At 35.9% G+C, this 544021-nt stretch overlaps 1 protein-coding gene across 2 annotated transcripts; it reads right to left on the reverse strand.

The window, feature by feature from the left end:
- Nucleotides 1–100526: 100526 nt before the first annotated feature.
- Pdzrn4 (PDZ domain containing ring finger 4) lies at nt 100527–461909 on the reverse strand. Of its 2 annotated transcripts, XM_027934208.2 has the most exons (10): nt 461250–461909; nt 458902–458988; nt 456972–457079; nt 169423–169679; nt 166016–166118; nt 122238–122336; nt 119723–119785; nt 112227–112328; nt 107913–108029; nt 100527–102053 (listed from the first exon to the last, which is right to left on the reverse strand). In XM_027934208.2, the coding sequence occupies exons 1-10, from the start codon at nt 461907–461909 to the stop codon at nt 100527–100529; spliced, it is 3123 nt and encodes a 1040-aa protein (XP_027790009.2). The 2 variants fall into 2 exon arrangements, with proteins under 2 accessions (XP_027790009.2, XP_027790010.1); XM_027934209.2 differs by lacking the exons at nt 456972–457079; nt 458902–458988; nt 461250–461909 and adding an exon at nt 238621–238689.
- Between the last annotated feature and the right edge of the window lie 82112 nt (nt 461910–544021).

Here is a 544021-nt window from a genome sequence, read left to right on the forward strand (position 1 = left end):
GCATTCTCTGTCCTACTTCAGACACTTTATTTGTGGTGTCACCATGTTCATTATAATCTCAAAGGAGAGAGAAAAAAAAACACTTGTAAAAAAAAAAGCAAAACAACAAAAAATCTTTTTCTGAGCATTCCAGTAATTTTTTGTGTATATGTAGTTTAGCTGTTCTATAAGTGGTTGGTTTGTATGAGATGGTTAAAAAGTCCAAAGATTTCTTTTTTTTTTCCTCCTGCATTTTTTTTTTTTTTTTTTGTCGGTGAAGTTGCTGTTTATTTATTTATTTATTTTTGGCCTGGTTGATGTATGTGTGAAACAATGTTGCTCAACAATAAACTGGAATTTTATTTTGCTGGTTGTTCTAAAAAAAAATTAAAAGATTATATGATGCAACTAGAACTCAAATTTAAATCTTCCCTTTCCTATTCAACTGTACCTTAAAATTTAAACATCATTTTACTTAAGTTCAGGTAGGCCGTTTTTCCATTTCAAGATGTTTTTTAATTCACATCTCCCCTCATCTCTTAGTAGAAATCCATCTTTAATTGCCATTGGTGTAAGTCCCAAGTGAAAAAAACAATCTGAAGAGCTCTAAATTTGGAGACATTTATTTTTCCCACAAGTATGGTTTTAAGCCAGATGTTTCCAGTCTTGGCTGTAGCTATATGATGTCCTGCAGCACACATTCAAATGGTCAAGTCCTACCAGGGGTTTCTCATTTTCAGTATTTGCTGAATATGTCAAGGGAAGAATACATTTTAGCTGACTAGGGTGTTTAGAAGTGGAAAAAGAGTAGCTCCAATCATAATTCTTCCTTCTATTTTAATTTCCACGTGCCAAGGAAGGCTCTCTATTTATCACCTACCTCAGACAAACAACCTTACTACTTAAAGGATTTCTAACTTCTGGGAGCCTGATGTCTAATAAATCATGATAGGGTTATTCCAACATGGAAAATGCACCTTCATTTTAACACTGCAGTACCTGTAGCTTAGGGCTGAGGTTTATCCCTAATAAAATAACATTTCTTTTAAAGGAATAAGAGTAGTAAGTAAACTTTGAGTGAAAATCAAAATGAAAAGTTTAAATGCTCCATTTTTGTACAATGAATCAAAGAGTTTTCTTACTGTTATGTATAACTGATTAGAACTAATACAAAAAGTTTACATATTTTTATGCTGACTATGGAAATAAGAACTGCAAACACACACGTATTCACTTTCTTTGTGTGAAGTAAACACATGTTTTTTAAAGGAAAACTCTGACTATTATGGCCTCCATGGGGGAAAAAAAACATAGTTTTGCCCTAATAATGTAAGTAAAGAGTTTCTGAAAAAAATAACAGAATAAAATGTATTAAAAAACAAAAAAAGCTTTTACTCCAGGCTATTATAATGAAGAAAAAGAGTTCCAAATGTGAACTAATGAAGTACAAAGTAATGAATATTTAATTTGTATAATTTACCAAAGTGCTTTTAGAAATCAGAGCTACATTCTTCATAAACATAATGTTCATTAGGCCTCAACTGTAGCTCACACGCAATTACCATATCACTCCTGTACCACTTCAGCTTCCTAGGGCATTGAGTAAAACCCCTCTGAGAATATCTTGAGGGCGAAGAGAGAAAAGGACAAGTAAAACTGCTATAGCTGAGAAATTCGAATAGCCTTCCTTTGGCAGTGGAAAGGAAGACTGAATTACTGGGGGTGGGGTGCAGCCAGCACCTGCCTAGTAGCAGAATTTCACCTGGGCTCCCTTCTCCCTTGGCAGCAGCATTTTGAGAGATTAAACAAAAAACAAAATTAGTTTGATGGCTCAATAGGACACCTTATCATATTCTTAAAGGTAAGAGGAGTGCTACTTAAAATCTGACTGATAACAGATCAGATCAAGCAGAGCAGTTTTCAGTAGAAACAAACTTGAGATGTGATATGAATTTTAATAGGAGCGCTAATGTAGCTCACATAGACTTCAGAGCCCAAGAACCTGCACTCCATGTCTGTTTTACTCTAATGGGAGATGATTTTATTTTCTCTTGAAGTATAACCTTTTTAATTTATTTTCTATTATTTTATAAATTTGGCAGTCAAATTATTCTTGCCATTAAAGGATTAGGTGAAATTTTAAATTTTTATTTGAAGATTGTTATATTTTGAATATGAAGTGTCCCCCCCCCCCAAAAAAAAAAACAAAAAACAAAAAACTCATGTGCTAGTGCCATATTGTTCAGAAGTGGAATGATTAGATTATTAGAGCTGCAACCCCAACAGTGGATTAATCCATTTGATGGATTAATAATTCAAATGGTCTACTGGGTGGTAGCTGTGGGTAGGTAGGATGACTGGAGGAAGTAGGTCACCAGGGCATACCCTTGGGGATTGTATCTTGTCCCTTGCTCCTATCTTTCTTTCTCTTTTTCCTAGCTGCCATGAACTGAGAAGCTTTCTTTTACCGTGCCTTTCCCCCATGATGTTCTGTCTCACTACAGACCCAGAGCAATGAAGTTGGCTACTATGGACTGACCTTCTGAAACCATGAGCCCCAAATAACTTTTTCCTACTCTAAATTGTTCTTATCAGATATTTTGGTTACAGAAATGAAACGTTAACACAAGAATTGTTTTTTAAAATATGTAAAGAAAATCAAATTTGGCATTAAACTAATGATATCCAAATGCTTTTAAATTGGGAAGTAACCCTGAATGAGTTTCATTTGACAAAAGAGATTTCTCAACTTTGAAAACTCTTTCCCCTTTCTTTTTTGCCTTGTAATATTTTCTATTTAATTATTTTGGAACTACATAATCCAACTTTACAATAAGTTATTAAATATTGTTCCATTATCAATTTAGCCTGCTATTACTAATTTCAGCACAGGACATTCAGGGAGAGGCACAGAGCACTTTTGAATATAGCAGAGGCAGCCTCTTCCTTGCAAAATGAGCTGGTCATGAGATCCATACTCAAGATTAAGCATAATAGCACTACCTGAGAGGTACAAAGAGTTTGGGGATAAAATGAACAATGGAATACTGAATTAATATGGAAATCATTAATGTATGTTCCTGCCAAGGATTTCTATTAAAGCATTTAAAGAAGAGTGATTTTGACAAGTTATATATTTTATGAGTGAAAGTATACAACCTGCTGCATTTGGCATTTTGTCCTTCTATTCCTAAAGGAAGGTTAATTGCCTTTGCTATGAGTCACTGAAGTTAGATTCCAATTCCTCCAACAGCATTGTCAATTAGCTGAAATGTCCACCTGGAGTCAACTCAGTGACAGCTGGCAGGTATAGCCGTCAGGGAGCCCTGCCTATTGGACATAGATCCTGCCAGAGTGAAGGGAGACTCTCTCAGGAGACTATTTTTGGCAACTTTAGGTTATCATTTGGGAAATCTATTGGCAGGGATCTTTCATTTGGGTTGACATTTGGAGAAGCAGGAAAATGTGAGTTCACTTTAGAACAAGAATAAACTCATAAGATCGCCAAAAGGAATGTATTATGGGACTAAATCCTGGAGGAAGAATTTGATAGAGTTTTAAACTCTACTTGAAAATATTATGGATGTTTGGCACTAGGAATAGAAAGAAAAAGATAATTTATTTTGATCTGAAAAATTAATTAGAAGATAAAGACAAATATTCAGGTAATTTTATAGATCCACATAATTTTATAGAATTGGAAGAATTCTTAAAGAATTTAAAGCGTTAGCAGCAAATCTAGTAGTTGTATTTATCCAGAGGATACCCAGTAGTTGAATGACACAATACAAGAATTGCAGAAGTGAGACCTTTGTGTTGTTAATATTGTGTGAATGAATGACTGTGAAGGAGGAGAATGAAGAAAATCCTGAGATGTATTAGTCACATTTTTGTTACTGTGACCAAAATTCCTGACACAAACAATTTGAAGGAGAAAAATTCATTTTGGCCCATCATTTCAGATATTTTAGCACATGGTCACTGGATCCAAAGCAGAAGCATTCTGACAGAAGAGCATGGCAGAGAAAATCCTGCTTAAGAAGAAAGGAGAGAGAGAGAAAAAAAAGTGAGGGAGGGGGGAGAGAGAGAGAGAGAGAGAGAGAGAGAGAGAAAGAAAGAGAATAGAGAATAAGGGAGAGAGTGAAACAAAGAAAGAGAATGAAGGAGAAAATAAAGTTTTGGGGTAAGATAAACCCTTTTCCAGGACATGTCCCAAGTGACCTATTTCCTCCAGCTAGGTCTCACCTGCCAATATTCCACTCAATTTTGAGTTTACATAATCCAATCACTTCCTCAAAGTCTCACCTCTGGACATTGCTGCATTGGGGACCAAGTCTTCTATACATGTGATTTTGGGGAAATATTCCAGATCCAAACCATAAAATAGGAGAAGAAAAGAGAATAAGAAAGAAAGAGAAGAGGGATAAAGTGCAGACAAGTTGTGGTTGAATGCAAGGAAGTGAAGGCAATTCATACCATATAATCATTAGAGGCAAGTCTTCCATTTGTTAATAGTGAAGGAGATGCACATGGATTTGGGGACTTTCTAAGAGAGTGTGAAAAGCAGAAAAGGTTTTTAATAAAGATTTCATGAAGGAGGAGTCAACTAGAGATAAATGATTGCCTACCAGCCTTGATAAACCAGCTGATGCTGGATAGCATGGACTGTTGTGATACCAGCTGGCTTCACTATACAACTTGTTCCAACAGTGTCAGCAGTTAATGGCAAGACATCACCCAAGGCTGGAATGGTCATGATGGATATTTTCAGGTTATAAGTGACCTTTAAAACACCAAGTAGCAAGAACTTACTCATACATAGGATGTACAGGGGGGAAAAGGATGCCTTTAGGCAAAATTAATTTGTCTGCATGTGTCATTAGACATTTACAAGTCTTGTTTCCTTGAATCTACTTGTCAATTTTATGGTTTTATATGGCAGAATCACTCTTAACCAATGTTATCTGAGATGGCCATTTGCTGGATTAATTGAAAAATATTTATTAAAATATGAAACTATCAAAAAATGAAAGTCTGAAAACATTTTTCACTTTAATCATGCTAATTTATTCTCTATGATTTTTAATGTAGAATATATACTTCATACTTTTTGGATGGTTATCTAGCCATATTCAAAAGACTCTTTTCCTTTCTTTCATATAATGCACACGTGTAATCCATCTGTCATTTCCATATATAGTATTTAAGTTTAGAATTTTTAATATTTAAATAAGTACCTAAGTGATTCTAAGTAGGTTTAATTTTATGTGTTAATTTGACTGGCCCATAGGGTGTCCAGACAGTGGGCTAAAGATATTTCTGGGGTGTGTCTGTAAGGATGTTTCTAGATGACTTTAACATTTGAATCACAGATTGATTAACAAGCAGATTAACCTCTCTAATGTACGTGGGCCATATCCAATTAATAAAGAGCTGAATGGAATAAATCAAGTGATTTCATATGGTAAAATAGGTTGGTTTTGCTTCTTGAATCAATAATTCTTCCACTATGCTAAATACTGTTTTCCTTCCCAGGCTTGAAAAATGGCCGAATTCCTTTTTGGGAGATACTCAACCTCTAATGCTCAAGTATGACTTTAGGTTTTACATAACTCTGGTTCTAATTACCTATGGAAATGCAACAGCAAACTCTGAAAATCATTGGCTAACCCTGATGTCTACTTACTTGTTTTTAACTTTGACACTGCAACTCTCTTTTACCTGTTTCTCCTGGTCTTACATTTCATTTATATCCTAGGTATGTTGAAAATAAGGATAAATTTGAGATGCTACTATGGCTCCAAAATCAAAGCTACAATAAAAACAGTGCTACAATTTGCAGCCAAAACTTCTTCCTTTAAATGATACTTTTGGAGTCAGGATCTTAGGGCTGTATTTATTCCAGTTACATAAATAAGGAGCAATAATGTGTGTGTGTGTGTGTGTGTGTGTGTGTGTGTGTGTGTGTGTGAATTTATGGTTTGAGTTTGAAGTGTTTCCCAAAAACTCATGTGTGAGTCAATGCAAAGACATTCAGAGGTGAAATGGTTGGTTTACGAGAGCCTTAACCCAATTAGTGCCTTAATCCTCTGATGGGATTCACAAGCGTGGTAACTGAAGATAGTTAGGTGTGGCTGGAAGAGGTGGGTCATTGCAGGGCATGCTTTTGGGGTATGTATTTTATATCTGGCAGGTGGAGTGTCTCTCTCTCTCTCTCTCTCTCTCTCTCTCTCTCTCTCTCTCTCTCTCCTCTCTCCTTTCTGATCATCATATGAGCCATTTCCAATTGCCACAATCTTCTGCTGTCATCTTCTGCTTTACTTTGAGCGCTGAGGAATGGTCCATGGACTGTGACCTCTGAAACCATAAGCACCCAAATAAACTTTTCCTAACTTAAAATTGTTTTTATTGGGTCCTTTAGTCACAGAAGTGAAAAAAAACTTACTAAAACTGTGTATGTTTCTTTAACTCATTTGTATAATTGCTTTATACTTCTACTTTATTACTTTATTGCGTCAATATAAATGACAGAACTGTTTTACATTTTCTAACATAAAATAGTCGGGATGAAGTATTTATTTCTCTGACTGCTTTAAATCGTAGCTAATGATAAGTAATTACAAGTAATCTCTCAAGATGAAAGCCATCATTAAAGAATATCATTTTTTTATGACTTACTTTATCATCACTCTAAAAAGGGTGCAAAAATATACCTTATATTATTGTGGGCATGCATTTTCCTCCAATTTCTGGAGGAAATGACTTTTGTCTCAGACTAGTTAACAGAAGTACAGGTAGGAATGGTAGCCTTGGCTGTAGAGCCTCCTGTCACTCAGGAAACTGTAGCAATGAAAGCACAATCATGTTTGCTCTGTGTCTGGGAACTTGGGTCACTGGCCCAAAATCAAAATGAGTCTAAGCCAGAGTTTGAACAGCAGTAGTACATTATGTTGGTTAAGAATACAGTCTGCGAGTTAGACAGGGTCTGCTACTATAAAATGCTGCATTATTAAAAACAAACCAAAACCAACTTTGCTCCATGTCCCTGTGGTTCTTCCAAAGATTTGCATATCAAATCCCGTCACTCATATACCTTCAGCATCACTGGCATGTGAGCAAAGGTAACAGCTTTAAAATCTGTTTTATGGACAGCAACACATGCTCTTTCTCTCCTCTGCTTTTAGACCAACAATGCCCAGGGTAAAGAACTTCACCTTGACTTTAACAAAGACTGTGTGAAGAAGAGTTGCAGTCCCTTTTAGCCAATATTAACAAAAGGGACAACATTTTGTTATTGCAATCTGCTGAGATTTTGGAATATATCCAACATCAAACTTGCATATTCAGAATGATAACATACAATTGTACTGGAAGTAGAATTCTCTGTTGTTAAAAAAATGCATAATGTACATGAACTGCTTTGGAGCTGAGCAGAGGGTGGGAAGAAGCTTGCTGGAGGCTGGAAGCCATTGAATGCAGTCATGAAACACTTAGTATAACCCTTGCTCTTAATAGTTTGGAAAGCAGATGATGTACTTAATTAGCTTGTGGCTTTAGGTGAAGAAGTGGGAGAGGAGAAGGTCTCATAAATTGGCTGTATTTGACAAGGGACTTAGAAACGCATGAGCTCAGGAATGAATTGACTGGTTTGTGAGATGAAGTAGAAAGAAAAGGAGAAAGTCCAGAAATTCTAAGACTCACGGTGTGAAAAACCAAAAATGATAAAACTGGGAAAATCTTGGAGCTACAAAGACTGATTGAAAGCCAGACTCTTGGAAAACGTTAATTCAAGGACATAGACCAGGCCCTTTTGCTGAGATCCAAATCAATTCAGCTGATGTCTAGGAAAATCTTTTCAAATGGAAAAGTTAGCTCAGGGTCAAGAGACATCCAAGACTTGTCCACAGACACCTGTTAGACTGAAATTATTAGCAATTAAAGAGAATTATGTCTGGAAAAGAACTGGGGCATAGCTACAGGCACCTAGAACTGACAACAATTAAATAAAGAGTCACTTTCTTGTCAGTGGACAAGAAAGAGGCTGAAATAGCAGTGTAGCCTCCAAGTGGGGCAGATTGCCGATGTGTCCTTTAGTTATGGCCAAGGAGGGAAAAGAAAAGGAAGGGTCTCCCAGAAGGCAGGGCCACGGTCTTGATTACAGGGCAGTGGGAGCTACTTCCAGGGAATAGAAAAAGACCTATTTCCTATATCCGGGGCTCTTGCAACAACTTCTCAATGTCACTTCAGAATCCTGTGGACCAATAAGTCCTGTGTGCCTGCCATTGTCTTCTTTCCCAGATAGAGAATTTATTGCCATTATCCTTTTCCAATGCACTAAGCTAGGCTGAGCCTGCCGTGGTAGTAAATGTGTAATTTACCACATGTAATGTCAGGGGAAAGCCCTGATTGTAGTATTTGGCCATTTCTATGGTGTGAATACAGTTGTTCTCCCTAATCTCTAGGGAATGTGTTCTAAGACCCTTGGGGGATAGGTGATTTCACCAAAGTACTGGACCCTGTATGCTGTTTCATTCTTTCTGTTGACCTTTGCAACCTTCGCATATGCTTTCTTCTTTTTCTTGCTCCTCCTTTTTCATTAATATATTTTACCTTTTAACTTAAAGGAAGTACTTTATGGCTTCCTTGGCACTTTGGGGGCCATTATTAAGTAAAATAAGAGTTACCCAAATATAAGTACTGCAGGATTATGGCAGTTGATCTGATAATAGAGATGTTTGCTAAATGACTAAAAAATTGGCAGTGTGTACAACATGGATAACTGGACAAAGGGACAATTCACCTACTGGACAGGTTGGAGCAGGATGGTGTGAGATTTCATCATGCTTCTCAGAACGGTATACAGCTGAAAACTGATAGAGTTTTTACTTCTGGAATTTCTCTATTTAAAATTTTTTGGGGCACAGTTGACTTTAGGTAACTGAAACAGAGTAAAGCAAAATATACTCCAGCAGAGACCAATTGTAAGTAACAATATGATGTTTGCAGAATTCCTGAAAATTCAGCAATTGACTCCCTCAAGCAGGTACAAGTCAGCTCCCACACATCACTGATGTGGAACACACAATTTATTTGAGATGATTAACTAATTGTCCATAGGTCTCTACAACCCTAAGGGTCACATCCAGATTTGAGGAGAAGCTATCACAAAATGTAAGACTTTCAGTCTGAGCTTATATTTAGATAAAACTTTTGGTGTAACTCCTGCAAAGGAAGAACCAAATGTTTGTCATCCAGATAATAGACTTTGTAAAGTGTGATATTGTCTAAAAATACATACTGCTTCCGTAAGTTTCCTCATTATGTGGCATTAACCATCCCCAACTTGTTGATGTTGACTTTGGGGCTGGAACACTCTGAGGTCTTTGTGTGTGCGTGTGTGTTTTGTTTTTAAAGCAGTTTTTAAATTTTATTTTTTAGTTGTAGTTGGATACAATACCTTTATTTTATTTATGTATTTATTTATATATGATGCTCAGGTCGAACCCAGGGCCTTGCATGTGCTAGGCAAGCACTCTACTGCTGAGCCACAACCCCCAGCCCCTCTTTGTGTGATTTTGTTTTTTGTTATTAACCACAACATACTCTGACTGATCCAGCGACATGACAGCTTTTTAAGAAGAGTCACTTCCTGTCCCAGCTTCTATAGAAAAGGGGCCGATAATATAGACCTCATTAGAGTTTTTGTGATGGCTGAAAAAATTAATGTGTCTGTTGTAGGGACAAATGAGGCAAGGCACCAAAGATAGCAGGAAACAGTTTTATTTGGCTGCAGCCAGGTTCAGAGGGCACAGCTTTTGCTGTAATCTATTAATCCCCTGAACCCTGAGTTCAAGTAGTTTCAGAGTTTCATACCCTTATATATGTAAGGGAAGGGGCTCAGAAGTTCACAGTCTGCAGAAGTTCACATAAAAGCAGCTTTTTTCTTTCACTGTTTTGGGCAAGTTAACCCTTCAAGGACAACACCTGAGAAGGGGAGAGCTTCTTCTCCCCTTTCTTTCCTCCCCCTGCCAGCTGTTACCATGGAGCCCAATTGTAACTTATCTTAAAAATGTAGACATCTCTGTGAAGCCCAGCTCGAGGCCAGAGGCCTTGTTTGCACATTTCTACAAACTACTATACTGGATATGTTTGTGAAAAACTAGTAAGGGGTGTCCAGCACCTGGAGTGCTGGTATCTTCCCAGCCAGTGGCCAAGTAAGATAGGGCAACACGAAAATAGGAAGTTTATCTACATTGAACTCTTTTGCAGAGACTCTTTTGCTGACAGTCCAAAAATCAGCCATGGTGAAGTGTTGGGGATGCAAATCAAGTCAAGATGGCGCCTGGCAGTTTGCCAGGAGGAGTGGTTTGTGAAGCAACGCCAGTGAGGCATTAAGATGATGAGGATTCCTTATTGGCTGACTGCTGTATCTAGATGATGTTAATTGAGTCAAGCTGTGTGTAATTAGTTAGGTATATATACCTCTGCTGTCCGGCAGAGAAGAGGCTCCCGCTACCTTGGGTGCCCGCTATTTTGAGTTCTTGCTCAGTTCCCACTGAGTTCACTTGCAATAAAGTAGTTCCCGTTTCAACCTTCAAGTTGCTTGTCACCTCTCGGTTATTTTGCCCAGCCAGACTGCGGCACTGAAGATTTCTGGAGAAGCTCAGTTAAGACTTTTCTGTGGAGAAAGGGGTGCCACTTCATGTCTGGTAAGAAATGTTTGCTACAGAGGAGCACTTCACAGGCACGGATTGGTACCTGTGGTCCTGGGGAAGATGGTGATGGTAATGATGTTATACAACTGGAATTAGGTACTGAGAGAGGTTGTGGCTTTTGTGGTCATGCAGCAAGGAGCATCATGTTCAGAAAGAGCCTCTAGGACTTTCTGTTTGATGAAATAATATTGCCCACAAGCCTTCAGATAATACATATTTTATCAATACTAAATCTTGACAGAGTCAAAAGGCCTGTGCTGGAGCCCATTATTATTATTTAAAATCCATGTAGCTTTGGACAAGCAGCATGACCTTCTTGACCTTCCATCATGCTTGTGTTAAATGAGCATGATAATATCTGCCCTGCCCAGTAAATGAAACTTTATTTAAAAACATTGTATATATTGTCAAAAGCTTATGAATACTTTATAACTTATTAATTATCTACTTTGTTTTCCCTCATTTATTTAAAAATACTTATATACCTTATTTTCCTGAGGAAAACACTATCAGTAAACAGAGGAGAATTCCTTTGGTTTATCATGTTATAGTTCAAAATTTATAGGGAAAATAAGCATTATTTTAGCACATATTGTGAGAGAAAAAATATTTTTACATCAAATGCTAATTCATACCTAATTTTTAGTGGGTATGAACTCTCATCAGAGTTTATGCTATTGTAAACATGTTAAGAAGATTATATATTTAAGATATTCTATACATTTTAAGAAGTTTTTATGAGTAAAAAATAAATTTTAAGGGCTGGGGATTTGGCTCAAGCGGTAGCACGCTCACCTGGCATGTGTGTGGCCCAGATTTGATCCTCAGCACCACATACAAACAAAGATGTTGTGTCCACCAAAAACTAAAAAATAAATATTAAAAAATTCTCTCTCTCTCTCTTAAAAAATAAATAAATTTTAAGAAATTATCTGTGTATTAAATAAGGTTGGAGTTGGAATGACTTGTACTTAAATCCTGCCAATGCTAGTTATGGGCTATGTGATGTTGTAAAAGTTACTATACCTTTCTGAACTGCAGTCTCTTCATCTGTTAAAAAAAAGGAATAATACACAATTTCTCATAGTATTTTGTGAGGATAAATGAAACAATACAGGTAAAGTATTTAGTACATTCTTGTCTCATCATCAGTCTGCAATAAAAATTCTGTGTTCCACTTTCACAAGTTACTCATTTTTGCTTATGCAAACATAAGGAAGGTAGTCTTTTTATATTTTAATTGCTTATTTTCTGTACTTGTTCTGTCTTCAAAACAACCATACTTTCTTACTATTTTTTTTTACCAGTATTCACAAGCACTAACTAGCCTAAAATGTTACTTAGATAGGCAACATTCTAAGCTGGGTCTTTTCTATATTTAATTCATTGAACACATACTATTCTCCCACTCCAGTGAGAATCTGTTGAGAATGCATTAGAAAAATTTTCTTTCATTTTTGTAAATTGCTATTCCCTGTTTATGTATTCATTTTATAGGTTGATTCATCTTTATTGTTAATTAAACCCTTAAATTACCATTCAAATTGGAATTAAAGTAAAATGTCAAAGGCATTTACATTTTAAAACTAGATATTCTACATGTACTATAAGTTCAGTGCATTAAAAATAAAGGAAAATCACGTAAGTGTTAAAATCCTAGAACCAGCAAGGAAAGTAGTTTCTGAAATAAGCTATTTGTGTAGTAGCAAGCATTAGCCAGGGCATGAGACAAAAAGTTCCACCTATGGCGAGACCGTTGGGGGTCCCCTGTTGAATGAATGGGGTGTGAGAAAATAAATTAGGTTGAAGCAAATAATGAAAATGAAGCATTTCTCCCCGCCTCATTTTCAGACCGATTATAAATTGTCTTTAATCATAATCTCCAGTATTAGAAATTTCATCAGTTTATTTTTATCATGTGCTAGCATATTCTTGCTTCTTCCTGGGAATAAATGAGCTGTTTTGGCCCAAGCCTTTTCATTTTGCAAAATTACCATTCCTTTTGCATCTCTCCCGCTGCTCCATATCACTACAGAATATTTGTTAAGTACAGAAAAAATTCATGTTTTCCCCCTGCTTGTCAGGTATAATATGGAAGAAGGACTAATGAAAAACATTTTTCATGCTTATTCAACAGAGACCATTAAAATGAAATGAATGAAATGCTTTTTGCTTAAACTGAAACCTGCCCAAATGTTTCTGTAGAGACTCCCCCACCTCCAACATAAGCTGACCTCCCATTTGTTTAGATAACAATTTCTCAAATTTCCCCAGGAGCAAGTTATTTGCCGTGGTAAGCTCAACATGTTAACTAGGTCTTTGCAGCAGCATTAACCATCTGGACTGTGAAAGAATTGGTCCAATTTGAGGTAAGAAGCACAGGCTCTGCAATGCAATCTGTCACCCCATGTCACTCACCATTCCAACTGTCTTTCATTGGCTCTTGGATAGATGAAGCAGAAAGGCAGATGGGGCTCAGAGTGGAAAGACAGGGTCCCAAAACCTCTTGCTTCTTTCCTTAGTGATGCTCAGTTTATTCTTCTTTTATTGAAGAACAGTTCTTTGTGGTAGGACTCTGTTCACATCTATGTTCTGAACTCTCTTAGTCAGGATGCTGATACAGGCTTGGAGCTGCTGATAGGTTTTCACACAAGGGGACTGAGAGAGTGGAGAGGTGGGACACCAGACCAGAGGCTGCCGAGATTGCCCTTGAGGAAAATTAGAACCATATCCTTCAGGGTCATGTGGTAGTAAGATAAAAAGTCCTGGTGAGAGGGTTGGTACTAAGGGAAATTTATGGGTAGATTCAGGCTATGGAACCCAAAGAGTAAGAGGAAGTGGGTTTAGAAGGGTGCATTGAAGGCAGATCTATGGAGATATATAGTGATTTACAATCTCAGGAGCATTAGTGGGGAAGAGACAGTTAAAATATTTAAGAATACTAGTGACAAGATCATAATCAATGAAAATAAGACTTCTTAAAACTAGCTTTCTTCCTATTTCATACCTGTCCTTGTATGCACTCAGTTGAACATGCCGATTAGACTAGCTCTAAGTTCACACCACTAGCAATCCATGCCCCTCAGAGCAATTGTAAATCACGTTCTATACCCTAGTTAGTCAAGGTCCTACAATTGAGATAATAAGTTCACCTCTGGTCCTCAAGTCTCCTTCATCCCAATTCTAGCTGATGACTGATTTCTATTTCACAGAAAAACAAAAAGCTAGCAGAAAGTTTTCCCGTGGGTTCCCACCATCACACCTTACACCTACCTGCATTTTTCCTATAACTTTGACTTCTCTCCATATTAGTGGTTGAATCTACTCCTCTTCTCAGAGAGAAACACCCTCTCCAGGGCATTGGCTCCCATTTCTTCTCAATTACATGTATGAACCCCTGGAATTTCCTCTTCCTCTCCTGTGTATTCCTCTATTCTTACTCAATTGGATCAGTCTTACCAGTATGCAGACATGCCGAATTTTGTCTATACTCCTCTCTGTCTATAACCCCATGTTTCTGTTCTATACTCCAATTGGCTTTCCTTTCTACCACTCCACAAAATGTCTCCTGTCAAGATTAGCTATGGCTTCCATGTTGCTAAATCCAATGACCTGTTATCAGTCTTCACCTAACTTGGTCTGTTAGCTGGATGTGGCAGTGTTGATTTTTCTCTCCTTTAACCACCATTTATAGTTATTTTTTTGCAACACTATACACTGATGGTTTTTCTCCTAATTCATAGTTCTTCTTTTTTTTTCTTTTGCAGTGCTGGGCATTTAATCCACGGGTGCTCTACCACTAGCTACATCCACAGCCCTTTTTATTTTTTATTTTGAGACAGGGTGCCACTAAGTTGCCCAGGCTGACCTTGAACTCATAATCCTCCTGCCTCAGCTACCTGAGTCACTGAGATTACAGGCATGAGCTGATGTGCCAGTTTATAGCTGCTCTTTCTTGAGATCCTTTGCATATCCTACTCATTTATCACAAATATAAACGTTGGAGTGCCTCAGAGCTCAGTCCTTGGACATTTTCTTTTTACATATGCTCTTTAGAGGCATTTTCCTTAGGTCACATAGTTGTTGATGCCTAAATTTATCTCTCCTTTTAAAACCCAGACTCAATTTTCTGTCTACTCAACATCTCAGTTTGAGTGTTCCATAAAAAATTTTAGATGTGGTGTTTCCAAACCAAGCTCTTGGTATTCCCTTGAAGGCATTTCTTTTGAAGTCTTTTCTAATCAGTAAATATCAAACTCTATCTTTCCAATTCAATCTTCTCTTTAAAGTTCTACAGTCAATTCATCAGTCCTATCACTCTTACCATCAAAGATAGGCAGACCATATTCTGACTTCTGCTACCAACATAGCTCAATCAATTGTCATCTTTACTCCTAGCTAATTGCAACATTCTCTTACCTTGCCTGGTTGTTTCTACATTCATCAATGGTAGATGTGATTAGTGCACATTGAAGTCTGTCTGATTTTCCTTTCTTCTCAGTGGCAATGTATTTCTGAGGCTTCTAACTAGTGCTTGTCCATGGAGTGTGAGCAGGAGCAAAAGTCCTATGTGGAGCTCCAGTTGACTTTGTCCTTGTGAGTGTCCACTGAGTGTTAGAATAGTAGAGCCACAGATAAAGGCAGCCTGGAATACAGAATCACCCACCATGCAGAAGACAACTGCCTAGAACATCACCAGACACATTTAGAAAGAATTTAAGATGTATTCATATGTATTTAGAGCTATTCATCAGATTCAGAAAGAATTTAAGTCTTATCATATCTTTCTGCCCACCTCAGAGTAAAAACCAGAGTCCTAGTACAATTTTTACCATCTCCTTCTGGTCCATCTCCTATTCCTCTCCCCTTGGCTCATTCTATTCCTGGCAGACCTCCCTTTGGGCTAATCTTAGAACATCACACACATTTCTGCATCAGGGCTTTTGCACTTACTGTTTTCTTTATGCTCACAAGCTATCTTTTTGGGTTGTTTCCTCATCTTTCTCAGACCTTTTCAGAATGGTCACTAACTTATGTAAAATTGAAAAGTTTATCCACCCTTGGAACTCCCCAGTCCTTTCTGTGCCTTAAATTCCTCCTCATATTACTCACTGACATATTAAATATATTTACTTGTTTATTGTTTGTCACTAATAATTAGGATGCATGTTTCATTCTGTCGGAATATGTGTCTCCCCCCTGCACAGATCTGTTATCATTGCCTAAAACAATGTCCAGTACATAGAAGACAATCAGTAGATGTTTATAGAATGAATGATTAAAATGACCTTTCTCTAACTGTAGACTTTGAAGATGGGAAATGCTTATAAATATACGAAGAATGGAATGTGTAAAACAAACTTCAGAAATTCACATCCTGGCCTACCTGGAATGCAAAGGTTATACAGAAAGAGTGAGCAATGGGAAAATGGGAATCAGATTCCACATATAGGTTGGATCTAAACCTACAAGTGCAAAATATGAATTCTTAACTACTTACAGTTTACATAATTAGCAGTGGGCAAAGACTTAAATTTTTTTCTGTAATTGAATCTGTTTTTTTTAAATAAGATACCTACAATGAAATCTGGAAAGGATATTACATAGCCCATTAGTATATAATAATTGATGCATAAAATGTATTGCACAATAAATAGAGTAGGGAATGAGGCAGAGATTATGTCTGGTGTGTGTGTATGTAAATGAGTGCTTTCACCCACCGCCAGGTACTTGCTTTTTACATAGTAACTCACAGAATTATTTAAAATTTCATTCCTGGCAGCAACAAAAATGGATTAAATTATCTTTAGCTATTTCTACCGTTTGTTCTTTAGCCTCCCCAACTTTTATATCCTTCCTTCAGTTTCTGTGCATTTGGACCTATTATTTTTTTCACTGCCTTTTCTAAGGTACACATATCTGGTTTTTACAGACTGATTTCTCTTCTGCTCAGATTAATAGGACAACAGGTTTGAGAGCAAAGAGTGAGGCTTACATAGAAACTTCAGGATAGCAGAAGAGTCCTTCCATTCCTTGGAAAATAGCCACTCTTCAAATGGAAGTTCATAAACAAATGAGCATTAATTTCTTTAAATATTTACTTACATTTCTATTTCCTCTCACATTGATTCAGGAGTACTAACTTATTTGTCACTAAGACAATAGTTTTGCTTTTCATATTTTATGCAATAACATCTAAAAATTTCTTACACACCAAACACCTGACCTGTTGCAAAAGGAGATAGTAGTAGACTGTACTTCTAATCATTATTAACTATCTTCTTGAAGCCAGGCAAATTTGTTTGACTTGTTTTGAGTTATGAAAACTGGCAGAAAGTCTCACATGTCCCTTTCATGTAGGACTTGTAGGACTCAGTGTGTTTCCTTTCTCTTTTCCTTTTGCAACAGTTATTGACAGTGCTGCATGTTCCTGAGGATAGTCAATAATGAGGGGTATAGACCAGCTGACTACCATGGACAGGTATTGTGAGTGGGTGTGTAAGTTAGCTTTTGCAACTATAATAAAATACCTGACACTGGAAACTTATAAAGAAATTATGTCTACTTAATTCATAATTTTGAAAGCTCGAAGTCCATGATTGAAGGGGAAGAAGGACATTGGTTTTCTTCCTAGTGAGAGTAGTAAATCAGGGTGGGAGTATATGTATGTTGAGGAGCTTACATTGCTAAACATCAAGTCAGAGAAAGAGCCGAGTGTCTCACAATTCTTTCTGAGGGCATGCCCATAATGACTGAAGGACCTCTTACTTAGCTCCACCTCTTAAATGTCCATACCACCTCCCAACAGTTGCCACCCAGGGGACCAAACATTTAAATACAATGGTCCCTTGGAGGACACAACCCCACAACCCATACTCAAAGCTTAGCAGTGAGAAACACAATAAAAACGATAGTGTTTCAGTCCCTGTGCAAAATCCACTGTGGATCCCACTGTGGCTCCCACTGTCAACAGATTAAATACCCTACCCTAACCCCTCCACCAGGTTGCTATCTTTTTCTGTTCCAATTTAATCATCCTCTGCACTGTATCATTTCCCCTACACTTCAGCCAAGCACATCTCCCCATCAATAAACTGTGTTACACACCTTTAATATTCAGCTCTGTCTTTTAAATATTATATATTATCTTGTTGTTTTTAATACTAACAATTGAATATCACCTAGCACCAGCAATATTTTAAAATGCATTTGAAATATTAGGTAAAGGTTTTCTAGTTAATGTGTTTTTGCCTGGGTAAAAAAGGAAAGGGAACCAGTCTGCAGATCAAATCCTTTCTGTACTAGGAGCAATTTATCAGCCTTATGTTTAGATAGCCCTCTCATTTCACGTAATCACAGTGCATATAGACGTGATTTATCAGAGCTGCCACAAATTATCACTATGCTTAATTTATTCTGAATCTAATTCTCTATTTATGTATCCAAATGACAAACACTAAACACTGGGAAGAAAAAAAAATCTATGTTCAATAAATTGAAATATGATCTGTTATATACCTTGTGAAGTTTAGTGGGCTTTAGCAAAAGAGTCTACTTTTGATACAACAAAGGGCTTAATTATTACAACCAACACCATTTTAGCATTATCTTCCCTTTGAAATATTGTAGTTAAATCTTTCAGTCCAAGCAATTACTTATTTAAAAAATGATTACCTTTGAGGCTTTTATTAAAGATGATAAAAATTAGCCATCTAAAACCATTACAATTTTATGAAAAATAAAGCTGAGTGCAATGTTTCAGCTTGAAAGCTCAGATGATCTTTAGGGGAAATTAGTGATGTTGCTAATAGTGGTTCCAATTTCTAAGGCACTAGAAGGAAGCAATCAAAGAGGAGAAAACAAGATAAATAAGCCTTAAAATGGAACAATTAAATAAAGATCAGTTGTGACAAAATCACAAGATAATACACCAAGACTTAGAAAGGCAATGTCTTTCTTTTTTTGTTAATTAGAGATAATCTACTTTTTATGAGATGCAACTATTTCCCAGGCAATAGTGTGCTTTCTGTAGATATGAAATGGTGCATTTCCAGATGGGCTTCCATTCAAAAGGGAAGGTGGCTAAGGTGATAATTTCTCATTTCTCCAGGTATAACTTTGATAATCTCTAGGCTCTCCATCATTTTCTTTTTCGAAATTAAACCACATATATACACCATGTGCATAAAAAACTCAAACTAGTGCAATATATTTTTTCTCATTTGGTACAGATATTAAACTTCCTGTTTATTTACACATATAGCTGAGTGTAAATATGAAATGAAAAAAATGTCACATAGAGTTCTCTCAGTGCAGTTATATTCCCCTTCATAATATTCATGCCTGTATTTCAAACCTTATGAAGCAAATGTGATATATATTGTGAATTTAACAGATGTTGAATGTGTTGCTGTTACCTCATTTACATATACAGATTAGAATGTTTCGCTTTGTTATACACTAGCTTGATCTCTTAATTTTGATGATCTCAAACTGTTTTTATTAGGTTTATAGGGAAAAAGTCAATTATTTCCCCAAGAAACTCATCCACATAATGTGCATCTATTCATAACACAGAATATGTTTTAAATGTATATACTACTATATTCTCTGTCCCATTATAGAAAGTCAGAATGATAATGTTAGAGCTTTCTTGATTCATATTGCTTTAAAATTCATGCAAATGGGCATAAATAATGTTTTAGCACTTTTGTTTAGCATTTTCATGCATATTTATTCCCACATAAGTAAATATTTCTCACTTTGAAATTTCTTCTTCCTGAGAAATTAACAGGCCAGAAAATCAATCTGTAAGCAAAATAGATTTCTGGACTCTGCTGCACTTACTATATTGGGGAGTAAAGAGCAGTATGCTACTATAAGCCTTCCTTCTCAAGATAGAGTGGCCATGAGGGGAGCAGTGAGGCTTCACATGCAATGCTGACTCTAGCTTTTCAGTTTGTTCTTAGGGTACCAGCTGTCCTGGAGCCCTCTCCCATCCCTGACCCTGACCCATGCTTCTTCCCTAGTTATTCCCTTATATGGGGTCTTAATGACATACCCATTTGCCTCTTCTATTCTTATTCCTCAGTCAAAACCTCTAGGTGTTTGTGTTCTGCAGAGACCCCAGAATCTTATAGTAGAGGGAAAGAGCAAGAAAGACTGAAAGACCTCCAAGAAAGTTGATGGTACTACTGCAAGAGGTAATTGTGTGACTCTATCCTGTGTTATGATCTTTGCCTCCTCAGTAATACCAAGGCAGCAAATATGATGTTTGGATATACATTTCCCCCCGCCCCCAAAAGTGTGCTTCCTGCTTCTAGGGAGGGTATTTTCTTTTTTCCTTCTAAGAGTTTCTTCTGCTATCTTTGATATTTGAAGGTTCAGGCCTCAATTGTTTCTATTGGAGAGACCAAAAGCTCTCTCTCGTACACATAGTGGCTGGAAAGATTATGCAGTGTGTGTGAATGACCCTCTGTTTCACAAATCACAGTGCATATAGACTTCCGTTGCCCCAGCAGTCCCTCCCTATCCTCTACTTCTGCAAATCTTTAGTCAAATGCTTTTTAGGTTGCCAAGTTATTTTACTCTATTTATTTAATTATGAGAACCACAGACTGAGTTTCCTCTGTGAAGACGGGACTAAGTAAAATGTGCTTTTAAGAAGATAATTATCTAAAGAGGTGGAGCAGAAGTAGGCTAATAAAGATAAAATTTTTTTTATAAAGTTAGCGTGGATTATCTTTTCTATCAAAGGCCTGTGTAGCTGCTTCTCAGAGGAAAGAGAGAGAAACAAGGACTGGAGTGGTTTCTGTTGAGTTTTAGGTAAGTTTGTATTTAACTGGGCTTTGAAGTGTAGACAGCTCTTACCTAGATTTAACGAAGCTTGAATGATGTTTTAGGCCATCAGAATTCTGAGAGAAGATGTGCTGCAGTAGGAATTGCATGTTTGGGAAACAGATAAGAACGTGAGTTCTAGAATGGGAAATTCATTTAGTAGGATTCACTAGGAAAATATAGGAGAGACAGATGGTAGCAAACTTCACATTCCAAGCATGTAAACTCTTAGGTCAATCCGTGTTTAGCTTCAACTGTTCCAGTGCCATGAAGTCACCAAAATGATCCTTACAAAATAATTATGGGGCAAAGATGTTTGAACGGTCAGCTCTGAGAGTGCTGCAATGAGGAGACTGCAAAACATTGCTCAGTCCAAAAGTTCTCAAACTTATTTGACCCTGGAAGGTTTTTTTTTCCCTTTTGTCCCCCATAGAATGTTTTTGCCTTGAGCAAAAGCACTGTTCCAGGGAACAAAGCTACTTTTGGTACCCTGTGGATTTTGTAGGACTTTGGAAAAAGCAACCATAGCCCTATACAAATCAAAATCTACAGAGTGGGAGACCTGCATCATCCTAGGACCATTTGACATACCAGTTGTTTTGAAAGCATTTTCTTTACAAACATGCAGAGTCTAAATGTTAATTAATCAAGTGGAAAAAAAATGTCATGTGCAAAGCAAAGGATCTAGATTCTATATGGAATACATTTACGAGTAAGAACCAGTCACTATCCACAATAAACTTAAAAGCATGTGAAACTGATAAGACAACTTTGTAAGTAACTATTATACAAAGAAAAATAAAATGTATGAGAATGCTGTTATCAGCCAAATGTTTGGGGAGTGAAAGGTGGCATGGAGATGCTCTTTCTCAGGAAGAGCATTGGAGTAAGAATATAATTCAAGGAGGAACCAGAAGATACACTGGAAAGAAAGGAGTCAGTGAAAATATGATCTGATTCTGAAAACAAAGGTACTAAGTTAGTGACCTAAATCCTACATCAGGGGTGCTGAGATGGACAGGCACTGTGTTGGCCAACATTTAACAAGTCAGAGATTTATTTAAAATCTGAATGTCTAACATTCATTGGCAAATAAGACATGGGAGCTAGATAGAAGCTTCTTTAAACAGGGTGTGTGGGCTCTAGTTTACCACAGTCTCTATCATAACCCATTGTCCTGGTACCAAGATTCTGGAGCTATTTATCACGTAGGTGTGCTGCTGTGTCTCTTATAGTACATGCAAGTGGAAAGGGAGATATTTCTTGTGCCATGTTTCCATCAAATGTGGGAAAATAAAAAAGAGGATATATAGTACACTAGTTTCAAGAGTAGTGTCTGAGTCCATAGGATATAAGAATACTCTTACATGCTTGCTACTGTACAAAATGTATCTGTGAAAAAAATATAATGTAGCAGTGTTTTATTTAGCTTTTTTTGTTGCAGTGACTAAAAGACCGAGAACAATTTTCGAGGAGGAAAAGTTATTTGGGGTCTCACCATTTCAGAGTTCTCAGTTCACAGAAGCCCAGCTCCCTTCCTGGGGCTCATGGTGGAAGAGTAAGGCTGAGGAAAGTGGCTCACATGTTGATCAAGAAGCAGAGAGACACTCCACTCTCCAGGCACAAAATAATACCCCAAAGGCTTGCCCTCAATGATGCACCTCCTCCAGCCACACCCTACCTGCCTTCAGTTAACACTCAGTTAATTATGTCAGGGGATTAATTCACTGATTGGGTTAAGACTCTCATAACCCGATCATTTCTCCTCTAAACCTTCTTGCATTGTCGCATACATGGGGGACACTTTACAACCAAACCATAACAAAGAGCAAACCTCATTCGTATATGTTATCTGCCTCACCTCACCATAGTAGGCATTTAAGTTTTGAATTGTGATATAAAAGGATACAGAAAGAGCTTACAAGAATTCAAAGGGAGGAGAGAGTTTCTATAAAGAAGGATGATCCTAAAAAATCAAGTGGGTTGAGAACCGCAAAGTGGTCACGGGACTCAAATATTTGGAGTCCATTGGTGAAAATAATGAAAAAAAGTTTCAGTGCAGCATGAGGTGGAAATGGTGATCAAGAAAAATAAAGAGAACATGAAGGGACCAGAATCCATAAAAGTTGCTTAATGTGGGTTTGAGGTGGAGAGGTTTGTATAAAAAAATATTTTTACTAATGCATTATAGTTATACATAATATTGAGGTTCATTTTAACATATTCATAAATGCATGTCACATAGTTTGCTCCATTTCAATCCCTAGTATTTCCTTTTTCTCTTCCCTCCTCCGATCCACTTCCTCTATTCTATTGGTCTTTCTTTTATGTTTGCATGTATGTATTTTAATTGGTTCATTATACCTATGCATAAAATTGAAATGTATTACATTATATTAATACATGTGCATAGATAGCATAATTTGGTCAGCTTCATTACCCAGTTCTCTCCCTTTGCCACCACCTATCTTGGCCCTCTGCTTCTACTCTGCTGATACACCTTCTATTTTCATGGGATACCTTTTTTATTCCTTTTTTCTTTCTAGTTTCCACATATGAGAGAAAACATTAGACCCTTGACTTTCTATGCCTGGATTATTTTTCTTATCATGATGCTCTCTCTAGTTCTATCAATTTTCCAGCAAATGCTATAATTGTATTTTTATTTATGGCTGAGTAAAACTCCATTGTATATCATGCCCATTGTGTACTATTATCTATTTCTTCATCCATTCACCTGCGGGCAGGCACCTAGGCTGGTTCCCTAACTTGGCTATTGTGAATTGCACTGCTATAAACATTGGTACACATGTATCACTATAGTATATTGACTTTAGTTCTTTTGGATCAACACCAAAGAGTGGGATAGCTGGTGGTTCCATTTATAGTCTTTTGAGTAATCTCTATACTGCTTCCAAAGTGGGTGTACTAACTTGAAAATCCCACCAACAATGTATAAGTGCACCTCTTCCCTCACATCTTGCCAGAAATTATTTGTATTCTTGACAATTGCCATTCTAACTGGGGTGAGATGAAATCTCAGTGTAGTTTTTAGTTGCATCTCCTTAATTGCTAAGGGATACTGAACATTTTTTCACATATTTATTGGTCATTTGTACTTCTTTTGATAAATCTCTATTTAGATCTTTTGCCCATTTGTTGGAGGATTATTAGTTTTTTTTTGGTGTTAAGATTTTCTGACTTCTTTATATATTCTGGTTATTAATTCCCAGTTTGAAGAGTAGTTCATAAAGATTTTTTTCCCATTCTGTGGGGTCTCTCTTCATTCTCTTGTTTCCTTTAGTGTGCATATTTTTTTTAATTTAATGCCATTCCACTTTTTGATTCTTGGCTTAGGAGTATTATTAAGAAAGTCAGTACCTGTACCAATATGTTGAAATGTTGCCCTTATGTTTTCTTCTAGCAGTTTTACCATTTCTGGTCTAATTTCTAGGTCTCTGATCTATTTTGAGTTGATTTTTGTGCAGGGTAAGAGTAAGGAGCTCATTTCATTCTTGCAGATATGAATATTTAGTTTTCCCCAAACCATTTTCTAAAATGGCAATCTTTTATAACATAGTCTTCTGGTACCTTTGTTAAGGATGAGGTAGAAAGTTTTTAGTTTTGATTATTTTCCTGTTTTATACACAGAAGGCCTCTATGAGTATTTAGGCTGCTCTTTACTTCCTCTCTGGCATTCCCTGCCAAGGGATATAAGGTGCAAGAACTGTGTCAAATGTGAGGAAGTAGTATTTTATTAACTTCCCAGTGTCTTAATGCAAAGCTTTGATCAAAACCATAACAACACCCATTGTATCTGGAGGCTAAGGCAGGAGGATGGTGAGTTCAAAGCCAGCCACAGCAACAGCGAGTCACTGAGCAACTCAGTGAGACCCTGTCTCTAAATAAAATATAAAATCAGGCTGGGGATGTGGCTCAGTGGTTGAGTGGCCCTGATTTCAATCCCTGGTACCAAAAGAAAAAACAAAAAAATAAAACCTCATAACAACACATCACCTGTTATAATGAGTTTGTGTGTGTGTGTGTGTGTGTGTGTGTGTGTGTGTGTGTTTTGTGTTGCTGGGGATAAAACCCAGGGACTCATACATGTCAGGCAAGTGCTCTACCCCTGAGTTACACTTCTAGCCCTAGAATGTCTTCTATAAAATTGATTAAAAGCAAGTAAAGGAGAAGATGCAGAGAAAGGGAAACACATATTGTTGGGAGAAACATAAGTTAGTATAGTAATTATGGAAAAAGATATGGAGATTCCTCAGAAAACTGAAAATAGAGCTGCCATATGATTCACTAATATCTGGAGCTGAAATCCATATGTCAGAGGGATATCTGTACTCTCAAGTTAACTGTAGCCTTTTTTGCCCCCACAATAGCCAAGATATAAAATCAATCTAAATATTCATCAATGGTTGAATAAATAAAGTGTGCTGTGGATCTATTGCACAGAGAGGGACTATAGTCAATAGTAGAGTGTATTTCAAAACAACTAAGAGTAAATTTCAAATATCTCTCTATAAAAAATGATCAGTAAGATGATACATGCGAATGAGCTTGATTTAATCATAACTCATTGTATACATATATCAGAACATCACATTGTATTCCAAATATGTGTACACTTATGATTTTTTGATCAAAAATAATATTACTAATAAGATAAAAATATAGGATGCAATTTAGGCATAATACCAAATTCAAGCTTTCTATTTCCTTCTCCACATGTCTAGGTCCATTATACATCTACAACTTGAGGATGGAATCTTATCACTGCATTGCAAGACAAAGTGAATCTTAAGTTTGTCCTCTATGCCAGAGTAAAAGGAACAAAATAGCAAGAGAACAAAATTTTGCCCCCATGCCTGGAGCTGAGTTGCCCTACGTTTGGGGAGCATCTCAAATATTTGAGAGATCCATGGATGACCTGTACTATTTCCATAAAGGACAAAAAGACCATAGTCCCCTTACTGGATGTTGGAGTCAAAAGAAAGCAAGGAAATGAAACTAGAATGGGAAAGTACATTAGCCATGAACACTAAACTTGAATACTGATGCTTCACCCACAAGTCAGATGTATCCTATTGGATATATGGACATAGGCAGAAGTTTATTTTCTGCAAAAAATGATTTGTATCCAACATACACACACACTCTGTCCTCTGCCCTGTGACTCTTCAAGGCTCTTACATGCATAGTGTAAGCCTGAGTGAAATTTCTCTGAGCAAGTGATCGCATTCCTGCCACTATGTGCTATGCAGCTCTGGAATGCTTCTGAATGTCTCTGAAATATCTACCATCTTAGTGAAGACAGCTCTAAGGATCAAATCTGACAGTATATGTGAAGGGTTTACTCTCGTGTCTAACACATCATAGCTGTCCAATAAATTATATATACTTAAGATCATACACATATACAGATATTTACATACGATTTTACAAGTCTGAAGAGTTATTTTCTCCAAATTATATTCTATAGAAAACAATTTTCAATAAATTTATCTGAGAAAAAACTGTTTCCACTATCATTCGGGGAAGAAACTGAGGTTGAGAGAGAAAAAAAATGACTAAATCAAAGCCTATAATTAATGAATGCCTGAGCTAGAATGTGTAGTCTAGGACTAAGGTTGGCAAATTCCCATCTGCTGACCAAATCCAGCTAGCCCTCTGTCTTTCAAATAAAACTTTTATTGGAGTGTACGCCCATTCATCCTTATTGTCTGTGGCTGCCACCATATGGCTGCTACAGTGACTGTGTTTAGTAGCTGTTAAAGAGGCAGAGTGACCCACAAAGAATAAAACATTTACTATCTGGCCTTTTAGCAAAAAGTTTGCTGATCAACAGTCTAGAGTAGCCTGCAGTAGGAATGGGGTACAGTGGACAATGGAACAAGCCCTATTGATATGGTTCTTGGAAATCAGGATCAGGTCCTTGTTTCCCTGATGGTGAAGATTAAACACCCTGAGAAATGTGAGGCAAGTATACAGAGCAAGTTGTATTTAAGAGACAGAACAGAGAGAGGAAAGACGGAGATAGTCTTCTCTGGAAAGAAGCTGGGACCCAGAGTGGTGGATCCCTGAGTGAGTGGTGGTGTCTTGTTTTTTTTTTTTTTTTTTAATAGAATCCCAACTTCATTTCTTTCCTGTGGACATGCCCAAAGGCAGGAAAGTAGCTGCAAGGTTAATTGCTTATGTTGGAACCTTGGATCCACTCCCACTCCCTACCCCCAGAGTGTTAGCAACTGGTTGAGTGGGGAAGTGCTATCCAGAGGTTAGCGTTCCATTTCCTTTTCTTTGCACTAGCCCCCATCTTTTTGACCCCATCATTCATTATCTATGCTGACTACCTGTCCTTTGTCCCTGTCTCACTATCACCACCAATTTTCAGTGAGATCTCAAGTAATTCAGCCACTCTGGACTTTAGTATCTCATGGATAAAACCACTGATTTTAACTCTATTAACCACTGTGGTGCACATTTAGCTGAATATTTATGTGCTCAGCAGGCATCTTAGTATTATATCCTTAGGAGTAAAACTGCTCTGAAGTGGAGTGGCTAACAGAATTCATTTTCAGTTTCTGTTTTGCCATTCACTTCTGGCTTATGTCTTGAACATTCTCTTGGGCACCACTATTGTGTTGAAGATGTTCCCAAAGATTGCCATTCCTCATCCAAGACCCTGTTAAGATTAAGCCACTATCCTTCTTTCTCTGGAGCTTTCTTTGGAAACATCATACCAAGGATGGCACAGGATGATCGGAGGGATACATTATCACAAAGTCAGATCAATCCATGGCAGAAGAAGAGCAGAAGAGATTGATGGACTCACTACTTATATCAAATAATAATTCAGTGAATTGCAGTTTCTATTCAAAGGGGAAAAGTGCTTGAGATCAGAAGATACCACACACCCTCGTGATAATTTTGCTGTGGAAAAAGATTTACTGTTCTGCCTTTTGCCTCTGTTCTAGACAAACAGGATTGCATGTTACAGGCTTGATTTAAGACTATTTAAAATTTGCTGGATTTAGGACTATCACTCCTTCCTTCACAATTCAATATAAATAAACATGCACAAAATCAAGGGTAGGCATAAATTGCTTTTGGTCATTTGTTTTTCTGAAATCAAATAAACTGTTCCCTTTCCACAGAACTTCAGATAAATAAAAGACACTTGTTTCTGATGGTTTTTGCCTGCCTGCAAATTTGGAAAAGAAAAATGGAGGCTAAGCCCCATCATTGACCAACAATGTGACCTTAGCCAATTACTGTGTTATTCTCAGTTTCCTTACAGATAAGATGGTGATAGAAATAGCAGCTTTCTCATAAGTTCATTGTGAGAATTAAATGCTATAATGCGTGAAAGATGCTTAGTACACTGTCCAGTGCAAAACAAGCACTGAATATATTTTAGACCAGGATATATTTTCTCAATTCTCTAAGACTTGACATTGCTGCAATGACTAAAGTAATTTCCTTTTTTCATGTAAAATTCACCTGGGAGAAGGGACCAGAAAATGTATCCTTGGTTGATATAGGAAGATTAAGGGGATGGAGGGTTATTTATTTTTTAACAAAGTCCAGACTGAAATGACCTTCACTTTCTCTGCCATTACAATGATGGACAGTTGCTTCTGCTTTGTTACTGCATCAATACCTGAAAAAGTCAAGTGTAGAGTATCAGGAAGTTCATTGTTTTATGTAATGTATCAAGATTTTCAAAATCCTTTAACTCAATTTCTTATCCAGGGTTCCGTAGGATAGCTTTCTGGGGATCCATGAAACCACTGAAGCTTTATATAACATTCTCTGTTTACATTCATTTTCTGGGGGGAAGTTTTATATCTTTAATGAGATTCTCACTGTGGTCTTTGATCTGAAGATCAAAGGTAAAACTCTAAGCAGTATCAGGGAGCCCAGAAACTATTTAGAACTTTGGAATTTTGTGGAAATACAGTCAGAGCCAAGAATTCCACATTTTACAATAGTTTTAATCTTTTTTTAAAAAGGTAAAACTAATGAAAAAGCACTTTGTAATATGTAAAAGGCAACGAAACTGCTTAATAAAATAAATAATTATATATTCATGGTACTGATGAGCCAGCTAAGTACATTTAGGTGATACTTCTGAGGAAGGAAGGCTAATTTATTATAATTTAACAGCACTTTACAATAGGGGCCTAACAAACTAGGTAATAAAACATAATCAGTAGAAGCCTTTTAGAAGCTAATGCTGAATTTTACAAAAAAATTACTCATATTATTTAATGATTGCACATTCTATTTAATTAACTGTTGCCACGCTCCCTGAGAGACACCTGGATCTGTATAAGTCCTCGGTGTTTTGCTCATATGGCTGCTGCTTAAATTTAGTTATGCTTACCAGATGCATGTGTAGCCTGGTGTGAAAGGGGGACTTCTTTTCTATCCTGTAGGAAGCTCCATGCTTATCATGGCTGGTGGTAGAAGGGCAGGGATGAGGGAGATCTGGTGGGGATGCATCTGAGAGTTGGTCTCCTGCCTCCTCCTGCCCACTCCTTGACTCTGTAGTTCAGTTGAAGTAAGACAGAAGACGCTGGGCACCAAGGAATTTTCAGGAAGCAGGTTTATTGGCTGCAGGGTCCAGAAGGGCTATCACCTAAAATTTCTCTGGACCATGATTCTGGAAAATCTTTGAACTTTACACCCAGTGAGAGGAAAAGTTTGAAGGTTTATATGACAAGTGCTTTTTATCCCATATTTTCAGATTAGTCAGAGGTTTTACAAGTTTTATCAAAAAAGCAGAAGTAACATCATCAAGTCTGTGGCCAAACTTGGCTGTTACAACACAGAGAGATTTAGTTCTCACAAGAAATGGGAAGTCCTATCCCACATTGAGTTTTTTTTGTAGAAATTTTTGCTGATGTTCTGTTATAAAGCTTTCTGACAAGAAGAGGAATATATATAATACAAATATGGGGGGAGTTTCTGGTTTCCTTCACAGTGAGATGTTGTGAGAGCAGATACCATCTTTTCTTTGAGTAACTATTGTCCTGACAGCCTTCCCCAGACCAAATCCTCTGTAATGCGAATGTACAATATTAATTTCTTAAGCTCTGGTAGCTCTAAAAAAGCAATGCAGTGTGTATCAGTCATACTGTATTACTCACTTATTAGTCATATTCTTGAACAGCTTAAGGGAAGGGTTTATTTATGGCTTGGGACTCTCAAAGCCAGAGCTTTCTAACTGTCCCTCTCTCTGGGCCTCTTTCATGTCTCCCAGTTGGAAGATCTCACACCTTTTTGGTTGAAACTCTGTTATCCTTCACAGGAAGAAATTCCTCTTTTGGTGTCTTTGTGTCCTGCAAAATTGAGAGTCAGACATGCAGGCTTCAATCCTGAAAGTAAAGGTGAAGTGGAATGCTCCCATTCCAGTCCAGTCTCCCCAGCAGAAATCCATGTAGCTGGTTGCTTCATTAGTTTTCCAAAAACAGAGCAAGTCTTGTCCTATTTCTCTGAATTTGCTCATTGTATGAAGAAATTTGACCTCGCTCCTAGCAGAACAATAATATCACCATTATTGTGCTAATAGTATGGAGGCACAGTATTTTCCCCTGTTCCATTCTGTCACAAAAAGGTCCATTCTCTAAGCTCTAGAACTATTTGAGAAACACTAAGTATCACATTCATAATTTATGTGGGAACAAATGGAAGAATTACAAGTCCAGAGACAGAACTTATTCTACAACCATCTCACAATATTTTCTACTAAACTTACATTTGGAAGCAAAACAGAAATTATTTATTTCAATTAGAATTATTTTTACAAATTAGGAATTCTTGAAAGTAAATCTTGTTTGTTTAAAATTTTTAATTTTTAAGTTAATTGAAAATCCTAAAAATTAGCAGGAAGAGCTTAGTTTGGGAATTAGACTTGGATTTAGATTTGGCTGTATAAAAAAAGATGCTATGAATTTGGTCAGGTAATTTAACCTCTCTGGAATCTTGGTGACCCCCCCAGATCATGATGCTGATTATAAAATCTAGTAAGAGAATATTAAGTGGAATACTTTCTGAAAGTCCCAGCTACACATGTGTGTCCAATTTTTTTTTTAAATGAGAATTATAGAATTCAGCCCCATTGCTGCTGATGTGGTCCTAAGACTAAGGCCAGTGATAACATGGCAGAAGTGAAGTGTGTCACTCTCTGGGGTCTTACCCTTAGGAGGACGGTGAGGGCACTCCCCTGGTGCTTTTTCCACTTCTTGCCCACTGGGAGATAATGAGAGCTAAGGCAACCAGCTGCGGTATACCAGCAGAGACAAGGTTGAGGAAGGCAGAGCACCTGCCAGTCTCAAGCCCTTAGCTGCCTAGGGACTGTGGTGATAGAGAAATAAACTTCCGCAGTATAAGCTGCTCTCTTCTCCTTTCTCTTCTTTGTCTTCCCTGCTCTCCTTCTTTTTTTCTTTCCAGCAGTTTAAGCTCTACACTAATTAGTACAAAGTCTAAACACCAGAACAAAGAAAATAGTAGTCAGGGAAGGCTCCGCTTTACTTTTCATAATGAACCCACCTATTATGGATCCATTAAAACACTTATTTAGAATATGTAATGAGATGAAATAATGCTTATGATGCTGTGTTAAATTAAAAAATCAAAAATCATAATTATAATTACAGCCATTTAAAAACATGTACCTATATCAGTTAGGGCTCCCCAGAGAAGCAGAATAGAACGAACAGGAGATACACACACACACACACACACATACATACACACATTTAAAGACATATATGAAGAGATATGTAAAGATATTCTATACAAAAGATATTTATATGTTTAAGTAGATGAAGATACAGCTTTAGAGATGGAAAGAGTCACTTGAACCACCTTCTCCCTAAGAGCTATGATAAACACTCACCCATAGGAATAAAATCACCACAAAAAGCTTTGAAAATTTTTTTGCCTAAACTTGACATAATCAAATCTAATCAAAATAAATAAGAAGCAAATTGGCACTGAATGCTGAACCTGGTATTCAGGACAGAAAGCGCTTCATAGGAATTGCTAATGAAATACCCACGATTGAATTTCCTGAGGCCAGACTTTAAGCATGTGTTAACTCTCTGTGAGTGAGAAGTGACCACCTGGAAAACAGGTAATCCTAACAGGGCCATTTCTGTCTTGCCTCCCACAAATATGAATGTGTGTATTAACAACAAAAATCCTGCACCAAATACCTGATGATTTCTACTCATCATTAGATTACCATTGTACACCACAGTAAACTCCTTCATGAGATAAAATCTCATTTAATCCTTACAGTGTTAATATACTGGTTTATAGATAGTGGATTGAAGCTCAAAGGTCAAACTTGTCCAGGATCTCACACAAACACGTGGCTACAAGGTAGAGCTGTTGCAATTCATCCTTACTTCTGAGCACCCAGAACAGCATGTGGCATACAATAGACATGAGAAATCCAAGAGTGAGAAATGAATTAATGAAAAAAGAAGTTGCCTTCCAATGTGCATGCATTTTACCACATGATGTTATGTCTTAAAAGACTAATATTTTTAGTCAGAGTGTTAACTTTGGACATCTTTTATTGCTTAAGGAAAAAAAAAGAATTCTTTTCATTGGTAGACGCCTTCACATTATCCTACCAAGGTCACATTTTCCCTTTCCACATCACTCAGTGCTTTTTGGTTTTATATTAGCTTTGTGCTGGAAATTGAAATTGGAATATTAGAACTCAGTCGGGGAGCTCACTAATTTAATTAAATATTAAAAGCCAGCTGGTTTTATGTTATGTGGGCAAATTAGAGAATTAATGATTTGGTACACTTTCTTGTTCCTGTCAAGCTACAAGAACATGAAGAATAGCTCATTCATACCCAGTTACAAAAGGTGAGGTTGAAAAATTAGGTCTGCTTTATTAAAGTGTTTCCATCTAGAGTCTTCTGAGAATAGGGTAACTTACTTATTTATAAAATGCCTCAGAAGGCACTAGCTCCTGGGCTAACATGAAAGAACCTGAGAGTCCATTATTAAGCATCTGGAGAAAAGCCTCCCTTAGGAACAAGAATGCCCTCTGGAATCTGGAAGTGTTGTCTTTTTGTTCAGGCAGATGGGGGAGTCAACTGGGTGCCCGTTGCTGTCAATTGACTCCATAAGCTCCTCAAAGACTTGAAAAATAGCTTAGTTACTTATAGCGTGAAATGAGGTGATGAGAGTGACATGCAGACGTGTCTGTAGGAGTGACTTTTAGTCGTTAATACCTATGCACAGTTCTCAAGATTTCCTAGATTTCTTGGCCCCGAGAGTACACACACAAGACACAATGCTGCAGAAGGTGAGAGTACTCTGTTTACCCTATGCCCAACTTTCTGACCAGGGTCCTTAGATTTGTTAGATTTGCAATGGTCTTGCTTAATCCAGATCTTTTCCATTTTACTCTTTCATTCCTTTCCCCTTATCCCCATTTTACACAGGAAAATTGACGTTGGGGCTTTGAGAGGTTACATGTCGAAGGGGAAGATGCTATGGAGATCTGAACAAGTCACTTAACTTTTATGTTTCCCAGTTTCTTCTCTGACACGAAGCAGTTAGACATTATTTCTGCCTTGAAAGGGTGATGGAGCTTTGGTTACATATGGCTGCCTAAGGGGCCACCTCAGAACTTTGGGTTTTGGACAACAACCATTTTTTTGTGACATGTTTGCAGTCTCTCTGGGCCTTGCTAAATTGTTCTGAGCTAATCCTTCCGGTGATCACCTGTGACTACATTCAGTTGTGAGTCATCTGGAGTCAGGATTAGTGAGAACCCCCAGAGTTCTGGAATCCTGTTGAAGAAGTAACATCATTTGCCTCTCCTATGGACCACCCATGTGATCTCCTAAGTAGAGTAATCAGACTTCTTATAGGGTGGCCCAGGGCCATCAAGACTGCAATAGCAGAGTCTGTGAGCATCAGCCTCTTAAGGTCCAGGTCCAGAACTTTCCAGCACAGGTGGAACATGGAGAGTGTGGCCTATTGGGGCCACTGAGGCAACTGACTACCTTTGTAAACTTATGAAACCTTGTCCCGTTTTAGTACCTACATCTTCTACATGTAGTGCTCTCTGTTCCTAAGATCATTTTTCAAATAGTTGTATTTTAAAAAAATGATTGTCCTTGATAAGGTTTTATTATATTCCCCAGAGGTCCTGTCACCATGTTCTCATTCACGAAGGAAGCTCCTTTTCAATACTTTCCCACATTACTATGGCTACTTTGGCTAGCCTTGAACACCTGGCAGCCTGACTATTTTAGGTGGGTGAAGCTTTAGATAATTTAGAGCCATATTTCTTAATTACATCTTATGGTATTTTTTTATGCTTCTTCATTTTCTTCAGGATCAAGACTATAATCCTTAAGATGGTTTTTGCCCCTGGCCATGACCTCTCTTATTCTTCATTGATACTTATTTTGTCCTGAATATTTTTCATTTGTGAAGTCTGAGCTTGGATAAAGCTTATTCTAGGAAATTGCCCTGATTCACATTAACCAGGTTATGTGTTCTTACATGTTCCCATAAATCCTAAAGTTCCTTTATCCTAGCTTTTGTCACACTGTTTTTTTTTTTTCCCTGTTTATTTTCTGCATCCTTCTCTGCACTGAACTCTAAACTCTGGGAGGACAGACACTATCATTTTTGTTTATTCTTGCATTCTTAGCATTTAATATAGCTGGATGAATGCCATAGCAGGTGTTGAATGTGTGATTGAATGAATCTCAGGACCACAGACAACATCAAGAGCTTGGTGTTTTTGATTGCTCTTGAGTCTATGATACAGAAATAATATTTTGTTTTTGGACTTCCACTCCTTCCCACTCCCAAACCTCAAATCTCTCTATTTCCACGTTAACCGTATGATCAGCAATGCACAGAAATCCTTCTTTACTTATTAAAAAATAAATGCTTTTAAAATACACATGAATGTCTGATTAGTGGATTTAGTGCAGATAAAGATAGTGACAAATACAGGCCAAGCCCAAAAGCTAAGGACAAAGCAAATGGAGGGACCTCCTGGGCAGGGAGTCTTCTCAGAATAGTTAACTTTATTCTGAAGGTACGTTCTTTACCTGCCTCTGTGTGGCTTTATCCTCAGCTGCATTCCTCCTGAGCAGCAACCTTTGCTATCATAGTAGCTGTTAGTTTTTTAGACCACTTTCCAGAGAGGGAAATTTATAGCATGGTGGTAGACATTAAACTGTCCTCCCATCTATGTTGGCTGGCTAAGGCTGCTATGATAAATCACCCCAAACCGAGTGGCTTAAACAATAGTTACTGTCTCATACATAGTTCTGGGGTTAGCAGGTGTTAGTAAGGTAGTTTCCTTGGGAGACTTGGGCAGAGACTCTTCTGCATCCTTCTCTGCTGGCTTCTGGAGGCTTGCTAGAGGTCTGTGGTCTTCCTTGTCTGACAGAGGCGTCACCCAGTCTTTTCCTTCATTTTTTTTTTTTTTTTTTTTTTGGAGAGAGAGAGAGAGAGTGGGAGAGAGAGAGAGAGAGAGAGAGAGAGAGAGAATTTTTTTTTAATATTTATTTTTTAGTTCTCAGCGGACACAACATCTTTGTTTGTATGTGGTGCTGAGGATCGAACCCGGGCCGCACGCATGCCAGGCGAGCGTGCTACCGCTTGAGCCACATCCCCAGCCCCTTTTCCTTCATCTTTAGACAACATTCTCCCTGGGTGCCATGTCTGCCTCTAATTTTCCCTTCTTAATAAGGACACCAGTTGTACTTAATTAGAGCTTAGCCCAGTGACCTCATTTTAACTTATTGTGTCTGTAAGGATCTTATGTCCAGACACAGTCATGATCTGAGGTCCTGAGGGTTAGGATTTCAAGGTGGGTTTGGGAGGGGACACAAGTTGATTTATAACCCATTGTTTAAGCTGCTTTGGGATGGATTTCTTATATAGACAGCCAACAGGACTTTGATATAGGAGTTCAGCAAGTAAAATAATAAGAAAATCCAGGACAAACATGTAAGCACATGATTATCCCCTGGGACTGACTCACTCTTCCTAAAATGAGTTTTTAGGTTGAACTCGAGACAACTACATATGAATACAATCAGAACAGATTGTTACTTGAAAAAAAAATATGGTAACATCTGAATCACTGGCATAATTATTGGACCTAACTTATTTTAAAAAGAGGAAAATATTCATGATAAGAGTTGGGGTCCCAGTTCTTGCACGTCCTTACACACCTCAGAGTGCAGATCACTGCCTCAAATAAATTTTCAGTGTAAATTTGTTAACAATTGATTTCTACACTTCAGTATTGTTTTTTTTTTTAAGAGGGTTGAAATAATTTTTGCTGGTAAAAAGACATATTTGTTTTTATGTTACTAGATGTAAATAAAGTAGAACAGATATGCTCATCCAAGATAAAATAATGGGTCAGATAGAAAATTTTGTTTTTTGAGATTACTGCCAGCATATAGCTTCATTTTGGGGATATGAAAGAAAAGTGAGCAGAGTAAGAGGCAGTGTTTGATATTTGACAGACAAAAGAAAATAGGAGAAAATATAAAAATGATGGGGGAATTTTTAAACCTAATCTCAAGGCCCTGTATGGTCTTATTAGGTAACAAAAGCTCCAGTGAAGATAATGAGGTGTAATCGTTCTTGAAATCAAAAGGTAATTCAGTTGTATAAAATCAAGTCTCCTGGACAGGTGTATTCTCAGTACTCAGAATGAAGAAAAGCCTTTTTGTTGGAAGTTGCTCAAAACACACACGTCATAAACAGAGATACTGTCTCTGATGGCCCTGCCAGAACCACAGCAAAGAAAGAGGTCCACACATGAAGGAAGTAAAATTGTACCAGTTTTGTCTTTAGCCTTGGGGTACATCTTGAAGGGTTTAAATAAAATCAGTGCAGAAGGGCTTTGAAAAGTTGAAAGGATGTCAGCCATCCTGAAACGAGCCACTGACTTTAGGGAGTGACTAGAATGCAAAGAGCAAACAGAAGTTCCCTCAGGTTTTCAGGAAGAAATAGTTCATCAGTTATTGGTGACTCTTCCTGGGAGCTTAGGATGGTTAATCTTGGTTGTCAGCTTGACTAGATTGAGAGATGCCTAGAAGACTGGTAAAACACACTGTGGGCTGTGTCTTTGTGAGTGTTTCCAGAGAAGATTGGCATGTGTGTCAGCAAATTGATGCCCTGAATATGAGGGTTGGGGACTCAGATGGAAGAAAAGGGCAGGCCACATTCTTGTCCAGCTTGACTTTTCTTAAATGGTATGTTTTTTTGCTGCGACTTTTGCCTGAGGATGTCACACTCTGGAGACTTCAGTGACTCTCTAGGAGGCTTCCAGGCCTTCAGCCCTGGAGTGGGGCTGCCTCGTTGGTCCCTCTTATCTTGAGGCTCCAGCTTCTTGGAGAGAGCTACTACTGATTCCCTCAGGTCTCCAGGCTGCAGACAGCCACTGAGGACATTCAGCTTCAGATCATTTAAGACAATCTGCTGATTTGGGCTGCTGTGACAAATTACCATAGAGTGGGTGGCTTAACCAACAAACATTTATTCCTCACATTTCTGGAAGCTAGAAGTGAGATGTCAAAGTGTTGTCAGAGCTCTCTCCTCATCTTAAGGGTTCTAATTCCCTTCACCTGGGCTCCACCATCATGACCTAATCACCTCCGAAAGCTCCCCCCCCCACCTAGGATCATCCTGAAGCAGGCCAGAGACCTCCACCCAGAAGACCCTTACCATAATTAAGCAGAAACTCCCACTATATTTGTAACATATAAATTCCTCTTCTTTATTGGTTGTTCAAAACATTACAAAGCTCTTGACATCATATTTCATACATTAGATTCAAGTGGGTTATGAACTCCCATTTTTACCCCAAATACAGATTGCAGAATCACATGGGTTACACATCCACATTTTTACATAATGCCATATTAGTAACCAATAAAAAAATTCCTCTTCTTCAGGAAGCTTTCTATCAGCAAAAGCTTCTGCAGAGGATATTGGGGTTGATAGTTTCCTCTTTTTGTAAATACCAGGTTTGCAGGGGAAAAAAAAAAACCTGTAAAAGCTGTCTAGACTAAAAAATTGGAACAAAAAGCACTTGACATGTAAACCTTAAGCCCTCCTCCTATTGGGTATAAAGTTCAAAGAATTTCCAAAATATTTGTCCAGGGGAGAATATTTTAGGTGAGAGACCCTCTGGACCCTGTAGTTCATAAATCTGCTTCCTGAAAATTCCTCATGTGTCCAGCGTCTTCTGTCCCACTTCAAACCCACTGGGGGTGAGGATCCAAACTATGAGTGTGGAGGCCACAAATTCTGCCTATAACACACTGTCTGGCCACCTTGTCCTCAACACTCCCTTCATGTTGTGATTTTTATATGGTTTAAGCCAAGATGCTGCCTAGTGTAAGTGTTGGAGAAATTATTCACATAAGTATCATAGGACATGGTTTTGTAACTGCGGTTTTTAAGACTTAGCAGAATTATTAACTGAAAACATTAAACATGCTGTAAAAGAAAGTGTAATTGTGCCAGGCGGATTCCAGTTTTAGCTGTAGTGCTTGTTGGAATAAAGCCACTGATGAAAATGTTTGAGCATTGCACCTGTTGGGCACTATTTCTATTTCACCCTTTCTTGCCAAAGAAAAACACCTGAATGCTGCTAACTCTCTTTTGGGAAATAAAGGGAAAGTGTCCATGTGGTTAATCAATTTGTATTTTGCACATGTGTCAATTGCTGGGCTTCCAAGCATGACTGCTATATCAGAAAGCAAGGGTGTAGCTTACCTAGACACTGTGAATTTTGCCAGACCTGGAAATTCTGTAACTAGTTCTATATACAGGGTGCCCATGGTGCACTCTGAAATAATGATTTCTCTCATTATTCTTCTCAGTTCCCCTCCCCTCCCTACTTTCCATTGTTTCTCCTTCCTCCCTCCCGCCTTCTCTCATTTTCTTCAAAAGACAGCAGTGTTGCTGAATACTAATGAGGCAATTCTTGGCCCTACCCTGTTCATTTATTTTCAGGCAATTAATTCAACTTTCTAACATCTAGCCAGAATGTTATGCAGGTAATTTGTGGATCTGCCTAATTTCTCGGGACCCTGTGGTTATCAGCTAGCAAAGCTCATTGTGAAGATGGGATCATCCAGCTGGTAGGCAAGTTTGATTTCCACTGGTAATACCATCCCTTCATTAAAACCACTGAGGCCTTGAGTTGGCAAGCTTCCCTTGTTGCATTCTTCACTTTCTGATTACAAATGGTTTGCGGCTGCTACATGTTTGCCTTAAGCATTTGTTTGGCCCCTGAAGGACATAGGGCTTGATGGCATCATTAGTAGCTTTTCAACATAAAACCTGTGCTTGCCCTTCCTGACTCTCAGATGCAGAGTCTGTGACTATGGCAAACCAGCATGTGAACTCACTCATCCTGGTTGCAGGGGCTGTGCATACTGACAGGTGCTTGGGGAGAGCAGGGGACCTGGTGAAAACAAAAGGGAAAAGGACAACAGTTCTGTTCTCAGGCAATTTTCTGTGAGTTCCTCAAAGCAGTGACCTATTTTGCTTATTTTTGCCAGGTACATAATAGGTGTTCATTAAATCTGAATTTCTTTTGTGAATGAATGAATAAGATTGTGTTGATGGGGGAGAGATAAAGTGTATTCGTATAAAACACCTTAGAAAAATTATGGAGCACCTGTGATTAGTGGCAAAAAAAATTCTTAAAACATCTACTTAGGACGAATAAGTAGTGGTGTGCTTGATAGAGGGACGGCTCCTTGAAAAACTTGGCAAAGATTAGCTGGAAAGATAATCTTTAAGAAAAAACAGTTTCACAAAGAATCTTGTAAAAAGTCAAATGAAGTGAATTTAAAGGCTTAAAAGATTTTGAAAGTTAAAAGCATAGGATCTGGAGTCAGAATTGGTTTGAGTTCTAATTTAGCTGTTTATGTTATGACTTCTGAAATTACTTTTTTGGGTCTAAATTTGCCTCATAGGATTGCTTGTCAGGTTTAGATAGGAATAATACAAGATAACTTAGCACAGGGCCTAAAATAAGATAAACTCTTGATAAGTAGTATATATATTATTTTTTGGTAGCATTATTAGTTTACCTGGGATGAAGGGAGACTTTTAAGGCATGAAGATGGAAAAGATTATGTAGGATAATCAATAGTTTGAAGCACTGGGGACACATGCATTAGAGAATGAAAAATCACTGCAGATTTCTGATCAGAGGAAAGAAAATATTTAAACAAACTGTTTTAAAACACTTTCTCTTAACAAGCAAAGTTGCCAGTGAAATATAGTGATAGATTGGTAAAAGAAGGAAGCATGGTAACTAAGGAAACAAGAAAGAGGTGCATATAAAAGATACTATGTAGGAAGAATTGGCAGAAAGTGGTGATGTGTGGAGAAAATGGGTTATAATGGAGAATGTAAGACAATAAACCAAGGGCAGCAACATAATGGTAATGAAGGACTGGAAGCATGGTAGTGCCACTGATAGGGACTGACTAGTCAGGGTTTTTTAAATTTAGGTGCCAAAATAGGCAAATGGAAGTGTAAGGTGAAGGTGAATGTAGCCAATCTGTGGCTTTCTATTTTTTTCATTTGCATCCAGCAAAATTCACTTTTTTTGGTGTGCTAGTCTATGAATTTTGACAAATGCAAAGAGTCATGTATCCACTATCATATTCCCACGTTCTGAAATTTCCTCATGCTGCCCCTGTGCAGTCAACATGAGGGAGATGTAGAAGGGCTTAGGGAGCCAGGACAAGATGGCAAATGAGGAGGTTAGGGCAGGGCCAGAATAAAAGAGCATGGAGAGGGTCCTCTGATGAGGTAAACTTCCTAGATGATGAAAACGCTAGTGGACACAAGCAGGGCACCCAATCAGGCAGACATTTCCATAGTGCTCCTAAGTGGGGGATCTAATAGAAAAAATAAAACAGACACCTGGACAGAGGGGGCACCTATCAATAGTAGTGAGAAACTGTGGACAGGGGAGGAGATATAGAAAGGAGGAACTTTCAGAGACCGTTAAAAGAACAAACCAATACCCGCGCACTGGACTCCCAACTCCAGGGCCCCTTCTCTTCAGAGAACTCTATCTCTGTCACTTTTGCATTAAATCTTCTGCTGGCTTGCTATCTCTGTGTTCTGTTCTTCAATTCTTTGCTGAATGGAGACAACGAACCCAGCATCCCTAGATGGTAACAAATATCTTCCACAACTCCTACCCCACCCTGGCAACATGGATGGGGTTTCTGTTCATGAAGTTTTGCCTTCTCAAAATGGAAACCTGCCTTCGGTGGCATTGGAGGCTCACTTTGCTCATTGTGCATAAGGCATTCGAGACTCATCCATGCTGTGTGTATCATTAAATTCTTTAGTATTGTTGGATAATTTGTTTAACCATTCACCAGTTGAAGGATTTCTGGGTTGCTTTCAGCTTTAAATGTTTGTAAATAAAGTTGTTAAAAATATTTTTATACAGGTTTTAGTGTGAATATAGTTTACCCCAGAATATAGTCTGTGATAAATATCTAAGAGTGGAATATGTGGGTCATATGGTAGTGAATGTTTAAGTTTATAAGATGCTGGCAAATTTCAAAGTGTCTATACCATTTTACATTTCCACCAGCAATGTATGAGAGTTCCAGTTGCTTTATATCCTATCTGGTGGCATTTGGAATTGTGTGTTTGGTTCCCATTAATCCTTCAAATATATGTGTAGCAGTATTTCCTACATTGTGGTTTCAATTTGCATTTCTCGATTGACGGATTATGTTGATCATCTTTTCACATGCTTAATTATCATTCCCATGTCATTTTTGGTAAAATGCCTGTTTGAATAGTTTACATTTTAAAATTGTTTAGCTTTTATTGTTGAGTTTTGAGAGTTCTTTATATATTCTACTAACACATCTTTTGTCAGATATATGAATTTCAGCTATTTTCTTTCAGTCTGTGGCTTGTCTTTTCATTCCTGTAAGTGCCCAGGTGCCTGCTAGGTTCTGTATGTTTGCTCCAATTTGACATGTGGAAGCCCAGTCATCAATGCCACCAATGCTGTGGTGTTAGGTGGGGCCTTTGGGAGGTGTTTTAGTCAGTGTTTTCCCTGCTGTGACTTAAAGACCAGACCAGAAAAAATTGTGGAGGAGGAACAGTTTATTTGAGGGCTCACAATTCCAGAAGTCTCAATCCATAGTCCACATGCTTCTAATCCTTGAGGCTGGAGGTGAGGCAGGACATCATGGCAAATGTGTGTGGCACAGGGAACCAGCTCACATGATGATCAGAAAGCAGAGAGAGAGGTGTGCACTTGCCAGATACATATATATGAATATATACCACAAAGCCACACACCCCAATTCCCACCTTCTTCAGCCACACTCTACCACTTCATATACCACTCAGTTAATCCCCATCAGGGGATCAGTCACTGATTGATTCTCCTCTGAACCTTCTTGAATTGTCTCACATGTGAGCTTTTTAGGAGACATTTCACATCCAAACCATAACTGATCCTGAAGGAAGAGCCCACAGGAATGGGAATAGTGACCTTACAAGAGTCCCCAGAGACCGACCTTGACCCTTCTAGCATGTGAGAACACAGCCTCCAGAACTCTAAGAAATGTGTTTCTGTTGTTTAAAAGCTAACCAACTTAGAGTATTTTGTTATAGCAGTCTCAATGGACTAAGAACCCACATTTTACATTTATTAAAAAATTTCAATTTTTTTAGTTGGACACAATATCTTTATTTTATTTATTTGTTTTTTTTTTATGTGGTGCTGAGGATCGAATCCAGGGCCTTGCACGTGCTAGGCAAGCGCTCTACTGCTGAACCATAACTCCAGCCCCCCAACATTTTACATTTTTATGATCAAGTTAATTTTTTTATGGTTCGTGACTTTGGAGCCATGTCTGAAAGTTCTTTGCCTACTGCATGATAATAAAGATTTCCATCCACATGTTCTTTTAAACGTCTTGAAGTTTTACATTTCACACTTAGGTTTGTGATCCACTTGAAATTAACTTTTGTATGCTGTGTGAAGTGGAAGTGGAAGTTACTTTTCTGCCTATGTTGCCTCATTAATTCTCATATTACTTGTTTAAACTCTATTCTTTTATCCAGTGAGTTGCCTTTTGCATGTTTGTCAAAAATCAATTATCAATCATATCAATATGGATCTATTTCTGAACTCTCTTCTTTTGCTATGATCTATGTGTATGTCTTTTCATCAGTAACACACTATTTTGACTAGTGTGGCTTTATAATAAGTCTTTAAATTTGGTAAGGTGAGTCTTCCCACTTTCAAAAACATTTTTGTCTAGTTTCTTGCATTTTTATTTAAAAACATTAGAAATAGCTTGTCGGTAACTACAAAAAATTCTGGGAGTTTGAATGGGATTGCACTGAATTCATAGAACAATTTGGGGAGAGATGACATCTTAAAAATATTGCGTCCTCTGATCCATAGACACAGTATGTGTCTCCATTTGTTTCATCAACATTTTGTAGTTTTTAGTAGACATATCCTTAGTATATGTTCTTAGAGTCATACCTCTGAATTTCATTTTGGGGGGCTATTTTAATGAGCACTTTTAAAGTTTCTTCTTTCAATGGTTTTACTGTGACTTGTAGTATATAGAAATGCACTTGGATTTTTAATATACGCCTTTTGTCCTGTAACTTTGCTCAACTCAATTATTCAAAAAGACTTCTTGTGGATTATTTGGGATTTTCTACAGACATAGTCATATCATCTGCATCCGACAGTTTTATTTTTTCTTTCAGGAACAGACGCTTTTAATTTCTTCACATCTTTGTGATTGTGCTAGCCAGCACTTCCATTAAGGAGATGGACAGAAGTCATAAAAAGGGACATTCTTGTTTTGTTCCAATCTTAGAATGCATTTAGACTTTCACCATTAAGTATAATGTGTTAGATATAAGTTTTATGTAGGTGTATTTTATTAGGCTATGGAAGATTCCTGCTAATCCAAGTTTAATGAATGTTATTATTTTGAAATCACGAACAAATATTGCATTTTGTCAACTTTTTTTTTTTTTGTAGTGGGATTGAATCCACTTGTGCTTTACCACTGATCTACATCTCCAGCTCTTTTTATTTTTATTATTTTTTTTAATTTTCAGACAGGGTCTCACCAAGTTGGTGAGGCTGGCCTCAAACTTGTGATCCTCATGTTTCAGCGTTTCAAATTGCTGGGATTACATGCGTGCACCACTGCCCCTAGCTTATTTTGCCAGATTTTTATTAAATATATTGAGAAAATAATTTGCCTTTTTCTTTATTAATATTCTAAATTATGTTGTTTTAAAAATATTGAATCAGACTTATATTCTGAGAATAAACACAATTTTTCATAATGTATTCTCTCTCTTATATAGTGGTGTATTGGTGTATTCAGTTTTTCTAATATTTTGTCAGGCATCTTTGCACCTATTTTTATAAAAAAATATTGGGGTACAGTTTTTAGTTTTTCTTTCTTCTTAATGTCTTTATTTTTGGTATCAAGGTAATCCTGCCCTCATAAGATGGGTTGGGAAATATTGCTTTCTATTCTATTTTCTGGGCAAATTGTGAAATTTATATTCCTCTACAGTTTCATTGTGGTAGTTGGAAGGTTTCCAACTACTAGTAAATTTCTTCAATAGATTTAGGACTATTCAAGTTATCTATTTCTTCTTGAATGAGTTTTGATAGTTTGTGTTGTTGAAAGGACTCATCCATGTTACCTAAGTTGTTGAACTTATGGACATAAAGTTATTCATAATATTTACTTATTCTTTTAAAACTATAGTATCTATAAAGTTCTGATATTAGTAATTTGCATATTGTCTTTTTGTTCATGAGCACTCCAGATAGAAATTCATAAATTTTGTTGACCTTTTCAAAGAATCAATTTTTGGTTTTATTTATCTCTTTATTCTTCTGTTTTTAGTGTTTTTTTTTAAAATTTGTATTCATTATTTCTTTTCTTCTGCTGGCCTTGGGTATAATTTGCTCCTGTTTTTCTATTTCTTAATGTGTGTAAGTCTAGACTACTAATTTGGGGCCTCTCTCTCTCTCTGTGTGTGCGTATGTGTGTGTGTGTCTGTGTGTGTGGGGGTGTGTGTGTATGAACCTTTCATGTTATATGAGAATGCTCTGAGTTGTCAGCACCACCTAATGAAACCAAAACATATAGCTATGAATTTCATTTCACTGAATGAAGTTTCCTTCAGTCAAGTGATTTCCATAGTTTCCATTTCACACGAACCAGCGGAGAATCATTTGAATCCCACTAAATTTATTCAAGTGCTCCTTGAACATGAAAATATTATCATTATGGAGAGAAACAAGTGACCCTCAGCCACCCAAGTTCTATCTACCAGACACAAAGGGAGGTTCCTAAGGATGTTTTCCAGATCGATTGAATCATGAGGCTGAAAAATTCAAAACTGCAACATATGAAACTTATAAAAAATGACATGCTTCATCCAGACTGTGGAATCAACAAGAATTTAATAAAGTTAATCAAATAATTGTAGTTCAAGTGCACATAAATTTAAATTGTTTTCTCATTAAAGAGTGCTTGTCTGTAAATTATTGCAGGGAAAGCCATTTTCTAGTTAATGTTTCAACCATTAGAAAATACAAAGGGCATTTTCATTAATCAGACACAGCTCTCTTTCTTCCTAGTTCATCATTACCTTTGCTAGGTGGAATCAGTTTAGTACTCAAATTTATTGACATGTGTGATTCAATGACACTATTTGTTTAGAGTTCCTCATATACCTGGTGGAATAAACTCATTAAGTCTAAATGAATAGCTATGCAGTCATCATCTAAAATGAGTCAGTGCTGTTCTCCAGTCATTATAATGAATGTGAACACAGCTGGAATAGAAGTCCTTGTGAAGGTTGCAGGCTTCATTCTGAAATATGTAAGCCTGCATCTTTCTTCCTAATTTTGGAGGCCACTTTTTCAAGAAAAAGGACTTGATATTCCTTTGAAGAAGGTCGTTATGTGTATTTATTGCCATCTTATCAAAGCTACATGCATTCTGCTGTGGCTTCTGGGATAATATGTCAATATGGAAAAGCCAGAATGACCCTGGCTTTTTCTTTTTCTTTTTTTTCTAAGTTTTCTGTTTTCAAGAAGAATTATGTTGGTAGGTGCTGAGAGTTGCTAAATAATTGCTATTGTCATGATAGAAGATTTCCTTGCTCTTCGTTCTTTCCCCAATTCTCTACTGTTCCCTTAAGAGCAAGGAACAGTGTGCCTAATGAATGAGTCTCAACCTTTTATTTATTTTTTCAGATATGCAGTCCTGATTGAACCTTGGTGCTACAATTTAATTTTAGTATCTAAGGGTAGAAATGTAGTACCTGTATGTGTGACCAAGTATGGATGGTTCACTAAAGCAGTATTCCAAAACCCTGTTTTAGAATTTGCAAATACACATAGAGATCCAGAACCTTGTTTCTCACCAGTGGTCACTAATGGTTTTATGGCATGCATGCTATGTACCAATCAAATCAATGTTTTAGTTCAGCAAGTAAAATTAATAATAGGAATTATGTCTTATGAGTGCACAATTTTCTTTCATTTTTCCAGGATGTGATAACAGATTAGCCCATTTCACAGTTAACACCACTGAGGAAGTATCAGGTGAGAAAAAAAAGTGAGACATCTGGATTTCTATCACTTATAATGTTTTGTGTGACTCTACCATGCAGAGAAAACCCCTGGGTGAGAGATCCATGAAACTGTGTGGCTTGAAGGAATTCCTGGGATGCAAGATCATCTCTTACCTCCCTATATATGTATATAACTTTTATATACATATAAAAGACAGGTGCAGATGGATGTGAGTGCTCCTTGGGGCCTTCCCACAGTCCTATTGCCTTCCTCACAGGGATGAAAACTGTATCGATCATCACTTTAAATTGTATTTGATGAAACATGGTCTTAGGAATTTAAGTGCTGAGTCTATTGCCTACAATTTCAAAGCAAATAAGAGACGCTTTCACACTAACAGCCAAGTGGTAATGCACACAGTAGAGAAAAATTAATTGGTCCTTCTTCATTCGTTCACTCTTATTCAAAATAAATGCATATTAGGTGACATTGCACACTTGGCAGTTATGAGGTACTGAGTATATAAAGAAGAATAAAGTTCTATGGGAAGTTATGATTTGTTTTATGTTTCATTTGTTCTTTTCCTTTGGGAAATTGGGAGAAAACAAACACATCCAAAGGTATGAATGGACAACCTGAATTTAGGTAAGTGTGGTTTTTCAAAATGGTCTGTCCACATTGTTCATTCCATCAGTAGTGGGGAGCACTGTGGGTTAAGGATGGCGCCCCCAAGCTCTGGAGTCACACTGCTGACTCCAAATCCAAGCTTCATCATTTACTATGTGCATGATGTTAAGACTCCTGAGCGCAGGGGGTTTTGTTGGTTTTGTTCACTGATATAGTCTAAGTGCCCAAAGTTGGGTGCCTTCAAAGAGAAGCAGGGAGGGGCCAGTGTAGCAGAAGCATAATGAAGGTGGGAAAGAGATGGAGACCAGGCATTTGTAGAATCATAGCCCAAGTGACAGTGTTAGTTGTTATCTTCCATGCAAGGGGCCACAGAAAGACTGCAAGCATGCAGTGGATTAATGTACTTTTTGCGTATATAAAAAAGGATTAAAGGAGGGAATCAGAACCTATTATAGTGGAAAAGAAGTGAATGGATTTGAGAAATCTTTTAGAGGTTGAATTTATAATATACTTCTTAAGTATTCTATAAATGTTGTGAATTTTATGCAGGTGCTGAAAAATTTAGGTATATCACTTAATTCAGTACTCACTAACCTATATTTTATTAATGTCATTTTACTAACGAATCTGAATCACAAAGCAATATTCAAATGCAGACCTATCAGGCTTTGAAACAGACAGGAGAGCCAGCCAGCTTGGGGGATTGCTCATTCTTGGCTTCTTAGCAGAAAAGTAACAACAAAGATTTGGGACTACAATGTCAAGATAAAGTGAGTAGGTCGCTGAAGATGCAAAAGATCCCCGGAATGTTGATATTCCATGCCAGGCTCCTTTGATAGGGCACCTGCTACTTTGTCCCTGTGAGGGAGGGTGTTGTGAATGATGCTTAGCTGGTTTTGACTCTTCTTATCTATATTCTGAGCACCTAGCTCACAGAAGACATTTAATACATGCTTAATGAATGAGTGAATGAAGAAATTAATAAGCAAAGCAAATGGATAAGGAAGGCAATGCACAATATTATGTTTTTGATTAACAGAAGATCATCAGCTGATGCACTCGTGGAAGACCAGTGAATCCTGGGGCATCCTCTAGCTGCTGGGTTTTAGCTATGGATCACTCACTCTGCCCTCTTCAGAGAAGAACTTTGGTGCTCAGTGTCAGGCCTCAGACACTACCCACCAATTCCTTACCCAGTCACTAACCCAAAGAGGATACAAAAGCCTGCCTCTTGCCTCAAGATGAGGCCAACTCTTTTGTGGCATCTGCTTTCTAGTGCTGTGGGAGGACACTGTTGCCAGCCTCCCGTGGATCCATGTCTTTGCTTAGCTTTTTTTTTTCTTCTTCTCCTTTCCATTCTCTATCCTGCTTTTTGCACTTCCCTCTGACAGTAGTCCATCCATCTGTCTGTCAGTCTGTTTGTCTCTCAATAAATCCCTTCAACAAAAATTCCTCAGTTTCTGCTTCTAGGGAATACAAACTAAGGTATCTATTGCCTTCAAAAATGATTTCCATAGAGATCATATCCAAACCTATAGCTGCAAAATAAAAAAATAACATGCACCCTCAGTGTTTTTAGTGATTTATAAAGCTGGATGCACGCATTGCTATACTAGTGTATCATATACCGTGGAAAGGCTTTTGTTTGTCTTCTGATATTCTCCATGTCACATTAAGAGCTAGTATCAATGGGGTCACAACAACTAGAGAAATACTACATTCCTCTGCTTCTCTTGTGTTTATAACTGACAGATGCCCAAAATTCTGGCCATTGGGATAAAAGTGAACATATGTAGGAAATTCTAACCCTTCCTTAAAGGAGGATTACAATTTACCTTTCACTCTTCTCATTTCACAGAATTTGATTCTGGATCATGCTCTAGGGACAGCAGAGAGATGGAAGGACTTGGTTCACTGATTTATTTGCAAAGCAGGGTCCACTACCAGGGCTAGACTGTTATCTCCACACTTTTATATGAAAGAGAAAGGACTCCTATATTGTTAAGACCACTGTTGGTTTTTCTTTTTGTTGTTGTTGTTATTAGCCATCAAACTTAATCATAATTACTCCAGATGTGCTTACCCACCCCCAACAGGCTTTAATATCCTTGAAATTCGGATGCTTCTTAACAATTAATGGTGTCTTACAGAATTAAAATTATAATGCTCTTATCTTTCTTAGTGGAACATATAATTATGTTACTTCTTTTAATTGGTGGCAACTTATATTTAATGAACTACAGTGACACTTTGTGAGTTATAATACCAAACATTACCAAATATGCACACCCCCCCAAAATGAAGACATTTTGATGTAGAGAATGTAAATATTTAAATACATTAATTTAAAATATATTAATTATATAAAACTTGTTAGCTCTTATAACACATTTGAAAAGAACAATGTATTTAAATATGTTTCAGTATTTTTTATTTATTTATGAGGCATCATTTCTATATACAGTTTTTTAAATACTTGGTACAGATACATGTAATATTTTAGAAAGATGCCTCTAAGATGTATATATATAAACTGACCAAGTTCAAGAGCAGCTACACTTGCTAGTTACAATACTCATATTTGGTCCTAATCAGCAGTGAGCCAAGGATTTTGCTTAAAGCCGGATCACATTCCTTTATGTCAATATGTTGTTTCTGTAAACAGAAGATGTTGACTTTTTTACATTTGTTTAAACTCCATGTAATTTTCTTTAGAAGTTTAAGTTAAAAAACTGTCTTCAACAGTTTTAAACATGCAGATATAGAAATTTTTAAAAATATAATATGAACTCACATTGTTATTGTTAATAAAACACAATCCATGGAAATATTTCTGAGCATCCTTTGTGAACATGCTGATTTCCTAAATCTCTTCTGAAAAGCAGTTACATTTTTACTCCTTGGCTGCACCTTGTCAACTTTGGTGAGATTGCTATTGTTTCTCCCTTGTAATGTGGTTAACAGCTTTTATCAGATATAAGGGAAGGATTGGCTCTGCCATATTCTTGTTCACCTGTGCTTTCGTGCAGTATCCAGTGTGTGTGTGAGTCATTTCAAGCCACTTATCCATTTGTCAAAGTTTATTTTAATGGAAACAATATAATTAGTACATGAATTCTCTTAAGTAAGTTTACCTATATTTCCACAGTGGGTGGTACAACCAAGACAGGGGGAAGAGGGGCTCTACTGTCAGCCACTAGAATACTGGTTTCCAGAGCTATGTATCTGAATTGTACCTGACAAGCAAAGCAGGTGTGGGTGTGGCATTCTATCTGAATATTAAACATTAGTAAAATCAATCCCCTTCCTTGTTTTTGTGTAAAAGTTAAATATTAATGAGCTTTAAAATTTTCTTTGTACATCCTAATGGATTGCTTGATTGTCACCCCACTTAGGGGCATGGCACAATCCTTCAGAAACCCGGTTTATAAGACTAATTCTTTAGCCTGGCATTCATGACCTTCTCTGAAGTGCTTTCTAACCATGTCTCCACATTTATTCTTCGTTTCTCTTTTTCATAAACCTGCAGAATGCTTCAATGTACCTCATTTTCCCAGGATGCATTGTGCCATAGTGCAAGCTTCCTGTGTATGAAATTACCTGGGGATCTGGTTAAAAGCAGATTCTGAATGAGCAGATGTAGGGTGGAGCCTGAAATTCTGCATCTCTAATAAACTCCAAGAGATGCTAGTTTTCTGCTGTGTGAATAGCTTTGAGTAAAGAGTAAAGAGAAAATATGGTCACGTATATATTTTTCTAATTCCTTGATCTTGGGAAGGTCATACCCAAAGTGTTAGGTTTTCAATACCTATTGTACTATGTCCATTCATTAATTTGTTTAACACATATTTATTGAGTACCTAATATGTATCAGGCATCATGTTGGTTGCTGACAAGTATGGGATTTCAAGTATTAAAGAACTGAGTCTATTGGACTATTGGGTGAATTAAATGACTCAGTATAAAAGGAGGCACATATCAATGTATTTATGCACATGTATGCATTTAAACAGCATGGATATGCATGTGCATGTATGTATTTAAGTAACCAGTGCAGACACACATATACTTGTGCATGTACACACATTCCTACCAGAAGACCTTTGGTTCACATTGTCCCTACAGCCGGCAGTACCACTACTCTTATCTGTTGCTAGTCTAATCCTACTCCATTTTTTGTGTACTCAAAATTTTTATTTTCCCTTCAAACGGAGCAAAAGCTCTTTCTTCTTAAATTTTAAACTTGTTATTTTGTACACAATCTGGCACATACAAAGGCCTTTGTTTTTCAGTATCAATATTCTAATTTCTTGAAGGGGAAAGATCACGTCACATACTTTTGAAATATAACTCATTACAGTTAGAGGGTACTTAATCAAAATTTATCAACAGTGGTCAGATTACTTTTAAAGCATTATACAAGGTGATATCTAACACTCTTAGATAGTATATAATTTTTAAAAATTATCTATAAGTTTTCAGTTAAATAGCATTTTGCTCACATGATACAGCTTATGTAAGAATGTATTAAAAGTACTTACAACTATACATTATGACAGCCAATAACCTGTAATAAAAAGACTCAAAGATATTATTTTAATGGTTATCTATTCCATTAACTATGGTTGTTTCTTGACAATAAAGACCTCATTTTATACTATAATGAATTCAGAGTACTTTGCAATAGAGCAATCACTAAGTAGTTGAAAAATAATCAAGATTAGATTTGTTAACACTTTAAATAAGAGGTTTTGGGAAATTTGAAAAATTATATCAGACTAGTAAATTAAAACTCATCAGTTTTCCTTTATTTTTTTGTTGCACTTGAGTCACATCCAAGGAGTTATAGACATTCTTAATCTATGCCTTTTCATGGTACCTTTATCCTTTATATGGATGTGGTGGAAACAGAAAACCAGAAGATGACTCTTCTCCCAAGAAACACACTTTGATCACTGCAGGATTATCTGAAAATTCCACATGAAACTTGGTCTACATTGCCTTTACTAGTTCATAACTATGATGGATATCTGGTTTAACTCTGATAAAGAATTAGCGAGTGCATTAGTCATTCATTTTCTTTAAAATATTGATTCTTTAAAAATCAGTGATACCTGAACAGCAGGAAAGAAATGTAAGCTAGGGGGCTTTATGGTGAAATGTATTTCTCAGTGCATCTTGACTTCCAGCAACCAAAACTGATATCCCAAGACAATCTTTGCTGTCAATTAGCAAGTATTATTGTTTATCAGTTAACTATTGGTATACCAAGATTTCCCAAACTCGGCCACTTAAAAGAGGAAGTATTTACAGCTTTATGAACCCAGCTCGGTTTGGGGCAGTTTTCCAGTTTCATATGGGTTCCGTGGTGTGTATGTGATTAAGGGGGTTCGCTGGATCATGGCTGGTCAATGATGACCTAGGCTGTGACATTTAAGATGACCGGGACCTCCAATCCTTTACCAATAAGCTAAACCAGGCCTGCTCTCATTGTGGCAGGGGTTGGGGTCTGTGAAAGAGAGAGCAGAAGCACAAGAAGCCTCATGGGTCATGGATTCTAAACTGGCCAATGACCACTTCTGGTACCTTCTGATAGCTAAGATCAGTCCAGATTCAAGACAGAGGAAATGATTCTACCTCTCAGGGGAAGGAGCTACAAAATCACCTTGCAAAGGGCACACATAAGGAGTGCTACGGGGTCAGGGATACTCTTACCATGAATCCACTCTACCTTCAAAACTTTAGAATAGAACCCAGTTAATTATCTTGAGGGTGATGATGTATTGTTTTTTAGTTTCAATTTGCATCCCCTTAAATGGGACTCTGCATGAGGGCAGGGGAGTTTGTCTGTGTTTTTCATGCTTTATCAGTGTGGTACTTAGAGGAGTCTTTAGCAGATAGCAGGCATCAAATAAATATCTGTTGATAGAATGAATCAATAAATTTCCAGTGTTCGCCAAGCATAATTTGCTTAGTCTGCCTTAAAGTAACTCAGTGGTAAACTGTTTTCATTATTGCAACAGTGAACAAGATTTTATTTCTGCTATTGTTATTAAAAGACTGGTTTAAAAGGATTTGATAAGTACATATTTATCTTTTATATGTGTCATACCTTTAGTTCTTCTGGCAGTTTTTCTCATTTGGTGTCAAAAAGAAAATATGTCTTGGGGAAATTTTTCTATCAATATTTTGTAGTAATAAAGGAGGCTGAATGAAATACACTGGGGACTGACAGGAGAAAAAATACAGCCTACCGTCTGGGTAGTATGATTAATTTTTTTTAAACACAAATTTGTTCATTTAGTGTGTGCCCACATTCATCTTCCATCATTCAAGCTAATAATGAGTTTCCAAGATGAAAATAATTATTTCACCAAGAATATGATTTAGTGCAAGGTCTATGTTAGTTAAAAAAGAAAACAAACATGCACCATCATTTGCTTAAAATTGTCATCAAATTCCTTCAATTTAATGGTCATATAAAATTTACCCTCCTCCACCCTCCACTCATTCAGATGAACATAAATGTGCACATCCAGCAGGAGCGCCAATCAACTGATCAGCTGATGCTCATTGTTTCCATTTCAGAGTGTTTATGTTTTCCTCCAGCCTCTGCTAATGCGGTGGTGTACGATTTACAGAAAAAAAGTTGCCACTCTCTCAGCATTGCGGCATATGCGAGCACTTCTTTGCTTATTCTTCATGAAGGAATTTAGTTAGAACTTAACAGAACAACAACAACAACTGGAAGTATCTTTCCCCACCCCAGTGAACACAAAAAATTAATCATCTCAGAGAGGCGGTATTAAACCTGACACTCTGCACAATGCAAATATGGCACAAAGCCTATCTTTACATTTATTTGCAAATGTGTACAGATATGCTTCATATAAATTAATCCTCCATTTCATTATAAGGAAGGAATTACGTCTGTGGTCAAAGGGTGGTGGTGGTGGGAGCGTTAATCTGATTTAGCACAGCATGTGAAAAATTAATTGAAAGTCAGAACTCCATAGTGTTTATTATAAAGTAATTTCACACCAGCTCAGGATTAGCATGGTAACGGGTGACAATAGGTCATCACTATGTTAATTGAAAGACAGCATGCTTTGTATAGAAGGAAGAAAAGAGGGAGGTGGGGAGGGAGGGAGACACTATGTCTTATATGAGTTGCTGGTGGTTTGGGACAAAGGGTGTGGACAGGACCCCACTGAAGAAGATAGCCTCTTGCAAAATCAAGTGGCTCTCCTTGTGTGACCTAAGCAAATACTCTGGTTACACGAAGCTATGAATGCTCTGAGATTCCCATAGTTTGAAGTGTTTTCTGGTTGCCACAACCTTCAGAGTTATCTGTTTTCATCTTCCAATGGAAGATGCCGACGTTCTGTCTGATGCTCAGTCTGCAGAGGAAAGGAAATGTACACACGGAGGAACTTGGTCATGTGCTTGAGGTTCTCCTCATCTTTTGTTCTCTGAGGATATAGATTGACTCTCAGAGTCCGAACTATCACCCGGAAGGATTAGTACAATCATCATCATCATAGAGTGTGGGCATTTTTCATTCACCAACTTGAGACCTTATAAAGCCAAAAGCAGAAGACAACTGGGAATAATCTGTCATTTTGATGTTGTGCTGGATGAGTGATCAAGCCAGGCTTATTCTTCCAGTTGGTGTACAATCCACTGAGCATCTATCTCTGTAGCAGTCAGTGCCCACTACACTCTGCATCCCGACCCTGGGCGGGATGTGCAATGTGGGACCAGAGTCTGCACTGCTGAGGCTGAAGTTGGGAAGCACTTTTTCTGTTTTACTTGCATAATGGAGCGAGGTGTTAGAGAGGTTTCATGATAGGAGATCATGCCACAGGCACAGATCACACAAAATGCGTTGCAAAGAACTCTTATGTTATTTAGTGCAGTAATTATTGATGTCTGAGCTTGTGGCTTTGTCAATGACCTACACATTTCCATAGGAGCAACTAAACAAAAGAATGAAAAGATTCAACACACATGTGATCAGACTAGGGACTGAGTCGAGGAAAGCAAGGTCACAGAGGTGGACGGGAGAGAAGTTAGCTATGGAGTATGGGTGAGTGACATGTGTGGAAGTCCTTTGTATGGGCGGGGAGGTGGGTGGGCTGGCTAAGAGCAATAGGAAATCAGTGACTTTATTTATAAAGAGAAGAAATTATGCTTTAGGATTCTGCAGCTCTCTGCGCTATAAGCTGATGAGTGTGACCTTTCGGCCTATCCTTTCTTGTAGAAAGTTTTCAACCCAGGCTGACACAAGCTGTTGCAATATGTTAATTTTGACCCAACTCTGCCACAAATACTCACCATGATCTCTAGACATTTCCACTAAGAAATATAATCATTTCAGACATAGCTTTCAGCACTAGGTAACCTGATGACCTTTCTAACGAAGCTCAAAATTAAAAAAGCAAAAAAACTCCCCCAAAGAAAGAAAAAGTGGTGTGGGGAAATGGGAATGCCACAGAGGCCCTTAGATGGGAAGCTAGTGTTCCATGCCCCCTTTCTCCTTCGTTCTTTCAGGAGGCTTAGAAGAGTGTGGTGGGAGGTCAACTGGAAATCATCTGAAAAAAAATTGAGTGTGATGAATTCAGAGAGAATGGGATGAGTCTGGAATCTCCCGTCAAGGAGCTAGGCAATTGGCAAGGAGAGAAGGAAACAGGAATGCAGGCCTTCCCCGCCAAGTGCTCGGTGACATTGGGTCGGCCTTCATTGACTCCAGGGCTAACCACAGTGGATTGCAAACTCCAACGCCACTAAGGTCAGCTGTGCACTGGGAGTGAGTGAAGCAGAGAAGTAGGTGCTTCTAACTGCTGAGCTAGGACCACAGGTTGGGGCAGCTCAGCCTTCTCCATTGCCACCACATGGAGGCGTGACTTTCAAAGAGGACACAGCAAAAAAACATTTTAATGTGAAATCTCTGAATTTCCAAGTGTGTACAACTAATGTAAATGTTTGAATTACTGCATGGACCCAATAAAACTTGTCTATGTGCAAGACATGGCCTTCTGTTTAGCATTTGTTACTGATTTGCAAGGCCTGCCATTTCTTCCCTGAAATCTGCTCGTGGAAAGATAGGCATCCTCTGTTAGTGTGTCTGCGAATTGGTGTTTATGAATATTATATTTTTTGTGAATAGTTTTAAAATTTGTTTTAGCATATTTATGAGAAATTTGAAACTTTAAAATGAGATTTTAGTAAGATCTATTGTCATTTACTTTTTCTTTTTTATCATTAAATACATTCCTGGTTCAATCTTTTCAAAACTAAAATATAAAAATTGTCTGTATCAATGGGGTACTATGTTATGTTTCTATACATGTATCCATTGCATATTTAAAAATTTATAGTAACATATTAATTGAGCATATTAATGGGATTCAGTGTGGTATTTCATACATGTCTGTCATGGACATTGATCATATCATCAATCATCCTTCTTTCACCCTCATCCATTCCCTCTGTCCCACAGCCCCTGTTCTACTTTCGGGTCAAGATTTTTCTTTTTTTAGTCACACATATGAGAGAGAACATGTGCATTTAACATGATGTCTTTCAATTCCATCCATTTTTCTGCTAATGACAGAATTTCATTTTTTATGGTTGAATAATATTCCATTGGGTACATATGCCATATTTTCTTTATCCATTCATCTGTTGATGGGCAACTAAATGGATTGCACATCTTAACTATTGTGGATAATGCCACACTAGGTATGGGTATGCAGGTGTCCCTTTTGTATACTGAGTTTATTTTCTTTGGATATATACCCAGGAATGGATATCTGGATCTTGCGATAATTCTATTTTTTGTTTTTAAAGGACTATCCAAAGTTCTCTACATAGTGGCTGTACTAATTTACATTCCCACCAATAGTGGGTAAGAGTTTCTTATTCTCCACATCCTCACAAGCATTATTATTATTATTATTATTATTATTATTATTATTATTATTTTGATAATAGCCATTCTTGCTAGGGTGAGATGGTTTCCCTCTTTGGTTTTGATTGCATTTTGCTAATAACTTATTCTATTAAACATTTTTTATATATATTTTTTGGTTATTTGTATTTCTTTTGAAAAGTTTCTATTCAGATCATTTGCCTATTTTTTAATTTGATTACTCACTTTTTTGGTCAGGTTTTTGGCTTCATTCTATATTCTGGAAGTCAACTCTGTCAGACAAATAGCTGGCAATTTTTTTCCCATTCTGTATGTTGTGTCTTCACTCTTTTGATGGTTTTCTTTGTTGTGCAGATTTTTAGTTTGATGAAATCCCACTGGTCAATTTTTACATCTGTTTTCTGTGCTCTTGGGGTTCTATGCAGAACCTCATGCCTGTCCTGATATCCAGAAGTGTGTGTCCCATATTTTCTTCTAGTATTTTCAAGTCTTGCATTAAATTTTTGGTTAGTTTTGAGTTGACTTTTCTGGGGTGAGAGGTAGAGATGAGAGGTAAGTGAGAGAAGATTGACGTTTTCATCTTCCAGCATGTTATAACCAGTTTTCCCAGCACCATTTGTTGAAGAGGCCATCCTTTCTCCAAGGTACACTTTCAACATCTTTGTTGAGAATCAGTTGGCAGAATGTGTGTGGGTATATTTCTGTGTTCTCTATACTGTCCCATTCATATATGTGACTTTATATGCCAATACTATGCTGCTTATGTTTACTATGTACTAAGTCTTAAAATCAGGTATTTCAAGTTCTCCAGCTTTGCTCTTAATGTTCATGATGACTTTGGTTATCTGGGTCTTTTGTACTTCCACATATATTTTTTAGGATTGTATTTTGTAGTTCTGTGATGAAAGTCACTAGTATTTTAATGGAAATTGCATTGAGTCTGTAGATACCATTGGACAGTATGGATTTTTTTTAAGTTTCCAAATATGAGATCATGTTTCTGATGAACATAAATAATATATATGTGCAAGGGTACATATACCAATGTCCAGATGACATTTTAAGAGAGAGAGAGAGAGAGAGAGAGAGAGAGAGAGAGAATTTTTTAATATTTATTTTTTAGTTTTCCGTGGACACAACATCTTTATTTTATTTTTATGTGGTTGCTGAGGATCAAACCCAGCGTCCTGCGGCGCATGCTATGCAAGTGCGCTACTGCTTAAGCCACATCCGCAGCCCAACTTTTAATAATATTAATTTTTCTAATCCATGTGTATGGGAGGTCTTCCCATATTTTAGTGTCTTAATTTTTTTTTCATCAATATTTTGTAGTTTTCATTTCATTTTCCTTTGTAAAGTTTATTCCTACATTTTTTTGGTGGCTATTGCAAATAGGATTATTTTTATGATTTATTTCTCAGAAAATACATAACTGTTATATAGAAAAGGTACTGCTTTTTCTATGTTGACTTTGTATACTGCTACTTTACTGAATTAACTTATCAGTTCTAACAGTCTTTTGATGAGAGTCTTTAGATTTTGCTATGTATGGATTATAAAATTGGGTGGTCTTCTAGCCTGAGTATGGAAGAGTTTCCTCTCTTTCAATTCTATGGAATGGTTTAAGAAGCATTGCTGTTGGTTGTTTACAAGTTTGGTAAAATTCAGCAGTGAAGTCATTGGTCCTGGGCTTTTCTTTCTTGGGAGACTTTATTACTGATTCAATCTCATTACTTGGTATTGGTCTTTCAAGATTTTCATATACTCTGGGTTGAATTTTGGTATATATGTCCATATATGAAAAGAAATTTTTGTCCATATTGTCTAGATTTTCCAATTTAACATGCAGTTTTTCAAAACTACCCCTAATAGTCCTTTGCATTTCTGTTGTGTCAGTTGTAATATCTCCTTATCATCCTAATTTTACTTATTTGAATCATCTGTGTTTTGTTGTATGTATATAGTATAGCCAAAGGTTTATCGATTTTATTTGTATTTTTAAAAAGCCAGCTCTTTATTACCTTTATTTTCTGTATTTTTAAGACTCTATTTAATTTAGACTACTTAGTTTCAAAGGACACATTTTCATTTCTGCTCTGATCTTTATTATTTCTTTCCTATAATAATTTTGCATTTGGTTTTTCTTAGCTTTTTGTCTTTAAGATGTGTCATTAAGTAGTTTACTTGAATCATTTCTTCATTTTTTTAAAATGTAGGTAGTCATTACTTCAAACCTTTCTCTTGGTGCTTACATTGCTGTACCTTATGTATTTGGTATGTTATTTTTTCATTTTCATTTATTTCAAGAAATTTTTAAATTTCCCTTTCAACTTCCTCAATGGCCAACTATTTGTTCAAAAGCGTGTTGTTCAGTCTCCATGTATCTGTATAATTTTTGAAGTTTTCCTTGTTGTCTTGTAGTTTTAAACTATTGTAATAAAACATGATGTAGGATATAATTTCAACTTTGATGAGCTTATTAAGTCTTGTTCTGTGGTTTAATATATGGTTTATTATAAAGAAAGTTACATGCACTGTTGAAAAGAATGGGTATTCTGCTGCTATTGAGTGAAAGGTCCTATAAATGTCTGTTAAGTCTATTTGATCTATACTATAGTTTAACTTTGTTTCTTTGTTAATTTTATAAAATTGATGATCTGAATATTAGTGAGAATTTTTCCTAGTAAAAAGCCTATATGATAGGAGGAAATGGTATGACTTATTTCCTCTATTATTGAAATCTCCCACTATTATTGTATTGGAGTCTCGCTTTCTTTTTAGGTCCAATGGAATTTGTTTTATAAAATTGGGTGGTCCAACATTCAGTGTATACAGGAATTACTTTTATTGTGTATTCTTGATAAATTGATCAATTGATCATTATCTAGTCAACTTTTTTGTGTCTTCTTAACATTTTTTTTCTCTTAAAATGTTTTTGCCAGGCATAGCTACTTTTTCTTGTTTTAAGATTCCATTTACTGAAAATATAATTTTTCACTTTTTCCATCCTTTTAATTTTAATCCATGGGTATCTTTACTGGCAATGAATTTCTTTTAGGAAAAAAAAACACACATTTATTTGTAAGTCCATTCAGCCAGTCAGTTTCTTTTAATTGGAGACCTTAGTCCATATACTTTCAAGGTTACTATTAAAATGTATGAAATTATGCCTGTCATTTAATTGGTTTTCTCTAGTTGTTTTGTATATTCTTTTTTCTTCCTCCCTTGTTCATCATATAATCTAATGGTTTACTGTATCAATAATGTTTGACTCTTGAATTGGACATTATTGCCCTATGTGCATATATGACTACATGACCAGTGTGATTCTACATCATGTAGAACCAGAAGAATGAGAAGTTATACTCCATTTATATATGATGTGTCAAACTGCATTCTACTGTCATGTATAACTAAATAGAGCAAGTAGAAAAGAAAATCCATATACTTGTCACCCAGCTTCAACAGGTATCAATTAGCCAATTTTTCTCTATACCTTATATTACTTACAGTCCTGAGTCGCATATTTTATCTGTAAATATTTAGTACATATGTCAAGAAAAGGGCTCCACTATTTAAACAAAATTGCAATATCATTATTGAATGTCTAAAATACAACAGTACCTTTTTAGTGTCATTGAATATCTAGTCAATATTATTATTTTCTGAATCTATAAATAATATTTTATGCAGCATTTTTCTTACTTGAAGAAACAATTTAGTATTGTGAATTATTATAAAAGAAGCTATTCAGATAAAAATAAAATTCTTTAAAAAGACTCATTGAACTACTTCCCATACAACACTAAGTATTTGAAAAAGGGGTTTTTTCTGCCTTGATTATATATCTGTAATCTGATGTATAAATATATGTGTGTATCAGGGAACTTCACCTTTATGCATAGGTAGAAAAATCCAATCAAGTATAACTAAACAGACCAGTGAAAGGAAGTCTCCTTCTGGAGGAAGGAGAATGGGAGAGGGAAGGGAGGCTGGAAGGGAAAAGGGGGAGGAGAAGGAAGAGGAATCATTTAAAGTGAACTCCATCCATGTATGTGTTTTTCAGACTGAACCCAGTGGCTATGTATAATTATAAAGCTCTAATAAAAACAATGTGTATGCAAAAACAATTTGATTATTTTCTAATTCTCTTTTATGTATCTACGTTTCTAGTGGGTTGTATACTTTTAAATACTATCATGATGGTAGTTATCTTTCTTTTCTTTGGATATTGAACTCCCTTTAGCCTTTTTCATAAGGCCTTATGAGAACTGAGGGAACTAGATTCCCTCAATTTTTGCTTATCTTGAAAGATATTCCTTTCTCCTTGGTTTCTAAAGGATATTTTTTGCTGTGTATAAAAATCATGGTTGGCAATTATTTTTTTTCAGGATTTAGAATATATCATTCCATTTCCTTTTGGCATGGAAAGTTTCTTCTGAGAAATATGTTGTTAGTGTAATGGGATTATGCTCGTATTGATGTGGAATTTTTCCCTTGCAGATTTAAATTTTTTTTCTCTTTGTTCTGTACTTTGACAGACTAAAATATGTCATGATGAAGATCTTTTCTTGTTGTGCCTTTCTGGAGTTCTTCCTCCTGTGTATGGACATCAATGGCTCTCCCAAGATTAGGGGAATTTTCTGGTATTATTTCATTGAATAAGTTTCTATACACTTAACCTTTATTTCCTCACTTTCAGATGTTCCAGTGATGCAGATGATTGATACATTTATGGCATTCTGAAGACCATGAATGCTTTCTTCATTCTTTCTTTTTTTTTCCTGTCATAATTGCAAATTTAAAAGATCTATATTCAAGTTCAGATTTCTTTCTTCTACTTTGATCAAGGCTGTTGGTGAGGTTTTCAACTGAATTTTTATTTGTGTTATTGATGTTACATAACAGTGGCTTTATTTCTAGATGTGCACATAGCGTAGTTTGCCTATAGCTTCTTTGGCTGTGATTAGCAATTCTGGGCACAGTGCTAACATACGCTGTTGGAGTGGAGGAGACTCACTGACTGTACTGGTCAGACAAGAGTGGGTACATTCTTGTAGTTTGGGCAGGTGTTATAGACATCAAAGCATGTGTGGGTGCATGCTGTGTGACTGCTTCTATGATGGCAGTGACTGCCCTTACCATGTGGTGCGGGTGTATTCATGCTCTACTGTTATTGGTTCTGTTACTTGTAAGGGTATTTGGCTGTAATACCAATACTTGTGGAGGGTCTGAGTACTTGCCCTCTAACTAAGCAGTGGTGTAGGCCCAGGTATTTCACAGGGAGAAGTGGCAAGACCCATAGCACCACCCTCCTGTGAAACTCATGCCCATTCCTGACAAAACGCCAACATTAGAGGTGGTGCAGAGGCCAGAAATGGTGGGAACTGCACAGACATGGTGGTAGATGGAGTTGTGGTGTTCCTCTCTGCTGCTAATATACGCATGCATATCCAGAAGTGTGACCTCAGGTCCCCCAGCTATGTGCCCCTGGGTATACGGCAAAATTCAGGGCTATTCTCACCCTGTTTCAACTGTACTGTTTCCAGGGAGTGAACAGGAGTGGGCAGCAGCTGGATCTGGCCAAAATTCCTCTTGGGACCTCCCTTGGCTGTGTGTGCCCAGAGATGGAGTAATGCCTGGAGCGTCGCTCCTCTGACTTCCTTAGCTCAACTGTCTGTGGAAGCAAGTGAGGGTGGAATATAGTGATCACCTGGCAAAGATTCTCTCTGGACCCCTTTAGGATTGTGCCCCAGAGCAAGGTGGCAGTATGAGCCCTGGCTTTGCTGAAGACTTGACCCAGCATGCTGCTGTGGGCAGGGCAGCAGTGGAGCCATGGAGTCCTTTCCCTGTTCTATTAGTGACAGGTGACCATTCGTAGCAGAATAGGGAGGTGGCAGGAACCATGTGGATGACTGCCTTTATTCTGGAACCAGTGTGAGTCCACATATGGCTGGCAACTTCCCTGGTTTTAGAGGGCAAGCTCTCAATCTCCCAGTTTGGGGAGAATTTCCTTCTGTTTCCCTTCAGGTTACAACACCTGTACCCTACAGTGCAGGGCACCCAGTGAATTGGAATGAGAGTCATTCTACTGAGCCATGTTTACTCTCCACTGAGCCAGTGGAAGTCATGGGGTGCCAGAAATGGGAATATTCAAGAGCTTCTAACCCCTCCAGAGCAGTCCAAATTCAAACAATACGTCTCTTCTCAAGATGGCTCCTGGCTAGAGCACCCTCCCAGTGAGTTCTCTGGGAGATGATGTGATATTATTTTCCAAAGCAAGGATACTGTGTGAATTTAAAGTTACTTATACAATTTTATGAAGATTGTAAAACTTTCCAAGGATTGCTAGTAGGATTGCCAATATCTGTGGTGATAGAGTTGACTGGGTTTCTGTCTTTCACCCTTGTCTCTACGGAGCAGAGACTCTCTGTTTCCTGCTGTGGAGCTGGGGTGGCAGGTGCCAGAATAGAAAAAGATACACTCATATATTGTTGGTGAAACTTCAAATTAGTATTACCACTTTGGAAAGCAGAGTGAAGATCTCTGAAATGAAACATAAAACCACCATATAACTCAGCTATCCCAGTCCTTGGTATTTAACCAAAAGAACTAAAATTTATACATCCAATGCAATGTTTATAGCAGCATAATTCACAGTAGCCAAATTATGGAATCAGCCCATCAATAGATGAATGGATCTAGAAAATGTCTAGACACAGTGGAGTTTTACTTGCCATTAAGAAGAATGAAATAATGGCATTTGCCAGTAAATGGATGGAAGTGGAGAAAACCAAGCTAAGTGAAATAAACAAGACTCAGAAAATCAAGAGTCAAATATTTTCTCTTATGTGTGGAAACTACAGCAGAATAAGGGAAGTAGAGGAAAGAATTGGATATTACAAATATATAGGAAAGATCAGTGGAGTAGAAGTAGGAGAATGAGGGAGAAAGAACAGGAAAGAGAAAGAAACATGGAATGAATCTAACAGAATCATGTTATAAACATATATAAATATACCAAAGGGAATAATTCCTTCTACTATTATGTAGAAAGTACCAATTGAATAAATAAAGGAGTGAAAGGAAGATTTGTAGAGTAGAAGAGTGATAAAAGGGGGAGGGAGAAGAGGAGAAAAGAGAAAGGGAATGGGGATTGAAATCAAATTTCTTGCATGTAAAATTTTGTCACAATTAACACAAATAGTATGTATAATTATGTAATAAAAAATTAAAAAATGGAATGTTTGTTTTCTTTACCTTAACTCACTTTCAGATCATCATTTGTTCAAATAGATTCAAGTCAATCTTACGCTAGAGTAGTTATTACCATAAATGTAAAGAATGTGTCCACCAAGTACAGTTTAATGCTTTATTTTGCATAAATGCCTGTATATTTGCTGTAGTGAAATTAACCACTTTTTCTCAGTTGATTTTGCCAATTTACACCTGGTTTTTGAAGGTCTAAGCTTATTCTGTACATGTAAGGTTTTTTTTTTTTTAATAAAGTTTTGCAACTTTTCATTGGTTGGGTTTTCCCCTTAAGAATAAGTGAAGCATCATTTGTCCTCAATTTTGATTTGTATACAGGTGTCTCCCAATGTACTGGGTCTTATTAACTGTATGACTATTGCACTAGTGTATCTGAAATAGTTCAGAATCATTTTAACACAGACCTATTAGTATACCTTTTATTATTACTGCAATTAAAACATCCTCCTAGCTTTAAAAAAAAATGTTGAATGAGAAAATAGTTCATGAAACGCTGATGTTGTATATTTTTGTTCCCAAAGAGCAAGTATTCTTTGTTCTGAAGTAGGAACTCTTAAATGTGGATTTGCTCATGAATTTCAGTTGACTTTCAGCAGTCTACAGTTGTAGACAAAATTGTTTATGCAAATATGCACTGTACACTTAGTTTTAGAAGGGAGAGAGGGCTCATGGTTTTCATTTCCAAAAAGAGTCCATGTCTCTTCCACATGATTAAAACTACCTACTCCTTTAGATCCACCTGGTAATCTTTAACTATTTATGCTCCAGAACAAAAGTGTGCATCTTCCTTGTTTCATCTGTATCTCTTGAGGTTCAGTTAGGGAAATAAAATGATAGGGGGATCATTTATCATACCTATAGTATAAAATCTAGAATTATACATTTGATAAATGTGCCAGGTCATCAGGACAATCATTATTAAGTTACTTCTAAACAGATCAAATTAATTTCCTAGACATTTGAGTGGACATATATATATGAGTTGGTAAAATTGATACTTTCCTAGAGTTGTGTTTTAAGTGATAAAGTGGGTGGACATTTGTCATTCTTTTAGCAGTTCAACATTAAAACTACCTTGTTAGATTTTGGGAGTCCACTTAATGTATTTCTGGTGGTAGTGTATGGGATGGGAGGAAAAAATGGAAAGAAATTCAGGTTCAAATCAGTTCAAGCCATGATTATATGAAAGGGATATTTTCCCAAATTAATTATCTTCAAGAAAATAAGTGAGTCTCTAGAGAGCCTTATAAAGTTATCCAGGGCCTCAAGATTTTTAAAGTCTTTCTTGAAAAGGGTATTACCCAGAATAAAAAAATAACTAGGTAAGGAAATGGCAAAAAGTGGTTGAGAATCAAGAGAAAACCAGCATAAAACAAAGAAACAGGTTCATAGTAAACACAGATACATGATGAGTTAGACTTAAAGTAATTCCAGAAATTACATAACAAGATGATAAATTTCCAGCAGATCGGAAACACAGAATTGAATAGAAATTCTAGAACTGGCAAATACCAAAAAAATAATAGATAATTTGTGTTTAATTGCAGATAATATTCAACTAAAGTAAGAATTATGCAATGGAAATACAGGTCAGCAGAAAATATCTTGTCTAAAGCACAGAAAAACAATAGATTAGAAATTTCGATGAAGAACATTAGATGTGGATGGGATGCCAAGAAAAAGTCTAAAGTATAATTGCAATTATGGGAGATGAGAATGAGTTTAAATGAGGATGAGATGAAATAAATATTTTATTCTTAAAAGAATAATGTCACAAAAAGTTTCCAAATGAATGCAGGATTCAAGCAATAGTTTCAAAAGGTACTGTATTCCCAAAGAGAACTACACAGAAGCACATAATAATGCCGCCAAATATGAAAGACAGAAAAATGTTAAAATAAGCCAGAGGAAAATGCTATCATACCTTCAAGGGAACAATAAGGCCTCATAAACAAACATACTGCAAGACAGAAAACAATGATATTACCTTCAAAATGCTGATGTTTTCTACAATTAGAAAAAAAATAGTATTAAAAAGAGCAAAACAGATAGGAACTAATGATTCCAGACAATATGAAGACACAGACATCAGATTTACCCTCCTGCCAAACAGAAACTAGACAAATAAAAACTAGACAAAATAAAAGTTTTGAAAACACTAAACATTAAAACTATGAAAAAGTCCCTGAGAGATGCAGAACAAAGAGGTAAGTACACAGTTACCCCAGCTTAGTGGCTCGAGAAACTTTCCAGCCCAAGTGCAGGGCAGGAAATCTTCAATGTTTAATGATAAGAAATCAAACTACCCAATAAAGGATGGAAAAATATTTGAACAGACTCTTCACCAAGGAATAAATGAACTTCAAATAAGAACATAAAAAGATGCTCTATGTTATTAATCATGAAAGAAGTAGCCATTAAAACCACAATTATACCTTACTACATACTAATTAGAATGGCTAAAATCAAACCTACTGATCATACCAAGTGTTGGCAAACCACTTTGGAAAAGTGAATTTTTTTTTTCATATACCTACTATGTGGACCATTCCATTCCCATAAAGGTAAGAAGATGTGCTAATATGGAGATCTGAGCACAAATACTTGGAGGAATTTTATTTGCATTAACCTCAAATTGGAAACATTTCAAATGTCCCTCAAAAGTTAACTGGATACTTTGTTGTATATCCAGACAATAGAATACTACTCATTAATTCAAATGGATAAGTTTAAAATAAGTAAGCAGAGTGAGAGACCAATCTGCAAAAAAAGAGTACATATCCGTCTGAATCCATGTGTATAATGTTCAGAAAATGCAAATGAATGTGAAAAGAGATTAGTGGTTATTAAGGATAGGAGGATAGTTAGAGGCAAGAGGGAATGAATTCAAAGAAGCACAAGGAACTTTGGGATTGGATATGTTCACTTTCTTGATTATATTGTGGTTTCATGAATGTATTATGTAAGTAAGAACTTGTCAATGGGGTTTGGGGCGCTGCTCAATGAATGGTTCAGCATATAGTTAACATGTACAAGGCTCTGGGTTCTATTCCCAGTAACCCAAAACAGCCACCACCAACAACAAAAATCACAAAGTTTATCAATTGCACATAAACAGAATATCTTGGCATTTTTGACAAAATAATGATGAAATAATGTGTTTTACTAATTTTGACATGCAGCTAAAACCATGTTTAGAAGGAAATTCATAAAAGAATTCACATATCATAAAAGAATAAGGTTTAAAATAAATACCACAACACCTGCATTTTTATTCAGGGCAATGTGATCCACAATGTGGCAAAAAATAGTGAAAAATACATGCCCATGAAGCATGGGCAGATGTTTGCAGTACATAAATGTACACTATATCTGTGCTATTTATATTTCACAAGGGAGTCAATTAAGAAAAATATATCTCAAGACATCCTTAGGGGGAAATAATGAAAATTACTTGAGAAACACTTTTCTAAGTGTGCATATTAAGAAATTTCAAAAGGAAAAGCAAATTAAACACAAAGATAGGACATAAATAATAGTAGAAAATAGCCAAAATTAATGAAATAGACATCCAATATTAACAGGGAAGTAGAAGACTTGAACAGCACTATAAATCATCCAGTTCTATAGACACATATACAACACTACACCAACAATAGAAGAATACATATTCTTACAAAGCAATCCTCATTAAGTTTAAAGAAATTGAAATTAAACAATGCATTGTAAGATCATAATTAGAAATCATTAACTTAAAGAAATTTGTGTAATCCACAAATGTGTAGAAATTAAGCAATATACTAAGAACTAAGTCAAATGATTCACATATTCTAACTTTCAAACTTACACAAAGCTATAATAATCAAGACAGTGTGGTACTGACATGAAGACTAACACAGATCAATGGAATAGAATTGAAAGTTTAGAAGTAAAGACTCATTTTCATGGTTAATTGATTTTTCAGCAAGGGTGTCAAGATAACACAATGGTGAAATAGTAGTCTTTTCTTTTTTTAAAAAAAATTTAATTGATTTAAAAAAATAAACGACAGCGGAATGCATTACAATTATTATTACACATATACAGCACAACTTTTCATATCTCTGGTTGTATATAAAGTATGTTCACACCAATTTGTGTCTTCATGCATATACTTTGGATAATGATGTTCAATAGTCTTTTCAGCAAAGGTACAAGGACAACTGTACATTTACATGTACATGAATAATATTGGACCCCCATGTCACATCATATACAAAAATTAACTCACAATGGATCAAAGACCTAAATGTAAGAGTTAAAACTCTTAAATTCCATGACCAGTAAGTACAGGAAACATTGCTTATGCTCCCTAGCTATCAGGGAAATGGAAATCTAAACTATAATGAGATAACAGTTCATGCCTTTAAGGATGGATATAATTAATAAAACAGACAAAAACACATGTTACCAGAAATGTAGAGAAATTGTGACATTTGTACCTTGCAAGTGTGAGTATAAAAAGGTATAACCACTTTAGAAAAATAGTTTGCAATTTCTCATTTCCACTCCTATATATGTACTGAAGAGAAATAAAAATAGTCTATATTAAAAACTTGCATGTGGTGGCTAATAGTAGCATTATTTATAATAGCAAAAAAATGAAAAATAACTCAAAATGCTTATCAACTGATGAATGGATAAATAAATGTGGTATAGCCATATAATATTATCATTTGGCTATTAATGGAAATTAAATATTGTTACATGCTACATTGTGGATGTTAATGAAATTTCTAAGTTAAAGAAGTCTGACCTAAAAGATCACATATCATGTGATTCAACTTAACATGAAATGTCCAAAACAGGCAAATCCATGAAAACAGAAAGGAGATTAGTTGTTGCCTAGAGCTGAGAGGATTAAGGGGAAATAAGGAATGTTGTAAGTTTTTGCCCAGATGGCAATGTTCCAAGATTGATTGTGGTGATAGTTGCACACCTCTATGACTACACCCAAAACCACTGAATTGTATCTTTAAGTGAATCAGTTATGTGGTACGTGAATTATGTTTCCATTAGGATGTGGCGTGTTGCCAAGATATTGTCAAACAGGGTAAAAGAAAACATTTTTTCACAGATAGTGGGAGTACATTTGGTTAAACAACTTTGAAAATTGACTATAGTTACTACATTTGAGAATACTCTATAACCCAGTAATTTTATCATTTTTTGTCATAGAATTGCTTTTATTTGTGCACCAAAAGATGTGTGCTAGTATGTTCTTAGGAGCATTGTTAAAAACTAGAAACAACCCAAATGTTTATCAGTTGAGTGGATAACTCCATATTCATATAACAATTATAATATTTTCTGAATATCTGAAAACCTTCTGAATTTTAGGGTCTCCTACTCCCTACACTTGCTTCAAAGTTGTATGTGTATTTCATATATACATATGGTGTTTATTTTGGGGAGAGGATTAAGGTGTTCTCACAGGCATTCATGGCTTTAAATGAGCCAAACATTTTTTCCATGGGTTGTTCAATGAATGCTGGCCAGTGTTTTTCAAAAAGCACTGAAGAGTTTTTAAAGATGCTCCATAGAACACTGTTAAATATAACCTCTCATTTGGAAATTAGTAATACTTATGGCTTTTGTGTAATCTTGACTGTGATGAATCTTATATTATTTGGGTTATCTTAGCCTCCACAAACTAATTTGACAAAGGAATTAAAATCTCCTTTCTCCAACTCTATGTGTGTGTGTATGTGTGTTTTAAAGAATATCTGATATCTTTTTTAATACTTATTTTTAGGTGTAGTTGGATACAATGCCTTTATTTTCTTTATTTATATGTGGTGCTGATGATCAAACCCAGGGCCTTGCACGTGCTAGGCGAGCGCTCTACCGCTGAGCCACAACCCCAGCCCAATATCTGATATCTTAAAGAACTGTTATTTTTTGTAAAATATTTTGAAAAACATTCATGTATAACAATTCTGAATGCAGGGCTATTATAACAATTTCTGGATGTAAAAGACTATATAAAAAATATATAATTGCACAGTGACCCAATTCATTAAACTATTGAGAGCAAAACTCAGGTATTAGGTGAAATCATCCAGTCCTTGTTTATACACAATTGACTCAATACTCTTCTATATCCTTAAGAAATCCAACTAGTGTCATAGAATTTAAATTCCCAGGGGTTTACATTCTCATGTGTATTTCTGGATCTGGGTTCCTGTTTCCACTGAACATTTTTTTTTAAATTGTTCTTTTTAGTTATTTATGACATTATAATTTATTTTGATATATTATACAAACATGGAATATATCTTATTCTAATTAGGATCCTAGTCTTGTTGATGTACATGATACCCATTGATTGACCATTTAACAAACCAAACATATGCTGAGTATAATATAGTCTATGTCCCATTAGGGACCATGCTAGGTAATACATGATCACATTAATTAGTGGTGGTCAGAATTTGAACTTCTCCCCCTTTACAATGGTACCTTTACTAGTTTTTCATAGTCTTTTGTCACTGAAACAAAAGACAATCTAACAAAGAATATAGAAATTTGATAAGTTTTGGAAAATTTTCTGTGGAAAATTTCCTTTAAGAGTTTGATGCTCTTGTAACTAAAATATTTCTTCCCATGTGACTGCTATTTTCTGTTTGTTTATTTCAAAATCCCCTGGAAGACCTACCAGAAGAAAGGCTACTGAGCTAGGTTGAGCTTTACTTCATGGGAAGGGAGCATCTCTGAGCTGAATTCTTTTCCAGGATAATGAAATTTCATGTGAGGCATTTGGTGTTCTGGGATTCAAAAAGGTTATCAGCTAAGCATTTATAATAAAAGCCCTCCCTGCTTTCCCCTAGCATTCACTGGGAAGATGGGAGTGCTATCAGTTTGACATTTCTGTCAGAACTGGTATTTGAACCACTGGATGATTCTGACAAATGCCACTGCTGTCATTGGCTCAGTTTTAATTATACCTGACTGAAGCTTTCAATGGCAGCAAGCAGAAAACTTAATTAGTTGGAGTCCAGAGCATGAGCTGGCTGGAGGATTCCCAAACAGTGTATGAGCTTTCAGCAGGGAAGTGACCATGTTTAAATCCACCAGCCTTGGCAGGGAGGCTGGTTTGGGAGATTTTCAAAGCCTTCAAAGATTATTAATCACTTCAAATTGCTTTTGAGAGCACATTACACTTATATGTTCATTTGTCAAGTAACTCAGCAGTGTGTGACAGTAGGTGAAATAAACAAATAGAAATAGAAACATAAAGGCCTGTCTCTCTACTTCCCCGAGGATTGGCAGAAGGAACACACACACACACACACACACACACACGCTGATAAGTATATAAATGTGTGGATGCTCTCTGTTTAAGAAATCAACAAAATGGAATGGCATTAATGTCTCTACCACATCTTGCATTCTCAATTTTGTTTTCCATGGGTGAATGTGGTTAGACAATTTTATAGGCATTATTAAGGTATGATACTAAACTGCTAATGCCCTGCAATTAAAAATTATCATAACTGTTGCCTGCTGGTTGGAGAAAAGTCTCCTGGCCTTAACAGACAATGTCTCCACGTCACTGCTCTTTCATTCAGTGTTACTGGCCCCGCCTACAGCTCACTTTGTGACTTAGGCCCAGTTTACTCTAGTTTTCAAATTGCGTGTGGGTTTGGGACTCATTTGTCTTCACTCACACAGGTGAAGCAGTGCAGAAAGAGTTGTGCTGAATATTGAGTTTTGTCAAACATAAAGGATGAAATTTTTCATTTTATAAATAAAATATGACAATGCTTCCCAAGGCTGACTGAACTTTTGTCTTGATGACTCAGCCAAGACTCAGGACCGTCCATTCTTGTCAGCTGTCTGGTTTGATTCTGCTGCCACTGTCATTGCTGCCTGTAAATCCAGTGACACCCCTGGAACAGAACATTATTGGATACTGATTGACTACTTGGGTAAAATAATAGCCCAAGGGGGATCTGCTTCTAAGGGAAGGTATGGCAGTGCTGGATTTTGAAATTTTCTCAAGATGGGTTCCTATGAGGATAGCTGTACATTTCTTACTTTCAGGAGTACGAAAATGCCACTACTTGGCTTAAGTTAACCCAGTACACCTGGAGTTATCTTGTGACCTTAGAACACTAACCAGGCAAACCCTGCTTCAGGATTCTTAGCAACTTTGGAGAAGAACAAATCTTGGAATCAGTTGTTAGGCCAAGAAATATTAGTTGCCAAGGTAAAATTGCTATTGAGTTATGTCTCAATACTTAACAACATAGTCGCTGATTTTAAGCATTTTGTACTTTTCATGGGTACTTTGTTTTGCAAATGCAGCAGTCTCTTTGAAGTCTGATGTGACTAGGAAGTACTTAGTTTTCATAATTGAAAGTTTCTACAACTCTGCTTTCTGGACTCTGATGAACGAAAGTACAGAATGAAGTTGATAATCTTCTGTTTCCATCCCTCTGGAAATGGAATGGAATTAAAATTGGTACTTAAAATTAAATGAGGTGAGGTTCCATGTATCAAGTAAATATAAAGTATTTAAAAGAAAATGCTACTGATGACATAAAAGTACAAAAATTGTTCCTGGCATGAATAATTCACCAGCTCTCGGATGGTATAAGTCACCTACTAATGTGCATTACTTGCCATTTAATAGTGGCTGTATCTGAAGAAATATGGAAATTGGAATATTTTAATAACTTTCTATATGAAAGATGATGAGACTGCCTAAATGATTAAGAGGAAGATATGTTATAATGAACTAAAGCCACTCGAGTGTAAGGTAATTTTAATTCAAATCTCCATCTGCTTATGTATAATTAAGACTCATTTAACAAGTTAATGCCTAACAGAGAGAACTGATAAGTTTAGTATTAAAGATCTTAAGAGAAGTAAATTAAACTGTCGGGGTTGAACTGGTCTTCAGTTTTAATTTCTTACACCTGAACCTTGATATAATTTTCGGAGCCCACTTCTTTATCCTCACCATTTATTTAAGCATGAAGCCAAAGACAAAAGGGGAGGGGAATTGGAATATCCTTTTATATTTTAATTTGGGGGAGCCCATCCTGTCTGAGGTGTGACAGCATGTTGACTGATATGAATATTTATACATTTCATGTTTCTCAGTGTATAGCTTCTATATGCCATTTACATGGTGATTTCAAAGCCACAAAAATATTTATTCACGGTTAAGATTGGCAGCAGGGTTAAATAATCACAGAAACTAAGAAGAAAGCCTTTAAAGTGCCAAAAGGGACTGTTTTGATCTCCAGTGAATTTCATGAGCTTGTTGACTGCTCCACTTCCTACTTCAGTTTTTTTTCTCCCATAGTTTCTGCCAAAGAAGGTCCAAGCATCATAATTACAGTGTCAACCTTTTTGTCTTCTAGCATAAAAATTTAATTCCCAGTGTAAGACTCCTCATTTAGGAAGAAGATGAATGAGTCTTCTCCTTATACACTTCTTAGCCTTTTCAGGATTTAATTCAAACATGATATTCAAGAACTCACATAGTCTTCCCAGAAGGATTCCCACCAAGTCCAGCATATTCAGCCACGCCTGTATAAAGCCAGTATTATGGGACCACAGACTAGAACCTAGTGTTCTTGTTATTGTCAGCCATCACACATGGCCTGTGTCAGGTCATCGAGGAGTGACAACATCTTAAGGCATAATTTTCACAGATCACAGATCAATAGTTGAAACTTTCTTGAGTGCTGTCAAATTCATATCTAATCACCATCTAAGATGCACTGTCTGATTCATTTCTTATTTAAGAGCAAGGAAGTGTCCTATTCCTTGGATGCTTTATTAAACTGGCTCACAAAGGTGAAGCAATTTGCACAAGTTCACCAAATGAGTAGAGAGCTGGGTCTAGTACATCAATTACCATTTCAGCATTCTTTCCACATCTCACTGCTTCTGATGCCCACTGATTATATACTCTTTCTCTTATATGCTATTTATATGAATTCGTAAGCCTTGTCCATATATGTAGTGTATACATACACTATTAAAATATCCTTATATTAACATTTTCTCATTTTGTCTCACACTGTTTAGAAATATATCTTGAAAGGAAGGTAAACAATTGCTAGAACTTTCAAATGATTTAGTGAAGCAAAACCCATTTCTACTATAAAACCCTTCTAGGAAATGTATACTATTTTTCCTGGAAATGGTATACAAAGCAGTATCTCCAGAAAGTTTTTATCTGCCAAACTACTGAAAAATTTTCTAGCTACTTAACATGTTCATATTCAATAAACTCATTTCAAAATTTTTCTCCCAATAGTAGGTCTCCCTTGGGGCATATAGTTGCTTCAACTGGGGAATTTCCCAGATGAGACCTTATGTTTAAAAAAAAAAAATAAAACAGCAAAAAAATTTTTTTCAGTAGAAATCCCATTCTCATACATTGTTGAGAATGCAATTGTTAATAACTTTCTGGAGGGTATTTTAGCAATATAATTAAAAAGTCTTATAAATGATTATATTCTTTGATCTAGCAGGCTTCTTTATCCAAAGGGAACACTCAAATTAGTACAGATGGATATATCAACCAGTGTATTTATTGCATTGTTATTTATTGCACCAACAGCAGAGAAGAGAAAGGGGGAAAAGAAATTGTTAGATAAGCCATGTACCTATTTAAACACTTAAGTTATGCTTAATAAGCACATTTGTTTTTACAGAAAAATATTTTAAATGTATTGCTACATCAATCAATCAATCAAGATATGGTTTATGTCATATAATTGAATTGGTAATAATAAGTATGTGCAGAAAGAGGTTTAAAATGGTTTTTTTATGAGGGTTCTTCTGGTTGCAGCTAATGGAGATTTCCTCCAGTTATTCTAAAAATTGTGTCTCATCATAAGAGTCCACATGAAGATAAAGAATATAGGAATCTTAATACAAATGAAAACTTTATTGATCTTTGTATGGTGTGAGGGAAGGGTGTAACTTCATTCTTCTGCATGGGTATCAAATTTTCCCAACATTGTTGAAAAGATTATTTTTTCTCCTATGTGGGTTCTCAGCACCTCTGTTGGAAATCTTTTGGCTGTTCATGTGTGGTTTAATTTCTAGGCTCTTTATTCTGTCCTTTTGGTCTCTTTGTTTGATTTTATGCCAATACCATGCTGCTTTGATTACTACAGCTTTAGAGTATGTTTTGATGTCAGGTAATGTACCACATTCTTTGCTCTTTTTGCTTAAGATGACTTTGGCTATTCTGGTTTTTATTTTTATTTTTGGAGTTTCACATAAATTTTAGAATTTTTTTTTAATTCTATGAAGAATGCCATTGGCATTTTAATAAGGATTGCATTGAATGTGTACAATGCTCTAGATATTATGAGCATTTTAACAATATTGATTCTTCCAATTCATAAACACAAAATGTCCTTCCACTTTTTTGTGTTCTCTTAAATTTCTTTTATCAATGTTTATAATTTTAATTTTAGAGTTTTCAGCTCTTGGTTAAGTTGATTGACAGGTTTATTTTTTTGAAACTATTGTAATTGGGACTGCTTCCATTTCAGAATAATTTGCTATGTGCATATAGCAAGGCTACTGATTTTTGTATGTTGATTTTGCATTCTGCAAGTTTGCTGAATTCATTTATTAGTTTTAATGGGTTTTGGTGGAGTTTTCTATATATAAGATCATATCATCTGCCAACAATGACAATTTCATAACGTTTTTCCAATTTTGATGTACTTTATTTTTTTTTCTGTTGCCTAATTGCTCCAGCATTCTTGTTTGGGATCAGATATTAGATAAAGCTTTCACCTTTTCCCATTCATTGTAATGTTAGCTGTTGTCTTCTTATAAATAGCTTTTCTTATGTTGAGATATAATCCTTGTATGTTTAATTTCTTCAACATTTGTATCATGAAGGATGTTCAGTTTTGCTGAGTGCCTTTTCTGCATCAATGGAGGCAATCATATGGTTTTTGTCCTTTATTTTGTTGATGTGGTATATAGCATTTATTGATATGCATAAACTGAACCATCCTTGCATCACTGGAATGAATCTCACTTGATTATGGTGAATAATCATTATAATGTGCTGTTGAATTTGGTTAGTTAGTAGTTTGTTGAAGACTTGCATCTGTACTTATTAAGGAGATTGGCCTGTAGGTTTTTTTTTTTTTTTTTATGTGTGTGTCCTTATGTGGTTTTGGTGTCAGGATAATGCAGGCCTCATGGAAGCATTATGAAGAATTTCTTCCTCATCTGTTTTCCGGATCAACTTAAGGAAAATTGTTATTAGTCTTTTAAATATTTGGTACAATTCAGCATTGAAGTCATCTGGTTCTGGGATTTTCTTTAATAATGGATATTTTTTGGTCTGGTTTTTTGTTGTCATTATTTGTTTCATTTTTCATACTGAGGATTTAACCCAGGGGTACTTTACCACTGAGGTATATTCACAGACCATTTTTAAAAAGTTGATGTTGAGATAGAATCTCACAAAGTTGCTGAGGTTGGCCTTAAACATACAATCCTCCTGCATCATTCTCCTGAGTTGTGGGATTACAGGTGTGCACCACCACATCCAGTTGTTTTTCTCATTCTTGAAATGCAGTGCTAGGTTATTTATTAAAGATTTTTCTGCTTTTGATGTGGGCGTTGATTGCTATAAAATTTCCTCTTGGTGCTGTGTTTGCTGAATCCCATAATTTTTGGTATCTTGTATTTCCGTTTTCATTTGTTTAAAGACATTTTAAAACTTTCTTCTTTGCATCAATTGTTTAAAAGTAATTTGTTTTTATTCCCATATATTTTTAGTTTCCAAAGTTATTTTTATTATCAATGTCTTGCTTAATTATACTGTGGTCAGGACAAATATATGATATGATTTCAAATTTTAAAATTTCTTGAGACTTATTTTTTTGCCAATCATGTTATCTCTCCAGGAGAATGTTCCATGTGCTGATGAGAACAATGTGCATTCAGTAGCCATTGGGTGCATTGCTCTATAGATGTCTATTAGATCCATTAGGTCTAGGGTGCACTTTAACTTTGCTGTTTCTTTGTTGATTTACTGTCTGTTATGATGTGTCCATTGCTCAAAGTGGAGCATTAAAATTTCAAAATATTATATTAGAGTCTATCTCTCCCTTTATGTCTATTAATATTATATATATATATATTCATTCTCCAATATTGGGATATATGTATTTAGAATTGTTATTTCCTCTTGCTGAATTGACCCCTTTGTCATTATAGGATGACCTTCCTTATCTTTTTTTATTGCTTTTGACTTAGTCAATTTTATCTTATATTAGTATGAATACATTTTTTTTCTTTCTTTTGTCTTCCTTTTACATGGATTTTATCCCCTCACTTTCTGTCTCTGTGTGTCCTTAGAGGTGAACTAAGTTTTTTGCAACATATCATCGGATCTCATTTTTATCCATTCAGTCACTCTATATATTATAATTAAAAAATGTAATCCATTTACTTTCTAGGTAATTATGGACAGGTGAAGTCTTAGTACAGCTGTTATATAACTTCCTAGTTTTCTTTTAATCCTTTCTTTCTTTCTCAAGACTTCCTTGCTGGTTAAATGAATTACTCTAGTAACATGTTTTATTACTTGCTTATTAGTTTTGATTTGTCTATAATATATTTTTGCTTTGTGGTTATCATGACACAAAAACTTCTTTGGACTACAACAAAATATTTTGAATTGATAGCAACATAATAGTCAAGGTAAGAAGATAAATAAAAGAACAAGAGAAAAATGCACAAACCAGAAAACCTTCCTGTTGTATTCCATTTTTCAAATCTTTAGAATTCTTGAGATCCCATTTTATATATTTTATATTGCCTATCACTTAAAATTTGGATGTAGTTACTATTATTTTGAACTAGTTTTTTAGTTTTTATACTAAATATGTGAATGGTTTATGTATCACATTTACATTATTAGGTCATTCTGAGATTTTTGTATGATTACTCTCAGGGAGTTTTATACCTTTCCATGTTTTTTTTTTTCCTTTTCTTTTTTTTCCTCTTAGTTTGAAGGACTCCCTTATGCATTTCTTATAGAACAGTTTTGGTGGAGATATATTCTCTCAACTGTTCTTTGTCTGGGATGTTTACATCTTTACCTTTCTTTCTTTCTTTCTTTCTTTCTTTCTTTCTTTCTTTCTTTCTTTCTTTCTTTCTTTTTAAAGAGAGGGAGAGAGAGGGAAGAGAGAGAGAGAGAGAGAGAGAGAGAGAGAGAGAGAGAGAGAGAGAATTTTTTAATATTTATTTTTTAGTTTTCGGTGGATACAACATCTTTATTTTATTTTTATGTGGTGCTGAGGATCGAACCCAGTGACTCACACGTAAGAGGCAAGTGCTTTACCGCTGAGCCATAGCCCCAACCCCTTTACCTTTATTTCTAAAAGGTATTTTTACTGGGTATGTTGTTCTTGTTTGAAGGCTGTTTGTTCTTCAGTACTGTGAAAATCTCCTGCCACTGTCTCCTGGACTATAAGGCTTCTGAAGAAAAGTCTGCAGTCAGGTGCCTTGGGCACCCCTAATTGTTATTTTTTTCTTTTCTCTTACAGCCTTAAGAATCATTTGTTTATCTTTGACAGGTGAGAGCTTGATTTTAAGATATCTAAGAGTGGACATGGTTGAGTTAAATTTGAATGGTGACCTTTGACTTTCTTGTACCTGGATTCTGTAGGTTTGAGAAGTTTTCTGCTAATATTTCTTTGAATAAACTTTCTATTGCTTTGACATTCTCAAGTCTATCTCAAACCTCAATAACCTAAATATTTGCTCTTTTAATATGTCTCAAATTTTCCATAGCTTTCTTCATTTCCTTTACTCTCTTTTCTCTTCCAATTGTGCATTTTCAAATAGCCTATCCTTGAGCTTACTAAGTTTTTCTTCTGTTTGATCCATACTGCTATTAATACCTTCTATAGTGTTTTAATTTCACTGAGTGTATTTTTTTCAGCTTAAGAATTTTATTTTTAGTTGCTTTTTTTCTTCTTTACATTTCTCAGAGTATTGAAACATTTCTGTTTTTTTCAAGCTCATTCAATTTCTTTAAAACAATTGTTTTAAATTTTCTGAGAACTTTCCCATATTGATCAGTTCCCGATCAGTTTCTAGCACCTTATTTTAACTACTAGGTAAGGTCATGGTTTCCTGAAAGCTCCTAATGTGTTGTTGGTGTGCAATGTTGTCTGAGCATTAAAGAATTAGGCATTTATTTCTGTCTTCCTAATCTAGAATTTTGTTGCTTGACTTTCCAGAACTCCTATGAAGCCTGCTTATTTTCTCTGACACTGTATTCACTTCCACTATTTCAGCAGGAGATGGTGCCTACATCCATGTTTGCCAGGAGTCTGCTGTTAGTGTGTTGTCACTGTTTCAGTACTAGAGGACAATCCAAGCACAGATTTGTCTCTAAATACACTCTTGGTATATTGGTCAGAAAGAAACAGGATAGTACCTAGAAAGAGTAGTCTGTCCCCATGATCTACTCCTAGGGGTTAGGGGAGGCCAGATGCCTCATTCATAGCTACAGGTCTGTTGGGGTTATGAGTACCCCAGAAGAGCAGATTCCTGCTTGGAGATGTGAATGGGCTGGGAAAATAAAAAGTCTGAAAATAATCAATAAGGAACAAAAACAACAAAAAAGAGGCAGAAAATGGTTTTAAAAGCTGGGGCCTGATGGGTTTCCAGCCCTGATAGGAACTGGAACTAAACAGAGGTAAAGGCCCAAATTCTTTATTTAAGGGGAAATACATCAAAAAGTTTCAGTGTGGTAGGTTTCTTGAGGAAAACAGAACACAGACAGGGAAAAAAGCTGTTGGGGACTAAAGAGTTTACACCTACCTCTGGGAGCCTAAGGCTCTGAGCTAAGGTAGGTTGTCAGCTTTAATCTGAGCGATCTGCAACCAGTGGATTCATACCAGGAGTTCTCAGAAAAGCAACCCTCCTGCCTTGTGATGGCTTAAACAAACCCATAATTCATACACGACTTCCAATACTTTCCATAGTCAGATACTATAGGATTCTTCCCAGCTGTGGGCAAAGTCACTGTGGATGAGCCAGCCCCAGATTTTCTGTCATACCTTGACCACCAATGCCTCTAAGTTCTATCACACCCTGAGCTCACAGCCCAGCAAGACCAGCACAACACTGGTTTAGGACCAAGGCCCACACTACCATGGACTGCCTGTTGGTGAGCTGCACTAGTGGCCCAGCACTGCTGCAGCCAGCCACGGCTGATGCCAGCTGAAATAGAAGTCCACCATATTGGGCCCACAAGTTTTCCCCTGGCTGTTGAGCTGTTACAGTGGCTCTGTCCACAGGTAGGTCTGTGAGTGCTTCCCAGTGTTTCATCAGCCCAGCACTTACTTAGTTCAGGAGAGATTGCTAGAGGATCTCACTCAGCCACTGTCTTGCTCTACCTCCCTATTTTTTAAAAAATTAATTGGCAAAATTATATACATTTATAATACACTATAGGTTGTTTTCAAATATGCATATGTTATAGAATTGGTAAATTGAACTGATTAACAAAGGTATTGCTACACTTACTTATTTTTGTGGCAAGAACACAAATCTAATTTCAGCAATTTTCAGAAATACAGTGCATTGTAATTAACTATAGTTACCATGTTGTACAATATGTAGCAAGTTTGGTTCTGTAAATCATTATTTCTTGTCGGGGTTTTTAGTCCTCGTTCCCTCCTGACCTGCAGGAGTGACAGGGAGAACATGCCCCGACCAGGGCGAGCCAAGAAAGGAGAGGGCTGGCTGACCACACGCACCCAGCCCTCTTGTTGGAGGACAATCAGATGCGTCAGGGAGACCAGTCAAGGCTGGAGCTCATTTATTGAGGAAGCACACATAGCTAATACAAGGCACAGGAGCCAATCAGGATAAAGTTCAACAGGGTGAAGGGAGTTCACGTGTACACCCATTCTACAGGCAGTAAGGGGAGACACGAGCTGTCCATGAGGGTGGAAGGGTTCTGAGCCTATCCTAGAGGTGGTCCGATTTTTCTTCACAACCCACAGTAACGCCTTCTGGCTGATCGCCAGGCGCCATCTTAGCCATGTGCGACCCCAAGACCAGGAAGTGAGCATCAGTCTGCAAGTTAGGTTTCCTTTTCTCCATCATAGGTTTCTATCTCTCTGATGTGACGTGCTCTACATCTCCCCCTTTTTTGTTTTATTGGCGGGTGCCTGTCTTAGGTTGTCCCCCTCTGGGGATCTTACCCGTCATTGACTACCACTGTGGCTCTTCAGGCAGTTCACCTGCAGGGTCAGCAGACCCAATGGGAAACCTCAAGGAAGGGAGGTGACCTATTAGGCCTATGAAGAAAAACCCTCTTGCCTCTGACTTACACCTGCACATCTTGGTAGGGGCCATTGCCAACCTCATAGGGTTCCCAGTCAGTATCTTGTAAGACAGTGTATTGCTGCTGGACCACCATCAATTGAACAGCTTTGGCTCAATCCTTGAGAAACTGGAGGAGCCTGTTGATTACACAAGGTCCAAATGTATATACAAGAATTATAGTAACCAAGGGGCCTACAAAGGGGAGAAGGTAAGAGAGCCACCCATTTAGCCCAGTCCATAGAAAGCTTGATTGCAGCTCATTCCGACGGTTTTCAAGGTCCTCCTATAACCTTTTATCTTGAACAAAACCAGAGCCATTGGCATAGAAGCGCACTCCTCCTGTAGGAACAGGCATAATCCTCCCTCTCTGGCGGTAAGCAGGTCCGGGCCACGATGGTTTTGGAGGACAACTGCAGCTAATAAATCGAGTTGAGATTGCAGGTCCAAGATAGTGCTGGCAATATGGTGCATATCATCTATCATCTGCTGAGAAAGCTTATTGTACATCTGTAAAGAAGTACTGAGGCCAGCAAGTCCAGTTCCCATCCTCGTGGCTACCCCCAGACAGCAAAGGAACAGCATGAGTGGCTCTTCGAGGCCCAGAAAGGGAATAATCAACAGCAGGTATGGGTAGGGACTGGTTATTAGGGAGGACCCCAATGTTAGGGAGGAGGAGGACCACAATGCAGATCCCACTCCAATTACTCGGTAGGACACTGTACACTATATCCCCACAGAAGAAGGCAGTACCATTAGGAGGACAGAGCATACCACCTACTGATGTGTCAAAAAACCTATTGCCTCCACACCAGAAGGGATTTAACGTCCCCACATCTTGAGTGCCATTTCTAGTGAGACAGGTGATGTTAGACATGGTCACCAAAGGCAAAAAGAATTCTGAGTGGGATGGGAGTATAAGGCATCTACTAGGAAGAGGTGAGGTTATATTCCACCAAACGGGAATGGCAGTAGCCTTTAATGGTCCATTCTTTAAGCACAGCCAGCAGTCTTGAGCAAGCTTAGGGTTGGTCACATTTAAAAGATCAAATGCACTTTGTAGAATATTTTGAGTCTCAGGGTCTAAACGGAGGGGCCCCCGTTGTTTGGGTAGCATTATAGGATGGTATATGGGGGGGCCCAAGTCGAGCTCAGTAAGTTTTTTTACAACCTTGTTAATAGCAGCCTGCCTGGCCAGATCTTGAGCTCCCCCCTCAACCAGAGACCCCAGGGGGCACATATAAGGACCACCACTTCCAGGGCACTGATACCCAGAATGGGACCCCTCAGAGTGGCCCATCCAGTAAGTTACACCCTTGTGAGTACATTTAGATGCTGATTTATAACAAGCAGTGTGGACCACGCCTGACTCGAATGTTGTGCATTGGCATGTGGGGCAGGGGGCTTAGAAGGAAGAACCACTGGTTTGGGCCAGCAGATGCTGTGGCCAAGAGTAGCCAGGCAACCTGAGCCAGCTTCACAGACTTCAAGATCACGGATTACATATGTCCCCCATAAGCCATTACCAATACAATCATATTTGGTCCCATAGCATCGACTATGAGAAGAGCCTTAGTGACACACTGCCTGAAGGGGGAGCCAAGGATATGAAGTACAACATCAAAGCATGCCTCCCAAAGTGCGTCTCCCCCAACAAACATAGTAGGAGGGGAATCACTCTAAGGGCCGCCATACAGGCTGGAATCATCCGAATGAGTGGAATTAGAACGTTCCGAAGGAAAGTCCGAAATGGCTGTGCCCATGATGAATGCCACGAGGGAGACAATGAGGAGTCCGGTCACAACCAGGCAAAGTGTCCAGAATGGTCTTTTCATTACAAATTAGAAAATAAAGAATCGTACCTCAAGAGGGGGTGCTCTTAGGTAATCATTTTTGTTCTGGTGAACAGTATTTTAGATCTCTAACGGGTACCCAAATTGGACTTAGCTCCCTAATCAGTAATATACACCCAAATCCCCTCCCTACACTAATGAGGGGATCAGGACCACACCATGATCCAGTAATGGGGTCCCTCCATCGGACCTCTATCTTCAAATAAGATGTCTGATTAGACCAATGTCTCTGGAAAGCAGTTAGAGGTTGGTCTTTGGAAAAATTTAAAATATTTAATGTAAGCATGGCTTAACATGCTTATGTTAACACCACCCACTCCTTAATTGGTCATGGGGTTTGTTTCCCCCTTTTTGTTTCATTAGTTGGTCCTTTAAGGTCTTATTATGCCTCTCAATTATAGCTTGACTTTTTGGATTGTATGGTATTCCAGTGGTGTGTTTAATATTCCAAGTTTGGAAGAATTCTTGTAATGATTTGCTCACAAAGCAGGGCCCATTGTCTGTCTTAACCTGTGGGTAATCCCAAAATGGCAAAACACTGTAGGAAATGGCTTTCAGCATGTCGAGCTTTTTCACCCAAATGAGCAGTTTCCCAACAAGCATGTGAATAGTTATCTGTAGACATAAATATATATATATATATTTTAATTTTCCAAAAGGTGCATAGTGGGTCACATCAGTTTGCCAGAAGACATTAGGTCTGAGGCCCCTGGGGTTGACCCTGGGGGATTGAAGAGGTGGGACCTGTAAAAATGGCATACATGATTTACATGTCCTTATGATTTTTTTAAAAAAATCTTTTATGGGAATCAGGGGGAATCTCTGATGTAGCTCTCTCCAGTTTAAGTGAGTAAGTTCATGAAGTCCTTGAGCCATAAAAAGGTTCTGTTGAGACTTAGCAGTAGCTATGATAGTCCCATTGGTAGCCAATCAATCAGCCATTTGGTTCCCCCATGTCAAGAGTCCGGGTAACTCCTGGTGTCCCCTGAGATGCTGCAGCAAAATGGGCTCAGCCCACTCTTTCAACAAGGATCAGACTTGAATCATTAGAGGAGTAATTGGGTTTTTGTCTAACTTAATATACACTGACACTAGAATTGGTAACAAGTTGACTACATATAGGCTGTCAGAAAACAAGTTCATTGGTCCATGAACATGGGTTAAGGCCAGGGCAAGGCATATAGTTCCTTAAATTATGCAGATCCCATAACTGGCTCAAAATAGTGAGTACTTTCCCTTTCATTGGCAGGGGAAGAGGCGGAGTACACCACTTCGGCAGATCCTGCTTTTCCCCCATCAGTAAAGACAATTACCATTTTAGTAATTGGGGAGGGATTCGTTGTAACCTTGAGAATGATGTCACCCATCTCAATGTACCATAATGACAATCCACCTTTCCCATGAAACCCTCCAAGGCATTGGATACCTGACTATGGTTTCTTCTGACCCACTCAAAGTCTGACAACCGGTAGGGGATTACTAGCACATCAGGATCCCGCCCATAATGTCTCAGGGAAATATCCCTACCCTTAACTATCAGGTCAGACAACTGGTCAAGTTGGGATTAGACCCTAGGGGCCCCTCCCACAGACACATGTATCCATTGAAGAGGCTCACCTAACTGGGTAATGGTGGCCAAAGAAAGCTCTGAGCTGAGGAGGATCCAAAGACAGAGGGGGCATTGGGCCTATAGCGAGCCAATTGTGCTGCATTTAAGGCTGACTGAATCTTTTGGAATATCAATTGATGCGATGGAGTCATTGTGATGACATCTGTGGGTACTTTATCTCTGAAAAGCGGAAGCAGGTCTTCTGTAGGCAGGTGAAGCCAAGGCCTTAACCAGTTGAGTTCACCCAACAGTTTTTGTAATTCCACCAAGGTATAGGACGACTGGAAAACTAAAATTGAGGCTTAAGGGGACAGACAGAGTCCAACCTAAGTTTGGCCCCTAGAATTTTAAAAGGGGGTAAGGTCTGGACCTTGTCATTAGATATATGTAATCCTCCCTTCTGTAAGAGAGTCTGGAGTTCCTTATAGGCAGAGCCTAATGCTTTGGCATCCGCAGCCCCAATAATGATGTCATCCATGTAAACATATAGAATTATGTCCGATCGCCTCCGAAGGGGTTGCAGGACTTGTGAAACATAATGTTGACAAAAAGCTGGACTGTTAGCCATGCCCTGGGGTAACACCACCCACTCATATTTTTGGTCTGGCCCCAGGAAGTTAACAGGGGGAATGGAGAAGGCAAACTTCTCGAAGTCCTGGGGATCAAGGGGAATAGAAAAGAAGCAATCCTTGATAGCAATCACAATGAGAGTCAAATCCCGAGGGATGGAGGGGATCCAGGGTAACCCTCACAAGGGGGTACCAAGGGAATATCCAAGGGAATATCCGTTCTTTCTTAGGTCCTGTAACATTCTCCATTTTCCTGTGGCCTTTTGCATGACAAATACAGAACTATTCCAAGGGCTCAGGGAGGGCCTAATATGCCCTAGGGTCAGTTGTTCTGATATTATCTCTTTTAACTTTTGTAGTTTATCTAGGGGAAGCGCCACTGTCCCACCCACACTGGAGGGCCCAGAAGCCATTGAATGGCAGGGACAGTAGGAACAGTGGCTTCTAGGATTTGGGGTGAGGCCTCACACGGGGTGCAAGAGTGTTCCACCTCGATGTCTCAAAAAGTGGATCCCCCAGTAATTGCTAAGGGGACCTGATAGGCCAAACTGTTGCTGGTACTCCTCTTCCTCTAGGATATCTCATATATCTCTTTGTGATCTGTGGTGATGAACATCTCAGCTTCTCCCAAAATATCCTGTCCCAGCAGATGAGCTGTCAGGCCAGACGCCACCAGAGGGCATACCTCTCCCTGGCTACCATCTACATCCTTCCAAGTAAGCCAGTCCTTGGTTTCTTCAGACATTGTGTCGCCCCCCACCCCTAATAACTGAGGTCCGGGAATCACCTTCTATTGTGGGGGAATCTCCTCTTTCCTTAATACTGTCTGAACCGCTCCAGTGTCAATCAAGCAGCAGAACTTTTTCCCCTGCTATGAAGATATCCATTTTTGGCCTAATTCCTGGGATCATTGGGACTGTCCAGTGGGCCCTAGGCGGGTCACTAGGTCGTGCGCCTCCTTTGGGTGACAGGGCTGGAGGGCGCCCTGTTATTAGTTTAAAGGCTTCCCCTCAATATCAAATTTGGACTTACCATCCCTCCGCCAATGGAATCCCTTTCTACACCCGGGGCAAGGCGTCTTAGGTGGAGTTTGCTCCTTAGCCGCGCCTGGGGGACATCCCTTCGGGGCACCAGGTCTTATTCGGCCTGTAGGGCCCTCTCTCTTGAAGTGACCCTGTTGACCACACCCATAACAAACCCCTTTTCCAGCGCCACTGGAAGAGGTGTGAGTGGTAGTAAGGGCCTCAGCAAGCGAAGCTGTTTGGGCCTGCAAGGCCGCGACCAATGACTGTGATTGGTGGGCCTGAGTACCGACATCCTTAGTGGCTACTATCCACCTCCCCATAGATATGTCCTTCATCCCCGCACAGGCTAGTTTGTGGTCTATGGTCATCCCCTCCCAGACCAGCATTTGACAAACTGGTCCCGAAGGGGCTCTGGGGGGGCAATTTCCTTTGAAGGCTCTTTTCCACCCTCTCAATGAAGGTGGCAAGATCCTCAGTAGCCCTCTGAGTAATTCCTGCTACCGGGGTATCTGAGGGGCCTTCCTCCAACTTTTTCTATGCAGCCAGTCCTAAAGCCCCTACCTGCTCCTGGTAGGGGGCAGGGATAGCAGCTTGCTGAAGGCCTGTGGAAAATTGATCACTGGACCCTGACAGCACCCCATAAGTTACAGGAATGGGGGGATTAACAGCCTGATTCCTCTCAGCCTGAGCATGGAACTTCTCATTAAAAAAAGCACACCATTTCAGATACAGGGGACCAGGAAGCATAGCCTTGGTTAAGATTTTCCAATATTGGATGGTACACTGTTGGTGGGCCAGACCCTGGAGGATGGTTTCAGCCCAAGGTGAATTAGGTCCATCCTCAGAGACGGCCTTTTTGAGTTCTTTCAAATCTTGGGCCTCCCAGGGATACCATAAGGCTGGTCTATTGCCCCCAGGGTTAACATTTACCGGGAAAGCCATACATGATGGGAATAAGTCATCGATGGTCTTACAAGATGGTGGCTTAACCGGCTTTTCCGGGTTTGCACAAGATGGCAGAGAATTTCTGCAGGGGGAGGGGTGACAATATGGTGGAGGCCGCTCCCTATCCCGACTGTCTACCATGTGTTCCGGGAAGGAGCCAAGGATCAAAAGGGTCTAGGAGGCCATTGTCAGAGTGAGGCTTTAAGCCTTTCTCCTCCTGGTCTGACTCGCCGTGACCCAAGTTGCTCCTCAACAAGGGTTTTCCAAACCGGGTCACCCTTTGAGGTAGGAGGAGTAGGGGTCTTAAAAAGGTCTTTGCTGCCCCTAGATGTTCCTTCTGAGGGGTCAGGGAGAAACAGGCTTTGAGAGCGGATAGGGTCGGGTAGACCCCCAGAGGGGGGTCCTCTCCCAGGTTAATCTCCCTCTTCCTCACCAATTGTTCTGCGTGGTCCCATGTGGCCCAATCAAAATATTGGCAGCCACCAACCAGGGTGCAGCGCGTGTCAAGGTTTCCCAGACCTTTTCAGCCTGGGCATCCGAGATCTCTAAACCTCGGCTTTTGAGCATGAATCTCAGCGCTTTAAGAGCCAGAGCATCATGATTAGTGTGAGATTGCCCCATCTCTTCAGGTAGACCCTTACCTTGGAACTCCCTTGGCTTGGTTCGCAGATACTTTCACTTTTGGTGAACTGACTTCTTCGTGTCCCTGTTCGGGCACCAGATGTCAGGGTTTTTAGTCCTCCTTCCCTCACGACCTGCAGGAGAGATAAGGAGAACATGCCTCAGCCAGGATGAGCCAAGAATGGAGAGGGCTGACTGACCGCCCGCACCCAGCCTTCCTTCACCAGAGGACAATCAGACACATCAGGGAGACCAGTCAAGGCAGGAGCTTGTTTATTGAGGAAGCACACACAGCTAATATAAGGCACAGGAGCCAATCAGGATAAAGGTCAGCAGGGTGAGGAGAGTTCACGTGTACACCCATTCTACAGGCAATAAGGGGAGACACGAACTGTCCACGAGGGCGGAAGGGTTCTGAGCCTATCCTAGAGGTGGTCCGATTTTTCGTCACAACCCACGGTAATGCCTTCTGGCTAATCGCCAGGCTCCATCTTAGCCATGTGCAGCCCCAAGACTAGGAAGTGAGCATTAGTCTGCAAGTTAGGTTTCCTTTTCTCCATCATAGGTTTCTATTTCTCTGATGTGACATGCCCTACAATTTCTCTTTGGACAATGCCCATATTCCAGGCCACTTCTCAAGAACATGACTGGCTTCAAGTTTAGACACCCATCAGTTAGATGCCCACCATTTTGTCTAATCAATTATATAGATATGTATTTTCATGAAAAAGTATAATTAGAAGAGAAATATGTGTGCTTTAGGCATTCTGAAACTTAGCTTGTCCTTTATAGATTTGCTATATGATTATCAGTGTTTATTTATTATTCCTATAGATGGTCCCTATTTTTTAAGAGGCCTTTAAAAATAACCATTCCCTCTCTAAATATAAGCTCTTTGTTGCTATCAGAAATCATAATCACACTCCATATCCTTTGCAATCATTATTATTTCCTTATTGAGCAAATCTATCAACTCAGAAGCTTAGTTGATTGCTTAAAAATATTATTTCAACAAGTACTTAATCCAGGCAACTACAGGCAATGCATTGCTTGCTCATACAGCTAAGGCTTCATTTTCTGTCTTCAAGCAGGAGAAAAGAAATTGCTTTAATTAAAACAGAGACTAACACAGAACATCGATCAGTGTGATAAAAAAAGTCCTAAGAATGAGACAATTAACAAAATTAGAACTCATGGGAAGCCTGTCATCATTATCAGGCCATGTTTTAGGTTTTAAGGGGATGAGGTAATGTATGGAATCTGGGACCAAGGTCTGCCTGTCTGGTGGGTACTGTAGCTAAGAAGAACCAGTTTCTGCTGGACATTATGCCCCAGAGAGCAGGGAGCAAGAGGCACATCGACAAGTACTTAATCCAAGAGTAATTCCAAAAGTGAATAGTTCATTTTTCCTTCTATAACATCCTTCTCATGTTTCACTAAAGTCAATGCCTGTTTCACTAAAGTCAAACCATCATTCACCCAGTTTCCAGAAATAGTGAAAGCCCATACCTAGTCCTCACTCCTCTCATCCTCCTGTGCTCCTCATGGGCTCTATCACCCTGAACTCTGTAGTTTAAAAAATTAGATTTATTTTCATGTGCTCTTAGTTCACCTACCCCAAACAACAAGTTTATTAATGACCCATGTAAAGCATCTAACACAGAAAACACTTCAGGCTCTTGAATATATATTTTTTTTCTCATGACTTTTGTACCATTTCTATTTCTTTGCTCATTTTTCATTGTATATTTCAAATACCTATCCATGTTATGATTAATGTTATATTTCAAAGATGAATTCAGACTGATTTGAATGGATACAAATAGACATCTACTCCCTTACCCAGCCATAATGGGAACACCAAGCAAAGGCTGATTTCTTGACACATATGAGGAGGCTCTGTGTCCCAGAGTACCTCACAAATATTTCAAGACATGTTGGGAAAGTTGCATCCTATTCCATCTATTCCCATCACCATCAGGTGAAGTTGAGTGTCTTTTTTTTTTTTTTAAATTAAATTCCTTATTCAAAAACACTTGAGGATTGAGTGGTCAGCAGTAGGCTTTGCATAAAAGCAAGCGAGCTTCAAAAATCCCTGAAAATGCTGCAAATGGATATCCAGGAGATTCTTTACCACAATGTTACATGTCTGATCATGGATGTTGCAGACAGCACAACAGAGAGGGACAATAATAAATTAGAAGTAGAATGATATTATGTACTGGCTAGCTCTAGAGAAATATCATAGACTTGATGACTGATTAAAAACAAAATCTCCCACTGTAATTCCCCACCACAGGCAGCATGCTATTTGGAAAACATACTGACTGATAAGGCAGAACCAGGTGAAGAAAGTCAGTACATGTTTGATAACACAGAGAAAACAGTGTCAGAGCCTGAACCTTTGTTGGAAGTAAAGCTGATGGGGATAGAGTGAAAAGTCACTGATGTTCATCTGTAATTAATGTGGAGGCAGTGAGCAGCAGAAAGAAAAGAATCTTTGTGGCCAGACTATCATGAATCTGAATCTATAATGCATTGCTTAGTAGCTGTGTTATCTTTGACAGATTATTGGAATTATATTAGGCATTGTTTTCTCATCTGCAAATAAATATAAAAACTGATGTCTATTGAATATCCACTTGTCTCAACATTTATCGAGCTTCTTCATATGTTTTAACTTATTTAAAAAGGGCTATAGTTATATCTTCTGTACTGAGCAGCAGCAAGCTTAAGTAACTTGTTTAAGATTACAAGCTTATTAAATGATAGAACTGGAAGGCAATAAGTGGTACATATTAATAAGTTAAAAGCATATAGTAGGATATTGAATAACAAGTAGGATTCTAGTTTATTGATGACCCATAAACCTAGGAGCAATGTTCACTGGGAGCAAGCACTGTCAGCTGGGTCATGTGAAAAAAGCACAGTACCCAAAATCCTAAGCAGCTGTTGTTCAGTTTATAAGAAATGCCAGAAGAACACATTTGGCAGTGGTTTCTAATTTTGCAGCATACTATACTCATGATAGACACACGGTGGAAAAAATACACTAGGCACTATTGAGTAGAAAGCCAAATGAATGATAAGAAAATACCAACTGTGAGTGTTCAGAAATAAGAGTGGTTGTTAGTAAGAGTTAGAAAAAATCCTCTGTAAATATAGGAAGACATGACATGAACATTGAAGGAAGGATGGGCACAGAGAAGGGGGAAGATTTTATCTAGAATACAAAATAGCTGCTGCAAATGAGAATGGTAAGTTTGAAAAAAACTGTAGGGTGTCCTGTTCAACTAGAGCAGAAACATTGTACAATATTAGATTAGTGCAAAAGTCCCCAAATATTCATCAATATGGTGCCTGTTTACTCAAGTTAACATGAAAAGTTCTTACAAAGTGGTCACAGTGTAAATTAGTCTTTCTTTGGCTGAAAGGAGTAGCAAAATTGAATGGCTCTCAAAAGATCCTTGAAGCTCTCCTTAAGAGGTTACCCATCTTGGTCATCTATTTTGTTAGTAGCTTCCTGTAGTTTGCTCAAACTCTGAAGCTATAGCATACATATTTATAGGAACAAATAGTTTACCTAAGCTTTAAGTCTTTTAAGAGAGGCTGAAAGGATTTTGGGTTTTGAAATAGATCTGAGTACATATATTTTGGAAAATAATGGAAGAACATTAAAGAGAGGATACAGACTTCGGAGAAATAGAAAATGATTTGCTGGATTTAAAAACACTTTTATTAATATATATTAATTGTACCTATTAGTGGGATTCAGTGTGATATTTCCACACTTGTGTAGAGTGTGCACTGATTATACCCCCAACCATCCTTCTTCAATCACCCCACCCTTATACCCTTCCCAGTCCTGCCTGGAGATCACAATTCTGATTTCAGATTGATTTTCTTTTTTCTTTTTCTTTTTTTTTTTTTTTTTTTTTTTTTTAGTTTTCACATATGAGATAGAACAACATGTATTTTTTTGTCTTTCTGTGTCTGGCTTGTTTCACTTAACATGATGTCCTCCAGTTCCATCTTGCTGAAAATGACAGGATTTCTGTTCAGATTTTTGTAAGGTAAGCCTGGATGATATTTCTGCTTATGTTTAAAGATTGTTCTTTTTTTTTTTTGTTTCTGAAAGATATGCTTACAGAGTATATTAATCTTGGGTGGTAGTTATTTTCTTTCAGATTTGAATATGTCATTCAATTTTATCCTGACATATAAGGTTTCTGCTGAGAAATCTGCTGTTTGTCTAATGTGGTTGCCCTTAAATGTGACTTGTTGATTTTTTCTTGCAGAAAAAATTCTCTCCTTATCCTGTACACTTGACAATTTGACTGTAATATGTGATGGTGAAGATTTTTCTTGTCATATCTTTGGGGTTCTTGTAAACTTTCTGTGTATGAATGTGCATGGATTCCCTAAGATGTTGGAAAGTTTTTTTTGGGAAGTTTATTTTATTTAATAGTTTCCTATGTACTTAATCTTCATCTCTTTGAATTGGAAATTCCAATGATGCAGATATTTGATTACTGAATGATGTCCTAAAGATCTTGAACTATCTGTCTTCTTTCTTTTCTTTTTTTTCTGCCTGAATGGCAAATTGCAAAACACTTGTCTTCACATGATCATATCTGTTGTTGAGGGTCCCAGCTGAATTTTTTGACTTATTGAACTCTTTATTTCTAAGATTTCCATTTGGTTCTTTTTCAAAATCTCTCTTTGATGAATTTCTAACTTACAAAATGCAGTCTTTTCCTAATTTTATTTAACCATGTATTTGCATTCCTTGGGTATCACTGAATTTCTTTGAAATATTTGTATAGAGTTCTTTATCAAGAATTTCATCTACTTCTCTTTGGAATCTGTTACTAGAGAATCATGACCATTTGGAAGTATCATGTATCTCCTTCTCATATTACTTGTGTTCAGAGATAGAGATTCATATCTGGTGGGTCAGAATTTCTACCATTTTAATAATATGGTCTTCTTAGTGACTTGCTTCTTATGGTTATTTCTTTGGGTATCATTTTGTTTTGCAAAGTTAGCTTTATTTCTATCTGGTCACTATATATTTATATCTATATATTTCTATTATAGTTTCCCTGCAACCTCTTTTGTTGTGTTTAGTGAATTAAAGCACAGTGCATACACATTGGAGTTGGAGATACCTACTGTCTCTTAGGCTCATGTAAGAGTGGAGACACTCTAGCAGTTCTGCTAGGTGGTATAGATTTATGTGCGAGGTACACATTTTGTGGCTACTCCTACAATGGGAGTAATAGTCCCTATTAGGAAATGGGGGTTCCCTCAAAAATCATTGATGTTGGCTCTGTTACTTATGAGGACCTCTTGCACTGGCAGCATCTGTACTGGGAGGAGGCCTAAAGCACTTGTCCCCTGATCAAATCATAGCATGGTACCAGATAGTTAATGGGTCAATGTCGTAATCTGGCTGGGCACAAATAACCGGGAGGTCGAGCCACTTGTAGATTCAAGCAGGAACGAACTTTATTTTTGAACTCACGCGAATGCCACCCAGGCGACCCTCCAGGAACTCCGGGCAAGTTCAACCGGAACTCAACCAACCCATGCGAACTCTCTAGTAACTCAGTGAGAGCTCAGCAATAGCGGACACCCGAGGCAGCAGGAACCGCCCCTTCTGGCAAAATGCCAGGCACCATCTTGACCTAGCCGTGGCTCTCAACAGGTCAAAGTAGTGTCAGGAACCATAGTACCTCCTCTGTGGTGCTCATATCCAGTCCTGACAGCCATGCATGGTCAGACAAGATGTGGGGGTGGCTGGTGGTGGGAACTGCATAGGTGTAGTGGTAGCAGGGATTGTGTGTTCCTTTCTGCTGCTACTGTGGGAGTACTTTCCATGGGCAGTACTTTGTGCACTCTGTGGGATAAGGAAATGGGTGAGGTTGTTCTTTCTCTTTTTATTTCAGTTATAGTTCCTCCAAGGCAACGAGTAGAAATGAGATGTGGCTGCAGCCAGACAAAGTTTTGTATGGGCTTCATTGTTCCATGTGTGCTTGAGGATGTGCTGTTGGCTGGGGCTTTTCTTCTCCTTATTCTTTCAGCTGTAGACTCTAGGGAGTGAATAGGTCAGGTTGTGGCTGAAGTCAGAAAAAAAATTCCTCTCAGGACCTTTCTTTGCCAGGGGTGGGGAGGTGGCCTTGGGCTTTTTTCCTCTGACTCTTTCAAGTAAAGTACCCACCGAAAATGGAATAAGAGTGGGGCATGGTCAGCAGTGGGAAAAGTTTCTCTATAAACCTTTATAGGTCATGTGCTCTGAAGGCAGCTAGCACCACAATTTTGCTCAAAGCAACCCTAGCAGGTCCATGTGGATTGGAAAGCACTGGAACCATGAAGTTCTTTACTTGCATTGTTATGACAGGTGCCTGTGGGGGTGGGTAGAGAGATGGTAAGAACTGCATGGGGGACTGCCATTAGTCCTGGAACCAATGGAAAACCACATGTGACTGGCCACTCCCTGGTCTCCTAGGGTGAGCTCCTAATCTCCCAGTTCTTGAGGGCATCACCTTCTGTTTCCCTCCACATTGAAACAACTGTCCCTCCAGTTCAGGGCACTCAGCTAGTTGAATTGAGAGTCACTCCAGTGAGCCGTATTTCATTCAAGACCCATAAGGAAGAGTCCTTCCCCAATATGATTAATCTATGGTTAATCTTCCAGGGCAGCTTAAAAGAATGATGTAGGCTAATATGGAAAGGTGCCCAAGATATATACAAAACTGAAAAGAAATCAGCAGGAGTTCGGCTTATTCTCTATGTATCACTGCCCAGATCCATCCTCTGTGTTCTTATCCTGCTGGGTCCTGGGAGGTGCCAGCTGGTTGAGTTTGGCCAGGGAGAGCAAAAGAGGAGCTGGAGGGAGGAGAGACTCTGAGTGTGTCCTGCTGTCTCCTTGCTTGGAAACAACACCATGGTAGTAGCTGGATATCTTCAGAATTACTATTTATTCCAGTGGCCTTTTCTTCTGCCTCTTTTTCACTCGGCTCCTTCACTGAAGCTAAGTTCTTCACCTTGTTCCTTCTGTTCTGGGGCAGTGATGGCTCCCTGCCTTTGCTGGCCTCTGGGAGTCTCACTATGACTTGTGCACATTTTACACCAACAGTCACTAGAGGTGGTTTTGATTTTTGAGTATTTTAAGAAAAGTTTAAATGATATCTTTTGACTTTTACTCTTTCTTAGAGGTCTTCCAGAATCCAAAGTGTAAAGTATGCACTAAAAATACAATAAAACTTATTTAATCTTTTATCATATAGTCTTGTTGAAATCTTTTATAAATTTGCAAAACATTATGGAATCTTAGCAATCATATTGCCTCTATCTTGAAATATTTTGCTATTTCATAATCCCACTGATTATATCATCATGGCAATCACTGAAGTTATTTTTAAAACATTATTAAAAGAAATATTAAAATAATGAGAAATGGAATAATGATTAAAGGCCCTAGAAGTTTGTTATGGTTTAGATATGTAGTGGCCCCAAAAGCTTATCTGTGAGACAATGCAAGAATATTCAGAGCTGAAATGATTGTGTTATGAGAGTTTTAAACTAATTTTCTACTGAAAGGGATTAACTGGGTGAAGACTGTAGGAGATAGGGTGCGCTGGAGGAGGTGGGTCATTGGGGGCATGCCTTGGGGTTTTATATTTGCTCCCTGGTGAGCAGAGCTCCCTGTGCTTCCTGTTGGCCATGTTCTGAACTGCTTTCCTCTACCATGCTCTTCCACCATGAGGTTCTGCCTCACCTTGGGTCCAGAGCTATTCAGTCAGCCAGCTATAGACTGAATCTCTGAAACCATGAGCCAAAATAAATTTTTTCTTTCTCTACATTGTTCTTGTCAGGTCTTTTGGTCACAGAAATAAAAAATCTGACTAGAACAAAAGTGATGTGAGAGTGAAAACACATCATTTTCTGTTTTCTTATTGCATTGCCCAAAGGATTGTACAGTATTTAACTAGCAGGTTAGTACACTATGGGGTCCCAGACATGGGAACATATAGGGGTTTCTGACCCCTATGGGAGTCCAAATTCAGACAATAGGTCTCATCTCAATGTGGCTCCTGGCTATAGCACCCCAGAGGTTCTCTGAGAGATGATGTGAAACCCTTTTTCCAAAGCAAGGCTGTGATATGAATTTCAGGTCACTTAGGCTCTAATCCTGTGAGGATTGCAAAACATTCTAAGAGCTAGGTTTGTAAGTATCTGTGCTGATGGTTTGCTGGGTTTCTCTATTTCATACTTAACCCTGCAGAGGGGAGACTCCTTGCCTCTAGCTTTAGAACTATGGGAGGAAGTGCCAGGATATTTTATTTCTCTTACTATGCTGTTGTCTCAGGTCTCTGAATCTTGCCAGATTCCCGTTTCTCTCCTGCTGATTTTCAGTGTTCTCCCACCATCACTTATCTCAAAATGCAGCTAGACATTTGTTGTTTTGGTTCTTCCTTGTGGAGGAATAGGTGAGGGCTGTGTACCTCTGCTCAGCCATCTTGAAATGTGTGAGATAGTCCCAGAGCCTAAGTATCAGCATCTGGAGAGCAGAGGGCCAGATATTTCTGGGAGAAGATCTACTGTCTGCATTTTTTTTAAAGTAGGAGTGAAATAATGAATATGTTGCAGCATTAAACTTCATTAATTGAAAACTAATAGATGTTATTTAATAACCACATAATATATTGATATTTGCTAATGAAAATAATGAATAAAATTTGATTGAGAATAGAAATAATGAATTGATAAAATAATACAAAATAAAAATAAAATGTTCTCAGCAATTTGGGAGGCTGATACAGGAGGATCACGAATTCAAAGCCAGCCTCAGCAATGGCAAGGCGCTAAGCAACTCAATGAGACCCTGTCTCTAAACAAAATACAAAATAGGTCTGGGTGTGTGGCTCAGTGGTTGAATGCCCCTGAGTTCAATCCCCAGTACTGCACCCCCCCACACACACACACAAAAGTGTTATTTAAATTTAAGGAATATTATCTTAAATCATCTAACCAAACCATAGGTTTCTCAAGGTCTGAGTTGAAAAGTCCCTCATGTAGACATGTGTGACATCAGGTGGAAAATAGGTCGAGGTTAAAAGATGGAAATCTTTGAATAATGATCTTGGGACATCAGATTTTATCCCATAACCAGGAAAAGATCCCTCAAGGTATTGAACTTACATTGGAAAGTCGTGTGTAGGAGAGCAAAAGTGATGGGCATGCAGGATAGATTGGAAAAGAGGCACCAGGAGCCAGAAGAGACCTGCTGAAGCAATTAGGTATGAGACCTCGACATTCGGCCCTTGGGCTATACCTATGGTCATTACAAACAATCTGAAACTTTTTGAAGAAAAAGTGCTTGTGACTGACCAGATAAAGGAGAAACTCTGAAAGGATCAAGTGATTAGCTTGGGAGGCCGGTGGAAAGTGGTGTCCTCACAGAACAAGGAATTTGTGGCTGGGGAAGAGAGCAGCAGCTCCTGAGAGAGATGGAGATGGAGTTTAGGTGGATGATGTAGATGGGCCTGAAGGACATCACCCTACTGTATGTTTTTTTTTTTTTAAAGGGAAAGTCTGCACAATATATGATGGCCGCAGAATCCTTCTTCATGGCAAGTAATGAAGAAATACCATTGCATATACAGTTTCTCCTGTCCCCTTGGGTCTTTGGCATATGGCTATCATAAACTGATGTCACATTTTGAATTTAAAAGGCAATAAAAATTGGAATTTCAAAGGAAAGCCCAAGTAAAATATTTTTTTTACTCTTTTCACTGAGATATTTTTTTCTGAACTGAAATAAAATATCCAACATATAGCCAATTAATTTTTTTTTTGCTCAGCAACAGATTTATTTTTCATTTACCAAAAAGACATGTTTAGCACAAAGGTAGATTATATGGAAAGATAAAGCATAACACATTTTAGATTTTCACTGATTTTTAAAAGAGAAACATTTCTCAACCTGTAGAACTGCATAAACACAAACATGAAAAACATTGTCACTTTTTTTTTAAATTGGCAAGCATACTTGTCCTTCCTAAAATTAAAACTAAGCTGGTAACTTTGGAAACACTGCATTCTGTGAGATGTATAAATGCTTCTTTAGGAAAATCCACATGTTGGTTCAAGTTGCAGTAATCACACGTTTAGGTATTGAAAGAACTGAACTCTTAAGACAGGCAGGTATTCTTTTTTAAAACATAATGTCAAATGTTAACTCTGGGTGTATGCAGAGTATTCTTGGCTAGGCTACTGTACTAACAGTGGCTAAAATTAGAAGTTAGGACTTTTTTTCAGTTTACTTACTTTGCTGTTACTACTATTATTTCAAAATTTTTGGTTCCAGGTTTTCATTATTTATAAGTTAGTTTTCCTCTGTGATATCCCTTCAAAAGGCAAGAATTGGGAAGGTTAGAAGAGTAAGGAAAGCAGCAGCATAAGGACTAATATGTGGATGAGAGAAATGAATAAAGTAATCTAGCTCAATTAGTAGACATCATTATTCAAATGGCATTCTACCAGAGGCTTACAAAGACAGAGGAGGACACAGTGACCTCCCTTCATGAACTTGAAATCTATGTTGGGACACAATAAGTTTTATGCACGTGATTTAATAATCAAAGAATAAAATTTCCAAGGTAAAACAATATGCACACTCATGTATACCACAGACCTGAGAAAGTCCCATGTAATCAAACAGGCTCCAACAAGAAAGTGTGTCACCATCTAAGCGAGGAATAGGATTTGCTAGAAATCTCAGACAGAAAATAACATAACTTCAGCAGGAAGAAGAGGAGCTAGGAATAATTCAGAAAAGATCTGTATTGGAGGAACAGTAGGCAAAGCTGCAAGTTCATGGAGGGCCTTGAATATAATGCAAGGCATCAGAGTCTAATTCAAGAGGTGATAGGACGCCACTGTGGGTTTTGTACAGGAAAGAAGCTTCGGAAATAATCCAGATGTTGTGTATCCATTATATTAAAATGACACGTTGGGTTGAATGAAAACAAGATCAAACTCATGTTTGCATGCACAAATTTGATCTGGCCTTTCACTCTGGGAGCTTGTGATTGATTAACCTATGATATGATTTATCAGTTCAGATGAAGAAAAACTAGATTTAAAAAAAATCTGTCTAATCATCTAACAATCTTACCTTTTAATAAACTGACATATAAGGCATTTGATTCTGCTGAAAATTAGTGCCGAGATGGCTTTCCAAAATTTATTCCTAAATTATCAACTCAATAAATGAACTAAGTGCTAAGGACTAAATTTTGTCCTCCAAAAATTCATATGCTGAAAACTCTAACCCCGGCACATTTGATCTTCACTTTCTGTCTCGAGAACTGTGAGAAATTCCTGTTGTTTAAGCCACCCAGTAGATGCTATTTTGTTATAGCTGCCTGAGCAGACTAAAATACATCCTATCATTATAAATAATCTCAAGCACTTTACTGATCCTCTTTCCATCTTCCCTGATTTTTTTCTTGGCTTTGTATGACATGAGTGGCAGGCAAGAGGAGCATGAATATATACTGAATGTTTAGTTAGCATCTGTTAGGCACTGTACATATCTAATTTGATCCTGGAAGGAATATGTGACACAATGATCTATATAAGAAGTGGTTCAAGACAACTTTATTGAAAAAAAAAGTGATAGAAATGTACACAGTTTATAATCCACAATTAGGAGTCTTCTAAATAGTATACATGTATAACTAATTTATATCTGTTAACCACAGTGGACAATGAAAATAAAACACTCCTTGATAACTTTTCTTAAGGATAATCAATAATTTATTTCTTTTATATTGTCACAGTTATCACAATTACCTAGCTACATGACCAATGTCACTACAAATCACAGGAAGATTGTCCACCTACACTTTACTGAGACAAAGACAACGGCCATTATGTGTTAAAAGTACAAGGTGTTAAAAAGAGGTGTTTATATGTGTAAACAGGATGTGGCATGTGATTTATTAACAGGTTCAAATTAGTACATATTATGCAAAGAAGCAAGCATAGAAATTGTTTTGGCATTGAATTATTAAAGTAGAAAATAAGTAAACTAGAGAAATAAATCCAGATTTTTAACTTACAATAGATACATTAAGGTAGGAAATTAATTGGCTTCTCAGTATTTTTGTTCAAGTTTTTGTTTGTTTCCTTTCGTTTTTTTGTTTTGTTTTGTTTTTTATAAATGAGTAATATGAATATATCACAAGTTAAGGAAAAGATCTCAGCCAAAAAAAGAAGGTACTGGCATATGAAAAACAAATGAAAAATTACCAGGTTATTTTGCTTACAAAAAATTTAAACTATAAAGAGTCACAAAATATATATAAAAACGCCACATTGAACGAGGCAATCATACTCTACCGAAACTGGTAGCACCCTCTGAAAATCAGTTGCATTCCATTCATTTGGTCATACGGTGGTGACTGACAAAAAGGCATTATGAACTCTTGTGCCATCGGGAGACTTGGCGCCATGGGTCATCAGTTCTTGGATTGTCATCCAGTTATCTAAAATTTTCTTGTTTCTCTTTTTCATCATCTTTTTGTGACTCAGTTCAATGATGTTGATCTCCTTCTTGCCCTCGCTGCCACTCTGAGGACTCTCCTTAAGGCATTCCAGCCGGCTCCGCATCATGAACTCCCGGCGCCTTCGCTGCTCTTTGGCCCGAACCAGGTGTTGTTTCCTCTCCTCTTTGCTCCAGTAGCGCCCCATTTTCATCTCACTCATGGTGTCATCGTCTGTGGTCATGCCACTCCGCTCCTCCTTGATCTTTAAGGCACGTTCCTTCAGAATTCGGTCTCGCACTGGTCTCTTGGTGATGTACCGGGTCCCGTCACTCCTAATTTTTACCTTCCACTCCATCTTGGGCTCGGAACCCTTCTGAGATTCCTTGCACATGCTCACCAAACTGAGCTGGCTCTGGGCATACTCCACCGCAGACTTCTGTTGGATTAACTGCATGTAGCTTTGATAATGGCGAGCATGGGCTGGGATGTTTGCATACCTATAGGAGGAGCTGTGGTAAGGAGAGAGGTAAGGGACGTGTTCACTGACTGTCTTCTCATGATCTGGAAGCGTGCTGCTTTCCAAACTCTTCTCCTGGCTTTCAATGCTACAAACTTGTTCAGTGGTTTTGGCTTTGGTGGATGTTGACTCTTTGCTACTCTGTCCAGAAGGTGCTTGGTGGGTTGCAATTGTGCTTCTCAGGTTTTTCTTATTGGTGAGGTTGATCAATCTGGGAAGGGAACTGTCAGGGGAACGGTCTACGGTTAGTGGTGTACTTCTGCAACTTTCAGCTGTGTTATAAGCACTAGAACTGTCCTTGTCTGACTTCTCTGGATGTTCGATGATGTCATCTAATTTCCCCCTTTGCATATCGAGGCTGGTGTTGTAATTTCGGAAGCCTCCATCATGTAAAGCCCAGATGTCTCCATATTGGTCTGTCACTTTCTGGAGCCTGTGAGCCTGCATAATATTCTGGCACTCAAGTTCAATGTTTCTTAGCTCTTCATTAAGTAACTGTAGCTCATGCTCCACTCCCTCTTGCTCCCCCTGATTGCACTCAATTGTGCTGCTTGAGTAATACAGGTCATACTCTCCATGGTTTTGAATCTTGCATTTGAGCTCCAAGAGCTGCCGGAATCTTTCACACTCCTCATCGTGGTTGCCAACACAGTCTGAGTCAATGTATTCACCACACACAAAGCTCTCGTTGCACTGAAGTTCCACGCTTCCTAGGGTGTCTTGGCTTTGCCCCAGCTCTCTCTTGCTCTTCAAAGATGTACCGCTGGGGTCCTCTGCTGCGTTCTCCTGCTCTGAACTCTCCTCATTTCTCAGGCTCTCATCTGTGCGCCCCACCCCACTGTCCTTCTCATGGTTGTTGGAGGAGGATGTTGCTGTGTCTGTTGTGCCTTCTTCTTCTTCTTGCTTTTTTGGCTGAGAAAATAAAGTTGAGAGAACAAAGGAAAATGATTTGAAAAACATTGATTGTTGAAAATTGCTTGTAAAACAATGCTTCTTGGCAAAATGCAATTCCTAGAAAGCTGCTCTAATTTTAGTGTCTATATAAAGATATAGATTAGTATCAGGAATGAGGACAATTAGCTCATGGAAACCTTTTAGGCAATGAAATAGAGAAAATGAAAGTTGCTTGGTTGTGCCTGTGATATTCACTTGGGTATAAATAAGAGGACACATGTAAATGAGTGACTCTTTTTTTTTTAATTTAAGCAAACAAAGTGATATGGGAATTGCTTTTATAGATTTTTCTCCTATTTAATAATCTCTGAGATGAAGATGTATAAATGAAACACCTTTATGAATCTCTGAGATGGAAATACATAGAAAGATAAGACAGAATATGTTGATGGTCTTCAGCAATATGAGACCTGGAGTTCAGAGGCCGTAGTCACCTATTTTTTTTTTTCTTTTGAGTTTTCTTCAAGTTTAGAGCCAACTTTATTGACTTAGTAATATGCTGACAATAGTAAGCCCAACACTACAAAATTGCAGGATGAGTTTTACGTTGTGTATGAGAGCCCAAAATCTTTCCATCTATAGATGTGGAAGGTTAATCCCAGATGAATTCAGGTTATTACTAACAGAGGGATAAGAGGCAAAGCTATATCTCCTGGAACTTCTTATGTTGCCAGCATGGCATATTCTTGAGTACATGTGTTGACCTCAGTGCAATCTTGAAATCACATCTCTCAAAAGCAACAACAATTTCTTAGGACTCATTTCAGTTACATAAAAATATTTTTCTACTTTCAACCAGTAATTTCTTTCAGATATAAGAATTGGTGCATTGCAAGTAAAATCAGCTAAGGCCTGGACCCATTTGGACATAAATTCCTTCAATAACAAAGTTCTTTAGTTATACCAGGAAAAGCCTCCAGGCCTGGCAGTAACCATTCTTAGGCTTTGGAACCAGCTTTTTAAGAATGGAAATGAGCAGAAGAAGCCAGGTTGTCTGGTTGATGGTGTAAAAAACTCAAATGATCCTTCACAGAACCTAACACACCCAATTTATGAAGAGGCATGTGAAGAGGTATGCCATCCAAACAGTAAGCAACTTTACTTCCTCCCTGTAAGTTCTCCTGCTCCCACTAACTGGGGAAGCAGATTTCAGTTCCTTTTTAGCTCTTGGACCCTTTTTTGATTGACAACACAATAAATATTTTTTATTTGTGCAAAAGCCTGGTGCATTATATTGGCTTCCATGTGTTCTGGGCAGTGGTTGCTTGTTTAATAACATTTCTAGTGATCCAGATAGACCTTGAGTCCTGGGACAGCCTCTCTGGGGTTCTTTTGCTTCTCAGCAGGGTGCAGTTGTGGTTGCTGAACTTTGGTGGCCACTTGGACTGATGTTAGTCTGGAAGGTGCAACTGCCTGAGCTTACTTCCTATCAGCATTCCTAACCATCTGAGCCTGCTTTATTATAAAACTGAACTGCTCCCAAGAACAAGAAGTCACTGGGAGAGTAAGACTATTAAGAACAACTCTGCCTCAAACTGAACTCTCTCTCTCTGGTTTAGGGGTATGAATTGCCCCTCTAGTTTTGACTTTTGAGGATGAAATAATCTTTGTGGGAGTCCTGGTATTTTCCAATTTCTGGAGTCTGTATTTAGAGTCCAAATAATAAGGATTCACTGATGGGCTACTTAGTAGTTTTCTGGTCTGCTCTGGAGGACACTATGACTTAATGTAATTGTTTTATTTTTATTTTTTGCCTATTACTGGTAGTCTGTAATGATTGTAAAAAAATGTGTTTGTAATAATTATTTTGATAGAGGAAGGTAAGATATTATTTGGTGGCTGTAGACATAGTCCTATTAGAATATTTATCTACTCGAAGGTCCCTGGACACAAAAGGAAAGAGATCAATGCCCCCTGCAGCCTACTCTGTCCCCACAGGTGACTAGATTTTTATGGAGGTAACTCACCTCTAATGTGCAATGGCCTAATAGGGAACCTCTTCTGAAGAACACACCCTACTCCTGGTGTGGAGGGCACTTTCACAACTCAACTGACGGATTCCCATGAGAGTGGTCATAATACCTTGAGCCATCTCACACCCCTTGGTGTTTGGGGTTTTCTGAGACACACAAAAGGGGATATCTGGCCCATTGGTGACTCTGAGAAAGAATCCCCATAAGGAGCATATTATTAGACTGAAAGGTTTTCTAAACACTCACTCTTGTTGTAGTTATAAGATAAACTTCTCAAATAATGGTCCTGGAGACATCACTGGACAGAAATTAATTCAAACCCATCAAAGTAAGCTGCCTCTAGAATTCCTAGGAATAGTTTGGGTGGGGTACCTGCGGCTACTTCCCTCTTTTTGGCCGGGTTTCCCCGATACCTTTATAACATAATTGAGCTCATGTTAATGTCTTATGGTTTCCCCCTCCCACCCCTCAGTAAATTCGCTTTTGTTTCTTTGCACCTGTTCTACTATTTTTGGATTGGCATACCTGATTTAAAAATCTCTCATAATCACCTTTAAGATAATTCTTAGAACTACAATTATAGAGTTAACATGCAAAGGCTTTTAGCTCTCTTTCTAATCTGTTGATTATTCAAGGTTGTTCAGAAGTTTGTTATTTCAGTTAGTCTTAACTAAAAGGGCAATATCTAAGAATTAACTCTGAGATTCATTGAGATAAAGAAATCTCAAAGAAGGTATTTTTCTTTTTTCTTTTTTTTTTAATTTAAGCAAACAAAGTGACAAGGGAATTGCTTTACCTGAAACATTTGGTCCAAAGCATAAATGAATATTAGCAGGTGACCTTAACTTGTTTGATTTGGTCATGAATATACTTTGTTTACACACACACACACACACACACACGCATATATATCCTACATATATGTATATATACACACACATATGCATAACTACTCCCTGTTAGATTTTGCCTTTTATAGAGAATAATTTGTCTCTGCCCTAATGAGGTGCATATGTAGTTCTTTCTCTGTGAATGGGGTAAAGTAATTTTCTCCTCTGGCACATCATATAAAAATTATACAATAATAACAGGGCAGTTCTAGATTATATTTGCCTTACATCTAAGTTTACTTACTACTGTATATATTTCTTTTCTCTAACAGGTATAATTACATAATTAAATATAGTAAAAACTGTTAGTGCTAAAGAGGGATGGAATGTGTAATAAAAGGTATTAAAAACAAGTCTAAAAAGATTTCTCTAGGTAATTGCTATTTTGTTCCACATAACAAATGTAACGTAATTTGGAGGGAGAAGATGATCATATATCATGTCATATTCTAGGATTCTTAATCTTTTCCTAGAAAATTTTCCCTCATTTGTTAAAAACATACTGATTTTCCTCAACAATGGTGAGGTGCTAAGTAACTCAGTGAGACCCTATCTCTAAATAAAATACAAAAAAGGGCTGGGGATGTGGCTCAGTGGTTGAGTGTCCCTGGGTTCAATGCCTGGTACCCACCCCATCACTACCACCACCAAAAAAAAAAAAAAAAAAAAATTACTGATTTTGGTTCTTCTTTTTGTGGTGCTGGAGACTGAACCCAGGGTCTTGCATGTGCTAGGCAAGTACTCTACCGCTGAGCTATATCCTCAGCCTTAGGACATATTAATTTTAAATGTTTTATTGATAACAAAGTTATAAGTGATCATAACTGACAGTGGAAACTTCTTGCAACCTCTGGCATCTCTGACTATAAGGTCACAATAGTATCAAATGTGTTGAGGTCTGCCTACTGTGCCACAAAACCCTCAGACATTATTGATATCATGTATTTGAGTTTATCACACTAATTACAATGATATTTTTCACATATTTTGTGATGAACTGAAAAAACTACAGGAAGACTAGTTTTTTTTTTTCTTTACATGCAGTTGAAGTACTGCAGTCAAATTATGCTAAGGGAGATGTTGCACAATATTTCAGTAGTAGCCATATGGGCCAGGAGAGTATGGAAAATGAAACTTTTTCATGTCAGTAGGCATATGTATGGTTAGATATTGAATTTTAATTGAATTCCTTTTTCTTTTGTTACTGGTCTATGAATAATGGGCAAAATAGTTTTCCATTCTCAGATCTAGAATTCCTGGCTTCTAATGTAATGCTGCTCTATCATTTATCATTTCCCTATGGAATTATTACAGTGACAGGCAATGTTTCTACCAAGACATTTCTAATGTAGTATTATTGTTTATAGGGGCAAAAGACTTTTAAAGGTTTCTGTACTTCTCATCATTTTTCAGTTTCATGGTGAAGAAAAATTTCCACACAATAAGAATCTAACCTCAGGGACATCTAATGTTACCTCAAAAGACCTAACATTTGTATTACGTCTGATGAGTAGGCAGCATTTGACACCATATCACTTCACCTGGGCAGGATTTCTCCCTTCCCTTTTTCAACATCCTCCTGTCAATTCTGTATCAGGTCACATTTTGTATCCAAGAGAGAAAAAGCCTGGAGCGAGGACTTTCTTGCTTACAACTAGCAACTGCCACCAAAAATATCTTTATTTGTGGCCAGTATTGAAGTCATACATAAAAATTTCAGTCTGTCTCACCTATATTGAAAAGCAATGAACACAGTAGCAGAGTCACTTCTGAGCATAAACTGCAGGCTGTGTGGTAGCCAAGGAGCAATGGTCAGCGCATGAGTACATCACACATGGCTAGGCAAATGTGTAGTTTGAGATCTGATGATTTATTTAATATATGAACATGCGCACCCACACGTTTGTCCTGAGATGTTAGCATGTAAACACATTTCATTTTTCAGCTGGGTTAAGTTACAGAATGTTTGTTTCATGTGGTTAAGCCTATCAGGATTTTTTAAAAATTATTTTTTAGGAGTATTAAGAAGAATTAATATTTAAAATAGGATGATAATTAAACAAAGCAGAAAACTGAGATTGAAGTGGTAACAAAATTACATCAAGCAGATGAATATCATGAATTTAAAAATCTAAATTATTTGATATTGGTTTTATATAGTGAGAATGTAAAAATAATGAAAAAGATGCCAAGCCTCACTTTGCCATAGCCACTCTGTGATCTTTACTATTGATTAGTCATTTAAGAACAGAAATTCTGTCAGTTTTTACAAAAAATGTTTTATTTTTTGCATTCTGAGTATTCAAGTGTGGTACTTGGAACGTAATAGAAACTAAAAATTTTTGTTAAATGAGTGGGTGACTTTAAGACCAAATGGTATCAAAATCTCAAATGATGTCATAGAAGATGTTGCACAATGTGTCAACAGTAGCCATTGGACCAAAGATAATCTGATTATTCAGGGGTATACAGATGTAATCATGTCACCAAATATGCAGATAAGATTGATGGCTTATATCATGTCTCATTATCCAATAGTCATAACCTAAATATTCAAACAGATACATTAACATTGTGAAGTTTAAATATTACTTTTTGAAGGTTTGCCTCATGGGATATAGTTCGTCTCCAGCTAGCCTATTAGCAAGCAGCTCACGGTTTTACTATAAATTTCTGTAATTAGATTGAAACAGTACCTGGGTCAACATTTGAATACTATTGTACTCTATTAACAATAGTCTCTGAGCTTCCCAAGCTAGAAATATTCTTAACAGAAAAAAAAAATGTATTCCTTCGGCTTCATTTGAGATGATCATTTGCTCTAAAAAATTACCATTACAGAGATGTTTGATCAAACCCTTAGATTGTGTTTTTTTTTCCTCCATTTATGGTTCTACATTTAAATAAAGAACTAGCAACATATCAAATGCTGTCATTCAAATTGTTGGCCCTACCTGCTCCACCTCATTGGCAGTGTGCTGCATTGCTTCATTATGCTGTTCTTCCAACATTTCTAAGTTTAACTCCTCTAAGAATTCATTTCTTTCATCTTCCAGCCAGCCTTCATCCAGCTGCAAAAGAATATATTAGTACATTATATTACGTTAGTGAGAACTCATGCTAAAATAGGGTAAACTTAAGTGGCGATGCCTGACCAGTTCCTTTTATCATAATGATTCTCTTCAGAATACCAGCCTCCTATAGTTCACCTCTCAGAAAGAAGAAAAGGTAATACAAAAAAATAAAATTGGATTCTTTTATCCTTTCCTGCAACAGTGCTACAGATTTTCTCCCATAAGTGAGTAAATCTCACAGCATAGAACATTACCTTCTTTCAAAATGTATGAAAAGCATACTGCATAATCCATAGCTGTCATGCTCATTACTTCCAACAGTCCCTGAGTTGAAAGAACTGCAATGATACTAATAGGACTATGGGGCAATTAGGTGCTTTTTTTCCTTACAACAACCCCCAATAAGATCATCTGCAAAGTCACCCCACAGGCTGATGTAACCCTCATCCTGTTTTTGTTGTTTCTTTGTTTTTGTTTTTCACTTTTAGACGGGTAGCTCCCAAAGTAACAAGATAGTTGACAAGATGGAACTGACATCTATTTCATTTGTAAATAATGGACACAAAAAATACATCAATGCTGTATCATGTCTGTTTGTTTATTTTCTCAGGCACTGGGTATCAAACCTAGGGCCTCATGCATACAAAGCCTGTGCTGTCTCACTGAGCTACAACCCCAGATTCCATCCTATATTAACTCACTTTTGAGGCTCAATTACTAGAAAAAAGACTTGTTGATGGCAGATGAAACTGTGTATAGCATATAGAGCTTTATTTGTGGGTGCAAGATGCATACATTCTTGTGGGAATCTTACACAAATGAAACTGAATAAATGCTTTTGTCTCCTCCACAAAATGAAGTGAAGAATTGGTGATTACCTTTGCTAATATGATTGGTGTTGACAGTCAATACAGCTAATTTGCCTCAAAGTGGATTTTGGAGCTGGATTACATAAATTAGCTGTCTATAGTTATTAAATGAATTAGGTTATTGTCAAAACTCTGCTTTACTCTGTGTTACAAAGAAATGACTTTCTAGTGAGCAAACATGGACAATAGAGTGCTTTCACCAACAAACTGGTAAAATAAGCTTTTAAATTGAATTGAACTTTTAAAACTTTAAAACATACACAAACCTGAAAGAGGCTAGAGTTGTGGATCAGTGATAGTGCTCTTGCCTAGCACACATGTAAGGCACTGGGTTCGATCCCAGCACCACAAGAAAATTAATAAATAAAATAAAGGTATTTTTTCCATCCACAACTAAAAAAAATTTTAAAATACAAAATAAACCTGTAAGGTCAATAAAACCTCATCAAAAAGGAATTAGCATGTATGTATCACTTTCATTAACAAGAAGGCAAATCATAGATTTTGTGTTATCTATTAAAGACCATGTAGAACAAACTTTAATCCAACTGGAGCCAAAAGTATGGACACAATTTTGACCCTCATTTATCTTAATATGGCCTGAATAAATTGACCTAACTGCACTCCACTGACTTTGATATGCAGATGAGCTATGATAATCATGCTGACTAAAATTTTAAATTCAGTCCAATTTATAATTGTCCAAATTTACATTCTGTAATCCCTTTTAAGTGTCATGAAGCTACAAATGCCAGACTCTAAAAGAAATTACTTAAAGCTAAAAATGTTTGCTTTTCATGAACACAGCAAGGATTTTTTTCTTTAATTAGTTCAAAACAAAATATTTCCTAATACTGATATAGTGAGTGATGGAACAGAGTCTTTTGAGGTTTAAATGAAGTGGTAAAAAAGGTAAAGAGAACTAAGTAGAAATTAATGATTCCCTATTACTCTTTTCATATGGGCTAACCCTATACAACCCTGAGATGTCATATATAGTCAGCACGCCTATTTTAATAAACTTCCCCACAGGCTGGGAAGTAGAGGGAGATTCTTCTTGCTGGCTTCCTTTCCCTATTGTATTTCCCTTTCTACTTAGACATTCATTCACTGCTGTCTGAGTCTAATGCTGCAACAGAGATTGGCATCCCTCTTGAGCTGAGCTGCAGGAAAGGAAGAATTGTCTGCATAATACAGTGGGGATCTGTCTGCACCAGAGTGGACAATATGTAACATTGCAGAAAAAGGAACAATATACACTGTCTCAAAAGTAGTGGCTACAGGTTCCTATGAGAACCCTCTCTGCCCCTATGTCCTGAGGGGAATAGGACAGAAAAGCAATATCTTTAATGGTCTGAGGAAGAAAATGGGCAGGAAATGAAAGAGAGGTGACAGGGAATGAAGGAAATGAGTTATTTAAAAAATATTGCACAGATGCACAATACTGCCGCTAGCAACTTTGTAGATCATTTCCAAGAATCTAGCGAGTATTCGAAGCATTTTTAAAAAACATTCTAAAAGCACACAAAATGCTTCCACATTCTCCCTGAATAAAATACACATGCAAAAAAATGCAGTGAGATATATTAACTTTGAAGGGAAAAATGGGTAATATAAAGACAACTTTTTTTGTTTCCTTCTTTTTTTGGGGGGGTAGTGACTTTATATCATGTCTGCTTAAATTGCATTTTTAAGGTGTATATTTTCTTTGCTGATTTCTCTGGAAATCTGATTTTCTTTAGGCAATTAGCTTCCTTTCAGTGCAATGAAGCCTTCTTTAGGATCAATGAGCTAATGCGCATCCTGATTTTGACAGGCAGGGTAGCATCCTATGGAGTCAGAGGACCATCTTTGATCAATTGGGGAAAGTAAGTCTCATTTGAAAATTCATTCTCCAATATTGATTCTTTTGAGGGAAAGACCAGGAGTGTAGCCAAATATTCAAAGATGCCACTAGTTCTGCCAAGCATATGTATTCCATCAAAGATTCAGAGGATCTGGTCCTGTGTCATTAATTTCTATTCTTTTCATAGCCCATTATGGCCGTTATGTGGCATAGTTTAAGGAAATGCCTTTAGTTCTAAATTAATGAGTTTCTCTAGCAGTTACACAAAAAGGGCAGGAAACCACCTTATAATATAAAGATTTCTTTTGCACGACTGAGTTCATTTCAATTTACCATGAATTTCACTAATATTTAGCCCTTTTATTCTGTTCTTTTTCAAGAAAACGTGATCAGTGAGATAACAGATTTGAGAAATTTCCAGGTAATTGTTACAGTCTCATTCATATTTCAAAAATTCATTACCACCTAGGCAACCCAGCCAGTTGTGTGGGGTCACTTCCCTACTCCTAAGACCTCAGGTGTGTGACTCTATTCTGCTCCAGGCTATGGCCGACTTTTATGAGAACCATTTAGAATGGTCAAGGGCATAAAGGAAATATATGCGGAAAGGGTGATCTTTTATAACCACTATATTCAAGTCAGGACTCAGTCTGACACTGAAATACACTTACTCAATGTAATTTATAGATAGTATGTAGTTACTGAGTCTGAAAAATATCAGATCAATAACCTAAGAGACAAATGGCGATATAACTAACTTCACTCAAACTACTGACAGATGGATAGAACGGTGACAATGTATTGTCCTTTCTGCATTGTGGTGGGATATAAAAAGGATATAAAAGGAAGTACCAATAGTACATTTCTTCCACCATTACCTCTCCTTTATTTTCATGACATCTTCCTCGGTAAAGATATAACAGAATTCCTTTAGAAACATCAGATTTTTGGTTGGACAAATGTTTCTGTCATATCGAACTTGGAAAAAAATTCAACTACTATATATATGGAACACACCAAACTACATAAAATACCTTACATGACAGTTATTAGATATGCTAATGTTCTCATTAGAGATTCTTTCACCATACCTTCATATGCCAATTAAGTATTTTTAGATGGGAAGCTAATGTGAGGATTCACACAAAATTAAAAATCATATAAAGTCAACCATTTGTGTGACTTCATTTAAAAACTGGCAAATGGAAAGAGAGAATAATGATTCAATTTTGTGTGCTTTAAATATCCTCAAGTGGGATATTTAGCTGGTATTCTGTATAAGGCAGTCTTCAATGTATACTTTTTTTTGGTAAAGTTGGTAAATTAGAAAAGATCAGTCTTGGTTGTATTTTGTATGCTTGGTTTTACAGGTATCTATGAGGTTGATTTGATGTAGAATAGCAGATAATGATTGTAGTTTCATCCACAAAGTCAGTGAATATCGAGTACAGTCTGAGGACTTTTGATCTCCGTTCTGACCTGAATCTCTGGCCTTGCAACAAGCAGCACGATTCTCTTACACTCATCACTAGACAGCAATGCCACTGCTTCTTCTCGATTCTGGACATCTTCCCCATTTATCTAGAAAACAAATGAAAGTGGCACATTAGTTTCCATTTCCACAATGCTGCGCACAATAAATGGCAAATATCAGCTCATTTATGGTAAATGTATGGACAATGAAGCTCACACAATGGGCTCATCTTCAGCCCCTCCGTGGAAAGTGCCTTCACTCAATTATGCGCTTACTGTAAGAGCCATATCGATCCCTGAAGGATGGCGGACATCAGAGGAAGCAGTTATGTTCATAAATGTCCAACCTGCGCCCTGGCAACATACATCTAGCAACACAATTAACCAGCCCCTGACAGGTGACGTTCATCTTTCTCCGCTCAGAGTAATGGAAGTGTCACTCTGAGATAATAGTGCTGGGGGAAGCAGGACCGGCAATACCACAACTGAAATCCGTCATCCTGCATGCTTGCTGTGAGCCAATTAGAGGGCTGCAGTATTATCTCTCACCAGGCGATGCTCCCAAGCCACTGCTGATTGCATTTTCACTTAATCATTTCATATTTGTGTGTGGGTCTGACTCAGATGCCCAAACATCACTCAGGGTGTATCTCAGTGCTTAGCTAATCAAAAGGAGAAACTCATCAGTAACCTCCTCATCAAAACTCCAGCTCCTTTCTAAGATTTCCTAACCCTAAACTCATGCAATATCTTAACTATACTTCAATGTTTTTAAAAATTAACATAGAATAAATTTGACTTGTTAATAAAAATGGGGGAAAGAAACTGATCTTCAGTAAACTTTAAGCTACACAGAAAAGATGCCTATGGCATTTGAAATCTGCATTTTTACTTTTTCTAAGTTCTAAAGATAGAGTAAATTAAACATCTAAAGTTTGTATTTTAAACTAGACTTTCATGGTCAAATGTATTTAGCTTTTAGTTTTTGTCTTACTATTTAAAAATTAAAATCTTATATTAAATGTTGAATTTCAAGACAATAAAAATTTTCATATCTAATATATAATCAAAATATATGAAAAGAAAATTTCATATATTTTACCTAAGACAATTATTAAATTATTTAAATAAGAGACATATGGCAAATATGGCTGCACTAACCATTTTTTCCATAATTAATATCCTTTAACTAAGGATTGCTGTGTAAAACATTAAGTAGACTACTGTGGTTTTCCCCTGTGAGACTCAGGGATGCTGGCTGAGGAAAGGAGGATAAACACAATGATTAGGAAGCAAGGAATCTCAACTTTAGACCACAATTATGGTCTTTTTTAAAAATAAATTTATTTATTTTTATGTGTTGCTGAGGATCAAACCCACTGCCTCAGAAGTGCCAGTCAAGCATTCTCCCACGGTGCCACAATCCCAGCCCCCATAATTATGATCTTTATTCTTAACCTCTTATCATATGTTTAAAAAGCACACAATCCTACCCACATGTTACATCTTCTCTGACAAATGCAAATACCACCTTTGTTTCTTGCTTACAATGTAGACAAGAAAGCCAACTTTTACAAGTTTCATGTGCATTGTTTTTTTTTTTTTCAACCATAAATAAAATCTGTCAACCTAGAAAACAGGATCCATGATCCCCAAATGGGGAATAATGACAGAAAAGGGTCTGTTGTGTTTTTTTTTTTTCTGATAAATGTATCAGAAAAGTTATGTATGTATTGAATCCAAGGTCTTTTTTTTTTTCTCAAAGATAAATTGGCAAACAACAACAAGTGCTGGAGAGGATGTGGGGAAAAGGGTACTCTTGTACATTGCTGGTGGGACTGCAAACTGGTGTGGCCAATTTGGAAAGCAGTATGGAGATTCCTGGGAAAGCTGGGAATGGAACTACCATTTGACCCAGCTATTGCCCTTCTCGGACTATTCCCTGAAGACTTTAAAAGAGCGTACTACAGGGATACTGCTACATCGATGTTCATAGCAGCAAAATTCACAATCGCTAGACTGTGGAACCAACCCAGATGCCCTTCAATAGATGAATGGATTAAAAAAAAATGTGGCATTTATACACAATGGAGTATTATACAGCACTAAAAAATGACAAAATCATGGAATTTGCAGGGAAATGGATGGCACTAGAGCAGATTATGCTTAGTGAAGCTAGCCAATCCCTAAAAAACAAATACCAAATGTCTTCTTTGATATAATGAGAGCAACTAAGAACAAAGCAGGGAGGAAGAGCAGGAAGAAAAGATTAACATTAAACAGATACATGAGGTGGGAGGGAAAGGGAGAGAAAAGGGAAATTGCATGGTAATGGAGGGAGATCCTCATTGTTATACAAAATTACATATAAGAGGTTGTGAGGGGAATGGGAAAATAAACAAGGAGAGAAATGAATTACAGTAGATGGGGTAGAGAGAGAAGATGGGAGGGGAGGGGAGGGGAGATAGTAGAGGATAGGAAAGGTAGCAGAATACAACAGTTACTAATAGGGCATTATGTAAAAATGTAGATGTGTAACTGACTTGATTCTGCAATCTGTATTTGGGGTAAAATTGGGAGTTCAAAACCCACCTGAATCAAATGTATGAAATATGATATGTCAAGAGCTTTGTAATGTTTTGAACAACCAATAAAAAAAAAAAAAGATAAATTTGGGTCTTCATGGATTCTACTGTACCTCCTTCATTCTATACTAAGTCTTATTTTAAAATAATGACTATGATTTTTATTCTCTTTTACCTTGGAGGGCTTATGTTCACTTTATAATAATCTTTTAGTAGTATAGCTGTAATACAATTATATGTTTGTCAAACATGAACCTAATCATTTCATCTCCTCCCCACTATGGGCACATTTTGATTTTAACTGAGCTGAATGATTTCACACAAGTTATCTTCACCTTTTCTGTTTGAAATATAATTCTTACTACATTTCCCCCTGGTCTCCACTCAAAAATGAACATATGTCCCCATTCTTCATCTAAATTTCACTTGCCATCAATCTAAATATTCCTCATTCATATCAGTCTAAAGTTGTTATTATGTTTGCTATCTTAAAATGCATATAATAATGGTACAGAAGGTTGTTACAGAAGGTTTAAATAAGTGATTGGTACAAAAATCGTATTCAATGTTGGTACACATTAGTATTGATGCAATTATTATAGTTATCACCATTTATACTTTAATTCTCAGTAAAGGCAAGACTCTTTCCTTTTATTTCTTGTTAAACGAAGCAAATATATTCATAAACAATAATTAAATCCATAGCACTAAACATGGTTCTATTTAGAAAGATATTTACCTTCTATTTATTAACTCTTAGCCATCAGGAAAAATATGGTTTTCTCTTTTCAGTCCCTTTCCTGTTGGTATTCATCTTTCTCCTCTGAAAACTCCTCTGGAGAGCTTGGTCTCCAGTTCTGCCAATTAGTCCTAGTTTTCATTTGGGGAGGGCTTGGTGCAGATCAGTTGTTGCAGAAACACTTATAGGCAGAATCATACCAAGGATGAAATGAATTTGCCTCAGAAATATGGCATTAAAATGTAATTTACTGTTTTCTTTTTCAAAATAAGGAACACTTTAGCCAACTGGTTGGTAGATCCCATTGTACTCAGGATTTGGTTTCATGCCCAAACTGATATTAAGGCAAGAAATGCAGACATGTGTTTCAGAAGATTCCTCTCAAGAAATGAAAAGCTTTTAGGAATGGTACCACATAGAGCCTCCAAACTTCAATTTCCTGTGCTCCTGAAAAAAATGGCTTAGGGATTCAGGACTGCTTGTGGGGAAGTTGCCTAGAAGACCCCACACTGACATAAAGGTGGAGAACCTCACAGCAAGGGAAGGAGACATATGGCTAGTCAAGTCTCTTCTCTTACAATTTTAAGCAGAGAGAGAGAGAGGAAGAGAACCAAGAAGGAGATAATATGTAACTTGTTTTAATAAATGAGGGAAATATTTGTGGATAATATATATCTCAGTTTACATAATCATATGTAAAGATTAGTTTCAAGATGGGTATTACTGTTGTCTTAGGAGAGATCTGGGAGTCAAAAATATCACTTTAGGCCCAATCTCCTGCATGGACATGAGAGAGAATGAGCCTAAATACTTAGAATTGGTCTGATATAGTTTCTCTGCTTATATGTATCAATTTTTGTTTACTATATTATTGTACCAGAGGTTGATTGGTGACTGAAATTCTTGGCACTCAACTACCTACAGAATTTCTTAGGAAAAATCAATAATCTTAAGTAGAAAAGGAAAGATTTATTTCAAGTCTGTTTTTATTTTAATATGGAGAGAAAAGGGTGAGTACAAAGTATAGAGATATAGATATTTAAAGAACACCAACAGGAAATAGCTATTCATAGGGAAGAAAATTCAAAAGTAGGAAGAAATTCTGAGGATAAGTTTATGTGTAGCACACAGAAAGGGCTCATCAGAAGTCTCCATATTCCACTGTTGAGTTCTGGCAGAGATCTGTCTGGAAGTAATCCTTCGGTACATGTCCCACTTCCTGGCCAGCATGAGACGGGGCTGCTTACATGGAGTGTTACACACTTACCATGCCAAGGAGAAAACAGAACACAGTGGTTTCTTCTTGGGAAAGCTGATAATTTATTTCAGCATTTAACTCTTGCTTTCTAGCTCAGAAATACTTTCTTTGGATGTGCAATTTTGTAAGAGGACTTCCCTAGGATAATTACTGTGGATGAATTTGACACAAGTTCTAGGCAGTGGCACAGAAACAGAACCATCAAGAGCTTGCAAAGGGAAAATACATGAGAACCAACAAGTTTCTCATGAAGCTATCCTAAGTGTGAGTACATGTGATGTTGTTGGGTGAGGTCATCTCACAAGCACCTGGTGTGCCAAATGGAAAAAAAATCTTAGCTACACACTAAGGGCAGGACCATAAACTGTGCTCTACTTAGGTCATTGTGAACAGAAAATTAGAATCCCAATTGCTCTAAAGAGATTCATTTAAATAAAAGCCAGCCAGGAAACCTCAAGGATAAGAAGTAAATCCTCTGTTTCCCTCACTCTCATTTCCCTGGGAAAGAAGTCATTAATTGTTCATTACATGGTATCCCATAATCTCTCATCAGCCATATGGGAGCTATTTGTCTATGGGTACAATTTTGTCACAGTTTTACTTAATATAATTCCACAAGCACCCTTAAGACATTGCTGCCTATGTGCGCAGATAGAATTGAGTTCTAGGCTTTTTAATGTGACATGTATTTATTCATTAAGTGTGACATATTTGTCACAGAATATAAAGTAATCAGGCAGCAAACAACACTTTATCAATCCTGCTGTTGTTTCTTCAATGAACCAACTCCATTAAGGAATGTTTTATTATCTTGCAGATTTTTCTTCAGAAATTTATCCACCCACAATATAGCTGAGACTCTAGAAATGTCAAAACATTGTATGTATGTATGGAAAGGTGAATTTTATTTCTAAAATGACACCCACAGGACTAATTTTAATCACTGTGTTTGTGTATCTGGTTAGCTGGAAATTAGCGAAGAAGTCAGGTGAGAAAATAATAGGAGGTGGTGGTGGAGAGTAGATGGTGAGAAGAAGTGGCAGCTGGTGACAGCCAAGAGATCAGTAAGAAAAATGACAATATGTAGACTCAGTATATCCAAATAGGGTCATTTAATATCAGGGCACAAAATGTCCTACATGTTTCAGTCATTGAGCATTTTATTTCATTATTGCATTGTGTAATGATTGCTGGGTATAGCATGACCCTGAGCATCAAAAGGTAACATCATTTTTAGTATATTTAATTGGAGATGGTAACACAATGAACAGTACATTTTAAATTATTTTCAAATTTAAAAAGTGAGCATTTTAAAAGCTTTTGTGCCTGGATGATACACTAAAATGGTACTCTTAATTTCTCAATGAGGCTGTTCAGGTCTTATTTATCCTATCATCCTTTCAACTGAATAGCTCATTTCATTCATTGAATTATTCCTGTGGATTGTGAAAGATGATGCAAATATGATGGCAAATAAGACTATGTCTTGGTTTCCTGGTTCACTTTTTCTTCCTGTGATGAATCCAAAGACAGACACAATTCCCTTTTGTTTAACTACAGGTCACCACTTACCATTCTCACAGAACTAAAAATGATATACTTCAGAGATTCTCTGCAAACTAGTGGGACCCCAAACGATCATTAACTCTTTATCCTTAACTAATGGGAATCTTAGTAGAAGATTTTTTTGATGAAAAAGAGTTCTGCTACAAAGAGGAAAAGAGAAAAAGAAGTGGTGGGATTCAGTGAGTGTCCCCTTGAAGAAGGAAGAGAAGAAAAGGCTGCAGATGCACAGCCACATTATGACAGTGTCATCCTGTATTGTGACCCTCTATGTAAACTGATGTCTTCCTGGGAGAGGTTGCCCAGAAAGCTTGGAAGCAACTATCATAATTTTGAAACTGAGATTCTCCAAAGAAACATCCTCTGGAGGTCCACATACAGCAAGGAGAAACGGAAACTGTGTTACCCGAACTAGAAGTTCTGTTGGGTATTTTAACAGTGTGTATTCCTTCAACTTGCTATTATAGTTGTCCTCTCTCATTTACAGTTGTGATTGACAGTGAAGCTCAACCTAGAAGGACCTCTGTTTTCATTTGGGAGTTGATGGGGACACAGGAGCTGGGGAGCCTGTGTCTTTCCTGCATCCACTCTTTATGGGAGAGGACTCTGAAGAGATGGAATATGTACAGGCAGGTTTGGAGCAGAAAATCAAACTTTTGTTATTCCTGATTTGCCTGGAATTTTCTTGACAGTCCTGCAATCTCTATGTGTTCTGCTTATTGTCTCCTCATTAAACTGATATTTAATCACTTTCTATATTTTCACATTTCTATATGAAGAAGAAATTGTATTTTCTGGCCCCAGAAACTCATTAGTGAGTGGTTGAACTTTCTTTAGATGTGAAAACTTTCATTTAGTAAAGGAACATCTGGATCCAAGTTCACCTAATTTATTCTAGACAAGGCATCAATTGTTACTGCTGATGCTGCTAGAAATAATAGCCACTAATGGTTATTAAACACTTTCACACACTGGGTTCAGCATTTTTCATACATAATATGTGATCTTCACAACAATAATAGGTTATATAATTGTTACCACTTTCTAAGATGTGAAAATGGACTTGAAATGAAAGGAGGTTAAGTGATGTGCCCAGCCAAGCCAATGGTGGACCTGGGAGTTGAAGTCCAGGAATCCCACTCCAGAGATTGATATTAACCCATTAATTATTATCTGATAACTCTTAATAAATGCTACCATCTTTACTTTAAAAATGTTCAAATGGTAGCTTTTCTATTTCATAGATGTTAATATACAAAAGCAAAGACAAAATCTGTTCTCTAATGTTTTATAAGAAACATAATAAAAACTTTTGGGTAGACAGTAGGAGATTTAAGGAAATAACCACACCACATACTTGCAAAATTCGATCCCCTTCTCGAATCCGTCCATCCTTGGCAGCGATGCTATTTGGATCTACCTGAAATGGAAAGGATATACATCTTTAAAGGGGCAGTCAGTATCCACCCAAGAACTTACAGATTCAGTTTTAAGTTCCTGGTTCAAAATTCTCTATTGATTTTTGACAGAGTGCATGTTGTATTTTTATCCATCAAAAATTACTACTCCTAGCCAGGCATGGTGGTGCTTACCTGTAATCCCAGGGGCTCCAGAGGCTGAGGCAGGAGAATCGATTATTCAAAGACAGCTTCAGCAATGGTGAGGTGCTAAGCAATTCAAGGTCTAAATATTATATAAAATAGGGCTGGGGATGAATTCCTGAGTTCAATCCTAGGTACCAAAAAAAATTACTAATCCTAAAAATGTAAATAGACTATTTTAGAGTTAACAATAATAAAATGAAGTGGATTAGAATAGAACTTGATTTGAAGACTTTTTTTTTCTCCCTCCTTCCATCCATCCCTTCCTTCTTTCTCTTCCTTTTCCCCCCACATTCATTCATTTATTTCTGAATCTCAGTTGTCAGATGGTCTTCAGCTGACATGAAATGTTAATGTTAGGATTCTCTGGACTCAGGAAATTTTCTTTCTACTAAGTCAGTCTTTAAATCCTGCCCTGGCTGTCTTAGAAAAGATGATAGTTATACTATAAGTCTACATTTATTAAAGGGATTTCTGTCTCATAAGTATATTAATTTATGAAGGGATTTATAACCTATCTTGCTTAAGAAATGAAAAAAGAAATCCTAGCTATACATTTTATTACTCAGTACCACTTTACATATAGGATCAAGTATTTTAACTGTAAACTATTTTAGAATAAATAGTTATTTAAAGGTCTAGCAAGAGTGTATCAACATTTTAATGTGCTGAACTTGAGTGATGACTTACAGTTCACTGGGGGAATTCCACCTAGCAGATTTCTGATGGTTTCAAACTATTTACTTGGCTTGTTGCTTCAAAGCTTTTTTCCAAGCAAAGTATTTCAAATGTAGCCTGAAGTTGATCCAGCCTATCCAGATCTTTAATATTACTTTCTTATTAGGGGTGCCACCTAACAACTGAGTCTTAAGTGATAAATCAAATACATGCAACTATAATTATATAGAGGAGGGGTAAGAACAACATTCCTTCCAAGTCCATATGCTCAGTTCCTGTGGTTTCTTAATCATCCCTGGAAAGTGAAGCTTCAAATCTGACATTTAAATAATAGAGACTTATCGAAAGGAAGTGAGGGATCATCAATCAACTGTATCCCATTTAAAAGCTATTCACAATCTAAAACTTTGTCTTCAAAACTATAATCAAACTAATTTCAAACTCTTAACTTTCTACCTCTGTGCTTATTACAAAAGATAGTTCAGTAGGTATTTCTTTTACTTGCTCAATTTAATCAGAGGGATTGTCATAGCTTTACATTTGAAAGAAGTATGTAGATCAAATATTCTCTGGAGCATTTTCCATCGGAATAGCCAGTCAGCAAATTCTTTGGAAAAATGATAAATAATACATTCTACATTTATCAAGCTGTGTAGTTTTTCTGAGTTTGTTAATTATGTGATCACTTTCATATTCTAAACAGCTCTACAAAAACAATAATATAAAGATTGTTGCATTGAATTTCAAGTTGAGAAAGCTGAAGCTTGTCATGTTAGGTAATATTTTCAGCACCATGGCCATGAGAACTTGGAACAACATGGAAGAGCAATTGTATCTAGTTTGTCTAACTCTTGAGTATTTTTCTACAGGAATATAGAATCTACACATACACACATACACACACACACACACTTTTATATGTGTGTGTTTGCATGCTGTGTGTAATTTTCAATCATATGTAAATATATATTTTTTTTTTTTTTAAAAAACTCCATACTTTGCTATTTCTCATAAAATGATCTTTGGAAGTTTTAAAAATATCATCGATGGTAATAAATTTTACTGGACACTTTTTCAAAATAATTAATTGCAAAGGTTTTTCACCTTTAGTTCCTCACTTCTTAAAAGTGATTATGGGATTGAATAAAACTGATAGATGTGCTCCTTGGGTATTCAAATTTATCCATCTCATCACTAGAGTAAAAGACGTGATTATTGTGAACATTAACTTAAAATAATTAGCTAATGCTATTGTTAACAGAACAATAAAAGAAGCAATGGAATGGAAGGACAAACGTTTGCAGATCAAAAACTTTGCTCCACTCTCTGCATTCTTATATGAGAATTTATTTAAATTTACACAATGTTACTACTTTCACACTTTTCCTTGCTGGGATTCTGTGGTAAAAGCATCCACATTAAACAAGCTGATAATAATTACATTACTTGGGCAGCATAATTTACTTTCCTAATTGAAAGTGACAGCATTGGAATGTGGCCAATGTTTCACATTCAAGCCTTGCAAGGATTTTCTCATTGTGAGTCCTTTCATTTCATCCCTCCCTTTCCTCGCCCCCTCCACAGCATTCTTACCTCGCTGACATAAATGCCCATGTCTTCTTCATCATCTGTTCTGTAGCAGACTGTCAGACCGAGCTTCTCCTGACTGCTAACACGACACAACTCGACCTCCTGAGAGAACAGCACACAGAGCGACATTTATCTCAGAGAAATCTCACAGCAGAATGGAGAAGGCACAAATATTCTTTGGGTCACCCTGGGAAGTTTGAATATTACTGCCCAACATCCGAAATTAACTCATGTGACCCAAATTATCAAAATTTACCTTCAATGTGTATTTCTGAATATTCATCCCAATGTTACATATCTCCATTGTGAAGTTGTTAAATACGAACATTATGTGATTTTTACATATTCATGTTATTGTGAAGTTGGAAATATGTAAAGTCTCAAAATGTTAAATATATATGTATATACAAATTATCAATCTATAAAATATTTGAGAATATCAAAGTAGATAGCAAAATCTCCTAAAATGTGTTTTCCTTTAAAAAAAACATTTAAGTAAAATAAATTTAATAAAATAAATTTAAATTAAAAAAAAAAAAACTCCATTGGACACATTCCATCAGTTCTTTTGAGTTCTCTACAATGTGACAATAAGCAAGTGTTTCATGAGGTCAGGTCAAGGTTTTCTATTGTTTTATAAAAACTCTCACCCTTGGAAAGAAATGGGTTCATCCAGGCTGAAGGAAGAGACATCAACAGTCATATGGGGCAGAGGCAATGATTCAAAATGCAGCAGTAAATGAACATGAAAATACATTTACTGAAATACATGGCTAAGGGGCTTGAAATGTCAGACCTTAGATAATGTATACTGAATCTATTTCCTGATTTATGTTCAGTAAAATAATAAAAAGTTCAGTGTATTTCACTTTTATATAATGAAACAGACTTGTACTACTTTCAGAAGCAGAAGACTTCAGGATAAATCACCTTAATTCCCAGCATTAAAACACAAATTGATGCTCTAATCATGGAGCACTTGTTCCTATTGGATGAAGAATATATAGTAAATAATCAGAAGAGGAAGGACAAAATATATTTAAATTGGAAGTGAAGTCTGGATCTTGTTCCTGGGACTCAGCTCTGAGGGAATTATGCCTTTGTCTGTGTTGCTTCATGCCCCTTCTCCATTGCCTGCAAGAGGCATGGTCTTGATGCTCAGTAAACGCCAGGAAGGTTGCTTGATTTTACTTCAAAATATTTTCTACTGCACATTGCATTTTACAAAACAACTTTTATGGAGTTTTTCTTTGAAGGGAAATAGATTTGTGTGTGTGTGTGTGTGTGTGTATAAAGAAGATTACTAAGTTTAACAGTAAAGTGCTACGGTCTAAATGTTTGTGTTCACAAAATTTATATATTGAAACTCAAATCCCAAAGTGAATTTTTTAGGTGGTTGGGGCCTTTGGGAGGTGATTAAAACATAAGGATTGAGACTCCATGAATACATTTAGTCTCCTTATGAAAGAAGTCCCAGTGAGCTAGCTTGCAACAAGCTGGGAGAATGTGGATTCTAAAAGGAAGTGAGCCTTCACCAGACACCAATATGCTGTCATGTTGACTTCCCAGCCTCTATTTCTGTGAGAAATAAGTTTCTGCTATTTATGGGCCACACTGTTTATGCTATTTTGTTATAGTAGCCAGAATGGACTAAGACATAAAATATACATTAACTGTCGAGGATCTGAAATAGTTATTTAGCAAACTATTTGGTAAATAAAGAAGATTCACTTCACTTCAAACAAGAGGATATTTTCTTTTTTTTTTATTAAGTAATTTTTATTGCAAACATACATATCTCTAAGAGTTTTAAAATAATATTCACATTCCTAAAATTGAAGATAATAATGCTTTTAATTGACTAGTTATGGGAATTTTATCTTACTCAATTGTGTATTTTTTATTTTATTTTATTTTTTTTAAATTTTTTATTGTTGGCTGTTCAAAACATTACATAGTTCTTGATATATCATATTTCACACTTTGATTCAAGTGGGTTATGAGCTCCCATTTTTATCCCATATACAGATTGCAGAATCACATCAGTTACACATCCATTGATTTACATATTGCCATACCAGTGTCTGTTGTGTTTTGCTGCCTTTCCTATCCTCTACTATCCTCCCTCCCCTCCCCTCCCCTCCCCTCTTCTCTCTCTGCCCCCTCTACTGACATTCATTTGTCCCCCTTGTATTATTTTTCCCTTTCCCCTCACTTCCTCTTGTATGTACTTTTGTATAACTCTGAGGGTCTCCTTCCATTTCCATGCAAAGAGGATATTTTCTAGAACATTTTGCTAAATTAGAAGAAATAGTATCCCTTTCAATTTTTGTGTTTCAGTGAAGTCCTTGTCATTGGATAGTGACCATTTATTTTAAAGATATGCTATAAACTATGTGTAAATCCTTAGGGTATTTACTATCATAGACTCCAGTGATCCATAATTTTCACAGCTAACAGCAAATAAAACTAAATTTAAGTCCTCTATCCTGAGACAAGTGCTGCAAATTAGTGAAATACATGAAACTCTGAAGAACTCACTTTTTGCTGGTGGGCAAAGGTATTACAAATTATATTAGTGGTTAAAAAGGTTATGGTGTATTCTGAACAGTCACCAAAAAAGGTGAAAAAATCCCCTGATATAGATGAAGAACAGTAAATAGTAACATAATTTGGCACCAGAAACAAATATGTACACACCAAGCAAGGGTCTTTTAAAAACTGGCAACAATTAATGCCTCCAGAGGGAAGGAATACTTGAGTAAACCTGTACTATTAGGAAGGAAATACAGTGACAGAAGAGCTTCCATTACAGCAACCAGGTATGCAGTTAGTAAAGGAGCCTATGATTCCTCAGAGACCGATAGGGAACCTAAATACTCCATAAACAACTGACACTGGGCTTTTAAATCAAGGCAAATAAGAAGCTGTAGTCAAAGTCGAAATCCATTGACTTTCAATGTCCTGCTGTAAACTCACAATATTGTGGGAAGACATTTTTGGAAGGGAACGCTCTTTTGGAGTGTTTTTTTTTATATTCTCAACGTATGCCTTGATATTGGGGTTTGTTTAGTAGATGATTATCGGTTTTTTTGGCAATGCAATAAAATGTATCTATTAAAAAGAAAAAAAGCAGAATCTACCCATAAGGCTTTAATATTCCAAATCAAAACTTCTATCTAAGAATCAGAGGAGAAAGGAGACTAAGATCCCAAGGTCAAAATAATTTTTCAATATTCTCATCTTACCTAAGTAAAACTCTAAAACAGGTCTCAATGTTATCTACCTAATGTTTGTTTTCAATACCCCTCTTTTAAGACACTCAAAACCCCTCTTATGTGTAGCATCTTGGAGTTTCCGAGGTCTGCTTTTCTGGGTAGAAATGGTAAAATGGTAGGTTTTCCATTTTACCTATCACCTAGCAAAATCTGGCATTTGGCATGGGCTTTCATTCTCTCACAAGTAGCTTTTGAGAAATGATTGATAAATAAATCTCTTTTAATAGGATCATCATTAAAGATCTCTTAAAATGTGACCAAGCAGGTTTCAGGTCATACTAATATAGGTTGAAAATACAAAGCTTAGCTCAAAGGACTGAACTTAAAGTGACAGAATTTCAGGAAGTGAGGGACCCCCAAAGTGAGATCGTCCTGACCTCACAAAATCCACGAAACACCAGTCCTCAGTACAAACTGGCATTTCTTTCTTCGGCTGAAAAGGTCTCAACTGCTGCACATTACATATTGGTACATCGACACACAGATTTTAGAATCAAAGTTCCTTTAGTTCTATGACAAAACAACTTATAAGAAGATACCTGAAGCCCATTTGTTTGTCTGAGGCAAAGGTGGCTTTCCAGACTCTTATTATTTGAAAGGAATTTTACAGCACAGGTTCAATTAAGTATTCCCTTCACAGTGCACACAAGCCCTGACTTCTGAAGAAACAACCTCCTGGTAATAGAGAATGTTTTCCCTAACAACTTTCATACTTTTTCCTCTGTCACTAGGAGGCTGTTTGATGAAAAACATAAAAGTGAAATGCTACCTCTGTACATTTTCTCCATGGAGACAATTCATAGGCATATACAAATCAAAGCCAAGCCTGTGTGGATGGCAGTGCTAACCACCCATAAGTCATCAGTGACTGCAGTGGAAAAAAAATCACTGCACACACCTGGAGAGACCACGTGCATTTGGACTTAAATGGGCTTCAAGATGCTCTGTTCTGAGAAAGTACATAAAGACACACACACACACACACACACACACATCAAATTATGGTATCTAATCCTGCAAGAAACTGATTATATGTAGGTTGAGGGTAGAGTAGAGGAATAAAGTAAGAATAACTTGCTGATAAACAGCCTTCTAATCATAGACAAGAATGGGATTTTAACTATGAGATAACATCTCACCCCAGTTAGAATGGCTATTATAAAAAAGAAAGTGATAAATGCTAGCAAGGGTGGGGAGAAAGAAAAACTCTCATACACTGTTGGGAATGTGAATTAGTATACCTGTAGTGGAAAACAGTATGGAGTTTTCTCAAAAAGCTAGAAAGAGAATTGCCATGTGATCCAGTGGCTTATACAAAGAAAAGGAAATCAGTATGTCAAAGAGACATCTTTACTCCCATGTTTATTGCAACAGTATTCACAGTATCCAAGACATGGAATCAACATGGGTGTCCATTGATGAATTAATGTATAGAGAAAAGGTGGTATATATACATGAAGAATGGAATGCTGTCGTTTGCAACAACAAAGATAGACCTGGAGGTGATAGCATTAGGTTAAGTAAACAAGGCAGACAAAGGAAAGCACCATGTTTTCCTTTATATGTGGAAACTAAAAGGTTGATCTCATAGAGAGAATAGAATGGTGGTTGTCAGAGCCTGGGAAGGGAATGGGGTGAGGGCATGGAGAAAGGATGGTTAACACACACTGGGGTGCAACTAGGTAGGAGGAATAACTTCAAGTGTTCTAGAGCATAGTCAGACTGTAGGATAACTATGATTGAATAATATAACAATAATTGATTGAATTCTTCAAAACAGCTAGTAGAGAGAATTTTGAATATTCCTAGGACAAAGAAATGACAAATATCTGAGATGACAGATACATTAATTACCCTGACTGGGTCATTACACATTATATATATATCTTGATATAGCATACTGCCCCTCATCAAAATGCATAATTACCATGTTTCAATTAAAAATAAAAATGTATTTATTTTGAAAAATGAGATTTTTGCATAAATCAGTTATACTACGAGTGCTATGGAATTTTTATAATTTTTATGATTGAGATTGAGGAGGAATAAAAACTTAAAAAAACAAACAAACAACTTTTACTTTCTAGACAGGACTGTCTTGATGGAGGAGTTTACAAGGTTTGAAGCTGCCTGCAATGGGTTTTTAAACAGAATTACTCCCAAACTCTAAAAAAACACCACCCCATGCCATGTAAGTTTTTCCTCTGGGTGAGAAAATTCAGAGGGAGCAGGCAATAATCAAGCCTGAACCAGAACTAAGCAGGACAGTTATTTATTACATGAAACAAGGAAGAAAGGGGATTATTATGTCCATATCTTTATTTTCATTTCATTTATCTTGCTGGTTTTATTATAAAACAACATATGCATTGTTACACAAGTTTAGTGTTTATAATCTATTATTGTCCTACATTTTTTTTTTTTGGTACCAAGGATTGAACCCAGGGGTGCTTAGCCACTGATCCACATCCCCAGCCCTTTTTAATATTTAATTTAGAGACAGGGTCTAGCTGACTTGCCAAGTACCTCGATAAACTACTGAGGCTGGCTTTGAACTCTCAATCCTCCTGCCTTGGCCTCCTGAGTTGCTGGGATTACAGGTGTGAGCCACCACAGCCAGATGTCTTACATTCTTAATGTTGATTAGTAACTAGTGAAATACCATGATTAATTGTTCAAAGAAGACATTTCTTTAAAATAAAATCAAATTAAAATGTGAAAATTTTAACCCCTACAGATAAGGGAAGCCTAGATAGTTTACTATAGAAGGATTGCTTCAAAATCATTATCCCCTGGATAATTAAAGCCAGGTAATATACTTAGAAGGAAGTAAATGATAAAACTTCTGGAATACCCAAACGCATCTGACAATGGTGCTCCAGGCCCACACATGCTGCTCCAGGTATTATTCATAGCAAGTGGCTGCAACACTAACCAAATCACATTTTTTGTAGAAATATAGGGTGAAAGACAAAGCTCTTGTCATGTCTCTTCACTAGAATCCTTAACCTCAATCCCTTATTGAACTATTTCTGTTTCAATGGTACTGCTCTGAAATATTGGCAGCCTTTGATCCTCAATTACCCATTCTTCAAAATAGACTTAGATAATTCTTCAGGAAACAGAAATGGGTGAGCTATGGCTTCTCACTGTGGGCTGTGGATCACTTTAGGAAGTGAGAAATGACCTATATCGAGTGGCTTTCATGCCATAATAAAGAAAAAAATAATAATTCCATCTATACTGTCAACTGAAGTAGTAGATTCATGCTGCTGGTTATCAATAGTCAAAGTCATGAATTTTGGACCAGTAATAAAAATGGGAAACATAAAATTGAGATAAGTGAAAAGGGGCCCATTACTTTTATGTCATTACTTCCACTGTGACAACTAGGAACTCAGACTGACCCTGCGGAATCCAGTCTTGGGATGGCCTCTCTACAAATATGCTGTTTGAAAAAACAAACAAAGGCATACAAGGAAACCAGAGAAAACCTTCTGTTTACACTGGATGTGCCCCCACCTAGAAGTTTTGCTTTCTGTAACCTTTGAGGAAATTGTAATTTCTCTTAGATAAACATGTAGTTTACATTTGCAGGAATCCAGAAAACCAGTGTTTCTCACAGTTGAGTCTTGAGCTTTGATTGAACATTAAAATGATCATTTATTATTTTTCTTGTGGTGTTGTTAACTATCCATGGCATCTGTGATGAGGTTTTGTTCCTCTCAGGTTAGTTTTTTGGGGTTCTCCAACAATATAGCTTAAGATGCCATAAGCAATATGCAGGAAAGACTATGCATAAAATATAACTTCCAGAGTTGGTTAGGTTGTAAAATAGCGATTTTAAGCATTTGAGCTCATTCTCTGATGAGCTCAGATACCCATGTATTCCCCTTCCAGCACCTTTGCTCTCCAGCTAGACCTTGAACCTGTTGACCCTTCCACTTTTCATTATGAATAATTGCCTCATACCCTCACCTCTCTCTTTACATGACTTTGAATCCAGAGTTATGCATAATCATCTTTTATAAAAATTTACCACTCCCTTGTTCTCATCTTTCAGAATTTCACCCAGAAAAAGGTCAATTGCAGTTAAGCCTAAATATTCACTTCCTAACATTCCCACCTCAGCAACTTGGGGTCCTGGAGGAAATGCACACCACAATGACCAGACTGATAGCTTTCACTGTATGTTCATTCAACAAAACCCAAATAGGCAGTCAATGCTGCCCTAAAATCACACCATCATACCATACTTACCGTATGTGTTAGTCACTGTGACCAAATACATGGGGGGAAAAAAAACCCTAAAAGAATAAAGACTTAATTATATTTATTTTATTTTATTTTTTGGTACTGGGAATTGAACCAAGGAGTACTTAACCACTAAGATTCATTGCCAGACTTTTTAATTTTTAATTTTTAAATTTTGACACATGGTCTCACCAAATTACTTAAGGCCTCAGTAGCTGATGCTAGCCTCAAATTGTGATTCTCCTGCCTCATCCTCATGAGTTACTGGGATTACATACTTGTGCTACTGCATCCAGTGAAATATTTATTTTGGTTTATGGTTTCAGAGGGTTTGGTCCATGGTTGCTGGCTTCATTGCTTTGGGCCTGAGGCAAGGCAGAACATTATGACAGAAGGACATGGGGGAGGAAAGCTGCTCATCTCATGGCATCCAGAAAGCAGAGGGAGAGCAAGGAAGGGGCCACGGATGATATATACCTGCTTCAGCACATGCCCCTAGTAACCTAGAGCCCCCAACAAGGACCCACCTCCTTCAGTTTCTATCACCTCCCAACAATGCCATCACATAATAATTCTATTAGTGGATTTATCCACTCATGAGGTCAAAGTCCTCATGGTCTGACCTCTTCCCGAAGCCCCACTTTTGAACACTGCTGCATTGAAGACCAAGCCTTTGACACATAAGCTTTTGGAGGACATTCCAGATCCAAACCACAGAACCTTTTTCCCACTTTCTTAAGCAAACAAACAAAACAAACATCATATATTCTCTTCTTTTCTCAGATTTCCAACAAAAACTGCCCACTCTTAGTTGATAACCTCACTTCATTGGACTATTGGACTACATTTTTGCAGTTAGATAGATCAATATGATCTCAACTTGCCACTCTGCCAGACTGGTATTTCATATCCCGTTTCTCTGCAACTCTGCCTTAGTGTCTTTTCTCTGTTCAGGCTTAAACAATCACCCTCTTTCATATTTCATGGAGTAAGAGGAAGCTTGAGATGTAGATACTCCATTCCCTTCAATCACTGTATCAATCTATATGCATCCTCTATGTTGTCTTTACATTACAATGCAAGAAAGATCCCAGTTCTATCAAAGGAAAATACCTCCTTCATGCTGTATAAACCATTAAAATTTTTTTCAAGAATTTATCTCATGAAATTATTTCTTCTCTATCCTGTATCATCAGTTTTTTCTTTTCTTATGAGATCATACCCATTCGCTTTCCCTCTCTTTCTCTTACACACAAATGTACACACACACAGGTTTTGGGGGGACATTCAAGATTCAAATCATAGTATTTGTAAAAAACTAAAGTGGAGCCATTATAAAGGAAATAACTCAGCTATATTTGCAATTTAAAAGCCTACTAGTAGCACAGTGGGTGAGTTAAAGAGGTTAAGAGAGAAGAAAGTAAGTTGGGAAAGTTACCAGTTCATGTGAGAGAAGATAAGGGCTTGAACACATGCAGTCATTTCAGTTCTTAAACATGCTTCCTATTATTTTCATTTTATAGATAAGAAATGAGGCTCAGAGAGGGTTAAGTAACTTGTCCAAAGTCATTCAGAAAGTAGAGGTGGGATTCAAATTCTAGATAAAGGACCACACCTGGAATCTCTAGTTTCTAATATTGCTTTCTCACATTTCAGATATCAGTTCAAGTGCTCCTGCCAGCATGGCGCTCCATTCCTTTACTCTTTCTGAAGTCAGGCTCTTGAAATTCTCTCTCTATCAAGATTTCACTGTTGCTTAGTAACTTCTTGACAATTATGATCATTTAATTTTCATCCTTTTTTAATTAACAGATTTGGATTTTGTTAAGTTGCTTACATTTTTAATTGTTTCATTTACTATTGTCTAAGTGGGTACTTTGCTGTTCTGTTTATTATTGTGTTCTGCAAGCCTTACATATAAAACTAAAAAATCTTGTTCTTTGAGGATGGTGCCTTGTCCTCTTATCCTTTGCCTTTCTAGTACTGGCATAGTGCTAGGAGCTTATGAGCAGCCCCAGATGCATTTGTTGGGTGAGTTTTCTGTTGCAGAAAGGTTGGATAGGGTATAATCATGTTTGCTATATTTGTACCGCAGTGTAATTGTATTAGGTTAAGTAGAAGTCATTCAGAAAGCTCTATAAACAGTAGATGTGACTTAGTCTCATAAACTCTACCAACAAGAAATTAATAAATGAACTATAAAGATGAAATAAGAAAGTTAAGTTATTTATTCTAAGAATCCCACTAGCAGTTTCTATCTTCACTTATTCACTCTACTCACTTATTTCCTTAGTGCCCACTATATGCTAAAGGCCACGTTCAGGTTTGGAAACTTATCACCAAATATTATGCTAAATGCCTTGCAAATAATGCCTTGTTTTATTTTATAAAAAGCTAATAGGCTACTATTATATTATAGTGCATGACATTATATTTCTCTTGCAGAAAGACACCTCCTTTCTCTGTGCATGTGTGTGTGTTTAGGGTTGATTCTAGCTCCAGGAGTGGGCATTTGACCTAGATATTAGCCAATGAGTGCATGCTTTCCCCAAGATATGGTGATCATTTAAGAATGGGTATAAGATCCACTTCAAACCCATCAAAATTGGGACCAAGACTTATTAAAACTATTAGGAAAAGAAATTTGCCTTTCCTGTCACACTTGAATTTGCAAGAATGTAGATCGGGAGTAGCTCAAAGCTTAATCTTGCCACAATATATAGAACCTAAGGATAGATTCATAAAAGAAGAGTAGTAATCTAAAAGGTAGTGATAAACCGAAAGATCCAGGCATATCATTTGAGCTCCCTGGATCATGTAATATCTGCAGCAGTAAGACATTAGAATTTTTAGTTAGGAGAGCTGATGAACTTTCTTTCCCCTAAAGTGTTTGTTTTGGGTCTTCTTTTTCTGTGATCATAGTCCTAATTGATTTTGGTGGATGTCATAAATTTCATTTTGTAGATAAGGAAATTCAGAGCCAGCATTAAGAAATTTACTTATGGTAACTTGGCAACTATTTTTTAGAATCCCAAATTGAATGTAGGTCTTTTTTTTTTAACCCTGAAGTTTAATTTTTTCAATACACTCTTCTAGTCCAAATGGTCATCTAAGAGTTCATAGTCTAGATGGAGGCTAAAGCCTATAATGAACTCCCTCTGGTGCAGGGGGTCATGTGATGAAGACAGACAAGATGAGCCACAAAAGGAAAGGCTGCAGAGAGAAGCTGTTGTTCAGTGGACAGGAGAAGCTCAGGGTGGCTGGAGAGAATTTGGGGAAGTCAAATCATTTGGGGTGATGCTGGAGTGGTAGGTTAGCACCAATTTCTACAAGTCCCCATGGCCAAAGTTCTGGGCACAAAAGGGAGAAGTAGTAAATAAATGGGAATCAATCTTTAAAACACAAATCCTTATAAAATTAGGACTATTGAGAGAAACAAAGACTTGTTTGTCTGGTATTCAACTCAGGCAGAAGCATAAATTTCTTCTAATTTATCTTTAAAATTGACTAAACTTTAAGGAAATTAATATCATTATAATTTTTCCCTGGAATTTAAAGGTAATGTTAGACACACTTCATCTGTCTCTCTCTCTCTTTTGTAAATGGGTTACTTTGCTGGCTCTTCTCTTATTCTTTAATTAAATAATGCTCACCTGGGATGACGGGCTGGGATTTCAGGGAAAGATGTGCTAGGGTGTCATAATCCCTGAACAGAACGAGAGATGCTGAAGGAATCATGCTACTCAGGTGAAATGCACAGAGGCAGGATCAAGGCTGAGGATCTCATGTTGCTGTAATGTCAACTGGGTCAGGTAATGAGCATAAAATCCATAGGAGAACAAGGCTTGAGTTGAAAAAAAAATCAGTATTTTTCAACCCTTAGTGTCTATATCAAATTTATAAAGAAGAAAGAGTTCACCAAACTTTCACACAAAAGCCCCGTCCATCCTCAGAGAGGCTCCAACCCACTGTCATTTCAATAGTGCTGCTTTTCACCTGGTCCTGCCGTCTCTATTGTATCTCTACTCTCCACATTTGTAAGCTGTCTTTTCTTTGAATTACTGCAAATAGCCTTTTCAAAAGAAAGTGTTAGTAACATTTCTTTGATATTAGCTATGTGTTTTCTGCAGAGTAAATAGTGGAAAAGAATAGGTCAACCCCTTTGTATCTGATTTGACAAAAGCACCTCTTGGTGACAGTGGCTGCCATGTTTTTCAGCTGGCCATGTTTTCAAAGGAGGTCGGGAAAGAGAGGCCATCTATAGTTTGGATGCTGTTTAATAATAACAAAACAAAACATTTGGAAGAGGTAAGACATTCACCGGAGAAAGGAAAGTATCTTTTATCTAAATATAAGGAGAATTAGAGACAATATACAGCTAGTATACTATATGGGACAGAGTGAAACCTGGGGGGTGGGGATAAAAGCAAAATCTGAACATTCCTAAAGTGATTCACAGGAGCCCCTTAGGGAATGTATTATAAATTAGGAGTGAAATAAGGTATCATCATCAACTTTGGGGAATAAGTTTTGATGTTAATGATGATCATTGTTTACCTAGTGGGAAACAACGTCATTGGCAACCAACATTCTGAAATATATATGGCACTGTTCAATATTTGGCACAGAAGTTGAGCCATGACATACTCTGTGAGAATTAAGACACATGGGTAAGGACAAAAGAAGGAAAAGGCCAAATTTAGAGTTATAGGCCTGCAATTTAAGATAAACACAAGGTTATCTAGAACTGAAAATCTGATCCAAATGGCAAAGAGTTCAGTAGAGACTAGAGATTTACTGTCAACTTGGGCTAAAAGTTACTGAAAGAAAGAGATCTGGGGTCTATTAACAAAAATTTCTTTTCAACTTGAGTGGAGATGTTAATCTAAATTGATCAGATTATTCCATTTACTTTGCTTCATGATGGGTGTCTAGACTGATAAGCAATTGAAATTACTTGCAAAAAAATACTGCAAACTCACTGCTTTCTTCATAGGTAGGAGATTAAAAAAATATATAAAAGTTACACAGGTACTACAAAGATTTTGTATTGTAAACATTACATAGGATAAATCTGTGTTCCTGGAATTGAATCAGACAAGGAAATCTTTTCATGTTATTAGATTTTTATAGTTAATGCTTAGACATTGTATAAGAATATAATCTTACAATGACAACCTAAAAATGATATTTCATTTTAAAATCTAATGGTCAATAAGAAAGCTAATAAGATTCATTATTAAAAGATACCTAGTATCCCTCATTTTCAAATTAATACCACAGTACATAATAAAAATAAATTGCCTTATAAATACATACTGATGAATCATAGGTGATAGGCTGATCTTGAATTCATGCATGATTTCATATTTGATTGCTTCTACATTTTGTCACTGACCATAATCCCTAAGTGCCCAAAGAACTCATTTAGTAACATGAATTCTAGATGTTTTCTTTTCTGCCCCTTTTTTGGAGTAGGCTCTCCTAGTTATTTTTTAATGCCACTCTTCATGATACATGAAATGCATTGCATCTTTATTGTACTGGCAATAAAATTCTAATAACAAGCATTAAAACCAATTAGTAGACCTGAATATCTCCTGATCTGATGAATGAGAAAAGGAGGGTCCACATTTATCTATTTCAGATATTATACATTGAATTCCAGACTGGGTGACGCCTGGCTCTGTGTTGACACAACAGAAATTTGTCAATGCTCCTCAGAGCTTCTCTTTATTTGAAAAGCATTCAGGAACTTTTCCAGCGTGTATTATTAAGGAAACATAAAAGGAAGATTAACAAAGAAGAAGAAGAATAGGAAATAAATAAGCCTGTTGACAAGATGAACTCTATTTCTATCAGCTGGCTACTGGAGCAGGAAATATAGGCTTTTCTAATGAGGCACTGGGTTATTATTGCAAGGTTTTTCTAAGCTATTTTATATTATGGTTGAGGGAGCTTTTCCCATGGTCATTACAACAGGAAATGGTACAATACTTTTAAAGCTGCCAAGATCCTATATGTGCAACAAAAATTGTTTCTCAATATTTTCTCCTCTGTCCTTTTTCTTATTTGGTAAAATAGTTTCTAAGTATAATGAAATCTATACAAATATTTCTGATCTAACCAAGGAAATTCAACTCTAAAAATATATAACAAAAGGTCTGAAATATTGAGGTTAAAGTTTTGTGTTTTATTTATATTTTACCCTTTTCTCCAAAAAACTTATAGTACTTGATGAGATTTCTTACCAAGTAGAAAGGCATGCTTTGTAAGTACACACTCTCAGAAGGGAGAAAATTCATTCTGGAAAGATAGGAACATTCTGACATACTGCAGGGACTCCTACCATAAGTATATACCTTATTTTATGTCAAAATTTCATACCTATGTTTTCTAGTTAAATCATAGATATTTGCCTGTACTCATGTGATTAATAATTAATAGTGCACTGTACTATTTAACACTGACATTGTGTTACCATCTATCATTAAAAATTGCAGAATAAGTGATGGTATAGACTTTTGAGAGCTGATAAATTTTTGTAAGAATTTACACTCACATACATATCAATTTTTTATTCTAAATCATGTGATTTTTCCAGTCACTGATACACAGGTGCATAATTATTTTTGAATAATCACATTCACAATTGGTATCATTTTAAAGGCATTATAGAGTATTTTACAACATTTGGACATCAGATTAATTTAAAATTATTTATTTGTTAAAATTATTTTATGGTTATTTGTCCAACTCTTTTATAAATTGTTTTTGCTTTGGGTCTTTGAAGAGTAGACATGTTTCTCTATTTGTTGTTAATGAAATTAATCTGATCATTTTATCCATTTGAAAATTAATATCACCGCATTACCCTTTCTGCAGTCCACGTTGTAGCTACAAATAAAAATTGTATCAAAATTAACCAGAAGTATATCAAAATCTATTATTTATATATAAATTATATATATATATATATATATATATATATATATATATATATATATATATATATATGTATAGATAGTTTCTTTCCTTCATTTCTTTTTCTTTCTTCCTTCCTTCTTCCTTTCTTGTCTATGCTGGGGACTGAAACTAGGGCTTTATGCATGCTACCACTAAGGAACACCTCCAGATCACCATGTAATTTCTAGCAGCAAAGTATCCTAAATGTCCCCAATCTTCACAATACAGGGATTCTTACATAATTGAAGGAATGTCTAAACAATGAATATTATGGTTCTAAAGAACTTTCAAAAATGGGAAATGATCATGACAAATCACTAAGTAAAAAAATAGTAATATTTTATATGATGCATGATGTCATTTTAGAAACGTCTTTTATTCAAAGAGAGTTTTAGAAGATCATGTTACAGTGGTTAGCTCTCCAGTGCTGTTTATTTTGGCAACTACTTGCTTTTTAATGAATTCTTGTATTTCCAACATTTTTGCTTCAAGCATGTATTTACTTAGAATTAGAAAAATAAGTATCAACAATACAATATTGATCATTTACCATCAAAAAGGTAAATAATGGTTGCTATAAACATCATGGATGCCTACAGATCTCTATTCTTTCCTTCTATCTATCTTGTCTACTGTAAAGCATTGATCTTAAAAAATTAGAAAAAATGCAATTTGATTGATTTGGTGGGATGAGAAGAAACCAAGCCAACACCAAAGTACCAGTATTTTTGGTAGAAAGCTCAACTAGCATTATAGGTACAATTGCCTAACCCATGAGAAATAGAGAAAACTACTTAGTAGAATAGGATCTTTGGAAAATGTGCTTTACCTAATAAGGAATAAAAGCAGGAAATGAATATTCAGTTCGTAAGAGTCTGCAATTTCAAATTGTTGCATAGCTAAATGCAAAAAAGAAGTTATTTCATCTTTACCCAAAGGAGGTATAAACACTCAAAACCTCAGTTATTTTTATGCCCAGAGTTCAGCCAAGCTTTTTGGCTACAGCATGTTTGAGCCTGAAGTTCTCTGTGCTGGTAGCAGAACCAAAGCTGCACATGAGCAGTTTGGACTTGCTGACTCTTCAGAAAGCTGCTCTTATTCCTGAGCTGGCTTATGACCTTATCACTTTGCCAGTGAGCCAGGTTTAGGTCTGCAGGATTACTTATTATTATACACTTTGGTCTCTTGAAGATAATGGTCATTGAATACAAAATGATTCTCTTTCCCCTCTTCGTTTCTACTCCCTCTGTCACTGCAATAGCTCTTCTCCAACTGTTTTACTCTCTCAATTCCATCTGAAACATTGCTGCCTGATTAATCTCTGTGTAAATCCTTAAGCACACCTTTCCATGCTAAAAGCACTGAATGGTTCTCAGTGATTACTGAAGTAAGTCCAAACTCCTCGGACTGACACTGAAGACCTTCTCTTCTCTGACCCCAAAACTTTGCCCCAACATCCCCTACTATTCCACTCGGGGATCTGATGACTTGGGCCAACTGACGCAAGAACCATTTTCTGTATCTGTCCCTTCCTCCAAATGAATGCCAATTCACTTCCTACCCTGATTAAATTTCTAGCTATGATTTAAGATCTAGTGAAATACAAACTTCCAAAGGGTGTAGAAAATACACATGACTTTGTATCTCAGTGTTGATTGCAGGGCTTTTCCAGTAATGAGTGCTTGGTGCCTCTTTATTTAAATGCATATATTTAAATCACATATTTACCACAGTCTTTTTTTTTTAATGGCCCAGAAGTGTTCTCCAACTCTCCAAGTATGCAGAAGTCTCTGCATCTTTAGCTCAGCACATATCACGCTTGATTTTACATCATTCTTAAGAAGGACAGGGATGATGCCAGCTTCAGGGGTCTATGTTTTCACACTAGGATTTAGTTGCATGTAAATATATCTAGAAAGCTAGTGTTAGGTGGCCTTCTCACACCTATTTGTAAGAGGGCTTCAGGGTCTGCCTGTGAGAAAATATTTGGATGGGACTTCCATATTTGTCAGTGTGTAGAGCAAGCTACTCTGAACCTTCCTGCTGAAAACCATAAATAGGGGACCAATAGTAATGAGTTAAGGTACAAATCTGAAGAATACTCAAGAAGTAGATTTTAATAGTATCTATTAAAAGATTTAAGAATCTTTTAAAATCTATTAAAAATCTTTTTAATAGATACTATTTTAAGATCATTTTTATTTCATAGGAAAACTGAGCAGAAGGTATAGAGATCTTCCATATACTCCCTTCCTCCACCCATACATAGCCTTTCCTATTATCAGTGTCTCCTAATCAGAATGGGAGAATATTAATAAACCCCCATCAACATGCAATGACCCCAAATCCATAGATTCTATTGGGGTTCACTCTTGTGTGCATTTTGTGGGTTGAACAAATCTATAATGACATTATGAGTCTTGGAGTCTCATACACATGGTATTTTCACGACCTTAAAAGTCCTTTGGGATCTGTGCCTATGTATCCTTTCCTCCCCATTAATGTCTGAAAGCCAGATTATTTTACTATCTCCATAGTTTTGCCTTTTCAAACAGTTTGAGCCATACAGTATATGAACTTTTCTGACAGCCTTCTTTCACTTAGTCCTATGCACCTGTGTTTGCTTCATGTCCTTTCATGGATTGGTAGTTGATTTCTTTTTAGTGCTAAATAATACTCCATTGTCAGGATACACCCAAGTTATACCATTCACCTACTGAAGAACATCTTGTTTGCTTCCAAGTCTTGGCAATTAAGGAAGTTAATTTTAACCTTATAAGTATTTTGTGATTTAAGTAAACCTATGCCACAATATTGATGGTATCATAGGATGTGAAGGGCAGAAGACAAAGATTTAGGTACCATACAAAGTGCAATGTCTAATAGGAGACCTCAGAAATGAAGCTGTGAATCCCCAAAGCTAGACTTTTCATGTAATGGTAAGTAAGAAAGGCACCATCACCATCCCAGAGGACTGAACAGAAAATTGTCTATCAAGAATTTATTCTTGAGTATAAGGGAAACTTTCATTCATTTGAGAAGGTGCAATAACAAGCTAGTTCTCCTGCAAACCTCATGGAGACTTGCAGCTCAAATTCTCACTGCATGAACTGAACCTAAAACAGTTTGAGCTGATAATTGAGCTTAAACTAGCTAGGAAGGTGATTTCCTCAGCAGTCTAGAAGGACTGAAACTTAACACTTTCTGACTAGAGAAATTCAGATCTCAAAGGACTCCAGAGACAAAATTAGAATAAGCTTAGATTTCAACATTTTAAAGCAAGCAAAATATTTCAAAAACAGGAAAAGAAAAAAAGCATGATAAGTGAGATGCAGAACGAGGAAAAAGACAAAATAAAACAGTCATAATTGCAAAGCCATTAGAAATACAGAGATATCATAAAATAAATAAGAAAATATTGCAAATATGATTAAAAAGTGAGTGTAAAAACAGCCACCAGGAAAAAAACTTTTGGAAAATGAAAATCATAATAATTGAAGTTAAGATTTATTGGATGTGTTTGACAGATTAGATATACTTAAGGAGAGAATTCAACTAGAAATTAGACAAACTTGACGAAATTTCTTGAATGTATATAAAGAGACAAAGAGGGGAAAACTAGGAAATAAAAATTAAGAAACATGGAGATAAAAACTGAGAAAGTTCCAGAAATGATGAAAAGTAGCAATCCACAGATTTAGGAATCGTGTCTTCATGCAGTGGAGCAGCATCTTTACTATGCTGAGATGAAACTTCTGCTGACCCAGGGGTCTATATCTAGGGAAAATATCCTTTTGGAATAAGAGTAAAATCAAGGCATTTTTTTCAGAAACAAAACAGAAAAACATTTTGCCAGGAGCAGACTGTTACAAATGGAAACTAAATGTTATACTTCAAGTTCAGAAGGTAAACACAGATGGAAGGTCTGGGATTCAAAAAGAAATAAAGAGCAAAGACAATTGAATCAAATTTGAGATGTGTATGACAACACATAATGGCCTAAAGAGCTAAAATAGAGACAAAATTTAAATATTTATGAGGGTAACATAAGACAGGGGGGTGCTTAAAGTGTGTTTTGAACACTTATATTGCTGAAAGTTAAAAAAATATAAAAATGGACAATTAGTATTTCTAATACTGCAGTAAAAGAATAGAAAAATATGTATACTTCCAATCTGGCAGAGCAAAACGTGAATGAGAAAAGCAATCAATTCACATAAAAGATAAGCAAGGAAGTAAAGAGAAACACAGAAAAGATAAAACAAATGAAATACAGTCTACAGTAATGTAATCAAATTCAAATTTATGAATAATGATAAGTATAAGTCAAATAAATGATAGTTAAATGACAAAATAGAAATGCAAACAAACTAGCAAAACAATCTGCTACCACTAGCAAAACAATCCTAACTACACAAAAGTGTACAAGAAACAATTGCAATGGTTATAAGAAATGCATCTAAAACATATTAAATGAGAAAAGAAAAAAGTCTGTTTTCCAAAAGATATAAAGTATGAAATATGAAGAGAAAGCTGGTATAGCTATGTTGTAAAGTGAAATATACCCTTTGACACAGAGTATCATAAGAAAAAAATGAGGATTAACACACAAGCCCATGTGCACAGACACACAGTTTAAAATACGTTGACCAGGAAGAAATAGAAACATTCCAGACTTGGGTGTGCCTTGAAAAATGATCTCAAATTTTAGAAAGTAAAAATGACAGAAGTAGACATAGAAATTGGCAAATATTACTATAATGCTAATTGATAGATAAATCAGGCAATGAATCTTCAAGGATACAGAAAGTTGAGCCATATGATTAACAAGCTTGATTTAATGTACAGCTATTGAACATTATCCTCTCATATATGTGGAATATACATATTATTTTCAAGCATGAATGAACCTTTTATGAAAATATTCTGCTTAATAATAGCAAGCACATACATTCAATTTTTGTTAGTCAGTGTTGCAAGCACTTTAGAATACATTTAATCCACACAACCATTATAGGGTCTGGTATATAAATATCCCCATTTTACATATAAGGCATAGAGATTTTTCCCAAGTAATACAATCAGAAAATGTAAGAGTTGGGATTCGAGAGTCTATGCTCTTAGCTACTATGCAGTACTTCAGAAAAATATGCACTGTTTGGGAATAAAGCTAATAAAAAGATGCATAAGCACCTTATGGAAAAACTCATAAAATCTACTTACAAACATTAAAGAGGATCTAGAGAAAAGGAGAACTCTTGTTAAAAACTGGAAGAATTAATGGTATAAAGATGTAATTCTTCTCCAAATCATGTGCAGATTCAAACTCCTCATAACCCTGCTGTAGACTTGCAAAGTTAATTTGAAAATTTATGGGCACTAGCAAAAGACAAAGAATAGAGAAAATACTTATAAAGAAGACTAAAGTAAGAGCATTATCCAGTCAACCACCAAAACTGCTGATAAAGTTATGGAACAGTTTAAGAAGGTGTAGTACGGCACAAAGTTTAATAAAATGACCAATGGAACAGATTAGAGGGACCAGAAACAGACTTACACATACATATACAGAAATGTGATTTATGAGAATTGTAATCACATATCCAGCAAAAAATGGACTTTCAATGGGTAGTACTGAGAGAATATAACATGTATACTAAATTTGGGCCCCCAACACACTACAGTAAAAAACAAACTCTGTGTAGATTAGAGATTAAGGTAAAAACCGCAAAATTATTTTAAAATATTAGAATACAAGGAGAAGCCACTTTTTATTGGGGCAGAAAGTATTTCTCAAACTAGATAGAAAAATACACTGTAAAGAAACATGTTAATATATTTTACTGCTTTAACATTAGGAACTTTTATTTATTAGAGATACCATGAAAAAATAAAAAACAAATCATAACCTGGGAAATGATATTTGCCACATAAAGGATTGATTCCAAAATACAGAAAATGCTAAAAAAACTATAAATGAAAAATATTGACATAAAAATGAACAAAAGACTTTGAAATGAGATTATAAGGAAGCAGAAAACTGAATAGGCCAATAAACATATGAGAAGATGATCAGCCTCTTCAGTCACCTGGGAATGGAGATTTTAAGACACAATAAGTTACCTACCATTTTAAGCTAAATGGACACAATTGAAAATATGGAGAATCAATGTCTGTTGAAGCCAAGTATTTTTGAGGATGCGGTGCAACTGAGAACCTCAATACTGCCATGAATTAGAATTGGCTCAATCACTCACTAAGAAATATTAAGGTGTACATATCTTATGCTCATGAGTCGCCCAGAGACCTTTCCTAGTATGTACCAGTCTGTTCATAAGAGAATGTTCATAGCAGCTCTGTGACATTGCAAAACTGGATCACTTCAATGCCCACCAAGAGACTATATAAAACTGTGTCACTCTCATAAATGTGAATTTGATAGAGCAATGACTATGAGTGAATTATAGCTGCACAGAACAACTGGGATGAACTAGGTTCATAATTTTGAGGAAAAAAACAGCAGGTTTCAGAAGCTTACATTCAGTATGGTTTTATGTATATAAACACACAAAGTAAAAGAACATATTGTTTAGAGCTACAAAGTTATATGGCAAAATTATAAACATAAGCAAGATAGTGGTAAACACAAGATTACTTCTGTGGGAGAAGGTAAGGAGAAGCTTAGGGAGAGGCATGCATAGTACTGCCATGACATGGTAATGGTCTTCCTCTAGAACTGTATGTCGGGTAGATGGGTGTTCACTGCACCTTTATTTGAAAGAAAGTTGACATTGTAGCATAGTATTGCTTGCTCAGATTATTTCAGACCTGCCATTACAGTCTTATTCCACTATCCTAAAAGTATAGTAGAAAACAAGTAAAAATAAAAGACCCATTTCAGCTCTTTATGACCCTGGAAGCTTGAAGTCAGAGGCTACCAGGAGGTAACTGTTGGAACATGGCATCGTGTGTATGCAGTGATCCGAGTAATCCATCTGCGCCATGCAGAAATGGAGACAGGGAAAGAGAGAGGGCAGCAGAACAATGGATCCACCAGAGGCCAGGATCAGCATAGTTGAAGCCAAAGAAAGGAAAATGTCAGACTTTATGAAGTAGCAACAAGGCAGTCATAGAGCACATATGAGACATATCCTGAGGATTCCTACAATCTTCTGGAAGGATTTTGAGGGGTGACTTGAGGATCCCCCGCAAAACTAGAGGAAAATGTAGAGTCAAAAAAAATACTGTTTACTTACTGTCTCTGTTTTAGCTAAAGCTAGGCATTTTCTAAGAAAACTGGGTAGCTGTTATTTGTTCACTGATAATGAATAATAGATATTCAGAGGGCATAGATTATATATTTCTTTCACCCCAATAGTACCTGATACAATGTAAAAGAAAAAGACTATTTGCACAAATGCATAAATCCAACAGAATTCCTGTAAAACGACTTTTAAGTGTCTCTAAATTTAGATATTAGGGAACACTGTTTTTGAAAATAAAAGAAGGTGCATGATTTGTTACACTTAAGTGCTCTTCCGTTAGTCTCCTAATACCATTAGGTGCATGCAAATTTTACTCAATGTCTACTCTAGGACAAGTATGTGTGTGCGGAAAGAGGCTTGTGCAACAACTGGTGCCTACGAGTTCACAAAGGGGACAAGAAACCAGGGTAATATATATAGAGAGAGTAGTTTATATATACATGGAAATCCAGAAATAATCATTATCTCTCTCTCTCTCTCTCTCTCTCTCTCTCTCTCTCTCTCTCTCTCTCTCTCATACACACACACACAACCCTCTTGAATATGTACCAGCCCTAAATGGCTTAGTCCTTTCCAGCTTGGCAGTGCCAGTGGTATCAGCACTCCAGGAAGTCACTCTCTGAATGCTCCTGGCTAAAATGCAAAGATTCTGCAAATTACTTCTATAATAGGCAATGGAGAGGAAAAACTGGATGAAATTCAACATAGGAAAAGCCAATTTGCATACTCTAAAATGTTTTCTAATGATGGAATCTATTAGGTCTTGGAATAATCTCAGCAGGAAGATGTGAAGTCTGTATCAAAGAAGGAAGGTTAAAAACCTCAATGAAAAATCTGGTGTAAACTTTCATCGAGGCAAATACCTGCAGCAGATGAAAGGCAGGACTTTGGGAATACGACCAGGCTCGTAACGACTGTTGAAAACTTGTGTGTGTGTGTGTGTGTGTAAAGAGAAAACCTTGGAAATCACTACTGTGTGCTGGAAAGTAAAGGGAATTATATTTCAAAGAATTATTCTTTGTTTTCTAGGAAAGTAAACTCTATTTAATCTTGAAAAATATGGTTTCCTGAAGTCAAAAGAACAAGAGGCAGGATGGCGTGGCAGTGAGAAGCAAAGGGTATAACCTGATGCAATTAGGCTTTGTCTAACTGTTCCAAGTGTCTCACTTCAAGAAAATGTTCATTTTAAGAACTTTCGAGTTTCCACTAAGAATGCAAGGTTTGGTAATGACCACGCAGGGGATAAACCTAAGTCCTTCACTTGCTCTCTTTAGGCTCCAGGTCTTTCTTTCCAGCAATGTGTTCATGTACATAGATAACCAAAATCCCATTGTGAAAATAAAAGAAACATTTTTGTGTGTTCAGGGTGCACTGTGGACTTATCAGCACAGGTGCAGTCCTTTGAGACTTTCATTTCTCTCCCTCACAAAAGCAGAAGATGAAATTTAAGTGCCTTCTTGTGTATTTAATTTAAAAATACCAGCCACTCCATTGTTCAGAACTAAGTCCTTAAAAAAAAAAAAAAAGGCTCCTTATTCCTCAGACACCTTCCACGCATGAGGTAATGAACATTTTAGGATTTTAAAAGTAAGCTTCACAGTAATCCCTTGAGCTTTTCTGTTTCATGGAATTTACTACCTATTTTGCTAAATGCCTACAGAGAATTGGTCAAGTTCATGCTTTTACTTTTTAAAGCTATTGAAACCCTTCGGTTGTGAAAAGAGCCTAATGAAAGTAGCCTCTTTATCCCCCCTGCACTCATAGACTAGTCTGAAATGAACATCTCACATAGGTAGACACAGCCTCAATGCATTTTGGGGCTATTTGGGTGGAAATAAGAAAGTCTTGGAGCGAGACAGACCATTCTAGAGGTAAACAGGCTGCAAGTGCTGGCAGCTGTGCTGTTACAAATAAGACTGCATTCCCCACTGTTGGCGCTCACTTATCAATTTTGACATGTGACTGTCTTGACTGTGTGGAACATTTATCAAAGAGGACAAATCATGCTGGATGTCAAGTTTGCCAGAATGACTTTGGTCAGCAGTTGACTAGGAAGAAAATCAGACTCATAGCCACTTGTCATGCAGGGGAAATGTAACAGTCTACCTGGACCGCTTGTGCTAATTTTTAAGAGCCACGTATTTACTCATTTGAATCTATCCCTTCCCATTCACAACACTTTAATTACATTCCTTTTCATATTACACCTAGGATCTAAAAAAAAAATGGTACTTTATTTGGCTTTCTTCTTTGGGTTTTGTTTCTCCAAATTTGTCCTCCACATTCCTACAAAAATGGGTCTCACGTGCAATCCTGGCAACTTGGGAGCCTAAGGCCAGAGGCTGAGGCAGGAGGTTACCAAGTTCAAATCCAGTCTCAGCAACTTAGTGAGGCCCCAAACAACTTAGCAAGACCCTGTCTCAATAAACAAATAAATAAGTAAATAATAAAAAGTGCTGGGGATGTGACTCAGTGGTTGTGCACCCCTGGGTTCCATTCCAGGAACATAAAGCAAAAAAGAAAATCAGGTCTATCTAGAATACTAATTTGACCTCCATCATGCCTCTTCTGACATGGAATTGTCTTGTCTTCCCATTATCTGTAGTCTAAAATCCGAGTTCCTCATTATAATATAATAGGCTTTTTCTTATCTGGTCCAGCCTCATTCTTTCTTTCTTTACGTCTTATAACTCTCCAGTTAGATGGTGCCATTTGCAATTCTTGTCCTTGCCTTAAATATTAGCCTGTTCAAAATTCTGCTCGGGTATCATTTCCTCTTTGGCTGTTCCCCAGAGTCAGTCACTGGCTTCTCTGTACTGCATTTGTATTTTATTTTTGTGAATGCCTCACAGTAGTGTAATTATATATGCCTTCCTGTTTCCACATTGACACTGTGAGCTTCTTAACAGAAGCTTATTTATTTTGGCTTATCAACACTCAGCACAGAATCTGAAATACTCTATTGCTCAGAACTACTTATTTCTGAACTTAATTGGGTCACTATGACTTTCATATAGCTGAAAGGAAAGCATCATTGTATCATAATGTAAGTGGAAGTCATTTCAAAATCTTTGGATATAAAGCAACATTTAGTCTGATATTACAAATGAAAAATTTAAAAGTTTCATATTTAATCACATATTATGGGAACACCATGATCTGTGTTTGCATACATAAGGATTGAGAACATATAGTACAATTTAAAATCTTTGACTCTCATGTGCATAAAGTTGTAAAACTAAGGACCAAGACATTTCTGATAGTAATGTTTGTATGAAACTTAAAAAGCAATAAAACACTTGGATATTTTAGTAAATATTGGAGTTTTGTTATATGTGTCTTTGTAGTAATTTATATTTAATAAGAAGAGCTAATATTCTCTTAGGACTTTCCTCACATTTCCTATTCCAACATTTTTCAAATCTTTTCAATTTTGCCTCTTAAATATATATTTCAGATCCATTCCCTTCATTTTTCACTGCTGCTACTACAACTACTAGCGCTTCCTATACTCTAGTTTAAAAAATAAAACTAATGCTTCACTCATCTTCTTTTAAAATACATAAGAAGTCATTTCACAGAAACATGGAACATGTAACTGATATTAGGGACATGCAAAAATGGAAAAAAAGGAGTCAAATTTGAAAGAGAGAACAGGAATAATTAGATACTTAGTTGTGTCAGTCAACTTTTCATCACTGTTACCAAAATACCTCATGAGAAGAATCTAGAGGAGGAAATGTTTGGGTTTTTTTTAGGCTCATGGTTTCAGAGGTTGGCTGATTTCATTGCTCTGGACTGGAGGTGAGGCAGAAAATCATGGTGGAAAGATACGGTAAAGGACAGCACGTAAGCCATGAAGCACAGAGGAAGAGAAGGAGGGTCCTGGACAGATAGGGTCCATGCCACACCCCAGTGACGTACTTCCCTTAGCCATACCCATTACCTATATTTGTCACCCAGTAGTCCATTCAAATTATTAATCCATCAAATGGATTAATCCATCAATGAGGTTACAGTTTTTGTAATCTAAATCATTTCACTTCTGAACATTCCTGCATTGCCTAACACATGAGCTTCTTGGGGGGACATTAAAGACCCAAATCATAACAGTAGTATAGATTATCATTTTTCTCTCATGCTTTAAAATCTCAGAATATGTAAGAAAATCATATATTTTAAAAGACTAACAATCATGCTTTAAAATAGGAAAGGCAACACTTATTGGATTGGCAACAGTGAGAAATCCCTAGAAGATGAAAAGCACAAGTGATTATGTTAAAGCCTGAAGCTCAAACAAGATAGAATGAGAACTAAGAGGCTTATTCTCCTGCAACACTGAACCAGAGAGTTGCTGAGCTTGGAGCTTCCAGAAACATAGAAGGTTAAGGGTGAGAGGCACACTGGGGATTCCTTCAGCCCTATTTGTCAACCAGCTCACAATACTAAGAACTATAGGTCAGCTTAAACCCTTCCATATCCCCAAGACATATGATTTTGGCAGCCCAAAACTTAGAATAGGATTAAGTCCAGGTACACCTGTCAGAATTAGAAGGAAGGGCGGTAAGGTATTATGAACAGAGAAGAAAGTACATTTCAAGAGTATGTAGATAGCCAGCAGCACCAAACATCATGGAGAAGAAAAAGAAGTAGAAGGCATAAGTGGAATTGGTAATTCAGCATCACTCTTCCTTCTCAAATCAGATTTTTAATGGGTTGAAGAATGAACTTCTTAAGAAGTGACAGAGAATCAATCTATTCTTTTAATGAAAAGAACAGAGAAGAGATCCAAATAGTCTTAAGGCATTTTTTGTCCCCTCTCTCTTTTTTAAAATTTTTTATTGTTGGTTGTTCAAAACATTACATATTTCTTGATATATCATATTTCACACTTTGATTCAAGTGGGTTATGAACTCCCATTTTTACCCCATATACAGATTGCAGAATCACATCAGTTACACATCCATTGATTTACATATTGCCATACTAGTGTCTGTTGTGTTCTGCTGCCTTTCCTATCCTCTACTATCCCCCCTCCCCTCCCCTCCCCTCCCCTCTTCTCTCTCTGCCCCCTCTACTGACATTCATTTGTTCCCCTTGTATTATTTTTCCCTTTCCCCTCACTTCCTCTTGTATGTACTTTTGTATAACCCTGAGGGTCTCCTTCCATTTCCATGCAATTTCCCTTCTCTCTCCCTTTCCCTCCCACCTCTCATCCCTGTTTAATGTTAATCTTCTTCTCCTGCTCTTCGTCCCTACTCTGTTCTTAGTTACTCTCCTTATATCAAAGAAGACATTTGGCATTTGTTTTTTAGGGATTGGCTAGCTTCACTTAGCATAATCTGCTCTAATGCCATCCATTTCCCTGCAAATTCTATGATTTTGTCATTTTTTAATGCAGAGTAATACTCCATTGTGTATAAATGCCACATTTTTTTTATCCATTCGTCTATTGAAGGGCATCTAGGTTGGTTCCATGTCCCCTCTCTCTTTTTAAAAATAAAGACACTTAAATAAATTTGGGCCTACTGTGACTCTAAGAGCATTAGTCCTTGTGTGCAGCTCATAAGTCCTGCTTCAGGTGTTTTTTCTCAAACCTTATCACCCATAGACATATTTTCTTTACTTAAGACTCTTTTTTTTCTCTTTCTTCATTAATATTCTCCACTAGGGGAGATGAAATTGAGACTTAGGAATGGTTAAATGATGGAATACAGTGGTACATAATGTTTTTTCTCTCTCTCTCTCTCTCTCTCACACACACACACACCCTCCATCATCTATAAGTTGTGTCTGTATACATGCACACACATATATATGTTTATATGTAGTATGTATATATTTATTATAATAATATATGTTTCAATCATTATACTAGATGCTCTCAAATATTATCCTCTTATTTTTATTAAATATGTATTATTAATATTATCTTTACATAGATGAGAAACCCAAGATGCAGAGGGGTCCCACATGTACTAGGCAGTGGAGTAGGATAGTTTGATTTGAGCTCACTTCAGGCTAATTCCAAAAACAGCTAAGTAGAATTTCTCCTCAACAGTGATAAAAAATTAGATTTCTAATTTGTTAGAACTAAATTTCGAAAGGTTATCTTTGGTAGTTTTATTTTTCTCCTCCTCCTCCTCCTCCTCCTTTTTAAAAAATGTCATTTTCTCTCTCTGGGATTTCCTCATCCAGACTTCATTTTCCCCTGAGCACTGCACTCCAATAACCCCCTGCCCAGCATCTGCATATGTAAGTTTATGAGGCATCTCAAACGTATGCCCAAAGCATTAACTTCTTGGTTTTGCCCCCTACACCACACATTTCCCTCCTTCAGTTTTCCTCGTCTTTTTTTTTTTTTGCTATCTCAAATTCAAAGAGAGGAGCTACTTTCATTCCTGTTTTCCTAATTCCCACAATTAGTCACAACTAGTTCATCAGCAGTCATGTCTGCCATGCCTCAAAAATATATACTGAATTAACTCTCCCCTTCTACCAACTAACCAAATCCTGTTCCCACAAGGATTAACATGATCAGTTCCTACTATCTCTGTGTCCTTACCAAACTTGACAGCCTATTCCCCAAATGGTAGCCAAAGTAATATTTTAAAAATGAAAATTAGATAATGCCATACCCTTCTTAAATGCTTTTAATATCTTTCTTTTGACCTTAGCCATAAAATCTGTGAGCTTTATGATTTGCAAGGCCCTTAATGATCTGGCCAATAATTCTACTCTGTCTTCTATAAGCTGTACTCCAAAGGATCCTGGCTTTGGCATAGTGAGTCAAGCTCTTTCTTTCCTAAGGGACTTTGAACTTTCCATTTAGCTTCCTTTTGTGTAGATGAACAGGTGCTGGGGAGCCAGGCTGCTGCAACAGGACCACCATCTCCTCTGCCACCCAGCTGTGACTTGGTTCCTGACTTTTTTCTGCTTTAGTTCCCTTATATGTAAAATGGGTGTAATTATAATTCCTACCTCATCCATTTGTAGTAAAGCTTAAATGAGTCAATATTAAAAAGTGCCTTTGGGATTTTTTTTCCCATGTCTTTTTTTATTCTTATTAGTTACACATGACACTAGAATGCATTTTGATACATCATGAATAAATGGAGTATAATTTTTTCATTCTTCTGGTTATACGTGATATAGAATCACAATGGTTATGTAGTCTTATATGTACATAGGGTAATAATGTCAGATGCATTCTGCTATCCTTCCTACCCCAATAAACTTTCCCCTTCTGCCATTGGGATTTTGAAAGGAATTTCCTCCGGTGTATGAACCTTCTAACGATATTAATTCTTCTAATTCCTGAGAAGGAGATGTCTTTCCACTTATCTGTGTCTGCTTTGATTTCTTTCATATGTGTATTTTTTTAAAAAAAAAAATCAGTGTACAAGTCTTTTTTCTCCTTGGTTAAGTCTATTCCTAAAAATTTATTATTTTTGATGCTATTATAATAGGATTGTTTTCTTATTTTCTTTCTCAAATTGTTTATTTTATTGAAGTGCAACTGAATTTGTGTGTTAATTTTGTATCCTACAGCTTTCCTGAATGTTTATGCCATAGATAGTGGTGATGGTTTTGCCAATATTTGCTCATCTTTAATCTCATCAACTTACATATGTTGAATATTCACAGCTTTTTGTATGTCATCCACTTCTTTATAGTTGCTTAAAAGTGGATGAATAAGGAAATTTTATCAGAGCTTTACAGCAAGAAATAATTAATGTTGGTGATTATTATTATTCTCTGAGGTCTGTGCACAAGTGTTTTTCCTTTTCTTCCGGCTTTCAGAGAGGCTTTATTTGGACCACCCTGTCTGCAGTCACCCCACACTGGCACTGCACACTATTTTGTTCCTAACATTTATCTTCCTCTGATTTTCTTACTTTAAATGATATCATTATTGTCTTCCTTCCATTTTGAATACAAGCTCCAGGACAGCAGTTGTATTGAGTTGTTGACCCTGGATTCTCAGTGCCTGGGACAGTCATTAATATGAACTAGGTACACAAGAAGTGGAGTCTGATTTGAGATTACTCATGGCAGATCATAAACATACCTATATCCTTTAGGAAGAATGATAAAATTTGAAATTTAGTTTGTTTGGGATAAAAATTTTGAAGGGTTGTTTCACAAATTAATGGATAAATTATTTATAAAGACTAGTAAATGAGGATTTACCGAAGGAAATTTATTTCGTATAGTTGGAAGTTGGAATACGAGCAAAGTAATTTGGGTATTAGAAAGCATCTTAGAATATTTTTATTTGACGGATCTAATAGCAATCAGATATTGATCACCTTGAATTATTATGTCAAGGAAGGCGACTCTTTGTTGCTATGCTATGAATATAGTCAGAACCATTAAAGAAAGTGGCAGGAAATGGTCCTAAAAGCAATTTATCTAGATTTGAGAGAATTCCTTGAAAGAAAATTTGACCTAATCTGCTTTTGGAAGATATAAAAAATAAAACCTGCACATGAATGTCTACTCTGGTTTTGATAAGGTTAATGCATGTCCCTGTGAGAGAGAGATTTTCTAGCTGGATATTCACATGTGAATCATTCTATGTCTATGAATTTGTTTAACCATCCTACACTAGGTTTTACTGCATGAGATTGCATTAGTCAAAAAAAATAATTTTTAAATAGATAAATCCCAAAGCATCTCATTTGGAAAACTTAGACTTTCCAATGAACCATAGGCAATAGAAACTCTGCCGGTCATCTGAGTTACTGGAAGGAGAGAAACAGGTGTGGAGTCCCTTTCGCTTTTATTTTGAAAAAAAGAGGTTTTATTCATTTCTGTGCATTTCAGACATAAACAGATTAAATCCTTCCTAACTTAAAAACACTTAGTGGTGTCTCTCCTTAGGGATTCAGTTTTCTTTTCAATTTCTCAACTAAATTATTCACAGGATCTTAAAGCATATTTACAACTTTTGCTGAAAAGGATTCACAACTGTGTTTATTTGGCACATATCCACGTACAAGTCAAAGGAAGGAAAAATTCTTTAAGGATTATGAACTTCCTGGCTTTAAAAAGACTCAACAGCTGTCAGTGGATCCTCTAGTTACTCATAAACATCCCCTTGGAAACCTACTATCCTTCCAAGGGCTATTTTGGAATTTTAGACCTCTTTTGTAAGATAAATCACAGGTACTCATACTTGGTAGGATGTAATAGTTTTAGTTTGTTTATAAAAGGAAGGTGAAATATTATATACTTTTGACCATTAACCCCCTAGAGAAGAATACATATTTAGTTACACATGCCTTGAAGTTGGAATAAGGAAATATCAACAATCAGAATTTATTACTTTTAAAATTATGAAACCTCTTTTTTCTTTCTTTTTTTTTTGTAGCAGAAAAAAATTATTGCTCTATAGGTGAATCTTTAACTTCCATGGGCTCCCGATTCCTCTGTCAAGAATCACACATGTGTTTCTATATTCTTTAGTCTTCTTATGGCTCTTATTTCACCATATCAAAATTCTCTTTAATTGTCTTCTACCCAAACACCATTTAATTTTTCTGTCTCCAAATGTGTTAATCCATCTTTATTTAAAAGTATGCCATAATTACTAATAGTCCTGTATATTTGAAAGGAAAGCTCCATTCATCTTATATTTCTCCCTTTAAAAGTACATGCTTTTTTTTTTTTTTCTTTCTTTTAAATAGCAAGTTCCTCTTTGGTTACTGTTTTCTATAGAATCATCCACTTCCTACTGGGCTGAATCTGTGACTTTAAAAAAATCTGGTCTTCCCAGGAGAGTGAAAAGAGCAAATGGTTTCAATGTGTTTTATAGAACAAAGAAAAAAAAAGCTGCAGATTTAACTTCCAATTTTTTTTTTCAGTGAAAAACAAATAGAAATACGAAAAGGGAACATTTTTAAGAGGTGAGAACAATGAAATGAAAGCACAGACAAAAGGGTATTTGAGAGAGTGGTTAATTATAACTTTGGCTGGTGAGCAAATTTTGCTATAGAGCTCCAATTTACTTTTAAGTTTGAGTTCCAAAATAGGGACTTCTGTAATAAATGGCATCAACACCAAAGATTTACATATATTGCCTTAAATGTGCTGTGCACATAACAACATCTGGTCATTTAAAATCTGATGACCCACGTAATGGCCTTATCTCCATTCAATCAAAGCCATCATCCACTTGGTGCCATTCATCTTCACATTCTCCTAATCTATTCCATTTATGATGACCACAGGCATAGATTATTTGTTGTTGTATTTCAAAATATTACTGTCTAATGCCTCATCTGTAAGCATCATCATTACTGTTGACATCTTTCTCTGGTTTTAAAGTGAGCCTAAAGATTTATTTGTTTCATCACTACGTTCGAAACACCCTACTAGCAATAAAGATGCAGAGTCATGGGCTTTCTGAGTGTGCGTGCATGCATGTATCATATTTTTTGGCATATTTACTGGAACAATGAATAATAATTTCAAATTTCAGCTAGAAAAATATGAACATATTTTCTCTCATACTTAATTTGAATAAAAAACTTTTTGAAAAACAAATGAGAACATGCTCATGAATTTCTGGTCTAACCCCCTTTATAGATTTGACCTTTGATTTGTTAGCCTGCAGGTATATTTAAGATTTAATCATCACTTAAATCATTCTATCACATGCTTGGTACTTAGAAGACAGGGAAAGATCCTCCATGCTGCATAAAGTTGGAGACTTTGAAGGGAACTTGAAGTGAGAACAAACAATAATCTGTCAATAAGGCAAATAGAGGAGGGTGCAGAGGCCAGAGACCAAGACCCAGTGCTTCTGTAAGTGACAACTGTAATGTTTGTCAAATATTTAATAGTTCAAACTTATTTTTGCCTTTGTGTCATATTTTTACCTCCATTGTATGGGTAGTGGGCTCTAGAGATGGGATAACAGAGCAGAGGGAGAGAAAATGGGATTGAGGCAAAAAGAAAAGAAAACCAAAAGAAATCAAGGCAAGACTTGCTTGGGGGGAATAGTAAGCAGTTTGTGTAGCACGATATCCTAAAGTGCGTTGATTAGTGGTAGGTGAGTACAGGAAGGTAGATGAGATTAGCTTTGGGTGTTCTGTAGCTCACATTGCATTCTAAAGTCCTGAGTTTTCCAGACTCAAATGTCAGGGGATCCACAAAGTCACAGCTTAAACACAATGCATCTCCTTAAAGTATCAATTTGTGGATAAGGGAATAAAATTGAGTTACTGGTAAAATATCTAAATTCTTCTAAAACTACAGTGTGTCTACTAAGGGGTAAAATGCAAATTTCACATCACTTTAAAAAATGAAACACAAAACCTACACGGAACTGTGCTTCAGGCTGTACACGCAGACTCCGTGGGCTACAACTTCATGTTCCTCATTATTCCTCTATGAAAAGAGCACTGAGCAGCAATGCCAGAAGCAAAGGAGAATCCTGGAAGAGTTTTCATCAGAAGAGTGACATGATCACATGGGTAGGAGACAATGGTGCAGAGACTGTGAGGCTACTGCTCAGAAGGGATGAGGAGAGGGGGTGGCCTGTAGACTCCACAGGCTGAACTGAGATGATTGGAGGTGCGGCACAGAAAGGAATTAAGACTACTTTGAGCTTCCTGGCCTGTGTCACCTTACCCAGAAAGCAAGTCTTACTTTAAGGACTGTAGGTGATCTTTAAAGGACACAACTGAGAGACTAGCAACTGGCCATAGTGTCTCATGATTGTGCAGATGATGTGATATTAAAGAAGAGAGAAGTGAGGGCAGATTTGGGGAGGAAGCATGCTTAATTTGGGAGACTATCCCTGATTTAATTTAAAACATCTTAACACACTGAAATTTTGCCTCATGTTTTTTACCAACCATATGCCGTGGAACTATAATTGAACATTCATCTGATACGAAAGCAGATGTGCCTTAAATATTAACTATAACATTAAAGTCCACTTACTACATTGATGGGACTATATTATTTCCATAAACTGGATATTTAATCCAAGTGCTTCTTAAATTTTAAGGTTTTTTTTAAATGACTTAATTTACATATAAAATTGTACATATTTACAGGGTACTATGTGATATTTCAATTCATGTATATTTTATGTAATGTTCACATCAAATTAAGTATATATCTGTCTCCTCATTAATCATTTTTTTGTGGTAAAAACATTCAAAATCCTCTCATCTATCTTTTTTGAAAGACACAGTACATTAGCATTATCTATAGTCACCCTCCACATTTTAGTCAGCTTTTTTGCCACTGTGACCAAAAGACCTGAGAAGAACAATATTAAAGGAGCAAAAGTTTATTTGGCACTCATAGTTTCAGAGGTCTCGGTCCATAGATAGCTGACTCTATTGCCCTGGGCCCAAACATCATGGCAGGAGGGTGTGGAGGAGGAAAGCAGCTCAGAACCTGCACTCGTGTGCAACACCAGTTCTCCTATGTTCCTATAGCTTGGTACCCACTGACCAACCTTTCCCCCATTCTCTTTCCCTTTTAAAATTTGTAAAAATATTACACGGTAATAAAGGAGGTGACCACTGAATACTAGTAAAACTACTCTCTCTCTTTTTTTTTTTTTTTGGTACTGGGGATTGAACTCAGGCTCACTTGATCACTGAGCTACATCCCAACCCCACTTTTTTATTTGTTTTATTTAGAGACAGGGTCTCCCTGAGTTGCTTAGTGCCTCGCCATTGTTGAGTCTGGCTTTGAACTCGCAATCCTCCTATCTTTGCCTCCGGAGCTGCTGGAATTACAGGTGTGCACCAACGTGCCCAGCTTCGACAGAACTCTTTTGGAAAACAATTTGTTAATACTCATTTATCTGAACTGTTAACAACCATTTATATGCTCTAATACAACAGTTTTACTTCTAGAAAGCTTTTATTATAAGGGTATTTCTGAAATGTGGATGGAGATCCATACATATACCTGAAAAAAAATGCAAACACCACCTAAAATGTTAAACTTGTAGTTCTATAAACACAGTACACGTAAAACAGGAACATTCGCACAAAATGCTGTGGTTAGGTGGTAAAATTGCAGGTGATAATATTTTAAAATCTTATTTTAGACCTCAAATACATAGTCTGGGCTTACCATAATCTTTGGCTCATGATACATCATCTGTGCTGGATCTCTTTTGTTCATATTAAACTGTATTATATGTTATATTTGATTATTTAATGCATAGTAAATGCAATACATCAAACACATAGCCAAGAATCAGGACATTACAAATAGCTCATGTCCTTAAAAGAGGAGATAGAGGAGAACTGTCATCACAATAAAGAATATATCACCTTTGTGGATTCCAATATTTATTTTAGAGACAATATAGTATAATGGGGGAAGATCTACCATATCAGTTTTCTTCTCTGTATTTTTCTAATTTAAAAATAATTGTATATTCAAATAAAATGATTTGTTTTCTAATTGCTATAGATTGCATCCACCATATCAAATTAGCAAATATATATCATTTAACTTACCCTGAATATTAAAGTTAAAGTCAGAGGTAATATGAAGAGATGTGCTACTTGCTACCAATTGGTATAATCTGGTGTGAGACAGATCAATATGTGCCCATGTACGTGAGTGTGTTCTCCCTGTAAAAATCTACAATATGCTTGATAGGTTTGAAGTGTTAAAATATGTGTAATTTTTAAAAGGATTTGTCCATGACTTTGTCTCACTTTGCTAATATGAGTTACATTGGAGAAACAGATGCTGACAGGCCACTGCAGATGCAACACTAGTTAGTTGCCTCTGTGGAGCTCACATGCCATGATGCTGAGCTTGGAGGGATTAAGGATGGAATTAGAACTGGGACCACACTCTTTGCAGGTTTCTTTTCACTAGATTATATTGCCCCTGAAAGAAACACAGGAATCCTTACATGCAATTTGTTTTATATTAGAAAAGACAGCTCCCTGTCTCTACCCCTATGAAAACAGTTCTTTGAAAGCAGAATAGAAAGAAGTCAGTAGAAAAATATGATTTGATATGTAAATACTCACCTTACATACAACCTTTCACAAACACCTTCAAATAATTAAGGAAATCCTCTGAATGTGTATCATGAGCATCTTTAAACAAAAACTGAATGTCAGCACTTTGGTAAAATTTATGTATGTAGTGTAAGGAATCTTCATGGTATATCTAGATTCCTAGTCCCATGGGCCCATGGTTGCTTTGTCTAATAACTAAACTTGGAAGGTTCAATGTGCTTTTCTTGAAAGAAGGTTTAATGTTATCATAATCTGTGAGGCAAAGATAGATTTGCTTCATACTTGTTTTATAAAATTACATGACCAAATTAATAGGAATACTAGCTTTTCTTTCAGTAATGAATCTGAAAGAATTTTAATAATTTCAAAGACTGTCCTCAATTTTGCGGCATTTTCTTTCTAGTCACTCTTCATGGAAAAGACTCTCACAATTTAGGGAAATAATTCGATTATAAACATGGGTATTCAAATTGAATTCGGACTCATTGCTACCTTGAATATTACCAGTGATCACAACCGATCAGTTTAGGTTAATAGTTGAGAAGTATAAAAATTAAGATAGCCATGGGATGTATTGTACTGCTAGTATATGTTTGAATATGAAATAAGATACTGTTCAAAATTACAGTGAAACATTAGCTATGCGCCAGGAATATTTAGGGCAAATTGGGATGTACAGATATCCTAACAGTATCAAACCCTAGTTATTTCTCAAGTACATAAATTAGTATGTCTCTTTACCAGGTTTCACCAGCTTATAAGTTTGGGGTGAAACATATACATCTTTCTAGTTAAAATAATAATAACAAAAATAATAATAATAACAACAAAAAATCCTCAATTTTCTTTCTTTATAGTCTGGGGTGAGTATATGCTTAAATCTGTTTATTCTAGTTATTAGATTAATTGAATTATGGGAAACAAAGACTGCCTACTTGATTTCAAGTTGTTATTCTTCATCAGCCTTCTCCCTTTTTCTGAATTTAATACTTTGAAATTGTTTTCAGTACCCTAATAAAACAAGAGCAGTTGGGCAATAATTTATTCATTCATCATGGCAATGCTGCTGAAGACCCCCTGTGAGCCAGGGCATATGCCAGACTCTCCTGGTGATGTAAAAATAATTAGAGGTGGTCACAGCTATTAAGAAAGATGACAATCTATTAAGAAGGAAAAAGAAAAGGTAAATATATAAATGGCTATCACTCAGGGCATAATCTAAAAATCAGGAACTACTTAGAATGTGGTATAGGAGTTCAGTGGTAGGAAAGATGGCATTATAAGTTTTGGAGGACACTGTGGAACAATTTTGAGGGAGTGATGTTTGGATCCATTTTTGATTGATGGTAGAGATTGTCAAAGGGGGCTCCAAGAGCAGAAGAAGCCCATAAGTAAAGGCATAAAAGGAGGAAAGCACACAGTTTGCTCTCTGTGTTGCAGAACTGTAGAGTCAGACCTTAAGTTATGTACTGGTAGGGTGGGGACAGAGTGCAAAGAACATACAGGCAGAGGAATTTTGAGCTAATACAAGCCACTGAGTCATACAAAATGATGAACCAGATAATGACCTAATGAGAAGTGTACTGGGGAAGGTTTTTTGATCTTGTTTGGTTTTGGTTTTGGTTTGGCATTGGTTTAGAAGATGACTATAGAGACTAGGAACTGGCCACAGGAGACCAAAAACCTACCTAGAAGTAGAGCAATGTTCAGGACAAAGGAGAGACAGTGGGGAATGGGAAGGAGAAATGTGTCACAGAGATCCTGGCAATCAATACAAACTCCAATATATGATGACTCATATCATGGTTCAGTCTCCATGATGAAGAATAAAAGCTGATCTAAATGAGAAAATGGTGGTGCCACTAACAGGCACCCCAGGGAACCAGCTCCAACTGACAAAACACCTCCTTATCCTCAGTGTTCAAGTAATAAAAATATCTTCACCTTCATCTAGATTTGTTTCAATTCAGAAAATCCTCCCCAAAGAATGACACTTAAGGTGATTTTTAATGGATGGTTTTGTTACCCTGGTAAGTAGTATAACATTGTTTTAGATATTTCATTAATAATTGTAAAATTATTTCCCTACAAGTGGGAAAAAAGAAACTGGTGAAATGCAAAGTATTCAGTGAACTAAAAAAATTGTGGCTCTCATACCCTTTTGCACTTTATGCACTATTATCTCTTTTCTCTACTGTGGCCTACAATGTGTAGATAATGCATAGTCTCTCGATCAATTATGTTTCATATCCAAACCTGTTCCTTTCATGGCTGATTTTTAAGCTCTTTCATAAGGTGACCTCTCTGAGTGTCAGAAGTCATCAGTCAAAATTGACTAGCTGCAAAGGCCCTCAGCTCCCTGTTTTAGTGTTTCACACATATGCTGAATGACCCCTTGGTGAGGATATTACAAAGGAGGTACCAGGGTGGATTAGAGAGCATGCCAAATTTTTACCAGGTATGAGATTTTATGATTTCCTACAATGAAGGTTATTAAAGACCAATTTTTATGGAGATCATTAACTTTCTAGTTCATTACTTATTTCTCCCTATCTTTTTTTTTTTTTTTTTTTGTGGGCCAGAGGCCTGTTGCCACCAGATCTGTCCAGTGTCCACTTGTATATTCCCTCTTTTAGCATCATTCCAGCAAGTGAAAACAACTGATCATTTGTAAAGAGACAGAATCTTGAGGTTCAAATTGCCATATTCAGGGCTAAAGTAAGTAGCCTGAAATGGGGGCCATGACTGATTCATAGTTTTTTTTTAATTTAATTTAATTTTTTTTAAATTTTTTATTGTTGGTTGTTCAAAACATTACAAATTTCTTGACATATCATATTCCACACTTTGATTCAAGTGGGTTATGAACTCCCACCTTCACCCCATACACAGATTGCAGAATCACATCAGTTACACATCCATTGATTTACATATTTCTCCCTATCTTTTACCCCTTTCCTTAGAAGTATTTAACTGAAACAAATAGTAGTACTAGTATTAAAGCCCCTGACTCAAAGAACAGATACCTGTTGGGAAAGGGAGAGGGCATTTGCTGTGACTGATGGTGGCCCCAGATTTTTTTTTTCCAATTCCCTTATATAAAAAAGAGGAAAGGGACTGAGCTGCTCAGAAGTTGTTTCATACAGAGAGCTGTGGTGATTCTCATTTATTCCTTTATCAAGAAACTAAATCCATCATCTATTTCACCCACAAGAAACAAATATATGATAGAATGATAAAGAATGTAGGTCAATCTTCTGTTTCTAGAGACAAAAACAACAACAACAAAAAAAAAAAACCTGTAGCTTCACACATGCACACAGAAGAGATTTTTCTCTATGTTAACTTCATAAATCATGAAATTCAAAAAAATGTGGCTGGAATCTAGTTAAAACTTCATCCACTTTTTGTGTACACCTGCGTATATGTATATGTGCAATTCCAATCTTCTTGGTCCATAATTCTCTTAAATTATATAGGAGAGATTATATACTTAAATTCTCACAAATATTTTGCACGCATTTGTAAGGATCCAGTGCCCGGAAGTACATTTTGCAAAATGACACTTCTCAGCATAGCACAAGGGTTTACTTATTCTCTGCATGAGGATTGCCAAGAGGAAGCTAATTAATATGCTAAATGCTCACTTCTATTTATGAAACTGGCGCAAGTGTTTGGCTTTCATTTAACATGTACATGAAATTCTGACATATACTTGCCCTCTCCTTTCTACACTTAACACTGGTTCAAAATACTCTCAAAATACCTTTTGTTTCTATTTTTATGACAGTAGACACATAAAGGGTACTTAATTCAGGCTCTTGGAGATGTTACTTCAGCCTGATTTCAAGGGATAAAGCATACCTAAGTAATGAAAATTTAGAGGCCCAGAATGTTGCTTCAATTATTAGCTTGTCTTGGTAAACATGATGGTTTTTACTATTAAAATTGGACACTTATTGGCTTCTCACTTCTCCATCAGCACTGATTTCTGAGAGTTCGTGGCAAATGCTGCAGAAAATTCAGCTTCTTCCCTTTTTTCAGGCAGTGGCAAACACATCTTTATTAGGAGTTGGATGAAAGAGCTCTATATTTCTCAGAGCCTTTCCCTTTAAATTATTTCTGGTAGAGGTTGGATTTGAGGTCTGCCTCTGACTTGCTAAGGGCTATTTATGATTTATTTCAACCTTTAGCTGGCTCTAGGGGGAAAAAAAATGAACAAAGTTGAAAATAAAGAACAGGAGAATCTAATTCCCAGTGGTACCCCAGTGGCAGGGAGCCTCCTGACTCTTAGGATGGGTGCATTGTTTAAATTTTGATACTTTTATTTTTTCCCTCTCAAAAATAAAATTAAAATCATTCATCATTTTTAATTAGAGAACAAGTGCCATCATTTTTTAAAGAGAACAAATTTCAAGCTGTGAGTCTTTTAATGTAGACTGGTCCTCTGAGACTTTTCTGAAGCACTTGGTGGAGAAATTTTAAACCCAGTCAAATATTTTTCTTAGGAAAAGTGGTGATAGGTCATGGTGAGATATGTGTGTCATTAAAATTTCATTGAGGTCCCTAACACACCAGAGTCACTATAACATTGACACATGGACTATAATATCTCCAAAGAAGCATTTGCTGTCCATCACAGCTCTGAAGGGAGCTGTTACAGTCTATCAATGTAATAATCTGCATGTTAAAAAGTCCCTAAATATGTATTTACAAGATAGTCAGATTTGCTTTGGTCTGCTGGGTCAATAATCCATGTGCTAAAAGTCCCTAAATATGTATTCACAAGATAGACAGATCAGCTTTGGTTCACTAAGTCAGTGATAAGTAGGTGTTTAAAAAGGCGCCTATGTAGTTGCATAGTTTGCATTTTAGCAGGTTCAGAAATGCGATTGTTAAAGAGCATGTTTATTATGGTAGTTCCAGGGGATGCCAGAAGCTATCTTTCACTCTGCTCTAGGATACTTTGCTCTATGATGTATTTTTTTAAAGTCAGACCAAAAATAAATAAATAAATAAATGAAATTAAAAAAACCATCGTAGCACACACAAACTGTATTAAAATTATGAGGCAAGAAACGGAAACACAGAAATTTAGGCACAGCAATTGGGGCCAGGGTAGATATGCTGTCTTTCCAAATTGTGTCTTACCCTATCTACCACCACTATCCAGGTCCGAGGCTCTTCTTCCTCTCATCTGACTGCCTGGCTTTACTTCTGTCAAGCTCATCCCAGTAGCCAGAGCAGCACTCCATAGAGCCAGAATATGGCCCTGATCTGCTCTAGCCACCATCCATCTCCTAGCAAAAGCCAAAGGCTCCCAAAGTAGACCCTTTCTCACAGATGCACCTGTTCCTATTCTGGTCCTCTCTGTGCTGCTGGAGCACCCTACCTCTTTGCTGATCTCTGAGCTCACCATCATTTCCTGCTGTAGGCTTTTATACTATACCTTCCCTCTTTCTGAAAGCTCCTTCCACATGGCTCCATCTATTACTTTCCTCATGTCTCTCCTGATAGAAGACTTTCCCCACCACTGTGTGTAAGACAGAAACCTCCTGTCCTGCTACCAAACCTCCCCTTTCTGATACCCATGCTTGTTGATCTCCATTAGCAATTGTCATTATCTAAAATAATACTTCTTTATTTACTTATTCATTGTCCATTCTCCTTCCTCTAGAAGTTTAGCTACACTAGGGCAGGAACTGCATAAATCTATTCTTTGATAGGTTCCTGGTACCTTTTAAGTGCTCGTTCAATACTTATGATACAAATGAATAAAAGCAGATGAAAAAAATTAGTCTTTTTTTATTTCCTTAATTTCTAGGATGATGTTATTCATGTTTAGGTGAAGGAAGAATACAAATCTCTGCTTGACCACCACAATTCAGTTTCTTGTAATGTTCTTTAAGTGGCACAAATCTGGTATTCCCTGAAGATGCTCATCCACTCTACCCCCAGAGCTGCAGGGTTATGGTAGAGCTCCCAGAGGAGCTGGTCCCAAAAATGCTCCATCAGTCTGCTTCTTTGTGTAATAGTGATGTGCCAAACATAAGGACAGGATCAGCATTTTGTGATCAGCCTAATTAAAGTAGTATCCTTAACAGACTCTGGTGATGATAGTGGACTGACGAGATTTTATAATCTGTCACAATTGTGTGGGATAGCAAGTGTCACTCTATGGGTGTGTCATTAACTATAACAAACTGAAGAGGACTGGGTAGATTCCTCATTCTCTTACGTTTGGTGAATTGTCCCGGGGGCATCCTCCCTGTCTCTACCCACTCCTTTAACTTGCCTGGTGTTCTCATAATGCATCCTTTCTCATGATTGAAGACTGTCATAGCAAATCCTTCCTTATTTAAATTTCACAGGAACATTCATTATTTCAATCACTTAGAAAGGTGCCTTTGGCAACAAGAATCACAGCTGACAGCAAATTAATGACTATAATGCTGTGATTAGTTGAATTACAGGCTACAGTGAGCCTGTCTGAGCACTCATCACTGGCATCTTCCTAATGGGAGACTCTACTTAGGATTGATAGTGGTCACAAAGGAGGATGTGGTTCAGCTACAATAAGCTTCATAGAGTTGAAGAAAATCTGTCTGTATTGTACTTCTATGACATGCTGATTAACTAAATGCATTTTTCTTGTTAACCTTCTTATCTTAAAGAAGTCTTTCTCCTATGCTCTCCCCTAAAACAGGAACATATTTTGAAGGAACTTCAAGGCACAGACTCAATTAAAAGTTTACGTTATCTTGATAATTCCAGGCCCAAACCCAAAGTTTTCATTAATTGAAGTAAAAAGAGTTTACTCTTGAATTATTTTAATTTCATAATTAATTTTGCATGCATGTAGACAAAACTTAATGGATACTTCAATGCATGCCAGTACTTGAGGACATTTATAAAATAAAAATTTTCAACCTAATGATGATGAGGGGAAAAAATTAACATCATCAATGACAACAAAACCACATACTCAGATGTTAGGTGTCACTGCACATCCTGCCAAATCTGGCTGTAAAGAAATGATGATTTCTGTAACTGCTAGCAATGGCTTTTGCAGGGGGAAGATTTCAAATAAACGTGTATTTGCTTTAGGCAAGCTTCACTGAATTGGCCTTATTTGATTTCAGGTTCTCCTAAGAGAAAAGATTTCAGGATTTCCTGGTTGTAAAATGGAAAAGAACACTTTGCTGAACTTGTATGACATCATCTGAAGCATCCAAAGGGCAGATAATCTTGGGTTCTCTGCCTATTTACCAAAGCTTCTTTACCTCCTCAATCTATTTTATTTCTAAATGTCAGAGTAGTCTGAAACCTTTCAAAGATTTATAGACTGCAGAAGCAGAGGAAATATTAGGATAAATCCTTTAACTTTTGTGAAAGCTCTGAAAATAATTAGGACCTTTTGAAGTGTTACGTGTTTCAGTACAGGCTCTCTACCACTATAACATGAGAAGGCCAAACAATTTAACAACAAAGGGCAGCAGGCCATTTCTACATCTAAAATACTTATGAAAATGCTGTTTAGAGTACTTACCTAAGTCACAAATAAAGAGAATATGGAATGTGTGAAAGATGATGTAACTAATATAATAAAATTTACTTTATTGATTAAAATCAGAACACTCGCAAATGAATTAAAAATAGTAATCACAATTTTGGCTTTAAATATAATTATCTTTCCAAACTCTACTTAGAAATCTGCTTATATTACAGAAAGAAGAAAAAATATAGCTGCTATAAAATTGCATATAAAAGGCAACAAAATACAGACAAGTTATTTTCAAACTTATACTATAAAAATATTTTCCCGTGTACTTAAAATGGAAACAAATAGCTAAAACAAATACTGTTCAAAAGATCCTACCCTAGATATATAATAGGCAAGATATTTCTTACAGTAATACATTAGTTTCTTTATTATGCAAAACCCTTCAGCCGTAACTTCATGAAGAAATGTGAAGTGGTCTGAAAATGATCTCACCTCATATTCAAAGTCCTCTGTTCTGTCTGCATCAGCAGGCAAGCTGGAAAGATACTCGTTGTCCTCATAAAATTCATGGTCCATCGGATGAAGAGAATGGCAGCTATGGGGAATGCAACAATATGGTAGAAATGGATCAAAAGGGTTGTTTTCAAGATTAAAACTGGTTTTAGATTTCACTTTAGTTTTCTCTGCTTTGGAATAAGAACTGTAGCTATCTAAGAGAGCCAACCCTTCAAACAGACTACAGCTCAGAAAAAGCAATTGCTTTTCTCTCTCATCTCCATGAAGTCCATCGATTTGCTATTTCTAAGAGAACACTAACAGAAGGGCCCAGGTTGCAGTGGCATTCTGTGAAGGGACGGATGGAAAATCTTCCAGGGTGCATGATGCTTCAAGTGATATTTTGACCTGACTCCGTTCTATTGAGTGTTACCTGTTCACATGGGTGTGTGGCATTTGACACTGCAATCTATCCAAAAGGATATATTTTGGAGCAAAGCACTACCAGTTTCAAAATATACAGCCCCAAACAGTTTTTTTGAAAGCCATTTTCAAAAGCTCATATTTTTCAGACTATAGAATATACTCCATTACCCTCATTCCTTAAGACATCCCTCCTCCCTTGCCCTCATAGCCCATATTTTTCTGTCTTTGATAAAGGGCACATGCTCAAATAGTAAAGAGTACTCATTGGTCTTAACTCACTGGAAGCTCCTATAAGCCACAGTTTTCAAAATCCTTTTGTAACATTTCCAGTGACAGAGAAAATAGATTAGGTAAAGCAAATGTGGGAACCTGGGCATTACTTTTTTGTGTATCCTTCAAGTTTGGGAAATATTTAAAATAATTTATAGAGGTGATATTTGAGTTACTATATGTTCTGATATAGATACTATACATTTCACTAAATGAAAGTTAAGCATACTTTACTAGGAAAGGGTATAAAGCCATCTCTAGTTCTAAAAGTCATTGAAAAATTGTTGTCATATTGAAACACTGGTTGCAGGTATGACCTCTAAATCTTTTCATTGTGGACATTTTTGAAAAACTGGGTAATATAAATTAGTTCCCTTTTTGCTGGCTGAAAGGTGAGAGAGATGCATCCTGATACCTTCCTAGGGTTACTATAAATACTCTATCACCATCTTTTTACTATCTCTGTGGCTATTGGTTCCATATAAGGTTAAGCAAAAAATAGCAAAAGCATCACTATGCAGCATTCTGCACCAAGTCTGCTGGTCTGCCAGGTAGAACCTCCTTGCTTGGATCTAGACTGACTCTGAAAAGTCTCATAGAGCTGGGAGAAGGTCAGAGCTCACTGTTTGGGGGCATTTGGTGTGTTTTCCTGGTCTTTTGGTTAGTAAGAGTGGAACTCTATCATGAGGAATACCTTATTCATTCAGTAAGCGTTTATTGAGTGTCTACCAGATGTCAGGCTCTATGTTAAGTGCTGGAAATACATTGGTGCACAAAACCCAATTTTCTCCCAATTAATTGTGTAAAGTAGCACAATAGCAATTTCAGAGCAATGATTAAAAGGAAGACATGGAAACAGTGCAAACACATGATGAAGATGAACCTATTGCATTCCTAGGAAGTTTGCTGGAAGAGGTCGCCTGTAAGCTAAGAGCTGCAAGATTTAGGAAAAGCAGCACAGTACAAGGGTCAAGGGAGTAGGCTCAGTGGTCAGACCTCTTAGTCTTACTTAGAATCCTGGCCCTGTCTCTTCCTTCCTGTGTGGTCTTGGCCACATTACTTAACCTCTGTTTTCTCATCTGTGACATGGGGATGGTAGTAATATAATGTGCTTCCTTATCAGGTTGTTGTGAGGTCTAAATGAGGCAATAAATATAAAATACTTGCAATATTACCTAAAATGTGTTCAGTTGGCTAATAAAAGTTAAATATTATTATTCATTTAAGAAAGTATTTATTATGTCAAAAGCTGCACTAATGAATATTATATATTTCTTTCTTTGTTTATCATTCATCTCCTCCTCTAGAATATAAACTCCAGGAGGTAGGGGCTTTATTCTTGCTCATAGTTTTATACCTAATACCTAGTGCCCATGCATGACACAAAGGACTATGAATCATGTAGTTACATGGAGAGCATGCAAACAGAGCCACGGCCCTCCTGAAGTTGAAGTCTCAAGGAGTAGTTTCTAAAGCCTGGCTGTACATTAGAAATGCCTAGGTAGATTATTTTTTTTTGGGGGGTGTGAATACTGGGGATTGAACTCAGGGCCACTCGACCACTGAACCACATCCCCAGCCCTATTTTGTATTTTATTTAGCGAAAGGGTCTCACTGAATTGCTTAGCACCTCGCCATTGCTGAGGCTGGCTTTGAACTAGCTGTCCTCCTGTCTCAGCCTCCCAAGCCGCTGGGATCATAGGCATGCGCCACTGTGCCTGGCTGCCTAGGTAGATTTTTGAAAATTTTTGTTGCCTTGGCTCCACTCTAAAAATTCTAATGTAATTAGCCTGTGGTGGGATAAGGCATTGATAGAGCTTCTCAAAGTTCCCACGTGATTCACATGCACACCTGTGACCCACTGAAATAGCTTATAGAAGACACTAAAGGGCAGAGACGTGGCAAGATCACTTTTGTTGACCAAGTAGAGAATGGATTAGAGAAGGCAATAAAAATGAAGTCTAAAGAGAAGACTGCTCTGATAAATCAAACTCTTGTTAATCTTTGAATATTTGCTTAAAAGCTCAAAGAACAAAATATATAGGTCAAAATGCACTTCCAAAGCTATACATGTAAGAGTATTTGAATTAAAATCTAACTGCCTTAAAACAAGGTAAAAATAGAAAGGAAATTTTTCTTTAATCACTCCGTATTTCCTAGCACTCTACTTACTGTGTGACAGTCAGGACCCTTTGTTTACATCTCAATATATTGGGTAATTGGTTTCTTTAGAGAATTGCACTTTAATTAAATTAGTTTTCTAGATTCTCTTTTAAGAGAAAAGCAAGGGAGAGAGAGAAGCAACCCACAGAGGAGAGTACAGTGCCAACATGTCACTTCCACCTGAGTCTTAATAAGATTTTTGGCAGCTTTGGTGAGAAAAGCTATTTCCCTGACCAGTGCTCATGAGTAGAGAGAGGCTTTTGAGGGCTGGAAGTATATAGATGAGCTAATCAGAGCCAGAATTTTTTTATTGTATCTCAGCAAGCGTGATTGCAGAGGAGAAGCAACTGGGTGGGTCAGGAGGGTAGCTAGCAGGGACAATTAAGGACTTGTTGGAGGCAGGCACAGTGGAGAGATTTTCCAAACAGAGCTGGGAGCCTGCTTCCATAGTTGACAGCTTGCTGAGGGGACTGATTCTTTCCAATACCTGCTTTCAATGGCAAACAACAACAAACAGGGCATGGAGACAAATGACAGAGAAATACCTGTCTGATAGCAGAAATGGACAGATGTCTGGCACTGGAGGGGTAGGTGGCCGAAGCTTGGCCAGGGCCATGATGTGTTCAAAGGTGATGTCAGTCTGGGTGCTGGCATTCATGAGCTGCACTTCCGGGACCGTTCCATAGGTGGGTCTATTGAGAGGAGTTCTCCTTAACACCTGCACCACGATGGGCTCCTTGGCGTTTCGAAAAGCTTCCACTGCCTCTTCATGGGTGGCCTTTGAGAGATCCTTCCCATTGACCTAGGAGGATATAAGGACAGTGTTCATCTTGGAGGAAAGAATGAGAGGGGGGCATCATGACAGATTAGTAGACAGTGGAGAGGGGAGATTTCAGCCAGCTCTGATAGGAATTGTTAAAGGAATATTTAATCAGACATTGACATTTACCAAACTCTTTCCCAACACGAGGAAGTGAAGATCAGTTTTGTAACTTTATGAAGTATCTGGATTTGATTAATAAAATACCATCACAATTATTAGTAAAGATTTACAAATTTAAATAACACATCAGTATCAGAAGGTGTTCCCCAAACCTCAAGATAGGTAGAAATTAAATATATCCTTTGTAAAAATGATCAACAAATCACCTGGTGATATTTTCAGCGTTTAATCAAAGTCTTACTTGTCTGAAATCTGGTTTTTGAGAATATTATCACATTTCCTTCATATTCATCTTTTTAGCCAAGACTATGTTGTTGCTCATGTGAATTCTATCAGAAATCTTCACTATTCTGAGTGTGGCCAGCATCTTCAGAATCATTGAAGAGATTTTTACACATGTAGAATCCCTGGACCTAACTGAGACCTACTGAGTCAGGATTGGCATTTTAATAAGACCACAGCTGATTTCTAGCATGTGAAAGAAGCGCTGCTCTGAACACCTCTGAAACAATTCACTTGGCATCCCTTTGCATCCTCACCTGTCTCAATTTATACCCAGTTATGACCATTCAAGGTAGCCCTGGTCATAACAGAGAAAAAGGTAAAGTTTGCATCTGTTCTTGGTCATGCCCTGCAGCAAGGCACAACCACTGGCATTTAGGAGAGAAAAAAAATTCTTCTTTAGGTGTGACTCTCCCACAGCTGCCTACTGAGGGCCAGGGATATTTCCCAGCCTTGGTAGCACACAAAACATCTGCACACTTTCCTTAACCCTTTCTCAGGGGCAACACAGACTGCTTTGACATAGCTGTCCATTTATTTTGCTAAAATAGGTCCTGAGACACAGCTTCAGTGGAAGTTGTGTTTTAATAAAGGACTCTAGGATCCTGATATAGCTTCATGACTCCTATCCTAAATGAATTAATAATGTTGGCTTTTGCCAAAGCAAAGAGAAATTTGGTGACCCAGTCCTGTGCCCAGTACCCTGGGAATTATAACATTTCTAGACAGATAACTAAGCTACCTCCTTGTTGGTAAAACACTATCTGTTAGGCAGTAGCAAACCCTTAGACATCCCAGGGTGCCTAAAAAGAACAAAGGGAAATGTAGTGATTTGGATGTGAGGTGTTCCCCAAAAGCTCATGTATGAGACAATGCAAAAGGGTTCAGAGGAGAAATAATGGAATTGTGAGAGTCTTAACCTGATCAGTGAATTAATCCCTGATGGGATTAACTGAGTGGTGACTAGAGGCAGGTGGGCTGTGGCTGTAGGAAGTGATTCATTGGGGGCATGGCTATGGGGTATATATTTTGTATCTGGAGTCTCTCTCTGCTTCATGATCACTGTGATATGAGCTGCTTCCCTCTTCTGCTTTGATGTTCTGTCTCACCTCAAGCCCTGAGGAATGGAGCCGGCCTTCTCTAAACTAAGAACTCTGAAACTGTGAGCCCTCAAATAAACTTTTTCTCCCCTACAGTGATGCTGGTCAGATCCTTTAGTCTCAGCGGCGAAAAAGCTGACTAAAACAGGAAATCAGTGAGATGAGATTGTAGAACAATTGCTGACATTCAGATGAACACATTCTCTCTTCCTGAATACACAAAGGGTAGGTATGCACTCAGAGCAAGAATGGGGCATTTGAGGGTAAATGACACAATGCCAGGTGGAAATGGGCATGTTATATAGAGACAGGCTTAATGACCTGCACGATCTAATTTACTCAATGGACCCTGAAAGAGTTAATGTGCCTTCAAAAAATGAGCAATTAGGTTTCCATGGCACAAAATCAGTCCTAGTTCAGTCCCTGGATCACTAGTAAGAACCCGCACATAGAAATCCAAGTGGGTGCCCAATAGTGTACAAGTATTCACTAGTCTGTGCACTCCATTTCCTATTCTTTCCTCCATGGAATAAGCTTGAAAAATTGTCACTGAGTTTTCATCGACACCATCTTGTGATGTCTGACTTGGGCACATGGGACACAGCAACACAGGGTACCTACAAATATGGTTGTTCATTCTTGGAGGCAAGCCAGGTGCTCTGGGTCAGGGCCAACACTGCCTCCCCTGAGGATGTGTAGTCAGCAAATCAGAAAAGAAAGCCCAGAATTAAGAGGCATAACCTAATATCTTGCCCCTCAGGTTGAATGGTATCAACCCTCTATTTCTCCTTGTGGAAAGTGTTTATCAATTCCAGATTATTGAATATGACAAAGTGGCATTTAAGACTGCTGAGTCTATGCAGTAAATCAGACTTATCCTCTTGTCTCCAGCCTTCAGCTTCATGATGTCCCTTCAGTTTAATGAAGACCCACTCTTGCAGTGTTCCATACCCTTCCCTCTCTGAAATAAACTCTCAGTCATAATCTACCAACTATTTAACGTCTATTGGATCTATGTCATTAGGTTACCTTTTCCTAAAACCTTGCACCAAGAACAACCTCTAAAAATGGCAGAATAAACTAAAGGAATTGCCTGCCCATTTTGAAGTTACTTTAAGCATTATCTGAGGATAAAGGGAAAATTTGTGGCCAGGATTTCTTCCAATCACACCTTAGAGCCTATTAGTGGATAAAAGGTTTCAGTATATAGTAGACAATGCCATGAACCTATTTTTTTTCCTTAGGTGGCTGAGAACTTTGCCTATGTCAATTTAGTCTTGGTGTTCAGTACACTTATTTACTTTGGTGCCCTTCAAAGCGAGAACACGTTTTGCAAAAGTAAGTTTCCCACTGATAACGATTATTTATTTTGTGTTCCTATGTGCCAAGTAAGATTATTTTTTGACAAATTCAGATTGAACAATAATTTCTGCAGAAACAAAAAAATATGCAGGAAAAGTATTTTAAGCTGAGAAATCATTAGTTTTTATTACAATGTTTTGTATAGGCAGACAATTGGCATCATACATAAGATCAATAGCTATCAATTCTATGACCTGTATCCATTCATTTATGATGATGGCATTTATATGCAAATTTTATTCTTTGCTGTGACAATCAAATATAATCTTAAAAAAGAACAGGAAATGCAATCTCAAATATCTTCCTTCCCGATTGGGAAATGCTCTTTTCTTCCAGTTGCCATGCTGCTGACCTCTATTTTCATAAGCTATTTAATATCTCTCAAAGTAAAGAAGTCTATGACCTTTAAAGGCTCTGCTGCCCCACGTGATCTCTTAGAAAATGTAAGCACTGTTAATACTAAACACACTTTTTTTCACTTCACTTGAAGTTCATCAACATAGTGTTAGCCTACAAAAAGGTCACCATTTTATAAATTAAGCCTTTCACAACAGAAAAAAAAAAGAATAGATTAATTGGGATTTTCTGGCAGTTGCTTTGCTTAGTTGTCTTCAGTTACAGCTAGAGAGAATAACAACACGGGAAGAATACCTAATGTTATAGGAAAATTCTGGAGTAAGTAAACAAATAAATTAGTGGTAAAACTTCATTTTTTCAAGTGGTTAGTTTCTAAACCAATAAGGAATTTGGATGTCATGGTGCCATACCTTTATCATTCTGTGTCTTTAGCACTATGTTTACAACCCTGATACTCTTTTTCTTCTCCTCACCTCTTATTCCTTCTCTAAATATCAAATTTGGCTTGTATGTATGAGACTAGAGATGGAGAAGCCTTCTATTAAAGGTTTCCCACTTGGTAACTAAGGGTGCATATCCAAGTTTCTTTTTCTCCTTCTTCATCATCTTATTATTATTCCTTTTTATTATTATTTTAAAATTATTATTTTTGCTAGGTGAGTACAGAATTAATTTTCAGGAAGAAAAAAATAGAGGAAGAGAGTTGGGAGCAAAACTAGTGGAATGAGATGATTTAAAAAAAGGAGTGTATTAAGGACTTTGAGTTTGAAGTTTTCAAGCAGGAGTTTCACAAAGGATAGCAGTTTAAGTATGCTACAAGGAAAGTTGGTTTTTTTTCTCCCCACAACACCTTGTTAAACAGAATGAGAGAGAAGGTAGAGTGTTATGATAAACATGAATAGTATAATTGCATCTATTTGCTACATCTGGAATTTTGATAACTGTATCCCAAACTGATTTGGGCCGCAACTGAGCAGCTAGAGTGAAACTAAAAAGATAGGTGTGATTGCTATTTGATGAGAGGGCAGCAGTCCCAGAGAGGGAAAGCTGGACTCTGGGAAGGTGATTAAGTCACCTGATTCAGAATAAATCAGAAAGCAAACACATTATGCAAAAACAAGGCGTTAGAACTGGCAAAAGCAAAAATGAGAAAAGAGAGATGCTGATTATATTATAAATAGTGATATGTAGTTGTCCTCAGACAAACTAAATTTGGGTTGGATGAAAGTGGGGAGAGAGGTCTTAATCCTGTCCCCTTTGAAGCAGTCACAGGATAGACATTCAGATGAACCAGCAAGCACATGGGGCACTAAAAGAAAAAATGATCATAGGAAACCATATCGGAAGTCTTCCACTTTCTGAGCATCTTATTTCTAAAAAGTTATTATTTTCCATGATACTGATGGTATGATCTTAAGTGGGTAGAGAAAAAAATCACTTTTCAGCAATCAGTGCTAAAGATGTGTGAATACATTTGTTGTGGCAGATGGGCTAATTAAGCCATAGCAACTTGTGAATGTTAAGTAAAGAATATAGCCTTTTATATGTAAACTGTATTATGGCAATCTTTGATGAAGCTTCTGTTTAATGAATAATGTACCCTTTTGGATAAACTGCAAAACCTGGCCCACTCATCCTGACTTCCTCAGTGAATGATAGCCTGTGCTTGGATATGAGCTATTCCTCTTTGATTATTCCTCCAAATTCAACCCCATGAAAATTCTTTTTGAATAACAGAAAACCAACAGGTTTTCCCACTCTCACATGAATATCCAAGTCGCCACAGTGAATGGCCTTTTCTAGAATTATCTGTTTGGAAATAATGAGGGTTTTCAAATTTCCCTTAAGAAAACTAAGAACTTCCAAGCATTTATGGCTTCCAATGGAGCATAAATAAAAGAAAATCTCAGAGAAGTATGGATACCAATTAGCATAGCCCAATCTCAAATTGAAAATAAGAATGAAGGGTTTGAATATTAGGATTCTGGGTGGACCTGATGATGTACCCAGTTAGTTCACAAGAGCTCCTACCCGCAAAAGTAACTGTGGAATTAATTTTTCCTAAATTCCCCAAATAGATGAAATTATCTATTCAGATCAAATTCTCTATTTAGAAATTACAGAGTTCTTGCCAGAATATGGTTTAGTAACATTTCATAGAAAGAGCAAATAACATTTAAATTCTTGTTAAAATGTTTGGTATGGAAGAAATTCAAAATAATCCAAACTCTATATTTATTAAACCACTTGTCATATGCAATCTTCAAGTTAATTTTAAATTATTTAAACGTATAATTTTTCCTAAACTTTGTTATGCTTGGTTTTAGGTGGGCATCTGTTATGTAAATTAAATACTGCACAGTGTAAAAAAAACATTTATAGTAAAAGGAATTCATGCACAATTTTTGCACAACAGAAATTGTGCAAAATGCATGAAGAAAACCTAGTGGTAGATGGACTAAAATGAACTTAGGCCTTTAAAAAAATTTATCAATGAACAAAACAATCAATGGTATATAGGTGTGTGTTCATTATGTAGTTTAATAGCATTAGAACATTAGAAATGTTAGATTGCATCAACCCCAGAGTCCATTTTGTCCAGTGTACTACTTTTGACAGTTCAATGATTAGAGTTTTGGAAGAGAATATGGTAGTTATTGGATTTGACACATGAGCAGATGTATCCAGAAGTGGTTTTGGGCTCCTTCTGGACAAAGAGGAATGTGTAGCTTCATCTCCTTGTGTATGAGGGTGTTGCAGCTTCCTTGAGTTCCAAAGTTCCCAGGTTTCAAGCAATCTTTTCCCAGACAAGTGGAAACAACTGACCTCTAAGCCAGACTGCCTGAAACTCCAGCAGTCTCTTCTCTGAATAACAATGCATCCCCCTGCCAGAAGAGACAGCAAGGTGGGGTGGGATCTTTCTGTTATAATTTAGTCTTACTGCATCTCCAACAGCTTCTGGACCCCTGCTTGACTCTGTGTGTGGCTGACTCCTAACTTGTGTTTCTACACCAAAAGGTTAGGAATGTTGCCTGACATTTAACTTGTGACATTTTGGGATTTTCCCTTACCAGGTAGCTTATATGATACTATAAACATTTCCCACCAAAGAAAATTGCACATGTGGGAAATGATTATATATGTAATACTGAACTGAAGGCTCCAAGCAGCCCAGAGAAATATTTAGAAGGTCAAGTATGACATTAGCCCATGGATTGTAGCACTGCGGTCACAACAGTGGTCCAGTGTGCTGCTTCCTGATCCCCCTCCATGGCATACTTTGATGATTAGGATTTCTCAAATGTAAGGAAAATTCAACCTTAACTTTTCATGTTAAGATGTTATGAATTCTTTATTTGTGAACTTTTCAAAACGATTCTTGAGTCAATTTACAGTTTTGTCTGTAGGAAGTCTTGGGTATGTCTCTTTTACAATTGCTTTCTATTGTTGTTTCTTTGCCTCATTTTTTATCCCTTCTTCTGTATTTTCTGTTCCTTTCCTTATCCATCTGCCACATTTCTAGACTTTCCTGTTTGGGACTTAACACATTTGAAGAGCACTTATTTACACAAATTATTCCTGTAATTAAGGAACAGGTAGGTTGTGTGATATATTCTGATTCTAAATGAGAGAAATAAACTAGAATGTATTCAACATAGTTTATTTGTCTCTTTATAAATAAGTTTAAACTCCTCTGCCTTAAGAATATAAAGAGAAGTTTCCCTCTTTGGCAAAGGAGCTGGCTGTTCTTGGTTTGTTCTTCGGATCCACAGCCCACTCTTCTCTACCCATCTTTGTGTTTTGGGATGATAACCACTACATACTGCCTAACCATGCATTTGGTTTGGTTCAGTCACTGGGGAGAGCACATAAAAGCTCTTCATCCAGCCCCCTCCCTACCTGGTTTTCAAGATGCCAATGCTTGCCAGGTTCTGTTCATATCCCTGCCCACCATCCTGCTCTAGGTCTATAGGTAATGAAGACTTATCTCTGAGCACCTCTCCATTCTCCTTCGGGCTCCTCCCAGTCTATTGCCTAATATGGTGACCATATGTAATAATAATGTATTACATCTTTCAAAATTGCTATAAGAGGAGATATTAAATGATCTCTGCACAAAATTAGGTGAGCCATCTTATTTGTTAACATGTTTTAATTATTCTACAATGTAAACATATCTTAAAAATCACATTGTATCACATAAATATGTACAAATATTATTTGTCAATTAAAAATATAATTAAGCAAATAAAGTGTTCTCCATTGCTATTCCCTAAGCTCTTTGAATCTTAACCCTGTTCCCACCTATGGAAACTGTACTATCATCAAGCTTTCTTTAATTAAACCATTTGTGCCTTCTGTTTCCTTCTAGAACCTTGACTAATATAATCTAACATGAAACTCCCCTGATTTAAACAATAAAAATAGCAAAAAGATAGTTAAATCTGAAATTTGCCATTTTTTGCCCATTGACTTCACTATCAAAATTAATTGCATCTCAATGCACTTATTAGCTGCTCAAATTTACCAAGTCACACTTTTGGGGGGCAGGGTACTAGGGACTGAATCCAGGGGTGCTTAACCACTGAGCCACATCTCAGCCCATTTTTTATATTTCATTTGAGACATGGTCTTGCTAAATTACTTAGGGCCTAAGTTGCTTAGGGTCTCAATAAATGGCTTTGAACTCATGATCCTCCTGCCTCAGCCTCCTGAGCTGCTGGGATTACAGGCATGCACCACTGCATCTAGCACTAGTAAATCACACATTTTAAGGGAAAACTAAAATATGACTCCTATTGAGATCATATGGCAAATTTTAAACATACTTACAGTTGATTCATACCATAATCTGATAGAATGTCCTTCAATTCAGGTCTGTTTAGTGTTCCTTGTGATTAGGTTTAGGTTATATATTTTTGGCAGGAATGCCCCAGAAGTGGAGTTGTGTCCCTCTCTGTCTATTCTATTAGGAAGCAAGTCTTTCTATTTGTCTATCACTGGTTGTTAACTTTTATTACTTAAAAGGGAAGAGAGGAGGTGGAGATGAGAGTGAAGAGGAGAGAGAGGAAGGAGCTAAAGCAAATGCAATGTATTAACTAGTGTTAAAAGTTGGAGGAATCTAAGTGAAAGGTATTTGCAAATTCTTTGTATGCTTCTTAAAGGTTTTTAATAAGTCTGAAATCATATCAAAATGAAACATTCCAAAAACATTGTTATATTTTCATTAGTTAAAAATGGATTCATGCTGTAATCATTTAGAATTCACAAATAATTATAAGGAACTGATGGAGGAAGTGCTTCCTACAGTGTTTGTTTCTGTTTCTGTATATCTTCAGAGAAGCAAATTCCTACTGTGCTCTGAATGTCTATTTTTCTTGTGTGTGCTTGTGCATGCACATGCACATCCCTACAAGTGAAAAACACAGATTGGTATCACCAATTTTATCATTGTCATAACAATTCATCTGCTGAATATCACCTGAAATACTGTTCTTCTCCAAGCTGAGCTATTTAAGAAGATAGATGGCTGCCTTCTGGCTAATTGTGGGAGTTCTTTCATTACTATAAAAGACATTTTATATCTCAAGTGACTCTATAAGCATTGAATAATGACTTAAAGTCTTTGGAAAAGAGTCCACAGATGAAATGGTAGGATAACAACTACTTACTGACCTTTCACTTCCTAAGATAATACTAAGCTCATGTAGGCGATTATTAATAAAGCTATCTGTTGAGTTTTGACATATCAGATCCCAGTATGTTAAACTTAATGAGAAATTCTGATGGAGACATAAATTTTTGTGCAACAGGCCCAGGATATAAAGATATAAGGCATATACAGAGGAAATGCTGCAAAAATGAATTCAAATAATTTCATTGGGAAAAACTTCATTTTAATTAAATAATCCATTAAAAAAGTAAATCAGTAATTAATGATTTAGAAAGAGCTAGTATCTTTCATATCTATTGGACATGGGAAAATATGTACTTGTACCTTGGACAATACAATATCTCTTGGTCCCATCTTTATGATGAGAGCATAAGGGTTATAAAATACTCTCCTTGTAAGGAGCATCTTAGTATGTATCTATTGTGATTTGGATCTGGAATGTCCTTCCACAAGCTCATGGCTCGAAAGCATGGTCCCTAGGGCAGCAACGTTTAGAGGTGGAACTTTTAGGCAATGACTGTATCATAAGCACCCTGTCCTCCACTGAAAGCTGGTTGGACTACTGGGAAGTGGGACTTGGTTGGACAAAACAGGTCACTAGGGTGGGGGGTTTCTTCTAGAATAGTTTATTTTGTCTCTGGCCCCTTTCTCTCTCTCCTTCTGTGCCCCTCTGCTCTGCTTCAGAGCTGCCATGAGCTATGCCCTTCTTACCATGATGTTTTGGCAATGGAGTTGGCCAACTATGGTACTTTTCCTCCATTAAGTTGTTCTTGTGAAATATTTTGGTCAGTTTTGAAAAAAAGCTGACTAACACAGTGCCAAAGAAGTGCTAAAATAGCTGTTTATTAAATAAAAACAATTTACCACATAATTTCTAATAGAATGAAAACTAATAGGGCATGTGTCATAACAAAATCACCAGAGATTAACTGTACCCCATCTATGAGAGCAAATAATGACTCACATAATTCTATAAAACAGCATCGGATGGGAAGAAACTGCTTTGTTTAGTGTTGCAATTTCAGGTCTTAAAAATGTGGGCTTAGTACATACTTGACATTCAATAAAAAGGTGTTATATAAATTTTCTTATACTTCTCCATAAAGACAAATGTTAAAACAAACAATTGTATTTGCCATTAAAATTATTTGTTTACTTGCAAACTGCCTTGCATTCACTTTTCAGCTTCATTTTGCAGTCCAATTGTCCATACTATTTTTTTAATTTAAATATATTATGCAAATGACTTATGAGGGGCAAGAAGGGGCTCTTAAGCCCTACCAATCACTTGTATTGAAAAGAACACAACTGTAGATTCATTGAGGATTGGGGTCTAAACATGCTTCTTAATTAGTGGTCTGCCTTTAAGTCACTTAAACCCTCTGAGCCTAGGTTTCTTCATCTGGAAAGGGCAATCATAATAGCCACTCACAGAGTTGTAGATAAGATTAAGTAAATAATATAGTGAAGGCAGCTAAATAATAAATAATATAGCATAATGAATAATATAGCAAGTAAATAATATAGCATAGACACAGTACTATTTTGATACATAGAACTTCTTTCTCTGCCTTCCTTCCTAACTCTTGAATGACAGAGATTAGGTCACTCTCTGGGACACAATTTGTAGTCTGGGCAGTGACAGCAACAATACCAGTTAGCATTCAGTGAGCATGCACAAAATACCAGCAGCTGAGCCAAACCATTGGACATTATTCTCTCCATCACACTCCAAAACAGGCATGTGAGGTCAGTATTTTAGTGCCTTTTGAAAGATGTAAAAGGTGGATAAAGCAAGTTGAACAGAAAAGGCATCTGGTTTCATAATCTGCTAGGGAAAAACAAAGTACACCAATAACTACGGGTGTTAATACTTCTGTAAGAGTTCAAAGGGCTAATTATGCCAGGGAATTCTCCAATAGGACTCCAGGATTTAAAATTGGATATGGGTCTTAGAAAATGAGAAGATTTATAAATTGCAAAGATGGGAGAAAGGAAAGGAATCCTAGGGTAAATGCACAAAAGAACAAATTTTCTCAGTACCAGTGAGAGATCTGATGGGACTGAGTATGGAGGGATTTGGGTGAGAACACTGGGCAAAGAGCTGGAGAGAAGACTCTAACGCAGATCCTATTGTCCTGCTTGGATATTGTAAGGGATTTATTCCAAACAGTTTCATCTGAAAAGTATCATGATCTCATTTAGGTGTTAGTAGCATGACTTTGAAGGCTGTGGTGAGAAGTATCTGAAGGGAATCAGGAAAGTAATATCAGGAAGATACTGGGGGAAATGGTGTGTGTCTGAGTCAAGATGGACAGTGTGGAGGATGGAAAGAGTGTAAAGAGTACTTTGATGCTCCCACTCATGCATATTCCATGGGGTTTCATCAGATGAATGATTTTTCTACAACAATCCAGCCTCTAACTCTAAATTAAATCCACATTGTGCAGAAATATAGACTATAAAATTTAAATTTTAAGTATATAGACTCACATTTTCAGTACTTATTTTACCTATCAAAAGCTACTTCTTCCAAGAAACTGATCAACAAATATATGAAAAAAAATGTTCAACATCTCTAGTAATTGAAGAAATGCAAATCAAAACTACTCTAAGATTTCATCTCACTCCATTCAGAATGATAGTTATCAAGAATATGAACAATGGGCTGGGGATGTGGCTCAAGCGGTAGTGCGCTCGCCTGGCATGCGTGCAGCCCAGGTTCGATCCTCAGCACCACATACAAACAAAAGATGTTGTGTCCGCCGATAACTAAAAAATAAATATTAAAATTTTCTCTCTCTCTCAAAAAAAAAGTAAAAAAAAAGAATATGAGCAACAATAAGTGTTGGTGAGGATGTGGGGGAAAAGGTACACTCATACATTGCTGGTGGGACTGCAAATTGGTGCAAACAATCTGGAAAGCAGTATGGAGATTTCTTAGAAAACTTGGAATGAAACCATCATTTGACCCAGCTATCCCACTCCTCAGTCTATACCCAAGGGATTTGAAATCAGTGTATTATAGGGACACAGCCACATTAATGTTCATAGCAGCTCACTTCACAATTAGCTAAACTGTGGAACCAACCTAGATGCCCTTCAGAAGATGAATGGATAAAGAAATTGTGGTGTATATACACAATGGAATATTAGTCAGCATTAAAAGAGAATTAAATTATGGCATTTTCAGGTAAATAGATGGAGCTGTAGAATATCATGCTAAATAAAATAAGCCAATCTCAAAAAAAAAAAAAAAAAAAACAGGGGCCAAATGTTCTCTCTGATAAGTGGATGCTAATCAATATGAAGGAATGCATGGCATAAGTGGAGGAACTTTGAATGAGACAAAGTGGGGGGAGGGGAAAAAGGGGTAGGAAAGGTGGTGGAATGAGTTGGACATCATTACCCTAGGTACCTGTATGACTGCATGAATGGTGTGACTCTACTTCATGCACAACTAGAGAAGTGAAAAATTCTTCTCCATTTGTGTACAATGAATCGAAGAGCTTTCTACTGTCATGTATAACTAATAAATAAATTTTTAAAAAACCTACTGCTTCCTATATTCTGAAACTCTGCTCTTCTGATTATTATCTGCTTAGCCAATAACTGTCCCACTATAACCCCTCTCTCTCTCAGACACACACACACACACACACACACACACACACAATTTTATGATTTCTAGGGTTCACCAAAATAATTTATACCTCACGTAAGATATAAACTTAGAAAAATATTTTACAAAGGCAATTAATAAGAATTTTAGGACATGGAGATTAACAGAAGAAGGAACGTGAATGGCATACAACTGTCTCTTCAAAACCAGCATCTCCAATGCAGATTCTGTAGGATGAAACTCTAGTTTGAAAGGACAGGTCAAAATCCAAACAAACTGTCATCACCCTAGAAGAAGTAGGAGGTTCAAACTATTTTCAATAAATTCTGCCATTGAATGAATTCTGACATTTGTTGAACTTGGTCAATGACATAAAACCACACTTAAAAGGCCAAGTCCCCAGGGAAATTCACCAACTTTCACATACACAAGTAAAACCACTTGAATTTGTGCACATTCACCTTCCTAAAACCATGTTCCCAACTTCCTTGAATTCGTGGTTTTGGAAAACACATATTTTGTATTATGTCAATAAAAATTAGGCTTTTGTCTGTTTTAGTTTGGATCTGGAATGTTCCCCAGAGGTTATTTTTTTTTTGACAAGTTGGTCCCCAGCTTGTGGTGCTATTGGGAGGTGGTGGAAACTTGAAGAGGTGGGACATAGTTGAAGGAAGTGTATCACTGGCATATGCCTTTTAATGGTTTATTTTGTCCTCCTTCCTTCATTGCAGAGGGTGTGTCTCTATCCTCCTTCCTGGCCACAGTGAGTTGAGCAGCTTTACTTTGCAACACACTCCCACCATGATGTTCTGTCTCATGTCAGGAGTGAAACAATGAAGTCAGTGGACGATAGACTGAGACCTCTGAAATCTTGAGCCAAAATAAATCTTTTTCCTCTAAGGTTGTTTTCCTCAGGTATTTTGGCAGAGCAATGGAAAAGTAATGAACACACTAAGGCAAAAATGAAGTGATGAACTTGAAATAGCAATGGATGCCTTCCTGTATATTTGGTATTTGTCCCAGCAATTTCATTGATTTGGATTTCTGAAAGTGTACCTCAAAGTTGGCAATTATGATACTAATGATAAGAAAATTTGTTGAGTACTTAGAACGTGCCACGCATTCTGCTTACTCTGTACTATCTGATATTAGAGGTTCAGGAATTATCATGTTCATTCAAATAGACTAAGAGATTTAAACCAACAGGTCAAGCTCCAGATCACAAAGCTACCTACACACAAGGCTGCTATGTGAAAAAAGAAGCGAGATTTTTCTATAAATTAACATTAATTATTTTCAAACAAGTGAATAGGAGTTTCAGGATAGAAGCTTTAAAACTCAGACAAAAGAACAGGTTGGGGGCTGGGCACACTGGCGCACACCTGTAACTCCAGCAGCTCAAGAGGCTGAGGCAGGAGGATTGAGAGTTCAAAGCTAGCTTCAGCAAAAGCAAGGTACCAAGCAACTCATGAGACCCTGTCTCTAAACAAAATACAAAAAAAAAAAAAAAAAAAATAGGGCTGGGGATGTGGTTAGTGGCCAAGTGCCTCTGAGTTGAAGCCCAGTACTCCCTCCCCACTCAAAAAAAGAATAGGTGTGAAATTTATTTTTATATTTCTTTTCAGTAAGTAATACATATAATTATGATTAGGTAGTAAATCAATTGCTGACATTTATAAAGTATGGATAAGTATCTTAACCTGTGACTCTAGGTCAAGAAAAAAAAACTCCAGATGAAAATGAAAATATGTTTCTGTTAAATGGACAGGTTAGACAAGATGCTACTCAAGGATAGCTTCACTTCCAAAAGTCTATTAAAAAGTATGGTAAAGAGGAATAACTCCCTCCTCATTTTCTTTTTTCTGTAAGTGGATCAGAAAAAAACTCTGAAAGTTATCTCAAATGCCTGACAATCTGTTATAGCACTTTTAGCTTAAGATCTCTACTCAAGGCCCAGCCTAGGCCACGCATGGCTGAATAATGTTAGCTATTTCTGTCTCACAGACAACATGGTACAAAGTACACCCAGAGGAAAGACCACCTGGGTTCTCACATGCTTTTATTCAGTGAACATAATCAATGAGTGATTCAAAAAGGGAGAACATCTCTAGGAAGAGCTGGAGCAAATGGAGACTTGAACCCCTCTTAAGGCTGTGGGTCTCTCTGGGTTCATCCATGCACAACCATGGATTGGTATGCATGGCAGCACTCTTTGACCACTGTTTTCTGGGCTTTATGTCTGCTTCACGAAGGGAATAAGATAGGGCAATAGAGAGGTTGTAGCTCCACAAATAGAGCCATCATGGTCTTAAATTTAAGTTGCCACAAAAATGTTTCTGTACTAATACTGTTGGTTTCATTTAGTTTCATTTGGAAGAGTGTGGGAAAGGGGCAAATTTTTGTAAATTTACTTCCTTCAAGCAATTAACATCTGTATGCTTTTGAAATAATTTTCAGCAGATTAAACAATCCTGCCAAGGCCCAGTAAAAGCTCTCCATTGTTCCATGTCTGCACAAATTACTTTGCATCTCTGATGATTTTATGTACATTTAATCACTAAAGATTAATTACATGGCATACGGAAACCAGTGAAACACTGAAGAGATAACTTCAGTTTAAGTGCACATGCAGCTAACTTGTGGCTTTTTAGAACAATTTTAATTAAAAGTACTAGAAGAATCATCGGGCTGAAAATATTAGGAGCTCTGGGATGGATGAGCTTAGCATAGCTAATTAATTGTATATTTAATCAAAGCAGCCTTTGGCTGTAATTAATAATCTATTTTCCTCTGGTAGTAAATATTGTAGTTCTGTGAAATAGAATTTATAATTTCCAGAATGTCATATGCACAGAAGAGTGGGACAGAAAATAAGCATTTCCACACCAGCTTTCAAGCCACAGTTGATTTTGTTTATTTAGAGAGGATGTTGTCTATATCTCTTTTATTCATTTTAAATGTCATCTCACAGTGGCAGCTTATAATAGCTATCCCAGAGTGACATGGACATTTCAAAGGTGTAAGGAATAATCCAAAAGGGGTGTCTTGTAGAATGCTAAATGAATTTTTTTTTGTACCATAAAGATCTCATAATTTAGAGAACTGTAGGCAGCTTCTAAATTAATAAGATTGTTAGAACGGTTAGACTTGGAATTAAACAGTTCCTTTATTTCCTCTTATATGGCAGAGACTCAGAGATTTCCATCACCTGCAATCTGGTAAAATGCTCACACCACAGAGCACAGCAAAACAGACTCCTCTTTGCAACAACTTGATAGCTTTTACATATAGTGGTAAATTTGTGTTCACAAATGTTCATACACACACACACACACCCATAAGACCTCTTCCATGTCAAATATAGTAAATGTTTGCTTTTAAGGGACCATTTTGTTACTTTTTGTGAGAAACCTCTATTGGGAGGCAGTCACATGCTTTTCATATGATTTAAGATTTCTTTTTTTCTCTTTGCTTTTTTAGAAGCAGTATTTAAAGTTTTTGGGGAAAAGGAGACAACATAATGAATGAATCTTAGATGGTAGTTTTTTTCCCCCACCTTGCATAGATGTTTTAATTAGGAGAAACTTAATTATTGGTTTGCCTTTACTATTATTAAGATTATTACAGTACCATGTAGGAGTAACAGATTGTTGGACAAATCCTTAAAAAATGTCTTTTTGGATCATGGAGAATGTATTTTTGTATGCATCTGATACAATTGCTTGATATGCTCATCAACTCATAGCCTAAGCCCCATTTTTCTGGGGGTTACGTGGTCTTCATATGAATATGTATGAAAGAAACTGATATGTTTTAAATTATTAAAATTATATCAAGTGAAACTGTTTTTATTGTTCTATACAGGGCATTATAAAGGTCTAGGACCCAAAGAGTAGAATAAATTACAGAGGTGACAGACTGCAGGTTTCTCAAAGGCCACCACTAATATCATGTGATCAAAAATAACTCTAAATACATGGTGATCTCTTCAGCAATTAATTTGTTTATAAAATAACATGTACTTTCCATTGAGAACAAAATTGTTACAGACAATTATTCTAAAAATTGCATGAGAGAGTCTTCAGTTTTTGAATTGTGACTACTTGGCAACTCCTGACATAGGCTCTTTAAATGTCCCAGTAAAATTATTTGTGAAGTCACAGGAAAAAAATAAATTGCTGGGACAGTCAAAGCCAGGATTCATGGTTCCATTATTTGGTCCAACTTTCACAGAATTTTTCTTGAATGGGACTGACAGTTTAGACAACTTTTTCTGAGGATTCTTATGATATTGGAGGAGTATCAAGGGCATCTGAGGGGTGTGTGATTTAGCAATCACCCACAGATCCTCTGGACAGTGAAGTGGCAGATGTACTGCTATCATATAGGTAAACCTCAAAGAGCTGGATCGTGTCCAAGCTCACCCTCACTATTCCATGGTACTTTGAGTACAAGATGATGCTCTGCTCTGTACTCTTAAAAGATTCAACTAAATCAAGGTTTTAGAACTTCAAGAAGTTTCTTCTAATAACTCAGACTTGACACTGCTAAACCTCAGAATATAGACAAGGTGAGAAGTGAGATCTCACGAATAGGTAAATAGTGGGAATTTCTTGAAGTACAAAGTAGTAAAGTTCAAAGTAGGAGATGTTAGAGGTGTGCCAGTCAGGAGAGTCCAGGGACTCTGGTGAAATCCTGAGTGATGCTCTCTAGGGCAGGTAATATAAAATATATAATATTTTTTTTTATCAAATCCTTTATCTTACATTGATTCCTTTTTGGACATAATGTAAGATACACAAATAATAGGTAAAGAGAAATCAGTATGCGAGACAGTAGGAATTCAACAAAAATGTAGAAATTATTTGGCATCAACATAACATTCAAAAGGAGTGTCTGTCTATTCAATGTTTGCCAGTGCAGGATAATAATGGTACATTTAGAAGTAGAGAAGGCATGATTGCAAGCTTTTTGGATGGTACTAAATTGAGGAGTAAAATATTATACCCCAAAAGAGCATTGTATTGGATTAGTTGTCAGAGAATCTGAAGCTTCATTTTAGTTCTACCATTTGTTACTAATTTAGACTTGGAAAAGTCACATATACTCTGGAAATGTGAATCCATAATAAATTTTCAAACACATGTGAAGGCATCACAGATGAGGGGAGTTTAGTGCTTGCCATTTGCAATCTATTTAGTAATTTATAAATTAATTAGTTCACCAACATTTATCTCACTGCTCACAGGAGATTTAAGTATTATCCACATCTTAAGGAAGAAGTAAATATTGGTTGAATTGATTTTTTTACCAAGGTCACATAACAAGTGGTAAAGCTGGGATTAAGTTCTGACTGGCTCCAAGCATTCTTCTTATATCATCAGGAGAGGTCTCATCTTTGTCCTCAACCTAATATCTGGATTAATTAATCACTGTGTGGGATACAGGGAGTGGTTTAATTTAAATCCAAATATTATGTTCTCAGCAAAACTACTTAAAAAGACATAATGAAAACATGACAGAAACTATTGATTCTCAAGTTCTGATAAGTATATTTGAGTTAACTATAAGTCAGAACACAGAACTATTGGCTGAACCTGACCCTTGTGGAAGTTCCATTTGCCACTCATTAGAAAGCTGAGGATTATGGGGAATTGACATCACCATTACATTATAACTAATGTCCTAGATTTATCAAATGACAGCAACATGAGGTCAAAGTTTTATGTTGAAAAGAATTGGAAACCTCAGCAAAATATCCAAAATGTATGAAATATACTCTTTCAAAATAAAATAATAACTTAGGTTAAAGAGTGGTGAGTTCACTGTCTCTCATTGCTTAAACATTGTATGTAAACTACTGTTATTCCAAACATGGAGGTAAGTTCATCTATGGCTACATTACCCTCACGGTTGCCCTAATACAAGGAGTGTAGAAAGGAGCAGCCATGGAAATGATTTCCTAAGTGAGTGGACTGCTTGTTGAATAGCACGATATCCTATAGGCTGGGCTTTCTCAACTGTGGCACAACTGGCATTCTGAGTGGGATAATTCTTTGGCATAAGGATTGACCTGCATACCATGGGTGTTCAGCAACATCACTGACCTGTACCCATTAGATGCCAATCGTACATTGCCCTCCCTCCAGGTTATGACAACCAAAATGTCTCTGGACATTGCCAAATGTTCCCTAGAAGGAAAGATCACACCCAGTTTAGAACCATTATTTTAGGAATTCCCACTAGTCAGAAAGAAGAAGTTAAGGGTGACTATCAGGGTTCTTCCACTATAGCACTGTCCTGGTATGGAAATTCAAAGATGGTCACTTGTGAATCAACTGTTGTTTGTCGGATTCCTTGAGCTCTCGGTAAAGAGGTTAATATCATGCTTTGATGTTGGTGGTCAAATGACAAGAATTGTGACAACAGGATCCCTGGATTCCAGATGACTGGTGCTTTGTTATTTCAATAAATACTGTGTTTCAATAACTTTTCCTTACGAATTTTTATATATACTTTTTAACTTTTCCTCTAAGTTGACTAAAGTTTTCCATATCCTTCTCAAGTAATGTGGCCTAGGTATAGCTACAATATGTATTTCAATTCATACTGGCCTGGACAGTGTTAATGTGAAAACTGTTCATTTGAAAACTGTTTGAGATTCCACATGCTCTAGAAATGCTCTGATCCAGGTTTGAACCAGCTGAACACTTCACTGCATTACCTACTTGGGTCAAGATTATGTTTCTGGGTAAAGGAATGTAGAAGAGGTGACAAAATAGACATTGCAGGACTAAAGGGTTGTGAAACATCACTGGATTAACAATAATACCTTGTAGCATTTGTTCTGGAAAGAATCTTTAAGTATTTAGTGCTGTTGACATGATTGCACAGTGTTATTGTGGATGCTGATAGAAAGAAACAGAGCAGACTCATTTCTTATTCATTCATTCATATATAATGCATTTCTTTGTAGATTTAAAAAGGACACATACATATGCATCTTCCAAAAGGCTATAAAGGTCAAGTTTACGATGTTTATCCAATGAGAAACTACTTTCTCAATTTTAGAACTCCAATTTGAGAAAACCCTTACCTATTAGCTAGCAGATATTTTTCATCTTACTTTCTTAAGGATGGACAAGCATGATACAGAAAGAAGTGATCAAGTGCAACAAAACCTGTGCCTGTCTACACCAGTTGCTTCCGCTCCAATTTTAATTGCCATATATCAGGGCTTCAGATGATCTGGTTGTCAAGAGACAAGCTTTATGAATTAAAGAATATTGTTGGTATGTTACCAAACATAGAAATTGATATTTTGCATAATTAGCCAATTTTTGAAATCCAGCTTATTGTAGAGTTCACAATATTGAAACTTATGATACACATAATTGAGGTTCCCTGCCTATACAATTTCAAGTTGTGGCCTATTTAGAATAGAAGGCAAATGATGTTATTAAAACTCAAGTAACAGTTATAATTTAAAATATAATTAGATGTTGGGACCTTTCTACTGTGTAATGTTATGCTCCTGTCAAAGCACTGGTAATACGAATTAAAGTGGAAAATTAGAAAATAATTTTCCTGAGTCTTGATTAGATTCCTCTTCCTTTTTTTTCCTTCCAATTTTCATTCATGAATTTTTTTAAAAAAATTTACTGAACACCAACTATGTGACAGATACTGTTTTAAACCAGTGAGTATTTCACACAAAGTCCCTGACCTCCTGGAGCTTACATTTTAGTAAGGCAAAGAGAAAATAAACAATAAATACTTCAATTATTTTTAAGTGCTGTGAAAGGCAATTAATAAAAAAAAAAAGATCAACATGAAGAGGATTGGGAATGGGAGAGGGGAGCTGTAATTTTTCTTTTTGTTGACAATGCAGCTCTCACTGAGCAGGTGCCAGACATTTGAGCAAAGATTTTAAGAGATAAAGTAATACTTCTGTGTCCATCTGGAAGGACCCAAGGAGAGAAACAGCCATTGCAAATACCCAGCGGTGAAAGCATTCCTGATGCACTTGGGCACAGTTAGGAGCAAAGTGGACAAGAAAAATGTGTGTGTGTGTGTGTGTGTGTGTGTGTGTGTGTATAATAGATGAACTCACAGTAACCAGATACCTACTAGGTCAGTGTATGGACTAGGATTTTACCCTCCAGTTATCCTTCTAAGAAAGACAATTTTCTAAGAATGCTTCTCTCATATTTTTCTTGCTCTGATTTCTTTCCTATTTTGTCTAACTGCTTTCTTCCTCCCCTTTCTTCACCTGCATTCTCTCTGCTGTTACCTTCTCATGCTATTGCTATTTCTTTTGCAGTGTCTGGGTAGATTTGTCCAAACAAATAAAAAAAAACCATTCATTGAGCTCTTACTCTTTGCCCTGCAAAAAGACATTAGATATAATTGTATTTACTCTCATTAAAAAAAAAATTCCTTAGATTGGGCATTATGACTGCCTCAATTTTTCAGATGAGAAAAGAGATAAAGGTTAAGTGTTTCTGTTTATATTGCATAATAAATATCAGTAAGCAATGGATTTGAAACCTAATTAGATTGACTCCAAACCCAAGATTCTGGTCCACCAACTTATATTGCTTCCTGGTTTTTTCTGTCCCCAACTTAATTCAAGAAGTATTTCAAAACATTGAATTTAATGGATTAGGATTCTTATATTTATTTTGCACTCTTAAAAGGGAACATGGAAGTCTTTCTGTTTACTTCCCCAGGCTTCCTACCCCCAATGTATAAATCTCTTTCACAACATCTCTGCCAAGTGATCATCTGTGCTACACATTAAAGTTTTGAGCAAATAAGTATTAAAATAATGTTGCTTTTTCTAAATATAGCACACTGTTACAACACAGGTCAATGAAATTCTAGTGGTCTTCTTCTAATAAACCTTGAAACTGTTGGCTATGGTTTTTCATATAATAATAATGAAAAGTTGCCCTTACTTTTCAGTTTGCTCTTCTCCTATATTTGATTTTGTCTTAGTTTTAAATTGTTTAATTTAAAGTATCACATCTTTAAAATTTAATAGTACTCCTTTAAGTATATTTCTGGTTAAATTTGATTTATGAGGTTAAATTATAGCAGAGAGAGATTTAGGGATGAGTAAACTGCCTTGCTTATGATTCCATCTCAAAACACATATAAACAGTCACTTTGGGGCCCAAGAAATGATTTCTAGCTTTTAATTAAGATACAGAACAGGAGTGGCTGGTGCTTTATTTAAAATAGTTTGCTATAATTGTCTCAATTTTCTAAATCCAAAAGTGCTGGTTCAATTCTATTCTGATTAATGAGATATTTTTGTTCTCTTTTTTCCCACATATTCATATATGTAAATTAGTCAGCATGAGTGAGAAAAGAGAGCCTGTTCCAGATGTAAAGGTTAATAGTAGTCTCAAACAGGTGACAGTAAGAATAGTAACACCTCCAATGAGTCCTGGAATGCTGGTAATTTCCTGAAGTATCATTTCTGTACTGGAATCAACCCACAGAAATAGTTAATCTCTAAGAACTTGTCATCTCAGGGTAAGTACAGGGTGTACACTGTCTTGGGCTAAGTCCAGGACAGTGCACATTGTATAAGCCTGAGATATGTATATTTCTTCTTGCTCCTTCAGTATCCATCTTCCTCTGCCAGGGTGCCTGGGATTCCTCTTTTTTTCCCCTTTATTCCCCCATTCACTTGCCCAGACCCTTATTAAAAACAAATTATCTTTTCTGGGGATAGTGACATATTAGCATTAATGAACTTTACTACAAATAAATTTATCAGGCCAACTTGTGTTCAGACTTAAGATTTTAAAAACCTGGATCCAGAATAAATACATTTTCCAGAGGTTGAGGCTGGAGAAAAGGGATAAGTTTTGAGGCATGAGGTAGATGAACAGGGATTAGACTTGGGAAGCATGTACGGGCCAATCTTGATGAGCAGTGGACAGCTACAATCTGAGTGAGGCAAAAGTCCTGTGATGAGTTTCATGCCTGGATGCCCATAAAGACTACTAGGACCACAGCCTTCACCTTGAAGTTAAGGAAACTGAATCAGAAGAATGAAGTGAATAGTCCAAAAATCACAGTTTATAGCAAACCTCTAACAGAGATCCATCTGGTCGTTGGACTCCTTGTTGGTTAGGGTTATACTAGATGGGATGAAAATATGAAAAACAATGATTCTAATAATTAACAATTATATAGCTCTTACTATTCGTTGACTATAAATATTTTCCTTGTATATTCCTCATTCAACCAGCAAAAAACGCTCGTTGTGCTGGAACACTCCTTTTCAGGTAGATGAGAACAGATGCAGTGACTCTGAACTACTTAAATCACATAATTAGTTTATAAAAAGGCAGAATTTGAATCAAAACTCTTAATTACTACACTAAAATGATAAAATTCACTGAGGTTAGCAATATCGAGTTAGTTGGTTGTAGTGGAAAGAGGATGGCACATAAATGAACACTTTAATCCTGCAATTTTGTGAAAGATTCAAGTTAAAAATTCACATGGATTTTCTCCGATCCCATAGATTTCTGTATGACTATCTGAGAATTTCCAACTATCTTTTCTTAATTTCATTTTGTGAGAGGACAAGAAAACCCAGATCTGAGGAACAGAACTTCCTTGGTGTTGGTTTAGGACACTCCTAAGTTTTCTATAAAAATGAGTTGTTGAACTTTATTGCTGTATCTAACAACCCAGAAGACCAGTGTCTTACCCATTAATTTTTACTGTGTTTTTATCTATTTAGCGACTTCAAAAATATATTTTTTTCAGAATAAAATATAACAAAGATGAAAAATGAGTACATTAGATAAAAAAGAATATAAGTTCAAATGTCAGAGGAAGGAGGCTTTATTCATATAAACACAATCTGTGTACTACCAGACTTGAATTAAGCCACAAAGAATTTCTACTTGATTGGTTGCTTATTTTTTCTTTTGAGAGGGCACATCAGAGCAAAGGCTAGATACTTTAATAAGCTGCCCAAGAACCTTTAGGAGAGATAAAAAAGACTAGCAGTTAGATGCCATAATTTATGGATCCTGACAAGTACCATTAATTGTCACTGTGTTGCTACCATTTGAACTCATACAGTCGATTTAGTCTGAGTTCTTGCAAGATCTGGGAGGATCATTAAAGGAAGCTTGAGGCTAAGCACAGATAATAGGAACATTTTAATATGCTTGATGCTTTTAGAAAGGAACAGCATGTCATACATCAATGCTACACACTGCTCTGAAGCTTCCTACATGGGGGTCAGGGGAAAACCCTATCACCCCCCCTCTCCTTTCTCCTTCCCAGCTGCTTCCAAAAAAAAAAAAAAAAAAGGAAACATTTAAGATCTTGCTTTCTTGAAATCTCCTGGCACCATAATAATCCAAAGAAAGCTCAAAAAAGACATATATTATTTTTTTACTTTTCTTGATATCATTCTCTTTTAAGCCTTTTATAAGCTTATGGAGAGAAAGAAAATAAATTGCAACTTTCCCAATAGCCTTAAAAAAGGAAATTTTAAAATCAGGACAAAAATGACCAAACTGGGATATGGCAGATACCTCCTACTGCTTATCTGATAAAGAGAACAGAATATAAAATGTTGAGAATGTTTAAAGGCTCAGCTGAAATACAGGATTCACTTTTGATCCTACATAAATGCTATCTCTTAAAAAGTTCAATTTCATGACTGCTTCTTGAAATATATATTATTTTTAATGCTGAGATGAATTTTCTCAAAATGTTATATATTTTTCTGTTTAGATAAATAAAAACAACTGTGTAGGTTAGAATAGTTCTTCAGTGTCTTAACTAGAGTGGATCTTGGAGTACACTTGGAATGGATGCCCCTGTGTCCCCCTCCTCCTGAAGCAGCCTCTTTTGTTAGAAGGCCGTGGGCTTGTGCTTCTCAGTACACCCTGGGCACCCTCTTCAATCCTATCAATTAGTTTTCTTTTTCTCTGCAAACTTTAAATTTCTCAGTTCTGAGACTAAACTGAGATGCAACAGAAAACACCATGGTCTTGAATTTATCCTCATATATTAAGTGGGAAAATACCAATTTCACAGGATTTCTATGAGAAATAAATATACAGTAGCAAGTAGTATGAATCCAGGGTGTTTTAGGTACCCAATGATTGTTAGTTGAATCTGAATCTTACCTGTTGACAGATACTATTGGTCGCCTCACAAATTACCATTCATTTATTTCTTATTCCATATTGTAGAACCTCAGTTTCTCTGACACGGAATAAATATTTCAGATACTTCTTTTCTAGTTTCTTTGATATATATATATATATATATATATATATAACATATGTATATACATATATATTATGTATGCTTATGCATGCATTATTACATATGTAATAATGCATACTATATATGTGTGTGTTAGATAGACACATCTATCTGCCTATCTAATGCTATACTTATCTAAAGTATTTTGAGGGATATGTGCTGAGGTGTTTATTTTAAGTTCTTATTTTGACAGAAGAAAGAGATGACAAGGAAAAAACTCCTGTCATCTTAGCTTTGGTAGGTTGTGTGAGGTTGTGATGCTTGTAGTTGTGGCATCCATACATGAGAATAACAAGAAGTCTAATAGAAAGAGAAGCTAACGCAATGCTCAGACCTTAATGACCCACTAGAGCAATTATTTGTAGAACAATTATTTCTAGAATGTTTTGATGTAATCAAAATGAGCCTGAAGATATCTAGTTCATCTAATCTATTTTTTGGTGAGCATTACATTACTTGCAGCCAAAACACATAAAAATGATAAAAATTATGTATAAAATCTCTCTGTAATTAAATCATACTTCTTGATTCAGTGTGTTGATCATTATTATCCACAAACACCTAGTAAATGACTAATTTATGTGGAATAATGTACTAGATACTTAGGTTGGCAAATAGATATAAAGTATGACTTCTGTCTGGAGAGAATCTCAATTTAGTTGAGGAGATAAAGCATGTGTGAAAAAAGGTTAATATTGTAACAGCATATACGAAGTGCTAAATTGTCTGAGCAAGTGATCAGTACTAAGAGAATTTAAAGAACTCTCAGTATTATTGATGATCAGGGAAAACTCCATAGAAGCCTTGGATATGATCTTATATAGAAGGAGTGTTTGAAGAATATGATTTCAAATGGAAAATAAAGAGAAAGTCAGGAAAAACATGGCTAGGTCAATGGCACACAGGAAAGAAGATCGTTCATGATGTGATGAGACCAGTCCTAAGGGCACATTATGGAGTATAAAACCAAGTTAATGAATTGGTTATACAGGCAAGAGGATTTTGAGCAAAGACATATAAGTCGTTTCATGCTTGAGAAAGAGTAAGTTGGTAGTGCTCTGGGAAAGAGAAACTGAAGGTTAGAGAGCTCCTGAGCTGAGTCTACAAATACAGGTGGTCAGAGTAGGAAGAGAGAAGGAGAGGTGACTAAGAGGTGCTTCTGTTTTGATGGGTGACATTGGTAGTAAGTGATTGTGAAAGTTTGGATCTGGAATAGTCCTCAAATTCTCTTGTGTTCATTCTTGGTCCTCAAGGCAGCAATGTTCATAGCAGGCTAATCCAATTGATGGATTAATAATCTGAATTGACTACAGGGAGATGGGGCATATTTGGAGAAGTCAGTCACTGAAGGCATGACCTTGGGGACTATATATTGTCCCTGGCCCTTTCCTCTTCTACTCTCTTCTTCCCCGTTGCCTTGAGCTGTGTGGATTTGCTCTGCCATGTCCTTCTGCCATGATATTCTGCCTAGCCTAGGCCCAAAATCATGGAGCCAATCATGGACTCAAACTTCTGAAACCACAATTCCAAATAAATCTCTCCTCCTCTAAGTTCTTTGTGTCAGGTATTTTGGCCACAGAGCCAAAAGGCTGACTAACACACTGATAGACCATGACACAGTTCACAGAGAGCAACTGTTGTAGGGGAAATATGAGGCATTATGGGAAAGTTGAGAAATAGATATATTTTGAGGCATACAACACTTCAACACCAAATATTGTTTTAATGTGCAGTGTAATTTCACTTACACAGAGGGGGAATGGAGATAATTTTGAAATAGGACCTTCTAGAAAAAGTAATTTTCTATAATTTGATGTTTTATTTTGATGTTTATATTTAACTTGTCTGACAAAATAGAGCTTCTCAGTCTAACAAAAAAATTATTTAGTGAGGTTTTGAAATCTATCTTTTCCATTCTATCTCATGCTGATATTTTATGTGTTCCTCCTGCTACCAAATAACCACACTAGCAAACTAAAGCTCTCATCCAAATTATACAGAATGTCTTTCTATGTCTCCTCCCCTATCTTGCTCTCCGTTGACTATCCAGAAAAAATATCTTTCAGGGAAGAAGGTAAGAAATCAGAAAATACATAAAAATCTATATTTGGTAACTAAGTCTGCCACTGAGAAATTTTAATGGCATTATCAATGTATTTTGCTTGTTTATTACATTCATTAAAGCTATATTTATGTAGACATAGACAACTAGAAATTTTCCCACGAGGCATCTGGATATAAAACAACTTTATATTCTCATGGTATATTATGTTTCAACATTTAATTTGGAGTCAGTTTCAAGACCAAAATCTTAGTAAGACCTTTAACACCGTTGAATATTTATCTTAGCACAATAGGTAGATACAGAACAAAGAGTGGAAATGCATTTTACCTAAGGATTTCAAATATTGATTAATTTGACTTGACTATGCTTAACATGAAAGCTATTTGATGACCTAGCAATTGGCGAATGTCAGTACCACATGTCTTGTGAACAGAATCAAAACTAGAATGAGGATGATAAGCTAGCCTTCTTGCAAAAGGACACCAAGGTCACTGAGGCAATAAATAGGCCAGCTGCTCTCTCAACAGGTGACTGGCAAAAGCAATAGCTATTGTGAGAGTAGAAATTGCTGACATATCCAAAATCATGCCCTTGAACTTCCAATCATAGTAATTAATTGAGAGAAGGATTCTGTACCAGAGGACCATAAGCATGAAACAGTCCCACTTAAAGTATGTAAAGAATGGTATAGTCTCAAGACAGGATCTGTCTTGGTTCATGTAAACTACACGACATCAGTTAATCTATTTCTACAGAGTAATGGATCAGTGATATTCACTCAAATTTAACAAAATAGTTATTCAGAGTGGATAAAACAGCTGGATCAAATGAGTGATTTTTAATGATGGGAAAGTATTTTTAATATGTTCAATTATTAATTCTCACATTTCTCATTTTCTGAATTCTCATTCTTTAATATCAAATTGTTACTGATCCCTTGAATAAAGGGACATACTTATATCTATGTTTTTTTTTTAAAGGGATCTATAAATGGGCATTCTGAACTTTCCTCTCTTGAGCCTTCTTGTATCAAACCACCTTATAGAGAAGAAGCACTTTTCTCTGTGTATAGCAGGAAGTAAAATGCAGGGAGGTTTTGGACTGATGATGATGTCAGCGATCATGATTCCCATGAAACTTAGAAACTTGCTACTTCAATTTAAACTACTTCTTCTTGCTCACTCTTCAGTGAAAATAGTGAGCAGCTGGTTAACCTCTTTCATAAAACAATCCCATGCACATGAGAAGTTACTCAATCATACTCTCAGCCATAGAAGAATTTTGAAGCAATAATGGAACCAAGTCAAAATGGATGGATATATATTATCATAATAATATAATAACTATATTCATTGACCTATTAGACTGTAAAAAAGAAGAAAAAATACTGTGCCATCCACTTTAACCACTTTAGTTGCCTGAAAAATCAATACTGTCCCAATTTCGAGAGGAAGTCAGCTTTTCTTCCTATGTATCAATCAAACACACACGCCTACAACCAAGTCTGATGTGACCATATCCTTTCTATATGCTATTATTCCCCACCATATCCTCAACAGGTCCACTGGTGAAGGTCATTATTTCTTATTCTGAAATCTTCTCATCAAACTCTGAGGTCAACTATTGGAATGCTTTTCATAATAGAAAATAAAAACTTATTTCCTTCTTAACTACTTGCTTTTATTTTGGCAAGAGAGATAGAGGTAGAGGTTGGTTTGGTCCTTATTTTCTTAATATGTGAAAAACTGAGGGCACTATTATTTTCCATTAGAATTCTGACTTGAAGCATCTCTGCAAATGCTGAAGCCATGCAATTGATGTGTGTTTCTGAGGCAGTATGGTTTTAACAAAGAGTTTATTGAGTTTTAGCAGAATTCAATCCATTTTTTTTCCCAGATGATCTCCCAGAATATCATGAACGGGAGGGAATAATATGTCTATGTTTTTCTTACTTAAGGGACCAAATGCATTTTGGTTGTACAACATTTTAGGTTTTTCTTTTTAAACATACTATTGGGTCATGCTGATATTACAGTTATATTTGTTCCTTCATATAAAAGGACTTCTGTAAGACTGGAGAATATGAGGGTAAGTTTATGTCTTGTCCGATGTTATATCTTTGCTTCATGAAAGTTATGAGCAGGTAAAAATGTTTTAAAATATTTATGCCCAGCATAGTGGTGTACACCTGTAATCCCAGCAACTGGGGAGGCTGAAGCAAGAGATTCACTTGTTCAAGGCCAGTCTCAGCAACTTAGCAAGGCCCTAAGCAATTTAGCAAGACTCAGTCTCAACATAAAAAATAAGAAGGGGTGGGGATATGTCTCAGTGTCTAAGTACCTCTGGGTTCAATCTCCAGTAGTAACAAGAAACAAAACAAAACAAAAATCATATATAATATGAATAGTTTTTAGCATTTTAAAATTAGTAAAACCAGTTTTTCAAATAATGATATAACTAAATTACTGTGAATGAAAGGATCTATAAAGTAACATATTTGAAAGTGTAATATTACTCAAAGTACTTTTTGTATGAAATATATTATTTAGGGGTGCAGAACTAGTGGTCAAAGAAAAAAAAGACCAGAACATCGAGAATTGTTCTCTCATTAGCCATATAGGTTAATTTATTCACTAGGAAAATAATAAACAAATGAAATAAAGTTAATTTCATCCTTGCAATGGATGGCCAACCTGTCAACAATGCCAAAAGTTTAAGGAAAAACTGTATCTTATTTGAAAAGCACAACAGAAATCCAAACATAAGTATTTCATAATCAAAATCATTACCACATACATGGTAAAGGCCCTTGTGGGCTTTTTATCATGTCACATTTATTCTAGAATATATTTTTTAATATTTGGCTGGTTTATGCAGAAGTGGCCTGGTTACCAAATAACCTGGTCATGCATGTTTGTATTCATATTATCCATAGTGCTGATTTTGAATTCATACAAAATAAGCTTACGGTTACGTGACCCTCTAGCATACGTAACCTATTGTCAATGCCTGATACCTTTAAAAAATGAAAATAAACAAAATAAATTAAAATTCAAGAAGTATGCTGCAGTACTTTCCAGCCAAGACTACTTCTCTACTTTGACCCTACTTCCCAGCTCTTCTTAACAGACATGTGCCAACATCTCTTCTACACAATTTCACCTTCAATACTGCTGAGAATCTACCCACTAATGACCATAATGAAACATGCTTTGTGTGAGAGCCTGTTCATTTATTTTCATTCCCGTGAGTGCCTTCAGAGACCAGAGTTGCAATCACGGCTACTTACTATTTAATTCCCAGCCAAATTTATGGTCAAATTGAAAAATGGAGGCAGGCAGCCTGATGCAGGATGCTTTTGTCTGAAGTGTCCTCATGGAATCATTATACTTGCATTAATCTTTAATCTGCAATTAAACAATCAGTTCTATGTAAAAGATAGCTGCAAACAGATCTCCTGCATGTGTCCTAGACAATATATCTTAATGGGAGGTTGGGGGAAGGGTGAGAATAAAGTGTAATTAGGACTAAATTTGTCACGGATCCTGGTTCTGTAGGGTGTTATTTATGGCACTCCAAAGTTCCTCATGCAAAATGACTTTTGTATATTCAGATGTTTGCCAAATAGCATCCTTGTCTTGCAACATGGAGATGTGTAGAATAACCAAACACAAATGCGGGAGTGAAGGAGAGGGAAGGAAGTTTGGTCTGAGTGATAAATGTCTTGGCAGAAATTGCAACCTGCCTTGCATCTGCAGCTTCCCAATTAAGAGTCTGCTTTCCAGCTTTCACAGATGCTTAATTGGAGATAGAGGCGGCCAGGCAGGCATGGGCACCACAATCATTAACAGGTAGTTTAAGGACATTAGATGCTCAGGCTTGTCAATTTTCTTTCACTATCAGAGCTGTCAACAAGGTGGCACCTTCCTGAAAGAGTAAAACACCTGGATAAAAGGAGCTTTTTATAAATAAAACAAACAAAGCTCTCAAAGTAGACCAAAGGTTCCAGTGTGTTCCTGGGAGAGAATAAGTCGGAAGGGAAGTCATTGTAGGCCTTTCTGTTGGGCAAAAACAAACATTAGAAGAGTATCAAATGGATGAAGCAATGACTGGTTACCTATTTCAGTTTTTGTAAAGAATAGCATTCAAACGCCAGTTCATTTTAGGTCACTTCTAACAACTCAGAATAAAAATGAGATATGCACCTCCTAATTTTAGTTCTTATTTGTGATTCTGTCCATGGTTTGCTATGCTTATTCTTTAGCAATGCATACATCCTATGATAATAAATAGTTTTAGTTGGTTTTGCAAAGAACAACAAGTACTTCTAATTTAAAGTCAACCTAGTAAAGAGAAACAAATCAAGCATAGAAATTGTACTGGAACAGCCCCTGAAAAGGCAGACTTTGTTTTTCAACTCCATTTTTGTAGATCTTTTTCATTCTAATATCTTGTTTCGTTTTTCATATACCAAGTTTTTATAATCATAATAACACAATTACAGGGAATCCTAAGACTAACTTCAAAGTAGTTTGGGGTCTCAAAAGGCTATCACTTAACAGATGCATTTGGATGTACCCCCTGTGTGCATGTGTGGTATGTATGGGGGCTGCAGGGCCCTGAGCTGCATCTTTAGAGGCCTGAGGCTGAGTCCTCAAAAAGCTGAAATCCTCTATGCATGAAACTGCAGCTTAAAATGCTGTGTAGCAGGTGTCAAATAAATGGTATAGAAAAAATTTACTCCCGGAGTCCCAAAAAAGAAAATAGAGGGAGAAGAAAGCAAAGAGAAGAAGTGGAAAAGGCTCTATAAGTACTGTGTTCAAGATATATACATGTAGGAATTCCACATTTCTAACATGGCTCAAATACTGTGATCACAGAACAAGAATCATGCTTTTCATGGTATCAGGTATGCAACGTACAAAATGTTAATGCTAATATGCAATTAACTATTAATGCTAACTGCTCTTTTTGTGATGGTGTAGATTCAAGAGGCACAGGATCCAAAAACATTGCTATTTATAGTACTGAAATAAAAGTAACTTTTAGTACATAAATGTTCTTAAGGGAATTTCCTACAATACTGTTTAAAGCTGTAAAGAATTTGTTTCTCCATACCACTTATAGCCTAGCCATCAAGTACTCTAGATAAGCACAATTAAAGACAGAAAAATAAGAGACACGTATTGATTCCAAATACTAAGCCATTAAGAGAATTCTAAGGCAATATTCTGTTAAACATCTGGTGATTAATTTTACTCTACAATATCACAGGTTGCAAGTTCCAGAGTCTTTTAGGAAAAGACAGAGTCAAAATCACAATAACTAAAAGAGAAATCTAACCTGTGCTCCTTATTTCTATACTTATTTCTATTCTAGAGCCTCAAGATCATTGAGATATTGCTATCATCGGAATAATTCTTATTTATTCAATCATTTATTGAGCACCTACTAAGTCACCAGGTCCTGGACAAGACATTGGTGATTCAAAGGGAAAGAGAGCCTGCAAATCACTTCCAAGTAGGAGACATTGCCATGATACAGTATGAGCACACCATGGAATACATGTAAGTGTGTCCAGTGTGCAATGGGAAATCCAGGTATCTCTTTCCAAAAGTTTCCTACATATTTCTACTTGCATTGTTCAGCTTGGGCTGAAAATGTTTCTTGAAGGTATTTTCAATTTCAGATAATTGTATCATAATTGTAGCTACTTACGTGTACATCCTCATATCATACCTTTCTCCTTCACACTGTCCTTTCATCTCCAATTATTCTCATATTTATTTTCTTCTTCCTTCATAATATTTCTCACATATTTTTCTCTTTCTTCACTAATACTACCTTAATCCAAGCTTTGATCATCTCAAATTAAGATCACAGGCATAATCTCCACATAATACTTCCCACTAAAATGTTTAATAATACTTACAACCCACTTTGGTAAGTAATTATTCTGTCCAAACCTTCTAATACCCCGTGGCCTTCCCATTGTATATCTATTAGCAGAGTGTGCAAGAACACAGACCCTGGAACAAGGTTCCCTGTAATTGAAACTCATCCCTATCATCTATGATCTGTGAGACTTGGAGCAAGTTAACCCTTGGGTACTCAGTTAGCTCTAATAGAAAACAAGAAGTATAATAGTACTTCCTTCATTGATTTGCTGTGTAGTCCAAATGAGTTAATTTTTATTAAGCATTTATATATTATATATAATAAGTATAAACTATATAATACATATTATATATAATATATTATATAGTAAATATATTATATATATATAATACAATATATATTATATAAGGAAGTTTTTTAAAAGTGATTAGAGCTGGCACACACTTGTAATATCAGCAACTTGGGAGGCTGAAACAGGTGGATCGCAAGTTCAAGGCTAGCCCAGAAAACTTAGTAAGACCCTGCCTCTAAATCAAAATTAAAAAGGGCTTGGGATGTAGCTCAGTGATACAGAGCCCCTTGGTTCAATTCTCAATATCATGAATGAATGAATGAATGAATAAATTAAATGGTTAAAAATAACTTAAAAATGTATTCTTTGATGAGACAATCTCTCTGGGTCTCAGCTTCCCATTTGTATTACTGATAATTTCTTCAATTTGGCAAAACCTGGGAGGTTATAGGTTAGTGCCCAGCTCCTAGTGGATGCTTAGTATTTGGGGGTTGGTTATTCTTGGTGGTGACTCACAGTCAGCCTAACGTTCTGGCCTTCACACAGACTGTTTTAATTAATCTTTCTTTTTTATCTCACACTACATATAATCTTCAGTTTGGCCAGACAATTTCTTACCACCTTCACATGCCTTAGACACCTCTCTACTAGGAATAAAAAGAACTTTTAGTCCTAGTGCTTCCATGGCCAAAATATTCTAATGTGCATTTTCCCATTCATTCAAATCCTCTAGTTCAAACCTCCTGACCCCATCATCAGGGAAGTTTTTTACTAAGTAGTCTGATTGTCAAAAATTACTACACTAAATGTATTGATCACTTTGAGAAACCTTGCATGATATTTATACCTTAACAATTTAGTAGGTTGGATCTTATAAGATACCAGATGGGCACTGGGGACAGCTCCACTGAATATAGCAGGTAGAGACAAAGATGAGGTGAGGACAGTGGGTGGGACAGGGACTGGTGCATATCATTAGGTCACCAGGACCTGAGCTTCAGGGGGCAAATTCATTGCTATGAAGGATGAGCAGGAGCATAAGCTTGAATCAACAGGGAATACAGTGGGCATCGTGGCTGCAGCAAGGCAGAAGTATTCAAAGTGATTTGGGGAAGTATGATAAGGTTGAGGCTCTTTCTGAAAGCCTGAGAGTTCATTCCTACCCTCAGGCTTCCTTTTGTTTGATAGAGAAGGCTATCTGAACCCATCAACTGAACATGATTCCAATTGAAGACCTCCTGAGTGGTATCATTTAAGTTCCCAGGTGTGTATGGCTTGTGCTTCACACTGTAAACTCTACGACAAGGTTGATGGGAATTCTTGTATCTCCCCCTCATAGTCCTGATCCACTATTCATTAAATGCTTGTGGCCTTCATTGGGTTGATAATAGATTGAATCATATGGACTTGTCAATTCATGGACAGTTTTCAATCTTCAAAAACGTTGATTTTATTAAGACAACTGAAAACATTTTGCCATTAAGACAACTGAAACTGATAAAATTAACTACCAGCTCTTTTTCTTTTCCTGTAGTATTAACTGTTTTGAGAAGCCTCTAAAAACAAAACCCTTTTTTCAATTTAAAAGAAACAGTGATAACTATTATTTTTGTCTCTTAAATATAGTAACAAAATACACAGATATTCCATTCACTTTGTTTGCTTAGGAATGTCTTGCTTGTTTTCATACATTACAAAAACGATTGTGTAAAACCTTAATACCATAAGATCAATATTTGGGCTCTTTCTAATAAAGAGGAAGCTTTTTTTTTTCCAGTAGGGACCCAAAGCTTACTGGATCTTGTGTTCAATTTCTTAGGTTCAAGTACTACTCTCCTATTAGCAGTGGGATATCGGATGAGGGTGGGCAAGTTATATATCCATTCTGTTCCTCAATTTTTTCACTTTAAAATAGAAATAACCTTACTATTACATCATTTGTCTATTGAAAAGACCAAATGGGTTAATAAACATGAAACTCTGAGTCACACCTAGTAATTGGTAAAAATTCAACAAGTACTAGCTGCATGCATATTAACAGACAATCATGGTGAAAAGGCTGTGGCAAACTTAGGGCAAGTCTTTAAAAACACTTTTCAAAGAAAATGATTACTTTAATGTTCCTGAGGAGATGAAATGTATCTGAGTAAAGAGCTGCATCCACAAAAATGTATTCTCTTTTGTCACAGCTGATCAACAAACAGCACTGTAGAATATAAAACATTTCAAGTACTTTTAAAATAGGTTCTTTTAAAATAGGTAATACAGAATAACACGGTTACTTAATGTATGTACTTTTATTCCTTGAATTGACTTACTGATGACAACATGTGTCACCTGTCAATTACAATGAAGTTTTTTGGAAGTACAATTAATTATGCTCAAGGGAATCTCAAGATACTAACGCTTATTTTTTAAAAGAAAATTGACTTCCAAAAATAAATTTTAATAAAGGAGCAGATTCTATTTTAAGTGGAGCATTATTCTCAGAATATTTTGGCCAATAATTTATATATACAATCATCCCCATAATAATCATAATAATTATTGTTATGATGATGATACAGTCCATCACAAAAGCTGAAATAACTTCAATATGCATTCATTAATACATACAACTATCTGGGTTTCAGTATGAAAATCATCACAATCACCAACAACATCATCAAATGGTCTATGCAAATTCATCAATATTTATTAAATACTACCTACAAAACAATAATTTAAAAAGCAAACTAATAGACTTTTCCTTTCTGCAAAAGTAAAGAATAACTCTAGAAGAGCTAAATTTAAATCCCCTAATATGTTTTCAGATGTCGTAACACAAATAATTTACTCTGGAATTGACTGCATTTTACATTTCTCCTTGACATCACCTGTTAGATATGAAAATATGTAACAAAAAATAAATGATCACATTTAAAGAGAAATCAAGAAGAAAAAGAACATGGTATTGATTAATAAAATAATTCTTACTCCTTGAACATTTGCATGTTTTCAGAGTATTAAAGTTGTTCAGTTCAGGCTGCCGTATGGGTGCTCTTTATCACTGTCTCTGTCACTAGCTCTTGTGGGCACAACTTTCTTATTGCACAAGGGGTAATTACAAACTACCCCTATTACTGAACATATCATTCAATATGGGTGGCTAACTCAGCCAGGAGTGTTCTTAAACGTCTTGAGTATTGGTGGAGCTAGATGGTATTATTTGTGTTCTTATGTGTCTTTGTGGGGGGGGGGGGCTATTCTTATATATTTATGCATTTTCTGTTACTTGCCAAAACTTCTAAAACACTACAGTTACATTTATGGTATCTTACTTAGTGTGGGGTTATGGCTGAGGGCGCTACCCAGCCAGGGACTATATCCTGACTATGCTACTGTGTGAGATGTAGCTGGTTCTAGGTAACAGAGTAAGAGCAGAAGGGTAGGTTATTTTACTCTTATTTTATTCCTTCTGTTAGTTGGAAGCAGAGGATTCTGGATCTGCTGTCATCTAAGAAAATGGATGGACAGTCACCTGAAGGGGATAACAGGGGCACAAGGCAGAAGGAGCCTGGGTCCTAAATTACAAAGGGAACATTCTCTTGCCAATAAAAGAGTAGCCACGCATGGGCTGGCATTTTTCCTCCTGCAGAGAATTTTTTACCAAGATAAGCTTAGGCTTTCTTATCATCATTATCAAAAAATTATCAAGAATTATTTAATTGTGTCACTTGGGGAAAAGTTACATTTGCATTTTTTTTTGTAATATACATCTCTTTAAAGCACAGTAGATATCCAAAGTAAGCTTTTAAAGGCCTTCAAATATTCAGAATAAGTGAATGTTACAAGCTCAAACTGCCAAATCACAGGACTTTAAGTTAGGAGGGATCTATAAGATTCAAGTCTCAGTCTATTTTCTCTTACTTTACAAGTAAGAACCTATTTATCTGGTGTCCAGTCTATGGTACACAAGAATTTAAAAACACCCTAATTGGCACAGTGTGGTGGCACACACTTTTAATCCAAACTACTTGGGAGTGTGAGACAGGAGGAACCAAATTTGAGATCAGCCTTGGCAACTTAGCAAGACCCTGTCTCAAAATTAAAAATAAAAAAGGACTGAGGATGTAGCTCAATGGTAAAGGAACCCGGCCTTCAATCCCCAGTACAGAAAAAACAAACAAACAAAACCCACCACCACCACCACCAACACACACACACACACACACACACACACACACACACACACACTGCAGCAAGAAATGGAACTGAAAGGATTAATGTAAAAAACTGACCAAAAAAGAAAACCTTCAAAAATTAGAGATAAAAATTTCAATAACTATGAGAGGGCATTTAGTAGAGGGAGTATAATAATACAAATCACTGTATTAACTAAATAGACTGTTTCTTTTCACTTAGAACCAAGCTTGGATTTAGAAAACACTTATGCACATACGGAACAAGATTCACATGGAATAAGCCAGCAGCAATGGGGTAGATTGAAACTCTTTGGTTTTCCACATTTGGTTAATATCAAGTTACCTAGTTCTTTTACTAATTATACTGTCCCTTTTATAATTTTTCAATTATTCTTAGTACACTTTTCAGACATTACCTTTAGCTGGCTATTCAGGCAAAATGTTGTTCTATAATACTTAGGAGGAAAGTTAGTTTTCTAAATGCTTTCCAAAGTTCTATAAAAGGTGTTTCTTTGTTTATATGCCTAGCATCTCACGGTGACAGTAAGGAAATCTAGTACCACAGAGAAACTGAAGAAGGGATGGTGTTGTGTCCTTGATGTGGAATATCCCCCAAAGGCTCCTGTGGTGAAGGTATTGTTTAGAGGTGGGACTTTGGGAAGTGATGGGATCTTGGGAGTTCTAATCTCATCACTAGATGAATCCATTGATGGGTTATAGTGGAATGGACTACTGGGAGGCAGTGAAAGTGTAAGAGATGGACATGGTTGGAGGAAGTAGGTCACTGGAAGGGTATGTCTTGTTCCCACCCCCCAGCCCTGTGCTTCCTTGATGCCATGAGGTGAGTAATCCTGCTTCACCAAAGACTCTTCCATGGTGCTCTTCTCCACCAGTCCACAGCAATGAGGTCAAGTGACTATGAACCAAAATCTCTGAAACCATGGCTCAAAATAAATCTCTCTCCTCTAAACAGATTCTCTCAGGTACTTAATCACAGTGATGGAAAGCTGACTAACCCTGATGGCTAGGAGGTACAGGATCAGATGACTTGAGCAACAACTAAACATTTGAAGGCACAAAAGAAAAGGGGGCAAGAGGGGTTTACTAGACTGTGGTAGAATTGTTTCTGATTATTCCTAATTAGTTGCTGTCGATGAATGGAAGAGATTCTGTAGGAGATTTAAAGTATTTATGTAATGATTATCCTAATGAGGGTAGGTTATACTCACAAGGGGATAAGACCCACAAAATTAAGCAAGTTTTAATCTTAGTTCTATAACTCAAAAGAAATAAATAGGCAGAGAAATCTCTTGAGAAAGTTGGCTATTTTTTAAAAATACATATTTATAGTGGATGAATGGGAGAAGCAAAGAAAGTACATTTTTAGCAAAGAAAACTGGCATATGGATTTTTCAGGTGGTTTCTCTTTTGGTTACACTTCAGTCAAGAATATCTGTTTTTGATGTCAAGTTACCTTATGTTCAGCTCAATGTCTGGGGGCCTTGTGTACAGAAGGAGTCTATACTCTGGAGTCTTTCAAAGGGATGACATTCTCTCTTATCTATGGATGAGAATGGGTTCCTTTCTAACATCCATCTAAATCTGTGGAAAATGTGTCCACATATTTTCTAAATCTAGGCATTCAATCCAAAAGTTAAGTTAGGAAGTCCCTTTGTGTAGTCACCAATTCATTTTTAGTTTTCACATTTCTAAGGATCACTGTATATTCTTTCCAAGCCTCTTTTTCTTCCCTAAGTCCTCCTGGCATTGCAACGACGACATCCCTCAAACTGGATTGCAAATATTTGCATGTTATTTCTTCCTCCATTAGAGGAAGGGTTCTCTTTGGTTATTTCAACATGTGTTTTTTTTTAGTTCATTTAAGACCATTAATAATTATAGCAGGTATATATTATTAAGTAATTTAAAGGAGAAAACAGTCTTTCTGTCAGAAGAGGAGCTAGTTTATCAACCACAAAAAAGGAATCCACCATGAATTAGGAATGATTTGTGGAATAAGTGATTTCTTGCTTTATATTAGCTTTTACCTGGACAGAAAGTTCTGAGTCCCCTGGGGTTTTCTGCATTGTGAGTTGGGCATCACAGCTATCACCAGGCAGTAGATCAAAACTAGGGATGAAGCTATAGACCACGGCCGGCTCAGGGTCACAGTTTTTTATTTCTGGTTTATAAGAGTGGCTAAGCTCACCCTGCAAATCACTGCTGTGTTCTGAGCAAATGGCTCACACACATCAGAGTGACAAGTGCATTCGGCTGCTCCCTCTAAAGGAGTACAGTCCCTTGCATTCACTCTTTTCTACTCAAAACCTTCCTTAGATTTATCCTATTGAATAAGATAGGGAAAAGAGTGGGGTGAGGTGACATTTCTGTAGCACTGAGGCAAACAGTTCAATTGAATCATTTCTTAATAACTTTATATAAAGATACATGGCATACTAATTTTAAATAATACTGGGTTTTGAAAGTATGCCCTATTTGATTAGAAATATTTTCACTCCAAACCAGAAAAAAATAGAGAAAAAAACAATAGAATTTCATTTTTTCCCCAAGACCAATATCATTTAAAAAATTATTTTCTAGTTCAATGTTTTCTACACTATTACACTAAAATAAATCAAAACTTCCTTCTCACCAAACTCTCACCCTGTCTTCTGTTGCCCTTATATGTCATTGAAAGATACAAACAATATTTGTGGTTAGGTATGCTGAGCTCCCATCAGGAGCTAAGCTATTTTGCACTGTAATGCAAATGACTGCATTCATCAAAGGAGCTTTGTTAGTTATTCATTGTGTTCCTTATCATTCCTTTCCCAAACCCCAGCTATTCTGCAGCAAGCACAGAGGTGCGTCAACAGCAGCATCAGCCACTGTCAAAGGTATCCTTATCAGGCGGAGCAGGGTGCGCTGGGAATGACCTGCCAAGTCACTGCATCCTCTCCTCTTCCTACTCCTTTGTGCATAGTGGGATTCTTTGTCCTTATTCTATGATCTGCTTTTCTCAGCGTCCTTCATGATGTGAGACCCACAAACACATCTGGAAAACAGCACTGGAAATCTAAGGATTTGTGGACCACGAGGTTCTTTCCCCATCACCCCTCCTTTTTGTATGAAATGGATTGCTTTGTCTAGTCTTCTGACATGGAAAGCTTAGTTGTTTCCTCTTATTTACTTTTCAAATGCAAACCTAATTATTTGAAGATGCCATAAAACTCAGAGAAGCCTGGTTGGAGTGGAGAGACTGAAAGCCCAAAAGGAATATTGACAAGTTGAGAAAGGGTCATCTAACGCCTCCGACAGAGGCAGGCACAGGGGGCTCTTTTTCATTACATTTAACATAGCTTAACCGAGTTCAACACACCCTTTGCTATCCTCTGGGGAAAGGTTTTCTTTTTGGACGGGCACTAGAGATTAATCCGTCTGTAATTTCTCCTGCTTTTCTAACTGTCAGGGGATTTGTGTTGGAGATAATGGCGGTATTAATGCCTAACCTAGGTGTAGAAATTGCCTTAATATAACGGGGATCATGAGGAGCACACCAATAATTGCCCCTGAGTGATAGCCCTTAAAGTAAATGGCAATATAGGAGGGCCCGCATCCAGCCGTCTTTAATGAAGTTTGGGGCTTTTCTGATGAGATTCCCTGCACAATAGGCAGAGAATCAAGGCAGTCTCCTGCGTTTTAACCTCTAGCCTGGATTTAATATGGCCTTATTAAAGATCCTGGCTAGGTTCATTCTGGCATGAAATGTAATAAAACAAGGCACAAAGTGTGCTGTAATTAAAGCAGTTTGGATAGTATTATCAGATGCTTAATAATTAAGGATTTTATCAGATAGTTGTGCTGGACAATGAGGAAAACAATACACTGGTAATGAACAGATGATGATATTGAAAGCAAACCTATTTTAAAAGTTGGCTAAAAATAATCCTGCATATATTTTGTGGGAATACCATAGCATTATAGCCAATACTATGTACAGAGTAGGAGGCAAGATTCTATAAGTAAGGTTGGCAGAAGATTAGAAAGACTAGAAGTGGTTTTATGTAAAAATTTCTCACACCAGTCTCCTCTTCTGCACCCCCACTGCCACAATGAATTGGAGGAAAAGACAGAGGCCAGTTAGTTCCAAAATTGTCCAGATATGGTCATGGGGGTAAGGGCAGGATAGGACAGGAGCTGAGTTAAAGACAGACAACTGCTGGAACCCCAAAAGAATCTATAAATGATGTTGTCATTAATCGGACTGTAGGCATATCAAGGCATTTGCTTTTTCTTCTATACATAAGCTTTCATTTATAATTTTTTAACAAAATATCTCTTCAGAGGTTTTCTTTGATTAACAAATTTTTCAGAAATGCACATTTTCTTATGATTCTTGGCTTAGAAAAAAATGAAAAAGAAATTTGGTTTGTTAGATGTGTAGAGAAGCAATTAAAAGTGAAATCTTTGTGGTTTTTTTATGGATGTGCTTAGATGTCATAATTTAAGCATCTGTATCTTCTCCACTGGCCCATATTTGCACGCCACAGAAGACAAGCCACATAAGTAGAGGGATGCTTACAGGTCACTCTCATGACCCTAAAGAGAAAGAGGCATAGTTCCTGGGTATGACAATTGTCCATTCATGTTCACTCACTATCTTAGAGCACAAGGAGCAAAAGGCACAGTCCAACATTCAGTCACTCATTTAACAATGGAATTCATCCCAAATGATTCCAAATGGGCTTTGGCTCCCAATCATTGTTATGTGATGACTTTACTTTTCCTGAGTGATTACTGAATTTACTGAATGAGTGAATTAAAGAGAACAATATGTAAGTTAGAACTTGGCTGTTTTTAGTTTTGGATTTTCATATGTAAACTCTATCGTGCAATATGTCTTTAATTCAGAAGAAAAGTAGCAATATGGACCAGAAAAGCCTAAGAAAAAAACACATCAACTACAATTTCAGAATGTATATGAATTGTGTTTGAAAATTTCTACATCTTCTAATCCTATGTCCAGACTTGGACCTCCCTGGACACTTCTGAATGAAATAAGTGACTTTATTAAATGGCATCATAATGGCATTGGTGAGCAGGCAGAGGTAGCTATTCTGTTCACTGAAATGTGAGTTCTTCTATCTTACAGAATTGACCAACACACGTGAGCCACATTCTATCTTTTCTAAAAGGGAGTGGAGTGGAAATTTAGAACTGGGCTAATTCTCTTGACATTCAGCTGGATTTCTGAAGAGAGCCAGTTCTGTCATCAATAGAATGTGATTTGTCTCTGTGTTCATTCAGGGCTAGGCTGGCACATAACTGCTTGACTATTCTGGTTGAAGATGGTTGATGTTATGGAGTGTGGAAGACAAAGCAGCCACTTCTGGAAGTAATTGAATTCTATTCTCATGACATCCTTGGGGATGCAAATCCAACCCTCACAATAGACTCACTGTGGGGAGCCATGAGAGCCCTACTTGTCCTCAGTGCCCCAGAGCTGTTTTCTTCTCAGGTTAGCTGAGCTTCCAGAATCCCCCTATTTGGCCACAGAGGAGCCTCCTGTCAGATGGAAATGGTTAATCCATCTCATTAACTATTGGTGGGAGAGTATACTGTCTTTCATCTTGTCTAAGTGAGTCCAGGTGCTTTCTCATGATCAGTTTGATAGAAATAGGAAAAAAATTACTTTGACAACAAATGGGTATGAATAACCTGTGACCCTCCTGTCTGAAGTATCAAGGGAGTTACATGCTGAATGTAATCATCACCATATAATATTCTTCTCCATGTTTCTTGACACATGTGTTTTGCACTGTGCTCCTCAAGGTGCTGTGGGTTCTCATTTGATTACTTAAAGATTAAGTGCTTTATATCCACAATGAATAAGGTACCGTAGTTGATATTATCAAAGATAAAAGGGTCTAACACAGGCCTCCTCCTTTCAAGAGATTATGAACTAAGAAGCAGCCCAAACGCTCTGAGCAACTGCAAACCAGATATGGTGTGAAGAACTGCATTCCAAAACAGCAAACTGGGAACAGTACAGATTTAGAGGAAATAGATTTGAGGAACCCAGGAAAGGCACTCTGGTGGTGGAAAGATGTTCTCAGCAGAGAACAGGAAATGGACCCAGTTCAAAATAAAGTTAGAAGTCAGCCAATTGTCCAGTTTGGCATGTGTGTATTTAGAAGAATCAGAAAACATGGCTTGAGAGAAAGGGAAGTTTGATCACTGCTCTATAATCTTAAAATACATGCTAATCACACCTGATTTTGTGATTTTTATAGACGAGAGAGCCTGAAGATTTTTGGCAAGGAAATACTACAGTTAGATACTCTTTAAGAGAACATATCCTGGCACTGTGGCATCCATGTGTCCCAGGGACTCTGGAAGCTGAGGCAGGAGGATCACAGGTTCTAAGCCAGCTTCAGCAATTCAATGAGGTCCTAAGCAATTTAGTGAGACCCTGACTCAAAATAAAAAAAATAATAATAAGAGCCTGTGATGTGGCTCGGTGGTTATCCGACCTAGGGTCAGTCCCTGGTTTCAAAAAAAAAAAAAAAGAGTACCTATTTGATATTTGGCCATGGAGTGGCTCCATAGGCTCTGCCCATTACTGAAGTGATCTCACGGGTCATGTATTCCATTCCTTCATCTTGACCTTGAGGAAACCAGAATATCCAGGGTATGGCAGGGGACAGGTCCCCAAATGCTTTAATATCCATCCAAATATATTTTTACTAATACTCATACTACTGTTAAATTATAATTCTTCTGTTTTCTTATCTGATGATTTTCTGAAAAAATGGACAGGATTACTGATTTAAAATTGAATTTTTTTGGTGATATATTCTTTCATTCCTTTCTAAAATTCACATTTTAAAAAAAACTTGATTTGTCATATTCTGACATTAGTCAATATTTGGCCTCTTTCTCAGAGGTTGACTAGAAATGATATTGGAATCCAGACGGGGTCACTCCCTAGGTCACTGCATGTTTGTCCTTAAAGATAGTCTAGGAACTCCGTCATAAAGGAATGAGTGAGTGGTGACCAATTTTTTACCTGGATAGCTTCATTTGTTTTACTCAGGTGGAGAGATTAGTAGCATCTTGTGACTAATGATCAATGACTTCTAAACCATGTCAATACCTTTTTAGAGTTAAAGCATAATGAAAACTTAATGAAGGCTTCCTGGTACATTAACTTTCTATGAGAAATATACATAAGAAATGCATGTTCAGCAGCTGGGTGACTCCATCTGAGTTTTATAGGTATTCCTGACTTAACAATTTAGTTCTGCAAACACTGAATATCTATTTTGTTAAAAGCCCTGTATTAAGCAACTCTGTGGGATTCAAAATGATATATGAAGTGGATATTTTCCTCAAGGACCCTTTAGTGTAGACGTCAATCCACTTGTGTTTAATACTGAATAGATTTCAAAGTCTAGTTCAGAAAGCTTCCTGGATTATTGATGGGCAGAAGAGGCAGTCATTGCATAGTCCCATGAGACTGAATGTAACCAGTGCTGTTTTCAAGTCTAACTCTTGGGAACATGATATGAGGCTAATTTTGAATATGAACATGACTAACATTTTACAGAACATCTACCATGTGCAAAACACTGTTCTGGGGGCTAGAGTTGGAGTGAGGGAGTAAAGGAAACCTGAAAGAGACAGGTCATGCTATAAAGGAAAAAGATAGACATGCACTCAATTACAATACAAAGCATCTGCTAAAAGTTCAGGAAGAGAAACCCATTTATTCTATTTAGGGCTCTGTGAAACAGGTAGTATTTAAATTGGGTCTAAAGGTAAAGAAATCAGGGGAAGACAATTTCAATCTTGATTTTAACATTTAAGAATGTTTTTATATGGGTAATATCTGGTTGATACACATAAATACCTAAGAATTTCTTGGAGTGGTATGTTATCACTAGGGAGTACCACAGGGAAGTGTGGCTGTTAGGGGGCCTCCTCTCTTTCTCCCCAACACATACTGCCTCATCTGGTACTAGGGACAGAACCCAGGACACTTTACTAGTAAGTTGTTGAGGCTGGCCTTGAACTTGTGATACTTCTGCCTTAATCCTCCAGAGTATCTGAGATTTTAAGTGATTGTCAAAGCAGCCACCTCCTCCTCCTCTTTCTTTAGGGAGTTCACACAACACAATGATTGTTGCATGCTGTTGCTTTGGGGCTTATGATTTGTTTGATTGGCATAAGCATGTGAACTGTCTCTCTGCAGCTGTGGTCAAATGACTGCAGTCATTCCAAAGGCCAATACCCAGAGAAACTGCTTTACTTTTGTATACAGGGAAACTGTAGAGCATTATCCGGTGTAAAGGAGATACAAAGCAGATGAAGAAATCCCAGAAGTGGAAGAGGCTCCAAGTGTGTGAAAGAATCAAATGAACAGTTTGAAACTCTGAGGAACCCTTCCTATCCATTTTACTGTTCCTTAGTCCAGCACCACAAAGGTGTCTTGTATAGACAGAGATGCAGCTCCATGAATATATTTAGCTAGGATTTTATGTGCATTTTGGAGCAGAACATAATTCTATTCTTTTTTTCTCCTCTTCATGAAAGTACAGCAGAATGCATCAGAGTAACATTGATTGGTTATAGAACAATTCTCACTCTTTGGGTGTGTGTATATGTGTATTTTATACATACACACACATGCACAGATAATTTCTAGATTTTGGTACTTTTATATGATTATTAGTAACATTTTACTTGCAACACATTTTACAACTTCTAAGACAGGTTTAATTAAAAGATACTGACATAATTGGAGAGGATCTAAGCCAGTTATTTGTCCATTCTTATCTTTGGGTAGGTTTTAAGAAGACTAGTATACATAGCTTGCTTTTACTTTATTTCTCAAAAAAAAAAAAAAATTCAACTGAATTCATTTGTGAACCATTCATTTTTCTCCAGATGTGTTTTGTTCAAATTGAACAAGAAACAAAAGTTTGGTTTAGGAAGTACTTCTATTAAGCTTTCTTTCTAGTATGTAAAAAATTATGCATTAGAAAGTTTGAAAACAGTTAAATATAAGTTTATTTTTGTTCACTGAGAAATGATAACCTTTATAGACTGCATGTTTAATGTGCAATATTGTAAAAATATGCATTTATCAAGTGCATAATTTTTCCTATTTTAATACCTGCTTAAATATTTAAAAATAGGATATTTATTCAATCCAAGAATGAACTCTTGTCAAAGCTGCAACTAATACATAAACAAAAAGGCAGCAGTAAAAACATGTGCCAGGCAGCCTGTGTTTATGATCCCCTGACAGAAAATGTATAAATAGGGAAAATTTACCACTCATTCACGAGAGCCTAATGAAGCAGAACTAAGATCTCACACACACTATCTGTCAGGTTGGGGACACTGGCAATTTCTCAGTTTCATGCAGAATAGCATTGTTCAAGTCACATCTCTTGGAACAAAGGTGATTTTTTTCCCTTCAGTCAAAACAGTAAAACTGTAATTATTCCAGAAGTTTTCATTTTTCTTAAAGTAATGTTAATTTAATGGACATTTTTCCTTATACTTCTGAATATAGGTGATGCAGAACTATACTGTCTACAAAATCAATCTGTTCCATGCATTGTGGCACATGAAGTACATTTAATTGATGTTTATTGCAAGGAGAAATGATTTATAGTGTCTAATAAGCATTCACAATTTAGAGGCTTGTTGTTCTTAACAGCTTCCTGAAATAACAGAATCTTGGGGTGTCTATGTCTATTCATAGAGGTTATTAAAAACCTTGCATCTACTTAGCTGTGGAATCTGATTCAGAGATAGTCAGGAGAAAGAATTGAATACCAGCAAATGCTCCTATAGCTAAGTCTGGTAATGGCTAATTGAAAGGTTACAGTGTGTGAAAAGGATTAAATATGGCACAGATTTTAGACAAAGACATGTTTCCAATTTTTGGATGTTCATTTATATTTCTGCAAGCTGTATCACTGTGTTGGCCAAAAGAGGCATATGGAGTTTCAACTACTCTCTCAGCTGCACATTTTTAACTTGCACATGAAAACACATTTTAAAATTTGTTACATCATCCTGGATCATATGCCACATCTCAGTGCTCTCCTCTAGCACATCCTCAAGTTGTTTTGAAATGTTGGTGTAGAAGGTCAGATTACCAAAGCTCTGGGATATACTAAAGAAAAATAAGAATAAATACAAATTGCCTTCCCTTAAGCATGGGATACCAATATGATTTCAGACATATATTTAGCACATTCAGACCAGTGAATAAAGCTACCAGTGTTTGTCTAAGTTTTTGGTACCCAGCATTCCATTCTACCAACCCTTTTAACTCAGGTCCCAAACCTACTTACTCATCAATTTTGAAAGACTGTTCTTCTGTATCCTGTATTTCCCATTTTAGTGCCACTGACCTTTTCCCAATTGTTTCTTTTTTCTTTCAAAATTTTATTGTTTTAAATTTATTCTCATTAGTTATAAATGACTGTTTGACTCCTTTCTCTTCCTAACCTTCTGTATTAAAATCCATTACCAAATCATGGTGCTCTGGCTGGGCTCCATCTCCCAGCTACCCTTTCTGAGCCACCTCCCTCCTCCTATTCTCATTTTTGTTGCCTAGAAACTAAGATTTTTCTATTAACCTCTAGTCTCTCTCACCTCCCTTTACAGGCCCATCTTCAGGAACCTCAGGGACACCTTGAGGGCACACAACACTCAGTTCAGTCTCTACAACTTGCCACATTCAGACAGTCACCTCTCTTTTATACTTTGAAGCTCTTTATTTCACTTGAATATGATGGCTCTGCTTCTAAAACATAGAATGGAAATCTTAATAATAATGCTGTCTTCCTTTCAGACAAGCACAGATCTGATCTTGCTGCATTAGTCATTTTCTCAGCTGTAACAAACTATCTGACACTAGATACTTTATTTCAAAAAGAGGTTTATTCATTTCATAGTTTTGAAGACTGAAAGCCCAGGATTGGGCAGAACTATCTATTCAGATCCTCTGGTGAGGACCCCATGACTGCATCACAACAGCATAGCATAGAAGTGCAAAGGGAACTGGCCATGTGCACAAGGGGCCAACATGTAGTGTGGCCTTGCTTTATCACAACCCAATCTGATGAGAACTAAGTCCCACAGTGGAAGGTGTTAGGTGGGGATTTATCACAACCCAATCTGATGAGAACTAAGTCCCTAGTGGAAGGTGTTAGGTGGGGGGAACCATCCTTGGAGCATTAATCACCTCCAAGGATGGTTTCCCCCACCTAACACCTTCCACTAGGCCCTAAATCTTAAAGACCCACCACCTCAACATCACCACATTGTGGACCATGCTTCCGGCCAGAGGGACACACTCAAACCACATCCAAACCATAGCACTTGCCTATGCTCTTTCACACTTGAAGGTTTCTACTGAGTATAAAAGAAAACTTATTTTCATAGCTTGCCACTAAAAATCTCTAATGATCGGCTCCTTCCAATTTTCTGATCTCCTACTCCTCTTGCCTTTCCCAAAGTGGCCCCTGCTTGCCCCAGGCCACAGGAACACTCTAGATTTCCGAAATTCTGCCCCTTTGCTTTCACTGTCTTCATGGCCAGAATGATGCACCCCAATCTGTGTCTCTGAATGTTGGAAGAACAGCTCCACCCTGCTGTTTCTCCTGAGGTCTTGTTGGGCTCCCTTAGCCATAATCCCCTCCCTTTACTGGTTAGCAGCTGCATTGTTTCTCACTGTGTACCAACACATTCTGAAGAGTTTAAGCCCCTGGAAGGTCAAAGTCCTGCCTTATTCTCCTTTAGAGTTCCCACTGCACCAGTAATATGCTTTGAATCTTACAATGCACTTAGCAAGCTTGGGGATTTAACTGGATGGTCACTATCAAACACTGGGTTAATTTACTACTCCTGCTACCAAAACGTCATTAATGATTTTCAATTACTTATAAGAGCTACATTTTAAACTTGCAGATTAAATTATTTTAATTTAATTTAAAACTAATCCCATGTTTCTGACATTGGTACAGTGAAAATAAACATTGATGGAAAAGGATTTGGTTCCTTAGAAATTATATTTCTGAGTACATGACTCAAATGGGTACAATAATCCTGTCTTTTTATTCTATTCTAGCTAAAAAAGAAAAGAAAAAGATTATTCATTGTGTTATGGCTTAAAGGTTTCTTTGTTATAAAGCTAGAGGAAAAAGTTTATCTAAAAGTTTATTTCAGTATTTGCTAGAAAGATTGAAAAAATAGTCTTTAGAATTTAAGCAACTTTTGCTCTGTGGAAAAGTTTGTTTGCATTGTTCTCGGCACTCCTGTCCCACTTTAAAAGCATCCTAAAGCAAAATGTGTTTAGGAAAAATGCAGCCGGTATTTTTGGGATCAGTTAATTTCCTGAAAAGTAATATTTTTGGATGTATAATTTGCACCTGAGTTAAGCTTCCATAAAGACAGCAGCATAGTTCCATAGCCTAGTGGTGTGAACCGTATTCAAATTAGTCAGTTTCCACACTTCTTGGAGGGTAAACATTTTGCCTGGAAGTGGGCTTGCTATCTTGGGAACAATAAAGAATTAAAAGAGAGGAAAACAGCATTTTACTCTATTCTTATAATTAGACATAGATCTAACAAAGAACAAGAGACAATATCTAGTATAATCTGATACCAAAGGATTTAGTACAGATAAAGACTCATCTGTATTCAGAGGAAATAGCTCTAAGCTTGCTTCTCTCTACTATGGTTGCCACCCTTTGCTCATATACTATCACTGGAAATGTAAGTACTTCTCTGACTTTTCCATTCAATCAGTATCAAGCGGTAATGATTTTTGATTCTTTTTAAAAATGTATCTCACCCTCCCCATTTTCTTTGGGGGTTCCATTCTCATATGGTATTGAAGAATCCCCATTCTGCAATAACTTCCTAATTGTTCTCTCAAAGTTACTCATACTAATCCTCAACCACACAATTTAGCCTGCTCACATGACTCAGTAGCTGCTCATTGTCTAGTTAATTCAGTTCAAACATCAATCATGACATTTAAAAGACCCTCTACAAGATGCCTAAATTCATTCATTTACTCATTCATTCTCAACATTTATTTCTTAACACATTATGTGTCAGGCACAATACTGAGCACTAAGATATTATTTCCACTGAAAGATTTATTTTATTCATATGGAAAGAACCCGGAATCTGGTTTTCTTACTGGTCATATAATTTGGGGATAATTCTTTCACCTCTGTAATCTGTTGGTTTCCTTCTTTACAAATGGGCAAACATCCTGCTTGCCCTACTTCGCTCACTTGGTGTCTGGGAAAAGTAAACAGAAGTAAGAACACTGAAAATGTTTTGCAATCTTTAAAGCAATGAACAATTAATTCCTTTGCAATTTTTTTAAATTATCCTGAAAAAAATGCAGTCAATTAACATAGGAAAGAAAAAAATCGGTTCCAACTGAGATGTCTGTGGAAGGCTTTCAAGACACAGTGTTTTCAGAGCTGGTGTTGCTAATATAACTGGGCTTTCTCCTGCAGATATTGAGGAATCTGTCATTAAAGACTTCTAAGCAAAGACGCTAGAAAACACAAGGTACTGGTAACAGAGTGAAGATGGCTTGAAGCATAGAGAACAGAAACAAAAGATAGGTTAGGAGTTGTCATAAAACACAAGTTTAATAAATCCAGAACATTGGTAGTAAAGAAAAGAAAGGGTGGAGGTGAAGGAACCCCAGATTTTGACAATTTGCATGAAGTGATTGGGAATTTAAATTATCTAAACTTAATAAAATCAGAAATTGACATCCTCAGTTGTACCGGCCACGTTTGTACTGCTTAATAGTTGCATGTGGCTAGTGGCTACTGCACTTAATGGCACAGATATAGAATATCATCATTATCACAGAAATTTCTATCAGATAGTGAGGGTTGAGGCCATTTTTCACACAAATGAAAGGACCTGCCTCCCTTTTGATTAGTTCCATTTGCCCCTCAGTTGGTCCAAGTATTTGTATAGTATACGATCATTAATATTTCTGAAAATGTGGACCACATAGGCCACAGCCAATCTGACAGCTGTTCACAGATATGTCCTATGGTCAAAGTCCCAGAATAGCTCCTGTCATCCTTGTGACCAAGGTCAATATGAAAGAATGTTTCTTACTTTCCTGTTTCCCTCAAGGGACCGTATTATCCACAGCACTAAAATTACCCCATAGATCCCTGGGCAGTCAAACTCCCTCAAGGGAATTTACTCAAAAATAACTTGTATCATATTATTTGATCAAATTTATTTCATTTTGAATTTTGTAAGAAAGTGAAAAATAAGTATCTGTTAAAAAATGGGATTGTATCGTGTCTTTAAAGAAACAAGTCCACACTTGAGTTTCCTCTAACTCAGACATGGAAACCTCAGGAGACAGGAGGAATAGCAGCCAAAGCCTGGTAGCTGCCAGTGGGCAGGTTTTATTTGTCCCCTAACACATTAAATAATGTAATTAAACAAATGTTTTGTGAGCACTGCAGATATATCTTGCTGCTCTGCAATTTGTTGAACACAAAGATAACATTCAATAGATCCAAGAAAAACCTGGGAAGATTGGGCCTTCCAAAATCACTATGGTTTTGGCTTCAGTTTACCATAATGGTCAATTTAATTATCGACTATCACAGAACATAAAATGGGTCATTATCATAGCTCATCAGGCGGGAGAAAATTCTAACATGGATGGCATCTGATATAATTGATTCTATTACCGAGAATTCACCAAAATACCCCTGAACTATAAACAATGTTACAGCTATTAAATTCATCTTTTAAAGATCAAACATTTCAGAAGGATATTGAATTTTAAAACATGGTGAATAATATGCCCTTATAAATAGAAGACTCTGTTTAGTAAACCTAGCTAATTAAAACATTTAATAAATGGGGGAAACCCTCCACTTTAAATCTCTTGTTGGTACTAGAGAATTCTCATTTGTTCTTTCAGAGAAATAATCAATTGAAGGGCACATTTTTCTTTTCTTTGTTCTTGCCCATCAATTTTAATGGGTACAGAACATCAGTCACACAAAATGTAATGGGACAAGAAGATGGATGAGTACATCTGAAGCCACTAGTCACAGGACAGAAAACATCCTGATGAGGTGACCGTGGCAATGCAGAGTTCAACAATATGGCCTGGGCAATATTTAGTAAGTGAAACTATGTCGCTGCATGATTTGGTATTAGCACTCAGCAAAATCAATCTCCAGGTACAATTCATCACATTTCCATAGGTCAGACTTTCAAAGTCACATTCTCAAAACATGCTCCAATGACACCCTTAATTCCAGAAAATGATTTAAACTAGCCACAAAGTAGACGAAGAGGAGAACAATCTAACCTCAAGGAGCCTGACCTTGTCTCTAAGTGATTAAAATTCCTTTGGAGAGGAAATTTTATTATGGCCTAGAAATTATGTCCACATATAACAAGATGAGCTGGTGTCTGCTTGGATGTTGGGCACTGAGATCCCTCCTTCAGAACCAAGGCAGTCATTCTCAGGGGCTGGGGACACTGGCTGCTGCTGCCTCATAGCTTTTTCTGCTTTTAGAGCTGCCCTCAGCCTAAGGGAGTCCTATTGTTCAAAGCTGGGTCCACTCCCCAATGGCAAGTGCATGCAAAGAATAGACAATGTGAGAGTGCAAAGGCTTCATGGCTCTGCCTGGCTGGGAACAACTGTGAAGACTCATCCCTATTGAAGAGTTCCCTATGATTAGCTGAGGTCTCCATGAGAGCATCCCAGTTTTACATTTTCTCTCTGCCCAATCCTATTTCCTCCATTCCCTGCCTGGAATTCTTGAAATGACTGCCCCAGCTACTTACAGACAAATCTCTGTCTCAGGGCCTATTTGGAGGCCCATTTTACCCAAGGAAAAGCATCAAAATGCTTTTCCTTCAAAACAAATTATAATCATTTAAATGTTGGACTAAATGGAATAAATATAGAATTCAGGTTCACAATTATTAAATAACCTACTGTTATGTTGGTAGAACTGACACAGACAAAAAGACAACTTTTATTTAGTTTTTAAGAAAATTTAAAGTGTATTCCATTTAAGAATTGGAAGTATAAGCCAGGTGCAGGGATGTATGCCTCTAATCCCAGCAGCTCAGGAGGCTGAGACAGGAGGATCATGAGTTCAAAAGCCAGCCTTAGCAAAAGTGAGGTGCTAAGCAACTCAGTGAGAGCTTCTCTAAATAAAATACAAAAAAACAAAAATAGGGCTGGGGATGTGGTTCAGTGGGCGGGCGAATGCCCCTAAGTTTAATCACTAGTACCACCCCAACCAAAAAAAAAAAAAAAGAATTGGAAGTATAATTTGCCAGAATACATTCTATTGTCATGTGTAACTAAAGAGAACAAATTAAAAAAAATTTTTTTTTTTAAAGAGTTGAAGTAAGGAGCTCAATTCTACAGGGTGTCTATATCCATGTGTAGTCCAGTAGCTAAAGTGTGTCCATGTCTTTAGGGAACAGGATATCATTTTCTAGGAAGGATGGCTTCCTTTTGGGGGTATTCAAGGCAATGTTAGTCATGATATAATCACCTATTGGTTCCTTCTTATGACTACTGTGATATTATTAATAATATGTAAATAGATAGTTCCCTAAGGTCCTGTTAGCCATATTTCTTTGTCTCCTGTGCCTTCTAAAAGCAATAATTTATTACAGGATATTAAAAAATGAAACTCAATCTATGTGAAACATATCAATAGAAGATTCTACATCTCAAATTATTAAGTGTTTTTCCCTCTCTCAGAATTTTCTGTGATCTATGAAACACAGATAATACTGTCCAGAAAGCTGTGAATACTTCAAAGACGTCAAAGCAAACTTCAAAGTGAGGAGCCAGTTTTAAAATTATTTTCTGGTTGTAGTGGAAAATGAAAACCAGGTATTTGTGGTGCAAAGAAGAAGGGGAAAGCACTCGGGAGCAGTCATTAGCACATTGATAATATTGTTACTGGGTGTGCTCAAAGACACCAGTGGGAGACAAAGTGGTCATGTTTCTCAGCCTCAGACAAAATCTCAATTACTCAGCCAGAAAATGGTAATCCATCAAGAGGGTTATTTCATGGGTTGTGATGGTCTTAGAAATTGCAGAAGAGGCTATTTATGTATACTATTTGATTTAAATGCTTTTATTCTGTTTTTTTTTTTTTTTTTTTTTTTTTTTTTTGTTTTTAACCAGTTACAAAACCACAGTTCATCTTCCTGAAACTCAGGACTTAGTTACTTGCTTTCAGGAGACTGGAATGACAGTATAAAAGATGTTTAAGGCAGCTTCTTTATGTATTTACACTGAACTTAATTTCAACCATTTTCCAATGTAGTTAGTTTCCAAATAGATCCCATAAACCTGAAAAGAATGGAAAGTCACTGACTCTGCTTAATAAGTTACTCTATGTAGAAATATCATACAAACGAATCTGTCATATTTATATATTTGTGGAGGTTATTGGTAGTGACTATTGACATTCTATTTCAATAGGTAGAACTGGAAAACACTATATTAAGCCAGGTAATTTGTGCCAAATCATAAAGAGATACTCTAAAATGGGAGACCAATAGAGTAGAAGAAGGAGAATGAGGAGAGGAGGAACAAAGCATGGGGAAGTACTGCAGAATGAATCTAAGTCATTAAGCTATTCGTCCAGCCATGAATATACCACAATGAATCTCCTTTTCATATATAATTGTAATGCACTAATTAAAATAATAATGATGATGATGAGATCACTAGAATAGGCTAAGCAGATCCAGGGAGGCAGGAGGAAGGAGCGAAGGGAAAGAAAGATACTGGGCAATGAGATTGGTCAAATTATGCTATGTGCATGTATGAATATGACATAATGAATATTATGTCCAATATTATGCATAATTATAATGCACCAATTAAAAATTATAACAAAGAAAGATATTTTCTGAGACTTTTTAGCCTAAATTTCACCTATAATGAAATATGACTACATTGAATGGAAATATTGTCTTAGTCTGTCAGTTGTACTAACTGCATTAAGTGAAATTTTTGGTGTAATGCCAAAAATTCCTCAAAAAACTTGAACCTGACTTTTACAAATTGTTAAAGTTTGAATAAATTTACCCATAAGTAGACATCCCACCCTAATATTGAGTTCTTAAAATGGTCACTATAAATTAGTAAAAATATTCTTCCTCCCTTCTTCTTTGGATTTCCCCAGAATCTAGATAAGATTCAAGGCAGACATGGAAAATATGTTTAGCATTTTGTTCAACATTTAGTTCAGAGTGGATTTTTGGGGGGAGTGAAAACTTAATCTTGGTTAAAAAATAACTTTGCAAAAACTTAACGTCTATCCTCTCTGAGTTTTTTATCTGAAGTTATCTGTGTTCCCTGAGTTAGTTTCCTAAAAAGCTTAACTGATACTGGATATAAAGGCAGATTATCTTTACTCTGATTATATTCTTTGTGGTTCAAAGAATATCCTAGCTGTAAAGAAACAGCTTAATATAAGTGAAAGAAATGTGATTCTGTGTTACTAGAAAAATATATTCTCAGTATTTTATTAAATTGGATTAGGTTTTATTTAGAGCTTAAAATTTTTGAAAAAATTTTAATGATGCTCTTAGGCTAGTATTTGCTGTAAGTGATCTTAACTGGAATATTTGCACTTGGAGAAATTCTCATATTAGTGCTAGATTATGGAGCCCAAAGGCATCATCATTAGGGAAAATTTAGGCAATTTCCAGTTTATTTTACAACCATAATCTTAAATTCTTTTTATTCTAAGGAGAAGCATATATGAAAAATAGTTTAATTTTTTAGGTACACTTTTACTATTTTAAAGATGAACATAAATTGGGGCTGGGATTGTGGCTCAGTGGTGGAATGCTTGCCTAGAACGCATGAGGCCCTGGGTTCAATCCTCAGCACCACATAAAAAAAAAAGAATAAACAAATAAAATAAAGTTTAAAAAAGGGATAAATATAAATCATGTAAAATAAAAAAGAAGTATTATTGAGCTATTCTTACACCAAATAGCACATTCAATTTTATAGCATAGAAGATAGCAAAAGGAGAAACATGACAATTAATAAATCAATAATCAATAATCAACTCACTTAGTCACACACAGAATAGTGTTTTGTTTTATACTATATAACATATATTATATATAATATAATAATGATATATGATAAACAGTTTTGTTTATAGTACACACACACACACACACACACACACGTCTTATTTTAGGCACATTAATTTTTATCTGTGCTAAAGCAAATCATCACCAGAGTGACCTTTCAGGATACTTTGTCCCTTTCTCTCCTACGGAACCACTGCTGCTCCTGGCACTGTGGTTATTTGTGTACACTGTATTGCTGAGGCCTGTTACAGGAAGCATTGAGGGCAGACACCAACTTTATTATGCTCTTATGTCACCTACATCATACTATTCTGCAACACACAGCTCATGTGGGCTTAGTCCTTCACATTTGACTCAAGAAACATCATGTGGGTACCAGAGAAGGGTCTGAAGATGCAGCGGTTGAAGTTAGAGACCATTGGAAATCATAAGCAAGTCAAATGATAGCATTTTAGGATGTTATGAGAGACATAAGCCTGGGGTACCTTGGAAAGAGAAAAGCAAGGGTTTACCCAATCCAGGACTCCAGGAAGTTTTCCCGGGAAAAGTGACACCTGACCCACACTTCAGGGAGAGCTATACAACTTAGCTGAAGAATTATAGGGAGCTTCTTGAAAGAAAAAAAAAATGAGTAAAGAAAACTAGAATTTCCCATAATGACTATAGATTTTGAGATAAGGTCCTGGAGTACTGGATCTACATTTTCCTGGGTTTTGACATCTTCAGTCTGGGATAAGAGGCAGGGAAATGGAGCACGGTAGGTGCGAAGGAAGGGTCAATAGTGTTTTGGGGTTTTTTTTGAGAAAAAAATTGACCATTTTACAAATCAGTTCTAACACATCTGTTCTCTCCAGTATTTTATTATTTCTGAAATTTGGATGTAGCTTGTAATCAATATGCATATTAAAATATTCAAATTAAAATGCCTGTTAACCCTTCCCCCCAAAAAAACTGTTCTTAAATTTGATAATGAGCCTTACAATTAAAGTGTTTCTTAAAACAGATGACATCTTTAAAATCAAGAAAACACAGCACAGTCTCTTTACTAATTTTGTTTTCAGAGGGATCTCTCTGGATATTGGGGAAAATAATAAGGTAAGATTTCTGTAGGAAATGCAGTTGTTACTATGTCTCCACTCCCTAACTCAGTCTTACTGAGTACTTACTCAGTGCCAGATACCTTATGAGGTGGCAAAGTTGCCCAGATACAGCAGAACTGCATACAAACACAAACACATCTGACTATATTTCAAATTATGATGCATCCTCAAAGAGGAATATGGGAAAGAGATAACTACACTGTCTTGGGTTCATAGAAAACTTCATATATGGCAAACCTTGAATTGAGTCATGAAGAATTGGGTTTTCATGAGCTTGGGCTGGGAAAGTCTCTCTAGGAAAAAGGTACTTTGTGTCCAAAGGTAAAGAGATGGGAAGAATCACATTGTTTCTTAATTGTAGTTAAGTTTGGCTAAAATTTGAGCTGTTAGGAGAAAATGAGGAAATGGACTATGGAGGCTGTTTGATGATGGACATGGATTTATGGAAAAAATGGTGAGAGGTGTTCAAGCCTTCATATTGATGAGTTATTGTAGATGAAATGATTTGATTTAAGCTGCTAAGGGGATATGGAAAGAAGTAGCAAAGAGGACCATTTTTTCTCTTCTTATACCCAAAAGAACAACTTCCATAAATATCAAGGAGAGATTTAAATAGCACTTTTTATTCTTTCTCTTCTCTCCTCTCTCCCTTCCATTTCTTTCTTTTTTCTTCCTTTATCAGCTATTTACTGAGTACCTGCTATATGCCAGGAGCTCAGTATTTATGGATCAATTTAGGGGATAAGTATGGAGCACTCAAAGGGAATGAAATATTGAAATTCTAATAAAATGAACTTGGATATTAGCATTTGGCAGATTCTGGTCTGAATTCCATGTGTTCTTCTTACTGATTTTTAATTTGTCACTTGATCACTTGTGTCTTAGTCTTCTCATCTGCAGAGTGGGAATGATGTTACTTATCTCATGGGGTCATTATTATATTGAAATGAGATCATAACTATAAAAGTTGTTATTCATGGCATGCTTGTAATGTGTTCTAGCCTTTAAATATATTCTCTCACTTAATCCTCAAACACTCTTAGGTGGGTATTAATCTATTAAATGTAGGCTGATGATGTTAAATAAATCACATTGAGAGAGGGAATAAGTGGCATTGTTGATAGATTTGAAAGCCTCTGTTTCCCTGTGCACAGTGCTGTTCCTATGAACTATACCATGCATGGTATTTAGTACTACTTATGGCTCAGTAACACCTCATGTGTTAAGTTAGTGAACATTTCCCTTATTTCCCATGTTGTCTTAACATTGAGGTACATACTTACTTAGGCAAAACTGTCTTCAAGCATTACAAATATGAGTCACTAAGGACTTACATAGCATGCTCATGGATTGAATGGTAAACGTATTGACCACAGGTCAACTTAACATGACTGTGTTCTTTTAAGTAAAGTGCCAAGAAAACAATATTTATACATATTCTATGATATAAATTGACCTCAGACTCAATATGATTGCATCCTTACAGTGTACAGTGCCCTGTGGTGATGAGGGCACCAAGTTCATTCATTTTTGCATGGAGATCAAGAACTTCAACAATGATACACATCCCATATTCTAGTTTAGTAAGGCTTTTCTTCTAATTTTCCACAAAGTCATCTTTCTATGACTTTGCTTTTACAATATATCCTGGACACCAAATACTTACTTTTGACTGAATGAATATACGGTATCATACTGCATTAAGAAATTAATCTTGCTCTTGATCAAGCACATTCCAAATAAGAGTCACAGTTAAGCTGTTCCATAAAGTCCCCTACAGAATTGTTCTTTGCCCATACAGAATTGTTCTTTCTCTGCAGTGTCCCTTGTTATGGTCACACATTTTAAAATTTTTCTTCTAATTGCTTTGTGATGACACATTCCTTCAAGATTAGATTGAGTTTATACTTCCTTTTCATCCTGTATTACTATCTACCAGAGACCTAAGCACAAAGCAAGTGTGGAGTGATTATTTACAGTTATTCAATGGGATACACACTTTTTCAAACTTTCTTTTCTTTAGAAAATATAACCTCTGCATTCTACTAAAATTACACTTTAGGAAAACATTATCACTGCTTATATCAGTGATCTTTCATCTACGTATTTATTATTTTTTAAAACCATACTGTTTTAAAGATTCTCTGTTCACATATCCTTGGAAAGAGTCTTTTTATTTTTATTTATTTATTTTTTTAAATAAAGATACCTGAAACAGACAATCAAATGGCTTGGGAGTGAGAAAGTTTACTTCAGAAAAACATCCAGCTTCTACTTAAATGAGAGCCAGTTTCCAAACAATTTCCTACAATGTTTCTATAAAGCTACAAAAAGCAGAAGGGGTGGAGGGAGAAAGCTTTACAAGGATCCAAACAACCATAAAGCAAGATTTACAGCTTGTTACAGAATGGCACAGATTAGCAATTAGACGTTAGATGTCAAAACACAGGAGAATATGAGGCTGCTACCTTTTGAGCAATTTGTTGACAGAAACAATGAACTCTTCATAATAACTCTTTTGAAGCTGGTATTGCACATTGGGAGAGTTAGAATTAGGAGAGAAGTCATGACCACAGCTGGAAGGAGATAAAGATGGAACAGGTTATATTGATGACTTTGGAAATGCTGTGTTTAGATATGAAAAACACAGCTGCACTTGAATTATCAAGAATTGTAAATGTGTAGACAAAATTACTATCCAGTGATACCTAAATCCACATGAGTCCCAGTTTCTTAAGAATAATGTCTAAAATTCTTAAGGTTGACGTCTAGGATGGAAAAAGAGGAAAACATTGTCTGCGAAAGCTGAAATGATTGAGGAAACCCCTGTTCTAGATACCGAACTCACTTTCCCCCCATGAATTATAAGCATTTCAAGAGTACAGTTCTGTCACAGAGCCACAGCCTGGAAGCCTCTTCTTGAGTACCTAGTGATTTAATTCTGGTGCCTTTCTCAATCATTTAATAAGATTGATTGAATACCTACTAAATGACTTGTGAAAATTCAATATGTGAAAATCTACTTATGTAAAATGAATGTACTGGACGGTGATTGACTGTTGTGGAGGGATTTTTCACTATCAATTAATCTTCATACTTGCTTAATAACTCTTGTAAAGTTAAGAAACTACTGTTTGCTAAAGATATTTGGTTCATTTGTTACCATCTAACCTGACTGAAAATAACCAATGCGCTTTTGTTTAGTAATTATGTAAATCAGAGCATGTGTTTTTGAAAAATATTTTCAACATAAATTAAAATTAAAGAATTTTCTTAGCTGGGCACAGTGGCACATGCCTGTAATTCCAGTGACTTGGAAGATTGGGGCAGTGGACTGCAAGTTCCAGGCCAGCCCCAGCAACTTAGGGAGGCCCTGTCTCTCAGTAAATAAATTAGTGAATAGATAGGGCTGGGAATGTGGCTGAGTGGTAAAATGCCTCAGGGCTCAATCTCTAATCCAAAAGTAAATAAATAAATAATAAAATACAAAGGAAGGAAGGAAGAAAAAAAGAAATTTCTCATCAGATATCTTATTTCCTAAAAAACAAAATCAGGTAAATTGAAGAGTTCAAGATCTCAATGTAACTACTAACATGTCTCCCTTGCATATAATATGGAACAGGGAAAATATTTTCCTGCAGTTTTTTGTCTAGTTGTGTAGTTACAGATGGATTATCTTCTCCTATGTCTAAATCAATTAAATAAATCATAAAAATCTAAAAAAGATTAAGTATATATTCTAATGATTTTAAAGGAAAAGTGAATATAAATTTTTAATGTTCACACATTTTTAGTATTTTTGTATTAAAAAAAAAGATTAAGAAAAGTTATAGTCTAATGTTAGCAGAAACTCCATTGTTGATAACCTGTCATATCTCAATTTCTGGAAAATGCAGTCAATCTCTGCTTCAACTCCAGACACTTCTGGATTATTTTTTTCACATTTCTGTGCTGAAATGCTTTGTAATCATCATCAGGTTATGTTGTCTAGGAAGCCAACTCTGAGAGTAGATTATGCAAGATGTTTACTAAGAAGTCTTTGTTATTTTGCAAGGGAGAAGAAGGAAGTAGGTTTGGACAGAGGAAGACTGAACTAACTATGAGACATGCCCATCAATGGCCCTGGGGCTCTTGAGTTTGAATTGACACTCAGAGTCCCAAGTGAGGCTAAGATGGCCAGACCCTTTTATCCTTGTATCAATCCGTCATTGGAGGTGAACTTCTCAGGAAGGGAATGAACTCAGGTGAGGGGTTCTCTGACTACCATAGTCCACAAAGAGTAAGAGTTGAAGTCTTTCCCTGCACATACTCCTAACACCCGAGGCCAGTCCTTCCCAAAGAGGAATCTGGTAGCGCATCACATATTTTCAAGTGTAAAGATATTGTAGTTCTTGGGCTGGGATTGTGGCTCAGTGGTAGAGCACTCGCCTAGCATGTACGAGGCCCTGGGTTTGATCCTCAGCACCACATAAAAAAAATAAATAAATAAAGTAAAGGTATTGTGTCTGACTACAACTAAAAAATAAATATTAAAAAAAAAAAGATATTGTGGTTCTTTAGTTCTTACTTACTCCAGTACACCTGGCTGTAACAGCCATTACCTTTCTAAAACTCTCTTCTCTGGGCTTATCCTATAACTTTCTGCTTATTCTCCTAGCTCTGTAACAAATTCAATTTTTCGTCTTCCTTTCTTCTCCTTTGCCTGTTTCTCAATATTTTATCTGTGGCTTGCAACTTCTCACTTTTCAATTCTTCCCATTTTTTACATTGGCCTAATGATCTCCTCCAACAGACACACATACGCCAGGTTTCTGTTTTGAAGATTCATGGTTCAGTTGTATGATGAACATTGCCTAGATAGCCCCGAAATGGCATTAACAGCCTTCCTGTTCTTTCCAGAACTCACCCCCACCTCCTCATTTCTTCTCTCTGTAAACTTCACTACATCTACTCAATCTCAGATGCCAGAAACCTACTGAATTTATGTCCTCAGGGGTCTCAATTTGGCCCTATCTTTGCATTCTAAGATTAACATACCCTTTGCAACAGCCTCCCAATTGATACTGCTTTTCATTGTCTTGGCTTCACCATCCCCACCCACCCACAACACACACTGCAACAAATCCACATTGTAACCACTTATCAGAGCACTTTTTCTGTTTAATAAAAGAAAACAAAAACAAAACAAAACAAAAAAAAGAGAACACACTACAAACAAAAACTTAAAATCAGCATGAGAGACCCTCTAGGGTGTGGTATTATCCACTCTCAGGCCATGTCTATGGAGCCTCCTTCCCACTTTCTGCTTTCATAACACTTACTGCTTATAGTTCCCCACCACAAATCTATTCCCATGTAGCGCCTATTTGCCATGTCAATGGATCTTTTTGCCATTCCATCTTTTTGGTTTCCTCTGCCTTTTCCTCTCCATTCCCAAGCTGCCATCATGATGAGCACATTTGCACTCCTATAGACACCCATCAACTTATATTTATTTAATGCTTCACTTACCATATTACATGGAAAATCTTTGCTTATGTATCTTTCCTCTGATGCTAGACTGTGGGTTTCTCAAAAGCAAAGACTGTCACATTTGTCTTTGTGTTCATCATAACAAAATTTAGGACTTTCCACATATGAAGAAGTCAAAGTTTGTTGAAAATTCATTCAACTGAATCACATGTCTAGAGTTTAAGGCACCTGATAGGTGGTCAACAAAAGCAAGACATAATCTATTAGACATAATATGTTGTTATGTGTCTTCACGTGCTCTTCTGGTTGTAGGGAAAGATAGCTTAGTCAAGCAAATAAAATGGGAGTTTATTATGGGAGTGTATTAGATCTGGGGAAAGAAGTCATTCTCTCAGGCCCTGTTACTTATTTTTTTTAGGCTTCTCTTAGCTCCTTCTGCTTTATTTCTCAGATGTTTCTGTTTCTTTGGGTATGTCTGATCCTCACAGATGTGGTGAACCACCAAAATTCAAGCTCCCAGCTCAAAGCTTTCTCTGCCTGTCTGTCTCACATTCTCTCTCTCTGCTTACTTTTGTATCCTAATTCCATTACTAATGACATGATTCCCATGATAAATTTCTGAGACTGAAAAACATCTAATTAAACTTTCAACTTCATGCACAAAGTGCTAATAAACTGTTAGGTATGGGGCAGAGAGGAAGGCAATGATAAGGCCCTTTTCCAGAAACTGTTCATGAGACACTTACTTGCAATGAGCCTGTGGGTGAGCAAAGCACTGTGTGGATCTTGAGAAACTGCTGAGAAAGGAGCAAAGGAACACCTGAACTGTCTTCCAGATGCTTACATTCAGTCATTCACAACTGACTATACTACATGGCAGACAAATGTGAAAAAGAAGCTCTAAAACATGCAAATCAAGGTTACCAGAATCCCAATGTGGGAGAGTCTACTTGTTTTGTTCATCAATAATTGCTGAAGTTTTGTATAACAATGAGGGTCTCCTTCCATTTCCATGCAATTTCCCTTTTCTCTCCCTTTCCCTCCCACCTCGTGTCTCTGTTTAATGTTAATCTTTTCCTCCTGCTCTTCCTCCCTGCTCTGTTCTTAGTTGCTCACATTATATCAAAGAAGACACTCATTGTTATACAAAATTACATATAAGAGGTTGTGAGGGGAATGGGAAAAAAACAAGGACAGAAATGAATTACAGTAGATGGGGTAGAGAGAGAAGATGGGAGGGGAGGGGAGGGGGGATAGTAGAGGATAGGAAAGGTAGCAGAATACAACAGTTACTAATATGGCATTATGTAAAAATGTGGATGTGTAACCGATGTGATTCTGCAATCTGTATTTGGGGTAAAAATGGGAGTTCACAACCCACTTGAATCTAATGTATGAAATATGATATGTCAAGAGCTTTGTAATGTTTTGAATAACCAATAAAAAAATAAAAAATAAAATAATCGCTGAAGTTTCTCTGCCCAAGGAGCCATCTGAATAACTAGTTGCAGAAAAAAAAGTAATCGTGGAGGTGGATATAGAGAGTGTTCCACAGAAATTCAAGAAAAGGAAATAAGTTGCAAGAGTACAAGCTGTAATGCTGACTTAAAGAGAAAAGCGAAAGCAAAACAGAGGAAGATCTGGAAGGATAAGGATAAGAATGGGGAGACAGTCAGCCAAGTAGGGCCTTGAATACTGGAATAAGAAATTTTTATTTCATTTTATAGGAATCAAAAGTCATTAAACACTTTCTAGAAAATTATTACAGCAGCAGCAATCAGGGTGGACGAGACTACCAACAAACTGAAGGGGAAAGTTCTCAGCGTGCTTTCAGAGCAAGTTATTGAAGGATCCATGGTGGAGAGAAGGCAGAAACTGAGGCCTGAGAATGAGAAGAAGAAAACTAACCAGGAAAGCTATATGTGTGGATGCAGAAACAGAAGTGTCCATTTCCACTCATTGGTTCTGAGTTGTCTTGAAAACCAGTAGGGTGAGACCTTCACTAGCTAAGAAATGTGGGGGAAAACATGGCGTTTGGGGAAAGAGGTTGAGATGCTGAATTGGGCTTCCATGGTACAAGACAATATGAATTTCTCAATGATCTAGGATGGTATCTAGAGAAAGGAAATTATATAAGATTCAAGGAACACTGTCAATAGAATTGACTTTCACATATGTAGAAATTAGGGGAAGGGATTATACAACTCCTTACTGATAAAGAGTTTTTATAAGGAATAAAAAAAGCTGATGCTGTGGGGAAGAGTACCCAGTGCCGTGCCAGGATACCATAAGTGCTCTCTGTCAGCTGCTGCCAATGTGGTAGTTACCATGAATGCAGGTTCTGTTCCAGCTGATGATACTGATTCATGGATGCAGATGGTGGGCAGCCCTCTGAGCTGTGCACAAACATTCAAATTAATAAATCATCTCTGCTTGTGCCACAGTGTTCACAAGAAGAAAACAGACTCCCAGCAGTGACATGGCCTGGAGAAATCAGCACTGTGCTACTTTTGCTTTGCTGAGATTGAAAGCAAATTAATTTCCTTTCTCTAATTTGGCAAGTGAATTAGAACAGAATCCTGCCTTATTACATTATAGGATTTAAATGAAATCCTATAAACACTTTTCTGTTAACAGCATGAACTTTTAAATATTTGCCCCTGCTTTTACACACTATTTAACACCAACAAACATCCCATTGATAACTTTTATCACCGAATCAATCAAAAAGTTACATTTCATCTCTAAGAAAAATCAGGCCAAGAAGTCATTAGATTAGGGAAATTATCATACCGTCTCACTCCGAAGTAAATCTGTTATTAGGTTAGAAATGCCTTACAAGTAGCTCTTTTGGTCCAGGTGGTTATTTAATCAGATTAATATGAAACAGGCAATTCAGTTCATGTCAATAGAAGGGCACTGTTCAAATTACCCACTTATTAATTCTTAAGAGGTTAATAAATAACCTACTTTGAATAAAATAAATCACTGCAGAAAATAGTTCCTTTCCTGGCACATGTAAAAGTTAATAGATGCATAAAGAGGCATGAAGACTATTTGGTGGGAAGGTTACTAAATCTCCCCAAACCCTGGATTCTTGCATCTGGGTTCATATTGGACACTCATTGGCCCAGTTCCAGCTGAAAATAATTGTCTGGAGGCAACATTCCAATTCTTCTGCCAATTGAAAGTCTCAGCTCCTCCATAGCAGCAAAAGACAAAAAAAGAAACAAACAAAAAGAAAAAACCAAAAAATAAAAACTTGACCTCATTTCACACCTCAAGCACATCATTCTGTTTCATCAGATTCCTCAGTGAACACATTTGCTTTTGTTTACTGCAGTTATAAACCTGAAACTGTATTCTAGTTGGCCTGTGTTACCAGGTCACTAAATCTAGAAAGAAAATGTGGCAAAGTTCAACATCATAATGATTCTATTATAAAGAAATAAACGTTTTACTGTTGGGCATGCATTTAATAGCCACTGCTAATTTTGCATTATCACATTCCCTGCTAAACTTTGATTTGCCTAAGCTCTTAAGAAATAATAACCAAAGAAACAAAAATGCAGGTGGTTTGAGAATTACAAGTGTTAAATGCATAGGATTTGGGCAATCAGGTGTTAATATTTGTGTGAGCTAATCTGTTTTAATATACCAGCTAGAAATACTCAGCCTTCCAATCTCAAGTCACTTTTGTAAACAGAATACTCTCTTACAGGGGCAGCTATGTGCCCTCCTGAACACCTGGTTAAGAACTTGTTCACTTTCATGTGTGTTCTGAGATGCCTTTCCTCCGAATAAAAATAGAAACTAGTTTGCAGCACCACACGGGGCTTCAGTGTATTATATGAGCCTATCACTGGTTTCCTTTGATATCTTATCTATTCCATTAACTCAATAAAATAGAAGGCAAAGCTGGGGACAAACTGTGGGAGGGATCCTCTTGGAAAGCACATGCAAGACCTTTAAGCTGGGCTTTTAACTTATCTAATAAAAGCCAGTTAAATGGAAGCTAATACTTCATTTTTCACCCCCTTTATTAAAGATCATAAGTACTGCAACTCAGTGGTAGAGAAAATAAAATAAATATATGGAGGAGTACAGGTAGAGGCAATAAAGAGTATGGCTTATCTATTTTCTCAAGATTTAGGAAGCACTTGAAGGCAAAACTCACAGACAAGCATTTTAAAAATCCATAACAAAGGCTCCTGTGCCTTAGCAAATACAGTGGTCTTTTCTGAATGCAGTAATCCTATTTGATTTCTTACTAGAATATAAAAAGCTTAACCTAGGCATAATGCTGGGGTTGGGGGTCACCAGCTATCACCTCTGCCACATTATACTTTTATATCATTTAGTAATTTAGAGGAAAAAAAATAGATTCATGAATCTACTTCATTGCTCCTTGACCACCCAAAGAAAAACAATACTAGAACTCAAACTCCAACAAGCAAACTAAAGGAAAGTGTTCCACCTAGAGACTGTTTTCATGAATCAAAGTGGATGAGAGCTTATCCAGAAAATGAATATTATTTTAGCCCATCCTTGCAACTTTGTAGTAAAAAATAATAATAAAAAGAAGCAAAAGGTATTGCCCCTGGTGTAATTAACAATGTTAATCTTCTTTTTCCTCTCTATGGTGATAAAGGAGTCATTTTTATATTTAATTAATGCAGAGGATCATTTTGGAAACTGGCTAATGAGCCTCTGATCACATTACCATGAAAATGTGCATTAACATTGCAACTGAGGAGGCTGTTTCATGTGTAGCAAATCCACTTTGTAATTAGCCCACTGTGAAATGAATCACGTCAGGGGGAATCTGAGGGAACCAGGAGGCAGTGGGCACTTGGCTACTGCTGGGCCACAGACCACCAACATCCCAAACATCATCTTTTACCAGCAATATTGTCTATAAACAAAAGTAGTAGTGTCACATCTGGAGCAAACTGGAAGAAGGGGAAATAAACTTTATTTTGCCTGACAAGACATTTGTACTTGAGCATTCACTCCCAAGGGAACCTGCTCAAATACAATGGTAAATTAACAGAATTCTATTAAAACTATGAAAGCTGTGTATATGACTTTCTTATTTTTATTCTGAAAAGTCCCTAGATACACATTAAAGAAATATATAAACTAATATACTTTTTCCTAGGTCACATATAGATACTATAATAAGCTCTTAGAATTTAATTTTCAGGGCTAAGCAGGCAAAAAAATTATTTAAAAAGGATCCAAGATCAAGTAGTAAAAATATTTCTTTATCTCATTTTTAAGCCAAGACATGTCAAATATTTTTTTCTTTTTTAACACACACACACACACACACACACACACACACACACACACAAAATACCAGGTCTTCCTCTTAAACCAAAGCAAAAATTCCTAATTAATCAAATAATTTCCTCTGGCTAACAAGATTTGGCAAGAAACTTTTCCTGTCTATTCAAAATAACTGAGATCATAGACCTATTAAATCCCAATATTTATGCAGACAAAGATACAACTGATTTTCAAATGTCAACATTATTCCAAAATGAAAGAGGTATCTCAAAGTATTACAGAGATGGATCTCAGTTTTACTCCTCTTACTTGACTGACATCTTGGCAGCAGATACACAAAATGTTAAAAAGAATCCCACAGGAAGTCATCTGAAGGGGGAGTGGCAAGGAAACTGAAAACTGCCACCCAAACCCAAAATAAAAAGCCCCAAACCAGCACGTCTACCCTCAATTTTGAAATATACTGAAAGCCAAAATAAAAACAAAAATAAAATAAAATAAAGCTAGCCAGAATTAATTTACCACCTCTCAGACAAACACAAAGCCTGGCTATTTAGTTGCTGGTATTAGACCTGCACTCACCTGGGAAACTTCATAGAGCAGTTTGTAGTGTTCCTCTCTTTTCTGAAAAGTGCACAAATTGCAGCCCATTCTAAGAAGCAGAGAGAGAGAGCAAATCTTCTAATTTCCCCAGAACTGAAAGGCAAGTGAACTGAAAGGGAATCACCCTCCAGACTTGACTACTGTTTTTCATCAGTCACTTCAGTCCAGAAACACAGACAAACCGCTGTTAGCTGGAAGCATGAGCCAGGGTGGTGTGTAGCAGCATGCTCTTCTTCGCTTTCCCTAAGTATCTTGCACTCACGGATACACACACAGAGTTTCCAGTCAGTTCATGGCAACACTCCCCCTGTCTCTGCATCAGTGCACATGACTACACAGATTCCAGCTCATGAATATTAATAGTGCCTCATTGATTATTTATGACAGAACATGTTAGCAGGGAGGGGTGTCATAGCTGCTGCTGATGACAGATGAATATTCACTAATTAAGAAGCAAATGTAGTGTGGTTAAACAAAATTCACTTGTGTCAATACCATCTCTGTTTATTAAGGATAGAGGGGTTGAGCACAGGGCATTTCAAAAAAGAGCACACACTTAATTTCTCCATTGATAACAGTTTTGTAAGAAATTCAGAAATAGAAATGGACTTAGTTCACATCTCCATGGTTTTCAACAATGAGAAAATATTTTAAGCATTATAAAATCTAGAGAGAAATGAATAGGTGCAATTATTGAAATTTACAAAATAAACCTAGAAGCAAAAAAAAAATGGGGGGGTAATATGAGAAATGAAAAAGAGGTGGGGGGTTTCATTCATTTCTAATTCTGATCCTACAAAAGTAAATAATTAGTTCATACACAAACACTGTTACTTACTAAGAAGGAGAGAAAACAGTCTAAATAAAGAACATTTAAGCAGGTATAAGTACATGATACTATACAGATAATAAATATTTTAATTAGATAATAAGGGCATTTCTATTGAATATAAATTTGTAGCACTGTAATGCATGTAGATCTATATTTAAAAAATAGATAAATATAATGCTTTTTCTGAGAAAATTTCAAATGCATATGGTATTTATGCTAATTTTATTAAAGTCATATATAATATTTCAGAAAGCTGACAATGGCAATATTTAAATTCTAATGTAATGCACAGTGATGCCATTTAAGATTCTATATTTAGCATTCATAATGTGCAAAGGTGAAAGACTTATAAACTAAGCTTAGATGTTTAGATAATAGAAGTAATACATTTAATTTCACACTCTCAGAAATACTTAAATTGTATTGCAAGCTGGCAGTTTTTGTCCCTTAAAGATATACTACAAATAGCCAAAGCAGATAATAAAAGAAAATTCCTTTTGTTTCCACACTGCTTTATCTACAATCTCTGCTAATTAAGAAGTATGTCCTTGTTCCAGCACATCTTTAAACTGGACAGGATAGCAGGTGGGTTTGAAAGCAAAAATAATTACTTGGAAACTGATGACTCTGGTTAGGAATTACACTGGATCTTAAAGATTTTTAATTGCTCAACACTTACGTATTGCTATGTTTTGGGGTCCAATTTCCTAAAAGTGCTTTGTCAAATGTTTAGAATCGATAACAGGAAATGATTCTAATGAGCACTAATTGTTAACAAATTGGCTTTGCAACTATCAACACCTCAACACCAGTAAGTAGCGAGGAGATGAGCAATCATCTGCTGCTCATGGGTTGTTTCCCTTGAGATGTAATAATCCGATTTTCTGGGCCTAATTTCACCTAACAACTTGGCTGGAAGCCAAGCTGAGGGACCTACATGAAAGTGGCACCATAATTGGGAACAATGTGTTGTGAACAAAGTTCTCCAAATTAGAAACCACTTGTAGGAGACATTCATTAAGGTGTGACTCCCTTATGGGAAAAAAATGCATTCGAGGAGGTATATGAAGGGAAATCATGAAAATCACCAGTGGCCACAAAGAGAAGCAAAATCCCTATGTGCAGTAGTTGTAAAATATATGTTTTTGATGCTTATAAAAGTCTTAATTTTCAGAGTCCTTCTGTCACTTCCCATGAAGTGTTATTTTGGTAGATTTCACATCTTCCAAGAAAACATTGACTCTTTTTTTTTTTTTTTTTTGAAGGGTTCTATATTGCTAAATTCTGAATGGATATCTGATTATCAAGTATGTAGATTCAGTATTTTAAAAGCCAGATCAAGGACTTAGAATGCAATAAGGCAAGGATGGCTCACCTATCTATCAAAGGAAGTGTTTGCCTCGTCCACTGCTATAACTTCACCATTTTCTTAGTGATCAAAAAGTTATAGGAAACAATGGTCAAAGCTTCTACTTATGGCAACTTTCTGATCATAATATGTTATACCTGGGTTTTAAGAAAAATTAAACAATGTAGCTTTAAAAACCATTTTCTTAGTGATCAAAAAGTGAAGAATGAACATTCCAGTGAAGGAAGCGATTACACTTGAGGTGATTCTCTCAGCAATTCCTCTTGGCTGTTTTCTTTATTCATCATTGGTCCCTCTGTTCTTTTGTTTCTATCTCAGGAAGCAAGAGCAGTTTCTCCAATCATTTATCAAATGCTGCCCTTGGCCCATCTACCCTGGAAAGATTCCATCTTCTGCTACTAATGGGCTCATCCCAAAGAATTAAAGAGTGACTTGAACAAAGGAGACCTGCCAGGCCAGTGTCCTCTAAATGTCATTAGAATATGAGGGTTTTCCAATGACTAAAAAGCTAAATATTGTATTTGAACATAACCTTTGAAACAGAAAGGGATAAAAGCATTAATATGAACAACATTTTATAAATACAAATGGATTAGATACGATCTCTCTTGGATGATAATATGGAATAAAAAATAAGTAGAGAATGAATGACTATCTTTCCAAATTCTCTAGGGGAAAAAACATACAAATATGTAAGAATATATATTATATGTATTTCAAGATGCAGTTTTTTATTTGCATTTAATATTTGTGAGTTTACTCCACACCCATACATTAGCATTCAAAATAGGACATGTGTCTGCCAAGATCTAGATGAAGAGCCTAACCAAGAGATGAAAGGAAGACATCCAACAAATTTCTGGCTTTTCTTATATAAATTGTGTCCCTGAATAGCTAAAGAATAGGTAAGAAGGAATTTATCTTTATAGACCCATTCAGGATAACAAAGAAAGAAATAAAGATAGACTATGCCTAAGCCAGAAATCCTTAATCAATTAGTAGATCTGGGCACTGTGAATTGAAAGCTGACATTATGACAGAATCTCACACAAGAGAAGAGTGAATGCTATGTGCCACCTGATAGAATAAAATGACACCATTCTTGAAATAGTCTTTCCACAAGGAACAAATTACAATGAAGATAAAGGACAGAGGAGCATATTGAACTACACCATAAGGATGCAATCAGCCAAATTCAGACTGTGGGCAACACTGCATAGACATATACATATTCCAGTTTCAGAGAGGGGAGGGGAGGGAAAGAGAGGAGGCCTGTGGATTAAAAGAGACTTCAATGGCATGGAAAACAAAGCTCCATGCATTACTAAACTCTGTTCCATATGACCATAATTTGAATGATAAATTTGAAAATAAGAAAATGATTGCCAAAAAAGTCAAGAGGGTACTCTTTAGTGGGAGAGAGGGTCTGTGATTAGGTATACTGAAAGTTTTAGTGAGACTAAAATAATTTTAACTTCAGACCTGGATACTGGTTTAACTAAATATTCACATACTCATTAATCTGACCTTTGTTTTAGGGGTTTTCTATATTTTTGCTATGTGTAAGAAGACTTATTGAATACTAATTTAGAAAAGAGACTATGCCTGTCTCATCCCTGATAGTCAATACAGTGCAGGAGTCCCCCCATGTTCACAATTTGCTTTCTGTGGTTTCATTTTCTTCAGTTTCAATTACTTGGGTCAACTTCAGTCTGAAAATACTCAATGAAAAATTCCCGAAATAAACAACTCAAAGGTTTAAAATTGCATACCCTTTTGAATAATATGATGAAATCCACATAGTCCTACTTTACCCAACCTGGGAAGTGAATCATCCTTCTGTGCAATGTATCCACATGCCTGTTGGTCACTTAGTAACTGTCTTGTTATCAGATTAACTGTTGTGGTATCACAGTGCCTGTGTTCAAGCAACCCTTATTTAATAATGGCCACAAAGCACAAGCATAGTGATGCTGGCTATTTGAATATGCCAAAGAGAAGCCATGAAGTGCTTCAAGAAGAAAAGGTGAAAATGCAATAAGCACTGAGAGATAGAGAGAGAGAGAGAGAGAGAGAGAGAGAGAGAGAGAGAGATCACATTCACATAACTCTTATGGTAGTAAATTACTATAATTGTATTTTTGTATGTTATTGTTAATTATTACTATGCTTAATTTATAAATTAAACTTTCTAAAGTTTATTTTTAACTTTATCTATTAAACTTTAAGTATGTATACAGTAACAACAGTTTTAGCCATCTGCTAGGGGTCTTGGAACATATCCCCTGCAGATAAGAAGGGAATATGTACCTATCTTCTACTGAAGTCTCTACTGAAGGAGGGATAGAAAGCCAGATAGGACTATCCTGAATTGGCTAAGTCCTGAGTCTGTGACAGCTGCCTGAAATTGTAGCTGCCCATTTTCTCTATTGTTTTCTGCAATCACTCTGATGTTCTTTTCCTGTGTTGTTGTAGAAGTTCAGTGGGTAACTCCACTCTCCTCAAGGGCATGCTTTCCAACTACTTGAATGTGTGGCTACACATTTCCATTCTGAGTCCAATCCCCCATTCATCTTAGGGGATATTTGTGCACCTTTGAATATTAATAGACATACAGCTGCCTAACATCTTCTAAAGTTTATGTATCTTATATTCAAACACAGAGACAAAGAAGCTGGTGCTTAGAGAAAGACTGTGACTTGCTCAAGGTCAACCTCAGTAAAGAGATCGGAACTCAGTTCTCCAATTACAAATGCTGTGGTTGAATTCAATAGCTAATTGCTGACCTACTTCTCTGGCAGAGGAAGCCAGAGCGCCATTGATATGTATTTTCCTGGTGACTGAGGAAGTAGAGGTTAGTACTTGTAAGTGCTGAAATTAAAGGCAAGGGGGTGGTGGGGGTGGTGGAGAATAACTTAAAATAGATGGAACCTAAAATAGGGGAAGTGGTTTGTAGTTAAAAATGTAAACTTTATCTATTTAAGTACCAAAATGTTTTTGTATTTACAGCTGAATACTCTGTTAGCTAAGATCTCACAGTCCTCAATGCACATTAGGATGACCAATTCTTGCTGTTGCACCTGGGACTTTGCTGGCTTTAGCACTCAGTTTCAGATCCTGGAATTCCTTGATTCAGGGCACTAGAAAAGGCTCCAGCAAAGTCATCCTGAGGTGTACAGGTCCACTCCATCCTATCTTTACCCCAGATAGTACCTCATTCTGCTTATTTTTTTGGAAATGCTACAAATCAGTCTCTGGACACTTTGTGGTCCAGTTTAAATGTTCTCTTGTCTCCCTGACCTCATTGTCTAGTAGTGATCTCAACAACTTTTAAATTCTTGGTGCATGTTATCCATTCCCATTTCAAAGCATGTATCCCCTCTCTATATATCATGCTTCACCCCTCTTATTGGATTATAAGACAGATGAGGGAAGCAGAAGTATATAATTATTTTTTGAGTTCCTAAAACTTGTAGCATGGTACCATTCATATTTCAAGACTTCAATAAACACGTATTGAATAAATGAATGTAACTGGGAGATAATGGTTTACCTGAACCTGGCAAAGTGACATAAATTTGTATTTTTGTTTCCATAGCTAATTGTCAGGTATTTTTCCCCTTTAGGGATATTTCTAGAATGTTAAAGTTAAAAGACTGAAGAATTATAAACATAAAATATGTTCAATTTGATTCGATTCTATAAATATAAATTTTAGAGTCTGGAAAAATGTCTGTGGGTAGGGATACAAATAAATGAGATATAAGAACATATGCTGTATTATTTGTGTATTGATATGAATATACTACCTGCACACTTAAAAGTTACACTCTGATCCATATCACAGCCACTTATTCACTTATTTATTCCAGAAGTATTTACTCAGCGCTTATCATAAATCTGATGATATATGAGTGCAAGGTTTTTGGAATTATAAATCATCTTGTTTCATTTCCACAATAACTCAGAGGTAAATATGTCAGATATCATCCCTCATTTGTTAATGAAGAATTTATAAGGTATTGCCATTCCCACTCCAAGGATGTCTAGGGATTTTGCCTTTTGACACTAATCTAGTGTTTTCCACAACACTGTGCGGCATCAACTCATGTCACGAATTTAGAAAGGAGCTCTGCTGACAGTTCCCACGTGTCCTCCATTTCCCCAGTTATAACTCCACAGATCAATGTGCTGATCCTTTGTACACTGTGCTCACTAGTTGGCCACCTTCAAGCTGTACTATAGTCATTGCCTGCTGAACCAAGATGGCCCTACTGACTTACAAACTCCTGACAGCTGCCAGGTCCTAGGCTAGACTGCAATGGAAAGAAAAGTTGTAGGATGTCAAGAGAGAGGACTGGGGTTCTTATCTGAGCCCTGTCACTTTCACCTGTGTGGCTTTGTGCAACTTATATACTCTGATATAATACTGACCTTGCAGGCTGATTACACAGATTGAAATAAGGGAACAAATGTGAAAAGAGATTCATGAACTGAGAAGGATTTTGCCCACACTGGTGTGCAGGTTAGGCATGAAAGCTAGAGTCATGTGTCTGGGGTCAAGTCTTGGTTTCCTCAGTTTCTATCTATGTAATGTGAGGCAAGTTGTTATTATAATTTTCTTCACTCTGTTTCTTGGTTCTTCATATCTAAAACTGTGATGGTAACAGGATCTATATATAGTTATTGCAAGACACAAAGCCATTGTGATGATACATGTTAAGTACACCTGGCACAGAGTATTTGCCTAATGCATAATGGCTACTAGTAATCACAGGACAGAGTCGAGTCATGATAAGAATGACTTCCATCTTAGATTTTCAAATATCTATTTCTATTTTTTCTGTCATAACTCGATATAATTTGAAATTCACTTCTTTGACTATTATGGTCATTCCTCTATTCACCTTGTTTGCTACTGTACATTTAGGCTGGTTATTCAATCATTTTAAAGGCTGTTTGTTTACTAGTTCTTTGTATAACAGAAATGGTAGCCCAGGAAGTACCTGTTTGATAAATGTCACACACACACACACTCACACACACGCACTTCTCTGTATAAGGACTGTGATGTAATACACTCTTAGTAATAGTTTCGCTACTCTATTTTTAAAATGTGCAATGTGTAAGCAGTGCTTACCTGAGTATACTGGAAACCAGTTATACCATATGAAGCTAGGCTTATACATTTATGAAATAGGGAGCCCAAAAACATTTATTTTAGGAATATTAATATCTACTAACCTAGCCCAGTATAATACTGGTTTTTCATTTCATTGGAGGTTAAATAATATTTTGATTATTTCACACTATTCAGCAACACTATAGGTACTATGTGGAATTTACCCAGAATGCTACCATCACCGTGTTTAGTTCTGCAAAAGGGGTAAATGCTCTGTAAATTCACTCAACCAGAATTTATTGAATAGTACTATAAGCAAAGCATGGTGATAATTGCTGGCCCTTTTTGAAAACAAGAAAACAAAAAATGGTTGTTTAGCTCTTTTTGTACATTATAGTTCAAGCACTATGTATTATTAATTTCACTTAATTCTCATATAAACACTATGAGGTATGTACTATAAATAACTCCTCCTGACATGGGTGATTAGTAGGTCACATGAATGGTAAATGGGGGAGGAGAACTCAAATGCAAGCAGTCTGGATCAACTATTGAACTGGCATCCTAAACTTCCTGCTCCTGAGGAGTAGTTATTATTATGGCACATTCCTAGATGGTTAGGGGTAAAATTCTGGTGATGCTTGCAGCACACTGAGATGTAAGAATTTCCCTGAGGACTAGACGTATAGTCTAAAATTAACTTCCAGGTTCCATGTTGCGTCCTCAAGCATGACTGCATAAAATAGATTGAATAAAACCTAAGCAATTTCATAACATTACTCCACTCCACTGGTGATGGGGTACTGCTGCACTGAATATGTACCCCAAACTGTAGAATATTTTTCTTTCTTAGTATTTTTTATGGTAGGGAATATATACATTGACAATAGGACAGTCATATCATACCTCTGTATTGAGGAATAACCAACAGTTAATCAAGACCAATAACCTTTGGAGGTTTTGAGAAAAGTGAAGGTAGAGATTTGCTGATGACTCCCAAGTCTAAATTGCCACACTTAATTTCTTAAGCTTCAGATTCACTATTCATTAACTACTGATATTTCCACTGGGTCTGTCCACCATAGCACATTAACTTCAACTTATCAAAACTTAAATTATAATCCTCTTCCCCATAACTGCTGCTCTGCATGTGCCCCATATGAATGAATGGCCTGAGTATCTCCAGGTGCTCAAGTCTGAGGTTTGAGTGTCTGTCTTGGCTCTTCCTGCAGCCTACACCTAATGCCAAAACACTGTCAATGTGAATGGCTCAGTTTCTCTTTTTTTCCTTCCATTTCTCCCAGGTGATTCTCCTAGATTCAGTCCACCATCTTTACTCAGCTGGGTTCTGCTTCTCTGCCTACAAACATACATCTGTAAGCCCTTCTTACTCCTCAGTTCCCTGGTCCCAACCTCTCTGTCTCCTTCTCCTTTTTTCTTTTAACAGCTATTACTTTTTATTGGGTACTATGAAACATGATCATTCCTCTATCATTCTTCAATTCTGCTCACTTAGTCATTATCATGATATTCACAACATAGAAAGAAAGATCCCAGATTGCATGGAACAAATTTTGTACTGAAAGAAATCATTAAATACCGACACAGATCATTATTATATAAAAGATTAAGACAATTATAGGGACTATGCAAGGAATTAACATGGAATGCTATGTGGGGATCTGTGTTCTTGGACATTTCAGAACCTGGAATGTTTGTCTCTGCTTCATTCCCTAGCTGCGTGTGTGTGTGTGTGTGTGTGTGTGTGTGTGTGTATCACTAGTAACTAAATGAAGAAAGTAAGACAGGTAAGGAGATAGCAAGAAAAGAGATAAACTATTTTATTTTTTAAGTGAGAAGCTATTTTATTAAGGCATTCAGGGTCTGAAGTTTTCTCTACCTGGGAGATCCTAGGAAATCACTTATTTGTTTTGGTCCTGGGAGCTTCAGACCTACTTTGTCCTTTGTTACCTTTTTATGTTTTAAAAATGGCCCTCACATGGCTCTTTAAAACATTGGCACTAGAAATCAGAATGCTAATACTGCTTCATTCATTGTGAAAATAATAATATAGAATGTCTAATTATATACAAATTCTAGTTCATGATACTGTTGTCATTAGAAGGAACACTTAGGTGCTTTTTATTTATTTTTATTTTTTATTTTTTGTACCAGGGATTAAACTCAGGGGCACTCGACCACTGAGCCACATCTCCAGCCCTATTTTGTATTTTATTTAGATACAGGGTCTCACTGAGTTGCTTAGCACCTTGCTTTTGCGGAGGCTGCCTTTGAACTTACGATCCTCCTGCCTCAGCCTCCTGAGCTGCTGGGATTACAAGCATGTGCCACTGCACCAGCAGACTTTTTAGATTTTGAAGTCATCTAAAAGTGTACTTGCAATTCACTCTAAAAAGCTTTTTATATGAACTCGAACAAGTTACATACTTAGGTACACTTAGGTGCCTCAGTTTCCTCACTGTGAATAAAGGATATTGATAACAGCTACCCCAAAGGAGTTTGTGAATACGTGCTTTCCCTGGGGCCTATTCCATGTAGTTGCTTAATAAATATTAGCTTACATTTTACAACATACAGAAGTGTCTATATTCTATTATTGTGAAATTATTCAAATGAGCAGGCAGCCATATTATTGCTTTGTCTACATTTTGGCAAATGTCTAGAAAGATGCTTTGAAACTTTTCTCTAGGAGGGGTCAGATTCCCCTAGGATAAGCAATGATTGGTGTAATGGTGAATGTCAGTTAAAAAGGGGAAGAAAGGACCTCTATGATCATGGGAGGTAGAAACTGGGCCAAGGCATGAATCCTCTTTGTTCCACAAGTATTCACCTAGTAACTTCTGTTCAATTCACCATATTCTGCTTCCAAAGCTGTGGTACTTCTCTAGGGATGTGCATCAGAATCAATCAGGAAGGGTTTTCAAGTTACAAGTACATAAAATCTACCCCATATTTCTGAGAATAGCCCATTTGGAAAGTGGTCTGATGATGTGTATTTTTAAACATCCCACAGAAGATTCAGATGTGTTGCCTTCTTTCCTCTCCCTCCTCCAAATCTCCACATAAGGTGTTAAACCAGACTCTGTCTCTTGACTGCCTCACATTATGACAATTTCTGATATGGTTTCCTACATGATTTTTACTAATTTGAAAAGGGAACTAACATTTATGAAACACCTACTATATCTAAAACATTTTCTGTCTCACAAAAATTCTATGAGATATATGTCGTCATTTTCACATAAAAGAAAACTCGTGGTCAGAATATTATGTAATTTGATCAAAGTCACAGAATTGGTTAAATGGTGGAGATTTAAATTTGAAGTGACTTGATTTAAAGACCCCACCTTTTCTAGGAGGACTCCCTTCTTCTCTCAGAGGCTAAGAATCAGGATCCACTTCATTTAGCATTGTGTGGATTTAGCCCTGTGTTCCATGAATGAAGCAGTTGTGTAGCGCTGGCTTTGAGTGAGAGTCACTCAGTTCACCAGACACATCCTACCTATGGGTGTGCAGGTGGTCAGATTCTTACTGTACCTGCAGCTAATCTGAAATTTGGCTTCTGGATCAGCATTATGAACCTACCATCCACTAGTGGAATAGTGATTGGCCCAAATTCCAGGGGCTGGTGATCGGCAAAGAGAATTAAGTGACTGTTTTCTAGGAAGAGTGATGCATCTTGAGTAGGTTTGGCCCTTTCCCATTGGACTTAGTCACAAGACACCTGTTCCTACTTCAGATTAATTAGGAAGGAGGCCTACACATAGATAGATAAAAAAGCTACAATTTTAAGCGTTCCAAATTGGAGCTATATTTTCCTAGGCAGAACTTGCATGACCACTGCTCTAATACTACAGGCTTTAGGACTTGGAGTACCATAAGTCCTTTATCACCACTACTTATTGCACCATGTGAAATGGCTTTCAATCACAAGCAACTTAGCCCCAGTCAGATTGAATTTGGTGTCTAGTGATACTATAAATAACAAAAATTGTATATTTTAAACAAGTGAATAAGTTTACAGTTTTGCTTGATAATTTGTAGTGCATTATGGAAAATCTTCTGATAAATATAGAATCTACTATATTTTGATAGGTTTTAGTAGGTAAAAGAAGACTCATTAAAAATCCACAATTGCTATTGACTGAATTAGATCAACTCTAGAGTATTTGCTTAACATCTGATGAATGCTTTGAGTTGTTTGTTCAAGTCAAATGAAAAGTGAATCCTCTGACCCAAGTGTAAATATAGTCATATTTTTTTTTCTGACTTTATGTCACAAGATAGGAGACAATAGTTCCTAGACCTGGTGGATTTTTCTCAGACATATTTGCCAAAAAACACAGGTATGACTAAAGGCTCATTCGGTAACAGAAGAACAACATCTAAAATATAACAGAAAATTACTTGTTTAAAAAAATGTCCAGTTGTTCTTGGGCCAGCAGATTCTCTACTGGGCCAATAAATTTGAATGTTCCCTACCACTGTGTGTCGGTGGACTGAGCTTTTCCCCCTACCCCTTGACCATCCTTTCTCCTTCCCATAACCTGTAATGACCAGCTCTTAGTTTAACTTCTGTCCAGCTAGTCTCCTCACTCATATGTGAAAGTTGACTTCACTTTAGGCATTTGGTTTGAATTTTGATTAACTTAATTTTTAAATATAAAAATAAAGCAATATAACCATGGGTATAAGGTTTTATTTTAAATAGATTCTTTTATTTTTATATTAACTGGTTAAATATTTGTTACTGAAAATACTTTTAAATCATTTATTCTGAGTATAGTTTTGATCCACATAAGTCTTCCTAATTGTGACAGGGCCTATGTGATATGTTAACTAATCTATTTTCTTTTTTATGAGACCCAGAAGCCTATATTTGCTCATCTCTTTGTACCTTGGTGGGAAGATATGACAAGTTCTAGTCTACAGAATCAGGTAGAAGTGCTAATTAAGAGCATTGTCAGGCCTGGCTTCTGAAATCTGCTTTCAGCTCTCTTTCCACCTTTCACATGACAGTTAGCTAAAGGCACCAATGCAATGGAACCACATGGTAGGAAAAGTCTAAATCTCTGACTCCCACTTACAAGAAAGTCATCCACAGGAGATTCTAGACCTAACTAATTCTTGATGAAGGAGAATTGTAGCTTTACTTCAATAAACCAAGAAGGCGTTAAGGATTGCTTGTTACTCTGACGGGTTAGCATAACTTAGAATCAAAGACAACATTTCTGAGTGTATGTATTTAAATGAAAAAACTCAAGTCATCATGACTCAATAACATGTCATGGTGACTTCTAGAGGCTTCTTGAGCTATTTTGTGCAGAGAGATACAGCAACTTTACCTAGCATAATTGAATGAATGTTCAGAAATGTCAATCTTGCTATAAGCCATCCAGACTTTAATCAGGTCGTCTGTTTACCTATATAGTAAGCACTATTTTTTGTTGGGAGCATAGAATAAATGAAATGGAATTATAGTTTTATATATGCAGTCTATATAGCACATGATCCTATAGAACCAACAATTCTTCTGCACAAATACCTTGCCCACTTCAGAAATACAGACTCTCAGAGGAACTCTGCGTCTTAACTTGGTTAAGACAGCAACTCTATAGCACACAACTACAGCATAAATAGATTGAGCTGATTCCTGATCAAGTGATAAATAATTATTTTTACATAAGGAGGGTAAGGCCTGAAGGAAAACAGATACAGAATGGACATCTTTTAGTGTGGCTCAGAGAATATAAATTATCAGGACATGAAGAACTTCCCTATAGTCAAAATAATGGAACAATATGGGCTTCAGAATAAGAATCATGCTCTTAGATTCTGACTCCACAATTTGAGCAACAAAACCATGTTTAACTTTCTGAGTCTTTGTTTCTCCATTTGTGAGATAGAGTTAACAGCTTCTGCCTCTTGGTGTTATTGACAGAATTGATTACCTGAAGTAATTGTCCCTCATATAAACCATCTTTTCCTACCCAAGCTCCCAAGAGCCATATCACTTTCTGAATGATTTGGAAGGGTTACAATTACAAGCTTGTTCAAAATCTCAACAGCTAAGGAAGTTAAATATATAACAATTTACCCACTGTGGGGTGGGAATACAGTGGCAAGGTAAACTGGAAATTTCTGCTCTGGGGAGAGATACAGGAATATATAATTAACATTAGAAGTTGAGTAAAATTTTCATGGCAGTCTGTTAAGAATACCATATTATGTGCAAAAGATCAGAGGTGTGATATTTCACAGATTCAATAAAATTTTAGGAAAATTGTTCCAGTAGAATCAAGTAGAAAAACTTATCTAACTAAAATTACTACTGAGGAGTCCAACCCCACCCTCCCACCCCCCCCAACCTACTCCCGCAGCCCCTATCCATCCCCTACTCCTCTATAAACAAACTGAAACTGGGTTGCCACGTTTTAACTAACAAAGAAATGTTGTTGAACAAAGGAAATCAGGAGATAAAAGATTGGTAAAACCAGAGTCACTATGTATAAGTGGAACGAAGATACTAGAGGATAGAAAGTTGACTAAGCATTTTGTAAATGTTTTAGGTAAATGTTATATTGTCAAAGAAAGGTCCATGTGCACATGCACATGAACACACACAGAAAGAATACTATGTATGTGTACATTTTATGTATATGTATAAATTCAGAAAATGTAGGACATGAGCCAGATTTTTAATGTAGTTTATTAATGATTACCATAAATTTCATTGAAACGCGAGAGTATCTGATTGGTACCTATGAAACATAGCTCTCATTTGACTGAGAATATATTTTGTAATTCCTGTCATTTAAGAACAGATACACTCTCCTCACTTTTAATACCAATTAGCAACATGAAAGTAAGGTATATCATGTTGACTCTTCCGTTTTCACTTTAATGGTGAAATGAGTTTATCATAGGTATAGTACAAAATGGCATACAAATCAGTGAGAACAAAACTGCAAATAAAAGAAAAACTGATAACTCTGTCAGTCCCAAGAAATACCAAGGTAATGAGGCAAGAGACTCTAATTAAAAACAATCAGTTAAATTCATTTACTCATTCAACAAGTATTTATTGATACACATGGGTATTCTGCTAACCTTAAATAATTAAATAAATAAATCATTAAAACGGAATTCTTAGTAGAGATACAGAATACTAAGCACTGTGGGTTATTAGCTGGTTGAAAGACCTATTTCTTTATCACTCACTTATAAATATGTGAACCATATACATGAATTTTATTGCTCATAATTTTTGACTTTCTCAGAAAAATATCACAAGGCATGGTATATTTAGCAGGCAGACATGGAGGAATTAAAGAAAAAAAAAGTTGTTAGGAAAAGGAATAGTGAAGAAAAAAGAGGAAGAATTAGTAAATTATAGAAGTGTTAAAGGAGTGGCACATTATTTAGTCTGGGTATAAAAAGCGGATCCTCTCAGGACAGATGATCTTGAAAGTGAGGTGAAGAATCTGAGGGTCTGCGTTGTGCTTCCTGAGGTGGGTAATGAAGAGCTGCTGGAGATTTCTGTGTAAAGGATTGCCAACATTTATTGTATAATTTCAGTTTCTTAAGATCTTTAACTGGAAGAAGCAAACAAGAGTCTCAAACAATAGTAATAATTAAAAGTAGTAATTAACCTTTTATAATAGTGTGTGGGTGGTCTTGAATAAAGGAAATAGGAAGAAAAGGTATATGGAATAAATGTGAGAAATGCCACAGAAGTAAGAATAAGAAGTCTTGCCAAGCAATGGGCAAGGGACAGGAGGAAATCAATGGTGAGTGCATTTGTGAGACTGGATGTCAGGGATTGATGTCTGGGACAGAGGCTCTTTCATAAGGTCAGGAGGAAGAGTTATGGTGGGTAGGGATATAAACAGGTTAGAGTTAGGTATGTTGAGACCCAGTTAATTCTCAGAATGGTGATGTCCTTTATGGAGCTAAGATTTTGACAAGAGAAATCAAAGATAATGAGATGAATCTGAAGGTCAACAGAATTTGTTTGAAACCTAAGCAATGAGTTGGGCATTTGTGGAAAATATCTGAGCGTTTGGATATTCTTAGGTAAAGAAATTGGAAAAGGAAGGACCAAGAAAGTTGAGTCAAAGGAGCTACAAAACCGCAGATGTACAATTTCAAAACTGAGGGGTTTCTCAGTAGAGTTAAGTGTGGTTGAGAGTTCCAGGTTGCAGGAAGCAGTGTGGGGTGTGGTGGCTTTATCATTTATTTACCCATCGGTCATTTCTGCAAGAGCTGTGCAGAGCAAGGCAGAGTAGGTAGTGCAGAGCTGACCAAGAAGTGTGTGTCCCACATGATGGAGTAGAGAAGACAGATGAAGCCTAGAATTTCAAGAAGTTTGTAATGGAAAGAAGAGGGAGCTAAAAAGGCTTTGCAGCAGACAGCAAGATCAAAGGAAGTGTACGTTTGTTTGCTTTTGAAAATAAACGAAACCAAGAAAGAGGACGTTGCAGATGCTAAACTGTGATGCAGGACAAATCTAGAGGGGGTAAAAGTGAAGAGAGGCACAGTAAAGGAAATAGGTATTGATTGGAGGAGAAATTTTTTTTTTCCCCTCAGACACAAGACAATGATAAGTAAAGACTTGGTCAATTTAGAAGTTTGAGAAGCGGAGGTACAGACCAAGAGTTCACATCAGGTGTCTTGGCATTTAGTAATGGAGAAAATGAGGTCGTTTTTCATGTGCTTTCATCAAATTAAAAAAAAAAACTTTGAAAAAATCAGGCACAGCAGATAACAATGATTACAAGCACATCTATGCTGAAGAAAACAAAATTTCCACAGAGATGGGGGAAATTGCCTGTTCTTGAAATGACAACTTGCTTTGCCTTTGTCATGATAAAACTTAAATGGAGTATATGCAAAACAATTGAGATTCCAAGTAATGATCTAACACCCTGATGGATGTAAGGGAAGCACCAAAAATTACCCAGAAGGAGTCTGTGTGTGCTGGATGCCCTGACAGCTGGCTGGTTTGATTTAAAATTACAATTTGAACAAATATAAACTCTTATTTCTTGACAGTCATTAACCGCAAGCCATAAAAGTGCCATTAATTCTGCAGTAGTCAGCAAAATGCTTTGTAATGATCTAACACTAATGCACCCACTCCTTTAAAACCCCCATGGCAGCAAAGGTTTACTCTGTAATACTAGTTGGGTTTTCAGAAGCTTAATATCCCTGCCAATGCACCTGCCTTCCAGAAGATCATTAGGTAAAAATCCCAAGGTAGCAAAATCAACCTGGCTTCAGTTACCTTACCGTCTGCTAGAGAAGAAAATTAATGTTATGCAATGAGTCTTTCTCCCAAGACTGGCTAGTGTATAGTTACTGGGCCAGCTGTCTGAGGGGTACTTAGGTCTGTTCTAAGCTGACCCAGCTCATCTTCTGCTTGGATCCCAAGTCCCAGCATAGCATAGGAACACACCGTCTGCAGCCTGCACCAGCTGTTGCACTATTGTACAGGTACTTAACAGGATTACAGCTCAGGAAACCACAAGCTTGGCAGTAAGCACTCTGTCATCCAACCACAGTTTTATGGGAACTCTCAGAGAAGTCATTATACTTTGTAAAAAAAAAAAATGGCACAAAACCAAACTACCAGATATGAAACAGGTATTCAAGATAAGAAGACATGGAGAAAAGGAAGGATCCCCATACAGGGTTATCACTCAAACCCATTTAAGAAAGGATTTCTTTTATTCTCATTTCCTATGGAAAATAATACAAATTAGCATAGGAAAATCCTGCTTTATCTCCGAATGGAGTTATATATCCTTAATCTGAAATCTGCTTTTCTTCTTCTGGCTACAAGAAACCAAGCAGGGCATCCCATCAAATTGCAAGGGGAGATTTGTCACATTTGACTGCTTCTCAGGCTGTGGGTTTTTGGCAAGATGCTGATCTGAGATAGCAGTCACCCCCCACTGACACCTACACCCTATGCTGGCCACCCAACTATTCTTCCCCAGCCAAACCCTCTTTTCCCTTGGCTGCTGCTGCATCTGCTCAGGGAAATAGCAATAGATCAACACTTCCTTCATATATCAGAGCTGTCCTCCAAGGAGGACTGCAGCAAAATTGCTTTGTTTTACATAACAGCCAACTCTGAAATTTCATGGTAGAAAAGTAGCCACAGGCAAAATGTAGTGAATCTCAGAGAATCTCCAGTTTAACCATTAAAAATAGGGCAAAGTCATGACTATTTATAAAGATGCAGCTTGCTTTTGGATTTGTGTGAAACCTGATCACACACTTTTTAAAAGTCAAGGATTTTTTATTTTATTTAAAACTAGGAATAAAATTCCTGAGGGGCAGTTTTTAAAGTTGGTATCGATGTGCAATAGCTCTGATTACTTCTGAGTTTTGATGCAAGCTAGAATGCCTTTGTTAGTGTTTGAAAATGCATATCACAGTATCTTTCTCCCTGTTACTCTTTCCAGATAATGTACCAGCAGAAATGATACCAATGATTCATTTAGGATGACATTCTACTTTCAATTAATGTTCCATAGAATGAAAGCGATGTTTCCAAGTTTTTCAATTTAATTTTTAAAGCATGTTTCTATTTTAAAAAGTGAATACATGCAATATCAGTGTTCTTTTGTTGTTTGTCAATGTCAGTTATAAATTCAAATAAATGATAATCTGCTACAGAGGGTGCTCACAGAAGCAGGCAAAAGAGCCCTATTAGAACTGCATAAATTCTACTTTGTATTCAATGTCCAGTATTTCTATAAAAATATACAAATCTGTAATTACATGTTATGTTGTATAGGTACAGAATGCTTATTATCCACTATAAGATTGAATAATTAGAAAATTAATGAATTGGATTGTGCTACATGACTATTGAAGGAGCTAACATGTTTGACTAAGTTTTTGTCATATCATATGTAGATAAGTGTGTGGTGATATCTTCAGACCCACATGATGTGTCCCTGCCTCATAACTTTAACTGTCTCTACTCCTGCAAACACTGTGTACTCTTACCATTCCACAACGTTCTCACGCACATTTATTCCTATATACTTTTGTTGGTGTTATTTTCTCCATCACGAATATCATTGCTCACTTAAGAAATCAAACTTTAGCACTTCTGTGAGCTTCTCCCTTTTTTTCTGTAGAAGAATCAAGTACTCTTCCTTTGTATCTCCATATCACTTTGTAATCATCACTATTATAGAACTTTTGACATTATCTTAGTTGCCTACTGGATTGTGACATCATGGAGGTCAAGCACAATATCTGCATATTTGGCATCTTGATTTCTGCCTGACACAAAAGATATTCCCTAAGTACTATTGGATGATTGAAGAAGATGAGTGAAACTAAATCTGTGACTAAATTAAGGAAGAACATTGTATGGAAATCTCTAAAACAATTAGCATTGTCAATGGTTTTGCCAATTCTCCTTGAAAGTAGATGGTACTATTTGGTTCATGTTGACAATGATACTTAGTCAAGTTTCCTCTGGCCCAAAGTGGCATTGTCTATGTAATGACCATCCCTTTCACATCAGTTTTGGAGGAGAGAAGGAAAGAAAATACTGCAATATTTAAGGGATATATGAATTATAAGCATCTTTTTGAAAGGGTACCAGGGATTGAACCCAGGGGCACTTAACCACTGAGCAACATCCCATTCCTTTTTGTATCTTAGAGACAGGATCCCCTGAGTTGGTTAGGGCCTTGCTAAGTTGCTGAGGCTGGCTTTGAACTTGTGATCCTCCTGCCTCAGCCTCCTGAGCGGCTGAGATTACAGGCATGCAACACCATGCTCGGCTGAATTATAAGCATCTTTTTACATTTCAAATATATAAAAATATTTTTAAAATGTTTTTCTTTAGAATTGGGGTAATATGACAAATTTCTTTCCAAATAAGATATTTGGAAATCACCCTTGGTCACATTTTGCATCCATTTCAGTATTCCATCTGTAAAAGTGATAAACAGAAGTTAAACAACCTCTTTATTAAATAACCAAAGAAGCTATCCTTTAAAAAGACAAATTTCAGTTAGCCTATGAACATAGTCTTTAGATGTTTTTAACACTAAGTTCAAACATCAAGGCATATAATGCTTTCAAGTAAAGGGTATAATGATAGAGTTTGGGGAAAAGTTTACACATATTTGCACTTAACTTTGGTGCCCCAGTGCTGCAAATGAGAATAGAATGGGCTGGGGGAGCAGCTCAGTGGTGAAAAACTTGACTGGCATAAGTGTGGCCCTGGGTTTGATCCCCAGCACTGAAAACAAAAAGGCCTAATCCTGCATACACTTGAAGATCCACTTGCCCCAAACTAGAGCTATCTAAAGAATAGGAAAAAGGCACACTCATACATTGCAGATGAGACTGCAAATTGGTGCAGCCAATATGGAAAGCAGTATGGAGATTCCTTGGAAAACTGGGAATGGAACCATCATTGGCCCAACTATCCCCAAATATATATCTCGGTCTATACCCAAAGGACTTAAAAACAGCATACTACAGGGACACAGCCACATCAATGTTTATAGCAGCACAACTCACAATAGCTAAACTGTGGAACCAAACTAAGTGCCCTTTAGTAGATGAATGGATTAAAAAATGTGGCATATATACACAATGGAATATTACTCAGCAATAAAAGAGAATAAAATTATGGCATTTGCAGGTAAATGGATAGAGTTGGAGAAGATAATGCTAAGTTGGAGAAGATAAATGCCAAATATTTTCTCTGATATAAGGTGACTGACTCACAGTGGGGTAGAGAAGGGAAGCATGGGAGGAATAGACGAACTTTAGATAGGGCAGACGGACGGGAGGGGAAAGGAGGGGCGGGGGGTTAGCACTGATGGTGGAATGTGATAGATATCATTATCCAAAATACATATATGAAGATATGAATTGGTATGAACACACTTTAGAGACAAACAGAGATATGAAAAATTGTTCTCTATATGTGTATTAAGAATTGTAATGCATTCCACTAACATGTATTTAAAAATAAAATCAATTTTTAAAAAAAGAGAAAAATGTAGCTGAAACAAATTATTTGATTCCACCTTTATGTGTGCCCTGTGTTTCATTAAAAACTGATAATAATAAAGTTGGGTATGCAATGAAAAAAACAAAACAAATACAAAAACAAAAAGCCAAAACAACAACAACAACAACAAAAAAACACCAATTCATTTCTTGTAGCCATCTCCCGAGGCTATATCTGCCTAAACTTCTAGCTGTCTATAAAAATCCATGTTGAGTAAAATAAAAGATCAAATGCTCTTAATCAGAATGAAAGTGCAGGTCTTCCTATTCTTTGTCTTTGGAAAGGAGAAAAATATTCTCTTATTTAAAACAGAAGGAAAATCATATCTCTAAAATAAAAATTTAGTCACCAGACTTTAAACTACATAGACATGTAAGACTGTAGAGTAAGTGGAAACAAACATGGACATAAATTCTGTGCATTTGCTCACACTTGAATTCAAATCCTCTTTTCCTATTTACACTATGTTTAAATCCTCAATTTTTAATGGCTTGGTTTAAGGGAAAAAATATTTGTCAATCTCAGAGAAAATATTTGGGTCTCCATCAATCACACAGTTGTAAAGTCATGGAAGAACACTGAAATATGGCTTTGCTTCTAGGTCCTGAGTGTGTTCCCTCGACAGTCTGTTTCATTCTATTTAAAATTTAAAATGAATTTAGAGTACATGCATATTATCCTTGCAAGCATGAAAATGAGACAAAACTTAGAATAATTCTATTTCCAGAGTCAAGATCTTGACTATCTAACTAAATAAGCAGATAGTAAAATGTGACATATTCAGCACATTCCTCCCATGATAAATTACCCTTTGTAAAACGGAAAGACATACTGTAACTCAATGTTAAGGTTGCTATGGCAAAGCGTGCCTTCTGGACACAATTCCTTGTTTCCAAATAATTATGTTTTATCTACCGTAAGGTAACCAATTTCTTCCTTTAAATACAGAAGAAAAATATTGATATACTTAACCATTATACTTCCCCAAAGTCTAAATTTCACCAGAAATGTTATATGCCTTACAATAAAGACTGTTGGTTTTCAGAAATTGAATGGTGTCAATGTTTTCCTATGCATAGGCCAAGATGTTTGTTATTTGTGCTAGTCTCTAAGAGGAAAAAGTAAAGTTCCAACCAGGTAACTGAATTTTATAAAGTGCTACAAAAAAAAAAGTCTCATTAACTTTTCCTTGTAAATATCTCTTAATTCTATGTTTTACTGCAGCATCTAAGACTAGCCTTAGTAGTAATTATATCAACTTACAATATGTGTGTATAATTAATTCGAGGTTGGGTCATGTTCTGCCCCACCTCTGACACCTTCCACAAGTTCTCTGTAGTTCATCTAAGATAACAGGATATCTTAAAATACAAACTGGACCATACAACATCCCTTCTTCAAACCTGAGTTTAGTTCTTAGTGTCTTTTAAATTCCTAAACCTGTTACTCTGTGTGTAAGGCCTGTTTAAAACTGCCTCTCTGGTCTAGGTCCATGCTTCCATGTGTTTGGCCTTTTGCCTGACCACCTCAGGGCCTTTGACTGTGCTCTCTGAATGAAGATTAGTTCTCCACATTTCATAAATCCCAATTCATTTTGCAGTGTCACTGCTGGGACACCTTTTCTGAAATTCAAAATCAGATTATTTATTTGCCCATTAGACATATTTTTAGCCTTCTGTATTTTTTCCTTCTTGGAACTGGCATAGTTTTAATTACTTTTGTGAAAATCTGATTAATGTTCATCTTTCTTCACTAAGTAAACTCACCTGAGTTTTTAAGTTTTAAATATCAAGTATTGATATTCTACAATGGATAATAAGGATTTAGGTCTTTAACTACCCTCATAGCATTTTATATTACTTGTTATTTCATAATTTTCATTTAAATCAATATTCAATCATGACATCATGTGTGTATGAGAGTCACAGTCTAGTCATATCATGTATTCTGATTATATTTTCTTTCTTACAAATGTCTTGCTTTTCCTCGAGTTAATGCTGACTGCCCTTTTAAAAACATTTTTTTTTTCTCTCCACATTTTTTATTGGTCTGATTGCCCTGGTTGTTTACTCAATATCCGTCTATGTATCTATTTGTCTTTATAGAAGAGACTGCTAGGTGTTACCTAGTATCACGTACATCATATAAGAGAATTCCTTATTTTTACTTTGACACATGAATATCCATAAGAAAGACTACATTTTTCAGGTGTGGCTGAAGTTGCTGACCAATGAGCCATTGGTGAAATCTCATGTGGCATCTCCCAGCACCTTCCTTAATTACCCCTGAAATGATGCTCTCTGCTCATTAATCTTTTTTATCCTTTCTGCTATCTTTCCAGCAGGAAATAAGCAGGCATGGTCAGAGGTGAAGAAGTCATTTGGACCATAAAGCATTCCAAGTACAGAAGACCACATACAGCAGGAAAACATCTGTAGGAATTATCAGATAGTCAACGAGGGGAACTTTACCCTAAAAATATTACTTAAAGTTGATGCACTACAACCTCTTTTATTTGACAACTAAGGCAAGTGCCCCAGATAGAGCTTGTCTTACCCCAGGTTTGTATTTATAGAAATATAAAGCGAATATTCAGCCATTAGACTGAACCTGAGCTTGTGGGCCCTTGGCTCTCTTTATAACCTTTCTTCTCAACTTTTTTTTTTTTTTCACTCTTGTTAACCTGCAGAATTCTTAGCTATCCCACCTGGGATAAAAAGGTTGCTGATCACATTAACAGCCAAAATTAATAGGAGAAGAAAGTGAAAAGTGGAGGATATAGCTGCTCTATTTTGTTTACTATAGGGCCTTGTAAAGAATTAACTAGGTTTAAATGAAATGCCTTTTGATGTCTTCACTTGAAATAGAACTCGCTTCAATTAAGCAGTACTCAAAAAAAAAAAAAAAAGCAATAACCCAACAGGATAAACCAGGACTTGCTTGTCCTCCAAGTTCTCTAATACACTGAAAAGCCAAGCCCAAGATGCAATGTCTGTGCTTTTGTTGATGAGTGTCCAATAAAATCCAACCCATATCAACTGTCTTTGACACAGTGAGAGAAGTCAGCGTGACCAATGCCATTTCTCACCCAGAGTTACTCCTACTACTGAGAAATCTCATAACCAAAGACAGATGAACATCATGGGAGGGAGAGTATCTCTCTGGTGGCTCTTGAGGACTACCGTGTTTCTAGTTCCTCCTTCTTTCTTACATGGGAAGAGAAAGGACATGGGTCTAGAAGTGAAGTCTAGAAGTACAAATATAACAGCCCTACTTAAAGCGGAAGGGAACACTGGTTTTACTTGTTCTCACATCGTAGGCATGAGGCTGTGAAAGTCTGATTCACTTGCTGCTGATTCCCAACTGAATTCCTGACCCATCCTCACAAAGCTCCCATTTTTGGTATTACTTGATTTCATCTAACAACAGCCCTTTTTTTCTAAAGATGAGGAAATTAAGGCCCAGTCAGTTTCAACAGAAAGAGTCATGAAACCTGGAAAGAATTCCAAATTTAAGCAGTCTTTGTCCACATATCATCCCAGCATTTTTCCTCCTCTACAAGGTACAAAACCCAACGTGCCTTCTGACATTCTCAATGTCAAAGAAATGACTACATCGCTTAAATAATGAATATGACATAATATTTTTGCATTTCACTTGAGGCTGGACCAGAACAACATCAAAAGGCTCAATAGTAAACTGTGTAGCAATAGATATGCTAATTATAGTCCCACTGTGATACAGCATTATAGGCAGTGGTTTGTGTTTAAAGGATGCAAAAGTTTCAGCATACCCATCTTTATCTTTGTACTTATTATGTGGATTTTTCAGTATATGAGAATATCAAGGGTTTTCAGTAAATATTTATGCATATGATTTTTAAACAAAAATACAAAAAAAAGCAAGATGTGACCTTGTACAACAAAATAATTTTAAAAAGTGTTTGAAATTGGGGATAAACAATATTTATTATTCACACTTTAAAGTGTTTAATTTTCTCAAAGAGTTAAGAAATTTGTAATGGAGGTTTATGGGTAATTATGGGTTGAGTTGTGTTTTTTCAGAAAAGTTATGTTGAGGTTCAATACCATGGAATATGACCTTATTTGGAAATGGGGCCATTGCCAATGTAATTAGTCTAGATGGGGGTCATACAACATATAGGCATAGGGTGGACTCCTATTCTAATATGACTGATGAGCTGATAAAAAGAGGGCCATATGAAGACAGACACAGGAAGAAGTGTTATGTGCTACTGAACTAAGGGGGATTAAAATTGTGTTACTTACAAACTAAGGAAGACAGAGGGCTACCAGAAGCTAGAAAGAGCAAGAAAAGATATTCTTCTTGAGGCTTCAGAGGGAACATGCCCAGCAGATAGCTGGAGTCCTAACTGCAGACACTCAAAAATGTGAGAGAATAAATTTCTGTTGTTTTAAGCCACCAGAGACAGACCATTGAAATTAATATAATGCTAACACAAGCTTTGTTTGAATTTCACTAGAGAATATAAAAAGTATCTTTCATATCATCTGAAACTTATTGACATTCTTTACATGTTGATATTTCTGAGTCCTCATTTATAAAGTGGTAAATAATTGAAATTAAAAAAAAAGGTCAGGAGCATATCAGTAAGTTTTATAGTCAGGAGAATAAATGCATCTAAGAATGATAGATAATATGTTTTCCCCCTCATTTCCATAACACTAGGCATCCCTCTTTCTAACATTTTTCCCCAATGGGCTGGGGAGTACTTGAGGATAGGATCATCGTCTCTTTGTAGCTATTGCATCTAGCAGAATGCCTGAAGACCTAGTAAATATTCAGGAAATAAATATACACTGAATGAATGAAGGAATAGCCAATAGCATAGAGCGTATCCATTACAAAATCTAGATAAAAGAGATATTTAAAATTTGTTTCCTATTACAAAGTATGGTACATTCCCTGTATTTAAAGACCATTGATAAATTTAAAGAAATATTTTGTCATCTTCCACTGTTATCATATTTCTTATCTCTGTTGCTACATTCAGAAATATAGTCAACTCCCTCTTTTAAAACTAAAGCTATTTGCAGCCAAAAATTTATTCCATAATAGTAATAGTTTTGCCTTTGAAACCACTTGGATACTACTTAGGCATCTAAAAGTTAGGAATATTTGTAGAAGTTTCTAAAGGCAAGGAAAGCACACATGTTCATTTTTTCCTTCAAGTAAGCACTAATAACATAAATGAATATCTTTCAGTTCCAAAAGTAGCTAGAAGAAAGAAAAAATGCAGAGTGAAAAAAGGAAGAAAGTTAGGAAGGAGGAAGAAAGAAGGGAGAGAGAGAAATAGTTTGTCCAATTAGAGCCTTAAAAATCATACACTGTTTAGTGGGGCAATGTATAAAATTCAGACTTTAAAAGTTTTTACTGGATTTCAGGTATATAGTAGGTTACATGGTCAAAAGATGCCACGTCATTTTGCATTTTCACATGCTCAGGCTCAGCATAGCTCTTTATAGAATCCTCTTCTGGATAAAGCACTGTTTCTATTCTGAAAGACTTCACCTCTTAGGTTGGAAAAGATGATGTTTTCATAGGCTCTCACGCTTTCACTTTGACAAAACCTTCACTCTGTAAACTTAGGGGAGGACCAATAACTCTGTGCACTTACCAAGGGCGGCTCAAAACTAAAACCTGTTGTGCTGAGTGAAAGCAATTTGCAGACATCTTCATCTTTAGGTGTGAAAACAAGGAGCTTTCCCCAATGTATGAGTAAGTACCTTTTGAATGCTTCCATAAAGGCAAAACATCCCTTTCTTTATAGAATGCAAATGTTTAATTTTTCTCCTCTACTCATATCCATGGTCTCAGTTCATCATGCTTTCTTATTCATAAAACCTATTTCCTGAAATGATTCTTGACATTTTTTTCCAGTTGGTAAACACTGTCAAGGTAATTATTAAGTGTATATTTCTCTACTCAGCTAACTTGCTTATTATCAAACCTCACACTCTAAAAACTAATTGTATGTAAAGTCAACGGGCTGCATGTTTAAGAATTTTAATTACTTTTCTATGATCACTTTATATTCTGTACATAACATCCAGGTAACACAGCTCCTACAATGATAAGGAGTTTAATTAGAAAGCTGAGATAAGAAAAATGCCTTTTACATTACCAAATTTGTACATGCCAATCTCATGATAACTTGAACTTGTGTTTTCCTGCAGAATTTTAAAATGTGAAATGTTAATATTAGGTGAACCTTACTTCCTAACAGTCTAGCAAATGCTTTATTAATATGCCATTTGGTTTTCTCTCTTTTGTACATGTAAACACTACAGTTGTAATTAGATTGCAAAACTGAACCTGCCTTTAATCTTTGTGCCAGTCCAAACAAACAAGTTCTTTCTCACACTCCTAACCTGGCACGAGAATCACAACAAATAGACGCAAATGCAAGCTGCGCACTGCCAATAGCATGTCTGCCCTTTCCACAAACTGTCTCAGAGGACAGCCATTGATTTCCTAGTTATTATGAACATGAAATTATTGAATGACAGATGATAGAGTGTTAGGTCCTACAAGTATTTTCCCAAATGGGTTATCTAGCCAGGGTTGCCATGGTAACTATGCTGTTTGACAGACCTTCCCACAAAGAACCCTTTGCTCAGAATTCAGCATCAAATAGCACTCTGCTTACTAGAGGCTCATGTTAAATCAGAGAACTTAGAAGCCTTCTTATAAAGAAAAGAAGGGTGTTTTTTTTTTTTTTTTTGCTGGGTGAGTCTACTCTGTCACCTAAAATACTAACCTAAAATGACACTGAGCTATTTTAGGTGGGTATTTTCCCCCTTCAATAAGGGCTTGGACCTTGTACAATTAAGTGTTAATTCCTAGAAGATAAATTAGTGGATCTGAGAGTGCAGGGTCCATGGGGAATATAAGTTCTGCATCACAACACACAACTCATTAGGAGGACCGGGGCTCACAAATCAGGCACTTCTTGAACACCTAGGGGTTGTAGCATTTCTTGTCAATGAAATTCCCCCACTGTGAATGTGGTCTGGGGAATGCATTGTTCTCATTTCTTCTTTTGTTGACATAACATGAACATGAAATAAAAGAACATTTTCAAATTAGACATCTTTTAAAATAAAATATGGTTAAAGGTAATTTTTCTAGTTGACAGCTCTCTTCCTACCTTTTGGGTTTACACTAGATGTTAAAATGGAGAGGTTGGTTATAAGGAGTTGGGTTTAAGAAGAGTGAAATAATAACTTCACTTCATAGCAACACATTGAGGACATCACAATGGCTTGGCCAAGATGGAAGGAGCCATCCTCATGCCCACAATAGACTCTGAATTTTTTTGTTTTGTTTTGTTTCTAACATTCTCTTTTTTGACCTTTTAACTAACTACTCCATTTCTTCATTTTTATTCTTGCTAATACAGTCACACATGATTTAATAATGAAGATGCATTCTGAGAAATGTGTCATTCAGCAATCATTGTGTGAACATCACAGACTCTACTTCCACACAGTAAGACAGCTCTGATGTGCCAGGCAATAGAATCTTATGGGACCACTGTAGTATATGCAGTCTGTCACTGACTGAAATGTGTTATGTGATGCATGACTGTATAGCTTTGCTTCTTCTCTTTTCTATTTTGGTGCTGGGAATTGAACCCAGGAACTTGAGTGTGGCTTCTTCCATCTTGACCAAGCCATTGTGATGTCCTCAATATGTTGCTGTGAAGTGAAATTATTATTTCACTCTTCTTAACCCCAACTCCTTATAACCTCTCCATTTTAGCATCTAGTGTGAACTCAAAAGGTAGTTTGGGGTTCTATCCTGAGCTGCACCCCTAGCCCCCATAGCATTGCTCTTAAGAAACATTCCTAAAGTTAGAGTGCTTTAATATTCTTACTGTTAGGCCTATCTAGTACTTGTAATTTAGTGTTTCTGCCAAAAACACTGTCATCACTCAAGGGGAAAAGAAGTAAGATCATGTTTTAGATCCATTCAGTGCTTTAAAGAAGACATTCCACAGGAATTCAGACAAAAGATCCCCTTCTTCATACACAGTGGTCATCTTCAAGTTGCCACTCAAATTCTACAGTTTTGATAAGAAACTCAATATTAGTTTTGTGGCATTCTATTTTCTTAAGGAGGATCTAAGAGAAAATTAATTTTAATTTTCTCTTAAATAAGAGAAATATAAGCCACTTCATACTTTTTTCTTATGTAGATAAGTGAACATATAAACTCAAACAGGCAATTATTGTTTGCTATAGTTGCAGATATTTTGGACAATTTGGTTTTGACCAAATTTAACTATCTAGACAAAAAAGTTGAAATATAATGAAAATTTACTTAAACCGTAACTTAAGCAAACATACTTTATTTTAAATTCAAATATTCTGAATCATAGAAATTCTTATTTTTCCTTTGTATATGCTGATTATTGACAAATCTTTATCTTTGTAAATTTCTCTCCAGAGCTCTAGACCTACACAGTCAACAGTTTATGGGACATGTCTCTGGGGATTTCTTTTGAGATTATCAAAAGACTTTTACATTTCACATATACAATCTTGAACTTAGTGAATTCTTTGGATTCCTTCCTCTTTGCACTTAGTAATTTCTCAAATCAACTGAGGTTTTTATGTATTAAAAAATGGTAGCATAATTCATCCAATTAACCATGCTAGACACTGAGTTGCCATCTAAACCTTACTTTGTCTGTCTCATTCCCTTCATCCAATCAATCATCTAGTGTTATTGATCATTTCTAATTAAAATCTTTTATACTCCTAAATTCTCTTAATTCTGTGTCTACAATCCTGTTCCAAGGCTTTGTCTTTGTCTTTCCAGAAAAAGAGCAAAAGACACAATCCCCTAAATTCAGTCTCATTGTCTATCAGGAATCCACCAGGGAGACACTCAAATTAATCCTTATAGAACATAAATCCGGTGGGACCATTTCCCTTCTTCACATCTTTTAGTGTTTCTCCATTGCCTTCAAGATAGAATTTAAGTGTATAGCATGAAATGCTCTTCAGGATCCAAAGGCCACTATTTGCCTCCCTCCTCTTCATCCTTTCATAGGCATTTTCTCCAAACTCTGGCTAGACTGAATTATTTATTTATTTTTTAGGTCCCTTAGCAGTACCTAAGTTCTTTTGCCTTTGGGTTTTTTTTTTTTCTTTTTTGTGCACACACCATTTTCTTTGTGGTATGAAACATTCTAAAATTTTAGTCTTCCCTCTCTATACCATAACTCCTGTAGCTCTCTGTCACCCTCAACTTTCCATTAACTTGGGGAGACTACTAAGGAATAATATAGCTGATCAGGACACTAAAATACTTGTTAAAAGATTAATTTCTTGGCATTTGTTCTTCTTCATCTGGGGGTTTGGTGGAGAATAAAGGGGAACAAGCATCAGAAGATGGACAATGTATTTTGAGAGATTTAATGTAAGAGGGGCAGGGAAGTAAATGAGAAAGAGCTAAAGCCTGTAATGGCCTATCACATTGAATGAAGATCTTCTCAACAGTGACTTTGCTGAACTCTTGATTGAAAACCAGGTCAAATGAGGTTTCCTTTCTGGATGACAGATAGATAGGAGGCACAGAAGATCAGATGTCCATTTCTGATGGTTTGCACTAATAGAAGCTCATACATAGACACAACCTTGAGCATGTGGGGTAGGGCCCTTATTTGACTGAGATTCCATTTTCAACATACAGTTATTAAGAACTTCTAAGTAGAAATTAAGTTGATTAAAAATAAAAACAACACCTTAATTCATGAATTTGATATTGATATTCATACCTGCTAAGTACCTATATTGTACTGTCTTAAACCCCTCTCTCTCTTTGGGCCTGCATAATGAGTTTTAACATCCACATTTCATCTGAGTGATTTGGAGTGTTTTGGTATTCTTTTTAAAACTTATTTTTTATTGTTTTGGAAAGTCTGAAGCAAGCATAAAAATAAAGAAAAATAGTACATATGCCTAGTACTTACCTATAGCAATCAAGAATTTAAAGCTTGGGAAAAAAAATAAAGTATGGTTAAAAAAAAAAAAGTGAAGGGCTGGGGATATAGCTCACTTGGTAGAGTGCTTGCCTAGCATGCACAAGGCTTCGGTTCAATCTTAAGCACCAAAAAAAAAAAAAAATTGAGGGCCTCACACAACTAGAATTTTCAGGGGCGGGACATGGACATCTGGCCTGTTTTAAAGCTTCTCAAGTGATATGGGCTGGCAGCTGGAGTTGACAACAGTAGTACCAGTCAACTCACACAATTCCTTCAGATGATACATCTTTTGGGAACTTGTCTTTGAGCTCCCAAGACAGGGCTCTGGATTCTCTCCTATACCCTCCCACAGATGGCATGTTATCCACATCTCTACTCCCTTCGAATGTATGGATTCCTATAATTTATCATCCTGCTTGTCCATTTCTTGAGAACAATTTGTGATTTTTAAAATCACATTTTATGTACCTGGACTGTAAAAAGTAACTGACAAAATTTTTTGAATGAATTATATACCAGCACTAAGTAAAATTTATCTCACATTTCAGGAGACTCTAGTAAAGACAGTTAAAAGAAGAAAAACAATCTCATGTCTGTTCTGAGTAAAATGTTATGTCAAAATTTTCAGTGAGGTTGGTCAATATGTGCATTAACTTCCACCTTCCTTTCACCCTCACCACCATCAACAACAACTTTATATTTCTAGTACATTTGTTTACTAACCATATCAAGAGAATAATCTGGGACTTTTAGAATCCGAAATTGTTATTATCATAAAATGTGAACTGTAACATTTTCCACCTGAGCTAGGGGCATGTGTAAATCACCTGGAACACTTTGCCAAAATAACCAGAATATTCCTTCCCCTTCCCTCATTCTCCTGATAGAAATATCTTATACCCAACAAGTATTTTAAGAATCAAAAGGTAGTTTAAAATCCATTGCTTTAATTCTGCGGCTACTAATGGTCTAGCTCCTGACAATGCTTTATAAATGAAATCAAGATAAAATGAGAAGGTGGAAATAAAATTAAACTAAAATCAGCAAAATGTCAACAAACTGAAAAGAGTAGATATTTTTTCAAACTTTCATACTGAGGCTTATTAGGCACTTGGGCTCAGTATTAAGGCCTGAATCACGAGTTCTTGTCACATGGCTCAACGGTTATGTGCTGCCTGTCACTATTAAGCTGGGTTTACTTCAAATGAATGAGCTGGAGAAAGACACTCTATCAATTTTGAATTTTTAAAAACTTATCGTGACTTCCATTTTTATACCTCTAGATACAGAGAATCAGATATATGATTTGAATTATGAAGTGAAAAGACTCACTCAGCAATGAGATCTAAGGCATAATGAAAGATAATATTCCTTACATCTGCTACCATAGTATAAACTTTTTAAATTTTGAAATTTATTTCACGTTACACAAAAAATGTTTTATTAGGTACTGTATGGGCAAATATAAATAAAACACTGATCCTCCCCTCAAAGGGTTTAATATTTTTATTGATTTTTCTTACATAAAATAGAATCTAATCTTTTAATATGATCAACCATGATAAGTTAAAGTCACTGGTGATTCTGACTTTTGAGAAAGAGTGCTAGAGCTTAGTAAATACAAATATTTCTGCTACACTCATGGGTGGGAAGAACAACTATGCTAAGTGGGAGGACCACTGACAGGGCAGGAGACTTCAGCACTGACCTCCAGTGATGGACAAAATCTTTTCACATGAGAAAAAATTAGTAAGAGGTCCTGTAGGTGAAGACACAGAATATGTAAGAGTCCTGGGGAATATAAGGGCTTATACAATGATACGGATGAATTATTTGGGGTCATTTTGGTATAGTTTGTGGAGAACTGCAGGAGAAGAGATTCAAGGTTAAGATTAGGAACAAAGGGTAGCATTTTTGTGACTTTCTATGAACTTTGGATTTCACCTTGAAGATAATGTAGTCGGTTTTATGTTGGAGAAGAGAGAGTCTGGCAACACTGGAGGGGTTGGACTGGATAACACAATGGGAAATTATTATAGCAAGGTGAGTAATGTATGAAAGGAATCTATAGTACAGTGAAAGGTGGGAGTGGCAAAGGGGTGGATGCATATAGAAGCCGTGTGAAGACAGAATTTGTCTCATGGAAGAAGGTCAAGGCAAGTGGGGAAATTGAAGAAAATTTCAGCATTTATGACTAGATAACTAATGTTTACTGAAGGCAAGGAAATAAATTATATCAGTCAAATTTTCATTATTATAATTAAATACCTAAGGAATGCTACTTTATAAATAAAAGAGGTTTATTTTGGCATATGGGTTTGAAGGCTGGACATGCAAATGGCCCAGTGCAGGTCTAGCAAGGACCAATATATATAGTGGGCACACATATACATCTCTGTGTGATCTGTCTCTCTCTTTCCTCATAAAATCATCAGGATTCAATTCAATCATGGAGGCTCCACCCTATTCTAATCACTTTCCAAGTTCCCATCTCTAAATACCACAGTTGGACAAGTTTCTACCTTCTTCATATTATTAAGCAAGACCTTGAAGATTAAACTCCTACATGACTTTGGGGGTGGTAGGGACAAGCCATATTTAAACCATAATAGAAAGCCTTTTATAAATCACACATTCATAATAAAACTATTAAATTTAGTGAAGGGTACAATATAAGGGCAAATTTTAAAGAAATCTAAAACTTGTTTTATTGTAGACATTGAGAAATTATTCCTACCACAACTACTGGGGAGAAGCTTCAAATAGCTTCCCTTAGTTCTCAGAAGATAGTCATTAAACCTTTCTTTAATTGGAGGGAGGGTGTACATTTATGGATAGAGGCATGCAAAATATTAAGGTGGTGACAATTTGTATCCTCATAAATATTTTCAGCTTTTGGCTTACCTTGAAAGCTGATCAAGAAAATCATACGGATAAACTTTTAATGTTTACACAGAAAACACGAAATGCCGGTAGTGGATTTTTGTACCTTTAACTTAAATCTGACAGAAACCATGGATGAATTTTTGTAATAGACACTATTGGTACACAAAAAGCACATTGTGGTCAGTCATCTTTTGGAAAGATAAACATTTAAATCATTAGGAAGAGTTATTTAGATGCTTAGGTCCTGTATAAATGAGAATACCAACTGCAATATGCGATCCAGAATCTCAAGGATACAAAAAACGATATGAAAAACAGGATTCAGGCCAACCTCAAAAATGCAAATAACTTCGATGCAGGTAAATCCAAAGAGGCCCAATTTTGGCCAAGTAGGCTAGATCTCTCCAGAACTGATGTGGCTTCTTGAACATTTTTATTAAAAGACTTTTTGTATTGCTCGTAAAGTGGCCTCTGTTCCTAAAGGCACTTTTATAGGACAGGTCTCAGGGAAATTATTTTGCAGGAAGGGCTAGTTTAGATTCTCCTGCAAGAAAGGGCAAAATGGTGTGCTGGGGCGGTTTTATGGAGTCATCTTCCCCTGGCTACCTCCCCTCACTCACCACCTTGTTCTCCCTCTAGCTGAAAGCTGTAAACATTTTAGGGCTTTCTGACAGTCCCAGAACAAAACAGAACATATGTAGTATATTTTCATACAGGAAGGAAAAAATCCCCCCAAACCCACGAGGTCCTAATTTCTAAAGTATGCCTTCTGCCCAAAATGCACCCTTGGTGGTGCCTCAGATGTGTTGCAAATCACTTAACACAAATTATTCAGGTTTAGATGAATCTGAAGCCCCATCAGAAGAGTGTTAGTGGACTATTTCACATGGAAGCCAATTACATATTTTCTATATCATTCCCTTACTACCCACTAAAATTTTGCTGATATTAGCCTATTCAAAATGCCTTTCTGGGATTTAAGTACCAATCATGTCTATTACAAAAATTCATCTATGGTTTCTGTCAGATTTAAGTTAAATGTACAACAGGGAGAAAAAAAAAAGCTGCTAGAAAACTGCAGATTCTGTAGATACAGAAACAAAGAGACTGTGTCTGTGCATTGCTCTCATATTCTTATGACCAGAACCTGAGTTATCTGATAACTGCTCATAACTGCAGGCTGCTCCAATATCCCCTCAGAAAAGTTGCACAATAGGCCAAGTTTAAAAGAGAACAACACTTTACGTATGAAGCTGGTACAAAAGGCCATGACATCCTCTCCCACCTCCCAAACCCTCCCTTTTTGCAGTGTCCTTTGAAGAGTATGAGAAGCCTTCTTTATCAGGTGGACAAAGTAGAAGCATCAACCTAACAGGAGTACCTGGATTTTACCCTAAAACTGAAAGACTTATAGAATGATTAAGGAAAAAAAATATGAAAAAAAATTATTTGTTTTTTTCCTCTGTCTTCTGTGAACATCAATATCACATATCAGTGCGAGTGGGAATAATTTAAAAACCTATAGATCTATAAAAATTTTAGCGTGTAGCATTAAAAAATGAAGAAAATTTTGGAAGGTGGCAAAACAGGCAAAAGAAATAAGAAACAGCATAAAGGGACACAATTTATCATTTGAATTTTAATATTCTTACCATTTTAATGGTAAGAATATTCTTACAATTTTAATATTCTTACATATACCACATACATGTGTGCATATATGTTTATAGTTGCATCTGGTATGTATTAACTGATTATTTTCTAATGATATAGATAATTGATTCTTCTTTTTTGATCATTTTTATTTTTGATAATCAACATGTATTATTTACATAGTAAAACAAATAATGGGTTTTAATAGATCAAAATATGAAAATAAGAGACAGTATTTCTGAGTTGCATATTCTTTTCTATTATACGTAAAAACACTTTGCTTTTAGAACCTCTCCAGCCTTCTACTTTTTTCTGAAGATCCAATGTCTCAATCCTTTTAAAATAAAATAAATAAGCAGAAGTATTGAAATGTCTTTGAAAGTTCTTGTTCTACAACCGAGAATGTTATATGGGTGAATTTGTGCAAATAAGATGAAAATGGCTTCACTTTAGAATTAGTGGACTAGGAGAAATTTTTCAAACTAAGTTATCATTTGTGCAACCAAAAATTGTTGAGCACCTAGTATACATCAGGCACTGTTGTGAGTTCTGGAATAAATATTTCTGTCATTTATTTATGGAAGGTATGAAGGAAATGGGGAGCAAAATCTTTGTCGTTGAATTTCTACCTCTCAGGGAGACTGAATAGGCTTAAACTGAGATATTAATTAAAATAGAGTAACATCAGATATTTGAAAAAAGCATAAAACTTTGCTAAGTGTAAGTTACACAAAAGTTATAACTATGGCTTTTTGTTTTGTTTTGTTTTGTTTTGAACTGTGGCTTTTGTAACTTATACTTCTTTATTTAAATCTGAATAGCAAAAGACCTCACCGTGTACTTTATAGTTACAATTCCATCTGTTCATTCCTTCAAGGAGTGGCCTCTTATTTTTCTAAAAAAGGAAAAACAGATCAAAGTCTTTCCCTTTCTTTCTCTCTCTCTCTCTTTATGTCCTTCCAAACTTGAACTAGTTATTTTTCTCCAATAGCTGGCGTTATCTACACTTTGTCCCACTTTCCCATTATTGAATGACATCTGCAGCCAATCTCATAGTTTCCCAGTCACCTTTGGTTATTAAAAGTTCTATGTAACTTCATTAAAAACTTTCATCTCATGGCTGCTTTTAACCCACTCTTTTCCAACAACAGCAAGACTTGTGATTTACAGGAATTGGTCTAAGAAAGAGAGGGTATGCCAATGTGGGTATATTTTAAAATTTAGTGTCATATTGAGAACAGGGTAGTAATAGAAAGAACAAGCAAAATTTACAGAACATAGCCTATGGACCAAGAACTTTGCTAGAAGCATTATGATTTATACCTTTATTTTTCATGTCATCTTAGAGGCCCAGGTAATTTAATTACATGTGCTAGGTCACCCAGCTAGGTGGCCGTTGAGACAGGATTTGAATATGAGTTCTTGTGACTCTAATGCCTGTACTGTTTTTTCCCCCTCTATAGTACTTCCCTTTTCTGTAAGTAATTTTTTATACTTTTTAATATAAGGCACAGTCCTAAGGGGTGGAATAATTAGTATTCACATAATAAAAGAGTAAAAAAATACAACTGGCTCACAAAATAAAGTAGTATTTTCTAACAATAGTATTAGTTTCTAAAAGGACATAAAGACCAATACATGACAGCATACTTTAAAAATGTCTATTGACTACAGATGTTTATTTTTAAGAGTAAGAGTAATCTGGAAAACAAAATATGGGTTTTCCAAGTTTCTTTGGAACTTTATCAAAACCTAATCTATTAAAAAAAACACTGAATTCTAAAAGCAATTAAATAGAGCATTTTCTTCCTCCAGCTTGTCTTGTCAATCCTATTAGACCAAACTCTAATTAAGGATGGAAAAGTGGTTATTTTATCTGCCAAATGAAAATAATTTAGTGCAAGTTAATAAGAGTTGGCTTATTACTGATTGGCCATTTTGATTCCAGCTTGTTATAATAGTAGAAATTGCTTTCAAAGATGTACTAGTTTTGCCAGACATTTACAAGCACAGGGCAAAGCAAGAATCCTTTGTTGTGTCTAGTTGGGATTAGGAAAAGGAGTATAGAGTAAAACACACCCTTAGAAATCACACCTGCATTTACAATAAAGGAAGAGGAAAGGTAATAAAGTAATTCCATGTTATGTTGTGTTTTAACATAAGGTCTTTGAACAACAATCAAGTATCAGATTGAACTTAAAAGAATTCCAAAAAGAGTTACCTTAAAAAAAAAAAAACACCTTTATTTCTTGCTTACTAGTAAAATGTATTTACCAATCAATCCACAAATGCCACTCTAAAACTGTATCACATGAGCAAGAGAATAAACTATTTATTGTAAAAACTGTATTTGGATAGTTTCTATTTATATTATACTGTAAATATTTTATGTTATATTTGTATTTTATGGTTTTATATCACATTTATATCATAATGCAATGATTATTATATTTCATCACAAAATAATCACTAGTAAAATTGACCCCAAAATTCATCTCCAATACCTGATTTCCTCTTTGTGCACACACTTAATCTGTTTGATAATTTTCTTTTAAGTGTGTTTCAATTAAGACATGACAATTTTTCAATGTTATTCTTTAAATATATGAAGAAATTTTAAAAAAATTATTCAAACTAGATTCCTCAATTAACCAGTATACAAATGAATAATGGAAAATGCCACAGACGTAAGAATCGGTTGGTTTAGTTATAAATATGGACTTGGAAATAGATCTTCCCTGTGTCTAGCTTTCTGATGAATCTGGCTCCAAGAAATAAATATCCTAATCAAACACCAAGTATCTGTAAATTCATCATGTATATTGTTGGTAGCTGCTAAGGTTTGGGTAATTTGTTACATAACAATAATACAGAAAAATACAGACTTGGTACCAGGAGGCATGGTGCTGCCATGACAATACCTGTGCCATACTCGAGTGCCTTTTGAACCAGGTGGTGTCCTTAAGAATGTAATGTGCCTTGAAGAAATTGTGGCATGGTCATTGATAGGGCTGTTGAGGATATATTCAAGAAGTGAAGTAAATGATATTAGGAACCAAGGGAAGGGGATGTTTTTATGGAATGACACAAAAAAACCCTTTTACCGGAAGTAACATGGAAGGTAGTAGAGTCCTCACGAAACCTGATGATCTAGTTAAGGGCATTTCCAAGCCATGTGCTAACTTTCATAAAAAACAAAGCGTGACAAAGGCCAGAAGATGGAACTGAGAGTTATGAAGAATCAACGGCAGTCTCTGAGACTTAATGAAAGAACTTCAGAATTGTTATGGAGCAGTAACTTCTCTTTGTTTCTCACATTCCCCTGCTTTTGAAAGGAATATCTATATTGTTGTCTTAGACCTGTGATTCTGTTCTATTTTGGCTATGTGAGGAACAGATAATTTGCCTCTGATTTAACAGGTCCATATATTATTATTTAAAAAAATTGTTTTTAGTTGTAGGCAGACACAATACCTTTTATTTTATTTATTTTTTATGTGGTGCTAAGGATTGAACCCACAGCCTCATATATGCTAGGCAAGCTCTCTACCACTGAGCTACAGTCCCAGCCCATGGTCCACGTATTACGAGGGACTACACTGAATCTTTATTTAAGGGTCTCTGAGCAAAGAAGACTCTCTTAGACCTGATTTAGAGGATGAGCTTATGGAATTAGAACTAATAGTATAATGAGGTAAGATTTGGGGGGGGCCTTGGCAGAGGTGGGTGTACTTTGCAAGTATGAGCAATGGAAAAAATAATTTGTGGTTAGAAAGTGGACTGTGGTGAGCCAGGCATGGTGGCGCACAATTGTAATCCCAAAGACTTAAGAGGCTAAGGCAGGAGGATCAGGGTTCAAAACCAGCCTCAGCAACTTAGCAAGACCCTCCTTTAAATAAAATATGAAAAAAGGAGCTGGGAATACAGTTCAGTGGTTAAGCAACCCTGGGTTCAATCCCTGGTATACACACACACAAAAAAAGTGGGCTGGGGTGTGGTGTTTTTTAAAAATTCTTTCGTAGTTCTCCCTTTAAAAAATGAAAATTAGTTCATCTCCTCTTGTGTGTAGGCTAGACTTAGTGGCTTCCAGTGAAAAAAAATGTGGCAGAAGTGATGGCATGCCATTCTCCAAACAACCAAAACAACCAAACTGTGCTATGTACATATATGATATATACCACAATGAATTTCACTTTCATATTTATCTATAAAGCACTAATTTATAGAAAGTGTAAATAAATAGAAAGAAGACCAGTTCATGAGAGGAAAGGGAAGAGGGTGAGGGAGGAGGAAAGAGAAAGGGGAAGCACTAGGGATTGAATTGGAGCAAATTATATTCCATATATGTATAATTATGTCAAATTAGCCTTCATAATATGTATAACTATAATACACTAATAAAAAAAACTTGCTATTGATTTGAATTTCTCTCTCTCACTCTCTCTCTTTTTCTCTCTCTTTCTCTTCTCTTCTCTCTCTCTCTCTCTCTCTCTCTCTCTCTCTCTCCACTTGCTCTAGAAAAAGCCAGCTTTCATGCCATGGAGACACTTTCATGCCATGAAGCCACATGGTGAGGAACTGTACTCTCTGATCAACAGTCAGAATTGATGTCTTCCAATGACCATATGAGTGAATTTGGGAACAAAATCTACCCAATTGAGTGTTTAGGTGGTTTAAGCTGCTACCTTTTGGAAAAATTGGTTATGCAATAGAAAAGTGATGCACTATTCTTAGAAGGCAGAGACAGTACATTCTGGAACTTCTGAGTCTAGATGAAACAAAGACTTACAGCTGCCATGAAGCCCTTTTAGAAAGCTCTACCTTGGAACATTGTCTTTAGAAATGTCCTGCAACAGACTGAATATCTGTGTCCCCCTAACATTCATATGCCATAATTCTACCCCTCAATGTGATGGTATTTGGTATTTGGAGGTGGTTCCTTGAGTGAAAATGTGGTGATGAGGATGGAGCCCTAATGAATGGGGTTAATGAATGAAAGAGACCCCAGAAAGATCTTTCACTGTATTTCTTCCAAGTGAAGATACAATGAGAAGCTAGTGGTCTGCAACCCAGAGCAGAACTGTCACCAGTACTCTGATCTTGAACTTCTACCCCCATAACTGAAAGAAAGAAATTTCTGCTAAGAAGCCAAACTCTATTGTATTTTATTCTATCAGCCTGAACTAAGACATGTTCTTACCTGCTATATAAGAAATCTGACTGTGCTAAAACTCTCACTATGGAGATGCCATGTGCAGGGGTTCTGGTTATCAATTCCAGGGAAGCCCATCTGCACAACCATTCTAGCCAAGGTGCCAGGCATGTATATCCCTGCTGAGGCACCAGATGTGGGAGTAAAGTTGTCTTGGGTCCTCTGATCAGCCCACATTCCTGCCAAATAATGTTCAGTAACTCAGTAAGCTTTATATAGAGAAAACAATCACTCTTCAAGTCTCTTTATGTCTTCCTTTAATTCCTGTCCTACAAAATCATTAACTATTATGATAAAAGTGGTTTTTATTTTGAAGTATTAAGCTTGGAGAAATTGTTATGCAGCAATAGATAAATAAAATAGTGCCATTTTTATTCCTGGACAAAGATATTCTGTTACACAGCAATACATGATGAGAAAAGCTACCATTTCCATTCTAGAAGAGTTCTAGGTTTTTTACTAAATTTATAAGACCCTAGGAAGTCGTGTGTGTGTGTGTGTGTGTGTGTGTGTGTGTGTTGAGAGTCAGCATCCTAACATTCAGTTTTCCAAATATGTAAATATGTACTTGCTACAACTAATTGGGTTACACATAGCTATGGCAACAAATCAAGCCTTTTAAATAAATTTAATGTGTTCGTGTATTTATCCGACAAATATCTATTAGTCTCAGACTAATTATAGTGTTCAAAAAAAGAAAAAGTCATCATTATATTACAAATTCTTGTGCTAGGTATTATGTAAACTATGATATGATTTTAAAAGAGGGTAAGAACTACTTCTAAATACTCTCTGCATGGTCAATCCTATAAATTGAGGTAAGCACTTAATAAAGGAACCAAAGAAAGAAGCTGAAGGACTTAATGGAATAGAAGGGCTTTTCACTCACATGTACAGGAGGCAGGAAGAGCACTACCATAGTGTTACCATATTAATCACTTGATGCCTGGGACACAGTAGGCACTCCGTAACTCTTTCTGAATAAAGGATTGACTTTTGAGTCACTAAATACTGCACATGCTTGCAGAATGCAGTGGCTAAGAGCAGCTACTTACCTTGTAGTTTGGTGTTAAAACCACAGCAGTAGGAAGACATCCTCTGCCAGCCAGTTTCCATTATGCTTTTATTTTCATCAAAAACCTCATGGAAAAAAATGGCCAATAAAGAATAAGCTGCCATGTTACTGGGTTCTCTAACCATACGCCATTCATCTCCCAACTATTTCACAAGATTCAGTAGGTTACTTTCAGGACATTTAGGATGTAGATATGTGGAAGACATCCCACAAGGAATGATGTCATGAACACAAGTCCAATTAGAGGAATATAGACAAGATAATTGGGGAATCTGGAGCCTTCTAGTGCACTGTATTTCAAGCAGTAGTATATTAATTATTGGTAAGCAGAATCATCAAGGTAGTGTAATATAATCTGTCTTTTAAGTGGAGTATTGAAATAAAATAGAAAATACATAAATACTATCTATCTATATCTATCTATCTATCTATCTATCTATCTATCTATCTATCTATCTATAACAATCTATGTGTACTACATATATACTCTAGAATATATATCCTACGAAATGAAAAGTACCAAAGTAAATCATGTGACATAGGAATAGGTATTTTTGATAGCATTAATTTCAGGTGTGTGTATTTGTGTATACACTAAGCCCCAGTGAATAAACTCTTCTCTTTCTGGGTCATGACCAAAGTAGTTTGAGAACCATTTTCCTACTTGAATATAAGTAGAAGCCATTAGGGAATCCTGAATTGTAGAAAAAAAAGCCTTCATTTTATTCTTCTGTTACAGTGAAGGCTTCAGTGCACATTCATATATTAATTCATCCCCAATTGTTGAATTCACAAGAATTCTGATATCATTACATTTCATGCGACCAATTTTATTAAGAGCTATGAAATACACGTTTCTTCATTTTAGTGAATATAACATCTAGAGCATAAAGCTATAATGTTCTTGCTCTTTCAGTTTTACATATTATCCCTAAAGCTCTGTGCTACTAAAAAAGATATAATAGGATTTGAAACAAACATCACTCCAGGGGTTCCTCATCTTCATCATTTGTTGGTTTTTGACCTTGACACTTATTCAATTAGAACTGACTTGCCAATCATGTACTCCTTTGCTAAAGTCAGCTTCTCACATGTGGGAGAACATTATTCTATTAGTAAAGATTTTTCAGTGAACCCGAGGCCAAAAGGAAAAAAAAAAAACACCTTACAATGCTAGAGCATATAAACTACTGACTAGGAGAGGGGTACATTTTAAAGACTTTGCCATTTCTCCTCATATTAAGAAACTCAAGAAATTAGTGTGAATGAGGAGGGTTCCTAAATAATATATTTGCAAATAATCTGCTTCAAAATGTTCCAGTTTGTGAGGCTATTTAATCTGTTTTTTGACACATGCCTCAGTAAGGTGGCTCAAGATCTTCCCAGCTGCTCTGTGAATTCTCATTGGACTCTAGATTTCAGGTGACCAGAACGTCCACATCACATGTTGGGCATTATGTAAGCTTTAGGCTGAGCAGGACTTGTTAAGATTGTCAAGTACCATTCACAAATTTATGCCTGTAGAGTCGTTCCCCCTGGAAGGGAACCAAATAACTCATGCTTTTTGAAAATTGCTTATGACAGCTTTTCAGTCTGTTTCAGCCTGGCTTTCCATGGTGATTTGTATTTTCATACACTGCTCATACATTAAAAAATTTACACCTGTCAGGTATTGACAGAGTGCCTCCATTCCTAACCTTTTTCAAGGGGGGATGCTTTACTTCCAGATATTATCCAAATAAGTTTCTATCAAGAGTGGGAGTGACATAACAGGTGGAGGCATAACATAACAGCACATAGGCATGGAATTTTAATAAGAAACTGAGTCTTTGGGCTTTCTGAAGGAAAGTTGCAATATTCCTACAACATTTGAGACTGCACATCCAGCCACAGGCTAATATTAGGGAGGGACCATAATTTTAGCTACAGTGAAGAACTTGAAAAGTTAGTTTTTTTGTTCATGATGAAAACATATTTTCTCACTGCATCTGTGACTTACACCTAGAATTAAGAAAAATAAAAGTGTTAATGGAATCTTCATTCTTTGTTTTAAAAAAAATGGCAAAAAAGGTTTTTGTATTAGTTATTTGGTTCTACTAGCTTCTAAAATTGTTTGTACCACAGGGGCTGGGAAAACCTCACCTCCTGCTGAATATTGTTAGAGTATTCATACCAAAAAATGCACTGGAATTAAAGAGTATGCCATATTGATGGGATAATGACATGTTATCTCAATTAATAGGACATGTATGATCTAAGCCCATGTATCATGGGTTTGGAAATATCAGAAAAGCTTTTATTTATTTGTTTATTTTGCTTAAAAGTTCTTTATAAACATCAGTAGGTAAAAACTGTAGTTTGCTTAAAATTATAAGGCACAGTTCTTTTAGGAAATTCCTACTAGCTAATTTGTACCACTTGTAAAGTCATTTTGGGTTGTTTGGGATGAAGAACAAAACAGAATAAACAACAATGACAAATAAGCAGCCCAAACAACATGGGAAATGCAAGAGTATAGGGAAAACCTCAGTGCAAATGTCCTAGTATGTATTTAATAGCGAGAATTAATGTTCATTTGAACATAAAAGGTTTTTCTTTTTTTTATACTCATTGTGGTTATAAATAACAACACAGAAATTCTTCTGGGCAGTAATACTTAATTATTCCTGCTCTAAAAGTCTAATAAATGGCTATATTATCAGTGTTCAAAATATACAATTTGTCAATTGTAAAACAGTGTTATTAAAATTATCACCGTCCTGAAGTATATTAAGGGTTTTAATCTCAGGCATCTAACCAAGATTTACCATCCTTTCTTTACAAATGACATACCAAATGTTGAATTACTGGCATTTAGCCATTAATTTATCTTGTTTTAAAAATAATTTATTTTGACATTACCTAGCATAGGATGCTACTGAATTCTCAAAGTGCTTAAGACTGTGTTGCTTTTATTCTATAATGGAGAGTGTGATGATTATATTCCATGTTTTGTAGAAAGTGGTGAAAAACCCCAAAGTGCCCACAAATGGAAATGTTTGCTCACACCTCCAGGTGAGGCTGTCCTCTATTTGTCCTTTGTGTGGCCAATGCAAAAAGCAATAACAAAAGGATGCTGGAGATTAAGAACTCACATAACCTGGGAAAGCATATGGGGGCTTCAGCCCAGGTGATGCCATAGAGATGGTCAAGTTCCTCTCTGGCATTCAAATCACCTCATTTCTAATCTCTGTCACTAATGGGCTGAGTGGATTGTGCCAGATAGTCTCTAAATTACATAATAATTAAGAATAAATAATTAAAGTAAAGGCACAAACAGGGTAAGTAGATGTCAGGCTAGGGGCAAGTAGATGTGGGCTTGACCCCATCCTTTGTCATTAACTATTTACTAAATTCACTTTCACTTGAGGCACAGGTATGCTTGTCTATATTTAAAGGTCATCTTTTGTTCTAAGTTAGGGCTTCATTTGCTTTCATTTAAAAGCCTAGAAAATGCCTTTTAAAGATTTTGGTAACAAAACAAGCCATGTTTTTAGTCTTTAAAGCATTAATTTAGACTTACTTGCTGTAATTAGACATTAATTCACTTAGGAATGTATTGATGTTCTCATTGATAGTATTATTTATATCCTATCATGAACTTTCAAATATAGTATATTTGAGATCTGAGGATTTTAAAGGCAGTCAAAATCTTTAGCATGAACAAACTTTTATTTTTCCTCTGTTTTCATATAACCTTAAATACCTCCAGAGACATTTAACAATCCAACCATAACCATTTATGACTACAACATGTGGAATTATCTCAGTCATCAAAGCCAACTTTATGACAAGTTTAATCAGTGTCACTGACAAGCCATACAAGATCCATCAATCAGTCATCAATATTTGCTGATTACCATATGGAAAAAAAAAGTACTATGAGTGCACATGAAGGAAAGATAGAACACTATCTTTGCTCTTAAAAATTTATACTAGCTCTTGAGATCAGACAAATATTCAAACAAAGATGCCTAAGATTTGAAAGTAATTGACAAGGGTTCCATAAACTCGGTAAATGAAGATCAAGTCAAAACCTTTACAGATGTCCTTAATTTTTTTCCTTCTCTCATATACAGGGTCCAATCTGGAAATATTGTTGGCATTGTCTCTAAAAGATATCCAAGATCTGAACCATCTCACCACCTTCACTCACAACCACTGGGTAATTTCTCACCTAGACTATTGCAATAATTTCCTAAATGTATTCCTGCTTCCACTTTTGTTTCCCTACAGTCGGTCTCAAAAGAGCAATCAGAGAGATAAAAGGCAAAGCAGATACCATGACAGGTTTGCTCAAAACCCACTAATGGCTTCCATTTCAATTAGAGTAAGAGCCAGGTCTTGACAATGGCTTCCAAAGCTTTTCACAATTTGGCTACTGTGACTTCTCTGACCTCACTTTCTATTGCACTTGCTTTGTTCCCTTTGCTTTAGAGCATTGGCTTTTAAACATGGCAAAAACATGCCCATTTCATTTTGCATTGGCTCTTTTCTCTGCCTGGAACATCCTTCCCACAGGAAAGCGAATGGCTGCATCCCTTGCATGCTTTATTTTGGGGGTCAAGTGCTCCTTTTTTTTTTTAAATTTTTTATTGTTGGTTGTTCAAAACATTACATAGTTCTTGATATATCATATTTCACACTTTGATTCAAGTGGGTTATGAGCTCCCATTTTTACCCCATATACAGATTGCAGAATCACATCAGTTGCACATCCATTGATTTACATATTGCCATACTAGTTTCTGTTGTGTTCTGCTGCCTTTCCTATCCTCTACTATCCCCCCTCCCCTCCCCTCCCCTCCCCTCTTCTCTCTCTGTCCCCTCTACTGACATTCATTTGTCCCCCTTGTATTATTTTTCCCTTTCCCCTCACTTCCTCTTGTATGTACTTTTGTATAACTCTGAGGGTCTCCTTCCATTTCCATGCAATTTCCCTTCTCTCTCCCTTTCCCTCCCACCTCTCATCCCTGTTTAATGTTAATCTTCTTCTCATGTTCTTTGACCCTACTCTGTTCTTAGTTACTCTCCTTATATCAAAGAAGACATTTGGCATTTGATTTTTAGGGATTGGCTAGCTTCACTTAGCATAATCTGCTCTAATGCCATCCATTTCCCTGTAAATTCTATGATTTTGTCATTTTTTAATGCAGAGTAATACTCCATTGTGTATTAATGCCACATTTTTTTATCCATTCATCTATTGAAGGGCATCTAGGTTGGTTCCACAGTTTTGCTATTGTGAATTGTGCTGCTATGAACATCGATGTAGCAGTGTCCCTGTAGCATGCTCTTTTTAGGTCTTTAGGGAATAGACCGAGAAGGGGAATAGCTGGGTCAAATGGTGGCTCCATTCCCAGCTTTCCAAGAAATCTCCATACTGCTTTCCAAATTGGCTGCACCAATTTGCAGTCCCACCAGCAATGTACAAGTGTACCCTTTTCCCCACATCCTCGCCAGCACTTGTTGTTGTTTGACTTCATAATGGCTGCCAATCTAACTGGAGTGAGATGGTATCTTAGGGTGGTTTTGATTTGCATTTCTCTGACTGCTAGAGATGGTGAGCATTTTTTCATGTACTTGTTGATTGATTGTATGTCCTCCTCTGAGAAGTGTCTGTTCAGGTCCTTGGCCCATTTGTTGATTGGGTTGTTTGTTATCTTATTGTCTAATTTTTTGAGTTCTTTGTATACTCTGGATATTAGGGCTCTATCTGAAGTGTGAGGAGTAAAGATTTGTTCCCAGGATGTAGCCTCTCTATTTACCTCTCTTATTGTTTCTTTTGCTGAGAAAAAACTTTTTAGTTTGAGTAAGTCCCATTTGTTGATTCTAGTTATTAACTTTTGTGCTATGGGTGTCCTATTGAGGAATTTGGAGCCCGCCCCCACAGTATGTAGATCGTAGCCAACTTTTTCTTCTATCAGACGGCGTGTCTCTGATTTGATATCAAGCTCCTTGATCCATTTTGAATTAACTTTTGTGCATGGCGAGAGAAAGGGATTCAGTTTCATTTTGTTGCATATGGATTTCCAGTTTTCCCAGCACCATTTGTTGAAGATGCTATCCTTCCTCCATTGCATGCTTTTAGCCCCTTTATCAAATATAAGATAGTTGTAGTTTTGTGGATTGGTTTCTGTGTCCTCTATTCTGTACCATTGGTCCACCTGCCTGTTTTGGTACCAGTACCATGCTGTTTTTGTTACTATTGCTCTGTAGTATAGTTTGAAGTCTGGTATCGCTATACCGCCTGATTCACACTTCCTGCTTAGCATTGTTTTTGCTATTCTGGGTCTTTTATTTTTCCATATGAATTTCATGATTGCTTTCTCTATTTCTACAAGAAATGCCGTTTGGATTTTAATTGGCATTGCATTAAACCTATAGAGAACTTTTGGTAATGTCGCCATTTTGATGATGTTATTTCTGCCTATCCATGAACAGGGTATATTTTTCCATCTTCTAAGATCTTCTTCTATTTCTCTCTTTAGGGTTCTGTAGTTTTCAGTGTATAAGTCTTTCACCTCTTTTGTTAGGTTGATTCCCAAGTATTTTATTTTTTTTGAAGATATTGTGAATGGAATGGTTGTCCTCATTTCCATTTCAGAGGATTTGTCGCTGATATACAGGAATGCCTTTGATTTATGCGTGTTGATTTTATATCCTGCCACTTTGCTGAATTCATTTATTAGCTCTAATAGTTTCTTTGTAGACCCTTTTGGGTCTGCTAGGTATAGAATCATGTCATCAGCAAATAGTGATAATTTAAGTTCTTCTTTTCCTATTTTGATGCCTTTAATTTCTTTCGTCTGTCTAATTGCTCTGGCCAGTGTTTCGAGAACTATGTTGAACAGAAGTGGTGAGAGAGGGCATCCCTGTCTTGTTCCAGATTTTAGAGGGAATGCCTTCAATTTTTCTCCATTCAGAATGATGCTAGCCTGAGGCTTAGCATAGATTGCTTTTACAATATTGAGGTATGTTCCTGTTATCCCTAGTTTTTCTAGAGTTTTGAACATAAAGGGATGCTGTACTTTGTTGAATGCTTTTTCTGCATCTATCGAGATGATCATATGGTTCTTATTTTTAAGTCTATTGATGTGGTGAATAACATTTATTGATTTCCGTATATTGAACCAGCCTTGCATACCAGGGATGAATCCTACTTGATCATGGTGCACAATTTTTTTGATATGTTTTTGTATCCGAGTGGCCAGAATTTTATTGAGGATTTTTGCATCTAGGTTCATTAGAGATATTGGTCTGTAGTTTTCTTTCTTTGAAGTGTCTTTGTCTGGTTTAGGTATCAGGGTGATGTTGGCCTCGTAGAATGAATTTGGAAGTTCTCCCTCTTTTTCTATTTCCTGAAGTAGCTTGAAAAGTATTGGTATTAGTTCCTCTTTAAAGGTTTTGTAAAACTCTGCTGTATACCCATCCGGTCCTGGGCTTTTCTTAGTTGGTAGTCTTTTGATGGTTTCTTCTATTTCCTCAATTGATATTGGTCTGTTTAGGTTGTCTATATCCTCCTGACTTAATCTGGGCAGATCATATGACTTAAGAAATTTATCTATGCCTTCACTATCTTCTAATGTATTGGAGTATAAGGATTCAAAATAATTTTTGATTATCTTCTGTATTTCTGAAGTGTCTGTTGTGATATTGCCTTTTTCATCCCGTATGTTAGTAATTTGAGTTCTCTCTCTTCTTCTCTTCGCTAGCATGGCTAAGGGTCTGTTGATTTTGTTTATTTTTTCAAAGAACCAACTTTTAGTTTTGTCAATTTTTTCAATTGTTTCTTTTGTTTCGATTTCATTAATTTCAGCTCTGATTTTCATTATTTCTTGCCTTCTACTTCTTTTGCTGTTTTGCTCTTCTTTTTCTAGGATTTTGAGATGAAGTATGAGATCATTTATTTGTTGGTTTTTTCTTTTTTTAAGGAATGAACTCCACGCAATGAATTTTCCTCTTAGAACTGCTTTCAATGTGTCCCATAGATTCCGATATGTTGTGTCTGTGTTTTCATTTGTCTCTAAGAATTTTTTAATTTCCTCCTTGATGTCTTCTATAACCCATTGATCATTCAGTAACCTATTGTTCATTCTCCAAGTGATGTATGCTTTTTCCTTCCTTCTTTTATCGTTGATTTTCAGTTTCATTCCATTATGATCAGATAAGATGCATGGTATTATCTCTACTCCTTTATATTGTCTAAGAGTTGCCCTGTGACCTGGGCCTGCTCTGCTGGTCGGTAGCAGGTCCACCTACCTTGCAGGCGCGGGTGGCGGCTCTGTCCCCCTGCGGGCCGCTAGGCTTGTTCTGTCGGTGGTCGCAGTTCTGCCTACTTTGCAGGCGCAGGCAGCGGCACTGCCCCTCTGCAGGCCTCTGGGGCTGTTCTGCCCGTGGGTCACGGGTCCGCCTACCTTGCAGGTGCGGGGGGGGGGGGGGTGCGGCTCTACCCTTCCTCAGGCCACTGGGCCTGTTCTGTCTGTCGGTTGCAGGTCTGGCCTGTTCTGTTTGTGGTCACAGTTCCGTCTACCTTGCAGGCGCGGGGGGAGGGGGCGGCTCTGCCTCTCAGCAGGCCGCTGCGCCTGTTCTGCCAGTGGGTCGCAGGCCCGCCTACCTTGCAGGAGTGGTTGGCAGCTCTGCCCCTCCGCGGGCCACTGGGCCTTTTCTGTCGGTGGTCACAGTTCGGCCTACCTGGCAGGCGCGGGGGGTGGGGGGCGGCTCTGCCCCTCAGCAGGCCGCTGGGCCTGTTCTGTGGGTGGTCACAGTTCCGTCTACCTTGCCAGCGCAGGGGGAGGGGGCGGCTCTGCCTCTCAGCAGGCCGCTGCTCCTCTTCTGCCGGTGGGTCGCAGGCCCACCTACCTTGCAGGAGTGATTGGAAGCTCTGCCCCTCTGTGGGCCACTGGGCCTTTTCTGTCGGTGGTCACAGTTCCGCCTACCTCTCCTTTTTTTTTTTAACTTGATTTTCTTTTCATATATGCAACTCCTCTACAGAACTTCCTATATGCACATACTTGCTTTTTAAAAAAAATATTCAGTGAATATATCCATGCTACTATAATACTTACTTATATATTTTGTTCAGAATATGTAAGTACAATATATTTGTCATTTTTGTTATAAATGATGTAGGATCAGTGTTGTTATCATCTTTAGCATCAACATGTTCTGTTTGTTGATGAATGAATGAAAATGATAAGTGTAGGAGGTTTCATGATGCTCTCCACTTCACTCAGGTGTCTATTGCCTGTAAGTGGTAGTTGTGTTGAGGCCTTCTCCTCCTAAGCATGTACTGAGAACCGGCAGGATTTTAAAAGTAATATATATTCAACAACTATTCTTCTTAAGTCCCTTGGAGTTGAGTATTGTTATTACTTATAGTGTTACTATTTCCCTTTTCCTGAGTGAAACCAAATTTAACCCTCTGTGCACAAATGACTAAATAGGAAATACAAGATTTCAATCCAGGTCTGGTAACTTTAGAAAAGTCTATCCTCTTTGCTTTATATTGTACAACCTTTTAAGTACCAAGCAAAAGGTTTTACATGCCAAAGAAATAAGAGAGTCATCAACTAATAAACCCATAGCAGCAAGGATAAACTGTCTTCAGAGGTGACCCACACCAAGAACAGTAGACATCTGGGCCCTTCTAAGATAAATTCTACATAACTGAAAAATAAGCTTATTTTTTCATTTTTTAATGTATGAGTATGGAATGCATTACAATTCATATTACTCATGTAGAGCACATTTTTTCATATCTCTAATTGTATATAAAGTATATTCACACCAATTCGTGTCTTCATACATGTACTTTGGATAATGATGATCATATCATTCCACTGTCATTTCTAATCCCCTGTCCCCCTCTTTTCCCCTTCCACCCCTCTGCCCTATCTAGAGTTGGTCTATTCCTCCCATGCTCCCCCTCCCTACCTCACTATGAATCAGCCTCCTTATGTCATTTGACATTTGGTTTTTTGGATTGACTACTTCACTTAGCATTATCATTTCCTTTAGGTATAGACCAAGGAGTGGGATAGCTGGGTCAAATTGTGGTCCCATTCCCAGTTTTCCAAGGAATCTCCATACTGCTTTCCTTATTGGCTGCACCAATTTGCAGTTCCACCAGCAATATATGAGGTACCTTTTTCCCCACATCCTCGCCAACACTTATTGTTGTTTGTCTTCATAATAGTTGCCATTCTGACAGGAGTAAGAAGAAATCTTAGAGTAGTTTTGATTTGCATTTCTCTAATTGCTAGAGATGATGAACTTTTTAAAAAATATATTTATTGATTGATTGTATGTCCTCTTCTGAGGAGTGTCTGTTCAGGTCTTTGACCCATGTATAAATTGGGTTATTTATTTATTTTTGGTGTTTAGCTTTTTGAGTTTTTTATATACCATAGAGATTAGTGCTGTATCTGATGTGTGAGGGGTAAAAATTTGCTCCCAAGATGTAGGTTCTCTATTTACCTCACAGATTGTTTCTTTTTCCAAGAAGAAGCTTTTTGGTTTGAATCCATCCCATTTATTGATTATTGATTTTAATTCTTGCACTATAGGAGTCTTATTAAGGAAGTTGGGAATCATGTCAATAATCTGACATGATGAAGATTAGGGCCTACTTTTTCTTCTATTAGATGCAGGATGTCTGGTTTAATTCTTAAGTCCTTGATCCACTTTGAGTTGAGTGTTGTGCATGGTGAGGAATAGGGATTTAATTTCATTTTGTTGCAATGAATTTCCAGTTTTCCCAGTACCATTTGTTGAAGAGGCTATCTTGTCCCCCAATGTATATTTTGGGAACCTTTGTCTAATATAAGATAATTGTAATTTTGTGGGTTATTTTGTGTGTCCTCTATTCTGTACCATTGGTCTACTAGTCTGTTTAGGTGCCAGTACAATGCTGTTTTTGTTACTATTGCTCTGTATTACAGTTTAAGATCTGAAATAGTGATACCACCTGCTTCACTTTTTCTGCTAAGGATTGCTTTAGTTATTCTGGGTCTGTTATTTTTCCAGATGAATTTCATGATTGCTTTTTCTATTTCTATGAGGAATGCCATTGGGATTTTGATTGGAATTTCATTAAATCTGTATAGTGCTTTTGGAAGTATGGTCATTTTGATAATATTAATTCTGTCTATCCAAGAGCAAGGTAGATATTTCCATATTCTAAGGTCTTCTTTGATTTCTTTCTTTAGGGTTCTATAATTTTCATTATATAGATCTTTCATCTCTTTTGTTGATTCTCAAGTATTTTTTTTTTTTTGAGGCTATTTTAAATGGGGTAGTTTTCCTCATTTCCCTTTCTGAGGATTTGTCACTGATATACAAAAATGCATTTGATTTATGAGTGTTGATTTTATATTTCACTACTTTTCTGAATTCATTTACTAGTTCTAGAAGTTTTCTGGTGGAACTTTTAGGGTCTTCTAGGTATAGAATCATGTCTTCAGCAAATAGTTCCAATTTGAGTTCTTTTTTTCCTATGTGTATTCCTTTTGTCTGTCTAATTGCTCTGGCCACTGTTTCAATAACTATGTTAAATAGAAGTGGTGAAAGAGGGCATCTCTATCTTGTCCCAGTTTTTAGAGGGAATTCTTTCAATTTTTCCCCATTTAGAATGATGTTGGCCTGGGGCTTAGCATAGATAGCCTGTATGATGTTGAGATATGTTCTTGTTATCCCTAGTTTTTGTACTGTTTTGATCATTAAGGGGTGCTGTATTTTGTAAAATGCTTTTTCTGCATGTATTGAGATGATCATATGATTCTTATCTTTGAGTCTATTGATGTGATGAATTACATTTATTGATTTCCATATGTTGAACTAACCTTATATCCTTGGGATGAACCCCACTTGATCGTGGTGCACTATCTTTTTGATATGTTTCTGTATTCGATTTGCCAGAATTTTATTGAGAGTTTTTGCATCTATGTTCATTAGAGATATTGGTCTGAAGTGTTCTTTTTTGATATGTCTTTGCCTTGTTTTGGAATCAGGGTGTTATTGGCCTCATAAAATGAGTTTTGAAGTGCTCCCTCTTTTTCTATTTCCTGAAATAAATTGAAGAGTATTGGTATTACTTCTTCTTTAAAGGTCTTATAGAACTCAGCTGTGTATCCATCAAGTCCTGGGTTTTTCTTGGTTGGTAGGCTTCTGATGGCTCCTTCTATTTCATCACTTGATATTGGTCTGTTTAAATTGTGTATATCTTCCTGACTCAATCTGGGTAAATCATATAACTTAATGAATTTGTTGATGCCTTCAATATCTTCTATTTTATTGGAGTACAAGTTTTCTAAATAATTTCTAATTATCTTCTGTATTTCTGTAGTGTCTTTTGTGACATTACCTTTTTAATCACATATGTTAGTAATTTCAGTTTTCTCTCTCCTCCTCTTCGTTAGTGTAGCTAAGGGTCTGTCAATTTTATTTATTTTTTTCAAAGAACCAACTTTTTGTTTTGTCAATTTTTTCAATTGTGTCTTTTGTTTTGATCTCATCTATAATTTTTAATTATCTTCTGCCTTCTACTGCTTTTGGTGTTTATTTGTTCTTCTTTTTCTAGAGCTTTGAGATGTACTGTTAGGTCATTTATTTGTTGACTTTTTCTTCTTTTAAGGAATTAACTCCATGCAATGAACATTCCTCTTAGTACTGCTTTCATAGTGTCCCAGAGATTTGGTATGTTCTCATTTACCTCTAAGATTTTTTAATCTCCTCCTTGATGTCTTTTGCAACCCATTGTTCATTCAGTAGCATATTGTTTAGTCTCCAGGTGTTGGAGTAATTTTTATTTTTATTTTGTCATTTATTTCTAATTTCATTCCATTATGATCTGATAAAATGCAGGGTAATACTTTTTTGTATTTGCTAAAGGTTACTTTGTGGCATATTATATGCTTTATTTTAGAGAAGGTTCCATGTGCTGCTGAGAAGAAAGTGTATTCACTTGATGAAGGATGAAATAGTCTATATAAGTCAGTTAAGTCAAAGTTATTGATTGTATTATTGAGATCTATAGTTTCTTTATTCAACTTTTGTTTGGAAGATCTATCCAGTGGTGAGAGAGGTGTGTTAAAGTCACCCAAGATTATTGTGTTTTGGTCAGTTTGACTCTTGAACTTGAGAAGAATTTGTTTAATGAACATAGCTGCTCCATTGTTCGTGGCAGATCTATTTATAATTGTTATATATTGTAGGTGTATAGTTCCCTTGAGCAGTATGAAATGTCCTTCCATTTGATTAATGTTGGCTTGAAGTCAACTTTATTTGATACAATCCCCAAAATTCTCAATTGGTACTCAAAAGAATTCCAAGAATAGGTACAGAGGATCCTATTTCTTTGGCCTCACACATCTGAGGACCTGGGGCATAATCAGGGCCAAGTAGTCATATCTGAGGCTTAATACATTATAAAATTATATTATTAAAATGTGAGTCACCCACATCACATCTAAATAAATATTTTGGGCATATTTACTGCCTTTCTGAGAGAACTCCAAAGAGGAGGTATATGGAAAGCTTATGAATCATTTTATTTTTGCCTGCAAAATGACAACTGACAAAACTAGATGAGTTTTTTCTGTGTCAGTAGACATGTGATTATTAGTAAATATGATAGATAATTTTATACTCTTTAATATTAGCCTTTTATCAGCATGCTCTTGTGAGATACATCTATAAATAGAGATGTGAAAACCATTGCATAAAAACATTGTCATATAAGAAAAGATTAGTGCATTTATACCTGAGTTTTTCCACTTTTTGATCCAGTCTTCTGAAAGGAAAAAGCCCAAATTTGAAAAGCAGTGACTGCTGATATTACATATGTGAACTTTGCCAAACAGTTTAATTCCTATGATTCCCAGTACCTTCTTCACTACAAGGGCTAAGCCTACTGTGCAAATTAGGACCTGAAGTAGAGTCAAGATTGTGGCAGAAAATGTTTTAAGAATAACTCTAAATACAATAATTATTATTGGATACTCAGTGTAAAACAGATGTAAACTATAACAACTTAAAATGTGAAGGAGGAAAGTCAAGTATAGAATTTTTCTATATGATTAAAGATAGATTGTTAACAGCTTAAAATAGGATGTGATGACCCATATTTTTATGTCATATTTTAACCACAAAAGAGATTGTGAGAAGGAAATCAAAGCATACAACCACAAAAGTTCATTGATTCACAAAGGAAAACAACTGAAGAGGGAGAAAGAAACTACAAAACAACAAGAAAAATATAATAAAATTTCAACAATCAGGCCTCACCTATCAATATTATTTTAAATATAAATGGATTAAATTCTCCAATCAAAAGACATAAAATGAACAGATTAAAAATAAAAGTAAATGATTTAATACCTAGAAGAGATTCACTTTAAGAACACACATAGACTTAAAATGAAAGAATAAAATATGATATTTTTTACAAATGAAAACCAAAGAGAGCGTGAGTGGTTATACTTATTATAGAAAAAATAGAATTTAAGTGAAGAGAAACAAAAAAGGTTATTATGTAATATTAAAAGGGTCAATTTATCAAGAAGATATAATAATTTGAAAATATATGCACTAAATTTTGGCACACCTAAATATATAAAGCAAATATTCACAGAACAGAAAGGAGACATGAACAGCAATACCATAATAATAGAAAACTTTAACCTTTACAATGAAGAGATCATTCAGACAGAATATTAATAAGAAAATGGTTAATTTGAACAACACTATAGACATATGGTACAGGTTGACATACAAAAAATATTTAACCCATAGTAGTAGAATACATATTCTTCTCAAGTGCACATGGAACATTCCCCAGGACAGATCCTATGGTAGACTCACCAAACAAATCAATAAATTCCAGATTTAAGTCATATCAAGCATCCTTCATGACCAAAATGGGATGAAATAAGAAATCAATAATTGGAGGAAATTTGGGAAATTCACAAATTAGTGCAAAATTTTTTAAAAAACATGTTCCTAAACAACAAATGGCCAAAGTAAATCAAAAGGAAATAAAAATATTATTTTTTATAATATTTATAATATTTTTTTATAATACAGAGAAGTCTGTAATCCCAGAAGCTCAGGAGGCTGAGGCAAGGGTATAATGAATTCAAAGCCAGCCTTAGTAAAAGCAAGGCACTAAGCAACTCAGTGATACCCTGTCTCTAAATAAAATACAAAATAGGGCTGGGGATGTGGCTCAGTGGTCAAGTGCCTGGAGTTTAATCCCTGGTTTAAAAAAAATGCTCTCAAGTAAAACAAACAAACAAAAAAACTAACTTTATACCTTCAGAAACTACAAAAAGAATAAGTAAAGCCTAAATTTAGATGGAAGGAAATAATATTTACTATATACCTATTTAATATATAAACAAAGTAGAAACTATAAAAACAATATAAACAGGCAAAAATGAAGAGTTTTCTTTAAAACAAAAGGTAAGCAAAATTGGTGCACCTTTAGCCTTAGCCTGACCAAGAAAAAAAGAAAAAACTCAAATAAATAAATTTCTAAATGAAATAAGAGATAACAGAATACAAAGCATTTTAAGGCTACTATGACTATTTATATACCAACAGATTTGCTAGCCTAAAGTAAAAGCACCAATTCTAAGAAGTATATAATCTATCAATATGGAATCATGAAAAACAGAAAATCTGAACGGAACAAAAAAGAATAACAAGGTTGAATCAGTAACCCAAAAACAACAAAGAAAAGCCCAAGTTGGATGATTTCGCTAATTCCATCAAACATTTAAAGAAGAATTACTTCGAATCTTTCCTAAATATTGAAAAGGAAGAAACACTTTCAAACACATATTATGAGGTCACATTACCCTGATATGAAAATCAGACTAAGGCACCACAGAAAAGAAAATTACAAGTCAAAATCATTGATGAAAATAAATGCAAACATCCTTAACAAAATACTAGCCAGTTGAATTCAAGAATATAGTAAAAGGATCATGCAATGTGATCAACTAAGATTTATCACTAAGATGCAAGGAGGACTGAACACATGCAAATCAATAAATGGGACGCACCACATTGACAGAATTAAGGATAAAATCCATATGATGATCTCAACAGATACACAAAAACATTTGAAAAAAATCAATCTTCTTTCATGATAAAAACTCTCAATAGACTGGTTATAGAAGAAGTGTATTTCAAGGTGATGACAATCATAAATGCCAAGTCCACATCTAACATTGCACTCAACAATAAAAAGCTGAAAGTTTGTTTCCTAGAATCAGATAAAAAAGGCAAGGATTGCCACTATTGTCACTTCTATTCAACATTATATCAAAAAGACAAGCCAGAGCAATTAGTCAAGAAGAAGTAATGAATGACATCCAAGTTGGAAAGGGAGATGTTAAATTATCTCTGTTTATAGATGACATGATATCATGTGTAGTAACCCTAAAGACTTCACCAATAAACCAGTAAGTGAATTCAGTAAAGTTTTAAGATACAAAATTAACAGACAAAAATCAATAGTGATTCTATACATGAACAATGAACTTTATGAAAATTTTTAAAAAATTCCCATTTACAATAGCATCAAGCCAGTAACACAGTAATAAATTTAAGCAAGGAGGCAAATATCTATATACTAAAAAGTACATAATATTGATGAAAGACATTAAAGACAAGACAAATAAATGGGAAAATATCTCATCTCCATGGATTTGGAGGATTAATATGTCCCTACTGGGTTAGGTTTGTAGCTCAGTTGTAGAGCCCTTGCCTAGCACATGAAAAGCACTGGATTCAATCCTCAGCACCATATAAAAATAAGTAAATAAAATAAAGGTATCGTGCCTACCTACAACTAAAAATATTTTTTAAAAAAATGTCCATACTACCTAAAACTATCCATAGATTCAATACAATCCTTATCAAAATTCTAATGATATTTTAACAGAAATTTAAAATAAAATAAATATTGGCTAAATATTGCACAGAAAATTCCAAATAGCCAAATTAGTCTTGATAAAGAAAAACAAAGCTATATGCATTAAATTTCCTGGTTTCAAACTATATTACAAAGCTGCAGTAATCAAAAGAGTAAGATACTGGCCTAAAACTAACACAAGAACTAATGTAACAAATGCAAACTTAGAAATAACCTATGTGCATACAATGAACTAATATTTGGTGAGGGTACCAAGAATACACAATGGAGAAAGAATAGCCTCTTTAATAAATGATGGTTAAAAACTATATACCCACTTGCAAAAGAATGAAATTGGAACCCTATAATACCTCACTCAAAAAAATTAATTCTAAATAAATTAAGGTTTCAAAAGTAAAACATGAAGCCATAAAACTTCTAGGGAAAAAGCGTAAGAAGAGAGAGAGCTCCTTGGCCATGGTGATGACATTTTTGACTATGACACTAAATCACAAGCAACAAAAGCAAAAACAAATGTTAAGTACATCACACTAATAAGTTTTGACACAGAAAAGGAAACAGCCAATAATATAAAAAGAAAACCTATGGAATATTAGAAAAGATCTGAGAATGATGTATCTGATAAAATATATCAGAAACTCTTACAACTTAATGGCAAATAATCTGAGTAATTAAATAATCAATAATAATTTAATTTAATAATTAAATAAATTAAATAATCTGAGTAAGGCATGAGAAAAAGACTTAAATAAATATTTTTCCAAAGATATACAAGTGACCAAAAGGTAAGGGAAATGGTGCTGTGTATCACAAATCACCCAGTAAATGAAAATTAAAACTACAATCACATTTCATCCTATACCTGTTAGGATATCTATTCAACCTGCATGTCCATTAATAAGAGGCATAGCTTAAATAAGAATAAAATTATGGCATTTTCTGGTAAATGGATGGAACTGGATGGAGACTATCACGCTATGTGAAATAAGCCAACCCCCCCCCCCCCCCCCCCGAAACCAAAGGCCAAATGTTCTCTCTGATATGGAGATGCTAACCCACAATAAGGGGAGGGGGAGAAAGGAAGTTCACTGGATTAAACAAAGGAGAATAAAGGGAAGGGAAGTAAATGGGAATCGGAAAGACAGTTGAATGAATCAGGCATAACTTTCCTATGTTCATAAATGAATACATGACCAGTGAAACTCCACATCAAGTACAACCACAAGAATGGGATCCTAATAAGTTATACTCATGTATGTATAATATGTCAAAATATACTCTACTGTCATGTATATCTAACATAAAAAAATTAAAAAATTAATAAAAAAGAGAGGCATGGCTAAAGAAATTGTGATATACATAAGCACACACACACACACACACACACATATATAAAATGTAATAGTATTTATTCATATTAAAGGACATTCTACCATTCTTGACAACATGGATAAAACTTGAAGGTATTATGCTAAGGGAAATAAGTTAGATAGAGAAGGAAAATTAATGTATGGTCTTATACATGGAATCTAAAATTATCAAACTTACAAAAAACTAAAGTCAAAATTTCAGTTATAAAATGGTGACCACAGTTTACAGTACAATAGCTTATACTTGAAATTTGCTAATAGAGAAGATCTTAAATGTTCTCACCAGATATATGTAAATGGTGACTATTTTGGGTGATAGATGTGTTACCCAACCTGTTGTAGTGATTATTTCACAATATATAGGTATATCAAATAATCACATTGTATACCTTATATTTTATTAATTAATTATACCCTAATAAAAGCTGGAACGTAAAATTCAGTTTAAAAAGGAATATTAATAAATGAATGAGTGATGGCATGAACAAAAGACCTTTCACTTCAGAAGCACTTGATGAGGCTCTGTTTCCTGAATGACATTTTTTTTTTTGGGGGGGGGGTCATCTCCTCACTTGAGCTGTTTCTTACTTTGTGCACAGTAGAGAAGAGTAGGGGCTTGAGAGGCCGCTACTAATTAGCTGTTTGATCACAATCAAATTGTATACTTTTCTGGGTTTTAATATCTTCACCTGTAAACAAGGGATAATAATACCTAATTCATAGAATTGCTGTATTTGAAGTTAGTCTATGTAAAGCATTTTGAACAGTGCTTTTGACATAGCTCTTAATGAATGATAACTATTCTTATTTCAGAATCATTTCCTCTTGAAATTCCAATCCATTTCTCTTCCAGTTGTAATTCAAATGCCATTCTCTTTTGTATACAATTGTATACAATCATCTTTATTAGAAGTTGAAAGTATGTACTACCATTGTTAAATGGCACACTCTCCCAAAATGTAGTAGGTTTAAAATATTGACACATATTATCTTCACAGTCTGAGAGTCAAAATCTGATAATCTGGGAGCCATTTAGATGTGTGGTTCTGCCTTTAGAGCTCTTACAGAGATTGCAATCAAATCCTAGAATGCATTCGTAGTCATTCAAAGTCTACTGAGACTGGAGAGTCTAGCACATATGGGGCCTCAGTTCCCACCAGCGACTGTCTAGAAATCATCATTTCTGGGTAATAGTTGTACAGAACCACTAGCTCTCCTAGATGCAAATGATCCAAGAGAAAGATTGCCCAAGATGGAAACTTATGGTTTTGTAATATAATCTCTAAAATGGCATGACATAGTTGCTGCTCTATTCTATTTGTCAGAGAGAAGTCACTAAGTTCAGCCCATTTTTACAGAGAAAGGAATTAAGCTTCACCTCCAACTCTTTAAGTAAGAAGTATCAAAGACTTTGTGGATATATTGTAAAAACCACTACAATATCCCTCCCTTTAACTATTACTTCCAGGCTAAACTTTTCTGTAGACTGTAAAGAGAGTGGCCAGGGCTCCTGTATATCTCCAGTTTTTCCTTCTCATTAAATCCTAATTTCAACCAACCTTCAAGACTTTTCAAACTTAATTACTAAATATCTCTTAAATAGAACCTCTTTTCTATAGTTCTTTTGCCATCCCTTTAGCCTAGGCCAAACTCCTCTCTTAAACCTTTGACTGGTACACTGCAAGAACATAGGAGGTCACTTCCCCTGCACAGTTTATTTCAAATTCATCTGTCCTAGAGTTCTTTCAAAATTAAAAAAATATATATATACATCTATTTTGTCTTAATCTTTTTTAAACCTCTTTCGTGGTTCTCCAGTACTTTTGTGATACTGCCCAACCTGTTTTGAATGTTTTAGACGATCCTGTATTATTCAGCCTCTTTTCTGACCTCAGCCCTGATGACTCCTCCCTGACTCCTTTTTCCTCCCCCAACATCTTAGCTGCCCTATGTGAATCTTTCTGCAGATGTCTCCATTACAAATAAAAGTGCTACTGCCTGTGCATGAACCAAGTTCATCTCTCTAGGATACCTGGTTCCTGGTCTGCCTGGTTCATCCTCTTTCCTCCTTCAGGCTTCCATTGTAGGTTATATCCCCTGAGAAAATTTACTAGAATTCCTTTTGTAACTGTTCCCATACCTTATCATTTAACTCCATACCTATTTCTATGGCAACATGTATTATTTAGTCTTGTAATTGGCTGGCTATTTAATTATCTACTGACCCCACTAGACTGTTTGCTTTCTGAACTGTCATTTTCACTGTTATATTAGACAAGCCTAGCTTGACATCTAGCACATAGTAGAAACACATGAATGAATAATAATCACATTTTGTGTAGCAGCTTTTATAATTACTACACTGGCCCATACTTATAATTGCTTCACAAACTTTACTCTCTGTACTCAATTTGAAGCACTTTAAGATCTTTTTCTTTTTTTCTTTTAGTCCCACCGAGGTCATAGTTTTACATCTTTTCTTTAGGGGCAACAAAATTATTACATGCAAATTTAAAAAAGACTACCAACTAAAGCATGTAATAAGTTCCATATTGTGGTTGATAATGGAAATAAAATGATGAATAAATTCTTCAGGATGCTGAAATCTAAAAGGTGCACATACCTGAAAGGAAAAGAAAGAAGAAGCCAAGGAATGTGTAATCAAGCCAGATCTGGATGATCTGCCACTAGCCAGACATAAACTATCAATATAAATTTGGGTGAAGCATTGAGATATCTCATTTTTTTTTCCTGTGTAAAACAAAGGAGGTCTCCTAGAAGTGTGCGACTAGCCTGAAAAGAACTTTCCTCTCAATATGTATGTTGAAATTTTGCATAGTAGATAAAAAAGCATTTAAGAAAAACTATATAGCAACTTCAGTGGTGGGGAACATAGGGGAGATGTGGCAAAAATGAAGAAGAAAGAAAACAAAAAAGATAAACTCTCTAGTGGATAACACATGGCTCTGGTGAGGATAGGATTTTTTGTTGTTGCTCGTATTGTGTATATTTTTGATTAGTCATAGCAACTAGGAGCTGGTGTTTTAAGGCCTTGGGCCTAAGTGAGACAAGAACTGGATTGAAACCTCATATGAACCAGAACTTGATAGGGCTGTCTCCTTTCTATAAAAATACTGGGTTAAATTTACTCAGTGACCTAGAATAGCAGAGAAAAGCCTACTATTTTCCTGGAATTCTGAGATGAAAGCAATCAAGCAATAAAGTAAACTCTCTTCTGATAAAATCATAATCCCAAGTCAATGCCATATACAGTTTGTAATCAGGTCACCCTCACACAAGGGGAGGAGAAGGCAACAGGATCACACATTCAAAGCCAGCCTCAGCAACTTAGCAAGGTCCTAAGCAATTTAATGATCCCCTAAGCAACTAAGAAGGACCCTATTTGAAAATTAAAACAAACAGTTTTGGGATGTGGATCAGTGGTTAAGCACCCCTGGGTTCAATTCCTGTTACAAACAAAAACAAAACAAAACAAAAAAAGTCAACCATAAAATTATGGAATCCCAATCTAAAAATGTAACATTAAAAAAATGGTTCAAGACTGGCTCTGGGGTACAAATAGGTAAATTAAAAAAAAAAAAAACAGTCTGGAGTTATATTTCAAGTCTATCATAGACGTATATATTATGTACAGTATTACTGTAGATATATAAATGCATTCCTATAAAACCGGAACATAAAAACTGCAAATGCACATGGAGATATGTTCTATCTTACAAAGACTAGTTGATTCGGAGAGCCATCTAAAATAAAATTTCAGCTGGGCACAGTGGTGCACACCTGTAATCCCAGCAACTCCAGAGGCTAATGCAGAAGTATCACAAGTTTGAGACCAGCCTGGGCAACTTAGAATGAACCTATTCTAAAATAAAAAAATAAAAAACACTGGGGTTATGACAGTGTTAAACTGCCCCTGGGTTTAATCCCTAGTACCCAATTATAAAAAAGAAGATAAAAATTTACTTTCTCATTCTCACAAACATACAGCGTATATCATTCTCAGAATTAAAGTTTTCATCTGAAAACTTTTCTTTAAATCAAGAATAAGCAGAGATTTTTTTTTTTCATTTTCCCATTCAAAATGGCTCTGGAACTAGAGCTCATACAATAAGAAAGGAAAGCACAAAGACAAAATAACTGGAATAGGAGAAACAAAAATCTCTTCATTTGTTGACATAGCTGTATGAATACAAAATTTAGGAAATTATTAAAAATTTTAAATAAATTTACTGCATATGAAGTCCATTAAATAAAGTGATATGGTGGTCTGTGTAAATTCTGGTTTCTCTCTATGTAAGTTATTTTCAGCAATGTGGCTTTGGGCATAGAGCATGGACTCCTTACCTTACCTGAAATTTTGTGACACTATTATTGCCCACAGATGTTTTAAAGATCAAATGAGGTACTATGTGGAACACTTAGAAACATCATTTTCTCTCCCCCCCATGAAGTTCATTTAATAAGATATAATAAAGATACCTTGTTATGTGATACAACTTCCTTTCTGCATGACAAATTAATAATTAGGTTTAAATTTAAAATTCGTAGTTACAAAATTTAAATTTAAAATTTAAGTTTAAATTTAAAATTTAAAATTCGTAGTTCCTCTCATAAGAGGAAATGAATATGATCCTGGCAGTAGTTTTTAGCAAGAGAAGCTAAAATTTAAATGTGATTGACATTTTCTTTAAAATGAAAATGGAAAGTCACCTTACAGTTTGTATTGATTTTGTGCATAAATTTGCATCTAAATATAAAACAGGAGGCTTCCATTGTTCCAGAAGGTACCCCCAATATAGTATAGCTGAGTTTTACATTCTTGTCCAGAGAACCTCTTTGCCCCTTGCTAGACAGCTAGTCACTAGGGAGGAGATGAGAAACTGCACATAGGAGTGCCTGGACAAAAGAGAGAAAGAGCTCAGCATCTTTATTAGATATTATTAGAATCCTTTGAAAGGATGGAAATAATACCAACTGAAATCTTCAAGCAAGAAAGATGTCAAAGACCCCCAAAGAAGAATTTATGGGTTGATAAAGGGATAAGGCTAGACTGAGGCTCTGTTCCCAACCTCCTGGTGGCTGTGCATTGAATTATTTGAAAATTAACAATAACAGTTAACAGCCTCAGTTCTAAGTGTATGCGTGTATACATTTCATTTAATTCTCACACAACTAACAAGTTGTGTAGACTGTATAGACTCTCATGTGGCATGAGTCTGGAGCCCCTCTTACCCAGTCTCTGGTACTGCTGGTGGCTTGTGGGGGATGGTGGAGACCATAGACTTGAGAGTGGATAATACTGAAAATGCTAGGTGGAGTGGGACTGTCAAACCCTCCTGTCCTGGAAAAGCAAGAACACAGCTGAGCACAGGGCAACAAACTGTGCAGGCTCTGTTTGCAACAGTGACACACCTTGTGGCCCAGAGAAGTAAAGGTGGCAAATGGCAAGGGCTGAGCTCATTTCTCAATTCTCTTGACTCTGATTTTAAAATTAAGAATTTCATTTACTTTTTGACCATTTTTTTTCCTAAGAGGAGACACAAACAGCAAAACTGAGTATCCTGCTTATTAAATCGGTTTTGGTCAATATTAGAAAGCCAAAAAACTTTATTTTTTACTCTACCCTATGATACACATAGGTTTCTTCTGCACAAGATCAAATTGTTAAATGCCATGCCAAAGATGGTGAAAAATTTTTCTCAAGGACTTCCTCTGCCACTTACACATGGCTCTGGGGTTTGCTTCCTTGTTTCTGTTTTCAATAACTAAATAAGGGATTTTATATTATAATTTAATAAGTTCCATGAATCCTATCAAAAATGGACAGGAAATATATTAAAAAGTAGCAATCTATTTTAATTTTTCCACAACGACAATTCAAAAAGGAACACACAAATTACTCCTAAACTATTTTATGTTACTAGCAGCATTTGTTGTTGTTGTTGTTGTTTTCTCTGTGTGTGTGTCTGTGAAAGAGTTCAGAAAAGACAAATAGAAATGATGAGAAATTGTGGGTTTCTACACAGGTCTTCCTAAGAAACACAACAGTTTTACCAATAAACTCAAAATTCAGGTCTCAGGTAATGACGGATTTGATTCTTTCTTATTTGAGACCCACATAATCACAGGTGCTTAAGGATATAGAGACAAAGGTGTTGTATGTGAATGATTTGTGTGTGTCTATGCTTCTTCCTCCAGTGGTCTCACTGAGGTAAACTTGTATGCCCTCCAGCCTAGGGAGAAATGGGCTCAGTAGCTCCCAGTGGGTCTAAATCACCTTTCCTGCACCATTTATGCTCCATGTCACACAACCCTGACCCTTCTGCAGAATGTGACCCACTCAGATACATTTCATATAATTCAGACTTATGGTAGAACAATTTGCAAACAAACATTCAATTAAATGCAAACCCTGGGTTCCTAATCTCACAAGAAGATGTATGTTATTATATGAATGTAATGCAATGAACATTTATAGTAATTATTAAGATAATGTGGTAGTAAATAATTAGAGGATCTATTATTTTATGTAGATTTTTAGGATTTATCTCTGTTTATTCCTCCTTCTCTGTAAAACTCATTTTATTGCTAAAGTCTTACTAAAGAAACAGGTTACCTCCAAAAGGAAACATTATGGTATATTCCATTAAACACAGTCAAACTTAAAATTTCACATAAAAATAGTCTATCCAATTACATGGTAAATGTGTCATTTGTTCATTGTCCAGTACACAATATATTTACAGGAAAATCACCAAGAACTTCTCAGCTGTATCAGATCTCAACCTTATATTTAGATGCAGTCATATATTACTGCTGATAATGTGATGTCAGTGAATAGATTGGAATTTTTCACTGTCCTTTATCAAGATAAATTGTTCTGTCAATAGCAAATGGCTGGCAAGTATTAACACTCTGCACACTATATGACTTTTCATTCCCTGCAAAAATTGTATTTAATGCTTTTGCACAAAATCTATGGCCGTGACTATCCTTATTACCTATTTAACTACCTTTTAAAAGGAGGATTTATTTCTGCAAATTAGGACCTAGGTAACAAGATGGTATCATGCATCATAAACTTTAAGTCAATACAAGGCAGGACACTTGCAGTTTGGGAAAATACCTTGCTCTCATCTCTTGGTCATCCAATAGTGTTAGCAATCTGTGGCGGGAGCAGCTGCTCAGAGCAGAACTTTATCTTGGCCTCCTTCCATCTACACTGCTACGGTGTCCCATAGTAGCAATTTGCTCATTGGCCTATTACTTTCAATAGGTATTCCAGTAATTGGCTATTTCACACTTGTAAGGCTTGAACTGGCAGAGAGCAAAGGCCAGGCAACCAGCCTGTCAGGGTCTAGCAGGCTGGTCGTTCATCAATTATAATCAGCTTTTACAAGAGTGAGTGAATCCTCCAAAACCCATGTTTGCTCTGATCAGCTTTGCTACCAGTATAATTTGACCCCAAACTGAGTTGAGTCCTTATCTGAAGAATGTAAAAGTTGTCTGACAGTGACAAGCATGATTGTTTATTTGGTCGCCTGAAGAGACCGATTTGGGCTCAAAAGGGAGACAGGAAAAATACTGATAATCTTGAGAATTCTGGATCCTTCTGTTTTTGCAGCCACTTTCTGTCTTTCACAAAACATACTTCCCTATGCCAAAAATTAAACATTCAAAGGGCATCAAAATAATTTATTTCATAGCAATGGATTGTACAAGAATGTCTAATCACATTAAGAATTGCATTTCTCTAAGGTGATGCTCAGTCTGGCAAGAAAAGCTTTTGCAATCATGTGGATTATTTTACAAATATCTATTTAAGTACATTGTGCAATGAACAAAAATCACATTGTAATAGCTGAAATGATACATGTGCTCACATGGACAATTCAGGACTTGATTTAACATGATGTATGAAAAAGTTTGCTAGAACATTGGATCCATAATAAAAAGTCAGCATGGGCTTCACTCACATTTAAGAATGACATTTTTTTTCTTTCCTTAGTCATCTCTAGTATCTTCTATTATTTCCCATATCACTGAACTCTAAGAGAACATACACACACTTGATAAAAAGTTTCCCAGCAAAAATATCTAAAATTCAGACAAGATGTAAGACTGTAAAATTCTGATCAGGTCTAACTTCCCCTGCAGTTTCGGGTTAAAGCATTTGGTTCACTGCTAATGTATGTAACTCAGCCTCAGGGGCGAAACAAAAAAAGCCATGTATATAAAAGCTTTCTAAAAATCTAAGATTTATCTTTTCTTCCCCACTGGCATCTATTTGCCAAAGAATCATCCAATGGCTATTTGGAATGCAGGTGTACAAAATTTCTAATGGAAATAAGCATTCTTTATTATGATGTTTGCTATTTGCCATGGGCCAGCACCTATGATTCTTGTATCACAATCCTATGCTCTTTCTTCCCAAAGGCCCATTTGGTCTGTTGACCAGCTGGTGACAAGGTGATCCATCATCCAGCAACTGCCTTGGGCACAAATAAAACACACAAGCCAAACTTGATCCTGTTTAGTAGAGATTTTCATAAAATTCAACTTTAAGAAATGTAAAGGATAGGTGATTTAGAAAGCTGTTAGAGATGCTCAAAAACCAATCCTAAATTTTGAAAAGACATGAGTAAAGCTCTTAATAAATCTACCTTCAAAGAGTTATGCACTCTTAGTAGCTGAATAAATGAAGTGACACTGACGCATATCTAATTGTAATATATCACAAGATAATCTGTCAAGCCCCCAATGTTCAGACCCTGTCACCCCTCTTCATCTATTATTTATCTCAACCTTCATTACCAGTGAAATCCCTATGAAGGATGTAGTGTGGCATTGAAAATCGAGGTTCTGCCACCCATCAAAAACTTTCGAAAAGCATATTGGATAATAATCATTAAATACTGTGTAAATGGTTTCTGGAGAGGATAAAAAATGTCTGAAGAGCAACAGAAGTATCTCAAGACAGAATCATGACACATCTCATTTAGCCAGGTAATGCACTGGATGTTTCACACAAACAAAGCTCACTTGGGTGAAACTGTAAGGCCCCCAGATGCCTGTTCTTTGTTAGAGAGCAATGGCATTTCCATGATCTTCTGGTGTTGAGACGGGAAGTGGAAAGATCATATAGGAGCCCCAAATCTGAGCTTATAACAACGTCTACTTCAATAACAGGCAAGGCCAAGAGGAACCCAGTTTGCTCATTCTGTCTTTTTTCCCCTTTCTCTTTTAGATCACTAAATTGAAGAAGGGTGAGGAGTTGTGTGTGTTTACCCAGTTCCTTAGTGTGAAAAGCCCATGTCTGGCAGCTGCAGGAGACAGTGGTCACTTTCTGCCAGAACCCACAACTCTGCCCCACACACATTTTCTGGGGACAAGGACCTCCTGAACAAATGCCATCAGTGGATTTACAATCAAGATTATATAGTGGCATTTTGTTGTTGTTGTTGCTTTTTTAAAGGAATCACTGTCATGTCTTAGAATAAGTTTTTTTTTTTCCAAAATGCTCTTAAACAATGAAAAGAAAAAAAATACACATTTTAAACCATTGTAACAGTTCAGTCAGCTACTCTGTTCTAGTCATGAGGGGGTGATAAGAACAAAAAGCTGCTTCAGGCATTTAGTACTAGAAAATTAAGGTTTCCGTAAATTAGGTGGCTGTATTCCTCTCCCAGTCCAATTACTAGCTTTATTATTTGTCAATAAAATACCAAATAAAAGACAAGTCTCAAGATAAGGCAGCTGTTGCCATATGGACCCTGTGATACTTCATGTTCTCAAACTGTGGTGTGGAAGTTGCTGATAATGCCTTCACATCACTAACAGTTGCCCTCAGGCCCAAATCTTACATACCTTCCTCCGGAAAAAAAAAATCGTAATAAAAGAACAGAGCATATACATCATAGACAAGGTAAGATTAGGCAAGTTGCTGTTTTATGGTCTTGTAACATTTGAACTGGAATCTTGGAACTTCCTTTGTGATTAATAAAAGTTACAATTAATGCAGGACTGTGATGGCTAGGAGCGATGTGGCTTGAGGCAGCTATTTCATTGCTTGCCAGAGCCTCACACAGCATCTCCTAACTGGAACCCATCTTGTTCTCTAGCAGCTGCTCCCCATCACTCCCCTGGACAGAAGGGCATGGATGACATGACTTTGCTATGGAGACCTATGCATCTCCTTGACGATGTGCAGGAAATCCCACCATGTGGAAAAGACAAGTTTGCCTCTTCACTTGGAAGACATATGCTAAACTTATTGGATCATTAGGTTACCCTGGGAAGAAATAGATTTTCTATCTCTCTTTTAAGACTTTCTTCCCCTAAAGAAAAAAAAATAGCCTCTATCTCATGCAGCTTTTAAGAGAGCAGCAATTATGACATACATTCAAGCTTATCTTATTTGGTATATTGTTCTGGTATTTGGAGAGCTTTTTAAAATTATTATTATTTTTCATCAGAAGTCAGCTTCAGTTTTTGAAATCCAGATTCTCTTCTCTAATATGGATCTAAATAAATTCTCCCAAATTGAGAACAAAAACAAATTTCATACGAAATAAAGCAATTATCAGTTTATCCTCATTTTGCCAGGGTTGAGAGTCTTGGTTCTACTTGTGTGTGAAAACACTAAGAATTAATTTAGGATGATGGTGTGACATGAAAATAAAACTTCTTTCAATTGAATTTCAAGGACTCTTCTATTTAACTAGCTTCAAGAGTCCTTTTTTGATCATAATAAAATTATTTGCCATATGGTTCAGATGCTCATGATCCCCTCTCAATGAGAGGATTATGCATGAGATAAAATGCCTACTGTAGCTGCAGCCAAGCACACAGCTGGCTCTGATAATGCCAACAAATGGCTTCATCTATCTCAATGTCACGTAGGAGCTGGTGCGACGCGAGTCAGTCCCGAGTACAATTAAAATCTACATCATCTGCGAGAAAGGTGATGGGGGTTCTGACATCAGAGCGGTGCCAGATTCATCCTCTTTCCACAGGAACAGAGGAAACGTGTTGCCCCTGTCACCCTGTCACACTAATGATGCGCCGAGCACATCCCTTTCTGTGCACATTAAAGGTACTAAATCAAGGGGCCTCTTATTTAAAAGCGTCGCCTTTATCTGACATTCAGTAGCTACATGTAGGATTTCCAAACTTAACTTGTGTATTCCTTGCTTCTTCTTCTCTACCTGATGAGATAATGCCATTCATGTCCACCAGTGAAATATAAATAGAAAAGTTTATGATCCATATGGCCTCAAATTGTGGCAATATGCAAGAATTTCCTTGTTTTAGTTCCACAATGTTCAACCACACTAATAAAATCAGGTTTGAACATCCATTTGTTCCAGAAAGCCAAATTTTATTGCTAAAACATCCATAACTCATAACTAGCAAGCTCAATACAATTCAGGGACAAACTTCCTTTTCTGCATGTTTTTAGTAAAAACAAAAACTGGAGTTGAGGTAGGAATATTGTTATTTTTTTGCCATGTTTTATAAAAAAAGGAAGCCCTTTCAAATATATGTCCTTATCATTTCAATGACTTTCAACTAACATTAAATAGAATAAAATCTAAATTTCAGGAAAGGCTGAATGAAAAATAAATTATATAATTAATTCGCTATGTACATACATTTTTTTGGTACTAGGGATTGAGCTCAGGGGCACTCAATTACTGAGCCCCATCCCCAACTCTATCTTGTATATCATTTAGAGATAGGGTATCACTGAGTTGCTGAGCACCTTGCTATTGTTGAGGTTGGCTTTGAACTCAGGATTCTTTTGTCTCAGCCTCCCCAGCCACTGGGATTATAGGCATGAGCCACCATACCCAATAGTACATACTTTTGATAGGTACATTTTTTTTTCTTTTCTGAGTAATTATTCTTAAAAGATAAAATTATAATCTGAAAACTAGTACCCAGACCTGTACACCAACATGCAAATCTCTCATGCAGCTGGAAGATAAAAGTATCCACACTAAATCAGATCACCAAAGATTTAAGGGAAAGAAAAACCTGTGTAAGACACTTGGAAAAAGTCCTTAATATATAAATGTGTGCATAGTTGTGCACTTTATATATCATACATGTATGTATATAGACATGCACACTTACATATTAAATACTCTATATTATTTTTGCAACTATAATTAGGTTTTTGTTTTGTTGTTTTAATTTTTAAACCCTACAGTTAGGTAGAAAAACTCAAGCAATATAAGGCAGGTCATTGTCAATGGGCAATTGCAATTTCAGGTGGCAACTTCCACATGCTTTTTCTGACTTTTAAGATCTATAATATGCACAAGGGTAATTTTAAATTAAGTCTCTTTCAAGTAGTCTTCTAATGTGGCAATTATGCCTTTAGACTATTCAGCTTATGAAAAATGTATAAAAAGTAAGCCAATTTATTCATTAATTTTTTAAGCCAGATATACCATATAACTTCCTATGCAGTGTTCTGTGATAATTTCTGTAGAGTTGGTTGTGATCATTCTAAACCAGGGTTTTCAATTTGGCTGCACCTTAGTATCAATTTTGGCGTGTTTTAAAGTAAAGTGCCTGTGACTTACTCCCAGTATACTGATACTGACTGCCTTAGGGTGGGCCTTGTCTTCCAAAGATGGTTTCCTCCACAAGGGCTCCTGCACCATGCAGGATAGACTCCTGTTTATAAACATGGCCTAAAAAGTCTTTTTAAATGTATGAGTTAGCACCCACCTGAAATCAAAAGCCCAGCTCCATTAGAAAAACTTTATTAGTTACAGATATTTCTTGTTTTAAATAAATCAATAACATTCTTGGCACATTCCATCTTATATTTCTTGCAAGGTAACAACATGTTCAGACTATGCTAGGTATTGTAGGTAAACATAAAATAAGTAAATACTGGATTTTTAGGTTCATGGAGAAATCATCTGAATAGGGAAAACACACACACAGCAATATTAACCAAATAGTGTATTAAAATTGTCATATAAATATGCTTACCATAAATGTCAAAGAAGCAGAAGAACTAGAAAAGACCAGTGTGCAGTCATGTGTTGATTATCTTCTTATTGAAAACATTATCAAGTGTTCTTTTGAATAGCAAGATGCACTGATGCCCTTAGAGATGATTTTAGAAAATTGTCACACAAAATTTCTAGGCAAAAATCTATTTCATAAACTGAGTTACCCTATCCACTGTAATTTAACTTCACTTTTAATAGGTAAAGGTTTTGATTCCTAAACCCAAATGAAGATTGCCTACAGCACAAAGCTTCTTGGAAGACAAAAATGAAATATTTAAGCAGTGGGCAAATCAGTACTTGTATTAATGTGGTAATCTGAATATAGAAGTGTCTCATTTCAAACCCAAGGTAGCTATTGAATAGGTCTCCAGTCTCTTCAATTTCAATTCCAAACTCATTTCATCCATGATATAATACCTGGTATTTCTATTCAAATATTTTTTAAAATTTTAGAAATTTGATGATTGAAAATGCCTTTGAAGAAAGTACCAGAAACATTATTTAGTATAAGAAAACATACAGCCCAGAGAGATTGAAGGACTTGTGACACGTAACTTATTAATAAAATACAAATCACAATTATACTGATAGAAGTGATATCATAGTGATTTTTTAAAATTTTGTTTGATAAATGAATCCTGGATCCTTAATCATTAAATTAAATAATTTAAATACAATTAATAAGACTTAGTTATTTCAGAAATGGTAATGGAAGGAAGACAGAGAAGAAGAAGAAGAAGAAGAAGAAGAAGAAGAAGAGGAGGAGGAGGAGGAGGAGGAGGAGGAGGAGGAGGAGGAGGAGGAGGAGAGGGAGGATGATGATGAAAAGGGGAGGGGGAGGAGGAGAAGAAAGAAGAGGAAGAGGAAGAAATCTTTCCTGAGTAACTACCCCTAAAAGACAAAATTATATCTTAGCTTTGATGTGCGCCCATAAAAAATATGTAAATTAGCATGCAAATCCCTCACATAACTGAAAGATGAAGGTATCTACATGAAATAAAATAATCCATGGATATATACTTAGTCCAAGAAAAACTTTCATAAGATGCATTGAAATTCCTCAAGGTCCACATATGGGTGAACGACAGCGATAGCTGGACAGTCTTCTTGTGACTCAGAATGGTTCAAAGTAAGTAGCTTTGAAATCAGACAGATCCAAATTCTGCCCTGTTTCTACTACTTACCTATTGGGTGATACTGGGCAAATCAATCAATCTTTTCTAGCCTCAATTTCCTCAACTACATAATGGAGAAAAGTCAGTAGGTAGGAGGATAACTCTATGGAAATTGCCCAGGATATTACGGAGCAAATTGCAAAACTGCAATAAAAGACATTATAATGATGATGATGATGATAGTAATAAGAAGAATAAATGAGACAATTATTGGTTAAACACTGGAATATAGAATATAACATACCCTCTTCCTATAGGAAATTATATAATTTTATACCTTATAATATACTTACTATATACTTATAATGTAGCTTATAACATACCTATATGCCTTATTGTATACAATTATATATCTACATATAGATATATGTATCAATTTATAATATATAGATATATAATTATATACTATAAGAAGGTATATATAATATATACATAAGGAAAGTTATATAATATACCCTCTTCCTATGTTGAGGAGCTATACATAAGAGTTGTGGCAATCTTAAATATAACCTTTTACTTATCTAGATGGGGTGGCTGCTCATACATAAATAGCTATAATTTCAAGGCTGTGTTTTTTTGCCTTCTTCCCATCTTAGATTTTCAATATCAAAACTTAATAAAGGAAAAAAGCTCCTCTGAGACCTTACCAGAAACCTGCAAATTCACATTGTTCAGAATGAAACTTTTCCGAACCTGCTACTTGTCCCTGTGTTTCACAACTTCTCTTCCTTACTGAGGATTACTTCCAAAGTATGGCAGAAAAGGGGTACCACCCTGCATCCCAGTGGGAGTGAAAGGCATTAAACCTTTTCACTTGGGTTCCTCACTTACTAGGATCCTAGAGAGTGCTTAGGTGGGATAGAGGTTGTTTTCAAACTGAGGGAAATCCCAAGAGCAACTGAGAGACTGATCCTATGTCAGACACCTGGGTACTAGAACATTCTAGTGGCTGCCTAAGTTGTTGCTACTCCTCAAACAGCCAGTCAAGGCTAATACGCCTGTCAGAGAATATCCTAAACATATTGCATTGCAGAATCTGAAAACTTGCTAGCATTACTGCAAGTCTCAAGTGCATCATTAATACCTCATTAAACCCTTGTATATGAGGCTAAAACCTACAGATGTGGAAGAATTTAACCTTTTGTGGCTTCAATTTTCTCTCATATAAGATGTGTATTGTAATATAAAATAGTTTGTTGGGTTGTAGGATGAATAAATTAAGTAGTACAGTAAATAAAACAGAACACAGTAAATTTTCTAAGTTTATTAATATCAGTTCAGAGTATAGTCTCCATATAGGGGGTGTGTGGGGGAGAGTGTTAATGTAAATCTTTCTAGATTTTGGAGTCAAAATAAAGGAAACCATCTTTTTTTAGGGTTCTCTTTTTCCTGTATATAAAATATAAAATCTCTTTAAACATTTTCTAAAAAATCTTCTATTGAAAAATGCTTTAGAGTTTAGATCAACCTTGACTCCTTGAGATAGACTGTAGACTTGCAGAGTGCTAAAATGCAATACCTGAACCTTAAAAATCAGTCAATAATGAAGTTCCCAACAAAGGAATCATGAGATACTAGTTGAGCATTTTTTTTCTGAAGAAAATGCCACTTGTTACTCATTCTCCCTTTTAGTTGTTCAAAGATAAAATTGACTCAGTGAAGGTGTCAGAGCCAACTCTCTACCAGATGAAATCAGTTCTAAAAGGTCATAATAAAATTAGCAAAGGCAGATGGAAAATGTGCTGATCACAGCTGGTAGCCCCCCAAAGTGTGCACACTGGTGTAATTATGACATCAGACGGTACTCTTTCATCTCTCTCCCTTCTCAACATGCATTCTTTAATTCCCAGAGATACAATTACCTTGGTAGTTGAAATTCAATAATATACAATACAGATTGGTGGTTGGGAAGACATCATTAGGTTCTTAGCCAATATAGAATTCTTTTTGTCAATAGAGGCTATCAGCAAATAAGCATGAACAGAATCTTGGTTTGTTAAAAATAGCCGCAGGCCCTCAGTGTGGAGTCTAAAACCATCACCTCCCAACATTGTTATTAACGGACAATTTTTCTATCACTTCCTCCTACTAATGTCAAAGAATAGAAAATGTAAATTATATCTGAAAAGGGAGAAAAAATAGTTTTCATTCTCCTTTGTTTTAGTTTTCTGACATTCAATCCAATTGTCAGAAATTCGAAATTTTAAACATAATATTAAAAAATTCTGTGATACTTTGAGTAGGCAACATTTAGATATTGAAAAGATTTTAATATCTAAAATTGTAGTGTATGCTTAAAACATGTTTATTCTTACATCTTGGCCCTATATAGATAGTTGAGTACATAAGTGTATTGGACAAATTTTGGCGACAGAAATTTTAAAGAGGAGACTATCTTAGTCTATTTAATTCTCATAATGAAATAAAAACAAAAAGAATCTTTGAATTTTCACAAATAATTATTTGTGAAAAATTTGTTCCTCTCACATTAACACTTTGGAAAGGCTATGGAGAAAGAACCCACTTGTGAAGTCACAATGGGGTGACTGTCCTCGTACTATGGGGTACATCTACGCAGACGTCCATTTATGGAGCAGCCAATAACCACTTTCCTGGTTAGCTTTTTTCTTCCCTCATGGTTAACAATAAATGAAACAGAAGTTTAATTCTTTGAACAAGCTCCGGAAAACTTGGAGGCACTAATACTTTTTGATTACTTTCTTCTATTTCCATTTTTCATTTTGTGGGACCCAGCTGTCTGCTTACAAGACTACAAAGATTTTGTTTAATACAGTATCCAATGTTCTTGGTTTACCATTGACAGATTTGAAAAGGTTGTTGAAAACTGAATGCATATATGCAAATGTTTTGTTATTAAATGGAAACATTCCAAGAACTCAAATGATCCATGTGAAATTTTAATTATAACTTAACAGCTGCTTGAGCTAATTGAAGGATATCAGAAAGGTGATTTCCTTCTCGTTGTAATTAAAGAGTTAAGCCTAATTTGCTGTTGTCAGAACAAGACTAAATACCAATCTGGTCTGCCTAATTATATTAAAAGGTAAACTGATAACAGAGAAAGGTAGGTCCCTCCCAGACAAAGACAACAGGTTCTCTCAGTGTGACACCAGCTCGCCATTTCTATTGGAATATGAACAATGACCTTTAAGGAAAGTAGCGACTGTTCTCAACTTCTGCTGTGGAGGCTGCTATCCCCTGTAGCAGCAGCATCTGTTCATTCCCTCTGGTAGCTGGTTTTATTTCCTAGACCCTGGTTCCAATTTCTCAATCTTTTCCCAAGGGCTTTCAGTGACCTCAGTCAGTGAAGAGATAAGGAAACTGAAGCCAAGGGAGGGCAGGAAAATCTTCAGAGCAAACAATTAGTCAGTGGCAAAACGAGACTCTTAATTAAATGGTGTGGTGCCTTTTCACACCACTCTGTGCTTTGCACAGAATCCACCATGTTTCAATTCCACTGCATTACAGCAGTAGGGAAAGGCATCTTGAAGTCCTTAGTTAGTTTATCATGTTTTGGTTTGCTTCCTGTTTGTCCTCGAAGATCTAGAAAGTTATGATTCTGAATTTTTCTTTCTTTTTCTTTTTTTTACAGGAGTGTAATGGAAGAGCATCCTTTATGAGTAATTTCATTCTCTAATATCTTAACTAAATGGGGTTAAAACCTTATTCAGCAGCACAAGGATTTTAGATATAAAATAAGGGACATACCTTATCAAAGTCTGGTATCTCTTGCTATCTACAATAGCCCTCCTGGCCCTCCTTGCTTCTGACTTTAAAACAGGAATGTAAAATTCAGTTGCTTAGAGTTCTGGAAATCCTGATACTTCCTGGCAAATTCTTGGTTACCTTCTTTTATAAATTCATTTTTTTTAATCATCCCACAATGTAAATGTACTCAATATTTGCTTCTGTCCTTTTCTCTTTCTCTTTCTTTTCTTTTTTTTTTTTTTACTTTCTAGAAAAGATTTCCAGGTAAATGCATATGGAGTACAGTAGGGGGTGGGGCTTATTTAATAATCTTTACTTCTCAATTGATATTTACCTTCTTTCTTCAGATGAAAATACATATTGCAAGTGAGACAAGGATGAAAATAATCATTGTCAAAATGAAACATTATTTCTGTGTTAGTCTTCTGACATCTTCACCAAAGATATTATAACTCATTCGCTTAGACAATTACCTAATACACACACATTATTATTATTTAAAAATTTTGACTCTTACTTATCTAATCTGTGCCTGATCCCACATTGCTATTGCCTAATTATATATATGCTGCATCTATTCAAACTCAACCTAATCGCTTCTCCTGCAAGCCAGCTTACTTGTTAATATGACCCACTTCTCCTATTCATTCTCTCTGTATTAGTCAGCTCCCATTACTATAACAAAATACCTGAAATAATTAACTTATAAAGCAAAACGTTTTATTTTGGTTCAGAGTTTTGGAGGTTCCAAATACAAGCAAGAAGAACAGTGTTTTGGGCCTCTGATGAGCATGTGAGATGACAATGGTAGGGAACATGTGTCAGAAAAAAAACTGCTCACCTCATGGCCAGAAAGCAAGACAAAATAGGAAGAGACCAAGGTACAACAGTTTCCTTTGAGGACATGGCCCCCAGTGACCTAAAGACTACCCATGAGGCCTTATCTCTTAAAGGTTCATAGCATTCCCCAACACTTTCATCCTGGGGAACTAACTTTTAACACACAGAGCTTTGGGGGACATTCCACATCTAGACTGTAGCACTAGCTATAGTCTCTCTCAAAATATTCATTTTTCATCATACTGACAATGATCTTCATAAAGCATCCTTTGGGTAATGTCACTCTGCTCAAAACCCTTTGATATAAGGGTAGTCCCTGTAAAAGTCAAATTCCTTGGGCTGACATGAAATGCCCTAACCATCTCATCCTAAACTCTTGTATTTGTGATGATTCTTGGATAAAGGCAACAGAAAACTCTGACCAATAAAAGCAGAAAAGGTATTTGTTGGAAGAACTATTGGGTTGCTCACAGAATTGTTGGGAAGGCAGGAGAACCTGGCTCAGAAAATGGACATGAAAGAAGAGAAACTAGGCAGCCCAAACCATATCCAAATGAAGCCTCTGAACCATGATGATGAGGACACTTCTGTCTCCACCACTGACCTCTAGATGCCACAGCTTGCCATAGCCCTTCAGCAACACTGTCGGGGCTCAACACCAGGTGCACTGCCACTCTCACCACAGACAGGAGGAGGCTGTCCCCAGGCTAGAATGCATGGCTTGCTACAAAGCCAACTGGTTCTTTCCAAGTCCCAGATGGGTCTTCTGCTTGGCTGAACATGTGTCTGTGCCCTATCTTTTGTTGTAAGGGTGCTGGGCCAGCAAGCATGTGGGCAGAAGTAAGTTCTGTCTCCTACCAATATTCATATGGGGGAGAATTTCTTAAACACTGGAAGAGTATTCAGATGGCCAGGAAGAACAAAAATAAACAAAGCAAAAATAAAAGTGGAGGCAGGGAGAGTTCTATGATTAAAAAAATGTGCTAACTAAACCATTAGTCCTGTAAGCTAGGGTGCATTCGGTCACCTGGAACAAATCCCTTATTCTTTCTCACTTCTACAAATCACTAATTATTACGCATATCAAAATATCTACTATAGGGTTGGAGTTGTAGTTCAGTGATAGAATGCTTGCCTGGCATGTGTGAGACACTGGGTTCAATTATCAGTGTCACCCACAAGTAAATAAATAAATAAAAATTCATCAATGAAAAAAACCCTACTATCACCAACAAAGAGGAGTCCCTAATTCATGGGTATTCATTCCTTCCATTCTAACTGAAAAGCCTCTCTCATCATCTCCCATCTACCCAACCTAAGGATTTGCTTGAATTCAATCTTGTTCAAGGAGTTAGTTCAGAACACTCCAACTCAGTGCTATCCATCTTTCCTAAGTTCCTATTGCATTTAATCCCCATCATTCATTATGGTGTTTGTCATAATGGATATGGTGTCACACCGTTAGCTACCTTTTCATGTGTGCAGTTTTATATCTTCAGATTGCAGCGTTCATGACAACAAAGGCCATGTGCTGTAATTCCCTGTCTTAACTCTAGCACCTATCGTCCTATCTTTGGGAGAGCAAGCACATAAGAAAGGCTTACTGATTGCTGTTCAGACCCTGAAGTAGGTTTTAAATGAAATCCTTAATAACCCACCTCCACATACATCCTCATTCATATAAAATAGTTCCTTTTCATATAGAATTAAAAGTGCAAAAAAAAAAAAAAAAAACTAGGTTAGTAAGTTAGCTGATTTCCTGTTAGTCAAGGCAATATCATAATAAGCTTCTGGAATCATTAATTTTGTTCTCATATACTTTTTTTTTGTTTGTTTCACTTTAAAGTATGTAACAAAAGTTCTGTGAGACACAAAGTGAAAGAATTGACAAGAATACATTTACCAGGGGCAGAAATGCTGTGATAAATGAAAATAACTCAAGGTTTCTTATCCTGAGTAGAATAGGAGCTGCCACTCAACCAAATAAATCACCCGCCACTCCCTTGCCACTGGCTCATACTGTTAGCTTCTGACATGCTTAAGTCTACACCACCTAAATCAACAAAAGCACTTTCTTGACAGTCTGTCCTTTTGTAGGATGACACTCTCCCTTTTCTTCTTCCTTTCGCAGCCATGCTGCTTAAAAGTGTGGCCCATGCCCGTTGTCTTTGTGTTCCTAAACCTATTCAAGCTGGAATCACTGTTCCATAGAATCCATTATTACTGAGTTCACCAGGTAGCTTTCCTTTGCCCAATCCTATGCTCTGTTTTGAGAATTTATCCTTAGTAACCACCAGGTATATCCGATACAGCGTCCATTCCTACTTTTTTTTTTCCCCAAATGGTCCCCACCTTAGCTTTCCTGTGTAACAGGTACTGGGTTCAATCCTGCAATTATGCAAATAAATAAGACATATTTATTTGTGATACACCTTAGGTGTGTCTTTTCCAGCTTTACTTCCTCATCTCTTCCTTTGGATATTTAAAAGGCATCTCCTCCACTTCACCCCCGTGTTCAGCCCTGGATGTCACTCTCAGTCTTATTCACCTCTTGCTTTCCATCTATCCACATGTCTGAATCCCTCACTCTCAGCTTCTTTACCGATACTGTTTTACCTCTAAGACTACTGCTACCTAATAATACAGAAAACTCCTCCCCTATTTTCGTTGTTTAGTTTTAATGAAATCGATAAGATTTCATAGCTCCTAATCAAATTATGGTGTGATGGACACCAGGCATGTGCTACAGACCAAGGTAGGTGGGTGATTTTTGTTTCAACCTGATGCAGGAGCTGCTTGTAAGTAAAACTCAACTCTATGTTTGGGAGCAGGCATGGTGGCACATGCCTATAATCCCAGGGGCTCAGGAGGCTGAGGCAGGAGGATCATGAGTTCAAAGCCAGCCTCAGCAAAAATAAATAAATAAATAAATCTATTTTTTGGCCTTGTGTCAGTTATTCAGTTCCCATTCTCACAAAGTAGATAAATAACAACATAGGCAACACGACCAAGGGACTTACTAAAAATTTAGGTAAAGCTTCAAGCTTCTATTGCTGTATTTTAAAGTCATTTCTTTTTTTTCCCCTGGATTCTTTGCAGGAAACAATGCTTTACCTCTACCTCCTTTTAGGGGATAATTATTAAGACAAAAACCAGGCACTTATACTAAATTTAAACTAGAGCTCTACCCCCTTAAAAACACACTTACCCTAGAGTCTTATTATTTTTGTCATTGCTTGTGATGATTTTTTTTTCTCATTTTAATTCATTTGGCACTTTAAGAACTTTCTAACTAGTTTTCTTATATTTATCAAGATTAATTACAAACACTTGTTACTTCTTGGACCATCTTGTCGAGACACCAAATTCATAGCAATTACAGTTTGATTAACATTAGATTCTAGAGTGACAAGAACTAGCAGTGTTTATGTCATGAGAGCACATCTGGCAATCTAATAGTACACTAGAGCTATTTGATATTGGGAAATATGTCTTATTTATTTGCATAATTGCAGGATTGAACATAGTACCTGTTACACAGGAAGAGTTTGAGAAGTATTTAGAGAAGGAAGAAACTGATAGAAGACTCAACCACACAGAATACAAATTAAATTTGTTCATACCATATCAAGAACTCTCCACTTCAGGTAAAGTCTGACCTAAGTCTCAATTTCTTAGCATGGTCTTTGACTAATCTGAAAATTCATTTCTTATAGGTGCTCCTGTACCATTTGCTCCAATCATATGGAATTACTTGTGCTTTCCCATATACTTTATGATGTTTTCCCTTTTCTTTTCCTGGTGTGTTTCCTGCTAACATGTTTTTATTTCTCAATGATTAGCTTGAGGCTACCTGCTTCATGAGGACCTTCTTGACTCCTCCAGGAAGAAATGACCACTGCATTCTTGCTACTGCTTCACAAAACAATTTATATGCCTCTGTTGTAAAATCTGCATTGTATTTATATATGTACATTCTTCCCCTAAGCTAAGATTTTCTCATGGTCACATATGAGACAGTCAATAAATTTTAAATTTAAGGTTCATTAATGTTTATGAAGGACACATGGATTATTAGATAAGGTAGAAATTCAAGAGCAAATCTATAGTGATTTTTTTCACTTAGATAAAGCCTGATAAGTTAATATTTTATCTCAGTTCCCTATTTTATGATGGAGTTATGAAAATATAGCATAAAACTTGCAGATGGAAATAGATGGTAAAACAAGTGCCTATTATAATCACAAGTCTGACTACAAGCTTTAACTAGAGATGGTTTTAATGCCAAAGAATATTCTAAATTCAGTCTTCTCTTTTTGTTCACTTCATATGATTTAACACAACACATACAAAGCAATTTAGTTGATTAAATTGTACTGAAAATTCCTTTTCCTATAGTCTCAAAGAATAATCTGAAATAATGTAGCAAAGAGAAATTAATCTACAACACTGGTTCCCAAACTTTCCTCTACATTATACTGTTTATACTCTTAAAAGTTACGGAAGACTCTAGAAAGAACTTTTTTTGATGGATTCTGGGAATCAAACTCAAGGCCTCATACATGCTAAGCATGTGCTCTACCACTGATCAATATCCTCACCCCTTACTGAAGACTCTAAGGAGCTTCTTGTTAATATAGGTTACATCTATTGATATTTACATCAATAATTTAAAATTTAAGTTTTTAATAATTTAATAAAATCACATAATAAAATTTTACTTGTTATTATAAATAAGATTTTAGTGAAATCTAAGAATATGTTTCCACATTTAAAAAATGATGAGGAAAATAGCATATTTTATATAAAAACCTTTGTATAAAATATTTAGCCTCCTACAGTGTAAATCAAACATCATAAGTTTCATAAAACATGTACTCTGAACCCAGATAAAGAGGGGTTGGTTTTATATTCTGTTCCATTAAAATCCAAAGATCTATTCATCACTTTAGGTATTTTATCCAAGCAGTTTTATAAAATCAAACCCAGATGATTGGAAAGTTATTGATTTATTCAGTTTGTTTTGCAGATCTTCCAAATATTGACACATTTCATGATACAGTATAAAAAAATCACATTTTTAATAATATCATCATCTCATCAGAAAAGCCTTTAATTTGGGGGACTCTCTCAAGCTCCCAGTGACAGATGTAAGTTTTCCAAAATTCCAATTTTCACTTGAAAGTCAAATTTTATGACAGCTAACAATACCGTCAGTGTTTTCCTTTAAATGACAGAATCATTTCATTCACTTTGAGAAAATTTCTAGCAAATACTTAAGTCTCAGTATCCACGGTTTGTCAATCTTTTAGGTAAAAATTGTTTTCATAATAATTTGAGCAGTTCATGTTACAACTCAACCACATAAGTGCTTTTCTTTGAGAAAACTATTATTAGGCTTTGGTATATAGCAGAGTGCTTTGTGCTTATTTTCAATTCATCAAACAGTCTACTAAAAACACCTGAAATCAAGGGTTGAGATTTAGTAAAGTTAATGATGATATTGCTTAATCAAGGACATTCTGAAGTGAAACTAGGATTTTATTTACTCATTTGTTTACTGAATTTTTAAACTATTCCTGCAAAACTATGGTAGTAGGAACATAAGAACACTCGCACAGGTGGGTGCCGCTGCCTGGATTCATGCTAAGAAATAGCCGTTTTATCCACCATTGCTTCTAGAAAATCAGCCAAATGTTAATACAGTGAAGATGGCAAAAGATATTGGGTCATCATTTTGAACATTATTTTGACTCAGTAGTAATCCTTATCTGCCTGTAAGGATTTCAGACTTTCCCAGAGCTCAACTACATGCACTTTTAGAATAGCAAAAGTAGTCCAGATCAGAAGTACTGTACTCCAGAAGCCAAAGTACAAGTGGACCAATCAATAGTTTCCCTAATCTTTATTAGAGCAGGGAAAATCTGCCCGCATTTCACCTTGATTTTTACTTCAAAACAAATATGAATAATATCACTTCCCACAACCACAAGTAATCTTATTTCTCAAATCCCAAGATACATGGTCAGCAAATTCCAAGTGGCTCTTTGTCACATTTTACATAACAATTTTATATTTTATATTTATGTCATGTCATGTGTTACTCTTTATTAGGCAAAATTCCTTAAGTGCAGATTTAGTATTAGATTCTAGGAAAACATTGTGAATATGTGACAGTCGCTGGCAAATATTTTCTTACATCAAAATTTAAAAATTATGTGCAGCCAAAAATACTATCAATCAAGAAGGTAAAAGGCAACCTATAGAATAAGAGAAGACATTTGCGAAAGAATACATATGATAAAGGATTTGTACCCAAAACATAAAAAGCATTCTTATATCTCAACAGTAAAAAGACCAATCAATTTAAAAATGGGCTAAGAATTTGAATGGATATTTCTCAAAAGAAGATACATAAATAGTAAGCACATAATAACGATATTCAATATCATTGGTCATTAGGGAAATGCAAATCAAAACCTCCATGAGATATTACTTCATACTCATTAGTCTGGTTATGGTAAAAAAAAGATAGACAATCACAAGTGTGGAGACAATATGAATAAATTAGTATCCTAATTCATTGCTGGTGGGAATGTAAGACAATTCAGCTATGGAACACAATTGGGTAGTTTCTCAAGGCTAAACACGAAGTTACATATGATTTAGTAATTCCACTCCTAGTGAAATGAAAGCTAATATACACATAAAAATGTGAACAAACATGTTTATAGCAGCATCATTTCTAACAACCCTGATGGAAAACAACTGGACATGTTTATCCACTGGTAAATGTTTAAACAAAATTTGCTGTATACATACAATAGAATATTATTCAGCAATAAAACCAATGAAGTTCTATAATAATAATAATAACAATAATAAAAATAATACACCTTAAAAACTCCATACTAAGTGGAAAATACCAGACAAAAATTACCACATACTATATGATTCCATTTATAAAAAATGTCCAGAAAAGTACAGAGACAAAAAGTACATTACTAAGGAGATTATCTGGGGAATGTAGAATGGTATGGTGTTTCTTTGGGGGAACAAAACATGTCCTAACATTAGATTGCTGTAATATGCCAAAATACCAAATGACACCAACTTGTATACTAAAAAGAATTATTCAGTACTTCAGGTTCTTAATTAGATGGGTTATATTAATATCAATTAAATATATCAACACCTCTATATCAGTATTTATTCTATTCAAACTTAAATCTTAGAATGTTAAAAGATCTTTGGGGATGGCTGATATTATTAAATTTGAAAACAAAAATCAATTTTAATTAGTTTTGATTTCTAAACAAAATGTAATTAATTCTGTATATTTTCAGAAGACAGACACAAGACCTATTTGTAAACTAGTAAACACTGGGCCAGGTACTTAAACTGTGTTCTTCAGTTTCATTATCTATGCAACTGCAAAGTGTCCATTTTAGTATTAAATTAGAAAACACATAAGGTTTAGTGATGACTATCTTCCAGTAAACATAAAAAATTCTATTGTCAAAAATACCAGCTATTATTGGCATTAATAAGAAATATGCAATCATATATTCTTAGAACGCTTGATAATCAAGGGCATACCCTTTCAAAATAAATATATATGGTATACAGTCCAGCTGGAAGCCATTGAGCGACTCAGAAGTCTACCTTTCAATTTTAACATCTGGACTATCATTACAAAAGTTCCATGAAGAATTCCAAAACAAACATTTTGGACAAAAGGAAAAAAAGTGTTCGCATCCCCACAGTTGGCTTCGTGGATAAAAACCTGTCTAAATATTTTTTTTTTTTATAATGCATCTCTCTTCACCCTGGCAGAAGTAAATTTTAAGCAACTGAAAAACTATATAGTTCCTCACATTAAAGTGGGAGGAAAATTAATTTGGGATTGTGACAAGGAAACATTCATTTGTCATTACTGCATTGAGGTATCCTGGAAAATGACTAAAAATCAGCGTGTATCATTTAACTAAGAACCAATGCCTGTTTTCTGTACCCTCCCTTGTCATCTCCTTCTCCTCCTTCCTCCATTCACTCTCAGGAAAGGTTGTTTTCAATATTAACAATCTATGATCCTGGAGTCAGGTGCCCAGCAGAAGGTATGGGGGTAGGGATGGAAGTGAGAAGAGGGCATAGGAGGACACACCAGCTAGGAGGGGGGGGTTATGAATTGGTAAGGACTAATTTGTCTAATATTTGGTAACAAAAGGAAGGCGTCTGTGCTGTGCATTAACACAGCATCAATCACTGACTAACTGCTCCACGCACATAATGAGAGTATTCTCTGGCCATCCCTGTGGTCTGTAAAGACAGCTGGGGAGATAATAACCCAAATGGAATTTTTATTTTAATGCAACTCCCATCTTTTAAACACAAAAATGAAACAGATTAAAGTTGGTAAAAATGTAACAGCTTTTCATAAAAGCTTAGTGTGATAACGTATTTATTCCAGCAATGATGCCTAAAGAGCCTGAAATGTCTCTACTTGATTGTTGGGATTCTCCAGTTTAATGGCCCTTTTCTTTTAATTCATTATGAGTTCCTTTAGTCTTTCCAGTGTTTGTGTCAAATAACATTGGATCATCTGATTACATTTCAGTCAGGGTTTTTTGTTCAAAATGATGTTTGAAAAGCTACACTTTAGTTTAAATGACTTACCTTAATTTAAACTCAAAATTATACCTGTATTTAAAATTATGTAAAATATATGTTTATATCCATCTTGTATATGTAATAAATGAAAAATAAATTGTTACAGAATTGCACAGAAACAAGCATTATATTTAAAAATGATTGGCTTCAGTGCAATGGAGATTTAGGTCCTATGCTAAGGCAAACATTTTCCCTATTTTCTGTTTAATCAAAATCTAAGTGAAAAATAATTTTTTCATTTGGTCGACTACAGCAACTTATCCTAAAGATGTTTAAAAATAAATTTGAAAATAAACATAGCATGGAAGTGGCTTTGAAATTTAATGATTTTCTAAAAAATATTCAGCAACTAGGAAATGTACCTGAAGTTGTCTAAATATGGGTCAGGAGGCACAATGAAATTCATGCACTAGGGCATTCAATATGTTGTTGCTGTTAGAAATAATGAACTGCACAGGAAAGAGTTATTTCTAAAGGACAGTTTAAATATGGGAAAGGGGCTGAAAGGAAATAGGAAAAATAGTAAGCCCAACAATGACAAACAGAAGGAAAAAAATTTAATGAGGTCAAGTTGAAAATATAATTTAAGATAAAAAGCCTCATTGAACTCTGCCTGCTGTTCTCCTACCACAGGATGATATAATCAGCTTCCTTCATCTGCAGTACAGAGTCTAACTGAGGGAAACTGCTTTAGCATAATGACAGAAATATAAAACATCTCAGTTAATGAGGAGAAACCTGAACAATACAACTTTATAATATTCACTGTGGTGTTTTAGGACTGAAATAATTCTAAAACTTCAAAATTTTAGATCTATGTAACATAAGTCTATCATAAATCCTAATATCATTACATGAATGGATATAGTTTAATTTTTTAAAAATCTGAAGAAAACGTTAATTGAACAACTATGAAACACGGTCTTATCTCATTGAGATATAAAGAAGTAACTGATGATGGGTTAATAATTGGGTCTATATTTTTACCAAAGTTGTGTAGTTTTGTTTTAAAGTAGTTTCAGCATTAAAAAATGTATACTCTTTGCAATAAAAATTAAAATCCCATACATATGCCAAGATTGTAAACTTTTCCTAAAAAAATCACTGATAAGTTTGTATTATATTTAGTTCAAGTGAAGAAATTATATTAAATTTATTTTTTTTTACAGTTAAAACTCAAAAAGTGTGCCTACTTACTTCAAAAAATATATATACATATATGCGCATTTACACACACACAGTATTGAATGTGCTTTTTCAGCTATCTTAATTTGGGGGGGGGTAATTACTATCATAAAGAAAATAGTAATTGGCTTGAATTTCTGCAGAAAACTTCTGGGAATCAGATCAGAAGTCTTTTATCCCAGCCTCCAATATGACCACTAACGGTCCCCATCTCTTATTATTTGTGTTTATTTAATCTCCTTGCACATTATACCAGGGATATCTGTTAATAACAGAAAATAGTACAAGTGATGCTATGTGGCCTCTGTCATGAGTTTATAAAAACATTGTCTCTTTTGTTTTAGTTGTTCTCTCTTCTCTCTCTAAGGTCACTTAGTCTGGAAGATGCCGGCTTCCATATATGTCATAAGCAGACCTGGAGAGGCACATGTGGCAAAAACTCCAACCAAAAGTCAGGAAGAAACTGATGTTTCCTAACCAAAGATACATGAGTGAGGTAGAAAGTAGACTAGGCCTTCAGATAACCACAGTTTTTTTTCTATCTCCTGACTACAAACAACTTCATGAAACATAATGAACCTGTTACCCAGATAACTATACCTGGATTCCTGACCCTAAGGTTCAGTGTGGGATAATAAGTTGCTAAGGGTTGGCATAAATAATCTGTTATGTATTGATAGACAACTAACACAAATCCTACCAGCATTCTTTAACCAAGAAGAATAGTTATAATGCTAAGGAGAGTGCTGTACTTCTGTAATCAATAGGCGTGTTATTTTGGGGGGGTACTAGAATTGGTCCAACCTAGTTATGGTCATTTTCTAACCATGTATATGGCTGATTTCCTTTTCTCAGTCCATACAAGCTTACAGAAACTATATAACCACAATCCAAAGAAAACAAGATGATTTATGTATTGTGACTGATGGCATTTTAATTGCATAGGCTTCAGGACAACAGACCTTATTTTCAAATAAAAATTATACCTGTATTTATAATTATGTAAAATAGATATTTATAATCCCATTGCATATGAAAAATTATCAAAAACTACACAGAAACAAGCATTACATTTAAAAAATGACCAATTTCACTGCAGTAGAGATTTAGGTCCTATGTTAAGGTAAAAAATTTCCCTGTTTGAATACTATTGAAAAGGTAAAAACAAGGTCATAAGAGCTTTAACTTAACACTGGTATCTGTTAAAAAATTCATAATGCCAATCTTCAAACATTTCTTGCAAACTTCACTGATCTTGAGATCCATGAGAACTGCAATTATTGGTATTCGATGAATATTAGACAAATTAATGAATTAACTAATCCACAATATGACTAGGTTAAATTTTATTATAACAGTGCAACTTATTTATTACATTTAAAACAAAAGATCAAGAAAAATATCAACTCTTTCTAAACAACAAAATTATAATTCTCTAGGCACATATTTAGACATGATAAATTTTCGAAAAGAAAAAGTTTATAGGGAATATTCCCTTCATTCATGTTCTAATTATATATAGTAACTTGGGCCATTTTAGCAAGAAATTATAAAGACAGTGCATAGGAAAAAAATGAATCCTGAAGCTTCTCTGAAGTTATCCACATAAGTGCTTGTCTTGGTGTAGTCCATTCAAGGACAGGACTAGCACCAAAGGCAGTTCACCTTTGTTGGATTTCAAGGAATGGCTTCATTTTCTTCCTGGTAGGTGAACAAGGAAACTGAACCCTGGGTCAAGGTCATTTTATAAACAAAGTAATGGCTCAAAGAAAGGGGACTATATAAACAGAGATCAAGTGATGGTTGTTGTATGACATACTGAAAGGCTAAGAACCTTCTCTGGTCTTTCCCCAAAGACCAGAAGATAGAAGATCAAAATTCAGTAGAAAGGTGCCATCGCTCTTCTAGCCTGCACACTCCTGGGACTCTGAAGACTCCATGCCATGCCTCAGTTCACGACTTTGTTGATGGCTAGGACTTGGCTAGAGGCTCCACACTACTTTGCATTCAGCTATCCAATTACTTAACCCTTTTTTGGTGATAAAGCTTTTCTTCTTTTATAAAGTATCTCTGACCTGGAAAGTGTTTATGGGTTAAGAACCTGGAAAGACTTGTCGGGATAGAGAAGAAGAGCAACAGATTCATTTCTCTAGTAAAGAAGTGCACACAAACTTAGGAATTCTCAATTTCTTCAGAATCAGATTGCGTATGTATAGGGAGAGAATGTTCTAGACACATCTGTCATATGGTGATCATGTTCAGATTTCCTTATTAACTTCCCTATACATAGTACTGTACTCTGAGAAGGACCAGTCTGGTCTTCACATGGAGGGGGGCACTGATTGGACCAGTGGTAGACATCTGATTGAAGGGTAGTTAAACCTTGAGCTGGCCAGTGACTTCTAGTGTCCACTACAAGAGCAGAGCATTATTCTCCCATCCCAAAGCTTCTATTTATCAGTTCCTCTTTCTTCCTTCTCTTTATGTCTCACAAGACAAGATGATTCAGGGGATATATACATTCTTAGGGGATATATACATTACTCCATGGAATACTTTGTAGGAGTAGGCATAATATTGGCCCTATTGGTTGAATAGGAAGAACCATGGATTGAGTCTTTGCATAGGTATGCAGTGAATACTTTTGAATGACAATTATTTGAGGAGGAGGAATATTTCCTCAATTTGCATGCAGATTTACAAACCTTTAAAGAACTATGATTATCTCTAAAAGAGATACCATTTCCCCCCCATATGCCTTCTCTACAGTAGTAGTTGTTATGCAACCCACAATGCTATTCCTGAAAGGAACTCTATTTCAGTTAACATTTTAATAAACCACACACTGCCATTTCTTTAGTTAAAATTCTGTGCAACAACAACAACAAAACAAAGAAAAAAAAGAGAACCATGCCATTAGAGTAAAAGTATTAAAATATGATTAGAAATTAGATACCCACATGGAGTTACTACATTGGTTTGATTAGTACACGGAGAGTCACATTTCATTGTTTCCTGCCCTGTAAAATTTGTAAGTATACATCTTAGGCACATTAACTCCATGTGTTTTCCTGGATGTAGTGGCTATTTTCCTACCACTGAGCAAAGATCCATAAAGTAATATTAGCCTCTTCATTCTCAGTGTCATAACCCAGTGAAAAAACTAATATCCTGGACAAACATTATAAATTTGTTTTATTATATACTAAGGAATATTTGCATATCTTAAAATCTTCAATACCTTCCTTCAACAGCAAAACAAATCAGGCCTGACATCATTAATAGGCTGTTCAAGAACTCAATAATTAACCTTGCTAAGAATTATTGCTCTTTCTATCCCATTATTTTAATACATTAGGAGGAGTACAACATTTGTGACGTAAACAACATAAAATGGTGGGGAAGAGGCAAATAGCACCCTTGATGACACTGTTTCAAACATCTTTTTTGTCCACATACAAAGCTGTTAGAGATGTTTAAATAATCCTCTGCTGTCACAATTATAGTATAAACAGTGGTCTTTCACACAAAAGATCTTTATTTTTAATAGATTTATATTTTCAAGTTCACTTAACTATATTTTTTTCCTCAAGAATTGTCTGTCGTGATCATTCGTGCCCATTTTTCTTTAAAATATTAGGTTAAGAATTCCAAAGCACATCAAAATCACCTTCCTGTTTTTCAAGAAAAGATTGGCACAGGTAGAGTTGAAAGATTCACCTATATTTTATTCTGACTTTTAAATAGATGTTAGTTTGAAAAAAAAATCTTATTAAAATGGCAGTTTCTATTAGTGATGCTGACAAATTTCTCCAATCTAGAACACAAGGTTACGGTTTCAGTGACAAGTGAATTAAAGAAAAATCAGATATTCTATAATCAATGATTTATCTCTTCTCCTCTTTTTTTTTAACTAAGGAATTAAATTCAGCCCCGGTTAGCCTAGTTATCTATGATGTGCAAGTCAGACATGATCCATTGTGTACCCACTGTGAATGACAGCATGAATGACAGCCTTTGCCAGTCAAAGCCGAGATAAGGACTGGGTTCTGAGAGAAGCTTCTACTTGAGAGCCATCTGCATTGTCCCAGCCATCACTTCTGGCAGGAAGGCTGATTTTGAGATAAGAGGGTTCTCTGGTGCCTAGCTTATTTCAGAGAAGGACCTCAGCAAACTAATCAGTGCCATCTGCATTTAGAACAAGAATCATAAATTTGGCTTCTTTCTTTCTTCCTCTATTCAATTTTTTTTAAAAAACTTTTCAATAATGTCCCACACTGAATACTGCCACCAAAGAAGGACCCTTGGAATTCAAGAAAAACAAAACAAAACAAGAACACCCCAGGGATGTGAGAACAATGAAAGGCAGCAGCAAGATGGTCTATGAATGATTCCATTGGGATGGACTGGGATTGGTGAGATGCTAGCAAAAAAGAACATATTACAGGATCAGAGGGATTCAAATGCTAATTAAGAGCCAAAGGTTTATAGAGAAAAGCATGGCCTTTGCCCAAAGAGGTGTGCATAAATGAAAACAATCACAAAAACGACTGCCAGGAGGGTGGTAGATAGGCAGCTAGTAATAAGTGTCCCTGTCAGTGACTTGAAAGCCCAGTGGAATTAGAAAGATAGGGAAATTTCACTTTGGCCAAAGGTTGTGGGATATTTAATTGTTCCAATTCTCAGTGTGTGTATCATGCAAAGATAACTTGGCATGAAAGGACTCCTAGTTGATTCAACAAAGATTCTTTGAGAACCCTGATAGCTCAGCTCAAAACAAAATAAAATAGAACAAATCACACAAATGATCACTTGTTTTGCCTTCACATCGCTCTGCCCAAGAAGGGCTTGCAAAGAGTTAACGCTGATGTCTGTAAGAAATGGAGAGATTTTCTGGTGAGATGCTTTAAGTAGAAAACATAATAAGTTATTCCACAATTGTTTTATCTTTTTGTCAAATCGCAAACCATTCTGGGGATTTGCCTTGGAGGACGGAGTGAAGGCAGAATGATGGAGGGTCTAAGACCTGCATCAGCTGAAGGCTAGGCAGGAGGCAGACCTGGAGGCTGGAAATCAGAATCCAACAGGCAGGCAATAGGCCAAGCTCTGTGGCAGAACCAGTTGTGAGACCGCCCATCAAGGAGTCCAGCTCTTTCCATTCATGCAGGGTCCACCATTGTGCAGAGCAGAGGTTCTGTCAGGACTCTAGGTGGGTTCAAGATGGGAGTGAGGGGTAGTGAGAAGCTGCTGTACCGGAGCATGTGGCTGCCAAGAAAGAAGTGTGAACTGCCTCTCCACACACTGCCTGTAGCATAATCCTTAAGACTCTCTCAGAACTCCAGCCTGTTGATGCTGCTACAGAGCTGGGGCCTTCCAGGAAACTGAGGCAACCCAAAGACTTTCCTTCAAACCCCAATTCTTGTGGAACCAACCTAGATGCCCTTCAATAGATGAATAGATAAAGAAGCTATGGTACATATACACAATGGAATATTAATCAGCAATAAAAGAGAATAAAATTATGACATGTGCAGGTAAATGGATGGAGCTGGAGAATATCATGCCAATCCCCAAAAACCAAAGGACAAATGTTCTCTCAGATAAGTGGATGCTGATCCATAATGGGGTGTGTGTGTGTGTGGCAGAGGGAGAATGGAGAAACTGTGACTGGGCAAAGGGAAGGAGGAGAAGGAAGGGGCAGGGAGGCAGGAAAGAAGGTAGAATATGATGGACATCATTACCCTAGGTACATGTATGACTGCACATATGGTGTGACTCTGTATCATGTACAACCAGAGAAATGAAGAACTTTGCTCCATTTGTGTACAATGAATCAAAATGCGTTCTGCTATCATGTATAACTATTTAGAACAAATAAAAAAACCCTGATTTTTGTGGTCAAGACAGAAAGATTTCAGACATGTCTCTCAGAATAACAGAAGTGAATTTATTGAAGGGATAGGAAAAGGGACACTTTAAAGGGAAAGAATGGGCCTCTCAGGGTGCCTCTCCTGCACTCCAGTTTTATTGGGGTGTCACAGGGAAGTTTCCAGAGAGTCCCATGCAGGTCCACCTCTAGACTTTTGACTGACAGCAGGGTGACATCAGACTTTCAAGTCCCCATTGCCATGACAACTCTATGTCACCTTGGCCCATGCTGACTGGTTCTAATTGGATTCTTAATCACTTTTACAGGTTTTATGATTAGGAGGAATTATCCTTATCTTCCAGAATCTTGTCTGTACAAAGGGTCACAAATGTCTCTCCCTTCAAAGTAACTTGGGTTCCTGTTATCAATATTATTTCCTACCTGCATTTCCTTGCTGATAATAGGTACTTTGCTGAGGAATGTGACATATTCTCTCCACTTAGGTTAAGCAGGCTGTGGTAAATTACTTTTTGAAAAAAGAAAGCATGTGGGGGGTCCTCAGTGAGCCCAGTTTATAGAATCATTCTCTTAACCTCATTTTCCCACTGTTCTCACCTGTCTATTACCTAAAAATATCAACTAGTCCCAGATCAAGAAGAGGAGAAACTGTGCTATTGACCCCCCCTCTTTTTGACTACCCCAGCTTTTTGACTCATGCTTATATGTTCCATCCTTATTGTCTACTGTGAAAACAGAAATCAATGTATTGAGTTTGAATTCTCTTCTGTACCTGCACCCCTCCCCTCCCACCTATTTCAGTTTCCAGATCTTTTTTGATTTTTCCTGTCTCTCATAAAACTTAATATTCTGCCTTTCCTACTTCTTCGGAGCTACTTATATTCATCTCTTGGTTATTCCTCTTGATTTACAAATCAGTTTAGCTCTGGGACCAATATTCCTCATCCATACAAATTCTAGCCAGTACTAGAGTCTTCATCAGTAATTGGGCTGATCCACTCAATTCTCTAGACCCTTAGGATCTTGAACCAGGACTTCATCACCATCAGAACCTGCACTGTCTCCAAATCTGTAGCGCCACAGTCCCCTATCCTTCTCTCTTCCTCATTCAAATAAACATTCTACTTTCAACATTCTGGTCCTCAGGGTATTGAGCCCACAGAGTTTTTAGCTTCCCTCACTTTTCTCTTATCTTCACTTTTCTAACTTGTAGGCAAAAATCCATTAATATAACGATCTTCTCAGCTATGGTACTTCTTTCCTCTCCTTTTGTTCTCTCATCCTGGGATTCAATGTGCCAGGTGAACACTACCATCTGCTTCCTTCATGCTCCTTTCTGACAAGCTGAAGAGAACTGCAGAAAATTATACACTCCAGCTTCATTGCCTTATATCCCAAATGAGCCCTAACACTAACCAGCAATTGTTTTTTAATTAAACTCACTTCCCAACATGAGTATTTCAAACATTATCCTCTTTTTGACTACCCCAGATTTTTGACTCACACTTAAATGATGTTCCATCCTTATTGTCTACTGTGAACACAGAAATCACTAGCTGTCAAGTTGCTTATAAACAAATCAACAAACTTATATACTGATGGATCTCCTCTTTTTCTTTCCTTTTACATAAAGAAATGTAAGTGTTAATCCCTTAACAGATGCTTGGCTTCCATTTTAGTTTCTCTTTCAAGTGCTTTATTCCTTTATTTCTATATAACTCTAATAGCTTTAGCCCTTTAAATGTTTGTTCTATAAATATTTGGGGGGATGTAATTGTGGGTCTATATAATGATTGACATATTTGTAAGTTGGCATGCTTATTCATATGTGGCCAGATAAGCCTTCATAAATATATGAAACAATTAAGAATATTTAACATTTCTACCACACCGAGACAGGTCTTCATGGAGCAGAATAAGGGAGATATTGTCCAAATATATCTGCTACTCCTCTGCTTTTCACAATAATCAAATTCATGTTCTCAAGGTCTAAATATTCTCTGCATTCATTCTGGTTAGCTCATTACATAAATTATACTTCTACAATCAATTGGGGAAATTTGCCACTGTGATATTCGTTTCCCCAAAAGTCTATTCATATTTCCAATGTATTGAGTTTGAATTCTCTTCTGTAGTTCTCTTAGTTTAGGGTCTCAAACATTATAGAAGAAAATAGCTCCAGTAAAATAGCTGCCCATATGTTATAATTTATTGTTTTTTTTTAATTTTTTATTGTTGGCTGTTCAAAACATTACATAGTTCTTGATATATCATATTTCACACTTTGATTCAAGTGGGTTATGAGCTCCCATTTTTACCCCATATACAGATTGCAGAATCACATCAGTTACACATCATTGATTTACATATTGCCATACTAGTGTCTGTTGTGTTCTGCTTCCTTTCCTATCCTCTACTATCCCCCCTCCCCTCCCCTCCCCTCCCCTCTTCTCTCTCTGCCCCCTCTACTGACATTCATTTGTCCCCCTTGTATTATTTTTCCCTTTCCCCTCACTTCCTCTTGTATGTACTTTTGTATAACTCTGAGGGTCTCCTTCCATTTCCATGCAATTTCCCTTCTCTCTCCCTTTCCCTCCCACCTCTCATCCCTGTTTAATGTTAATCTTCTTCTCATGCTCTTCGACCCTACTCTGTTCTTAGTTACTCTCCTTATATCAAAGAAGACATTTGCCATTTGTTTTTTAGGGATTGGCTAGCTTCACTTAGCATAATCTGCTCTAATGCCATCCATTTCCCTGTAAATTCTATGATTTTGTCATTTTTTAATGCAGAGTAATACTCCATTGTGTATAAATGCCACATTTTTTTTAATCCATTCGTCTATTGAAGGGCATCTAGGTTGGTTCCACAGTCTTGCTATTGTGAATTGTGCTGCTATGAACATCGATGTAGCAGTGTCCCTGTAGCATGCTCTTTTTAGGTCTTTAGGGAATAGACCGAGAAGGGGAATAGCTGGGTCAAATGGTGGCTCCATTCCCAGCTTTCCAAGAAATCTCCATACTGCTTTCCAAATTGGCTGCACCAATCTGCAGTCCCACCAGCAATGTACAAGTGTACCCTTTTCCCCACATGCTCGCCAGCACTTGTTGTTGTTTGACTTCATAATGGCTGCCAATCTAACTGGAGTGAGATGGTATCTTAGGGTGGTTTTGATTTGCATTTCTCTGACTGCTAGAGATGGTGAGCATTTTTTCATGTACTTGTTGATTGATTGTATGTCCTCCTCTGAGAAGTGTCTGTTCAGGTCCTTGGCCCATTTGTTGATTGGGTTGTTTGTTCTCTTATTGTCTAATTTTTTGAGTTCTTTGTATACTCTGGATATTAGGGCTGTATCTGAAGTGTGAGGAGTAAAGATTTGTTCCCAGGATGTAGGCTCTCTATTTACCTCTCTTATTGTTTCTTTTGCTGAGAAAAAACTTTTTAGTTTGAGTAAGTCCCATTTGTTGATTCTAGTTATTAACTTTTGTGCTAAGGGTGTCCTATTGAGGAATTTGGAGCCTGACCCCACAGTATGTAGATCGTAGCCAACTTTTTCTTCTGTCAGACGGCGTGTCTCTGATTTGATATCAAGCTCCTTGATCCATTTTGAATTAACTTTTGTGCATGGCGAGAGAAAGGGATTCAGTTTCATTTTGTTGCATATGGATTTCCAGTTTTCCCAGCACCATTTGTTGAAGATGCTATCCTTCCTCCATTGCATGCTTTTAGCCCCTTTATCAAATATAAGATAGTTGTAGTTTTGTGGATTGGTTTCTGTGTCCTCTATTCTAAAAGCCACATACTTAGAATCTTGACAATGTGAACTAAATACAGTATCAAAAAATTGGGAAGTTGATTTCTTGAAAGATGGTTGCATTGAACATATCCCAAGTTAAGTATAATGTGCAACATCTTTTCACAAATGCGAATAAGGACTCATTATTCTTACCTGAGAAATTGAAGACAACAACATTTGTTTCTAAATTACTTGGTCTGCTGGATCTTAATGCTTTGAACACATTTCTTTTGCTTTCTTGTTTGCCAAATAGTTCTTGTCTTATTAGAGTAACAGTAAGAATAGTAACTCAAATTTATAAAATTTGTAGAAGTTATAAAAGCTTATTCTAGCATATTAAGCATCATGTTAAAAGTTTACATGTATTATCTTTTTAAATTTTCTCACAAGCCTTATGTAATAGGCTCTATTAGGGAAGATCATAAGAAATTATCTGTTTTTTACTATATTTTACCAATATATGTAACTGCAATTTTATATGACTTAACCTAATTTTTAGGGGGAGGTACTAGGGATTGAATTCAGGGGCACTTGACCGCTAAACCACATTCCCAGCCCTATTTTTTTTTTTTTTTTTTTTGAGGCAGGATCTCACTGAATTGCTTAGAGCCTAATCGTTGCTGAGGCTGGCTTTAAAATAGCGAGCCTCCTGCCTCAGCCTCCCAAACTGCTGGGATTGCAGGCCTGGGCCACCATGCCTGACTGATTTAACCCAATTTTAATATTCTTATTTTACAGATGAGGATACTGAGAGACAGTGAGCTGAAGCTGATTGTTCAAGACTTATTAAATCAGCCAAACCTGTGTGGTTTAAGAACTGGAAAGACTTAAAACGCAGCTCTGAGAGTCTCAAGGCAACTCTTGAATTCTAATGGAAAAGTCTGATCAATGCCAGTGCTTGAGTTCTGCAACACTGGATTACCAATGGTTCACCCCGTTCAGATTTTATGTGACAATTCTTTGTACTTTGTCATCCAGATTGACATTCACTATCCTAACTTTAGAAGCATGATAGTAAAGTAATTCTTTAAACAATACATAATAATCCTAAATTATTCATTATTACTGAAAATCACATAACAAAGGATTTTTAAATAGTCTAGCTTATCTCTTGAGGAAACCTGAAAAAGTACATTATCTCCACATGCTATAATTCTAAGACTAATCAAAACTCCAGCCCCCAGGCAAAGACTGTCCTATTGCTATCAGGAGAGAATGAGGTAAAAAAGATTCAAGGAAGGATTGAGGATTCAACTTTCTGAATTAGGGCTGAGAAATTTCAGTAAAAGCAGCATTTGACTTAAGTGATAGTTTACTGAAAGATTTTCTTTGCATGATGGTTATATTTTTTCATAAATTTAATGTAGTTGAATTTGTAAAAATAATGCCAAATGAAACAACATTTTCTTAAAGAAAATACAAGAGGAATTTAATCAGCAATTAAGAATCTCATTTTGCCTGTTCTTAGTAGTCATTATTTTAGCATTATTCCATGATTATATTAAACAAAAAAGTGCACATTAACACTACATTATTACACACACACTCACACCAAGAATGACAACAGATATATTTGTCGTCATGAACAATATACTGAACTGGCTTTTGAAAACATGATTAGGGGATTGATTAAAAGTGACTGAGATGGCTGAATTAACTACGCAGAAAAAAATTTCACTTGCTACCACGGGATTTGTAAACACATGCTCTGACAAATATATCTCTTTGATAGATGTTCTTTTTCAAAAACATAACATGAAGAAAACAGTATATTAGCATATGCAAAGTATTAGCATAGAACATTTAGGTAGTACAGTTGTCTCTAGTCTTGGAAGAAAGAGAACGCATTGCTATATTAAATATATCGACTATTTAGGGAGGATGAATATGTAAGATATAGGCACCTGAGGCCTCCCAAACAAATGAATGACATTCTACAAAAACTCCAAACCAGCAGGGGATGCTGTGGAGAAGGTATGGGGTAATTCTAACCTTGCCCTTCCACTTATTTACAGGTGAAAAACCTTAAAGCTGAAATGGACTTGAGGACCAAGTTCAACACTCAAGGTCATCAACTTTGATTCAGTTCTGTTCTACCTACATGTGCTCAAGTTACAAAATCTGTAGGAGAACTCTGTGAAAGCTGCTCTCTGAAATACTGGAATGACACTCCAAATCTTCACCTTTTGGCTAGACAAAGCAACAAAACAGAAAAGCTGCACTCCCTGTGACAAAACAACCCAAATGGTCCTCCCCAATCGCCTGCCTCTCATCTCCCTGAGTCTTGTAGACTCATGAGATTTGTGTGTTCTGAAACTCAGATACATTTTTACCCTCCCTTAGAGAGAATGTTATGATGTGAACCCAGGACCACACTCCATGCTGACAGGCTTCTAGAAAGAACTTGCACATGCCTTTTTAGAGGAGAAACAGGCACATAGAAACAGAGTTTTGACAACTATCCTTTTAAAGAAAGTTGAGCTATTTTATTCCACGCTCCAGCAATCTATGCGGTTCTGTATTTTTGTGTTATATACCAAATTTATTTTTCTGAACACATTTCATCAAGGGCAGTCATCAAATATCAAAGAAAACAAAACAATCCTATTTTGCAATTTGTACAACACCGATGATGCTGACAAAAGATTGAAAACAACTGTCTATATTTACAACAGGAATTCAAATTTTGGTTTTAGTTTTATTTTTCATTCTTCTTTTTAAATACATAGTAAAATTGGGAAAGCCAGATTAAATATAGTTTGTATTCTTAAGTCTATTTATCAGAGCCCTCTCCCCATATTTGATTTCTTTAGTCTAGTTTTTCCAATGTCAATCATTCCCTAGCAAGAACATAAAGGTAAAAACATTTTAATCATTTGGGTGGCTTAAACATATTTGAAAAAAAGAAAAGAAAAGGATCTAGATCACACATGTGTCTTTTAGACATCATGGACAGAGTGATTGTAATATTTTTGGTGTCTTAAAATGCTGGCCACTTATTAAAGACTGAAAAATACAAAACATGAAAAAATCATGTTTGAGTGTGTAACTGTGTATAGAGGTCAATATGTAAAGTATCTTGTATAAATAGGTATAGCCATATTCTCTCCCTCCTCCCCCCTCTTACACACACACACACACACACACACACACACTTCATATATAGAATAGTTTACCATCATTTTACATCCCCGGTATACACCTTTTGAATTCTTTTGCAAAGATGAACACTTGATTTTACTTGTGATCTTAAATTCTCTGTCAACAGAGAGCTAAAGGTGATACTGTCACCTCAACCCTAAACCCCTGCCCTTATCTGCTGGTTCTGGGATGTGTTGAGAGCTCACTGTTTACCCCTCTCCTTCACAAGATATGCAAAGGCTTTATTTAAATTGCTCAGGATTCTATTGGATTGATGTTCACAGCTAAAACTGCTTCCCCAAAATTAAAGCAGAAATCAGGAGGCATACTCGAGCAGTGATAAAGGTTGCCCTTTAAATTTCAACTCATGTACTACAGTTTAGGTGTCTCAGGGACAGAGGGAAATGATTTAGCAAAGAACTAACATCAAAAGTGAAGAGAAAGGTTTGTGTTTCAGCACCAGGGATTAACTGTAAAAGGAAAGGTCCCTTCAGGAACAAACCCACAAGAGGAAATGTTCAAGCTTTCTGCCAATAGCTAACAGTGGAAGCAAAGAAAGGGTTGCTAGAGAAATAAACAATAGAAATAAAAAATGGCCCGAACAATGCAAGAGCAATGTGCACCTACCATTCCAATTTTGCAAAGTAGAATGTATACTACAACTGGAAAGAAACAAAGCCTTTTCTCTAATAGGAGGAAAGCAGGGAAACCAGGAAAAGAGGGGGAATTACATCTCTAAGAGAAATGGAAATTGTAAATGACCATATTCCCTGGGAGATAAACTGATTGAAAAGATAGGGAGAGAAATCATTCAATCCAGTCACCTAGGACCAAATAACACATCATCCAGTATTGTTTGTTTGCTCTCATTTTAATTGAAGTTATTTGTCCATGTGCTTTAATAACACCAGAATACCCTAAGTTATATATGCTATCATTCATTTTAGCTGATGATATTCTATTTTTTTCTTTAAAAAATTCAATTATTTGTGAGGAATGTTTTTGCAACTCATTTTCTGATTCTAGGAGGCTGAATATTGCCTAATCTGGCATCTAATTAGGGCTCTTGCAACTATATGGGGGAAATTTTACTAGAGCAGTGGATGTCCGCATTTTCATCAATTCAACTCTAATGATGGTTATTTGTTGCTCAGAGCCTACTGATTTCTCTGCTTTTCAGTGTCCAGCGTATCTGGAGCCCAGAGAGCCAAGTTTTCTATTTTCTTTTTAATCCTTTGCTGCTGTATCTTCAAGCTTTCAGAGACTCCTGCTGTCTGATATCTACAGGGAATTTTTTTTTCTAATTAAAGGTATGTTCTTAATTCACGGGTTTTGAAGTCTATTTAATGGATCATGGCTAGAAAGTAAATGAAATAGAAAACATCAAAGCTGTACTTTGGTTAGGTAAACTGCATATATGCTGTGATATTTATGATATAAGGGTATTGCTGCTGCTTATGGTCAAGTAATGCTGAAAACTACTAGCATAGGAGAATACTTATCCATGAAACTAAAGAGTCAAAGCATCCAAAATGGAGTTATTCTATAAGGCTTTTAAATTTTATTTGATAATATGTGTTCATTTTATGGATATATTAAAATTTGTACACATATGAGATCCCACTTGATATTTGACACATGTATATATTGCATAATTTTCTAATCAGAGTGAACAGCTAGCTTTTCAGACATTTATCATTTCTTTATGGTGAAAACATTTAAAATCCTTTCTTCTAAATTTTTTGAAATACACAGTTCCTCCTTGTTATCTAAAGTCACATATCTGTGCACTAGAACTCCAGAAACTATCTCTTCTGCCTAACTATAATTTAGTACCAATTAATCCATTTTTTCCCATCTCTCCCTCCCGTCTACTCTTGGAAACCTCTGATAGAAACTATTCTACTCTCAATTTTGATGAGATGATTATTATTATTTTTAAAGATTTCATCATGTGCTACTTGTCTTCTGATACTTGGTTCATTTCAGGTAATATGCTTATTGTATTTGATTTGTCTAAGTCATGCTTTTAAACCTGCTTATTTATTATCATAATCTATGTTTCATTTCAGGAATAACTTGCTTGCTAAAATAAATGTCTATTTTTTTGTTTTTGTTTTTTTCCTTTTGACTCTTATATTCCTTGTATTGGTACCCCAAAACCAATATTAAATTGAACAGATCAATGGTTAGACTTTCTAACAAATGATCTTTGATAGAAGCTCTGTGTTCTGGGTCCTGAACATTGCTCTCTAGTGGACCCTGGACTGACCTTCTCTAGTAGAGGGCCTCTGTGGCTTATGATAGCAATGATCTCCTCCCTGTTGACATGAGTTTGTTGACATGAGTCTCCAAGACCTGGTCTCCTCTTCCTAGCAGAACCCATCTCAACTTATATCCCTCAGGCACTGGTGCTTACACTTTTAAAAATTATTTTATTGTTTCTAATTTCTGAAAATCCAGTTAAAGAAATCAGTAAACATGAAGACACTGTCTGATACATATGAATTGATCTTAGTTCATTCTGTTTTCAGAAAAATCCCTGAACTACATGATGCTAAACACATCAATATAAACAACGCTGAAAGAAATATTAATTTTTAGCATAATGTATTCTAAATTTTTAAAGTAAGAATTCAAATATCACTGAATTATCACATAATAATACAGCATATAAGTAAAGCCTGAGGCACTGAAATATTTGTTTTCAAGGTATCTATGTTATAGAGTAAAAAGGTAATGATCATGATATAATACTCCTAATATTGTTTCACAGATACTAATGATGTACTTTAAATGTATACAGCTTTAAAGTGTCTCTTTTTCATTGGTTCTGTTTAGTCATACATGACAATAGAATACATTTTGACATAGTTATACAAGCATGAAATATATCTTATTCTAACTAGGACCCCATTCTTCTAGATGTACATGATTGATGGTGTATTCATATATATATACACAGGGAATTTATGTCCGATTCATATCACTCTCTTTCCTATTCCTATCCATTCTTCCTTCCCTTTATTCCCTTTGTCCAATCCACAGAAATTTTATTCTTTCCCTCCCCCACTTGTTGTGGGTAGGTGAAAATATTTGACCTTTGGATTGGCTTATTTCACTTAGCATGACAGTCTCTGGATCCATCCATTTACAGGCTAATGCCATAATTTCATTCTTCTTTATGGCTGAATAACATTCCATTGTGTATGTATACATACCACATTTTCTTTATCCTTTGGTTGCTGCCATAGCTTAGCTATTGCGAATTCAGCTGCTATAAACACTGATGTGGCTATATCTCCATAGTATGATGATTTTAAGTCCTTTAGATATACACCAAAGAGTAGGATAGCTGGACCATATGGTGGTTCCACTCCTAGTTTTTTGAGGAATCTTCATACTGCTCTCCAGAGGAGTTTGCACCATTTTACAGTCCCACTAATGATGTATGAATATATCTTTTTCTTTACATCCTTGCCAACATTTATTGTTACTTATATTCTTTATTATTACCATTCTGACTGGAATGAGATAAAATCTCACTAATAGTTTTAAGTTGCAATTCTCTAATTGCTAGAAATGTTAAACAGTTTTTCATATATTAGTTGACCATTCATATTTCTTCTATTGAGATGTGTCTGCTCAGTTTCTTTGCCCATTTTTTGATTGGATTACTTTCGGAAGGGTGTTAAGTTTATTGAGTTCTTCATATATCATGGAAATTAATGACCCCTCTGAGGTGCAGGTGGCAAAGATTTTCTCCCATTCTGTAGGCTCTCTCTTCATGCTCTTGATTGTTTCATTTTTTGTGAAGAAGCTTTTTAGTTTGATGCCATCTCATTTATTGATTTTTTATTTTATATCCTGTGCTTTAGGAGTCTTGTTTGGGAAGTCAGTTTCTGAGCCAAAATGTTGAAGCAATAGGCATACATTTTCTTCTAGTATGTGCACAGTTTTTGGTCTAATTCCTAGGTGTTTGATCCACTTTGAGTTGAGTTTTGTGCAGGGTGAGAGATATACTTTAAAGAAAAGATATTTGTTTTGTTATATTAATTTATAATATAGACTGCAAGTATCTAAACTAAGACTACCCTACAGAAATAATAATGTGAGAACAAATGAGAGCCATATATATAATTTCAAATGTCAAATATTCTAGTATCTACATTCAAAAAAGTAATATGGAACAGGTGGAATGAATTCTAATAATATTTTTAGTCCTAAATATTCTCATATTAATGTGGAGTTAATATAAAAATTAATAAGGTTTTTAAAAATGTTTTTATACTAAGTCCTTGAAATTCATCACTTTGCAATTCAATCTAGTCACTTTTAACAGTTTTTAATGTTAAGAAGCCATCTGTGCCTACTGGCTACTATTTTGGAAAGCACAAACTTAGAAGGTATCTATTTGAGTTTACAGGAATCACCACCATAAAGTTTCTTCAAACCTATTGTTCTTGATGGATGGGTCTATGAAAAACCAGTGGCTAGATTATAGTAGTGTCTGCGATGGAAAATAATAGCACTTTTCCAAGTCATAAGACAAAATATGCAGCTAACAGATGATCTATTTCTCAATTAAAATGTGTTCTTCATATAAATTGTGAAATTTCTGCTCTTTCATACGTTTCTCAAAAAGAATTAGAATATCTAGTTGTTTTAATAGCTTGATAAGCTGAACAACTACTGATTAAAACAGGAACATCTTTCCTGAATTTAAAATATGGCCCAATTTTCAAAAACTTGTTTTACATATAAACTTGTACAGATATTGTTTTTGTATAGTGAAATATAAATATAACAATGTTTAAAGGAACATTTAAGAACTTGGTACCTGCAAAATTCCAGGCACAAGAACGAAAGATGGAGTTAGATCATTTTTATTTGGACCCAAGTCTTATTAGAATAATCATTTTCACATAAAACATCAGATATAACAAAACAATCCTATTTCACATATTACTGCAAGTTCAGCCTGCAAATAAGTGACTCAAATTATGTGAACTTGAATGTATATAATATTAAATGCCTGGAAACCAAAAGAAATAAACCCAGTTTTTTTTTTTTAAATGGCTGTGCAGCTAAACTTTTGTACCATGCTTTTATAATGCACTTTCTGTTTGAAATACATAGGATATTATAATACATTCACCCAGATTAACCTGTCATTTAATGTATTACCTTTAAATTTTTATACAATTAATACAAATCACATTTCTAAGACAAATTTAATAGTCAGATTTATTAATAAGATTAAAGTAATGTGTGCGGCTATAAAAAACACAGAGAATGTTCAGACATTTTATAATTTATTACTAGGAAAGAGAAATGTAAATGTCTAATGTACAGCATTTGTTACTTTATTAGGGACATCCTTTTGGGGTAATGTAAATCATTTTATGACATATTTAAAGTATAATATCATTTCAAATTATGAAATTTATCTTATTGTTATTCTACAGCTTGAATTCTAACAAGATTATTCCTTGTTTTCATTTGCCTGAACATTACAATAAGAAGACCAATCTCTTCATCTGGCAAGAAATATTACTTTTTCATCTTTTGTTTATCTTGGAAGCATTCAATTTCAATAGCTTCATTGCTTTTGGGCTTTATTCTATTTTACTGTGCTGGTGTCATATGCTTTTTTAGATGCCTTATCAAATTCAACTAAAGGTCTTATGTAAATTCAGGAATGAGGTCAATATTTTCTTATAATACAAAGGAGATAAACTATTTATATTTTTAAAACAGACTGTGATCTTTTATTCCAATAACAATGAGGAATTACTTTATTTAGATGTTTCCTTTAAGGCATACCTTATCCATAGAAGATTGTTCCAGCATCGTGCTGTCAACTTGAAGCTGCAACTGAGATGCTAACCTTGGGGCAAAGCAACATGCCTTATCCTACTGGGCTTAAAAGAAATGCAATATTTTGATAAGATCTGTAAACTCCTAAAGAAAAGTAATGCAACCACTAAGTTAGCCACCTTCATCACCCGTGGGACGTGCAGGGCAGGGACAGGCAGGGGAGGGAAACATACTTCTTCACTGGATTGGTAGAGATTGCCCTCTAGCATGGTTTTCATTATCCAAGCATTGCAGTAGATAACTAAGTTCAAGATTTTTTAAAAACCTGATTTTCTTTCCAAGATACACAAAAAAAGAAAGGAAAGAATGGGAGATGAAGGAAGTAAAGGAAAAAAGGGAGGGAGGAAGGAAGCAGTGAATTAATGAATAAATCAGATTTGGGATTCCTTTAAATAAGGATGTTTCTAATGACTTCAAGAAAATTAATGTTTCCAAAGTTAAGTTTATACAACATTTTGTAATATACTTATTGTATAAGATGAACTCCAGCTTTGTGCATTTTGGAGTACTTTTCTAGTACTTTAAAATGAGTACTCAAATTACCCAGTAGATAATCCTCAAATTCTAGCTACAACAAATTTTCAATGTAGGTTGACTAGCCTTTGAGGTGAATTAAGAGTCAACTTTAAATATATAAATTTCGATATGCTTACAGGGTAGAAAGACAGTTTCAATGGTCTATAAACATACTCACCCACATGAAAATGAGACTCTTAAGTTTTTCAACCAGAAATTCCAATATACTATTAAAATTGAAAAGTTACAATAATTTGAAAATGTTCTTGGTGATGAAAGCATCTCTATTCAAGGAAATTAAAGGTTAATTTGTCACATTTATACATGTGACCCTTATCTTGTGGTATCTCTTTGTTCTAAGGCAATATGAGAAAGAATGTATTTAAAATGCAATGGTCAGGATAGATCATATAACATAAAATATAACTCACAAACCAAGATGCAAACAAATCAAGGGAGTAGATGCTACTAGTTAGCTGAAAAAAACAGATTATGAGATAATCTGACTTGGATTTCTAGGGAATATTTGGATTAGGTAGTTTTTATTTTGCCACAAGAGGGTACACCAAAATCTGTCCATATAAACACGGTATTTCTCTGGGATAATGTCACAAAGATTTCTGTATGGGTCTTTGTGTACAGATCAATGTGTCTGGACAATATTTTAAGCTACAGTACTAAAAAACAAAGCTAGCAATAATGTTAAAATGATTCTGAGATTAGAAGCAGAGAATATACTGCTAAGTCATCACTCAATGAAGACATTCCTGTACTCTTGAGGTGATACACACAGCTTTCTGATGACTGGCCTAATTTAGTAAGAGAGCAGATGGAAAACTCAAACACTGGAGGGCAATTTGTTGTTTATCTGCATAGTGCAGCATTTGTGACATAAACAGCAGATACTTTATTTTTTTTAAAAAAAAGGTGCATATAAAGGGTTTTATTTATTTATTTATTTTTGTTTGGTTCCCTATTGAATTTTGTAATACATGAGAAAGTATTTAGAAATTCATGCAGAAAAGTGAAAAGGATTCTACTTTGTTCTTCAAGGTTTTCCGTGTATGATTACTCAAATTTGTAGGAATTTAAATATATGTAGTTCTATTTTATTATAGAAGTGACATGTATTTATTGTGGAAACGCTAGAAAATGCAGACAAACATAAGCATTACATATAACTGCCTCACCTAAAGGTAACCAGTTAGCTTTGTGGTATGATTTCTTCTTGACATTTTCATACTTATAAGATTATTTATTCTATGAACTGTACTCATGCACTATAGTGAATTTTAATTCACAGATTGTCATTCAAAGGGAGCGATGCGATTTCTTTTATCTTGTTACTTCCTACTTGTACCAATGAAAGTCTTTTAAGTTCAGTCTTTAAAAACTATATTGAAACAACTCTCCTCTCTGTCAACATCTTTTTGTTTCTGCAGGATGGCCTGAGGTCAGCTAGAAATAAGCCCATTCCTTTTGACCAGGTGCCCAGGGTCTCCACCAGCAGTTAAAGGTCATCTCAAGAAAAGCAAGGAGCCATAAGGAGACAACTCAAGGTGCTGCAAGTAGTGTTTTGCTCTATGTTCCAACAATATCTTGGACAGAAAAGCTATTCCTGAATGTTTAAGATAAAAAAACTGATAATCATAACTTAGTTTTCAGCAACAAGACATCCTAATATTTATTGACAGAGTGAAAAACCTAGTATCTATTTCATCAGGACACATCATGAGACAGAATGACAAAGGACAGTGTCATTGCTGCATCTGATTTTGTTCCAGTGACATATCTAAGGAAACTGGTAGCATTCTCATAGGTCTGGGTGTCCCACAGCACCTTCAGGAACCCCTCCCAGCCATAGGAAATGTGAAGTGGAATGGCAAGATCTCCAGCGAGGACCTGGAACAGGGCCCAGGTCCTACTGTTGAAATGATGTTCTAGCCCTCAGCTCCCAGGTGGGGCTGTGCCAAAGATGAATAACAGCAGGCACCTGGACAGCAGCTGTGCGGCAGGCAAGACCAGGGCAGCGGCAAGCCCAGAAGGTAGGGTAAATGCCTTAAGATGTGCAGAAGCACAGTTTCAAGCCATGCTGCACAGATGCTGGCTGCTGGGAAGCAACAAGAGGGGACCAACCTGAGACAAGCAGCAGAGATGGAGCAGCTCATTTTGCAGAGAAGAGTAGGGCAACCATAAAATTAAAAAGCAAGAGGCAGCCTCTGTACTTTTACAAGTAAAACACAGGGTTGCATGTGAAATGAATAGCTGTTTTTCACTTTTATAAACATTTACCAATGACATTCAGCCTCAGTTTTATTATCCCAGTCTATCAAGGTGTTCTATTACTAAAAAAAAAAGTATGCATATGTATGCATATATATATATATATATATATATATATATATATATATATATATACATATATGAGTTTAAACTTCAACTCATTATGGAATTGGTGGACTATTTAACCATTGGATGGTCTCTGAGGTTTTGAGCTTTTGCCTTTTGGTGGAAAGAGAAAGAGAGATGCAGCCCAGTGCTGGGGAAAGACAGAATATGTGGCATGAGAAGGAGCCATAACTAATTTGGAGGCCTCTTAAACAAGTGGTTTGTACTTACGTGAAGCTATAAGATTGAGGCCACAAACACAAAACAAAGGCTCCCAGTATCCTAGCTCACCATATAGCGATAGAAGGTCATGGGCCTTCTATCTCTCCTAACCCTTGCAAGCCCCTCCACCAGGCAGCTTTATTACCCTAGACATTGTTAATACTCAGAACATAATACCCCAAAGTATGGCACTTTGGCAAGCTGAGCACTTTGCACTGAAAGACACTGGAGGTGCTGCAGAAGCAGGGTCTCCTTGTGCCCTTCTTTCTCTTGCTTTCCCTAGGCAGGACACAGAAACTAAGGATCTCTCTTCCCTAATGCAGGACATAGAAACCAGAATTCTTCTTCCCAAAGCCAGCCATTAAAACCTAGAAATATTACTCTGACCTTCCCCTTGCCTTTCTCTGTAGGAGTTGCCATAAAAAATTCTCTGACTAGCTGTGTCTGATAGTAGATCATGGGACCCTCACTCCAAAAGGGGTCTTGCCCTTACCCAGCAGAAAGGAGTGCTTTACAGCAAGGCTAAGAAAGATCCAGACAGGCCTCTCTAGGTTCCCTCCTTGATGTGTCACCAATAGATCATACCCCTTTTGTCCAATTACCTTTCTGCACCTCTGCCTCTTCTTTACTGAACCCAATTATAAAGTTTTTTTTTTTTTTTTGAGAAACTAATTATATAACATACATGATAGGTCCCAACTCAGGTCCTGGCACAAAGAAGCTACTTAATATTTCCTTTTTCCAAGAAGCCCTCTACAAAGAAATTTACATGAATCTTTCTTTTTAATCCCTGCAACAATCTGCTTTCCAAATTATTAAATAATGACTAATGCTTCTGAAATTAATTTCAGAGACCTAATAATCTGACATCACACATTTGTAAGTGATAGAGTCAGAACAAGAAGGGCCTTCCTACTCCAAAGTTTCCCTGTGTACTTGTTTTCCCATTGATAGAAAAAATAATAGAATGCAGATATGGTAAGTTTGAAAAAAACATAGCCAACACATCTGCTGTCCTCATTATATAAATGCAGAGAGTGAACCCAGATGAAAATGCTGTTGATATCACGGATAAGGTTATGGCTAGAGGGCCCTACCTCTCACCATGCTGACTCACCCCCTGAGAAGCCTGTGCAGGAACTCAGTGAGAACACCAAAATGTTCCCTGTCACTTGTTTCTGTGTGCTGGGACTGTGGCTCATTTTTATTTTCTTTCTTGCTTTCCTCATTTTCCACAGCAGACATGCATCATTTCTAGTTACAAAAAGTTATTAAAGGTTGAGTACATTTTTAAGTTTGAGGCATTATGATAATGCGGAAATGAGTTTGACTGAGTAATCACGGTGAAATGATAGCAAATAGAATTATATATAAGTAATTGCATAAATGTGTCTACAAGAAAAAGAAATAAACAAAATCCACTGAATCCCTTTGTCTTTACATCCAGAGTGACTTTCCAGTGGAGCAGCAACATCAGCTTCTCCCAACATTTCCAGCATGCCAGCTTGCCCTACAAATTGCAAGATTGCCAGCACCCACAATCGCAAGTCCACGTTTACAATCTCTCTCTCTCTCTCTCTCTCTCTCTCTCTCTCTCTCTCTCTCTCTCACTTGCTCTCTCTTAAGAACTCTAAAACAACTTCCCAACCCCAGAAAAAGAGCGAATAACACGGGGCCTTTTACAGGGGTTAATGGTTATTCCACCATACTAAGTTAGGCTGCTGCACCTGCTTTGACCCCTGTTGGCTGGATAGGAAAGCAATGGGAGTTTACAGAAGCCCTGAGGGGTATCAGTGAGATGGAGTTAGTACTACTCGCAAAGATTCAACAAACCTTAATGAATGACTGAAAGTATAAGTATGGAGTGATATTAGCAAACCTGGATTCCTGAATGCACTATGGTATAAGATTTCAATTTCTTTTATAGGAGCTAATTGGATTAAATTATTTCAAAAGTACTAACAATGTAGCACATTAGTGATCTTATAAACCACACAAATATAAGAGCTCTTGTCATTCATCCATATCCCTTGGTGCCAGGCAGCAGAATACTCTTGAAATTGGCCTTTATATTATTTTCATAAATTATAATCAATATTTTGGTATAATCTATCCTAGTAGAAAATTCAGTCTCCTGGGTTATGGTTTATATTTTGTAGTAATCATTAGAAATGATTTAGAACTTCTCATTAGAAATGCTTCCTAGATTGTTTCCTCATGGTGAACACTACTCATGTACAAGAAGCAGCATTCTAAATATTAAGAAAGAAAAAGCAGTCTCTCTTACTCATTGCCTCCCTATTTTGATTTTAACATGAGCTTTGCTTTTACCCAAGATTACTTACTTGTATTGACTTGTCCTCTAAACCAGAGGGGTTACGAAAATGAAAATCAGAAGCATCATAATAATGGATTCATTAGGCATGAATATTTGGGGGAAAAAAAACAGAGCATTTGAAACTGACTACAAAAACTTTGCTATAAAAAAGGAAAATGGGTTACAGTTCTACCTGTTTTAGGGTTCTAAGAAAGAAAATACATTATTTTGAGACTCATTTCTGAAGGATTTGCCTCCCTCCCTGGACACCTCACCCTACCACACTTCATAAGTCACATGCTGTCTAGACCAGATTCAAGGTTCACTCAGAAAAGATTACATTCACAGGGTCACTGGGAGTGAAGGTGGGGGCAGGAGCTTTCAGACTGGAGAATGGAGCTTTGATTTATGTAGGGCTGCAAATTTAGGTTCTGACCAGGACTTTTCTACCTTTCCATTATGAAAAGCAGGAACAACCATAAAAGAAAAACAACTCACAATGCAATATAAATGAGCACAATAAATTAGTATAAGGGCAATTTACCTAAGTAGTACTTCTATGATTCCAGGATAATTACTGTACTTTACAACTACTGCACAGCACTGTTATAAATCCTAACACTGGGTGATACCTAATTTTCCCAGGGTTACACACTTAGTCACATCAAAACTTCATTTAGAATTTATTAAATAATGAAAAGCACAAGAACTATAGCTCTTTGCTACCAAGATTAAAAGTCAAACTATAATGATAACAAATAATATTAAAATCTCTATGCTCATATTTGTTTCATTTTTTATAATTTACTTCAAACAAAGGGATGATAAAGTTCCTTTGCTTACATTCCTTTCTTATATATCTTCATTTAATTCAAAGGTCAAATGCCAGTGGTGTGGATCAAAGCCTTATAATATAATAAACAAGAGTAGGGAAAATATCAAATGTCATTTGGCTTTTTCACTATAGTGATCATGACAGTAGAAAGAATAAACTAAACCGAATTTTATATACTGGTTGGCAGAGGAGATTTTCATTGTTATGAAGTAGGCATGCATGAGAACAAGGACAAGTAGAGTTCATAAAATGTCACTTCACAATGAAATATATGCTCACTCGTTTCTTGTAGGTTTGGTTTCATATGCTTTGAGATTGAAAATATGGATAATATAACAGAGTGGAGTTCAGAAAGAGAAAAAATGATAATGGATGAATTCTCTTGAATTCTCAAGTTGGCTTGGTGTACACCACTCTATAGCAAGCAAGCAGATCATCGGGAGTCACAATTTCTCCCATGTGACCTCTGCCTACATGAGCTACCAGTCTTAATGACTTACAGCAAGTTTTCAATTATGTTTCATGGATATGTAAGCTCTAAAATCTCCCAAGAAGCATTTTCTTTATTCTATTTTAAAAACTTAAGCAAGACATATATCAAACTTAGATAAAATTTGAAAAACACAGTGAAAAGCTTGGATGTCTCAAGTGGAAAACTTTAAATGTGAGAAACAAAGGCAATCTGATTCAAAGGGGGAAAAAAGTAACCAAACAAGATAAAAACAGACTAAATAACAAACAAAGCCTTTAGGAAGCAGAGTGTTCCAGCAGCACAAGCTTTCCAGGCTTCTCCAAATGCTGCAGGTTGTGATATCTATGTTGCTGTTCATGAATGGAATGGCCTCTTCCTTCTTTCTGTTTGGAATATTCCTATTCAATCTTCAAGACCCAATTAAAATGTGACTTCTTTCTTTGGTGGCCTCTTCAGACTTCTTAAGAGACAGACTCTTCCTTAACTATGCTTTGTATCCTAAAATTGTGTTGCTTGTACAGTAATATAATTTTAAAATTCTTTGTTGTTTGAACTTGTCTATGACCACCTCTGTGATAGACCTACAAACTACCTGTGATCATTAAATCACATAATCCATATAGAGCACGAGCCCAGGTCTGCTACAGTAGTAATGCTCAGCAAATGCCGACTATTGTTCCTCAAGATAATGATGAGATTATTAATGAATAAAATTGCACTTACATTTCACTTGCAGGAAAATATTTCACAAAATTTGCATCTTATGCCAAGAAACCAGGTTCAATTATCCCTTCATATAGACACTTCTCTGATCAAGACTTCTAAAAACTCACTTTTAGCCTCAGGAATTGCACATAAATAAAAAAATAATTTGATGAAGATGATACAAGTCCTGGGTTTACTAAAAAAAATAAACCCTACTTTGTTGTTGTTGTTGTTTGGTGCTAAGGATTGATTCCAGGGCTTTGTGCATGTAAGGCAAGCACTCTACCAACTGAGCACTGTGGGGAGTGTCTAATCCTTACTGGAATGTCAATGAATGAGGAAGGAAGGGAGGGAGGGAGGATCACAGAGTTGACTCTGAGAACCCTAACTTGCTATACTGACAATCAAACTCAACTCCTCTAGGGATCATCTGTGCAAAGACTTGATGGCATCTGGGCCTCTGGAAATGAAAGATACTAAGAAAACACACTTATTACAGATTCTCATTACCTAAACACTGCTAATATTTTTATTTTTTACTGAGCTAGGGATCAAATTCAGGTCCTCATGAATGCTAGTGCTCTACCACTGAGCCACACCACCATCCATACTTGTTCAATAAAACCTGAACTTGTTGGTGGGTTTTTCCTGATTCCAAAGCTTTCAACTTATTAAGAATAGGTGTTGTTTTCCAAGACAGGAAGAAAAAGTGGCCTCAACAGATTTATTTTCTAAGAAATAAGGCTAAATATGGATTTATCTTCTAATAGAAAGTCAAAATATATTGGCAGATCCTTATACTCAGGTTACAAATGCAGACTCATAAACACAGCCTCAGCTGTCCCCCAATACTTTTTTTCTTCAAAACTGACCAAAATTTTGGAGGAGACAGTTGTATTATAATGAAAGTGAAGTAGGTGTTCAAGCTCATTCTTTGTGTCAAACTCATTAAATGCCTTCTTGGTGCCTGGCAATGACTGCACTGCCTATGCAGGGCCCCTGGCCAGCAGTGAGCCTTAGACAAGTTCACAAGTTCACAGAGAAGTCCTTAGATGGGGCACAAAGAGGAAGGATCTACTCTCTTAGAAAGTTGGGAAAGACCCCTCAAAAAATAGGACCTAGTAGTCCAATTTGGAGAATTAAGTTCCCAGGGAAGCTGGTATAAGTGACAATCAAAGGCCTTTTCTGCACAGGGTGTAGAATGAGCCAAACTAGAGTTCTCAGTGACCCATATAGGTCTGGCCAACAGTTAGACTCCTCTGGAGCAGGATCTGTCTGTCAGAAAGAAATGATTCATGAATTTGGACACCACCTAGGCAGGAAGGAACACTTTTGAGCAAGCAAATAAAAAAAGTACATTTGTATTTTATAAAGATCATTCTAGCAAGATAGGGATTGGGGAGGATAGAAAATTGGAGCTGAGATGGAAAATAATAAGCAGAAGTCTGGTAATAGGATAAACTAATGCAGTAGCACAGAGGAAATGAGGAGAAAGGGACAGATTTAAGAAAAGGTGTAGGAGTTGGATTTGAATATGAAATGGGGGCTATAACAGACATGTAAGGATTGAGATTCTTAATTAATAGGATGATTTTCATATTTCTGGTTTGGAGAGAATATGAATTGTGTTCTTGTTCACACAGATGGATGATATGTGGGAAGGAAGGGTCTGGAAATAAGACAAAAGTATCATTTTTGATAGTCTGAGTTTATGTTGCCCATGGAACATCCAGGCCTAGTAGGCAATCAGAATTTCTAGATCTAACACAAAGAAGAACAGTGTGATCTGGCAACCATGGACATTGGAACCACCTTCCTCTGAATGGCTATAGCCTAGGAATGGAATTCAGGGGGAGGAGAAAAAGCCACGTGCCTGAACTCAGAAGCAGAAAAAGCACAGAGGGCTCAAGTATATACAGGCAGATTTGTGAAGATGGCACAAGACTTGGGTTTACTAAAAGAATAAACCCTACTTTTTATTTTTATTTATTTATTTTTTATGTGTGGTGCTAGGTATTGAACCCAGGGCTTTGTACATGCAAGGCAATCACTCTACCAACTGAGCTATATCCATAGCCCCTAAACCCTGTATTTGCCAAGCTCTAAGTTCAGGGAAATAGTTTTACAAGGTTCTTTTTACTACAGAGAGTCTTGAAATGTGTCTTTTTTTCCGGCTCCATAAAAACTCATTTGGGCAAAGAGGGAAAACTGCCAATAGATATGAAAATACTCAGAAAAAAAAATAAAAACATCAAATGGAAATATAATGATCATGAAGCTACTTTGAACAAAGTGGAACATGCTGTACAAATGTATTTAAAGTAATACTGTTGGAGTTTTAGCGTTTGGACATGGTAGAAAAAGAAGCCTGATGCTGATTGAGGGCAGTAAGATTTCAGCAATAGGAAGAGACAAAGCTCTCCTCTCATTCAGCTGCTAGAAGCTGTAAAAAGTACTATCCCCAATCTGTCACAGTGACTGTCTTCTTTAAAAATAAAAACTGATATTTTTCCAAGTCTAATATTTCATATGCAGTATGTTTAAAAAATTGCAGTAACTTTTTATAAAGCTAAGCATTCTTCTGTGATGATTCTGATCACTTTCTAATGTTGTCGTTTAAAAGTCACCCATTCCTCTTGATTCTCTGTCAAATGAACAAATTTTTACATCAGATTCAAATTTATTTCGGCTTCTATGGGACATTAATGGCTCACGTAACAAGTAAAACAGTGAATGACTCATACATATTCTTAAATATGAATACTGGCTGTATACACTTCTAGAGGATCTACAGCATTTTGACATTTTATGAAGGCAGGTTGCATTCTATAAGAGTGGGCAGTAAATTGAGAAGCCAAGTCCTTGAAGTCCTAATGACTTAATGTAACACTGTAACTCCTTCACAATGATACCTAATATTTTAGTCTTAACATCTTTGAACCAAGTGGTTCTCGGCCCAGGATACATATCAATATCACATTGTAGATCTTTAAAATTACAAATATTCAACCTACTTGAACTTCCTGAAGCCAAACAAGTGTTCTTATACAGGATACCATCTGCCCCATTCTGAACTCCTATCTATGATATCCTGTGTATTGCAAATTACCTTACATAGGGAAGTGTATAATTTTCCCATATAAACCTTTACCAGGATTAGTTTTTTTTTTTTTTACTTTTAATGCCTTTATTGTTTATCACATAGACATCTCAACATATATCTTTGTTGAGTGATGTGATATTTAAAAAATACTGAAACCGAATTAAAATATATAATCATTTGGCACAAAAGTATTAGTTTGGGAGAAAAATCATATTGCATACTAAATTGTTGACAAGGATATTCAAACTTTTTAATGCTTTCATCTATTTTTGATGATTTGGTGTAACAAGAAATTTTGCCAGATGTAAGAAAAGGATTTTTTAATAGTTATTATGTGTGCTGAAGTAAATATATTATTAGCAGGAGGCCTAATTTACATTTCAGATCAGAGAAGGCTGGTAGCAAAACTTTCCTATGCTCATGAGATTCAGCTATTAGATCTGTATATTTCCCTTAATTCTATATGAATTTTATGAACATGCAAAAAGCCTTTTATGTTTGTTAGAACCACTTGCCCTAAATGGAAATGGTTTCTGAGATAAAGTTACTAAAGAAAGGGACAGAATATTTGAAAGAATTTGTCTCAGGGATTAAATATTACAACATGGTGTTTTAGAGATAGGATACTGTGGGGGAAAAGGTAGATTTTGCTTTTTTATAAAGCTTTCGTTTTATCTTAGGAAATATTTTGTCCTTCATCCCTCAAGAGCAACAATTGACACAGATTACTTAGCAACAGTATAAAGCCTGGCATGGTCAAGCTGTGATAATGGAACCATCAATGCTGTTATAATGTACTTAGGTCCTGAGGATGGCATTTGCAAATGTAACTATGATCCAAACTAAATCCTCTTTGCAAGTCTGGAAGGGTTAAGAGCAACTGAATAGAGCTCTTTAATACAGCAAGTCACAAGGTGAAGAAAAAGGAGGATGAGGTTAAGAGTGAGAGATTATCTTTAAAATTTCTAGATATTGTTAACATGTAAAGCCCATCACTTTATTATGTTTAATCCACGCATGGACACTTATGATATGCAAATTGTAATAACACTTCAAAAACATATATGTAAGTATGCGCACGTGCGCACGCACATACACACACAGCAGTTCCTCACTGGTCTCTCAAATAGTAAAGAGAAAGAAAGCTTACTCTTTTTCTCTATGCTCAGTCATTCTGAATATTATATATATATCTATTTTTCATTTTTCTCATTCTGATAACCGATAATTTGCATTTACCTGATCATTAGCATTAAATATTTTTTTAAAAATATTTTTTTACATTATTCAGTATTATCTAATCCTAGCCTTGGGTCATTGGATTATTTAACTTTTTATTTATTTACATCAGTTCTTTGTATATTAGAGATATTTTATTTTTGCTTATACTTACAGTTGTGTGCACCCCAACAGCATGTATCAGAAACTTGGATCCTGTTGCAACAGTGTTGAAAGATGAGACCTATGAAAGGTGATTAGGCCATAAGGCCAGAATAATTGGACTGGTATGGGAGTGGGTTCATTATTACTAGACTGAGTTCCTTATAAAAGGACTAGGTAGGCCTTCTTTTTTTTCCTTCTCTTGCCATTCTGTCATGGGAATAAGTCTCTTTCCCTTTCTTTTATTCCCTCATTCCCTTCAGCACTGAGGATTGAACCTAGGGGCTCTGTACTATTAAACTATGTCCCCAACTCTATTGATTTTTTTTTTTATTTTGAAACAGGGTCTAAGTTACTAAAGGTAGCCTCAACTTGCTATCCTCCTGCCTTAACCTCATCAGTCACTGGGATTATAGGCATGCACCACTGCACCTAGCTACAGAAGGATGTTTCTTGATTCATGCTGGCCCTTTGATCTTGGACTCCCCATTCTTTCAAGAACCCTGAGCCGAAAACATTTGCTTTCATTATAAATTACACAAAATGTGATATTCTGCTATGGCAGTACAAAATAAATGGACCTAGACATTTACTTTTCCAAGTTGCAAATTAATTTTCTTGTGGTGCTTAGAAAGGCCTTCCCTACTCAAAGACTATGAAAAAGTACTTTATTTTAGTACTTTTATAGTATTGTTTTTGAGGGGGAGTGTTGTATTTAAATTTAGGTCTTTAATCTATCTGTAATTTATTTCTATGTACAGTTTTTAATAGGAATATGTTTTCCCAAATAACATAAAAATGGCTTTAGATATCCTATTATAAATATATTTACTAATGTGATATATCACATTTTGTAAAAAAAAAATGTTTTTAGAAAGAAAAAATAGGCTTTCCCCAAAAAGTATATCAAATGAAATATAAAATGGAAGAGAATATGAATATAACATTACTGAGTAACCACTTTGCAAAAATAATTTCAGAATATTTGCCACTTAAGTATTCAAATACAAGTACACGCCACCCTTTGTTGAACATTAATACCTACCCCAAAGCTTTGGAAATTACATATGAACATATTATTGGATTATTTGCTATTTGACAACTGTTTTGCCCTGTTTATGAAGACAATTAAGCTGACCGCATGGTATTTGTTTCAGTTCTTTGTTTGGGGTTTAAGATTACTCTAGGATTTCATCTTTGACATTGTCTCCTGAGACTTCATGCTTCTTGCATTATAATCTGATTCACAAAAGACTATTTTTGAAGCCATAAGGCCTACAGATAGCCATTTTTCTTTTATACATATAAATACTGTGATATATATAAAAAGACAGAGTGGTAAATCTTCAAATCTCAGGTTCCTCATCTGACATTTGAAGTTCTTAATGTAACCTCACAAATCAAGATGAGAATTGGATCATTGTCAAGAGTCCAGCACAGTGTGGTATACAGTAGTCAGACAACCAATATTCATGCTTTTGCTTTCCCATTTCTTGAAAAAAACATGCCTTGCCCACAGGCCATAAGTATTCATCAATAAAGGATAAACTGATAAATTATCTCAATAATTAAAAACAATTTAGGATTATTGCAAAATTTTATATAAAAATTATATTTTCAATGTCATAAGATTGTTATAAAAATGATGCGGAGGCAAGATTTCAGATTCAACTACTTTAAAACTGCAGAGACTTAAGAAAATTACTTAACCTATCCAAATCTTAGATTTCCCCCATATATAATATGCCCATATATATAATGTATAGGCATAATAGCAAAAACATCACAGAAATACTGAATTGATTAAATTAATTAAAGTAATGTCCATAAAATAATTATCCTGTGCTTATTACATATAATATGCCCTCAATATATGTAAAGTATTATAACTTCAACTTGACCAAATCTATTTCATATGTAACCAACAATAGATTTCTAAGGTATTATGGAGACTATACTCTGGAAGAAATGTGATCTGAAAGTCAATATAGAGTTAACTCCTGGACTATATGAAGCTGCTGTGATATAACACAAGGAGATATTTACAACAAAAACATCTAATTCTCCAAAGTTCTACTTCAAGTAAGGCTCTTGTAACTTCATGCTTTATCTACAGCCTCTTAGCTGTATCCATTAAATAACAGTGTCATGGATTGGTAGTAGGGACTAGAAGAATTTTCAGAGGAAAACTAAAAAAAGTCAAGATTGCTGTAAAGGGACTATTCAGGATGATTCTGATGAGAACTGAGGATGGAAAGAGGAGAACTGTAGAAAAAAATTTCATTTTTTGGAGATTTCTTAACAAATCATGTAGTTATGCAGTATTTTTATGAAGAAGGTTTATGAAATCTCCTCTAACTGCTCCCAGCCAAAGTTGAAGATGGCATCTTCTGTATTTTGTACCATGGTTACTCTTTTGTTGCACTCGCTACTCTTTACAGAAATCATTTCCTTGTATCTCTCTTATATCAATCATTGCTATAGCTCAAGAAAAGGACCATATCCTACTTATTTTTATAACTCTAGCATCTATAGGAATGTCTCTAATGGAGCAGAAGTCATTTTCAAGTTGGTAAAACCTGGTTCTTCGGGCAATAGTAAAAATCAGTTCTATGATGGTCTGTGACTCTTCAAAGGGCTACTGTACTAACCAGATATATGTTATGTCAGAGGTGTTAAGATTTCACAACAAGAGAGCAAAGAGGAAAGAGAGGTCCCAAAAGTCTTCTTATATGGGGTGATAATGAAATAAAGCTTGAGAAACACTGCTTTAAAATAAGCACGTAGTCAAGGTTTATTTTAAATTTTCAGCAAATATATTTGAAAAGAAAGAAATATATTTGAGAAGAAATTAATTAAAACATTCTATTTCAGAAACCACATAAGTCATTTATCTCCTCTTGATCTATTATTTACAAGACTGGTGAAAGATTCATGCATATAACATACATGGAAATATTTTAAAGCTTGAAATATAACATATATGTTGCATGCTTGAATCTTGCATTATATAAGACTCATAATAGTCTTGTACAAGTTCAATAATGCTTCAGGGCTATACTACCAGAATGACTTTCTTCACCTTCTCTACTCAATAAGCCCTCTTTATCCTTTAAAATAGCTTTCTGTATTTTGTAAAGTATTTCCTGACCTCTTAAGGGAAAATAACTCCACAGTCTATACCTCTCTGCTAATATCTTAGATTTGTGATCCTAAGTGATATTTTTGAGCCAGAGTTTGTACCTCGTTCATAGTAGGTACTAGAAAGAGAATCAAATGAATTATAAAATCTGAGCTCAGCAATTGTGTGTCTATGATAAAGCCTCATGTGACTGATACAGGAGCGACAATAAAGACACTGCTACCTAACCTGTCCAAAGCCCAAGCTTACTCAAGTATTAGCCTATCTGGAAATGCAAATGCACTTCTTTGAAGGGAACTTACATTTGGTGGACATGTGCTACCTAGGAAGCAGGCCACAGTTCTACAATCACCTTTCCAATCGGGTGCTCAGGTGGTATCAGTATTAGCATTGCTTTCATGCAAGCAAAATGATGACTAATCCCATAAAGCTCATGCAGCATTTAAATAAAAACATATTAAATGATTAGCTGAATTAGATTTTGTGGAAATCTAGCTGTATGTGAGATTTCCAGGGGAAACAGGTGTGATCTTTGATGTTTTCATTTTAAGCAGCATTTTTATAATTGGGTGTATGTAGCCTTTGTTTTATGTGGAGATACAGAATTTTCTGAATATGGTTTGTGGCTAAGGAGAACTTCTGGGAAGCCTGTGGGCATGAGATCCTATGACTGTGATCAAATCACAGGCCAGCAGGAAATCACCCTTAGGCAGTCAGCACAAAAGACTCTGGAGAGTTTTCTCTAAAAATCTCCTTTGTAATTATGCCTCATCCTATTTTGCCAAGGGCATGGTCTGACTGGTGGTGTTACTGATTTACTGGCCAACACTGACAACGTTATGAAAATAGAGGACTTGAAGCAATAAGTATAACTGCTCTGGGGGTCTCCCTGAGGACCGTCTTTATTCTGCCATGAGTTCACGTGCTTCTAGTGGGTAATTCTTCAGTTCCTATGTGTCATAGCTGACTGTGAGTACTAGGGCCAATATTATGAACTAACTACTTGTAGCTTTTAGATTTTCACCAAACAAATGTATATACCAATCCACATCACTAAGTCTAAATCCATAATGAAATTAGGTAAGGGCTGAAATACATCTTACTCCACAGCCACATGTACTTATATAGTTTCAATAGGGACTGGGGAAAAAGTGTAACATGAACAATTGGCAAATCAAGAGTGATAAAAAGTTACAGATGGTAAACTCTTCCACAAGGCTGTGATGTCCACTAATAAAAGGAGAACTTTTAACTACATACAGGGACTTTCTTCAAAATCGATCATGCAAAAGTCAGCATGAGTGAAAAGGATTTAACTTCCTTTCAGGATTATGAACCTGATTTGCTAGCAGAAAAAAAAAAAAATTAAGTGTCTATGAGTGATATGCAGAGATCTTGCAGCTCTCCAAACATCCTTACCTCTTTAATCCTTCACATCCTTATTTATATCTTTTTTAAAAACTGTACACAAATCATCCTCGAAGTCCCATTTAATGTTGTGGTTTGAAACTAGATGATGCACACTTTTCCTTGGATATGTAGTAGCGAATAAAAGTACAAGAAATCATAAAACCAATGTGGAATATCTTTTGGAGTAGATAATATTTTAAAAAGTGGTGAATGTGAAAATACTATTTTAATATTTAAAAGTATAATAAGGTGTGGAATATAAAATGCACATAAATTTTTAAGATTAAACAAGAAACTTAAAAGAAATATTATACTTGTAGTCCAAATACTCTGAAGACATATATATATATCTTTCTATCTATGTATGTGTATATATATCTAAATATACATATATATTTATATACATATATATAGAACCACACAAACATACATGCAAACACACACACAGAGAGAGCATGTGAAATATTCTATAAATTTAATAACTGCAAAGAGAGAAGGATGAAATGTTTTTAACATATACCATATTATGAATTTGTGCTCGACATTTTAAAAATATCCATTTGAGGTGATGTATTTAAAAGTTGGAAATTTAGCGTAAGTCACTGTTTTAGTAAGATTTTTCAGTGCTGTGACCAAAAGACCTGACAAGAACAATTTTAGAGAAGGAAAGGTTTATTTGGGGCTCACAGTTTCAGATGTCTCAATATATAGACAGTAGACTATATTGTTCTGGGCCCTAAGTGAGGCAGAGCATCATGGTAGAAAGGTGGGGAGGAGGGAAGCATCTCAGACCATGGCCACCAGAAAAGACAGTGTTCCGCACCAGGGATAAACAATATAAACGCCCCCAGTAATCCATACCCTCCAGCCATACCATGCCTACCTATAGTTATCACCAAGTTAATTCCTAGTAGTGGATTAATGCACCATTTAGGTTAAGGTTCTCATAACCCAATAATTTCACCTCTGAAAGTCCTAGTATTCTCACAGTTGAACTTTGGGGGAATATCTCATATATAAACCATAGCAATCACTTTTAGAGATAAGCCATGTAAGATTCAAGGAGATTAAATTGGTTAAAATATTTGCTGAGACCACATGGCTAATAACTATAAAGGTTTGATTTCAAACCTGGGACTGCAAGGATCTAAAAAAGAAATCCTAGGCCATTTCCAATTCTAATCACATTTTGGTAAGATTCTAATACTTAAATTTTGTTAACCGTTATCTAGGCTTGTTTTCTTTTGCTATTCTGCAATTTAAAAAAAAAAAAGTTTCCTAACTACCACTATTGAAAAGCTATTATATTTAGCTTTTTCTTTAATTCAGGTTATGATATGCAGTATGACTAACTGTGATGAGCCTCTGAGTTAAGTGAGTTATAAAAATGTCTAAATTATATACATGAAGAAATAGAGGCATCCCATAAACATCACAATAATGTGATCTCACTTTGATGAGAATGATACCCTTATAACTTGGATTCATACCCTTAATCTTACATAAAGTTCATGAAGTCTATGTATAGTTCTAATTCATTCATACCATATCCAAACCAGACATGATTCTCACCAAAACAATAGTGTAGTTATTCCATTGATGTACAGAAGAACAAGAAGAATTATTCAAATATTGAGATTTAAGAAAAACTAACGACATTAAGTATAAAACACTAGAAATCTTCCAAGTGAGTGCCTGGAAGGCAAGACAGTATATTCTAACAGGTCTGATGTCTGTCTGTCTGTGTTTCCTGTATCCTAAATTCTGCATCTTTTTCTTTGAAAGCAAACACATACCCATACATTCCCAATAACCCATGATATACAAGTTTAGGAAATATTTTTCAGCAATCATCTGTAAGCTAATAACAGTCAAAGGTCAGAGATGATATCAAAAATAAGGTCAACATTTAGAATTGGAAACAAAAATAATCTGTAGCGATAAGAATTCCTCGTCCATATAATTCGATACTTTAAAAATAACAACAACCCCTTTCACCTTGACTGCTCTCCTGCAGATAAACAGAAGCCATAACACAGAACTCCTGTTTTGATAACCTTGATCTCTTGAGTCCGCTGTCATTTCAAGTTCTGGGTCTAGAAAGACATATTTATTTTCCCTGAAGCTTTCAATAAAGCACAAGGAAGTCTTAGAAGATATAATAGCTTGGAAGGATCACAAAGTTATACTGCAAAACTACATGAACTTTCATAATGCTCACTGTGTGTGGCTGACCAGTATGTGAAAGGCCCTGGGGATATTTGACAAATATCTTACGGATATAATAGGGAGAACTCTTAAGGTTTTTATTTCCTTTATGTACACACATCCTGAGGCCAAATGAATATCTTTATTAGGGGTCATTTCTCAAAGAAGAGATAATGATCACAAGGGAAAAAATAAACCTACATATTATGAAATATTTCTAATATATGTTAGATTTTAATTAGGGACATATCTGGGTATGCCGGGTAGTTTGCTGAATCATTTCACATAGAGTTATTTAGTTATTTTAATTTTTGCTATTGACTATCTGCATTTGAGACATCATTGACCTGTGATTCAGGAAATGCTAATTCTAGCACTGAATTTATCAGGCTTTGTGACTTTGCTACATCACTTATTGCCATAGGATCTTTGGTTCTTAACTATATATATTTATAAATTTACCTATTTAAAAAGTTTTAGGAAGATAAAAGAGCTATGTAAAAGTAATCTAGCATTGCTATGATTATTACATAGTATTTCACTTTTTAGAATATATTAACCAGTGATATATACATAATAATAACATGATAAGATACATTATATAAAATATTGTGCAAACAAATAAACATATAAATTAATAAATCTTATAAGCTTTACTTTAGAATAATACTGGTAGAGATTACTCAGAGGTGAAAACAGATAAACAAATAATGATATACGTACCACATCAATTTTTATTAGGATTTAGTGGCATATACATATTTTTGTAATATACTTTTGTTCATAAAAGCATCATAAAATGGTATTATCAAATATTATTATATCAGCACAGAAATGAAAAATCCAAATTGTACAGGTCTCAATAAATATACTTAAATGGCTTTTAGTGGCAGAGTTTGCTGAGTCTGTTTTTGTGAAACACAAATACACAGTGAAATATGCTTTGAAAACTAAATTTGAAAATGTAAAAGCATAGAAAGGAGTATTTAGAGTTCATTTACCATGAGATTAAATTAAAATAATTTTGTTACCTGAACAACTACTCTGAAAGTTTTACTCCTTAATAACAAATATATGAAAGGGTAAAGCAATTCTATTTCTGAATATTGGAAGTATGAGAGAAAGATCATAAGAATAATATCTAAGCCTCAAAAACCTGAGGATCATAAAATGAACAAATTCTTGGAAAGAAAATATCTCGAATCAATCTGGATATGAAGCCAGAAACAATAAGCCTTCTAAATCACCAAATGTTGATGATTTAATATATTGCAGAGAAGAAATCTGAATTCCAAGCCCAGACTTGAGAAATGAGTGTCCACAACAAGGTTTGATTTCATATTTCCCCTGTGTCTGTCTGTCTCACAGACACAGGGGAAATATGAAATCAAACCTTTTGGTGTCACAGCTTTCCACTGTGACACCAAAAACACGAACAATGAAGAAGTTTTAACTTATTATATTCATGACTTAAAATAGCGAGAGAAAGTGGTCAACTCTCTTTTATCTATTTTAAATAGTTATTTGCCCTAGCATTTCTTCAAGATTTAATGATCACCCAATGCTTATGGCTTTTAATAAAGAATGTGTGGAACAACCCAGAACTAGATTCCAAAAGAGCATTATTTGGATGATGTCAGAACAAAAAGTGCAACAGAACAGTAGGAAGTTGAAAATAAGATCAAAGTCAGTACAGGATCATACAGCAGGTAGGGCTGTATCAAGCAAGAATGGAGGAAGTCTAAGAGACCTGACTTCCCTTAGCCAGGGCAAAGGACAGACCAGTATAGCCTGTCTTAAAGGCAAAGAAATGTTTCCCTCAAATCTTATCTTTTTAATTGATACATGGTGAGAATCCAAATGTTAAATGTAATCTGGCACATTTACATTCCTTTCTAGGACACTTTTACTTCTAGTTCACAAGATTAGTTCATTTTAATGCCTTTAACCACTTTCTAATTTATAGTCTAGCTTTGGTAGATAACTTTTTCTTGTGCAATCTTTATCAGGTACTTCATAAAGGACTCCATTACAAAAAACAAACAAAAAAAAAACATTCATTTAAAAAATTTATAAAGCAACAAATGAAATTAAGTTTAGGTACAGGGTATGAAGTCTATGTAGGCACCAAATTTACACAAAAAGTAAACTTGAGTGGTAATGCAGATTTGACATTGTTAAATCTTCAAATTTATTAACAAAGGATTATTCAACTGGAAGAATGTATTCTTAGCCAGGAAAATATGAAAAAAAAGGAATGTGTAATATATAAACAGTAAAAGCATGTGAATACATAAGAGGAATTTTCTAGCCTTATAAAATTTAACTGGGAACAATTTTAAAATTCAATTCTTAATATTATGTTTGAACACTTACATAAATTTGTAGTGTTTTTCTCTGGGTAGGATTATTGGGTATGTTAACTTGCTACATTATTTCTATAATATTAAAAATTAACATTAAATTTAAAAAGATATATTTTGGACTAGAAAACATATATTGGTCTCTCATAAGACAGATGGGATAGTGAGCTTTGAAAGATGTCACTGCCCTAATATATCAAAGTTTATCCAAGTTACTTACAAGCCATTCCATGGGATTTCTCCAAACTCTGGATTCCTATGTCTTGTAGAGGATGACTACAATTAAATACCACATTTTCTCTTTTAACCTAAGAGTCAATTTAGTCAAACTTTGTACGATTTTATCTCCGCTAAATGAGAGTTTTGGTATCACATGAAAAAGGGCACAAGTTACAGGACTTGCAATTTTCTACTAAATTGGATTGAAAATGAGGGGGGAGGTAAAACTCTCTCTGCTGAAGAATACTTTGCATTTCTCACTAATTAAACTGTAGTTGTTCTTTAAATGTTCCTAGTACCTTTTAGGCCAGCTAGCAAGAGTTTGTTGTCTTCCTCCAATTTGAATGCTGTCAGAACTACTTTAAAATAGCTTCAGAAAACAGAACTTAGCCTACACATTATTTGGCAAAGAGTTACAACACTCAGCAAAAGCATAATTGTGAATTTCATATGGTGAAGCAGGGATCCAGGGCAAGATTAAGGGAAGAATTAGGACCACTGGGACATGGTAACCCTGGGTTAAGGATTTTATTTGTTTTTGTTCTGTCTTGTGTGTGTGTTCTTTCAGTCCAATTGTAATTACCTGTTTTTAAATTAAAATATCCTGTCATTATTATCAAATGGCTTTCTTTTCTTCCATTCTCTCAACTGCTGAAAAGTTTGCAGTAATAGCCCAGTGGTAGAATGCTTGCCTAGAATGTGTGAGGCCCTGTGTTTGATCATGGCACTATCACAAAGGAAAAAAAAAAAAGAACGACAACAACGAAATTATGTTATATTTTGTACTCTGAATTTTTTTAATTAAAAAAATTTAGGCCATGATTTTTTGGTTATTTAGTTTAAGGGGTTAACAGGAGCAGTACATTTCTACTTATTTATTTTTTTGCTCTTTCTGGTTTTTCTGAGTATCTTTCTTTTGTCTTGTGGAGGGGGGGGAGGGATCTTTATTAATAGCTTCTAGATTCTTAGCAATTTTATTCCTGAATTAAATCAATTTCTATTCTGTGCTCTTCTATTCTTCCTGACCTGGGGACTGTTTTTAATGTATGGATGATGATCTAGGAATTTTTTGTAATGGACCTCACCAGAGTGTTTCCAGTGTTTCTAATGTTTTGAATTGCCCTTTCTTGGTTTTCATGACTAGAATACACCTTCTAGTAACTTAGAATAGAAGTAAAAGCTTCCAAGGTATTCCATTTCTGAAATGGTCTTTTTTGTTAAGCTCCTAGTTTAAAGAAAGATTGACTGGATGTAGAATTTTAGTTTGAAACCTTATTGCACAAAATTTGAAAGGAGTGCTCCTTTGTCTGTAGGTAGGGAGACGGATGGAAATTCAGGTGCCACTGTGGGTTTGGTATCTTTATTCATAACCACTTTTTTCCTTTCTGGAAGATTTTAGGCTCTTTGAAGATTCTTTTTTTTCACTCAGCAATAGGAAATTTTCTTCTCTCATGTCTTATTTCCCCTCTCGCATTTTATAGTTCCTCTTCTTTTAGAATTATGTTAAGGAAATTTATCCTCCTAAGCTGATCTTTTCTGTTTTCCCCCCCCCCCCTCTGGGGAATCTCTTCAGCATTATTTCCAGACTTTATAATAGGCTTTTAAAAATTGTTTTTGTTATCGTGTCTTTAATAAACGAAGGTTCTGCCTTAATTTCTGAGTTTTGAACCTGGTGAGGTGTGATTCATTGAGCTCAGGTTTGAAAGAAGATGATATTTAAGTTAATAAAGTTTCAATCATATGCTTTATAATTAGGAAACTTAGTTTTAAAATTACCCTATCTGCTATAATATTTTAAGTAAAATATTTTTAAATGTTAAATATTTAAAATAAATTAATTTTCTTTCTCATTTAGCACTCTCTATTAAGGCATAACAATTCAGGCTATTCTTCTTACTTATATTTTTATCCTGTGAAATCAGCTTTGTCATTTATAATTCATGTAGAATTATTAATAGAAATTCATCACTTTTTAAGAGAGAGGCGAGTCAGCCAAAGAGGCAAGTTAGATAAAAATTCAGGTTTTGCTCCATACACACAATAACTCTGTGAAGTATACTTTAAGATGGGAAACACTCTTCAAGATGGCAAGTAGCCCAAACAAGTGTGCCAAAGGCCGAACCTGACTCTGAAAGCTCATGCCTCTCTCTCCCACAGCACACTACCACAAGTGGAAGTTTCTAAGGCATGAAAGACTAAGGTGAGTATTTTGCCTGGGGACATGTACTTTTGTGATACTAACAAACTGTAGAGGGAAAAAAATCTATAAAACTCAGCATATTTATGCAAATATCTTCAAATTAATCTAAGCGACACCATTGTTTATTGCATGGAATGCCTTTGTAGAATACTTATGAAAAGGGAAGACAGATTTTTGCTTATTTGTAATGGTCATATTTTCCAGCTTTGATATTTAGCATTAGAAACTTGTTTTATTGGCTTTATTTTGCAGTACTGTATCATTCTCCATGACATCTGGAATGAATAATTAAACAGGTAACTGTGAAACACTACAGAAATTAATTTTAAGAGGACAAATGGGATCAGGGAACACAGCATACACTGCATTTTACTGAAAACACCTTCAGCCATTACACTAAATAATCCATGTCACATCCTCTGGTAATTTCCAGGGTGATTTCCTTTTGCCAGGATGAGTTATTTCTGCCACTTGGAGAACAACATACTAGAAATATGCATTAATGGTGAGTTTACTTTTTAAAAAACATGGGAAGAACTGTTAAAGATTCTAAGGAAATCCTCCAAGTTGCTGGCACCTTTACATTGCATTCATAATTAACAGTGGCTGAGAGGGTGGGGAGCAGCCACTGGCTTTACAGCCATCCCAGGTGATAGCTCTTGATAGAGCAGAAACAGGGCTATAGGGGAGAACTGTAGGAGCTGGGAAAGGGGACAAAGCAATAGACCAGTCACTTGAGTGGACATGGATAAGCACTATAGAAGCAGTGACAGACACAACACTGTGTGCCTGTTCATATTCCTCATGAGCACCAGAAAGGCTACATTTCCCAAGTATTTTGGATTTAGGTGCAATTCCATGACAAATTTCTGGCTGATAGAAAGAGGGTGAAAGTCACCAAGACTTTTTCCAGACCTAGTCCACTGTCCCTCCCATCTTCCATTCACTTCCACCGCACCCAGACTGAGCAGCTGGAATTGAGGGACTCAGGAATGGCAAGGAAGTCATAAAGTGCAAATACCCCAGAGTTCTGAGACCTGTCTCAGACATGAACCACCCAGGAGAGCTGCCTCACCAGCAACATTCACATTAGACTTTTTAAGTGGGATATAAACATTTATTAAATGAAGTCACTGAGATGTGGAGATTGAGACATCCTTCATTTTGTCAAACATAGGTCTAAAACATTACTCCTAATGGAATGAACTCTTTGGAACATACTTTCCAAGGCTGTTGAACCTTATTAAAGTGTACACTTCTTCTCCAAATTCCTCAAGGAATAATGTCAATGAGTCAGCACTATACTTCACCATATTTAGAAAGTCACTTCAAGAACTGTAGAGACATGCTTCTAGTCATGGACAAGATGATATCACATATACGTAAAATGTGAATTTCTGGGTTATTTGGGGTATAGGTACAGATCTATTCAAAGCAGCAGCAAGAGGAAATACAAACATAGTCAGAAGGGGTCTTGAAATATAAAATGAAATCATTAAAAAGAAAATTCCAGGCAGTATGGTGGCAAATGCCTGTAATCCCAATGGTTTGAGAGGCTAACGCAGGAAGACTTCAAGCTCAAAGCCAGCTTCAGCAACTTAGCAAGACCCAGTCTAAAAAAATAGAAATGGCTGGGGTTTGGCTCAGTAGTTAAGCATGCCTAGGTTCAATTTTTGATACATATAAATAAATAAATAAATAAACAGATAAATAAATAAATAAATTCATTAATTTAATTCTGAATTACGTCATGAGAAACACAATGAAGAGTTTTAAGTGAACATAAGACTCTGTAGCTTCCTTCTCTGACCTTTGTGCTTTTCTCTTAGCCTATACTTTCTGTCCAAGTTGTCTCTAGAAACCTAAAACCCACTTCTACAAATGATCTCAAGGAAAGACAAGCTCTGTAACATTTTTCCCCCTTTGATAAGGATTGTCAAGCTTTCTGCTGGGGATTAACAACTTTATCTGTTTTTTTTAGTCTGTTATTCTGCCTGTTCCTCTGTTTCTCTGTTCATTGTGATTCATAATGTCATACTTACAATTATGGTTTACAATGCTCCATTGCCTTAGAACCATTAAGCCTGATGCATACTTTTCTCTAAACCCCAATACTCATGTTTGGGTTTTTCTTTGGGGCCAGTGGCACCTCCTGGGTGGATATAAGCCCTAATACCAGCAGATTTCTGTTTGATCTGGTCCTGGTTTCCTCCTTCCCATGTTTGGTGCTCAGGATTCACTGTGCTTAGTGGGATACTAAGGGAGGTTGCATTTCATATACCAGTTTTGATGTAATGAGATGCCTTCATGCAAAGTAGTGAATGTGATAAGGGATCTTCATAGAGATGAGTAACTGCAGCCTCTACCTGTCCTGCTACAGACCTTTCTCATGGTATAAAAATGTTGTATAATTCCCTGTTCATAAAACTTGCACTCATAAACTATACTATACAAGCCTCACGTTGCTCTGATCTCACTTAATAACTATAACCATTACACACCTACACTGTACTGAGCACTTGTTGTACTTAAGGGCAACTTTACACTGGGGAACTCTGAATAATTCTTTTCTAACATATAAGTAAGGAAAATAATATTTATTGGGCACATTTAAATTTTCCAGAAGCTCTGAGAGTAATTATTCATGATTGACAGATGATGAAACTGAAATTCAAAGAGTTTAATATATCATAGTTTATATGGTTATTAAATGAGAAAACCAAAGATTAAACTCAATTCTAGCTACATCTAGGAAAAACCATAACATTCACAAAGTCTAACATCTGATCAATTATGAGGCTACAACTTTCTTGGCTCTTCAATTTAAAGTTTTTATCATAGGAGCATTTTTATTAGAACAAATAATAGTATTTCTGATAACAAATATATCAAAATATTCAACACCTTCAGTATCCACAATGTTCCTAGAAATTTTAATATCTCTACATGAGATCTTTAGAAAAAACATTTATAATCTGGTGATTAAAAGCATTTTTGAGTATCTTGAAAATGTTTCAAAAGTTCCATTGTGGAATTTATATTACCCAAGGTTAAATGTAACATATTATGTAAAAAGAAAAGCAAAAACTTTTGAAGCAAATAAAATACATCCCATTTTTTTAAAAAGTATTTTATTCTCTCATTTAAATTTATGCTTTGATTCAGACAGAGAAAAACAGAATAAAAAGAATGTTTAAGGAAGTAAATCAAAATACTTAGAAGTAGAAAACTGCAAATTTTTATAGATGAAGAAAGAACTGGAGATGGTATCCATGATGGACCCAGGAAAAGTAGTGAATACATAATAAGACTATAAGGAATGATTGGTTATTTATCCTCTTGAAGATTTCTGACATGTTTTCTTGGAATCAAGCTAAATATATGAAACCACTCCTCATATGTTTAGACACGATTTTGTAATTACTTTTCCATGAAAGTTCATTAAGTAATATCAATACTGGATTTTTTTCTAGAATTTTTCTCCAAGTTGATGAAAAACTTGTATATATGTCAGAATGTATGTGTGTGTGTATGTGTGTGTGTGTGTGTGTGCGCGCGCTCTATAACACTATGCATAAATATGTACATGTTTTATCTAAGGTTGACTTTTTTCATATGTATGTGAAATAATTTGTTTCTTTTATATTTTTCTAAACGGTAAAAAAAAAAGAATTTCATAGAAAATGTGATGTCAGTGACCTGTTTACTTTTATTTTAGTGTCATGCCAGAGTGATTGGCTTCTGGATTTCTACTTTCTAAACAAAAGATGACTTTGAATGAAAGCATTTTAAGAAAGCCTCAACTCAGAGGAGTATGAAATTCCCTATTAAAGAGTATTTGATATTTTTCTTTGAAAAATTTTTTTATTAGATAACATTTCCCAGAAAAGGAAGCAAGGCATGTTAGCCCACCGCAGTACTTTAAATCATCTTTCATGTGAGCTTATGGTGGGGATGCTAAGAGGATTCTATTCCAAAGCACAATGGATCTCAAACATCAAATAAATCTCTAGCCACACATGAATCCAAAGGAAAGGCCATCGGCAGCTTTTCCTGTACACCACAGAGCCTTCTCACAAAGAAGTAGACAGCCTTATGCTAAATATTTGACAGCATACACTTGGTGTCAACATTTCCTACTCATTTCATAACAATCACTGGAGGTCCAGCTTGCCTCCTGCCATCAGAATTCCATTTTCTTCTGTAGGGTATACTCACAAAGCAAAAGGAAAAGGTAAGTTCATGGAAAAGGACTTTGCATTGCCCTTTTCTTCACTGTCCCCAATCTGGAAACAAACAGAAGGCATCTGTCTTCAAAATTGCTGTCACCATAGTGCTCCACGCTTTCTTAATCCCAATATTGGACTGCAGCAATCTCTTCTGTGGGAGCCAGCTTTGAGGGCCCGCTGGTGCAGAACAGAGGCCACACAAACCATTTAAAATGTGGGAGAGCCATGCCGTGCCTTGTGAGCTGCACCGCTTACATATTTGCTTTCAAATGGAGTCAAGTTGATGTGGTCTAAAAGACCCCGCATTACATAAATTCTGGTTTCCTTAGAAATTGGCCATCTTTATGCAGCTCAGCTGGTGTGCTGCTCCTAATGGTCTCTGCATTTATATTAGAAAGACATGAAGGAGCAGTGGGCCTGAACTGTATTTCCCACCTGTTTCATTCCAAATATTCTTCAGGACTAGTTCAGGATATTTTGTATGAAAAGCACGCCCCTCCCATATTGGTTAATATACCAGTGGATTAAAATGCACTATTATTATAGTTTTATGACTCTAATTAGTTTGAATGTTTAAAATAGGCTTAACTTATAAACCATGCTATTACACTGCAGTAAATGGTACTGTGTGTGTGCATCAAATCACTGTTTTCTTAACTGTTCGTGGATCAGCATGAAGTAAATGTGTGAATACTTAGATCAAGACAGCAGAGGCAACGGTGAGCAATCTTACACATCAAGAAAGAGCTAAAACACTTTCTCAGAACTAGTCTATGCAGGTATGACATAAGAAAATAAGGACAAAATGAAATATATATTTTATCTCCTTTAGAACAGCTGTTACCTACCATTGAGTGCTTCTTATAAATTTGTTTCATCTTTGTTACCTTATGGGAAAATTGCAACATGTTAAAATTTCAGGTGTATATTCTTAGCCAAAAGAGTGATTTAAAGTTGGACCTTTTGTACTTAGGTATAAATCATCACCCTTGCTGTTATAGTAGGAGAAACTAACACATGCAGAAAACATAGCTATCCTAACAAAGTTTATGTAAGCATATTTCTCTAAATCCTATTCATGTAATCAACTGTGATTTGCTACCAATGCAGATGTCTAATTACCATTAGGAACACATGAAGTAGTGATGAACTGATGGCCATTGTAGCTCCAAGGAAAACATTTCCTATAAGGGTATCTGTATTTTTTCAAGAGGATAAAACGAGAACAGTAAGGACTTATTGATTTCTTATCCATGCAAAGATAACTGAGAAGGCAGGGTGATATCACTTAGAACAGGTGCATAAGATTACAGAACAACTTTTATTTTTTAAAGAAACACCACACCATATTGCAAATAGAGACACAAAGAAGAACTACAGTTCCAATTAGGACAAAATCAGCCACTCCAGGCAATAAAACAACAGGAGACATCACAATATCGATACCTGAGAAATACTGCCACTTGTTATCTAACCATATCGCTCACTCAAAACATTACCCTGGAGAGTCAGAGCCAGTCTAAACACTTCAGGAACCATCCAGAGCCGTATGGCACTCTATTCTTTCAGACCTCAGGAGTAAAAGTTAGCCAGAGCCTACTGACATACTAAAATGATTTATTATCACAGGGCTGAACTAATGCATTCTGCTTTACAACTCTCCTGGCAGGCCAGGGGAGAGGCTGCGTTTATTACCTACAGTACATAATGCCCGCTGAAGAGCTCTGTATTATTCATAAGACTGCCTTTTTTGTGCCATCATAATGCTGATAAATTATGAAAAAATGCATATTTTATTTCAATTTATAACATATTGTTGTATACATATCAATACATCACGTTGCAGCAGGCGGAGCAAGTATTATTGCTGACAGCTGTTGACATGCTTCAATAAAGCCCAAACAAAGGGGCTTCACTGATAATCCTAAGTCACAACTAGCATTCCAAATAAAAACCCACTTCTATCTCTCACAATATTTAGAGGAGATTTGCAGAAATGTCAGTAGTACATAAGGGAGAAACTTGGGCAAAAGCCCTGAGAGACAGGTGTAATTTTCTAACCAAATGCACTGAGGGGGAGAGAGGGTCTTTTATATTAAACAATAAGGCCTCTGTAGGAAATGAAGGCTCTCAAGTGAAGATCAGGAAGTCTAATTTAGGAGGAGTGCTCCTGTCAGAGTTTGCTGCTATTTTATTTGGTTTCTTTCTCTTTCTCTTCTTGCCTCAGATGGTGAAGTGCCTGATTCTAAAACCACATTCTGAGACGAAGGTCCTTAAAGAAGGCTAGAGATTTTCCATTAACTCAGACTTCCTCTGTAGTTTTCAATTTTGCAAGTTATTTTCACTTTAAAGTAGTCAGTCTGCATAACCAAATGGCACTCAGATCTCTGTAAATAAATATAGTAATTTCCTTTTTTATTCCCTATACAAAGAAATAGTTTAAATATAATGAATAAAAGCTAATTTGAGGGTAATTGATATTTTAATAAGGGAAAATTTCTTTTAGACATCAAGAACTCCATGAATATGATTTTGAGCTGAAAAGATCTTAGAGCTCAGCAGTTTAACAATTTCATTTTACAAATTAGAAATCTGAGCTCATGAGATGCCTGCTCTAGGTTATGTCTCCAGCAGAACCACAATTTAAATGCAGGTTTGTCTCTTCCTAATTCAGTCTATTATTCCAAGTATCCTTTCTGGAGTCTAGAGTGCTAATTTTTATATACTGTTTTTAAATTACTTAAATACTGTTTGAATATAGTTATTGCTTTGTTTTACAGCACCAAAAAAGCACTGCTGCCCCAGGTCCCAGGCAGATGCTAGCTAGGATGACAAGGTTACAAAAGGTACCTTACATGTGATTTTATGTCTAAGTAAGGGAAATTTACTGGCCAAAAAAATAAAACAAATGAGAGTTTCTGAACTAGATAACATAAAGACTGCAAAAAGAAGCTAAATGTTCAAATAGTGCAGAACAATACGCTGTATACTTTAAAATCATTTCATGTGCAAGAGTCTTGTTGCCTGTGCCATTGGGCTTACTCACCACAGTGAGATCCTCAACTGCTGCTGTGAAATGAGTGCCTCTCACTGCCCTCCGGGCCTTCTGCAAACAGCAGCAGTGCCCAAAGTAAAGACTTCTAGTGAACACCCAAACATTTACTCTTCCTGGTGTTGACACATCCATTTACACATCCAGACAGCCACTTGTGCTTCCAAGAACAGTGAGAGGACCAGAAAGGCTATTTAAACAGACATCCCTTCATTTCACAGAAGGAGGCTGAAGAAAGGCCACTGTACACTAGCTACCTCCCAGGACTTAGAATTTGTGGCCAGTATATTATGGAGAACAAGTGAGGGACAAGCGAAAGGAATATGGGTGGCAGGTGGGGCGCAGGAGATAAGAAGTGGGGTGTAGGAGATGAGAAGCGGGGCAGTTCTCCCTTGGCTGCTCAAGTTTTCCAGTGAACTCTACACCAAATTTTTAAAAAATGATCCATGAGGAGAAAAATAACTTTCTAAGCCATCAACATTCTTTTTTAGTGTCCACTTTAGAACCTAAGAGACTTTAGGCTGCTTTTTTCTACCAAATACTATGATGGTTCTGCAGACTGGTAGGGGGAGGACATTTTCAAGTTTTTAAAAATCTTCCTGGATGCTTTACAGGTGCCCTTTTATTAAATATGGTTGCTTTGTAGTCTATTCTAAACACTATTTTAATATGTCCATTCTACTTATTTGTCTCAATAAATCTTTTTCTCCTCTATCAAAACCATTAGTACCAGGCTAGGTGGCACATGCCACCTATAATCCCAGTGGCTAAGAAGGCTGAGGCAGGAGGATCATGAGTTCAAAACCAGCCTCAGGAAAAGCGAGGCATTAAGCAACTCAGTGAGACCCTGCCTCTAAATAAAACACAAAATAGGGCTGGGGATGGGGCTTAGTGGTTGAGTACTCCTGAGTTCAATCCCTAGTAGGAAAAAAAAAAAAAAAGTATAAGTACTCACTTAATGGCTTTTATGTTTTTGTTTAAAAAAATTCACAGTTAATACTCTAACCATTGGATATATGAATTATATATGAATATATAAAAAAGAAGAAAAGAAAAAACCAAGACTTCCCTAGAGAAACCCAAGTGAAAACTAATTAATTCAACAATTGATGCTCCTACCTATAGCTTGGAATTAACCTTTATCTTAAATGTAATAGCCATCATATTTATAAAATGAACATTTGCTCTTCTCATTTAAGTGCATAAATTGTGTGAAGGTGTCTTAGCTTTTTAGGTTTTTAAAAACTGCCTACTCTATGTGTACAAAATCAAAATTAAGATGAGTAGACATAATATTGTGACAATTTAATTTCCTTGCTTGCTTGTCATTCTTAAATAATTTTGAAGAATTGAAAGGAACCCTCAGAGTCTTTCTAGTTCAAATATTTTATCTTATAAATAAGAAGAGAGGTCAAAAAATTTGACTTGCTTTCAGATTCTTGAACTTTATTAACTCCAAAATTTGAAAACAGCATACCTAAACTCTGCATATAATGGATTTCCCACTGCCCTCCAGAGTCCCTACATAGGAATCCTAGGACACTGCCATCTTCACACTGTCATATTTTTTAATACTTAAGTTTATTATAAAGTAAGAAAACAAAAATTATACATATTATTGGGATTCCATGTAATGTTTAGATATGTGAATTCATTGTATGTATTTTCAATGTCCAAAAATCCTCTTACAGTTACAAACACAGCAAGCTATTTAAATGGGGCCTTTTCCTTTTTTTTTTTTTTGGCGGGGGTGGGTACTGGGGATTGAACTCGGGGGCACTCAACCACCGAGCCACAGCTCTAGCCCTATTTTGTATTTTATTTAGAGACAGGGTCTCACTGAGTTGCTTAGCGCCTTGCTGTTGCTGAGGCTGGCTTTTAAACTTCTGATCTTCCTGCCTCAGCCTCCAGAGCTGCTGGGATTATAGTTTCTCTATGTTTGGCTGAAGGCTCAAAGGCTGAGATGAGTGTCATTATCCTAATATCCTGATATCACCACACATAACTTGCAAAAATGGTCTCCCCACACAAATTAGTCCCTTAATTCAATCAGTACTTTGATGATATTAAGAAGTGAGAGGGGTTAAGGATTGGGACTTTTGGGGATAGAAGGCTTTTGGAGAAAGTTGTTGGAGGGTGGAAGCATTTTCCCATAAAGCTTAAGTAATGGGGGTTTCAAGGGAACAAATGGAGGAAGGTTTAACTTTGAATGAAGTGAGGGATTCTGATTATTAAGAGACTGTTTTTGTAATTAAGTCACTGCTTCATCAAACGCATGGAACTCACTGGCTAGCCTGGCTGGGTTTTGGGGATAATGGAAGGAAAATGATGCTTTCTATTGCATAATATTGAGTTCTGGTCTTTCAACATAATCATTACACAAAGTAGCCTTTTGTAAAGTCAATAAATCTGTTCATTTAACAGACTGCTAAGATTAACTAACACCTGTACATTAACCCATCTCAACCATTAGCCTTCTGCACAAAAGAAATGGGTCTCTCTACATTTGGTGAGAAACATAATCTTGGATGTAAAGATGACAACTTTTCTTTGTATAGCATCTTAAGTCGATTTTTTCTTCCATGACATCTGAGTATAGAATAAGACTCATCTTGGAGGACTATACACTCATGGTCTCAGAAAAAGCTTTCACTTCATTCAGTCTTATTACCTTACAGGTCATGCATGTATCAAAGGGTAAAAAATGATTTTAACTTTGAGTATAGCCAGGCAACCGGAGGAAAAGAATCACCCTAGAATCCATGCAAACATATTGGGTGCCAAAGGTCTGTGTTGACTTATGGCCACAGCTTTTCCATCTAAGAGAGCCATTAGCATAATTGGCTTTTGGATCAGATGGAGGCCATTAGCCTTAAATTCTTTGCTGAGGACTAAAATGTCTAACTAATATCCCTTTTATTCTACATTACCTTTCACTTGCTCACATAAATTATCTTCCTCTCTCCTAGATATAAGAAAAAAAAAAAATAGCATCTTTATCCATATGGAACCTCTGTGTGCGAATTCTATCGTGGCCACTAATCTACCAAAGAGAAATCGATTTCCTCTAACAAACATTGCTTTTCCTGCACAGGAAAGCGCAGCAGAGTCTCCTCAGTCGCTGTGACAAGAGCTGTTCACCAACCTTATTTCATTTGGAGGTTCCAGCAGTAACTCTAGATCAGAGTCCGCACAGCTGGGGATCACTGATTAGTCCAGCTAGTCTAGTCTATAGAATCAATCATCCCCCTGCCTGGACCAGGTGAGGGCTCACCACTGCTAACAGGTGAGGAAGAGACTGAGACAAGGCGGCTGGCCATCTGTTTGTAGACATTGTACCTGCACTGTGAATCAGTGCCTGAGTTAGCAGAGCTCAGAATAAAAGCCACCTCTTCCCCCAGTTGTAGACCTCCCAGCTTAATATCCATTCCATGCTCACACCCTTTTTATTTTCAGCAATATCACCGTACCAAGAGGCAATGGGTTTTACGTTTGGCATTGTAAATTAACTAAAACTATGAAAAATGAAAAGGCTTCACTTGGGGAAGCCAGTTTAGGCCCAAGTTCAGATGCTTGAGTACTCTGCCATCTACTGGCCTATATTCAGAACGTTTCAAATTCCCCTGTGCATTCTCAATAAGTTTTTTGTTTTGGGGTTTTTTTTCCCTAACATTTTCATTGTTTAGTAGAATTTTTGGAGTCAAATTGTATGGAATGGCAAGTTAAGTGAGCATATTTATTTTCTAGAGGTAAATTTTTAAATAAATGTTTCATTTTAAAATACATTCAGACTTAGAAAAGTTCTGAATAAAGTACAGAGTTCCTGTATACCCATATCCAGCTTCTGCCCTTGTTAATATCTTACATGAGCATGATGCATTTGTTACACTAACTAATCAATGTAGATAACATTGTTATTAACTAAAGTAGAATATTGTCTTTAAGAATAGCAAATTCTGTGGACCATAATTATTCAGACAATTACAGAGTATCAACCACAATGGATTCTAAGAGTAGCTGACATTCCTGCCTGGTACTCTGCTTACTGCTTTATGTACATTATCTTGAATGTCCCTCTCAAAAATACCTACAAAAATAGATTCTACAATCTTGTTACCCACTTTTCCTAATCAGGAAAATACAGCTCAAAATGATATTGGCCCTTTCATTAGGAGCTATGTGAGTTGGGCAAATTTTATTCAAATACCTTCTCACAAATTTACTTGGGAAACATTTAGTGAAGTCTATGGCACATGTACAGCATCAAAGAATCCCCAGGTCTACTGGAGTGTATTCAGGGTCAGAGTGTACTCCTAAACACTATAATGTATGCATCCTAATATGTAAAAAAAGAGTCCTTAAAATACGGGAGAGGAGTTTGTTTGTATAAATTATTTTCTCCTGTAGCTTCTACTCTATTGCATTAGGTGTCTCTCTGTGTCTCATTTCACCAATACTCTGGCTTCTTCCCCATGAAATTTTAATATTGCAGATATATTGTGTATCTGTGTATCTTTAGAGGGCTACAAACTATTGTATCATCTAAGTTTCTTGACCTCCAAGAACCAAGTTTTGCCCCCATTGGGACTGATATCACTGCCATTAAGAGTGTTCCAGGCTGACCACACTGCTTTTAATAACTATGAAATTTCTGCTAGCCAACCACACCTAACAAAACAGAGATTTCTCAGTCTGGAGCTTTCTAGGCCCATAACATTTGCCCATATCTGAAACTGACAGGGACTCCTCTCATAGCCTTCCCTGGTCTCACATCCTTCATAAATGACTTCTGTTTTCCCACTGAAGCCAGACGCTTTTCCACAGTTACTTCCTTGTTCTCAAGTATGCTTCATTTTTCTTCCAACAAAACCCATTTTATACATATGGCTGAGACCTTTATGGCCAGACATTTAAAACTCTCTCTCCCCTAGTCTGTGGTTAGTCCTATGGATTTGAATCCAATCTCCTTTACTTACTACAGATAGCCTTATTTTTTTTTCTTTTTAGTTATATATGACAGTAGAATGTATTTTGACATATCATATATACATGAAGTATAACTTCTCATTTTTGTGGTTCTACATGATATGGAGTTACACTGGTAGTGTATTCATGTAAGAACATAGGCAAGTTATGTCCGATTCATTCTACTATCTTTCTTATTCCGCCCCCGCCCCATCCCCTGCATTCCCCTTTGTCTAATCCAGTGAACTTCTATTCCTCCCATCCCCTGGCTTATTGTGAGTTAATATCCGCAAATCAGAGAGAACATTCAGCCTTTGGGCCTTTGGTTTTTATGGTTTGGCTTATTTCACTTAGCATGATGGTGTCTAGTTCCATTCATTTACCAGCAAATGCCATAATTTCATTCTTCTTTATGGCTGAGTAATGTTCGACTGTATGTATGTACCATATTTTCTTTATCCATTCATCTGTTGAAAGGCACCTACGTTGGTTCCATATCTTAGCTATTGGGAATTGAGCTGTTAATAGCCTTATTAATAATAAAATGATTCCTCATATTATTTTTTAAAATCTTTACAATATACTCTTATAAAATTTTAGAGGACCTACATAACCTCAGATGCTAGCACAAGTTCATCAGATAGTGGGCAAGGATGTGTATCAGAGGTGATTTTATTTCCTACCACCCTACCATGTCACTCCTCCCAGCTTACTTCTTCTATCATTCCATGTACTACAAAGTTCATGCCAGTGACTTGACCATTAGTGCTTTAGCAGGAAAGAATAGAGGATTTGGAATCTTCACAATGAAAACTTAAAACTGTTAGGATTTACATTCTAAAATGGGATAGTTCAGGCCAACTGACAAATAAACATACAAGAGGTGATAAGTAGTATGGAGAAAAATAAGGCCTTTGGAGTCAGGATGGGGAAAAATTCTCATGTGCATAAGGGGACCCCATAGAAGCTATTTGAAATGTGGACTTTTAAATCAGAGAATGAGGAAGTGAGCCTTCCAGTGCTCTGGCTGGGCTGTCATTAGGCATATGCACTCTCTCTCTCTCTCTCAGAGTTGCTTGTAGAATTAATTTGATCTGGTGTCACTCAAGTCTTTACAGTGAAGACCCATGCAGCATCTAGACTCTCTCTCTCATTACCTCAGAACTCTTAATGTTGACAGGGATCCATTAATTAGCTCCTGGTTATCAATCCACCTAATTAAATATCAGCCAACTCTTTTCTGTCTATAAAAACTCAATGAGAGACTTTGCAAATATTTGGCTAAATTCAGAGTATTTTATCGCAACATTTCTCTAACAGCTAGTTCAGTGATCTAGTAAAAATGAAAGGGAACTAATCTTGAACTGTTTTCACATATCCAAAGGACTTATTCTGTGAAGTCACAGTAAGAAGTATTTGGGTCAGAGAATGTTGGTTATAAGGACACAGATTTGGAAATATTTTCTAATGGAACCATCTCAAGATGCACAGGCTGCCTTAGGAGGTCCATCATGTCAAGTTCAGTGAGTTTAGCAAGCCAGTGGGTGGAGATGATGTCATATGGACAACAGACTACAACTGGTGTTGAAAGGATAACCGCCAATGTTCCTGAGAGTCGATCGTACTATATGTATTTCTGAAGTATTCTCTAACTCAGAACTTCTACTAACTCAGGGTGATTTTTCATTCTTTCTGGTTTAAGCTATAAAGTATTCACTAAACATAGAAACAAACTCAGGATTGAAAATGTTTTCCATTTATAACGAAATACCTGTAGACTTCCATTCAAGTTGTACCTGATGACATACAACTTCATTTTTTCAAGGATCAATTATTTTAAATAATGCTTGGCATTAAAGAAGTTACAAAGTTGATAATTTTAAGTACATGATGCGCAAAGTAATTATTAATAAAGTGTACTACTTGCCTCTGACAAAAAAAATCCTGACATTTTCTAAAGGAAAATACCATCTTCACATTCTCATTAGGATGACCTACTTTTTGACACATGGCTACAATTTATTCTACCACTTATGGTGGTGGAGTTATCCCAGTCAAAAATATATATTAAAAAGTGTCCTTACTTAAAAGGTTATGTGAGCTTCACTTAAATGCCCTGTCCCATGTATAAGAAGGCAAGACCCCTTTTATGAGAAAGCGAGGATAAAATTAACCTCATATTTCCATGTTTGCTGACCAAGCTTGCCTTCATGGACTTACAGTTGAGATCTTGATGCATTAGGAAAAATGATAAATGATAATGGGATGACATTAAGGCATAATTGCCAAACTAGTTATTTTGGCACCTACTGCAGTGAAGATAAATGATAAATTGTATACATTTGGTGGTTTTTTACTACAATCAGACATTTAAAAATGAACTGTAGCTTTTGCTTGTGGGCCTGATAAAATAGTCTATCAATTAAAAATATGATTTCATATTTAATCTTCTTTTAGGTACTCTAAAAATTCATAAAATTGCTATTGCTAATTAAAATATACATTTCATTCAGTGAAATATCTCATACATTCATTTCTACATCACTTACAAAGTATTGTCTAGGTTCCAAGCCCACAAGTTCCTTACTAGCTTCATTCTTTGTCCCCCCCACCTGCAGTATGCCCTATGTTTATGTTGCAGGTGAGGCTACTTATAGTCTTCTACCATACCATAATACTTTATTCTTATCTGTCTTGAATTCATTATTTCTTTTTCTCAGAATACTTTTTCTTTCTTATATGGCTAGGGAATTTCATTTTTAGGACTTGGATATAATATCTTATATGACACTCCCCCCATCCAGGTTTGGTCTTTCTGTCTCTTGTTAGCACCCTGTCATATGCCTGCTTCCATTTCTGTTCTTATAAAACTGCATCATGAATCATTTTTCTTCCGTGTGTATTTCCCTCTCTAGATCAAGAATACCTGGAAAGCAGAAACTGACACTCTGATATTTCTATGCATAGCATCTAAGGCGTTGCCTCGTTAAAATATACATTTTAGAATAAAATTAAGCCAAAGGGACACTTAGTTCATTGCACAATTTTCACACCCACTATTGCTTAAACTGAAACTTCTAAGTGAGGCCCAGAAAAGTATATGCAAGAAGCCAAGAAGTAGGACTTTCAGGCACTCTGGAGACTATAGTTTTCCTTAGTTGCACAAATTAGTTCCTCCAATATGTTTTGATTAGTGGAACTTTAAGGTACCTTCTAAAAATTCAGATTACCAATCAACACTGCCTTATTTTGTTATTCTCCCACATGGACATTATGGTTTCTCCAGATGCCTTTAAGCTACAGATTGAGCACTATGAGGGAGAAAGAAAATACAACTCCTAAAGCAAATATATTATGATCTAATTAAGACAGGAAGCTAATCTGAATATGGTAAACGGTTTTATAACTTTCAAACTGGTGATAAAGTTTCAATTTTTTTCTGATAGTATTGGTACATGTGCTTTAAAATGGTATCCATTTTTGTTTGCCAGAAGGATAAGTTATGTTTACTAAACACTTTGTTGTTATTGCCTGTGGCAAGATGGAAAAGGCATGCATTTGTTGAGGCAATTAGATCTAGACCTTTAAAACAGTTTTAAGTAGTTTCAAATATTTAATACTCATTTGGTACAATGAATGGGCCATTATAATTATGAGGCTTTAAAATTAGTATGTCAAAGAGGTCACATTAGAATCAATACATATGCTCTATGAATTATATTGCATGTGTATTCTACTTAGGAATATTTCATGGGACGATCCAAATCTATAAGTCACCATTAAGTTAGAAATTTTTGGTCAAAGAAAACAAAATATTTTTAAGAGCCGACTTTAGGCATATTTACCGCATTATCATTGGTGTTTTGAACTCTCATTATTTATTTATAAGTTTGTGTTTCTAAAGTTGAGGGGAAAAGGTAGAACAAATAACTCATTAAGCAGACATAGAATGCATCCTTGATTTTTATCATGTATGTGAATTCAGTAAAGAAATTTAAATGTGTATTTACCGTTTTCTTTCATGCCTCACTCCTACCAACCCAATTATGAACTCATTATTTGATAAAGAAAGAAGGTTCCTTTTTGAGACTTTATAACAGAGGTTTATACAAACATAGAAATTATGTTTCAAAATCACTTGGTGCTTATGCTGTTTTGAAATATAGATTTATGAGATCAAAATAATGAAAACAGGCCTGGGCAGCACGTGTTTTATTTCCATATTTCAGATATTCCCTAATGATAAACACAAGGTTCTCTGAGGGGCATGTATTTGTTTTCAATGCGATTGTGATAGAATGAAGGGGAGCTTTAGCTTACTAACATGCTGCATTTCTAATAATTCTTCCCATCCACTTGCAAATGTGAATTGTCACCCCTGATTTATGTTCATTAATCAAAATGGCAAATGCATGTGGAGTGCAGAATCAGGGTCTAGGCTGTTGTCTGAAAATGTGATCAATCATTACTGATTGGCATTTTGTGTTAAACTATAGAAGAATGTGGAAAAACAGATGCTTGCTAGGAACAAGGGAAAGGAAGTTGGGGCCAAGAGGCTAGCATTTTAATTGCAAGATACAAAATGCTCAAAACAGAACAGAATAAAAATTCTGAGTTTTGGAGGAATAGAAGACAATTATGCAAAATATACGAAAGAGTGGCTTTTTTTAAAACCACCTTTGTGTGAGATACTTTTAAAACAATGCTGCAGGTGTTAAAAATGCTACCTGCAGTTTTGATTTAATAAGGCCATGAAAATAGGACTTGACCCATATTTTTTGTACCTAAGGGGAAACAGCCAAGTATAATGAGAGAATTCAGCTATTCATAAAACAATGAACTCAGAAGATACTTAATATATCTTGTCTCTACTTTGTGCTGTGTGTTGAGGGGAGTGGGTGTGTTTATTGAATCAGTTTATTTTAAAACTCCAGAATATAGTTATTCAAGAAAAATTGGTCCATTATTTCACTCTGATGGGATGAGAAATATATATTATACCATGAAGCATAAAAATATAAAACAAAAAAGTACAAATGATGTGCTACTATAAAGAATTTAAATTTCGGATTTCTAAAATAGTAAAAAAGAATTTCAACTTGTAAATAATGAACAAAGTTTTGACATTTTAGTGATCAGCCATATTATACTGTCACATTTTCGTACAAGATTATTACTAAATCACTTCATTAAAGAGCCCTCTCATTTAAAATATTAATTCCCACTACATAGGCTGGGTTTTTATATTCTCGTTATGGTATACACAAAACAAATATTTTGAGATTTACTGAACAAACAAATGAAAGAGAGAGTGAGTTTTATACCCTTTCTTTCAACTGGATGCATTCTTTTCTACCCAATTATGATATAAAAATATCAGAAAATAGTTAACACAAAGGTGAATGCTTTGTAATGAGGTTAATCAATTAACTGGAAATGATGAATTATGAAACTGCAAGGAAGGCAAAATAGATACAAATGAAAATATTTTTATTGGTTCTTTTTAGTTATCCATAATAGTAGAATCCATTTTGATATAATTATAAAAGCATGGAATATATCTTATTTTAATTCAGATTCCAGTACCTTTTCTTCCCCTTCTCTCTCCCCACCCCTTGCTCCCTTCTCTCTATTGATATTTCTGCATTTTCCCATAGTTATGTTTTTTAAATTAATTTCTTGTGGATGTACACGATGGTGAGATTCACTGTGATATATTCATATATGTACGTAGGAAAGCTACGTTAGATTCATTCTACTGTCTTTCCTTTTCTCATCACCCCTTCATTCTCCTCATTCCCTTTTGTCAACTCCACCAAACTTCTAATCTCCATCCCCACCATATTATGGTTTAGTTTCCACATATCAGAGAAAACATTTGACCTTTGGTTTTCCGGGATTGAGTTATTTCACTTAGCATGGTAATCTCCAGATCCATCCAAAAACGAAAATATTTTAATTTTACATCTTCATTGAAAGCAAGCATCAATTTTGAGCAACTCAAAAGCTCTAGATACAATCTTTTCCAAAAAATTAAATGATTTGATAAGACAAATGGTTTCAGTGTTTCTGTGATTTAGTTCTCTTTACTATAGTATTAGAGAATCAGATTATCTCTAATAACCCCTTCCACCTGCAAACTTTCTTAGTCTAAATGTCTATGTATGGCTTAAATCATGGCCAGGTTACATGTATTGAAAAATCTAATTTTACACACACACACACACACACACACACACACACATACACACACTACAATCTAAAACTTTATCCTGACATGAGCAATGTTAATATATCAGGTGGCATGGCTACTATCTACTAATCTGAGCTCATTTAATTTCTAAAAATCTTGGGTATGGGGAAACAATTATTACTTTAGAATGAATAAACTATGCACTTGTAGCTGTTACAAGGGCAAACCTGAAACTTGAATTCAAACTTAGGTCTGTATGATCTGTCTTACTATTCTATGATCCATTAGAATTTAAAAAGCCAGATAGAGAGAGAGAGAGAGAGAGAGAGAGAGAGAGAGAGAGAGAGAGAGAGAGAGGCAGGCATGAGAAGAGACAGATGTAGAGGGAGAAACAGAAATGCATTTTATCTCATATAGTATTTGAGTTTCTACAAGTTGTATAGTAAAATTGTGTGTGTGTGTGTGTGTGTGTGTGTGTGTGAGAGAGAGAGAGAGAGAGAGAGAGAGAGAGAGAGAGAGATGCTTCTTATAGTTTAACACCTAGTGATGACATGACTTGGTGTCTCCCCTAAGGATAACCTGTAGGTTCCTGCATAACAAGTCTTTATTGATACACCCTCTATCTTCTCCTCTTGTGCTTTAAAGTTTGACTTTTCATCTTTCTTTGGAATACCTCAGGAAATAACAACCTGATACAGGGAACCACTGCTTGGTGGAAAACATTAAAACACAGTATATGAAGTCTTGATCTCTGGCACAATGCGATAGACTGTAGAGGATCTGACACTGGGTTGACATCATGATTTTATGTCCTGTAATATTGAGGCTCTTGAATTGCTGAATTAGTTGAATTTTTTTTACAAAACATATATTTTGAATAATTTGCTTAATTTAGATCAAAAATGTTTTCCATCTGCTTTTTTCTTCTTGTATAGATTTTTTTAAAATATAAAACCAACCAATCAGTCCTCTGTAATTGGGAGAGCAGCAAAAGCTGTGTAACGCACACTCTTGTAACAAGGTTCTGCTGGAATCAATTATGTTGGGCTGCAAGAAGCTATCTGCTTTCTGTATGATGCATAACATTCAGCCTAAATAGTATAAACATTAATAAGCTGCTCTTAAGTTTCTATATAGCTTTCTCTGGGGAGAATTTGTTATTGTCAGTCAGCTGTCAAATGCTTATAGTATGATTAATGAATCATATTTAGATGATTGACAGTGAAAGTCTACTTTTAGAAGATGTCAATCATTTTTATAGTTGCTTTCCATTTTCATGGATACTAGCAGTACTGTCCTTAGCTTTAGAACCATTATAATTTCAACTTTGTTTGCTGTAGGCCACTAGCTACACAGACAGTTGGAAAAGATATTAATCCATTTCTATCTTCTTTGCTCTAGGCTAAACCCAGATATTCTTGTTTGCTCTCCAAGCTTAAGACAGCAGCTAGATGAAGCAAATAATACATTTCAAGTGCAAAATTAATGACTGAAGTTTACTACACAGAATTGTATTATCCAGTTGATAATATATAAGGCAGGTGCAAAATAGAACACCTTAGTTTAAATTATACACTGTTTCATGTTTTTATTCTTCAAAGATTCATTCTTTATATAACATTTATGATTTTTTCCAGGTTAATTTGTACTTTTAAAATAATCTAACCCTTTCAAATTAAGGGTGCTCTATTAAAATAATAACATTGCTAACCAATGGAAATTTCATTTGTCTAACTCCTAAATTTTTTCCCTATTTGGAAAATAATGATGCTTTTAAGTGGATGTGATTTCCTAATGTGTTATCCCTCTTTAAGTTCCTAAAGCCCTATTTGCAATAAAGTTTAGTAGACAGTTATTTTTGATGTAAAAAGTTGTTTATACCTGGAAATATTTTCAAAACTATAAGTAACAAGACCAGAGTAGATAGTATAGCACCTAGTAGTGGTAGTAGTTGTTGTTTTACCTCTTCTTTTGGAACTTGCATGGTCTGGTCAAGGAAACAATTATGTGAACAGGAGGGAGGCCTTAGTTCTTTTCCTTATTTTTCTATTTCTAAAGAATCCAGAGACATGGCCAAGCCAGCCAGCTCATCATCCATAGGAAGCAACAAAATGTGAAGGACTATAAAATTTTATGTAGGATCTTGGCCCAAGGGTGTTTGGGGATTTAAATAAAATGACTCATGTTAATGATCTGACATGATGTCTTAAATATCATAAGTGCCAATTTTAAAAAAAAATTCATCTTTTCTGTCCACTGTAAAATCTTGCATAGCAGGAACCTGTACCTAGTATGCATACTGTTGCTTAATAAATACACCTTGGGTTTAGTTTAATAAGGTCAGAGTAGTCCACAGCAAAGGTCTTTAGCTTCCCTTGGGTCACTGTGGCAGCAACTGTAGCCTTTGGGAATTACCTGTTTGTGTAGAAATTTTTTTCTTTGGAAAAGAGATTAACCAAGATACTCTCTTACCTATTCCTTTGCCTTCCCTTTTCCATGACTCCAATTTCTATCAGCATAGAGGAAGGAATTTCTTATTTCTAATTCACTGGGTATGTCTCTGTGTTTCTTCTGTCCCATGTCCTTATCTTTGTTTTTAAGCTTTTTTTTTTTTTTTTTAAGCTCCAAATACAGGTTTCAAATAACAAGACAACTCTAGCTGATTAGTAATGGCTGTCTGGAGATGGAATCTCACCAGCTCCAGGAGCAATGATCAATTAACAATGTCTGCCATAGACATAGGAAGGGGAAAATAAATTATGTATGCCAAGTAGTTTCTATCCTTTGAAAATCCCACTACAGCTATATTTCTGCTTCATTATGTCCTGAAAGTCATAAGGAGTTTTTAAATTATCCACATAAGGTAACAGTTAAAGGCTGGGTATGTTTATCTCAGAGAGTCTATAGACTAGCACTAAAATTATTCTTAATTAGTAGTTGCGTGGCACCAGAACTGAAGAGGTTCATGGAATAACAATGCTTTGATTCAGCAATGTCAGGCTGGTTGTCTAACTGCATGGATGGGCACATGGTTGGAAAGACTAATAGAATTCTGGTAATGTGTAATACAAATATGTGCATAAATTGAAAAGAGCATTTATCTTTATGGTATTATATTGTTAAGCTACTAATATATTATTAAAAGACAGCACTATTTTTCATGATACACTATTTGAATTCATTCTCCAAAAGCATTCTACAATTTTAGAACAAACGTTTTTTTTCAATAAATAAACAAATTTTAAATATTTAAACAAACTATACTGCAGGGGAAAAGAAAAAGATCAATAGGAGGTTATGGGTAGATTTGATCTAGAGAGTTAAAATGCTATGGGAACAGTTACCATCTTCACATCCATTCTCATCAGTATTGGTCTTTGGTCTTTCTTCTCTGGTTTGTAAATTTCTAATATTCACCATGGCCTTTGGTTCAGTGTTTCGCAAATGTGGACTTGTAAAATTTGTGGAATTTGTATAATTTTAGATAGCACAAAGATAGACATGCATGTGTCCTTCTGCTGAGATTGCTAAAGATATGTTACTTTCCTTAGACCTCAGGCTGGGAAACAATGGATTCACATGCAATAATGTGATGACAATGCGCAGATTTTTACAATTTATTAGGTGTTGGCCACGCCATGCATGGGTTAGGAGAGTTGTGGGTTACCTATTGGCTCTTCTCCATTCTGTGACTCTGACATTTTGGGCACAGAACAAAGTGCAAACAGTCCAGGAAGATAAGTGGAATTAAAGAGGAGCTGTATAATTTCAGAGACTTCTTGAAATGTCTTAAGGTGAGTGCCTGACCTGGGTCAAATGGTAGTCTCAGCTCTAGCTTCTTGCTCCATACTTACTTCCTACTGCTCAGAGGACAACTGACTATAATTAAAAATTTAAACTGTTTTCCAACTCATATTACTCAAGTCGGTACATGTGAAAATAGGATTTTCAGTTCTAGTTAGTCTCAACACCAAGGGAAAATAAAGGAAATTTTCCTACTGAATTAACCTTATATCATAAACAAAGCAATAGGAGATCAAAGGAAAATCCTTAGTATGGATTGATAATGAAAAGGATTTGTAATGAAAAATTTATTTTCAGTTATACACTTAAAATGATATCAGAGCCATCATAATTTAGTTTTTATTCTTTAATCTTTTTCTACTGAAAATATTTTCATTGTATTCATTTTTACTGTGCTCTGATATTTATGGCACATCATTCTGGTCTTTGATCTATGTTAATGGTAACATTTATATTATACTGATTTGCTAAAAAGTGATCTCAATGAATAAACAACAGTACAAGTGATACATATTTGGAGCAAAGAGAAAGGTTTGAAGGATGCTGGTTCAGTGCAGGTCCAAAGACAGCAACTCCATTTAACTTGGGCAATCTCCCCCTGCCCCATAAAACCAGCCTGTGGTTGGAGAAGGCTGCTTTGGGAGTCCGATATCCACCATTGGGCCAGTCAGTAGTTATACCATGCTAAGAACATCCAGAATTGATTCAGTTTAGAAGACAGCACTTCTACTGTAAAATGCTTAGCATTGCCCTAAAATGTTCACTTTTTAAATCTATGGTGCAATATATTTTAGTCTAATTCACAAGATTTATGATGGGATTTGAGATAGGTACCTCTGATACTCCTAGTGTCATGCAGAACAGTTTCTTAAAGTAAAACCATATCAGTGACATATCCACTCCTAATTATGGTCGAATTAAATAGAATTTAAAGGTGACTTAAATTATATAAGCTAACTGATTGTATGTATTGTGTTCTCAAACTACAAATATAACCTGGGTTGATGACTGAGTACAAGTCTTGCCTTATATTTCAGACATGTAAAATATGTTCTTTAATACAATTGACTTTAAAAAGAAACCCAAAATTTCTTCACATGTATATGTAGATATCGTTTTTAAGAACTTTTTAACATTTATATTGTGAAAAAAGATCCTTTCAAATAAAAGTTGCAGACATTTATTGTGCTATATGTTTGTATCTACCATTAAAACATATTAGGGAGCTAGAAATTCAAGATTGGAGAAATTCCTCTTGTGACCCTAAATTATTTTTAAAAAGCTTAAAATTCAGCTGAGGGGTTGTGTTTCAGAAAAATAAACCACTAAAAAAGGAAGCTTAGCATTAAATAATTCCTTTTGTTAAGAAGCCCATTTTTAGAGCTCTCACACAGAGAGGCAGGGTTATTCTGTCCTTTCACTAGAACATTTGCTCAGCTTCAGAGCTATATTATATTGCCCTCTAATGGATATTTTGAACCACTACAAACCACTATGTAGATAAAAGAAAAGAAGAGAAAGAACATATTTCAATGGTGTTAGCAAATTTTTAAGACCAATAACTAACATATGGCTGGTCTTAACTGCTATTAGTGTGGCATTTTATTTCTGATGATTTTAAAGTCAACTAACAGTCATTTTTAATTGTAAACACTCCAGTTGAAGTTTACTTTCATAAAGCCAAAGTCACCTGATCTACTCTCCAATTAGATAACTGGTAGCAGTAAAATCCTTTCAGTACTTTATCATTATATAAAAAACTTAATGTATTTGTGCACCTATAGCCTTGAGTACATACAGTATCAAAATGACAGACCAAAATTTTCTCTTTCCCTTAATTAAGATATTTTGAAGTATGCACATATCCTTAACCATAATTTCATATATTTTCAGATAGTGCTGAGAAGTCAAAGAATTAGAATGCTAGGTCAAAGGTACGGGCTTTGTAAGGCTGTCTCTTTTGTTTTGGGTCATAGATTGACCTTTAGTCAGAGGAAGGACTTGATCACAGACAAAAAAAGCAAATTGATGGGTAGATGCAAATCTTTTACTATTACAGGGGGGAGGGAGGACTCTCCATTTGTGTTTTAAGAAATGAGAGCTCATATATGGGAAATATTTAACTGCATAACTTAAACTACTATTAATTTTTAAAATTTAAGAACACAAATAATTACTAATTCTTCTTCTTTATCAGCATTTGCTTTCACCTATTTCCCCTTTCTTTAAATGAATATAATTTTATATAAACTATATTAGTACATTAATACATTCCTCCTAAATGATATCAGCTTGGCTGAATAATTCATATTTTATATACATGATTGCTATATGCATGTCTACACATACACATTTTCCTTTTTGCTTTGAGAGCTTACTCAAGTCATCAGCAAGAATTCTGAGGAATAATTAGCTAATCAAAAAATTTGTTCTTCCATAGTATCTTTAATTTAGTATAAAAACACAACCATGATCTCTTTCAATTTTTCATTGATAGTATGAAGTTATTTTCTAACACTAGGCATATTTTATTAAATCATATATACCATGTGGCCTAGATTAAATAGAAACATATAAATATATCCATATACACTACACATAATAACACACACCTGTAGAGGATTGTCTGTGTGTGTGTGTATATAAGTATAAATACACACACATATATACATATGCATACACACATATATACACAAACACACATGCATAGTGATTTTTAAATATGCTTCAAAAATCAGGCATTTAAAATAGCAAAACAATTATCTACCACTCTTTAAGATTTATTTTCAATTTAATTCTAAATTTCAGAAATTTTATCTTATTCTAGTGACCTACATTTCCCTCTTATTACTTTTACCTAGATCAATATAACATGAGGTTTGATTTCTATAATTATCTGGCTTGTCTTCGCAAGTGGTATTTATTCTAGGAATTAATTTGCCCCAGTGTTTCCTGTCAATAATCACTTTTATAGTATTCAATGGTGGTTCTCCACCAATAGAAGTTTTACCCTTTCAAAATCCAATCTTCCTTCAAAAACCATCTCAATTCTACTTCTTTCACGAAAGCTGTATCTTTAGTAACTTCTAGCCAGTGCTTCTGAGACCACATTAATGCTTCTGCATAAAGTATTATTATAATAATTATATATTACAACATATTCAATTTTTAAATTCCATCTCTCTTACTAACTTGAAAATTCCAAAAGAACCCAAACAAGTCATTTTCATATACTCAGGCCAGGGATATTACATTTCAAAATGAGATGCTCAACAGATGCTTCTTAAAGAGAGCCAAATGTACACCATTAGATCAAACAAGGATCTACAATTTCACCTTGTGCACACACAGGTGACTTCTTATGGTGTCAAGGCAGTGTCTCAGAATGGAGGGTGGCAGTGGTTTTTTGAGCAGTCAGAGCTAGAATAATCGACTTGTTATAGCACTATTTTATCAGTGCCATTGGGAAGTAGAAAAACAGCCCCAATGTCTTACTAATTTAGAGAATGGGATCAAACATTTGGGAGACTTGAGAAATACAAATGGAATCACAGGGTGAGACACTGAGGATGAAAGTGGGAGGAGAAATTGCCACCACAGGATAAATGTCAGGATTTCATTGAGGAGCCAGGAGTCCCATCTTAAAACACTGAATTCTGACCTTTTCTTCTCACTCTGTTCTATTACCCTGGTCGTCTATAGGTGTTTCTCTCCCCATCCCGTGTTTTTTTTTACCAAGGATTTGCTGGTGTAAGAGTATGTTTCTCTTATACCACACTGTACTCTTTTACCACATTGTGCTCTTTCTCACTTTATGCTTTATTTAAAATTGTTAAATTTGATCAAGCTGAAGAGACTTCAAACGAAAAGAAAATAGTACTACTTTGTTTCTTGAAAAAGAATGGGATCTGATTCCTTTAATGCCCAGGAAATTGATTAAGCCTATGACTTTTGATAAGCATAATTTATTTTTCATGAATTAGATTTCCAAAAAATAATCCATATGGTATGGGATTACACATTTGCCCTTAGGTGTTTTTTAAAGAAATCTGTAATTGTCTACCACTATGTACTGTAATTGACATTCGTCATGAGTATACTGAATACATTTTTCAAAACTCAGGTTAGTTTATGATAAAAATCTACATAAATTAACATGTACAGTTCTAAGAAATTCTCAGAGTCCTAATAATTTTGGGCCTACATGACACAGAGTTCTCTATCTTTTCAAACTGGAATGTGCTATGGGATCTATGACCAAACAAAATAAATATATTGCATCTTTCTGCATCTTACTTTTGTAATTAGGAAGCAGGAATATAGAGTTTAAATTTTTTAAAAAGTACAACATTTAAAAAGGTGTTGATTATAGGGGCTCATTGAGAAATATTAATTGAGAAATATTAATGTTTCTCTGTGGGTAAAACAAAGGATATGCAGACTCTGGCAGATCCAAGCCATTATCTCAATTGTTCACAGGTCTAGATAAGATTCTTCCTACTTTCTTCTTTTTTATTTAATAGCATCATCTCAACTGGCCTGATAGTGTACATATTATTACCTTAATGGCAATAATAAATTTGACCTTTTCCTATTTGTTCAGAATGTAGTAAGTAATAATTTTAACACCAAGTAATGTATTAGTTAGCTAATAATTACATAAGACAACCTTGGTTATATAATGCTAGTAAATAAAGAAGAAAACACACATAATCTTACACTGTGTACAATTGGAGTCATAATTTAGATGGCAACAATCTGGATTTTCATAAGCTCTTAGTTTATCCTATTTCCAAATGAAATAAACAGTGCCAATTCCACTCCCATGCACTCACTCTCTTAATCAGAGACCACCCAGAATGCAGCATTTCCTTTAGCTTTTGTTTAATGGACACTCTATCACCCTCTAACTTTTCATCTCCACTCTGATGTTGGAAATTATACCCAAGTTCTGCTAGAAAATACAATGTGTGTGATATTGTTGTTCTTATGATAAAACATAAGCCAAAACAAATCAAGAAAAGTGAATCTCTAAGAATGAAATCTGAAAGAATTGACCAAAAGAAAGTGCTATCAGAAAGATCTGACCTTTAAAATGTGAACTTAATGGCAATCAGTATTTTTGATACAAAATGCATTTGATTCTTTTTCATTAATGAAATATAAAACATTTCTAAAGATTGTTTTCAAGTATTCCCAACAACCTAATTCACCCGCAGTATTGTGAATAAAGTAGAAAATAACCTAGTATGATTCTAAGCTGTTTCTTCAAGGTCAGCTTTTTCTAAACCTTATCAGAAATACAGATGAAATAGACACATATAACTGACACTTCGATTTCTGAAGATTTACTTGAAAATAAATAGAATTTATAATCCTAGCCACTGAAGTAGTTACTTATAGAGATAAGAAAAGAGAGCCAAAACTAAGCTGATTACCTTGAAAAAATAACCTTCTACACTAAACTCACAAGTGAAATTATTACATAATCAGTTGAATGAATATATAATCATTTTTAAGGTTTGATTTGTATTTGAGTTTCTTAACATAATTTTTCGGCTTATTTCTGTTGTATCTGGAAGCCTTTGACCACATATATGATTAGAGCTTGCAGCAAAGACAATCTGGCAGCAGTATGCCTCTGCTGTAACTCACTGATTTAATTCATTCTTTTTTTAAAATATTTATTCCAATTAGTTATACATGACAGTAGCATGCCTTTTTACACATTGTACACAAATAGAGCATAACTTCTCATTCCTCTGGTTGTACATGGTCAGAGTCACTCCAGTAGTGTAATCATAAATGTATATAAAGTAATAATATCTGTCTCATTCTATTGTCCTTCCTATCCCCACCACCCCAACTCTCCCCTCACTCCACTCTGTACAATTTGATGTTCCTTCATTCTTCCCTATGCCCCTGCTGTCCACTATGGATCAGCATTCATTTATCAGAGAAGACAATTGGCATTTGGGGTTTTTTTTGAGGATTGGCTTATTTCACTTAGAATGATATTCTACTCTCAACAGCAGAACCAACCCCTAGCCTAACTAAGTTCATACAATACAAGCAACAGTGTCCAAGGACTGGTATTTCTTGACATGCTTGATGTTGGTGCTGTTACAATTCACTGTTATGAAGTCCACTGGCTGTTCTTAAAGTCTGTAACATGGAATATGTCAACAAATCTATAAGCATGTATCTCCCTCTCTCCACAATTTTTCCTTAATATGAACATTGTTTCTTTCTCCTTTTATTTGTATCTTTATATCTATCTTTGAGTGAGAGTGCCTGGGACTCCTTTATTTTCTACTCTATGTAATCTTTTCTCCTAAAGAGGTTCAATGTACATTTTTTGGTATCATTTTTCTTATTATAACATTATGCATTGTAGATCCATTTTAAAACATACAGGTGAAAACAAAAATAAACTGATATTAGTTGTTATTAAATATCATTTTGTTGAGTTTTCTTCCTTACTCTTCAAGTTTTTAAGTATGGGTTAATTTTTCAACTTGCAGTACAGTGTTCACCACAGTTCTCCATCTGTTACCACTTACCAATGTCCTTACCAACATGAAAGACAAAGGATAAGTAAAAGTCAGTATTATCTGTCATTATGACCTTCATCAATAATAGGACAGCACCCATATCGTTTCCTTTTCTCCTATCTTGCATTTTCATCATGACATACTTTACCACCCAACATTTTATATACTCCTTGTTTTATTTATTTATTACCCAACTCTCCATTAGAATGTAAGCTCCATAAGAGTAGGGAATGTAAACTGCTCACCTCCATATCCCTAGCACTTGAGTTGTGTCTTAGCTGTGTGCACTCAATAATATTTGTTGAATGAATGAATTAAATCTGGTCTCATGTTTTTAGTTCTTACCTTTAGTCATCATTTTTATGATTGTCAAATATCTTACAGTTAGAAATTATATTTATTATAGAATCCCTAGGTTTTTCTCAATCTTGGCCTGTGACCTTTTCATAAAGGTCAACAGATTCCTTTTAGCTAATTGATACACACTGACTTGATTTATGAATGACTTCTATGCTAAACTATGTATAAAATGAAGCATTTAAATTCTAGAATTTGTCCTTGCTTTCTCCTCTCCTTCCCTCTATTTGTCAGAATATGAATATTGTGATTATTTTATTAGTTAAAAGGCCAAAAATTAAGCAGAATATAAATGTTTCTCATTGGGTTCTAAAAGAAGGGCTAGATAGGGATCATTTATAATTCACAACACAAAATGAACACCTCTGGCTTTAGAAAATGCTGTCCGTATGAGCTGTCAGCTTCACATTCATTGGACAAATTCTCAGCAGTTATTGTGTAGAGTTTTCATACTGTTTTTGAATCTAGGCTCTATCTCTTGCTTTATCAATAGGCCCAAGATGCTCAAGTTCTCTGATACTGCTTATTTATACAAAAGATAACAGTATGAGTTAGGTATCTCTTATCTAAAATGCTTGAGACTCATAAAATGTTGGCAAAACGTTAGTTTTGCCTAGATTTTTTTTCCATCTACACTTCTCTCCACCACCTTCAACCCAGACTAAGTGATATGATTTCTCACCTGGACTGTATTGTTGAATGATCTGCTTATACATATGTCTTTTCAGTAACCTAATCAACCTTTTCTCAAAATTGTAGCCCTAGTGACATTTTTTCAAATGTAAATCTACATATTGCTGAAAAACCATATAATGACTTCTGTAGGACAAACACAGCTACTTAGCATAACCAAAATTGCCCTATTAAATTCATCTCTTATATTTTTTACCTCAGCAAGGTAGGAAAGGACTGTAAATGTGTGTTTGTGTGTAGTATGTACACTATAAATTGCTGTCTTTGAATATTCAAATCAGTGAAGGCGTATTCTCAGTACAAAAAGTAGATGTGTATTCTTTTTATCACCTCTTTTAATTTTTTTTTTAATCAAGAAGCAATCTTAGATTCTTTACATTATACAACATTGTCAAAAGTTGACCCTGGGGTAGCAGAAATTTAGAAAATGTTTAAGAAAGAAATCTTCATTCATTTAAAATTTCTTTGGGAAAACTCTTTTCTATTTTATTTTCCAGGCACTCCTACATGACTAAGGAAATAAAATTTTATTTTCAGAATCATTTTAGTACTTTCAGCTGCTAGTGCATTACAAAAAAAATCAGCATCTTTTTCTTAATTATATTTCTTGAGTGACTATACCTTCCATGCAGAATATGAAAATTCAAGTCATCACACCTATGTTTTAGAAAGTTAAAAATATCCTAAAGAGTTTCCTTGACTCCCTTCCCAAAGTTTATTGATAGACGTAATGCCAGGCAGAATTTAATCCAATTATTTTACTTCTGTATAGTTACTTCTACTATCCTTTGAATGTTTGGACTTCCTATTAAGGCTCATGGGCTAACCCACTCGCAACAGCAAGGTTTACAAGGGTAAAACTTCATCTGACTCCAGTGTTTAGAGGTGGGGCCTGTGGGAGGTGATTAGGGCCAGATGAAGGTGGGGCCCCCAAACTGGATACTGGTGGCTTCATAAGGAGGAGGAACCAGAAGACACTGTGTGCTCCTGTCTCTTTTCATAGGACGCCCTATGCTGCCTCAAGTTGCCAGCAAGGAGTCTAGCACTGGATGTGAGCTAAATCAAACTTTTTTGTTTATTAAGTTACCCAATTTCAGATATTTTGTTATCATGGTTTAGAAAATGGACTAATGTGCACATAACAGAATTCTTTCATCCATTTACCTATTGATGGGCATTAGAGTTGCTTTGAGATTTCTCCTAATATGAAAGAGCTCCTATACTAGTATTTTTAATTTTTTAAGAAAATAACTATGAGGGGAGTTACTGATCATGCAGTAAAGTATATTTAACTTTATAAGACATTGCCAAGAATTTCCAAAGAGAAGGTACTGCTACATTTATTGTAAACAGAGCATATGTATAATTTATTTCCTAAATTTAACAATTTTGTTTAAAGACATGATAACCTATATTGTAATCTGATCATAAAAGGCAGGTGTGAGTAGTTCAGGTAAGGGGGACAAGAGATCCTGAATGATTTATCACAGAGTGAAAAGAAAGCAAGATGGTAGTGAAATGACCAAAGCATTTCTCATCAGTATGTTTGAAGTCCATCATTTCCAACAGAGACTTCTAGTTTCCCTGAAAATATTTTTGAAGGGAAACAAGTGGCCAAGGATGTACTTATAATAACAATTTTTCTTATCCCACATACCTATTCCAATGAAAATGAGTTGTTCTCTGTTGCTAAGTCGTGGACTGAACCAAAAGAAAAATCTTATTTTAATAAAAGTGCTTTATGGGTCTGGGCTGGCTAGAAAGCTGTTTTATCATGCATTTATTAACAGTGTGTTTGAACACCTGAATCTACAGCAAACAAGTAAAGTACTCAAGTTACTCTACCTGTTGTCTCCATAGTCATCTACATCATATAGGAAAACAATTGTAAAAGATAAATCTAAATAGAATTGTCTGATTGACATTCATGTCCCACAAATTTAATTGCTAGAAAAGACTACAGGGAAATTTGATTGATTTCCTATAAAACTTTATAAGAAAATCTGAACACACACACACACACACACACACACACACACACACCCCTCTACCTTTACTCTAAATGAAGAAACTCTTTTGTTACCAAATCCAAACACCGTGCATATGAGTGATGTCTGCTTCTTTACCTCCCCACTATCTTTCATTTTTGTGTAGAATAATCAACAGGACATGTTAAAAAGTGAGAAATTATTAAAGTAAAGAAAGGCTACATCTAGTTCAGACTAGCAAGCCATCTTCAAACCTCTCAGTTAGAGGGATAGAGGTGAGTCCACTAGTATGCTTTTTAAACAATAATGGCTGAAAGCAGCCTGGATTAGCAAGGAAACAGTGTGCTCAGGGCATCTCCATTATGTTCTTGGCACCTCACTACCAACTTCTCTCCAGTCTCCTTCTTACCCAATCCCCACAATTCCGTATAGCCAGATCACAGGTTTTACAGTAGTATACTGCCATATTACCAGAGGCATTCAACAGGTATGACAATTTCCAGGTACAAATTTATTTTCCCCAAACAATCTACTTTGATATGTTATATGCAATATTTACAGGTCACCCTCAACACAAGAAATTTTCCTTAGTGGTGGGAATTTCATCATACAATGTGTTTAGATCTATTATACTGCTGTGGTTTGAATGTAGTTTGTCCCCTCCAATAAATGTCGATATCGGACTGCCATTGTGATGGTGTTGGGAGGTGGGGCTGTTTTGAGGGATTTGTGCCCTTCTTGGGGGACTTGATTTGTTACTGTGATAGTGAGTTATTGTAAAGCATGATGCCCTTTATGCTTTGTGTCTTCCATATATATCCACCTGGTCATCTGCTCTTCACTGTTAGGTGAAGCACAATGCTCTGCCTGTACTTAGGAGCCTTCAGAACCATAAGCCAAAATTTCTTTCCTTTTAAAATTATCCAGCTTCAGGTATTTTGTTATCGCATCAGAAATTGGACTAAGACACATACTAACAATGCAACTATTTTGTGGTATGTCACATTTCAAGGCATCTTTTTCTGCATGCTGAGGCATTATATAATAATTATCCCTCTTGGGCCTGACTATATGCATCTGTATGTGTGCATATACTTGTCCTATATGGACCATATTGCCATTCTTTGTTTGCTAATAACTAGGAAGGTTTTACTTCAAAACAACTTAAAACAAATTTGGGAAATTGGAAATGGCCATTGACCCTGCCTAACTACAAAGCATACATGGTTCATGTCATAACCGTAATACATACATAATCTGTCATTATTACCAAACAAACATTCCTATGTAATCAGGTTGTGGGTACAGATGACATTCTATAAATTTCTCTGGGGATAGCCAGTTTTTGCTAAGTAAATTATTTGTATTTTATTAGCTTATTTTAAAATTGTTGTTTTATAATCCAATTGTTTACCCTAAGGTATATTTCAAATATATATACTTCTTAATTTATACCATTTCTAGGAATGCTGGCAAACTGTTTTCCAGATGTTTGCATTTTGGGTTAATTGTTATATATGAAGCATGTTAGAGCTCACAGTAAATGTCAAGAACTGCATACTGCAATCATTAACATAAATGACCTGAGCTCTTTTTTTGACAGTCTTCCATAATGATTAATTACTGCCATTCTAACAATTTCACAGAGGCTTTCCTGAACAGGAGGACAAAATCTCAGCTATTAGTGCCTATTACACAAATTTGTTGGATTTGGTCATTCTATGCAAAGTATACTTTTTCTTTTCAAACTATTAAAATATTACTTTTCTTGTCATTTGCAGTCAGCCCCTGTTTTTAGCATATCACTTGCAACTCATAAAATGTTACATATGGTGAATGTGCATGGTGATGAAATATAACTTGGCCAAAAATTTCTGATTTCATTATAGGAAGTCTTAATAACATCTAAGACTCCAAATTTCATCTGGTACTTAAGGTTTTATTCTGTCTGACTCTAAAATATTGCACGAAATGCCTCCTGAAGCATATCTATAATTTTTCGAACTATTATTTGCTGAAGCAAAACAAACAGACAAATACTGATTTTTAAAATCATCACTCACCCTGCAGACAACATCACTTTAAGTTTCATTGCAAGGTGGTGAAGTGAACCTGCAACACAAGTGTTATTTCAGTTCACTACAGCCTGCGATATGCAGGTCATTTCCTGTCTCACCCTGAATGCCTGAAACAACAATCCAATAAATTTCACATCCGTAAACTCTCTCAGCAGTGGACGAAAGCCAGTGCTTTCTGGAGCTGGAAGTCTGATGGCTATTTGAATGTCCTAATCATCCTAATTTAAACTGGAATGTTCTAAAAAGGGTGAGGCTAGAGCTTTTAAAATCAATTTCCAAATACTGATATTCTAAATTGGCTGCCTGAGGACAAAGGTTATTTTGTTTCCTTTTTAAAAATCTTTAAAGAATATTGTAAGTATATGTGTTTTTTTAAAGAGATAGGATATGAGTAGATACTTTGTGAACAATTCTCTCACATCAATTTGATATCTGTCCTCTATTCAAACCTACTGTGCCACGATGTATAAAACAATCAGTGTTAGAGATTTATCATATTTTTTAATGCTGGTTGTAAGCAAAGCCATGTCCAAGTTGTAGTGAAGCAAGTGGTTGGTGCTCAATGGACCCTATGCCATAGAAAGGTTATCTGCTCAACATACAAAATTTTTAAGGGGACTACACCTGAGGATATTCAACCAATAAGCAGTCAACTTATATTGGATAACTTCAATGGTCAGTGGCATGTATTAGCATCTGCACAAATCATATTCTTAGGTCAAACTTCGAAAGATTGTGATTCAGCTAGTTTGGTTGGGACCTGGGAATCTGAATATCTAGCCACACCTCAGGTAATGTGAATCTGCCAGTTTGCATATCACAGATGGAAGCTAACACAAAGGACAGTATGATTAGCTGCTTCTTTCTGGAGCTCCCTTCTTTTCAACCAGATGTGACATCATTCCTCTGTACTCTGAAAACACCATTATTTATCATATTCCGCCATGGACCATTATTATTTGAGTGCATGTTAATCCCTTTATGACATTTTAAAATATTTGAGCCTAGGTTTTCAAGTGTCATATTCCTTTCAGCACCTAGCTCAGAACATTGGATATATTGGGTCTCCACATGATTGTTGAGTGAGATTATTTAGGAAGGATTGGAGAACGACATTAATTCCTGAAGACCTGAAAACAAAGTGAGGTAAAATACCATGACTGAAGACTTAATGTATGCACTTACCTTTCAGCATAAAAATAGGAAAAAATTGTATAGAGTATCCACACTGGGCAATGTTTCTGCTTCTCAAGCCATTTAGAGGTCATTTACTCTATTGAAATATCACATTTAGTGGCATAATAGGACAAATTAAAGGTCCACAGTCATTAAGAATAGCAGAGTTGAAGTTAAATTTGCTGCTTTTCAGCCCCTACTGAATGGGAAGGTTTAGAGAATAAAGAAAATAAAAACAGAAACAGATGCCGTAGTGAAATTGGCTGCAATTCCAGCAACTGTCCTCATCAAAGTGCCTCCATCTTATTGCCTCATCTACTTCTCAAGCCAACCACACACAAGTCAACTGAAAAGCTTCCATGCAATAATGGCATCTCAAGATATCACAAGGCAACAAGCCCCAACCATTTTAGATGAAACTTTTATCAATTGAAAGAACCGAGGAACATGAATATTTTAATAATTTCCTCAAGAGGATCAAACCCAGATCAATAGCCATTTATTCACATAGCATAATTGATTATAAAAAATTATTGTGTAATGATAGCTTTTCAATCTATAGTGAATTTTGAAGTACACTATCAATTGTACAGTCCTTTTAAATTTGGGGGATGTATATTGGGGCTAACCAAAACTGTATTTATTACTGACAAAACAGTTATTATTTTGAAAACATTACTCTGCAGCCAGAGCTCATATCAGTGTTGCAATAAAGCAAAAAAATGATATTAAAAGCAAGTTATTGACATTTTATTAGAGTAATCTGTATAATATTTTTTGTCTACACAAAGCTCCAGGATTTGCATACTATTAAAATTGCCCTCCTAAATTTTGAAGTCTTAGAATCTCAGCTGGCTTTTTGCTCTTTAAAGAATATTTCCACATTTCTCCAAATTATAAAATCCTGGACTATTTCGCCCAAGCTACTCCTAACTCAAACCATCCTGTTTGATTTAACCACATCTAATGTTAAGACCAGTGTTATCTTCCTTTTCAGGGCAGATGGTGGCCCAGAGATGGGCTTCCTCTAATTTGTTTGCTATGTTCTTAAATGAGTGTTTGCCATGATTTCCTTGAGAATGTATCCTAAATCTCATATTGTCTGGAAAGACTCCCTGCTGCCATAGTAAATTTCTGTTTCATCATTTTGTATCTCCACAGGGTTTTATTTTTCACTTTTTTTTTTGTACTGGGAATTGAATCCAGAGCTTTACCACTGAGGTACATCCCCAGTTCTTTTAAGTTTTAACTTTGAGACACTATCTTGCCAAGTTGCTCAGTCTGGCCTCAAACTTAAAATTCTCCTGCCTCAGATTCCAGAATCACTGGGATTACAGGTGTTTAACACCACACCTTGCTGTTTTTCATGGTTTTATCACAAAATTTCATACAATTTAACAAGTAGAGATAATAAAGAAATGAATCCCTGTGTACCTATTACACAGATTCAACAAGTATGAACACATAATTTTTCATTGTATATAAAGTAAATCCTCTGACCTATATAATTTTGATGCCAATCCTAGAACTCCTATTACATTACCCATACGTATTTCAGTGTGCCTAAACTTTTTATTAAAACTCTACAATAGCAATTGTCAAATCATAATCTAATTAATCTTGTGTATGTCTCTCTCCCACCTGAAGGCAGAGTACTTGCTTTATCAGTGTTGGAATTCTCAGGGATTGAAACATTCTAGGTACGTAAGTAATGTGTGTTGGTTGATAAACTAATTTATTTGTTCATTCATTCACTCAACAAATTTCCATTAAATGCCTAAAAAGATATCCCACTGTTCAGGGTCTAGAAATGATAATGAAAAGCACAGGCAAAGTTTCTGTGCTCAGAATACACTGCTCTGATCTAAAGAAATGCCATGAACATACACATAACCCATAAGTTGTACAATGCACACTCTAGCCCCTGAAGTGGGAGCTGGAAATATGGGATAATGGATTAATTCTTCTCTGACAAGGGGACATTTGATCAGCAACAAATACAAAGTGAAGGTCAAGTTGAAGGAGTATCTGGGGACTGCGTTCCAGGGGAGTGACCAGCAAGGGCAAAGATCTCAGGCAGGAGACAATCTGACCTGCTAAAGGGATGGGGAGGGTTTGGGTCTGGTGAAGGCAGAGTAAGAGAAGGGGATTATGGTTGGAGATGAGGTCAGAGAGGCAGAAGCGTGACAGGTCAAGTAGGGCTAAGGCATGGAAAAAACTTTGGATTTTACTGAGATGGGAAGTCATTGAGGAACTTTGAGCAGAGGAGTATCATGAATGGACTTCCAGTTGGTGAATACTCTGCATTGGTGCATAAGAGGAAAGAGGAAAGCCAGTTAGGAGCCTATTGCAATACTCTAGAGGAGAGAGAGTGGCTTAGTGTATGTCATGGTTAATTTGGGGAGTCAACATGACTGGATGAAGAAATCCAGAATCTAGAAAGCTGGAGCAGTATTGAGTGTGTCTCTGAGGATATTTCTAGAGGAGGCTAGTATATGAGTTTGAGTGGACTAGGGAGAATTGACCTACTAAGATTGAGAGCACTATCCAATCATCCAGGGGCCCAGAGAGAATAAATATAGAAGGCAAATTTATATTTCTCATGAAAGCTGAGACAGACTTGCCTCCTGCCTTGAACATGATAACTCCAGGCTTGCTGGCCTTTAACTCCAGGATTTACTACAGTGGCCCTCTCCTGGGGTACTCAGGCTTTTGACCTTGAACTGAGAGGTATAACATAAGCTTGTCTTTGCTGAGGTTTTCATCAGAGTCACCCTACCAGCATCTCAGGTCACCAATTTGTAGGCAGCCTGTTGTGGAACTTCTTAGCTGCCACGATTGCATGAATCAATATGAGCCAGTTCCCCTAACTAACCCCTTCTCAAACATCTATGCATCCAATTGGCTCTGTCTCTCTAGAGAACCCTAATGCAGTGCAGATGGTGAGATGGATCTCAGGTGGAGAGTGGGAAAGGAGACAAGGATGACTCCAAAGATTTGACCTAAGCAGTGAAAGAGCAAAACTGCCATTTTCTGATAAGGGAGCATCCTTGGGGCAGGGGTTCGAAATCAAAAACTTGTTTTGAGACATAGAAAATATGAGGCACTTATTAAATGTCCCAGTGGAAATGCTGGTAAAGGAGATAGACTCTAGGTCTGAGGTCAGAACCACACAAAATTGTGAGTCATTAAGGCTCCACCAGCCTTGGGTCTGACAGAGATAACCCAAGACTTGAGAGCAAATAAAAGAAGTCAGTGTACGAAGCCTTGCATTCATCCAAGGATTGGGAATGAAAAAGGGAGCAGATGATGTTTTAGTGAATACTGTAGCTCAGCTTATGAAATGGGAACATGAGGCACTTTCTCTTTCACTAGGTATAGGCATATCTTTTCTTCATGCAAAATCCTTTGTTACATATAAGTAGAAAATATATTCTGCTATTATGAAATACTACCAAGTATTTCTATCTCATAAGAAATTAAAAAGTATTGAACTCATAAAAAATTATCTTCCAATAGGCTGGGTGTGGTGCACATTCCTGTAATCCCAGCAACTTGGGAGGCTGAAGCAGGAGGATTGTGAGTTCAAAGCCAGCCTCAGCAAAAGCAAGGTGCTAAGCAAATCAGTGAGAGTCCTGTCTCTAAATAAATAAAACACAAAATAGGGTTGGGGATGTCCCTCAGTGGTCAAGTGCCCCTGAGTTCAATCCCCAGTACCCCCAAAAAAATTATCTTCCAAATTTGAAGTCTGCAATATAATTTTACTTGGATTATACCCATTAGTACAAAGTAATTCAATGAATCTATATGATTTTAAATATGAAATAAATCAAAACATTTTAAATTTGTTCATATTCTGTTACAGTGTTGCTTGAATGATGAATTTTACTTTTCAACTAGTTGCATACATATCATCTCAACACAACACTTGAGGTAAGATCAATATTTTTCTTTGTTTAACCAAAGGCTGCACTTACCAATTTTTAAAACTGTAATTATTCACTGTAACAGCAGAAACAATTAACCAAGCTGACCCAGTTGTTAATGATTAAAACAAATCTAAGGAGAAATGTCTGTTCAAATGGTCATAGCTGAAGATATTATTTATAAAAATGTGACCTTGACCACATCTCTGTGTGTCTCCCTGTGGTTGTCAGTCCAGGTGCAATCTGCTGAAGATGGCAATAATATTCTGTGAGCAAGGTCAGGAGTCAGAACAATGTAGGAGAAAACTCTTCTTTCCTCTTACACTCAAATTTTCGAAAATACGTGAGTTAAAAAAAAAGGGAAAAAATACATGGGGAATAAGTAAAGTAACAGAAAAAAAATAGACAACAAAGGAAAATGCTGAAAGAAAACTACTCTAGACCAAGACATGACAAAAGCATTTAGAACCAACCAGCACAGAAATTAGGAGAAAATGAGGAGCCAGACTCTGTTCAGAAAAAAGATGCTTCCATCAATCACCTTGACCCCTGGACAAGGCTACACTGTATGTGATGCTCAGATGGGCCCCGTAGTCCATGCTAAGTACATTTGTCCCACTGCAGATGAGACTGAGAGCAGGTGACAGCTGCTCTCCATCCTCCAGGACACTTGGAGGAAATTCATGTTTTCCAGAAGTTTTATCTGGCATTTGATGAAGTCAAGAAAAAAAAATCAAAGCAAAAGAAGCACAAAGGATATTAAAGGTTCAGTAAAGAAATCAAAAGGCAATAATACTTTTAGGGATTCCTGGAACCCCATTGAAAATAAAATATCATATGGAACAAATACAATAAAAGTTTCAGGACTCCTTGAGTCTTTTCAAAATAAGATGTCATACAGTTATCTGGTTGCTAGTTCATTTCCCTACACATTTGATTGATACGTTAAATTTCTCCCTGAGAAATTATCTTCCAAAATCATCTTCCAAAATCAACAGTAGAATCTTCCAAAATCAACAGTAGAATGCATTCATGCACTTTGCTATATCATACATAGATGGGATATAATTTCTCATTTTTCTGAGTGTACATGTTACAGAATCATTGGTCATGTAGTCAGATATATACATACAGTAAAGAAAATTTCTTAGGGAAGGTAAAGGAATGCCAAATGTGATAACTTAAACAAAGTGTTAGGCAATGGATCATCTGAGAATTTGAACATTTACAGAATGCATCTCAGTGAATTAGGTAAATGTGCATATCTTTGAATGTTAAATACTCACTTCTACTTAAGAATATTTTACTAGTTTCTCAACTACCCACAAAATCTTCTTTAGCTTCTGCTGGAAGCATCTGAGAGTAGCTGTAAAACTATTCAGGACCTACACGAAGTAATCTTATTAATAAAGTTGCAGCACCAGATTATTCAGGACTATTAAAATTAGAGGGTATTTTATTCTTGTTCCTATGGCTAGACACACACACACACACACACACACACACACACACACAAAGTTGATTTGTATTTCCATAACTGTTAAGTCTATCTTTCTCAATTCCATTGCAATACTGACCAACACTCACAAACACAGTGGCCATCTAACCCCAGGATTCCCATCTTAGAGCATACAGGAGCAAGAGTTGATTTAGGAAACAAGATCACTGCTTCAGATTACATGCTTATCAAACACTGTCAAAGCAGTAACTTACAATCTATGTAACTTAATTTCTGCTCATAATAGGAGCCAATCAATTGCTTCTCCTCCCTTGCAACAATAAGGCCCATCCAGTTTCCCCAGATGCTTATTCTTCCCAAACCCTAGAGGCCTTATGTGCCCAATTTACGTGCTGTGGGAAGACATGAGTACATCCAGAAATATGTACGTGGCTCTAAATGCCTACAAGGATAATTGCCTCTAATAAAATCTGGGGGAAATACCTCTCCATTCTATGTAATCTCTCTCTCTCTCTCTCTCTCTCTCTCTCTCTCTCTCTGTGTGTGTGTGTGTGTGTGTGTGTGTAGGTTTAGATATTTTCCTTTACAACACATTGATATAAGTACATACTCATTTTATAGCATACATGGAGATTTATTTATGCATAGATGTATATGTATAATTTTTATATGGGCTTCCTAAAATGTTGGAGGCATTCATTGACCTTTGGACAAAGCCTGTGCAAATTTTTATTTTTTTGTCTTGATAAAATGTACAATTTTTGCACTGTCACACAAATGTTAAAGCAAAAGAATGCATGATATGTTTTTTTAAATTTTTAACTTGTTTCATTTAGTTATACATGACAGTAGAATGCATTTATGCACTTTGCTATATCATACATAGATGGGATATAATTTCTCATTTTTCTGAGGTGTACATGTTGCAGAACCATATCGGTCATGTAGTCACGTATATACATACAGTAATAATGTCTATTTCACTCTACTATCTTTCCTATCCCCACATCCTCTCCTCTCCCCTCCCATCACTTCACTCTACCTAATCTAAGGTAACTATATTGTTCCCTAGTGCCCCACACCTTATTGTGAATTAGCATCCACATATTAGAGAAAACATTCGGCCTTAGGTTTTGTGGGATTGGCTTATGTTGCTTAGTATGATATTCTCTAACTACAACTATTTACTGGCAAATGCCATAATTTTATTCTTCTTTAATTCTGAGAAATATTCCATTGAGTATATATACCACATTTTCTTTATCCTTTCATCTATTGAGGGACACCTAGATTGGTTCCATAGTCTAGCTATTGTGAATTGAGCTGCTATAAATATTGATATGGCTGTGTCACTATAGTATGCTGATTTTAAGTCCTTTGGGTATAAACTAAGGAGTGGGATAGGTGGGTCAAATGGTGGTTCCATTCCCAATTTTCTGAGGAATCTCCATAAATCAACTCAAAGTAAATCAAAGACTTAGGTATTTGAACAGAGACCCTGTACCTAATAGAAGAAAAAATTGGCCCAAATCTTTACCAAGTCGGCCTAGGCTCTGACTACCTTCAAGGCTAGCATCATTCTGAATGGAGAAAAATTGAAGGCATTCCCTCTAAAATCTGGAACAAGACAGGGATGCCCTCTCTCACCACTTCTGTTCAACATAGTTCTCGAAACACTGGCCGGAGCAATTAGACAGACGAAAGAAATTAAAGGCATCAAAATAGGAAAAGAAGAACTTAAATTATCACTATTTGCAGATGACATGATTCTATACCTAGCAGACCCAAAAGGGTCTACAAAGAAACTATTAGAGCTAATAAATGAATTCAGCAAAGTGGCAGGATATAAAATCAACACGCATAAATCAAAGGCATTCCTGTATATCAGCGACAAATCCTCTGAAATGGAAATGAGGACAACCACTCCATTCACAATATCTTCAAAAAAAATAAAATACTTGGGAATCAACCTAACAAAAGAGGTGAAAGACTTATACAATGAAAACTACAGAACCCTAAAGAGAGAAATAGAAGAAGATCTTAGAAGATGGAAAAATATACCCTGTTCATGGATAGGCAGAACTAACATCATCAAAATGGCGATATTACCAAAAGTTCTCTATACGTTTAATGCAATGCCAATCAAAATCCCAACGGCATTTCTTGTAGAAATAGAGAAAGCAATCATGAAATTCATATGGAAAAATAAAAGACCCAGAATAGCAAAAACAATGCTAAGCAGGAAGTGTGAATCAGGTGGTATAGCGATACCAGACTTCAAACTATATTACAGAGCAATAGTAACAAAAACAGCATGGTACTGGTACCAAAACAGGCGGGTGGACCAATGGTACAGAATAGAGGACACAGAAACCAATCCACAAAACTACAACTATCTTATATTTGATAAAGGGGCTAAAAGCATGCAATGGAGGAAGGATAGCATCTTCAACAAATGGTGCTGGGAAAACTGGAAATCCATATGCAACAAAATGAAACTGAATCCCTTTCTCTCGCCATGCACAAAAGTTAATTCAAAATGGATCAAGGAGCTTGATATCAAATCAGAGACGCGCCGTCTGATAGAAGAGAAAGTTGGCTACGATCTACAGTCGGTGGGGTCGGGCTCCAAATTCCTCAATAGGACACCCATAGCACAAAAGTTAATAACTAGAATCAACAAATGGGACTTACTCAAACTAAAAAGTTTTTTCTCAGCAAAAGATACAATAAGAGAGGTAAATAGAGAGCCTACATCCTGGGAACAAATCTTTACTTCTCACACCTCAGATAGAGCCCTAATATCCAGAGTATACAAAGAGCTCAAAAAATTAGACAATAAGAGAACAAACAACCCAATCAACAAATGGGCCAAGGACCTGAACAGACACTTCTCAGAGGAGGACATACAGTCAATCAACAAGTACATGAAAAAATGCTCACCATCTCTAGCAGTCAGAGAAATGCAAATCAAAACCACCCTAAGATACCATCTCACTCCAGTTAGATTGGCAGCCATTATGAAGTCAAACAACAACAAGTGCTGGCGAGGATGTGGGGAAAAGGGTACACTTGTACATTGCTGGTGGGACTGCAAATTGGTGCAGCCAATTTGGAAAGCAGTATGGAGATTTCTTGGAAAGCTGGGAATGGAGCCACCATTTGACCCAGCTATTCCCCTTCTCGGTCTATTCCCTAAAGACCTAAAAAGAGCATGCTACAGGGACACTGCTACATCGATGTTCATAGCAGCACAATTCACAATAGCTAGACTGTGGAACCAACCTAGATGCCCTTCAATGGATGAATGGATAAAAAAAATGTGGCATTTATACACAATGGAGTATTACTCTGCATTAAAAAATGACAAAATCATAGAATTTACAGGGAAATGGATGGCATTAGAGCAGATTATGCTAAGTGAAGCTAGCCAATCCCTAAAAAACAAATGTCTAATGTCTTCTTTGATATAAGGAGAGTAGCTAAGAACAGAGTAGGGTTGAAGAGCATGAGAAGAAGATTAACATTAAACAGGGATGAGAGGTGGGAGGGAAAGGGAGAGAGAAGGGAAAATGCATGGAAATGGAAGGAGACCCTCAGAGGTATACAAAAGTACATACAAGAGGAAGTGAGGGGAAGGGGAAAAATAATACAAGGGGGACAAACGAATGTCAGTAAAGGGGGCAGAGAGAGAAGAGGGGAGGGGAGGGGAGGGGAGGGGAGGGGGGATAGTAGAGGATAGGAAAGACAGCAGAATACAACAGACACTAGTATGGCAATATGTAAATCAATGGATGTGTAACTGACGTGATTCTGCAATCTGTATATGGGGTAAAAATGGGAGCTCATAACCCACTTGAATCAAATTGTGAAATATGATATATCAAGAACTATGTAATGTTTTGAACAGCCAACAATAAAAAATTAAAAAAAAAAAAAAAAAAAAAAAAAAAAAAATAAATGAGATAGATTCAAATTAAGCTTCTTCTCGGCAAAGGAAACAATTAATAACATGAGGACAGAGCGTACAGATTGAGAGAAAATCTTTACCACATGCACCTCCAGTAAAGCATTAATCTCTAGGATATATAAATAACTCAAAAAACTTAACACCAAAAAAAGAATGATGTGGTTTTGATTCTATATTTCAGATTCATTTTTAAGATCTCTACTTAATTTTGTCTCAGTGCACTGAGAAGTAGGATAAAATTGTTTCATTTTTTCTTATTTTTCTTCCTATCTGTGGTGTCTCTCAGTAGGTCATGGGAGAGGATACATTCAAAACTCTAGATTTCAAGTTCCAACATGCTTGCAATCAAATCTTACCCTCTAACTCAACTGGTCCTCCAGTAATGCTATATAAAAGAATAAATGAATAGTAAATGTGAAATGTTGTTGAAGATTTCATAGTTGATAACTTTATCAATCAGAGTTTGAGCAAAGAACTAGAAACAATGAGAATAATAAAGAATTTGGACTAGATAATTATAGGTCCTGGTTAAACAACTTATGAATGGCCATTTCATCTGATACAGAACTAATTTCTGTAGGGCAGGTGGGTAGAAAGAAAAAGATACACTTGATGTGAGGAAAAGAAACTTCACATGAAAGAGAACCTATCAGGATGAGACAAAGTAGAACCTACAATGCTTCCTCACTGCCTCTAAGATTCTAGCTCTGATGATATAAATGTCCTGCAAAGACCACCAGGCACCTGCATCACAGAGCTCAATGCACTCCTGCCCAGCAATTGTGGAGGTTGAAAGATCTTGCAGGAGCTGAAGCAACTGTGTGCACAGGTTCTGCCTCAAGCTAACAAGGTGACTCAGCACACCTAAGATAAAAGTGTGTGAGCAGTCACCTTGACTGACCGTACCCTGAAGGTCGAAGAGTGAAACGGAGCTGAGGCTTCATTTCTGCCTTCCAGATTTGGCAGAAATTTCTCTGGTGGAAAACCTTAGGCCAGATCTAGGTAGGAAAGTGGTTTTGAGAGATGTAGTTCCAGATTAGCTTAGCTAAACAGTATGGGGTTGGAAGAGCTTAAGGAATATCAACAGCCTAAGGACAATCCCAGTCAAGAAAACAGAATGAGAGTGGACCCAACAAACAGTTTTAACATTTATGTTAAGAAACAGGTTATACCAACAACAGTTTATAAAGAAAAGTAGAAAAAAATTTCTGGAATTCCAATTACATGCCCTGTACTGTATTAAATACTTTACAGTGCTTTATTATTTACTATATCATTAACCCCCACAATACTATTGGGATATAGTTATTATCCCCATTTTGTAGGTGAAAAAGTTAAGATTCCGAGATGGGTAATTCACTCATAGCTCATGGGTTAGTATGTGGTAGAAACAGAATCAATTCAATCTGGTAACAAAAACCCATATTCTTTCCATTAAGTATTGACTTTTAAGATAGTTTGACTTTAATATGCTTTAGGAGTGAGCGGTTTAAACCTTTTAAACAAATCCAAAATCTAGATACATAAGAAAATCAATAGCCAAGCACAGTATATGATAGTTCCATATCTTAATACCTGATATAACAAATTTTTAAAAAGAGCTTTAACAAAACAAAACAAATGGGGTAAAGGCAGGGAGTGGGCATAGGCATTCAATATTATCCATTTTAAAACTGCAGAATCCAAATCTATACAGAATTATTAGATCAAGAGACAATTAACTGATATATGCCAGGGTCTTTCATATACTCTCCAAATCATGTTGAAATCCTGGAAGTGCTTAGGTCATGAAGGCAGGGTCTTCATGCATGGGATCAGTGTCCCTATAAAAGAAGCCCCAGAGGGCTGGCCATGTGATTCCACTATGGGAGGACTCAGTAAAAAAGTGCTGTCAGTGAGGAAGCAAGCCCTCCATGGACCCTAGATCTGTCAGCTCCTTCTTCTGGAACTGCCCAGTTTCCAGAACTGAGAGGAACAAATTTCCACTGTTTGTAATCGACCCAGTTTATGGAATTAGTGGTAGTAGCCCAAGTGGACTGTCAATGAGGCATCTAGTGTGAATCCTTTTATTATCTGACTTCCTTCTAATTAGATCCACCTGGCAACCGAAAGCAGCTATACAGTGTGAATTAGTTGGCTCTTCAGCTACTTCCATTTGATGCATCTCCAAACTTTAGATTTTAGCCTTTCATTTATTAGTATGATGCCAACAGTCTGCAGCTATTATACCCATTATGTTCTGAGACAGGGCCTTGTGTGGCCCTTGGATGCCCATATGAGAACTGTACCTCCATTATGCTATTAATGGGAATAATGAGAAACAAATATTTAGGAATAATGTGGTCCACAAAGAAAAAGGCCACTGGCTATCATCAACTAGAAATTTGTCAGATGCTTATGATTAATTTTAATTCAGTTATAATAGCAATATTATAAGGACAAATTTTCAAAGCAGTGAGCAAGGAGAAGATAGAACAGGAAATAAATAATACAATTTGTCACATTTTTAACACTACAAACTTCTGCCTACTTCAGGGATTTAGTCCATCTTGTCAAGGTCCCTTATGTGGCTATTTTTAAATACACACCTTAGAATTTATTAAAAAGGAGAAAATTGACATAGATATAGATATATCTGGGTTTACTACTACCAAGTAGTTTTTTTCCTCTGCAACCTTTTAAGCTCAATCCTTTTCATGGTTTTTATTTATAAAACCGGACTTCTAAAATATATTTTTACATTCTTCAAAATTATATAATTCTGTCTCCAATGCTCTACCCTCTGTAGTCTATTTGCTGCTTGACCAATCAGCAGAAAGAAAAAGCTACAATTTAGCTTTGTAATACTTCCTAAAACCCTCAACGTCTTGAATAATACTGATTTGATGCTTCTTTTGTTACCTTTCTAACCTCTATAGTAGGTGGAACCGTAAAGCTAGTAGGCGCTCAATAAATTTTTGGTGCATAAATTGAATACAGTAAAGTATGTAATTTTCCTATATCAGTAGAGTATTTCAAAATTAGGAAAGCAGAGGAGGTAACAAATATGTGCACTGAAGCCTCAAATTATTTTACTACATATTAAAAAGTGAAACATACTAGTAATAGTAGTACATTATGAAAATTTTTAGTTGACACATTTATTTGAACATATAGCAATAAACATGACCAAAGGAGAATATGTTCTAAATATGTCTATATTTAGTGATCAAAATTTTATCAGATGTTTTAGATTTCAGTTTCATAAGGGAAAATATAAGAAATTGATTTCTGTTTTAAAGTACTATGAATAAGTCTTTCATTTTTCTGACTGTGTCTGGATTATATTCTCATTTAAAACATCTTGATTTCAAAGTGTTTTTTTTGGAGAAGTACCTATAAAGGGTCAATATCACCAAGAAAATATGATGATTAGAAGTTTATATCACCTAATTGTGCTTTCATTTTCATGTTCTGTTTTTCCAGTGATGCAAAATCGAATCTTTCTTGTCTTTGTTTCTGTAATCTATGAAATAATTTATTTAAAATGTGATCTATGTAAGCACATGCAATGCTATCAGAACTCTAGCTTTAGTGCATAATATAATTTTAAAAAAACAATTTTATATTTTGTTTCTTCTACCTCAATAAATTCCATTTATAAAATAAAACAAGCCCTGAAGCTGAACATAGAAGCTGTTTTTGGCTATGTGAGAACATCCAAATACCCATTAGTTTATCACTTTTTCCTTATTCCACTGGTTGTGTTGAAATTCAGAGAGAATGATGAACTGATAGAGTGGGAGAAAAATTAAGACCAAGATCAAATTATTTCACTTGTGGGTAAAAAAGAAAAAAAATCCTTGGACATCTAAATAAATCCTTGGACATCTGAATCTATGGCCTTTTTAGTGTCCCACTAGCATGACCTCAAGTTTTCATCGGTTGCCTGTATTACTGAAATAGCCTCCTAAATGGTATTTCTGTTTTTAGTCTTTTCACCTTCATTGCTAAGTTTTACAAGGCACTAGCATGATCTTTTCCTTCTAGAGAATAAGCCCCTCAAGTGTGCCAGTATGACACCCACAGCTCCCTGTAATCTTGTCCCAGTTAGCCTCCCACCTCCGCTCCAGCTGGCTCCTCTGTGCACCAACTATGCCAGACCATTTACCATAGTTTCGTTTGTCCAAAAATAGTGATACCCTCCAGCCGCTGATTCTGTAATGACTCACTTTCACATACATATGGAAATGCCATGGCTCCAGAATGATTTCCTTGGTCTTTAATTTCCTAGAAAGAATCCATCTTTCTTGCCTTTGAGTTATGGAAGTACAGAGATGATAATTGTTTTTTCTCTGTCTCATGAAGAACTGACTTAGCTAAATATAACTTTTGAGCTTGAATTTGACTTTCCAAAGTTCAACAATGAAAAAAAGTTAGTGTTATACATTTGAAAATAAAATTTGGTAACTCTGATGCCTGGTTATGATCAACCTGGTTACACAGGAATTTGGGGATTGCCTGCTATACACAAAGCTTTAAGTGCTCATCTATGCATTTTGTCAGAGGTTACAAATAGGTGGCCCACATGCTAAATGGTCCCGAAGAACATATGTGTATCTGATTTGGCCCATAGAAGGTTTTTTAGCCAACATTTAAAAATTGAGACAGTTTTACATATAAATTTAGGTTTCTACGTTTCTGAAAAAAAAACAAAATTAAAAATAGGTCTAGGACATCTGGGTCTGCATGCTTATCAATTCACATTTGCATCTAATTCCTTGAGATCCTGACCATTCAGATGTGCAGTATGTCTATAAAATCTCCCTGATCTCTTAATGTGCGGAAACCATGTGGCCCTTCTAGACAGTTTTTGAATATGTAACCCTGGTTTCAAATAATTCTCTTCTTTGTTAGTTTAATATTCCATTAAAATGCCATCATTCTTAAAAGCTAGAATTTGAATATATTTTCAATTTTGTTTCATTATTTGACCAGTTCTTATTTTTCCAGGAGATGTATATTGTTGAAAAAGGAAGAAAAATGGCATATTAACTCAGAGGATGCCAGGGCTTGAGATGTTACTGCTGTTGTCAAGCCAAAGAGTTAACACTGGATTATACCACATTAAAAATTTATATCTGAACAAGGGAAAATTATATCTTAAAACCAGTATTTTTTAATTCTTATAGTCTGATGGATCAGTAGGCCTGGCATATTCAGGACTCCTCATGCTCTGAAAGGTGTTTCTAATAGGTTTATAAAGAACTGTGTGTTTTGATAACCTTCTAACCCCTTCCCGTATAGGTGAGTGGGGTCATTTACACAGACTGGTGGCTGGCTTCAAAGCTGGGGTCTGAGGAGTGCCAGGAATGCACCCTTCCTCAGTCTCTCAGTCAGTCTACTCCAATTAGTCTCATATTCACTCATTTGTGCTCATTCACATTTCATCCTTGAGGGCTGAGACAGGCTGTCTCCATCTGTCATAGGGTTAAATAACCATCTCCAATTTCAGGAGATTCAATGAACTAGAAAACACAACTCTGATCCAGTCAACTTTTAAGGGACACATTTATATAATCACTAAAGGGCAACTCAGAAAAGAAAAACATTGTCCTTTAGGGGTTTTGTGAATGCCTCTCAAATATGATAATCGTGCACATTTAGATGAACCTCTCATGGTTACTATGTGCTCAAACTCTCATCCCAGAAATCCAGAAGCCACTACTGAAACAGCCCATTTTCCAGGTGAGATACTTATGTTTGTCAGATGTAAAAGAAATCTAATATTTCCACTGGATCATTCCATATTTTGATTGTGAATGTCTCTTTTCTAAATGTAACACAACCATACCTTAAACCAGGACCTAGAATTCTCTCTTTTGAAGCTCTGAAAAGTGTAATCAAATTTTTCTAAGATGGCTTTTCTGACCAGAGTTTGTGAGTTTCTATCTTAATCCTGGCTACTCATATTCATAATTTACATGAGAAACATAATGCATACATGGAGCGAAGTTACTCTCTTTCTATATTTTTTAAAAATAAAGAAAATTATAGATCTCAGTACTTGACAAAATGATTTTGTAAGTTTGAAGAAGCCCTGTAATTTGAGGGGTTTAAAAGGAAAAAAAAATAAGATACACTATCAGGCAGGCAAGAGTTTTCCAAAAGTGCTCCAGACCTGTTTTTCTGAGGGTTTTGTTTATCAAGGATCAATAAATCCACTGAAATGGATATTGTTTAGAGAGCCAGCATTGCTCTTTAATGGAGTCCAGTCAGAGAGGTGCTCTGCTAGACCTGGAATAGGTTTGTTATCCCTTTCCTCATGTGCCAACATTATAAGGATGAAAGTTCCTTCATCCAGAAGCTAAATAAATTTCACAATGTGCTGCCAAATTCTAGTCCTGGAGAACACAGCTGATGAACACCCCCTTACATATCCAGTAACGGTGTATGGGATAGCAGTGTTTTTCACACTGTACATTCAGAGCACAGTGAATTAAGGAAAGCACGATAAGGCACTCTATTATTATCCTAGGCAGAGAGGCAGGGGAGGCCACATAGCACCAGCTTATCACTCCTTTATTATAAAAATATTCACCAAAAGTGTATGAAGACAGTGCTACATAGAAGCCTATGAATTTAAAAGTGAATACATGCTACTTAGCATGCAGTTCCTAATAGGTTCATAATCTAAGTGGGTCTGCAATTACAGATAGTATTCCACAACACAACTCTGTATTTTTTTAAAAAAATTGTCCTTTAGAAAGAGTCAAATGTTTATTTTCATGTTGAGAAACATAAAATTAACATAAATAAATTTCAAATAATTCACTTATCAGAAATCATTAATTATACTTATTAATACTTATTATTATATATTATATATTATATGTTATATTTACTAATTATACTTAAAGTGATCATTAATTATACTTATTATAAAACTATGTCAGTTTCATTAATTTTTAAATTTATTAAAACTTCAATTCCATTACAAGCTCTGTCACAAGTATTTTGGAAATGTTTTTGTACACTTATCCTGATTTTTGCATATTAACTTCAACAAAATGGCTTCTAAGTATGTTTTCATGGAATCCTAAATCTTTGGTACTGGAACTAACCATAACTAGTCTGGCAACTACAATTGGAGGATAAGGAAATCATAGCTCAGGAAGTATGCAAACTGTTCACTCTCATGTAGCAGTAAGGATGAGGTCCATAGCACATACATAAAATCATAGTTCAGGCTTTTCCATCCTTGCTATTGAGTTAAAAAAATAATACAATTTGGAAACAGCAGAGGTGGTGACCAAGATGTTGCTTCTTGCAGCATTTAACCAGAAGACACCATCTACTGGAATAATCATACCTAGAGGGAATCTATTTGCATTCTGCCATTGTTTTAACAACTGGGAAGTCAAATTAAATAGATCAGCAAGTTAGTTATCTTATCTTGCAGGTTCATGCTTTTATGTATGTCAGAAGAGGGGGAGACTGATCCTTTCTGCAATAAATGGTGTCACTGGGAAATTAGGCAATGTAAATGCCAACAAATGAGTTTTTAATGCTGATGACAAAAAGCATTTTGTGCATACATGTATTTATGTATTTTCCCTAATAACCCCCACCCAGTAAAGCAATCAAGAAATTTACAAAACCCATTAACGATAATAGAGCAATCCTATTGCTCAAGGGTTTATCAATTCCAAATCTGCTCCTAACCCCCTGTATCTGCTCTGCCCCATCAGGGCTTTTCAGGTAAGATGAATGTGCTAGTAATGGAGCTGTGTGAGCTCATGAATGGATTTTTGTTCTATATCGCCTCCATGTTTCTTTTTTGAAAACACGCACACAAGTGCACCTACACACTCCATTAAACCATGGGGGAGGTGGCAGGAATTGCCTTAAATCAATCATACCCTGGCAGAATTAGCTAAGAAACAAAACAAAGAGTACATTGTTACTTTTGAATGTGTCTGAAATACAGATTTTCTTGCCTCCTGGCTAAAAAGATTAGCTTCATGTTAACATAAAAGAACCACCATATATATGATTATTATACAATTTAGAAATAAAAGAAAAATCTACTGTACCTACTGCACTGAAAATACCTAAAATAATCCAGACATTGCTTATAAATAACTGAAAAAAAAAGTTTCCGAATCCACTGAGACAGATGAAATACACTTGGAATCTACTATTTCCAAGGACAGCAGAATAGGATATTATTTACCCCACCATACTATTATAATATGCTATCCTATTCATGGGAGCTTGCATTTATAACTTATTAATAATGTTCAATACCTTGGGCTATGTACCAATAAAGGAAAGCAGAAGTTAATCCAGTCAAGATGTAATTGAGACATCACAAATATGTCTTTGGGGTGCTCTGTATGATATTGATTATATATTTTAACAGAAGATATGCTTTCCTACTCTGCCTTCCTCAGGGTAATTAATAGTTATTACAGCTCTACTCCCTAGACACAGTGATAAGAAGAGCGTCTGGAAGGCACTTGGGGTTAAAGATCTGTAACTGATATAAATATAATATAAGGTGCCAGAACACTCCCCCCACCCCTGTACATAGGATGCAGTGTCCCTTTCCCAGAACTGAAAGAGCATGCACAATCTACCTGATCAACTCGAAGCAGGGGTTCTCACTGTAAGTGGTGCTAACACAGTGCGCCCCCATAGAAATGTCCATTATATTAAAATATATTACCAGGTGTGTGAATTTTGGCCTCTAGGAGAGACAGGATTGGTTTTGAAACTCAATTACTTTTGAGTTATAGGGAATCCCTGACACAACAATCACAATCAGATCATAAACCATCTCTGTTAAGAGCCACTTGTGGAAACTTTAGAAAAAATCATTAAGTTCGTCTATTAATGCAAAAGAAAAATTACTATACCTTTAAAAAATGTGTAGTTGGATCATCCTTGAGCACCATCCTGGGAAAAGAGGCTATCTTTGCAGTAAGAATATCACTGACCTCACCTAGTTCCCCGAGGGAAAGAAAGGTTGTTAATAAAAGTAGTCTCTCAGGCCTCAAGCCTGGAGAGCTGGAACACTTCCAAGTCCAGCACAAGAAGGGTTACAAACGAAAAACTCCAATACAGCAATGGTACCATGGTCATGGGGTTCTTTTAAGAATAATGTGAAGCTAGATCAAAGTGGATAACAAAACTGCAGCAAGTCCTCTTTGATACAGCAGATAGGGAATAAAGACAAGAAAGGTCACAGAGAGAGTTGGACCTCATTCTCACATCTGACCTGGTGTACAATCCTACCAGGCTATTACACTTGCTGGAAAGGCTGAGATTCTTCTGTTAAATAAGAACACAGATTTAATAGAAACAACAAAGCACCAGGAATTCAGAATCTGCCCTTTTTGGTTATGAACACTTTGAAAAATTCTGTCTGGTCTTCCATGATTTATTTACAATAGTAAACTTTTCATTCCTTCATCAGACGATTTCTGGGTGCCAGCTACAGTAATAATCTTCAGGTTTACACTGTGCATGGTCCATCAGTGGGTTAAACAGGCACAATGCACATTATCTGTCTCAGATTATCAGTGTAAACATTAGATGAAATAGTTTTTCATTAGATGAATTAATAAAACAAGGGAGGGACTCATTAAGTACTATATAATGACACACTACCTGAGCTTTAAATTCTATGACATCATCTCCATGAAAAAAATTCACCTATTTCCCAATAAAACACAAACAAAAATGCACAAAGAAACTTGAAAACCAGTTCATTTCATTTTACATAATATTAAATTTCATAGATATGGCTCAATGAAGTGCTAAGGAATGTTGTTTGCCTGAGGTACTCCAAGGAATCTGTCAACCCCAACTTTGTTTTCTCTTAAAAAAAAAAGAGCTAAAACTCATGCGTATATGTATGAGTGACATAACAAATATCTGATTCATGAAAATGAGAGCGTCACAGCCCCTAGTGTCACATATCCTGAACAAAGGTAGCCTTTTAATTTAGGAAGATGATAAAATTCTCCTGCCCCCCCACCCTGCCTGCCCAATTAACACTTTAACCCTCAGCACATTCTCTTTTTCTAGCAAAAGGTCTTTTTTTTTAAACTATTATGTCCAAGTTAAACAGACTATTCATATAATACTAATGCTATTGTGAACTTTCTTGAGTACTCACAAATTTCTCAGAGCAGTACAAAAATTATTCTGTAGTTCTTAAGTCTGACTTCTGCCCTGATACTTAATTAAAATTAACCTTCAGCCCAAAGAAAGCCTCATGAATTTCCCATCTGTGCTTTAAGCTGATTTTGATGACATAGATGGTGATGTGCTGATGAATGGCCAGCAGTGTTCAACTCACTGGGGAAATGCTAGAATCTTCCCCAGGCTCTTATGGGTTCTGAAGAGGGTTGTTCATAACGTCTATAGTAAGTAGATACAGAGTTGTCTTTCTGGCTCCATATTCTTTCAGTCTAAATGACTGTCTTTTCTTGTATCATTTTATTTCTTTCATGGATAGTATCAAAGAACTTTTCTTTAATGGTGCATTCAGTCCACTAAATAATAGTATTGCTAAACATCTGAAAGCTATTGCATTTTCAATGTATGATCACTCACAGTATCAACCCTTCTATGTGTAGATTCTGCTTGTTGGTTTAAGACTTGGTTTTTGCTTTCCCATATGTTTCCACTATTGGCTGTTTTGTTTCATTGCTACATTTGACATAGGGAGAAATATGTTAATGATAAGTAAACACCCAGCAACATATAATTTCATATACATATAGTCATACTATCCATCCTGGTGACTTTGACATATCACTGTGTAACTGGATAATCATATGCAAACTTCAGTTGGCCCTGATGAGATATGGAGAAGGAATGGACCTATTAGATATCACTGGGATCTTAGCTGGCTGATCTGAGATGAGTAGAACAAACCTCAGGCTAAGTCAAAGTTACTTCCATTGCTTGACTGAAGTACTCATGCTCTAATGTCACATGGATATCTTTTTTAAAATTTATTTTTTTAGTTGTAGTTGAACACAACACCTTTATTTCACTTGTTTATTTTTTTTTTTTTTATGTGGTGCTGAGGATCGAACTCAGGATCTCGCACGTTCAAGGTGAGAGCTCTACCGCTAAGCCACAAACCCAGCCCCTGGATATCTTTTTAATCCACTTTTTGTGTATTTTACTTTCCATCTGTGTGAGAGAATCTGCATTAGCATAACTCACCATTCTAAATATGTGGGCTTGTTGACAAGATTTGAATGAGTCTACAAATTTGGATAGAGAACAGTCTTTTAAGATGCAATTGATGACATTTTGCAGTCACATGAAACGAACAGGCAAGAGACTTGAGTATAATAAAACAGCAAATATAAAATGGCCAAGTGAAAGTTGGTTTGACTGACACAAGAAGGATGAGAAAGAGTGCTGTGGACAGACCTTTACAGGGTAAAGAGTGTGACTTGAAAGGCAATAGGTGATCTTATCACATGGCAGGAATGGGACTTGGGGGCTGAGGTGAAGAAAGTACCAAGATCTTCCTTTTTTGATCACGGTGCATACTCTTACAACCATCCAGCTACTAATGATTTGGTTCTCTCTCTGGATCTTAACACTTTTTCCAGACCTACATTCTTAAAATACCAATATTCTTGGCAGTGGCAATACCTCGAACCATAGGTTATAAACTGGAATCACATGGCCAATATTTGAAACCCAGAAATACTTTTTATTACCTGTATTGATTTATACAACAAAACAACATTTAAAATTGGGAGGCTATGTGCTTTATGAGTTAACACCTAGAGAGAGGGATTCTTTACTTCTATTTTGTAAAAGGTCATGGGCTTATTTTAGAATCTAATGAGAGTAATATTCTCCTGTGATTTACTGTTACTTCATGTTGTGGTTTGGAGCTGTCCCCCAAAAACTCACATGTGAGACAATGCAAGAGGGTTCAGAGGGGAAATAATCAGGTTGTGACAGGCTTAACCTAATCAGTGAATTAATCACCTGATGGGATTAACTAACTAGTAATTGAAGACAGATGGGGTATGGCTCAAGGAGATGGGACATTGGGGGCTGGCTTTGAAGTATATATTTGGATCTGGCAAGTGGAGTCTCCCTCCCTCTCCGTCTCCCTCTCTCTCCGTCTCTCTCTCTCTCCTTTCTGATCATCATATGAGCTGCTTGCCTTCCACTGCACTCCTCCACCATAATGTTCTGCCTCACCTCAAGCCCTGAGGAATGGAGCAGACTATCTATGGATTGAGAACTCTGAAACCACGACCCCCAAATAAACTTTTCCTCCTCCGCAGCTGTTCTGTTCAGGTCTTTTAGTCACAGTGGTGAAAAAGCTGACTAAAACACTTAACAACATTTATGGGCAGCTACAAAGGTACTAGTCTCTATTTTATGTTCTGCAGTTCTTAGCAAGTGAACAAAAGCCACACACAAACAAATCCATCCTAAAACTTTTGATCTAGTGAGGGATAGACGGAAAATACATAGCTGAGTGCATTATGCATCATAGAGTAGAAGTTGTTAGTGCTATGGAAAGAAGAGCAGTTAAAGAAGGTGATGAAGCAACCACTCACCAAGGAGCTGCTATTTGAGCAATGCCATGAATTTGGTGAGTGAAATGGACTGGAAAAGGATCTTCATTTTGCAATGCATATATAATAACAACATCCAACACACAGCATGTTTCAGATAGTGTGGAAGCCTTCATGTTAAAAAGCATAATATCAAATAATCAGCTCTGGCATTTCAAAGCAGTATGTAACTAGGTCCTAAGAGATAAAAACCCAGAGCAGGTAAATAGGACCAGTGGAAAGGTCAGGATAGCCACAAAAGGTGGGAAAAATTCCAAGCCATGCAGGAGTATGCTGTTGACAATGGTCACCCGCCCCATCAGTGCACCCTGCTCTGGTATAACTCAGAGGGTAGGAGAAGGCATGATGAGATGAAATTCTGAGATGCCAAATTCTAGAATACTTTAATGCTAGTTAATTAACAGGCAAACCAAGATGAGAGGTGCAGAAGGTAAAACTGATGACAGTAATGGCAGGGGCTTGTTTTGACTCCTGATTCCTGGTAAAGGATGAAGTTTCTAGGTTCCCTACCCTCTATGCAGTTGTCTCTTAATACACAACAGCATGGGATCATCCATTCTGAGCCAGAAAGAAAACGGGGGGGGGTTAAAATCATGCTAGTTTTTAAAATTTTCTGGTAATATCTCTATTTCTTTAACTAAATTGCAAAAGTACTTAAAAAGCATCTCAATATAAAGTACTTAATTACAGTATAATTTTTCATAATTAAAAATTTACTTTAAAGATAATGTATGTAGTGTCAGAAAAATATCACAACATAAAACAAAGTGAATGATACTATTCAATCTGAACCCTAAAATACATTGCATCATTTAGAGCTTTGTTTTTAGCCTTCTTCCTTTGATTTGTAACATTAGATACAACCACCAGAGCTTAAAGAATTAAGATGTTATTCTTCCTATTGACAGACTGAGATTACAACCATCTTTATTTAGCTTTAACACTTAAAATGGTAAGCACACCTGAAAATTCTGTAGTAGAAATATCATCAGAATGGCAATCTAAGTCAAATGATTAATAATGTACTATTGTCTGATTTAAAAATATGAATACATGCAATTTATATTAATTGCCCAAAGAAGAAAAGCACAACTTTTTAATAATCTGGGTAAAGGAGAACTATACTATGACACAATGATACTATGAGTAAATAAAGGTCGTCTGTACTTTTTCAGTATTCCCTTGTGATTTTGTCAGACAAGGCAACCTGATTTATTCCTAAAAATTATGATCTTCATCAGTACAGTAGACTCAGGGCAGTATGAAGGCATCATTATATTGTGGTTAAAACTGTGAGCTGGAGTTTGTTGGTCTGGGCTCAAATTCTAATTAAGCTACTGGTCCCAAATTGTTCACTTCTTCACCTATGAAGTCAATGTATTAACAAGAGCCACTGCAGTTGGAGCTGCATAAAATGATCTTCATGATCATTAAAATCCAAAATTCTATACTTCTAGGAAGAGGAAATCTCTCCATTCACTTCTCTCCATTCACTAAGAGCATGTTCATGCACATGATTTCCTCCTCATTAATACTGAAACTGTAATTTTTTCCACACTAGGAATAAATTTCATTCTTAAATATACAACAGCAAATAACTGACCCATTAATCTTTGCATTAGTGTTTAATGCAATAAAGATTCAAGATGATGACCAAAGACAAAGTTATCAATATGTGTCAATAGATGAAATATAACCTGACACTCTGCATTTGGCCATTGGTTATCAGACTCAATGACAAAATGTCAGCTAAGTGACATCATCATATACCCAAGCATCAGTTTACTCATATAAAAATGGCATTACTAATATCCTAAATGCACTTTCATGAATACTTGACCTCCAAAGGCTGACACATAGTGAAGGGTTTTATTTATTTTTTCTTCTTTTTGTGGTACCAGGAATTGAACCTAGGGCCACTTTACCACTGGGACCCCAGTCCTTTTCATTTTTTTTATTTTTAGACAGAGTCTCACTAAGTTGCTGTGGCTGGTCTTGAACTTGTGATCCCCCTGTCTCAGGGGGAGTTGCTGGGATTATGATGTGTGCCACTGCACCCAGCCATTGTGAGTTTTTAATAAATATTAGATCCTGGGAAGTACAGCTCCAACTAAAATCCTATGCGTGATTCCAGGTTTACACCTATGCAATTGCAAAGCTCTGCCTTGCAGACCTTATGGGGGAAAACAACCCTAATCCCACAAGACTTGGCAAAGTTTTCTGAATGGTGTTACATTCAAGGACTTAGCCCTCTCCTAGCATCCCCAGGCCGGCCAAGTTATGTGCACGTCTACTTCCCTGACCCAAGCATCTCCAGTCACAGGATCCTTACTAGAGGGTCTTGGCTCAGACACTTTCTCTACTCAGTACCTTCCCCTTTTCCTGCCCTGTAACAGTAGATTCATAAAGAAGTAGAAGCCTTATTTGTGACTCCTCAACAATAAGACAATTCCTCTCATGTGATGCACAAACCTGAACTTCACCCAGTGCCATTCCATGTAGGAAAATCAGACTAAAGTGCCAGAAGCTCATTTTGCCTCTTGCTTGCAAAGTTCCAATAAAGTCTTGAGTATTATTTTGGATTATTGTCCTAAATGACCATCACAAGAGCTAATTGCCCAACAATTCCCAGCACCAATATTATTATTTTATTTTTGACATTTAACAAAAGTGTTCTTATTTGGAATTTGATATGTGGAACAAAATAATTCTACTTTTTAAATACACAGAAAACAGTCAATGTACCTGAAGACTAGAGGGTTTGAAAGAAAGAGATATATGTCATTCACTCTTCTTTCCCCTGTGTGACTGGATGAATTAAACACAAATGGAAAGAGGGGAGGTGGGGAAGAAGGGGGAGAGAAAGAGGGAATTTAGAAAATTTTAAGAAGAACCTGATAGAACTATGTTTTTTCATACACACACACACACACACACACACACACACAAGCTACCATAAAAGTGATTTAGTTATATGAGTTGAATATTGATAATAATGTTTTACATGTAATCCCATTACGTCTATATTCCAGATTTCTTCCTGGTATTGGTTAGTGGAGTCTAACAAGCTCCAAGTAAATATCATAGTATCTATGTTATGGTTTAGACCTGGAATATACCTTGATAAGTTCATGTGTTAAAAGCTTGATTCCCAGTGCAGCAAGATTTAGAGGTAGGGGTTTTAGGAAATGATTAGGGCTCTGACCTCATCATTGATAGTAGAGTGGACTATCACTGGATATCACCATGTCCCTGGTGACCTATGGCTGGAGGAAATAGGTCACCAGGGACATGGTCTTAGACTATATCTGCCACTGGACCTTTTCTCTTTTTCTATTTTGATTAACAGCCTTTGTTACCATCTTCGTTACGATGTCCCCTAAACACTAAGTCAATGCATGTATTTATTTTACAATAGAATGCCCACTGCAAAGTGCCCATTTCTGTGTTAGGATGACTAAATGCTGTAACAAACAACCCTCAGACCTCAATGGCTTAACAGGAACTTTGACCATGTTAGAATTTCTTATGGTTTGGATGTGAGGTGTCCTCCAAAAGCTCACATGTGAGACAATGCAAGAAAGTTCAGAGGAGAAATGATTGGTCTATAAGGGTCTTAACCCAATCTGTGAATTAATCCCTGATGACATTAATTGAAGTGGTAGGGTGTGGAAATTTGGGTGTGACTATGAGGTATATATTTTGTATCTGGAAAGAGGAGTCAGTCAGTCTCTCTCTCTCTCTCTCTCTCTCTCTCTCTCTCTCTCTCTCTCTCTGTCCTTCTTGATTACCATGATGTGAGCTGCTTCCTTCTGCTACACACTCTGCCATGATGTTCAGCCTCATCTCAAGCCCTGAGAAATGAAGCCAGCCTTCCATGGACTAAGACGTCTGAAACTGTGAGCTCTCATACTTTTCCTCCTTTATAGTTGCTCTGGTCAGATCCTTTAGTCACAGCAGCAAAAAAAAGCTGAGTAAAAGAGTATTCCTGGACCAAATGCTCTCCTGAGTGGCTCTTTACAAGCAATGACTGTGGAATCTGACCTCTCTCTAGTATGTGGCTCATCCTTTTATTATCCTTTGCTTCTCAGTATGTGAGCAGAAAAGAGTCTGACAGAGCAAAAACAATTGCTCAAATGCTTATGGCCACTCCTGGAAGTAGTAGTACTCCCGTTTGTATTTTCTTGCCTAGAATGTAGTCACATGGTCACACCTATAAGGCAAGGGAGCAGGGAAATGGAATTTGATATGGCCACAAGAAAAATGAAACAATGTGGAAGTACCCAGCTTTGCCTCAGTCATATTTATGCTCCAGGCTGAATTTGTAGGAAGATGGAGCCTTGAAACAGATGCTTTTCTCTATAGTGTTTTGATGTCCTTCCAAATGATGGTTGTACTGGCCAAAATTACTTATAGTTAACTAGTGTCAAAGGTAGAACATCATTATTATGGATCTACTTTCTTGACTAACATCTAGCATTTTTTTTTAACTTCCTTGTCAATTTTATAAACTTCTTCTTAATTTTATCTTCTTAATCTTTTGGGATTCCAGAACCAATTACTGTTTTACCCTATATTTTCTTATCTTAGTCCAGTTATATATATCACCCAACTCAGGCCTTGGACATCACTTTCTCTCTGAGCCATGTCTTTATTCTTATAAACAACAATTAAGATGAAATTACTGCATGCTCCTATCAGTTGGTCACTTACAATACCTAAGTATTGAGGATTCTCTTCAGGGGCTAACCTATATCTTCCTCTAATTCATATATTGAAGCCTTTACTCCAGTAATTGAAGTCAAATGAGACCATTAGGGTGAACCCTAATCTAATGTGACCCATAGTCTTCTAAGAAGAGATTTGGACAGATACAATAGCTGTAAGACACAGCTAAAAGATGACCATCTGCCATGAAAAAAAAAAAAAAGACTGCAGAAGAAACCAATCCTGCCAACACCTTGATCTTAGACTTTTAGCTTCCAAAACTCTGAGAAAATTTTCTTGAATCATCTAGTCTGTGGTTCTTTGTTATGGAAGCCCTAGAAAACAAGCTTAGATTTCACAGAAAAAGGAAAACAGATAAAAATCCTTGTGCTCTCTTGGAGCTTAGAGACTTGCTTCCTGGCTGCCCCTCCATTTATCCCACTCTTCCCAACTAGTCTCCACCCAGGTATCCCTCTTTGCATTCGCCACCTTTATAGAAAACATCAGCACAAGGTTTACTATCCTTGTGAGGCAGAGTGAGACATATTTCTAGGTCACATTGACACAGAAGAGCCACAGAATTTCTCCTAGCATTATTATTATTGTGCTGCTATTTTAGCAGTTCAAGCTACATAGGTAAAAATTCTTGCAGAAACATGGAATTCCTAATAAACTTTTTGGAACATATGATACACCTTTAAAATATTCATTTAAAGAAAAATATTCCATTTTCTGCAAAAGCAGCAAATACCATACAGCTAATTTCTTCATATCACATCAGGGTTTCTTCATGATTTTTACACTACATAAAGCATTACTGTGTGTCTTATCCAGAGCAAACATTCTCTTTTGTCAAGGCAAGTTCAAGTTTGTCAGTCAGCAGTTCTAACACCTCGCCTAATATATAGTTCAATTTCTCTCAAGCTCTTGTGCCACTTAAAATTCAGATTATAAAGGATGTTGCCAAGGCTACAACTGATTTGCAAAGAAGTTAGGCTTACCCCCACTGCTAAGAATGCATGTCTCCACTCCTAGAGCATCATCACTAGATTCTTTCTTCCCCTTGATCTTCACTTTAATAGCAAAATATTTATAAAAAATCTAATATTTGTAGTAACTGTGATGTGAGGTTTGAGTCTATCAGTTTTCTTCTCCCTGCCACCCCCGCCTCTAATCTTGACTGAACTCCTACTCAATCATCAAAATTCAGGTCAGAGGTCACATCCTCTAAGAAGTTTCCTCAGTCTTCTTTTCTTGGCTTCTTCTCCAGTCTACCTTGAACTAGGATATGCTCATATCTTTTTGAAGCTTTTACTTTGCAATCCTCACAGAGCCTCCTTTCCTAAAAGGTAGGAGCCATGTCTTTGTACACAATGCAGCATCTATGAATTCTTGCTTAATGAAGCAACAGTTACTTATGCTCATAAATTTCTGTATTATTATTCCTAGACATTGCTGAAAATTTTAGAAATATTTCTACAGTTAACTTAAGATTTATTCTCTTTTAGCCAGAAATTTTAACTTGCCAAAAGAGGGTAGAAGTTAAATAAAAATGCACAAAGAGCAATGGGTAGAAAATATTTAAATACACTTTAATCTATGTGATACATTTTTGCTGGAAATGAGATGTAGTTAAAGATAAAATAATTTCATATTATTTTATTTCATCATATACAACTAAATTATTCAAGAGTCCTTCCAACTGTCTTTATTAGAGGAAATGCTCTATACAGTGTCAGAATATAATAACATTTTATATAATCAGTGATTTTCTAGTCATTTAAAACATGTGGAAACAAATGCCCCTGAAATTAAATTATACATCATAGGTGAGTGTGCTATAATACAGAATGAACTTTTTTATCTTTTGATGAAAAATCAATTATCACTGCTGATCTGCAATAAGATTCCTGTTCTTTAGCCCTTGAGACAATTCTTTGTTCGATTCTCTTAAACCTTACTTATTATGTGACTATCTTCTTTATCTTGTCCTCTCCCAACTAAGGCACAAAATATCAACTGAAGAACAAATTAAATGAAACAACAAGCTAGGAGAGGAAGACAGATTCTGAAACACCCAAAAGGAAAATAGACTTCTTTTTTAATTAACCCTACAATTCAATCAAGAGAAAAATTATTGTTTTAGCTGGGTGAGGTGGCACACACACACCTGTAATCTTAATGGCTCAGGATGCTGGAGCAGAAGGTTCACCAGTTCAAGGCCAGCCTGAGCGACTTGACTTAGAGAAACCTTGTCTCAAAATAAAATCAAAAGGGCTGCTCAATGGTTGAGTGCTTGTCTAGCATTATATGAGGACCCATGCTCTGTCCCTAGTACTGAAAATGAATGAATAAATGAACAAATGAATAAATGACTGTTATTTATTTTTTTTAAATGGGCTTAGTCATTTCAATAGGTACCTTATGCCAAGGAAGCAGACTGAATTCTGGAAAGACATAATAGATTGCTTTTTAAAATGCTTCACTCAGAAGTGTCAGCTGGGAGAATGATGTCATTTTCACAGCATTTCAGCCCTTTGCTATCTGACTTGTTGATTCCAAGACTTTTTCACATTGTTTGGAAAGGGGGTGCCCTGTGGAAGCTCGTATGAATTATGTGGTGTCTCCCTTGTTTCTCCACTAAACTTATACATGGGGTTTAGAGAATTCTCAAAGGCATGGAGAGGAACTCTGTACACTAGAAAATTGACTCAATATGCAGCATTGTCTGTCTCATTGGCAGTCCATACTAAATATGGCTAGGATGGATGGTGTCTGCATGCTTCATTGAAATGAAACAAACAAAAAATAGAACAGATAGATTGAGGCAGAGCTGAGAAAATGTTCTCCATATAACTCAGCCATATGACTTCAGGCTGTCAAAAACATTTGTTAAACTGAAAAAAAAAAAAAAAAAATCCAACCTACCTATACCTTTGTTGACTGCTTCAAATATAAACTTTTTTATTTTGAGTTGGAACGACTAGGAAAATATGACATTTCCATCTGATTGGATCTCCAAGATCTTTTCTTCTCCTCATATAAAAAACTGAAAGCACTCACGTGGTGCTTTCATCCTGTTTTCAGATGTCTCCGCAGTAAGAGATAAAAGCCGTATAGAAGGATCACTGTGTAATTCACTGTGCCTAGCATAGCATGAAAAGCAGGGGCTCCTCGTTAAACATGATTAGGGATTTCAAGATGGTGACAGCCATGCATTAAAAAGAGCTCAGGACCCTTGTGGGCCCAGGGCCCTGTGTGACTGCAGCAGTCTTCTCAGAGGGGCCCAGACCTGCCTTAGAGTGGCTGTGACCTCTTGAACTGGGATTTCAAATAAGGACACAATGATTAGCTGGGATGTTTTGATTTTGGAGTTTAGACCCTACTTCAGGAGCACTTGAACTTGGAAGTACAGGCACAGTGCTAGTTTTAAGTAACACTGTTGCTTCATCTGCTGCTTATGCTAGCTTCAAACCGACCTGTTGTGTCTGGGTAATTTTGAGAGAATTATGAAAGGATCATTCATAAAAAATGGGAGACCTGGAATCAGTCCATGTATTTTAAGAAAGATGTGATGTTGGGGAGTGGATTTCTTCATGAGGAAGCTTCTTATATGTAAGGTATTTATTCTGAACATTATTGAGACAGGTGACTCCTTTATAACATAATGAAGAACATTAATTTAGGCATAGGTTGTCTCCATGACTTTTTGAGAAATGTAATGCTTCATGATTCCATATTTCCTAAAAGAAAAGATGAAAAATATCTGGTTCTGTGTTCTGAGATGAATTATAAACAGAGCAGAGCAAATCAAGAGTTCAAGAATAATTTCCTTCCAAAATGTAGGATCTCTCTTCACCTATTGATTATTTTGTTTGCTGAGAAGAAGCTTTTAGTTTGAGTTTATGCCATATATTTATTTTGATTTTATTTCTTGCACTGTAGGAGTCTTGTTAAGGAAGTCAGAGCCTAATCCAACATGATGAAGATTTGGGCCTACTTTTTCCTCTATTAGGCTCAGGGTCTCTGGTCTAATTCCTAGGTCCTTGATCTACTTTGAGTTGAGTTTTGTGCATGGTGAGAGATAGGGATTTAGTTTCATTTTGTTGTATATGGCTTTCCAGTTTTCCCAGCACCATTTATCAAAGAGACTATCTTTTCTCCAGTGTGTGTTTTTGGTGCCTTTGTCTAGTATGAGATAACTGTATTTATGTGGGTTTGTCTCTGTGTCTTCTATTCTGTTCCATTGGTCTGAGCACTGATCTCCCAGATATATAAAGAAGTGAAAAAACTTAGCACCAAAAAAACAAACAACCCAATCAATAATGGGCTAAAGAGCTGAACAGACACTTCTCAGAAGAAGATATACATTTAATCAACAAATATATGAAAAAAGTTCAATATCTCTGGTAATTAGAGAAATGCAAATCAAAACTACTCTAAGGTTTGATCTCATGCCAATCAGAATGGCAGTTATCAAGAATGCAGACAACAATAATTGTGGGCGAGAATGTAGGGTAAAATGTACACTCATACATTGCTAGTTAGACTACAAATTGGTACAAACATTCTGGAAAGCAATACAGAGATTCCTTAGAAAACTTGGAATGGGACCACCAATTGACCCAGCTATCCCACTTTTCAGTCTATACCCAAAGGACTTAAAATCAGCATACTATAGTAATGCAGCCACATCAATGTTTATAGCAGCTCAATTCACAATAGCTAAACTGTGGAACCAAACTAGATGCCCTTCAATAGATGAATGGGTAAAGAAACTGTGGTATATGTACACAATGGATTATTACTCAGCATTAAAAAAGAATGAAATTATGTCATTTGCAGGTAAATGGATGGAGTTGGAGAATATCATGCTAAGTAAAGTAAGCCAATCCCCAAAACCAAAGACTGAATGTTCTCTCTGATAAGTGGATGCTGATCCATATATGTGGGGGAGGGGCATGGGAAAAATGGAGGAACTTTGATTGGGCAAAGGGGAGGGAGGCATTAGGATGAGATATGGATTCAGGAAAGATGGTAGAATGAGATGGGCATCATTACCCTAGGTACATGTATAACTGCACATATGATGTGACACTACATTGTGAACAACCAGAGAAATGAAAAGTTGTGCTGCAATTGTGTACAATGAATCAAAATGTATTTGCTGTCATAAATATCTAATTTAAATAAATAAATAAATAACTGCAATGTCATATTTTGACTGTAATGATACTCAGAAACATATAAAGTTATGTAACAGATATATTCAAATATATGAAATATAAACACCATGATTCAATAATCAAATGACGTGTCAAAACAAATAACCTCAATGCAAATATTAATTGTCAATATAAATGTTACAGTTGTGAAACATTTTTCATTTTTAAGCATTACCATTTCATGAAAAATCACTTTTAAATATGCTCTTTAATTTTACTGTGAATTTTGTAATTTTTCTAGCATTACAAAATGATTTACAAAATTATTTCAAAACAAACAAATAAAAAAATAGAGGGTTAGACTTTCAAGTAAAACTCTTCTTAAGCAAATTTGTAAATTTAGAGCCCAGAAGATAGCTGAATAACTTACTCAATTATTTCTGTCTATAGAAAAATCTAATGGAAGGTAGGGCATAATTTTAATGCTCTGAACACAGAGGCTTTTAAGATATAGAGAAATGTATTTTTAGAGGCTTTTAAGATATAGAGAAATGTATTTTTTGATAACAAATCATTAACAAAAGAGATACTGAAAAGTTTTTTTTTCTGATCTCAAATCTCAAAGTTTTGCAATTAAAATATATTTAGGAAATGATTTCTTCCTTATATGGAAGTCAGATTCTTTCTGAAAAAAAAAAAAAACCTTCTGAAATCCTATTCATTTTTCAAAGTCCATATGGAACCCTTGTTTTACCTTAAAATGAATCTTTTTTCTTCCTTTCAAACAACTTCCACCCCCAGCACTTTCTATTTTTATTAATGGTGCTGAGTACATAATAAACTGCATTATGGTTGTTTGCCTTTCTTATTTCCTCTTCTTAAAATCTCTACAACAGTATGAAGAATATTTTAATTACTCATTATTTCTCCTACATAATGTCCAGAATAATTCCTTGTATGTCCTAGATGCCTTATTAATTAGTAGTTACAATTAATCTGGATTGGTACATGGAACTTTATCTCACTGGTGACAGAGATGAAATTTTATTTAACTTAAAGTAACTAAATTAGGTAACTGGTACAATTGAGTCCATGACACTCAATTGAGACAGAGGAAAGAACGATATGGAGAATGAATGATGAACCTGCTTCTGACCTATTTTATTTATTTATTTTTTTAGAGAGAGAGACACACACACAGAGAGAGAGAAATTTTAATATTTAGTTTTTAGTTTTTCAGCAGACACAACATCTTTGTTTGTATGTGGTGCTGAGGATCAAACCCGGCAGCACGCATGCCAGGCGAGCGCACTACCGCTTGAGCCACATCCCCAGCCCTGCTTCTGACCTATTACCTGGCTTGAATTTCCACCATTAGAAATGTACTTCTTTAATCTGCTTGAATCAAATGTATGAAATATGATATGTCAAGAGCTTTGTAATGTTTTGAACAACTAATAATAATAATAATAAAAAGAAATGTACTTCTTTAAGTTTTAAGAATTCCTTGGTAATACAGAATCCCTGAGGAAAATTAAAATAGTTTTTGGGTTTTTGTTTGTTTGTCTGTTTTGTAGCTGGGAGAGGAGGCTGTCTCAACCTAAGACTGTATTGAGACGGTCTTTAGAGTCTCTACAGATTGTCTGCCATGATGATAATATGTAACTTGGGGAATTGTTTTTACGGGTACTCAATATGTCCACTTGAGATGTAGCTTTCAAATTTTCACCTTTGGTAGGATTATTCAGGTTATCTTTCTATCTCTTGATCTAATATCAGTTCCCCCCATTCTTCTATCACCATGGCCTAAGGCAATGTTATCAGATTATGACTTGCATTCTTTGAACCACTTTGATTTTGAATAAGCTTCATAGATACTCTAATCCTTCATGTTTTCCATGTTTTTTTTTTTCACTAAATTTAACATCCCAGCTTTCCTAGATCTCAGGGTGTTGTCAGAATTTAATGAGAAAATTTAGATGAAACCTTTCTGTAACTCATTAAATATTCTATCATGTTAAATTACTATTACTGTCTATATAAGGACTTGAAAATGCTTATTGCCCCTTCTGATCCTATTAAACTCATTCCTCCTCCTCCTCTTTTTTTTTTTTTTTTTGGGGGGGGGGAGTTCCAGATGAGTGGTTTCAATAATACAAATCAATTATTTTAAATAAAATAGGGAGACAATACAATTTAACATCAAATTGAGACAACTTTTGTGAATTGGTGAGTAGGGGTGCTATTAATCATTTTCCAGATCAGTAAGTCTGCCCAGGGCAACTTAGATGCATGGTCAACTAGTCTGTGTGACATTTTGTGAATTAGCTACTCTCAAACTCTTAACCTTTGTTGATAATAACTGTTCTTCTACCCAGCTTCCTTTTAATTATTGTAGTAAACTGAACTTTTTCCTACCTTAGAGTTTTATGTATATTCACCTGTCTGTTTAAAAAACCAACCCTTGCTAACACCTATTTATATTTCAAGTTATTCTGTAAATTCCATTCTTCAAAGATTTCGTTGATCCTCCAAATAAAAAACACCTCACCCTACTCCTATTATTTCTTTAAATAATAAATATTTTCTTCATACATTTATTATAATTTATAATTTAATATTTGTTTAACCTGTACATTGGTATTGCATTACTATGGCAAAATACCTGAGAGCAGAATGACTTTATAAATAAAAGAGGTTTATTTAGCTCTCAGTTCTTGAAATTCAAAACCCTAGATTGGGCAGTTCTACTGGATTTGCTTCTAGTATGAACCTAACAATGATTGGGTCCTAATGGCAAGGAGTGCATGTGAGGGGAAGAGATGATATATCAAACCAGGAAGCCCAAAGAGCAATTCAGGATTCAGTCTTGTTCTTATAACAACTTTTTTTTTATACAAGACCTCAGAGGTCCTACAAGTGCAACTTTTCATCCTGGCCAAGGGCAGCATTTCAAGATATTAGCACAGGCAATGGTTTTCTAGACAGGACTCCAAAAGCCCAGGAAATACCAGACCAATGAGATTAAATAAAAATAAATAAATAAATAAATAAATAATTGTTTAGCAAAGCGAGCAATCAACAGATTGAAGAGACAACCTACAGAATAGGAGAAAGTATTTGCCAGCTATTAGTCTGACAGAGGTTAGTATCTAGAATATATAAAGAATCCAAAACACTTAGCAGTAAAAACCAAGTAATTCAATTAAAAATGGGCAAGTGATCTAAATAGACACTGCTCAGAAAAAGAAATACAAATGGCCAATATATAAATAAATAAAAACATGATTAATTTCATCAGTAATAAGGGAAAAGTCAACCAAAACTATAAAGAGTTATCATCTCACTTCAGTTAGAATGGTTATTATTTCAAAACAATAACAAATGCTTGGAAGTATGGAGAAAAATGAACTCTATACACTGTTGGTGGGACTGTAAATTAGTAGAGCCACTATGGAGAACGGCATGGGAGTTCCTCAACAAACTAGAAAGAGGGCTGGGGCTGTGGCTCAGTGGTGGAGTGGTGGGTTCAAACCTAAGCACCACATAAAAATAAAAATAAATAAAGGTGTTGTGTCCAACTACAACTAAAAAATAAACATTTTAAAAAACAACTAGAAAGAGAACTACCATGTACTATAGCTATCCTACTCCCAGGTGCACATCAGGGGAAATGAAGTCAGCATACAAAAGAGAAACCTGCATACCCATGTGTTTTTTTAGTCACAATTCACAATAGTTAAGATATGGAATCAGCATAGGTGCCCCTCAACAGATGAATGGATATAGAAAATGTGGCATATATACACAAGTTAGTATTGTTCAGTCATAAAGAAGAAAGAAGACATGTCATCTACTGTAAAATAAATAGAACTAGAGGATATGTTAAGTGAAATAAGCCAGACACAGAAAGATAAGTATTGCATGTACTCTCTCATATGTGGAAGCTTTCTCACTCTGTGTGTGTGTGTGTCTGTAAATATATATGTATGTATATATATATATATATATATATATATATATATATATATATAATTTGAAAATAGAATAGCGATTCCGATTACTAGGGAATGGAAAAGGTGCGGCAGGGGGAAGATGACAGGTGTAAAGAAGGGTACTTTTTATGATCAACACACACTCTACGTATGTATGGAAATATCTCTCTGAATCCAATTAATTTGTGCAATTAATATGTATTAACAGAAAATACAGGCTGTCAATTTCCCCATATTTAAAGGGCATAGGTACTCTATGTGGAAAGACATAAAATAAGAATAGTTGGAAAGAAATCCAATTCTCTGAATACAAACCTTTTTATATAATTGCTAGTTCATAAACAAAACAAGCAGAACCTCCAAAAATAGGTAAAAGAAAAACATTGCTTTAATATTGCATTATGATTTTATGCTTAGCAGTAATTTGTTTTGGGCAAAACAAATGATTAAATGTCTATATAGGAGTTTATGCTTCTGTAAAAACTGTTGAATCTAATTATGACCCACAGGTTTTGGTATGTGTGCTGGTGTAAGGTCAGATCCAATGACATCAGATTAAGAGTCATTCATCATTAGGCTGCCTGGAGCCGGGCCTGGTTAGAGGTTCACTCTGCTTGGTGAACAGTAACATGCAAGAAAATAGAAAATATGCAAGTGGAGTTTATCAAATTAGACTTATAGCATATGTGCCTATTTAAGGAACCATACAAAGGAACCTAGTAACATATAAAGGGACCAATAAAAAAAGAAGAGCCAAAGGATCTTTACAAAAGATCCATTTACAAAAGAATGAACAATTTATGTCATTATTGTTTCACATCACAAAAAAACTATAATTTTGAAACTATGTTTTCATTTGATTTGGGCCAATATAATGCCTTTTACTCTGCTCAAGGTGGTCTTCAGACAGCCCATCAAATCTAATTACTGTCTTACATGTATATGTAGAATTTTCTGCCCACTGCCTAAAGAGTCCAATTATGAAACAGGCAAAGTGTGACCACAGGGGACCTTCTGTATTACTTTGGATTTTGTGGAGATTGCAGTTTCAGGACCATAGTTTTCCAATTAATATTATACCTTTTAGGTTAAGTGGTTAACATTTCTCATGATAATGGTAATACACAAGCACCTCAGAGAAGTTTTTTTTTTTTTTTTTTTTTTTTTTTTTAGGAGTAGAGATTGAATATGGGCTCTTGCACATCCTAAGTATGTGTTCTACTAGTAAATGACATTCCCAGCTTTAAGAAGTTTCTTAAACAATGTAGGAATGACTAGAAAAACAGTTCCATCTCAAAGGCTTTCTGTAAGTGCCACAGATAGAAAGAAAATAAAATAATAGTCAAACATAAAATAGGTAAGAAATGCCCTTATATTTTCTAAGAGGTTTTATCCTAAAAATAAAACATAGCAATAGAATTTAAAGTTGTCTTCTAAGAACAATTCCAGGACTGAGCTTGTGTCTGAAAAGTAAAATCCAATCTGGAATCCAGAAATCTTTCAACATTTTGAGTTTTTCTTCAAGGACAAAAGGGATACTGACAATTCTAAGAATAAGGTAACTATTTGTAGAATACTCTGGAATGACAACTCTAGCAGCTGGAACTATTAACAATGACATACATCTCCAATTATATATGATTGTCAAAAGACTGAAATATTGAAAACATTAATTTCATTTTAATTTACAATTTGTTTATATTTCCTGGCATTGTGTAGACATAATTTATGTATGCAACTGACAATGTTTTAGAGATCATTTTTTAATAACAGCTTGACACAGAGAGAAAGTTATAAATAATTAGCAGAAACAGATCTCAAAGTTTTAGGATAAAAATTAGTTCACTATTTTTGGACTTTATTTTCTTTTGAAAAAAGTCCTAAAAGGATTTGGACTGTAAGATATGGTTCCAGAACTTTTGGGTCTTTAAACCATTAGCAAACTCGTATCTACCAGTCCATACAAGGAACCATACAAAGAAAAGAATGGAGAGCCAGGCTTCTGTTTTTGAGTGCAATGTAAATTCACAGTTACATGTTTTAGAATTTCTAAGAATAATCCCCCAAAAGAAAAAGCAGTTTTAATAATATTTTATACTTTGGCTTCATCATTTTTAACAACTGAATACAAATAAAACAATTTAAAAATATTTTTATACTTAGATATTTTAGACGTCTATTGCTAAAAACAAGCAATAGATATAAAATTATATTTTATTTCATTTTAAGCACACTGTGAGATTTTAAGTACGTTGTAAACTTCTTTTCCAAAAGATATCAGTAATAATGCAACATAATTAACACCTCTATTGTTTGTTGAATACTTTCAGTAGAAAATTTGCCACTACTATTGTGCTTATTGATAAAGAAAATCGTGCCTTCTTTTCAGGTATCTTCATGTGTGTCCAAATGACATTTTGGAAGGCTAAACAAGGTAATGGTTGTTTTTTTAAAGCTCATTTCCACTCATAATAAACCACCACTTCTCATGGTTCCTTAATAGCCACTCCTATAGCATCCCAAAGCTCTCTCTAAAATAAGAATTAAAAAATTATCTGACAAAGTGCTGACACATTTCTTTCAGACCTGGCTGAGAAAGGAAACACACACACACACACACACACACACACACACACACAAAGATATTCATAATATTTAAGTACCTTCCAAACCTTGTGTAATTTAACTTACATACTTCTAAACTCCTAGAAGCTGAAAAAACATAAATAAAGGTGGAAATTTGTTCTCTTGTATATGCAAATCTTCTGGAAAAACCTTTCTAACAATGTTCTCAAAAAAAGATAAAATCCAAAAAGAACGAGGAAAAATAATTATAAAACTTAATAATTATAAAACTTTTCTCCAAAGAATAAACAATAGACTGCTTCCTATCAAGTTCTTTTATGGAGAAGAAAGACTACATAGAATGTTTCCTACAAATCAGAGATTCAAGCTTTCATTAAATAAAAAAAAAAACAAATATTTTTCCTAGTTTTTGATATTATAAAACCACTTTCAGGGCTGGGGTTGTGACTCAGTGGTAGAGTGCTTGCCTGGCATGCATGAGGCATTGGGTTTGATCCTCAGCGCCACATAAATGTAAAATAAAGATATTGTATCTACTTAAAAAACTTAAGAATAAATATTTTTTAAAAACCCTTTGTAAAAAATTTTCATGTAAATAATTTAACAGAATAAGGTGAAGATTAGCAAATTAATTAATTTGTGCTCATTCTAAAAGGTAAGTTTCTCAGTTGCTACTGGTTAAATAATTGACAAGTTTAGAAATTTCTTTCACTTCTACAGCTCTCTATTATATGTCATTGCATGGTTACTATGCTTTCAAATTAACCAAGCCATATTTTTCCCTTGGATGTGATAAAGTTGATTCTGAGACAATTGAACCACATCAAAGTTGAAGTAGCTGTTCACTAGAATCCTTCAAAGGCACCAATGTGCTTATTTATTATATATACTTCTTAGCATAATGTCTGGCACATGGTAAAGATCCATAAATGTTAGCTATTATTAGCTTTTATAATCATCACAATCTTCACTGTTATGATTAAATATAAAAAAAGTCATTTAGTATATAATTTATGTGTTGAGATATTTTGATTTGTCTGTATTAGACATATACATATGAATTATAGTGAGATGATTTGATAACTCATGATTTCATACAAAATATTTGTGTAAAATATGACAATCATTTTAAGTATATATGATTTTTCAGCTTTTGTGTGAAATTTGTTTTTCAATTATTTACCACATAACAAATTTGACCCTCCCTGTTTTTTCAGGTCTAAGATTCTCTCTCACCATCTCTATGCCTGGGAATCTATCTTTTTTTCAGTATTTACTTAATATGTCTCAGCAACTTCATTCTAAATCAGTAGTATCTGACATTACAGGAGTTCTCATTTGGATTCAAAGAAAAATTATACCAGTCCAAGAAGAGATATGCATTTTAAAGTTCTCTGTTATAAAAAGAAATCTCCTCTAAGTGAAAGCTTGTGTAAGAAGAAAAAGAATTTTTCTTCTTTGATCATTCTTATCTGTTGGAAAGCATGATGTCTGTGAAAAAAAAAAAAACTTCCACACATTCAGTTAAGTGAAAGAGCTTGCAACGGGGTATCCAGGCCACAAGTATTTGTTTAGGGACATTACAACAAAGAATCATGGAGGGACAGTGTAGGACTGGTCCTACTAAAAGACTCGCATTAAAAACTGAGCATACCAAGATGATCAAGCATGATAACGTCAAAAGAAACACAGAATTGCTATTTTTCCCCCTTACTGGACAAAGTAGAAAACTATAGATTATGTTTAAAGAAACTTAGGATTTTTTTTCCATCTATTTAGAACATGCCTATGACACATCTCATATGTTAAGCATAGGGTTTTAAGAGCAGTGTTAGATTTACTTTATCCTTGTAGTCCTGTAAATAGTAATTCATTCCCTCAACTATTGAATACCAACTGAATGCCAGGCAGTATTCTAAGTATTGAAGTTACAGCAAAAGCTAGGATTTCTAGGTTCACCCTGTACTTCACAAAACAGGATAGTGAAATGGCTGAAAAAAATTAAAAAAAATATAAATACTTATTTATAATTTCATTAGAAATCAAGGAAACACCAGATACGATCCTATATATCATTTTATAAGATGGTTTAAAATTTCAAAAAAATTATACATAATTGCAAGTCTTTGTAAGTATTTGAAAAAATTGAAACCCTGAGACATTGCTGCAAAGAATGTAGATTGCTACATCATTTAAAGTAATGTCTGATAACCATTATTATAGCTAAATATGTACATATTTATGACCTTGCAAATAGATTCCTAGATGTGTATGTGTGTTTGCATGTGTGCACAGAAAAGTATACAGATGTTCACAAAAATATATGCACAAGAATGTTCCGAGCACTGGTATTGTAACAGTCCAGATTCAACAATATCATTAATGGCAGAATTGACAATCAAATTGTGGTACAGTCACACAGTGAAATGCTACAGTGCTCACAGCTATGAGAACAAACAAACTAAAATTATATGCAGCAACATAAGTGGAGTTCACAAATATAATGTTAAAGAAACAGGATTCTAAACAATATCTATTTTAAAATTCCATTTAAGCAGGGACCAAAATAGGCAGAACTTAGAGGAAGGTAATAATGAAACCAGAGAAGAAGGCAGATTCTTGGGACACTTACTATGATCTGTTTCTTGATCCTGGAACTGGACACAGGGATGATTTTACTTTCTGATCATTCACTGTACTAGACATTTATGATTTATGACTCTCTTGTAAAATTGTTCTTAAAAATAGATCATTTCAAATTGTGATATTTTTGGAGAAGAGGGTAAGTGAAAAAAACATAATGTGGAGATATCATTTAAATAGGGCCATCAGAGAAGACCTCTCTGCAATGGTGATGTGTGAGCTGAGAGCTGACAGATGATTGTCACCTAAAAGTACAGGAGAGGGGAGAGATTTCCAGTGGGAAGGCCTTGTGATGGGAAGAAGCTCAGTGCATCCTGAAGGCCAGTGTGGTTTCAGCAAGGGAAACCAAGGGGATTGGCAAAAAAAAAAAAGAAAAAAAAGAGTTGTAAGGTTATAAGTGAGAGTCAGAGAGCCAAAGAGGCAGGGCCTTAGCAAATAGGTTGAGAACTCTTTGCATTTTATCCCATATGCAGGGAAGTTATTTAAGGATTCAGGCAGAAGATTTGCAAGTATGTGGAGTAACTGGCAGAAAGTTAAGATGTCATTTACTTTGTAAATTATCTCTCTGGCTGCTGTGAGAGGAGCCATTCAGAGTGGTCTGGGGACCAAGGACCAGGGCTAATTCATAAATAATGTGCTACAAGTTCATGTCTAGATAAGTACCGAAACAGAGTAGGCATTCAGAACGTTTTATGCTGATCCCATAGGGCAACTTTATGTCTGAGGAATCTAAGAAATTGACTACATCTTATCATTGTATTTCATTTCTTTCTAGTAATACATTTTTATTTTAATAATCTACAATTGAAAAAATTAAGTGTCTTTCACACAAGTGGTTGAGAAACACTAGTATAAAGAGAGCTTTGGCAGAGGACAATTTTTGCTGGGAAACACTTTGAGAGACATTGCAGAGTAAATTTTGTCTCAAGAAGCTTAAGATGCAATACTATTTCTTTTTATGTAAATTTTTTAATTTGTGTATGACAGCAGAATGCATTATAATTCTTATTACATATACAGAGCACAATTTTTCATATCTCTTGTTGTATGCAATACTATTTCTAAGTATATCAAATTAAATCCAAAAGGTAAACAATAGCCTCCAAACCATCCTGGGACTGCCAGTAACCACATATTATTGCAGGGCCCTTTCCACAATCTGCATAGAAAATTATTCTGGGACACCTTAGTTAGTGTTCCTCAAGGCAGAATAATGCATCAAACATTTGGATACTCAATCTCTTTCTCCCTCTCCATGTTTCAAAGAATTTCACAGGCTGTCTTTAAAGCAAAACCATTCAAGACTTCCTAAAACTCTGTCTTAGCTGACCAATTAGAGGATAGATTTTCAAAGATTATTTAGACAAAACACTATTTTGCACACTACAATGAAGAAAACAAAAGAAAGTACATAATCTCAGTGGTAGTCAACTAAACAGAATGAACTATTGAAAAATGAAGACAAAGGAAAATATTCAAGGTAAGTATGATGAATAGATAAGGTCACCCACCCATCACTAGCTTCCAGCAGCTTTCTGTTGTTTTGCTTCCTACACTTATCTCATATGGGCAACTGCAATCCTCACACATCAATCTCCCTGTCTCAAATACCTTTACTTTTCAAACTATTTATGTACCTCAGTGAAGTCTGCAGGAGGTTTAATCTTTAAATCATTGCTTTACCCATGTCATTCCCCTGCTCGAAGTTTAACACTGACTTCTCATGTCCTGTAGTATAGGAACTTTCTTCAAAGTCTGCTACAACTGAGCACTTCTTAATAATAGGTAGAATCAAATGATAGTCAAGAACTGACCCAGGAGCTCCTGCTCTGTGATGGTGGCAAACTGACTTCTGTATCTGTTTTCTCCTCTGGAAAATCAGGATCCTACCACTCATACAGTACCAACCTCATAGAGCTGTGAGGAGGAGACACATTAATACCTAAGAAGAACATTAGGCATGCTTATCATAATGATAAGCATTAGCTGATATATTTTTCCATAACATTCATTATTATCAAATGATGAGGCTGCCTAGCAAGACATTCAAATCCTGCTCCTCATGGCATTCTTCCTAAATCTGGAAAGTTCTTGCTGCACGAACTTACCTTCTTATCTCTCACCTTTCCTGTAAAGGCCCTTTCAAGTTCTATTTCACTCTTTAAGCTTCATACCACCATCAGATGAGGGAAGTCTTTTGGGTAGCTCCTCTGTGCCAGTCATCCACCACTGAGTTCAGGTCATTTACTTATAGTTTATTTGTTCAATATACAGCTGTCTTCTCCTGATTATAAGCTCTGAGAGTCCTGTATCATCACCAACAGATCTTTTTACCTCCAGCTGCTTTAAAAGCCAATTGTTATTCAAACATGTGTTCTTTACTTGGGGAATCACGTTTGTAGTAAACTACTTTAAAAACTGATTATCTTTCATATAAGAAAAACATTTTTGTTAACTAATGATTTCTTTTCTGAAATATGATTTCAAAAGCAAATGTATTGTTTCTTTTAATGTGACAGGTTATGTGACTAAAATACCCAATTACCTAATTTTAGGTAAAAATATCTGAAAAATTCTAATTGAACATTATATATTTTTCTATCTACCCAGTGATAAATTGTTTCCTAATCTATATTATGAAAAATAGTTATCTCCTATCTATAAAGTGATTATAGTCTGTTGCCCATCTAATTTTGTGAGCTGAATATATACCTCTGTATCTTCTATAGTAATAAAGAATTGTTTAAAATAGTTGAAACCACATAAAGAATAATTTTTATATAGGGGAACATTTTTTTATTTGAAGGTAACAATGAATCACGTTTGAGTTGCTGATTACAAAAAAGAATCATTTGCTTTTACTTCAGAACACAGTTAACAGCTTCAAAAAGAAGAGGGAAGTGATTCAAAGTATTACCCATAAGGCCACTGGATTCTGGTGTGGACAGGATAATTCAAATTCTTAGGGTTAAGAGGATCAAGCACCAGATCCACCCCACACTTGCCAGTTGCCTTTTTCTTCTTTGGGATGTTTTCTTAAGGCACTGGGATGAAACAGGATTTTTAGAAAAGAGCGGAAATGTTTCCATTCACATATCTTCTCAGAAAAAGTAAAATCTACTTGGAATCAGCAGCATTTACTCTATGAAAAAAAAAAAAAAGTTCCCAGAACAAGCTGTGAGAATTGTTCCTTAAGGTCCTACACAGGTGTCCTCACAGCTGGGGCTACTGTTAATTATTCCAAGCATTTCTCATCCTGAGAACTTCAAAGATACTTCCTGACCATCCCAGTGCTCTAGGAAGTTTTTAACTCTGTCTTTTCACAAAAACATTTCCAATGTTTGGAAATATGGAAAATATCTTTCATCTTTTCAATTCCTCTGCGGTTAATCATATTATTTTTTTATTTCATATTTGGTCCAAGGCCATATTCTGCAAGTCTGCTTTGCAGGCAATCACGTACATTCAGACAGCTTTACCAGTGACCTTCAAGTTCAATAACTAAAACTCTGCATTAGGGTGAAAGCCAACAAACCTGTTTTCAGATCCAATTTAGACATTAACATAAATAAAATTTGAAACCCTGCATTGCACACTTGAATTCTTTTTTGATTTGTAGGTAGAAGAAACAATCTAGAGAGGTACAAATTCTTCAGACCTCTGTCACTAGATTTTAGAGATCTTGAAACTTAAGGAAGAGTAAGTCACTTAATTTCTGAGCCATCTTGCAGTTAAGATACAAAACCAAGGAATAGGATGTGCTAAGACAACCATTAGGGATTGACTGCCCACCCAGCAAGATTTCAGGGACATTGAAAAAACCCTTGGATAAAGACCATAATGCCTAAAATCCTGAGTTCAAGATTAATCCATTAATTTATTCCAATATTCAATGAAATTGAACAGAATGTGTGGAGTTTACCAGTATCAATGCTGAAGGATAATAATTTCAATAAAATACCAAAACCACATTTAAGAACACCAAAGAATAAATATTCACCCTAGCACATGAAATTGCTATGAAAGTAAAAGGTCTAAAAATTTTTTGGCAACACAGATAATAAAGTGATTCTGCTTGGTGGGTTGGAAAGGGCTTCAGGGCATGTAAAAGGATTTAAGGGGTTTTCCAGCTATAGAAGAGCCTGGGAAAGAATATCAGATAGCAGGGAAAGAGAAGAAAAAAACATAGAGCACTAAAGATAGGAAAGGAGAGGCATTTCATGTGACTATATTAGAGGATCTAGAGAGAAAAACAATATTTAACGTAAAGGTTTTGAAGAACTCCTTTTGCTTCACTAAAAACTTGGATTCTGGAGAGTGGAGATGTAGCTCAGCAATAAAGCACTTGCCTAGTGTGCCCAAGACTGTGGGTTCAACCCGTGGCACCACAAAAGAAGAAGAAAGCTGAATTTTAACCTGCTGACAGTAGAATGCTAATGTTTTAGTTAGTCTTTTGTCACTGTCACCAAACCACACACACACACACACACACAAAAAAAAAAAAAAAAAAAAAAAAAACAGCTTAGAGGAAGGAAAGTTTATTTGGGATTCATGGTTTCAAAGGTCTCATTTCATAGACAGAGGATTCCACTGTTCTGGGCTCAAAGTGAGGTAGCTCATCATGGAGAAATGACCCAGAGAAGGAAAGGTGCTCAGCTGATAGCAGATCAGGAAGGAAAAACAGAAGAAGGGGCCTCAGGAATAACAATCCTTCCAGGGCATGCCCCCAGTGATCACCTCCTCCAGCCCTGGTGCACCTGCCTATAGACCATCCAGTCAGTCCATTCAAACTAGGATAGACTGATTAGGTTACGGCTATCATAATCTAAACATTTCACTTCTGAAGATTCTTGTTTTGGGGGGACAGCTCATATTCAAGCCATAATAAGCTAATGAGGGACCTTCAGCAAAAGAGTAAAAACAAAAATCCTCTAGTGGTGAGCAAAGTGATTTACAAATGACAGCAGGTAAGTAAAGGGAACATCGAGGAGAAAAATGGCAAAAGCTGGAGAAAGATTAGGGCATCATCTTCAGCTGAAGTTCAAATGGTACTCAACATCTTCCAATGTTGCAGAGAAATAGAAAGTGAAGAAGAAATTGCCAGATGGCTAGGATGATTAAAAGAAAAAAAGGAGGTTGAAAACCAGTAACACACAGCCCACTCTGACATTTACCTAAAATCAACACTGTATCTCATTTTAAGATAAATTGTGATAATGTTACAGGTGCTGTGAGGAGGAGACTAGCAAGCACAGTTAAACCTCCTGAGAAGGACACCAAATGGGGTAATGCAGTATGCAATTGGCACAGTCATGTGGGGGCCTGGTTTCCTTTCATGGGAACTTAGCCCTCAATAAATCAAACCCAAGTTTATGTCTTATAAGTTTACAATAAATATACCAGTACTTAACACACTAAAGCTCAGTTGCATAAAGACCTTCCCAGCCTTTCTTTTGTAAATTTAAACTGTATTTATTAATAATGAAAACTCAGTGGAATGACAAAAAAAGATCATTTAGACAGAAAATAGAAAGGACTAGTGTATTAGCCAATTTTCTGTTACTATAACAAAATACATGAGGCTAGATGCTTTAAAGAAGAGGTTTATTCAGCTCACAGTACTGGAGGTTTAAAGGCATGGCACCAGAAAAGTCGGAATACACATTAAAGAGAGAGGTCATATGGCAAAGCAGGAAGCCAGAGCCCAGGGAGGGGCCAATATTGCTCTTTTAAAACAATGCTCTAGAGAGAACTAGTCAGAGTCCAACAAAACTGCCTTGATCCTTTCCTAGGATGATGCCCTCAATAACCTCTCACTAGACTCCCTTTGCTTAATGGTCCTGTGACCACTTAAGACTACCACAAAAATGGGGACTAAGTGTCCAATGTATAAACCCTTGGGCGATATGTTAAACCATAACTTTTACCTCTTGTGACACATATACTTACAGGAAAGAAACAGAGAATTTGAGAAAGCTTCCATTATAATCTAGCACAAATTCAAGGCCAAGACTCAAGTTCAGAGACCCTACTCCTTCCTGAACCACAATGCTGTCTCACACCCCCAGATTCTACTACTTCACTAACCCATGTCATGATTTCTAAAAATGCATTGAACTACTTGTAGAATGATGGCAGAACTAAAATTAACCCATAGTGTCAATCCACTAAGGCAAGACAGTAATGTCCATTTACATCTTTAAGAACTGAAGTGGCAACTTCAAGGAAAGGTTTCTCATGGGCAGAAAACAGCTCTCCACCTTCAGCCACTTGAGTGCAGAGAGGGGTCTTAGTGATCTTTTCTGTAACACAGAGCACACCACTTGGCACATATGAAGCAATGCATAAATACTTGTTGGATGAATGAATTAGCTCATAACCACATGGTTACAAAAGTCCCCCTACAGCTCTTCTTGCCTCTGGGTATTCATTTGGATATGTGAAAATCCACAAGCTAAAACCATTTCTTCATCTAAACTCATGTGTCTATACACAAAGGAATGACTTGAAAGTTGGCAGCTGATAGCCTGGAGTTTCCCAGGGAAGAAATAGAAGGAACTAGTGGCGATTTCCCTCCTTGTATTGTGGAGAAAATTTACTTGTACAAACTTAATAAAATACAGTAGATACACAATAGTGAAGTACCCAAATCTTCCCTTGGGGGAGGCACTTGTATATACAGAAACGGAATAGTGCAGAGACTGAGGCATAGCTGGCTTGGTCAGGTCACATAAATTTTAACTCCCAGGACAGAAATTTCAGCCAGGTCTCCTTGATTTCAGATCTCGGCATCTTTCAACTGTAACACACTGTTTTTCAAGATACTTTAAAATATACAATTGTATAATAACTGCATTATGTTGCTGAAACTACATTTGATTGAGTAGCATTAAATTATGTTTACAAATTTCACTTATTCATTTGAATAAGTATAATTGCTTTTAGGTCCTTCCTCATTCTTTCAAACAACCAGTTTGTTATTTGAACAGTTAAAATACACTTTTAAAATATGGGATGAGGATATTATTCTATTGAAGCATTCAGTGGTGTGTTCAGATTATTAAACAATAATTTGTCAAAAATACTACCTGCCCACTAGTTTTACAGATGACCTACAAAACTTGCAAATACTTCTTATAATGAACATATGAGGCCTGCATGTGGGGTGTGAAGTGCCATCAGAAATACACAGAAGAAGCATCAAGTAGATCTGATTAAATATTTAAAAGTGTCTAGCTCTGATCTGCACTTAATTTTCCTCCTTTAACAGCTGTAAACTACTCTGCAAAATTTTAGCCAAATAAATGTGAGAGCTAATAAAGATTTTTTACTTTAGCTGTGCAGGGAGTGATGGCAAAAAATCCAGGAGTGAAAATATTACAGAACTAAAGGAAAGTATAATTACATTCTGGCAAGTAAGTTCCCTCTTCTAGTACTGAACTCTGCACCTCATGGAAAGCAGTACAATGTCACTGTTCAGTGCGGGAACTACTTGCAAAGAAAAATAAAATGGCTTTTTAGTTGTGTTTCACTATGCATTTCAAGTTAAATATAGAAAAGACAAATATATATTTGAAAACACTGCTTTTTTTCCTCAAAAGTATTGATGTAACAGACTCCTCTGGTCTCCAGAAGTGGAGAGAAGAATGGTAACCACCCTGCACCAGCACTGTTCTGTTACACAGCATTGGCTGGGAGCTGGAGGAAGGTGTGGGGCAAGAAAGTGAACAAGGAGCCATAAATAGCTGTGCACCTTTTCGCACTCTTAGGTTATGTCTACAGTACCTGCTACCAACATCACAGTAATAACACAGGAACAATGTTATTGACAGCAGCAGAGAACTTTGGTTCTCAGCTCTTTCCCATGTATGCATTAGGCATCCTAACACGATGATAACTACAGCAACAGTAGTAGCCTCTTTTAGAACTGTGTACAAGTTTCTAATAGCAAAGAGGCTCTGTGCTCCTTTTGAGTCTTGAAAAGGCAAAAAAAAAAAAAAAAAAATAGCAAGCAAAATATGCTTTTATTTTCATGCATATGAGTAAATGCCTAGTCTATGTGGATTCCTGTGATATTTCAAGAAGCTTCCTTGGCCTTTTCACTCTCCAGAGATAGACAGTTTGCTACCTAATGCTGCAAATCAAATATCAGAGCAGTTTTTCAAACAGTGAATATTTTCACAAATGTGGATGTGGGAATACTTAGAAACTGGGCAACAAGGTGGCTTGTGGAGACTAAACACAAAAATCAACTTGTCTTCTGTGATATGAAAACTACAACATGGGCTTACTTTGTGACTGTGATATTTTTTATTCTTGCATGACTGTTAATTCCATCAGTGTTAGTACAATCTAGATTTTTAAAATGATACTTCTAGAATTGTTGGGCTTTGCTTAACAATGGAAAAATTGTTATGACCAATATTTTTATGAGTATTAGTGAAGTCATTTTAACCAATAATAGGACCAAATCTTTAACATATCTTCTTATTCAAATAAATGATTTAGTAAAATTATGTTATTTTACATATTTTTTGTTTGTTTTCTAAAATGTTTTTGAGTAGATCTTGAAACAATCAGTTAAAAGATAAGTTCTCACAATATATTGGGGCAGTTAGGTTGTATGGATAGTTTCATAATACTGGAAATATTTGTGCTGTCTACACTGCTACTGAATTTATTTGTTGCTCTAGGTTAAAATCAGCATAGCCATTTGATATTCAAAAACTGAAAGAGAAAATCTATTAAATTTGGTCAATCAACAAATTATTGATCACAAAACAGAACTTACTGTCTTTATTTTAAAAATCTGTTTTTCTGGCTCTGTGTATTTTAAATAAATTGATACATTTCTTCTTGATTTCCCATTAGCTGCACACCACTAAGTTTGATTGAGACCATATGATAGATAAGTTAAATAACTGACAAGCTTCACATGTTTAACTTTTCTTAATCCATAAAGATCTTTTATGATACATATGCACAAGGCAAATATGCTCTTTGTTTAAATAGATATTAAGGTCACACACAACCACATCAATGTTTATAGCAGCACAACATACAATAGCTAAACTATGGAGCCAATCTAGATGCCCTTCAGTGGATGAATGGATAAAAAAAATGTGTGGCATATATACACAATGGAGTTTTTACTCCGCAATAAAAGAGAGTAAAATCATGGCATTTGTAGGTAAATGGATGGCGTTTGGAAAAGATAATGCTAAGTGAAGTTAGCCCATCCCCAAAAAACAAATGCTTAATGTTTTCTCTGATGTAAGGAAGCTAACTAATAGTGAGGTAAGGAGGGGGAGCATGGGAGGAATAGATGAATTCTAGATAAGGTAGAGGGGTAGGAGGGAAAAAGAAGGGGTAGGGGATTAGCAAGGATGGTGGAATGTGATAGACATCATTATCCAAAGTACGTGTATGAAGACATGAATTGGCATCAACATACTTTATATACAACCAGAGATATGAAAAATTGTGCTGTATACATGTAATAAGAATTGTAATGCATTCTGCTGTCATTTTTTAAAAAAAATCAATAAAAAAAGAAAAGAAAAAAAAGTCGCACAAATATCTATCCACTAAAAAAACTGACAGCAACTAAATATTATGTATTTATTTCTAGTAATTTTCCTTCTAAAATATTTCATGCTAATTAACAAGACAACATTATAGAAATATGCATGTCTAATTCATTTCCTAACTGTAAATGTGACCACAGTAATCCATTACAGTGATTTCATGTGTGTGGGATACACACACACACACACACATATACAAATGCATCCTCGCATAAAAGATACATTGAAAAATTCATATTGAAATAAGAAAAGTTTCAAGTCCTTGTCATTAATTGCTAATATATGCAAATCAAGGTGAATAATAATAGTATTGCAGCTAGTAATAAATTCCATTTGGATTCCCATGGTTGATTTCTTTTATCTTAAAAAAATAAAGCTAGTCTTGCATACATTAGTAACATATTATATAGATTTTTAGCTGCACTGGATTTATCAACTATAGTTTTTGTAAAACTACAGAATTGCCTCTTTACATAAGCAAAAACTGAGTAATTAACAAAAGTATTGCAACATAAAAGTTCTTCTTCCTTCCTTTTAATGCAATATTAATGAAGTATCTATAACATTATTACCCAGCTAGAATCTAGAATAAATTACTTTTAAAATTGCCAGTACTTGTTTCTGTGGTGTGTGTGTGTGTGTGTGTGTGTGTGTGTGTAATTGAATGTATGTAATTCAGTTCCATCAGCCCTTCTAATAGCATAAAATATAAGTGTTCATTTTCTATTTATCTGGAAAAATGAAAATGCATTAGAGATAAGGCAGACAATAATGAGGACAACTTCGTTTAAATTATGCTGTTCTTTAAAATATAATGCACAAACATGAGTAGAAATAGAAAAATTCTAATTTTGGAAACTATAGCTTCTAAATGTTTTCAGTAGGCAAACTGTCAAGAAAAGCTGATAGCAACAGTGAAAGCAATCTGTGCATTTTTGACTATACAACTGGAAGCAGAAAACCTGGATAAAAGAGAACTCTTTAGATTAAAAATACACAAACAAATAAACAACAGAAACCCAGACCTTCTCAGCCCAAGGTAACGCTTTTCTCTTCCCAAAGCGTCTAGTCAGCTAAGTTCTACATATTATGTGTTCTTCCCCCCTCGCACCTCAGACAGAAAACTAGTGGCTCCTCCATATTCTTTGCTTTTATCCTATATCAATGTATATAAAATTCAACTTGTGTACAAATACTGAATAAAAATCTAAAACTTTATCCAAAGCTTAATAAAGAAAAATAGCTTCCAACCAGAGAGTTTATGTAGACATTCAGAAAGATAGTATCAGTGACTAAATAACAGAATAAACAGAATTTTTTAAAAAATAGTGGAGTCAAATAAATCTTACTAATTTCTACCTTTACCTTTACTAATACATTGGAAATAAATCCATTGACAAAAGCAACCTAATCATTTTGGTAATGCCAAAGAATACCATTTCAATTGGTTAATGAAACATACAAAGGAGAAAGATGGCAGACTGCAGTAACCCCAAATTCCACATTTTAGTTCAATATCACTAGCATAAAGGTATTTACTCATATCATCACCAAATACAATATAGTTGTATCATACATGAGAGAAAATAAAAGTTTTCCACCAACTTTTTTTCAACAGGACAAAAAAGCTACTTTCCTATTTTTTTCAAACATTAAAAAAAAAGGATATGGGATGATGAAATCATATTAAACTAAGAAATGGTAAAGGTGAAGGCATTGTATAAATTATTACAAATTCTACATATTCTAATCACAAGTTAAAATAGCAATATTTCCTTGTCTAAAATGTCCTTGAGCAGAGATTATCATCCTTTGAAACGTTACAAAATTAATTCTTTAATAACTGTACAAGAATCCTTACAGTTCATGGAAGAGACAATTTATTAAAAGAGTTATTCATTAACACATTTGAAAAGTTTAAGCATTTTAATCTTTTATTCCAATATCTATTAATTAATAAAGTATCATCATAGAGTTTCACATTTTGGTGAAGAATTAAAAAAGTAATACCTCCTCTGCTGCATTAGATATGTATTCTAATAAGGCCATACCAAGGTAAAGCAATAAGCTTGGAAATTTCAAGTGTTTAAATATTTAACTTATAGGTCATGTGTAGCTTTTATTATTATCTTACCTCAATGATTTTGTCATGAATCTCCAAGCCATCTGCTCTGTCAGCAGGTCCATTTTCTAATATTTTTGAAACATAAATTCCTTCAGTAGATGATTCTTTTTGATTATTCTATAAAAAAATATACTCATCAGCAGAAATAAATATGCAAGTAACATTTTTATAAAGGACAATTTTCTAAATGTAACATTGCCAGTCCTCCTTAAATATGTAACTCTCTCAGCTGGGAATTTGGCACTGAATTTTAACTTACTTAACACCAACCAATAATTAATCAGGATGACAGCTGTAACGAACAAGTCCAGCAACTCTGACGAGATTATCTATTCACTTCACATTTTTAACTACACATAAAAAGCTCTGGGGAAAAGGGCATGTGCAAGGTAAGATTGACTGGTTTCTAGGTCTTATTTCTATAATATCACACTTCTAAAGTAGATATTAAATAAAAAGAGTGATAAAGTTACAGAAGGAAAACAAAGCATATCCAGCCTATATTGTACAATATGTTTGAGAATGGGTCTTATATTTGAAAATATGAGTTAGGCCCTCAATGTGACAAATTTGGAAACAATTCTGATTAGGTCTATTCACAGAGGTGGCTGGGAGCTTGCTCAAGTGTAAAATCCCCAAAGATCAACACTAAACTACAAGGAAATCCATTCAAAGCTGATCTTTGCCTGCTTCTAGTTGAGATGTGCCTCATGACTGAAACTCAAACATATGGCCATTTGGTTCAAATAGGACATTTTATCCAGTCTCAGGAAACCAATTATATTATAAAACTTTTTTAGAAAAAAATGTTCATTACCTATGATAGATCATTATATAGTTCGAAATGTCATTTTACTTCATGGAAGGTAAAATAAAATAACTTCTCCTTAATTAACCTGCCTTAACATGAGTTTTAAGAGACTTTAAAAAAAATCCAGTGTTATCTAAATGTCAAATACCTAACTGGCATTTATAAAAGTATTCCTTGGGGGAAAAGAGAACAAAAATGATATGACAAGACTTCTGTCTTTTTATCATGCATGGGGACCATATTAGAAGCAGAGGCACAGTAATGGTGAGTTGCTAGATTTGGTAGCTGCATCGTAGACACAGGAGGAAACGGGACATCACTATCCTAACTTGAAAAGCATATAGCCAACAACCCTATGACAGTTTCCTTGGGTGACACTTGCAATGTAGAATGCAAATTTTTTTCAAGGCAGTTTATTGTGTAAATTAAAGAATATAATTTATAAAATTTTACTACCTTTCCCCAGCTATGGTAAAAATTAAGTTGATGTAGAATTTGAAGGATGTAAAAAAGCTTAGCAACTATAGTATATAAGCTTATAATATGCATTTTGAAAGCCACTGGTATTAATGTGGAGATCATTGTTCATTCAGTTAAGTGAAGAAGTTGATTTGGGAAGCTAAAAATATTTCAAATCAACTTTCTTTAATAAGGAGTTTCCTAAATAATTGTGAAAACAATCATCCCTTACTTGAGTTTAACTGTTCATTCAACATGCAGACTTCCCAGCCTGCATTAATGTCTAAAAATGTGATTTAATAGATAGGAAGTATAAGCAGACAATACAATCACCTAATATCAAACAGAAATTGTCTATACATATTATTGTGCAATAAGATTATTTAAGAAATTTGCCAATGGTGCCAAAAAACATAAAATGTGGAATGTATCTCTCTTTTTTTAAAGCAGCTAGGGGAACCCAGTTTGTTAGCCATTGATTTTTACTTTTCTCTAAAAGAAAATCTTGGTACATACTGGAAATTTTGCATTAAAGAATCCAGCATTTGATTACAAGTATAATTTTAAAGATGAAACTACTTGTTTTTCTGACCCTAAATCCACAAAAAAAAGCTAAGACTTCTATTATTTTATAAGCCAAGAGAGTAACATATTAAGAAGGTGGGTTACCTGATTTGGTCGACCTCCTATAATATTGAATCCCAAGGTGTCATTTTCTCTTTCTAACACGATGGTGAATGGCTTCTGTTCTCCATCCTAGAAGAAAAGGGATAAACTGACTAAGCTAAAAATATAAAAGAAAACAAATACAATGTGAAGCTATTTTAAAATGGTAAATAAATGAAATGTGAATAGGAGAAAAGCTTAAAATTAAGGGTTATTGAATGTGGCTGAGGGTTAATTTCTTCCTAAAAATATTTGAAACTATGTATTCAAAAGGAACAACCGTGCTTGTAAAAAAAAAAAAAAAAGAAAGAAACTATTTTCAAAAATGACCAAATGGCTTTGTATTTTTACATATGCAGCTTTTATCCAAATGCAGTATCTAATTTTGCCTTCCCCATAATTTAAAACAGATTTCTGGTTTAACTTTACAGGAATTTTGTAATTTTCCCTTCCATGACAGAAAATAAAATAAATTGTCAGTGAATCTAAGAAAGATTTTTGTAAAATTTTCACTTTACAAAATTTTAAGGGATTAAATCTTGAGGAATTTAATAAATGCTAAGTAATATTTGGATTGATGCTCTAATGCAGGATCTGTTAGGTTACAGTAATCCTAATATTAAATAATAACCCTATTTGGTTTTGTGCAAATCTTGCAGAAGGAAAATAAAGCAAAATTTTGCCAGGTAAAATATTATGTATTTCTTTTCTTATAGCCCAACAACAGTTAAATAAATAGGAATTATATCTACAACCTGTTTGTGAGTAAAGACCAATTTAAATGTAAGATGAAACAGTATTGGACAAGATGAGTTTTATTCCTGGTTATAGATACTAATTTATCTTGGGAAATTAAATCCTTGTAAATTACTTCTGAATGATAACATTGCATAAACTCCCAGTACCTTTTCCCAGGAGCTTTTCCCAGGCAGTGCACACAGCAGCCCCTACTGGCAGTGGAAAAATATTTCTGAATAGCACTGGGAAACTGATAGTTAATATGCAAATCATTGGCAGTTGCTCCTCACTTTCAAACCATTGCTTGACTTGTGTGGACTTCTCTGTCCTATTACTCTTAGATGCTGCTTCTTTCCATCAGACTTTGAAACCTGGGTTAGTAATACATTTCTGGGCTTCTCTCTGGGTCCTCACATTTTTGTAAATTTACCTGTATGTAAGCTAGAGAAAGAATCCTAACATCAAATCTTTTAAAGCATGGTAAGTTTTCCCTTATCAGGGTAGAAGCATTTTAGCCCCTCTCATTTCAGTAATAATAATAATAATAATAATAATTATTATTATTATTATTTTATTTTTTTGGTTAAAAGACAGGAACATCTAAATTCAGTGCCTGCGTTGGAGGCAGTACTAAGCAATCAGTCCCAAATGGGAATCAGTCTGGGTTGCTCCTCCCCAGGAGTACTGAAAAATGAAAACAGCTCCTTGAATGGAGTGCAAGTTCTGCTAAATCCCCGCTCACCATGGCAGCGACCAACAATGTCAAACACTGTGCTGAAGTCCTCCAGAAGAGAAGTAACAGCTTTATAAACAAGTCTCTTCACACGGGGTGCTGCAAAGAGGCATGTTTATGCCATCTGAAAGCGGGCGGTCCAGGAGAGCAGATCAGGGGCAGCAGCTTCGACAAAGAAGGAAAACAGCCCCAGTCAAGACTCTCAGGGCCAGTCTAATTGCTGATAGATGTAGCTGCTCTCAGACCAGGCTTCTCAAGTCATAAGCACGTTCGCCCACCACCACCACTAACAACCTCCGGAGATTCCAAGGCAGGGAAAAATTTTTTTAGGAAGAGTAAGGGTGATGAAGCTAGAAGGTCTAAGAAATCCCATTTTTCAACCTCCCAACCCCTGAGGTTGTCCTGGTCCCCTCTTCTCTCACAGTCCCTAAACTAAGTAGAGGGTAGTTGATTGATAAGGGCAGTTTGACAGAAAAAGTAAGTCGTTTATGGGTAATGCCTTTCCCTCTGGGATTTGCTTCAGGCACATTGCACGGACACAAAAGATAGGCAGAGATGATGGAGTGGGAGTGAAAGATGGGAAACAAGAGTCTGGATGGGAAAATGAGTTTTTCCAATTTCTTCTTCTCAGGGAAAAGTTGGAATTGAATCTGTTTAACTCTTTCCAATCCTAATATAAACGGCAAAGTGTCATTCCTTTCTAACTGCAATAGTAACACATTTAGAAGAAAATGACCAGAGGACATTCAGGGCGGGTGATGCTTCTTACTGCGTAGTAAACAAAGATGCTACCTCCTAAAGGAATTCTTAAGTATTCCTTAAGTATTCCTCTTCCCACCCCAATTGATCATTCCCAGGTGCCCACTCCCTCTACGCTTACCCTGCAGTGGCCGCGGTCCAGGTCCCGGGCGAAGTTGCGGATGTGAGCCATGTACTGGGTGAACTTCTTCTGATACCTGCGGGCTGTGAGCTGTACCTCGCCCTGCAGCGCCCAGAGCTGTTCGAGCAGCGCCTTCTCACGTTGCCTCCAGGCGAGGACCTGAGGCTCGGGCCCCGGTCCGCTGCTGCAGCGGCCGCCTGGTGACCCCCTGCCTGTGTCCCCGCCCGGACGGGCTCTGGTCGCTGGCCTGCAGCCCCCCCGCGCGGGTACGTCCCCGCTGTCTCGGTAGCCGCCCCGGCCCAAGGCGCAGCCCGGGAGGCTGCGGCAGTGACTGGCTGGGCTGAAGTCACAGTGCTCGACGTGCTCTGCCAGCTCCTGCAGCCGGACTGTGTGGCCACAGCCACGCGCGCGGTAGTCGCACTGGATGCGTAGCTTCTGGATGAGGCTGCGCAGCGGCAGCACTCTATACAGCTCTCCTGGCGCCAGCGGTTGGCACTGGAGCGGGCACCGGCGTCTCCGCGCCGCCCAGGGCAGCAGGCAGCTGGCGCAGAAGATGTGGCCGCAAGGCGTGCACAGGGGATCCTCCAGCACCTGGCCGCACAGCTTGCACTGGAAAGCCGGGTCCACAGCTTCTGCAAAGCGCTCCAGGGCAAAGCCCATGTTATGGGCGGGGAAGAGCAGTGGGTTTACTCTGAGCCCCCTGCCTCCCCTGGGTTGCCCCTAGACAGAAGTCTCACAGCGACCTTAGCTCTCTGAAGGGGAGGAGGAGGTTGAGAGGTGTAATCTCAGAGTTTGTTTGGCTTGAAGTTTTCAGGCTTCTGCTTGGTCCCTGACTTCGCCGTATTGACGCTAATAGAAGCCACCTCCAGCGACCCCCGCCTTTTTGGCTGCTTTGCAATTTATGATCTTTCAAATTTTGTCAGAGGAGAACTGAGGCTAGTATACAATGGCCCTTGGGAAAGAGGTGTTCTTTGCCTAAACAGGGAACTTCAAGAAGTCAGGGCTCTTCCCCTGGGCAGAGAGGGGGATAAGTCCTGGGCGGATGTTTAAAAACTACTTTTAAATTCACCAGAATGTCAACTTCGTGAGAGCACTATCTTTGGTTTTCTACTGAATCTTCATAGGCTTGCGTCAAGTAAATCTTCTATTAAAGTTTGAAATAAATGCATGTTTCTTCTTTCAAATCTGTCAACTACAAAATCGCCAGCTCAGAAGCTGCCACCAGAGAATATCACTATTAAGAAAATATCACTTAGGAAATCACAAAACTAGGCTTCTCAAACCGTGATCCAGAAATCAGGTTAGTATAGAGAGGCAGGATGCTTGACTGAGCTGCAAAGATGGGGAAAAGGCCAGGTGCTCACCTCAGGATACCTCCTTCTTTGTTGGAAAGTCAACAGTCACACAAAGCCTGCTACCCAGGGAGGAAACTGGGATTGCTACCCTGCAGCCTGACTCCAGGTTCAATCGCCACACCATTTGTCTTTTCACAAGCATTTCACCTCTGTGAATGGGAATAGATCATCTGGGCACCTGGAAAGGGAAGGATTACCAAAGAAAGCAGTGAAATCACATAGAAGTATATCTTAATGGATACTTCCTTCTACTTTCACTGAACATACCCTTTGATCCAAATTTCCCCATCTCCCAGTTTGACTCTTTAAAGTATGTAGCAGGCCAGGCCCCCTAAAACTGCACAGTAGGGGGTCCCTCTAATCCTTTTTTCCTAATTTCCTTCACCATCTTCTGAAATACAGGAAGGCAAAGAGCCCCTAATTCCTGGGGGTAGCAAATTACTTATTTTGCATCAACTGCCATATATATGTTTAAGATAGGTTTTGCACATCAATCATTGATGAGTCCTCATTGCCAGTTGAGTGTTGTTCCTGGAAAGTTGTGAAGACATCAGTTTGTATTGTAAAAGTCTCCAGACTTTGTCTCTTAAATCTGTAGAGCTAACTGAAAAATTAGCACAGGTTAATAATTGGGTCTAATAAGAATTTTCTGTTTGAAAGATGAAATTTTGTTAGAGTAATTCAATAGTTAGAATCATGGAGTGGCATTCCAAGTGTGTGACATATTTTTAAACCTTTTCTTCAAAATGAGATGCTATATTGCACATTTGCTACATATAGATAGAAATGATTAAATAACATTTGCCACTGTGTTTCAAACTTCCCCCTCTTCTTTGTCCTATCTTTCTACAAATAAATAAGCAAATGATAAATTTTTGAGTAAATCAGAAATAATTTTACATTAACAGCATGAACATATTTTTGTGAGTTGCATAGACAAGGAATGCATAATGTTATAGAATTTATTGAAATATTTCTGGGCAAGAGAGATCTATTCACCTTTAGCATATAAAAGGCTATGACTTACATCTATGATTTTATAGCTATATCTTGACATTTATATGTTTTAAAATAAACACAACACTGAGAACATTTAAAAAAAGAAAGAATAAATGGAAACTAAAACTGTGCTATTGAGATATTAGGAGAATGGGACTTGCAGTTACTTGAGAAAAGAAGAAATCATAAAACAATGGTCTCATGGTGTCCTCAGTCCACCCATAGAATTCCTATTGCAAAAATAAGGAATGTCAGGGATGGGGATATAACTCAGTTGGTAGAGTACTTGCCTCACATGCACAAGATCCTGGGTTCAATCCCCAGCACCACAAAAAAAAAAAAAAAAAAAAAAAAAAAAAAAAAAGGAATGTGAGCAGACTGCAGTATGAGACTATAGTAATTCCTGGATGTCTAATATTTTTTAAAATATTTATTTTTTTAGTTGTAGTTGGACACAATACCTTTATTCCATTCATTTATATGTGGTGCTGAGGATTGAACACAGGGCCCCGCACATGCTAGGCGAGCACTCTACTGCTGAGCCACAATCCCAGCCCCTAACATTTTGATTATTAATGAGAAGGCTGATGTCAAAAACCTTGTCCATAAGAATAACAAGTTAAAAAATGAGGACATGTGAAGTGAAGCCAAGAAAAGAAGTAGGCCAAAAATAAGCTTGGAAAAATACATAAGAAAATGCAAGCTTGAGCATTTCCAAAAGAGTTTAGCATAAGGAGAAAAACATTACAAGAGTTGAACACGAAGGGAATCGACACACCTACATGGCATAATTAATCTGTGACATCTGTTGAGTCAGATAGTCATGTTTCACTTCCCAGACTGGAAAAGATTTTTCTATATATTAGGAAAATGGTAATATCACAAAAAAGTTTTGGTGAGTTAGGAGCACAAAGCCTAATTAAATAGAAGTCATTATCTTAGGTAAGCAAAGACAGCACTTGGAATGAATATAAAATATGCACATTTATTTTAGCAAACAGACCCAGGAACATTTAAATGTCTTTTTGGCTAATGGGAAAAATTAGCATTGCATTTAGCTTTGGACATGCTCTTAGATTTTCACTAATCATATATTTTTTTTCTCTTTTAAGAATCCCTGGATAGTGAAAATTGCAGGCTGAATAGCTGAATAATGCCATTAGGAAGAATGGAAGGGAAGCCTCTGTTGCCCTGCATGTTGGGCAAGGTCAACTTCTAGCTGTATTTCTAGTTGTGGCCAAGGCCAGGTCTGTCACTTTTCTCATAAACCTTCACTTAGGTTTGACAAGAGAATATGCTTTGCCAACTAAGAGAAAGAAAAACAACAAATTCATTTACTTTATCATCAAGCCAAGAACCATGGCTTGAATCAAAATGTCTTTAAGTAATCTCCACCGGGCGACCAGCACGCAGCTTCATACAAGAGGTTCGTAGCATAGAAGTTAACTAGTGGGATCAAAGTAAACACACAAAACTCAATTTACCTTTTTCTTTGATCAGGTCTGAGACGGCTCTCTCTCCTCTGGCTCCTGCCTCGAGCCACCCGGTGGGGCATCGAGGTTTACACAGACTAGCAGGAGAGAGAGAGAGCATGCCAGGGAGTGGCCTTTTATTGGGGAACAAGAAATTCAGGGGAAATTCCATCCAATGAAGGTCGAGGGGGACAGCATTCCAAGGTCAGGGTCAGTGATTGGTCTCAGGGTCAATGGTCAGTCACACCCCTACAAGGATGGGTTCTCGCACCTAGAGAGGGTAGGGATTAGTTCTGACACAGTTTAGCCAGAACGCCTCACACCCAATCAGGGAGGTGCCCAATCACATGCAACAATGACTTCCCACAGTAAGCAGCATTTGGTTGGGTATTTTCAGCTTAGTAACTAGCTTTTACTTGAGTCCACAGCCAAGGACCATATATTCATAAAAAGAGATAAAGAATTAACTTGTTATATATTATTTGGACCTATTCCTAGAGCAAGAGCAGTAATGAAACTGGGCTGTACTTGTGGGTGTTTCCAGTGAGAAGAGGCAGAGTTCCAACCCAGCTGAGTCATCTTGACTCCAAGGATAACTAGGGAATCTGGGAGTACTGGGTATTAAGTCAGATGTATAAAAACCTAATATTCAAATACTCTATTCTAAGATTCAGAAATGGTGACTGGAGAGGTGAAATAGGAAAGAATTTTTTTTTTCCCTTCATAAGCAAAGATAATGCTTTGATTAAAACAAATCATTCACAATTTTATTTTATTTTTTGACATGTTGTCTTATGCATTTGATCAAGAGTCATAAAGTCAGTAAGCTTGGAGTAAATCATTTTTCAAAGAATACTTTAAATAAATAAATCATTTAATGTGTTCAGACAGTGTAATTTAGTGATTTAAGAACAGTATTTTTAAATCCTCTTAGTAGGACTTTCTCATAAAGAAAATCGCACCATTTATATTTTATTGTCTCAGATTTCCTGGTTACCTATTATTAACAGTATTAAGTCTCTTGTCATATGCATTGTATCAAGTGTCCTAAATTGAAGCTGTAACTATAAAATTAAAAGCTGAGGTCAAAGTACTTGGATTCTTTAGGTCAAAATAGTTTCTTTAGAATGTGTTTATTTCTATTATTAGTTTTGTAATTATACTTTTTCCTATATTGATAATTTTGTTTCACAATCTAGGATCAGAATTGTACCTTGTTGCAAAAATTAATGTGCTCATAGAGCATGAGATAATTAGAAAGTCACCTTGATGCATTTCGTAGAAATTTAAAACTTGACAGGAACGATAAAAGATGCTTTCAAGTCGAGCTAGTTGAAAGAAAGCTCATTGAAGATGAGACAGCAGTTTTTATGATTAGGCTGATGATGCTATCAGAGATCCATTGTGGATATATGTTTTACTCTTAGAAAAGTAAAGAATCAGTTAAACCCAAAGAGCACAGAGCAATATCAATCCTTATAATCCCTGTCTGTTGACATGTGGTCCATTAGGAGTTATTGGCTATTGTCTTGCTTTTCTGCTATCTTTGGCAAAACGAAGAGTTAGAAGGGGCATTGTGACAGTACAGAATGCCATTTCTAAGAGGAATAGAATGATATGAACAAAACTATTATGTACTCCAATATAGAGTAAATGATTTAAAGTAATTGTACAGTCTCAGTGGGAATGAATTATCAGACAAGGCAGAATGAGGACTTTGAAGAAAATCAAGTTAAAGTGAGGCATTAAATTAAAATTTGTAGCAACTTTCAATTAGATTATGGACTGATTTTTCTAAAGTCACTGAGAAATTCCTTAGGGTAATATTATTATCCTTCTTAAGAGGGGACAATAATGAGAAGTAGTTTGCAGAGAAAAATAAATTAAATCATGCATTTAGTTAATCTTGATTTTGTACCATATCTTTGTAGGTGACAATCACTGACAAAGGGAAAAGGTACCAAAAACAACCCCCCAAACTAATATGTAATAACTCTTACTCTGTGAGAGCAAGAGCACTGCACTCTTGATACGCACCATCACATTCAATTTTCCCAGTGACCACTTAGGGTAGTGTTATATATGGTTTGCATCTGGAATGTATCCTAAAAGCTCAAGTATTTAAGATTTGGTCCCCAGTGCATCAAGGTTCAGAGGTGGGAATTTAGGAAAGGGATTGGATCATGAGAACTTTGATCTTATCAGTGGATTAATCCATCGATAGATTAATAATTTGATGATATTGTGCGGTGTGGTGGAATCTTTAGGAGATGGGTCTAAATAGAGGAAGCAATTTATAATGCCTCTGGCTCCTTCCTCACTCTTTTTCTCTGCCTCCTGTCTGCCATGAGGTGAGCAGCTTTGCTCTACCACACCCATCCCCCATAATGTACCACCTTGCCATGGGCCCAGGGACAATGGACCCAGATAACCGTGGACTGAAACAAGACAAAATAAATCTTTCCTTTTTTAAGTTGTTTATGGTTAGGTGTTCTGTCACAGTGGTAAAAAGCTGGCTAACACAGGCAGATAGTATGATTTTCCCCACAACTTTACTCAGTTTACACAAAGAGAAGGTAAGAGAATCTGGGATTAGGCCAAGATCTGCCTACCTTAAATGCTTTAATGTAATGACACCCCTGACCCCAGATTTGGCATGGAGTTATTTTAGAATAAAATACACAATCAAATGTGATTTATAAATGTAAGATATAATTGTACAGATGGTCCCAGACTTACAATGGTTCAACATGCAAGTTTTTAAAACTTTACAATGGTGCAAACAGTATGCATTCAGGAGAAACTTTATCTAGAACTTTGGTCTTTTCCTGGGCTAGTGATATTCAGTAAGATACTCTCCTGTTGCTGGGCAGTGGGGATGAGCCACTTCTTCCAGTAGCCATGCAATGAATAGCCAGAGGGAACAATTGACACTCTACAGTGCACTGTATTGTTAAGCTACAATCTTCAGTGGGTTAGGTGTATTAAGTGCATTTGTAAAGTACAATATTTTCAACTTAATACATTTATGAGGACATGATTTTCTGCAAATTCAGGAGAACCTGTATTCATTTGAACTTCATTATTTAAAAGCTACCTACTTTTGCTTTTCCTTCTTTGATGGGGAAAATTCTAGGGTCATATTTATTAGAAGTTTTCAAAAATTTGATATAAATAAGAATATTGACCTTATGAATTTTTCTGTACAATACTAACATGGCTTTATTTTTAGGACATTTTGTTCCCTGTAACTGGACTCAAATAGATGAGTTTTCTATGTAATTAACTAATTGTTCCTTAAATCCTGACTTATTAAATCAATTACTCTCTATTTTGTTTCAACCCTTATTTTGTTCTTGGTTCTTCCATGAAGAGTTTTTGTAACAGTATTTTCTAGATGTTTCTGCAAAATTCCAGACCTTCCCAAAGAATTTTGAGATGTGATAACTTTTTTAAATCAATTTATTGTTTAGTAAAAGGCAACAAATTACTTTGTAAATGTCATTTTTGTTTCCTACTACTTATTAAGTAATTATCCTACAACTAACATAAAAAAACCCCAAACCATTAAAAAATGTCACTGATCATATCTACTGTTGGTAATCTCCTTTGAATTTCTAAGCCATCTTTCTCAAGCTCAATTAATGCCATAACTAGTCAATGTTGTCTATTAATAATTTACTATGTGCTTTTATTAGTTTTAAAAATGAGGAATATTGAAAATTTTACATGAAACCCCTTTTGACTATAATATTGTCTAAGAAGCAAGAGATTCTTTTGCCATTATCTTGTTCTGCTGAACCATGGGTTTGGATATGATTTAATTAACATCACTATAATCTAATCTATAAAATAAAATCATTGACATTTTATCCTTATACATACTAGAAATCTTGAAAGAATAAAATAAAAAGTCTCTACTATGTTTTGAATTTTTTAGTGACTATTTATAATTAGAGTATAGAGTGATCATATATTAATTAAATTTCTAGTACTACACTGAATAAAAGAGATGAGAGTGTCATATACTTGTAAAAAAATGAATCAAGTTAAAATTCTAGACTCCTAACTTACGAATTCAGTGTATCTTATATTTTATTAATGTGATAGATTTGCATGTTCATTTCTAAAGACCAATCAACTCTCTACCTGAATGCCAAGTAGTACCTAGAATGCTGCAGGAACTAGAGCTTCTTCGAATATACTTATACTTGTGCCAAAAGAAAGGCTTAGAGAATTTCTTATAGTTTACTCTTTGTAATTATTAATTATTTATAAACATCCTTCCCTAATTTAATTTAATTTATCTGCCACTCCTGCACATTTTTTGAAGACAGAGCACTTTCATTCAAATGTATGCTGATTTGCCATAATTGGAATAATTTCTGAAGTGGATTTGCATGAAATCAATAACTCAAACAGTTAAATTTCACAGTGATCAGATATTGTAAATACAATGACTCTGCTCCCTAGTTCTTATTTCCCACTTAGTTTAAAATGTAATGACTTCTTTAAAGTCAATTAAAACTTTCGTATTACAAACCCATAGCCAACATCACACTGAATGGGAAAAAGGTGACAGCATTTCTTCCAAGATCAGCGACAAGATAGAAGTGTCCACTCTCACCTCTTTATTCAGTATAGTACTAGAAATTTCAACCAGAACAATTATTCAGTGGAAAAAAAATAAAGGGCATACAAAGAGGAAAGGAAGAAGATAAAACATCCCTGCTTATAGATATGATTCTATGTATAGTAAAACCTCTACTAAAAGACTATTAAAATTGATAAACAAATTTAGTAAAGTACCGGGACATAAAATTAACATACAAAAATCAGTAGCTTTTCTAAACACCAATAATGAATTTACTGAGGAAAAAGAAATCACAAAAGGAATCCCTATTCTGAATATAAAATTAAAACAAAAACAAATAAACAAAACAACCTCCCAAACACTAGGAATAAACTTAAAATATAAAAATCCTCTATAATAAAAAAAAATGAAAGAAACTGAAGAAACAAAAAGATGAAAGATCTCCAATTTTCATAGATTGGAAGAGTTAATATTGTTCAAATGCTTATACTACCAAAAGTAATCTACAGATTTAATGCAATCCCCAATTAAATTCTTCAGAGAATTACTGAAAACTCTCAAAATTAATATGGTAGCAAAAAACACTCCAAAGCATTTTTAAGCAAAAAGAATAAAATTTGAAGTAAGATAATACCTGATTTCAGGACATACTGTAGCACCATTGTACCAATACTATCATATAAAAACAGACACAAAGAAGAAAGGAACAGCACAGAGATCCTTAAAAAAATCCCTACATCTATATCCAAATGATTTTTGACTAAATTACTAAAAACATAATTGTACAAAGGATAGCCTCTGACGTGATAGGACCAGGAAAACTGTATATCCACCTGCAGAAGATAAACTTTACCCCTATCTCTCATCTTGTACAAAAGTCAAGATGGATCAAAAGAGATAAGTGCATGCCCATGCTTTTTGCAATACTATTTATAATGGCTGACATATGGAATTAGCCTAAGTGACTGTCAAAAGACGAAAGAAAAATGTGATACGTACATGCAATGGGGAATTATTCAGCCTTAAAGAAAAATGAAGTAATGTTTTTGTGGCAAAATGGACAGAACTGGAACACACCATGTTAAATAAAATAAGTCAGGCATAGAAAGAAAAGTACCCCATGTCCTTTCACATATGTGAAGGCTAAAAGGAGTTGAGTCGAAAGTAGAATAGTCATTATAGAGATTGGACCTGGTGAGGCAGGCAAAGGTAGAAAAAAGGGAGGTTGATACACACTATATACACATATGGAAATGTCACCCTGTACTCCATTGTTGTATATAATTAATATAAGTTAAAAAAAGAAACTTGGGGCTAAGGTTGTGGCTCAGTGGTAGCGCTTGCCTTTAATGTGTGAGACACTGAGTTCAATCCTCAGCACCACATAAAAATAAATACAGGTATTGTGCCCATCTACAACTAGAAAAATATTAATAAAAAAACCTCATCTGAGTTGGAAGAGTCAAACTTGGAAATGATCTATTGGTCTTTGTACAATAAAAATTAATAAAGATTTTTTCTTTTAAGAGTTGATTATAGATAACATTTAACACTTAAATATAGTTAAGTTTTCTCTTCTACCTTTTAAAATGACATCAATGTAATTTTTAGAAAGAACTTGCACAAAGAATATTGTCATTGTAATCAATATAATTAAGATACAAATCTACTAAAAAGAACTGACACAAGGTATATCATTTTGTTTATAAACTTTCTAGCAATCAAAGGCGGATTCAGTAGACCTTTATTTTATTCTCCACAGACCAAAATATGATTATTTTCCTCTAACTTGTTTTTTTCTTTTCTTTTTTAAAAGTGAAATACCTGAATTTTGTTTTATCTGATTATAAAAGTGTCATGTGCTTATTGCTAAAAATTAACTCATCATTTTGAAATACTGAACATTGACATTGGTTGCATGATTTTCCAGAAAATTTCTCTAATGTTTATAGTCTTACCATAGAGTTTTTTATTTGAGAAAAATGGAGACAAGTTAATCTATCCAATTTTGTAATCATTTAACCTTATAATAACCTTAATACTTTCCCACATACTTGTTTATACCACTATATCTTTAAATTATTTCCTGGAAGTTTGTTGTACTATTATATGAATTCATTTTCATTATAAAACAATCCATTACAAATGGATTTAGTTTGCATTTTGCACATTATAAACAAAAAATGCACTGAGTAGCATTTTACAACTTTTTTCCCTCATATCAGATGCAGAGCTGGAATAGATTCTAGTAAGTGGAACTTAGGTAAATGTGTTCATATTAACTTTTTTATAATTGTAATACATATCACAATGAGGATCAGGGTAAATTCTGAAGCAAAGTTGCCTGGGTTCAAATCTCAGCTTTGTCACTAATTAGCTAAGGATAACAATCATTTCTGCCTTATTGGATTGCTATGAGATTTCATGAGTTAATAAATGTAACACGGAACTTTGAAGCACAGTAAGTGTTATAAAAAGATTTGTCTTCACTATTGCATTCCAGAATATCAGTGAATACTTATACATGTCTCACACAGCTGAAATCCCTCCCCCTCAAAAAAGCAACAACAAAAATATCACCTCTTCATTGTTATTTTAATTTATATTGAAATAAATCACAATAAAGTATTATTTACATTTAATTAATATTTAACTATACCAATACTTCTTTGTATAACTAAATATTTTTAATATTTATTGATCATAGATGTTTCTTCATGAAACTTACTCTACGTATCATTTATTCATATCATTTATCCATTTTTCTATCATAATATTTGCTTATAATTGATGTGAAATTTTATAGATAGTAAGAAAACTGATCTTTTCATCAAGAAAACTGATCTCTTCAGCTTGTATAACAATGATAAGTTCTTTTTATGATCATTTAGATTTGAAAGTTGAAGAAAGAACAGCTTATGCTATTCTTAGTAAAGGGATCTTAAAACAGAATATCAACCATCCCTGTCTTATTTTGAGAAGAGAGGTAAGTTTGTATATGTCCTACCTGGTCTGTTAAGAAGATATGCTTATCTTGTTAAAAGTCTAAAGAAAAGAGAGTGTCATTCAATGGGCTTGGAATGTAAACTAAGAAAACTTCTTTTTTTCCTTTTGAATTCTTTCATCTGAATTATGGAAGCATTCAGGACAATCTTTCATATGTCTGACAAAATTTTTAAATAGTTTTGTGATATAATTTATCTTTATTTGATATTTGTTGTGCTAAAATGGTACTCTTTTGTGGAAAAGCAGTTTTTGTACATCTTTGTTTGTACTATATAATATTTAGTAACTGTTTATTGTTAAGTAAATATGATGGCTTAAATTGTGCAAAATTTTGATTCATAGTCAGTGTTTCCATTAAAGTCTTTGTTTACAGAGTCATTCCACCACTGCACCTTAAAATTCTGATTGGAATGAAGAGGCCAATCAATTTTATTCATTTACTAGTCATCCACCTCCTAGCTCCATGTGCCTTTTTCCCATCAGATCAATAATTGCCATCCAGATTTTAAGTCCTTTGGATTAGTAGTTTTCACCAACTGTTTCTTTTATATAATATTTTAATCATGCTTGATTAATTATTTTAACTCTATCTTCAGCTTTTTTTACAATGCCCTCCTCAGGAATGCCTCTTCTACTTCTAGGAATATTCCTCACATATTCAAACCTTCCTAGGAAAACTCTTAGTCTCTAATATTCCCACATTATGCGGCTTTTCCTCTGGTATCTAACTTGCTTCTCAAATTGAAATAGTTCATTCCCCTTATCATTAAAATTGCAGAGCTGGGAAAGCGAACAGCATTTATTCATTGTGTAATTGTAGATAACTTTCTGTCAAAATCCTCTTCACCAAAAATTCAACTTGTGCTGGACTCAACAATGCATTGGAGTCTATGGACAAAGACGGCTTCAGGTCTCCTTCATCCAGGGCCTCCAGGAGGTCTCCAGCATGCTTCCAGTGACTTATGTTCTTACCTCTAGAGTTCTACTGGCTTCGAAGGCCGCTTTTCCTTAAGGCTGAAGACTGCATATCAGGAACTCTAAGGCTTCTGTATTTCCTCATGCATGGCAAATAGAAAGGGAGTTTTTCTCCAAAGAGTAAGCAAAGAACTTTGTCAGAAACCCCTAGCAAAAATCTCATGAGCCTCACTGGTCATCATCTCAAGGGGAATGGAATGATGCTCACTGACAGATGGACCAGGCCTTACCCTGGAGCTGGGGAAGAGTTCAGTTTCACTGGGGTGAACAGGATTTTGAAAGAGAAGTGAATTAACAGAAGGTCATGCTGCTTAGAAATAACCAACTGGGATGCATCCAGAAACTGTCCTAAGTTTTGAATGTATTTTAGTCATGTGCAAGTCAAAAGAAACTAGAATCAGGCATTATTATCATCACCATTGTGTTATAGACAAGGAAACTGAGTTTAAGTGACTTGCCTAAGGTTTCAGAGTTCTAAGTGGCAAATTGGGATTCATACTAAGACACTTTGCTTATATGGCTTTGCCCTTAATCACCATGCCATGCTGTCTCTTTGAGACCCACTTTATTATCTTGTTTTGAATTCCATGGTGAAATACCCACACTTTGTAGATAATGCAGTTTCTTTTTGGGGGGAATGAGGTGCCAGGGATTGAACTCAGGAGAACTCAACCACTGAGCCACATCCCCAACTCTATTTTGTATTTTATTTAGAGGCAGGGTCTCACTGAGTTGCTTAGCACCTCACTTTTGCTGAGGCTGGCTTTGAACTCATGATCATCCTGCCTCAGCTTCCCCAGCTGCTTGGATTACAGGAGTGCACCACCTCACCCTGAAAATGCAGTTTCTTAATTAAATCCTAGCTTCTTTAAGTAAGACTACATAATCTTGTGGAAAATGATTAACCTTTCTGAAAATTAACTTTTTAACCTTTAAAATGTTTGCAATAATATGTGCAAACATTATATAATTTTTAATCTCAATTGAAATTTGACTTATACCATCTAAGCTATATGAGGTGATTTATTATTTAGAGGAAAGAGATAGTATAATATTCCTAGACTAGAGATTCAAAGTTGAATTTCCTGTGTCCATAATAAAGCATGATTCATAAAATCCAGCATTTGAAAAGAGAAAAATACATTTGATCTTTCTCAAAATTTATCTATCAGGAGCAACTACCATCACGTGAGGTCTAATCCCTATACTCAATGTTTGATAACCCTGAGTGGTTTAGCATCTGGGACAGAATCCACAGGATTTCCAATAGGTGATAAAGCTTCTACTATTATCTTAATTTTTTAGATGAAGACACCACAGGGGAAAGAGGTCAATTACCTGAGCCCAAATGATATATAGTTCATAAGTGACAATCTGGGTTTTAAATCCAGGTATCTCTTGCTGAACAACCTTTGTTCTTTCTAAGTTGGCTTTCAGCACTCATCCCCCAGGTCAATTGGTTCACCCTGTCAGTAACTGCCTGCCAAACTGTGGAAAAACCAGAGTGAAGGCAGGTGAAGAGTTCCTCAGGAGAATGGAGAATGGGCAACACTGGGCAGGATAGGCCCAATAGGTTGTGTTTGCCTGGGCCCCAAAAGGCCCTACTATGACATTCGCCAGGATAGTGACAAGGATCTCTATTGGGCTTTGCCTAATGGTTTTATACTATTAAACCACTTAAGCCCTATGCCAACTGTAAAACATAAGCATTATTAATCCCATCTTATATTATTACTAATTCCATGGAAGAGAAGACTTGATCGGCTGGTATAATGTCAGGATTCTAAGTGGAAAAGCTGGCCTATGTCATTGGAGTCTCTGAACAAAATAAAGGCTTCCACAGGAGGGGCCAGGTTCTCTAGGACAGTTAGGACTTCACTGAAGACTGGCAATTTGTTCACAATTTGTTAACAACACATACCAGGAAAGTAAGACTGGCTTTTAAAATTTTTTCTTAAAGATACAAAAAACAGACAAGAGATTAAAATTTTTTTTAATTTTTTTAATTCTTATTTTTTAGTTTTTGGTGGACACAACATTTTATTTTATATGGTGCTGAGGATCGAACCCAGCGCCCCGTGCATGCCCGGAAAGTGCGCTACCGCTTGAGCCACATCCCCAGCCTCAAGAAATTAAAATCTTAAGAACTTTGTTCAATTAACTTACTCATCCCGCACTTTTTACAAGATTGATAGTAAAAATAAAGTTTGAGCGATTGACTGCTGAAACCACCATTTATTTGTACGAAGTACTAAAGTAAATTCCACTAATGTACAATTTTAGGAGAATGACCAATTTACTTAAATCATGGATTGTCAGAGATTCCTCAAATGTTCACAGCAAACTTTTTAGCCACACTAGTGTGTTTGTTTAGCAGTTTTCCATGGTAAATAATTGGTTCTCATATTATACAGGTAACCTGATTAATTGTAATTAATTTTGAAAAAAACTTATGGGAATGAAAGAAAGACCCTTAGTGTTCATCTAACATTATTAAAAGGAGGGAAAATAAAAGCATAAAGAATGACAAAGGAGCTAGCTATGTACACAAAAAATGAGGGAGGGGAAAGAAGAAGCAGAAGTACACTGGAGGGAGTGTTTCCTTTAATTCTTGGAATTAGGAGAGTGAAATGAAGTTTAAATATTATTCCACTAGAATGCAACTGACTCACACAAAGCTAAGCCCAGCATCCCAAAGAATCTGTGAAGGGAATCACAACAGCATCACTGCTTGACAGGTATGAGATATTGCCCAAGTGCAGGGGAAATTGGCCAATACGCCTTCTGAAAAACAAAACAGAAAAAGGAGCTAAAAACACTTAAATAAGTCTGAAAGACAACATTCATTTGACCTAATTTTGCTCTTTCTTTCTCTCTTTCATCTACAAAGGAGTCACATTGAAAATAAATAAGCAAGTAAAAAAAATTAAGGAAATTTTAACATGAGTGTTGAAATTAATAAATAAATGTTCTCATTACATTATCCTCAGAAATAATATAGATTAAAAACAATGATCCTTTCCAATTTCTATAGGACTTTAGTGCTCATGAAACACATACATACACACACTCCATCTTGGATCTTCCCTCATGTCAACTTGAAGGTCAGGTATTAGCCACTGATGTACAGATCAAGAAATTGTCTCAGACCTTTAAGTCAATTGTCCAAGGTCATAAGCTAAAACTTAAAAATTGGTCACCTAATTTTAGGATTAATGCTTTTTTCACACATTTAAACTAGTTTGTGGTTTTCTCTGTGTCTCCCCCTTCCTCTTAGTTTTTGGAAGGCGTGACACCAAGAATTATTGCCTTTCCATTTCTTTTGTTGTTGTTGGTGGTAATAGTATAGGGGATTGAATCCAAGGGTGCTTAACCCCTGAGCCACACACATCCCCATACCTTTTTGGTTCTTGAAACAGAGTCTCTGTAAGTTGCTTAGAGCCTCACTAATTTGCTGAAGAGGCCTTGAGCTTGTGATCCTCCTGACTTAGCTTCCTGAGCCACTGGGATTTACAAGTGTGCACTACTACATCCAGGTCACTTCTTAAATATCCTGTCAAAGTTGAGATTGTACAAAAAATAGCTATATTTTCAATTATACCCTATAATTCCCAACGTCCTTATTTTTTCACAAATCCCATTTTTCCAAAAAGGCAACTGAACAATTAGAGCCTCTTTACCTATATCAAATTTTGAAATGTTCTTTCTCCAGTATGTTTGACCAGAAATATCTAGGTGTCTTTCTAACATGAGTGCTATGGAAGAATTAAGTACACTTAATGGGATGGAAAGTTTCAGACAGAAAAAGAGAGTTGGACCACTAGGCTTAACTCAAAAGTCAAATTTTTCTATTTAATAAATAAAATATTTGTGTTCTATCCTATGAGATTCTTGATCTTTCATAAAAAGAAAAAAACTTATGTTTCATAAAATATGCATTTCCCCAATTCGACTCATTTTCTAAGAGCCTGCATTAAGGCAGAAGTCTTTGTCTAGTTTTGTTCTCTGTTGTACCTCTGATGCCCATGACAGTCTGTGGCATATGGTAGATGATCTACAAATATTTGTCAAATGAATAAATAAAATTTATAAGCCAAGCTTTAGGAGAGAAATTAGTTTCCCATTTTCTTCCAAATAACAGGGATGTGTCTACAAGATTTGGGTCATCAATATAGTTTGTAAAATCTATTCCTCCTCTTGTCTTTCACCCTATTCTTCAACTTTTATCTGTGGTTACTGGCATAATTCCTTCAGTTTGCACATTTAATGAGGTAGGTCAAACAGGAACAAAGGGTTCAAGGTAGTGAAACAGCTCAGTTGGATGAAATCTGACATTTTCTTCTGCTTTCATCTTTTACCTAACTTCCATCTATGTCTTTTTCAATCTCCAATTTAACTGCCTTCCATTAGTCTGATAAACACCATCATTGATGCCTGATCAACTGCACACCTACTATGTTATCTCCTACAGCCTGTTGGCACCCTGACAAGCATGTATCTCCAGAGCAATGACTGATAAAGTTAGCCGCAAGTCTTGCAAAAGTTGAGAAAATTGTCTAAGTATTAAACTGCTACATGCAATTTGTAAATGAAAAATAACAAGCAATAAAATATCCAATAGCAACAAATACATAAAAGTTTAACATTCTTGTCTGGCTCTTGGTAATTCTACTTTAATTACATCCAGAAAATTGTCAAAGGACAGTGAGCTGATATTTCTCTGAAAATTCTGTTCTCATTTGTATGCCAATGGTTGCTTTCTGATAAAGTCCGGCACCTAAGTCACCATCCCTTTTGTCCTACTGAAAAATTGGAGATATGCACTTTCCAGAAAGTAATAGTTATTTAGATTCTTTTGATGTCTTAGTGTATTATAGAAATTTATCTGAGAGAAAAATTGTTTAATCTCATTAAAATATGAGCTTGTATGGTTGTTTTGGTAAACTCTATTTAAAATTTAGTATTCAGAAAATAATCAATTCAAATTGCTTTCATAATGTAGTCTTTTTGTCCAGTGCCTCATTAAATCTCTCAAATTCATTGTTCTGAATATATTAAAATTAGGTGCACAGCTTGAATTTAGAACCAAATCTAATCACCTTGTGTGAAATAAACTGATAACAGAGAGACTTTTGAAGTGAAGTCTTACTCTCTCATTTTTCTCAAGTAGATTTTTTTTTTTTTTTTTGGTGTGCGCATTGATCAATGGCACACCCTTTCTGTGTCACCATTAAATATTTAATTATTAATTATATTATTTAATGCATTAATTTTAACATAATCATTTCTGCATGAAATATAATTAGCACAACCACTTGGAAATCAGTATGGAGACTCCTCAAAAGACTAGAAATACAAACACCAAATGATCCAGCTATCAAATCCTTGGTATTTAGCCAAAGATCTAAAATCAGTATATTATAGTAATACATGCACATCAATGTTTATAGCAATGTAATTCACAAAAGCTAAATTATAGAACCAGTCCAGGCACCTGATAATAAATGAATGAATAAAAAAATGTGATATACATACATAATGGAATTTTACTCAGCTATAAAGAACAATGAAATTATGGTAGTTGCTGGTAAATGGATTGAACTGGAGAACATGATGCTACGTGAAATAAGCCAGACTCAGAGAATCAAGAGTCAAATGTTTTTTCTCATATGCCGAAGTATTAAGGTTTAAATATGAGGTGTCCCTCAAAAGCTCTTACATTGTGTGAGACAACATAAGAAGGTTCAGAGGTGAAATGATTAGATTGTAAAAGATTTAACCTAATTAGTGGATTAATCTACTGATATAGATTAACTGGGTGGTAACTGAAGGCAGGTAGGGTATGGTTGGAAGAAGTAAGTCACTGGGGGCATGCCTTTAGGGATTTTATTTTGTCCCTGGTAAGCAGAGTGGTCTCTCTGCTTCCTGGTTGCCATGTTCTGAGCTGTTTTCTTCTGTCATACACTTTTTGCCATGATGTTCTACCTCACCTTGGGCCCAGAAGTATCATGGACTGAAACTCTGAAACCATGAACCAAATAAACTTTTCATCCTTTAAGTTGTTCCTGTCAGGTCTTTTGGTCACAGGCAACAAAATGTGACTGAAACAGGAAGCTAGACCAAAATAAGGGAAAGGTGGGTGTGAATCCTAATAGAAGGGTGGCACCAAAACAGACTGGTAGACCAATGGTACAGAATAGAGGACACAGAGACTAACTCACAAAATTACAACTACCTTATATTAGACAAAGGTGCCAAAACCATGCACTGGAGAGAGGATAGCATCTTCAACAAATGGTGCTGGGAGAACTGGAAATCCATATGCAACAAAGTGAAATTGAATCCCTATCTCTCACCATGCACAAAAGTTAACTCAAAATGGATCAAGGATCTAGGGATTAAATCGGAGACTGCATCTAATAGAAGAAAAAGTAGGCCCTAATCTCCATCACGTGGGGGCTAGGCCGCAACTTCCTTAGTAAGACACCTATAGCACAAGAATTAAAACCAAGAATCAACACATGGGATGGATTCAAACTAAAAAGTTTTTTTCTCAGCAAAAGATATAATATGTGAGGTAAATAGGGAGCCTACATCCTGGGAACAAAGTTTTACCCCTCACAGATCAGATAGAGCTCTAATCTCTAGGGTATATAAAGAGGTGAACAAGACAAGCACCAAAAAAACAAATAATCCAATCAATGAATGGGCTAAGGACCTGAACAGACACTTATCAGAAGAGGATATATAATCAATCAACAAATATATGAAAAAAATGCTCATCATCTCTAGCAATCAGAGAAATGCAAATTAAAACCACTCTAAGATACCTTCTCACTCCAGTAAGAGTGGGAGTCATTATGAAGTCAAACAACAAGTGCTGGGAAAAGGTACACTAATACACTGCTGATGGGACTGCAAATTGGTGCAGCAAATTTGGAAAGCAGTATGGAGATTTCTTGGAAAACTGGGAATGGAACCACCATTTGACCCAGCTATTCTTCTTCTCGGACTATACCCAAAAGAACTAAAAACAGCATATTACAGGGACACAGCCATATCAATGTTTATAGCAGCACAATTTACAATAGCTGAACTGTGGAGCCAACCTATATGTCCTTCAGTGGATGAATGGATAAAAAAAATGTGGCATTTATACACAATGGAATATTACTCAGCAATAAAAAATAATAAGATCATGGCATTTGCAGGGAAATGGATGGCATTAGAGCAGATTATGCTAAGTGAAGTTAGCCAATCCCCAAAAAAACAAATGCCAAATGATAAAAGGGGGGTGACTCAAAATGGGGTTGGGCGGGAGAGCAAGGGAGGAAGATTACCTCTAGATAGGGAATAAGGGTGGGAGGGAGAAGGGGAATAGCATGGATGGTGAAAGGAGACTCTCATCATTATTCAAAATACATATATGAAGATGTGAATTTGGTGTCAACATACCTTATATATAATCAGAGTTATAATAAGTTATTGTATAATGGTGTATTAAGAATTGTAATGCAAAATAAATAAATAATTAATTAAAAAAGAAAATAGAAGGGAGATCAGTGGAGCAGAGGAGGGAGATGGGGGAAGAAATGGAAAAAGCAGAGGAGGGGAGGAGGAGAAATGGTAAAAGAGAGGATCAATGGAATGAAAGTGACCAAATTATGCTGTGTACATGTATAAATATACCATAGTGAATCTCAACTGTATGTACATCTATAAGCAACAATAAATAAATTAATTAATTAATAGAAGAGAGTCTAGCAGAGTAGAGGAAGGGGAACAGGGGAGGAAGAGTAGGAAAGAATACTGAAGTGGAACAAATTATACCCTTTACATTTCAAAAGGAGTCATTTTTACCTACATTTAGTAGAATAATTTAGGCATTTATTTTCTCCATTTCCAAGATTGCATTTTAAAATTATGGTTTTAATCAGCCTGTAGAGCATTACTAAATAAGTCACAACTCTATCAATATTGAAATTCTCCATGTAATCTTGCCCTCCCTTTCCACCTCATGAATTGAATAATTAACAGGAAAAACGTGAGAATATTGAAAATAAAATATACCAACATGGAAGAATGTTAACCTACATTTCGCTGGTGCATGGTGAAGTTAAGGTTTAAATAATGTTCCCTACAGAATCATTTCTATGCAAACTTCCCTTGAGTTGTCTCTAAATTAGTTTCTGAAGAATCCTAAATAATTTTTCATAAGAAAGTTTTATACTCATGAAGTAACCCCCACCATGTGATTTGAGGATAAGGTTGACTGAGCATCTGTGTTCTTCTTCCAGTCCTGAACCTGTTAGTGTTAAAAAAGCACATTACTGAAACATCTTAATCTAACGTGAAGGCCATAACATCACCCTGAAACCAGTTCTCTCCAGAATGGTTGACAAATGATGGCTGAAGGGCCAAACTGAACTTGTCACCTGTTTGTAAATAAAGCTTGCTGGAGTAAAGCCATGTATATCTGTATATTTTTGATGGCTGATTTAACACGATAAACCTTGGGGTTCAGACAAAAGAAACTGTCTGGATCATAGGTCAAAAATATTTACTATCTATAGGCCTTTTGTAGACAATGCTGGCAAGTATATGTACAAATACCACCAGGACAACAACACACTTTACCAACTCTATCAGAAGACTGGTCCTATGCTCAAATCCTTATATAACCTGCTAATCCTTCTCAAATGCATGTATGCTGTTTTTGTCAGCCACACAGCTTAGAAGAATAAACACTGCACATTTTTAAATGATGAAAATGTTTTAAAGAAGGAAGCCAGAGTGTTCTTAAAATCAACCCAGTATCCATGATACAGCCTAAAATAGAATGTAAAATGTCCACCTGATATAGAATAGCAGAATGAAGAAAACTGGAGAGGAATATGTATCTAATTAAAGGGAAATTATAAAATGAGAAAATTAATGTTATAAATGGAAGTCTGCTTCTTCACTGAATAATTTTTAAATGTGAAGGGAGTGCAATTGAATATAAGTAACTTTAAATTTGTAAAGTATGAACCTTCATAAAGACCATGAAAGATTTTAGTGAATTCATGACAATTTAAAATATTTTCACAACTATCATTGTGTTAATGTGAATTTGTGCAAAATCTAGATTAGATTTTGTAATGAAGTTTTATTATTTTTAAATCTACCTTATTGTCACTGGTCAGGGATCTGAGGAGATCTCCACAAGTGGGTAGTGGGATCTCAACTAGGCCCAGATATTTTTTGACTTACATTGCTGAAAAGAATTTCAGGACACATCAAAAGCAAGGCAAAAGCAAAGATTTATTAATGGATAGCAAAGGAATGGTATACACACCTCAAAGGCAGAGTATGGACACTCTTTGCCTATCAGCAAAGAAGAGTGATGTGTGTTGGATTGAGCTCTCTGATTATAAATAGTATGTTCCTGGGAAGACATGTGCAGGTCCCAGGCAAGTTTTTGTGAAAGCCAAATCCTGTATTAATCATTTGGTATTTGGGGTTCAGAATGTTTCTTCTAGGTTAAGCAGTTTAGCCATAAATCAATTTCAAGCACATTGTGCAGGTCTTTGAATCTAATAGATTGTATTTTCATGATAGTTGTTCTGGTATGTGCTGGAGGTTTTGGTCATCTGAATAAACAGACAAGCTTATTGGCTGGTCATGCTTGTAGATCCAAGTCTCCATCTAGTGTGGGTCTCTTTTGCTCTCTTCCTGAGATTTGTTATGAGTGGAGTGTCACTATTGGTGACAGAGGTGTTCAGGGAAGTTATAATATACCATCTTCCATTTACTAGGCATTGGTGCTATGCTATATGCTTTATAATAAGTTTTTCTCACTCCAGATGAGGAGATTTATCCTCTAATCATATTTATAAATAATGTTTTATACTCATTCGTTAGCTGGGAGCTGAATTTTTTATTTAAACTAAGCCTTGTCTTACTCTATTGCCTCCTTATCCTAGAACATCTCATCGTATTATACAGCTTTAAAGGAAAACATATGATGTGCCCCATTTAATTCTGTATAATAAAAGTAGACAACATATACCAGAGATGCACAATAATTAGTTGTAAGAGGGAAATAATTTACATTTAAATATTGGTGGTAAAGCAATAAAACTGGATACCTGAAGTTATTTTAAATAAGGATCTTGTTTATTCTATTTGAAATAATTAGGCCCACTCAATATACTCAAGAAGAACAACTCATAAACAAATAAATTATTAAAGAGCTTAATCAGTAATGCCTTATTAATTTTCAAAGGAGCTTTTCTTTTCAAGGACATCAATGACCACCATGTTGGTAAATCCAAAGATGTGTTCTCATTCCTCATCTTTCTTGACCTGTCGGCAGCATTTGACATTCTTTTCACTCTCTCTCTCTCATCTCTTAGCACTATTCATGAACTTTTTTTCTATCTCACTAGTTACCTCTTCTCAGTCCTCAGTGTGTGTTTCTTCTTTTCTCCTCTATATCTTTGATGTGGTGTGCAGGACTCAAAGCTTTAAATACTATCTATCAGCTAAAGATTGCCCAATTTATATCTCTGGCCTGGACTCTTTTCTCAATCCAACATCTCCCATTGAAATACCTAATGGATATTTCAAGCTTACATTACAAGTGAGTTTCTTATTTCTCTTCCAAATCTGCTCTATCCTCAATCTTGAACTCCCTCTGTATAGATGTTGAGGCTAAAAATATGATCATCCTTTTTTTTTTTTCTTATACTCCATTCTTAATTCTTTAGAAATCTTTATTAGTAAAACAAAAATATATACTTATAGTCAGCTAATTTTCAACATTGCTAGATGTTTGGAAGGACTCTCACATTTGGACTATAGTTATTATTAAGGACAAGCCACTCTGGCATTAAGATTGAGTTTTTAACATCTTCCAAAGAACAATTCTTTGACATCCTCCACTAGTTCTACCAACCTTAATAAACCATAAGATATTCTGTTGTTGTATTGAACACCATAAACCTCTATTACCTTATCTTTTATGCATAATAATTATGTACTTTCAAATTCTTTATAACAAATGAACTTGTCTTTATCCTTGAAAATTCTTTCCATCTATAAAAACTTCTGGGGCATCTTGGTTACAGTAGTATATTTAATGATTTTTCTCATTTGGATTCATGGAAAATTTTTTTCATTTAACAATTTTCAACTATGAGAAGAATTTTCAGGAAAAAATTAAAATTATAAGTCAGTGATAGGTAGACTTGTATAAAAGACTCTTTTAAAAAGAAATACAAAAAAGCATCTATATTATTCCTAAATATTACTGCTTTGGTGTGGTTTTTCACTTTCATTCTCAAGTAACTGTTTAGAACATCTTTAATTCAGAAGGTGAAGATAGATGCAATCCAAAAATTACACTTTTTTTAAATTACATAGAATGCATGGGTTTCTACTACATTCCATAGTCATTATTCTATGTTATATAAAGGCTTCATTTATGTTCTGTGAATTCATGTTGTCTGAACATGCCTTCTCATACATTGGATGTATACCTGGATCAAAACAAAAACACATGTGGTTATATAGTCATGGGGGGGTGGAGGGGTTCAACAGGAAGGGCCTCAAGATGGTTGGCCAATAGTTATTAGTTGGCTACTTTGCACTAAGAGTTAATAGAATTAAAGATGTCTACTTTATCTTTATAATGTATTAATTTGTGAATAGAAAGCTTAAAGGTGATAATAGTAGCATCTTAGGTTTTATAAATCTAACTTGAAGCAATCAATCCTTAATTCTTTATTGGTTAGGTTATAAACTCTGGAACAAGAATTTCTTTAAATAATGAGTTTTTAACTAAGAACTGTTGGAGTTTACTACTTGCCAAAGTGTTTCAGTTTCTATTTTAAAAAGATCTTTTTGCTCTTCCTGCCTAGTTCTATATATATGTTTATGTTTTTTTGGAGATTGGGATATGTTCTTTCCACTCTTTAAAAATCTGTTTTGAATTTATATTTCTCCACTGCAACTGACAGTCTTGATGAAAGTAAAAGTGGGTTGGATAAGTAAAAATCTCTAACATTTTTGTTTTTAAGGGTAAAGGGTAACTGAGTTTATGCAATGAATGTGGATGATTTTAATAATCCAATTCTAAACTAGACAACTCTTCTTTTGGATTTCATGATGATTATAAGTTACTTAGAATGTTGAAAAATAGCTATTTTTCCATTATACTTTTTGAGTTATCTTCATTCCAATGTAATATTAGCCAATCATTGTTATAGTTTTTACTAGTTCAGAGTTATAAAATTTATCATTTAATGTGTGCTTTGGAATGTCAATACAAGATTGAAGAACAAAACCCAGATTTATATCTATTGTGCTGTCAATATTTTGGTATAAGTTTTTTAGGACCTGTTTTTTTTTAGTTTATTTATATATTTTAAGGTGCCTACCACATTGTTTGCTACCCAGTAGACATTAAATAAATACTTTCCATCTCCTTTAAAATGTAAAGTAAAAGCATTGAAGTCTGAGTTAGCTTTAATGAAAGGCACTTTAGAAGGGGGAAAAATAAGCTAAGTTAGCAACTCTTTGGTTTGGCAGTATCAATGCTCCTGAGACCTTGGTATGGAGACATGGATCTCTGACTCTTATCCAAAAATTTAGATAAGAAATAAAGCATCAAATAGCTATATTAGAAGTGGGCAATAACGATAAATTATTACTTAATGGTGGATTAAAAATCCTACCAGCATAGCCATACACTTGTATATATACATGCACTTAAGCACATTAAGATTTTAAGGGAATTTTTAAGAAACTTTAAAGAATATTTCTGATGTATTATTCTTACTACACATGATTTGTGGCAATGAGTAACTATCATTTCCTTCTCTTCTTCTCCCAGCTCCTATGGAAAAACAAATTACTTGCTATATAAAATACAGGTTATCAACAATATTGCTAATTGATGGTGTAGCTGCCAAATTCCAAATTACATTCTGACAAAGAATGTGACCTAATGTTACTCAATAACATTTCATCAATCACAAGCCAGAAAATAACCAACAACCATTATTTTCTTTGGATCAGTAATGCAACTTAATAGTGGCAGTTAACATGATTAAAGGCCAGTAACCAGATTAAAAGTCTAAGTTTGTAATTTTTTTTTACTAAAAAAAACATGCATTAAGTGATATTTGAGTTGCATCCAAAGTATGGGGAAAATCCCATCAATTTGATAAAAAAGCTTTCAATGAGTATTTAATGAGTACCTACCCTTGCCCAGTTAAGGACACCCTAGGGGATATAATGGTAGAGGGTATAATCTCTGTTTCCCAAGAATTTATAATATGATTGAGTCAAGAAAATGAGCAGATTTAGAACAAAAAGCAAAAGCTGAATGGCTAAAAATTAAACATTGTAGGATATTCGAGAAGAATAAATCTATGTAAATTTTTGTTGTCAGAATATAACATTGCATAGATAGTAAACTTAAAGGGGATGTGTGAATTGAAGGCATTTCAGTGGTCCCTCTCCACCTGACAAGCTGGCTTCCATACATACTCAAATGAACTGGCACCTAAAAAGACAATTGTTTCTCTTACCAATTCTTGAGGACATGAAATTTAAAGCAATGAAATACGATACTGTTGTCTGGAATTCTGCAGTCAATAGCGTTCCAATGACAATTGAGATTATGAACATCCACACACTTGAGCAACTTGGACTTAGGGTTCAAAGCAGAGAACCAAGGACAGAATCTTGAATGACGAAGGAATTTTTTTTTTTTATTCACTGAGTAACTAACAAGCAGTTTACAATCAAAGCAATTGAGTGAGATAAGAAGTAATATTGAATTAAGTCATCCATACAATTTGAGAAAAGGAAACAAAGACAAGGATGAATGGGTTTGTTTAGCAGAAAGGAGCAGATATCCTTTGGACAAGTTGGATGGTGAGAAAGAGGGAGGGAGGGAGGGAGGGAGGGAGGGAGAGAGAGAGAGAGATTGATTTTCATGCTGCCTAGTTCTGTGACCAGCACCACCAAACTAGCAGGTTCCAGGGATGGGTGATGGAAGATTAGAAAAAATAAAGAGTCACATATGCAGATCTTGAAGATAAAGCTGGGGTTGGGTGGAGCTCTGCTCTCTGATGGAGAAGCAGTTCTAAAGAATTACACCAGCAATCTTTATTATATATGTCTCATTAATCAGATTAAAGACTATGCAAGCATTATTCTTTGTATTCATGAAAGTTACAGAGTTAGCAACAGTGTGCAGCTATTTCCTTAGATACATTCTACAGTTGCAATGTGTAATGTTAGGAGCATTGTGCATCTCTCAAGAAAGTCCATTGTTAAAAGTTCCTGATTTGGGGGCAGATACAGGAGCAATGGAACTGGTGAAACATTGTGGTTATCTTAGCAAGGAAGTTCCTTCATTCCTAGGAGGTGTGTGTCTGAGAATAAGGTCAAAGCTGATAAGACTCTCGAAACAGTCTTCCCATAGACAGCATTGCCATAGTAACCAGCCATCCTACACCTTTGCATAGAAACTTTCCCTGTCACCAAGCATGCCATAGCCATGAAGTCATCAGGGACCCCAATATCACACACTGGTCTCCCAATCACTGTCACCACTCTCTACAGTCTAGAGCATTCTAGAATCACACCCCAATCTTATTCTTTTCTTTTGAAAACAAAAATGACCACTGTGAGATCACTGCTTTGATGACTATTTTAGTGTTTAATAATAGAAAAAAAATCTACAAAAATAAGAATTACTTTTCTGTTAAAAAGTCAACCTTAGTGCTAAACATAAACACAGTAAAATGGCTGTTCATCATTAAATGGGCTAATGGTGCAAACTTTGCTCAGATTCTTTCATTTCATGATGTAGTCTATAGAGGATGAATCCAATTTGTTGAAACAGAGAAGCTCATCAATGTTAAAGAGTGCTTAGAGAATCACAGGTTTGTTTTGATGTTATTTTTATGTAAGTAAGCTAACTTTATTCATTTTCCCTACTAATCTGTGTTTGACTTATACTTTGGTGTCCATCACTAACTCAGATATACTAAATTGGAAAGTCAGAAAAGATAAAGCACTTAAAGGAACACTAAACCTTAATTTCAGTAAGAACATGAATCCTTATATGGCCAAGAATAAATATTAAAATTGGAATCAATTTTAATTTGTTGTGGTATTATTCCTGAGAGTTGTTAGCAATCAAACCATTCTTAAATTTATTTGGGGACTGCTTTGTGCTTAGGACATGTATCTTTATCTTTTAAAGTTTGCAGTTTGGGGTTCTATTTTCATTCACAACTAGAAGGAGAAAGGGAAAAGAGAAGAGTGACTTATCTAAGAAATAATACAAGAGAATTTCCTTGAACAGAAAACCTGAGTCTCTAGCTTGAACAAGATCACTGAATTTCCACTGGTTAAATTAAAAACAACACCACCATACATATCATTAGAAATTTCAGCAAGCAAGGGTAAAACAAAACAAAACTTAAAATCTCTCAGAGAGGGGACAAAAGCTGGTTATCTAGATAGGATTAGGAATCAGCACAGTTTTACACTCCTCGTCACACAGGAAACATAAGAACCATAGAAAGAACCATAGAGGAATGCTTTAACAATTCTCTTGGCAAATTATTTCTCGTCTAGAATTCAAAATCCTGATATCACAAAACACACATGAGGATAAAATAAAGACATTTTCAGGCATGAACATTTCTCTATAAATTTTTTCTATATATATATATATATTCTTTGGAAACTACTACAGGTTGTTCTCCACCAAAATGCAGAAGTGAAAAAAGCACAACATGATATTAGATGTGGGAGCAAAAAAGATTGGAGTTTGCATATGAGAGAAGCCCTGGAGCTCAGGGCAGTGGTCTAGTTGTAGGCCTGGTGAGCAGCAGGACAGTTGGAACTCTGCAGGAATTGAAAACAACAACGAACTGGAACTGAAAGGTAATTTAACACGTGGTCATGCAGAATGTAATGTTCCAAGGGGGCTTAGAGCTGTGTTCCAGAATGGGGAATGATTGGTAATAAGGAAATAACAAATAATGAATAAAGACCATCATTAACTTCAGAAGAAAAGTTTTTGTATTAAAAAAAGAAAATGTATCTCTTGTGTCTTTGCTGAACAACATTAATATAATGATACAGGATAATTCCAGAATAGTGAGTTAACCAAAAAGGTTGGGAAAATGAGAAGACAAACAATTGAGGAAGGGAATATACAAATACTAAATTCATATATTCCATATTTGAAGTTTAGTAGATAGTATTTTAAATAATGTTGAATAAAATTTTACTTAAACTTCACAGGAAATGCAGGACAAATAGTTTAAGAATTTAAAATTATTGCATCCAGCTGTGGGATTTAATGGTGGGATAAGAGGTTCCTGTTTTTATAAGTTTTATAGCAGTATTTTAAGTAAGAACTCATGTTATATTGATAAAAAATAAAAGAAGTACAATTGCACATAGAAGCCACTAGATGGGTATAAGTAGGGATATATTGAGGTCTGGGTTATATTTTAAATGTGGGAAAAATTGCAGGTTATAAAAGTGCATGTATAGAAGGATGTTGGAAACAATACGGAAAAAATTATGGGCAAAAGAAGTTGATTCTAGTAGTAGAATTTCAAGTGATTTAAGATATTATTATATATATATGTTATATAACATGTTCATATTACATACATGTGTGTATATATATTTATATTTTATATATTATGCTAACTTCTATTACAAGTCTACCACTTGGGAGGAAATTGCTGGAAGTCAGTTATACTCAGGCAGGAGTTAACCCAGGTAAAACTTAAGCTTGAGATTCTTGCATATGCAAGGTGGGGGGGCATTTCATATTTCTTAATTTGTTTAATTTTGCCTTATCCCTACATATTGTGCAATTGTAGGCCTCAAAAGATCTATATCTACCCTTAGACTTGGGTTCAAATTCAAGTTCTGTTATTTACAACTGTGTGATCTTAAAGAACCCATGTGATATCTTAGGCCGCTTTATTAGACTTTCCTCATTTGGAAAATAAAAATGCTATCATTCTATTTCAGAGTTATTGTCAGGATTAGATTAAATACTAAAAGTAAAATGTGTTTTACTGGGTTTGGCACATACTACACACTCTATAAATGTTTTAACATTTATAAAATCTTTTAACATCTTATAAAATAATACATTATATGATGAATTTTATGATTCTTCTTATTTCAGAGCGGACCTTAAATTGCAGCTGAATGTATGGTAAATGTTTCATCTTAGAATTTCCAAATCTTTTTAGTTTAGCCACTGGGGCATGTTTCTGTGGATGGCTTCTCTTTCCATTTATGCTTTGCTTGTAGTCTTATGTGTTTTGTTTGCTTATTTGAAATAAATGTATATCTTTTGTTTTCCGTATTCATGAATGAGAGTGAGAGGGTTGTCTGTAAAAACATTACATGCTACAGTAGTTTTCTGGGGCTGCAGAAATAACAGTGCCACAGATTGTGTGGCTTAAAACAATAATAACTTATTTTCTCACACTTTTGAAAGTAAGAAGTCCAAGAACAAGGTGTCAGCAGGGCCCTACTTCCTCTGAAATCTCTAGGGAAGAAATTTGGCCTTTTTCTAGCTTCTAGTGCTCACAGCAATCCTCAGAGTTACTCAGTGTGGCAGCATCTCTTCATTCTTTTCCTATGTTGATATCAAATGACACATTTCCCTGTGGGGTGTGTCAGGGGTGGCATATGTGTGTGTGTCTCCAAATTTCTTTCTTCTTATAAACACATTTGTCCTTGCAATTAGGGCTCAGCCTAATCCAGTATAACCTCATTTTAAATTGATTCTTCTGTAAAGACCCTGTATTTCCAAATAAGGTCACACTTACAGGAACCTGTTGTGAAGTCTTAATATAAATCTTTGGCGGGGGGGCACAGTTCAAACCACAACACACACCAAGCATTTTAGTCACTTGCAATACAATCGACGCCAAGCTTCATTGTGTCTTCATTGGTAAATGTTTTTAATTTCCAGGAAATTAAAATTGCTATCTTAAGAGAAATTTAATAAACCCAACACCACTTTTTAATCTGAAGGCAATTTTTGAAAGAATTCTTCTATTTTAATGAAACTAAACATTAAGTTCAGTTAATAAGGTCATAATATTACCTTTTGATTTTTCATATATTCCTATGTAAACGTAACCATTTAGGAACAAGTACCAAAGGATCAATAATGGCTGCCCTCCACTTGACCAAAAAAATGTGAGAACTATTCTAGCAAGTGTTATCAATCTATCTGTTCACTCATGATAAAAAGTAAGATGCGATAAGGTCTGAATCTAAGGTTTACTATGGGAAATGGTGACAATAGCTTGATATTTCAAACCCCAACCCATGAGTCATGCCCAGTATCCCCTTGCAGCTAACAGCATGAAAAAGTCTACTTTAGCCAAGGGTTTTAGGTCAAAATGATGTTCATACCACAAAATAAACATAATGGGTCCTGATAAAAATCACTTTGTACAATAGATGTTAAGTCAGAAGCACATATTAATGTTACATTGAAAACAGTGCCTCACCTAATCCAAAAAACCTTTGACTCAGATTATCCAAGTACTTTATGATTTATAAATATGTCTGTATTTGTCCTTTAGTTCCTCAAAGGAATAAAATATATGTACATATATTCTTTCTGGTTTTTTAAAAATTTCATGTCAAATAATAGGTGTGTGTCTGCTTCTAAAAGAACAAATGTTTTCACAACTTATCTGTTGAGATGCTAAATATCTTCTAATTCTAAAATTGAGTATTTTAATATTGACCTATGGAATTGTAATTTTATGGAAAGTTTCATACTGCCTATCTCCATATCTCAGAATGGTGTCCTTTGTCTTTACTTTGTTTTAAATATAAAGCACAGGTTAGGTTTTCCACAGGAACATTTTAAATTCCTTGACTGAAGGCACTCGGACCTATTCAACTACTTGTACTTTATTGTTTGGCATAGCCTGGCACACAGTAGGTAGCTGGTGAATGTTTTGATTGAATGAATGGCACTGGCATGGTGACAATGGAATGTTTGCCTGTAGCTACAAAACACTCCATAATTCCATGAGGTGAGAGAGGGGAGTGGAGACTGTATCTTCCTGGCATCTGTGGACTTGTTTTGAAATAACCTTGGCTTTATTTTTAAACCCAGAGGCATCTAGGCTCGTACTGTTATTTTAAATAAAAGTTATTTCTGTTTGAACCAGGATTGAAACAAATTAGGTGTTGAGAATATAATGATGGACTGTGTAGAAAGGAGTAGGCAGAATTAAGGGAATTTAAGAAGGGATTGCAGTTGTGGGTGGGAGTGGGCTCTTACCAGCTTGAGGCTTCAAGGTGCAAGGTGAAGGAGCAACTAGTTATAAACCCTGAGAAAGCTTCTTATGGAGAGCCACTGCAACCCACCTCCACAGAGTTAGTAGATAAATACCTGCTCTCTAGCTCCTCCTTCTGGATCTCCTATTGATCAGACCCAATTGGAAGCCTGTAGAAAATGCAGTCAACAAGATATCACAGAATAGGGGAAAGAGGAAGACAGTGAATCAAGAGAGATGCATAGTACGTAGTGGGCTATTCTTTGTTGGTTGATATGTAGAATAGACTGAGATAAAGAAAAACTTCTTAAATGCCCTCTAATAGATATATATTTATGATCATAGTAGAGGCTTAAAACAATGCTACATCCAATTTACAGAGTTTATAGTCTAGAACATCTAAAATTGGCATTCCCAATAATTCATCCACTCACTATTCATAGATAGCTTTTTTTCATGCCAAGTAGTGCGCAGGTGGTAAAAAGACAAAATCAGGCAGGCCCCTGTCCCTATAAATTTGATATGAGAGAGGGAACACAAATGATAGTAGCTAATCAGATAAGCCGGGTACCTACAGGTAATTAGCACCACAGAGCTGATAAACATGGAAAGAAGATACAACATAACTGTGTAGGTCATTTTAGAAAATGGCAAGGGAACCCCTCTGAGAAGGAAACTTAAAGAAAAGGAGGAGCCAACTCACTTTTTTTTTCAAAAACTAGTTAGTGGGTTACAAAAATGATATAGTGGGTACAAATTAGCATTTCTTTTTACATAAAGAAGATACGACTGGTTGAAATGTGTCACACATACTAGAAAAGTGTCACGTGAAACTCCACTTTCAGTTGCACATGTACAAGGTATGGGGCTTTAGCGCACGTATGTTCCTCAGGTGGATAATGGTTTGATGATGCCATGTCTAGTCTGTCACTAACCCTCACATCCAAATCCTTCCATTGTGCCCTTTGGAACAAATAGTTCCTAGGTAGCCAGTCAGCTCTCCTTTTTCTGTAAGGTTTTTTCTGAACATTCCTTTTTCTTTTTCTAAATAAAATCTAGTCATTGCCTGCTGCATTCCTGGCTGAGCTCTGGAGGGAAGAGCATTTTGTTTTGCTTTATGTTTTGCTTTGTTCCCTGCACATACACTGGGGCTCAGAGAAGGGGAAGACTGTGTCTTCTCTGCCCCCTGCTGTTGTTTCAAGCATTCTCCCTCATTCTCATTCCAGCACTCTGGGTTCCTTGAAGTCTGTGCCAACAAACTTTATGGAGTGGCCCCCTCCTGAGTTTTATCTCCCTATTTCATCCACTTTCACTCATGGTGACTCATGGTGACTCATGGTGACTTTATTGGTTGCTCCCTTTCCTCTTCATCATACTCTGGGACAGTTCTTCTGCCTCAATATTTGCTTAGATTATCTCTCTCCTACTTTGACTTCTTAATTCTTTGCATTTTTTCACCTCATCTCATTTACCAATGCCTGTGGTCCCACTTTATTATAATTATCAAAAACTCAAATACCACTAGATTTTCTATCTCAGTCTTTAGACTATTACTGCCAACAACTCCTATTCATTTAAATTACTTACGTTAATTCTCCTACTTCAATAATTCTCTGTCCTCCTTGAGACCTTTAATTGATTACCACTCTTTTTTTCTGTATATCCTATGCCCCTCTAATTCACATTATTGTAAATCCATGGCAAATAATTAAAATCACTGTTTAAAAAATTTTAATTTGCATGCACTTCTCTCCTTCCTTTAATTGCTACCTGAAAATGCATCAGTTGCAGTAAATTCCAGCTACTTCCCTACTCAATACTGGAGTATTTACATGTTGATGAAAGAAACATATACAGGTTCCAAGTGATTTCACTTTATATTCATGACCAAATGTCAAGGGGCTCAACTTTGATCAGGAATCCTATTTGATCGCCGTAGAATATTTGTTCTTTCATTCTCTAAGACCACTATTGAAAATCACCTCCTTTTGCTCAAACTCCAACACTCTACCTTCCTTCTTTTCTCTTAGCTGGTGCCTTTAGAGAAGAAACCAGGAGCAATCAGGTAGGAAATCTCACAGATTTGCATTTCTAATCTACTCTTCTGGCATCTGTACCAGCATCCTGTGCCTGCTCTGTTACAATGGATGAAAGGCACCTGCCCACACTAAAGGTCACTCCTCACTCAACTCACTCATTCCCTGGTCTCATCCTCTAATCCCCCTCCCCCACCCCTCTTGCCCTGCATTGTCGGGGTGCCAATATCTACTGCTCTGTGGATCCCTTCTTATTAGCACATAGCTGTGTTGTAGGAATTGACTCTTTTAGCTCTTCAACCCATTTCATCCAATAACAGAGTCTTGAAAGTTGTACCAATTCGATCTCTCTACTAAGTCATTTTTCATTCTTTTTCCATCAATACCAGCAGATTTTCCATCTCTTTCACTCTCCCGAAACAGCTACTGTGAAAAGACCCATCTCCATGTTTTCAAATCCAATGGAGGTTTGTATGTGTTTTTGTTTTTTATTCAACCTCTCCAACTATTTGACATAAATACTCCTTCCTTCCTGAAATTCTTTCTTCCCTTACTTTTAGAAATAATACTCTAGTGTTTCCCTTCTACCTTTCATATGCTCATTTTCTGTTCTTTTTTCAGACTTTTCCCTTAATCTCTCAAAGGCCAGAGCTTTTTATTCTATCAAAGTATGCTGTCTAAGTAATATCTTCCAGGTGAGAGTTTTAAATACTACCCACACTGTGACTAATACTAGGTTGATATTTTACTCTCCTGGACTTGGATTTGCATATATAGTTTCCCACTTAATGTGTCTATCTGGATATTCAATAGGCATCTCAAGTTTAGAATAGTCAAAACAGAACACTATTCACCCCACTGAACCCAAACTTGCTTTTTTCACATCTCAGAAAATTGCATCTTCATCTTCTTAATTGCCTCAGTTCCAGACCTAAGAATCATCTTTGCTTTAATTTTTTTTTTCATCACCTATGTCTTATCCATTAGCAAGCCTTCTATTTCTAAATGTGCCATTTTTTTTTCTTTCTACACTAATGCCCAGCTGATGGTCAGAGCTGTCATCTTCTCTAACATAAAGTAGGTCAGGTGATCTGTGACCTGATTTCTTTGCTTCCCTCTTGAGAGTTAAAGTTATTTTTCAATACTTATATCTGAACATATTACTCACCTACTTATTCTGCTTTAATGGTTATGACTGAATTTAAAATTAAAGATCCTTAACCTGTCAGAGAGGCTCTACCTTGTTCAAAACCTGCTTCTCCCTACTTCACCTGTTATTATTCTTGCTTTCACAGTTACTTTGATCTTCTTCTGTGAATTTAACACACTATGTATACTTACTGCTATACTCTCTAAGCTTAGAAAGTTCTTCCCTTCAATCTCCACTAGTTTTGCTTGTTACCTAGGACTTAGCTTTGCTGCAATGTTCTTACAAAGGCCTCTGAACCTCCAGTCTGAACTGACCCTAAGATGCTATCTACCTCATCCCCTTGATTATTACATTGTAGCCCTAATCCCTATCCCATGTCCTCTTGTTTGTTTATTTACTGTCTATTCCTTGCATTAGTATGTTAGTTTCATGAGAATGGGGCCTGCATTATTATTCTCTGTACTTCTCATAATGCATACCTCATTTTAATTTCACAATGCATTTTGATGATGTACCAGAACTCTCTCTATTCTATTGTAATTCATTGTTCTCAACATGGTTTTCATATCTTTTTTTGCTTCTATCTCCCACATGCACTAGAGAAACTTACAATTTATAGATCCAACAGCTTGGGGTCTCTTTTTCAATATCTCTTTCTCTTTTGAGCCAAACTAAATTCTGGTGGAAGAGATGCTTATTCGTTCAGCTTGGATGAGGCAAGCATTCTGATCTAATAAACTTTAATCAGACGTATGTATTTAATGCACATGTTGTGCACACATGGCTGCAGGAAGAACAAATATTATGGACAGGAAGTGTCAGAGAATGAAGGTGCTGTTAAAGGGTTCATTAGAAACAGGCTAGACATTGCCTAATATCTTTATGGGCCAAACTCAGATACTTTATGCCTCTCAAGTGGTTGTGCCTTTTGGCTGTTTGGTCTGCCATACTTAAGTTTGACACCATGCTCCCTCTCCAACATTGCACCTTCAGTCCTTGTCTGAGATTTAACATTTTCATTGGGTTTTATTGCTGTTATTTTGTTGGATTGTACACCACAAGGGATCACATGTTGGAAACTTGGTCTTGAGTGATGCAACATTAGGAGGCAATGGGACATTTATGAGGTGGGGCCTGGTTGAAAGGCCCTTAGGTTAATGGAGTGTATCCTTGGTAGGGATTAAGGTGTTCTCTTGGAACCCTGAGTTAGTTCTCTCAAAAGGGTTGTTATTCAAGGAGCAAGCCTGGCCTCTTCCTCTCTCTTTTGGCTTCCCAGCCAGTGATATTATCTCTTCCTTATACACACACTCCCACCATGATATGATGCAACCATGAGGGTCCTCACCAAAACTGAGCTGATGCCAGTGCCATGTCCTTGAGCTTCTAAAACTGTGACCTAAATAAACCTTTTTTATTTGTAAGCATCCATCCTCAGGTATTTTGTTATACTAATGAAAAAAATAGACTGTTATAGGTTCTTGCTTGTGTTGGTTGCTCATATATCTGGGGTTGGTCCCTTTGTGAGTTGTAAACATCTGTCATAAATTTAATGACTTTACTATGGAATTTTAACATGCCTATCTTACTAAATACACTATATTGTCTTTTAAGACTGTAGATCATGTCTGAAATTTTTGAATATCCACATTTGAGCAGAGTTTGAAGGCCCTAATTAACAATTTATTTACATTTACATGTGACAGATCAAGTAGGCAGGAAGAAAATTAAATTCCATATAAGTTTAGTAGCCATGAATGGAACTGTAGGGCCAAGCGGTAGAAATTAAAGAGAACAAGAAAAAGAAATTTCTAAATTTATGCATGAAAAGATTTGATGATCATGGCACTATAGTTAGAGAAATAATAAGCTGTGTTTTAGTAACAGGAAAAAAAGGGGTGACATATTGAGAGGATGGAAATTATTTTCTGTTTAGTAATAATAATTTTCTTTCAACATCTCTCCAAAATGCACAAATCTGCTCCAACCATATCACTGTATCCTGAGGAGTATAGTACTTTGGGTTAAAGATGCTCCTATATACATCTTTAGTAATGGGTAGAACACCATAATTGACAGTCCCACCAGGAACACATGGAAATAAAAGAGATGGTTCACTGAAGAAAAGCATATAGTCAGATAAGGTCAGTGCCTACCATTTTTTTTTTTTTTTAGTTGGAGTTGGACACAATACCTTTATTTTATTTATTTGTATGTGGTGCTGAAATATCTGCTAAAACTTTTCAGTGAATCTAGTTAGGAAACTAGATTCCCGTGATAATTTTCTGTGATGCATTATATGATTTGTATGCAGCAAACAGAAATGGAATTGTAGAAGCCAAATGAGTCGGGCTTAATAAATAAATATACTCCTCCTCACAGGGAATTGAGTGTTATTTATAAATATTCTTTAATGCTACGTCTAGGTGGAAAACATGAAATGAACTTCAAAGTATTTAGAGATTATTTGGCCCAAAAGGCAAAAATAAATAAAATGGAGACAAAGACTTTGTTTTCATTACTGATTTAACAGTATGCTCTGAATTTAGTTAGATACCTTTAAGTTTGATATTAGCTGGTGGAGTATTAATTTGAGAAATCTTTAAATTGAGTAGTAAACTATTCAGTGCACACATATAAGCATTTATGTTTTCATTATTATAATATGGAACTATGTAATAATATTATTAAAAGTTTTGCTTGCAATACACCTTTCAAGACAGATTATAAACATAGTCTTTAGACATTAACACTTTGAGCTAGATCTTTTTTTCCCTTAATTTTTATTTATTTATTTTTTTAAATCTTTAATGAGGTCTTTGTTTTACCTAGTCTTGAAATACATTGTATCCAGTGTTTGGAGGTCTAAAATAAGCCTGAAAATAAAATAAGGAGTCATATGCAGAGTTAGCTCTTCTTTCAGATGGGTGTATGGGTATTTTAAATAATCAGCAAGGAGTTCCTTCAGATACTTAAAGAGACAATCATGGCTAGCGAGTAGAAGGTGTTCTAATCACAAGTGTACAGGTGTTATGAATGAGATTGGGTGGTAGAGGTGCAGATGTACTGTGTATAACCAGGAAAGTGTGTGGATTTCTCTACCTTCACATCCTCCTCTGTGAGGCGGGCACTGGCAGCCACAGGAGAGGATGTCAATACTGAGGCTATGCCAATAGAAAATGACATATTAGAAAATGCATTTTATTTGCAAATTCTTTCCCATTGTTCTAGTTCAACCAAGGAGAACAGAATCACCTCTTTCTTAGATGGGCAGTCTTCCCCAAACTCAGCAAACAGTGAATTGTAGAAGCCAAAAAGGTCAGGGTTTTACCTCCCAGGGACAAGATTATAAAGTACAGTACCTTAATGCAGGAATATTAGCAATCTGAAAATGTAGCACAAAGATAAATGGAAAATGATGACATTTTAGAAATGAATGATATAAACAATAATAAAGAAACTATTTGGATTAATTAGACATGTACCTGATTGAAGTTATGAAATGGGTAGAGCTGGTTACCACCTCTTCAACCCCGAGGTAGTCCAGGCACATGAAGCTGTTACTTAGCTACAAAATGAGTGGTTGCCTGCCATGATCCACAAATTGACTCTGGCTTCAATATGAACTGAAAAGTACTGATGGGTAAGTCCTTTACTCCACCTTGGCTTCCTCATGTGCAAAATAAGAGAAATATCTTGAGTGCGTAACATGATTATTGCCCAATTAAATGAGATTTTTGCATATGTAAGCCCTTTGCAAAAGAGAAAATCATTAAAATCTAAGTTATTATTATAAAAGATGAGTAAAACAACCAATTATTGAGAGGAGTTAACACTGGTATTATGACTTATAAGAAATTCATGATTGGGAGTCAATTGGAAATGTATCATATGGAATATTGGCAACATTATGTCATTATGGCTGTACCCATTCACACAATACCCAAGTATTTTCTAACTTTTTGTATCTTCAACTGCCTTTTTCTGCTATTTTACTCCAGCTATTAAGATATTCATCTGTTCATTTTTCAAGCAATACATATTGAGCCTTATTTGAACTCAAGTTTGTTATAATTTGTGCCAATCATACTGCCAAATGCAACTGTTCTCATCTGAGGCTCCTTGTCCCATTTTTCCTTCCATGAGTTTTCCATTAATTAATTAATTAATTAATTAATTTTATATTGGGTTCCTTACATGTTTTTCTTGTATTCCATCTAGTGAACCAGAAAACATTTAAAGGTTAAGGAGAGAGTCAGTCCTCACAGAACATACCCTTTTGTCACAGAGAGGAGAAAGGAAGCTCTGACCTACAGCACAGCATGATCAGTCTTTGACAGAGGAAAAATTTAGGTGTAATGGAAGCCCATTGGAGAGTCAATTCAGACAGATGAGGAGAAGAACCCTGAAGAAACAGATATCCGAACTAATATTTGCAGGATACCAGTATTTGATTACACAAACATGGTGGGAAAAGGTTCCCAGGGACATGCAGGTGAAAGAAAATATGTGATAATTTTTTTGAAGGAACTTCAGGGAGATTGTAAGAGTCCTAGGGAAAAAAACAGATTCTGTGTGGTGGAGTCCACACAGGGATAAGAGTCTCTAGAAAAGCAGAGACCAGGCCCTTTGGTCTCATACACTAATCTAAGAAGCTTGATTTTCTGTAAAGGATCGCTGGACTATTAAAAGGACTGTATGAATTAAACGAGTACCTCAGGAAGGTCACACCAATGACTCTGTGTGGGATGGACATGTTTGGGGAAACTGCAGGCAATGCCATCAACTGTGTTTAAGTTACATTTTCTTCAGTGGCAGTAAGGGTCCAGAACTAACAGAAACCACAAGTGCCAAAAAATTAGAGGGAGGGTGTCATTTCAAATGGATGAAGACAACTTTAAGGATGGTGAAATCTATTTCTAAGCACAAATTTTGTTGTCTTCCTGGCAACCACATTTTTACTAATGTAATTTAATATATTCAAGCATTTTATCAGGTTTGGTATGTTATAAGTTGTGCCAATCATACAGCTAAATGCAAATTCAGGCAGAGAGAGAACTTGATAGCACAGCATGGGAGAGACTTTGAGGGGTTGGTCTGACCCTTCTTCTCTTGGCAAATCACTGCAAGAGTAATTAGAAAGCTGTTGCTGTTTTCTAGGAGATAATTACTGACAGACTGGTCCAAAGAAATGACAGAGAAAATGTGATGGATGAAAGAGCTATCAAGGAGAAAGATTACATGAAATCAAGAAAAAAAAAATTTAAGTCCACCATCTGCTTCTTAATAGCCACATCCTAGGCTACTTGATCTCTTCATTCTTTAGCTTCCTTTTATGAAAAGTAGTGAAGACCATCTCAAAGATCAGGCGAGAGAATGTACCTTTAGTGCATAACGGGTCATGCTCAGTTTCGGAATCCATGTTTGGGGCTGATGCTGACAGAGGACAAAACATTGCCGTTTTTCTTTTTATCTCTGATTCTTTCCTTTGAGTGTTCCCACTGTTTGATTTATTCTTATTATTTTCTTCCTTTTTACACTGATTTTTTTTTTTTTTTTTTTGAGCCAAGGCTTCTTCTGGAATTTAAATGTCTTTCAGATCCAGGCAATACATGTTTTAAACGAGGCTTTGATGTTGCAAATGGGAGTGTTAGTCTTGTATGACTTTGAGTCCCATTTGCTTAGGTTAAGCCATTTTCCTGCTCTCTCCTTTCTGGGTCAACTTGGTTGGAGCAAATCAAATTGTTCTCCCTTTCTCTCTCTTTTATACATCATTATTTAAGATCACCAAGAGTTCATGTTTTGAAATATGCCCTTCTCTTCTTTTACAATATCAGTTTATTTCTGAACAGCATTCATGAAGGAGAACACTTTCTACAGGTTAATCAGAGAAATTGCACCCACTGACAGTAATGGCAAACTTATTGATTGCATTAGAAATCTCAGGAATGTGTGTCATTGGCTTCTGCATGATGATTTGCAAAATCAGAGAGCTTTGATTCAGCTCAAAGAAAAATTATGGTACAAATTCATAAATTATTTATGTGTAAATGAGGCAGGAATCCAATGACTTTGTAAGTTGTAGTCTAAGGGATTTTGACATCAGAAAATTCCCCCAAGCAGCCAACATTCATTTCCGTTACACTGATTCTTGTGTCGTATAGCAACCAAATCAAATAATCATAGGTTACTGTTCTGAAAGTTGCTGGGAGGTTAATCTTTTGTTGCGAAGTCCTACAAACCAGCATCTTCATTTCCAGCATTGGTGAAGATAATTTATGTATTTATTTCTTTTAAAATTATATAACAACACATATAAAAGTTAATTTTGTGTACTATTCACACTTCTGAACGAGTAGAGTTGAATTTATTCCTAGTATCATTAACAAATATATTTAGCAAAAATTTACCCTTCCTTACTTGGCTTTTCCAGAAAAATGAAAGAAATTCCTGGGCTTTTTAATTTTATTCTGATTTTTAGTTCTAGATTAGCACCAATGTCATGAATTTTTCACGAGACACAGAATGTATTCCCAAGTGCACCATGAGAAAATAAAGGAAACCAATAGAAATGGAAAACATTATAGTAATGGAAGAAATCCAAGATAGGTAGTTACTGGATATTTTATACAGATATGTACATATATGCATTTCAAATATATTTACTGTTAAATGTGATAAGTAGACTTACAATGATGACAGAGAAAAAGTCTCCTCTGATGAAGGCTACTTAACATTTAGTCCTCCAAATACCATTGTGTATCTGCCTACAATCTTCTTAAGAAGTATCGTGTTTGAGCCTCCCATTCTCTCTCTACTAATACAAAACAATGCCCATGCTAATGCAGACAGTGATGTTTTAGAGTAAATTTTCGACCCATAATAAAATTCAAATGGAAAAGGAATTTCAAAAGCAAAGCTTCATATTAGAAAATATTCAGTATCAAATTAGGGTTCTGATATCAACTGGAATTCCTTGGCTGTTTTTCTTTTTCAACATGAAAGCAACTATTGCTTACTAATTGACTAGATTACAAAAATAATCAAGGTAGACACCTTAGCTCATCCTTCCTAAAAGCCTGTTAATCTGATCCTCCCAATTGCCAGCATTTCCATCTTCTACAAAATGGGTGGTGTTGTTTTTCTTCATTCTACCTCATAGAACAGATAATCTGAAAGGCCATGAGAAATGGTTTCCCTCTTGAAAGACTCTTCCAACAGCACAGATCTCATGAATCAGATCCTCCATGTAGATGATGCCATGTTTTCCAAGAAATCCAACAATCACAGTGTCACCTGTCAAGGCAAGTCACTTCTTGGCTTTGCGATAATCATACTTGTAGATTAGTTGTTACTGATCTCAGGTTTTGATACCCCATGCAGTAGATAGGTCCACAATCTCAGCAAGTTAGGGAAGCCTTATTGAGCCTTGCTTCTACTGCATAGCAGTCAGAAGGGAAGAAATTAACACCTATTGGACCTTTGGGTTCACACTATTGATATCTCTGATCCTGATGACAAATGTTAATTTGGGTTCTGCAGGTACACAGAAGTTGCCAGATTTTCTTGCTTTTCTAGCTATTTGAATCTTAGATCTGTGCCTCTACCTATACTCATGATAGTGCTTAGTTCTTTCACAGAAAGCATCTTATTTGCCATTTGAAGTATCTTTTGGGGAAATTTCTTCCTTAAGTGCTTCATCTTCAGCTCTGAAAAATTTCTTCCCTCCTAAGTGCTCTGGCACTGCACTGGGGAATCTTCTTTTCTATACTTTCTATGTTTCCAGCTGGAGGAGGTTTGAATAGCAGTTGTAGCAGTTGGGACGACTTAAGCCATAAACAAGGAAGAAAGAAGCTGTTAGAATTTTCTTTACCACCATCTTTTTTTTTTTTTTTTTTTTTTTTTGAGTTTTTCTTATCTCTGGAATTTTTCTCCATTTCTGAGAGAGATTTTTCCAGATCATGACACCCATGAGTGTATATTTCTCTATTGTACTAAATATTGTATTTGACAGTCGTCATATTGTAACCTACTCTAAAACTTTAAAGCCATCCAAAAGGGGCAGGCAGAGCCTTCCACCTCAAACTGCCCCAACTCAGCTTCACCCTTTCCATGATTCATAAATAATTCACAAAGCACTTGTATAGATACAATATTTTGAAGCTCAAATTATCCCCATGAAGTAGTAGAGAAAAAATCCCTCTTTTTGCAAAGTATAAAGAATTCTTTTAATTAGTGGAGGCAAAATTGAAACTCAACTTCCTAACTACAACCCTAATACTTTCAACATCTCCCTTATGTATATTTTTGAGTTGTCTTTTCATTCAGATGCTTGTTTCATCTTCAATTTCTTCAAACTTTCTGCCCATGCTTACCCCTACATGAAGGTTGGGATTCATTCTCAGAATGCTGAACAAAATGGGACCTCGTCCGCCCCTCCAGCTCTGCTATCTTTGTGCTCCAGCCATGATGTTCTTGAAAACCAATGCATTTCTCATTTCATCATATCTACTCTTCCTTCAAGAATTAATTCCAATATCACTCTCATTTGAGATGTTTATCCTTGGATTTCACAAGAATTAAATGGTGTTTTACCTCACCCCCCCTTAACAACTATTATTTACAATTATTTTCTTTTTTTCATTCTCTCCCTCACCTTGTGGAAAAGCCAGGAAGTCAGGAACTCTGTTCTATGCATCTTTATATTCCAACACTATCCTGGGTGCTTAATAAATGTTTGTTGCACAAACTAACAAGTTAATGAATTCACAAAATGAAGCAAGCTCATAGAGGCAACAAATTGTTAAGAGGTTAGAAAAACTGGACTTTTGAATCTGACATAACTTTGAATGCCACTTTTGAATTTATGAGCATACACTAACCATAGAAAAATTACCTAACCTCTCAATTTCAATATCTGTGTAGTATGGATATGTCAAGGATCCTAGGGTGCTTAGCACATAGCCTCGTACATTAAGTGTTCAGCATAGTTTAATGTTTACTGCAAAAATGGCTAATAGTGTATGGTTGATGTATAGCAATTCTAAACAAGAGGTATGGGGTGAAGACATTTCTCAAGGACACAGAGAAGGAGGTTGAATGTGATGTGCCATATTACAATATTCAGGAAGCTGCTGTCCCAGCAGGCAACCAAGGCTTTATGATGGATGAAGTCACATCAGACAGATCTGAAGGGAATCCAACCAGCAAATGGAGCTGATTTTGTTTTTTAAAAATGCTATTAACTAGCTCTAATCAAAATTAAAGTATGGTCTTCATTAGATTACAATGTGGTTACTGGTTCCCTAATGAACTTTGTAGTTATAAATTCCCACCATGCTGTTGATCACAGGTAGGTTGATTTTCTTTAATACAAAATACAAAGAATGTTTATTAAGCTTAATTCCCCACATTATTAATCATCCTGTACCCCTTGATTAATAAAATCTGTTATGAAGCCCCTGTCAGTGGGGCCACGTAGAGGATTGTGCTGTTTAAAATGAGATCATGAGAGATTCTTAGAAAATGAGATATTCTGAAAAGGTGATGTAGAACCTCTATGGTGTTTGTCCTTCCTCACCTCTATTTTGTGAAATTAAAATAACTGTATAAGTGCTATCAATCTATTGACAATATCTACTTGTAACAACAATGAAATTTCAATATAACCTGTAAAAATTCAGTGTAAGATTATAGCTAGACTGGTGTTTAATAAACTTTAACATTTTATTTTAAATTATGTATTCACTAAAATGGTAATAGCATAAACCAAATTTTCAGGTTGGAAATTGAAAGTAGTTTAGAGTATATTCACTAAACACAATTTAAAATATTCACTAACATATAGTTTGCAGTAATATTTAGCCTCTCCTGTTGCCATTTACTCAGTATCAGTCTTTAATAACTCTCTTGGAAATACTATTGATTAGTCAAACTGATGAAGACATTTCCTCTTAGGGAGAAAAAACCATCAACACACACAGATAACAATTGCTTAGATCATTGCTAAGTTGCTGAGGCTGACTTTAAAAGTTCAAAATTATTTTATGAGGCCAGGGGTAGTAGCACATGCCTATAATCCCAGCGGTTTAGGAGGCTAAGGCAGGAGATCATGAGTTCAAAGCTACCTAAGCAAAAGCAAGGTGCTAAACAAGTGAGTGAGACCCTGTCTCTAAATAAAAATATAAAAAGGGTTGGTGATGTGACTCAGTGGTTGAATGCCCCTGGGTTCAATCCCTGGTACCAAAACAAACAAACAAAAAACTTTATCAGAAAAACATTCCAAAATTAAAAGAAATATTTAAAATTATTTGCACCAGATATATATTTTAGGCTGCAGTTTGCAAAAAAAAAAAAAAAAAAAAGAAAAAAGAAAGAAAGAAAGAAAAAAGAAAGAAAGAAAAAGATAAAGATAAAAAAGAAATCTTGATTTGCTTTAAACAAATTCCCATTGTATCGAACTTGTGCAAAATGAATTTTTAATCATGATTCTCAGAGTCAATATCTAGATTTACATGCCCCTTGCATCTGACTAAAGGTCCTGAACCACAATCTTGAATATGCTCATATCCTCATTTTCTAAGTGGGCAGACATGCCCATGATGGCTCTGTCATTTTCTGTGCAGTGTGGGGTCTGGACAGACTGGCCTGCACTGGGGCCTCAGCATCTGGCTCAGCTTCAATGAGGCAAGAGTGCTGCCTGGGTCCCAGTCCCCTCTTCACTCACAGACCTTCTTTTAGGTGCCCTAAGGTCAGAATCACTTGCCTTCAGGCTGAATCTGCTTTGAGCTCTGCCATTGTCTCTCCATCTTTGACACACCTGGCTGAGTGCTTTTACCTGAAACATGGAGTAGAGCAGAAAAAGGTGGGGCCAGGCAGAAGGGGAGCAGTGAACATATAGGCAGAATCCACCAGGTAACTATGATAGTCCTTTTCTAGTTCTCATTTTAAAAGTAAGGCGGAAGACAGTGATGATTTTAGGATAATGCCTTAATAATTAGAATGCATTCTAAATTCTAATTAAAAAGACAAATAACAGCACTAAATCAACCATAGAGTGAGAAGGTAAAACAGAAGGAAAATCAATTCTGTTCTGAAGCCTATCTAAACAGTAATAGTTAAATTTATGTGGCAGCTTAAACAGGCCACAGTATGCCCAGATATTTGTTTAAGTGTTATTTCTGGATAGGTTAGTATTTGAATTAGTGAACTAAGTAAAGTAGAGGGTCCTCTCTATTGTGGGTGAGCATTACCCAATCTGCTGAGGGCCTGAGCAGAACAGAAAGGCACAGGAAAACGGAATTTCTTCTCTACTCATTGATTGAGCTGAAATATTTCTTTTGTTACCCTTGGAGCTCCTGGTTCTCAGGCCATCAGACTTGGACTGGGATCTGTGTCATTGGACTTAATACTCTGGCCTTTGAAATAATACTGCATCCCTTGGTTTCTGACTTGCAGACAGCAGGTCATGGATGCTTTCAGCACCATGACCCTGTAAGCCAATGCCTAATTGTGTGTGCACAATCGTGTGCACAGATGTGTGTATTCTGTAGGTTTGGTTTCTCTGGGGAACAGTGATACATGTAAACTGCTCAAATTATCAGTTTAAATTTTGTTGTTCTTTTTTGATCTCCTTTTAGTAGAGGTTATTCTATATAAAATATTCTATAATATAATAAAATAAAAAGAACCAGTCTTTGTAATATTTCTTTTGAAATTGTCATCTTTCCCTATAGTCTTCTCTCCATTTTAAAGGACTACTGAGAAGGAGTGAAGGAGAAACAGAAGCTGGATTCTGTAGTGCCCTTCTGTATTTCAATCAAAGCAACTCCACTTAGAAATTTTCTAAATTGAACTTTGTGGTAAATTGCTCTCTGGAGAAAAAATTTTCTGTCCAAAAGAGAATAAGTATATGAAGAACACTATAGGGTAGGAGAGAAATGATGGTTATAATAGAATAAAATGCTCTAGAACAAATAAAATCTATGTAATATATGCTATAAAGAAAAATAACTTATTGAATGATTAATTCTACAGTTATTTATTTGTATTGACTATGTGTCAGTTGTCAGCTAAGTAATGAAGATATATCTAGGACTTAAATCAGGAAAAATGGTTACTGTAATGATGTTTCTGTTGTAGCAGGGGGCAAAAATAATCAAACAAAATCCATAGGATAATATGTGCTATAAAAATAACTTAGGAAAAGGAGAATGGAATAATAGGTGTTGTTACTACTTAAATGTTTCTTATAGGAGGTATTCTTGATAGGTTGATGTTTGACCTGAGATAGGAATAAAATGAATGAATCTTTTGGAATAATTATGAGGATTACATGACATAAGTGCATAAAACCTTATGAGACAATGTCATAATAAGGGCTGGGTAATCTGTACTTTCTTCTTAAGATAGGGAAATTGGGCCCTGGTAGAAGATAATGTGTTAATTAGAAGCTTGTTCATTCAAACATATTTTAAGCAGAATAAAAAATAAAAATAATCACAAGTCCTCACATTCCCTTGAACATTTAAATTTATAGAAGAAAAATACATTGCAAACTAACACAAGAAGAATAAGATGTGTGTGTGTGTGTGTGTGTGTGTGTGTGTGTGTGTGTGTAAGATAGACTACATAAAGGGACAGGGTAATAGGAAAGAGGAGAGGCTGAATTTGGTAGGACATTCAAAGTTTTAAGCAAAAAGTGCTGAGATGTTAGAACATTTCAAATCCAAGTCCTAATGTGCTAATAAATAATGTCAACTCAGATATCAGAATTTTGTACAGAGACAGGAAGATAAGTACGAGACTGTTTCTGGATTTCGTCCAGCTCAATTAAGGCCATATATATCATAGAGCTCACACCAATAAATAAATCACATGTACAGCTGCCCTTTATGTTTTAAATAGTGCCATGACTATCATAATTCTGTGCAAAGAAATTGAAGTTTCCTCTGGGAAAATTATGTGGACATTACAATTTTATATGACTAACTGGAGAATAAATATGGTGCTATAATATATAATATGACATTTACCTGAGTCCATGTAGTACATTTAGCATGAGTTCACTTCATGGTTTTGGTATTAAAGTGAAATTGATAAATAATTCCACCAGAAATTTAATATAGAATCCAGATGCAGGATTGTAAAATAGCAACTACTTAGGATTTCTTGGCATGGTCAGATGAATAGACTAGGTTAGTATTACCCTCCATTACACTGCTTCTGTTACATAATCTATGTAGCCACTTACTGATACTCATGCCCATCATCTTATTTAATTTAAATATGAAGGTGAAATATATGATGTAGAGATGTTTAAGAAATGCAAGTTGGTGGTTAGAAGTGTGCTTTTGCTTCTCTAACAGTATCTAGATTCTTTGTAGGAGAACATAATTGTTGAAAATAATTCAGTATGCTGCTCTCTGTTCTGTCTATGGGATTAAGTTTCTGGCTTTCCCAGTGAGGTGTCTGCTAGGGCAAGAGGTGCTGCAGGTAGACCATAGCCTCTGAGCACCTCTTCCTCTCTACTCTTAAACATTGCCCCTTTTTTTTTTAATCCATCACCATCAGGCTTGCTTTTGGAAACCTTTGTATATCATGGGTTATAACCCAAGATAGTGCAATTCTCTACTGCTCAGGTTATTTTATCTGAACATTTGGAATTCCCCAAGTTTAAAGTCATAAGACATGCAATGTTCTTTGTATAATAAATCTTTTTAGTCTGAATTTATGCTATGCCATTTCAACATAGATCAAATTAGAACTGTAAAACTGGAAAGTGTCAGAATAGTGTGACCATATTTTCCGTGGCCCAGGTCCCAATTTCTCATCTCCTTCCTGAATTTCTCCATAAAATTCAGAACTATATACTTTTTTTAAAAAAGAGATTGTAACAGCTTTATCACTATGCCAGTAAATAGTATTCTGCAAACTCAGAGAGAGGATTCAATTTGCTGAATCATAGTATTACTTTACTTAATGGTTTAATAGTGAAATCAAATATTAATCGTAAATGCTTTCTCAAATCATCTTTTTGGAACAGAAATTTATCTCAGAATTGGTTCAGCCATATCTATTTCTGAAAGTTAAATTACATGAAATTTTAAAGTGGCATGTCTTTTTCAATAACAGAAAAAGCATAGTAGTTGTGCTGTATTATTTTAAAATACATATTCAATATTCATTTTAAATAACCATTTGGCTTTACAGGAATTTTATATTTCAGTAACCAAGTAACATTTAAAAATATAGTGACTTATCACCTGTGCAAGATAAGAGTAATGCTATTGTAACTATGGGAACAACTTTTGATTAAAAAAAAATACTGTCAAGAGGCAGGCCTTTCTGAATGTGTCATTCTATCTTCACACCCTTTCTAGGTGTGGCGTGGTTTCTTTTCATTCCTTATAAAATCTAAATACTAAATATAAATAATGCTTATAGTGCACATACTATGTAGTTCATACTAGAACAGATGGATAGTTTCAATATCAGAGAGCCACAGTTCCAATTTCTTAGCAACCCTATGGATCACTTATTCATTTCATAACATATCAACCTCCAGAGGAAATTTACTGCAAGTCATGTCCTGGAACTTCAAAAGACACAATTTATTATTCTGAACAACTGCTCTTCTTTTTACAGTGGTGCTTAAGCCTATGAATTTGATTCCAAGTGAAATTTCTTCACTTCCATTTATTTATTTTTTTTGAGATATAGTCCCAAATTCAACAGGTCTTTGGTAAAGGAAATAGTGTACAAGGCTGTGAATTTACTGTTAAATAGGGGTGGCTTCATTGTATTTTCAGACTTCTGAATCACTTTTCAGATTCATTCCCTATCAATTGCTATATCAATTAGTTTAGTTTGCATCTTGAGGTGTCTATTATGTATAGTAGAAAAATCCCTGTATCCAATTTCAATCTGTTGGGGGTCATCTTGAAATATAAAATATGCATGATAAAATATAATCAAGTTTTAAATGGTGGGAAGAAATTGGGAAGGGCTAAATTCACAGAAGTGTGTTAAGTTGGCAGAGACTTCAAGATCATCTGCTTTGGATAGTTGGGCAAAAAATGAAGAGGCAGGAAGGAGAGAAAGCAATTTTAAGAGAAGAAAGAAAATTAACTCTGGAGAAAATCTGGCCTGTTGAGAATGTTCTCCTGAAATGAAACAGATTGATCTAACCAGAGTTTAATTTTAGGTTATTTGAGTGAAAGTAGATAATAAAGGACTTTGAAATCCTGATAGTGAATAGATCTAGAAGAGTGATTTTCATGTAGTAATTCTGTAGAATTTACATCAAGCATTTGGAAAAACATAGGTGAGAAATCTTGACACAGGGGTTTGGAATGGACAGAAACTAAAATCATAGGATCTGATACTCAGGTAAAGGACATTCTTCCTAATTCCATATAGCAATTATAGCAAGAAATTAATTGCCTATAGAGAAATAAATAGTAAAAGCGATCAAAATGAAAGGAAGAAATAGTTTCTTTGCACTTAAAATAAGTAAAGGGGAATGTTTTAGTCAGCTTTTGTGCTGCTGTGAGTTAAAGACCCTACCAGAAGGACAGCAGAATAAAATAGACATTATTATTGCTGTGGTTATATATGTGACTGCATGACCAATGTGATTCTGCAACCTGTACACTAAGAAAAATGAGAAATTATATCCCATCTGATTCAAATGTACAATATGTCAAGATCATTGTACTGTCATGTGTAAATAATTAAAACAAAACAAAACAAAACAAAGACCCTACCAGAACAATTGTAGAGGAGGAAGAATTTCTATAATGGCTCATGGTTTCAGAGGTCTCAGTCCAGACAGAGGCTCCACTCCTCAGGGCTCCAGGTGAGGGAGGACATCATGGTGGAAGAGTGTGGAGGAGGGAAGCAGCTCACATGGCAATCAGGAAGCAGAGAGAACAGAGCAACTCCATTCACCAGATACAAATATATACACTGAAGCCATGCCTCACCCCCTCCAGTCACCACTCAGTTAATCCCATCAGTGGCTTGATTCACTGATTGGGTTAAGGCTGTCACGACCCAATCATTTCTTCTCTGAATTTTCTTACATTATCTCACATATGGGCTTTTAGGGGACACAGCACATCTAAACCGTAACAGAGAAGCACTAAAAATATTTATAAAGTATATTTGGCTAGCCAGACATACTTCTATCCCACCGCTATGTTTGGCTACATGGCAGTGCCACACTTTGGGCTACAGCATTATTTTGTCTGATATGAATTTTGTCTTCCTTACTACATTACAATATTTGTAGAGCATTTTATACTTACAACTTTGTGAAATGGTTAGCTTTGCTTTACAGATGGGACTAGAAAAAAATTTGATTTGTTCAATCATATAACCAGGAATAAGATACATGTTATTTGATACTAATTCTAGCCTTTGGGGTCTCTAACACATCCATATTTTAAAAAGTCTTTGATGAACAAAAGAAACTTTAAAATATGGAGCTCAGTAACAAAGTAATTTCTGGGAATTCCTGCTGGGTGATGGTAGCTATTTCTACATTGACAAGTCCTCCCATCAGATTAGAGATAAAGTTGATTTAATCTTCATCATTTTGCTCAGTCTTTTCTAGGAGAGACTTATGAACTTTGTGCCTCACAACCTCCCCACTGTATGTTGATAGAAAATCCACCTATTCCTTTTGGCCCTATGCTTAGAGAGAGGCACAGTAGAACAGCCTCTCAAGGGTTCTAAAATTTGGCATGAATATGTGTTGTTTGCACACAGATTCTGTTTCCAGGCAGAATGCCCAGTTTCATTTACATTTTTGTTTATTATTTTTTCAGCATTCTACATGCTTTTCATCTGGCTGCTTTGGGATTATGATCGCATTTGTCTTGCTCTTCTTTAAAGGGGACAATGTCATTTTAAGATGGTACATATTTAAATCTGGAATGTGATAAAATATGTAATTCTGAGTCTTTTATGCTACACCATTCATTTGCTTACCAGAGCATTCCCTGCATGCAGTGGGGCTACCCTAAGGAAAAGAACATTTCTGAGGTTCATATTTGCTCCCGCTGTCTTGGCAATACCTTGAAATAATAAAAATTGGGGGAAAAATCTATGGGAAAGGAAAACAATATGCCACTTACTTACCCAGTTGAAATTCAAATCATTTTTCTTTTCTTTTTTTTTTTTTTGTTTTTGGAGATGCAGCTTGAATCACAAGGCTTACATCTAGCTAACATGCTTCACGGAATAATGTGTATAAAGTGCATGAGTGTGTGTGTGAGAGAGAGGGAATATTATAATTTTTTGTTATTCTTTCCATCTATGGCTGGACATAAATTACTTAAATACAAGATACACATTCAGTCCCAACTGAATGATGAAGAGCCTTAGGTACCTCATTTACCAATCCCAGTAGGAGGCTCATGTTAACTGTATAAAAATTTTATTTCTCTATTTATGGCACTGTGAGAGACACCACTATGGATGCCAAGATGAACAGAAGTTTAATTAGGGGAAAGGGAGAAAAGGAGTGATAATCACAGTGGGCTATCTTTACAAATTAATGGGCTTCCATTAAAGCCAGCAGCCCTGGGGAAGGAGCGTCCTGTGCATCTGTGATAGAGTGGGGAATGGAGAGATGGGAACAATGAAAGGCACTCATCAGGTAGGCAAGATTGTTGCAAAGTATTGTAAATTATTCAGAAGAATTTGGAATTTAGCTGGGCATGGTGGCACATGCCTATAATCCCAGAAACTTGGGAGGCTGAGGCAGGAGGACCCCAAGTTCAAAGCCAGCCTCAGTAAATTCTGTAAATAAAAATTTTAAAAAGAGCTAGAGATGTGGTTTAGTGATTAAGCACCCCTGGGTTCAATCCCCAGTACCAAAAAAAAAAAAAAAAAAAAGAATTTGGAATTTATTCTGGTCTGTTCCATGTAGTATTATTAAGTGCTAAAGTTACTATTTCAACCTACGCCATTATTTTTACTTTCTGGCCTTTATTCTTGCCCCCATTCCTCATCAACTTTGAAATAATGGGAGTAGTAAGGCAATCCCCTTACACATGCCTTTTCCAACAGTCTCTCAGAGTTTGCAGAGGAGAAGAAGTGTCTCAGGGCTTCAGTTTGGATAGAGACAGAGTTGACTTAATCACCCAATAATATTTCAAAATTCTGGACTCTCAGTTAATTTAGATTGAGGCCATAAGTAGAGTCTTTTAAAATAAGGCACTATTACCTTTTGTCTCTGCTTGTAGTCTAGTATACCCTAACCTGAATTTCTGCTGAAATTTTTTGATGAAATTGTTTTGTTGGAAGTTTTAAGAAACATCCAGAACACAACATTCTGATTTTTTTTTCCCACTCCTTTACCAGAGACTGTAGCATTGGCTGGCACTTCATCTGTCTTCTAAAATATAGTTGGCAATTTTTTGACCAAATGTTTTGCCATTTCTTAACAAGATGACAAGGAACATCAGCTTTCCCAACTCTAATATTTATGACCTTTCACATTTACTAAGTCTGCCACCATTTAGGTTTTATTATTTGTTGCATTTTCATTCTAATCCCATTTTTGGTAGAATATATAAATAATAAAGAAATATGTAAATGTGATTTTTACCAGTTTTAAAGGAAGTTGTTAAAAATAATGAAATAGCATCCTTTAAATCAGAAAAAAATAAATTCAATGATAATTGATAGTAGATATTGGAGAAAAACCAGTACAGTCATACATGCATATTGCCAAAAACATGTTTTCATTTAATTGGGCAATATAGACCAAGACTCAAATTTTGACATTATAACAACAATCACGCAAACCATGATTTTTAGGAAATAATTAACTCGCTTAAAATTAAAATGCTGTGCGTGACTTATTTCCTATTTTATTGCCAAAAGTAGGAAGCTGCTGATCTTAGTTGGTTTGGTCTATTGTAACAGTATACCACAGATTGGGTGACTTATAAATGGAAGAAATCTATTTCTTACAGTTCTGGAAGCTGGGAATACCAAGATCAGGGGCTGGCAGGTTCTGTGTCTAGTGACGGCTCACTTCTTGATTCACAGCTCTGTTTGCTGCATCCTCATAGGGTAAAAGGGACCAATAGCTCTCGGAAGACTTGGTAGCAACATGTCAATTTGAGAGAACCCAAAGATTCTGGTCATAGTGCTACTAGAATATTGACCTGAAGGAAAGAGGACAAGAAAATTACTACTCATTTACTCAGTGAAGTATTATATAACTATGAAAATAATTAGGAAGACTATGTTTCAATATGTATGGGTACTATTATGTATTATTAAATATAAAAACTCAGGATATAAAAATGTACATGCATAATAGCAAGCAAGTGAAAAATTATTGGATGAGATTATAGCAAAATGATTATAGTTATTCTGATAGGTGGCAAGATTGTTTGTTCATATATGATTTCCAAGTTTTTATACACCAAAAATGTCTGAAAAAATATGGGCTATGAACTGGCACAATTTATTTTAAAAACATAATAAACAGAAACTATGCTATTAAAATAGTATTTTTCTTGGAGGACTCTACTTCCAGCGTTACAATGTCACATTACCAATATCCTTCCTACTTACCTTTCTCCCTCAATAACATTAGTTTCCTCTATTAAACCCCCAACTCAACGACCACCAGCCACCCTGCCATATGCTTTTTGTCAAATTCTTCTGGAGTTTTATTTTCTCTGTGAATTTAACAGGAAGGCAAAATTGTAAGTGGTGAGAGAAATACAGTGTTCATAAATATAGCAACTAAGAAATTGAGGGTGCCCCCACTTTTCTAGTGTTTCGCTTCATTATTTATTTATTTCCATATTGAACACATTTTTATTCTGCTCGGTTATATGACAGACCTGAGCTAAGTGGTGAAAATCCTGTGGTAACACAAAAGCAAACAAAACTATGCTACCTGCATTTATAGACCTCACATTCTAGTGGAAAATGTAAACATGAATAATACTGATCTATTCCTCTGTCCTTTTTTCATTTTAAACTATAAATTATAAATCATATTAAATATGACATTGAATATTATACCATTGTAGAATCAAACAGAATGTAGATAGTTTAGAGAATGATTTTCTGGGTAAATAATATTTAAACTAAGAACCAAAGGTTAAAAAGGGTCAACTATATGATGAGTGTATGTATGTGTGGCTGTTGGGGTGAGCAAGGGTGGTGGGCAGGCAGAGAGAGCACACCCTGCTAAATGTCCTGAAGTAGGAAAGAGCTTGGCAAAGATCTCACGTCCCCCAAACAGGAACTATGCAGTGAAGGAGATAGGAGGAATCGTGCTCCCTCTAAGTAGACCTAATACACATAGGACAGCATCCTTTCAATGGTTGTTTTCTTTTGTTCTATTTCAACAGATAGATGGTAGATTCTTATTTTTAATGTTGGTGTGAGTTCTCAATCTTTAAAAGCAATATTTATATGTATTTTTGTTGATAGTTGGCAGAATTCAAAACTGGATTTGCTCATCAGCTGATCTTTTAAGAAGAATCTATAAGGGGCCACACGTTTCCTAGCAGTAGCACAATGGCTAGCAAGACAACAGGTATGATGATGGCAGCTGTGAGGTTGGTTCAGCACCTTCCATAGATTTGGCCAGTAGGGAATTGCCGCAGTCCGGCTGCAGCAAAATTACCGAGGGGGTGACGAGCAACTTGTGTATGTTGATACAGCAGGAGTAGGAGCCGTTTATTGTAGGACAACAGAGGTATTTATACATTCCACATAATTAACATAAACTCGATACAGCAATCAACCAATAAGGAATCTCCACACTTAATGGCTCGCTGGCGTTACTTCACAAACCACTCCCTCTGGCAAAATGCCAGGCGCCATCCTGACTTGTTTACAGACTCTAACAGGGATTCTCAACCCTGAATAGATCCATTTCCTCTTACACAAAAGCAAAGTAAGATTGGCATGATGGTGTCACCTCACCATGTCCCTAGTTTCACATTAAGATTCTAAACCAGCAAAATGAGATGGTGAATGACACTGCTGAATGGTCACTCTGTCATTGTGACTTTTAAACCATGGCCAGGCACTTTCATAAACTTACCCAGAAGCTGGTGGCTGTGCTCTAAGGCATAAAGTGTGATAGAAAGTCCTGTGCTCAACTGAAATGAAGCAGATGCATAAGAACCAGCTTGTGGCAGTCTTCCACCAAACTGGAAGGAGAAAGTGCCTAACAGTGACTCATTAGGAGGTTTTCTCCTTACTCCAGCAGGTTTATAGGACATTCCACCAAGACTTGGTTCAGATACTAAAGCTTGGGCCTGTGTGGAGATGTGTAAGATTTTCAGATCAGCATGGTAGACACATTTGCATGATTTTCAGTGTTACTTCATAATGTGTGTCCCCTGTGTCCTTAATAATCAAAGGAAGTCCAAAGTAATAAATTATATAAAAACAGTGTATATTAATATGAAGCTAGAACAAAACATCAACTCTTCTTCCACACACACACACACACACACACACACTTTCTAAATTAAAGGTATTTTTTATCCTAGGTGTCTCCTTGTCAGGGAGATTGGAATAATGATGTCTAGGTGATGAGGTAATTTATTTTAAGGCTTCTGTTTAATATAGAGTTATAATTATCTATTGATCAAACAAGAGTGTCCTTGGCCCTTCTGAAGGGACTAAAACAAGACTTCTAGAAATATATGACATCCAGGTTAATATATAAAGGAAGAGAATACATTTAATTTGTAGTTTTTTTCTTTACATATAATAAGAGTTGGAAAATGTCAGATAAAGGATTAGGCCTGGTCAATGTGATTGGAAATGAGGCAAGAACAAGCCAACATACAGTGTTGTATAATGATCTAAGTTTTTAGAGTTTACCTTGAATGTGTTTTGAGAAGTTAAAAGTAGAACTGAGGTTATATTGGTGCATTATACAAATAATTCTGGTAGCAGGGAATATAAATGTAAGTGCCAGCCCCGCATACACACATAAGAAAATAAATCAAACCAAACAGAACAAGTAACCAGAGTTGCAAAAATGGAAATTGACAATATCATTCTAAAATTTAAAAGAAATGCAAAAACAAAAACCAAACAAACAAACAAACAAAAACCAAGAATAGCTAAAACAATCATAAGGAAGAATGCATAGAAAAGCTTGCTTTAATGGATATTACAGCTCATTATAAAGATAGATAATTAAGAAGGTATGGATTGCTTCACGTATAGGCAAACCAATGCTACAGAAGAGATAAGCCAGAAGGATACTCATATAGATATGGATACTTGACCTATGCAAACATTGGCACTTTGGAGAAGTAGGAGAAAGAATGGTCTAGTCAATAGAGAGCATGATTCACTTGGATAGTTAGAAGGGAAAAAGGATCTTGAAAAATTAAAGCTATTCCAAATGGATTTTACATATAAATGCAAAAGGAAAAGCAAGAAATCCTAAATAAGATAAAATAAAAATTATTGGTAGGAAGTTATTAATATAAAATATAAAAATATTAATTATAAATTTGTTCGACTTATTATTTCAAAACTAAGCACATTTTATCAAGTATGCCATTTGAGAGAAAATGGAAAAGAAGGCCACGGAGTGGGGGATCCCTTTGCGTCATCTATAACAAAACTCTTGAACGTTAGAAAGAACTCCAACTATTGTGGAGTAAATTGTGTCTCCCTAAAATTCATATGTTAAAGGCCTAACACTCAACATAACTGTGTTTGGACTCTCATCCCCTAGGACTGATGTCCTTCTAATTGGAAGAGACACCAGAGTTTATTTCTCCCCCCACAAACAGAGAAGAGGCAAGAGGAACCACCATGAGCAAGTTGGCAGGAGGGACCTCGCTAGAAACCACACTGGTGGCATCTTGATCATGGACTTACAGATGAAAATACTGTGAGAATACAACTTCTGTTTTTAAAGCCACACAACATGTGATATTTTGTTATGATAGCCTGAACAGACTAAGATGCCTACCAAGCAATAAGAAAAAGCCAGCGATTCAGTAAGAAGGAAAAAGCCAGCGATTCGATGAAGCATTTCACAAAAGATTTTCAAGGGCCAATAAAATATGAGGAAGTGTATTTATAGCACCCAAGATCTGGTCAGGAGATCAGAAGAAAATGTATGTCTTTTAGGTATGAAAGACTTAAGGAATTAGAAACTTATAGACTGTTAAGAATGGGGACTAATGCTGAGAGAAGCTTGACCCTCAGTCTGAGGCAGTATAGAGAACTGTTCCTATGAATCTCATGTCTATTGAGAGTCTGGAAGCAGTGACTTCATTTTTATAATATTGTTTTGGTCTCTGAGCCTATATATCTATACCCCTGATTTATATAGGAATAAAGATTTAAGGTTTAATGATTTAATAATGACTATTTCTAGGTGCGATAGAATTGTTTGTTGGTTTTTAACTTTATTTTTTATGTTGAATGTCTTAGATTTTTTTAAAAAATATTCAGTTTTTATAACTGAATAAATAACATGAGTATACTTAAAGGTACTGCAGTACATGTTATAAGGTGTTTCCTATTTCTTTTATGTTAACAAATATTGCAACATATTAAGCCAATGTCTGAGAATACTTCTGTGAAGCTTATGTCCATCCCAGACTCATAACTTGACATTTCTATACTTGCCATGCCAATGGTGATAATCTGATAAACAAATGTCCCTGTCTAAAGTGATTAACATAGTATTATGTTTAAGCAAGTGAGAAGTGGATATAATCATTTTTGTAGACCAATAGTTTATCACATTTAACAGTGAGACTGGATTATTCATCAGCAGAATTCCACACCAAAAACTATCCAGAGGTAAGATGTAAAATCATCTTATTTGAGTTCAGTCTGAGATGACTTATTCCAATGTCTTTTTTTTGAATTGAGATCCAGAGGATCTGAGTTCATAGTTTCAGTATTTGCTCTTTCTTATAATTACCAAGTGATGGCCCTTTGGCTGTTAAAATAGGTTTGCTATAGCCTATAGCTTTGATGTCCAACATAGTAGCCACTAGTCATATGACCCTATTTAAATGAAAATTAATTGAAATCAAATGAGACTTAAAAACTCAGCTTCTCTTCACACTGCTTAGAGTTCAAGCCCTCAGTGACTGGAGCTGCCACTTTGGATAGTGCAGATCAAGTATATTTCTGTCATTTCAGAAAGTTCTACAGGACAATGATAATCTAAAGTTAATTTGTTCAATGAAAAAAGGTTTTTGAATTTTTTTACAGTGCTTTATCTCTCTTTTAATGTATTTTCTCTAGGTCACTTTTTAAAAATCACTATTTCAAGAAAAACAAGATATACTCTATGTTATATATTAGCATGTGATTTAACTCATTTTAAGAACTTTAAACTGAATATCAAGGGAAAAACTTGTGATAAAAAGTCAAAGTTGACTACAAAGGATGATTTCATTGCAGATAGAGCTCTGGTCTCAAGGTTAACAAGGATCTGGAAACATCTTCAAATTTTAATCTTAGTCTAACAACAAAGAATTATTTGAATTACAATTCAGATTAAATGCAAAATATTTTTTCATTAATTTAGGAATTTTAATGAGGCATTTATAAAAGCTTCCAAAATTATTTAATGGACACATTGAAAATTTATTCTCAGATAGTTGGCTTAATTTATCTACTTCAGGGAACTTAAATGGTACCTATATCAACTACATTTAAGGTACAAAGGGACATGACTTTTTCTAAAATAAACTTCTCTCATCAGCAACCTAGGATCTGAGCTAATAATGGCAGTCAGCCAATCAATCTCATGAATTAGTTTAAGATGGCTCTTGCTTACAAAGCAAAATGGCAAGACCCTAGATATTAAGAGTTTATTTAATTTAATTTCCTTGCCTAAGAATAATCAACACTTCTTCTCATAACAGGGAATAAGCATTTATATTTATGAGTAACTCTGTTGATGCTTATTTAACACCACTGATTTATATTGATTGCTTTTCAAAAACTATAAAACAGTATTTGTAGATCCCAGTATCACATACCCATGATAATCACTTAAGATGGATTATTGTGTAAACTTGGAATTGCTCTCTGTGAATGTTCTGTGAACTTGTGGTGAGACTGATGATGTTAGCAACTATTTTTGTTCAGAATTATACTTTCTCTTCCACATCATTGCATGTATTTGGAGTTTTTATTTATATGCTCACAAACACATCCCTAACATGAAGCCTAAAGACTAAAGATACAATTTAATCTTTATGTTTTATGAATGAAAATATGGCCTTCTAATTATATTTCTTGAGTTATGTTCTTTGTCCTAATGTTTGCTTATAGATTAAAATACATTAACCAACTGTAAAGTACAAAAAACCTGAAACCATACATATGTATTAAAAATATATACACATACATATATATTTAAAAAATCAAGTTAAAATATGTGGTTGATGATTATTGGTCTTATTTTGTAAGTTGAAAAATTGGATATATAAAATTCCCACCTCTGCATGCATTTTTAAATATTTATAAGTAGTAATTGGATAAATACTGTGTTTACACAGTTATACCTTTACTGCTGAGGTAGAAGTTTAACCCAAACAGAAAAATCTCGATTCCATATGCACATTCTCCCCTCTTTCCAAATATCTCATGAAAAAAATAGGATCAAGTTAGTGTTGGACAAAAGTATTTGGGAGTACATGTTGACTGTTAGCCTAATACTGGATGCTTGAAAGGATTCCATGTTTTCCAGAAATGCGGGGATCCCTGAGGATCAAGAGGGACCCACTGGAGGTTGTCATTTATGAATTGTTATTTACAAAAGCGTGTAAGGGAGAAAGGAGAGGAAGGTCCAGAGACCCAGAGGGAGCCTGCCCTCTGTTTGCACCTAAGGTGAGGTCTCTAAGCTCTTAGCTATCATTATTTTTTTTAATTCATTGAGCTGGAGGGTCTGCCTCCATTGTATAGCTGCACAGAACCCACCTATACTGGTTGTTTTCAACATATTAACTGCCTTTCCTTCATGAGCTGAGAGATTTGGATGATTCACAACATTAGATTAACAATTACCTGCATGAAACAGTATCATGTAAATAAAAGTCCAAAGTAAAATCGAAGACTGAGATAGCATATGTAACAACATGTAACAAACAATAATAATCAGATATTCCATCATGTATATAAGAAAATGACAAAACAGTAGAAAAATTGGCAAATTTTGTAGTAGGCTATCTCTAAAAGAGGAAATACAAATAGCCAAAAACACATGAAGGATGCTTACTTTATCTAGTAAGAAGAAAAATGCAAATTTAGACAACTGTGAAATATCTTTTATCTCTCATCAAATAGGGAGAGAATATGATCATTATCACATGTGGCTGAAGATATGGAGAAATTCATATTCTCATGTTTCTTGATTTAAATTACTTCTGTTCCTTATTTAACAGTTTTCTTATTATCAAAATTAGTAACTCCCTTTTTGTCCAATTGTATTGATTGCACAGAAATCCATGTCTCTTTCTTTTTAAAAATATTTTATATTAATTGTTGATGAAATTTTTTATTTTATTTATTTGTATGTGGTGCTGAGAATCGAACCCAGTGCCTCACACATGCTAGGCAAGTGCTCAACCACTAAGCCACAATCCCAGCCCAATGTCCCTTTCTTTTTTGTAATAGGATTTTAATATTTATTCAGAAATCTATCCCATCTTTATTGAATTAAATCCTATCGGAATTCCCAATCAAGTTTCTCTTCTTTCTTCCAAGATAAAGATTGGCATCTGATTAAAGCAAGGATACATAAGCCCTCTCCTTGGATTCTGGTCTTAATCAGAATTTTATTAGACTCTAAAAATATTGGGATGCTAGGAAATTTTCCATTTTTAGATTTTTATCTAAGATGCTATACATGCAAGAGACACCATTACTGTACATCACTTACAAAATGTTATCAGTTACCCAGATAATGCTTTCTTCCCACCCACTTTAATATTTAGCAAAAGAGCTCTTTAGATGCCCCTAGAAATATATTTTGGTCACAAAATATTGGTCATATTTGCAAATTTAAAAAAAAGTAAAATAAATTGGCCTAAATCCTCCACATTTTGTGAATTGCTTTGACTCAGTGTTATGTCTTTAACCACTTTTGACTCAATATTCTTAAGTTCTCTGGGTCACAAATGAGGGGGTTGATCAAGTACTTTTAGCTTCAGGTATTTTCTTCCAAGCTACTGACAACAATTCTGCAATTTGGGGGCTTATAGTCCCCTCTTCAACATATTACTTCACTAATGTACAATGTATGCACTGTGCCTGCTTTGATGACTTTTTGAACACACTATTCTTTTTCAGTAAATATCCATTCCTAAAATAATCAGGATGTTTTAATATAATTAAATCCAACATGTATGTTACCAGCTGTGTTATCTTCTTAACTGTCGTGTGGACAATATTGACATCATGACCAAGTTTTCAGGTGCTCAGATAAGATTATCCCCTGTAAAAATTCTTTCTGTCCAACACTGATTATAAGGCACCACCAACTATCAGCCAAACCCCCATTCCGTCTGGGGGTTTTAACATCTTTCATGTTAAAAGATGAAAAAATACTTAGCTTGGAATTTGTAAATATGTTTTAATCATATAATAATCATAATCACTTATAGATATTTGATAATGCCATACTTTCTAAAATCTGAGAACTGATCTTTCAGATTTTCCTTCATTTAATATTGTGTGTATATATATATATATATATATATATATATATATATATATATATATATATCTTAGACTCTCTAAGTGCTTTACAAGGCTTATCTAGCTGGATTCTATGAAATAGCATTTGAGGTAAACACAGTGAGTGTGTGTGTATGTAGTAGGATGTATAAAATATATAGTAAAAAGATATATTTAAAGGTACATATAAAATTGGATGGAATGAAAATTGGAGGCAACCCAAGTATCTTTTAGTGAAAGGGAAATTAATTTATGGTATGTTATAAAAACCAAGTTACAGCCAGTCTCAGTGTTCAAAACTTCTTATAGTAACTCAAGAATGTCCATAGTGACCTTCTACAGTTAAGCAAGAAGGTAACTACACAGCCTTTGCCCTTGGGGAAGTGGTGTCAAACACTCCCAATATCAACAAATGTCTCTGAGTCCAGGAAACTTGCCAGTGGGTCAGCCATCTGCAGAGTGCAAGCCTCCTTTACAGAGGGAACAGTTCTTAATTCCAGCTATTTCCTTGTAGACACATATCCCATTGTTAGTAGATCTGTCTGATTTTTCAAGAAAAGCCATAAATCCCATACTTTACATGCAATTAATTGACAAATAGTTAAAAAGTTACATAATGCAGGTCAAACGAAGCATGTTTGCAAGCCAACTTTGGGCTTGGATAAAGTAAGTCAAAGCAAAAAAAAATAATAATAATTCAGAGTACTCTTATCTCAGCCTTATTTTAAGAATACATGGCTCCCTACAGAAAAAAAAAAAAGACTACATTTCACAGATTCCCTTGGGGCTCAGACTTCACCTGGTTAATTTCAGAAATTTTCAATAAAAACAGTCAGAAAATGCCCTTTGCCTCTGCTTCTTTGCCCCTTTCTGCATTCCACTGCCTGGAACCCTCCTGGATCTTGAAGACAAGACCCACACCTTGAGAATAACAGATTGGTGACCTGGAAGGAGCCCAAGTTCTTCAAGACATTGCAGAACAAAAACTATCAAATAGGCCTCCTCTTTTGATCTTAAGAATTTTACTGGACAAGGAATACATTGCTGTACCATTTATATCTGCAAATGAAGCTTATTCCATCTTAGGAAACCAAATCGGAAAATCTAAATTAAAAATCTGAGGAACCTGCTGCCTCCTGTAGCATTATAGGTCGTATATAATGTGTCTTCTGAGAAACAAAAAATCTTTCATCCTTGTTAAGAAGTCCCTTTTGCTTGTGGCCAGGCCTTCAAAGGAGCTGAAGATCATATAATCCTGTTACTCATTCTTATGAATTGCAAGAATATCTTTAATTCTTTGTCTTGTATGAGGGTTTTAATAATCAAAAGCAGGAAAATGAAAAAAAAAGTAGTGGTAGAGGCTAATAACAGACTGGGAAAAACTATAAAAACTCTACACTGTGGACAGGAAATGTACTTTAAATATAAAGACAAAATGGTCAAAAATAAAGTATGCAACAAGCTACACTAAAATGTGAACAACAGTTATAAACCTAGAGTGGTTATATTAGTAAGATACAAAGTAAACTTTATGACAAGAAATATTTCCAGAGATACTGAGACACAGTTTATAAAAATAAAAGGATCAATTCATCAAGAACATATAAGAGTACTAATCTTGTATGCACCCAATAACAGAGCTGCAAAATACAGAAAATAAAAATTGATAGAAGCAAAAGGAAAATAGGCAAAATCACAAGTATTATTAGATATTTCAACTCCCCTGTTGGTAAATCATAAATGACAGAAAATTGATAAGGATGTATGAGGCCAGAAGATTATAAACCAACTTGACCTTTGACATTTATACCACATCTTCACTCAAACTGCAGCTGCACATGAACATCAAGTGCACATGGACAATTACCAAGTTGGGCCATTGGCCACACAATCAAATAAATTTCAAATTAAAGAAAATTAAAATTATTTAGAGGCCACCAGAGTATTAAGTTAAAACCAGCTAAAAGATACAGTTGACAACCTCAAATATTTGGAAATTGAACAATATATATCTACATCTTTCAAAAGAGATATTACAAGTTATAAATAATTAACCTGAATAATAGTTAAACTACACATTGTGATGCAATTAGAACATAGTTAGAGAAATATTCATCAGTTTAAATCCTCATGTGGAAAAGAAGAAAGGACTCAAACCAATCACATTATTTTTGGAGGGAGGATATTCTTTTCCCTATTTTTTTTTCAGAATTAATAAGCAAAATCAGGGGAACACAATCCCACACAAATTCTTTTAGAAAATAAAAGAGGAGGAAACATTTCCTAAATCATTTTATGAGGCTAGGATTACCATGACCCTAAAATCAGGTAAAGATATTAAAAGAGAAGAAAATGATATATATTATTCTATTCTTCATGATCATTGACTTAAAACTCCCCCTCAAGATATTAATCGATCAAATGAGGAATATATAAAAAATAGATTATCCCAGGAGTTTAGAAAGCTGATTTAACATTTGAAAATCAATCAATATAATTCAGCATATTAGCAGAATACCTACTGATTCCAGGGTACCCTTGGTGGGGTGAAACTTTCACAGTGGAATTGCTTTGATGTGTATTTTGAATTATTCACAGAGGTTTTAGGTGAATGTGGCTTGCTTTTCCCTATTTCTCTTTTTTTCATGAACAAGGTTTCTGATTTGGGAGCACCTTTACCCATGAGGACAGTGCCCATCAGTTCTGTTTTCTGTTTCTTTTATGTGGAGGACAAAGTGTATCTTTTTTGCTTGTCTCTGTGAGATCTTTAACTTTTCTCTCATGTCTAGCCTCAGCAACCTGGACTGCCAAGGTTTTCTGTCTACCCTGACTTTACCATAGAAACAGTGCTGCCATTCTAGTCTTGTACCTTTCCGGACTGTCTTTGTAGCCAGTGCTGTTAATGACCAAGTTCTGACATGTTGGTTATTTTGGCATTTAATGCTGACTTTTACCCATGGGGGTAATTTGTTCTTGCTTCATCTAAGGCCTTTGCTCTCATCTCCTGTTAGTTATGGCCTCTCTAAACATCTTTTCCTTTACTTTTCTCACCCCAGAATTGCAGCAGCAAGAAGTTTTCAGCAGCTCTGTGGGAATCTGGATTTCTTTTACTCAATTTACAATAAATTTGAAGACTTCACAATTTATTTGTCTTCTGGTAGTGCTGAAGGTGTGAAGCACATGTGATATTATTTGTTCTCCATGTTGGCTTATTTATTTATTTTTGTCATAGTTCTTCAAACTGGAAGATTCAAGGGACTCATATTTTAAATGAAGGAAAGCCTATGTTTTTTGATATCATCCACCAGCTGAGACACCTTGACACCATGTATCTGGACTTTTTGATGAGATAATGATGAAAAGTTTGATTTAATGAGTTTTATGCTGGCTGTAGTCAAATATATCTAAATTCATATAGCACCCCTGGGCAATCTCTAACAGGATAGAACTAGTTTCAGTCAACCAGAAACTACTTTAATGAGGATGGGTTTAGCTGAACCTAACCCACATGACTCATGGGAAGCAAGGAGAGGTGATTTGCCCAGGAAAGTGTGAAAAGGGATGTTGGATAGTCATCACCACCTGACTAAGCATGTGCCATAGAAATGGAGTCAGTGGATTGTTTCAGGGGAAAAAACAGTCAAAGAAAATTACAAGGTAAAGCTTTAGAGAGAGTGTGCAGGTCAGATAGAAAGTAAATAACAAGGAAATAGACAAAAAATGGAGACTTCTCAGTCAAGGAATTTCATTTTTGTCTCTTGAGAATTTTAAAAGAGTTTGTAGGATATGTTTCCCTCTGGGGAGTGTGATAGGGAGACATCTAAGGATGGGTGCAAGAAAGAAGAGATGATTATCCAGGAAGGATGCAGAGGAAGGAAGGCACAGCTGGAGCCAGATTTGAGTGTTTGGGGTTGCTCCAAACTGCAACCTTGGGAGTATCATCCCTGTGGAAAAGGGAGTTACTAATCTCAATGAATACATTTATGTGTCTAGGAGGGATTTAAAATCAACTTGTGGAGTAGCAGCTTAAAAAAAAATATTGATGTTTCCATACAGGAGTAAAGATACAAGTCTTGCATACTGGTACTAAAAAGAGAGAAACTTTGGGTGGTATAGGAGAGATGAATGGGATTTCGAATAGTATCTAGGAAATTCTCAGATTTAGAATATGGATATTTAATGTTTATATAATAAATACATATTACATTATGTCTATTGCATAGATACTAAATTAAGGGTGAAGTTTTGTAATTTCTTTCATCTAAATGCAGGACAACTAGAAAAGAAAATGGGAACAGGAATTTGATATACTCATCACTTGATATTCTTTGATGCTAATTACAGGGGTGGTAATACATACGGCAAATATATTGATTCAGGTGTGAAAAAGTGATCTTAATAAGCCTGTGTCCAAAACCACACCTCTAGGAAACTGTTTTAAAAGTTTATCAGGTAATTTATAGTACATATTTTAAATGCTTTGTTTTTCAGAATATTGACATAAACTTATTAACAGTGAAGGAATCGAATTGCTTATGAGAATTTATTTATTGATACCATCACTCTAAGAAGCGAAACATAAGTCAGAAGACAGGCTTTTTGTAGAAGGCTCAATAATGGCCCCCAAAGAAATTGGTCCTAATCCTTGGAACCTTTAAATGTTAATATATTCAGCAAAGACTTTTCAAGTGTATTAGGATGTTGAGATGGGACTATTATCCTGGATTATCAGAGCTGGCCCTAATGCATTGACAGGTATCTTTTTAAGAGGGAGGTAGGAGATTTGACTATATATGGAAGAGTAAAAGGCTAAGTGACCATCAAGACATGCTGAAGAAGTCAGCATTCAGATCTAGAAGAGACCAGGGATTGATTCTCCCCTAGAGCCTCAAGGGAGTACCACCCTGACAACACTTTGAAGTTGTGTCAGTGATACCAATTTATGATCTCTGGACTCCAGAAATGTGAGGAAATACAAGCTCTGCTCTGCTATGTTAAGCCATCAAACTTGTGGTCATTTGTTAACAGTAGCTGCAGGAAATTCATACAGTAATCCAAGGGGATAACATTCTTAAAGGCAACTTGCCACCTAAGAAATTATACAATAGAAATTACTTAATGAATTGTTTTATTCTATGTGATCTACAATTGTTTAATTCTTTGGTGACATTCATTGTGAGAGAAGACAAGCAGAAACCTACTAAGAAATTACAAGTAAATCCATATTTAGACTCACATCTGTTATAAACCTTTTGAATCAACTTCCCAGAGATAGTAACAAGAACTCTAAGCCAAGTGTAATCTGGTAGACCCTTTGTATTAGTTAGAGTTTTCCAGAGGACAGAATCAGTAGAATGAAAAAAAAAAAAAAATATATATATATATATATATATATATATATATATATATATATATGGATTGACTTACATGATCAGAAGTTGATTGTCCCTCAATGGTCATCATTGGAGTGGGAAGCTGCAGAAACCAGTATGTGCTCAATCTAGGAATCCGGAACCTCAGAATAAGTGTGGTCCACGTTCAGATAGAGTCTTCCCCACTCAGTTCACTTACTCACATGCCAGTCTTCTCTGGAAACACCCTCACAGACACTCTCAGAAATTTGCTTATAAATTTTCTCAATCCAGTCAAGTTGACTGACAACCAAGATTAACCATCATCCCTTAAATAGTTACTGAAAAAATAGAGTTTAATGGCCTTAAAGAGGTCTGCATCATGACTTTCACATGTGTTACCAGGTGCCCTTCAGCTCACAAGAAGCAGGTGTTTTCCATTACACTCCTCTCCATGTTCCCCTGTTTTACTGGTTTATTTTTTCAAAGCCAGAAGAGTCCAAATATCCATCTTTAATTTTTTTCCTAAATAGTAATTACCATATCTTCCATGGTGTGGTTTATTTAATAGACTGCATATTTAAATAACATTTGAAATTATAGAAATCTCATAGGAACTTTCTGGAAACCTGGGTTCTTTCAGAGTGTCATCAGAAGACTCAGGTACATAAAGGCAATGTAAGACATGGTTGAGGACATTTTTCCTTATCAGGTTCTGAAGAATGAGAAGAAAAGAGGCAACTGCTCAGGGACCCATGCCACAGGAGCACCCAGTGGCAGAAGGTGGGGAAAGATGAGACAAGCTGGAGATCAAAGAGCTTCCTGTGGTTATTTTGGGGATGGAAGTCTGAGACAGCTCTTTTATTTGGGGCTTGCCCACCCACATGGCATTTTATGTATCTTTAGAATGGCCGCCCAATTTGAGCTTTCCTGAGTGCCAGAGAACAGAGGATGCCATGGAAAGAAAAGAAATCTAAGTTGGTTTTTCTTGCCTTGAAGAGTCATTACTAGGGAAAACTCTTATGTCAATCAGGAGTCAACAAAATCAACTATGCAGGGAAAGCGGGGAAAAAGCAAGAAAATATAATAAACAAGATTCTCAGCGAGAAAACATTTCAGGAACATGGAAAGATCATTAAAATTTTGAGATTTCATATAGTTGTATATTGGTCTGGAGGCAGTATTTCTCTGGCTGACGAGTGATTGTGTGAAACAGAAAAATAAATTCATTGTAAATTCCTAGGGGTAGGTTCTGTTCCTGGGTGTAGTAGAAAGAAATGCTAAAATGATTTTTTTCCCAGAAATTGAGATAATAAAAACGTATTCTAAAAATCAAATTCCTTGCATGTATAATTTTGTCAAAATGAACATAAATACTACGTGTAATTATAATGCTCTAATAAACATTTTTGAGCTGCATAATTTATTTTTTATTAATATTTATATTTGTTTTAGTTATACATGATAGTAGTATGTATTTATGCACTTTGATATATCATACATAGATGGCATGTAATTTCTCATTTTTCTGAGTGTACATGTTGCAGAATCATATTGGTCATGTAGTCACATATATACATAAATGAATAATGTCTGTTCCATTCTACTATCTTTTCTATCCCCACATCCCCTCCCCTCCCATTCCATCACTTCCCTCTACTTAATCTAAGGTAATGATATTCTTCCCTAGTGCCCCCCACCTTATTGTGAATTAGCATCCACATACTAGAGAAAACATTTGACCTTTGGTTTTGTGGGATTGGCTTATTTCCCTTAGCAAGATATTCTCCAACTCCATTCATTTACTGGTGAATGTCATAATTTCACTCTTCTTTAAAGCTGAGCAATATTCCATTGAGTATATATGCCACATTTTCTTTATCCATCCATCTATTGAGGGACACTTAGGTTGCTTCCATAGTTTAGCTATTGTGAATTGAGCTGCTATAAACATTGATGTGGCTGTGTCACTACAGTATGCTGATTTTAAATCCTTTGGGTATAAACTGAGGTGTGTAATTACTGGATCAAATGGTGGTTCCATTTCCAGTTTTCTGAGGGATCTCCATACTCTAATAAATATTTTAACAAAGTATTATAAAATATAGTATATTTTTCTTCCTTTCTGCAGAGAAGCACAGAAGTAGACTATCAGTTAAGACTTAGCTAACAGGCTCCTAGGACTATGCACATATACAGAGTGAGCTGAAAATACCCTTTATATGATACAACAGAGATCAAAGTGAATAATAAAATTATAAATAATTCATTTTTATTGTTGTTTAATGTTAGTAGTGCAAAACTTAAAGATGCAGATTAGAGGAAATTTTGCTTCCTGCATGATTTGATGATACAGAGGGTTGAGCCAATGATTATTGATGCCAACTCCCTACTATTATGGTAGATAAAAGTGAGACCCACAGGGATCACATATCTAGCTCAGTATCTCTAGATCTGAAATTCAAATTGATGGTTTAATGCACTTAGTAAATTACTTTTTCAAAGAGTTGTTATGTTTCCCCAAAATTTTCAAGTCATAAAACACTCCCCAAACTGGATTGGTTAAAATACTATATTTCATGCCAGATGAGACTTTTTCTAAAGTAAATAATCTGTCAATCTGGAATGAGATAATTTAAAAATAACAGACATTTTTGTTCATATCAAAGAAAGTGATGAATATAGAGAACCGATAGTGTCTCATTGGCCAACAATTTCAGCCCATAAATCTTTTCTAAAAGCTTATTTGCATGAGTTAGTAGTGTAAATAGTCCTTTGAGTACTGATGTCATTTTCAAAATCTGCCTCTTTTCTTTTCTGAGAATGACAACTCTAGCTGAACACAGCTGAACTGAAGAGAATAATGACACTCCTCTATAATATGTATTAATGTTATGAACAATTTTTTTAACATTCAAAAAATGTTTTACATTCTTCCTCAAATCCTCTTACATCATGCTCTTATTCTGATGATGACCTCATTGGACTATGTTGCCTAGAGCCTTCTAGAATTTTCTAGTACCTTCTGAAAGATTCATATAATTACTACAAATGGTTAAAGTTCTGATCACTTCCAAACTCCTTAACTCAATCAGAAAGAAGATTGTCTTTCCTTTTCTTCAAGGCCCTTCCCTTCTCCACTCAAATTATTTTGAATTAGGGTGTCAAAAATTGTGTTCTATTCTTTACAAATAATGTATACTCTTAACTCTTGCCTATTAAATCAATTCAGTGCTCCTCAAGCTAATTCTGGCCTAAGAAACTTCTTCCCACCAATTATATTTTAAATTCAAGGAGAATTTAAAGCAATTGATCATTTGGTGATTATCTTTGGATAATATCTTTAAAAACATTGAAAGCTTTTTCTGGAATTTTAGTCCCAGAGTTTATGTTTATAATTCCATTGGGGCCAAGTACTGTTGTACATTACAAGAAATAAGTGCATGTAAACTTGAGGGTGAATGATAAGTTTGCACTAAGTGACACCCAAATGTCAGCACTGCCTGCCCAAAGATTTTGCGATAATTAGGAGAGAGGAATAAGGTGGAAGAGTTGAGTTTTCTAGTATAGGACTGTGAGCAACAAATTAATTTTAGCCAAACAAACTCAATGATCATATTAAATCAATTATTAATTTGAATATTACTAGTCTTATAGATTTATTTTATTTTAAAATGTATGCATTACAAGAATGAGATGTTTATGACTTATTTTATATTTAATATATTTAAATAACATTTTAATAATAATTTAATCAGCATGGATAGCTTGTTGTTTGGTTGATTGGTTTTGTTTTAGCTATATATTCTAAAAGATTAAGAGACACTGTTTTAGGCCAGTAGAGAGAATAATATACATAATTAAAATGTATCACACACATGGTCCCTTTGGTAATACTCAAACCACTGGATACCAGCAGTTGTCTCCCCAATAATTGTAAATGGCAAATATTTAAGCAGTCAGCCAATGTTTCCAGCACTGCAGGGTAAGTGAGGAGGGGAATATAACTTGTTCCCTTTTAAAATGTCTATATGACCATGTTCTCTAAAGGGAATTGAAATCTCATTTATAAAATCATTGGAGAAACTTTTGAGCAACCTAAATTGTTTCTGCTTACCTCAGAAAGTTCTCTAAGTCTTAGGAAGATATTTTGTACTTTCCCTTCTGTTTCCTTTCCTTCTATAGACTAGGGCGCATTAAGCTGCCCTCCTGGCATTGCATTGTTTTTCCTAGCCATGGCTATGAATAGTGCAAGCACAATTGAAATGACGCAATTATGAAAATTCAGTGCAAATACTTATGAAGTTTCAAAAATCTGTCCTGAAGTCAGTTTTGAGTACTGGTTAATTTCTATGAAAAGAGCCAAGGCACAAACCAATAAATGGTGTTCAATTTTTTTTTTTTTAAATTTTCCACTGTGTCCAATCAATCAGGAGTTTTGGATCAATATCTCTAAAGTCTATGGAATTTGTTTTACTTAACCATAAGAGGATTTCAAGCCACCTAAAGGATTCTTACCTGGAACACAGTGACTGCTCCCAGACTACTGTTCCTTGCTTCAGCAATACTCATTTCCAAGCCCTTCTCCAAGCTCTAGTCTGAATTAGTCCTGAAAGCCCATCCTTATTACATCACTGTTTGCCTCCAAAGTGGCCTACTTCTTGTAAAATAAATTACACTTTTCTTAATAGGGATTACGAGGTCCTCACGATCCACTTTTGTTTACAGCAGACTTCAGCTTCCTCTTGTTTCTGTCCCTTCACAGCGCCTTTCCATTTGTGGGGCACCTTCTTTTTCCTTATTGTTCCCTGAGTGACACTCAGTTTTTTTTTCCATCAGGTATCCCCTTAAATACCATTTCCTTTTAGAAGTTTCTCTGGATTCCTAAATGGCTATTGCCAAGCCTCTATTGTCACATGCAAGCCAACTGCCCTTCTCACAAATTCTAAACCTCACTGAGTACTATGTTTGAAAGTTTCCTTCAAAACTAATGTTGAAATTTAATTACATTTGGATGGTACTGTGACGTGGAGTCTTGAAGAGGTGACTAGGTCATGAGTAGTCCACAGACTACTGTTGTTATGGTTTAGATATGAAGTGTCCCACAAAAGCTCATGTGTGAAACAACGCAAGAAAGTTTAGAGGTGAAATAATAGGGTTATGAGAGTTTTAACCTAGTCAGTGTGTTAATCCACTTATGTGGATTAACTGGGTGCTAAGCAGTGTAAGTAGGCTGTGGCTGGGAGAAATAGGTCACTAGGGTGTGCTTTTAGGATTTATATTTTGTACCTGATGAGTGGAGCTTTCTTTTCTGCTTCCTGTTGGCCAGCTCCTGAGCTGCATTCCTTCACTATACCCCTCCTACCACGATCTTCTGCCTCACTTTGATTCCCGAGCAATGAAGCTAACTGTCTATGGACTAAGAGCTCCCAAACCATGAGTGCCAAATAAACTGCCCTAAAATTGTTCTGGTTGTGTATTTTAGTCCCAGCAATGAAAAAGCCAATGGAAACATTCATGAGTGAATAAGTTGATTATGGTGGAAGGGGGTTAGTTATAAAGGGGGGTGCTTGGCCACCATTCTCCCATCTCTCTTTCACCACGTGAAATCTCTCTCCATGTCATGATGTAGCAAGAAGGCCCCTACAAGATGTGGCCCATCTATCTTGGACTTCCCAGCCTCCAAGACCATGAACCAAATAATCTTCAACTTACCACTTGCCCAGTCTGTGGTATTCTGTTGCAGCAGCACAAAACAGACTTCAGTTTCTCTTCTTTCTGTCCTTTCACATTTGCTGGGCTCCTTCTTTTTCCTTATTGTTCCCCAAGTGACACCCAGTTTTTCCCCCAGGTATCCCCTTAAACACTATTTCCTCTGAGAATCCTCTGGATTCCTAGACGGCTATTGTCAAGCCTGCTTTACTCCTGTATTATCTCAAATTTCCCTGTTATAGATTTATCACACTTGATTATAATTTGTTCTTTAATTACCTGTATTTCTTGTTGACCAAGAGTAAAAAAAATTAAGTTTATTGTGGGAGAAATACATGATAAACATACTCCCTATTCTAGCAATTTTAGGATAGAATTGGAAATGTAAGGTTATGCACAGATTGAGCTACTAAAATTTTAAATTTTTATTGAAGCATAATATAAATATAGAAAAGTATATAAGTTTAAAGTTTTCATCTTAATGGATTCTTATATAGTTTGATAACTATGTATAGAAATATCCTCAGGCTCCCTGCCAGGCACCCATCTTCCCAAAGATTCTAACTTATAGCAAAATATATCAGTTTCTCTTGTCCATGAACTTAAAAAAAAAACAAAACTTACAACATATAGTCTTTTGTATCTTGCTTCTTCATTGATCTTATGAATATGATTCATACTTGGATCTAGTAGTACAATTTTCTTATTCATCACTGCATAATACTCCATTATATTAAAAATACCTTTGATAGTTTATGTTTCAATTTGATTAGGCTAATAGATGCCCAGTTAGCTCATAAAACATTATCCCTGGGAGTGTCTATGAGAGTATTTTTGAATTAGTATTTGAATCCATACACTGAATATAAAAGATCTGTTTTTACTAGTGTAGATTGGATTATCCAATCCATCAAGGGACTGAATAGAAAAAGGTAGAGGAAGGGTAAATTCATTTTCTCCATTTCAGCTGAGACATCATCTCTTTCTCTCCTCTGACATCAGCACTCATGGTTTTGCTCCTTTGATCTTGGACTGTAACCACACCACCTGCTTTCCTGGGCTTCCAGATTGCAGATAGCATATCTTGAGACTTCTTCACCTCCATTATCACATAAGATAATTCTTCATCATAAATCGTTGGTTCAGTTTCTCTCAAGAATGTTGAGTAATACAATGCCACAGTATAATTAGCTAAGCTAATAATTCTTGGAACTTGTGTTGATTCTAAATTTGAACAATTATAAACAGTGCTGACTTGAATACTTTTATACCTAGTGCACATATACATACAAGTTTCTGTCATATCTATCTAGGATTGAAACTGCTTTTTCAGAAAATATGCATACCTTTAAGGGAATATCAAAATGTTTAGTTATAAATAGTCAATTCATAGAAGAGAAAAATACAAATAGTGTATCACACAAAGAGATAACTTAGTAAATCAGAAAATGTAAATTCAAACACTTCACACTGACTATTGACCAAACTTTCAATCTATATATTAAGATTTGATGAGGAAATAAAGACTTTCAAGTGCTGAACAAAGTGAAAATTGGTATCACCTTTTACAAATTAGAATGGCTTTATTTTGCTCATTCCTACACCAAGAGAAGTACCTTGCTAAATAAATAAATATATTATACATCCATACTGTAAAGTAGTAATTTTTTTACTAAATGTACCTCAGAAATAGTCTCACAGAGGGGCATAAAAATCATTTAAATAGATGTTTGCTTGGAATAGTCTCTGGTGGAGAGATTTAAAAACAGAATGGGAATAAAGGAATGAAATTAGCCAGAAGAATAAACCAGGTCTGTATAGAACAACATTAAGTGGATTAGGGGGGAAAAAGTTAATTGAGAGAGCTAGGAAATAGAATAAGATATGTGGAATAAAATGTGCAATTTATGTAAATAAAAACCACATATGATACAAATTTGTTCATAGATAAATAAAATTAATGAAATGAATTTAGAGGACAAATATGGAATATATGATATTGAAGTCTATTTTAGTTAGCTTTTCACTGCTGAAACCAAAAGACCTGACAAGAACAATTTTAGGGGAGGAAGTTTATTTGGGGGCTCAGGGTTTCTGAGGTCTCAGTCCACAGACAGCTGGCTCCATTCCTCAGGCCCAAGTGAGGCAGGACACTGCGAGGGAGTAAAGTGGCTCAGGACATTACATCAGGAAGCTGAGAGAGCTTTGCTCAACAAGGACAAAATATACACCCCCAAAGCACACCCCAGAGACCCACCTCCCTCAGCCACACCGTGCATGCCTTCAGTTACCACTCAGTCAATCTCTATCAGGGAATTAATTCACTGCTTGGGTTAAAGCTCATAACCTAATCTTTTTACCTTTAAATCTTTCTGTATTGTCTCATATAGGAGATTGTGGGGGACACCTCACAATTAAACCATAACAAAGGTGAAATTAAAGGGATAATTACACAATACAACATATAAATAAATACATATATAATTAAACAAAAGATATGTTGTGCATAATACATAGGTACCACAAATTACATAGTATTTTTTATTATGTGCTCCTAACATTCAACATTTAAAGAAAGGGTTATGGAAACAATGCTAAGAGAAGGAGGTACTGGCTATTCCTGAAGGTACAAGTGACCACTATTCATTGAATCTATTCCTTTCCCAAATGTTTTTACAAACTCAGACCTATAAACACTCCATTGTGTAGAACTGATATTTTTCTTTTGTTCAAGAGCTCTTCTAATGTTAGAATATGTGGAATAGGCACATTAGTAATCTAGCAATACAAAAATATTTCTAGAAAAGGTGCTAAAACACTAAACATCTAAAAGCTTTATTTTTCATTCAGCAATCCATTCGATATATATGTACTCAGTTCTTTATTACACGCAAGGCCTTGTACTGCTCTGAAAAGATGAAAAGAAACGGTGAAACAGTGAGCCAGATGGAACGCTTTGAGCAGCTACATTTACAGTAGATGTAAAGGCAGAAACCATTTCCCTTGGCAGCCCTGCTCCTCTCAGCTTACCACTGGGATCCCAGCCAGCTGAGCTGGAGTCCTGCCTCTGCAGTGAACCAAACACCATTCAACATCCTAATCTAAATATAACCCTCACCTCCTTTACTCTAAATTTACTCATAGATGTTGCAAGCATCCATAGGAGCTATTAAAAATCATATTTCTAGTATACATACTTTTTTACATTTTAACATCTCGGAAAATAGAATGCATTTTATAATTAGTGGTGTCTTTCAATCGCTCTCAGCAAGGAGACAACTATGACATAGTTGTGACTGCCTGCACATATGTGGCCTTGTTCATAGCTGTTTATATTGTCATTATTCCAGTTGATTTGGAAGTATGTGGAAGATAACACATGTTGACTTTAACTGCTTTTAAAGTATCTTTTGATTTAGCATGGAGACAAAAAGTTCTAATGTACAGAAATTCATCAAAATAAGTTAGCTGGACATCTAGGGATACATTTGTTATTCTTGCTGAACAGATTAGATGACTTCATTTGCTTAAAGTTCTTGTTAACAAGTCCTGTAAGAGTTTCACTGTATACTAATTGTCTGTTACTGAATACAAATCACTTCAAGACATAGTGGCTTACAACAAAAAATATCTATTATCTCACACAGATTCTGAGAGTCATGCATCTTTGATCAGTTTGATTTTGTGGTTCTGATTCAAGGCCTTTCATTAGATTGCTGTTAAGCTTTTAGCCAGAGTATAGTCATTTGAAATCTTGGGTGTGGCTTGGGGATATGCTTGCAAGATGATTCATTCACTAGGTTGCTGGCAGGAGGCCTCAGTTCTGGGCAATGTAGACATCTCCACAGGGCTTTCTTCTCCCAGAAACATGATAGAAAGCAAGATAGATGGAGATGTTTGCTTTTCATGTCCCCATTTCCAAAGTAATCCATTGTCACTCTTGTTTTATTCTATTCAATAGGAGAGAGTCATTTAATCCAGCACATACTTCAGGGGAATAGAATTAGGTTCCAACTCTTAAGTGGAAAAATCTGTGGACATATATATTTTTTAATGGCCACAATAACTTTCTTTTAGTGCCAGGTAATATTGAGAGAGTACAGGCATAATGGGCATCAGTCACTTAGAAAAAAGTTAGAATATCCTTTTAAGAAATCATGAATAACACATTAGTACCAAAGAATGATATTTTGTATCAAAATATAAGCACCAGCTATTCAGAGTTTTAAAATGATTTAGAAGAGTCATATTCTGAATGTGGAGAATTTTAGGGTTATCTTATAGAATTATTTTATGGATAGTTTCATTTTTGTCTATGTGTAAGAATAATAAATAATAAAGAGTCTTTGAAGTAGAAATTATTTCTCTTTCTCTCTCTCTCTCTGTATCTCTCTCTCTCTCTCTCTCTATATATATATATATATATATATATATATTCTACATGATAATCAATCATTATGTTATAATTTAATTAGGAATATTTTTTTTCTTTTTTAATGGAAAACATATTTTCTGAGAGCCAATGAAATTTGGTAAGCGCTTGTGGTAGTTTGAATGACTTGGCTTCAATTTTTTGACCCTGCCTATATATCTATATTCTTTGTTTGTATATTCAAAGTGCTCACCAGTGTATATGGGTAATCTGCCTTGCCTCTTGGACCAGTGTTTATAATATGATTCAATTTGGTCAACAGAATGTTAGCAGACACGAGGCAAGAAAAGACTTGAAAGAGTACATACATGTTTCCACATGCTTTCTTGCACTTCTGTCTTTGCCATGGGTACATGCCAGGACTAGACTTACGGAGGTTGGAAGAAAACTAAAGTAAGCCAAGTTGCCCTGAAGGCCCCATCTAAAGGCAGCCTCCAACAGCTGACAGTCATCAACTTCTAAATATAAGGCAGCCCAGCTCAGGTAGCAAAATAACATATCTATTTACTACTGCCCAGATATGTGAGTCATTAATGTCTATTGTTATATGCCACTTATATTTTGTGGTTGTTTGGCCATAAATGCTAATGCAGGTAGCTTAAAATGCTATGTGTGTTTTCAACATTTAAACATATCCAGTGTTTAATTGGAGTGATTATCTATGTTTGTAAGATTTTCCAATGAAATTCTGAAGTCCCTTGAAAACTTGTACTTGATATTCATGCCATTCTTTCTTAGACAATTTTTTTTTAGAAAGAATGACAATGGTGTGGATGGATTGCTTGACAGTGGTTTCCCATCACCCCTCATCTCTGGGCATGGTGTTTACTTAAAGTATAGCAAGGGGAGGGTGTCAGTGCAAAAAGGCACCTTTCTTTGGGGGAAACTATCCTTTCTTTACTCCATGTGGTCCTTGTGGGGATTTCTAACACAATGCCTACCACCTTCCAACTACACAAGTGTGGACAGGAAACCCAGGCTGGCTAAATAAAACATACCAAACTCTTGAAGATGAAATGAATCTTCTATAAGATTTGGTATATGTGCTAAATCAGAAAGAATGCATATCTATTACTTTTGGATCACCCACTAGGATAATTCCTGTCACAAGAGATAGCCTGTCAGAGAAGCAAAATCCGTGGGTTGAAAAGTCATTCCCTAAGAATATTACATAAGCCCTATGTCCATTCCTTCTTGGAGATCCCATTATTTGAGCCAATAAACTCCCTATTTTCCCCTTAAACTTATTGTTTATTACTTATGTCTATTACTTGCAATTGAAAGAATCCTGAATGGATAAAAAGTGATATCCCTAGTTTGTGGAAGAGGAAACAACCTCAAAATGTTACATTTCTTGTTCATATTCTTAAGGTAATAAATGGTAGTCAAAACAATATAATAGGTCTAGCCAATTTCATGAATCACAGAGAGAAAGTGAGCAAGATAGAGATGAGATTGACTTTTCATGGCCTTATTTTGTGAGTTCACCTTATCCGTGCACTCTTTTGACAAATGCTTAGGTATGAGTCACCACCACCACCAGTTTTATCAACTATCATGCTGCATATATGCAGATACTTTTCTCACATCCAACCCTGGCAACCACTGTCCTGTCCCTAGAGTTCTGTCCTTTTCAGGATGTCACATCAATGGAATCACATAGCATTGCATCTGACTTCTTTTATAGCATAATACATTTCAGATTCATCCACACTGTTGCACATTATCAACATAAATGCTTTCTGAAAATGTGCTTGGAGCAGCATTTCAATCTTATCCATATTAATGAGTATGACATACATACAGGTTTCAAAATGAGGAAAGGAGAAATATTTCAAGGCAGCATCCTGGAAAGCAAATGAGTCTGAATGAGCAAATATGACAGAAGAAGACCAAGTTCCTTTACTTCAGAGTTCTGCTTTACAATCAGCCAGACTGAATTCTAAATCCAAATCAGTAATGGTATTGCAAGTACTGGTATACATTACCCCCAATATCAAATGTATTCTTAGTAACCAAAATGAGGAATCTGTTTTAAAATATGATAAACAATGTAGAAATGTAATTTTGGCTTGCCATAAACTAATTTATGAAGTCAACTTATTAAAAATCACCATGTTTCTATTCAGAAAAAAACAAATTCTGAAGTTGGGGATGGGACACCTTTCATCATTATTTTTAAGACACTCCAGAGGATTATAGGCTCAGGAAATTATTAAATTTTAATTAATTATCCAAGTATCATTGAGGAAATAAAGAGAAAGAAAAAAATGTAAGGAAAATCCACATTCCTTGAGAAAAGAAATCTGAGGAATATTTCAGTTTGTTTCCTGTGTTTCAGCTTTAAACAAATTAAGGGATATTTTTGTTATGAAAAACATATAGCATTTTGATATTTATAATGTAGAAGTAAAGATAAGATCAAGTCATAAGCAAATCAGCATTTTAGGCAAGTTAATATGGATTTTTTTTCTTCAGGTGTGTTAAATTATGTATATATTATGTTGAACTATGTTCTTTAGTTAAAAATATCAAAGTTATAGTAATCATGAAAAATCTGATTCTCAAACCTGACCTCCTATCAAACAGTCCTGAACATTGCCTCCCCAAATAGCTTTTTGTACCTCACTCCCATGATTCTGATATGGAAATTTCAGACTGAAGCAACAGAGTCCATTTTGTTTTTTCAATTTCTTGAGAATTTGAAAGTTCTGATGGGCAACCAGTTTTGAGAAATACCTTACATAGAAGGTACTCTCAATGAAAGCTTTGATCTCCCAAAGCCTGAAAAAATTTGAGCTGAGGTCAGTTGAAGGTCAAATACCAAAAGCAAAATATTAGAATTAGGAAGTAACCTAATACTTAGGGTCAAGCAATGGAACTTAAACAAACAGCTTAAAAGGGAAAACCTGGATCCACGGTGAAGCAAGCTTCATGAATCAGGAAGGGAGGTCAGGGTGGCAAAGAGAAATCACAATAGGGACACTTGGGAAAATGGAAAGGCAGAGCTCAGGAAGCCCTGAGATTCCTAATTCTGGGTCCAGTCTGCTCAGAACTCAGAGGAAGACTTTACCTGTTTCAGACTCCTTGTCTCTGGGTTTATGCTTTCATGCAAATTCCTCCTAGTGTCTCAGCTCATTCAAGACTTACCAGTCTCTTATTTTCTGTCTGTAGCAGCTTGCTTAGTGTCCTGCTGCTGCCTGAGTGACATTCATGGGCATCTCCAGGAGTTGAAGTGACTTACCAGGTGATCTTATTTCACTGTTAACAATGAAGCTGACTGTGGTTTTGTCTGTGTGTGTATACTTTCTTTCTTTTTTTTTTTTTAAACAGTGAACCGTATCAACATTGAATTGTTGATTCACCAAGTAATGTTTATTCCATGCTATTGCACTTATAATGAAAACCTTCTAAATCTGAATTTAAACTTTTGGTAAATTGAAAGGACAGTTATTATGTTTTGGGTAACAGTAAGACATTTATTTCTTTATAATTTGTTTTCATTCATAAAAAGGACAAAGCACAGTCCTATACTACTCCATTGAAAAATGATAAAAAATAACTAAAAAATCAATTCAATATTTTATCAGTATCAAATAAAACTACTACCACCTTTCCTGAAATACAAAGAAACCACAGATGTTTCTATATCTATATAAAGTTTAATTAAGAATCTTGCATCTTAAAGCATATGATACATTAGTTAGTTCAACAACAGTTTAAAACTGATGGTCCCAGTCAAATTCGTACAACTGTATGAGGAAATGAAAAGCTTGAGTTATCAGTATATGAGATATTTTAGTCTACTTTATCTGTCACAAGTTTAAAACTAAACAACCTCCAAAGTCTGCTTTCTTCTTACCTTTCAGAACCATTTCATGCAAAAATCTAGCCAGTTTTGCTCTTTATTACCTTACATTAAAAAATAAAAAGGCAAGCATGCATTTGGCAAAAGATGTAGTTGCTGTTGATTATATAAAAATGCCCAACATGGGTCACATTGCAAAAGGAAAACCCCGTAGTGTAACAATGAAACACCAACATTTATACAGAAGGCTTACAGAGTATTCGTTTCCTTAAAGTATGAAGTCATTTTGTTTCTTTTTCCAAATAATTAAATATTTTATGAAACCTGGCAATGATCTTAAGACTTTCACTGGGCAGTCATCCATTTCATTGGTTTTAAAAATTTTCATTTTATAACAAAGAGGTAAATGTAAATTAATGAAATATTTATTGATATTTTCATAATGAAGATTCTAAACATTTATACATAGATATATAGTACAAAAATTATACAAATTAAAGATAGGGGGTAAAGTAGTAATAGATTTATTTTGCTTCCTGTAAATATCTTTTTATGAACCTATAAGTTATCCTTTCTAAAAAGATAAACTCTATCTCTAATTAGCTAGCTAGGTTGTGCTAATAAAATAGGATCATACATCCTGAAGCATCAAACATTGCACTATTTCATGAGCCAGCTAATTCTTTATTTCCCGAGCTCTCACATCCACACTCAGATATATTTCCATGCACACCATGGAGAATGAAGAAATGTGCACCCTTCTTTTCACAACTTATAAAAACCCTAAGTACCAACACTTGG

This window comes from Marmota flaviventris, chromosome 3 (genome assembly GCF_047511675.1).
Source record: "Marmota flaviventris isolate mMarFla1 chromosome 3, mMarFla1.hap1, whole genome shotgun sequence".
Lineage (NCBI taxonomy): Eukaryota > Metazoa > Chordata > Mammalia > Rodentia > Sciuridae > Marmota > Marmota flaviventris.

What these genes read in the sequence shown, in the direction of transcription:
- Pdzrn4 (XM_027934208.2), bottom strand. Translation starts at nt 461,909, where the DNA reads ATGGGCTTTGCCCTGGAGCGCTTTGCAGAAGCTGTGGACCCGGCTTTC. An exon ending in TTCATGACAAAATCATTGAG is followed by an intron (nt 169,680 to 456,971) that starts GTAAGATAATAA and finishes ATATCCTCCTAG; the next exon opens with GTCAATGGGAAGGATCTCTC. An exon ending in CCATTTCTGCTATCAGACAG is followed by an intron (nt 166,119 to 169,422) that starts GTATTTCTCTGT and finishes CATTCCCCATAG; the next exon opens with CTGCCATTCTCTTCATCCGA.